Consider the following 471387-nt stretch of genomic DNA (forward strand, 5'->3'; position numbering starts at 1 on the left):
GTCTTGAGTTTAATTTGCTTTCTACTCTAGTTTTATAAGGTGGAAGACTAGTCATTTATTTTATACCTTTATTCTTTCCTAATGTAAGTATTTAGTGCTATACATTTTCCCTCAAAGTACTGACTGAAATGCATCACACAATGCTTGATTGCTTGATATTTTGTTTATATTTTCATTCAGTTCAAATTATTTTCTAATTTTCTGTTACTTCCTTTTGACCCATAGATTATGTAGAAGGGTGTTTTAAAATTTCCAACTATTTGAGGACTTTGCAGATATCTTCTTGGTTTTGATTTCTAGTTTAATTCTGCTGTGGTCAATTAACTTATTTTCTATTATGTAAATTCCTTTGAATGTGTAAGTATTAAAACTGACCCTGAACATGATCTGTTTTGTGACTATTCCATGTGTTCTTGAATGAGTATTTTGCTCTTGTTGTGTGAACTATTCTACAAATATCAATTAGATGAAGTTAATTGACAATATTGTTTGGGTCTTCTATATCCTTAGAGATTTTCTGACTACTCCTTTTATTGGTTATTTACAGAGGAGCATTGTAGTTTCCACGTATAATGTGGATTTGTCTATTTCTCCTTTCAGTTATATCATTTTTTGCTTCATGTATTTTTAAGCTCTCATTTTAGATGTACACATATTTAGGATTATCATGTCTTTCAGTGGAATTACCCTATAATCATTGTATACTGGCCACCTCTATGACTAGTAATATTTCTTGTTCTGAAGTCTATTTTGTCTAATATTAATGTGGCCACTCCAGCTTACTTTTAAATAAGGCTTGCATAATATATCTTTCCCCATTATTTTAGTTTTATCCTAACTGTATAATAAGAGACAGAATATAGTTTTGTCTTTAAAAAAAATCCAATTTGACAATTGCACTTTTTAATTTGTGTATGCATTAGTCTGCTAGGGCTGCCATAACAAAATATCATGGACTGGGCGGTCTAACCAACAGAAATGTATTTGCTCACAGTTCTAGAGGCTGGGACTCCAAGATGAAGGTGAGAGTATGGCTGGGAGTCCAAGATGAAGGTGACAGTAGGGTTGGTTCCTGCTGAAGCCTCTCTCTTTGGCCTGCAGATGGCTGCCTCCTCCCTGTGTCTTCATGTGGCCTTTTCTGTGTGTGTGCGTATCTCTGGTATCTCTCTTCTTATAAGAACACTAGTCATAATGGATTGGGCTCTATTCTTATCATCTCGTTCAACTTTAACTACCTCTTTAAAAGTTCTATGTCCAAATAGAGTCACATTCTAGGGTACTAGTGGTTAGGGCTTCAACAAATTGGTTTTAGGGAGACAGTATTCGGTCTATAACAGTATATTATGCAATTTACATTTAATATAATTACTGATATGTTTGGATTAAAATCTACAATCTTGCTAGCTTTTTTCCTATTTCATTTTTCCTTATTTTTCTCTTTTTTCAGATTGAATATTACTTATTCTATTTTATATCTATTACTGGGTTATTTTTATTTCATTTTAAATTTATTTATAATACTTATAAATATTCATCACAGTCTAACTTCAAATACTATCATATGGCTTCATTTGTACAGTAAGGGTCTTATAGCAATATATTCCTGATTTCTCTCTCCCATCGTTTGTGCCAGTGTTGTCTTACATTTTTCTTTTATATGTGCTGTAAATACCCAAGATATTACAAGCATTTTGCCTCAGGCAGACAGTTATCTTGTGGAGCAACTGAAAATTTATTTTCATTTATGCCATTTCCAATGCTTGTTATTTCTTTTTGTAGGTACTTGTTTCTGTTTACTATCATATACTTTATTCTAAAGAAATTCCTTTGATATTTCTTGTAGCACTGGCCTGCTGGCAATGGACTTGATGTTTTTATTTTCCTGAAATTTTTTTATTGCTCCTTTATATTGGAAAGATATCTTCAGTGGGAATAGATTCTGAGTTAAAGTCTTTTTTTCCTTTCAGCACGTTAAAGATGTTGTTCCATTGTGCTCTGGCTTACATAGTTTCTGAAAAGAAGTCTGCTATACTCTCTCCTTTGTTGGTCTATATTATGTGTCATTTTTCCTTGGGTACCTTCAAAATTTTCTCTTTGTTCTTGGATTTTAGCTGTTTGAATATAATATGTTTACGTTTACTCCTCTTCTTCCTCCTGCCTCCCTTTCTCTTCCTTCTTTCTCTTATTTTTCTTCTATCCTGTTTGCTCTTCTTAGGTTAATGAATGTAGTTTGGTGTCATTATTTTTAAAAACTCTGAGCAACCATCCTTACAAATACTGTTTCTGCCCTGTTCTCTCCCTCTTCACCTTCTGGGATTTCACTTCCATCCATGTTAGGACTGTTTCATATTGTCCCATAGGTCTTCAATTCTGTTCCATTTTTCACTTGTTTTTCTCTTTGTGTTGCTGTTTGAATAATTTCTATTGACTTGACTTCTAATCCACTGTTTCTTTTCTTAGCTGTGTCAACTCTACTGATGAATCTTTCAATAGCATTCTCCAGCTCCTTGTTTTCCATTTCTAGCATTTCCATTTGTTTTTTATTTCTAGTTTTGCTCTCTTTGCTGGAATTACCAACTTGACTATACATGTTGCTCACCTTTTCACTAAAACTTTTAACATATTAGCTGGAGTTATTTTATATTCCTTGTATAATTTCAACACCTTTGGCAAGTTTGAGTCTAGTTCTGCTGATTGCCTTATCTTTTTATTGGGCGTTATTTTTTTCTTGCTTCTTTGTGTTCTTTGTAACTTCTTTGTTGAAAGTCAGACATATTGTGCAGAACAGTACAGACTGACGGCTGGAAATGGGCATGCCTTGTCTTTTACTGGGCCTTTGTTATGGAGGTTTGAGCAAACTAGTCAGGAGTTGAGCTGTGTTTAGGTTTTACTGTTACTATGGCTATTGTTAGTGCATCATAGGCTTTAAATTTCTCTTGAAGTGCCTTGTGTTTAGGGTGGTAGCTGGTTTGCCAGAGGGTGTTGCTTAATGTCTATTTCACCATCAGCTTCAGGACTTCCCTTTGTGGCTACACCTTCAAGAAAATTTCTCTTCATACTCTTGATCCTCCTCCAGCAATAGATTGCTGTTACTTGTTACTTAACCCTTTTAGCCTGAAGTTGGAGAACAGGGCAGGGTTGAGGGGCATTGTCTGCTATTCTGCTTCAGCTTCAGTCTTAGGCAGAAGCTATGGCCCTGTGTCTCAAGGGCAGTGATATTTCAGTGATCCTGTCCCTTCCCTCTCTGTAGGAGACTCTACTGGTGTGCTCATATCTTTTCCCCTCACCCAGGGCAGAGAGTTTTTACTCTTCTCTTCTCGCAGCTGTGACAGATTTTCACCTGCTCCCTAAGGACAACAAAGTTTGCTGTCTTTTCTCCAATAGTTTGTTTGCTTTTTTTTTCCACAGGGGATATAGGGAGAAGGGTCTGTGTGGAACTTTGAGCTTCCCTGCAACACTTTTCCCCTGAACCCGGAGAGAGGTCTGATCATATTTCTCACCCTCCTGCTTTCTTGTGAGCATCTAGTGTGGTCTATGGAGAAGAGATTGCAATGGACCGTGGATTCCCCTTATGTCTACAACTCCCAAGGGGTCTATACGATTATACAGCCCCCACATATTTGTTAGGAAGTTTGGCTGAATTCTTTCCAGTTTGTATGGAGTCTGACATGTAAGCAAGTACCTGTGTTCTGTCTCCCTTTGGAGGTGCCTGCTTTTTCTTACATTTTGGGTTAGTTTGTTACTCGCAATCCCAGTTCTCTGATGAGATCAAGAAAAGTCATTTTGCAGATTGTTGGCTTTTTCTTTTGGTAAGGATGACAGCAACGCTCTTTGCAGCTTTCTACACCCTAAGCAGGAGCCAGAAATCCACAGCTTTGGAGTTTAAGAGTCTTGGAGCTTACTTGTTAGGTAATCTTTAAAAATGTTATTTGTATTTTTACTTTTTGGATTCTTTGAGAGTACAGATTATTCTATGTATAGTTAAAGCAGAAGAATAACATACACCTTTGTTTTATCTCATGCAATGATTTTCTTTTTGTTGTTTGTTCTTATACATTTTTAAATTTAAGTCTTGAATAGGATGCACAATTACGTGGTTCAAAATTCAAAAGAGTATGCAATAAACGTCTCCATCCCATCCCTATTCTCTGGCCACCTGGTTCTAGGAAGCCAGTGTTACTTGTTTCTTATTATCCTCTCAGAAATATCTTGTGCAATTACAAGAAAATACCTCCGTGTCCTCTCCCCAATTATTTTTACACTAAATGGTAGCATACTTTGCATGCTGTTCTGTTTTCTTGTTTTTTAAATTCACTTAGCAATATGTTTCGAAGACCTTTCCTGATCAACACAAAGAATTTTCTAATTTTCATAACTCTATAATATTCCACAGTATGGGTACAACATTAGTTTAATCACATACTATTTATTTAACTGCCCATTGATGGATATTTAGGTTGTTTACTGCCTTTGACACTGTTAACAATCAGTACTATAAGCTTACTTCCCTTATCTGCAGAGATAATCTGTAGCATAAATTCTTGCTCATGAAATTTCTAGGCCTAAGGGTATGTGCATTTGTATTATGAATATTGCCATATTGCCCTTTCCAGGCACTACACTAATTTAGAGTCTCCCCTAAAATGCATAGGAGTGCCCGTTTCCTATACCTTTGCCAAAATAGAACATTCCCAAACTTTTGGATCTTTGCCAATCTGGTAGGGCAAAAATAGTATCTCTGTGCAGTTTTAATTTACATTTATCTTAATAAGAGTTGAGCCGGATGACTTTACATTGGCTAAAGATACAGTTTTTATTTCTCTTTCTGTTCTCCAGAGCCCAGAATGCCTCAGAGATTCCCATGGGGTTTGGGAGAGACAAGCCCAGGAGCAGGCATTATCATTCCCTCTGCCTCTCCCAGATTCAGCCAAGCAGTTCTGTTTTCACTTTTTAAATATGTATTGGAGTTCCCGCATAAAGTTTTATTGTGAGCAAAATGTTTCTGTTATATTTAAATAGAAAATTATTGATTGAAGGCAATGCATTTTTAAATCACTTTTGATAGCTGATTAGGGAGAAAGACCCCATTCCTTGCCTCCTTGCATGTCAGTTTCCTTAGAGGAACTCCAGGGAATAGAGTGCTGAGGATTTCTAGGCTGAGAGAGGAGAAAGATGTCGGTCACATTCATTATGACACATTTCTGAGGAAATTGAAGCCATGGCCTTGTGTATCTGACACACAAGCTGCCAGGACACACACTCAGGTAACCGTCTCTGGGACGTAATCTCACAGTGCAGCTGGAGAAGGATGTGCTTGTGTGTCCCTAGGAGGGGCAGCTCCTCGATGACCAGGATGAGGTCCTGAGCTTTGGCCTAAGCAAAGCATGATCCCAGAAAAGGCCTGGAACCATCTATCCTGGAGAGGGTGAGTTTTGTTTTCATTTTTTTCCCAGTGTAGCATGGCCGTAGGAAAGGAAAAAGGATTTCATGATCAGGCCAACACCTAGGAAGAGATAAGAGAGCAGCTACAGAGTTCGGAGGGGAGGAGGAGAGAGCTCAGGGGCAGGAGGCCAGGGCACCGGCATAAATCCCCGAGAGGGACCTGAACTTGAACTCTCACAGGGTGCTAGAGCCAATCTTATCTCATTCTTGGGGGCAGTGGGAACCCTGCTGATTTGTGGGTCACAAAATATATACTGTAACTGTGCTCAAAGATTAAATAAATTACCCCAGTTTACAGAGTTACCTTACCCAGCCCCTCTGCTTCTCCCCTGCCACCCGCCTGAGGCTGTGGCTTCCCCCACTGCCTGGGCACTGCTGGGACCACCCTCTCTGTTCTGGCTGGGAGGCAGATGCCACCCCTCCCCAGCTCCTGCCTCCCTGGCCCTGTGTAGCCATATCTCGAATCTCTCCTCTGTTCAGCGCACCTTCTTACAGCTCCAGGTTCTTGGACCCCTTCCCAGTCAGAATTGTTGAGGGACAGGGAGTCCCCAGAACCTGCAAAGCCCACAGTGGGCTCGGCTTGCTGAAGAACTGCCCCCCATCACATCTCTCAGCCTTTGTGAGCAACTGCGTACCCTGGGGTGACCCCTTTAGAGGCGGGTGAGATCGGAGTCCTTGAGGGGTGGGGGTGGCAGGTAGATACTCTAGGTAACATAGCTAACTGATTCTGATTTCTTTAACCTCATTGGATATATTACCTTGGTAACTCCTCATTGCATGCCTTCGAGGTACGACTAATGTTATCCCTGTTTAAGAGAGGAGGAAACTGAGGCCCTAACTTCAAATATGAGGATCCCTCTGAGAGTCAATCAGCATGGAGACGCCAGGGGACTGGGGCTTCTCAGCTGATGGCCAGCAAGCCCTATCCAGAGACCACTGGGCACAGACCTAAGGCCTCTCCCTGGCCAACTTTAAAGTGAGACCCCTAGGAGGGAGGAAAGCAGATCAAAGTTGAGTGGGACAAGCTGGTGGTCACAGACATGCTGCTCTGGCCTGGACCAGCTCAAGAGGCCCCAGCAGGGACACACATCTGCACATGTGCCTCCCCAGGGACCTTTGAGAATAAGGGGATTAGAGGTCACCAAGCAGCAAATGTGATTGCTAAAGGACCTCACTAAAAGAAGAGGATTAGCTGGGGATTTGGAGGAAGTTTCCACAAATCACTTTGGTTCCTGGTAGCAAAGATTACTTGGGGATCAGAAGAGGTCCCACTGGGCAAGGCAGAAAGAGACAAGTCATGGGATGCTTCCCTGAGGTTGCCAAGACCCTCCAGGGAGCCCAGGCTGAGGCTCAAGTCAGTGCTGGGGCCGTGGCTGACGAGCCACTCCCGGAGACTGGGCTCTGTGGGAAGGAGCCCTTCCTAGGAGCCCGATCCTGGGGCTAGTCCCCTCGCCCCTTGGCCTCACTTTCCTACCTGCCAGGTGAGATGCTGGAACCCACTCGGAGGCTCCAGCGCAGTGGGCAGGTGCCCCAGCCGGCAGGTAGTGGAGACTGGCTTTGATTCCTGGCTCCACTCCCACTAGTGGCTCCTCCCACCCGAGCCCACCTTTCATCCATATACGATGTGGATAACTGTTTCCTGCAGAAGGTCCTAAGGATGAAAATAAGGTGTTTAAGTGCTCCTCACTTGGCTATCATGGTGACAGCTCAGGTTAGTGTCACCCAAGGAGTGTCACCCAAGGGTCCTGCCCGCTCACAGTTTTGAAGTGACAGCCTGAGGAGGAGGGCTGTGGCTCCATGGCCCCATGCTGCCACCTGGAGGTCACAGGGAAGGGAATACAATGATAGAGATGGTGATGAAAATGAGCAACATGATGATGATGATAGTAGCCAATAGAGGCAAGTTCTTACCTAGGCACGACCTAACGCTTTATACGGTTTATCTCATCCAAGGACGAGATTCCAACTATCTTGTTAAATAAAGTGGCTCAGCTATTTATGTGGCCAGAGACATGACCTGTGTCATTCTATATAATACTTACAACGACCCTGTCAGAGAGAGATTTATTCTCTCTGCTAAATAGATACAGGGCAACAAGGTTCAGAGACGGTAAGTTACTTCCCAAGGTCACACAGCAAGTCAATGGCAGAGCTAAGATTGAAATTATATCTGTTTGAAGCCAAAACTCATACATGTCCCTCCACATCCTGTGCCTCCCCCAGAGATCTGGTTCCTCAACAGGCTCTGGGCCAGGGGACGGGTCTGGCAGGGAGAACAGGTGTGGCTGTGGAGGGAAGTTCAAGGGAACTCAAGAGCTGTGGTCCAGGAAGTATCCATGTTTGTCCCGGCTTCATGCTACCCTCCTTTTGCAAGGAGGCAGGTGATTGACCAGTATCAGCCAGATCCTGAGGGCAAGATCACAGCCTTGCAGACTTCAAAGCTATCCAGGCACTTTCCAAGCAAACATTCATGTTCACAAAGTCTATAGAAATGTAGATTCGCAGGCAGAACTCAGGAGGAAAAGTGCCATCTCCCATGATTAAGAAAACATTTCCATTTTTATCTGTATATTTCGTGTCTGCATGTTTTATATTTCTCCAATGCATTTAAAATATATTATTTTAGCCATGCACGGTGGCTCACGCCTGTAATCCCAGCACTTTGGGAGGCTGAGGCGGGCGGATCACAAGGTCAGGAGATCGAGACCATCGTGGCTAACACGGTGAAACCGCATCTCTACTAAAAATACAAAAAATTAGCTGGGCATGGTAGCGGGCGCCTGTAATCCCAGTTACTCAGGAGGCTGAGGCAGGAGAATGGCGTGAACTCGGGAGGCGGAGCTTGCAATGAGCCGAGATCATGCTAGTGCACTCCAGCCTGGGCGACAGAGTGAGACACCGTCTCAAAAAACAAAAACAAAAACAAAAACAAAAAAAATCATATCACATTGAAAGGACCCTCAGGGATTATCTGGCTCAAGGATAGCACTCAGTGACATATTCAGTGAAGGAAGAGAGAAAAGCTGGCCTGGGGAAACAGAGGCACAGAGAAGGGAGAGATGTTCTCAAAGTCACACAGCCACAGAATGGGGCCTGAAATGCAGGTCTGCAGACACCAGCCTGTTCTCTTCCTGCTCGGCTGAATGGCACCCATAATGGCTGCAGGGTCCACCCAGTGGGAGGAGAGGCCAGTGTGCCTGGTGAGATCATTGTGGAGCAGATGAGGACTTGAGAGCCGGGGCATAGCCCAGCCAGATTTGTGCTTTTGCCAAATAGCCAAGTCCTCTCCCATTTCTTCTGTTGGCTCTGAGAAGATCTGTCGGCTCTGAGAAGATCTGTCTGCTAGAGAGGGAGGGAGGGGCTGATCCTAGGCCTGGGCCTGTTATTCTTTCTTGAGTCATCTTTGCTGCCCTATCTCCTGAGTACTAGCAAGATCATCTGGTCCTCAGTTCTTTCACCTATCCCCACCCCGGAGGAGATGAGATGTGCTAGAAGTGAGCATCTGTCACTGCCCTCAGCCTCCTCCTGGGTTTCAGGAGGGTGATAGCCCCTCATTCAGCTACCATGGACCACACTGTGCACCAAAGACCGCGCTGGGTGCATTGACATTATCTTATTCAATTCTCACAGCAACCTCAAGAGGCAGTATTCCCAACTCCCTGCCTTTTAGATACACTTGATTTTTTCAAAACGGTTTTAGGTTCACAGCAAGGCTGAGCAGAAAGTACAGAGAGTTCCTGTATACCCTCTGCCCCCACATATGCACAGCCTCCCCGTGGCCAGCATCCCACACCAGAGTGGCACATGTGATAAAATCAGTGAGTCTATGTCTATACAGCATGATCACTCACAGTCCGAAGGTTTTTCTTCACTCTTGGTGACGTACAATCTGTGGGTTTGGACAAGTGGTAGTATTTTAAAATGCCCACTTGACAGAGGAGAGCAGCTAGGCCCCGAGGTTAGGGTCAGGGTTGAACAGCTGGGAGGTAGGTGGCAGGGATGGAGCCTTGATGGGTGGAGGAAAGGCTTCATGCTAACAAGCTCTCTCGGCCCCAGGACCCCATGGAAATGTCAATATTGTACCTGGTTTCCCAAATGAAAATCAAATAGGGCACATGGGTCTGCTTAATGGGTGATGAAGTTCCAGTGGCTCCAACAGAGGTAAAATTGATTCATATTTGTCAGGCTGGGAAACGGGAGAACTAGGCTCCAGGACCTCCTGGCCTCTTGCCTGGCAGCTCCTTTAGGCATATTTTTGGACAGGCCACACAGCTTCCTACTGAGGGCTCGCGAGGCAACAGGCGCAAGCTGGCCCCTGGAGATCAACCTGGGCAAGGCAGAGCTGCTGCTTTTGAGGTGCTCATAGCCTCGTGGAGTCACAGACGCATATGAGCTCGTTTTGGCCTGGAGTCAGCCCATGCTCACCGAGTTTTCTGCTTATTGCACTGGATGGACAGCATGGCATGGAAGAGTTTATAGGACTGAACAGGCTGGCACTTGAGACATTTCTGAGTTTTCCCCTTTTCTAGATGTGAGTTTACAGCTGGCCATTCCTACAGTGACTCATGAAAGCTGATGAGATATTTTGATATTGACGAGGTGACACAATTATTATTGAGATGGATCACTGTACCTTACAAAGGCACCATCCAGGTTTCCTGTCAATCTCTCTCACTCTCATCTCTAGACTCCTAGGCCCTCCTGGCAGGCAGTGCTGAAGCAGCCCTTCCCAGCCCAGGACAGCAGATGCTTAGCCCCTCTCGGGACTGGCCGGCTCTCCCTTGAGCAGGCACGCCTGGGCCAGGAGCTGTCTTCCTCTCCCAGAGCTGTGTGGGCCAATGGAAAGAGCATGGCTTTGGAGTACAACCAACCCGCACTCTGCTCCTTGTGTCTTCATGGCCTGGGGCAAGACCCTCCATTTCCTCATCTGAGCATTCTGGTATTAATCCTTGTAAGGGAGTTTAAGGGCTGGAGACAATGGAGCCTAATTCCTGTACATGACAGGTGCTCAAAAGCTGGTGGCTCCCATTCTGAGCTAAGTGAAGTTACCTGTGGCATGCTCTCACTCTGAAATACCTCCTGTCCAAAAATATGTCTACAGGGGCTGCCAGGCAAGAGGCCAAGGGGTCCTGGAGCCTAGTTCTCTCATCTCCCGGCCTGACAAATATGAATCAATTTCACCTCTGTTAGAGCCATTGCAACTTTATCACCCATAAAGCAGATCCGTGTGCCGTATTTGATTTTCATTTGGAAAATCAGGTACAATATTGACCTTCCCATGGGGCGCTGGGGCCAAGAGAGCTTGTTAGCATGACGCCCCTCCTCCACCCATCAAAGCCTCGGCAGCTCCTCACTTTCCACTCCTAGCCCAGTGGAGATTGGTGCTCTTCTCTTGCAGTATACTAGAGTCCTCTGGGGAGTTTATTAAATGCAGATTCTAAGTCCCCCTAAATTTACTAAATTGGACTCTGCAGAGGTAGGCCCAGGAAAGCATTTTCACCAACTTTCCCAGTGATTCTGGCTTGAGAATCATGCCCTTAGGACACCTACGGGGCACCTGCCTCACCGCCTCTCCAAGGCAAAGTCCAGGAACCAATGCTGGGAAGGCTTATGTGATTTAATAGAGAAGAAGAGGCTGGGAGAGGGAGAACAAAATTGTACTGTCCTTAACCCTTTACAGTGACAGGTACTGCTAGCTTGATGTAGAAACACATACTCTTTACTTTTTTTTTTTTTTCTGAGACAGAGTCTCACTCTGTTGCCCAGGCTGGAGTGCAGTGGTGTGATCTCTGTTCACTGCAGCCTCCGCCTCCTGGATTCAAGTGATTCTCATGCCTCAGCCTCCCGAGTAGCTGGGATTACAGGTGCCCGCCACCAGGCCCAGCTAACTTTTGTATTTTTAGTAGAGACAGGGTTTCATCATGTTGGCCAGGCTGGTCTTGAAGTCCTGACCTCAGGTGATCTGCCTGCCTTGGCCTCCCCAAGTGCTGGGATTTCAGGCAGGAGTCACGTTGCCCAGCCAGAAAAACATACTCTAGAGTCACACACCCATCAGTGAAACATCAGCTCAGCCCTGTTGCATATTTTAAAGTATACTAGCTGCATATTTTTCTCAGATTACTTCTCCTAGCTTTTAGTGTTTTCTCAACATTAAAATGGGAATTATAATATCTATTTCAAATAATTATCAATGAGATTATGAGATTCGTGCTGGAAATGCATAACATGGGGCTTGGCACAGAGTAGGTGTGCCTGTTGTCAATTTATTGCCTGTCAACTGCAAATCCACTCTTCTTTGCCCTACTTTGTAATACTGGAGCTGGACCCTGTTACTAATTCTCTTTCGTCAGCTGTTGCAATGTTACACTGTGTCAGTAGAGGGTGCTAGAGGGAAACTGCAAGGTATAGCAGAGGACCAGCTCCTCCTTCTGGCTCCTCCTGGACACTGCAAGGTAAAGCAGAGGACGAGCTCCTCCTCTTGGCTCTAGTGTGCCTTTTTTCTCCCACAGTGTGATTGTCCCAGCAGGGGGAAATCCAGTGGCGCTTTCTCCAGTGATTTTCCCCAGCATCCAGCAGAGGAGGCTCTTGTACTCCAGCTCCAGTCCACTGGCACCCCGGACCTTCTCCACTGCCCAGTGGTCTGCAGCCACACTCTCTCCCTCAAGGTGGGACTCTCATCCATGCTCTAACCTCCTCCTCTGGGTAATCTTCCCAGCCCTAGAGGTAGCAGGGCTACCTCTATAATAGTAAGTGCTTCCTGCACTTATTATTCCTGTATTCCTTAGAGTCCTCTTTTGCCCCTTTTAGAAGTTAACACCTTTTACTACTTCATAATATATATATTTTTTTTCTGAGATGGAGTTTTGCTCTTGTTGCCTAGGCTGGAGTGTGGTAGTGTGATCTTGGCTCACTGCAACCTCCGCCTCCTGGGTTCAAGTGATTCTCCTGCCTCAGCCTCCCAAGTAGCTGGGATTACAGCGACCCGCTACCACACCCGGCTAATCTTTGTATTTTTAGTAGAAACGGGGTTTCACCATATTGGGCAGGCTGGTCTCGAACTCCTGACCTCAGGTGATCCACCTGCTTCAGCCTCCCAAAATGCTGGGATTATGGCATGAGCTACCATGCCCGGCCTATAATTTTTTATATTACATTTTCCTTATTCAAATTGCTGGTGTGATTTTTGTCTCCTGACTGGACTCTGTCTGTTATATAGTAGGTGTTTTAAAATAATAGTTCACCTTCTCTCCACCTCCAGAAAAGCTTTTTTTTTTTTTTTTTTTTGAGTCTTGCTCTGTTGCCCAGGCTGGAGTGCGGTGGTGCGATCTCGGCTCACTGCAACCTCTGCCTCCTGGTTTCAAGCAATTCTCTTGCCTCAGCTTCCCAAGTAGCTGGGATTACAAGCTATGTTGCCACACCTAGATAATTTTCATATTTTAGTAGAGACGGGGTTTCACCATGTTGGTCAGGCTGGTCTCGAACTCCTGACTTCAAGCAATCTGCCAGCCTCAGCCTCCAAAAGTGCTGGGATTACAGGTGTGAACCACCGCACCTGGCCCAGAAAAGCATTTTTACATATGTCATTTAATGACAAGGGAAAATTACCACACACCGCCAGAAACTATGGCAGCTCTGGAGTTTGCAACCCCAACTTGAACAAATGACTTCCTCCTTTGAGGGCTCGCAGAGTGTGACCATTGCATACTTCCTGGTCATGGTCTGGGGAAAACCATGAGGAGTAAGGGTGAGGAAATCAGCAAAGCCTCACCCAGCATTTTAGTGGTGGGCATATTGGAAGGCACCAAGGTCTTCTGTAGAAACCATGCAGTACGGACAGATGACATTTGGAGAAAGACTCATAAACACAGACCAAACACGGGTGATAAGAAACAGGATTCAAGTGGCAGAAAGCCCAGCACCTGTAGTCCCAGCTACTCGGGAGGCTGAGGCAGGAGAATGGCGTGAACCCAGGTGGCGGAGCTTGCAGTGAGCCGAGATCGCGCCACTGCACTCCAGCCTGGGTGACAGAGCGAGACTCCATCTAAAAAAAAAAGAATAATGTGGAACTCAGGAAAGACTCAACAAGCTCAGCCACTATGTCCCCAGCCATGTTAAACCGTGAGCACTTGTGACCTGTGGGGGAGGTTCTAAAGCCTCAACCCATAGCTTCCCTTTCCACCCTTTGTAGTTTGTGGGGTGTACATATAGGCAGTAAAATGTGCTAAGAAGAACCCATCTGCATTGTTCTTTAGAGATATCTGAACCCTACAGACCCCAGCAAGAGGGCAAGATTCTGTTGCACAAAGTGGGCAAAACCAGGTGAACTGCCCCCTGCCACCAATAGAAAGTCAGCTCCCCCAGGCTTCTCTCTGGCTGGTTTTGTTACTTTCTCCTACCTTGGCAGCTGAAATGGAGGCAGCCCTTGGCTGTAACATCCATGGTTGATGGCCTGGCTGTGTGGTCCTGCCTCGCGGCTGCGTGGAACTGAATGTGTGGACAGGGATGTGCATAATCATCCTGGGTGGAACCCCAGGGTCCCAGTGCTGGACCCTGGGGTCCTAGAGCTGCTCCTACCTGGTATGGATATCCTGCTCTCCACCTGGGCCTAGGACTCCCAACTATAAGTCATAAGCCATGGCAGGGTCTCAGAGAACAAGGGAATTAGAAGGAAGGACTTTAGGGGTCAGGCCAAACCCACAATTGGAGAAGCTGACTAAGGTCAGACAGAGAGGCAGTTGCAAGACTAAGATTACAACCGAGGCCCTGCCCTACTCACACTATGGGTTAATGTTGCCAATTTAGCCATAGGGAGGGCCTGACTTCCGGCAAACTCCTGGCTTGCAGTGCTGAGCAGCAGGGCTGAGCAGTAATTAGTGGAGATGACCACTAGGTGTCACTGTCGCACCATTATCTGCGGCTGCACAGTGGCCAGATTTTTTTTTTTTTTTTTTTTTTTTTTTTTTTTTTTTTTTTTTTAACCTCCCCAAAACATGTGAACGCTGGCTTAACCGCCAACCTCAGGTAGGTGAAAGGGGTTTTTAATTTTCATTGTCACAAGCATCATAAAAGAAGCAGCAACTCCCAGGCTAAAGAAGGGGAGGACTGTTTTGACTTACTGCCCCAGAGAGCATGGGTCTCAGCAGAGCTGCTGTTGCTGAATTGGAGGGGCTTTTTTCTGGCTGTTAATTGCTGCCCCTCGCTGATGATTGCGGAGTAGAATCTGTTAGGACGTGGATCTCCAAGTCTGTGACATGGAAGGAACCTTAGAAATCTGCAAGTCCAGCCCCTTCATTTTTGGAGAAGGAAGCCCAGAAGAGAAGGCCATTTCCCTAAGGCACACAGCTTGATGGAGGCAGAACCGGGACTTGAACCTTAGACTCCAGAGTTCTCACCCAGTGCTCTGTTCTCACCCAGTGCTCTGTCCACTCCCCCGTGGTGCGTATCTTTACACCACATGTGCTCATTCATTCACTCCCTTAACATCTATTGAGCACTTACTCCAGGCTCAATACATGGGTAGTGAAGTTGCAATGGCTCTAACAGAGGCGAAATTGATTTTATTTGTCAGGCTGCGAAATGGGAGAACTGGGCTCTAGGAAAGCCCTTTAGGCGTAAGCCATGGCAGAGTCTCAGAGAACAAGGGAGTTAGAAGGAAAGAATTTAGGGGCCAGGCAAAACCCCCAACTGGAGAATCTGACTAATGTCAGACAGAGGCAGTTGCAAGACTGAGAATATAACCTAGGCCCTGCCCTACTCACACTGTGGGTTAATGTTGCCAATTTAGCCATAGGGAGGGCCTGACTTTGTGGTTGAATGGAAATGGAAACTCTTAAAGAGGCAAGATGACGTGGCATGTCAGTGACCAGAGATCACAAGTGGGGCCAGTTTCCTTCCTTTTGGTCCAGAGTACTTGTCAAGCTCATCCAATCTTTATGCAAACAACAGCAAAAGTGAGACTAGGATTCAGACCAAGATGAAGTCAGGTGAAGATGATGGAGCTGTGGCAGCTTGGATGGTGCATGCTCCTGCTGGGCTGCCTGGATGCTCCACCTTCTGTGGCCCACACTGGATACTGATTGAATGGGCAGGAATCTTTGGACCTTGGAGGATTTGAAGCTGCAACAATTCTGACCATCGGGGACAGTGTTTTACCACATTCCACTTGGTCAAAGAGCCTATCCTCCAAGGCAGAAAAAAGAAAATGTTTTTTAAGGGAACAGAGAGGTGTTTAAAATAAGAGTGTTTAAGTATAGAAAAGAGAAAGATAACATTACCCTGGACTTAACATTGTCCTCTCAAAGGCAGTCATTTTATCGTCTTGCCTGTCTCTTCTCTGAGTGGGTATATCACTGACACAGCTGCAAAATTTTCCATGTCGGCCGGGCGTGGTGGCTCACGCCTGTAATCCCAGCACTTTGGGAGGCCGAGGCGGGTGGATCACCTGAGGTCGGGAGTTCCAGACCATCCTGGCCAACATGGTGAAACCCCTGTCTTCACTAAAAATACAAAAATTAACTGGGCGTGGTGGCTGGCGGGCGCCTGTAATCCCAGCTACTCGGGAGGCTGAGGCAGGAGAATCACCTGAACCCTGGAGACAGAGGTTGCAGTGAGCTGAGATCGTGCCACTGTACTCCAGCCTGGGCAATGAGAGCAAAACTGTCTCGGAAAACAAAAACAAAACAAAACCAAAATTGTCCATGTGTCTAACCACCTTTCACATGACCCTTCTCCTATGATCCAGAGTTTCTCTGAGATTTAGAAGTCCTCTGGGGGCATTTGGTGGCCTCAGAAAGGATGGTTTAGAGTCTGGCTAGAGATGGCCCATCTGTGCAGCCCCAAGCCCGTCCACCCTCCCCTCCTCTGTCCTCCACCAGGCGGCAAGGTCGCGCCCATTACCCATTCTGCACCCGTCTTCTCAGATACAGCTATCACCTGCTTTGCTGCAGCCGGGTGCCACTGCTGTACTCATTATTGACCATTCTGCTGAGATATTAAGCACTTTGGCTTGGCTGGAGGATTGTTAATCAACAACCTTGTCAGAGTGATGGATTCTTTTAAGATTATTGCTTAATTAGCTTGTTTAGAGGTAAAAATCAATGAGGACATCAGTTCTCTGGGAACTGGGAGGTGGTAGAAAGGGATCTTGGTGACATCCCAGGGAGCAGAGTGTGGTTGTGGTGGGACGGGTAAGAAGCCTCTGAACACAGTAGGCCTTAAGCTTGCATTCATTAGGGATCTCACAGTCACCCTGGTTGGTGCAGTCTAGAGAATTGCCACCAGTCAGCGAAGTTGCAAAAGCGGTGATTCCTGAAATGTCACCCAAGGACTATGTGCCGTCAGCTGGGGAGCTTTAAAATCACAGATCCCCAGGGCCAGCCCCAGACCTTCTGGATTAGGATCTCAGACAAAATTGTAAACAAGTCACTCAAGGCAATTCCTACATATATAAATGTTGAAACTCACAGCCTCAGAAGTCTGAGATGAACAGAGGTAAACAATTCTGATGGCGTTGGGCAACTAAACATTTCCACTGGGAATGGATTTCACGTGGCTGGGCTGTATCGCCAATACTCCTACCAGCACCTGTGGCCCCAGTCTTCTTCCTTCTGTTTTAGTCTTCCTATTTCTGTCGTATCCTCTGTCTCTCCCATCTAATTTGTCTGTATTGCTCCTGGCCATGCCTCATCTATCTGTTCCTCGTCTGTCTAAAGTTTCCTCCCTTCCTCAGGTCCCCATTTCCATCTTTTTGTCTTTCTATCTCTCCTTCCATTTTCGTCCTCTCTGTGCTGGCTGTTGTCTCTTGGCACCTGGCAGCTTTTACACCACTTTCTATATTCTCTCCTATTTGGCAGGGGCTGGAAGCCTGAGAAATACCCTTGCCAGGACAGATCCAGGTACATTTTAAGTCCCACCCTTGAGATACATGTGGGTGACATTTGGAAGGCAGAAGAGAGGCAGAAGGCATATGATTCTGCCTCCAGCAAGTTGTGCAGTCAGGTGGGTTTCAGCAGATGTGAGGTTTTGTCTTGCAAGTCACTGGTGTTAGGCTGCAGGAGGTCAGGACCATTACTGGCAGCTCCCTGTAGTGTCTGGCTTGGGTAGCAGTAGCAGCTTCTTGGTTCTCTTAAGGCTAGTGGTGAGCCTGGGAGTCAGTGGTGACCTTCCTGGCCTTTGCTCCTTTAACCAATCCAACAGCTTTTTAAGTGCCTCATTCCTTAGACTAGATCCCTTCCTTCTTGAAATACCTTGAGTGGTTTTTTTTGTTTTTTTTTTTTTTTCCTGACTAGACCTGGCTGATACACTTTGCTCCTTCCTCACCATTTAAACTCTTTCGCTAGTCTGTATGCACATGTAGCTGCTGTCTGGAACCCAGCTGCCCTGGAGTGAGTGTGTGTGTGCACACGTGCTGTCAGATGGCTACCTCACTGGGGTAACCCCCAGCTCCAGGGAAGCAGATCAGTCCTTTCCTCTGCTCTACCGGGCACCAGCCTAAAGTCTAGTTGCTGGAGAGGCCACAGTAACCGAATCAGGGGACTTATGCTTCAATCTTGTATCTGTCACTTCTTTTTTTTTTTTTTTATACTTTAAGTTCTAGGGTACATGTGCACAACGTGCAGGTTTGTTACATATGTATACATGTGCCATGTTGGTGTGCTGCACCCGTTAACTCATCATTTACATTAGGTATATCTCCTAATGCTATCCCTCCCTGCTCTCCCCACCCCATGACAGGCCCCAGTGTGTGATGTTCCCCATCCTGTGTCCAAGTGTTCTCATTGTTCAATTCCCACCTATGAGTGAGAACATGCGGTGTTTGGTTTTCTGTCCTCGTGGTAGTTTGCTGAGAATGATGGTTTCCAGCTTCATCCATGTCCCTACAAAGGACATGAACTCATCCTTTTTTTATGGCTGCATAGTATTCCATGGTGTATATGTACCAAATTTTCTTAATCCAGTCTATCATTGGTGGACATTTGGGTTGGTTCCAAGTCTTTACTATTGTGAATAGTGCCGCAATAAACATACATGTGCATGTGTCTTTATAGCAGCATGATGTATAATCCTTTGGGTATATGCCCAGTAATGGGATGGCTGGGTCAAATGGTATTTCTAGTTCTAGATCCTTGAGGAATCACCACACTGTCTTCCACAATGGTTGAACTAGTTTACAGTCCCACCAACAGTGTAAAAGTGTTCCTATTTCTCCACATCCTCTCCAGCACCTGTTGTTTCCTGACTTTTTAATGATCACCATTCTAACTGGTGTGAGATGGTATCTCATTGTGGTTTTGATTTGCGTTTCTCTGATGGCCAGTGATGGTGAGCATTTTTTCATGTGTCTGTTGGCTGCATAAATGTCTTCTTTTGAGAAGTGTCTGTTCATATCCTTTGCCCACTTTTTGATGGGGTTGTTTGATTTTTTTCTTGTAAATTTGTTTAAGTTCTTTGTAGATTCTGGATATTAGCCCTTTGTCATATGAGATTGTAAAATTTTTCTCCCATTCTGTAGGTTGCCTGTTCACTCTGATGGTACTTTCTTTTGCTGTGTAGAAGCTCTTTAGTTTAATTAGATCCCATTTGTCAATTTTGGCTTTTGTTGCCATTGCTTTTGGTGTTTTAGTCATGAAGTCCTTGCCAACTATGTCCTGAATGTTATTGCCTAGGTTTTCTTCCAGGGTTTTTGTGGTTTTAGGTCGAACATGCAAGTCTTTAATCCATCTTGAATTAGTTTTTGTATAAGGTGTAAGGAAGGGATCCAGTTTCAGCTTTCTACATATGGCTAGCCAGTTCTCCCAGCACCATTTATTAAATAGGGAATCCTTTCCCCATTGCTTGTTTTTGTTAGGTTTGTCAAAGATCAGATGGTTGTAGATGTGTGGTATTATTTCTGAGGGCTCTGTTCTGTTCCATTGGTCTATATCTCTGTTTTGGTACCAGTACCATGCTGTTTTGGTTACTGTAGCCTTGTAGTATAGTTTGAAGTCAGGTAGCGTGATGCCTCCAGCTTTGTTCTTTTGGCTGAGGATTGTCTTGGCAATGTGGGCTCTTTTTGGTTCCATATGAACTTTAAAATACTTTTTCCCAATTCTGCGAAGAAAGTCATTGGTAGCTTGATGGGGAGGGCATTGAATCTATAAATTACCTTGGGCAGTATGGCCATTTTCACAATTGATTCTTCTTATCCATGAGCATGGAATGTTCTTCCCTTGTTTGTGTCCTCTTTTATTTCGTTGAGCAGTGATTTGTAGTTTTCCTTGAAGAGGTCCTTCACGTCCCTTGTAAGTTGGATTCCTAGGTATTTTATTCTCTTTGAAGTAATTGTGAATGGGAGTTCACTCATGATTTGGCTCTCTGTTTGTCTGTTATTGGTGTATAAGAATGCTTGTGATTTTTGCACATTGATTTTGTATCCTGAGACTTTGCTGAAGTTGCTTATCAGCTGAAGGAGATTTTGGGCTGAGATGATGGGGTTTTCTAAATATACAATCATGTCATCTGCAAATCAGGACAATTTGACTTCCTCTTTTCCTAATTGAATACCCTTTATTTCTTTCTCCTGCCTGATTGTCCTGGCCAGAACTTCCAACACTATGTTGAATAGGAGTGGTGAGAGAGGGCATCCCTGTCTTGTGCCAGTTTTCAAAGGGAATACTTCCACTTTTTGCCCATTTAGTATGATATTGGCTGTGGGTTTGTCATAAATAGCTCTTATTATTTTGAGATACGTCCCATCAATACCTAGTTTATTGAGAGTTTTTAGCATGAAGTGCTGTTGAATTTTGTCAAAGGCCTTTTCTGCATCTATTGAGATAATCCTGTGGTTTTTGTCTTTGGTTCTGTTCATATGATGGATTACTTTTATTGATTTGTGTATGTTGAATCAGCCTTGCCTCCCAGGGATGAAGCCCACTTGATCGTGGTGGATAAGCTTTTTGATGTGCTGCTGGATTCGGTTTGCCAGTATTTTATTGAGGATTTTTGCATCAATGTTCATCAGGGATATTGGTCTACAATTCTCTTTTTTTGTTGTGTCTCTGCCAGGTTTTGGTATCAGGATGATGCTGGCCTCATAAAATGAGTTAGGGAGAATTCCCTCTTTTTCTATTGATTGGAATAGTTTCAGAAGGAATGGTAGCAGCTCCTCTTTGTACATCTGGTAGAATTCGGCTGTGAATCCGTCTGGTCCTGGACTTTTTTTGGTTGGTAGGCTATTAATTATTGCCTCAATTTCAGAGCCTGTTATTGGTGTATTCAGGGATTAGACTTCTTCCTGGTTTAGCCTTTGGAGGGTGTATGCATCCGGGAATTTATCCATTTCTTCTAGATTTTCTAGTTTATTTGCATAGAGGTGTTTATAGTATTCTCTGATGGTAGTTTGTATTTCTGTGGGATTGGTGGTGATATCCCCTTTATCATTTTTTATTGCATCTATTTGATTCTTCTCTCTTTTCTTATTAGTCTTGGTAGCAGTCTATCAATTTTGTTGATGTTTTCAAAAAACCAGCTCCTGGATTCACTGATTTTTTGAAGGTTTTTTTGTGTCTCTATCTCCTTTAGTTCTGCTCTGATCTTAGTTATTTCTTGCCTTCTGGTAGCTTTTGAATGTGTTTGCTCTTGCTTCTCCAGTTCTTTTAACTGTGATGTTAGGATGTCACTTTTAGATCTTTCCTGCTTTCTCTTGTGGGCATTTAGTGCTATAAATTTCCCTCTACACTCTACTTTAAATGTGTCCCAGAGACACACTGTATCTGCCACTGCTAATGGCATGGCCACCTCTTCTCGGGGCCTCAGAAATCTCATCTGGACACCTTGCTTCCATCATACGATGGCTTTAGTAGCAGAAGCTCTAGGGAGCCTGGGGGGCAGGTGGGATTTGTGCCTGAGCCTTTGTCATTTGCTCTGTGAGGGATCCCACCCCTCCATCTGGGCACCAGCCATGGTCCTTGCTCACCTCCTCATCTTGCAGAGACAAAGCAACCCATCCCAGGACCCAAGTGTAAGAAGCTGGCAGGGGCAGGGTTTGTCTGAGATCGTCAGCCTGTCAAGCCCGCCCTGCTCTGGAGCCCTTTCTCAACTTTGGCTGAAGGACATGGGGAGTCCCAAGGAGATGCAGCCTCGGGGTGAGCTGGCTGGTCTGCCCTGTGCTGGGGCTAAGGATCAAGGTCCTGCCCTTCCCTGGGGAGACTGGAATATAATCTCCCCCAGCTCCAAGCAGGGAAGCCCAGGCCCCTCTGCCGTGGCCACCTGGAGCCTTTCTGAGCCTTCAGAGCCCCAGCATGACAGGGAGAATCAGTTTTTCAATCAAGCAATTGAGGACCCTGCCCCTTTAAATCCTGTTAAAGAGAAAATTAATGACTGGTCCCTGAGCAAAGCCCTGTGAGGGAAGAAATTGCCCTGTATCCTGAGAACACCAGTCCAGCCTGTGCAGACCCCTGGGGCTGCTCACCACTGACCCTAGGCCTGCAGAATCATCCATTTCTGCTTGTCCTCCAGGGTGCAAGCAGGCCCAAAAGGAGCTTGGAATGACATGTGGTTGTGGCAGCAAATTGTGCAGGTGGGCTGGACTTTCTACCTGGATGCCTGGGTGAAGGTCATCTTTGAATCCTGCAGGAAATGGCTTATTCATTCTTATGGATTTTCCCACTTATCAGAGTCTCTGTTGACCTGCCAGCCCCAGTTTTTTTGCATGCAGAAAATCTTATGCAACAGGGCAGTCTGACAGCCTAGGATTCAGGATCTTTAGATATTAGCTTTAACTCCAAAGTCCATGCTCACAAACATGGGCATCTATCCTGGCTAACCAAGCAGGGGACTGGGAGGCAAAGTGACCTGTCCCAAACTTTGCTGTGTGTCTGACCCTCTCGCTATTCAAAAGCATTAGCAAGAGGGGTTCAACTCCTTAGGCAGGTAGCTATTCTACTTGAAATGACTGTGGAGGCTTTACAACAGTCCCTGTGGATGAGGTCACTTGGGCCTGTTTGGTACTTGTATACAGCATGCCATCACTGCCGAGCACTGCCCTTGCTCCTGGCATGGGTGTGTGTGTGATGATGCAGCCCTGTCCACACCATCCTGTCCTCCGACCGTGCCACTCAGAAAGTCACACTCAGCAAGCTTCCCACCTTCCTGTCCTTTTGACACACCCATTTGCAACGATTCCCCTACTGGGTTGATGCATCCAGAAATGAGCTTTCCAACTGCAAATTCTTCTGAGCGGGATCTGGCCCAGTTATGCTGTGGAATCTCTTCCATCCTCTGTGGGCCTCACCTTTTTGAGACACCCAGTGACCGCACCATGGATGAGGAGAGAGTGAGGGAAGCGTCTGCCTTGCTGGGTACTTTTCCTCTTCCCCAAATGTATTTTTAAGACAGAATATGAATGAGAGACCTTTATGGGAAACATGTTTTATTTTTGCCATTTAGCTGTGAAATCATCAGGATCCAGACATAAGATAGTGTAATTATTCTGCAAACACCCAGTGGACAGCTCTTGTGTCACCCATAGCACCCGAGGGTGGTCAAAGTGGCTCATTCTGGCTCTTCCAAGAAATGAATCCAACTGGTGACAGGGGACTCAGAGACAACTTCTCTTCTCCTTTCCCACAGGGAGACATCTCCTGCTTCCTTTTCCAGGGCAACGTAGGCTGAATACATCCCAAAGTGCTCAGATGAGCTGCTTGGTGGCCACAGGCTTAACTGGGCCTGGGCCAGCCAAGGACCGAACCCAGGCTGTTGGGAGACAGCTTGGACTCTGTTTCATGCAGGGCTGGTTTAGATTTATCACAACCACCATACTGGGCAGCACAGCCTCTTAGAATGAGAGCCAGATTCTTGAGTGATCACTGGGAGCTTGTCCTAGAGAAAGACACGGGGGTGCAAATGCAGAGGGCCAAGGGTGAGTAAAGAAACTCCTTCCTTTGAGTGACCATGGAAGTGGGGCCCCATTCCAAAGATGCTGTTCTGGATCATCCCACAGTAAAGGAAGCACTGGCACTTCCTGCTGGCAAGGCTGACAGACCCCAACGTGCCCATGGCCCCTTAATGGATGACCCTACCCCATTCTTCAAAATTCCTTAAAGGGCACCCCCCCACCTGTCCTGCCCCAAGCTTGAGTTCATATCATAGCCCATTTTAGCACCTTGAGGGCTGGCACTGGAGTGGAGGGAAACTTGGGGGAGAGATGTTCCTCCCATCTCCAGGCAGGTTAGAAGGGCTGAGGCCAGGGGCTGCTATAGTAACAACAGCCCTGAGCTCTGTCCCATCCAAGCTCCAGATGGCTAGCTTTGGACTTCTGCAGAGGAGTGGTTTTTCTCAAGTGCAGGGGGCTTGGAATAAAGTGACATTCGTGCATAGTCATGTTTTCTGCAATAATCAGCCAGCTGCCCTACCCATGGGGTAAAGAGGCCTCAACTCTTCTTCCCTGCCTCCCTCCACCTCTCTTGTCTCTCAGACTACTTGCTAGTTTGCCTATTTTTTTTTCCATGAAAACTCAGTCCAAGATACATGGTTAGAAAATTCAAAGAGTACTACAAGGCACGAAGGAAAAATAGCAGGTTCTTGTCCCATTTCTATCCAAATTCCCCTCCCTAAACTCTTTCTTCTGATGTTTACCTCCATATTTCTAGGTAATGTGCTTATGCAGTTAATTCTTGATTTGTCAATTTTAAATGCCTATTGACTTCTTATGATGCAAGATGGGGTGGGGTTGCTTCTAACCCCCTTTCATGTCTACATCTTCCCTCCTTCTGATATATTTATGTCACATTTTTGTTAAATCAATATTCCATTTGTATTTTATTACAATTATATATGTACTGTTCACTGCTGAGTGAAAAAATACTCTAGGATCACATTTTCTCTCTTCTGTAACTCTTTATTCTTCCAGGAGTTAATAACTACCTCACTTTTTTGTCTGCTTAGTTTAAGTCATTATCCTACTAATTCTTCCAAAGCTCTCCAGCAGAATTTCAAAATCCCTCTGAACATTATTTTTTCTATAATTAAGCAATCTGATCAAAAATTGCTCCCATTTTCCCCAAAGGCCACCCCTCCAGCTCCTCTCGGAATGGCTCACTCTCTTGCTCTGCTGCATAGCGCTGGTCCTTGGACTTCCCTGTCTCTGTCTAGTGTTGGATCTTCTGTTTCCCGGATTCCAACTCTTCCTCCTCCTTGGTTTATGCCCTTGGAGTGTACATGTCGGTTTCCCAGTTGGATACATTTTTCTTCCAAAGCCAGCTCCAGAAGGCTGGACACCCTGGCATCTCAAGGTGCCTGGTAACCACCAGGTGTATGCTTGCCAATGGTGTTGAGTGTTTTCACATCACCAGAGGCACATCCAGACTCACAACTCTCAACTCAGAAGTATAGGAGAGTTTAACTTGAACTCTGACAGTTCCATCTGCCCTGGGGTGTCAGTCTTCAACCGAACATCTAGCCAGGTCTCTCGAAAAGAATTTCTTTTGATGAACAGAATGAGATTGGAGAGATGGATTTACTGGGCTAGAAGTAGACTCATCCTGCAGAAAATGGTTGTTGGTCTCAGTAAGACCAGGGCCACTGTTGTCATATTTCACCTAAATCCTGCAGAATAGGAGAAGGTGGCCCTTTCCTCAAGAAACTGTATTTTTATACAGTGGGAAATTGTTATAAATGACAATTTTGTTAGAATAAGGCATTTTACTGGCATATTGATAGATCAACATGGATGTAGATGACATTAGCTAGACAAACTCTCAGCAGGGTGTGATTTGCCGTGTATTAAACCTCTAGACTCTGAAATCAATTAAAATCAATACAGCCTCAAGTGTCCAAGGAGCACAGAGCAATGAGTTAAGTGTTAGCATTCTTTCAAGTATGAACTTTATATTTAAACATATTTTAACATATTTTAACATAGGTATTGCCTGCAATGTGACAACAAGGCATACACTTTGTTTAAAAGAAATATATATGATGGGAAGAGAGGAAGAGGAGTTCATCCCAGTTGCATATACCTATATCCCAATCTGCTAGGTCAGAGGAGAGCAGATGGGTTGAAGATGAGCCAGAGAGAGGAACAGAAGTATTCTTACAACAAAAGTATACCTCAACTTGCCCGGTGAGTCCAAGGGCAGATAAAAGACCTCTTGTACACAGTTTTGTAGGGAGTGACCTGGAAACCAAGTAGACTGGTGATGGAGCTCCAATAACCCTCATCTCTGGGAGAAGCTCGCTTAACTCAGGACAAAGACTTTGCTCGCTCCAGGGACACTTTGTAACACGGAGGATCAAGTGAGCAAGGAGAGGGACTTCTCTGGATCGAATCCTGGCTAACGATAAAAGTCTCTTTGCTGACCTCAGAGTGTTGGAACTCCTAGAAGAAACTTTGTAATAGCAAAGTAAGGGAATATTGGATAGAGTTGAAGTGACCAGGACACTTTCAACTTTTTCAAAAAAGTGAGGGAAATTTTCAAATTTTTCAAAAAAGTGAGGGAAAAATAGGCCTTCATAAGATAATATGGGTCATGATGTATTAGAGATAATAACAAGATAATATTAACTACCTGCCTTCCAGTACACCAAAGGGGAAGAAAATAGAGAATAGCTAAAATAGCAGGAAGACTAGGATGTAAGCTAATACTAACAAATGCTAGGATGAGAACAAAACAAAGGAAGGTATAAACCTGAAAGAATGATTTATTTCGGTTATTTGGGAGAAAGTTACCAACTAGTTTCTCCAGGGTAGGTGTTTCGCTTTGTGCTAAGGAAATAGCAACAAACAAGACATACCCAGGCTTATAGTCTAGCAGAGAATACTGACATCAAGCAAGTAATGAAAAGTGTGTTAACTCAGCCAGCTACAAATAGAAGTGAACTTCCTCAACCTGGCAAATGGTATCTATGAAAAACTCACAGTGATCATCATATTTAATGGCAAAGGATTGGGTGTTTTCCCCCAAGATCAGGAACACAAGGTTGTCTGCTTTGTACACTTCTATTCGGCATTGTATTAGAGGTTCTAGCCAGACAATTAGGCAAGAAAAAGAAATAAAAAGCCTCTATATTGGAGTGGAAAAATAAAACTTTATTGCAGATTACATGACTTTTGAATATATAAAATTCTAAGGAAGCCCTTTAAAAATATTGGAACTAATAAACAAGTTTAGCAAGGTTGCAGGATATAAGATCAATATAAAAATAATTTTTATTGCTGTACACTAGCAATGAAAATCTGAAAATAATATTAACAATTTTATTTAAAATTGCATCCCAAACTACAATAGTTAGGAATAAATTTAACAAGGAAAGTGTAAGACTTCTACACTGAAAACTGTAAATCATTGTTCAAAAAAATTAAAGAAGATATAGAAAAATGAAGAGACGCATGGAACAAAAGATTTTATATTGTGAAGATGGCAATATTCCCCAGATTGACCTTTAGATTTAATGTAATCTCTATCAAAATCCCAGAAGCTGATAAATTGATTCTAAAATTTATATGTAAATGCAAGGAACCCAGAAGAGCCAAAATAGTCTTGAAAAGTAAAATAAAGTTGGAAAACTCACACTTCCTAATTTCAAAAGTTACTATAAAATTGTAGCAATCAACAAAGTGTGATACTGGCATAAGATACACACATAAATCAATTGAACAGAAAGGAACGTCCATAAATACATTCTTATATTAAATTGATTTTTGAAAAGGGTTCCAAGACAAAGAAACAGGAGAATGAATAGTTTTTTCAGCAACTGGTGCTGGGACAAATGAATGAATGCAAAAGAATGAAATTAGAACGTTACTTCACACCATATAAAAAATGATCTCAAAATGGATCAAAGACCTAAATGTAAGAGCTAAACTATAAAACAGAATAAATAGTTTGACCTTGGGTTGGGCAATGATTTCTCAGCTATACCACCAAAAATATGTGACAAAAGAAAACAATAGATAAATTAGACTCCATCAAAATTAAAGACTCATATGCTACAGATGATGGCATCAAAAACTGCAAAGACAACCTGCAGAAGGGGAGAAAAATTTTGCAAATCACATATATAAGGAATTCGTATCTACAATATACAAAGAACATCTATAACTCCTCTGTAGTAAAAATATAAGTAACCCAGCTTAAAAATGGACAAAGAACTAAATGAACATTTCGCCGAAGATATAAAATAACCCACAAGCACTGAAAAGATGCTCAAAATCATTAGTCATCATGAAAATGCAAATCAAAACCACAGTGAGATATCACTTCACACTCCCTAGGATTGCTATAAAAGACAGACAATGACAAGGGTTGCTGAGGATGTGGAGAAAATGGAATTCTCATTTGCAGCTGGTGGGAATGTAAAATGGTGTAGCTGCTTTGGAAAACAGTTTGGTGGTTCCTCAAAAATTTACAAATAGAATTTCCGTATGATCCAGCAGTTCCACTCATAACTATACACCCAATTGAAATAAAAACATATGTCCCCCCAAAAACCTGTGCACAAACATTCATAGCAGGATTATTAATGACAGTCAAAACTAGAAACAACCCACATGTCTATCAACTGAGGAATAGATGAAAAAAATGGGGTAAAGCCACAATGAAATATTATATGGCACTTAAAAGGAATGAAGTACTGATACACGCTACAACATGGATGAATCCTGACAGCATTACGCTAAGTGAAAGAAGCCAGTCATAAAGGACCACATGTTGTATGAATCTAATCATATGAAATGTCCAGAATAGGCAAACTTACAGATTCAGAAAGTAGATTAGTGGTTGCCTCAGGCTAGAGGGTGGGACACAATTGGGGAGCAACTGCTGTGGGCATGCTAGATGGGCATGGGGTTTCTTTTTTGTGGTGATAAAAATGTTCTAACAATCATATTGTGGTGATTGTTGCACACCTCTGACTACGCTAAAAACCATTGAACTCTATACTTTAAATGAGCAAACTCTACAATGTGTGAATTATATCTCAATATATTTCTTTAAAAGAAGATGGGCTACAACCAAGTGTGTTGAATGTTATGACTGGGGAGGGGTGATATGTGAGTGAATAATATGGGAACCCATAATATGGGAACCCAACTGGGCTAAGACATAAAGGATCAGGAGTTTGGTGACTGACAGCCAAGACAGAGCAGACAGTAAGGCCAAAGGCTTCAGGCTGGGAAAAGCATGGAAAATAGAAGGAAGTAAAGGTGTAATGGTGTGGTTGGAGTAGAGAGCAGGAAAAAGAGGGACAAGTTGTGGTTAGATGGTGGGCAGGGTCCAGAGGAGACAGGCTCCTGTGGTCCATGTTAATGATGCCAGATTTTTCCTGTGAGCAATGGGAGGACATTGAAGCGTTTTTAAGCCTGGAGAATGTAATGATTGGATTTGAATTTTAAAAAGTGTAGTCCAGCTGCCGGAAATTGATTTGAGGGATATGAGTAGATATAGGAAAATCAGATAGGGAGGCCATGCCAAAGTCAGGGAGAGAGATGATGTCAAAGAAATCTCAACTGAAGCAGTTAGCAGGGAGAGTGGGAAGTGAGAATATGTAGACAATGAGCTCTTCCATGAAATTTGGTTGCAATGAGAGGAAACAGGTGGAGTTTAGCTGGAAGGGGTAGGAGATGAAGAAATTTAAAAGATACACATTTTTAAATGGGAGTTAAATGACTCCAGAAGACAGAGACAGGTTTAGTATTCAGAAGACAGAAGAGAGAATTCATTCAATCAGGCCCTTGAGAAGGTGAAGGATAATGAGGAAGAAGTGGGGAGATAGTTACAGAGGAAGGTGGGTTTGTAGATTTGCAGGCAGAACTTCTTCACCCTCCTGCCTCCAATTCTGTAAAGCAAACCACAAGCCAAGAGTGAGTGGAAGTGCTTTAATGATGTGATACCAGAGGGTGGTGATTAATGAGGAAGCTAGGGAAGCGCTCCTGTGGCTGATGATAGGCATTAGTGAAAGAAACTGAAGTAAACACGACAATGCCTCTAATATTATCCTTCCTTCTGACACATTGTTTAAAAATAGGAAGGGTGGAAACATTAGTTAAGAGGGAATCGCGACCCTGTACGGAGAAAAGGTAGTAAGAGAGAATCCAGTTACTTTGAAAGTTTAAGCCTTTAGGCCCTGTGTATCAAATTAGCTTAAATATACAATTGAAGAATCATTTTTGATATTAGAAGTCATGCAGATTGGAACAGACACAATAAAACTGAAAATAATCAAATGTTCTGTTTTTAAAAAGGAGTGAAAGGAGAACTCAAGGAAATATGATTGGGTCAAATTAACTATGATCTCTGCAGTATTCATTTGCGATCATTAGAAAGCATCAAGCGTTCATCAGGAAATATTTATGCTACAACATTATTTATGGAGACAGTGTCTGTCTCTTGACTTCAAGGTACATGAATGGGAGATTAAATACTGTTTACCAAAACAATCGAGTTTTAGGTGATATTGATCACAGGTCGGCTGCGTGAAGAACTGTATACTTCGAAGGTATATTGGCACATAGAGAATGGTCACCAGGAGGTCTGGATGAAAACCAACATGAATAATTAAAGAAGACAGGCTTTGGGCAAAATAGCAAAGGTATCCTCAAATATTTGTAGGTCTTGCATGTCCAGTATTTTTTTCTACAGTGGTCCAGAGAGTAGAGCCAGAAGCATGAGTAGAAAGTTTCAGGGAAGTAGATGATTGCCTCTAGCTAAGGAATACCTAACACTCGGAGATGTCCAACAATGGGAACCACAACATCTTGAGCTCCCCTGTCCTAAAGAATTCTAGAAGACTGATGGGGCTTCTGCTACAGCAGGGTTAGGGTGTGGACTATGTAACTCTAGGGTCTGTTTCATGAAAAAAAATGTAGAGGAAATGACGTGAGTGTTAATTCTTCAGCACACTCATGCTAGAGGGATAAACACTGATGCCTACAGATGTTCATCATCTGTCCAAAGCTGCACAGTGAGACAATGGTACAGCTGGGGCTAGAGCCCGCTCTTCTCTCCCTAAGGCCTGACCATTTCTACCATTTCTGTTGCTCTACACCATTCCATTTCCACCATTTCTCTTGCCCTTCCCGTGATGAGAGATACTTTTTTTCTTTCGAACTGCAGTGAAGGATTCTAAACCCTCATTCATGCCTTTCAAGCCATGCCTTTCCATAAAGGTCCATTGGTCTACATTGTCTGCATGAAATCTGCAGCATTGGCCTTGAAACTCAAGGGCCTTGAGCAGCTAAGCCTTGGTTCACTTATGTAAGGGTCTGTCATCCCTGGGGAGGCTCTCCCAAGGAGAGAGTCTTATGTGCAGTTCTTAGAGGGGAAGGAGGACTCATGCTCCCAGGAGGGAAAGACTCCAAAGCTACCATGTCTTACCTGAGCCATGGGTCTGCTTTCCTCTTTGCTTCAGTTGTACATGACCAGGCTCATCCACTGAAAAATAAGCATCATCATTACAACAATTCTTTACACTTGTTAGCTTAATACAGAGCAGGGCAAATGCCACCCTCCTCCCTCGGAAGACCTCAGTCCAGTCTCATCACCCCTTCCAGCTAATTCCAACCCAAGCAGGGTACGGGGCGGGGTTGTCTCACAGCACATCTTCTGCTACTCCCTGAATAACCAGGCAGTGAGACGTATATATCTTAGGTCTACCAGCTGGCTGGTCAGGAGCCTCTAAAACTCAATGGGAATAAGTTTAATGTACAGTGAGCTCAGCGGGCTGTCCTTCTGTTCCCTCCTGGATTTATGACTCCCACATAATCCTCTGCTTTATTAAGCTATTGGAAAAAAATAAAATCTGTCTGCCAAGATCCTAAAGCAGCCTGGCGGCCAGCGATATATAAGGCAGTAATTGGAGGTTGGGGGGACAGCTTGGCTGGCCTTTGACAGACCGTTCAATATCCTCAGGGAGAAAAATGCCCTCTGGAATCAAGTCAGGGGAGGCAGCCTGGGACTGTGCCTGCCCCGGGGAGGGGAAGGTACCTCACCTCCATTTCTGTCAGGTAGAGTCCTTTTCCATCCTTAGAGAGGTTGCGGAAGGTCTCTAGGATAAAGAAGGGAAGGTTTTGACTGACTGAGGAGGAAGGAATCCAGGCAGTTCAGGGGAGGCAGGCCTGGGCCCATAAGAAGCACAGGAGGTGATTCTGTAAAGCAGCCCCTCCTGCTCCGCGGGGTGTGCCTGTCACCCATCCTTTTCTCTGTCTAGCCGAGCTCTGCACGGGGCGAGTGGCTCAGGGCTCACCTCCTCAGAGGGGCTGTGTGCCTGCTCTGCCCACACGCCTCTCCCTTTCCCAGCTTCCTTGCACTCCCTGCCCCTGCATCCATCCACACTAGGCTGTGGGGATGTGAGGGCTTGTCATTCTTTCAGTGATACAATTTGGGGACCTTCCCTGTGCAACCGAGAACTGTGTGGGGGCCAAGGCTTGTACCTCAGGCTTCTCTTTTACCCTCCCAGAGCCTTAGTGTCTCAATCTTTTTGCCCAGCTCAGAGCTGCAGGCTTTGCAGCAGTGCCTCGTGGCATGGCGGTGAGAGGATTATGAGTGGGGAGGGGTCTGGCCTCTCTCCTGCAATCATGGTGGCCCCACTGTGGCCCGACTGTGGCTCGGGGTTTCACACTAGATTTCATTAAAAACAAAGGGTGATGCTGCTAAAAAGTGTGGAAACTTCGGCCCACACAGTTGGATTTCTGAAGCCTGGGGAGGGACCTCCTGCCCCTACTTATTCACTTGTGTGTGAAATTCCTGCAGCAAAGACCAAAATCCTTCATTACATAACTGAAGAGCAGGTTTCAATGATAAACACAACCTGGAGACGGGGACAGCGTTAACCTTGTTCCTGAGAGAGGGGCTGGTCAGGGTGATGAGGAAAAGAGACCTGCGATGGGGAACTACAGGGGAGAGGGGGGTGCGGAGGGAGCTGGTCACACCATCTACAGCCTCGGTTGGCACCTCACACAGGCTGCTGGCCCACCCTGCTGCTGAGGCCTCACGCAGACCTGGGGTGGGGTAGGGGGTGTCCGGTCCTCTCCTGTGTTCTTCGGTCACTGCCAAGGTCTCTGGGATGCCCCTTGGGGACACTTACTTGCCATGGCTTCAAGCCGCATCAGGAAGCAGACCAGGCTGGGGAAGCTGACCCTGCCGACGCTGTCGCTGTACCTGAGGGTCACCAGATGCAGCAGCTCACGGCTGATGAAGATCCCTCTGAGGAAGTCTGGGGCCACAGGTGAACGAGTGAGTGAGAGGAGGCTAGGGCTCGGGGGTTCCTCTGCCTCTCAGGGTCTGAGACACCTGTTCAGAGGGCCCGGCCACCTCCCACCAACTCCTCCCACTCAGCCCCCTCCCTTCAGTGTCTTCTCTTTCCTGTTGGTTGTTAGGCCCCAGGAACCTAGTTCTGGAGTCTGGCCAGAGACCACGTGAAGATGCTGAAGACCCTGCTCTGGAGATACATTGGCCTTCACAATCATCTGATCATTCCCACGTAATGGGAGAGCTGCTGGGACACCTGGGGGTTGCTTCTAGCTCTGCCTCTGTCAAACTTCTCCTTGCTGATGACCTTCACAACCTTCCTCCCCACCCATGACTGTAGGTGGATTGTTTATGGATGCTGCTAGTGTAGGTGGGAGTGGCCCCTGGCAGAAGGAGATGCAGTCCTAAGTCCATCCAGGGAAAAGACTGACCCTTGGCGGGAGAGCAGAATGCAGAAGGTGGCCTCAGGCAGGCAGGAGCTCAGCGCCTTGTCATCCTGTGCTTCTAGTTATAAGCTCCAGGGAGGCACCGACCTCACAGGGGCCAAGTGCACACTGGCACATAGTCAGGCTTTGCAAGACTTAAGAGAGCAAGCAGAACCCTGCAAGCCAAACCATCCATCATGGGGACAAGCCTGGTGGCCCATGAGCCTCCGGCAGCCAGAGACACAGGAGGTTTCTCTAGCGGAGTTAATAAAACATGAACTCGAATGCCTTTAGATAAGCCAGGTCCTGTTCTCAGTCACCTGTTTTCTGACTGTGAGCTCCATCACCCCTTTCACTTACTTGCCTGGCTGCTGAAGGCTTACTGAATTGAATTTGAACAATTTTCTACTTTTTTCTCTTTTATTATTCTGGAGTCATGTGTGAGGTCTTTCTAAAAGATTTCATCTTTAATGGATTCTTAAAGTGTGGTCCCCAGACCAGGGGCATGAGCATCCCCTGGGAGCTTGTTAGAAATGCAAATTCCTGAGCCCCACCCACACCCCCTGATCAGAGGTGCAGCAATCTGTGCTTTAACGAGCCCTGAAGAGTCCCAGTTCCACATTATGAAGCATTAAGGGGAGGATCCAGGCTACAGGTGGGGGCAACGGTCTGATCTTTCTGCCCTGTCTCCAGGCCAGGATCCACAGAAGGGAGGATGATGGAGACTATCCTTCCAGTGTTAACCCGGGGAAATGTGATTTTACATTTTATTAAAGGAAGGTAGCCATTTCCTTGTGCAACTTTTTTTGTCACCCATTTTCCCCATTGGGACAGTAGAGGTAATGATTCCTGCCCTTCCCAGTTTGCAGGGTAGTTGAGACAGTCAAAGGAGATGACGCGAACAGAAGTGCTTGGTGAACCATGGAGAACTTATGCACCCTAAGGAATTATTCTCATTATCCCAGGGCTGAAAGCCTTTGCCTACTTGAAGCAGACAGATGCCATTTGATTTAATTTAGCCCCAAACTCTCTGTGAAGAGAGAGAGCGATCATCAGCTAGCCTGTGGGTATTTAACCCTGATGGCCCAGATACTGAGCTGGAAGCGCGTCTCCAAGGCGAGCTCGATTCCTGATAGGGTATCAATCACGCAACGGCTATTTTCTCACAATTAGAGCTGTGCTGGGGAGGAAAGACATCTGGGAAAATTGAATGGCACGTGAGAACTCAGACAGGGCAACTGTGTTTGAGTCTGCAACCGTGGAGGCCCCCCAGGGTCAGTGTGAACTGGGGAGGACACGAGAGCTGCAGCGCTCCTCTCTCCTGATTGCCTGGCACTGTTGTGCCAGCCTTGCTACTAGGGGTGTGGGCATCACCCCCCTCCCCGGACCTTGGGCACCACAGCTCCAAAGTCCCCATTGTACCTGTATTCTCTATGGCCTTCCACAAGTCCGAGCTCAGGAGGACTCCAGGGCTTGTCTGAACCTTCTGGAAAACATGCTAATAGGGGAAGAGAAGCAAGAAGTCTGTGTGAAGACTGGGAAGGTCTGGATACTCCTTTTCCATCCTGGGAGCTTGCTTCCCTAAACCTCAGAGGAAGGCACGGTCACAGCACTGAGGACTGGGAGGACACAGTGGCCACACCTGGTGAACTGACCATCCTGGCTGCCCGCTGAGGGGCTGTGGCTGCTTCCCTCCTCACCCATGCTCCTTCCTCTTCTGTGCCCCCAGACTGGGCCCTGACACATAGGGCAGTTTTCTACTTTTGAGGGGAGTGTAGGGCTCTCCAAAGAGTTTGCGTAGGGTAGTGGTTAAGAGCACAGGCTTTACAACCAAACTGCTAGGGCTTAAATCGTGGACTATTTACCAGCTGTATTACCTTTGGCCATGACTTAATCTTCCTAGGCCTCAGTTTCCTCATCTGTAGCAAAGGGCTAATTACAGTGCCTACCTCACAGGTTTGTTGCAGGGAGTAAATGACTAAATATTTATAAAGTGCTTGAGGGAGTGCTTTGCACATTAGTGAATGGTCTATAGAAAATATTGAAAGCAGGTTAGAATTGCTTCCTGGAGCCCAGCACAGGGGCAGAAGGTGGCAACCGGAACATATCACTTTTGTATGGGGCGGCTCTTGCACCCACCCAGGCCTTTTCTACCTCTATCCAATTCTCTGTATAATCCTGGTCAACATCGTACTTCACAGATGAGGACACTGATACTCAGGCAGGGAACATTTTGCCTTGGATGAGGTGTGTAAGTGCTGCAGGACTGAACTCAGGACTCTAATTTGGGTCTATGCCTAGCTGTCCCCAGGAGCTACTCCAAAGCAAAGTACCCACACACAGGCATGTGACTGAGGCCAACCATGGGAGACAACTGTTGCAAAATAGCAGCTGGACAGCTTTTTGGGGGCCTTATTCGGCTTTTGGTGAGTGCAAGGACAGACCTAGACTGTTCTCAGGAATTCATTCGTTCATTCGGAATTTCTTCAGTCATTGATTCAGCATTTTGAACCCCTGCTGTGTTTTAGCCACTAGGGAGGCTCTGGGGAAAGATGGATATGAGGGACCCTTGCCCCGGGGGACCCAGGGGAGTGGACATGCCAGCCGTCGCAGTGCCCTGCAATGAAATGAGAAACCAAGTGACCCCTAGTCGGGGATCCGGGGATATATACTGAAATAGCCACACAGGAACACTTTTTTTCAGCCTTTAAACATGTTATGAAAATATTTAGTGACATGGCTAGACATTTGATGTATTTATTGGCATTTATTAGTTTTTAAAAACAGATTATACTTCTATTTGGCATGTGTGGGTATACATATTACAAGAAAAATTCTGAAGTATGAAGGGTAGGTGGGCACTGGCCAGTCTCAGGGTGCAGGGAGGGGAGAGGCAGGAGGGGCAGGCTGAAGGGGCACAGGTGTGACGTTTACAGGAAATAGTGAATCTCCTTTAGACTTGTATTGGAGTCTAAAGGAGAGAGTGGGATGAGTGGAAAGGGCTTCTCCTGGGCCCCAAATAGGGACCCACTTAGAGGGTCTTGCGTGCCACTCTGAGGGCTTAGACTTTGTCCTAGGAACAATGGGGAGGCCACATTGAGGCCTCAGGCCACATCTATGTTTTCGACAGATCCTCTGGCAGGTGGATTGGACGGGAATGAGATAAGCTAGCAGGTGTTGCAGTGGATGCAGGGGCGGGGGTGGGGGCAGATGCTAGCAGGTAGCTTTAGCTTACAGAGACAGCATTCTCCTCCCACCTCCAACGCATCCCTCATTCCGCCACCTAATTAGGCATTGCCTTGTGCCTTTTGGAGTTGCACTATGTCTCCCCAAACAACATGTGAGCTCTCCTTGAGGGCAGGGGTGAGAGTTCCTCTTCTTTCATACCCCTGAACCCTGGTGCAGGGTTAGACACCCAGTAAATCCTTGCTAACTGGACAGAATGAGAGTGCTAGTCACAGAGAATGTGCCCGTACCTGGTAGTGAACAAGGCGCTTCCACAGTCGCGCAAACTCCTCTTGGTCTAGCCGCCCATTCACTTTCAGCTGGGTAAGGAGTTAAGAGTGAACCAGCCAGCGTGCAAGGTGCAGAGGGGCTGCCATCCTGCCAACAAAGCCAGAGCAGGCCCATTCATCACTAGCAACACAGCTGGTCCATTGTCACCTGGATGTGGCCCCATGCCAGCTGGCTCCCGCTGTGTCTGAAAGGGACCTGGCTTAGATTTGTTTTACAAAGAAAAATGGGCAATTGGAAGAAGGAAGCCCTGAGGAAAGGAGGCCAATATCACTTGCATCTGAGGGAAGAGAGGGGTCTAGAACACGGCCTTCACCAGTTGGAGTGGGCCCTCTGGCTCCAGAAGTTGGGGAGGAGCACGAAGGGTCATGGCAACCCCAGAAGCAGCAGCCACAGGCGAGCACATAGAGTCCTGCGTGCACAAGTGTAGAGGGAATGCATCTCGTGGGCATGTTAAAGCCAGCCCTGGCCATGCCGTATGATGGGTTCAGTGATGACTAATGAAGGGAAAAGCATTAACCTCTGAGAACTGGAAGGGGAGCCATGAGTAGGAAGAAGGCTGAAAGAGACCTGTCCGCTTTGCAGGGGTCCAGCAAATGTGACCTCCCCTCGGGTTACTCACCCCGGGCCGTGGCACTGTGAGGACCATTTGGATTCCTCTGTGGGAGATGGGCTGTGTCTCTGATAGATTCCAAAGCACAGCCAGCAGAGACAGGGCCTGATTTATGATTTCATCAAAAAAGCCCTCTTGTTTCACAATGGCCGGCTTCACAGTCCCAATTCAGCCTTGTCAACGGTGCAGGAGCGGGGCAATGCGTCTCAGGAGACAGCACACTGCCGAGTGAGGGGCTGGCAGGGCAGCATCTGGGGGTCTACACTCATGGAGTCAGCCTCTTCTGCTTGCCAAGCCAGGGGTACGCAGGAAGAGGATGGCTCACTGGGGAATGGAAATCAGGAGGAGGGTCAGGAGTCTGGGGTTCAATTCTTGGTCCTACACTTGTAGCCACGGGCCTGGAGTGAGTCTCTGAACTGCCTCTGCCCAGCGTCTCCCGCTGTGAATGCAGCATAGCAATGCTGGGGTGCAACTGCTGTGTAGACCAGGCAGTTTTCCATGTTTTGGTGGTAGTTATCTTGATTGAATTGGGGACTTGTTGAAGTAAGAAATTTAAATAATGGAGACTCCTCCAGTGGGAAGTGAATGGGTAAAAGGGAAAATAGTTCCCAACGGTGCTATAAAGGGGCGGTTTAGGATAAGGTTAGAGCATCGACTTTGGAGGCTGAAAGCTCCAACTTCAAATCTGAGCATGAGTCCTGACTAGCTGTGTGATCTGGGCAAATTACTTAACCTCTCTGAACTCCTGTTTCTTCTACTGTATTATGAGATGATACTTTTTTGTATCAGAGGGATTGCTTCAAGAATTATAAGGACACACACACACACACACACACACACACACACACACACACCCCAGTACACTGATCAGCACATAGTAGGTGCTTGATAGATGGTAACTATTATCATTGTTGCTGTGGTATGTTAGTGAGTTAGTAGAGAATCCCCAGAAACTCAAGGACAGGGAAGAAGAGAAAATACTGAGTGGGAAAAGGGTTCCCTACTGTCCTAATTAGGTCTCTGGGGAAGCCCACAGAGCTGAGGGGTGCTCAGAGCATGGGAGGGATGACCGCAAAGGATACTTCCATCAGAGCCACCAAGCTGCGGCACTCATCTAAGGAGAACATGTCCCCTGGAGGTCCTGAGGAGAGAAGGACAGGAAGGACTGAAGTGTTGACAGTGGGGTGTGGGGTGGGGTTGCCAGCAGGGAGGAGGATGGGGCCAGCTTGCCCTTGGGCTGCTCATACCTGTTAGAAGCTCCTGGTTGAGAAGGCCCTGAAGCTGGGTGGCATCAATGTCCAGCCTCTGATCCAAACAAGGAAGGAATGCAGGAATTATATCAGTGCCAGGATCTGAGAGGCACATCTGCCTGCCGTGTAAAAGCACTCAGATTTCCAAGCACTTAGTCCCCACAATGTACCCATCTTGCCCTCGTCATGAAGACTTACCTGATGGCTGCCAGCCATAGTAGTGACTCCCTCCCCTGCACATCTGTCGTGTTGGTCACTCCTGATGCTTGGCCCCTGGTGTGGGTGACCTTGCATTCCTGTCTTTATCTATTACTGGACTGAAAGCAGTTTAGTCCTTGCCACTATCTCTGGCACTGGGGAACCCCTCAGGGTAAGTACTGTTGAATGAATCAACTCAACCCTTTAGATGTGTTCCCCATCTGCTTCCAGAAAGAGACTAGGAAAAACTATGACTACTGTGTGCATGTGTGTGTGTTGTGTGTATGTGTGTGTGTGTGCGTGCACGTGTGTGATAATAGGAATTAAAAATACCAGAAATGTGGGCTAAGAGAAACTGCTATCATTGAGCACATTACGTAGCATTAATTTTCCCAGCCACTGAAGCAAAAAGGGAGACATCATGGTTTTCTTCGGATTAAGAGCAGGAAGCAATTGAGGTTGGGGAGGGAGGAACTCTTCCTGGCCTCAACTTCTGGGGCAGTTAACTACATTTGATTTTATACTGGGGGCATCCAGCAGGTTGACAGGCAGTGTCTTTGATGACAATTTCACAGAGACATGGAGCTATTCTATATGCGGCTGTTCCTCATGTCCAGCCTGGGAAGGGAAGAGGGGATGCTATGCTGCTATCGCCCTGGGAAAGCATTTTCATGGGGAGCTGGCGCTGGAAAGATTTATCAGCAGGTGGTCCTGTAGAGTGGCACTGGTCATGTAGAATAGGGTGCCTCCTGGGGGTCTTCTGAGAATGAGCACCTTCCATCTCCCAGGATTGGCCTTACCACCTTGAACTGGAAGCAAAAACAGCCCCAGAGCCTGTCCAGATGGGGTCCTCACCTAGAAGGATGACCCCTCAGGATGCCCCTGAGGAAAGCATCCTGCCAATGCCTGAAGATGGTCCTCGGGTCATTTCACCAACATTTCACTCTGGGTTTTATCAGGAAAGTTAGTGTTGAGTGCCCACTATCAACTGAGTTTCTCTTCCAGAGACTCAGGACACCTCGCTTTGAACAGCAGTTAGCATGCTAATGAGGAGTTCCAACTTCCATGGAATCGTCCACTATAAAGCAGCTTTGGGGCATGGACCGTGTCTTTTTCCTCCATATTCCCATGTGAGGACAGAGCCTGCCCCGGGTCCTGCACTTCATAACCAACCAAAAGAGTCTGAGGAGATGAGGGTAGGAATAGAGTGAGGGTTGCTTAGTCTCCTAAAAAATTGCATGTTTGCCTCAACCACCACAATGCAAGATGCCCAAAAGCTATTCCTTGGGATTCCCAAAGCTTAGAGTGGGGCTTGTAATGTCCGGATGATGGGTAAATGCTGGCTACTTGGTGGATAGACCTAGCTCATCCCAGAGTCTAAGTGGATCCTTCCTTTCCCACAGGCAGACCCTGGGTTATAGAGCTGTCACCACTACTACAGTGAAGGAAGAACCGGTGGTAGTATCAAGTCATTGTATTAGGTTTTTTTTTTTTTTTTTTTTTTTTTTTTTTGAGATGGAGTCTTGCTCTGTCATCCAGGCTGCAGTGCAATGGCACGATCTTGGCTCACTGCAACCTCTGCCTCGTGGGTTCAGGCAATTCGCCTGTCTCAGCCTCCCAAGTAGCTGGGACTACAGGCGTGCGCTACCATGCCCGGCTAATTTTTGTGTTTTTAGTAGAGATGGGGTTTCACCATGCTGGCCAGGCTGGTCTCGAATTCCTGACCTCCCGATCCACCTGCCTTGGCCTGCCAAAGTGCTGGGATGACAGGCGTCAGCTACCGTGCCCGGCAACCATTGTATTAGTTTAAATCTAGTTAAAGTGGTAGAAAAGATCAGAAGAGAGGACACAGTGAGTGCATGGAGGAATATTTTGCTTTAAACTTTCTTTGGAGGACACAGACCCTGAGGACAGTTTGTAGGATTACAGAATACTGCCAGGTGGGCCCTGCTCAAGAGGGCCTGGCTGAGAGGTGAAAGGGGGCTGGAATCCAGTCTCTTTTCTGCTTCCCAGCCATGTATCTGGCAGAATGCCACACTGGGGTCTTATTCTTATTCCCACGAAGGCCCCCTATGGGCCACCAGTCACCCTCTATGAGGAGGAACTTGGCTGTTGTTTGGAAAAGTCCTGATTAGAAAATCTGTCCCATCTTCACATATGGCAAACATTTTTATTTTAGAGGTACAGGTGCATGGGCCATGTGTGAGAATTTGCCACCTGCCACTGAAGGAAGCTTGGTCTCAGGCATCCTAATCCGGCCCTGCTAACCACCTCAGGGGCTAACCTTCATTCACTCAGGCATCAGCTCTGGGGGAGGTGATCTGTCTTAATTCAATAGAAATGACTGAGCACCTCCTCGGGCCAAGGACAGTGATCAGTGTTGGGGACAAGGAATGCATATAATATCATCCCTGCCTTCGGGAGCTTACAGACTGAGGGCAGTCATCTTGGCCGGCCTTGTCATGCAGTGAGTGAAGTGCCTCCTGAATCAGCCCAGATGGTGGACCTGGATCCTGGGCTGGTACTGACTTCATGGAGGTCCGTGTTCCTGTGTACAGCTGCTCTTTGCAACACATGCCACTCATTCCAGCCACATTCTTAGTTTTTCCCTACTTTGGCCCAGGCTGCTTCTGGGTGACTACTACCCCATTAACCCTCTGAATGCAGAGGCAGGGCCTGCCATCCTTCCTGTCCTTGGCCTCTTCCTGGTTCAAGGCGGCAGGGTAGAGATGATCATCGGTATCACTTTCCACTTTCCACACTAACACAATTATTAACGGTAAGAGGCTCATTGTGCAGAGCCCCTGGCAGCTATTTTATTCTGACAAGTCAAGGAGTTCTTTATAACAGTTTATTAAGCCATTAAGGAAATCCTGTGTGCACATAGGTGGTTTGGCAGCAAGGATGCTGTATGTGCTTTCTGAAGCTGGCTAGCTCCCGGGAGGAACGATGCCAGGTTGGTGGGAGGTGGCCGAGTAGGAGAAGGAAAGGTTTCACGGGGTACTGCCAATTGCTTGTTTAAAGATTTAGAGGGCAATGCACCTCACACCCCATAATTATCCCCTCCCTTTCTAAGCTCTGCATTCCAGCTTGAAGTCCCCCGGATGACACTGGGTGGGGCGCCACGTCTCTACCGAGCTTGGCAGCCACAGCAGTTCTGGAGACGATCCAGGAAGAGAGGCAGGTAAAATAGTCCATCAAGTCACTTCTCCTCTCTGCATCCCAGTAAGGGCCTGTGAGAGCTGTCCCTCCCTCAGGTCCCCTTTCTCCAATCCCACGTAAGGCCCCTGGGTGCTAGGTACCATACCTGCTGAGCATATCTGTTGAAAATGCTTTGTTGGGAGCCATGTTCTGAAGGGCTTCCCTGGATCAAAGGGAAAATAGTCAATGTTAGACTTCTGGGGAAGGAGGCCACCCATCTGGTACAGCAAGGGTGCAACAACCCCTGCCAAGATCTGAGAAAGAGTCTTTATTGGGCAGTTGGAAAAAGCCTTCTGGGGAATGAGAAAACTGAAGTTTGTGGAAGGAAGAGGGCTGGGTTGAGCCTGGCCTTGGAGGCCTGGTCTTCTCCCCCTACCCCGCCCCTTTGAGCCTTCATCGGCCTATCATGGTGTCTCTCTTTTCATTGGTTGGGGGCAGCGGGAGGTGTAAAGAAGGAGACGGAAGCTCTTGGGGATGGGATGGGGCCAATGAGGCTCGCCAGCCAAACCTTGCTGCATACCTACCTTCATTCTGAGGTTGAAATGGCTGCTCAGGTGCCTAGAAAATCAGAGGACAGTGTGACAAAGATGACCAGCTCACCACTCAAAGGGGGCCTGCATATAGAGGGCACCCAGGTGGCACTGGATATTGATGCCAAGTTCCTGAATGGGGCACCCTCAGCACCGCAGGACACGAAGTGAGCAGCTACAGCACCGTGGCCACCAGCCCAGCCTTTTGGCTGGAAATGGTCTGGTCTTTAACTGTTTAGTAAATGGTTCCTTCCACAACCCGATACACACTTCCAGCAACCCCCATTGTCAGTATGGCAGATAGGCTCTGCCTTAGGTTCCATCTCTGATTGGTGGTATGATGGCGGCCTGGCATGCTGGACTTAGAAGGTCTCACCAATGCTCAGCTGCAAAGACTGCCATAATGATGGCAATGTCTGTCTTGGGCCCAAGAGGAGACAAGGGGCCCAGTGGGGTGAGCACTTGCTGGTCCCAGTCTTGAATGATCAAGTTGGCATGGAAGACCCTCCATGATGGACTCTTTCTTTCAGGCCCATCTTTCACTGTCTCCCTGCTATACCCCACATTTCAGGCCATGTGATATGCTGGCCAAATGCCACCTTCCTGTATGGATGCCGATGCTACTTACTCTCCAAGCAGCCCTGTGCACAGCCACTTCCCTCCCGCCATTCATGCTTTTTTCTTCTACCTACCTTCCCATGGCTACCATCGCCTTCCCTTTTAAACTATTAAATTATGTTTTTCTTCAAAGCCCAGCTCACGTGTCATTTCCCTCAAGAAGCCTTCCTCAGTCCCTCTTGCCACTCAGTCCTCCCGTGCCACTTTGCATTTCCATCTGGCAATGGACCCATCCTGTTTGTGGTCTGGTTCTTGGTTCATAGACTTTCTCGCTCCCCCTTTATGGTGAGCTGCTCTAGAGTGGGGCCAATATCATGTCCCCAGTGACATAGCACAGGCTGCACGAATGCACAGAGAACTGCCCATAATTACACAATGTGTTTTTATAAAGTTAAGTAGAATAAAACATTTACAATCCCAGAGGGTTCTGTACCTGTCACTGTCTGGCATTTTCAGGAAGATTCGGAGCAAGAACTCCGCTGATTTTCTCCGTGTCTGTGCAACCACAACATAGTTCCCAGGGCTCAGATGGTAAGTCATGGTGAAGTTGCGGCGGAATTTATTATTTGAGCTTTGGACAGTGTTTCTGAACGAGGAAAAAAACACGGGTGGAAATTTCTCCCGGAACCGCTGGAATTAGAGGAAACACAATGATTGTGAGAAAGCCTCCTCTGTGCATGGACCCCAGTCACCAAGAAAGACCCACCACCTTCTAGACCGTCTCCATTCACCAAGATAACATTACAGGCTCTATAAATGGAGACAGTGCTCAGCTGAAGTCTCAAAAAGCAGTAGTGTTTAGCCTGTCATTTCATCTAGACCCTGGACACAATGGATGCAAGGAAATACCACACACAGTTTCATCTCATTGGGTCTAACAGCATCCTGAGTTTCTGAGTTTTCTCTCCCTGCTTATATAGAGAGAAAACTTCCATGGAAACTAGTGACATCATTTTGACACTGATTTTCTTCTGGGGCCCCTAAAGCCCCTTCTCTCCTGAATGTTTAGCAGAATACTTTGGACTGCTATACCATTACAGAATTGAATTCTTTTCACTTTCTCTGTTTCATCTCTCCAGTGAAGCCCCGAGATTCCTTCTCATTGGAGAATAATGGGCCCTGATCATTTTCCTTTTATTTCAATGTTTTCTTAGAGATAAAACAATAAATATAATGCAGTTCCTATTACCAGATGTCACATACATATTATATAATGAAAACCCCTTGCTAAACAAATTTTCCCCACTATAGTCAAGCATAGGGATTCCATTTCGAATGGTTATGCAGCAGGAAATGATTATTTATGAGCTATGCCTTGCAGGGAAAACGGGAAAGGGGAAAGTTTCTTTTCAGGGGTAGGGACAGGGCTGGGCTCCAAGGTAAAACAGGAGATAGGCCACTGCCCCAGGGGTATGGGAGGGTGGCATCTCCAACGCGATTCTGCTGACATTAACAATAGCCTCAGCAGGTTTGGGAGCCTGACTTGCTTGGGCCCTTATGGCAAAAGCAATGATGGAATCAGTTCTTCTCCAGAGGGTCAGCAGTGTCCCGTGGCTCTGGGTATGGGCGAGTGTGCATGCATGTGTGGGTGCATGGGGAGGCAGTGGGCATGCAGAGGTGTGTGGGCAGCATGCCTCCTATAATTAGAAGGCAACAGTCTCCCTGCTCACCCGTTATCTTGTCCTGCTCCCTCTGTTGACCCCTCATAGCCCTGTCCAGGCTCCTGATCCTTCAGAACAGACTTGCTCAGTGGCAGTGAGAAGTGTGAGTGTGGGGGAACAACGTGGGGGTTCTTGGTCAATTGCTTAGAGTATCCAGCATCAACAAACCACACACCCAGGACTGGTCATGCACAGACCTGACTCTAGTTCTAGGGATGGGTTCTGTGCTTTTCCTGGATTAAGTGCCACTTTGTTCTCCAGCTCTGGGACCTGAGACGCTGATGGCTCCTTGCACCTGAGTGCTTCTCTCAATGCCCATCCCAACCCTCCACTTCATAGCTGGGATGTCAGGGACCAGAGTCAGATCCTGACCCCCGCTCTGTGGCTGGGCCACCACTGTCACAGGCAGGCTCCCCTGGAAGGCCTGGAGGTGCTGTAATCACTCTTTGTTGTCTGTGGCCACATCTTGCTCCTCTCTTTCATCTGTGGTCCCCAGGCAGATGCACCTCCCTCTTGGTGGCTCAGCACTCTCAGCCATGGGCAGAGAGGTGGGTCTGAGTGCCTGTGAGGATAGGTATTCCAAACTCCACCTGTCTTTCTCCATCCTTCCTCATATGGGCAAGTCACCTTTCACCAATCCTGAGCCAGATGATCTGTTTAGGAGGGTGGCAGTTTCTTGCAAGACGGGCTCAAGGATGTACCTTGAAGCTGCATTTGGAGAGCATGCATCCTGCTTATGGAGGATTTGGGGACTGACTACTTTAGGAGGCTAAAGATCTTTCCAAGGTACCCCTTAGTGCTGCTCTCATCTTAAATAAAAAGGAACCATCTCCATCAATCTTCTCTATCAGAGGCCACGGGCCTGAGGATGGTTTCACTTGAATGTTAGCAAGAGAACAGCTCAAAGGGTCGAAGCTTCAGACCAGGACACCTAACTATTCTCCTGCTTTGTGAACCTGTTTGGGGATTCTAGGCCTGTGTCTGATGTAAGACTTAGCGAGACTGAATTTGCAGCCACTGAACACGTGGAGGCCATGGGCGTTGGAAGTGGCCTAACACTCCACCAGCAGACAGCAGCAGAGGCGCAGGGCAAGGACGACGCTGAGCCATACCTGTGAGCCAGCCTGTTGGAAACAGGGAGAAAGGCAGATTTAGGAACTCAGACGTAAACAAAAAGGCAAGCAGAACCGAACAGCTTGGCTCATTGGTTTCATCCCTGCATTCCTTCTCCTTTTCTTCCTCTCTTTTAAAGAATTTATTTTATATCTGTTATGCCATAAAGCATTTTTTTTTTTTTTTTTTTTTTTTGAGATGGAGTCTCGCTCTGTCACCCAGGCTGGAGTGCAATGGTGCAATCTCGGCTTACTGCAACCTCCGCCTCCTGGGTTCAAGCAATTCTCCTGCCCAAGCCTTCTGAGTAACTGGGATTAGAGATGTGTGCCACCATGCCTGGCTAATTTTTGTTTTTAGTAGAGACGGGGTTTCACCGTGTTGGTCAGGCTGGTCTTGAACTCCCGACCTCAGGATCTGCCTGCCTTGGCCTTCCAAAATCCTGGGGTTATAGGCGTGAACCACTGTGCCTGGCCACCACAAAGGATGTTTTAAACACTGACATATCACTGTCTAACAAGATGAAGTAAAGACAAAAGAAATTTTTCTTATTAGAAACAAGATACACCATCACTTAGAGTCTTCAAACACTATTGCACTCTAACTTTCATGACTCAACAAAGCATTCATGGACCAATCTGCAGACGAGTTTTAACAGACACATAAAGCTGTAAGCAGACATGACTGTTCTAAATTTATTAGGTATGAATTTTACAAACGTTACTTATATCTGTGATAACATTAGAGCTGGAGAATATTGCACCTTCTCCAAGTTGCATGGTGAGAACCACCAATAGCGTGGTAGAACTTACGGCCCTTTCCAAGGCCATGGCTCTTGCAGCCTGAGGATGTCAGCCCACACATCTCCCCATGCTTGTGGATAGATTTGGTGATCTGCTGGGTGTCAAGATTTCCTCTGATAGTTTTATGGAATGGATCAATGAGGATAACCTCAAAAAATTTATAAGTGGAACACGTTCCTCTTCCTTGTGTGGCCTGCCTGTTCCTTGGCACACCTAGAGGTGAACTGGGATGACTGGTCACTCATGCTCTGTGTGAGGTTGTGAAAAATGAAACCCACTCAATTGCAGAGAACAGCAAGAGGAAGGAAACTGAGGCAGAAAAGGAGGTGTCTGAGAGGAGGAGGTATTCTTTGGTCAGCCCTGAAAGGTGTGGTTACTCTTCACAGCAATGATGATCGCACTGAAAGGAAGGGGGAGATTTTGACAGATAGCACAGAACCTGGCGCAAATGTAAGCTCCCTAACATCGGGAGCTTCCCTGAGAAGTCAACTTCTTTTATTCTATCAGGCCACTGTAAATAGATGGGAATTCGTTCTTGCACTCCCACCCCTGATGCTTGTAGGAATGTCTGTGTGCCTATGAATGGGGAGATACCCATGTTCCAGTCTTTTCACGTAGTAGAAGGAATACCTGAGAATGCAGTTCCATTGTAAGCCTCTCTACGGTTTGCAAAGCACTTTTATGTAATGTGTTGGATATTCACAATAATCCTGCAAGCCGATGCTGGGCTCCCTATTTTATGGGTGTAGAAACTGAGGCTCAGCAGTTTAAGTAGCAGAGCTGGGAATCGGGGAAGCTGTGCTGCTTGCTTTGTAGTCAAGCCCTGTCACCACCAGGTGATGTCTTCCTTAGTTGGCTTGATTATTTCCCATTGTTGACACTGGGCCCCACCCATGTGTACAGACCTCTTAGCCGACTTCTCTGGAGGCCAAGGGTGAGCTGGGAGGAAGGTGGAAAGTCCAGGCCTTGGGGAGGAACTTTGAGGGAGGTGAGGATGAAATGGCTCATCCACCCTCATCCTTTTCACTGTCCTGTCTTCTCCCTGCCTATTCATATCCCATCAAGGTCTGGTTGGACATAAAGCAGAGCAGTGCTCCCACAGCAACTGGGGAGTCACAGACCCATGCCAGGGCTGGAGCATCATCATATCAGCAGGTCAGCACTGGAGCCCTGGAACTCCATTTGAGCCCTGGAGCCTTCTGAGAGCCTGGCTGCTGGCAGGTACATTGTTGTTTCTCAGCTGAACTGTGAAAGCAACCAGTGTCATTTGAGTTGTCCAGGTCTGAACTGTTCTTTGACATTTAACTCAATCAGGATCTTGCAAGATCTGCTGGGATCTCCAGGAAGCCTGAGGAGCTCTTGGGTCTGAGAGTTCCTTCAGCAAATTGGTGAATGGTGAGAAGTAACACATCTCTGGCAGAAAAGTAGGAAAGTGGGCTTGATGTCATTTTAAAAATGGGGTGGTTACAATCTTGGTAGGGTTCCTGAACTGTGAAGACTTTGGGTGAATCAACACAAGGCCCATGGTCACCCATGTGAACAGAGCCTCAGAAGTTGCGTGTGTGCCGGGGCAGCTCTGATCCTTCTGTGGGCTTCTGTCTTAGCTCAGAAGAAGGAAGAGTTGGCTGAGATGTTTCTAGTAGGCCTCTTTGGTGCTTGACCTGGTCAGTCCTGGCTGGGCAGACCAGGGGCCTCAGTTCCTTCTCAGCCTTTCACAAATCTCTCCTTCTGCCTTTAGCCTTTTCTTCCCAGAGGTGAGAGCTGGAAAATCTGAGGGTCCTCTTAGAAGGCACCAGAGTCAGCAGGAATTCTCGTCTGAAAGCCCTGGAAACTATCTCAGGCTGGGGTGGGCTGAAAGATGCTTCTTGGAAGGACAGCTCACAACGTCGATGGGATGCTAGAAAATGCAGTGCAGAGGTGGGCAGGGGCCAGACAAGATGGCTACACAGCAAATAATCCTCAGCTGTTCCCACCTGTTTTGGTTATTTCCTTGAATGCCAAGGCTCTGAGTGACTGAGTGTGTGTGTGTGTGAGGGGTGAGGGGGAGATGAAGGGAGCATCTAATTGGGCAGGCCTGGGTCACAAGTCTACAACTTTTGCATCCAAGGGCTTGGTTGAGGGGATATTTGGCCTCTAGCTGCTTGCAGTAGGAGGCTGGGCCCTGCCTCCCACCAGGATTCCCTTAAAGTGGAAAAGGTGTTCAGGTACCAGGTGTGATGAAAATAACAACGGTGTACTACTGCATCCTTAAGAGATATTCTTTGATATCATCAGCGGGTTTGAGGCACCTCAAAACTACTGTGCTAAACCCCAGTGATTTCTCTCCACCGAATTCCTGAAATTGGGAAATGGAAATATGGTCAAGGAGAGCAGAACACGAAAGCTCTCCTTCTGCTAGAGCCAGAATCTTTGTGGTTTTTGGAGCCATGAGTATCACCAGAAAGGCATGCACCTAAGCCCTACTGAGAGCCCTGGAGCTGAGACCCTAAGTTCTGGTATCAAACACCCCTGTCACCTCCAAGGTGCACCTTGCATAGGTCATTCCTCTCTGAGCTTTAGCTTCCACACCTACAAAAGCGGGGCTAGTTGTGCTTTTGAGACAATGAATGTGAACATGCTTGTACTTCTGAAGTACAGGTTGAGCATCCTTAACCTGAATATCTGAAATGCAAATGCTCCAAAATCCAAAACTTTTTGAACACCAACATGATACTCAAAGGAAATGCTCATTGGAGCATTTTGGATTTTGAATTTTTGGACTAGAGATGCTGAATCAGTAAGTATATAATGCAAAAATCCTCCAAATCTCAAATGCAAAATACGTCTCGTCCAAAGCATTTCTGATTAGAGAGACACAATCTGTATTCTCTCACTGTGAGGCCCTCTTATTAGTGTAAACCACAGCCAATGCATAGGATTGTTCAGCCATGTCTGGGGTACCCAGGAGCCGTGTCTGTCCATAAATGCACTGACACCCAAGGCTGTGAATTTTGCCTTCAGCTCAGTCAACAGAAACTGAAATCATTCCTAGAGACCCTGTAATTCAAGCTCCAGCCCAGTCTGTTAAAGGACCTCTGATATCCCTGGTGCTCAGAAAGGTGACTTGTGTGTTTGACTGAAGGTTTGGGGGACCTCTGGAAGCCAGTCTCAGCTCTGCCATTAACTCTGACCATGTCACTTCACTTTTCGGGGCCTCAGTCTCTTCAACTCTATTATGAGGAGAGAGGATCCCAGCGTGTGCATGATCTTAATTATCCACGTTAGTGCAAAGAAGCTGTGCGGTGTATGGTTTGAGAACCTTCACTTGATTTGGGGGATGCAGTGAATTGTTTGGAGGAATAGCAGGGAGTAGAGAGATCAGATTTTCTTTTGTAGCTTTTTTCTTTTAAATGATATTTAAAAAAAATGAATTCCCCCAGCTATCGCATTACTGGGTATATACCCAAAGGAATATAAAGCATTCTACCATAAAGACACAGGCATGTGACTGTGCATTGCAGCACTGTTCACAATAGCAAAGACATGGAATCAACCTAAATGCCCATCCATCAATGACAGATTGGATAAAGAAAATGTGGTACATATATACTGTGAAATATTATGCAGCCACAAAAACAGCTGTTTTTTTCTGGGAACATGGATGGAGCTGGAAGCTATTATCCTTAGCAAACTAATGCAGGAACAGAAAAGCAAATATCACAAGTCCTCACTTATAAGTGGGAGCTAAATAATAAGAACTTATGAACACAAAGAAGGAAGCAACAGACACTGGGATCTACTTGAGTGGGGAGGGTGGGAGGAGGGAGCGGGGCAGAAAAGATGACTACTGGGTACTGAGCTTAATACCTGGGTAATGAAATAATCTGTAAAACAAACCCCTGTGACACATGTTTACCTATGTAAGAAACCTTCACATGTACCCCCAAACCTAAAATAAAAGTTTCATAAAACCATGAAAGGAGAGAGAGCCTAGGTGGAAAGGAAACCTGGCCTCAGGGTAGCCAAGCAGAAGTTTGCATGCCAGCCACCAGACGATGACTCGACTTTGGTCTAAACGTAAGAGAAAAACACACCTCCCCTCCTGGATTTATACTCAGAATAGTTTAGACAGCTCATTTTTTTCCTAAGCAACTTCCAAAGTTTAGCCAATGATTCTCAAACTTTAATGTGCATAAGCCTCTGGAGAGCTTATGAAAATGCAGATTTTCAGGCTCTGTCCTTAAACATTCTGATTTAGAAGGTCTGGAGTAAGCCCAGAATCTGCTTTGTTAGAACAGCTGGTCTTGGCCCAGACCACTTTTTGAGTAGCAAGCATTAGATTCTGCAGCATCCCAGAAAACGCTGACAGGCGACACGGGCAGGAGGTGAGTCCCACTGTAATCATGATCGAGTGTCATCTTTCTGGCCTCAGATTTTTTGCACATTTAGACTTGGACTGCATGAATGCTACAGCCTCTTTGGGCTTTATCTCCAAGGCTGTGGTGCAGTCAAATCTCCCAGCCTGGCCAGAGCTGTTCTCCCCAACTCAAGGTTTACACTAAATTTCTACAAGGGAAAGCCCTGAAGCAGGCTGCCTTACCAGAATCACTTGGAAATCGAGTGGAAATTTTGCATCTTCTGCTTTCAAATTTGATGGTGTGACAGCAACTGTGACGCACACGACAACATTGGTGCCTTCCATTGGCTCTTGCACAGAGAAGTTGAATTGAGCATCATTCCGAGGTCCTCCTGCATCAGAAAGAGCTGTTACTAGAGCTCAGCTCCACTCCTGGGACTCCTGGGCAGGGCCATGTCCAGTGCAGAGAGTTCTGTGGGGTTGTGTTGTGAACTCTGGATTGGAGACCTAAGGCCTGGATCCCAATCCCCACAGTTACTACTTGAGAAACAAGTTAATTTTCTAAACCTTGGTTTCCTCCTCTTAAACACAGGAGAGGTTGTATAGTCCCTACTGTGTGAAAAATATTTCTTAAACTGTAAAGTCAAAGTCTATTTTATAATGATAAGTGAAATTCCAGAGTTCCCAGCTACATGTGAGCTTATGCATTGGTGGTAACCATCAGAGCCTTGAAATGGCATGAACCACCCAAGCACAACTAGAGACAGGAAAACAGGCAGTGAGATGGCAATTACAGTACTCTTCTATCCAAGCATGCTTATCAAAGCCAGAATAAGAGAGAGCGAGCTAATGTGAAAACCATTAGATTCAAATACATGGAAGAATGAAGATAAGTCAAGATAGAGATGAATTGATACACATCAGAAGACTGGACTGACAATGGGGGAGCTCTGCAAGGGAGTGGGGAGGCGTAGAGGACCATCATAGCATGGACGTGCTGCGAGGACTGGAGAAGATGGTGCATTAAAATGCATCTGCAGCACATAGCAGGTGCTCGATCACTGGCTCTCTTTTCTTTTTCCATTGTAACGTATTACTAAAAATGGCCCTGATGTAAAGGTTTTGTTAGTTCATTGACAAGCATTGTATCCAGGGGAGAGGGCCTTGGCCCTATAATCAGAGAGGTGCAGCTCAGGAAGAGGAATCAGTAAATTTGCTGCCCAAGAGTGACTCAACAGCTCTTGAGGTTCTGCCCAAGACCTCCTGGTGACAAGGCTCTCTGGGCAGAAGTTCTGTAGATCACTAGAGCCTGGAGGTAAAAAAGAGGGACACCCTGGGTTATGGGCTCATTCAAACCAACCATCCCGACAGGCAGGTGCCCAGAGGAAGGGATGCATATGCATCCCTGGGTGCAAACACACAACAAACACACTCACACACACAAATGCATTGTTTACGCAGCCTCTTTTATCAAAGATATATAAGCACACTCTTGTTCGTCTTCACAGGGAGCTATTTCACTCAACAATGCCACAAACAGGGAATGAGAGGGACAGGGAGGGAATGTGACTTTCCCAAGGCCATGATCAACAAGATTCATCTCAGGGGAGCTCAAAGACAGGCTCAGATGCGCCTACCTGTGGGACTTCAGCAGGGACATACCTGCCAAGACAGGGCAGGGATAGTCTCCCTTGTGTCTAGGTAGTGCTCTCTAGGCTCAAGGACAGACAAGTATGACTATTTCCACTGCTGAGTCTTGGGGAGGCTGAGGACAGGGTGACCAATTATGTTTCCAGCATCACAAGGCCAGTATGTGGCAAAGACAAGGGTCCAACCTAGGCCCTGACACTTTTCCTGTGTTCTTTCTGCAGCGCTCTCCCTTGTCCTGGACATTTACTGGAGGGTGGTGAGCCCACTCTCCTCCCAGGAAGCGGGAGGGTGTTAGTGGAAGGATATTGGCACAGCATGGAGGGCTAGGGGAGAATCACATCAGAGATTCTCCAACTTGGCCCCTACAGCAATCATTTTACTTAGAGGAGCAGTCGCTGTCTCTTCATGCTGACAAACTCCCCTCCTTTCAGCTTCAGGCTCATGGTCCAGAATCAAGGACCAGAGAGAGCTGAAGCCATGCAAGGGCTGGGCTGGGGCAGCCAGCTTCCAGTTGGGCAGTGTGACCACCAGCGTCATGATTACCTGCAGTGTTTCCTAGAATCACTTGCTTCCTAAACATTATTTGGGACCATCCTTCGTGGAGTGTGTTTCCATGGTCCAGGGTAATTGGAATTTCGCTACATATAAACATGGCGATGAATTTCTGTTGGAAATCTTGACACGACATCCTGTTAAAAACAGATATACATCACTCAGTGACCAGGGGTTGTGTCCCCAGGGTGGGGGTTCCTATGACTTCACAGCATAGCCACTGTCCTGCCCAGAGGCCAGTGTCTGATCCTGGCTCATTCACCATCAAGCACCCTTCTATCTTTTCAGTCCTTCTGCTCCAGTGGCTGGGAGGGCAAGGCAAGGACACAGTCAAGTTCTGGGGTCTGCCGGTCACCTGGCAGCAGCTTTATCATTTACTGCCATCTCCTTAACCCATTGATCCGATGGTGAGCCCTTTCATGATCAGTGGGACGACGGCCAGTCTCTCTCTGCTCTGGGTCCTCTAAGCTGCTAGGAAAATTGCTTTTCCCCTAGGGTGTTTTGCCAAATTTATTGTTGAGGTCTTTATCAGCCTAAAATGGATTCCACACCTAAAATCCCACCTCCTACTGTGATTAAACCAGAGATACTGGGAAAGATTTCCTTCTAATTTATATTTGTCCCTCTGATTCTTAATTATTTAGATCCATGCTCCTTTCCACACATGCTAATTTCCATTGAAATGCATCACTCCGTAAACCAGACAACCCTCTGAGGAATGTACACGTCATGCTCTAAGATGTGAGCATATGGCCGAGAACGTGTTTTCAAAACATCTAGTCCTGTGTGACTTCTGGGTGATGAAGTCCATGTCTCACCCAGAGCTATAGAGTCTGCATCCTGCTGCTGTTTTTGACGTCATGCTAGAGGAAACTGGGGAGCTCGAGGGTCCCAGCAAGATGGTACAGAGGATATGGGCATGACAACCATGCATCCTAGCTTCCAGGAAACCACAGATTTCAAGCCTTTGGTGCCAATGTTCTCTTTTACTATTAAAATGTCCTGGAAAGTTCAGCATTTCATAACTGAAATAACTTTCCCACCAAGAGGGAGCCTACAATAATTTTTCATCCAAAGTTTTTGTGTCTTGGTAGAGAAAATAGGCTCCCTCTAAACAGGTCTCTGCAAAGCTATTTTCCACCTTCGTAAATGTTCAGGGAAAAGGGTAGGGATTGAAGACTTGGGCAATAAAAGATTTAAAACACCATTGTATAAGAAGGGTAAATACCAAAACTCGCCATCTTCCCGTTTCTTATGTAGCTGGCTTTTCCGCGGATCACAGGTTTCCTCCCACTCCTGAGACCTGAGCATGGACACACAAACCACAGGGTGAGATTTTCCAGTGCATTTTTTCTCAACCATGTGTGGGTCAACAGGGACCCTCTGTACATGTCACCATTCCTGGGGAGCACAGGGCAAGTGTCATCCTACCTAGGACAGGACCCAGTTATTCTCTACCTGTTGACGACTTCCAAACATCTGTCCCCAGCCTGGTCTTCTTTCCTGAAGTCCAGATGGATTTATGCTGTAGTTCACCCCACATTTCCAAGAGAGTCCCATAGTGACCTCAAATCAACCTGTCCCTGACTGTACCCATCCTCTGCCACCTCCTATTGCCTGAGCGAGAACATGAGGAGTCCCTCTCTCACACCCCCACATCCAAACAATCATCAAATAGCATTCATTGATTGATCCTACCTCTTACACCCCTCTCAAAGCCAGGCACTTACTTCCATCCTTCCTGCTGTTACCCTAGTTCAGGCTCCCTGCCCTTCCCTCTGGATATCCACCTGGTCTCCCTGAACTCAGTTCTGCCCACTTTCCCATCCGTTCCCACACTGCCATTGAAATGATCTTTCTAAAATGTAAACTTGATTATATTATTTCCCTACTTAAAACCTATCAGTGGTTCCATATTATTCTTAAGGTGAAGTTCACACTCCTTAAAGAGAACTTTGTCCTCTGCCACCCTCTCCGATGTTACCAGTTTCTTGCTTTCTCACCTTACCCCCACTCTTGAATTCTACTCTCCAGCAATAGTGTCTTCATTTCCTTAAAACACCACCCCCCCAAGCCCAACTTTCACCCTGATGCTCCCCCTGCACCTGGCGCCCTCTTCCTCCTCTCAGTTCTGTAACCTGCTCTTACTCATCTTTCCTCTTAAAGGGCATTGCCTCTGGGAAGCCTTGCTTGGCCCCCAAATGCCCTCTATTCCAGGTCTTTTGAGCTTCCATAGCCCACTGTGTTACCATTACTTTGTGTATTGGTTGCTATGTCTCACTAGACTCCCAGAACCATGAGATTCCTGAGCCTGGCTGGCCATCCTATCATCACAGGTGTTTTGCCCATGCCTTGGCATGTATTAGGTGGGTGCAAAAGTAATTGCATGCCTAATAGCATACAGTGATTTTTTGTTTGCTTAATTAATTAATGCTGCCCACTTCGTTGGAACGATGTGTTCCAGAAGCCAGTCCTTGGGTCTCTGGTGAGGAAGAGACCCTCACAAGCAGAAGGGAGCAGCTGCTCCTTCAGTCCACTCCTTAGAGGGGAGGCATGCTTGTAAGCAATGGGTTTCAGAGGCACAAAAGCTCAATGAGACCTTTCTCCTGGATGAGCTTGCATGGGGAGCCTGGGTCCCCTCTGTGCTAGGACAGCAAGGCAGGGGCCACCACTCAGGCTTCTGGCTGCAGGCTGAGGCAGTCAGATGTGGTATTGTAAAATGGCAATTTTATAATTAAGTGATAATTACATTTTCTGCAATGTGTGAGGGAGAATAAATGTAGTGTAGATCAATACGCTATTGATTCATGCAAGTTTGCCTTTAAGTGTGTGCGACTGAAATTTTAATTATGGCTGAGATTAGACCATCCGGTGCTCTCCATCCATCTCCATTCCTAAAAAGTAGGGAAGAAATCGACCACCTGCTTGGAGACAGTGATTATGCAGTCCCCGTCACTTCCTTCCAGCCTGGTTTCTGGTGCAAAGTGGCGACCCTCAGCAGTCAGCCAAGGTACAATACGAGATCCAACAGAACAGGTTCTGCTAGATCCGTCTCCCCCAGTCCCTGCTCTGCAAACATCACGGCCATGTTCAAAAGCCTTCATTTATGCCCATGCCTGCAGGGGATAAATCCAGACTTCCGGCATCAGGCTGTCCTGTGTCAGCTCCCAGCACTCTCTCTCCCAGTTTCCTCTGCCTCAGGCCGGCTTGTTGGCCCGGAACAGACTATCAATGTTCCCAGCTGGGTGCAATAGCCTATGCGTCCCCCTCCTATCTAGTGATCTCTTCTGAAGTGAGTCATACTTCCTCTGCCACAAGGCCAACTCAAGTTCAGTCCCATCCATGAAGCTTTCCCTGAACATGCCAGCCCACGGGAAGCTTCTCTTCCCCAAATCCTGGTGTCCCCTGTTGCCTTCACTGGTCATTTGATATTTAGCATGGGAAACACGGGCAAATTATCAATTGTGAATATATTGCCTCTTCTCCTACCCCAGGGAATCTGTCATTGTCATTTGCCTTCCCTCTACTTCTATCCCAAGAGGCAGCCTCAAATCAGGGGTGCTGGCTGATCCTGTCACCCTCTGGGACATATTTGGCAACTTGGAGTAATGACTGGGAAGGAGAACTGGAAAAGGCCAGAGGTTATTAGGATTTGTATTGGAAAGGGCAAAGGATACACCTGGGAAGGAAGAAAGAATAGAGGTGAGAGAGGAGAAACGGGGGCAGGGAGGGGGTTCGGCTGCCCGATTCTCGCAGGGGCATCTAAGGTCACAGTTAGGTTTATTCTAGGAATTCACTGTGCTGTTTCATCCCTTATTCCATCTCCGCTTACCTCGCCCTCCATCCCAATCATACTTTCATCCCACACTGGCTGAGTGCCCAGGGGTGCCAAGGTCATGGGGGATCGGAGCGGTCCTGCCACAGCTTAGCCTGGGGCATCAGGCCTAGAACTGGCTGGCTCTGCATTCACCTTCCAGAAAGCACCGTCCTCACTGTATTGATTTCACTGTGTGCTGGGCTCGTTCCTGTTCCAAATGGATTGCACTTCCTTTCAGATCATGTTCCCCACCCCCAGCCCCACGGGCGATGATGCAGCAGCTGCTGTGTCACGACATTTTTCACGGATGGACACAGACCCTGGAGGAATGCGACCAGGCTGAGCCTCACTGGCTGCCCAGAGGAGCAAGTAACCTGTTGCGGCCCCTCTGTCCTCTCAGGACTACTGTCTCTTTCATAGTCAGCAAGGGGCTGGGGGCCTAGGGGTCCACCCCTCTGGCAGCTGGGAAATGCCAGCCCAGTTCCCTGGGGAAAGCACTGACCACACAGCTGGGCCCCCATGGGACATCTTAGCTCCTGTCCCTCCTGATCTAAGTGTGGGCAGGCACAGCTTTTCATTTATATCCCAGGCGCCGAGTACTCATGGGCATCCAGAGCAGTAGGGCAAGACTGGTGAGCTGAGTAGATTGGACAAAAACATCATCCAGATCTTTGCATCAGTTTCCCCAACTGCCCCCAGTTAGGACACCTTTTCCACCCTGATGATGTGACATGCTCAGGATCAGAATCCCATGGGTCCCTCCAAGGGATGCAGTTCCTTCTCTCCATCTGTGTCTTGGCAAGTCGGGGCTTGGCTCCTGCCTGCCTTGCCTCCCGCCACTTTTACTAATTCTAGGAATGTGGATTCCCTGCTGTAGACTGTAACCTTCTGGAGGGTGGGCACTGGGTCTTGTCATCCATATATACCTCACAACACCCACTTAACACAGTGCAGTTAGTACAGGGTGTACACAGTAGGTGCCCCATAGTTGCTTGGCGGATGGCATCACAGGAGCGTGAGATGGACCGATAGCCACGTGTAGGTGTGAGCTGGACAGGCCTGCAGTGAGATGCGCAGTGGCTAGATAGCCCCTGCTCTCATGGGCAGGAGGCTCTACCGACACCAAGCGCTCTGTGAAGGATGGAGAGAGGTTTCCAGAAGCCATACCCATCACTCCAGCGCCCTCTCCATTCGGCCTCGCCCCAGCCCCAGGGGTTCCACAGGGAGATAATTTCTTCCCAGCCCCTTCGGTATTGAATCTGTAAAGAAAACAGAAAAGGAAACTCAGTGCTCTACAGCAAAAGTCAGCAGAAAGGGGGATGAATGCAGCTGCTTTTTACCTCCAAGGACCAATTTAACTTCTGACCTCATTTGGCTGCAGCCAGAAAAAAAATTGAAAGGGAAAAAAAAATCAATGTCTCTCTACTGCCTGCATGGCGTTGGAATGAGATAGACAAGGAAATGGCCCCTCATTCCGCTCAGCCCCTTGCAAGGGCAGATGCAACTTCATCATTCCCTAAGACTGAATCCCAGAACCTGAGTGAGTTGAGATTTAATAGCAGATAAACAGCAGGGGATGTTGCTTCGGGCTGCAGAGAATTTTATGGTTCCCCAGCCTCCTCCAAGCCCTGTCATGGATGGCATCTGTTCCACAGACGCAGCCTGATTCTCTGCCGGCAGCCCAGTGGGAGCTATGGTGCAGTCTCAACAGCACTGTCGTGAGTGAGGAGGGTAGAGGAGGCAGATTTGAGCAAGACTGAGATGGCCTGTGAACCAAGATAGCCAAGGCTAGCCCTCCTCGTCCTGCATCCCGGAGCTGATGAGACACCTTGGTCTGAGAGAATATGGCCAACAATATCCTGAACTTCCCTCCCTCCCTCTCTTTCCTTTCCTTCCTCCCTCCCTCCCTTTCCTTTCCTTCCTCCCTCCCTTCCCTTCCTCCCTTCCTTCCTCCCTTCCTTCTTTCCCTTTCTCCCTCCCTCCATCCTTCAGTCCCTTCCTACCCTCCTTTCCCTTACTCCCTCTCGTCTTCCCTTCTTTCTTTCCTTCCTTTTCCTCCCTCCCTCCCTTTCTTCCCTCCTTCCTTCTGTTTCTTTCCTTTCTTCCCCCCTTGCCCCTATCCTTTTCCCTTCCCTGCTCCTATTCTTCCTTCCCTCCCTCCCTCCTTCCTTCCTTCCCTCCCTCCCTCCCTCCTCCCTCCCTTCCTCTCTGCCTCCCTTCATCCCTCCCTCCCTTTCTTCCTCTGTCTCTTCCTTCCTCCCTCTTCCCCTTCCTTTTTTCCTCCCTCCCTCGTTTTTCTCCTCCTTCCATCCCTCCCTTCCTTCTTTACCCCCTGCCTTCCCTCTTCTCTCCCTCCCTCCTTTCCTCCTTCCTTTCTTTTCTTCCTGCCCCCTGTCTGGGGTAACTCATAGTCGTGCACTTCAGATAAGGAGGTCTACCCCTTTGCTCCCTCACACCGCTTAAGCCAGAGGGCAGGACTGTGGGAAAGTGACAACAACACAGCAGCCAACCCTTGAATCTGCATCCCCGGGAGCCGGCAGCCCTCAGCATGGCGAGAGGAATTAAAATATGACTGAGCTGTAGCTGTGATATCAATCTGTGCTAATGTTGTCTGAGGAGACAGAGGCCCAGAGGGGTGAGGAAAGGGGCGAACTTGCTCCATGATTCTTGGTCAGAGGAGAAGGACAAGTCTGAATAGAATAGACTATCGCTGTGTGGAAGACAAGCCGCAGGTGGACGCAGGGCTCAGAGCTAGGTGCGGGCTGATGTGCGCTAAGGAAACGGCACTAGAGAAGCTGAGCAACTTTCTCAATACCGCTGAGACAGCGGCGGAGGCAGAATTCCAATCCAGCCACGGTGAGTATCTAAAGTCCGGGCTCCTAGTTTTGGAATTAGGCATGAGTAAAGGTTCGTTCTTGGATGTGGCTGTGACCTTGGCCTCGACTGTGACCCTTGAGCCACCTGGTCAATTCCCATGCTCAGCAGTGGGGCATTGCTGTGCAGGAGCCGCACAGTCACACATGGGCCCAGGAGCCTGGCTCGGATAAGGCTCTTTTCTGTTGCTTCCCTTGCCTGCCCCGCTCCCTGGCCAGTACCTCAGCAGAAGGGGCTCTGACTTGCAATGCCTCCAAGAGGCACGAACCCAGGTTTTCCACCCCTGTCTGCCCTACCCTAAGGCACCCCAGGCCTTGCACGCCATTTATTATTGTTGTGATTTTTTTTGAGATGGAGTCTTGCTGGGTCGCCCAGGCTGGAGTGCAGTGGCACGATCTCGGCTCACTGCAAGCTCCGCCTCCCGGGTTCATGCCGTCCTCCTGCCTCAGCCTCCCGAGTAGCTGGGACCACAGGCAGGTACCCGCCTAATGCCCGGCTAATCTTTTGTATTTTTAGTAGAGACGGGGTTTCACCGTGTTAGCCAGGATGGATACGCAGTTTATTGTTAACTGCCAGCACCTGACAGAGCCCATGGAGCAGGGACACAAGCAATGGTCACTTGGTGTCCCAAACAGCTTAATGAGCCACCGTCAGTGCCTCACAGATACTCAGGGGCTCCAGTGGGCATGGTGGGGAGAAAAGCAGCCTGCGATTCAAAGGGGCTGAAAGCAGGGCTAAACGAGGCATGCAGATAAACACTCACCCCTATGCCCAGGGGAATCGCCGACTGAGCTAGGTGCATAATAAAAAATGCCGATTTCATTTATCTTCCTGTCTGTGTCCCGCCTAGAGGGAGGATGAGCAGATTAAAAAGCGCGCCACATTTATGGGCTGGTTTAATCTTAGCACTTGTGGTTCAGAGTTAGAACTGCCTCTCTCTGGAGGAGGAATCTTTAACCAAGTCAAGTTCGTGAGCCCTTGTGTCCCTCCTTTATGACAGTGACCTATTGGCGCTCGCATGGGCCTTGGTCTGGGGGAGCAGGGGTCACACGCGAGGCCAAGGCCATGGCTACACCTGAGAATGGGCCAGCCACATGCTTCTTCACTCCCTGGCCTCTGACTCTGCCTCTGACCCTGCTCAGTGCTCAGAAAAGGTGCTACTGGGCAGGAGGTGGCCCGAGTTATCTACCCTGCAGTAGTACTTCCTCAAATGAATTATCCCGAATGCCAGTTCCACTGGCCATTAACAGTTATTCCTAGCAAAAATGGTTTTGTGGCTAATGGTACAATAAAAACCAGCAGTGCTTGCACTGTTCATACAGGCCGCTTGGAGTCCTTAAAATGTGAATGTACACTCTGAATCTCCAAGGAGGGGATATAGTGAGTTGCTTTTCCAAATGTATTTGGAAACCCATTTTCATAGAGGCTAGTGCTTCTTAGAACACATTCTGGGAAGTGTCAGCTACATGGAATGGTGGAGCAGGGATGGATTACACGGGACATGCGGTCTTGATCACCTGTCTTCCCAGGGGAGGTGCTCTGTTTAGACCACTCGGTATATTATTGAAACAACTCCAAGTGTACACTATGGGGGCACAAATGTTCGAGCTGTGGGTGTCATGATCAGGAGCCCAAACGGCAGCTGAGCCCACACTTGGACTCCCGAGCTCCCCTTTGTCACCCTAGGTGTTCACATAGCTGCTCTGCAACCCAGCAGTCACTGCCATCTCCACAGCCAGCCTCTGCGGGGACTCATGCTCCAAGGTCATCTGGACCTCTGGGTACACGAATCCCTTCTCCCCTGTGTTCAGAGGAGAAACAAAGGCTATCTCAATGTATAAAAAGGATCTTGTCCAAGAATGGCAAATACATTGCAAAGGCACCTGACTTCCTCATCTCATGCCCCAAACAGGTATTACTAATTGATAACAGCTCTCTTTCCATGAATCTGGAAGTGCTGAGGTCAATTTTGGACAATTACCTATCGTCCAAAAAGCATTCATTAGAGATTGGAGATACTGTCTTGGTTTTGTGATTGGGACACCGATCAAACCATGAAACAATGGAACAACTGGCCTCAGGTCCATGGACAAGAGAGACAGATGGGTAGAGAGAGGAAGGACATGTGGGAAAGGAGGAGAGGCCAGGCAAGTATGAGAAAGCCACACATAGAGCCTGATGCTCTGCAGTCCTTGGTCCATAAAGTCCTGGGAGAAATTATGTGCCCTAGAGTTTGGAACTTGGTCTCTCAGGGCTTAGAAGACATTATTAGACCTCAAGTGTTGTGGGAAATACAGAGATCAGGGAACACTTGCAGGAAACCATCCCATAGCCAGGAAGTGCTGTCACCGCAAGTGTGGTGACAAATGTAGACGGACACTAAAGAGACAGAGTGTCCAGGCCAGCTGTCTCTCAGATGCTATCTATCTAACCTCGTGAAAGACATCTCTCCTATCAGGTCTCAGCTTCTTCCTTTATGAACGGAGAAGGTTGTGCTTCAGTAGTATTTTCCAGGCCAGTGATCACATACATTTTTGTCCAGCCAAAGTCAGTTCTTCCACTGAGGAGCACGATTGTCCTACAGTGCCAGCCTCCTCCTCTTCCATGAGAATAAAGTTTTATCTGGGCATATGGGGCCCAGCTAGACAGTGTATGTCCCAGCCTCCCTTGGCCTTGGTGTGGTCATATAATTAAGCTTAGACTAATGGGATGTGAGAGAAATGATGCATGCCTCTTCCAATTCATGCCTTCTATATGGACGTATGAGTGTCTCCTGGCCTCTTTCTCTCCCCTGGCTGGGAGATGAGGGATCAGAGCAGCTGTCTTGGGCACATGGATGGAAGCTCCATGTCGAGGATGGCAGAGCCACCTACTAGTCCTGGCATCACCTGCTTACCTGAGAGAGAAATGAACCTTGTCTTAAGACCCTATATTTTGGAGTGTCTTTGTTACAACAATTTAGCTTGCATGTAACAAATAAAACCCCTTTCAGGGCAAAACTTCCTCCCTGGAGTCAACTGGGTAGTTCATTCTACCTCCTTTGGGGCTAATCTCCCAGTCTAGATAGACAGTCAGAGCTGTCTGAGATCAGCAACAGGACAGCAACATCTCTGGTGGGTTCTCAGAAAGGAGGACACTGGGAGTCAGAACTTCTGGTTGAACAGAAGGAGCTGAGGCTGTCCATGGTGCATGTCACCACAGAGGCAAGGGCGATATATCCTCATTTCATCTTTCTTGGGCTTTCATGTGATTCTGGCCCCTATTGAGAGGAACAAGAACACTGGGGCAGAGGCCAGGGGAGAGCTGGACAGGCCAGCAGCCAGCCTTACCTGCTCAGCCCCAGTCACAGTGTAGGCATGGAGACTCACCAGCCCATTCTCCATCGCCTGTGCTGTATCTGTTGGCTTCAAGGCAGAAAAGCAGATCAAACATTAGACATCTACAGGTTCTTCAAAGAAATAGAAAAACACAGTCCAAACAGCCACTGAGCCATCTGGGCCTCACTGACTCACTTGGGACTGGTATATGGCCTGGAACTCTTTTCTAGAGCAGCAGAGTTGGAAGGCCATTGGGTGTCTGAGGCCCCAGGGATTTCATGCCTCAGGGCACCACCCCCATGAGTGATAGAACCCCGTGGAGTCCCGAGGGCCTGGGTTACTCTCTCCACCAACCACATGTCATCAGTGAGACACGGCACAAATATGTCTGCTGGGACATTCACAGGAGTCAGGAATCACTTGACCCCCACATTGGGAGTAACTGGAGTTTAAACTGCATCTTGGGCTTCTGGTGGCATTTTGGATTAGCAATGTGTGACTCAAAGCCCACATGTTTCAAGATGAAGGAAGCATCCCCATGGATAGAAACCAGATGTCTCAGAACAGACTCAAATAATTTGGAGGGTCACCCAAGCTTTTCAAAATGGGTCATGCTGCCCTTGGGTGCTGCCATTAGAGCCAGTGAGCATCAGAGGGCCCTGGGGGGCTCCGTGTAAACTTAAGGCAAAATACAAAGGAGCTGAAGCTGCGTTCACCAGTGCATGGTAAAGCCCACTGGTTGCTTGGGAGCTGTAGCAGTAGGTCCAGGCTCTGGCGCAGCAGCATTGGAAGACTTGTCGAGCCACTTATGAGCTGTGTGTTGGTGAGCACCTTAGGTAGCCTCTCTGAGCCCGCCTTTTCTTCTGTGAAGTGAATTCTGCAATTTATGTCTTAGAGGCAGGCTACTGCAGGGTTCAATGGGGTGACCCGGGTAAAGCACGCTATCAGTGTTCGTTAATGGTGGCAGCTTGCCACATCCTCCTTAGCTGAATGGACCCCTGGCTGAGCATTCCTGGCTGAGGAAAGCTTGAACTGGTGCAAAAGGGCTCCCCAGTGACTTACCCCACTTGGAGTGGCACAGGTTATCAGGGAGCCTGCCTTGGTCGCTGTCTTCACTGCCTTCACCAGGTCCACAGGGGAAGAGTGCAGATGGATGTTGGTGATCACGCCTCCTGTGAGGTCCACCAGGGCATCCTCGAGGAAGCCATAGTGCAGATCGGAATAGGATCCGAGCAGCCTGGGAGGGAATGGGGGATGAACCATCGTGGTGCCTTTGGTGAGATGCTCTGGGAGGGGAGCTTGTGCACTGATCCTCTGCCTATTTCCCAGGTAAGGGGCTGCCTGGTCCACTCCTGATCATGGCCACCCACCTCCCCTTTGCCTGGATGGAGATTCTAGCACTGTCTGCAGCTCCAGGGGCTCCTACCATCCTCTGTACCTTCCTGCCCTGGTCCCCCAGGCCTGCACAGTCCCATAAGTGGCAGCACTGACGAGAGGCTGGGAGTGCCTGTGCTGGAGGCACAGGTTGAACCCCACCTTTGCCACGTATTTGGCTGCTTGACCTTGGGCACATTAATGAGCTTCATGGGGCTATGTTCCACATAGTGCCCGGCACGTGACCATCCCTTAATGAGTCCTGGATATTATTATGTTGAGTAACTCCTGCTTCCCATTCAGTTTAACAGCAGTGTGAAGTACTGACTGTGGGCGAGGGACTATGAGAGGCATATGTTTAAAAACCCCATTCCTGCCCTCTAAGAGCTCATAGCCATACCCTGATGCTGGCAGTGGACATTGGGAGCCACTGTTCTTACTCTGCAAACCCTGATCCAGAATTCCCATTCCCAGAGTTACCCACTCGCCCCCAGATCATTAGGGAGATCACTGGCTTAACTGAAGGTAACATAGGTAAGGATGAGTCTTACATAACATACCCCAAAAGCTTAAAACCCTCACCCCCTTCTCCAAAGCATCTCTTCCTGCCACCCCACCTCCACCCCGACCCATGGCATTTCTGTTTCTGGGAGATGGGCAGGGCCAGACCCAAGAGGCCTAATGTTCCCCAGGAGAGAGGGTGGCCTGATCAGTCACAAAGGAACCTCTCATGCAGGGGCCGGACAGTTAGATTTGTTTTGAGAACTTCAGCTCCCATCCATGGGGTGAATTGGAAGCGTTCCATGGAATCTTGAAATTTAGGCAGGGCAAGCTCACAGAGGATATGGAACTGAGGTCAGATCAGGCAGGAGACCCTGGCATCAAAGCCACCCAGCAGGAGCCACACTCACTGCTGCCTCTGTTGCTTGGGCTTCTCGCCAGGGACCTACACGTTCCTGTCCCCGGTGAGCAGGCAGAGGCAGAGCCCTTCACAGGGTAGAAGGCAGTGGAGGAAGTCCTGGCTGCAGCTTTTGTTCTGGTAATGCAAAATCACACATGATCAGGACCTGGGTCTATCCTGCTGCTCCCTCCAACTGGGTCTTCCACACTGGACAAGACCCTTCCCCTCCCTGCCCTTGGCCTTTCATCTGGAAGCTGCAGGGTGGACTGGATCAGTCCTCAACACTCCTTTCTCACTGTTTCCACCTCTGACATTCTCTCTTCCTGGGGATCACACAGAATTCCAGTAGATTCACTTCAGCAAATGCGTATCGTATCAAGCAGTCACTATCAGCAGGACTCTGCCCCGGGCACGAATGCTTAGAAGGAATGGCTTAGAAAGCCTTTTATTAAAGAAAGCTGAGGATTCCCAGAACGAAGGGGCATCTCTACAGGAGCCCCCATGTGACAGATTAATCTTGACTTGTTTTAAAACTGGTTCTAAACCTTATCCTCCTGCTCTCCCTCTCTCTGACCCAGGGTCTAGATTTTTCTCTCTGGAGCATTTGCTCAGTTAACTGTAGAGCCTTCTTTGGTGGTGAGCGTGCCCGGTTGGGGCTGAGCTCTGGACTCCCTTGCTGTCCCATGTGGGTTCTGGCTCCTGTTCCAGTTACCAGGGAGTGGCTGAGGGTGCTGGAAATTCACAAGGACTGGGGTTTGGGAACCCATTCCCCACCAGTGCTACCTCCTGCTCTTTGCAACAGCCCCTTTCTGGTGATACGCTCAGGGCGCCTTTCCTGGCTTCAAACAGGGCTGTGCTAAAGAACAGCACTCCAGAAAAGCCGCGGTGGGGCCTGGCCCCTCTGTCACTTCACTGTCTCACTGCCTGTGGGCCCCACCTGACGTCCTGCACCCACAGCATCCGGCAGTCACCTCGGAGTCACCCAAGACAACCAAAGGCACTCCCTGCCACTCACGGCTAGAGCCCTTTGGTGTCTTCTGAAGTCTTCTCTTACTACGTATCCACAACGCCCATGAAACCTGTCCCAGCAGCAGCTGGGTGTTTTGACAAGGAGCTATCTTTCTGCTTTCTAAACATGAGCTCACGGATCCTGCTGATGTTCAGGAACATGGCAACTATTCTTAGCCCCCTTTGCTGACAGGAAGTAGAAAGGAGAGAGAGAGAGAACTGTGTTCACCGCAGCCACCACTATTCCTCGTCACCTGACCCAGGAATTCTGAGACAGCCTTGTCCCCATCCCTCTGCTTCAGCCTCATTTGGGGAAAATGTCTTTCTGCCCGGCAATCATATGAAAGAGGAAAGAATTCAGATAGAGCCAGAGAAGATGCTGAAATGCTGTAGAGATCCCATAAAGGATGGGAAGCAGCCTACCAGCTCTCGTCCCTCAATCTCCTCTCTATTTCATGACCTCTGGGGAAAACAAAACCCTAAATATGGTTTTCATTTGACTTGACCAATTAATTTCCAGACTCCCCAGCTGCAAGGAGAATAGAAAGTTTAGAGTCCATGTGTTCACTGGGCTGTTGCCTGCACCCTTGGAGGGAAGAGGTCCCTCTCCATCTGGACAGATGGGCTCTCTACATTTGGGCTGTGGTCCTCATGTGCCAGACGCTGAGCTCCACAAGCAGCAAAAGACAAGTCATTTTCCTGTAGGACTGACAGCGTCAGGGATGGTGGGAAGGCATGGGAAATAGCGACTAGGGAAAATCGTGCTCACCCCATCCTCATCTGCATGTGATCTTGGGCCAGCCATTTCACCTCGCTGAGCCTCAGTTTCCTCATCTTTCAAAGAAGGTGGGGTTTGAGGCTCACAGACGTCCTCTCTGGCTCTGAAACCCCATAATTCTATGTGATTCACCCCTGCATTTCAGAGCTTCCTTTTTTGGATAGTGAGGGGTGGGGGACCTTTTAAACAGCTTTAATAGTTTGAGACATTGTATCCTCTGCAGATTTCTTTAAGCAGTAGAATGCGGATGCCAGGTCCACGTTCCTATTTCTTTTCAAGCTGAATGATTGCTTGAGGTCATCTGTTAACAAAATGGGGTCAAAGTCATCATGTCCTTCTGCAAGATTTCTACTTCTCCCAGGGAACCACTGGTCTCCCCGTTTTTACATAAGGATAAAACGAGGCCCTGAAGAGATGAGGGCTGAATCCGTATTGAAAAGATAATGGCAGTGTTTTCGTAAGAAGCTTATAAGTGAATTCACCTCCCAAACATGTGGATTGGTTCAACAACCTTGGCTGTTATCTGGGCTTCATTCTCAAATGCTAATGAGCAGCTGTTTCTGACACTAGAAATGAATAAAAAATTTAGTTTTTCACAAGTTTGCCTCAAAAAGAAAGAATGCACAAAAAGAGGTCTTGAGGCACCTCACTGTTTGGACTGTGACTTCCAGAAGGACAGGGGTGGACTGTGGTGCTATCACCACCTCTAGGGCCCAGGACTGCACTCGGCAAGGCTGCAGAATGGACGGGAAAGATAAAGATGTCCCCTGGCCAGGTGAGTAAAGACCTGGCAGGCCCAGCTTAACTACGTGCACCTGCCATCTCATCACAAATGGAGACTCATCTCTGAAGAAGAGATGATCTTCAGAATTTTCTGGACCTATGATGCTCTCCACTCATTTTCTCCTCAAGGGCATGGTCCTCTCTGCTTTTATCTGCTAGCAATGATCCCCAGCTCTGGCACTTCCCTTGCCCCTTCACGGTGCCTGCCTCACACACAGCCCCTTCTGAGGGCAAGTGTCCCCTCCCCAGATCCTGTCCCTTTGTAGCCACTTGACCCAGGTCATGGCTGATTGGGCCGATGGGGTCCTGACCCAGGCTTGACCAATAAGACTCCAACTCTCTGGATTGGAATCAGGTACTGGGCAGGGAATCGGGTGGAAAGCAGCAGAAGGTAAAGACAGAGGCACAAGGCCAGTTGGCCTGATGAGGAGTTCAGAGGAAGTGGGGGTCCTGAGAAATGTGGAGCGAGGAGGCAGCAGAGGAAGATGCATAGCAAAGACAGGTGACTGGGTGGGAGGAGGAGGAGCGGGCCAGCTACAGAGAGGAGCAGAGCAGAGCAGAAGCCACAGCAGCTGCAGCCAAACCAACGCCAGAGCCTTGCTCCAGCCCCTGGGGACCAGCCCCATGAGAGTCCCTGCCCCTGGGCCTCTGCATACCTTCCTGTCCTATTTCCAGGTGTGCCGCCTTCCCCCTTCATAATATCGTCACTGCAAGGTCTTGCTCTTTTTTTAAATTTGTTTCATTTCATTTCATGAACTTTCTTTTTTCCTTCCTTCCTTCCTTCCTTCCTTCCTTTTATCCACATTCTTTTTCTCCTCCACCCCAAGACAAGCATTTCAGGATGTGGAATGTGCACCTTTTGTTTGTATGCGTTCTTGTGAAATGAGAATTGCTGGGCACAGAGTTTCCATTTCCATAAATAACTGTGCATGGGATTGCTCAGTGCCTCTTACCTCATTTGCAAAAGCTAGAAAGCTGGAGAATGCCAAGTGTTTGCCAGGATGTGGGGATCCAGGAACCCCCAAATAGCACAGGAGGGAGTGTGCACACAGGCAGCCTCTGAAGGACAACCTGACAATACTTATCTTGGCTACACGCACGTCTCACACCCACTAAGGACACTTCTAGGGGGCCTCAAGGACCCTGTCTCTAAGGACTGTCCCAGTCACAGTGCACAGATGGGATCTGTGGCTTCTGACTGCTGCGTGGCTCTCCATGAAGTGTACCCACCCATTGTACCCACTGACCTCAGTGATGGACACTCCATACCACCCTTGTGGCAGTCAAGAACATCCTCAGATGTGTCCCCTTAGGGGCCCCCAGGAATGTCCCTATTGGGTGTGAGAAGTGTGTGTAGCCAAGCTAAGTATTGTCGGGTTGTCCTTCAGAAGGCTGCCTGGGTGCACACTCCCTCCCGTGCTGTTGGAGGGTCCTGGATCCCCACATGCTGGCGAGCACTTGGCATTCTCCAGCTTTTGCAGTCTCATAGGAGGAGACGGATGTGTCATTACTCTTCGTGTTTCCATTGTATTGATTATGGAAAGTTTGAGTGTATCTTCATCACCTGTGTGGGTGTTTAGGACAGTGCCCTCTTCCTCACACACACACGTGCAACCCCCCATCCACAGTCCTGCACACAACCACTTGAGTCAGTCTGAGAGCATCTGTCCCAGTGCCAAGCACAGTGCCTGGCATATGGTTAAATGCTCAATAAACATCTGCTGAATAAAAGCAACCCAAAGAATCTAAGTACGACATGTGAATTGGGATGTTTATAAGTTCTTAAGCTTGTCAGCACCTAAAGGCAGTTCCTAAGTTATGGTATTTTGACCATATGAGAATAAGCATGTCCTGCCCCACCCCCACACATAAATGCCACCTCGTAGCAGCCACACCGGGTGCCCAACTGCCTGGACCACCCCTGATGATGTCTTTATTTGAATCACTCCCATTTTTGGAGATGCCTCCTCCCACCTATCCCCTCTCCCCTTGCTGAAATCCTGCCCATCCTTTGAGGCCTCACTCAAATGCCACCACCTCCACACAGCCTCAGCCTGACTTTCTGTGAGTCAGAGTCAGAATTGTTCACTCCTCCGCGCTCTCATCGGACTTTGACCGTGATATTATTAAATATATTTCTTTGGGCCCTGATACCAGCCTTGCAATAATATCATTGTCAGTGCATATCTCTGTCCAGCCCCTACCCTGCCCACTCTTCACTATGTGCCTGTGGGACTCTCCTGATGGCCCCAACATGGACCTTTGCACGTGGTGATTGTTTATGGAGATGCCCAGCCAGGTGGCAAAGGCTGCAATGCTCCAACAGGGACTGTTTGCATTCCGGGTAGGCAGGACCAGCACTGAAACTCTGGGCTGATGGGTGGCGGGGTTGTACTTACTTGGCATAGGCCTTCTCCAGCAGGCAGGGCCAGAACTCTTGGTTTTGGTGGCGAGGACGCACAAAGAGGCATTTATCTCCCTGGACAGGTAGGCGGTCATCAATCACCACTTCCACCCACTGGCCACATTGCCAGAACTGGAAGAGAGCCAAGCATATGCTTTGACAGAGTTGAGGCAGAAGGGAGCTCCTGGGTCCCCCAACCTAAGCCAAAAGTTGCAACATGACCTCTACAATGCAATAATGAACTCTATTCCGAACAAAATCCCAGCCCAGGTTGCCAGGCAGGAGACAGGCATGTCATCTCAACCGGCAGATGGAGAAAATGAGTCACAGACCAACTTAGTCCAGGAAGATATAGTCAGGGAAGAAGCAGACTTGGGTTCTAGCTTCACTTTGCTCCTCAGCGTTGCCTCTCTTTGGCAAGTCCTTTGTGAGCTTCAGTGACACAAGTGAAACTCTCCAGGTACTTCTTGTGCACAAAATGGCAATAGGGAAGCAATGCTACCAACAGAGGAGAGTGGTGGGGGCAGGGCTAGCATGAGAGAGGCAGAGCCTGCAGGAGCTGAGGGCTTGAAGGAAGAGGCAGGATTTAAGCACGTGGCAGGGAGACAGGGAAGGTATCCCAGACAGGAGGCACACTGTGGGCAAAGGCCTGGAGACAGATGACATGGATGGCTCAGGAGGACCGAGCAGTGACAGCCTCCCTCTGGCCCCCCTCTTCTTCCATCAAGCTGGCCCTGCCATTATAGCAGCAGAAAGGATACTGGCTGGCATCGCTACTGCTAAGAGCGCAGATGAACCGGATGTTCCTCTCCAAAACAGACTGTTTGAATCTTTAGCATTCAACTCTATATAGTTCACCGGGGACATGGCCAAATGAGGAAAATTCATAACAAATCCAGCTTTTTGGATTCTCTTTGCTGGCCTCCCCTGTGTACGAGAAGCAGCAGGGCTTCCAGCTTCAGCCCTGAGCTTTGGCAAAGGCAAATTTCCACTGGGTGGACTCCATGGAAAGCTGGGTGGATGGGATCGCTTATCCACGTGGCCTTTTCCACATCTGGATGTCCCAGATGTCAGGCTGTTGCATCCAGCCGAGGATGCAATTTCAGAGCAGAGATGGAGATTGAGACAGATATGTCAGTGGAGACAAAGCAAAGATGTTTTAATAGCTGCTAATGAGCCAGTGCACTGTGGCAGGTTCTGCACAGCTGTGGACTTGTGTTCCTATTGCAGTGAGCAGCAAGATGTGTCGGCAGTGAGGTTGAGAGGCAACAGGGATGGTTTTAGGAGGGTGATTACAAAATGCATCCGAAGCACCGAGGGAAGCTAATCCCAGTCCCCAGAAGGGAGTACCAAAAGGACAACCTGGATTTTGTGCTTAATTGGGTGGCAGCATATAGTAGACAGCAGTCAGCTGGTGGAACTGTAGTTGAATGCTGGTCTTGCCTCTTATTACTTTAGCAACAGATGTTGAACAAGATAACTCTCTGGGACTCAGTTTTCTCATCTGTCAAATGGCAGTAAGAGTAGGAACTGCCTCATAGGTTGTGATTAGGATTAGATGAGATCACAAAAGGTGAGATTATGAAAACAAGATTGTAGTTATGAGAGTAGAGACTCTTTGTCAGTGGCCGTTTGGTTCAGCACCTAGGACAATGCCTGGCACACAGTAGGACATTAAGAATGAGTAAGTCCCGGCTCGAATGAGCTTCTCTGGTTAGTTCATCTTAAAAATAACTCTTCGCCCTATCTTCCCACACCAGTAATGCTGACCAAACTTGCTCTCCCTATACAAAGGGGACATCAGATAAGTTTGCCACTCTCAGAGAGGATGCAAAAGGCCTGATTGGTGGTCAAGAATGAGGCCACCACCTGCATTTCCTGGTTCATGCCTCTGGGTGGGGAGGGCTGGCATTTGGATCATGTCTGTACCTTCCAAGAACAATGCTGGAGGCCATTTTGCCAACACCCAGTTGTCTGACAGGGAAACCAGAGTGTTTTAGGCAAAGCATCTGAGGTGACCTGGGCACTGGGTAACTTTTGGAAAGCAGTACCCAGGCTCCCAGCAATGAGAGGAAATCTACAGAGCTTAGTGCACTGCAGCCGCTTCTGGGGAACTGTGTGACTTTATTCACCACCCAAAAGGGCAAAGCGAGTCCTGCCTGGGCCTTGAGTTGTCCTAACCACCTAAGTAGCTCCACCAATGCTGGCACCCTGGGACAAGCCCAGACACAGCTCAATCCTGGATCCTCTAGCTCACTCCCTGGTGTGGTCCTTGAACCAGCAGCACTAGCATCACCTGCCTGACAGAAGACCTAATATGCAAATAGTTGAATATAAGGAGGCAAGAGCAGGATAAAGGAGGGGCCCAGAAATAACAGAGGGAAACTTAGTTGACTAGAAGGATATAGGTCTTCAGATTGAAAAATATCACTGAATTCCCAGACAAGATTAATTTTTAGCAGGTGTACATATAGATTTCTGAACTCCAAGGAGAGAGAGCATTTCTTTTTTTTTTTTTTTGAGACGGAGTCTCGCCCTGTTGCCAGGCTGGAGTGCAGTAGTGCAGTGGCATGATCTCGGCTCACCGCAACCTCTGACTCCCTGGTTCAAGGATTCTCCTGCTTCTGCCTCCCAAGTAGCTGGGATTACAGGCATGCGCCACCACGCCCAGTTAATTTTTGTATTTTTAGTAGAGATGGGGTTTCACCATGTTGGCCAGGATGGCTTCGATCTCCTGACCTCGTGATCTACCCACCTCAGCCTCCCAAAGTGCTGGGATTACAGGCGTGAGCCACTGCGCCTGGCCAGCACTTCTTATAGACTCTCAGTTGGAAAGAACACATTGCATACAAAGTCAAAGTCCAGAGAATAGATTAACATGAGATTTTTCTTCTGCAGCATTGGAAGCTACAAGACAACGAAACAATGTTTACAGACTTTTCAGGAAAGGAAACGTGATCCAAGAATCCTAAACCTAACTGAAATATCATTTTTAAGTGAGAGCAAAGGAAAAACTCTCACATATTCTGAGGAATTATTCAAGGAAATTCTATCTAATAAAGGTTTAATTAGAACAAAAATTTTAAGGAGAAATGAAGGGTGGGAGAAACAGTGGTAGGCAATGAGTTTTAAATATGCTTTTTATAAGAAACACACCTATAACAAAGTGAGCATGAAATTAATAATAAAGAGATGAACAAAAATAGAACAGGGAAATGTGCATAACAGGAAGCCAAAGTGGCAATAGGAATATCAGGTAAAGAGGAACCCAAGGCCAGAGCATTAAATGCAACAAATAGGGATATTGTACAAATTTTGTTGCAATAAGAAAATAGCAAGATCGTAAACCTCTGGGCACCAAAGAACATAGCAGGAAAAGTGTAAAGCCAGAGCACCTGAAAGCATAAGAAGAATTCTCCAAACAATAACTATGGGAGGAACTTCTCCTCTTTATGATCTAATGAATCAAGCAGACAAAAAATAAGTAAAGATGAAAGACATAATGACAGATAACACAATTGCAAATCATAGAGCTTAATTCAGTATGTAAAACTTACAACCACTGGATAATATAGATTGTTCTTGTGTGTCCATGAGCCATTTATAAAAACTGCTGTGGGCTTGGCTAGAAATAAAACTACTTTATTAATCTCCCCAAATGCAGAGAGTTATGAATTATATTCTCCAATTATAATAAAACAGAGACTCAGCAACTAAAAGATTATCCCTTGCAAAACTTAATCACTTGAAAATCAGATAAACTTTAAAGAAACAACCCCTATATGAAAAAAGATACAAAAACTAAAAATGTATTATCTTAAAAATTAATAAAAGTAAGACTTTTTATATCAAAACCTATGGATACACACCTCAGAGGAAAGTAAAAAGACTAAGAATATTAAGTGTGCAGTTTCAGAAAATCACAAAAACAATAAAATTAGGAGAAAGTATAAAGGAATTAATAAAGATAGGATTGAAATAATTAGTTATATAGTAAACAAAACCTCAAAAGAAAAAGAATAGAAAGACTCATGAAAATCAAAAGTTGATTTGTCAAAAAACAAACAAACACAACACCCACACAACAGATCGACTGGATAAAGAAAAGCGGAATTAAGAAAAAAAGGAAAAGTAAAAATACAGCACAGATTGAGAAAGTAGATTTAGTCACAGATTACAAGAGGTTAAATGAATTGTCAGAGATTCATATAAGCAACTCAGTGGCAATATATTTGAAAATACCGAAGAAACAGTTGATTTTTCTAGTCGAGTATAAATTTCAAGAATTAACTTCGGTAGAAATAAAAGACCTGTTGGATAGCTATTGAATACATTGGAAGAATTAAAGAAATCACATTTAAAAGGGAGGCAGGCCCAGGTAATTTCACTACTGTCTATTTTACTTTCAAAGAACAGTTAATCAATGATTAGCTCTCATTATTCTACTTACTTCAAATCAAGGTATGTATAGCTCAATCAGTTTGTTTTAAAAAGCTAGCAGAACTTAAACATGATAAAAATAACATAAACTAGAAATCAATTTTATGCATGATATAGGTACAAAAATTCCAAGACAATTTTTAGCAACTTGAATGTACTGAAAGAAGAGTAAATCAAGGAAGCACATTACTGAAGTCAAGAGAAGGCAGGATTTGGCTCTTGTCACTCATTCAAAATTCTGAGGTTCTAGCTAATGTGACAAAGCAAGAGAGCAAAAGAAGTTCTGCAAATATTAAAAGGAGATAGAAAATTATCTATTTGCAGATAATATTATTAGATAACTAAACCATTCCAGATTCTGTTAAAGAAAGAATTAAGAACTAATAAAAGAATTTGGTAAGTTGGCTAGATGCAGTTTAATATATGGTAAGTAGTAGCTTTTCTCTTTTTTAGCAGCACCAAGTTCAAAATGAGGGGAAAAAGACCTCATTTACATGAGCCACAAAATCATAAAATGTTTGAGAATGAATTAATCAAGAAAGATACACCACCAATATAAATATAACACTTTATTGAAGGACAGAAAACTAGTTCTGAATAAATGGAAAGGTATCCCGTGTTTCTGGAAAGGAAAACTTAAAACAATAAAAATGTAATTTTTCTAAATTAATACATAAATGCTGCTGCATTGTGTATCACAGTGGCTTTTTTTAAAAAAAATAGACAAAATAATTTTAAAATTCTCATGGAAGAATAAATGTGCAAGAATTACCAAGATATTTTTGAGAAAATGGTAATGAATAATGAAGGAGAACTTATCCTACCAGATGTTACCACTTCCTATAAAGCTACTGTAATCAAAATAGCACGATATGGCACAGGAATAGACAGAGACAAAAACTCGATGTTAGTTACAGGGTTCTCGATCAGTGACTCTTTGCTAATCATTTCTGTCATTTCTTTTTATTTACACAAAAACATTTCAACTCTCATCTTCCCTGTGTGTTGTCAGATTATAAGCTTGAATCCTTTTTTTGAAGGTAGGGAGGGTAACTAACACAACTGTCACTTTCATCTCAGGCTTCCCGGCCACGAGAAAACTTAAGACTTTCACCTTCCCTGTACTCACAGAGAACCCCATCATATAATGAGCGCTGCAAGGGCACACGTACCCGGAAACGGAAAATGCCAGCATACTGGTGTGAAAAGCTTTGGACCATCAGGATCTTCTGCCTGTACTGTGGGTTCTGAGTCAAGGATCCCAGTGCTGCCAGGAACCAGCAGTCAGCTGTGAGGGGAGATAAGCCAGGAAAGGCTGATTGGACACACTTGGAAACCCTCCCCCATAATTTCAAAGGTCCTTACCACCAGAGGCTACACAATTCCTTCTAAATAATGCATTTTTTTTTCCTCTGAGAGAGGAGAACCGGGGGAGGGAGTCACAGGGACTGGCTCCAAGCAAGATAAAGAAGGGGCAGTGGTGGTGGTGGTGTTCATGGAGTCTCGCTCTGTAGCCCAGGCTGGAGTGCAGTGACGCGCTCTGGGCTCACTGCAACCTCCGCCTCCCGGGTTCAAGAGATTCTCCTGCCACAGCCTCCACAGCTGCACCAAGCCCGGCTAATTTTTTTTATTTTTAGTGGAGACAGGGTTTCACCATGTTGGCCAGGCTGGTCTCAAACTCCTGACCTCAAGTGATCCACCCACCTCAGCCTCTCAAAGTGCTGAGATTACAGGTATGAGCCAGCACGTCCAGCCTCTGATTCTCTTTTTGCCAGAGGTGCTCAGTTACAGCAAATTTTGGCAATGATGCTGTGTACAATTGAGGAAAACTGATTCGCGTTTTTCTTTGCTGTTAGCTCAGCCCGTCCCTGTGCAGAAGTAGGGGGACGTTCTCTCCTTTTCCTCCTTGAGGGATGCATGGCCTCGAGTTTCTCCTTGGATGTCGTTGTAAGCCCTTTTGAGCCTCTCCTCCCCTCCCTGAGTCCTTTCTCCTTCACCCCTAACATGATCAATTTGTCTTTGAATGCCATTTCACACCAGACACTGGGTTCAGTACAGAAGCCACAAAGATGGCCTCAGAGAGGTCCTTTCTCCAGTTAGGTGAAACTCCAACAGGGGAACCCTTGGCTGGTGGCCAGGCAGGCTCTATTGACTTGGTCCAAGGCACGGTGATTTCACCAGGCGAAGTTCAAGTACAGGACCTATCATCGGCAAGCTGACGTTTTGAAAGCTTAGAGTGTATTCTCAGAAGGGTTGTTGTTTTTGCTGTCTCCCAACTCCTATCCACTTTCCAGCCAGCTCTGCCCTTTCACTCCAAGGCTTCTCTTTCTGAGGTTTCTCTTGGCCACACCTGGAACAGCCCAGGTACCTCCTCTTAGGCAGCCCCTCCTGTTTCCCTGTCCATGCCCTCCAGCTCTCAGCAGCTCCTTTGCTCTGGGAATGTCTGGTGGGGTGGGAAGCAGTCAGAGAGTGCTGGATTCTTAACTCTGTTGCTAACTGAGTGTGTGACATTAAGCAAATTATTTTACCTCTTGCACTCTCCATTGTCACATATATAAAATGGGGTTGTTGCACACACAAGGTATCTTGCACGGTCATTGCAGAAACTCAGTGTATGTTTGCTTTCATTTTTCCTGTCTCCTTTTCCCCTGCTCATTGCAGGCTGCAGGACTGGGCGTGAGCAGTTTGTCCACGGCAGCACCAAGGGAACTGGCCTTTCTCCCTCAGAAGTGGGGCAGGACTCTGTGGGTAAGCACCACCCTCCACCACTTCCTATCCAGGGCACGGAGGGAAGATGTTGCACTCTTACCTGCGCCTCCTTGTTGGATGTCAAATCTGCTTATATCATCCAGGATGAAGTGAGGAGGACCCCCTGGTAGATCCTTTAGGAAAGAGGGAGAAAAGCTATGAACATCGTTTATTCCTTTGTATCCCAAAGCGACATCATTCACTTTGTCTTTCAAGGGTCGAGGTTAATTCTTAAATAGGTGCTTAAAATCCGAGTTAGGAAAGTTCACCACGTTCTTCAGCCTTTATTGCTACCAGGAAGGCAGCAGGTGTCACGGAGTGTAAATGTAACTGACAAGACAGGCCATAAATGCATTAGCATACTACATGGAGAGATAACATAAATAAGGACTTGGAGTCCTTGGATCAAATAGCCATTCCATCTCGACAAGGCAGTGTTTTATTAAGAGGTTGTAAATAAACCATCAAAAATGAATAGAATACATTTATTAGAGGAGAGGTTTATAAACATAATAAAGTACTATAACTTTCATAATAAAGCTTTTGTTGTGAAATGGTATATCTCAGAAATTAGCATAGGTATTTTGGACTACAGGTTTAAGTCTAGCCGTGTGCTGTAAGGGATACAAGGTACACATGACTCAGCTCTTTGCCCACTCCCTGGGTAACTCACAGACCGGGTCTGGAAGGCCGCAGTCCCCTTGTGTGAGGAGCTGGTACTCAGTGCCCGGTCCTTCCTTAACTTCTAACACACATAGTGCCTGCCAGCCAGAGACAGTGGTTATGGAGGATTCCACCAGTGCTGCCACATCTGGGAAGAATATGAAGAACTGTCAGCAGGCACCAAAATTGTGAGAGTTCCTAAAGGGGATCCCCAGGCACTTTGGGAGAACACCAGGCCACAGGTCTGGCTTCTGCCCCAGCACCAGCCAGCCCTCTAGACTTGGCCAGGATGACCTCGGCCTCCTCTCTGTGCAGCTCTTCCTGGATTTGCATAATTTGGTAATTGGTCCTTATATCATTTCTTTTCACATTGACCAATAAGTCTGCAGAGAGCAGGCCCGCAAACTGGAATTGGATTCATTTGCTCAGTAGCCATTCATGTACAGAGTCATGTGCCTTGTAGAACCTGCCAGCTCTTCATAAACTGCCCAGGTTTCCTGGAAGAGATGCACACTAAGGGGAAAACGAAGGTGTGCCCGCCTGCAAACACAGGGTCCTGGCTGCGGGGATGATTTTACCAAACTCCTCCCGCTGCTTTCTCTACAACTAACTGACCCCGTCACATGCCGGGAGGGGAACTCTCAGGCCCAGGCCCTCCCGGGTGAGGGGGACCCTGGGGTGGCACCAGGTCCGACCCTCTGCCAGAGCCATCGTGGGCAGAACTTTGGCATTTCCTCCAATGCAAGAAAGAGGGAAGGACATCCGGAGGGCCTTCGGCTGCATGCAGAGCTCCAAGTAGAGCCAGTTTTAAAATGGTGTAGGGCATTTCAGTAGCCTTTACTTGTCTCCTCTCTCTACTGGAAAAGGGGACTTAGGGTCTCAAAGGAGGCCTGCTGTCAAAGATCCTCCACTCGTGAGAAGTAAAGAAGAGATGGAGGCTGTGGCATTTTCAGACCAGGAACAAAAATGGCTTTGCTCCATTTTCTTGACCTTGGCCACAGCTCTTCTTCACTGTGGTCCTGCTAGCTCCCCTCCAGGGATCCCCAGGGCAGGAGAAGGTGTGCTTGGAAAGCCCATTCAGACAGACCTGTTGTGCAATCCTACTCTAATATTTCTCCCTGGGTGACCTTGAGACCTTGAACAATTCCCGTTACTTTGCTGTGCCTCAGTTTCCTCATGTGTAAAATGGAACAATAATACAAAATGTAAAGACAGTTGAGAGAATCTAATGACGATGCAATCAAGGCAATGGCTGTCATTCATCAAACCCTTGCTGAGGGCGGGTACCTTGGGTTCTCTCTGGTAGGCTCCCAACAGCCTTGTAAAGCTGGACCAGTCCTTACATTTACAAATGAGGAAGGATGTGAAATACTTAGCGCAGTGTCTGACATAGTACATGTTCAACAAATATTGATCCCCCTCTTTTGAAATATTTGCAAAATTAAAAAGGCTATACTCAGACAAACCCATAGCCTCAGATGCATTCATTATTAAACAAGATAGAATAAAAACATGAATTTAGCAGTCAATTCATAGATCTTAGAAAGAAAAAGACAAAAAGAGCCTCAAAAATAGGAGGAAGAACTGAAAAGAACAATTAGTGAATTATATACCAGAAAAACAGCAAGATTAATAAATAAATTGTTCTATTATTTGCCATTGAAAGTAATGGCCAATAATGGTTTTTGCCATTACTTTCAATGGCAAAAACCACAATTACTTTTGCACCAACCTAATATTTGAGGGAGGGTTACATAGACCCAACCTTTGGCAAATATGGTAGAGAAACCCAAATAAAAGTAGAATTAAAAATTGCATTTTAGAAATATAAAATCATGATGTAGAATTCTATGCCAATCAATTAAAAAATCTGATGATTTTTTGACAAAAATTAACTTGGCTAACATTGACTCATGTTAGTAAATAAGCTGAAAAGACTAACAGCCTTGGAATAGTATTTTAAAGTTACCAAAGAGTATCACCCGCATGCGCTGTAAAGGCTTACAGGTACATGCAGTTTTTCCTCTGAGTTCCCTCAAACTTTCAGAGAATAGACAATTCCAGTGTCATTGACAGTTTCAGTGTAAAAATAAAAATTAAAAAAGAATCCTGCCACCATTTAAGAAGCCAGCATAGCCTTGATGCCCAACCTGAGAGAAAACACACAGACATACCAGACTTATTTTGGATAATTTGTTATCATCGTATAGTATTTGCTGTAGAAATGCAGAATGCAAGGATAGTTTCACATCAGACATCTAATAATATGAAGTAGCACTTACATGGGCCAAAGGGAGAAAAATTTGTATCCTTTCAATAAATTCTATGAAGGCATTTGATAAACATACAACAACTTTTCATGATTTACTAGAACAATAAAAGTTAAAAACAAAAATTTTAGCTAATTAGGAACAAAAAGATATTTTAATGTGATGAAAATTCAATGGTGATGATTTCAAACCACAAATCAATAGTCAACTTCAAGTTTATGGGAAAACATAGGAGTCATTTTCATCAAAGGTGGGCACAAAAGCAGCTTCTATGTCTCCTGTCCTCTAAGCTGCTTGTTCCTTCCGGACTCTGGACTTTAGAGCTGTGACCAATAATCGAAAAAGAGAGATGGTAGGAAGGGATGGAAATGATACCCAGGAGCGTTTTAGTCTGCCAGGCTGACTTCCTGAGATGAGGCCCATTAAGGAAACAGGTAAAGATGGCTGGGAAAATGTGAATGTGCTGACTCTGGGAAGGCCACCTGTTACCAGATGGGTCAGGCACATGAGGGCAGTGAAGCCAGTGTGATGAGAACCTGGATTAGATTCAGGCTGAACTGCCAGCAATGGGCAGTCTCCAGCCGACTGTGAATCACCCAGCAGCTTCACAGACAGGGAGACTGCTGTGTCCCACTTCCCACTACTTTGATTTCACAGGTCATTCAGAGATAGCGTTCAAGATTCACATAGCTTCTCAGGGGATTCTGAGACCCAGCCAGGGCCAAGGAGCAGCTTCAGAGAAGTTGACCGATTTGTTCCAGGTCACACAAGAAACAGGCTCTGAATCAGGTGTCTGCCTCCATAGTGTCTTGTTCTTCACTCTGACCACACCAGCAGGCAGCATCTTCTCAACTTTATGTTTTCAGATCCTGTGAGATGGACTTGGCCTTTGAGGGCTCTGAAACATTATTAGTGCAGAAGGAAGTTGGGAGGGTTAATTTTATATACCATCCTAACTGCATCACGGAGCGCCCAGATACTTGGCTAAACATTACTTCTGGGCATGTCCATGAGGGTGCTTCCACATGACTTTAACATTTGAGTTGGGGGATTTAGCAAAGCAGATTCCCTTCCCAGGGTGGGTGGGCACCATCCAGTCTATTCAGGGCCTAAACAGAAAAAAAGATAAACGGAAAATTTGCCCTTTCTCTGCCTGACTCCTTGAGCTGAGACACTGGTCTTTTCCTGTCCTTGGACAGGGAATTACATCATCCATTCTCTGGTTCTCTGGCCTCCCACTCAGATTTAACTACATCACTGGCTTTCCTGGGTCTCCAGATTGCAGGTGGCATATTGTGGGACTTCTCATCCTCTATAAGCATGTGAGCCAATCCCTCCTAGTAAATCTCTCATCATAAATATATCAATAGGATATCTATTAGGATATACATCAATATGTTAATGAGATATATACTAGGATATATTTATATAAGATATATTGATATATTTACTAGCAATAAATATGTCAACAGGGTATATATTAATGATTCTTTTTCTCTGGAGAACCCTGAGTAATACAGAAGCCAACAGCAATAGTCAAGCTAAGTAATCTTAGGAACTTAATTCTGGATTGTGGAGACCTTTCTCCAGGCAAAGCTGGGGGGTAATCTGTGTTATATTAGGTATGTCAGAGCTCTTGTAATGCAAGGGCTCCTGGCATCTTAGAAAATACGCTCTCTGATGTGATCTCAAGCCAGCTGCTCTACCCTAATCGTCTCCAGAGGTAGACGGAGAAATATGCCAAGAAATAATGTCTTCCATGTGACAGCACTCTTCATATTTCTGCATTCTCTCTAAAGACTTCCACATCCTCACACGGCATGCCGCTCTTGGATAAGAGAGCCCTGTGTTTAGCATCTTAGTATTCGGCCTTTTCACATGGTGGCCAGAGTTCAGTCTGGGACAGGTGTCAGCGTCACTCCCTTTTCTATTTTTGCTAGAGGACTTAGATTTATTGGCATCAAAGTTCTCTGGCTGAATGACACTTGGCTGTTTGCAGGGTCACTTTCTGCCATTTTTTGTTACCTATTGCCTTATGGAACATTTTCATAACCTAACCTGCACTTACAACTTTACCTTGTTAACCTCTTCCTTTCCTGAAGAGCACGTTTTGGTCGCAAGGTGAGTCGTTTCTAGTGAATGATCCTTTCAGAAACTGCTCTGGCTGTGTGGAAGGAAGATGTCACTGGGATAGGCAGTGCCTCCCTCTAGGATGGCCACAGGCGGGAAGCCACAACGGGGCTGTGCTGAGCTTCGAACACCTGTTAAGCAACGTGCTTGGGGCACACAGCCCATTTTTCAGTTGAGAAGTAAAACGTCTTTTACTATAAAATGGGTACAAAGATGAAATTTCAGTTTATCTGACAACACTGGTGATTGTTGTGAAGCTCTACTGTCTACCATCGTGTACTGTCCAATATGGTAGCCACAAGCCATATGTGGATACTTACATTTAAATTAATTTAAATTCAATAAAAGTTAAACCTTTAATCCCTCAGTTGCATCAGTCACATTTCAAGTGCTCAATAGCCACACGGGACTAGTGGCTACTGTATTGAACAGTGCGAGAAGAACATTTCCATCATCACAGAATGTTCTATTGGATGGTGCTGATCTATTTAATGAGGATGATAGTATTATCTACCTCACAGGACTGTGAGGGTAGTTAAATGAAATATTGCATGTAAAGTGCTTAGCATAATACTTCACTCGTGTGCATGCTTGATAAACTATCCATGAAATAAAAATTCTCCTAAAAGGGGTCCACTCTAAGTACTAAATTTAGCTCAGGGAAATATCACATAGATACCTCACATGTAAGTATAATCTTTAGCACTGTCCCTTGCTGAGACCAGGGTTGTAGGAAGCATTGAGGCTGATGAGGAGTCGGGTCCTCTCAGTGCCATTTGCACAGGGCACCATCATGGGCTACTGCGGAGCCTGGCTGGGGGAGGGGGAGGGCTTGGGAACAGAATAAAGCAGGATGTGAACGGGGCTTCCTTCTACTTCAGAAAAAGTTTCAGCAGCAAAATGGTTTAGATTATTGGATTAATTGTTAGAGGAAGGAAGGATAAGAGCCAGAGGAAGGAAAGGGTAGGTAAGATGGCAGGGAGGAGAAAGAAGGAAAGATATATGACACAAAACTTTTCTGCACCAGGCATAGAAAGCTAAGCCTGGTTCTCATGCCCCTGACTTCTGGGCTAGTGTTGAACCTGCCAAGCTGGGATGAATACTCAAAACAGAATGATGTCCCTTGTGGTTTACCAGTTGCCTACAGGAGGAGCTTTCTCATTGTCAGGAAAAACTTAGAATGTGGAGATGGCCTAAAACACCTTGGTGCTACCTCAGCCATTATATAGTTGAAGTTTAAGGGCCACTGGTCAGACCTCTGGACAGGCACTCAGCAAGCTATAGCTTGGCAGTCAACTTTCTAAAAATAGTGATAGAAAGCAGAACATGAGGCTGGGTGTGGTGTCTCATGCCTGTAATCCCAGCACTTTGGGAGGCTGAGGTGGGTGGATCACTCGAGGTCAGGAGTTTGAGACCAGCCTGACCAACATGGTAAAACCCCATCTCTACTAAAGTACAAAAATTAGCCAGGCATGGTGGCTCATGCCTGTAATCCCGGCTACTCAGGAGGCTGAGGCAGGAGAATCGCTTGAACCCAGGAGGTGGAGGTTGCAGTGAGCCGAGATTGTGCCACTGCACTCTAGCCTGGGCAACAGAACAAGACTCCATCTCAAAAAAAAGAAAAAAAAAAGCAGAACATGAGAAGAAAGGCATTTTCTACACTCCCTGCCAACCTTCTTTCAGCCCCTGACCCACATTTTTCCCTGAAAGAGTTTTCTTAAACTGGCCAAGGACTGAAGCTGAGATGGCTGGACTGTGAAAACCCAAGAATCCCAGGGAATAGGCCCTGAGGCTGCTACCTTATGACTTTTCCCAAATTAATCACAGTAACAAAAACTAGTGTTTACTTAGTGTTTAGACTGTGCTAGACACTATTCTAAGTATTGTACTCATTTAGTACTTAAAGTAATCATATGTGGTACAGGTGCCATTTTTATCCCTAAAAAGGGAAAAAAGGGCAGAACATAGATCAACTTTAGAGAGGGATTGATTCCTGTTTTACTCACATGAGGTAGAAGATTCTACTAGTGCAAAAAACATTACTAGTGACAGGCAGGAGCCCAGAATAGGACATAAGCTTATGATGAGGCCTTACAAGGGTCATGTAACATGGTGTTAGGAGCTCAGGTCTTGGAACCAGACTCCTGGGTTCAAATTCCAGCTCTAGTATCATCTAACTATATGACTTTGGGCAGAGGTCCCCCTACTCTCTGATTCTGCTTCTCAGCTGCAAAATGAGGCTCACAACAGTACCTTATCATAGAGTTACTGTGAAGATTGATGAGTCAAAGCTCCTAAAGCCAGGCCTGCCATGTGGTCAACACTCTGTGGGTGTGGCCATTACTACTAGGATTGGGCCAGGCTGGTGTGGCTCCTCTTCCAGTGCTCTCTGCAGTCACAGCTGTACACTGTGGGTCAAGGACATCACAGTGTCGAAGGGGTGAGTACATTGGCTTTTTCCTTTACTGTCCTACTTGGAAAATACGTCAACTCAGAGTTTCTTTCTTGCACGTGTGAACTTGAAACATGCATCAGGCACATGTAGATAGGGTCCTTCATTCATCCATTCACTCATGTACTTGTTCATCCAAATTCCAGCAGAGTCCCTGCTAGGCACTTAAGTCAGTGGGGGGAAAGTGCAGCAGGTGGAAAGAATCTTCATTTAAATTCTGGATCCTTCCCTCTCTAATCATGTCACCTTGGCATATCATATTACCTGTCTGAACATCAGTTTTCTATAAAGTTAGGAGAAAACAAAGCAGATAAAGTATGAGAAGACACATGGAAAGCTCTGGAAAGTACTACACAAAGGTAAGTCTTGTCAACTGTGATAAGAAAGACAAAGAAATATGACATCTAAAAAGAAGTGCCAGAATGAAAAATACCCCTGTCCCCAGTCCCCCCAGTAGAGCTCAGGTAAGCTTTTGGATGAGGAGAGTAGTAATGGGAAAAGCAGATTCGGCCCCTGGCTGCCTCTATTTTGGGTTCCTGGCATTATTCTTTATAAGTAATTTCACTTCTGTTGGCCTCAGTTTCTCCTTGCCCCCAAAAGACATCACAAGTTGAGTTGTTGTGAGATTCAGATAATTAGAATCTCTCAATCCTTTCTAAAGAGAAGTGTTATAAATTCTTCAACACTATAAATATGGTCTTACATCTATTGCTCAGCACCTTGTGAGAAAAAAATCCCACCACTTTCTGAAATAATCTCAGCCTCTGAAAATAGCAAAGGGAAAAAAATGACCTTTTGGAACTTCTTTAAATAGAATTCTCTGCTTCAGCTCTCCTTAGGAGGTAAAGGCTAGAAGAAGAGAATCATTGTTGAGGACTTACTGCCAATGGCTGATAAGAGGACCCTAGAATGCTGAAACACCCCACTTTTCTCTAAGCAGCATCCCAAACCCTACCTGATCCCTAACCCTTCCCTTCACCAAAGCTTCAAATCTGCCCCAACGTAGGGCAAGAGGTGTGTCGCCTCCCAGAGCCTGATGTCTTCAGTTCTCCTTCCCATGTGCAGAACTGAATTAGATATCCACAGACCAGACAAATACTTTAGAGGACCTCATAGCCTCTTAGTAGTCACCAATAGAAAATAACTTTACTCTGTAACCTACCTTCACTTTATGGGAAGTGTTTAGACAGTGCTTGGCATTTAATCAGTGCTCAATAATGGTTGCAGATATTATAATGATTAGCTTACTAGACATTCTATTATTTTATCTCATTCTAGGTTATGCTGGTGCCTACAGAAGTGTGAATAGAGGTTTGGGCAAAAGGGTCCTTAGGGTGGTCCTTATCCGGGTGCTTTGCATCAACAGTAGTCCTGATGAGATTATCAGAATGTTGAGTCAGCTGAGATATTTTCCGTGGACTTGTCATGCCCTAAAATTAAGATAGTTCTAGAAAAACCAGAAGGGCTCACCTGGCTGCAAGGTAGAGGTAGTGGCCATCTGCTGGGGTTGTGGAGTCAGGGAGGTCTGAATGTTGTCCTGCAATTTCTCCCTAATTTTAAAGTTAATGTCTAAAATTCTCTTACAGGTGGTCGAGCCTCTCTAAGATCGAGAATGGGAATATAAAGCAGAGAGGAGAGGTGATTATTTAAATTCATCCTATAGTGTAAATGACTGACCTGCTATCTTCCCTTTGAGCAAATTCTAACAGGGAAGGAAAAAAGAATATAAAGATACTGACACCTGAAGAGAAGAAAGGGTGACAGAGTGATAGATGGGGTCAATTATGGGGTGGAGGAGACTCCAAAGAGCAACAACTACAATCTTCATACCCGTGGTTTCCCATTTTTTGGATGAAAAACTGAGGTATTTTAATTTAGTGGTGTACTTAGTGTTAGAACTGGGTTAGAACTCAGGAGTCTGGGCTCCTGGTTCCTGCTATAGCATCTTCCCATCCTGCTGAGTAGCTACAACACTGTAGCAGAGATACCTGGTGAATTTCATTCTCCTTCCAGTTTGGTTTGGCTCCACCTCCTTTTGGCTGGAGGTGCCATGGCAGGCGACTCCGAGGACCCTGGAGCTGGGTATGCTCGTGTGGGGCTCACTCACCTGTGGCCGCTTCCATATCACATTGGAGAGGCGTTTTTCCTGGAGCAGCTTCTGGCCTATGGAAGAATCTGCTGCAGGGAATGTCTCATCCTTAAACGTCCGGCCCATGCTCAGGCAGTGATCCCGCAAGGTGGTAAAGTCCTGGTCTTTGAACTTGATGATGGAGGTCTCCACTGAAGGCTCCTGGTAATACGCCATGACTCTCCTTAGAAGACTTCCGAGGTCCTTTCCTGTTGGTGAGAAAAAGGGATACCTTTGGGGTAAGCCATCAAGTCCTTTGCATCATCAAATGTGAGCCCCAGATGGGCACTCTGATATACCACCCTTTACAGGGACTGAGACTAAGTCTGCACTGTCCCTGGTGGCACAGTCAGTGAGCCTGAACTAGGATTCAAGCATCCTCACTCCCAGTTAACATTTCAAGCTGCTGTACAAAACAGCTTTCCCGTGTGCTTTCACGTGCACAAGAGGCTATGGGGTACTAGTACATCTCATGAACATTTATTGAGCACTGCCAGGTGAAGAACTGGTAGGTAGGTTAAAAAGGTATCCACAGCTTCCCTGAGCAGCAAGTGCGCAGAGGCCCATGAGTTGCATTGGAAAGGTCACGGGGTGTTGGAGGGTTTTGTGGGATGGGGGCAGAGAGGGTGGGTAGGAAGTGTTGGATGACATTGCCAGAAAGGTAGGTTGGAAAGCTGGGTGAGGAAATGTTTTATACCCCATAAACTCTGCAGGGCTGTTAAAGAGGTGGGGCATGATCAGATCTGTACATAGAATGGGGCTGCTAGGAGCAATCTGGGGACCAGAGAGAGGGTGTGGGCAGGGACTGGAAGCAGGAAGGAAGCCAGGAGCTCCTGCACTTGTCCACAGGAGAGACAGTGGTAGAGCATCAGAAGGGAAGATGGTGGAGTGTGGACAGATTTGGTGTAACTTTATAGGTGGAGAATTGAATATGGGGGATAGGGAGGAAAAAAAGAAAACGAAGAAAAGATAGTGCAGTGAATATCACATGGGTTTTGAAGTTTGCTTTCTGCTTTCATCAGCTACATACTGCTTCTGCAATTTGGAGCGAATATTCAAGCCTGTGAACCTATTTCTCCACCTGTATGGATTGAAGCTATGAATCTCATAGGTTTGTTATGATATTAAATAAGTTTTGACCTAACCAACTGAGCAGAGTGACAGGCATGCAGTAGTCCCTCAGTAAATGTTAGCATCCCAATTTTCCTTGAGTTGACAAGGAAGGCTGAGGTTTCTTGTTCAGGCAGCCACAGGAACGTAACTGGTGCCATTTACCAAAAATGTACCACGTCCTCCATCTGTGAGGCTGGCCTGGATGGGAATCCTGAATCCATACTTCCTAGTTATGGGAATTGAAAAACCTCTCTGGTCCTTAAAGTAGGGCTTTTCAAGCTTCTTTGATCAGGGTCAGTGCAGGTGGCACAAAAAATCCCAAGGTCCCTGTGTTGCACCCATTTCCACTTCACAGTGGAAAAGGAAGCAGGTGATAATGAATGAGCAAGGACTATAAAGGAATAAATTCTAAGGAAAGAATATGAACTCATAATCAAAATTTTGAATCCTAGAAAAATACATGTAAACTTAACATAACTTAGCAATTTTCTTACAATTACCTTGTAATAGCATGTGGCAAGTTATTTAGATAGCACAAATTCATAGACAGAATATCACCAGTCATTGTGCAAGCATATTTGGAGAGAATTGTGCATACAACTGTCTGACAAACAAGATATGAATAATTTACATTTACATTTGAACTATTAGATTGGACCATACAGAACTGCCATTTTTGTAGGTCAAAAATGGTTGAATATAGTCAGTTTCATAGGGTTTAACCTAAGGTAAGAAATGGTTAAATACAAACAGCTCTGTTTAGTTTAACCTAATACACATGTACATTTCTTCAATTGAGTTCTTATAGAATAATGGCACAAAATATTCAGTATGTCTCACCACTCAAAATAGGGTTAAAAAGAGGGCCCGCAACAAATTAAATAGTGATAAAGCTGAAATGTCAAGATATCATTCAAGAGTAAGAAAACAGTGATAGAAATTGATTGTCAATTCAAGACAAAAGGCGATGGCACTCGATAATGAAGAGTTGTGAAAATCATGGGTCTACCAATTCTCTGTGCATGCTCGGGGACAGTGGAACCAGTATAGCATTGCCAAGCCTCCTACCTCTCAGGAAAATATTGAATTACAATGTGTGATAAATTCTAGCAATGAGCTAGTTTTGGTTTATGAAAACCAAATTGTAGTTACCCTTAATAATACAATTATGGGATTGCCTGTAAGTAGCCCTTAATTGCATATAAAAATGAAATTCTAAAGAATTTTGCTTCATTTCTCCTTTGGAATCATACAAAGGTCTTATATGCGAGGATCAGTTCCTAGTCCATCTGGGGGGCCCCCACTGTGCACTATTGGATGGAGGACTGGCCAGACTTTAGGAATTCCCATTCTAAGATTCACTTGCCTCATTTGTGAAATGGAGATGATGATACTATTACACATGTTATAGGGTTGTTGTGAGACTCAGATGAAACCATGCTCCCAGAACACGCAGCACAGTGACTGGTAAGTACAAAGCAGCCAATACATGGTGGTTATTAGGATGATGATCATTGTTATTTTGAGCAGGAAAGGACTGTGCAGAGGCCCAACACTGTCTAAGATGAGGACTTGCTCATACCCAGGACAGGCTAGGCTCAGAGGGGCTTGCAGGGTGAGGACCAGGATGGTCAGTCAGACCTGGGCCCTGGGCTCTGTTACTGCTCTGCATTCACTACATGGGCTGCCCAGGCCTGGGGGAAGGGAAGGCTTGGGGACAGGCAGCAGGCTGGGTGTCTGCTGCTGCGGAGGTGGGCTGTTCTGGGAGGAGACTCTTGATGGGGAAGGGAGAAGCAGGCAGGGGAAGCTTGTTCCCGCCTCCACACACATAGTTCTTTCCTCTGAGTTGCTCTTGGCTTCGCCAGGGAACAGCCTGTAGGCTCATGTTCTCAGGAAGGGCCCACAACACCTGACAACATTTCACTTTTGTGCACAGCAGAAGAGGACCACCTGATTTTCCTGCTGTCACTTTTGGGAGGGCTTTCTGCTTCTTTCCTCTCTTCTCTACCCAATCTGTCTCACTTTGCAGGGTAGCCAAAGGCAGAAGAAGACTCAGCTTTGTTAATTTAAGGGAAAAAAAAGATTGCTGAAAGGCCTACCTGATATTCAAGATAAAGTTTATCTTGCTGCTGGGGCAGCTCTTGGGTGTTGCAAGAAAAGTCACACAAGGAGAGCTAGAAACATCACAAAAATAATTGATATAAAGTTCTTCATGTAAGAAGCTTGTGTGAGCTCATCAGTCAAGCTCAGAATTAGGCTGAGAAGCAAGCAGGAGCCGTGGCTTAGGGCTACAAAGCCTCTTTAGCTCCCCTTGGTGTCTACGAAACGAGCTTCCCTGTGTCCTTTGCTGAGTTGGGTGACTGAGTGAGCTTGGGCTGCCATAGCAAAATACCACCAACCGAGGGGCTTAACTGCATTTATGCCTGAGGTTGCAATTTTTTTAGATGTTTGCAGTCAGACCTTGGTGATGACCTTGAGCAGTAGGATATAAATAACTCCCACATGCTTAGCGTTCCAATAATGGAACACTAGGCATAAATGGGTTAACAACAGGATTTATTTCTCACAGTTCTGGAGGCTAGAAGTCAGAGATCAGAGTGCCAGTATGTGGTGGAGGGTGGGGAAGAGATCTTTCCCTCATCCTCTTCTTATAAGACCACAGTTCTATCAGATTAGTCCTCACTTTTATGATCTCTTTTAAGCTTAATTGCCTCTTAAAGACCTTATCTCTAGGTACAATCATGTTGGGGGTTAGGGTTTCATATGAATTTGTTGGGGGAGGGGGACGGTACAATTCAGGCCTTGGCAGTGACTAACCCTAGCCTGATCCAACAACTCTCCTAGCCCTGGCTGCATACTGCAGGAAGTGTGCAGATCAAAGGGGAATTGGGTCATGTCGGTAAGGTTCTCAGAGAATAGACAGTGGATGTCAGTGAACACAAGAACAAATGACAGAGCAGCAACAGTGATAAGTATGTGAACATTATTTGAATTAACGGAAAAATGATGAGGGCTCCTTAATGGGAGATATGTCTTAGATACTGCTGAGCCATACAACTATGTCTTAGCAGTATCTTGATATGCCAGCACCTAGCGCTAGGCCTGGCACATAGTAGGTATTCAATAAAATCTCCTGAGTGTCAGCAGATTAAATATTACATATCAGCTATTCTTGAGTGTGTTCTGTGAAGCAGTTGCTTCATGAAACACTCCACAAATAACAAATTATGAGATGAAATTATTTTGGAAAACATCTGATACTGAACAGTCTTTACAGAAATTCACAAAAAGCTCCAAGAAAGCCTTCGATAAAGAAACTTAAGTTTGCTCCCAGTGTTTCACACATATAACCAGTAAGTCCTTTTATTGGAGAACTTTTATTAACATTTCATGGAAAAGATGCATAAGAGTTAAGTGACTTCAGAACATCCTGACTCAAGTCCTCATTCTGCCTCATACACACTAAACACCTGTTTCTTCATCTGTCAAATGGGAACATGATACTTTGTTGAAAAATTAAATAAGAAAATATATGGAAGGAGATTTAAACCATGAAATATTTTATGAAAAGATGTTCATTATTATTTATTTATCTGACTCTAATCTTGTCCTAACCTGCTTGTATTTCTCTCTCTCAGAAATAAATAGTTGTAAGAATACACAGATAAATCACCTAAATTACATCTGCCCAGAAACATGAAAAGGGCATTTATTGCCCCGGTTTCTCTCTTTTCCCTGAGCTACGTGTTGTTCTTCTACATGCAAATTCACAGGCGGAATTCAATAACAATAGAATATTTAGGTAAACCCCAAATATCTGGAATTAAACACACTTTTAAATAATTTATGAGTCAAAGATAATATCATAAGAGAATTAGGAAGACGTGAATAAGTAGAAGGACATAAATAAGAAAGACAAGAGCAGAAATTAGTAAAACAGAAGACGGATAAGAGCAGAAATTAATCAAACAGAAGACAGACAACAGATAAAATGAGCAAAGCAAAAATCTGCTTCTTTGAAAAGATCAACAACATTGACAAACCCCTAGTCAACTTGATCAAGAGTGAAAGAGAGAAAACATAAATCGCCAATATTATCATTTGATAAAGGGGTTATCACCACACATCCTATAGACATTAAAGGGCTAATAAGAGAATACTATGAACCACCCAATGCCAACAAATCTGCTAAGTTACATACAATGGATCAATTTCTTGAAAAATACAATTTATCAAAGTTGACACAGAAGAAACAGAAAATCTGAATAATGCCACATATAGTAAAGAAATTGAATTTACTATCCAAAGCTTTCTCCAGAAGAAACCCCTAGGCTCAGATAGTTTCACTAGTGAATTCTATTACACCTTCAAGGACAGAGTAACACTAATCTTACGTGAACTTCCTCAAAAAATAGAGGAGAAGGGAAATACGGCTGAACTTATTTTTATCAGCTCAGCAAAATACTAAAAACGAAACCTCATAAAGAAATCTTCTTCCTGAAAAAAAATTACAGAGCAATATTCTCACGAATAGAGAAGCAAAGAGCCTTAAAATTTTAGCAAATCAAATCCAATAATGTAAAAAAAAGAAGAAGAAGAAAGATACCACATCATAAGTTGGGTTTATTTCAGGAATGTTAGGTTGATTTATATTTTTAAAAATCCACCTGCAATCTACCACAGTAAAAAGCTACAAAGACATAATTTATGATAAAAACTGTTAGAAAACTAGAAATAGTAGGTAACATCCTCAGGAGGGTATCTGTGAAAAATTTACAGCTAACATAATATTTAATGATGGAAAGTGCATTTTCTTCCCTTTACAATCAGAATCAAGGCAAGAATGCCCACTGTTATAGTTCTATTTACCACTGTTGTGAAGGTCCTAGCCAATGCAACAAGAAAATTAAAGGCATAAAGATCAGAAACAAGAAGGTCCTATTTTGGTATTTTGATGGTAGGAAATCTACAAAACAACTACTAGAACTAATACTTAAATTTAGTAAGGTCACAAGATACAAGGTTAATATTAAAAAATTATATTATTATATAATAGCAACAAAAAATAGGAGAATAGTAACATCCAAAATACAAAATACTTGGGAAAAAATATAACATTAAAGACATTAAAGATATCTACATTAAAAAACTATAAAACATTGCTGAGAAAAATTAAAGGAAAACTAAATAAATGGAGAGATATATCCGGTTCATTTATTGGAAGGCTCAATACTGCCAAGATGGCAGTTTTTTCCAAATTTCTCTATAGGTTCAATACAATCCTAACCAAAATTCTAGCATGCTTTTTTTTTGTTAGAAATTGATAAGCAGATTCTAAGATTTATATCTAAATGCGAAGAACCTAGAATAACCAAAGCAATTTTATAAAAAGAAGAAAAAACTGAAGGACTTACCCAACCTGACTTCAATACATATTATAAAGCTACTGTACTGGCAAAAATATAGACAAATAGATCAATGGAGAAGGGTAGAGAATCTAGAATAAATCAACACATATATGGCCAATTAATTTGAGAGAGGTTTCAAGGCAATTCAATGGGGGAAAGAAAAGTCTTTCCAAAAAAATGGTGCTGGATCAACAGGATTTCTAAATGGGAAAAGTACAAACAAACATGGATCTTACTTCACACCACACACAAAAACCAAGTCAAAATGATCACAGACCTAAAGGTAAAACTTAAATTATAATACTTTCAGAAGAAAACATTTGCAAACTTGGGGTAGGTAAATGTGTTTTTGATAGAATACAAAAAATATGAGCCATACAAGAAAAAAAATTGATAAATTAGACTTCATCAAAGTTTAAAAGACACCATTAAAAAAACAAAAATGCAAATTTCAGACTACGTGAAAATATTTGCAGCACGTATATCAGACAAAGGACTTGAATCCACAACATATAAAGAACTCTTACAAATCAATAATCAGAAAAAAAACCCACTAAAATGGCCAAAAGATTTGAAGACACATCACCAAAGAGTATATAAAAACAAGCAATAACCCAACTTGAAAAGATGTTCCACATCATAAGTTATCAGTGAAATGCAAATTCATACCATGGTGAAAGCTCACTATAGGCCATTTTCTAATGGCCTAAAATTTAAAAAGACTGATCACACTGTTTATGGGGAGATAGAAAACTGGAACTTTCATACACTCTCAGTAGATATGTAAATTGGTATGACTACATTAGAAAACAGTGTGGCAGTTTCCTAAAATGTTAAAACATACACCTTCAAAATGATCCAGCCATTCCAGTCCTAGGAATTTACCCAAGAGAAATGAAAGCATATGTTCATACAAAGACTTGTGCATAATCAAAACAGACATATTTAATAGCCAAAAGTTGGAAACAATCCAATGTCCATCAAAAGTGAATGAATAAATTGTGATGTACCCATAAAGTACTACTCAGCAATAAAAAGAAATGAATTATTGATACATGCAACAACATGAATAAATCTCTAAAATCATTATGCTATGTGAAAGCCAGTCAAAGTAGAATACATATTATATGACTCCATTTATAAAAAAATCCTAGAAATGCAAACTAATGTACCATGACAGAAAGAAGTTCAGTGGTTGCTCAGAAATGGGGGTGGAGGGAGGAATGGGTTTTGAGAAAACTTTTGGGGGTGATAGAAATATTTTCATCTTGAGTGTCATGATGATTTCACATGTGTATACACATCAAAACTCATCAAAGTTTATACCTTAAACATATGCAGTTTTTGTATATTCTAAGTAGAGTTGTTTCAAAAATTAAATGCTATATATAATTTATATAGTCTTCTGTAATTTGCTTCTCCCTGCACCCCATGGTTAAAAAGTAGCGGGATTTCATTTATTTCACTGCTGTATGTTACCCTATGATTTATTTGTACTTCTCCTCTCAATGGACATTTAATGCTCTTCTCTGTTTTAATGAAAAATAATGCTATAAATGTTATTGTACGTATCTCCTGATAAACATGCAAGAGTTTCTCTAGTTTATATTACAAGGAGTAGAATTTTTGGGTTTAGGAAACGCACATACTCAACGTCACTAAGTATGCCAAATTATTGTCCAAGGTTGTACCAATTTATAATTTCACCAACAGTGTAAAAGAGTTGCCATTGCTATATATCCTCACTAACTCTTGGTATTGGCAGGCTTTTTATTTGTACCCATCACGTGGGAGTAGGTGGTAACTCCTATGTCTTAATTTGTTTCCCTGATTACTGGTAAAATTGAGCATCTCTCAATATGTTTATTCTCCATTCATGTTCCCTCTCTTGAGGAATGAATATTCATATTTTGTGCCCATTTGTCTATTGGGTTGTCTTTTTCTTATTGATTTGTAGGAATTCACTACTCACTCTGGATATTCGTCTTTTGTTGGTCATATGTCTTGTAAATATCTTCTCCCAGTTTGTGGCTTATCTTCTTAACTCCTTTACAGTGTCTTTTGATGAACATCAATATTCTTTACACTAATACAAATGTATTACAAATATTTGCTTTAAGTTTAATTTTTATAAATTGAGCCAATATTAACTCTTATGGGAATTTAATGTAAGAAACTTTGTAAGAGATTCTCTTTTTAAAATAGAAAATTTGTAATTAACACATTCTTCCAAAACACTGATTTAAAAATTTCTTATAGCTCTATAATAATATTTTTATGAAGTCCAACATATATATCAAAATCTGAAATAGACTTGCAGAGAAATACTTTGAGTACTTAGGAAATAAAGCTGGTATCTGTATTAGCAAATATAGCTTTGCCAAAGCCAATTACTTAATTTTCCCTCCCTTTTCCTTTCTTCCCCAAAATAGAGTCCTTACTTTGCAGGAAGAGAATTACATATATATATGTGTGTATATATATATATACATATATATGTGTGTATATATATATACATATATATGTGTGTGTATATATATATACACATATATATGTATATATATATGTGTGCATATATATATACGTATATATATAGTCTTGATTTTTAAAAAGTATTTGATAAAATCTCCACCTATTCCCTGTGTGTAGACTACATTGAGTAGGTTGTATATCACGTACTATGACAGTGCAACGTAGCATAGTAAAGTAGAATACAGTGTAGTAAATAGATTTCGCAGTTTGACCCAGAGATCATGGATGAATGGTCTGGAATAGCTAAGAATCATTGCACTGTAATAGTCACAGAGCTCTGTCCTGTGTCCTGTCCTATTCTACATTTTTATCTTGGTCCTTAAAGAAGATGTTGAAATAAAAATGAAGATCCTTTTCAACTCTTTCATCATTTTTAATAGTGGAAATCAAGAGCAATTAACCAAGCAGATAGCAGAATCAAAATTCTAAATGACTTCAAAACCAAGAAGATGAAATTAACTAAGGAAACTGCAAACCTGTCTTTACATTTAAAAAGTTAACTATGCAAGTAAATAGTGAGCAGGATCTGTCTTGGCTAAATTTCATTTTGAAAATATTTTGTACGCCTCACTTGACTTCCTATTTAAAATGAGACAAAACTATGAAAGATTTGGCAGGCTCTGACCAGATTCAACAGCAGTAAGGCACTGCTCTAGACAGGCTAGCCCAGCTCTAGGGGCCACATTCCAAGAGGCTTATCGGCACTCTCAATGGTATCTGAAAATGAGTGTTTGAGTAACATAAGCATGCCTGGCAGGGAGGCAAGCCCTTTGCTTGCAAGCATGGGCTCCTGGCATGCAGTTATATCCACCTGAAAGAGGTGGCAAATTTTCATATTGGCAAAAATGTGCCAGACGGGCGGGAGGCAGTCCAGCTAAATAGACAGGAAGCCTGGAAACCCCTTCCTGGTCAGAGATCTAGAGAGGTTTACTGGACAGAAGGCCGACTGAGGGGTCTACAGTGATCCTCAGACTCAGCCCCTGCAGCCCAGGTCCCCCTCCCTCCAGAATAATCCTGCTGTAAGAGAGCAGATATTTAACCACCTCTGGCCCCACAACTGTACTCCCAACCCCTAAGTTTCCCTACCGCCAAGATTATGCTCTAGTTCAGAAAACTGAACTCTGCCTTGTGTCTTAAGGAAAAAGGAAAAAGAGGCAGCATGGAACAGTGCTCACAGGCACATAGAATCAGGTTGAAACTTGGGTTTGAATCCAGCTGTCTCTTACTGACTGAATGATCTTGGCCAATACTCTTAATATCTCTGAGCCTCCTTTCCTTACCTATAAAGTGGACGGGAGGTGGAGGTAATAAAACCAGCCTCGTAGCAGCAGACGGATATTAATTGAGAAGATTCTTGTAAAGGGCTTGGCGTGGCACATAATAAAAGCTTGTGTCCATTATGCTATCAGCAACTCCTTGAGTGTCCTGCCTGGCCCTGAACTTGAGCCCAGTGACTACAACCCTGCACCAGCTGGTGGGCATACCAGGCACCTGCCAGTCACCTCTGAACTCCCAACCTCGGGTCTCTCCAGGTTCCAGAGTTGTGTTCTTTCCATGCGTTGAGACTGTCATCTCCTCTACCTGCCTGGCAGAAATACTGGGTGCACCCTTGCCTCTGGCCCTAAGCCATGCTGTAGACCAAGCTATCTGTCAGCATCTCCAGCTGGGCCAGTGTCCCACAGCCTCTATCCTGTCTGAGGGGGCTTTTTCCTCCTCTGCTTACCCTGTCCTACACGATGGCCAGGTGTCCCTGAGGCCAAACACATGTCCAGTGGAAAGGATATGAACGCAAAGGAAGAACATGTGATCTGTGCAGTTCAGACGGTGGAAGGAGTCAGAAATTTGGGGAAGAGTGATTTTGATTAGACTCTGCAATGATGGAAGTGTTCTATATCTGTGCTGTCTAATACAGTGGCCACTGGCCATACGTAGCTATTGAGCACTTGAAAGATGGCTAGTGCAATTCAGGGACTGGATTTTAATTTTTATTCAATTTTAAATAATTTGCATTTAAATGTAAATATTCACATGCAGCCTTATTGCATGGTACTGAAGAAGAGAACTTCCAATGACATGAATTACCACAGAACAAGGAAGGCCGTAGCACTCTTGGGTGGAAATGGTTGAGCAGAGGCTGGATGACTCTACACGGGGTCCCAGGAGAGCCTTTGGATTGGGCAGATCCCTTCCAACTTCAACCTACTGAGCTCTCTCTCTGCTTTTCTTCAGTGTCATATTTTGGGCACTAAACCACTCAGTGACTTTCTGCCAGTGATGAAACCACCTCCCTGCCCCAGTGACAGGTTGCTCTGGTGTCCCTGTCCGCAGGATGCTCCTAGCATATCCCAGCAACAAAGGGTAATTTTGTTTGCATTTTGTTTTCAATCAGCTAAGAAACAGGAAGCTGCATTCAATGGTTTCCTGCCCAGGAGTGCTGCCTGCGGCCCTCTCCTGGCTGGTGTTTTTCAGAACAATGGAAATAAATCTGATGTAATGTAGCAGAACACGACAGGGGACGGTTTTCCCCTTAACAAATACTCATTTGAAATGGTGCCCAAACCCTGCACGAGGAGCAATCTATTTCCCACAACAGTGTTCCAGCAAAACCCATTACTAATTCCACAACTCAAATTAAAACTAACAGAGCTTGAAGGCTGGGGCTGACACTCTCTCTGCTGACAAGGAACAAGGAAGGGTGGGGGAAGGGGCCTGTGCACTTGTGTGTGTATGTGTGTGTTTAATTACACTGTTTAACACATCGAGAATAATTTAGCTACCCGAGTGGAGAAAATAGGCACTTAACTGCTCTCTGGTGGGAAAAAGATGTGCAAACCACTTTCAGCTATATACCACCTTGGCATACCTCAGGGCTTTGAGGAGAGAGAGGGAGACAGAGAGAGAATGAAGCAGAGAGAGAGAAGAGAGCAAAAGAAGGGGGTAAGAAGAAGGAAGGAAGACAGAGAGGGGGAAAAGGAAGGAGGAGGAAGAGAGAGTGGGTGGGAGAGAGAGGGAAGAAGACAGAAAATTTTGTGTGTATACAAATCTACAGCAAGTTGGAAGAACATGTGAGTATTTCTCAAAGAGCTTATGTGAGATGGTGTAAGTGTGAGAATGAGCTTAAACATCGGGTTTGAAGATGGAACTTAACCGCCAGACCAGTGCTGTCCCTGAGCCACTCTGCACTTCAGAATCATCTCAGTAAGTCTCCATGCATGTGTGGCCTGAATACCATGGTGGGATTAGTGGCCCCCAGAAAGGCAGACCTCAGAGGAAGACTATGCAGGGCTCACTTTGCAGAAGGGGAAAGTGGGGCTCAAGGTGAAACAGAAGAAGTTTAGGCAGCGCTTGGGCTTGACTCCTGTCCTGCCCCCAGCTTCAAAGCTGGGGTGATCTGGCCTGTGAGCAAAGCATGCCTCCGTCCCTGCCGAGGGCATCCTACTTTGTGTCTAATCAGGGCTGAGAGGGGCAGAGGTAAGCTAGTGTTTCTCATCCTCTGAGATAACCTCTGATCCACCGAGGGCCAGGGAAGAGGCCATGAAATGAAATGAAGGAAACCTCTCTCGTGTCTTCAGATGTAGAAAGCTACACAGGGCCAGGCGCAGTGGTTCACTCCTGTAATCCCAGCACTTTGGGAGGCCAAGGTGGGCGGATCACGAGGTCAGGAGATCGAGACCATCCTAGCTAACACGGTGAAACCCCGTCTCTACTAAAAATACAAAAAAATTAGCCAGGTGTGGTGGCAGACGCCTGCAGTCCCAGCTACTCGGGAGACTGAGGCAGGAGAATGGCATGAACCCGGGAGGCAGAGCTTGCAGTGAGCCGAGATTGCGCCATTGCACTCCAGCCTGGGCTACAGAGTGAGACTCCATCTCAAAAAAAGAAAGAAAGAAAGAAAAGAAAGAAAGAAAAGAAAGAAAAGAAAGAAAGAAAGAAAGAAAGAAAGAAAGAAAGAAAGAAAGAAAGAAAGAAAGAAAGAAAGAAAGAAAGAAAACTACGTAGACCTGGAACAGGTACCAGAGAAGTAAGTGCTCAGAATAGACCTCTCTATTGCCTGCCAGTGACTCTGGGTTCAGCACTGGAGCTGACTGCCAAAGAGATCAACAGCTTGGCGCAAGAGAGGCAGAAAGCAGAAGCGACTTACTGAGGTTCCACAGGCAGGGCAACCCCAGCCTCTTCTCTCCTTACTGCCCTTGCTGTGTGGACCCAGCCTCTTCCTGAATCATAGCTCAGAGAGCTCTGCTGATGGGTTCTTCTCAGGAGACCCTGGGGGTAACCAAGAGAAGGTTTGCCTGACAGAAAGAATCTGTGAAGCTCCACTAAACTCTATGGGCCTTGGGCACGTCGCTCCCTCCCCTAGCCTCGGTCTCCCCACTTGGAACACTAAGGAGGTTGGTCTCGCACTTCTAAGTGCTTTTCTACTGTAAGATTCTGTATTTCTGGAACTGAGACAACAGGTTCTTATGTAGCCTCAATGATACTGTTAGACAATAAAATAGGAACCCACAGAATGTATTATTTCTTTCAATTAAGTTTAGGTTTGTGCCAATACACACAAAAAAGAAACTTGTCTTTGCATGGAAATCTCCTTTCCCCTCCCTAGAGCATTTGATAGGTGTCATTCAATTATGATAGGGTTGAGTAGACTCAACTATATTCTAAGGATGAGGTAGAGCATTCTTTTTTCTGGGAACTAAAACTACATGAGTCTCAGAAACACTGTGTAATATTTAATCTGTGCTCAGATTTCCCAGCATGGTTTTTTTCTTTTTTCATCCTTGAAGGAGAGATGCACTTCTCATTTAGCTAATTCAAATTTTTTCTGAAACAAATACAAATTTAGTAGACTTAGGAAGTTGGGGCCTGCCATGTACCAAGTTAAAATGCAGGGTCTTGAGAGCCGCTGTTTCAGACGAGTACTCCCCAGGCAGACCCTCGGCTCCGGGCCTGCTCACTTCCCAAAGGCTTGAACCGCAGAAGGCTAGGTTTGGGGTCTTTTTCCTTTCTTATTTTTAAGGCTCTTTGGAAGTTGAGGCCACATTTATATAATCCGTTTATTCTTAAAGGATTTCCCTGGGCCTATCTTCTTAGGCTTTTTCATTTAAATGGACAAAGACAAACAGAAAATGGATGAGTACTGGGCACGGTGGCTCATGATTGTAATCCCAGCACTTTGGGAGGGTGAGGCGGGTGGATCACGAGGTCAGGAGTTTGAGACCAGCCTGCCCAACATGGTGAAACCCTAACAATACAAAAACTAGCTGGGCGTGGTGGTGTGCACCTGTAATCCCAGCTACTCAGGAGGCTGAGGCTGGAGAATCGCTTGAACCCGGGAGGCGGAGGTTGCAGTGAGCCAAGATCATGCCATTGCACTCCAGCCTGGGTGATAGAGGGAGACTCAGTCTTAAAAAAAAAAAAAAAAAAAAAAAGAAGAAGAAGAAGAAAAAGAAAATGGAAAAATGGATGAGGCAGAGGCCAAGACAGAGCAACCACACAAAGAGAAAGTCAAAGACTGGCTGGGCGACAGAAAGGGAGCCAGGGACAGCCAGTCAGCAGGGATGGAGACTGAGGAAGAGAGTGGGAGGAATGAGATGGCCCAGACGCAGGGAGGACAAAGTCCACCAGGGGAAGGGATTCTCACGCCAGCCCAGCATTGACGGTGCCAGAATTGTGTCCAAATATTACCCTGTTTTCTTATCCCTCAAGATGTGAATTCTCAAGGCATGGCTGGAAAACAAGGAATGCAGATGATGTGACTCTCAGATGGAGCTTTTTAAAGACCACCGCCCCCTGCGCTGCGTCTAGCCACAACACAGCGGAGAAAGGACAGTAGAGCCGGCTGATGGACCCCTGGCCCGGTTACCTGGGCATCCCAGTCTGTGCCTGGCCATTCTGGGTCTCTCAGGCCTGACCTGTGGAGGCTGCAGAGGCGAGTAGGCTGAGCCCTGGACTGGGAGCTCTGGTTGGGGGGTGGCGGGGGTTTGGAGACAAATCCAGTAGTACCAGTGGCCAAGCACGTTGACTAAGGGAGCCATTCCCTTTTCTGACCAGGTGCTCGGAGACACACGATGAAGGTCCCCAGGAAGGCCCAGGTCAACCTTCTTGTTCTGGAGCAAGCTTCCATCCAAGCAGATGGGGTCCCATCTCTGGGGTCAGGATATGGACCAGTGGGAGGAGAAATGTTTTTCAAAAACAAGAGCTTTCTATATTAAATATGTCAAAAAGCAACATGAAAAAGAAGGAGCTTAGAATGTGTGTGTGTGTATGTGTGTGTGTGTGTGTGTGTGTGTAAATGTGAATGTAAACGTGTCTAAGTGAGTGAGTGAAGCAGAGAAAGGCAGGCTGGGGGGGGGGGGTGGTGGTTAGACCTCTGAGGTTTCCCTTGTTCCTTCTGTCATTCTTTCCCTCTCCAGCCCTAAGAAACGGGGAGAGCCAGAGCTTCTGAAAGCAAGGACTGAGGGCAAGAAGGAAAGACAGAGGAAAGAGAGAGGAGCAGAAATGGCCTAAAAACCAGCTCTTGCAGGGTCCACTGGGGAGATGGTGGGAAGGACAGGACCTGGGGCAGGGGGTACAGGCCTGGGAGCCTCTGCCTGAAAAGAGAGGTAGATGCAGTCCCAGGAGACCTCCACCCCTCTTGCTGTCTGGCCTATGTTCCAGAACAGGCAGGGAGCTGTGGGGAATCCCCACGCCCACCTAGGGCAGGTGACCTGGCTGAGGAAGAAGGCTTGAGGACAGGTCTGAGGGGATGGCAGCACTGGCTCAGGACAGCCCCTGGGTTGACGGAACGTGCATCTGGTGGTCTGCTGGCTGGAGTCCCAGGAGCCAGCCCCTGCAGAAAGCCTCTGCCCTCATCTCCCCCAGGGCCATGCCATCCGACTGTATCTTAAGTTCCTGCAGAAAGCTAGAGTTTTCTGAGGTGGGGCTTAATGGTATATGTAGTTCAGCTGGTTGGCTGCCACGTCTGGTTAAGGATTAGAGTGGGGAGAAAAGAGAATGTTTGGCGAGAAGAACAGGGGCAAAGATTCCTGTCATCTCTCCATCACCTCTCTGGCTTCAGACCTTTGAGAACCAGTGGTCTCTAGTGGGCCACTGGGTGCATCTCCCGAAGGCAGTGTGTGGCTGTGATGGGAGACAGCGCCCCTCTGTGTCTCTGGTCTGCAGGCTGGGACAGGGTCTTGTTCAGTCCTCTGAACTGTGTGGGAGGTGCTGGTCAGACCTGGTCCACAGGCATGGGAGGTGGACATGGCAGGGCTGACCAGTGGAGATCAGAGGGCAGAGTGCTGCCAGAGGGACCATTCTTTCAGAGGGAAAGGAAACAAACCTCCTGGCTGCTCCCAATTTTAAAGGTCCCTTGGGACTTACTTGGCCGAAGTGAGGATGTTAACCCCAGAGTCCTGGCTGTCCTCCAGCCCAAGTCCTTAGAGGCAGCTCGTCACCCCAGCCACTACCGTGGGACATGGTACACGTCCCATCTCATGTTGAACTCACCAGAGAGGGCGGCAGTGGGCAAATCTCCACTTCATAACCCTACAACATGTATTAACAATTTGGATCTCTTTATTCACTAAATAGTTTGTCTCTGAGGCAACACAAGAGATAGATGAGGTGACCTTTAGCTGCCTTTCAACATGAGTATCATGGATTACAAGAGGCTGGGAGACTCCTTGGGGATTGCCTTGTTCACCTCTCTATTATTGAGACAAGGAAACAGGCTTAAGGCTTGGCTGAGCTTTCCTGGTTGTTTCCCGGGAGAATGAGCTCTGCAGATTGGTAAAAGCTTCTCATGCACCCCCACAGCCTTCCCTTATACTGCAGAGTTTTTTATTCAACAGGGTTTGTGCAAAGCAAAAAGTAGTGCATAGTGGAGGAGAGTGCCCTGAGAATTCAGGAATCAAGACAAAAGAGACTGAGCCCATGAACACAGGTCCAACTGGAGTTCAGTATGGGAGGCTCTGGTGCACTCAGTTCAACTGGTTCCTTTGTTTTGGCTTTCTCAGAGCCTGTTCTGTTTGTTTGTTTTGAGACAGAGTCTCACTCTGTCAGCAAGGCTGGAGTGCAGTGGCGCAACCTCGGCTCACTGCAACCTCCACCTCCCTGCTTCATGCAATTCCCCTGCCTCAGCCTCCCAAGTAGCTGGGATTACAGGTGCATGCTACCATGCCTGTCTAATTTTTTTGTATTTTTAGTAGAGACAGAGTTTCACCATGTTGGCCAGACTGGCCTCGAACTCCTGACCTCAGGCAATCCGCCCACCTCGGCCTCCCAAAGTGCTGGGATTACAGGCGTGAACAGAGCCTTTTTAAGTAAATTGGAATCATAACTCTCTGAGGAGGGAAGAGTAGGAGGCAACATTCATCCAAATATTTGATCATAAATGCTTTATATCAAGGAGCCCCCAGCAACAGCCCCCAAAATTAGTGTTCTATGTATACCATGCTTTAGGAAACACTTGACCAAAAGATAGAGTCCCAAGGGTGGTAGAAAATCAACACCTCCTCTTGATTCTGCTCCCATCTTTTGCATGGCCGTGGACTTCCTTGCTGTCTATCAGTGGCATGCTCCACCATGGACGTTCTGAGAGAGTTAGGATGCCCTCAACCTGACTTCTTCCAAACCTTGAGGAGAGATGGAATGGACCAGCCTATCCAAAGTCCCCTTTATGGTTTTCTCATGGGAGAAAGAGGTGACATCTAGGCAGGAACATTAGTGCTGTACGCAGTGTTCAGCAGATATTAATGATAATTCAGTCTTTATTAAACCTTTCTTAGGTGCCATCTCAGGTTCTCTTAGCCTCAACCTGTCTCTAGGACTCTTGGTCCCTTTTTTACTCCAGCCAAGGAAGTGGCTCTTCTGACCACTTCTGGACTCAGATGAGGTGCCAAGCCTCTAGCAATTAGATCTAGTTTTCCCAGTGGCTGCCACAGGGGTCAGAAGACACAAGCTGGAAGTGCAGGACAGTTAACTCCCCATAGGGCAAGCTTTGAACAATAAGAGAGGAGACAGAGTGAGCCAACATATAAATGTCCTCTCTACCCTTGCTCGGATAGACTCTTCCAAGGCACAATGCATCTGCAACGCCAGTCCAGAGGGGCCCTGCTTTGGCCAAGTGGCTGGTCATGTCTCTTTGTGAAGAGAGGCCAGGTGGTGGCACATCATCCCTCACTGCTTCCCCTTTTTCTCTTCCCATTTCCCACTTCCCTGACTCTCACTCCCCTGGTGTCTTACCTTAAGTGCTAAGTAGCACTTAAGCTTTGCCTCAGGCTTTGTTTTATAGAGAACCCAGGCTAAAATAATGTCAACAATAATGACTAAAATATCTTCAGCACTTGCCATGTGCTCAAGTACTGCTAAGTGCTTTCCATATAGGATCTCATTTGATCCTTTCACTGATCTTTTGGGGTAGATTACTGTTGCTACCATGTCTTAGTGATGAGGAAACTGGGACCCCCAAGAGGTTAAGGAGCATGCCCCAAATCACACAGCTCACCATATGGAAGCATCAAGCACAATGCTTGATACGGAGTGAGCCTCAGGGCCAGTAGGTTGGTCTTTTTTTTTTGAGACAGGGTCTTGCTCTGTCACTCAGGCTGGAGTGCAGTGGCATGATCATAGCTCACTGAAGCCTCAACCTCCTGGGCTCAAGCAATCCTTTCACCTCAACCATGGACCCCTCCCCCTGCCTCCAATAGCTGGGACTACAGGTGTGCACCACCACATGTAGCTAATATTTTTTCCCAGACCCCCAATTTTTAATTTATTTTTGTAGAGACAGGGTTTCACCATGTTGCCCAGGCTGGTCTTGAACTCCTGGGATCAAGCAATCTGTCCACCTCGGCCTCCCAAAGTGTTGAGATTACAGGTGTGAGCCACAGTGCTTGGCTTAATGTGTGCATTTCTTCATAGCATCTTTTCTTCTAAGGTGTTCTTTCAAGAGGGTAACTGAATACAACCAAATAACTAGGGGACAAGACAGGGTACCTACCAGGCACAGCAGAACTCCAGCTCTGTCATTTGCATCTGGTATAAACTTTTGCAGCAAGTCACTCACCGGTCCCTCACTTTTTCCATCTACAAAATGGGATAATGAACTCATGCTATATATAGCTTTTGCCTATTACACAGTTGGTAGATTATTACATTTCCATCAACCAATCTACTAATAAGTAAGCCTCCCTACAGCTGTCACTCCTCCAACCTTCAAAATAACAACAACAACAACAACAACAACAAAAACCCACAATACTTATGTCAAGGTGGGTACAAAGGTGAGACAATTCAAGAGGATAATCTGATTGAAAGTCTAGTTAATGCCACTCGGGGGTAACCAAAGTTGTGTTTGTGACCCAGGACAAATGGGACAGTCAGTAGTTCATGACCCAACTGTAACTATAGAGGGAAAATATCTGCACTTATTCTAATCTGGTTAACTTGGGTCCAAGCTGAGCAGCTGGAACTGTCTCCCTGAGAACAGCATCACATCTCAAAGATTACATAACTTTAGCAGTTACAGAGACACATGTGTGTGACCATGACACCACTAGAGGCATATAGGAACCTCCTGAATCTCTGAAGTTGTAATGATCTGTCTTTTGTGATTAACCCAGAGTTGTCAACTTCATTCCTATAACTAATAAGCTAGATGATTAGAAAACAAAGGGCCCAGGTCCCATTCTTCCCTTTAGCAAATGTTTATTAAGCACCTACTATCTAACAGAAACTACACATCAGTGCACAAAGAAGACATGATTTCTGCCATCAATGTGTCCCTTACGGTGAACACAGCCCTCAAGGTCACAACTTAGAATGATCAGAAATCGAAGGTGACAGAATGATTAAGAAATACTCTCTTTGCATGAAATATGCAAAGTTTGGATTAGATTCTCTTAGAAAATTAACTCCCACTTTGCCCTAGTTTTTCTTAAAGCATATCCTTGGACCACCTGCATCAAAAAAACCCAGCTTCCAGAGCTACTGAATATGTACCTTGGGAGGTGGGAACTCAGAAGCGACATCATGAAGCTCTCTAGAAAATTGTACATGCTCACTAATGTTTAGAGGACTGCCTTGGTCCACAGCTCTGGGACATGACCACGCACAACTTACCTGTTTCCTAGGCAGGTGTGTCTGATGGAGGAGGGGAGACGGGCAGGTTCCACAGGCTCTCAGGTTAGAGAGTGGTGGAGGAGACTGGCAGAGGAGGAGAGCATGGCCGGCCGTCTTGGAGAAAGAGCAGTGCTGGTGTCTGCTTACTCCTGACCTCAGGCTTTTCCTTATATGGGTGTACCAGGTAAAGGCAGGCTCCACCTTCGTTAAACAGTGACTTCAGCATTGGGCAGTGGCCTGCCACCTCTTGGAGAGAGAGAGGACATTGAATGTAAACAGCAACAGCTTCCAGATTCTCCGCCCCAAGCCTATCTCTGCCTTATCCCACCTCACTTCCTGGGGCCCCTAAGCTGCCCGTTTCTTGGCTCTTGCAGTTTTCATTGTTTCCAGATATTTAAGTTTCTTTATCTTTATTCTGCTTCAGGGAATTTGTGTTTTGTTTTGGTTTGTTTTACAAAACCCCTCTGCTGAGAAAAGACTGAGGGAAGCAACCTTCCTTCAGGCCTCATTCTCATACAGGAAAGTACAATTGCCATGTCTCCTGCATCAAGAGTGGCCACTCCACGTCAATCATATCACATCTCTTTCTACTAGACGCAGTATCTTCTTTCTACAAATACATTGTAGAACACATTAACTCCTGGGCATGGCGAGACCCAGGGAAGGTCTCTGCATCATCCCTGCTTGCTGGATGGGGCAGAAAGAGATGAGGCGTGTAAAGTGCATGTTTCCTGTTCTCAAATCCAAGGGGCTATTTGCTTTTCTGGCATCTTTAATTCCTTGATGTTCTTCATCCCCATTCATAAGTGCTCTTTAGAAGCCAGTTCCAGAACCCTGATCGCATGGCACACCCTATGCTATAGGCAATAATGATAAAATAGGTAAAACAGGGAAACAATGTGGAAATCACCAAAAACTGTTATGACTGGTCCATTCCCAAATTCTGATGAGTAGAAAGGGATATTTGGCACATGAATGAAGAATCTGAGAAGCTGGAAAGTATGGATATGAGTTTTAACCCCAGTTTTGCAACTTTTGGCTGTGTGACCTGGGCAAGTCCCTTCCCATCTTAGTCTATTAATCCGTGAGCTGAGGATTATGATGCTTACCCTGTCTGCCTTGTGTTTGTTTAGTGGGATTCCTGCATCCCAGCGGACACCTTCTATTAGAAATTTCACTATAAATACAGTAAACAATACACACACACACACTATTGCATAAACATCATCAGTGAATAAATACGCAGATATCTGTGGTGCATGTTCAAAATGATTTTACTAATAGAGCATGCAATGAAAAATGTTGGAAAGCCATAGTTTCAGAAAAAAATGGTGAGAAAATGCTTCAGAAAGCCCTACCCACAAGGATATATCACAAGACAGTGTCTCAAGAAAATTAATTGGGAGTTTTCTTGCTTATTGATGATGGTTTTGTCATCTCCCATCTCTAAAAATATATTTTTCCCCCTAAGAGTGGGAGCTGTTATCCCCAGAGCAGTCTTTGGGAGTACTGAGTTAAAAAGGGAAACAGCTCCCGATGGAGTGTTCTAGGTGCCAAGAAACAAGCCGCTCTGGGTGATAATTGTGCCGGAAGAATGGCTTAGGTGAGGGACCCTGTCAAGAACACCTGTGCACAAATCCCAGGGGCTGTTTTCTTTTCTGGCATCTTTGATTCTTTGGTGTTCTTCCTCCCATTTATAGGTGCTCTTTAGAAGCCAATTCTCAGTGATTTGTTTTTTCCAGAGAATTCCAGCCGAAGGCTATAAACTGGGCAACACCTAACAGTAAGTTCTTAGCTGGACTTGCTCCAACTCTGAAGGCCGTGTGGCATGCCCCTTAAATGCTTCCAATGCCTTTCTGGCATTCCCTGCTGAGCACTGCATAGCTGCCCTGAGATGCAGTCCTTTGCGGCATGCATGGGACCCACCACAGCCCTCCTCTCCCTCTGAGTCTCGATCTCCTTCACTGTATGTGATGGCTTCTGTGTCACGGAGCCCCACTGGGGCCTCCCCTGCCACTACCTGTGTCTACCAAATACACTGATCCTGCTATGGCTGTCCAAGCCTGGCCTGTGAGGGCTGTTCTTCGAGTGCCAACTGTGGGTGTAGGAAATGCCGTCATTGCCATTGTGCTGTGGCCATACCTGCACTTCCTCTGCCACGCCATGACTGCCCCTGATGTGACTGGCTCCTGCACTCATGCCGCTGACATTTAGTGCTCAGTGTCCTAAAGAAATGCAAAGAAATAGCTCTTTTTTTGCAATCACTTCGAGCCAGAAGAAAACTGGAGCCAGACTAGGCTCAGGGTCCCCGTCCTCCCCTTATGAACCTAGGCTACAGTCCTTGAACCAATCTTGCCCACAGGGAGACCACCTTCTCTGAGAGAGACTTCTTTCTCCAGAGACTCCTTACTCAATCATGTCAACACACTCCTGAGTGCTCCCACTCACCAACCTGTAGCCATGCCTCAGAATACCCAGATCTTGAGAGACATAACTCTTCCTCTCTCCTTCCTTCCCCTTCTCCTTTCTGTCTTCTTCCCCCAACCCCACTGTTCTGTCTCCCTCTCTGCCTCTCCAACATTCTCTTACAAACTGTTTCTCATGCCATGTTGCCAGGCACTGCACCAGGCTCAGGGAACACAGCAGCAGGTCCAGCGGACACACAAGCCCAGTGGACTTAGAATCTAGTGAGAGACACACATGAAACCAATAACCACAAAAGCAGCCAGATTATTTCTCTTGCAATTAGTGCTATGAAGGGGATTTGCAGGTTCTAGGAGACACCCAAACAGGAAAAAGTAGGCAGTGCCTCCACTGAGGAGTCATGAGACGCCCTCCTGGGGAGTGAAGGATGTGGGGAGCCAGCCAGGAGGAGAGGGTCGAGGAGGAGGCTGTGGTGAGACTGGTAAGAATGTGCAAATCCTGTGTACAGCTTGATAAATGTTCACAAAGGAAACCCAAGTTACCGGCATCCAGATTAAGAAACACCATTACCAGAACCCAGAAGCTCCTTTGCACCCTTTCTCATAATGTCCTTTGGTTTACCCTCAAGGTAAACTGTCCTGAGTCAGTTAATTTTGAAAAGCCTTATCCTCTTTTCCTTTATAAGAAAACAAACCCTGTGTTGACTTAGGGAATTAAATCAAATGACCCTGTAAAATATCACAAAGGGGACTGTTTTGGCAGGGGAAACAGGTATACAGAGTGTTTACCACATGGTTAAATGGATCATTTAGCAGATTTCATGTACATTTCATGTATTTGTACATTCCCCTGTGGGTGGAAATAGCAAAGTCAACAAAGTGCAGTGATTTTTATTAATGCCGAAAAGTATGAAGTGCCTGGAGGTCACCCAGCTTGAGTTTGCTGTGCCATGGCTGCCAGCTAGGCAGATTACAAACTACCAAGTCAAGCCCAGGCCTATTACACCCCGGTTCCTTCTTGTGCCCTGGGGGACAGAACCCCAGCAAAAGCCAGAGTTTCCATTCTTATGCATAGATGAGAACACAGAGTGTGTGTGCGTGGTGGGGCAGCAGGAGGCGTGGAGGCAAGAGGAACATAAGGAAGCCAGAGATGGTTTAAAAATGAGTGATGTTCCTTATTATAAAATACTCATCACAGGCTGGGTGCAGTAGCTCACGCCTGTAATCCCAGCAGTTTGAGAGGCTAAAGCGAGTGGATCACTTGAAGTCAGGTGTTCAAGACCAGCCTGGGCAACATGGTGAAACCCCGTCTCTACTAAAAATACAAAAATTAGCCAGGTGTGGTGGTGCATGCCTGTAATCCCAGCTACTCAGGAGGCTGGGGCAGGAGACTAGCTTGAATCTGGGAGGCAGAGGCTGCAGTGAGCTGAGATCACACCACTATACTCCAGCCTGGGTGACAGAGCAAGATTGTCTCAAAAAATAAAATACAATAAACAAAATACTCATCACAGAAACTTTTGAAAAATTATTTAAAAGTTAAAAAATAACCATAATCTTATACTCAGAGATAATGATTATTTTTCGTCTTCCTTTTTCTAGACACAGCCACACATAATGCAGACATTTCAGTCACTGGCGCCTACAAGTGCTTGCAAGAGATGTCGACTCAGTGCTCACGTTCTGAATGCACTGGCTTGGAGCCCTTTCCCAGCTGATGCAACGTCTCCCCCTGGGAATCTCTGGGAAGCCCCGAGAGTGTCTGCTGGTTGTCCACCGAACATCTTCTGCATTCCATTAGGCATTGTGGTCTCTGGGGGACACTATACCTTCTCTAAGGGAGCTCTGTCCTCCCTAGGGTTATGAACTCTTGATTGACCTCTCTCTATTGTCTCTAGCCCTAGTTCTTCCACTCCCAAATAGCTTCTCAGTGTCCCTCTCCCATGCAAATCACTTGAGCAAATATATGCCCCCAAAGCAAGTGTTTAGAATACCAAGTCTCAGCTGGGAGTGGTGAGGGATGCCTATTATCCCAGCTCCTTGGGTGGCTAAGGCAGGAGGATCACTTAAACCCACAAGTTTGAGACCAGCCTGGGCAACATAGCAAGACCCTGTCTCAATAAAAATAAAGATTAAGAATTAAAGAAAATAAATAAATTCAACCATAACTTAAAACAAAGAATATCAAGTCCTTAATCTAAACTTATTCTCAATAGGATCACCCTATTTCTCTCTTGTTCCTTCTCTCTCTCCCACATACATCCTTTCCTTTCCCCCCAATCACAAGATTGAGCTTAAACTATATATTGTTTTGCAGCCTACTTTTCTTCATTTTAAATTAGATCATGAACATTATGTCATTATATCCTCTGTAAAACTATGATTCTTAATGACTGTATACTATTCCAATGCTTGAATGTAATATTAACCAATACATAATAGAATAGAATAAATAGAATATTAGCCAATCCTGTGGTTTTGGACATTTAGATTATTTCTTACCTTTGACCATTACAAATCCTGGCATACAAATTGTTCCAAATGCTTCCAGTGAATTTCTTATGATAAATTCCGAAAAGCGAAATGAATAGTTCAAGAGCTATGAGCACTATAAAGGATTTTGATTCCTATTACTAAATATTCTTCCGAAAGACTGCTCCAGCGTATAGCCCAGCCAGCAGCATATGTGGTCTTTTTTCCCATCTTTAGAGTATTTTTACATTATAAAATGGTGTCACTTCCCTAGGGTGGGAAGATGGGGCACTGGCGGATAGAGAATGAACTCCAAAACCTCGGTGAAGGCTGTGAGTTCTCATGCCATGTAGCTATCATTTCTTCTTCTCCCCTATGCCATGTGCCCATGCTCTAGCCACCAGAGTACTTGATAATCCTGAGACATACTATACACTTCCATGTTTCTATGACTTCAAATGTGATACTTTTATATCTATAATTTCTTATCACCTCTCCTCTGCCCAATCAAACCCTAACTCATCTTTCAAATCCCAATTCAAATATTATTGCTAATCTTTCTACTTACCAGGAGCAAATATGTTAGGTAAATATTAGCAATTGCCACTATAACTATAACTTCTTTCTGGAGTACTACTCCTCATAACCCTACAAGAGAGGCATCATTGTTCCCATTTTATACACAAGGACTGTGACACTGAAAGGTTAAATAACTTGCCCATAATCACTCAGATTTGAACCCAGTCCAACCTGGCTCCAAAGCTTGGGTTCCTATCCACTACGGAGATTTCCCTAATCTTACAGCTACCCTCACCTCTCCATACTATACTATACTATTCTCTCACTTAGGCTATGGTATACTTGATCATTTCCCAACTGGTTCATGAGACCCTTACAGGAAACCAATCATGTACCCTCTCTATTTCCAACTCCTATCAGATATGCGGCACCTAGTAGGTGCTCAATAAATTTGTGTGGAATTTAGGCAGTTGGTAAACCAAGTGAATTACTCGAGTGTTGAAGCAGGAGACCATTAATTTCTCTTGGGCTATAATAATTATTTGACCTAGGTGAATGAACTACAGTTAGAGGGAGTCCTCAGACTAGAATCTGGAACTGGCAGGGAAGGCCCAAGAGGAAAGCACTGGAGGGAGGGGGCATCAGTCATTTGACCTCTAGAAGGATGATTCTTGTGGACACACAGGGCCTCTGGGAAACACAGGTCTTGCCATGCTCCTAGATTCAGAGCAATAGGTGATAAATATAATATTATCTTTAAGAGAAGCATTATAAACACTCAAGCTTTCAATCAAACTGTCCTGGTCCCACCACTTCCTTATTGTGGAATTTTGGACACATTACTTAACTCCAAGTCTGTTTCCTCAGCCCCCAAAATGTTGATGATAATAGAATCTAACTCATTGGGCATTGTGAGAATGAAAGAAGCAAAGGCAGATAAAATGTTGAATACTGAGCCTGGTACGTAGTAAGTGTGCCGTAGATGATGGCTATTCTTTAGTAAAATTTGACTGAGTATCTGGCTGGTGGAGATTTAGGAGAACCAAGTTAGGGGGAGGCTGGGACTTCTAAGCTCGAAACCAAGGACATTTCTGGGAAGGATGAAGGAGAGAACCAAGGCCAGGGAGGTAAGACCTGACACTGACCAGGAGAAAATCCAGAGCGGGAGAAATAACTCATTTTTATTTGCTCCTTAAATGTTCTGTTTCAAAAACAAGTAAGTCTGTGTGCTGTAAGCATTGTCTGAAGACACAAAAAGAGACTGGCAAAATAGGATCATCTCTGGTGTTGCCACAGGTTGTTGCACAGAAGAAATTAGCTCCGCTACTGGTGTGGAAACCTTAGCAATGGGCGGACTGAAAGGAAATGAACCCCTCTTCCTTCCTTCTCATGTGGTGGCTATGGTGGAGGGGGCCTTGAGGAACCCAAGTCCTGTCCTTGCTGGAGAAGCGGGAAGCCTTGCATCGGGCAGGGTTGAGTGGGTGCTGGCTCTGCCCCTTTCTGCATCTTGGTGCCTCTCAGGGCAGGCTTCTTTGGTGGGCACCAGATCCATGAAAGTATAGTGTAAGGGTGGTCACTGTCACCGCAGCCCAAGGAAGACGCATGGACCAGAACCAGAACCAGATTCTGTCTTGAGACTAGAAACACGAAGGTAGGTAGGAAAGGGCAGCATATGAATTGTTCTCGCCATACCCTTCTTTGATTGCATCTCCTGATAAACAAATTCTCAGAAATTTGAGGCAAGAGGGCTTAGGTCAACCAATGCATGTGGGTGGGGTAAGGAAGCTGGAATAAGCTACCTGCTGTCATTCTCTAGCTAACTCAAAGACCTTATGAAAAACCCTTCCTTCTTCCTGAAAGATAATAAATCAGTGAGATGGGGTGGCATGGGGACAGGTACAGATCAGAATGTTCAGAGTTGGTGCAGAACGGCTTGCAGACAGAGGAGGGGCATTTGGTAAACAGGTGGGGACATATTTCACTTACTTAGAAAAGCCAAAGTGCCCTATGTAGGGGTGAGTGGACCTTCTGGAAGAAAAAGCAGGCACAAAGGATTGGCACAAAGGATTGGCAAGCAGGTTCTAGCAGAGGCTGGTGGCCATGCCAACCCCAATCCATGGGGACTATAGTATGACAGCCTCATTTTGGAGTCAGTCACCTGAGAAAAGGCTTTCCATCCCCATGGGAGAGACCTCCAGGTACCCTCTAACGAAATGACCTTGGAGATATAACTAGAATAACCAATGCAGAGAAGTGCTTAAAGGAGCTGATGGAGCTGCAAGCCAAAGCTCGAGAACTACATGAAGAATGCAGAAGCCTCAGGAGCCGAAGCGATCAACTGGAAGAAAGGGTATCAGTGATGGAAGATGAAATGAATGAAATGAAGCGAGAAGGGAAGTTTAGAGAAAAAAGAATAAAAAGAAACGAACAAAGTCTCCAAGAAATATGGGACTATGTGAAAAGACCAAATCTACGTCGGATTGGTGTACCTGAAAGTGACAGGGAGAATGGAACCAAGTTGGAAAACACTCTGCAGGATATTATCCAGGAGAACTTCCCCAATATAGCAAGGCAGGCCAACATTCAGATTCAGAAAATACAGAGAACACCACAAAGATACTTCTCGAGAAGAGCAACTCCAAGACACATAATTGTCAGATTCACCAAAGTTGAAATGAAGGAAAAAATGTTAAGGGCAGCCAGAGAGAAAGGTCGGGTTACCCACAAAGGGAAGCCCATCAGACTAACAGCGGATCGATCAGCAGAAACTCTACAAGCCAGAAGAGAGTGGGGGCCAATATTCAACATTCTTAAAGAAAAGAATTTTCAACCCAGAATTTCATATCCAGCCAAACTAAGCTTCAAAAGTGAAGGAGAAATAAAATACTTTACAGACAAGCAAATGCTGAGAGATTTTGTCACCACCAGGCCTGCCTTACAAGAGCTCCTGAAGGAAGCACTAAACATGGAAAGGAACAACCGGTACCAGCCACTGCAAAAACATGCCAAATTGTAAAGACCATCAAGGCTAGGAAGAAACTGCATCAACTAACGAGCAAAATAACTAGCTAACATCATAATGACAAGATCAAATGCACACATAACGATGTTAACTTTAAATGTAAATGGACTAAATGCTCCAATTAAAAGACACAGACTGGCAAATTGGATAAGGAATCAAGACCCATCAGTGTGCTGTATTCAGGAAACCCATCTCACATGCAGAGACACACATAGGCTCAAAATAAAGGGATGGAGGAAGATCTACCAAGCAAATGGAAAAGAAAAAAAGGCAGGGGTTGCAATCCTAGTCTCTGATAAAACAGACTTTAAACCAACAAAGATCAAAAGAGACAAAGAAGGCCATTACATAATGGTAAAGGGATCAATTCAACAAGAAGAGCTAACTATTCTAAATATACATGCACCCAACACAGGAGCACCCAGATTCATAAAGCAAGTCCTTAGAGACCTACAAAGAGACTTAGACTCCCACACAATAATAATGGGAGACTTTAACACCCCACTGTCAACATTAGACAGATCAACGAGACAGAAAGTTAACAAGGATATCCAGGAATTGAACTCAGCTCTGCACCAAGCAGACCTAATAGACATCTACAGAACTCTCCACCCCAAATCAACAGAATATACATTCTTTTCAGCACCACACCACACCTATTCCAAAATTGACCGCATACTTGGAAGTAAAGCACTCCTCAGCAGATGTAAAAGAACAGAAATTATAACAAACTGTCTCTCAGACCACAGTGCAACAAACTAGAACTCAGGATTAAGAAACTCACTCAAAACTGCTCAACTACATGGAAACTGAACAACCTGCTCCTGAATGATTACTGGGTACATAACAAAATGAAGGCAGAAATAAAGATGTTCTTTGAAACCAATGAGAACAAAGACACAACATACCAGAATATCTGGGACACATTCAAAACAGTGTGTAGAGGGAAATTTACAGCACTAAATGCCCACAAGAGAAAGCAGGAAAGATCTAAAAGTGACATCCTAACATCACAGTTAAAAGAACTGGAGAAGCAAGAGCAAACACATTCAAAAGCTACCAGAAGGCAAGAAATAACTAAGATCAGAGCAGAACTAAAGGAGATAGAGACACAAAAAAACCTTCAAAAAATCAGTGAATCCAGGAGCTGGTTTTTTGAAAACATCAACAAAATTGATAGACTGCTACCAAGACTAATAAGAAAAGAGAGAAGAATCAAATAGATGCAATAAAAAATGATAAAGGGGATATCACCACCAATCCCACAGAAATACAAACTACCATCAGAGAATACTATAAACACCTCTATGCAAATAAACTAGAAAATCTAGAAGAAATGGATAAATTCCCGGATGCATACACCCTCCAAAGGCTAAACCAGGAAGAAGTCTAATCCCTGAATACACCAATAACAGGCTCTGAAATTGAGGCAATAATTAATAGCCTACCAACCAAAAAAAGTCCAGGACCAGATGGATTCACAGCCGAATTCTACCAGATGTACAAAGAGGAGCTGCTACCATTCCTTCTGAAACTATTCCAATCAATAGAAAAAGAGGGAATTCTCCCTAACTCATTTTATGAGGCCAGCATCATCCTGATACCAAAACCTGGCAGAGACACAACAAAAAAAGAGAATTGTAGACCAATATCCCTGATGAACATTGATGCAAAAATCCTCAATAAAATACTGGCAAACCGAATCCAGCAGCACATCAAAAAGCTTATCCACCAGGATCAAGTGGGCTTCATCCCTGGGATGCAAGGCTGGTTCAACATACGCAAATGAATAAAAGTAATCCATCATATGAACAGAACCAAAGACAAAAACCACAGGATTATCTCAATAGATGCAGAAAAGGCCTTTGACAAAATTCAACAGCACTTCATGCTAAAAACTCTCAATAAACTAGGTATTGATGGGACGTATCTCAAAATAATAAGAGCTATTTATGACAAACCCACAGCCAATATCATACTGAATGGGCAAAAAGTGGAAGTATTCCCTTTGAAAACTGGCACAAGACAGGGATGCCCTCTCTCACCACTCCTGTTCAACATAGTGTTGGAAGTTCTGGCCAGGACAATCAGGCAGGAGAAAGAAATAAAGGGTATTCAATTAGGAAAAGAGGAATTCAAATTGTCCCTGTTTGCAGATGACATGATTGTATATCTAGAAAACCCCATTGTCTCAGCCCAAAATCTTAAGCTGATAAGCAACTTCAGCAAAGTCTCAGGATACCAAATCAATGTACAAAAATCACAAGCATTCTTATACACCAATAACAGACAAACAGAGAGCCAAATCAGGAGTGAACTCCCATTCACAATTGCTTCAAAGAGAATAAAGTACCTAGGAATCCAACTTACAAGGGACATGAAGGACCTCTTCAAGGAGAACTACAAACCACTGCTCAATGAAATAAAAGAGGATACAAACAAATGGAAGAACATTCCATGCTCATGGATAGGAAGAATCAATATAGTGAAAATGGCCATACTGCCCAAGGTAATTTATAGATTCAATGCCATCCCCATCAAGCTACCAATGACTTTCTTCACAGAATTGGAAAAAACTACTTTAAAGTTCATATGGAACCAAAAAAGAGCCTGTATCACTAAGTCAATCCTAAGCCAAAAGAACAAAGCCGGAGGCTTCATGCTACCTGACTTCAAACTATACTACAAGGCTACAGTAACCAAAACAGCATGGTACTGGTACCAAAACAGATATATAGATCAATGGAACAGAACAGAGCCCTCAGAAATAATGCCGCATATCTACAACTATCTGATCTTTGACAAACCTGAGAAAAACAAGCAATGGGGAAAGGATTCCCTATTTAATAAATGGTGCTGGGAAAACTGGCTAGCCATATGTAGAAAGCTGAAACTGGATCCCTTCCTTACTCCTTATACAAAAATTAATTCAAGATGGATTAAAGACTTACATGTTAGACCTAAAACCATAAAAACCCTAGAAGAAAACCTAGGCAATACCATTCAGGACATAGGCATGGGCAAGGACTTCATGTCTAAAACACCAAAAGCAATGGCAACAAACGCCGAAATTGACAAATGGGATCTAATTAAACTAAAGAGCTTCTGCACAGCAAAAGAAACCACCATCAGAGTGAACAGGCAACCTACAGAATGGGAAAAAATTTTTGCAACCTACTCATCTGACAAAGGGCTAATATCCAGAATCTACAATGAACTCAAACAAATTTACAAGAAAAAAACAACCCCATCAAAAAGTGGGTGAAGGATATGAAGAGTCACCTCTCAAAAGAAGACATTTATGCAGCCAACAGACACATGAAAAAATGCTCATCATCACTGGCAATCAGAGAAATGCAAATCAAAACCACAATGAGATACCATCTCACACCAGTTAGAATGGCAATCATTAAAAAGTCAGGAAACAACAGGTGCTGGAGAGGATGTGGAGAAATAGGAACACTTTTACACTGTTGGTGGGACTGTAAACTAGTTCAACCATTGTGGAAGTCAGTGTGGCGATTCCTCAGGGATCTAGAACTAGAAATACCATTTGACCCAGCCATCCCATTACTGGGTATATACCCAAAGGACCATAAATCATGCTGCTATAAAGACACATGCACACGTATGTTTATTGCGGCACTATTCACAATAGCAAAGACTTGGAACCAACCGAAATGTCCAACAACGATAGACTGGATTAAGAAAATGTGGCACATATACACCATGGAATACTATGCAGCCATAAAAAATGATGAGTTCATGTCCTTTGTAGGGACATGGATGAAACTGGAAATCAACATTCTCGGCAAACTATCGCAAGGACAAAAAACCAAACACCGCATGTTCTCACTCATAGGTGGGAATTGAACAATGAGAACACATGGACACAGGAAGGGGAACATCACACTCCGGGGACTGTTGTGGGGTGGGGGGGAGCGGGGAGGGATAGCATTAGGAGATATACCTAATGCTAAATGACGAGTTAATGGATGCAGTACACCAACATGGCACATGTATACATAGGTAACAAATCTGCACATTGTGCACATGTACCCTAAAACTTAAAGTAAAATAATAATAAAATAAAATGAAATAAAAAAAAATGACCTTGGAGAACCAGCTTGGACCAGTGCAGCTTTTTCTATAGACTCCTAGGCTCCTCTATCTGTTCCCCGTGGTGATGGGCAAGAAACTGATTTAAAGGATGCCTGTGCTCATTGTGGGGGACAGAAAGAAAGAGATGTCCTGAGGAGACTGTCTCCATTGATAGCCAGTTTTGGGGGTGACAAAAGGAACTCCAACAAGGTAGATAGGTGAATACCCTGAAGAAAAGAGGAAGTCAGGCTGGGACCCCAGAAAGGGAAGAAGGAAGAAGCCATGGGTCTGAGCCAGCAGAGGAACCACTTTGGGGCTCCGTACGGGGTTGCTAACTGCCCACTGACACATTGTCTATGAAATATAATCAAAATAATTTCATTAATATGGATGCCAGCACCATCACAAAGTAATTGAATGAGGAAGTTAAAACTTCCAAGTACCACTGTGTGTGAGAAATACACAAAGATGCCTTGTAAAGGTCAGGCTTCAATCAAGCTCAGTTAGGATTACAAAGAGCCAAGATGAGTGGGCAAAGAAACATTTTGTGCTTCCTCGATAAGACGATGCTACTGCAGAGGTCCGTAGAAGTCTATTAATATCAATTTTTATCATTTTTAGAGTCATACTTACATTTTGAGGGGACGATCATTAGACAATGGGCCACGCATGAGGATAAGGACTGTGGGCTCAGTGCAAGCACTGCCTCTGAACCGAACAATGAAGCTTTATTCACTTCTTGTTTGGCTCATTATGTTAACTTTTTATTATGCAAAACTGCCAATTCAATTGCACAATGAGAAAAAATATATTTGGAACAATTCACAAGCGATGTTTACCATACCTGCTAAAAGGAAAAAACTCACCAGAAAGAATTTACTGAAGAGGATTCTCGTGATCTTCCCAGATCCTCATTGACAGCTAATTTGTCCATCCAGGAATTTTCAGTGACCTCTACTTGAGTGCTTTGGAAAACAGGAGCAGCGAGGGCTCCTTGGCTACACAGGAAGCAAAGCTTTCATATAAGTGATGTGGCACATCTGAGAAAGGCCCTGGCGGGGAGCACTAAGCAGTTTCAAACTTCCATGCATAAGGTTCACTTGGGGAGTTTGTTAAACAGTGCAGATTCCCGGGCCTCTCCCTAGAAATTCTGATTTAGTAAATTTGGGTTGGGCCCAGAGAATCCACAGGTTTAAGCTTCCCGGGGATCCTGTCTTGAGGCTCCTTGGGCTTGCCCTGGTTGTGGCTGGCTCACTATTTAGAAAGGGCAACCCTCTCTTCATATGCTGCCAGGGGGTCATCTGGCCTTCAAACGCTCAGGAGCTAGGGCTCCCTTCTGTGAGCACGGACTCTGGGGCCCAGGCTGTGAGCCTCAGTGTTAAGTCAGGACCTGCGTAACAGAGGGAATAGATTCTAGGGAAGGTATTAGCTTTCTCTGCCTGCCCATCCCCGTTAGCCACGCAATCCTCAGGCCTGGCTCCACAGCGGAATCACCTGGAAAGAGGTTTTTTTTTGTTTTGTTTTGTTTTTTTATACTTTAAGTTTTAGGGTACATGTGCACAATGTGCAGGTTTGTTACATGTATACATGTGCCATGTTGGTGTGCTGCACCCATTAACTCATCATTTAGCATTAGGTATATCTCCTAATTCTATCCCTCCCCCCTCCCCCCACCCCACAACAGTCCCCGGTGTGTGATGTTCCCCTTCCTGTGTCCATGTGTTCTCATTCTGGGACCTACCCCAGATCAAACCAGAATCTTGGTGAAGCCAGGGTGCTCCTGGCAATAATATGTTTCAGAGATGTTCAGGTGAATCTAACGTGCAGTCAGGATTGAGAACCCCTGGTTTAGTCTATTTCTTACCTCCTGGGTCCCTTCTTTCCTGTCCCTCATGGGTGGGGACACCTCCAGGAGCTCCGTTCTCAGACCGTACCCTCTGGCCACCTAGAGGCCCCTACTCTGCCACCCCATCGAGGCCTGTTCTGGGAGCGCTCCCTGGTCCCTCCTCTCCTCTCCTTCAGATACAACCCTCTTCCCTCAGTGCCGTTAATGTGAGGGGAGTGCACTGATGTGGAGGAGTCTTTGAGGGAAGATGTGAATTGCCATACCCTCCTTTCACTGTGTGCAAATAACTAATGGTCTTAGGTCAAGTTCCTTGAGAAACAAACTCTGAGAAGGAGGTTTATGTGCAGCAGGCTTATTGGGGAGTGCCAGTGGGATCAGCATCTAGGAGGGAAGGAAGACAGAAGAGCTGGATAGAGGGAGGAACTGGGTAGACCTCGCAATACAGGCTGTTGCAACAGAGGCCTTGGCTGATCCCATGGTTAGCTCTGGATGACCTCTCCAAATGTCCCGCTTTCAGGCTAGGGGGCGGGCCGTTTATATTCCCAACATGGATGGGTAATTGTATGCCCGCTGCCTCTGGGGAGGAAGCTGACCCTGGACGAGGCGGTTCTCTACAGTTCAGGGAAATGAAGGGTTACGGCAAGGCAGGGACTCAGCTGAGAGCGTCAGTTGTCAGCACGCAGAACCTGTGGGGCATCGGCTACCTCAGTCCTGCATGCGACTCTTCCTGTCACCCCCCCATCATCCACACCAACCCACCCTGGTTTTCTTATTTTTTGAGGCAAGCTTGCCAAAATGAACAAACGCCAATTTAGTTACCTAGAGAAAGGGAGGCTTCTCAGGACCTTGAGAGGCAGCATGTGTGTGATCTAAAAACTTTTGGGGTGAGATTAGAATCTCAGGTTGGGCTGTTACTGAAATTATTATCTTAGGCAAGTCGCTAAAATCTTTAGGCCTCAGTTAATTTGTCTTTAAAATGGGGCTGATGAATTAGCAGAGTGGCTGAGGAATAAAAGCAGCAATGTGGGCAGTATCTGGGACATGGGAGTGTGTGTGAATGCAGGCTCCTCCTGGGCTGGGCCCTGCCCACCTGGGGTCTGTCCCCATCAGACCCCACAGAACACTCAGGACAAGACTGAGCCACTTCTCTCCAATTCATGCTTCTCTCCTGGTAGCCAAGGTGCTGAGAGAACGTTGGAAATGTCCCTGGTGGGATGTTGGTCCTGGACCAGATTCTCAGATTTCCACTTCTCTCACTGTAGTGCCAAGAAGTACCTTGGCCAATTTTCCTTTAAGAAGTGGCCAGGAAGGGAGTTTTGCAACTTGAGGCAAGTGTTGTAAGGGTAAAGGAGACCCCTCTTTGGCCTGAAGAAATTCCAAAGTCAATGTGGAGAACAACCCCGAGTGGGACTTCTGCATCATCAGTAGTGATCCCAGTCTCCCAAATAAATTTTATTAGAAGGCTGATTAACAACCAGCCTTGGCAAAATGCTGTGAGAATATCAAATGCAAAAAAAAAGTGGGACTCAAAATAATATATTCAATATGATCTCAGCTGTGTTACACAATGTTTTAGAAAAATTCTGGAAGCAAAAATGCCAAGATGTCACAATAATTGCCTCCGTATAGTAAGACTGGCTGATTTTTCTTCATGCCTTCTTTACACATTTCTATCATTTTAAATCTTCCTACAATGAGCAGGGGTTGGGGAAAGAAAAGGAAAAAGAAAATGGAAAATGCACTCCCAGCCGTGAGAGAGGGCATGGCAGTGTTTCCCACTGGTCTCTCCCACAGATGACGCCTGCAGAGGTGCGCGAGGCTGGGTGTCCATCTCACTCACCCAGCCTGAAAATGTCTATGTGAAGAAGCGTAAGCAAAACAGACACTTGTGCTAATCACTGTTCAGAGCTTGGCTGCTGAGTGTTTTCTGGGAGCTGCATTGTCAGTTGAGGGCTGCCCGCTGCGTGGGGTGGATTCCCCAGCCCTCACAGGATAATTTTATCACAGAGGACAACATTTGTAGTTCTGCATGAGTGGCTCTCCTGGCGAGATAAAGAAGAGACAGTGAGCTGAGGCTGAGGCTGAGAAGGCTGGCATATGTGATGTCTTCGGGGATCGGAAGCTGTAAGTAGCACAGAGGGACACACAGAGGCCTGTGGTGGTGGAGGAGGGGCTTGACGGGTCCTGGTAAGTCCTGTCTGTCTTCAAAACCTGCTCCCCCTCTGATGGCTTCCTGCCCCTTCAGTGCCTGTGAGCCTTGCCTTGGGACCTGTGGGGCACATGCCATGCCACTGGTTGCCATGTTTTTCAAACGTTTAACCCATTATTGAGAGAATCCTTAGTAGAAAGCCAAGCCTATGGGGAATGGACATCAAATGGATATGTTTTCATGACAGGGAAAATAAATGTTAAGACTAGGAGATTTTAGAGCTGGAAGACAGTCTTTTTTATTTTTTGGACAGAGTCTCACTCTGTTACCCAGGCTGGAGTGCAGTGGCATGATATTGGCTCACTGCAACCTCCACCTCCCAGGTTCAAGCAATTCTCTTGCCTCAGCCTCCCAAGTAGCTGGGACTACAGGAGTGCGCCACCACGCCTGGCTAATTTTTTGTATTTTTAGTAGAGATGGGGTTTCACCATGTTGGTCAGGTTGGTCTTGAACTCCTGACTTTGTGATCCGCCCGCCTCGGCCTCCCAAAGTGCTGGGATTACAGGCGTGAGCCACTGCGCCCAGCCTGGAAGACAGTCTTAAGATCACATTGTCCTAGCCCTTTGTTTTGTAGGGAGGAGTTGAGTTCTAGACAAGTTCATATGAAACCTTGATTTGACCCCTTTGAGTCCAGACCAAGATTCTGCTTGTGTTATGGGTTGAATTGCATTCCTTCCCCACCCCAAGAATTATGTTGGAGTCCTAACACCCAGTACCTCAGAATGTGACCTAATTTGGAGAGAGGGTCTTTACAGAGCTAATCAAAAATATAAGATGATCCAGAAAGGCCCTAAATCAACATGATTGGTGTCTTAGGAGATTTCTAATTTAGACACAAAGACAGGCATGTACACAGGGAGAACGTCATGTGAGGACCGAAGTTAATGCTGCCACAGGCCTCTTACTGAATGGAGGAGAGAGGCCTGAAACTGATCCTTCCCTGGCACCTTTGGAGGGAACGTGGCCCTGTCAACATCTTGATCTCAGACTTCCAGCCTCCAGAATTATGGGATAATTACTATTGTTTAAGCCACTCTGTGTATGGTACTTTGTTATGGCAGCCCTATGAAATTAGTACAGAAAACCTCATCAGAGGAAGGATTTACAACCTTGGCTGTATAGGAGAAAGCACATCTATGAATTCTAATAATCTGTGCCAACTCTGTACCTCATGATTATTAATAACTGAGAATGAACAACTCACAGTCAAACTAGATCAAACTTGAAGCACATTTGGAAACTCAGCTGATACCCAAGGACCTGAGAAACCAAACATTGTGATTCAGTACAAGCTGGGCAGAGCAGATCTCTTGGGAGGCTGCCCTGTTCCCTAGAATGTGGCTGCCTCTGGGCGAGGAGAGAAGAACTCAGGCCAAGGTAGAGACCTAAAAGTAGGATTGTGGCTGGGAGAGGTGGCTCACGCCTGTAATCCAGCACTTTGGGAGGCCGAGGCGGGTGGATCACAAGGTCAAGAGATAGAGACCATCCTGGCCAACATGGTGAAACCCCGACTTTACTAAAAATACAAAAATTAGCTGGGGGCAGTGGTGCATGCCTGTAGTCCCAGCTACTCGGGAGGCTGAGGCAGGAGAATCACTTGAACCCGGGAGGCGGAATTTACAGTAAGCCGAGATCGTACCACTCCACTCCAGTCTGGCGACAGAGCAAGACCCTGTCTCAAACAAAAAAAAAAAAAAAAAAAGAAAAGGAGGATTGCATTCTTTTTCTGTCCCTTCTTGAATCTCAAAGACAGGTGTCATTCAGAGGCCTAACAATGATTCCAGTGCCATTGACCAAGAAATCAAACTGAACCAGTTTGATTCAGTAACTGGGTATGTTAGCATGAGACATAGGAGAGGGGCTTATGGAAGGCAAGTGACAGATCAAATGCAAGAAATACAGTTACTTTCTTTTTTTCAACTGAAGTTTTTCTTAAATCCCTTCAGTCCAACACTTGAATTCTTTTTGTTAGTAAGAAGTGAGGTTTAGGGACACCTTGTCAGAGATGCTATCTGGCTAGAACCAATCTTGGAGACAAGGGGTTCAGACCACGTTTGCTTTCACTCCTTTCCTTCTTAAGCTTGCGCATTGCATCTGTAGTTCACAAAACAGTGAGGGGCTCCTGGATTAGAACTACCTTTTTCCCAGATCCCTTTGTCTCCAGGAAAGGGATCTGAAATTCCAATCTGTTGACACATTGCCAAACACAGTGATTTGGCTGGCAAAATGCCGTACCACAACTGTGGAAAAAAATTAGCTCTGATGATTGAAAAGCAACGTGGAGCTTGAGGGTTTATCTCCATGAAGGGGCATGTGTGGATATGATGGTGCAGAGCTCTCAGAGCTGACTTCTGAGCCCAGCTGAGGAGCCCTGGCATGTAAAATGGGAGATGGAATAGATTAGCCATATTTAAATGTGTTTCTTCTCTCTTTTTACATCAGTGGAATTGTGTCTTCAAATCTTAATTGGAAGCTCAAATAAATAAATAATAATAAATGTTTAAATGAGTTGCTTTGTTTAAAAAATGGGCAAAGGACTTGAGTAGACATTTTTTCCAAAAAAGGTATACAAATGGCCTATAAGCACATGAAAATGTGCCTAACATCTGTTACATCAAGTTTAGCTTAAAGCTGCCTCCTTACATATTTTAGGTTTGGCCTAAGGGTTTTTCTATACATCCTGAACTATAACAAGTGGAGGTGTAAACAGACTGTAGCCTGCACTTGTGCCAATCACTGAATTTTGGCCAAATGTAGCCAACTGTTCAAACAGTGTTGAAATAAGGCAAATGCTGAGCTGTAACCAATCCAGCTGTTTCTGTATCTCAGTTCTGTTTTCTGTACAGTTGCTTTCCTTTTTCTGTCCATAAATCCTCTTCCACCACATGGCTGTGCTGGCTCACTCAGAAGGCTGCCTGATTCACGAATCATTCATTGCTCAATTAAACTCCTTTAAATTTAATTCGGCTGAAGTTTTTCTTTTAATAGATGGTGTCAGAAGTGGGATCAGAAATAGAGCTTCTAATGACCCTCCAGGAGTGCTGAGTGACCAAAGTGAGGTACCTGCAGCACCCGTTAATCTCTCCGGGCAGCTAGGGATCAGGATCATGATAAATTATCTCAGATTTTGGAGCTTCACAAATTTGTGTTATGAGCTTTCTGAGTTTGAGCAAATTTCTGATCCAAACTGGGCTTGGAAGTTGCCACAGAAACTGGACTGGGTCCAGGATCGGATTTGACTGGATTGGATCCAGTTAGAGGCCTCTTACATCTGACTGGGTCAGAAAGAAACTGGTAGTAAATGGTAATATTGTAGGGGGTGTAAAATTTGGCTTTTGAAAATTTGCAGGGATTTGTGTGTTCTATCACTTTGTTTCATTTTTTCTTGGTAGAAAAAAAAAAAAAAAGCATTGGCTAAGTTAATCAAGGAGACCTGAGTGCAAAGCCAATATCTTAGGTAAAAATGGGATCCTTAATTTCTGAAGAACTGAGTTCCTCCTGGCTTACACATCCATAAGTGTTAGGCCCCAGAAGCAGTCAAGTCTTAGAGAAATGGTGAAATCTTACTAAAGATAACTTAGAGTGGAATGTTCCAAATGAACAAAACTGCACTGAAGTGCATTTAAAAATGAGGACTCCCAAATTAGTCTCATCCAGGGATGCCTATTGATATGCAGAAGCTTCTAGAAAGATTTTAATATTTTTATTTAAAAACTTTACGAAAGGCAAATAAAAAGCTTAAGTGGCAATTAGTTTAAAAAAAATTAAATCTGCTAACCTTTCAGCTTAGTTACAATCCCAATTCAAAGGAAATAGACCACAGCACCAATTGACTGGCTTTCGGTAAGTAATGGGTCAATTTTACTTGGGTAAAGAATGGGATTGTGTTAGAGGCCCTCCCCTCAGGAAAGTTCCTCTTGGTTAAAAATTGATTTGACACTATGGGATGTTTACTGCTATTCTCTTTGGATTAATCTGCATTGTACTCTTTGCTGATAGCTGTGGATGACAGGATTAGGCATGTACAGGACCATGGAACAGCAAGCTGAGCCACTAGGGCCCTCAGGGAGGAGAAACCCAGAAGCCTGACATGCCAGCAAAAGGGTAAGAATTTCTTACCAGTCAGACTCTGGCCTTTCTCTCTCTCTGTGCAAATTGGTTGAATGAACGGTAAAAAATCACTGTTTCTCTCCTCTGTAAAGTTTTGATTAATGCAGAAAAGGATTCTGAGGCTAGTCTTAAGTTGTAGCGAATCTGGTGTGCCTTGAGTGTCATTCTGTATGGTTCTGTCACAAAGAGGAGTACCTTAGGATAGAACACGGGCTTAGGACCCCCATAAGCTCACTATTCAAGATGGCCCAGCAAGCTGGTCAGTAACAAACTTTGCTGCAGATCCCTGAAACAAACAAAGAACTGGATGAGCTTTCATCTTGGTTTATGTCCTTGGGAGCTTGACCTGGTAACCACGTGGCAGTACTTTCTCTTGGTCTCTGCCATCTAGGGAACAGGAATTTGGGGGTTTATGTCATAGTTAGCTCTAAAAATTATCTTTAGTTAAAAGCAGTGTAAGCTCAAAATTGACTGCTCTAGACTCCTTCTGGAAAGAGCAATGAAAGCTGCCCAATGCTACTTAGCTCAGCAACTAAGGCTTTGCCATTTTACAATGGCAGCCCCGGGTTCAGTCCTGGGTTAGGAATGAGTGCTTTCTGGTTGATATCTGCGTGGCTTTTACCATTTGTTGATTCTCTTCCCCTCCATGAACAATTTCTAGCTTCCCTTAAATTTTCCTTTCTCTGAGCTACTTTTGAAGATTCTAAGTTTTATAAAAACTGCTTAATGCCTCTTTGAAAATACCTCATACACTGTGGTTAAGTCATAAGCATAGTTGAGGCTTGTTGGTTTCACTTGTGAGGTTACTTTTGGTAAAGTTTAAAAGCCAGAAATACTGGCCATTTGGCCTGGTTAAAGTAGGGTAATAAGAATTTTAAAAGGACATTTTTTTTAGAGAGCACCAAAGTCAGCTTAATTAAAAGTCAATATCCAAGCTATATGTATATTTAAAAGGCCTTTATGGTGTTTCTTCTCTTGGATCTTACTTTTCTGAAGAAGAAAGGTTTCTTATTTCTTCTCAGTTGACTTAATTATTTTTCTCCATTTTTGTCTTCTTGCCATTCTTAATGCACACATAAGACGACCTAAGATAACTTCTAATAGCCTGGGACTCCTTGAGAAAAACAGAAGAGTTGCCATAGACCCCATTTTGGTAAAAAACCTGTTTTCTTCATGGAACCCTAGGAATTGAAAGTGGATAGATTCCTCTCAAAATCTAAGGCTCTGTTCTGTTTCGCATTTGTTATTTGACAGTTTTGAGTTTTAGAGGTATCAGAAGTTACTTTGCATTATGAGAGAGGTTTGGTGTGTAATAATTAGGTAGGAAATATACTTTAGGGATGGCTAATGGCATTTATGGGGGAATATTCAGCTCTTTGTACCCTTGGATCAGGGAAGCATGCTCTTGGCCACCTAGAAGGATGGCGATATCCCCACCCCAAATTGAGAGATAAGACTCCCTTGGGGTAAGCAGTGGTTGTAAAATGGGCTAATTGGCTTTGGGTTGCCATGAAATGAAATGCACAGTAAAAGCATTGCAATGTCTTCTCCCATAGCATTTCCCTTTTTGGGGGGATCCAGGATGTGATATAAAAGTGGGATGCTTAATTTTGGAGATCTGTTTTTTACTTCCAGCTGTGTCTGCTTATTAGGCCCTAGAAACTGCATGCTTTCCTGGCCCTATTCCTTGAAGGGCTCCACCCTAAAGCCAGTAATCCAATTAAGACAAACTTAAAAACTGCCAAATGAAAAACCTTACAACTACTGGATCTTCTTCTGTGTATAGTTATATACGTGTTTTTTGTGTGATGTTTATATAAAAGAGCTCTAATTAATTGGCTTAAAGAAAAACAAGCACTTAAATCACTAAAAACATTTAGTCTAAATTAGGCAGGTCAGATATTAGGTTTGCTAAATGCTTTAAGGTCATAAACTACTTCTTTGACTTTTGAAGATTGTTCAACTCTCCTGTCTTACAGCTAGGTAAGGCCTGAGGACATTGGGATTTAGCCATGCCCCTAGCTATTCCAGAAAGAGACAGACCTTATCTGTACTTCTGTCTGGTGTCCTAGGCTCCAAGCCTAGTGCATAATTAAAATCACTTACTTAGCAGGTTTTTCACCAAAAATAAAAATTGCTAAGATTTAACATTGTAACAGGTAATTAAAACTGCTGAAAAAACATGCAAGTTATGTAAGGAAAATAAAATGTGTTTTTAGTAAAAGATTATAAGAAGGCATGGGAATGTAAATTTTTGCCTAGTTTAGAGGGTTAAAGGATTGTTTTAAATTAGGATAAAGCTAAAGGTTTGAACAAGTTGTGAAAGATTTCTGAAAAATTAATTGTAAAAGATTCTGTGTATGAATACATTGGCTAAATTTAAAGGAGTACTATGCAGTTTTTTCTGTAAATTGAACATTGGAATGAAAGCACACCAGGGTTTTCTTAGAGCATTTATCTGCTCTTTAACAAAAATTTTTCAAGGGTTGTAGAAGGTTTATGAAAATCTCACCGTATGGTCAAACTGATTAAGATTGATAAATTTGTCTATAAGCTTTTATTAAAGATTGGGGTTAACATTAATGGTACACTAATGGCGGGGCACAGTGGCTCATGCCTGTAATCCCAGCACTTTGGGAGGCTGAGGCAGGCAGATCACCTGAGGTCAGTAGTTCAAGACTAGCCTGGCCAACATGGAGAAACCCCATCTCTACTAAATACAAAAATTAGCCGAGTGTTGTGGTGCATGCCTATAGTCCCACCTACTCAGGAGGCTGATGAGGCAGGAGAACTGCTTGAGCCCAGGAGGCAGAGGTTGCAGTGAGCTGAGATCACACCACTGCACTCAAGCCTGTGCAACGGAGTGAGACTCCGCCTAAAAAAAGAAAAAGTACACTAATGCAAGGGTAGAATTTGGCTTTCTCTTCTCTCTTAAACAAGAGTTTCATGTAGTATTAAAGGATAATGAAATATTTTTGTTTGCCTTTTGAATACCAAAAAAAGAAGGGGAAGACAAAAGATAGATTGTTTGGAAAACTGTCTTCTATCAATGAGTAAATGTTTTTGCCTTTTTAAAATTTTTGAGACATCATTTTGGCTAAGTGAATGACTTACAGTAACCTGGATTTTTATTTCATAATATCAAGTGTTTTAAACCTTTAACATATTTGATAGGCTTCCTGAAATCAAATTTCAGCTTTAAAATTATCTTTTCTGACCTCTAACTTTGAGATGCTATAGAGGGTCCCTGAAGCATTCAAAAGAGAGGGAAACAGGATTATTTGACATGTTAAGTTACATGGGAAGCTTTGTCAAAATAAAAATTAATGTTTAACCCCCTTCAGTTTATATTTTAGTGAATATTAGTATATGTTCCAAAATTATATGGGATTTCTAAAATTTTAATATGTCCAAGTATATACTATCAATCATAATTATGGTTATTAAGTTATTGTAAACCACAGAAATAACCAAATTTCTTTGTCAATTGTGTCTTTAACTGTGACTACTTAAAGTCAATTCACAGTTAATTCCTTAATGCTGATGCAGTTTCTGAAAACTTCACCAGCATGCAAAATCCTGGAATATGGTGTCTTTTAGGAGGTTCATGAAAGGATGGAAAGGACCCTGAAAAGTACAAGTTTCTGATAACTTTAAAATCATATCATTTGGACTGGGTAAGAATTCCTAGAACTTTAATGAGAAGACTGACTGGTTTATAAAACGGCTAACCCAAGTAGAACAAAAATTAATTGAATACCAAGAAAATACTTTGCCAGATTTTTATGCTAAATCAGCTGATACTGAAATTGTTCAGATATACAATTTAAATGAACTCCATGATCTAAGTTAAATTACCTATGATAAACCATCAGTCATCAGTGCTATGCACCTAAACTGGAGAAATATCTGGTATTCAGGAACACAAAAGTCCAATGTTAATTAAGCACGGCCTCATGGAGAACCAGGACAGCTGCCTTGTTCTTCCTGAGTTCTTAGAGCTTTTGTTTTTAAAGGTCTACATTCTCTGACTCATCATGGAAAATAAAATAATTTAAATTAAATATATATTGGTGCGGTGACTTCTAAATTGAATAGTTTATGACTGATGTTTAGTTTATTGACCCATATTCCTGGGAAGACAATCAAAGCTTCAGGTATATTTTGCTATCTGATGGGCCATTTAAACATTTCATTCATTTATTCATTGAATTTCATTCAATTATCATTTTCAATGCTTGTTTTCTGGTTGTATAAAAGTTGTTTTCCCATGCAAGAGGGCTGATGTTATAACAGTAGATTATTATTCCACATTATAATTTCACCAGGTAAAGAAAGCTTTTATGGTTCCCTGACTGAGGATAATCAACCCCTTCATAATTTAGAATCCAAAGATTGGATCTTCTGAGAACATCAGAGAAAGACTGCCCTTGCCATCCACACTGCAACAAAACTTCAGAACCTTGAACCTTGGGTTCATAATCTCACAACAAAGAAGGGTCCCTCCATGTTCTTGGAGCTGTACACCCATTGGAACTCTTAAGGTAAAGCTAACCAGGGAAGTTTCTCCCCAGAAGATGGGATCCTTAATGTGAACAGCTTTTCCCAATATCACAGATCAAGATTTCTCTACTATCATGAGACTTTTATCTTTGAATATTTTCCCTTCCTTATGCCTCTATAAACACTAGGAGTGAAAAGGGGGTCTGTTGTGTACACTTATAGGGTATGATTTTATTTGTGAAGGATTTTGCAGCCAGCGTTATACATGGATAACTTTATACCTTGATGGATGACAGATGAGGGACCAATGTAGGTGAGAAACTTTAATGGTACATACATTGCCTCCTAATCAGTCAGAAATAAAACATTAGTTCACTCCTCTTAATCCACATCATAAGTTAAAGAGAATATTGCCAGGAGGCCTTCATTCTTCTAGAAGGGCATCATTTGTTAGGTCCTTTTTCCATGGTTTGGAGTAAAAGAAGCAATGATTTAAAATGTATCCCTCATGATAAACTCTATAGCAGATTCTACTGTAAAGGCTATAGTTATACAACAGAATTTAAATTATCTTGTGAAAGTTATGCTAACTAATCAAATTGCTCTAGATTATTTACTGGCTAAACAGAAGTATCTGTGCAGCTGCTGGCACTTGTGGCCTGTGGAGAAATACATCACATCAGGTATTATAGAGATTCAGTTGTAGGGGACTAGCCAAGAGGCTGCTTAGTTAAGTAGGTAGACTCTTTATCTAGCTCATTCTTTGATCTATTTGATTTTATATGGTTTGGTTTATGGGGACCCTGGGTAAGGCGAATACTGTAAACTCTTGGTATTATCCTCCCAATAGTCATAATAGTAGTCTCCCTGGTGTGCTATATTCTCTCAAAGGTTTTAAATGTTTGCGTGCAGCCATCTCTAAAGGGTCAAATGGTCTGTCTTCAACTGGCATGACAAGATCTGAAAGAAAAGTGTGATCATGAGGACACCACAACCTATGAATGACATGCTGAGACTGGAAACTCAAAATGATGGTAACTGAGAGTGCTGCTAAGGTCCTAAATTTTGGTTACACTCTCACCTAAGAGAACCTGAACAAAAAAGGAATTTTTTTAAACAAAATTATGAGAGGCCATTGTTTTGGACTGAGCTTATGCACTAGGCCCCAACAGACCAAACCAAACCAAAACAGAGTCACTAGTGCTAAATGTGACATAATCAAACTAAGACTTTAAGGAAACACATAGGTCCTAGAATAGACCAGGTTTTGTTTTTCTCCTGTAAACAGGACGTTCCAGCATAAGGAGATACCCTCTCTTCAGTCAGTCCTTGTCCCCACTTTGCAAAACCCACTGTTCTACTGTTTCCCAATGAGTTTCAAGACCAAATAAGTATGTTTACGACGATGATAGTGACATTAATGACTAATTTTTTGGCCAATCTCTCAAAATTGAGATGACCATCAAACAAGGGGAATTGTTAAATCAAGTTCAGCCTAAAGCTGCCTCCTTACCTATTTTAAGTTTGGCCTAAAGGTTTTTCTGTACATCCTTAATTATAACAAGTGGAGGTATAAACAGACCATAGCTTACACTTAAGCCAGTCACCGAATTTTGACCAATCAAATGTAGCCAACTGCTTGAACCATGTTCAAATAAGGCAAATGCTGAGCTGTAACTGGTCCAGCTGTTTTCGTTTTCTGTACCTCACTTCTGTTTTCTGTATGTCACTTTCCTTTGAATCTTCTTCCACCACATGGCTGTGCTGGAGTCTCTGAGCCTACCCTGGCTCAGAAGGCTGCCTGACTCACAAATGGTTCATTGCTTAATAAACTCCTTTAAATGTAATTTGGCTGAAGTTTTTCTTTTTATCACTTCATAAGCCACTAGAGAAATGCAAATCAAAACAGCTAGATCCTACTTTACACCCATTAATATGAGTATTCCCCAAAACAAAACAAAAATAAAAACAACCAAAAACCAGAAAACAACAGGCATTAGTGAGGATTTGGAGAAATGAAAACATTTATGCACTGTCAGTAGGCATATAAGATGGTAGAGACACAGTGGATAACACTATGGCAGCCACCCCCCAAAAATGGAAATATAAATACCATATGATCTAGCAATTTTACTTCTGGGTATACCCAAAAGAATTGAAAGGAAAGACTCAATCAAATATTTGTACAACCCATGTTTACAGCAGCATTATTAACCATACCCAAAGGATGAAAGCAACGCTAGTGTCCATGGATGGGTAAATGGATAAATACAATGAGGCAGACATATACAATGGAATATTATTCAGCCCTAAAAAGGAAGGAAATTCTGACATATGCTCCAACATGGATAAACCTTGAAGACATAATGTTAAATAAAGTCAACCTTTCATAAAAGGACAAATACTGTATGATTCCACTTATAGGAGGTACCTGGAGTAGTCAATTTTATGTTACATACGTGTTACCACAATTTTTTAAAAAAGAGCTGCTCTCTTTGAATTTTTAAATCTGTATTTTTAGGTGTTTGATTTTTTAAATAAGATTTTCCCCCATTTCTCACCTACCCTAGACATATGGCCCTAAAGCACCTCAGAAGAAGCTGAAGGAAATCAGCCTCCATAGCTTTCAAGCCCCTGGACTCCTGGAGCCAGAAGTTAATTCACACTCTGATCTCAGAGAAGTTCAAGACCTTCAGCAGAACTTTTCCTGGCCAGGGCATTTTTGCCCCTGAGATATGTCATTAAACACTGTAACCAGGAACTTCTGTTCTTACCCCTGTCCTTCCCTTCACCTTTTATAGTTACTAAATGCAATGTTTTATTTTTCCAAGTACAAAACAATAAAATAGTTATAAAGAAATAAAGAATTCTTAAGAAAATCTCTACATAAAATGAATTTAAAGTCTATCATAAGACTCACCTTAGAATGAAAATAGCTTAATCTTTAAAGTAGGTACACCCTATTCCTGAGAAATACTTATCTGATTAGTAGAGATACATTTCTTTTTGAGTCTACTCACCCCATATAGACAAATGCTCCCATGTCAGATTACCAGGTTAATTGCAGCAGGACCTGTAAATAGTTTGATCTTGACCCTTCCGGGACTTGTATGATTTAAAGCTATGGTTTTTCCTGGTTGTTCCTGAGATAAAATTGGCTACGGACTGTGGGAAAGAGGGGATTTCTCTTGATTTCAAAATTGTATGTGAGAAAGAAACCTCTCCAAGTTTTCATATTATAGATTTTTTTTTAAACAAAAGGTGTGTATCTAAACTTGATGATACAAAGACCTGTGATCTATTCATGTAAATCCTTTGAAGGGGAATTATTTTGTTTTATTTTGTTTGAAGAGATTTTTGTAAGATTTTTCTAGACTGAATTTGGAAGCAGCTGAGAATCTGGCCCATTATGTTTTGATAGAGATATAATATTCAGATTTCCAAATGGGCAATGTTCCATTTCTGAAACTTCTTTTAAAATGTGTTTTTGAATCTAGTTGAGTCCTATGAAGAATCACATGCAGATAACATACTACAGCACTGGTTAACATTCGGGGCTGTCCTTTTCTCAATGTTAGACACTCTTCTTTGGTGATGATGCCAGGTGCTTAGGGAGTTGCCCACATATATAATTCCTTAAATGGAAATTCTATCAATGATAACTTGTTTTGGAGAACATTAATTTGAAGGGAGCTTGCATTCCAGGGATGTAGACTCAGCACTATTCATAAAATTCTTCCTGAAATTAGTTTCTCTCTGTTTTTAATGTGTCTTTCTCTGTACATATATTTAAATGCTAACTGGATTGAAAGGTATTTAGGTAAATGGGGTAAAATGAAATCAAGGAAAGCTTCTAAGAGGAGGGAAGACACATAGACAGTGATTTCAGGAGCAGAGAGACACAGTTCAGCGGTGAAGAAAGGGGAAGGTAGGGCTTTTTAGAAAGTATGAGCCTGGCTGGGCGCAGTGGCTCACTCCTGTAATCCCAGCACTTTGGGAGGCCGAGGGGGTGGATCATGAGGTCAGGAGTTCAAGACCAGCCTGGCCAAGATGGTGAACTCCCGCCTCTACTAAAAATACAAAAAAATTAGCCGGGCATGGTGGCGGGTGCCTATAATCCCAGCTAGTTGGGAGGCTGAGGCAGAGAATTGGTTGAACCCGGGAGGCAGAGGTTGCAGTGAGCTGAGATCGCACCACTGCACTCCAGCCTGGATGACAGAGTGAGATTCTGTCTCAAAAAAAAGAAAAAGAAAAAAAAGAAAGTGTGAAGCCCGTGGATCATGGGTAGTAAATCCATTCCCCTGTGTCAAACAGACCCTGAATCAAACAACATCTGAATGTAGGTAAATTATGATACATGCCCTTGGGGTAATAGTATGAAGCCATTACAATTAATTTCATTAAGACTGGAGTATAGCAGTTGTTCAAGCAATTTAATAACTAGGCAAATGTAGTTTTATAACAATTATGCAAGAAGAAAAAAGAACCTAGGACTTGCAAAACAAAACCTATATTTTCTTCCTTAATCATAGGATAATAGGGTTTTTTTTCATCCTTATTGATTTTTACATTTTTATTACCTATTTCTTCAAGATAAAAATAACTGTTTTACTTGTTTTCAAATTAAAGAGGTGGGGGATAGAGGTGCAGGGCAGGGGCTTTGAGTTTGAGAGAACCCACTGTTTTAAAAAATTTAGATATTTGATTAATTTTCTATTCTTAGAGTTGTCACACAACTTTTATAAAAAGGCAAGATAATTTTGTAGAAGAATAAATTTTAATAAACACTTGATCTAAATTAGCTGTATCCTAAAAATTATAGTAAATTTATATTGGAACACATAGGCAGTACTATTAAATAATTTTTTGAAAAATGAAAATAAATTCAGATAAATTCATAAATGTAAAGATGTGGAGGAAAAAGTTTGGATGGAAATATTTCAAAATTCAGGTTACCTCTGAACAGCAGTGTTATCAGCAACTTATTTTCATCTATGGACATTTCTATATTTTCCAAGTTGTTCATAAAGCATGTATATTACTCTTAAAATTAGTGAAAAGACCTTTTAGCAAATTTTTTTTGTTACTATGAAAAACAGTGTGTTGATTCCTCAAAAAATTAAATACAGAATTAACATATGACCCAACAATTTCACTTCTGCCTATATAAACCCAAAATATATAAAAGCAGGGACTCAAAGAGATATCTGTGCACGCATATTCATAGCAGCATTGCTCCCAATAGCCAATGGTGAAAGCACACAAGTGTTTGTCTATGAAGGTACAAACAAATGATGTGTAGTATATATACACAGTGGAATATTGTTCAGCCCTAAAAAGAAAGGAAAGTCTGACATCTGTTCCAATAGCAATGAACCTTGGAGACATAATGCTAAGTGAAATAAACCAGTCACAAAAAGGCAAATACTCTATGATTTCACTTATATGAGATATTTAGAGTAGCCAAAATCGTAGAGACAAAAAGTAGAATGGTAGTTGCCCAGGAGCCAGAGAGAGGAGATATTGGGGAGTTAACATTTAATGGGTATAGAGTTTCACTTTTGCAAAATGAATAGAGCCCTGGAGATGAACAGTGATGATGGCTGCACAATACTGTGAGTGTATTTAATATCACTGAACTGTACACTTAATAATGGTTAACATGGTAAACTTCATGTTATGTATATCTTACCACAATTAAAATATTTTAATTCAATTTGAATTCAAATTCAGATAACACTAGGAACCCAGATAAAATGATAAAGTTGGTGATGAAGTTGGAAAATGATGTGCCAAATCACAAAGAGCCTTGAGCTCCCAGCTGATCTGTGATGTCAGAGCCGTGGGGAGGAGGATGTGGAGAGGTGGGCTGGGGAGGACCAGTCTGGCCACTATGCTCAGGATGAGTTGGGCAGGATTAGCAGGTGAGAGGGAGGGAGCCAAAAGTTATCCCAAGAATTATGTCCTGGATGCTCTGCCTATGTCTCCATGTTTATGAATAGGGAGACACAGACTAAGAGAAGTGGTTTACCCCATGTCCTAGCACTAGCAGGTGCCAGAGGCCTGTCCTGAGCTCAGATGGATATGACCCCATATCCCTGCTCTTTCCTTCATACTATCCTACCTCCATATATTATAAATGGAAAAAAAGGGGGAAAGTGGTAGGAGGGGAGAAGATGATGGAGAGAATGGAAAGAAAGAAAACAAGAATAAGGAGAGGGAGAGCCAGCAGACAGGATAAGATTCAAAGCTGCAAATAAAAACAAACTTTTAAATAAGGCCCTAAGTCTGCATTGAACTTTTGACAATTATGGTTTGTCAGTATGGTAACTGATTCATAATTATTTTATGGGAGTTTAGCAACTCTATATGTAACTGGTGCAGAGCAGTTGTAGAGTTGTTAATCCTGAATGTTTATTACCCACCATTTCATAAATAGCTTAATAAATCTAAACAAGTCGAATTTATGGGGATGGTTATGGCATTCTATTCAAATTTCAAGCAATTACAATAAAAACACATCTATTGAGGGAAGAGCAGTTTTGTTGTTTTTTTTAAGTTTGATACTGGAGGATGGCTGACACTTGACATCTCCTTGAGCTGGTCTTTGCTCCGTGTCTGGGCCCAGGGGGTAGGGGCAGGACAGCAATCAGAGGCTGTCTTTGAGTTGTTGTCTGCCAAGGAGATGGAGTGAGATACAGGTTGTCATTTGCCAACATGTTTAAGGATCTAAGTTCCTGGTGGTCATGACATTTCAAGGCTCGCCTTGGACCCTGCTGTAGTAGAGTATTCCACCCCCCAGGTTGGGTAGGTGTTGGGCATTTTCTAGAAAGTGAATGATTTGGGAAGGGCCAGGAGCAATGATTTCTCTCCTCATAGCTCCTTTCAAGGTCATTGACTTCTTGGTCACTGCTAGGAGTTCAATGCAGCCTACAATACAGGGTTGTAGGTAGAATCAGAAAGAAGAGAACCCCCGACCCCCGCAACTGCCCAACAAACTAAATGGTATTACTTACCTCTTGATCCATGCATTTTCTCTTACTACTGATACTTTGCCTTTCTTTCATTGTTGCCTATTAGGGAGGCAATTGGTTGAGGGTGATGCAACAAGGTGGGTGGGTGGGAGAGGGAGAGACAGAGAGAGAGAGAGAGAGAGAAAGAAAAGTAAAAAAGGCAAGGGATGAAAAGAGTCGCCGACCTGGCCCCAGCCCGGGCTCTTATTCTTACTGTGTGCCTTGAACAAGTCACTTCTACTGCTGCATCTCAGTGTCCCCTTTCAGTGCTGACATTCTGTGGTTCTGTGATTCAGTGAAAAGGAACAGCAGGTGAATTAGAGATAGCCGAAAGAGGTGCTCCACAGAGGAGGAGCCCTGTCCAAATTGGAGACAAGACTTTACATTACCAAAGATACAAGTCTGACTCTACCTTCTTCCAGCTCAAATGTTGGTTGAGAAGCGACCTCTTCACTGTGAAGTGCAATATTCGAAACTACACATGCGTAAGACTCATTCTCTCCCTCCCTAAGAGTTTGAATCTAGCAAAGTAGGAGATGCTTACTCAGGTAATTACAGCACAAGGAGGTAAATGCAAATAGACATTTTGAAGGAAATGGTTTAGGTGTACAGAGAAGGAAATTTACTTGTTTGAATTGGAGAAGGATGTGTTTAGGTCATCCATCATGGAGAAACTGATATTTAGCCTAGGTCTTCAAGGATGAGTGAATAGACATCCCCCAATAGAAAAGAAAATAGGAGAAGAGCACCACACGTAAATGGAACAGCAAAGGCAAAGAAGAATGGGAGAACATTTATTTACTTGCTATTTGCCAGGTATGTTTGTGATCACTATGGATACAATAGTAAATAAGACAGTCTCTGATCTCATGGAGTTTACAGTCAAGTGGGTGGCAACAGGTATTAAACAAGTATTCAAATACATGAATACAGTGGTCTTAGAAAATGGAGATGTCTGTGTGCCTGAAGTGTAAGGTATGTGGTGGGGAGAAACTGGACATAAACTTAAAAAATATACAAAAGGTTGTGGAGTGTCTTGAGTGTAGTGTATTTTATCCCTTGGGTAGTAGGACACTAACAAAGATGTTGTTAGTGGTGAAACATTAGCTGACTTATGTTTTAGAACTAAAACAAAAACAAAAACTGAGTAAGGAATACATTAGATGGAAAGAGACTGGATGCAGAGAAAGCAATTAGAATGTTATTACTACAATGTAAGAGAAAGATGATGAGATTGGATATAGGACTCTATCCATGGGAATGAAGACAAGGGAGAGATATGAAAAGCATTTTCAGAGGCACGAACAAAATTTGATGACATGAGCAGTGAGCAAGAGAGAGGCAAAGACGATACCATTTACAGATCAAGTGACTTGGGAAATATTTCCACCATTCCTGAAGATAAGAAATACAAAAGGAAGAGGCGCTTAAAGGAAGAGCATGCAATTGAATTTGAGGAGGCTATGGGACATCTAGTAAGTTGACAGAAATGTTATCTTGGAATTTAAGATAAGTCCAGGCTGGAGTTATTGACTGATTTGAGAATCTTCAATTTAGAAGTAGACACAGAAGCCATGGGGATGCATAAGAACACTTGGAATGGAGAAGACGACTATGCCTCCCCAGTGCAAGTCATGCAGAAGGGGATAAGTGAAGAAATTTAGAATGAGTACTCAGGGAGAATGATGTCCTAGAATCAATGAAGGAAGTAAAAAGATAAAGGGGCTTCGTATGAGAAATGATACCTGAAGGCCAACTAAAACCAGGGGGAAAACAAAGAACCATTTAATGATTCATCACTCAGAAGGGTGTTAGAGACTTTAGGTCAAGTAATTTTATTGATTTGCTAGAAGCAGAAGGCATTAAATAAAAGGTTATGATGGGCCAAAAGTCCAGAAAGTAGAGAAAGCAAGCATAGAAAGGACTCCGAGAGAATATTCCAGCAAAGAAGGACTTGGGATAATTGAATATTACAGTCATGACATTCATTCACTCATTCAATAAATATTGCTTGACTAATACATTCTAAACACTGAGCTAGGAGTCATTATAGAGACAGTAAGGTATAATTTCTGCCTCCAAGGTGCTCAGAGTCTTGTAAGAGAGGCAGATGCAAGCTGCAATGAAAGCAATAGTGAAGCTATATAAAGATACAGGTATATGTAGCTCAGAGAAAGAAAAATTTGTTCTATCTGGTGGAGAAGTCAAGAAACTTCCTACATAGGTGCCATAAAGCTATGTCTTAAAAGATAAAAAAGAGTTTACCAGGTGCAAGAAGATGAAATTTATTGCAACAAGTGGGAATGGTACATGCAATTAAATGAAGACAAGAAAAGAATGTATTTTGGCAACCTCAAATAATTTGGCACTGTTGGATCATGAAGTGAGATGAGGAGTGTCAACTAATGTAGCTAAAAGGTAGACAGGAACTAGAACATAAATTGCTGCAGGTGCCATACTTTAGGCTAAGAACTTGTCTCTACCTTGTAGGTAGAGAGAAAAGGTATAAGAAAGAAAAACTTGGGGTTTTGAAAGATCTTTGATTTCAGCTTTACTCTTTATTGATTCATTTTTCCTGATTGGTTTATTTCACTGTTATTTTCCTAGTTTAAAATCGGCACTTGGTCCCTTAATTTTTCATTGTCTTTCTTTAATAATTAAGTACTGCTTTTATAGCATCTTATATTATTTTTGCATGAAGTGTTATATTTTTCATTGGTATGTAGGTAATAAGTAGCTTATTTTTAATTTTCCTCTTTGAAATCAGTTTTAAAAAAGAAAGCAAAGATAGAATAAATAAATAAATTGATTCTTTGAGAAAACCAATAAAACAGACATACCTCTTACAAGCCTAATTAAGTGGGAAAAAGATCATAAAAGTAGACAAGATTAAAACAAAAAAGGAGACACAAGTTCCAGAGTTACATGCTTGAACTGTATAGTGACAAAACTTAAAACCTATATAAAATAAATTAATTCCAAATATAACACACTCTACTAAAACTGATTAAGAAGAAATGGAAATCTTGACTCAATCAATTATTAGAGAAGAAATAGAAAAACTGATTAGTGATCTATTATTGTAAAAGTCACCAGTCGTCAAAGCTGAGCTCTTATATAACTTAAGCACAGGTAATTCCAACGCAATTAAACTAATCCAGATGATATAAAGAAACAAAACCTGCCGTATAACTCCAATAACAAAACCTGATATAGACAACAATGCAGGAAAACTATATATTAAGATGGCTTATTAATATAGATGCAAAGTTCTAAATGAAATATTAGCAAATAGAATCTGTCAATGATCTAAAGAATAGTATATACAGGCGATGAACAATCTGAAAATGAGACTAAGAAAATAATTACATTTATAATATCATCAAAGAGAATAAAATACTTAGGAATAATTTTAACAAAAGTAGTGTAAGACTTGCACTGAAAAAACTACAAAATATCCTTGAAAGAAATTAAAGATCTATAAAATGAAAAGACATACCATGTTCACGTATTAGAAGACTTCATCTTGTTAAGATGGCAATACTACTCAAGTTGATCTACAGGTTAGGTGAGATCTCAGTTGCTCTTTGTGTGCAAATTTGTAAGCTTGTACTAAAATTAATATGGAAATGCAAATTACCCAGAATAGCCAAAACAATCTTAAAAAAGAATGCGATTGGAGGACTTACATTTCACAATTTCAAAATTAACTACAAAACTATAGTGATCAAGACTCTATGTTACTAGCATAAGCATAGACATAAAGATCAGATACATGTTTATCAGAAATAAACATGTATGTTTTTGGTCAATTGATTTTCAACAAGGGTGTCAGTACAATAAAGTGTGGAAAGAATAGTCTTTTCAACAAATGATCCTGAGATAGAAAATGATCCTGGCTATCCACATATGAAAGAATTAAGTTGTAATTCCACATAACACTATTTACATAAAAATTAACTCCCAATGGATCAAAGACCTAAAGAGCTGAAACCATGAATGTCTTATATCTATATTTTTTTCTAAGTCTTCATAATGCTGCATTAAGCCGTAGTTTTTTTTAGCTATGACACCAAAAGCACAATCAATCAAAGAAAAAGTAGATATATTAGACTTCATTGAATTATAAACTTTAGTGCTGCAAAGGACAGTATCAAGAAAGTGAATAGATAGCACACAGAATGAGAGAGAATATTTGCAACTATACAAATGATGAGTCTAGTGTCTATAACATATAAATAACCATTACAACTAAACAATTAAAAGACAACCCAATTTAAAAATGGGCAAAATATTTGAACAGACATTTCTTCAGATAAGATATACACTGGATAATATTATTTCAACACCAGTGTAGGAAAATTAATAGACAAATCAAAATCACAATGAGATAGTGCTTCATGCCCACTAATGCAGCTACACTAAAAAAGATAGACAATGACAAGCATGGAAAAATTTGAATCCTCATACATTGCTGATGAAAATACAAAATGGTACAATTTATTTGGAAAACAAGTAGTTTGGCAGTTTCTCAAAGGTTAAACACTGACTTACTGTATGACCAGTAATTCCAACCCTTGGTGTATACCCAAGAGAACTGAAAATATATGTTTGTACAAAAACTTGTATACAAATGTCCATAGCAGCACTATTCCTAATGGGCCAAAGATGGAAGCATTTAACTGTCTATCAGTTGATGAATAGATAAACTATGATATAGCCATACAATGAACTATTATTCAGCCATAAATAGAAATGAAGTTTTGATACATGGATGAATTGTGGAAACATTATGCTAAGTGAATGAAACAGACACAAAAAGCCACATATTGTAAATGTCAAGAATAGGCAAATTCGTACAGACAGCATATTTGCGGTCGTCAGTGCCTGGAGGAACAGGGAAATGGAAGTGACCGCTAATAGGTACAGGGTTCCTTTAGGGTGATAAATATATTCTGGAATTAGATTGTGGTGATGGTTGTACAACCTTGTGAATATACTAAAAACCAATGAATTCGTACACTTATAAAGCTAAATTTTATGGCATGTGAATTGTGTCTCAATAAAAATTTAGTTAATGTATTTTTGCAAAAAGGATATAACAAAGATAATAAACAATAGTTTTATTAAAATGTTTATTCTGATTGTACCTAAAGAGTTAATTCTCTACTATGGAAATAAATTATAAATTAACAAAACAACTAAATCACAATACATAGAACAAATTATATCAAAATGCAGTTCATAAAAGGGCATATGCAAATGGCATCAAATATGCTCAACTCACTGACAGTCATAGAAATCCAAATTAAAATAACAATGAAACATCTTTTTGCACCCACCAGACTGACAAAAATAAAAAAAGAACTATCATATCTATTGCTGGCAGGGATGTGGGGGAATAAAGAGTACTCTCTTACACTGCCGGTTGCAATAGTCATTTACTTAGCTATTTTGAAAGCTAGCCAATGACATCTATTATTAATAATATTCAAAGTAATATATCCTTCGATCTAGCAAACCTACTTCTGTGAATTTATCTTATATAAATAAAAATAGCAGTTTCTAAAGATAGAAAAAAAACATATATATATATATTGTTGCTGAACTGGTTATTGATGTTTATAGATGCCCCAAACTGAATACATTGCGGCATATATACACTGCAGAATATTATGTAACCATAAAAAAGTATGAATTGAAGAATTCCCAGAAGACTTAGAGAGAACTTCATAGATTTTATTGGGTGAGAAAAGAGAGCTACAGAAAACTATGTATAATCCAATTCCTTTTAAATAAAATAATTAAAAGCAATATATGTATATGTGCATATATATGTATGTGTAAATGTATATATGATTACACTTTTTAATATATCTATAAAAACAGAGGGGGAAAAAGATAACTTTGGTGGTAGATGCTTAAGGGAAGCAATAATAGATAGTACAGAGATCAGTGGGGAGACTCCTGTAACATTCCAGGAAAGATATGATGAAGACCTTGGCTACATCAATGTGGGAGGCCAGGAGACAGAGTATCTCCTGAAAATCTTACTGGGACCCCTCTCTGGGGCTTTCTTTTGGTTGTCAGAGTACTCACATGGCTTTCCTCCTGCACAGTAGGTGATAGGCCTGCTAGTCTCCTGCTCCACTGCCAACCTCACTTTTCAATTTTGGATTCTGTTTTTCTCACAAGGACAATGCAGAATAAAAGCACCTGCACAGCTTCTTTCTACCCCAAACCCTGACCAAGTTGACATCCTAAGCATGCTTTCACATTCTTCTGACATTCTCCATCAATTTGGACTATGGAACCCCACAGAAACAGACAGGATCCATAAGACAACCATAATGAGATCTTCATGGCTTTTTCCTAGTATTTATCTTTGGTCTTTAGGGACAACAATGAGACCCAGCTGTGACCTTCCTTCACCACTATCCTGTCCTCTCATGTTTTCTGTCTTCATCTTCCTTCTGGGAGTCAGCTCCACTACTTACATTCACTGTCTAGGGCTTCTGAGTTCTCCCAGAACTTCATATACTCCTCCATTCCAACCCAACTCTCTTTTCTTCAGACCTAGACCAGAGAGTCTCATATAGGGCATGGGTTAGAATTCTACGGTGAAAGCTTTTCAGATTACACATGGCTGCCACTCTCCTCCATGTGTCATAGATTATGGGAAAATAAACTCTTTTTAATGATAATATTAGGATGGTACTATATACTATCTCCATTTTACAGATTAGGAAACTAAGGACCAATGACACTGAATGACATTCCTAGGATCTTCTGACTGTAGAACCTATACTATTTCTACTGTACTCCCAGCTTTTCAGTAGAACTCTCCAAAGACTCTAAGGAGGTGCCTTTACTTCTCATAAGGACCTCTGGGAGTCTAATGCCCAATAGCTTGTTTTAGTGTTCCCTTATTCGGCAAGCAATCATTGAACTTCAAATATGTGTCAGGCTCTATAGGAGGCACTTGGAGTGGGGGATGAGGAGGTTGGTGGCAAGATGTGGAAATACACAGGTAAACAAAACAGGACATTTGCCTTTGATGAGCTCACAGCAAGTGAAGGAACTAGATCAATAAAAAGAGGCACTTACAATCAATGTAATGGGTACCTTTACAGGCTGGAGGAATTTGGATTTTTTTTTTTAACAGGGTCTCACTCTGTCACTCAGGCTGGAGTACAGTGATACAATCATAGCTCACTGCAGCCTCTAACTCAGGGGCTCAAGCAATCCTCCCATTCCAGCCTTCTGAGTAGTTGGGACTATGGGCATGTGCCACCATGCCTGGCTAGAATTTGTAATTTATCTTACCTAGAGTACCTAAGGCTTCCGGGGAGTAGGTATTTAGGACTCATGATATGGTTTGGATATGTGTTGTCACCCAAAGTTCATGTTCAATTGTAATTCCCAGTGTTGGAGGCGGGGCCTGGTGGGAGGTGATTGGATCATGGGGCAGTTTCTCATAAATGGTTTCGCACCATCCCCTTGACACTGTCCTCACAATAGTGAGTGAGTTCTCGTGAGATCTGGTTGTTTAAAAGCGTGTAGCACCTCCCCCAGTGACTTCTCTCTTGCTCCTGGATGGCATTTCTGGATTAACCCTGGGTCACAGGGGAGCCTACTGCCCTCAGGGGAGAGACTCAGGCCTGGCAGCATTTACCACAGGCTGATGGAAGAGGCCTTGGGCCTTGAGTGAACATTAGCAGTAGCCAGGCAGTACTTGCTGCAGGGTTGGGGCAGTGGTGGCCATGGTGAAAAGACTCCTCTGGTTGAGAAAAGGAGAGGAAAGTGTGGGAAGGACTTTATCTTGTTCTGTGAGTGCCAGGTCAGCTGCAGGGGAATAGAGCACCAAGTAGATTCCTAAGGTTCCTGACTCCAGCATTGACTCCCAGATGGCATTTCTGGACTTACCATGGGCCAAGGGGGAGCTTGTCACCCTGAAGGAAAGGAAACAAGTCTAGCTGGATTCACCACCTGATGACTAAAGAGGCCTTGGGCCTTGAGTGAACACTGACAGTAGCCAGGCATTGGTTGCCACAGGTCTTGAGTGATACCCAGCGCTGTGCCAGCTTCAGATCTGACTCAGCACAGTCCCAATTATGGTGGCCAAAGGGTGCTTGTGTCAGTCCTCCCCCAGCTTCAGGCAGCTAAGCACAGAGAGATAGAGACTGTGTTTGGGGGAAGGGAAGTGAAGAGAACAAAAGTCTCTGCCTGGTGATCCAGAGAATTATCTCAGATCTTACTCAAGACCACTAAGTTTGTGCCTCTATAAGTCTTCAAGAGTCACAGCATTGGGCTTGGAGTGCCCCTTAATGCAAATATGGCTACAGTGACCAAAGATAACATTCAATTACCTTTGAATACACAAAAAGCTTTCCCAAGAAGAATGGTCACAAACATGCTCAGAGTTCAAAGACTACAATAAATATCTAAGTCTTCAATGCCCAGACACTGATGAACATCCACAAGCATCAAGACCATCCAATAAAATATGACCTCACCAAACAAAATAAACAAGGCACAAGTGACTAATTCTGGAGTGACAGAGATATGTGATCTTTCAGAAAGATAATTTAAAATAGTCATTTGAGGAAACTCAAAGAAATTCAAGACAACACAAAGAAGGAACTCAGAATCCTATCAGAAAACTTTAAAAAAGAGTAGAGATAGTTTTTACAAAATCAAGCAGAAATTCTGGAGCTGAAAAATTCAACTGAAATACTGAAGAATACCTCAGAGTGTCTCAAAAGCAGAACTGATCAAGCAGAAGAAAGATTTAGTGAGCTTCAAGACAGTCTATTTGAAAATACACAGTCAAAAGAGACAGAAGGAAAAAGAATAAAAAGAAATAAAACATGCCCACAAGGTCTAGAAAATAACCTTAAAAGAACAAATCTAAAAGTTATTGAATTTAAAGAGGAATTAGAGAGACTGGGGTAGGAAGTTTATTTAAAGTGTTAGTAACAGAGAACTTTTCAAACCTTGAGAAAGATATCAATATTCAAGTACAAGAAGGATTTAGAATATCAAGCAGATTTACCCATATAAGACTGCCTCAAGACATTCAATAATCAAACTCGTAGAGGTCAGGGATAAAGAAAAGATCCATGGGGGAGGTTCCAAGATGGTTGAATAGGAACAGCTGCTGTATACAGCTCCCAGCATGAGCGACGCAGAAGACGGGTGATTTCTGCATTTCCAACTGAGCCTCTGCTGGTGATACCCAGGCAAACAGGATCTGGAGTGGACCTCCAGCAAACTCCAACAGACCTGCAGCTGAGGGTCCTGATTGTTAGGAGGAAAACTAAGAAACAGAAAGGACATCCACACCAAAACCCCATCTGTACGTCACCATCATCAAAGACCAAAGGTAGATAAAACCAAAAGATGGGGAGAAACCAGAGCAGAAAAGCTGAAAATTCTAAAAATCAGAGCGCCTCTTCTCCTCCAAAGCAGCGCAGCTCCTCTCCAGCAATGGAACAAAGCTGGACAGAGAATGACTTTGATGAGTTGAGAGAAGAAGGCTTCAGACGATCAAACTTCTCCGAGCTAAAGGAGGATGTTAGAACCCATTGCAAAGAAGCTAAAAACCTTGAAAAAAGATTAGATGAATGGCTAACTAGAATAACCAGTGTAGAGAAGACCTTAAATGAACTGAAGTAGAAGAAAATCATGGCACAAGTACTACGTGATGCATGCACAAGCTTCAGTAGCCGATTAGATCAACTGGAAGAAAGGGTATCAGTGATGGAAGATCAAATGAACGAAATGAAGTGAGAAGACAAGCTTAGAGAAAAAAGAGTAAAAAGAAATGAACAAAGCCTCCAAGACATATGGGACTAAGTGAAAAGACCAAATCTACATCTGATTGGTGTACCTGAAAGTGACGGGGAGAATGGAACCAAGTTGGAAAACACTCTGCAGGATATTATCCAGGAGAACTTCCACAACCTAGCAAGGCAGGACAACATTCAAATTCAGGAAATACAGAGAACACCACAAAGATACTCCTCAAGAAGAGCAACTCCAAGACACATAATTGTCAGATTCACCAAAGTTGAAATGAAGGAAAAAATGTTAAGGGCAGCCAGAGAGAAAGGTCAGGTTACCCACAAAGGGAAGCCCATCAGACTAACAGCGGATCTATCAGCAGAAACTCTACAAGCCAGAAGAGAGTGGGGGCCAATAGTCAACATTCTTAAATAAAAGAATTTTCAACCCAGAATTTCATATCCAGCCAAACTAAGCCTCATAAGTGAAGGAGAAATAAAATACTTTACAGACAAGCAAATGCTGAGAGATTTGCTTGCCTTACCACCAGGCCTGCCTTACAAGAGCTCCTGAAGGAAGCATGGAAAGGCACAACTTATACCAGCCACTGCAAAAACATGCCAAATTGTAAAGACCATCAATGCTAGGAAGAAACTACATCAACTAATGAGCAAAATAACCATCTAACATCATAATGACAGGATCAAATTCACACATAACAATATTAACCTTACATGTAAATGTGCTAAATGCTCCAATTAAAAGATAAAGACTGGCAAATTGGATAAAGAGTCAAGACCCATCAGTGTGCTGTATTCAGGAGACCCATCTCTCATGCAGAAAAACACATAGGCTCAAAATAAAGGGATGGAGGAAGATCTACCAAGCAAATGGAAAACAAAAAAAAGCAGGGGTTGCAATCCTAGTCTCTGATAAAACACTTTAAACCAACAAAGATCAAAAGAGACAAAGAAGGCCATTACATAATGGTAAAGGAATCAATTCAACAAGAAGAGCTAGCTATCCTAAATATATATGCACCCAATACAGGAGCACCCAGATTCATAAAGCAAGTCCTTAGAGACCTACAAAGAGACTTAGACTCCCACACAATAATAATGGGAGACTTTAACACCCCACTGTCAACATTAGACAGATCAACGAGACAGAAAGTTAACAAGGATATCCAGGTATTGAACTCAGCTCTGCACCAAGCGGACCTAATAGACATCTACAGAACTCTCCACCCCAAATCAACAGAATATACATTCTTCTCAGCACCACATCACACTTATTCCAAAATTCACCACATAGTTGGAAATAAAGCACTCCTCAGCAAATGTAAAAGAATAGAAATTACAACAAACTGTCTATCAGACCACAGTGCAATCAAACTAGAACTCAGGATTAAGAAATTCACTCAAAACCACTCAACTACATGGAAACTGAACAACCTGCTCCTGAATGACTACTGGGTACATAACGAAATGAAGGCAGAAATCACATGGACACAGGAAGGGGAACATCACACACCGGGGCCTGTTGTGGGGTGAGGGGAGGGAGGAGGGATAGCATTAGGAGATATACCTAAGGTTAAATGACGAGTTAATGGGTGCAGCACACCAACATGGCACACGTATACATATGTAACTAACCAGCACGTTGGGCACATGTACCGTAAAACTTAAAAGTATTAAAAAAAAAAAATGTTCTTTGAAACCAATGAGAACAAAGACACAACATACCAGAATCTCTGGGACACATTCAAAGCAGTGTGTAGAGGGAAATTTATAGCACTAAATGCCCACAAGAGAAAGCAGGAAAGATCTAAAATTGACACCCTAACATCACAATTAAAAGTACTAGAGAAGCAAGAGCAAACATATTCAAAAGCTACCAGAAGGCAAGAAATTACTAAGATCAGAGCAGAACTGAAGGAGCTAGAGACACAAAAAAACCCTTCAACAAATCAATGAATCCAGGAGTTGATTTTTTGAAAAGATCAGCAAAATTGTTAGACCACTAGCAAGACTAATAAAAAAGGAAAAGAGAGAAGAATCAAATAGATGCAATAAAAAATGATAAAGGGGATATCACCACCGATCCCACAGAAATACAAACTACCATCAGAGAATACTATAAACACTTCTACACAAATAAACTAGAAAATCTAGAAGAAATGGATAAATTCCTTGACACATACACCCTCCCAAGACTAAACCAGGAAGAAGTTGAATCTCCTAATAGACTAATACCAGGCTCTGAAATTGAGGCAATAATTAATAGCCTACCAACCAAAAAAAGTCCAGGACCAGATGGATTCACAGCCGAATTCTACCAGATGTACAAAGAGGAGCTGCTACCATTCCTTCTGAAACTATTCCAATCAATAGAAAAAGAGGGAATCCTCCCTAACTCATTTTATGAGGCCAGCATCATCCTGATACCAAAGCCAGGCAGAGACACAACAAAAAAAGAGAATTTTAGACCAATATCCCTGATGAACATCGATGCAAAAATCCTCAATAAAATACTGGCAAACCGAATCCAGCAGCACATCAAAAAGCTTATCCACCACGATCAAATGAGCTTCATCCCTGGGATGCAAGCCTGGTTCAACGTATGCAAATCAATAAATGTAATCCAGCATATAAACAGAACCAAAGACAAAAACCACATGATTATCTCAATAGATGCAGAAAAGGCCTTTGACAAAATTCAACAGCCCTTCATGCTAAAAACTCTCAATAAATTAGGTATTGATGGGACGTATCTGAAAATAATAAGAGCTATCTATGACAAACCCACAGCCAATATCATACTGAATGGGCAAAAACTGGAAGCATTCCCTTTGAAAACTGGCACAACACAGGGATGCCCTCTCTCACCACTCCTATTCAACATAGTGTTGGAAGTTCTGGCCAGGGCAATCAGGCAGGAGAAAGAAATAAAGGGTATTCAGTTAGGAAAAGAGGAAGTCAAATTGCCCCTGTTTGCAGATGACATGATTGTATATCTAGAAAACCCCATTGTCTCAGCCCAAAATCTCCTTCAGCTGATAAGCAACTTCAGCAATACAAAATCAATGTGCAAAAATCACAAGCATTCTTATACACCAATAACAGACAAACAGAGAGCCAAATCATGAGTGAACTCCCATTTACAATTTCTTCAAAGAGAATAAAATAACTAGGAATCCAACTTACAAGGGATGTGAAGGACCTCTTCAAGGAGAACTACAAACCACTGCTCAATGAAATAAAAGAGGACACAAACAAATGGAAGAACATTCCATGCTCATGGATAGGAAGAATCAATATCGTGAAAGTGGCCATACTGCCCAAGGTAATTTATAGATTCAATGCCATCCCCATCAAGCTACAAATGACTTTCTTCAAATAATTGGAAAAAACTACTTTAAAGTTCATATGGAACCAAAAAAAAGCTTGCATTGCCAAGTCTATCCTAAGCCAAAAGAACAAAGCTGGAGGCATCACACTACCTGACTTCAAACTATACTACAAGGCTACAGTAACCAAAACAGCATGGTACTGGTACCAAAACAGAGATATAGATAAATGGAACAGAACAGAGCCCTCAGAAATAATACCACACATCTGCAACTATCTGATCTTTGACAAACCTGACAAGAACAAGAAATGGGGAAAGGATTCCCTATTTAATAAATGGTGCTGGCAAAACTGGCTAGCCATATGTAGAAAGCTGAAACTGGATCCCTTCCTTACACCTTATACAAAAATTAATTCAAGATGGATTAAAGACTTAAATGTTAGACCTAAAACCATAAAAACCCTAGAAGAAAACCTAGGCAATACCATTCAGGACATAGGCATGGGCAAGGACTTCATGTCTAAAACACCAAAAGCAATGGCAACAAAAGCCAAAATTGACAAATGGGATCTAATTAAACTAAAGAGCTTCTGCACAGCAAAAGAAACTACCATCAGAGTGAACAGGCAACCTACAGAATGGGAGAAAATTTTTGCAATCTACTCATCTGACAAAGGGCTAATATCCAGAATCTACAAAGAACTTAAAAAAATTTACAAGAAAAAAACAAACAACCCCATCAACAAGTGGGTGAAGGATATGAACAGACACTTCTCAAAAGAAGACATTTATGCAGCCAACAGACACATGAAAAAATGATCATCATCACTGGCAATCAGAGAAATGCAAATCAAAACCACAATGAGATACCATCTCACACCTGTTAGAATGGCGATCATTAAAAAGTCAGGAAACAACAGGTGCTGGAGAGGATGTGGAGAAATAGGAACACTTTTACACTGTTGGTGGGACTGTAAACTAGTTCAACCATTGTGGAAGACAGTGTGGCGATTCCTCAGGGATGTGGAACTAGAAATACCATTTGACCCCGCAATTCCATTACTGGGTATATACCTAAAGGAATATAAATCATGCTGCTACAAAGACACATGCACACGTATGTTTACTGTGGCACTACTCACAATAGCAAAGACTTGCAACCAACCCAAATGTCCAACAATGATAGACTGGATTAAGAAAATGTGGCACATATACGCCATGGAATACTATGCAGCCATAAAAAATGAGTTCATGTTCTTTGTAGGGACATGGATGAAGCTGGAAACCATCATTCTCAGCAAACTATCGCAAGGACAAAAAAACCAAACACCGCATGTTCTCACTCATAGGTGGGAATTGAACAATGAGAACACTTGGACACAGGAAGGGGAACATCACACACTGGGGCTTGTTGTGGGGTGGGGGGAATGGGGAGGGATAGCATTAGGAGATACACCTAATGTAAATGACGAGTTAACGGGTGCGGCACACCAACATGGCACATGTATACATATGTAACAAACCTGCACGTTGTGCACATATACCCTAGAACTTAAAGTATAGTTTAAAATATATATATATATATATAAAAGATAATCAATGAACAAACATTGGACTTAATCTGCACTACACACAAAATGGACCTAACAGATATTTACAGAACAATTCATCCAATGACTGCAGAATACATTCTTCTCCTCAGCACATGAATCATTCTCAAGGACAGACCATACATTAGGTTACAAAACAAGTCTCAAACTATTTTTAAAAATTGAAATCAGACCAAATATCTTATCTGAACATAATAGAATAAAACTAGAAATCAGTAACAAGAGGAACTTTGGAAACTATAAAAACACATGGTAATTAAACAATATGCTTGCTCCTGAATGACAAGTGAGTCAATGAAGAAATTAATAAGGAAATTTAAAAATTTCTTGAAACAAATGAAAATGGAAACACAATATACCAAAACCTATGGGATACAGCAAAAGCAGTACTAAGTGGAAAGTTTATAGCAATAAGTACCTATATCAGAAGAGGAGAAAAACTTCAAATAAATAACCTAATTGTGCATCTTGAGGAAGTAGAAAAGCAAGAGCAAACCAAACCCAAAATTAGTAGAAGAAATAATAAAGATCAGAGCAAAAATAAATGAAATTGAAATAAAAAGTACAAAAGATCAACTAAATGAAAAGTTAGTTTTTTTAAAAGATAAAATTGACAAACCTTTAGCCAGGCTGAGAATAAAGAGAGTATACCCAAGTAAATAAATTCAAAGATGAAAAAGGAGACAATACAACATTACAACTGATACCACAGAAAATCAAAGGATTATTAGAGACTACTATGAGTAACTATATGCCAATAAATCATTAAATCTAGAAGAAATGGATAAATTCCTAAACACATGCAACCTACCAAGATTAAACGATGAAGAAATTCAAAACCTAAATAGACCAACAACAGGTAACAGATCAAAGCCACAATAAAAAGTCTCCCAGCAAAGAAAAGCCCCAGACTCAATGGCTTCCCTGCTGAATTTTACCAAACCACTTAAGGAAGAACTAAACCAATTCTACTCAAATTATTCTGAATAATAGATGGGGAAGGAACGCTTCAAAACTCATTCTATGAGGTCAGTATTACCCTGATACTAAAACCAGACAAAGACACATCAAAAAAAGAAAACTACAGACCAATATCCCTGATGAACACTGATGCAAAAATTCTCAACAAAATGCTAGCAAACCGAATTCAACAACATATTAAAAAGGTCATTTGTCATGATCAAGTGGGATTTATCCCAGAGATGCAAGGATGGCTCAACATATGCAAATCAATCACTGTGATATATTGTATCAACAGATTGAAGAGCAAAAACCATATGACCATTTCAACTGATGCTGAAAAAGCATGTAATAAAATTCAGCATCCTCTCATGATAAAAATCCTCAAAAAACTGGGTATAGTAGGAACATACCTCAACACAATAAAAGCCAGAAAAAAGACTCACTTAAAGTGAATGAGTCTGTTCAGATTTACCTGTTTCTAAAACGAAGACCTGCAGCTAGTATCATACTGAATGAAGAAAAACCTTTCCTCTAATATCTGGAACAAGACAAGGATGCCCATTTTCACCACTGTTTATTTAACATAGTGCTGGACGTCCTAGCTAGAGAAAAAAAATAAAGAGCATCCAAATTGGAAAGTAAAAAGCCAAATTATCCTTGTTGGCAGATAGTATGATCTTACATCTAGAAAAAACTAAAAATTCTACTATAAATCATTAGAACTGATAAACAAATTTGGTAAAGTTACAGGATACAAAATCAACATATAAAAACCAGCAGCATTTCTACATGCCAACAGTGAAGAATCTGAAAAAGAAATCAAGAAAGTAATCCCATTTACAATAGCTATGAACAAAATAAAATACCTAGGAATAAACTTAATCAAAGAAGTGAAAGATGTCTACAATGAAAACCATAAAACACTGATGCAAGGAATTGTAGAAGACACAAAAGAATGAAAAGATATTCCATGTTCATGGATGAGAAGAAATAATATTCTTTAAGTGTTCGCACTACCCAAAGCAATCTACAGATTCAAAGCAATGCCTATCCAAATATTAATGACATTCTTTACAAAAATAGAAAAAATAATCCTAAAATATATATGGAAATACAAAAGACCCAGAATTGCCAAAGCCATCCTGAGCAAAAATAACAAAACTGGAGGAGTCACATTACTTGACTTCAAATGATACTACAGAGCCACTGTAACCAAAACCCAGCATGGTACTAGCATAAAAACAGACACAGAGACCAATGAAACATAACAGAGAACCCAGAAATAAATCCATACATCTACAGTGAATTAATTTTTTACAAACATACCGAGAATCTACACTGGGGAAAGCACAGTCTCGTCAGTAAATAATGCCGGGAAAACCGGATATCCATATGCAGAAGAATGAAACTAGACTACCTCTCATCATATACAAAAATCAAATCAAAATGGATTAAATACTTAAATCTGCAATCTCAAACTATAAAATTACTAAAAGAAAACATTGGGTAAGCTCTCCAGGACATTGGTATGGGTATAGATTTCTTGAGTAATACCCCATAAGCACAGGCAAGCAAAGCAAAAATGGACAAAGGAGATCACATTAAGTTAAAAAGCTTCTGCACAGCAAAGGAAGAAAACAACAAAATGAAGAGACAACCCACAGAATGGGACAAAATATTTGCAAACTATCCATCTGACAAAAGATTAATAACCAAAATATGTATTTTGGTTGGAACTCAATTCAACAGGAAAAAAATCTCATAATCTGATTAAGACACGGGTAAAATATCTGAATAGACATTTCTTCCTTTCTTTCTTTTTTTGAGATGAAGTCCTGCTCTGTCACCCAGGCTGGAGTGCCGTGGCGCAATCTCGGCTCACTGCAGCCTCTGCCTCCTGAGTTCAAGCGATTCTCCTGCCTCAGTCTCCTGAGTAGCTGGGAAGCTGGGATTACAGGCACCTGCCACCACACTCAGCTAATTTTTGTATTTTTAGTAGAGATGGGGTTTCACCATGTTGGCCAGGCTGGTCTTGAACTCCTGACTTCAGGTGATCCACCCACCTCAGCCTCCCAAATTGCTGGGATTACAGCTGTGAGCCACTGTGCCTGATGACATTTCTTAAAGGAAGACATATAGATGGCAAACAGACATATGAAAAGGTGCCCAACATCATTGATCATCAGAGAAATGCAAATCAAAACTACAATGAGATACCATCTCCCTCCAGTTGAAATGGCTTTTGTCCAAAAGACAGGTAATAATGAATCTGGGAAGGATATGGAAAAAAGGAGACCCTCATACACTGTTGGTCAGAAGGTAAATTAGTACAGCCACTATGGAGAACAGTATGGAGGTTCCTCAAAGAACTAAACATAGAATTACCATATGATTCAGCAATCCCACTGCTAAGTATATACCCCAAAGAAAGGAAATCAGTATATTGAAGAGACATCTGCACTCCCATATTTATCACAGTGTCAGGATTTGGAAGCAACCTAAGTGTCCATATCAATAGATGAATGAAGAAAATGTGGTACATATGCACAACGGAGTACTATTCAGCCATAAAAAAGAATGATATTCTGTCATTTGCAACAACATGGATGGGACTGGAGGACATTATGTTATGTGAAATAAGCCAGATATAGGAAGACAAACTTCACATGTTCTCACTTATTTGTGGGAGCTAAAAATTAAAACAAATGAACTCAAGGAGCTAGAGAGTAGAGTGCTGGTTATCAGAGGCTGGGAAGGGAAGTTGGGGGGGAATGGGGGTGGTTAATGGGTACAAAACTATAGTTATATAGAATGAATAAGATCTAGTATTTGATAGCACAACAAGGTGATTACAGGCAACAATTTATTGTGTCTTTAAAAATAACTAAAGGAGTATAATTTAATGTTTATAAGCAAAGACATGATAAATGCTTGAGGTGATGGATACCCCATTTATCCTGATGTGATTCTTACACATTGCATGCCTGTATCAAAAGAGCTCATGTACCCCATAGATATATACACCTACTATATACCAACAAAAAATTTTTAAAAAGAAAAGAAAAACCGACATTAAAAGACTCACTTAAAGTGAATGGGTCTGTTCAGACCTACCTGTTTCTAAAAGGAAGTGACCCTGTGTCGCCCTCTAAACTTTTTTTTTTTTTGAGAGAGTGTCTCATTTTGTCACCCAGGCTGGAGTGCACTGGTGCGATCTCAGCTCACTGCAATCTGCATCTCCTGGGTTCAAGATATTCTCATGCCTCAGCCTCCCAAGTAGCTGGGATTACAGGTGCACACCACCATACCCAACTAATTTTTGTACTTTAGTAGAGATGGGGTTTCACTATGTTGGCCAGGCTGGTCTTGAACTCCTGACCTTCAGTGATCCACCCGCTTCAGCCTACCAAAGTGCTGGGATTACAGACGTGAGCCACCGCACCTGGCCTCCCTCTTTTTTTTTTTTTTTGAGACGGAGTCTTGCTCTGTCGCCCAGGCTGGAGTGCAGTGGTGTGATCTCGGCTCACTGCAAGCTCTGCCTCCCAGGTTCACACCATTCTCCTGCCTCAGCCTCCCAAGTAGCTGGGACTACAGGCGCCCGCCACCACGCCTGGCTAATTTTTTTTTTTTTTGTATTTTTAGTAGAGACGGGGTTTCACCGTGTTAGCCAGGATGGTCTCCATCTCCTGACCTCGTGATCCGCCCCTCTCGGCCTCCCAAAGTGCTGGGATTACAGGCATGAGCCACCGCACCTGGCCTCCCTCTGAACTTCTAAAGCACACTACTTTGGGACCCATCATGTTTCACATTTAACTTGGGCACAAACCAACAGTAGAAAGAAGTCTCAACTTTCCCCACAGATTTCCAAGGGGGCTCTGTGAACTAGGCTGCCCCAGGTCTTGGCAGCCAGGCCAGCCGCACGACGCTTTCCCGACTCAGACTGACAGAACAAACACGTGAACAGACACACAAAGCAAGTGCCTCTTTAAAGCATTTTAGAGAAGCGAGTGTAATCATACAGGAAAGAATAGGGGTCCACCAGGTGAGGAAAAGGAAGAGAAGAGAACGCTAAACAGAATAAGGAGTATGAGTATGAACAAAAATTCAAAATGCTCCAGGAAGAGATAAACGTTTCTGATTTTGAAACAGAGAACGTTGCAGGGGCAGACGGCAGTGGTAACACTGAAATAAATGTAGGTCAACCCAGATTGTAAAGGATCTTATGTGAGTCTGGGCTTCAGTAAGGGAAATTAAAAGGTAAGTGGATTTTTAAGGTGAGTTGTTGCAAGAACAGAAAATTTATTTTTGATCATTCCATCATAACTTCCCCATGGTTTTCCTACCTAGCAGCATTTGAAGAACGCCTGTGCGTGGAATCAGCCAGAGAGACAGCAAGAGAACCCCATCTCTGACAATGGCCTGGATCACCTATCTCTTCAAAGCAGAGTGGAACCAGGCCAGGAGGGAGGTGTCCCAGGGTGAGCATGCACAGGAGGGAGTCTGCAGAGCCAAATGCTGTGAAGCTCCTGCCTTTTGGGCCCAGAGACTTCTGAGACTCGTGCTCTCCCTCTGTGCTTTCAACTTATAAAACCTGCTGTTTTGATCTGAAAGAAAAAAAAAAGGGATTCAGCTGCTAGGTTAATGCTGTTGGCTAAGTATTTCAGAGACACTTCATGACTTACACATGAGCAGAGAATGGGCCCGGGAAGCAGCAGCTGTGGGAATCAAGGCTGTCCACTGAACCTGTATGAAGCACAATGTTCTTATCTATAAGACGGGAGAAGTAAGCCCTGTCCCACATTGCTTCCCAAGGAGGGGACAAAGGAGGCTGTTCAAGGCAAGTCTCTTCACCAGACATCTGTTGTCACATTCATGATGCTGAACAAAACCCTCAAAACCACAGTGGCATCCAAGAGGACTCACTGAATTAGCTCATGAGACTGGGCTTCAGCTGATCTGAGCTTGGCTGCTCCTAACTCTACTTGCACATGTGATTGTGCTCAGCTGCAGGTCAACTAATTGTGTCTGCTGATACGGGCTGGGCTCGCGTGCATGCCTGGAAGTGAGCTACCTATCTATTGCTGACCTAGGATGGCCATTGGCTGGAACAATGGGATGCCTTGGTTCTATTCCATGGGCATGTTTTCTAATGGCGAAATATAGGGCAAGGATGAGTGGAAACACACAAGTGCTTTTTTAGCCTCTGCAATGGCACATCTCCTAACATCCCATTGGCTAAAACAAATCACATGGTTAAGCCCAGCAACAGAGTGAGATCGTGTGACAAAGTTACAGTGGCATAAGGTGAGGATCAGAGAGTGGTGAAGAATTGGGCCATTTCTGCCATCTACCACAGCCTCTATAAACTGTAAACTATGCAAATAAATGTAAGGCAATATTACTATCCAAAGGCAATTTAATCAATGTATGCTTGTTGAATTGATTTACGTGGGCATTGGCCTGTCTCAGACCTGATTACTTTCACAAGTGTTTTCCAATTACCCCATAGTTTTTCATAGCTAGAATAAAACTCCATTTAAAAACTATCTGTAAATTTTTCTTGGACAGCTGAGCTCTCTGCTTTCTCTCCGTCTGATATTATAGTGCAGGGGTGGGAAGTGGGGGATATTCATGGTGATTTTCTGTTTCTATTTAGCTTAAGTCATCAGCGATAACTTTAACTTGGCAGTTTCATCAGGGCTCTTTCTAAATGTGCTGACATTTCAATTAAATGTCAGTGGCATCATTCTGTTTACCAGCTGGAAGATTTGTAATGGGGAATATTGGTAGTGCCAGAGACTAGAGATTTCCATTTGGTAAAATGCCAGCCAATGTTTTTTGTCTCTACTACCCCCTGAGGATCCTTCACACGTGGGTTTTGACAGGCGGATTGGCCCTTCAAGATGTCCCTCATGCTGTAGGTCAGGAATTTTCAAATTGTTCCCTGAAACCCTAATGCGGGTGCTTTTGATGTTAGGTTTTTTTTTTAATTTATTTTTTTGCTTGGAGCTTGGAATGAAACCTCTTCTGCTTTCCAAGTTTAATTAAAGAATAGTCTGAGCTTGCAAGGCAGGCAATTAAAAAGTTATTAATTACAACTACATATATATAGTAGGCTTTTAATTGAAGCAGCAAAAGAAAATCATTATTCAGTTCATAGACTATGGGACTAGGCTGCCTAGGTTTGAAGCCCAGCTCTAGCTTGCTCTGTGACTTTGGGCCACGTATCTAGCTATTTGGGCCTCCCTTTACTCACCTGGGAATAATAGTGTCTCAGAGAGTTATGAATTAAATGAGTTGACATGTTTGAAGCACTCAGAGCAGTGTTGAAATATGATTGTCCATTATTCATGTAATGCAACCAAAATAAAATACAGATAGAAGTCAGATGCTGAAGTGTATGCCAAAAAAATGCAACTGTCATCCACGATCCCTGACTTAATGTTTTCTGTTAAAACAACCTCATTGTCACTGATTGACTTTGTAAAAATTTCTAGTCATTAGAAATTACTTTTTAAATGCATAAAAAGTAATTACCATTTACCTGTTTGATATGTATCAAGTTCCAGATGAGATTTCATTTGAGAGAAAAACATTCTGCTGCTTAAAAAGTTTGAGAGCCACTGTTCTTAGCCATTTTACAGGATTCTAAGTGAAGGGCTTAAGAAAGCAAACTCAGATACTCAGATACTTATCCAGCTTCTATGTGGCCCTGGAGGACAAATTCCCAGGTTGAGTGTTTCAACACAGAGCTGAAGTCTTTCCCCAGTGGTTTCCACCAGCACGTCCAGTTCAACTAAATATTGTAAGAGCATTTGGTGGTAGCAACATCCTGTGGAAATAGTAATTGTCTTGTTTGTTTACCAGAGCTGAAAATGGTCCTTTAAATGGTTGCTAAAGCATGAGAAACCCCAGAGGTGCATGTGGATGTTACCATCATTGCTATTAGGCCTAATTCTAATATTTTGGTTCAGCAGAAGCCATGAATATGGCAGGACTCCAGGGGGAGCCCATGGCAGTAGGTTTCTGCCTCTTCACTCCTGCCACCGTGTGGACAGATTGCTGCAAATCAATAAATAGATATATTTTTAAATTTTATTTATTTATTTATTTATTTTTAGGCAGAGTCTTGTTCTGTTGCCCAGGCTGGAATGCAGTGGTGCAATCAAGGCTCACTGCAGCCTCAACCTCCTGAACCCAAGCAATTCTTCCACCTCAGCCTCCTGAGTAGCTGGGACTGCAGGTGTATGCCACCACACCTGGGTAGTTTTTTTTTTAATTTTTATTTTTGTAGAGACAACTTTTTGCTGTATTGCCCAGGCTGGTCTTGAGTTCCCAGCCTCAAATTATCCTCATGCCTTGGCCTCCCAAAGCGCTGGGCTTACGGGTGTGAGGCACCACATCTGGCCAGCAAATCAGTTTGATTCAAGTTAAGGAAGAAGCTGGTGGATCTGCAAGCTCAAACAGGGCAGTGATTCACCCACTTTTCTGCCAGGGCACTGGAGTGAAGCTGCCCTCATTCTCTCTATGCTTGCAAAAAAGCCCCTAATGCTACTGCCCCTTCATCAAAAGATCATTAGGAGAAACCCAGTAGTGGGGATGCCACCAGCTACCATTATGTTCAGCACAGCTCCCTACACTGAACAGGATCTGCCCCACTTCACAGGTGGGCACATTGAAGTCCCAGTGGCCCAGCTGGGCTTTGAATTAATGGTTTCTGATTCCAGGCCCATTATGTTTTGCACTCTGTCAGCTGCTATCAGGGACGGCTTCAAGGAAGAGCTGTCAAGAACTGGAAACTTTATAAATTAATGTGAAGCTTGATTAATCTACATTATTATTATTTTTGCCCAGGGGGCCTTGGAGAAATAGACTCTATTTTCCTTTAGCTATTCCTACTGTGGGGAGTCAAACATTCCCATGCCATGGGTTCTTACCCCATTTTAGCAGCTTTATATAATACTAACTTAAAGAATAGAACTGCTTTATTCTTAACACTTCCATTGTGGTTGGCCACATAGCTTGGTTTTACTTTTCACTGTAAGGTATGTTGGTGCAATAAACATCTTTGTGTTTAATGCTGAAATACCGTTGTTGGCATACAGGAACATAATTTATTTGTATATATTTTTAAATCACAGCCCTCCTAAAAAAAGCTAAATTCTAAAAACATAGAATACAAACAGTGGGCTTGCTGAGACTCCTCCCCAGGGAGGAGGATTGGTTCAGAGAAGGTCAATACCAAATCATGCAGGGGCTTGAATGACAAGTGCAGGCCTTTTGATTTTTTTGTTTTGTTTTGTTTTCTGGGGAGTAAGGTGTTGCTAAAGAGGAAAGGAAGGTGATGTACAAGCCAAGTGTGGGACTGTAAATCTGAGGTCAAAAGATAGAATTTAATGGCTCAAAGGCCGGGAGCAGTGACCCATGCCTGTAATCCCAGCACTTTGGGAGGCCAAGGTGGGCAGATCACCTGAGGTCAGGAGTTCGAGACCAGCCTGGCTAACATGGTGAAACCCCATTTCTACTAAAAATACAAAAAATTAGCCAGGCGTGGTGGCACACGCCTGTAATCTCAGCTACTCAGGAGGCTGAGGAGGAGAATCGCTTGAACCTGGGAGGTGGAGGTTGCAGCAGTGAGCTGAGATTGTGCCATTGCACTCCAGCCTGGGCAACAAGAGAGAAACTCCATCTCAAAAAAAAAAGTAGAATTTAATGGAGCAGAAATATGAGGCAGGGACAGAAGTCAAGCCTGGCTGCTGTAGCGATTACAGCTCTGTAGGTCTCTGTTTCCTTGTCTGTGAAATAACTAGTAAGCTTAGAGAACAGAAGAGTCTTCTCAGCTTCACAGCCAGATAGACCTCCATATAAATTCTAGTTCAGCTACTTTTCCATCTGTATGATGGGGAGAATTTTACCCACTCCATAGGATCATGGTAATAACTACAATTATGATTATAAAGAACATGCTCCAGTTGTTGGCACATGTTTAAATAAGCAGTAAGTGTTTCATCCCCATCAATTTTATGGCCTGGAAATTGCCTAAGCTCTCTTCCAACTCAGATGTGCCATGGTTCTATTATGTGATGAGAAAACAATTTAGAAGAATGAAGGACTATAAATTAAATTACTAGTTAATAGATTAATGGTTTAGTCTATTTAAAAAAATCATCTCCTGGCAAGAACCCAAAGGAAAATAATAGTTATTAAAGATCCAAACATTTCACTGAGAAAAAATGATGTTGACTAGAGAGATTTTCTTCAGAATGTGTTTAATTCACAACTAGATGCTATCCAAGACTTCTGGGTCAGTTTCTCTCAGCTCCCAGGAGAGGAATGGAATGACATGAGAAATATACCTTGAAATTCTTGGATGATAAAAAAGGATTAAAAATCAATAGTGTTTCTGCTTCAGCTCTTTCAATTTTGTTTTCCTCCCACTTCTGTAGAATTTCACTGAAGAATAAGTGGTGTATTTGAGGGAACCTGGTGTGTTTTACCAAGGGATATAGGAAAGTGTCCCCAGGTGCCATTGCTGAGTGCAAACTTCAGTGCATCAGTGCGTGGCAGAGGTTGCAGTGCTGAGCCTTGGGGAAGGGAAAACACCAGAGCTGTGCTGTCCAATATGGTGGAAATGCAACTCCTTGGTCACACTAGCCATGGTCCAAGTGCTTGTTAGCCATATGCGGCTAGTGGCTACTGTATTGGACTGTGCAGGCATGCAACGTTTCCGTCTTCACAGACAGCTTTGCTGGACAGTGCTGGCCTACAGACTAATTTGCTAATTCAGAATCTGAGTCTCCAAATTTTAGAGAGCACAAAGGGCTCTTTGAAATTGTCTAGTCTTGCCCCCAAACCTGGGATCTGCAGTCTTGCCCTTCTGCACACTGGGATGCAGAAGAACTAAGCTCCAGTCCCACCTCTGCTGTAACTCCTAAATACCTTTTTCTGTCCAGTAAGGATCACAAGCTTTGGTTTACTCACCTATAAAAATGGGTTAAATCATTCGTTTGGTCTGTCTTCTAATTATTTTGTGAATACTAAGTTTAGATTGTGCTGTACATTGTGAACAACAAAGACAGGTTCTGCCACATTTCTAGCAGCATCCCTCAGAGTTGATAGAAACACACCAATGTGCACAGTGCTGCCAGCAAGAACCACCCACATAATATACATTCAGTGCTTTCCACTGGGCCCGGCAAAGAGAAGGTACTTAATGTGCTAACTGGGCTGTCAGAAGCCACTGGGGATAAAAAGCTCCTTTCAGAGAACTCCTTTCAAGTGCTTCCTTCACACTTTGCTGGTCTTTTATACATTTTTACAAGCTGAAAATGGCTTAGAGAATAAACAGAGCAGGGAGATAGAAGCTGTGTGTCCAGGCAATAAGCTGGAAGTACACTCAGTAGATGGGCCCAGGAGATGTGGCTCTAATCCCAGGCCACTCCCTACTCTCACTCTGGCCCAGTGAGGTTCCTGGCTCTGGGAACCAAAGGAGAGAAGCAGCCACGGAGTCTCGCAGTCTGCTCAGGTGAACCTGGAATGTCTATTCTGAAGGGAGAAGCTGGAGGAACTGCCTCCACATTTTATCTTAGCCCTGTAACATCTTAGCCATGCTAGCATCTCATATTTAGACCATGTAGGTGAGGCAGGGGATGGAGCAAGGGAAGTCCAGGAAGGATAGAAGACCCTCCCACAGCCAGAGACCCTGCTACTCAGGCCTCCTGCAGGAGTCAGCATGGTCCGTGGCTCATGAGGACTGTGTTTCATATGCTGGGGCCTGTTTGGCCCTTCTTGCCCATATCGGTGCTGGATGTGTCTCTGTCATGTGCATGCCCAAGGGAGGACACCTCAGTGCTGCAGCCCTGTGCTTCCGGAGCAGGGTTCCGGGCTACAGCAGATTGGATCTGAGTTCCTGTGTCAGCCCTGGCTTTCACTTAGCTGTGTGATCTTAGGCAAGATAACCAACTTTTCAGGTTCATGAAACCGTAAAATGACCATGGTCTCTATTTCTTGTGTGTGTGTGTGTTAATGAGAATCAAATTTTTAAAGCTAAAATGAAAGTGTTTGCACAAATGAAAACCTAGGCAAAAGCATTGATATTTTGAGACTAGAAGGGCTGCAGATAACTGGAAATGCCTAGGGTATTATATCCCATGTGAGAAATCTGCATTTTCAGGACCCTGGAGAAAAAGCAAAGGACTAGGACAGCGCTCTCAAAACTTCCTCTATTGTGAATCTAAAGCTTGCTTTAAACCTCAGCTTCCTCCCCAAGCCATCTGAAACCACAGAATCTCATGGACGGTTAGTTGGGTCCCAACCTTCACCTGCGACCAAATCCCCATGACAGCATCTCTGTGCACAGGTCATGTAGCCTGTGCTTGGACGCCACTGGTGACCGAACTCCTACTGCCTTCTAAATCTACCCATTCTACCTACTGCCTTCTAAATCTACCCATTCTATCTACTGCCTTCTAAATCTACCCATTCTATCTACTGCCTTCTAAATCTACCCATTCTATCTACTGCCTTCTAAATCTACCCATTCTATGCTTTGAGCAGTCCTAGCTGTTCGAGCAGCAGGATGAAAGGGATTCTTTTGAGACCTGTCTCTAATTTATTGTTATTGACTGCCTGGAAGACTAAGTTAAGGTGGATTCTGAGGCTGCATCCAGGGTCAGTGGTAGAGAGTGATTGATTAATGAGTATGTCTGCCATTAGTATCCTAGGGGACTGCTGTGGAACAGGCCCAGCATATCTGCCCTCTAGTGCTAGAGGCTCCTCTTCCTGTGAGTCAGTTCTGCTCCCACTTACTAGTTCTTTTTTTTCCCTATAGCAGCTACTGTTGGTGGTCTTGTCAAATATCAGTTCCCTTTTCTTCCTTCCCAGCAGAGCCCAATATTGCTCAGGTTACCACTGCCACTATTTCCCCATGAGATCTCATCAGAAGCTGACCTGCAGCAACTCCACGTTGGGTCACGATCAGTCTTCACCAACCATAGTTATCCCATCCTCCTAACCACAATGATTACCTCAGAAACGGGCACGTGACCCAGTTCCAGTCAGTCAGATGTGATCAGAGATGTTTGCCGAGAGCTTCAAAGATCTTTCCTCATTCTTTTGAGAGTCATGGAAAGACAATTCTTGCTTCCCTACTGGGAGTGAACAAGAGAATGTGTTACCCTTATGGCTGCTGGCAGTAGCCATAAGCATTCTAGAGTAACCAATTTAGGAAAAAGCCGGTACTATGCACAGTGGAGTAGAGGAACGAAAAGAACCTGAGACCTAGAGTATATCATTGAGTCCCTGAATCAACCATCTACATCTGGACCGCCAGTTATGCAAATTAGTAAATGTTCTAGTTGTTTAAACAAATTAGAGTAGGGTTTTCTGTTGTCTGCAGTAATTGACTCATTTCCCCTTGGGCCATAACAAGTCTAATTCATCTCGGAGTGTCTGTAGATGCCACCCTCTGCTGCCCTGTCTTATCTTCTCCAGGTTCAACTTCTTTGACTCCTTCAACTATTCCTTATATGAAATGCCTGGGAGTAATTCAGTATTTTGGAGGCTCTCTTCTGAGTATATGTAAACTTGTTTTAAGTCAGTTTACATAATACCTGATAACAGTTGCTGTTTTTCACATCTAGGCATCGGGCGAGGCCAGTAGGAAAGCAAGAACCACGTGTGTACCCTGCCATTCTGCGTCCTGACATTGCTGTAGGCACCTGGATGGTCGCATGGGGTTTCTCTTTCTTCAGCTTGGCTGAGGCAGCCTCAGCCTGGCTGCCTCTCTTTCCTGGCTTCTGGGTAAATAACTCATGTTCTCGTCACTGCGCATCACAGATAGAGAGTTTTCAGTGGGGTTCAATGTAATTGCTACTATCTATCACTTTAATAGCCTAATGAAGGTGAGATGTAATTAGAAAGGGTGTCAGTGGAATATGGAGTTTGTTTTACAATTATCTTTACAGCCAGGTGGACCATCAGCACAGAACATTGCCTTTTAAAAGCCTAAGAAACATGTGTCATAAATGTTCATCATTGAATGACTTAAAGGACCTATGGTCAAATTCTACTGTTTTCTTTAACTCCCTTGAATACTGAAGGATTTGTTTGCATTGGGCAATAGGTGGGCTCCAAATAAAGTTGCATAGAAACCAAGTTTTTATATGTCAAATCCTCTTTTGTTATTGACTTACATTAATATTGGCTGGGAGCGGTGGCTCATGCCTGTAATCCCAGCACTTTGAAAGGCAGAGGTGGGGCCGGGCGCGGTGGCTCACGCCTGTAATCCCAGCACTTTGGGAGGCCGAGGCGGGCGGATCACGAGGTCAGGAGATCGAGACCATCCCGGCTAAAAAACGGTGAAACCCCGTCTCTACTAAAAATACAAAAAATTAGCCGGGCGTAGTGGCGGGCGCCTGTAGTCCCAGCTACTTGGGAGGCTGAGGCAGGAGAATGGCGTGAACCCGGGAGGCGGAGCTTGCAGTGAGCCGAGATCCCGCCACTGCACTCCAGCCTGGGCGACAGAGCGAGACTCCGTCTCAAAAAAAAAAAAAAAAAAAAAAAAAAGAAAGGCAGAGGTGGGTACATCACCTGAGGTCAGGAGTTCAAGACCAGCTTGGCCAACATGGCAAAACCCCATCTCTACTAAAAATAGAAAAATTGGCCAGGTGTGGTTGTGGGCACCTGTAATCCCAGCTACCTGGGAGGCTGAGGCAGGAGAATTGCTTGAACCGGAGAGGCGGAGGTTGCAGTGAGCCAAGATCGCACCATTGCATTCCAGCCTGGGCAACAAGAGCAAAACTGCATCAAAAAATAAATAAAGAGAAAGAAAGAAAGGAAGGAAGAAAGAAAGAAGGAAGGAAGGAAGGAAGGAAGGAAGGAAGAAAGAAAAAAGAAAGGAAGGAAGAAAGAAAGACAAATATTGCCATGCTGTTTCTCTTTGCTTGACATCTCCTGAGAATCTCTGGCTGCCCCCTTCTTTGATGACCAGTTAATTATTTCTAAACAAGCATTATAATTGTCCAGGAGTCACTAGAGAAAGAAACCTTTCTCTAGCATACTCCTTTTCTTCAAGTGAAGAATTTCTCTGAAATTTTTTGGGTTTTATATTTATTTTTAATTATAGTAAAATATGCATAATGTAAAATTAACCATTTTAAATGTTTAATTTAGTGGCATGAAGTACACTCACAGTGTTGTGCAAACCTCACCACTATTCATTTCCAGAACTTTTCATCATTCCAAACAGGAATCTGTATCCATTAAACAATAACTCCCATTTTCCCCTTCCTTCATTTCCTGGTAACCTCCATTCTGCTTTCTGTCGCTATGAATTTGACTACTCTACTTGAGTATTCACATGACTTCACATAAGTGAAATCATGCAATATATGTTCTTTTGTCCAATTTATTACACTTAGCATAATGTTCTCAAGGTTCATCCATGCTGTGGAATGTGTCAAAATGTCCTTCCTTTTCAAAGCTGAATAATATTCCACTGTATGTAATACTACATTTTGCTTATTCATTCATCCATCAATAGGCACTTACATTGCTTTCACTTTTTCGTTATGTTGAATAATGCTGCTCTGAACATGGGTATATAAAAGTCTGTTCAAGTCCCTGCTCTTAATTCTTTTGGGTATATACCCAGAAGTGAAATTGCTGGATCATATGTTAACTAAGTTTAACTCTGAGGAATCCCAAACTTTTCCACAGGGGCTGCAACATTTTACATTCCTATCAGCAATGGACGAGGGTTCTAATTTCTCCACATCCCTCACCGACACTTGTTATTTTTTCTTTCTTTTTTTTTTCAATAGACATCCTGATGGCCATGAAATGGTAACTCCTTGTGGTTTTGATTTGCATTTTCTCCTGGGTTTTAAATAGCCAAGTCTCTCAAGTGGAGTCTATAGTCCTAACACTCAGTGGTAGCAAGGCCTCTAGGGGCAGAGTGAAGTTTAATGATCAGGAACCTCCCAGAGCCTCAGCTGCCTAGGATGTGAGTCAGAGATATTCACTTCTTGAAAGGTGAAAGCACCAGGTTATACTCTAATTGGAAGAGGAGAGAGGACCCTGGATTTGGAAATAAATAGATGTAGCCCTCATCACTCTCTTGTGATCTTGAGTCAGTCATTCAGCCTCTCCAGATTTTAGATTTTCCAGCTGTAAAATAAGAGCATGCTCTACTCAGAATTGTTAAATAACATGATGATGTGGAAGCAGCTGGCACAGTTCGGCACGTCAGGCCCTCAATAAATATGGTCCAGCTATGGAGTTGCTTGGAATTGTCCATTGGCTTTTCTTGGGCTCGATTTTTCTAAGTGTGCACCTTATAAAACCCATGAGGCCACACAGGCCAAATTATATATTCCTCTTGAGTCCCCAGCAGCCCAGGATAGTCATGACCGTATAGGACTCTCTATTATGCATGGACTCCTTGCTCAGACTATGGTTTTTAATCTAAGACCAAAAGAGGTAAAGCAACAGAAAGAAGGTCAGATTCTAAGTCAGCAAGACTTAGAGTCTTGCAAGCAATTTCACTTCTGGGTAAATGGCACAGAGCAAACGACCTTAACAACGTAAACAAAATGCCCAAAACTTGAACAAGAACATGAGTAACTTACATGTGGAGAGTATCCCATGGTCCAAATGGCATTTTCTTATATATTATTTCCATTCATCCTCAAATAATACTGTGAGAAAGGGATTATTATCATTCTCATTCGCAGATGAGCATATCAATGCTCAGGGAAGGTTAGAGACTTGCCTGAGGTCCAGAATCCAGAAAGTGGGGGAGCCTAAACTTGCACCCGGGTCTCCTGATGCCAGGACCTTGGCTACTTTGATGACAGTTCGAGTGTCTTCACTCGAACCCATTCCAGATTCTGGTCTAAGGGTAGGAAGACCAGCAACAGAGACCAAGAGATGTAAGAGACTTTTCTTTTACCTCCAGAATGCTCAAAACTTCACCATCCAGTTAATTTACTGCATGGTGTATTATATTAATGTAGGAAGGTTTGCTGAAGTGGAAATGTGGATTCTCTTTGTTATTGTGTCTTTCATATATTCTGAAACATTCATTCAACAAGTATTTGTCGGAATCAAAGCTCAGGCCAATTCTCTGGCTCAACTGTGGAACAACCACCTTCCCTAACCACTGTCTCTGTCCCCCTGGCGCCCCTCCCCACAGTGCCCCCACCCCCGACACTGCCTTAGTTTAAATATTGTTTATCCTATAGGAAGAAATCAGCAGCAGACAGACCGCTGGATGGCTGACCCTTATTTAGAAGATACTGTCAGTGGGAAGAACATTGCCACCAGATAATGATCACTTGCTGCTAGATAAATGCCAGGGCTAGTCTCTTGATGGATGTTGTGCAGGAAAATAACAATTACTCAATGTAGCTTTGTTGGATTGCTGCAGCACTCACCCTTGCCTGGGGGCACAGACACCCTTTTGGGAACTGAGCTACTGGGGACTGAGTGCAGCGTCAGTTTAACACCTTGTGCGCAGACCAGGAGGTGGGAGATGCTAAATGGGCCAGGGGAAGGGAAAAAGGAGGTACCACCTCCAACTTGCATGACTTTGGAGTGACTTCTTGACTTGACAGTGCCTCAGTTTCTCCAGCTTATACTACAATGGTTGTTACTTGCAACCCCAGGCTGTTTTAAGGGCTTGGAAAATACTTGAAACCAACATTAGGATGTCAAATGGTGTTTCTAACACTGGTAAAGTGCCTACTTCAGTTCTGTTTTCACAGCTCAGCTGACAGTGGGGGCAGGAGAGTTGCAAGGTGCTATGGTTTGGGTACTTGACCCCTCCAACTCTCATGTTGAAATTGGATCCCCGGTTTTGTAGGTGGGGCCTAATGGGAAGTGTTTGAGTCACGGGGGTTAATCCCTCATGAATGGCTTTGCGGTGTTTTCCATGACTGAGTTCTTGCTCTTTTAGTTCCTGCCAGAACTGATTGTTAAAAACAGCCTGGCACCTCCCTCCTGTCTCTCTTGCCTCCTCTCTCACCGTGTGATCTGCAAACACTGGCTCTCCTTTGCCTTCCGCTGTGAGTGCAGACAGCCTGAGGCCCTCTGCAAATGCAAATGTGGGTGCCATGCTTCTCCTACAGTCTGCAGAACATGAGCTAAATAAACCTCTTTTCTTTATACATTACCCAGCCTCGGGCATTCCTTTATGGCAACACAAATAAACTAAGACAAAAGGAGAGAGCTGACTGGGGCATGACCTGAAGCCAGAGGTGAGGGCTCCCCAGGTGTGAGAACAGTAATGATAAAGTAACCCCCAGCATAACTCTGAGCCCAATTTTCCTTTCTGGGCAAAAGAGCCCTGGACTTGGAGTCAGACAGATTTAGATTAAAATCCCACTCAGCTACCTATTAGCTATGTGATTATAATCCAGATAATCCTGTTGAGTTTCATTTTCCTGATTTTAAAATGGGAATATGACTCTGTCCATGTGTGAATTATTGCAATATCCTCCTAATTGGCATCTGCTTTCCCCTTAACCTATCTTCAGTCAGAGCCAGAGTGAGCTTCCTAAAATGCAGGTCAGATCATGACACTCCTACACTTCAACCCTCAATTGCTTCCCATTTCATAGAGTAAAAGCCAAAGCTTGCAATGGCTTAAAAGGCCTCCCAAGACCCGGTCCCTTGGTCCCTCTCTGACCTCATCTTCTACTCTGCTTATTCCCCTCAGTCTTCCGGCCCCCTCCCTGGAGCTCAGAGTCTTTGCTTGGGCTGATTTTTCTGCTTAGAACACTCTTTGCCCACATGTTTGCATAGCTCACACCCTCATCTCCTTCAAATGTTTGCTCAAATGTCTGCTTCTTAAGGAAGCCTACACTCATCATCCTTTTGAAAATTGAGGCCAGGCACAATGGCTCACACCTGTAATCCCAGCACTTTGAAAGGCTGAGGCAGGTGTATTGCTTGAGTCCAGGAGTCTCTACAAAACCCCCTCTCTACAAAAAGTACAAAGAACTAGCCAGGCATGGTGGTGTGCACCTGTATTCCCAGCTATTAGGGAGGCTGAGGTGGGAGGATTGCCAACAATCAACTGAGAAAATTAAGTTTATGTCCAGTTTTTCGCCATTACAGATAACGCTGCAATGATCATCTTTGTATAAAATATTACTATTTCTGTGGGATAGAAACCTAGAAGTGGATGTTCTGGAATAAAAAGCATCCATGTTTTATATTCTGGTTAAGGAATCTCATTGAATATAGTGGTTCCCAGAAATTAACTGGGCCAATGAATAATGTTTCTCTCCAATAACATCTATGTGGAATTTTTCCATACCATATTTTTCTTCAGTTTGAGGAGGAGGCAAACATTGTAGCCTGAGAACATAAATTTAGAACATTTTTCCCATAATCTTACATAATTAACCTAACAACTGTCCCATGACCAACTGGGATTTTACTGAGAAAGCACCCTTTGTAAGCAACACACGCTTGCTTAATAAGCATCCAATGTTCACTATTAAGTACAAGGTGAACCATAAGTTTTTGAACCATGCCTTTTATTCAATTGAGGAAGTTTCATTTTGGGCGTTTCATTTTGTCAAATATTTTTTCTGCATCTATCAAAATGATCACATTAGTTTTCTTCTTTATTCTGTTAATGTGGTGAATTACACTGATTTTCAAATGTTGAAACAATCTTGAATTCCTGGGATAAACTCTACTTACTCATGATGGATTATCTTTTTTGCAGGATTTGACTTGCTAATATTTGTTTTTGATTTTTGTATATGTGTTCATGAGGGATATTGGTTTGTAATTTTATTTTCTTGTCAATACTTTTGTCAGATTTTTGTATCAGGCTTATGGTGATCTCAAAAATTGTAGTGGGGCATGTTCCTCCTCTATTTGTGTAAGATTGGCATTATATGTGTCTTAATTTTGATAAAATTCAACAGTGAAACCATCTGTATTGAACTTTTTGTGGAAAGGTTTTGGATAAATTTAATGTCTCTAATAGATAAAGAACTATTCAGATTTTCTATTTCATTGATGTCAGTTTTGGTAAGTTATATTTTTCAAACAAATTCATCCATTTCATCGAATTTATCAAGTTTGTTGGCATTTCTGTTGATTCCATATCCTTGCTATTGTGAATAGTGCTGCAAAGAACATATGTGCACATGTATCTTTGTAACAGAATGATTTCTATTCCTTGGGTATATATCCAGTAATGAGATTGCTGGGTCAAATGATATTTCTGGTTCTAGCTCTTTGAAGAATCGCCACATCCTCTTCCATAATGGTTGAACTAATTTACACACCCACCACAGTGTAAAAGTGTTCCTGTTTCTCCGCAACCTCACCAGCATCTGTTGTTTCTTGACTTTTTAATAATGGCCATTCTGACTCGGGTGAGATGGTATCTCATTGTGGTTTTGATTTACATTTCTCTAATGATGAGTGATGTTGAACTTTTTTTCCTATGTTTGTTGGCTGCATGAATGTCTTCTTTTGAGAAGTGTCTGTTCATGTCCTTTGCCCATTTTTAATGGGGTTGTTTGTTTATTTCTGGTAAATTTGTTTGAGTTCCTTGTAAATTCTGGATATTAGACTTTTGTTGGATGGATAAATTGCAAAAATTTTCTCCCACTATGTAGGTTGCCTGTTCACTCTGATGATAGTTTCTTTTGCTGTGCAGAAGCTCTTTAGTTTAATTAGATCCCATTTATCCATTTTTGCTCCTGTTGCAATTGCTTTCGGCAATTTCATTGTGAAATTTTTGCCCTTGCCTATGTCCTGAATGGTATTGGCTTAGATTTTCTTCTAGGGTTTTTATGGTTTGGGGTTTTACATTTAAGCATTTAATCCATCTTGAGTTAATTTTTGTATAAGGTGGGAGAAAGGGGTCCAGTTTTAATTTTCTGCAAATGGATAGCCAGTTATCCCAACACCATTTGTTGAATAGGGAGTCCTTTCTCCACTGCTTGTTTTTGTCAGATTTGTCAAAGATCAGATGGTTGTGGATGTACAATCTTATTTCTGCGTTCTCTATTCTGTTCCATTGGTCTATATGTCTTTTTTTTTGTATCAGTACCATGCTGTTTTGGTTATAGTAGCCTTATAGTATAGTTTGAAGTCTGGTAGAGTGTTAAGAGGGAAATTTATAGCACTAAATGCCCACATCAAAAAGCTGGAAATATCTCTATTCGACACCCTAGCATCATAACTAAAAGAACTGGAAAACCAAGAGCAAACAAACCCCAAAGCTAGCAGAAGACAATGAATAACCAAGATCAGAGTGGAACTGAAGGAGATAGAGACATAAATAACCCTTCCAAAAATCAATGAATCCAGGAGCTGGTTTTTTAAAAAAATTCATAAAATACATAGGCTGCTAGCTAGACTAATAAAGAAGAAAAGAGAGAAGAATCAAATAGACACAATAAAAAATGTTAGAGGGGATATCACCACCTACCCCACAGATGCAAACAACCATCAGAGAATACTTTAAACAGCTCTATGCAAATAAATTAGAAAATCTAGAAGAAATGGATAAATTCCTGGACACATACACCCTCCCAAGACTGAACCAGGAAGAAGTTGAATCCCTGAATAGACCAATAACAAGTTCTGAAATTGGGGCAGTAATAAATAGCCTACCAACCAAAAAAAGCCCAGGACCAGATGGATTTACAGCTGAATTCTACCAAAAAAACAAAGAGGAGCTGATACCATTTCTTCTGAAACTATTCCAAACAATCGAAAAGGAGGGACTCCTCCCTAACTCATTCTATGAGGCCAGCATCATCCTGAAACCAAAACCTGGCAGATACAACAACAAAAGAAAACTTCAGGCCAATATCTCTGATGAACATTGATGCAAAAATTCTCAATAAAATACTGGCAAACTGAATCCAGTAGCACATCAAAAAGCTTATCTGCCATGTTCAAGATGGCTTCATTCCTGGGATACAAGGCTGGTTCAACATACTCAAATCAATAAATGTAATTCATCACATAAACAGATCTAAAGATAAAAACCACATGATTATCTCAATAGATACAGAAAAGGCCTTTGATAAAATTTGATATCCCTTCACCTTAAAAACTCTCAATAAAGTAGGTACTGAAGGAACATACCTAAAATAATAAGAGCCATTTATGACAAATCCACAGCCAATATAATATTGAATGGGCAAAAGCTGGAAGCATTCGCCTTGAAGACCGGCACAAGACAAGGATGCCCTCTCTCACCACTCCTATTCAACTTAGTATTGGAAGCTCTGTCCAGGGCAATCAGGCAAGAGAAAGAAATGTATTCAAATAGGAAGGGAGAAAGTCAAAATGTCTTTGTTTGCAGATGACATGATCCTATATCTGGAAAACCCCATTGTCTCAGCCCAAAAGCTTCTTAAGCTGATTAGCAACTTCAGCAAAGTCTCAGGATACAAAATCAATGTGCAGAAGTCACAAGCATTCCTATACACCAACAGCAGGCAAGTGGAGAGCCAAATCATGAATGGACTCCTATTCAGAATTGCTACTATGAGAATAAAATACCTAGGAATACAGTTAACAATGGAAATGAAAGACCTGTTCAAGGAGAACTACAAACCTCTGCTAAAAGAAACTAGATAGGCCACATACAAATGGAAATATATTCCATGCTCATGGATAGGAAGAATCAATATCGGGAAAAAAGTCTTTATCCTCCAATTTACTGTCTCTCGTGCTCTTTATTCCTCTCCAGAGTTAAGTTTCCATCGTGAGTCATTGTCCTTCAGCACTTCCTTTAGCATATTTTGTAGCATGTTTGTTCATGATAAATTCTCTCAATTCCATTGATCCGAAAATATTTTTACATCTTAATTTTTGAGGGACTATGTTGCTGGTAGAGAAGTTTGGTTTGATAATTTTACCTTTCAGCACTTTTAAGATGGTGTTTATTTGTCTTCTGGCCTCCATTGTTTCTGCAGAGGAGTCAGCCTTCATTCGTAACATTTGTTCCCCCATATGTAATGTTTCACTTTCCTTTGGCTGCTTTCAAAATTTCCTTTTCATCTTTGTTTTACCATGATGTGACTAGATGTAGTTTTTATTTTCCTTTTTATTTAGTCTGCTTGAGATTCACTGAGCTTTGTGGATCTGTAAATTTATGTTTGTATCAAATTTAGAAAATATTCAGCCATTATTTCTTCAAATATTTTTGTCTCATTCTTTTTCTCCTTTTCTGCATTTCATTTACACACACTGTGTTATGTTGTTTCACTGCTTTATATTATTCTACAGATTTCTGAGGCTCTGTTCATATTTTTCAATCCTTTTCTCCCTATTCTTTAGCATGGATTATTTATACTGAACTAACTTCAAATTTACTAAAGCTTTCTTAATTAATTTACAATATTCTATTAAGTCCAGCCAGTAAGTTTCTCATTTCAGTTATTCTATTTTTATTCTGATATTCCATTTGGTTCTTTTTTTTTAGATAGTCCTCTTATGTCTGCTGAGGTTTCATATCTTTTCATTCATTATCTGTATATTTTCTTTTACGTTCCTGTAGAGATTTACAATAACTGTTTTAAGTCCTTTTTTGCTATTCCAACAACTGGAATCAGTTTCCATTGCCTGTTTTATTTCATTTTTTCTATTGACTATGTGTCCCCATACCTGTTTCTTCATGTCTAATACCCTTTAATTTTACCTCAGATACTGTGGATGCCATGCTGCAGAAACTCTGGTTTATTATCTTGCTCTCTCACGTATTGAATTTTGTTGCAGCATACAATTAATATGACTCAGTTCAAATTCCAAACTCTCTTTCTTGAAGTGGATATCAACCGGTTTCACTGCTAGTTTTTTAAACTTTTCACCTGGGCTGCTTGGAGTCTCCCTCACACATGTGCACTCCTAGTCAATTAAGAATTTGGACAGGATTTATAAGAATATTTTGGGTCTCTGCCCTTTTTTGGCTTCCTCTTTTCCAAGATTTACCTTCTAAATTTCCATCTTCTTGGCAGGCCTGAAATCTGTTCTTTAACTCCTCAAGCTTATAAAATTGTGGCTTTCTGGTTGAGTTTTAGCCTCTCTATGTTGTGTATCCTAGACTGGGGATAAAAGACAGATGCTATTGGGTGAAAAGCTGTATAAATGTGAATCTCACCTGCCCAGCTTCCTTCTTCCAAGGGTTACTTCTTTTCCGGTTTCTGCCTGTTTTTAATCACTTTTCAGTGCCTTCGGGTGGTTTTTTTTGTCTGCTTGCCCAGAGTTTATAATGCTACCTGCAGAATGGTTAGTCTAAAACAAGCTACCCTACCATGGAAAGCAAACACCTTTCAGTAACACCATTAGTATTTTTTCTTCTTTTATGAATTGCCTGTTTTATATCCTCCACCCTTTCTATTCATCTTTTCTATTCATATTTTCTTATCAATCTATAAACTGTAGCTGATGAGCTCATTTCTGCGTCTGTTCTGATCACAGCCTATTTAAACTAGCTGGTAAAATAGCTTCTATTTCACGCTTGAAACAGAACACAGAGGATAGCCTAATAGAACATTTGCACATAAATCATGAACATAAATATGGAGTTAAAAATCACTTCAAGGTGGTGTCTACCTACACACTATTGTGTAAACATCTGTATTTAGACCTTGTAGTGTCCTCATGGATGGATACACATGACACCACCATCCCTGTCTCCAGAGCAGTTTGCTTAGGCTAGTTTTCCTACTGCAATGTGGTACCCACTATTTTGGCCCAAACATACTCACCACAGTGTATATAGAACAAGGATCGCTGACTAGGGCGTCGGGAGGCCTGGATTTTAATCTAGGTTCTTCCACATCATAGTCAATCTATAGGAATCAGTTTCTCCAGCTTTAAAATAGTCACAATAACGGAGTGTTGTTCTGTGGATAGAATGAAGGAAATGAAATGTCTAGCACAACAAGTGGCACAGAGGAAGAGCTCGATAAACATTGAATCTGAATTCTTTCTCAAGTTCTGACCTATCCAAAAGTGGAGAACAGAGGTGAAGGATTCTTGGCTTTAGGTGCTGCACATTTTACCAGGGGAAGAGATGTGAATATGGGTGGAAGTAGCAGCCCTGCACAGATATATGAGAGAGAAGAGGAAGCAGAGAGCTTGGGGCTGAATTTCTCTAACCACTAGAGTTTGTATTTGCTCTCTGGGGCAATAATAAAGTTACCGCTTTAACTAAAATTTACTGCTAAACTTCAGATGGTCTGTCATACAGAAATATTTTGGCAGTAGAAAACAACTTGCTTAATATAACACAGCTAGAAAGGTGAATGTTGGATTCAATTTCTGGCCTATGTTACCCATGATGTCATGCATTTTTACATACACAAATGCACCTGACAGAGAACCTGGCTTATAAAAGGAGTTCAACACATCCTAATATCTGAATCTGAATCTGACTTTCTTTACAAGTGTCTTCCAATGAGCCACACACAGTGAGACTGGGGACTCTGGAGGACAATCTAGTCATGAGGCCACCATGTTTCTTTGCACCCAGAGTGGGGCTGGTCCCTGGGGTGCTGGGCAGTAAATCCTTAGGGGCTGGAACCCTAGGCACAGATTTTCTTCCTATTTGCCCAGCTGTCTGAACTATAAGGCCCTGGGGAGGCCTGTGTGGGATGAGAAAGTCAGAGCCACCAAATGAGTAGGAGAGGTTCAGAGAGGGGCAACCAACAAAGGAAAGTCTCCTTGAGGAACAGCGTAGCCAACCATGGGTCCTGATAAGCATGGCAGCCTGATGTGTGCATAGTTATCCTGGCACTGTGCTCATCAGTTCACATCCCATAGGTATTTGGTTGGTTCCAAGATGCCACCCATTCCTGCTGAGTAGAGATCAAACAAGACTCCTCTATGGACCAGAGGGCCATAAACATGTGTTTTCTCAGACAAAGAAAAAAAGGAGTTAAAGGTCATCTTGAGAGTCTCCAAATATATAGACCAAGATCTCAGGGTCTAATAAGATCCTTTGCGGCGCTGAGGAGATATTACATCTGAAAGAACTAAAGAATGTGCACAGGCTTGGGATGAACATAACCTAGTTTATGAAAATAGAAAATTAAAAACTAAAGGATGAGGAAGGGGGTAATTCTGTCTACAGTAAGATTCCTCATAGGGTTCCTTTAAGCAGTGAGCTCCCTTGCTGCCATTAAAATATTATTTGATGTGCAAAATTTTAATTAGATCCAACTTTTCCAGAACACATTTAATGTGAATCTGGCTATGCTGGCTTGATGTCGATTTCATTTCCTCACATTTATTTGGGATCTCTTGTTGTCAGGTGCCATTTCTGGGTCTTATGCTAGGTACAAGAATATGGAGGTGAGTAAGGATCAGGCCCCGAGCTCCCAAGTCCTTAGCCCTCTTCCTCAGGAGGCTGCTCCACAGGAAAGGAGTTGGACATTCCTCAGGTTTATTTTCCTGCTGGGAGTGTTAATATCTCTCCCGCCCCCAAACTTGTCTCTGGTGTGTTATCAGGTGAGCACAGAAACATGGCTTTTCTCCACCATCTTCCCCTCTCTCCACAGAGGAGGAGCAGGGTAATCACAGTCTTCCCCTGAGACTAGTAATCAGGAAGGCTTCAGGGCAGACAGAGTGAAAGCCCAGACCCGCAGCCACTTGGAAATAAAGCCATGCTCTTTGGCTGAAGAGTCACAGCATCTGGCTGAAATGTCCCTGGTCCCACGCAGCCATCTTAAAGTAGACTTTGCTCTGCACCTGGAAGAGATAAGGGACCCCCACAGGGTGTGGAGGAGGACAGAGAACAGTCCAAAGTGCTAGTCAAGGGTCTTGGTGGGCTCGAACCCTGATCTCTGACTTTGCTGCCTTTGTCTGGCTTCCTCTGAAGTCCCGGCCCACCTCTTGATGCAAGACCCACCAAGATGCCTAGATGTCCATAGGAAGAGGTCTCTGAGTAACCATGTGAGGCAGCCAAGGCTTTGTGGGAGGAGCCCCCAGCTAGGTCAGGGGCATGGGGCTCAGCTCTGTCTGATGGGCATGACCTCAGGCAAGCCTCTGTCATAAAATGCCTCTGGGAGCTTCATAATTCCTCACCTGAATTGACTCTTCAATGGCCGGGGTTTGTCTTAATCTCAATCTCTCTCTCTTTTTAAAATCTCCAGCATGTTGTATGTGCCTGGCACTACTTCTTCAGTAAATTTTGGTTAAATAAAATGTGGGATGAAGGGAAAGATTTTTTTAAATAGCAGTGGTAAAGTGAAGTCCTACACGAAGGAGGAAGGGGCCGGATAGGCCTTTGGGGCCCCTTTAAGTCATCCCTAATGAATCCATTCTTATCTTCCACCCTCTGCCTTTTCAGCTGCATTTATTCTTACTAATACACTCTTCCTCCCATCAGAGGCTAAATTGGAAAGTTGTTCATTGTTCGTGAACACTTTTAAATAATGTTTCAAGTATATTTAATACACTAGAAGGAAAGGTGTATTTTAAGAAGGTGAATTTTATGCATAACAAACCTAGACTTGGAAATTACTTTTATTTTTAAAAAATGGTTTCTTAAGTATTATATAATTTTTGAGTGCAAAAGATATGTGTTTACACAAATTCTTTAAGCTTTTGCCATGGTCCATGGTGATACCTTTGTATGAAATCTTATGAGCTCCTCATTTTACATCTCTGCAGCATGTGAGCTCATTAAACACTCTTTCTGGAATTCTCTCCTCTTGTGGCTTCCATGACTGTTTATCTGATTCTGCTTCTCACAATTGGATTGCTCCTTTTATTTTGTATCTCAGTTGCTCTTTGCTGTGTCCATTTCCTCCTCCTGCCGCCTAAATGCTGGGATTCCCTGGGATTCCTTCCTTGGCCCTCTTCTCTCCCAGGATGCCCTCACTCCCCTATGCACTGGTCTGACATTGACATGCCTGTGACCTCCACATCTTTCTCTCTAGCTCTTACCTCTTTCTGCAGCTCCAGGTTCAAATTCCTAACCTCCTTGGATAGCTCCAGTTGGATTCTTGTTGTTGCTTGAAATTAAATTTGGACAAGAAAAAACATTTGCTTTTCTTCTCAACTACCCTAAACTCCTCCCTGACCTGTGTTTCTTGTCTCAGTGAATGGTTTTGCCACCAACTTAAGCATTCTGGAGCAGTCTCCGAGGCTGCCTGCCCACCCATATCTCATATCTAGGTAAAGTTAAATCCTATGGATTATGCTCGGGAATGTTTCTAATTTGTGCCTTCCTCCCCATATCCATTATCCCTGCCCTAATTCAAACCCTCACTTTTTTTTTCTTGCAAGAACATTACAAAAACCCAGCTGGGTCTTCCTTCATCCTCTCCTATCTCTCTGCCATACCATAGTCCATTTCATTATTGTTTTACTGGCTGTACCTGCTTTTAGGATTGTTGTCCTTCCAAATAAGTGGACTCAGAGAGTCACAGGACTGGCAGGTGGCTGGGACAACACCTCCACCCTTGCCCCTCTGCAACTCAGATGGCACCTACTTTACCCAGCCTGGGGAGGTGGGATGAGAGTATGGCCTTTGTTCACACTGGCCTAGGTGTGGCAGAAGGTGACAAGAAAGCCTCCTTTGACTTTTCTCATTCTCTTTGTAGCTCCCATTCAGTTGGAAGTAAGTCCAGTTTTTAGATCCAGCTTCAGAATTAGGACTTTAAAAATCTTTTATTAAGGAAAATTACAAAGATATGGAAATAGAAAAGCATAATATGCCCCCAATGAATCATCACCCAGCTTCAACAGTTTTTAACTCATGGCCAATCTTGTTTCTTCTCTGCACCATGCAATTCCCCTCCCATACTTTGTGGTATTTGGAAGCAAATACAAAACTAAAACATTGGGTTTTAACTGAGCTGAAAGACCAGGGGCATAAGCCTTTTGTGTGTCACAGCCATGGTGCCCAGTGTCTCTTCTCAGCACCTCCCCATGTGGCAGCCCTTCGGAACAGGGCTCTACGAGGGACCCTTGACTCAGCCTGTGGCTAATAGTGGCTCATATCATCCATGGGTGACACCATGCCCCTCTCCCTGGGAGATAAGGGAAGTAGTTGGGGGGCTACATGCATGGTATCCCTGCGCTTAGCCAGATTCCTCCACCCAAGGCCTCCAGCTGACCTCTGCTGGAGGAGCTGGAGCAACCGGTACCACCCACCACCTCTCCAAACCACTAGGGTGCTCATCAGACAGCCTTCCCAGCAAACGCTAGGATCTACTCCTGAGCTTAATGAGGGGCCCAGGGAAAAGGATCAGCAGCAGAACAAAGTGGAGGAACCCAGATTCTTGAGAGTTTAAGTAGAAAATATGCTACCCAGGTACATGGGGACCTGTTGCAGGGACTCAACAGTGCCATTTCGGGACAGGAACAGGCAACCAAGCCACAGGTGGCATAACAGAGGTATATTGTATCTCACTGCTGGAAGAGAGGAGTGTCAGGCCAGAAGCCGCAGTGAGTGTTTCATTTATCTAGGGCCTCCGTGTAGCCTTTTTTGTAATCAAAAGCATTTGCAGGGCTCTGGGCTCAAGATACAAATTTGCATATTGCTTTACATAAGTCAGCATATGGAGTTCACTCACCCCTAACGCCAAGAAAGGGAAATTAAATTCAATTAGATTAATTAGTACAACTGATTGCAAATTGTTTTCAGACCTAATATTAAGGGTACTGCACGCAGGAAATACAAAACAGATTTTTTTAATTGGGAGGAGGGAGGAGAGGGAAGGATGGGAGGGGGAAGGATGGGAGTGAGTAGCTTGGGCAGCCCAGCCAGGTATGCTAGGGAGGAGTCAGGGAGGTATGCAGGGCAGGTGGGAGGAGGGCGCTCAAGCACTTCCATGGGATACTTCAGTTTCCCTCCTCCACATGCCCCCATCCCACCTCCTGTATACAAATTATTCCTGGGCAGAGGCTGATTTACCTGGATGGTAATAAAGCTTAGGTTTAGGGCCACTCTCCGGCCTGGATCTCTTCCAAGCCTCAATCAATACTCAGTTTTGCATCTGTAATTTTTAAGTGAGGCCTCATAAGTTATGTTTTAGGTCCCTAAAAACCTCCATCATCCCTACCGCTCTCCCTTGGTTTCCTTTCTTCTTTACCTCCTTTGCTTCCTCCTTTGCTGGCTCACTTCTCCTCTTTCCTGCTTCGTTTCTTGGAATTCAGGGTTGGAGGAAAGGGCCCAAGCAAAGAGAGGTCTTAGGGTGGGTGCTGGGAGCAGCCCCTCCTTTGCCAGCCCTGCAGAGCTGTGGGTCCTTTGGGCACAGGCCTGGCCCTGTCTGGCACCAGCCAGTCCTGACACCCAGCCAGGCACACAGTGGTAGCCTCTAGCTTAGACCCCAGGGTCAGGGGTTAAGTGGTCTACCCTTATCAGGTGTGCCTGCGGCTCATCTGGTCGGGTCTTCCCTTCCCTGGCCTGCTGTGATGCTCAGACCATGAGGAAGACAAGCATCTGCCATCTCTCTTGAATGGACTCCCAGGGGCTGTGCAGGGAGAGGACCCCATTGAGAGGTCCAGCTCACTTGGCTGGGCCTGCTCCTACCCCCAACCGCCCAGTCCTGCCTGACATGTTCCAGTCACCTGGAAAGACAATGGGAATTGGGAACCTGCTGAGTCCTGAACATTCCTGCTGCCGGTCCTCTCCCACCAGCCCAGGTTCTCTGCCCTTCCCCACTAGCTAATGTCCTAGTATGCCTAGGACTGACCCATCTCAGTTTTGATAAAAAGAAATTCATCCACTTCCTTTGTCTTTGCTTTCCGGGTCTGGTCCCTTTTGATGCCATAGGGAGGGCCAGCACATTCCCCAGGGAGATGGAGGGCCTGGTCCCTGAGCCCCTGCCTTACTTCCTTCTCACACACTTTCTAAGTGAGACTCTATAGATGGGCTTTCTGCAGGCTGAGGCGCAGTTGGTGGAACAGGGATTTTTGTATGTTTCAACAGTGTCCTGGAGACTCTTCCACCTGATGCAGGTTGGGAGAATTTATTCATTCATTTATCTGTCCATCCAACAAACACCTATTGTCTCCCCTGTGCTGGTGTGAGATGATCCAGGGGTGAACACATAAAGTAGGTGTATGTAAGGGGGGTTAAGAGAAGTCCAGAAATAGCCATAATATGAAACAGCACAAGATAAGCTTTCAAGAGAGCTTGTTCAGCCATAGGGAGGGCATATCTTGTTGGGCAACCAAGAAAGACTTCAAAAAGGAGACTATGCAAACTGGCCTTTCAGGTGGGGTAAGATGGCGAAAGGTGGGGTGGAGGGGAAGGACCCACCACGCAGGACCAGAAGCAGTCACAGGAAGAGGTAGTGAGAACACCCTGGAAACGGCCCAGGTGGCAGGCCATCCCGGAAACCAGCAGTGGTTCTGCTTGGCCATGACATTAGAATTTGGATAGGGAAGTAGTTGATGGATCTGGAGAGACTGTGAGCAAAAGGCAGACTGAGGGGAAATGAAAAGGAAGGAATGGCCTCAGGAAGGAGGTAGAGAGTGTGTGGGTACATACAACGGGGATGTCAAAGCCCTCTTGTTCCTTTTCACAATTTCTCCTTTCCTGCTACTCCCAACTGATGGTGAAGAGGGAAGTTGGAAGGCCCCCAACTCTCTGTCGCCAAAGCTTGGCTCTGCTCACTCCAGGCTGAGGCCTCCATGCCTGTTTCAGGCTGGACACCCAGTCCTTTCTAGTAGCCAGAGCTTCCCCTTTGAGCCCCAGAATTCCTCTGCTGGGCCTTGGACTTTCTGAACACACTCCCTTGGGCATCCAAGAAGAAGTGGCTCCCCATTCAGGCAATGCCTACTCTGCACAATGATAAGCACACTCCTGACATTGCTAAATGGTTGTCTACTTCTAATAAACCCCATGCTGGTGGGTGCAGCATGAGAGGTAATATTCGCTCTTCCTGGCTGCCTCAAACCATAGTCAGGATTATAAAGACGCATGAATCAGAGATGGCAGCCTATAACAAAAGCTTTACCTCCAGCTGTTTTGCTCATTTTCTAAACAACAGAACACTCCCTACTTCCCCACCCCCTCTGCTTGTTCCTTTGTGTTTGAGATTCATCATCACCAAATGCTTTGGTCTAAACCCCCAGGCTTACACAACAATTGAGAGAGAGAGAGGCCAGAAATGCCTGAATTCCAGGAAGCTGCGCTGTGTCCTGTGGCCACTCGTTTTTGCCTCCCCTCGCTGCCCACCTGGAGCAGCTGCTGGTAACTTCCCACCTGAAAAGCGAATCTCAGGTTCCTCTCTGCCTGGCTGGACACAGATCATTTTTCCTGCTGGCTCTGACCCTGCCTCTCTTCCAGGGCTAAACCTGCTCCAGGAGCACTGGCTCTATAGGGTGAGACTTAGCCTGAGGTCCCCCTTGTACCACATAACTGGGCTACCACCAGGTACGAAAGATTTGCGTCCTATCTTACTTGTACCTCCATTTAAGTAACAGGGAGCCTGTCTTGGTCCCTGCCTGATGCCATGGATGTTCTAAAGTCCTAAGTTACTCTTTTATTTTTCTTTTTAGAGTGAGGTGAAATTCACAAAACAAAAAATTAACCTAACCATTTTAAGGTGAGGAATTTAATGGCCTTTAGTACATTCATAATCTTGTACAACCAACACCTTGATCTTGTCCCAAAACATTTTCATCACCCCCAGAGAAAACCCTGTACCATTAAGCATTTACTTTCCATTTCCCCAAGCCCCTGGCAACTGCCAGTTTGCCTTCTGTCTTCATGGATTGACTTTTCAGATATTTCATATGAATGGAATCATACAATATGAGACCTTAGCAAAATGTTTTTGAGGTTCATCCACATCGTAGCATGTATCAGTACTTTACTACTTTTCATGTCTGAATAATATTTCATTTTATGTATACACCACCATTTGTTTATCCATTCTTCCATTGATGGACGTTTGAATTGTTTCCACGTTTGGCTACTGTGAATAGTGAGTCTATGAAAGTGTTTGTGCATGTATTTAAGTAGCTCTTTTCAGTTTTTTTCAGGGATATATGTGGGGCTGAAATTCCTAGGTCAAATGGTAACTCTATGTTTAACTTTTTGAGAAACCACCAAACTATTTTTCACAGCAGCTGACATTTTACACTCCTACCAGCAATGTGTAACGGTTTCAATTTCTTCATATCCTTGCTAATAATTATTTTCTTTTTTTTAATTAATTTTTCATATGATAGCCATCCTAGTGCATGGTATCTCATGGTAGTTTGCCTTGCATTTTTCCAGTGATTAATAATGTTGAGCATCTTTCCATGTGCTTTTTGGCCATTTGTATGTCTTCTTTGGAGAAATGTCTATTTAATTCCAGTTTTATTTCAGGTAAGTTGTCTTTTTGTTGTCCAGTTGTAAAATAAAAGTTCTTTATATATTCTGGATATTAAATTCTCTCCAGAGATACGATTTGCAATATCTGTGGATTGTATTTTCACTTTCTTGATAATACCTTTTGACGCACATAAGTTTTACATTTGATGAAGTCCAATTTATCTCTTTTTTCTCTTGTTGCTCATGCTTTTGATGTCATACCTAAGAAAGCATTGCAAAATCTGAGGTCATGAAGATTTACTCCTAGTTTTCTTCCAAGGGTTTTTGGTTTTGGCTTTTACTCTTAGGTCATTGATACCTTTTGAGCTAATTTGTGTTTATAGTGTGAGGTAGGGTTTTCTAACTTACTCATGACTCCTGCTCCCATGCCTACCTCAGCTGGGGGTGCAACCTGGGACCTGTAGTCTGCTGGCACTTGTCCTTGATGCCTGTACTGCTGTTTCTTTCCCTGCATGACCTGTTGGTCTGGGACATCCTTTTACCCTTTGTCAGCCTCTATGACATGAATTGCTTGCCTGGACTGCTACTTAATTGGATTGGACTCCACTAGATGGGGCTTCCTCTGAGCCAACCTGCTAGGTCTGTTCCTTCCATTCCAGCCCCATTCCTGTCATAGGTCTGAGCCTAGCCATCTGTCTGCACTCTAAGACTGAGCTAGCTTGCTGCTGCACCAGGCCACTCTAGCAGCATCTTGTGACAAAAAAAGATTGCATCAATAAAGTACAGTGGACTGAGGGCATGGACTCTGCAACTGGGGACCCAATACCAGCTCTGCTGCCTACTACATGGGTGACTACAGAGAATAGTGTGATGTTTTGTGCCTCAGTTTCCTCATCTGTAAAATAGGGATACTGTAATTATTACCCCCACTTCATAGAGCTGATGTGGCAGTGAAGATAGTTAATATCAAAAAAGGGTTAAGAAGAGTGGCCAGCATGTGGCAAATGCTGCATGAGTGTTAGCTCTTATTAATAATGTCTACAAATCTCACTGGTCGCTGGGAAGGGTGTTACAACTGGAACAACAATTTAGCATGGATGAGCTCATTGTTTTCCTAGATGTAGGGTTGGGAGGCCGGGGGTGGGGATGGAAGTTGCCTACCTGAAAGGAGGAGAATAAGCCTGTTCCTACCAATGGCCATTGGCAGGCAACTAGGCACAAGGAAAGAAGGAGAAGAGGAGGGTGCAGGGCCCCAAACTAATCTTGCTGGTTGCAAAATTCTGGTGATGTCTCCCAGGTTAGCTAAATCTGTGGCAAATTCAGTCACATGATACCTGTGATCTAATAAAAAGAGGCAGAAAGCAGGAGCCTTATTTTGTTGAATTGCCATGAGTTGTATTGTCCCCCCCTCCACCCCCACCTCCCAATTTTCCTACTGTTGAGTTCTGGGTGAGTCTTGTTATCTCCCAGTGTAATTACTTACAGGATTGTGTCCTGGGGCCAGAATCACGAAGATCCCCCAGAGTCACCTGTAAAGAAGCCTGGGAGTAGGACTCCTCCCTGTCACCACCCCTGCGGCTGTGTCCTTTTCAGAGTTGCAGATGATTCATTCCTGGGAGGGAGGTTAGCCACCCGGATTTATTATCTGTCTAGATAGGGACTGTGCAGCACGACCAAAATAAAGGGCGAGAAAAATAGAGCTGTCTCAGCAAAATCTGCTGAATCAGAATTAACAAGAAAATCTTGTAACTAATGATCAGAAATTAAAATGTACTCAGGAGCTGCGGTGTTTAACTGAATAGCAGGACTGCGGGGTATACTGTGCAGGATAATGGAACTTGGAACAGCTCCTCCTCCCATTGCTGTGGGGACCCAGGTTAGACTGTTCACAAGCTTGACTAGGTAGGAGGCCAGCCCACCAACAACCCAGGTGTGCCACCCTGGACAGGGACTTCTCCCCTTACCCTAGCCCTCTACTTCTCTCATCAAAGATGCTTTACCTTTGTATAGAACCCCACTGCTTACAATCCACATCTCATCAGATTCTCATGACCACCTTGTGGGTGAGGGGAAGCAGCTTCATCCTTCATCTCTCCATTTTACAGAGGTGTACACTGAGGTGCAGGTTATGCCAGCGAGTGGCAGACCTGGGACTCAAGTTTTTCAATTTCTGGGATTCCTGTACAAAGGCATCCTGCACAGAACAAATAATCTCCTTTAATTTAGCTTTTCTGTAAACCTAGATTTTCATGTATTGTATACTTAAAGGCCTTTGTACCACAGCACGTTGGCAAATACTGTGGAGTCTGAAGGGCAGGAGTATGGCTGTTTTCTATAATTTTAAATGTTAAAAATGGCTTTCATTAGAACAAAACTCAAGTATTTTCTTGCTTGCCTAACTCTAAAAGCACTTAACAAGTTTTATAAAATAATTTGGATCTAGGGCTGCATTAAACCGTGAGTATTTTTAGTCTTGGAGCAAATGTCTCAGAAAGCTCTGGGGAATGAAAAAGAGGGGTGTAGAAGAAAATGAACCTGTGGTCTCCCCATGCCACCCTGCCTTTCAGACAACTCTCCTGGCCATTGAATCATCAATATCACGATTTGCCACATTTCACCCACCACAGTAATGGCCACCAGTAAAGGAGGAGCCCGGTGGTCTACATGCTGAGGGCGGGGACCCACAGGATGATTTGATTTGAGTTTTATTTGCAGATTTCTCTCTGGGAAGATAGAGAGGAGACTGTTCCTCCCAGAGGAGAGAGCTGCATTCTTCAATTTCAGGGAAGCAGTGGGACATACTGAGAAACGCGAAGAAATCAGTCAGGAGACTGAGCTGCTAGTCTTCCTTTTAGCACTTAGTACTCTTGAGGTCTTGAGAAAACCATTCTTCTCTGTATCTCATTTTCTGTATCTCTGAAATGGGGATAATCATGTCTCCCTTGTAGGGTTGTTGAAAACTCTCAAATAATATATGTAAATCAATATATATGCTGTGCTTATCCAATGGTAGAGATTCAATGATGAGATACACGATTATTAGTAGAAATAGTAATAGTAGTACTTGTATTGTAATAATAGGAGGCATTTATGAAGTATTTTCTAGATTTGACTTCCCCTTCTATGAATATACAAAGATGCTCTCCCACTAAAACTCCAGCTGAAATCCTATTTCAGTGCGAAACCTCCCTGAGATGCCAGTCTGAAGCCATCACTTCCTCCTCAGTGTTCCTTGTCTGCATCTCTCATTAGAGAAAACATACCTACCAATATCATCCTTTCTATTCGCTGGACCTGGAGGCATCAGGATACACAGGAGGCATCAGTATGGTCCAGGCAGAGTGGGGAAAGATATTAGGACTTGAGTGCATGGGTAGTTGGGGGAATGGTGGGTGAGGGGTCAGGACATGAGGCCTGGCAAGGGCAGGTAAGTCCATAAAGCCAGCCTGAGACCAGGAGGCCAGTGGGAGGACAGAGAAAAGTCATGCTGGGAGGATCATAGTTGAGGGATCATGGAAAAGTCAAAGTCTGGCATTAAGGCTCTGTCTAGCTAGGGCAGTGGATCAGCCCATGTTCAAGTGGGCAGGTAGTTGGCACCAGGGACATATGGGCTACAATATTAGAACCCCAAATTCCGGCATGAGACATGGGAGGAAAGGGCACACAGACCCCTGTGAATTAGTAGGTCACCAGAATCACCTAGAGGATTTTCTCAAAATACAGATTCCCAGGCTCCAGCCACTGAGATTCTGAGATTCAGATGCACTGTCAGAAGAGATTACGGGCTTTCCTGCTGTGTGAGTGCCTGTGCTAGCCAGGTGATGTCTGAAGAAGGCTTCATCATAGCAGTGGCCTTGAAACTTAATTAGAGACTTCATAAGGGTTTACTAACAGGTGGGGGGTCTTCAAGGTCTTCATGAAACAGATGCTCAGAAACTGAATGTGATAAAACAAACACTTGGTAAAGAAAAAAATTAAAAAGCAAAGCAAATGACACCTTGAGGCTCAAGAAACCAAGGTCAGCTTACATAAAAAGAAAAAGGGAAGCAGCATCTTCCAAAGACAGCTTCATGTGCAAATGCAGTCATGAACCCTAGTTCTGTCTTCAGGCTGTCCTGCATCAGTGTTGCCCCCGCAGACAGACCCTCAAAGAATAGCAGTGTCTGTGTGACAGAGCCCAGTCAGTGCGGATGGGTAAGGTTTTGAATCATGCCCCTTGTTGATTCAATCTATTTTTAAGTGATTCTTCCTGCATTATGAGAGAAGTCTCAGCCTCTCCCCGAGAGAATGAGGGTAGAGCACAGTGAGGACACCAGTGTCAAGAGGCTTTGGTTTATCAAAAGCATTTATTTGTTCTCTTCCACAAAAATGTGGTTTCTGCAATGTGGTAACCTCTCTCTATTCTTCTGCCTTATGTCCAGAAAGTCAAGCCTGGCATAAATCTCCCAGGCAGGAAACCAATAGATTGTTCGCTAGAGAAACTGGAGAAACCAAGAGCGAACACCTACGAATATTGACTATTGCGATCCCACCAATGAAAAGGCCAGATCACCTTCGATCACCCTATGGTTCAGCTCACCAGACGGTATGTGCTGCCTAATCAGGACACAGCATTTGCAGTTGTTTTAGTGTCTTGTTCTTAGAAATACTCTTACAGCCATAGATGATTACAAATTTGAGAAAATCTTCCAAGCTGAAAGAGAACAAAGCAAAGAAACAAATCCAAAGAAAATGAGAGAATTCCATAAGGGTGTATGAAGGGAAAGATGCCATCTAACAATCAAAGAAATAGTATAAGAATAAAACTCCAAAAACACGGGATGTAGGGTTTCCAAATTGAAATTTGGAAAGATCAGAAAACCAGGTATAAAGAGATGTTTAAAAGCTTCCAGGGACAGGGGGAAACAGTAACAAGCTAAAGAAAATGATTACATTGATATCAGACTGCTTGGGGGCAGTAGTGGAAACCAGAGGACAATAAAACAATTTTTAGCAATTTATTATGTCTTGTGCATTTCTCAGTGTCTCAGGAGAATAGCACTGACTGCCCTTTGTCTGGACTACCTTTTCCAGCATGTTGGTATAATGAACAGCCTTGGAAGGTAGAAACAATGTTTCCCTCCAGAGTAAAAGGCAAGCATGCCCATCATAAAGGTTTGGGCTCCCTAAGCTCAGGGTTCCTTTCTTGTAATGCTACCCATTGTGTGGGTATGGCAACATTTGGCCCTGGTTAGGGGAATCTGTACAAACAATGCTGATATCCTGACTTCTCCCACTGCTGTGAGTATTAAACTGCCTTTATCTCTGATCCAGGTGTCTTGTGTCTTCTATCAGTCTCCATGAAACTGTGGCAGGCTAACTTGTTAGCTTATACATAGGGTGAAATCTCAGGACTCTTCATAGAACTTGACAACAATGCCTTCAGGATTCGGAAGAAAAATGATTTTCATCTTAGAATTTAATAAGGACATTTTTCAAATTCAAATGTTATACCTTTATAAAATCAAATTCAAAAAATTGACCTCTGATGCATGCATTCTTAGAAATGTACATGAGAATGTTGTATAGCAAACAAAAAAACAAAGAAATGAAAAAGAAGTAAGTTATGAAATAGGAAGATACATGGTTTTATGTTTCAGAAAAGAGGGAAACACAAATTAGAGATTGGAGAAGAAAATTCCTAGGATGTTTACTATGCAGCACATGTAGAAAGCAACTAATAACACTGGAACATTTGATCAGAGAGCCTCCTGAGTGAAGGCTCTTAAGGAAAAGAAAAAAAGGAAATGATGATTTGCTTGAGATTATGGAAAGTGTTATTATGACATGTTGGAAAATTTGGAGAAAAGCATGAAAGATAGAAAACTAGGGAAGCGAAAAAAATACTGAGGCTATTATTAATTCCAGGAAAAACAAAAGATTGTACAAGAAAGGAGGTTTATTGTAATTCACTATTTGGTTTAGCACATAAATGCTGATTATTGATTTTACCAAAAATTATTTTATAAACATGTCACAAGGATAAAAGGAGAAAAATGTGAGCAGTGGTGTGGAAAAACTAAGTCCTTATCTACCATGGCATGAAGTCAATAGATAATGTCTAAAACTCATATTTCAAGAAATAGCAGAATAATTTTTAAATTGTCGAGGTAAATGCCAGGGGCAGGACCTAGAAGTGTGAAGGATGGCTGTCTCTGGGGAAAGGGAGTCGTTGCGGAGTAGGGGATTTCTATATGTAAGCATCACTTCAAACAACTATTACCTTGATTAAAAAAAAAAAAATAGAAACTTGAGCTTTTTAAAGAGACCAAGCTAGCTGGCATGGCCCTTTAGTGGGTTGAATATCCTTTTATTCAATCAAACTGGCCAAAGTATTGTCATCTCACAACCTTAGCTTTTCTTGTCTTGATTGGAAAAGACAATTTGAAAAATATGTTACATCTTGAGCTTCTCAGTTACACTATATATAATATTATTCTCATGTTTTTTAAATTAGATTTTTCTAAAAGTGCAACTTTCTAGGCGAAAAGGAAAGAGAACAGGGGCCGAAAAGGAAAGAGAAGAGGGGCCTGGAATCTGTAGCTAAGTGGGTTCCAGCTCTGCCTGCCCCCTTACTTGCTGTGTGGCCTTTGATAAGTTATTGCACTTCTCTGAGCACTGTTTCTTGCCCTGTGGATCAGGATAACACCACCTTCCTCTCACAGCAGTTACAGGCAGGGTCTGAAGATCTTAGCTCACTGTAGCCTCAGTAGACCTGGTTACTTGCACTTAGTAGGTGTCCACTAATTATTGATTGGATTTGAGTAAATTAATAATGATTTCTAAAGTTGTTTTAAAAATGGAAGTAAGTAGTTGCTATAGTTTGGGGACAGGGCTGCATGAAGCTGCAGTTGGACTAGAGATCCTCTGTTCAAAGTTCTGTTCATGCTCAGTATTCTAGACCTTTTTTTCATTCTGCCACAGAAATACAGAATTCAAGGCAATATAGTTGGGCTGTTGAAGTTAGAAAGACTCGACAGAGAAGAGGCAGAGATCATCACACTTGTTTTTACAGGAATTGCTTGTTTTATAATGGAGAATTCCCAGCAGCTGAAGGGATGAAATCTTCAAGTCATGCCTCTGACATTGTAGCTTCTGGCTCTGAAAGCTGAACTACTTCCGGTGGTTGGAACACATCTGCCTGTGGCCAGCTCTGGTTGGCTATTACCCTGAAGCTGCCTTGGTCTGTATGTCTTGAAGCCAGCTGTTGCAGGGGAGGGTGGTGAGTGGTCATCCCTCTGGACTCTTAGCCTACGGCCCCCCATTCTTAGATGGCCAGCCCCCTCAGGGATCCCAGGGAACACTGAGGACAGTGGGAGAGTCCTCTCTGACCCCGCTCCCTCCAGGCAGCTTTGGAATGTTCCGAGGCTTCTGCTGGGTTTGTACTATCAGTTCCCCAGAGCAGCAGCACAGGAGCACCTGACTGTCCATTGGCAGAGGCTGGGTCTGAGAGTTTTTCATCAGCTTCATGACCCCACAGAAAGAGTTCTTGGTAGTTAGAATGCACTATAGCCTCTTTGTGCTATCCAAGTTGCAAGGACCTATTCTGGATAGAGAAATAATCTTGACCTGTTTGATTAGATATGGAAGCAGATGAAGGAGCAGCTGCATCTTGAAGACCTGGCTGGCTCTATTCAGGTTCAATTTGACAAGCACCTTTGAGAGCCAGACCCTGACAGAGGCAGTGGGGGGTCCCATTCTCTGAGGAGCTTACACACAGTAGGGGTGGGGGAACCGACACATGGACAGAGGACATGCAGGTAATGGAGTAAGTGTTAAGATGGGCTGTGCAGAGAGTCCCCTGGGAACACAGAAGGACACGGAGACACAAAGTGTTCCACAAGGACACAAGGGTGCTATGGGGACACAAAGGGGATGCCTGCCTCCCACAGCCCTCCTGCTGGGGGCACAGAAAGCAACTCCTTGAGCAGAGTTCCCCCTTCCTTTAGTCCAGTGTTCTTCTCCAACCTCTAAACAATTAGTGTAAAGTTCATAAAAATAATGCCTCAAGGATATTACAGTGAGGATTAATCACGCTACTCAAAGGTAGTGTGGGGAAGCAAATGTGGGCTCCTGTACTTAGAATTCTGCCCTTTCTTCCCCTTGTCCTGGCAGCCTCACAACTCAGCCCTCCAATTCTCTGCAAAGCTTTTCCTTTCCCTGCTCTGTGCCCCTTGTTCTCAAGCAACCTCTGGGATAGCAGCGATCCCACCAAGCACATCCTCCCTCCCACCTTCTCTTTCCCTGCTCTCTCTCTCAAAGAAAACCTCCTCTCCCATGCTTGTTGTCCCTGAAGGCAAGGACTGGTGGCCACTTTCTGGCATAGTACCTGTTATATAGCAGGTGTCTGGTAAATATTTATTGCTCAGTGATTTACATATACATTTGGGGGGCTGATGCCACGTCAATTGGGAGGCATGGCCACTGAGAAGAGGCCCCCACTCTGCCATATATCACCTGGGCAACCTCGACCAGTTATTTAATTTCTCTGAGGCTCAACTTCCTCATCTGTAAAGCTGATGATAATATCTATCTGGAATACTGCTCGCAGTAAATAAAAGAGTGAACATAAAACACATAAACATAGCATTGGCATGTAATAGCAGCTCACGAAATGCTACATCCCCTCTCCCTTCCCTACCTAACAAATGACCCATGATGAATGACTCTGAGTCAGTGGGGTTAACCAGTTGTGAGTGATGTAGAACTACTCAGTTTTAAAAGTCAGCTCATGAAAGTGTTTTCCACAAGGGACTTCAACTGTATTTGTCACATTTTCTTTCTGATAAGAAGATGAGTTATTTGTTATTTTATCTTCAGTGTGAGAGGCAGCAGAGCCTAGAACCAGAACCCAGAACTCAAGAGTGGACTTCTTGGACTTGAATTTCACCTCTACTACAAGTTATGACTTTGGACAAGTTACTTAACCCGCTTGGTTCTCAAGTTACTCACTTCTAAGATGGAGACAATAAGAGTAGCTATTATTATATAGCTACTATTTTTATGTGCATTGACTAAGGTAAATTCCTTAAAACTCTAAGAACAATGCTGGGGACCAAGCAAGCACTGTATAAGTGGTTGCTACGCTACTAGTATTTCTCTTGTGTGTGTGTGTTTTGCAATTAAGAAATTAAGCCTGGTTATTGGATACTCAAATGGATCCATTAAGTATGGGTGCCATGAAGGAATTTACCCAGTAGGCTCAGCAGGATCTACTTGGCATGAAGGCCATTCTCTCACCTTGCTCCATCTTTCCCCCTCCCTCTTCTCCTCTGTCTCCCACATCCACCCCCACAATTGGAAAAATAGCCATTGTCTATTTTTTTTGCTCTGACTGTCAGTAACATAGTTCAGGTCTCACATCTCTGGAGTCTTTAACAGGCCCCGCCTTCTCCGAATCTTACCTGCAAAACACCTTCCTCCATGCTACTCAGTCAATCTTCCTCTTCTCACATCCTTCTTACAATGCTACGCCCTTGCTCCAAAGCCTTCAGTGGCTCACCGCTACTTTACTCGATTAAGTGCAGAATCCTCTGCCTTGCATTCAAGGTCCCCTTCCCAGCTTTACCTGCCCCCCACTTTTTTCCATGTCTCCTACACCACAGGCTTGTTGACTTGCTCTCCATTCTCTGAGAAAAGGCCTGCCCTTTCTTGTTTCTGTGCTTGTGCTCCCGTTGTTCTTACCTCCTAGGACGCAGCTGGGCCAGGTGTCCAGAGCAAGGGGACAGGAGGTAAAGGATCCAAAGCTCCAGTGGGTCTAAGACTCCTGCCCCCGGTTTGGCAAGATGAAGCAGACCCCACACCCCAAACAGATGCCCCCTGGGTAGGCAGTAGAAGCCCAGGCTGGACTCTGGCACATCTGGGGTAGCTCCCAAACTGAAAATCATGCAGGTGCCAGGCTGAAGAGAGGCAGAATTCAGGCGCGAGAGCTGAACTCGTGGGTCAGACCAGAAGTTTCTAACTAAGGGTAAGAAGCAGAGCTGGAGCTGGCGATATTCCCTAAATGTTGGTGAGAGGCACGGCCTCCCCATGAGAAGAAGGGAGCTTCTGGGGGTGCTGAGCCCCGCCTCCAGGTCCTTTTGTGGTGTCTCCTGCCGTTTTCTTCGGCAACGCACACACACTGCGCATGGCGTAGCTTCTCCACAGGGCTCAGCAGAGGAGGCCGGGACCCGTTTCCTGTGCAGAGGCGGGAAAGGAACACAGACCGCTGGGACTGCCTAAGAACTGCATGCAACTAAAGGGCGCAAACCAGCAGGGGACACCATTCCCAGAGCTGATCCTTACTGCCCTTTTCTGTTTACTTTCCCTCCTGATCTTAACCTGTTTGGGACAAATGAGCGGTGCTTGCAGGGTCTGAGTCTTCTCCAGGACTCCATGCCCCAGGCAACCCCACAGGGGAGTCTCAGCCTGGCCTCTAATGGACCTCTGAGGATTGAAGAGTGCAATGAACTGAAGGTTTTTGTCCCTCAAACTCATATGTTAAAATCCTAACTCCCAAGGTGAGGGTGTTAAGGAGTGCAGCCTTGGGGAGATGATTAGATCATGAGGGTGGAGCCCCTGTGAGTGGGATTAGTGCCCTTATAAAAGGGACCCCCAGAGAGTGAGCTCTCTCGTCCTCGTTTTGCCAAGTGAGGACACAGGGAGAAAGTGGGCCCTCATCAGACACTGAATGTGTAGGGACCTTAATCTTGGACTTCCCAGCCTCCACAACTATGAGAAATAAATGTTTCTTTGTTAAAACCACCCAGGGTATGACATGTTATAGCAGCTTGCACAGACTCAGACAAGGGGTCATCCCTCGACACTCACAGACCCTGCCCTCCGCTCTGGGACCTGATGTTTAATCCTCACGATGAACTACAAGGATGACAAACATTTCTGAGGACATATATAGGTGCCTGGCTCTGTACTGAGAACCTCATGAATCATTTCAATCAATCTCACGGTAAAATTATGAGACAGGTGTGATTATTAGCTCCTTCACAGAGGAGAAAAATTGAGTTCAGTCAAGTTAAGTAACTTGCTCTTAGTCACACAGCTGAGAACTAGAGGAGCCAGGGTTTGAACCTGTATTATCTACCACCAGAGCCCATAGAACTAGCCTTTATGCTTTAGTGGGGCATGTCAATCAAAGTGAAAGATAAGCTCAGGCTCACAGAAAGGCTTTTTGCTTTAATTCAGGGTAGGAGAGATGTTTCTGCCACTCAGTTGCTGGGGAGGGGTTGGCAGAGGGGGAGGCAAAGTGAGGGATCAAGAAGGGAAGGGGAATCGAGAGGCAACCTTGGAGGAGACTCTGGAGGCAAAGAAGAGGGAGCTCATCCTGGATGTCCTCAAACTCTTCCACTATTGGAGAAGAAAAGCTACTTTCAGTGAAACGAAAGGAATTTGGGGCCTGGGTAGAATGGAGGGGCGCTATTTTCTTGCTGTAGGGACAGGCCTGGGACATCTCTTGAGCTGAAGCGCAGGCTTGCAGAATAAAATAGAAGGCCAAGCCGAGCTCTGTTGCCACCCTCCATCTGCACACCTCAGTGCTATTAATGAGAACAGCTTTTGGAAAGAGCTTCATCTCTCTGTTGACTCCTATTTAGCATCTGGCTGTCAGGTCACACATGGTCACACTAAAAGCATCCTGCAAGATGAATGGAGGCGGGAACCCATTTTCCTTCCTTCATCCCAGGAATGGGTGAAGCTCCGTTGTTGAAGCTGCTTTGTCTTCCAGAGGGAAGGACCCACCACCCCCTCACCAATGGCAGCCCTTTGCCCCAGCACTGTGGCTGACCCAGGGAAGGCTCCGCTCTGGGAAGCTGGAATTTCTTGGAGGACCATCCAGCTGGCCATCTCTAGGGGCACTCACCGCTCCTTGCTGCATCTGGACAGTGAATTATTGCAGCCTGTTATCTTCAGTAGCAGGTGCAGGCATTCTGGGCTGCTCCTTCCTGCAGAGTGAGGCCAGGTAATATTTACTGGCTCAAATGAATAAGGTAACCAGCCCTGACACAGCATAGAAGATGCGTCTCTCACCCAAGGTTTTTTTTTTTTTCCTCCTTCTTTCTTCCTTCATTATGTTTGTAATTTTGTTTTATTATTTCCCATTGGAAAGCTGTGAAATGAAAATGATGCAATCTACTGCTGTGAAATAATGTCGTGCTCAAGTCCTTTTCCAATAAGCCCTGAGGTTTGCACTGTGACGGCTTCATTAAATTAGTCGGCTCCATGGCAAATGGAAAAGTGCTCAGAGCTTTGGAGTCTGCTAATCCGAGTTGGGCCGCCAGAGTCCACAGACCACGAGGGAGCTCGGGCGGTTAGCTCTGGATGATGCGGGAAAAGAGGCTCCCATCTGCCACGTGGGGCGTCGCAGAGGTCACGTCTGCACAGCTGCTAGGCTTTTCATATAACCCACAAAACTTCACCATACCCTTATGTGCCAGATGCTGTCCTGGGTGCTAAGAGAATGGATGGATTAGGGCAGGATGATGGCTCAGTGTGTGGAGTTGGGGAAACCAAGTCCACTTAACTCTATTACGGGTAACTTTACTATGGGTAAACTATGGTGGACCGCAGGTACAAGGTGGACCTCTCTTTGAAGGCCAGCCAGGACTCGGGTTGCCAGATGTGAGTGAATCTGCCTGAGATTCATGCAGATGAAATACAGGGCTTCCCCTCAACCCTTCCATCACCATCCCCCAGAGTTTATAAGAATAAATTCTGTCTTTTGGGGCTCTACTGAAGTGTTAAAGACTTCCATTACTGATAGTTCTTTCCAGTTAGCATTTTCAGTATTAAACTCTGTCATTATGAAGTAAAATATGCATGATCCCTAAATCTATGTGTATTACAACAAGATTTTTATTGTTATAAATTTGTCTTCTCGGTCCTCTGTTTCTGCTTTTGCTGTCTTTTTAAAACTTTAACGTTTGATAACTGTAGCCAGGAGGTAATTAGAAAGTGGTACTAAAGAATCACAGGCTTATTCTCTCACTCATTCATAGAAATTTATTGAGTGTCTACAATAAGATATGGTCCCACAGCCGGTGGGAAAGACAGCGGTGACAGCTAATTACAGCACTAAGGGATTTTGGTCTGAGCTGGCACAGGGAGCTCCCTTTCCCCCACATATATAAATATTGGATAAAACAATTTGAAATCACAGCTGCATTTGAAAGGAAAAAGGGAGAAATTCCAGATTCTAAAAACAAATGGGAATTCAGAGTCAGAGTCATGAATGAGCGCTGAAGGGGAATTGAAGCCAGATGCATATCGACGGGGCTGGGGCTTTAACACCCAGTCAGGGGCAGATGTGAAAATCACAGCCTCTTGGGTGGCAGAGGCCAGAAATGGGGCCCTACTATCGTTGTATGTTTAGAGAGCTAGACACACCCCATCCACCAGCTGGAGGAGTGGTGATGGCATGGAGCAGGACTAAAATTTTGGGTAGAAAAATGATAATCTGGGGAAGACCAAAATCCAAGCTTGTGCCAAGTAATAGAGGTGGGGTCCAAATTCTCATCACTCACAGTGTGGAAACAACCAACAGAGAAATCAATGTATAAGTCCATTTGGAGTCTATGAAACTCACTAGGACCCCGGCAGAGGCAAAGGCAAACCTTTCCTGAGGCATGCCTCCACAAGCGGGGCACCTGGGATACCTAGAGGAAGAAACTCCTGCTGAAAATGAGCTCACAGGGAGAAATTACAAAGTACAGAAGGAAACTGTGAGTGAGTCTCAGATCACTCAAGAGAGTGAGTCTCAGATCCAACATGGCACCAGTCTCAGCCACCCATATTGAGCTCAGTTTTACCTAAAAAATCCCATTTCTCCCCATTCACTCAACACCACCATGACTTCAACTCTAATCCACATAGTAGAGCATGCCTGCTATGCCTATATGTATACACACACACACAACATATATATATGCCAACATGTGTACACAAACACACAACATATATATAATAAATATATTCATATATATATAAATTCCCTTTCCTTTAATACATATATATGAGTATGTATATGCTCATATATGTGTGTATATATGTGAGTATATATATATGTGTGTGTATATATATAAATTCCATTTCCTTTAATACATATATGATTATATATATGCTCATATATGTGTATGTATATATGTGTGTATATATATGTGTGTGTGTGTATATATATACAAATTCCATTTCCTTTAATACACACATCACACCAATAAAACACTCAGATGTGCATACTGTTTCCACTACCAGATGCAACCTTGGGGGACGGGGCTTCTGCCACACCTGGCCACTTCCTCACCTGGCAGGATGGTGAGACTGCTCTAGGGTGATGATTCTCCAAGCATGGTTTGAGGTCTAAATCTTGTGAGCCTTTAAGATCCTTAGAGTGTGGGTCTTTTTTGTTGTCATAGGCTGATAGCATTTGACAAACTTTCACCTTCACCCACAGCTACTGGTGACCTACTAAGTGTGCTAGTCCAGGTTACTACCTTTTGGCATTCAAACTCAATATTCGGATTTGACTGAGGGCTCTCATTCAGCATCTACCAAAACATCAGACAGCCAGGGAAAGCTTGGCTACACACATTCTCTGCTGCACACCTGCAGGCAAAGGCATCCCTGGGGCTGGAGAATGTCACTATCCCATCCAGTGATTGTCAGCTTTGCCTCGAACTGGTGGAGGTTCAGAATGGCTGCTTTGCTCACTTTTAAATCCCCAACTCCTCTTGCTTTGGCTGCATCACCCTCAGGTTAGTGGCTAGAGAGCATTTGGATAACTCTGCACAGTTGTAGAGATTCCTATTTGCACCATCAGAGTTTTGAACCTCCATTTTCCACTAAGGAGGCTTTAAGACACAGGCACAGCAGCTCACATGAGAACCATCCCATCTCCTTTAGCAGACTACCCTCCACATCCTTTAAGGTGACTCTTCGTTATCACCCCAAGGGCTTTGGCTATAAGAGGGAGGCCAGGGGGACAACTAAGCCACATCAAAATAGGCTGAGATGAGGTGTGTTTGTCCCCCTGGGGCTGAGGCCTTTATTCCTTTGCCCCCATTCCTTTGGGTGTTTGAGAAACACCCAACACCACCTGCATTCTGTGACTTTATAAGGGTAGGAAAACATAAATAATGTCACTTGTCCCAGACAAGGAATAGTTTTTCAATCATCCATTTAGGAAAACGCCCACTGAGAGGCTGAAATGCCCAGCCCAGCAGTGGGGATAAAGAAGAGATAAGTTTCTTGCCACCAGGGAGCTCAAAGACAGGCACATACACTGAGGGCGACAGAGGACAGATGAGGACGATCCCAGGCTCTCTTATATTTACTTTAGTGCAGTACCTGTTTCACTACATAGGAGAGAGGTTGCTGGTGAACATGCCTGTTCTCATTCTTCTTTGCAGGCCTGGTTTCAACAGAGCCTGGACACAGAGCTTAGGAGCCATCAGAATGTCTTCTATAGATGGCTTGATTTACCCATGACCTCCCTTCTCTTTCCCAGTGTGGAGCAAAAGTGCTTCAACAAAAGAGCCACATCGTAACTATAGGAGGCCACAAGAGCATTGCAGAAACAAACAGATCCAACACCAGAGGAGCTTCTGGGGCTGCACACACTCGACTCTTTACTTTCCAAGTCTATAGCAGTCTGCGGTAATGGATTTTATAATGATGACCTTGAACTAATTCCCATCACTGAAGGGCTTTCTGGATGAAGGGGAAACAGATACCTGCTTAGAATATAACAGTTCCTGTGGTTGGCAGATTCTAAAATGGCTCCCAGCAATTGCTGCCTCCTGACATTAATTCTTTGAGTGCTGGCTACACCTGATGCCTTGCTTCTCTAAAATAAAATATGCCAAAAGCAAGGGCAAGTAATTTATAACTGAGATGAGTTTATAAAAGACTGTGACTTCCGTCTTGGTGGCACGCTTGCCATCCGGGCTTACTTGCCTGGGTGAAGCAAGCAGTGATGCTGGAGAGGCCCACATGGCAGGGGACTGAGGGCAGCCTCTGGCCAACAGCCTGCGAGGAACCAAATCCTGCCAACAACTGCTGAGTGAGCTTGGAACAGATCCTGCTCTAGTTGAACCTTGAGATGACTGTGACCCTGGCCAACGCTTTAATGGCAGCCTTGTAAGACACCCTGAAGCAGAGGATCTCACTAAGATATGCCTGTATCCTTGTCCCACAAAAGCCATATGGGAATAGATGTGTGTTGCTTTAGGCTGCTAAATTTCAGGGTCATTTGTTATGCAGCAGTGGATAACAAAGCCAATTACCAAAGAGCATGTAGGAAACTCACCTGGGCAGAGAAGGTATGGGCATATTTTGGGAACTTCATATGGATTGGTTCTTCTCTTAAACCCTAGTTAATAAGAATGGACAACCACCATAACCCATTCCTAGGGCACACCAGTAAGCTGGGGATTTATTAGAGTAAGAAACTTCTATGCTAAAGGCCACAGGCCATAAAGCCCTAGCAGCCAGAGAGATCATCCTAGGGTAATGTTTTTAAGCAAGGAGTGGTGTCAGAATCAGCTGAGATGTCTGGACCCAACCCCACACCTACTGAACCAGGATCTCCACAGGGAGCCTACAGCCTCCAAGTTAGACAATTCCCCAGAATATGGCAGGTGTGCATCATCAATAGAAACCCCTGATCTGGGGAGGAGCCAAGATGGCCGAATAGGAACAGCTCCCGTCTACAGCTCCCAGCGTGAGCGACGCAGAAGACGGTGATTTCTGCATTTCCATCTGAGGTACGGGGTTCATCTCTTTAGGAAGTGCCAGACAGTGGGCGCAGGTCAGTGGCTGCGTGCACTGTGTGCGAGCCGAAGCAGGGCGAGGCATTGCCTCACTTGGGAAGCGCAAGGGTTCAGGGAGTTCCCTTTCCGAGTCAAAGAAAGGGGTGACGGACGGCACCTGGAAAATCAGGTCACTCCCACCCGAATACTGCGCTTTTCCGACGGGCTTAAAAAATGGCACACCACGAGATTATATCCCACACCTGGCTTGGAGGGTCCTATGCCCACGGAGTCTCGCTGACTGCTAGCACAGCAGTCTGAGATCAAACTGCAAGGCAGCAGCGAGGCTGGGGGAGGGGCGCCCGCCATTGCCCAGGCTTGATTAGGTAAACAAAGCAGCCAGGAAGCTCGAACTGGGCGGAGCCCACCACAGCTCAAGGAGGCCTGTCTGCCTCTGTAGGCTCCACCTCTGGGAGCAGGGCACAGACAAACAAAAAGACAGCAGTAACCTCTGCAGACTTAAATGTCCCTGTCTGACAGCTTTGAAGAGAGCAGTGGTTCTCCCAGCACGCAGCTGGAGATCTGAGAACGGGCAGACTGCCTCCTCAAGTGGGTCCCTGACCCCTGACCCCTGAGCAGCCTAACTGGGAGGCACCCCCCAGCAGGGGCACACTGACACCTCACACGGCAGGGTATTCCAACAGACCTGCAGCTGAGGGTCCTGTCTGTTAGAAGGAAAACTAACAAACAGAAAGGACATCCACACCAAAAACCCATCTGTACAACATCATCATCAAAGACCAAAAGTAAATAAAACCACAAAGATGGGGAAAAAACAGAACAGAAAAACTGGAAACTCTAAAAAGCAGAGCGCCTCTCCTCCTCCAAAGGAACGCAGTTCCTCACCAGCAACAGAACAAAGCTGGATGGAGAATGACTTTGACGAGCTGAGAGAAGAAGCCTTCAGACGATCAAATTACTCTGAGCTACGGGAGGACATTCAAACCAAAGGCAAAGAAGTGGAAAACTTTGAAAAAAATTTAGAAGAATGTATAACTAGAATAACCAATACAGAGAAGTGCTTAAAGGAGCTGATGGAGCTGAAAACCAAGGCTCGAGAACTACGTGAAGAATGCAGAAGCCTCAGGAGCCGATGCGATCAACTGGAAGAAAGGGTATCAGCGATGGAAAATGAAATGAATGAAATGAAGCGAGACGGCAAGTTTAGAGAAAAAAGAATAAAAAGAAATGAGCAAAGCCTCCAAGAAATATGGGACTATGTGAAAAGACCAAATCTATGTCTGATTGGTGTACCTGAAAGTGACAGGGAGAATGGAACCAAGTTGGAAAACACTCTGCAGGATATTATCCAGGAGAACTTCCCCAATCTAGCAAGGCAGGCCAACGTTCAGATTCAGGAAATACAGAGAACGCCACAAAGATACTCCTCGAGAAGAGCAACTCCAAGACACATAATTGTCAGATTCACCAAAGTTGAAATGAAGGAAAAAATGTTAAGGGCAGCCAGAGAGAAAGGTCGGGTTACCCTCAAAGGGAAGCCCATCAGACTAACAGCGGATCTCTCGGCAGAAACCCTACAAGCCAGAAGAGAGTCAGGGCCAATATTCAACATTCTTAAAGAAAAGAATTTTCAACCCAGAATTTCATATCCAGCCAAACTAAGCTTCATAAGCGAAGGAGAAATAAAATACTTTACAGACAAGCAAATGCTGAGAGATTTTGTCACCACCAGGCCTGCCCTAAAAGAGCTCCTGAAGGAAGCACTAAACATGGAAAGGAACAACCAGTACCAGCCGCTGCAAAATCATGCCAAAATGTAAAGACCATCGAGACTAGGAAGAAACTGCATCAACTAACGAGCAAAATAACCAGCTAACATCATAATGACAGGATCAAATTCACACATAACAATATTAACTTTAAATGTAAATGGACTAAATGCTCCAATTAAAAGACACAGACTGGCAAATTGGAGAGTCAAGACCCATCAGTGTGCTGTATTCAGGAAACCCATCTCACGTGCAGAGACACACATAAGCTCAAAATAAAAGGATGGAGGAAGATCTACCAAGCAAATGGAAAACAAAAAAAAGGCAGGGGTTGCAATCCTAGTCTCTGATAAAACAGACTTTAAACCAACAAAGATCAAAAGAGACAAAGAAGGCCATTACATAATGGTAAAGGGATCAATTCAACAAGAAGAGCTAACTATCCTAAATATATATGCACCCAATACAGGAGCACCAAGATTCATAAAGCAAGTCCTGAGTGACCTACAAAGAGACTTAGACTCCCACACATTAATAATGGGAGACTTTAACACCCCACTGTCAACATTAGACAGATCAACGAGACAGAAAGTCAACAAGGATACCCAGGAATTAAACTCAGCTCTGCACCAAGCGGACCTAATAAACATCTACAGAACTCTCCACCCCAAATCAACAGAATATACATTTTTTTCAGCACCACACCACACCTAGTCCAAAATTGACCACATACTTGGAAGCAAAGCTCTCCTCAGCAGATGTAAAAGAACAGAAATTATAACAAACTATCTCTCAGACCACAGTGCAATCAAACTAGAACTCAGGATTAAGAATCTCACTCAAAACCACGCAACTACATGGAAACTGAACAACCTGCTCCTGAATGACTACTGGGTACATAATGAAATGAAGGCCGAAATAAAGATGTTCTTTGAAACCAATGAGAACAAAGACACAACACACCAGAATCTCTGGGACACATTCAAAGCAGTGTGTAGAGGGAAATTTATAGCACTAAATGCCCACAAGAGAAAGCAGGAAAGATCCAAAATTGACACCCTAACATCACAATTAAAAGAACTAGAAAAGCAAGAACAAACACATTCAAAAGCTAGCAGAAGGCAAGAAATAACTAAGATCGGAGCAGAACTGAAGGAAATAGAGACACAAAAAACCCTTCAAAAAAGTAATGATTCCAGGAGCTGGTTTTTTGAAAGGATCAACAAAATTGATAGACCGCTAGCAAGACTAATAAAGAAAAAAAGAGAGAAGAATCTAATAGACGCAATAAAAAATGATAAAGGGGATATCACCACCGATCCCACAGAAATACAAACTACCATCAGAGAATACTACAAAGAACTCTACGCCAATAAACTAGAAAATCTAGAAGAAATGGATAAATTCCTCGACACATACACTCTCCCAAGACTAAACCAGGAAGAAGTTGAATCTCGGAATAGACCAATAACAGGATCTGAAACTGTGGCAATAATCAATAGCTTACCAACCAAAAAGAGTCCAGGACCAGATGGATTCACACCTGAATTCTACCAGAGGTACAAGGAGGAACTGGTACCATTCCTTCTGAAACTATTCCAATCAATAGAAAAAGAGGGAATCCTCCCTAACTCATTTTATGAGGCCAGCATCATTCTGATACCAAAGCCAGGCAGAGACACAACAAAAAAAGAGAATTTTAGACCAATATCCTTGATGAACATTGATGCAAAAATCCTCAATAAAATACTGACAAAACGAATCCAGCAGCACATCAAAAAGCTTATCCACCATGATCAAGTGGGCTTCATCCCTGGGATGCAAGGCTGGTTCAATATACGCAAATCAATAAATGTAATCCAGCATATAAACAGAGCCAAAGACAAAAACCACATGATTATCTCAATAGATGCAGAAAAAGCCTTTGACAAAATTCAACAACCCTTCATGCTAAAAACTCTCAATAAATTAGGTATTGATGGGATGTATTTCAAAATAATAAGAGCTATCTATGACAAACCCACAGCCAATATCATACTGAATGGGCAAAAACTGGAAGCATTCCCTTTGAAAACTGGCACAAGACAGGGATGCCCTCTCTCACCACTCCTATTCAACATAGTGTTGGAAGTTCTGGCCAGGGCAATCAGGCAGGAGAAGGAAATAAAGGGTATTCAATTAGGAAAGGAGAAAGTCAAATTGTCCCTGTTTGCAGATGACATGATTGTATATCTAGAAAACCCCATTGTCTCAGCCCAAAATCTTAAGCTGATAAGCAACTTCAGCAAAGTCTCAGGATACAAAATCAATGTACAAAAATCACAAGCATTCTTATACACCAATAACAGACAAACAGAGAGCCAAATCATGAGTGAACTCCCATTCACAATTGCTTCAAAGAGAATAAAATACCTAGGAATCCAACTTACAAGGGATGTGAAGGACCTCTTCAAGGAGAACTACAAACCACTGCTCAAGGAAATAAAAGAGGATATAAACAAATGGAAGAACATTCCATGCTCATGGGTAGGAAGAATCAATATCATGAAAATGGCCATACTGCCCAAGGTAATTTACAGATTCAATGCCATCCCCATCAAGCTACCAATGACTTTCTTCACAGAATTGGAAAAAACTACTTTAAAGTTCATATGGAACCAGAAAAGAGCCCGCATCGCCAAGTCAATCCTAAGCCAAAAGAACAAAGCTGGAGGCATCACGCTACCTGACTTCAAACTATACTACAAGGCTACAGTAACCAAAACAGCACGGTACTGGTACCAAAACAGAGATATAGATCAATGGAACAGAACAGAGCCCTCAGAAATAACGCCGCATATCTACAACTATCTGATCTTTGACAAACCTGAGAAAAACAAGCAATGGGGAAAGGATTTGCTATTTAATAAATGGTGCTGGGAAAACTGGCTAGCCATATGTAGAAAGCTGAAACTGGATCCCTTCCTTACACCTTATACAAAATTCAATTCAAGATGGATTAAAGACTTAAATGTTAGACCTAAAACCATAAAAACCCTAGAAGAAAACCTAGGCATTACCATTCAGGACATAGGCACGGGCAAGGACTTCATGTCTAAAACACCAAAAGCAATGGCAACAAAAGCCAAAATTGACAAATGGGATCTAATTAAACTAAAGAGCTTCTGCACAGCAAAAGAAACTACCATCAGAGTGAACAGGCAACCTACAAAATGGGAGAAAATTTTCGCAACCTACTCATCTGACAAAGGGCTAATATCCAGAATCTACAATGAACTCAGACAAATTTACAAGAAAAAAACAAACAACCCCATCAAAAAGTGGGCGAAGGACATGAACAGACACTTCTCAAAAGAAGACATTTATGCAGCCAACAGACACATGAAAAAATGCTCATCATCACTGGCCATCAGAGAAATGCAAATCAAAACCACAATGAGATACCATCTCACACCAGTTAGAATGGCAATCATTAAAAAGTCAGGAAACAACAGGTGCTGGAGAGGATGTGGAGAAATAGGAACACTTTTACACTGTTGGTGGGACTGTAAACTAGTTCAACTATTGTGGAAGTCAGTGTGGCGATTCCTCAGGGATCTAGAACTGGAAATACCATTTGACCCAGCCATCCCATTACTGGGTATATACCCAAAGGACTATAAATCATGCTGCTATAAAGACACATGCACATGTATGTTTATTGCAGCATGATTCACAATAGCAAAGACTTGCAACCAACCCAAATGTCCAACAATGATAGACTGGATTAAGAAAATGTGGCACATATACACCATGGAATACTATGCAGCCATAAAAAATGATGAGTGCATGTCCTTTGTAGGGACATGGATGAAATTGGAAAACATCATTCTCAGTAAACTATCGCAAGAACAAAAAACCAAACACCACATATTCTCACTCACAGGTGGGAATTAAACAATGAGATCACATGGACACAGGAAGGGGAATATCACACTCTGGGGACTGTTGAGGGGTGGGGGGAGGGGGGAGGGATAGCAGTGGGAGATATACCTAATGCTAGATGACGAGTTAGTGGGTGCAGTGCACCAGCATGGCACATGTATACATATGTAACTAACCTGCACAATGTGCACATGTACCCTAAAACTTAAAGTATAATAATAAAAAAAAAAAGAAACCCCTGATCTGGTCCCACTCTCCTAATTTGACATAACAGGAAATGGTGGGTCAAAGAAGTTACATGTCATTTTAAGATCCCACAGCTAGTTGGTGGCAGCCCAGGATAAGGGCACAGGTCTCCCATCTCCCTGTCTTCTTTGTCCACTCTGCCACAGGTGCCCCCCACCCCATGCCCCTATTCCGTGAAGAGCTCAGCTTAGCCCTGAGCCAACAAAAGAAGAAAAGAGCAAGAGATGTCCAGAGACAACTTCTAAGTTTCTCTTTATTTCTTTTGGAAACAACCTCCATTCTTCATCTCTCAATGTAGTCCTGGCCTAGTGAAAAAGAAGGCTTTTCTTTCTGGCCTCCAGAGACTGCTTCCTTTGTAGGAAAAGGAACAATAAACACTTCCCATTAGGTTTCTGTCTCCAGATACCAATCAGGGAATGACTGGCCAGGACTGGAACTTAACGGCCTTGAGAACATGTGGGATTTGTCTTTGAGCCCCATTGGCTTGTGATGTTTTCCTCTGTCCTCCCTGAGACAGTTGCTCCTGTCCTGGGGGGCTCTGCCTCCACCTCCCAGTCCAGGATGTCTGAGGTGGTTGCAGGCTGCTTGCTGCCCAGTTTCCAGTCTGTTCTGGTCCAGGGAAGCACCACCCCATGGCCCTTGCTGCTTCTGGCAGGGGTCCTCAAGAGCTCACCATGTCCCAGTGCTGGCTCATGAGTGAGGACTCACATGGGTTGACGACGATTTCCTTGCCGTTCTCGGTGCCATCACCGAACATATCTGTATCGAGGCAGAGGTGGGATGCTATGTGCTCGATGTGGGAACCAGTTTTGGTCCATTGCTGGTAAGACAAAGAAGAGAGTGAATGAACTAGGTGCCATCAGTAACATGGGAGTTCCAGCTTTATCAGAAAGGTAGGTGCCTCATGTCTAGGGTCACTGAGAGACTTGATTTCATGGTTTCATAAGCACTAAAACTGCAACTAATTGCTCTACCAGGTATTATTGTTGGTTTCTTTTTTTAAATTGGATTAAAAAAAGTTAAAAGCAAAATCAATATGTTTACTAGGAAAACTCATTAGGAGGCAATAACTTTCCAAGCAGTAGCCCAGAAAACATGAAGCGAGTTAGTCACAGGAGCAACCTAAGAAACGATCCACACTCAGCATCTGCACGATGGCAGAGAAGTGGGGAAGAGCTGGGAGCAGCGAGTGTGATGGCAGGAGGGGCTGGGGGCTTCTTCAAAATGTGTCAGCACACGACGGGCCAGAGCAGAGAGGCAGGTCTCATGCAGCAGGTTCTCACACTTGACCTCGCATGACAAAGGAGGGACTGGACACATCAGGGGAAGCACCCCGGAGAGGGCACTGAGCACGTTACTGCCAAGAGACAGTCACAGCTGCCCTGTGTAGTGGACATTCTCAACCCCATTTCAGAGAGGAGGAAATGGACATCCAGAGAGGTCCAATAACCTGCCATGGGTCACACAGCCTGTAAACCATAAAACAGGCATTTGAATCTTGTTCTCTCTAACACCAATACCCAGTTGGCAAGAAACTGAATGGAGACATCACTTTGCTGCTAGAGGAACTGGGCATGTGGTGCATCCAGAATGCTAGGAAGTTTGGGGGACATACTGCCAGAGCCCAGGGCCCTGAAGGCAAGGGTCAAGTCTTGCTCATCCTTGTGACCCTGAGATCCTTGTTTGGGATCCCACGTGGGGAACAGAGCAATGACAGGAAAGTAGAAGATGACTGGGCATGGTGTGGTCAGTGGAAATCAATAGGCTTTCATGGGGCAGGCTGACCAGTGAGGGTGGATGTTGCCATTGCTGCTAGCATCACAGAGGGGATCCCAGGCAGCACTTTCCCTCCCTCTCCTGACCTCTCTTATCAACTCTTCCTCTTCTAACAATTTCTCTCTTTTCCTGCTCATCAGACTAAGCCCTCAACAGGCAGTCACATTACGGAGTTGGCCACATCCCAGGGACCTGCTGAGCACTTACCTGTCGGTCATCTCCATTCTTGCAAAGGACAAGAACCACTGGGGCGCCAGGGAACAAGGTGATGACTGACAGGCACAGCTCCTCCTGGAGGATCTGCTGGGTGTATGTGAAGGCCCATACCTGGGGAGAAAGAGACCAGGAAGGTTTGTTCAGGATCCAGGAAGCCACCACTCGTGGGATACAACCACACTTACGGGTGTGATTAGCACAGGCTGGTAAGAAGCACCAAGGGTCCCAGTAGGCAATGATCATCAAGGTTACCTTGGAAAATGCTACTCAAGTGCCAGAGACTCGGAGGTCATATCTCCATGGAAATCTCCATCCACCCCATGAAGGGGCCTGGGCCTGGGCCATTCAGGCTGCCTCTGGGAGTCCTGAACAATTCTGGGCTTTGGGCAGGAGTCTGAACAACAACCCCAGCTGAGCTGTGTGCTCCACAGTTTTTGTTTGGAGAAAACATCTCGAGGGGGTCTGTTCCCAGCACTTGACATTTCAAGCAGCCATCTAGCAGGTCAACTCCCCACCCCTCCATACCAGATATCTTTAGACTCTCCCCTGTTCTTTGAAAGGCAGTCCAAGTCAGTGTCCAGAGCACATGAGACTAGAGCACATGAGAGTTATGACAAGAGGCAGATGGAAGGATAAATGGAACAAGTGTTCCAAGGGAATGAATAAAGAAGGGTCTAGGGAAAGAAGAATGTTATGAGGATTCAAATTATTTCAGGAGGGTGCATGTGCCAGGATAATAGATCTTTTGGCCCCTGAGCTCTTTCAGGGAGCGAAGCTGAGAAATTGGATTGACAAGCAGAGTTCTGTTGGCATCAGGAAGAAGGGCATGCTGTGTCATTCATTATGAGGAATGATTCCAACATTTTTCCTCCAAAGTACCAGAGATCACAGAGTAACTGGATTATGAAGCCACAAGCACTTCCCAGTTCTTAAGTCAGTGGGGCAGAAAGTACTGGCATAAGCGTTTTCTCCCCCAGGTTGTAAAATAAGGTAATATTTACCCTTTGCCTCCGTCTGGGGGCAAAGATGATTCCTGAATTGGGTCCCCTGGGGAAGCTGCGGAGGATCCTTTGAGGGCTGTATCTGTTTCCACCACATCCCTGAAACAAGTTGACCCTGAGCCTCTGGACCAGGTTACTCATTGGCTACTTCCCCTTGGCCCAAGAATGAAAAAGTCCACTTAGCAGGCCAGCCTCCTACTCTAGGACAAGGTGTCCCCCAGGCAGACATGGTGGTCATCTGTCTCTCGTTCTCCATCTTCCCTCCTGGTCCCTGGTCCTCTCCTGACCTCCATGGGCTGCTGAAAGCTTTAATTGTTTTCTGGGACCTGGGTGGTTCGGAGGAACCACTCCCACAGGCTCAGGACCTTCTGCTGTCCTGAATACGTCCACCTTGAGTCAACCTGACTTGCTGTACAATGACGCCTGGCTCTCTTGATCTGGGACTCACCGGCCTAGTGGGAGAATGGCTCCTGCATTAGGATTCTTTTATCCCTTTTCAAACTGTTGGTGTTGGGAGAAGACCTAGATCAGAAAGTACTCCCTGGGGAGAGATGCAAATATAGATGAAACAAGACTGTCCTTGAGTCTTGTTCTTAACAGCAGGGCAATGGGTACATGGGCGTTCTTTATACTATTCGACTTCTGTATCTATAGATATTTGAAATTTTCTATAATAAAAAGTCATGAGATACATTCCTTGGGACATATCAAGAAGTTCTTCTCTGGCCTTGTGACCATCACATTCTACACATCCCATTTGCCTTTCTCCAAGATAAGCTGAAAGGGGAAACAAGTCTGTCCGCACAGAGGTGGTGCAATGACCAGGCTGCTGCTGCTGCTGCTGCTAATAAGAGCTGACATTTATTGAGCGCTTATGATGTGCCCAGCATTATCCTGACAACTTTACACAGATTGATTAATTTTCATAAGAATCCTATTAAGTAGGTATTACTATTATCCTCATTTTATAGATGATGAAACCAAGGCTCGGAGAGGCTATCCAAAGTCATACACCAGCAAGTGGCCCCCACACCAACTTTCTCCAGCAGCTCTGCTCTTGTTGATGCTGGAGAGTTAGGGCCGGCTCTGAGCTCTTTTAGATAACCTTAATCCGGGGAGAAGACACCTGCCCCTGAGATTCTTCTTCCAGGTTGTAGACATTAAAACCAAAGATCAGCTCCACCTTGACAGGGGAGAGTGGCAAGAGATTCTTCTTCTTGGCCAGTTCCCAATGACAACCTTTATGAAAAGATGAACAAAGGTTGTACCCCCTTGCCAAGGTCTGGGGTGGGGCAGGCCAGAGAATAGTGCCCTCTCTAATAGAGTAATTCGGCCATGAGTATGAATGGAGGCCCACACTCCTGATTCTACACCAAACCATAGGATACACACAGTGCTGGCTTCTAGCCTGAGCCGCCCCGCCTTTTTCTTCCCCTACCTTGGCTGCATATCCAAGCTGAGTCATTCCCCTCTAAATGGTCTCCCTTGGACCTGGGGATGTGTACTAGAGACACAGTCCACCCTCGGAGGACAAACCCAGGGATGAGACCCACGCAGGGTTTTGAATTAGGCTGGGGCCATTTGGGTGGGGGATTCTGAAGTCCTAAATATCCAGAATGTGATCTAGAAGGTGGGCCTAGAATATTCCTTGGCCTGTGGGGAGGAGAGAGAAGGGCCAAAAGGTCAAATGCAACAGCTGGACTACCAGGAAGCCATATGCCCTGAGATCAGTACAAGGGAAAGACTAAGTTCATTCCTTCTGACCCATTACCTGACTATAGAGTCTGTAGGGAACCACAAATTAGTATTTCAAAAATGAATCCTGCCATTATCTTACAATCACCATCATACAATGACATTGTGTTTTTTGTGTTAAAAGCATTAACTGATTAAATATAAAAGCCTCTTTTGAGAGCCCACTTTGGCATTTCTTCTTTTTTAATATCCTAGGGGTCCCAAAACTGGAAGTGCTGGATGGGTGGGTGGGTGGGCAGTTATTTTGACATCCTCTACCCTTGTTGTCCACAGATGCCTTTCAGGAAGAAATGCATTTGGGCATCTGGTGTGTCCCCAGGCCGGGACTTGATGAAAACATCTCAAAGACCCCCAAGGAGAATGTGTGAACAGGCACAGCTAATGAAGCCCTCATGCTAAGTGGACTTTCCATTAGCTGGTATTTCCTGGCATTTCAATAACTTAGCCTCGTCATGTCCCAGAGGAAGGCTGATGTCTGGCCACATCTGAAAGAGGAGAGGAGGGAGGAGAAGCAGGAAACAGGAGCATACAGGTGGGAAGCAAGGAGAGCATTTTCGGATTTCCATTCTGCAGCCTGTCAGACTTCCCAGAAGGGCCATGATGAATGAGTTTATTAAAAGAATCCTGCAGTCAGAAACAGACTCCAGGAAGGCAGCAGAGGTTGCTCAGCAGGTCTGGCCTGGATTCGCTGAGTGCTGGGCCCTCTGCTGGTGGCTTCGTTTGGGGGCCTGGCAAAAGCCTAGCCCATGATGGAGGTCCTGTGGCAGGCCAGGTCTCCCTAACAGCTGAACAGGCAGGCCTCTAAGACAACTTTCAGCCCTGACTGAGTGGGTAAGTTAAATGTTAAAGGCTGAAAGGGCCAGTGCCCTTTTACAAAAGCTTATATGTAACAAAAGCCCACCAAGAGTTTGTCTAGGCTTTTCCTGGGCCTTGAAGCATGACAAGATAATGAAGGAATTCTTAACAGGACCTGTTTAGGATTAAACAAGTTTTATCAGGGGTCTGAAGAAACTCCCCAGACCTCCACAAACAAGTTTTATTGGGGTCTGAAGGAACTCCCCAAACCTCCATGATTTAGCAGGAGACAAGATAAGAGTAATCACCCCAGCACCTGGACCCATCTAGATTAAGTAAATTTACTGAGGCTCCAGGAGAAGGTCTTCAGGACTCAGACCTTAGTTATAGATTAGAAGAAGTTAATCACTTATGTCTTTAGATGAATGCACACTCACACGTAGACAAACAGCTTAGAAGGTATATAAGCTCTGAAAAACTTTGTAATTTTGAGTTGGTCTGGTGATAATTTCCAGGTTTTCTCTCTGTGCCCGGTTACAGAAATAAACTCTCTTCTTTCCCAGTTCATCTGCATCTCATTATTGGGCCATGAGAATAAGCAGCTCAACCCTCGGTTTGGTCCGGGAACCGTCCCTCCTATCCCAAAGCTGTAGCCATGGAAGGGCAACCCAGAGACTGTCCTTAGTTGGTGTGGGTGACCCTGCCCCCTCCACTGGGATAGGCCAGCTGGGGGCTGAGGAGGAGGGGAGTCACCAATGAATGAGGAGGGGATCGACTGGGTCAGACAGCCTTAAAACCTTCTGTGCTTGGAGGACACGTCTGGAGATGGCCACTGCTGGTGGGAGCAGGGAGGGGACAGGCAGGGGTCAGTAACCTTCTCTAGCAGATGCCAGTCTGGCCATAGCTGTGGAAGCTGGGATGCAGACGGGCCACAGCACCCAGCCTGGGGCTTGTGGTCTTGCACAGGATGGCGAAGCAGGGATGAAAGATTGTCTTAAGAGGTAACTAAAAGAGGGTCAGGCGCGGTGGCTCTTGCCTGTAATCCCAGCACTTTGGGAGGCTGAGATGGGTGGATCACGAGGTCAGGAGTTTGAGACCAGCCTGGCCAATATGGTGAAACCCCATCTCTACCAAATATACAAAAATTAGCCAGGTGTGGTGGCACATGCCTGTAATCCCAGCTACTCAGGAGGCTGAAGAAGGAGAATTGCTGGAGCCTGGGAGACAGAGGTTGCAGTGAGCTGAGATCATGCCATTGCACTCCAGCCTGGGCAAAAGAGTAAGACTCCGTCTCAAAAAAAAAAAAAAAAAAAAAAAAAAAAAGAGGCAGGAGTGAGGACGAGCCTGGGCCCAGGCAGAGGAGCTGCTCTTGGAATGGCCCAGGGCCCCTGCCTCTGGTAGGCAAGAAACAATCAGCCTGGAGCAGCGGCTCTCGACTCTCCCCACTCAGCGGACCTCTGGCAGTGTCTGCAGACATTTTTGGTTCTATGGCTGGGTGAAGGAGTGTTTCTAGCCACCAGTGGGTGGGGTCATGGATGCTGCTAAACATCCCATGCTGCACAGGACAACCCCTCAACAAAGAAGGATCTGGCCCTATTACCAGTAGTGCTGAGGGTTAGAAGCCCTAGTCTCACCTGAAGGGCTTGGGCTCTGCAGGTGGCAGGCCTGTATCTGAACCATGCCCTGGCATTACTCACATACCACCTGGGCAGTCTCTCCAAGCCTCCCTTACCCCATCTGTCAATACTCTCTCCAGGAGGGGTGACACCACCAGGCATGGGCAGGACAGCACTGCTGGTTTTGTTGTAGTTAGACAGCCAAAGTGACAACTGCTTGTAAGAGACTCTTTCAAGGGCCAGGCCTGGTGCTAGTTGCTTCACATTCATTGTCTATTTAATTCTCATAACCACTACGGTTCCCGTTTTGTAGAAGAGGAAACTGAGGATCAAAGGGGCCAATGGTTACTCTGGCAATGCCAGAAGCAGACCCCAGGGTTGATTCTGAACTTGGCCTCTCCTTGGTGAGGTGAGACCTGAGCCAAGTATCCAGGGCCTTGAACATCTTAGTCCATACTGGGTACCTCCACGGTCCCTGAGACATAGCCTTGAAGCTCTCCCTTCAAACAAGGCATCTAGAATGGATGAGCCTGAATTCAAATGAACTGCCCTCGTGATGCCTCTGGCTCTCTGAAGCATCAGCTGCAGTGATTGTACCAACTGTGACAACAGCACAAGTGAGCTGATGGCTGTGCTGGGGTCTGCCTCAGTCCCTCCCTGGTGGAGGCTTTTTCTCCAGAGGCAGCAGGATGACCTGGTGGGCTCCTAGACACACCTCCTTCCATTGGAAACTTTGATGAACCCACTTTTGGGGTCTTTTCTTTATTTCCAGCCCATTCTGTCCTTTCCTCCCATGTGGCAAGATTACACTTATATGTGTGATTAAAGCCCACACTCAGTACATCTTCGCTGGGTCATGTTGTTGGATCCTGGGGTGATACCAGGGCTAGAATCCCCACAGAGCTGCCTATTAACCTGTGAATTTGAGCGAGTTACTCAACTCTGTACCACAGTTCCCTTGCATGTAAAATGAGGATGACATCAGTCTCTAAGAGGGTCACTGCAAGGAACAAATGGGTTAATACCTATCCCAGAGTGGTGCTTTCCATTAGCAAATGCTCAATTGCTGTCTGCTGTGTTCACGATGGTGACCAGGGGGAGCCAACAAGAAGAGAGAGGACCTTACAGACCTTCCTTTGGAATCCTGCCCAGGAGCTATACTGGAGGCAGGGATGGAGCCATTCCCAAGACTGTGTTGACAAAGCACAGGAAGGAAGGGTGGCATCGGGCAGGGAGGGTGGCATTGGGCAGGGAGGATGGCATCGGGCAGGGAGGGTGGCATCAGGCAGGGAGGATGGCATCGGGCAGGGAGGGTGGCATCGGGCAGGGAGGGGGGTATCAGGCAGGGAGGGTGGCATCAGGCAGGGAGGGTGGCATCGGGCAGGGAGGGTGGCATTGGGCAGGGAGGGTGGTGTGTGGGCTGGGAGGGTGGCATCGGGCAGGGAAGGTGGCATCAGGCGGGGAAGGTGGCATCAGGCAGGGAGGGTGGCATCGGGCAGGGAGGGTGGTGTGCAGGCAGCCTGTCCCACCGGCAGACTCAGGCTCACACACCTCGAGGCACCAGTGCCAGTCCAGATTAGGGGGAGACTTTATCTTCACCTGCCCACCCAGGGTACCCACCTTGCATGCTCCACAGCCAGTAGCCCACACACTGGGAGACAGGTAAAAGGACGAGCTAAAAATATATCTTATGTTTTTCCCCTTTCTTTAAATTGGGATGGAAACTAGATTGGTGCACCTGTATTCTTTCTACCTTTCACAAATATTTTTCTAGAGTCCAATAAAGTTAAGAGGAAACTTGTTAACCTTCTCGGGCTTCACATGTTTACAAACGGATGATGTATTTCTCTCGCATTTCACCTAAGGCATCAGTTTTCTGACATCTTCAATACACACTCAGATTAAATATTTTGCTCCCAAGGTTGACAAGTCAGCCAAGAGAGGAAGGGAAGGCAGGTGAGGAATGGATAGGACTGGGGGTGGAGCAGCATCGGGAGCCAGTGTCAGAACCAGAGGACAAAACAGTCTCCTTTCAACAACGAGGACGCCCCAGAGCCTGGGGCTCACCTGCCTGCAGAGACTGTGGGCAGCTAAAGCTGAACTCAGCCCTTGGCTCCCATTCTCTGGTGCTTTTACTCCACAGTTGAGGACCCTAGAGTCTCCAGGGCAAAAGGACCAAGCCTTATTTAAAAACCTATGTAGATCTCATCCCTGGGTTCATACATGGTCCTGTATCCCCAGCCAGTTACTTTACCTGCGGCTTTGCTTCTTCGCCTTTGAGCGTGTCCTCTGAGGGTAGACTATATCCCTAGTACACAGCCCTAGGCCCAAGGGGGACCATTTAGTTGGGAGTGACCCAGCTTGGATATGCAGCCAGGGTGTGAAGAAATGGGGACAGGCAAGACAGGAAGCCAGCATGGTATGTGTCCCACATTCTGGTGTGGAATTGGGAGTAGGAGCCTCCATTCATGCTCTTGTCCCAATGCCCATAACATAAGGGAGGGGACTACTCTCTGGCATGGTCCTCCACCCGAGACCTTGACATGGGGGTACAACCTTCGTTCATCTTTTCATAAAGATTGTCCTTTGAAACTGGCCAAGAAGAAGAATCTCTTGCCACTCTCCCCTGTCAAGGTGGAGCTGATTTATGGTTTTAATGTTTACAACCTAGAAGAGGAATTTCAGGGGCAGGTGTCTTCTCACCTGATTACACTTGTCTAAAAGAGCTCAGAGCCAGCCCTGACTCTCCAGCATCAGCAAGAGCAGAGCTATGATATGCGGCCAGATTCTCCAAATCCATCTTCACCGTTATTGGTAGGATATGACTTTGGGTAACCTCTCCAAGACTTGGTTTCATTGTTTTGGCCTCGGCCTGTATCTGTACGATGGGATAATAGCAACATCTACTTAACAGGCTTTTATGTCACTTCCCTGATATGGCCTCTCAGAGGCAAAAGAAGTGGGAGCAGAGAAGACTGAACAAACCATGTTTAGGGGTTTGAGGGGCAGATGTGACTCCCTCTGGACAGGCCAAGAGGCAGGACAAGTAGGAGGACAGAGGTAGGAAGAGGTGATGGGGGCAAAGCAGCCATAAGAGGAGAGAATGTGACAAAGCCCAGTGTTAGCAGAAGGGGTTGGGAAGTGGGAAAACAGGACATTTACATGGGAAGGAGGAGCGGACACTGAAAAGAAGAGAAAGGCCATATAAGTCAGTCCTATGAGAGTGTATGCTACACACACACACACACACACACACACACACACATAGGCACACATACTCAGGGAGATTATCTTAGCTGGCATGGTCATGTGGATTTCTTTCAGTCCCATGTGGGTTTAACACCTCCAGATTACTTGGAAATGTATCCAAGTCGTGCCGTAGGCCCTGGAGGGCAGGGGCTCTGTCTCACCCAGCATCAGGCCACCTTGCATCCCAGCAGGAATGGTCCCTGGGCCGTGGTACAGTCTGTGAAGTGGACTGAGCGTCATCCTGTCTAGGAGTATTCTCCCAGCACCCCACATTCACACTGTGGTGACACCAACCCAGTTGTTCTCTCCAAGGCAGAGAGGAGGGGCATCTCAGTACCATCTTCCAGAGAAGATGCTTTACTCACCCACAGGCCATGCCCAGGATGAGTGTGAGTTGCCCCCAGATGACTGCTGTCCCTCCCCTTTTTCACATGACAGGAAGGTCAGCTGGGATGGGCACTATTACCTTCTGGTCAAATAAAGGCCTGACAACTCTCCTCAGGGCCAGAGCATTGCAGGGCCCCTCTCGGAGGCCCACAGAGACCTGGCTCCTCTTCTCCCACTTCTTTATGCAGCCAAAGGTGTCAGGTACCAGAAAAGTCCCCTGTTCTGCTGGAAACAGACCAAGCACACTCCTGCCCCAGGGAAAGGGGGAAGACAACACTCTGGCTGCTGCCCACCAGCACTGCCCACACACAGATTCAGAAGACAGGGATGTGTGTCCCCTACTCACAACATTTTGCAAAATGCCACTTGAGCAAATTATGTCATTCTCATCCAGGCAGTCACGCCTTAAGCAAAATCAACACCTCAATTTCCTTTCCCTTTTCCTGTCTGATTCAAGCAGCTCCCTCCCCTGCCCTACTGGAGTAGAGATATGATTCCTGGAAAAGCCACCGCAAGCTGGAGCTGGGTTGAGATGCCTCAAGTACCAAGGCCAAGAGTCTGGCTTTTGTGATAGACAATAGGAGCCATCGATGTCTGTGCTGAGACTGGGAACAATGGGTTAATGACCACATTCAATGTCAGGGTAGGGGCAGGGCTGCAGCCAGGGCAGGAGAAGCAAGTGGAGGCTTTTGCTGTAATCTAACCCAGTGGCTCCCAACTGGCATAGGTTTGTCCCTCAGGGGGCATTTGGTCATGTGTGAGACACTTTTGATGGCCGTGACTTGTGTTGAGTTGTGTGGTGGGGAGGTGCTGCTGGCAAGAGTGGGCAGAGGCTAGGGATGCTGCTAGACTTCCCACAATACACAGGGGAGCCCCTACAACAAAGAAACGTCCAGCTCAAATGTCAAGAGTGCTGAGATTAAGGAATGCTGATCTAGCATGAAGAAGTGAACATGGGATCTAAGAGCAACCCTTCTGAGATATGAGACAATGAGGGGTGCAGGAGAAAGAAGAGCCACAGAAGCTGGACCAGGCTGGAACTGAGGGTCATGGGAGAAGGGGGTCACATGGAGAGAGCTAGTGGGACAAGCAGGCAGCCAGGGTGCCTGATAGATGCTCATGGCTATCTGTTGTCTTGAGTCACAAGTGAGTTCATTGTGGGCATGGACTCACTCAATCAGCCAGTGTTGAGAAAGTCCAGGTAGGAGATCTACACCTGCAGATCTGCAATTCCCAACCCTCTCCTGAGATCTCATAGCATCCTGTTCCCCAGGACAAAAAGCAACCTCTTCAGCACCTGCAAATCTGCAATTCCCAACCCTCTCCTGAGATCTCATAGCATCCTGTTTCCCAGAACAAAACATAACCTCTTCAGCACAGGAAGAGAGACCAGGATTCAGCTCCTGCTTTCTGTCCAGCCTCACCGTCTGCTGCTCCTTCCCCTCACATCCCACTCTCCAACCCTACTCTCCCACTGTCCTGCAAAGGCAGCATCCTCACTAGCACCCTTGCTCAGCTCCAGGTCTTTCCTGGGCCACCCTTTCTTCCCTTCCCAACTTGGCCTATTTCTACTCATCTCTGAGAATACAACTCATTTCCAAGTCCGGTTGGAAATCTTCCCTGAGCCTCACACCTAACTTGGATGCCATCTCTTGCAACTTCTATGGTATCCTGGACAAAACTCCATCCAGGACAGAGATTACATCATACTACTTTCTAGCTTATTTTTACATTAGGCCCTTTGAGGGGCCCTTCAGGCCTGCAACCTAGTCTTTCATCTCTGCATCTTCATAGTTAATAAAGAAGTATCTGTTGAATGAATAAATGAATTCATGGATAGATGAAGATAAGGAATTTGTGAATCAATAAACAGGAAACTGTCAAAGCTGGAAGCATGAAAAAATCTCCAAGAAATCGTTTGTAGAGAAAAGAACAGTGAGCTGGGAACCTTGATGAATACCCGCCAGAAGGGTATGAGAGTGGGGGTGAGGAGTTAGCAAGGAAGCCATAGACAAACGTGCCTTTTTTTTTTTTTTTTTTTTTTTGAAATGGAGTTTCACTATTGTTGCCTGGGCTGGAGTGCAATGGTGTGATCTCGGCTCACTGCAACCTCCGCCTCCAGGGTTCAAGCGATTCTCCTGCCTCAGCCCCCTGAGTAGCTGGGATTACAGGCGCATGCCACCCTGCCCGGCTAATTTTTTGTATTTTTAGTAGAGACAGGGTTTCACCATGTTTGCCAGGCTGGTCTTGAACTCCGGACCTTAGGTGATCCACCCACCTTGACCTTCCAAAGTGCTGGGATTACAGGCGTGAGCCACCGTACTTTAACGCAGTCAGCAGGCCAAGTGCTATGAGACAGGCTATGAATTTGTCAGTGACCTTTAAAACAACAGTTCTAGCCTCAGATGGGAGAAGACTGTCCCAAAAAACATGGCAGGGAGGGGGAGATACTTTGTTGATCAATCAAGTAAAGCACAGGAAACCTTTCAGAGAAGGGACCACAAGGGGTCCTGCAGACTTAGGAGAGGCAGGAGATGCAGAGGTGAAGCTGGGGATGAAGAAGGATGCTGCCCAGAGACAGGGTGGCAGACAGAGAGGGTTTTACCAAATCTGATGTGACTACCTGCCAGTCAGAGCTAAATCAGCTGGGAGACTCACAGAGCAGGCATTCCGTCCTGTCCCAGAAGGCAGTGTCACCCAGCGGCAGTCTTCTCCCTCTTTGCATTTCACATCTGCGAGCTAGCTGTGCCATTGGCCTTGCCTGACCCTGCCCACGGTTGCTGCCAGCAGGTAGGACACCAACTACAACAAACTCATTAAGCTCCTGCTAACTTAATGGGCAATTTCCTATAGGCAGGATGCTGCCTATTAAACTGTCTTTCAGAGGAACTCTATGCACTTGGAAAGCAAGCAGTGTAAGCACAGTGGCAGAGTGGGGGGATCACACCTCTCATGCTCCACTACCGATCTCTGGGAATAAATGGGCATCTGATGTCATGTAAGAGCAGGTGATGGAGGCAGAGTCATCTGGCTGCCTCCCTCTACTGTGACACATGGTCCTGTATGCCCAGCCAGTTACTTTACCTGGGACTTTGCATCTTCGCCTTTGACCTTGGCACAGGGGCTCAACTTTAGGTTTGGGGTTTCTTGGTTGTTCTGCCTTTGAGATTCCAGGCACTTCTGTCTCTGTCGGATATTGCCCTTCTGGATGGAGGACTCCTTGGGGATGCTGGAGGAGAGTCACAGGGAGAGAGGAGAGTCCACTGCTCATTGGATTAGCAAGACTACCAGCTGGAGAGGGTGGGCAGTGTTCTGAGAATGGCAGGGCTGGGCTGTTAGAAAATATCTGCACTGCTCGGGGAAGGGCAGGGTGCCACTAAGAATGAGGTGGCAAGGAAAGACCCAGGAGCTACAGAGGGAGATGAGTACCTGCAGTGAAGCTGGTGTCAGTGAGTCTGTAAGTCAGGGCTCAAACCCAAGCAGGTGAGAAATACTGCTACTGGCTAACTGTAATCCTTCATGCTATTGATTCAGTATAAGGTCCCTCCGGGTTTTAGGGGTGAACGGAGCCAACTGGTCTTCTTACACCTCTGATATACATAAAAGCCCTCATCCAGTTGGTCATTGTCTGTCTCTTCTCCAGACCAAGCCAGCTGAGGGCCTCTGCTTTCAGCCAGCCAAAGCTCCAACAGGTAGGACGGATACCTGAGTTCAGGGTAGATATTCTCCAGGTACCACTTGAAGCTCTGGCAGCGCAGATTCTTCCTCAGGTCCAATCTGCTCTCAACACTGGGGGCAACGGGGTTGTGGACAGACACAAAGACAAAACACAGCTGTCAGAGGCAGGCGCCAGCAACGCCAGTCCAGACTGAGAACACAAAGCGCGACCCATGCCCATGCTCTGTGCTCACATCTCTCTGGAAGGTGCTGGGGAAATTAAGCAAGAACAGATTTCTATAACTGCAGACAGAGCTATGGAAACACTTAGCAATATCTCACAATGGTGCGGTAATGACAGCGAGGACTGGTGCTTTTACTTGAAGATGGAATTTGGGGGTGTTTTTACTTTTCATTCAAAACAAAGCTGCAAGAACATTCAGTGTGTTGTTAATAATTTACCGCTGGGGCTCTGGGCCTGCTTATTCACAATTTCTCTTTGGATTCTGCAGCCGAAACACCACTCCCCGCTGCCCCAGTCTCAAAAAATCCTTTTATTTGGCTGTTTCTGGGGCCTGGTCATGTATTTGTTCATTAGATATTCATTGAGCACCTACTATGTGTCAGGCATTGTACCCAATGTGGGATACTATGGAAAGCTTTTGAACAATAGGCAAAGATAATGAAATAAGCCATCACAGCCCAGGTGACATAGGATGAGCAGGAGGGACCTATGGGAACAACTCAGAGGGGGACCCTTGCTTGTCGGGTCCATGGTGGTCAAGGTAGTAATGGTGATGCTGGTATCTGGAAGGAAAAGGGGACATTATCTAGACAAACCAGAGGTAGGGGCCCCTGCTAGAGGCAGTGGGGAGAGCAAGATGAGGACATGTGAAGACATGAAAGAAGCTCTGCGGGCAGGAAGAGTGCTGCAGGATCTTAAAATAGATGTGTATGTGAATGTATGGGTGGTGATTTGGAAGAGCAGAAATGGGTGAGTTGAAAGCAAAGACAGACCATAAAGGGTCCCGTGAGGCACTGCCAAGGAGTTTGGACTTGTTTAAAGGGCACTGGGATGAAACTGATGGGTTCTAAGCAGGGCAAGAGGTGGTTTGTACTTTGAGAGCATTTCAGTGCTGGTCCACAAATGGGTCTGATGGGCAAAGCTGGGGCCAGGGAGGGTAGTGAGGAGGCAGCTGTGGAAACTCAGGTGCTGATCATGCTTTCAAACAGGGAAGTGGGGGTGGGAATGAAGAACAACAGGCTGAGTGCCTCCACACCTCTCGGCACCCACCTAAGTTCATCCATGTCTTTTTCTTCCTGGGCAAACACATAGAGCTGGCCTTGCTTCCTGTCCAACTCACTTCCTTCCACTCCCCACCTCAAGATTGCACTATAACTTCTTCTTACAGAGCACCAACCACAGCTCATCACCAGACTCTAAGCTCCATCAGGATGGGAAGGATGTCAGGTTTCTAAAATGCTGAATATTGGGTGTTTAGCAAGGGCCTGTGTGCTCAGTGCATGATGGTGCAGTGTTACCAAGACTTGGTGATCATTTGGATGGGAAAGAGAAGGGGAGGGATTCAAGGATGGGAAAGAGAAGGAGAGGGATTCAAGGTTGACACCTAGATTTCTGACTTGGGCAACAGGTGCAACGAAAACTCTTCACGGGGATGGGAAATATCAGATGAGGAGTAAGTTTAGGAGCGAACGTCATGAGTTCAGTTTAGGATTTGTTGAGTTGGAGGTACCAGGGAGACATCCTGGTGGAGGTGTCTAGTTGATAATTGGATAGAAGGGATTGGAACTCAAAGGATAGGTTTAGCTTAGAAATAGAGATGCAAATATCAGCAGCATAGATATAGTGCTTAATGCCAGAGAGAATATGTAGTAAGAAGAGGCTTTTTAACGGACCCTCCGGCAAGACCATCATGCAAGGAGTAGGAAGAGGAAACAGCCTGCAAATGGGACCAAGCAAGCAGTGCCTAGCAGCAGAAGAAACGCCATGCCTGCAGAGTTCTGGAAGCCTAGGGACTGGGGGACACCAGAGGGGCCGGGGGTGGGAGAAGACTCATGCTGATGGGGCAGCGAAAGAGGACAGTCCAGGGTGCAAGGAAGTCACGAGGGAGCCAGGTGGGAGCAGTCTCAGGGCTTGGGGGCCAGGAGAAAGGAGGGGAGTGGAGAGAGGAAAGCAGACCACTGCTTCATGAAGCTGGGCACTGGAGGAATGGAAAAGACAGAGCATGGATTATGAGCAATGTTGGACTGAAGGAGGGTTTTTGTAGTTTGTTTTCTTTCCTCCCCTTCCTATTTTTTTTTCTTAAGATGTAAGACACTGAATAAGTTTAAATGATGATGGGAATAATGCAGCAGAGGAGAGACCGGGGATCAGGGAGAGAATGGAGGCACCCGGAGGGCAAAGCCCCCTAAGGAGTGTGGTTCCCAAACTTGTCCCCATGTTAGAATCACCTGGTGTGGGGTCTTTAGAAAAATTCTACAGCCCAGGCCACACCCCAGAGCAAGTAAACCAACTCTCTAGAGGAGGGGCACAGACTGCAGTCAGTTTGAAACTCCCCAGGGAACTCTGATATGCAGACTAGTTTGGGAATCTCCTTGGTAGAACCTTGCTCCTCAAATTGTGGCACTCAAGCAGGCAGCATTGCATCACCTGCAGCTTATTAGAAATACAGACCTCCAGAGTCAGAATTTTCATTTTAACAAGATCCCCAGGAAATCTGCGTGCACATTAATGTCTGAGAGGCCCTGCGCCAGGAGGCAAGAGGAGATGAATCCAGGCAGTGGGAACTCGATAAATGTTGATTTATGAATGAATGCAGCGATGAATGGTTCATCCAGAGTACAGGTGGAGGGATGGAGACCACAGCAGGAAGCACAGCCTGTCCTTTGAGACAAGAGACAGAGAAGGATGCTGCAGAAGCAGTGAAGTTAATGGGTTGGTTTGTTTTGGGAAGTTGATGTCATCTATTTCATCTGTAAAACAGAAGGTGTCATCTGCTGCCAGCGAAAGAGGGGGGTGGACTAGGGGCTGGGAAGAGTGGAGGTTTAATGAAGATCGAGGGAGAACGCTAGCTAGGAGAGGCAGCAGGGCCAGTGGGCAGACTGCAGGCCTTGCTGAGACTGACGACCACGGTGTATTATTAGTAGCACCAGCTGGCATTCCCAGTTCTGTTCAGCAGCCTGTGTGCACAGGAGGACAGGGTGCAAAGTCAGATTCATCCAAGGTTGAACCTGGATGAACTGTGGGGATGGTGTTGCTAGATGGAGAACAGCACAGAAGGTCTGAGGACAAGACCTTTTGAGCTCAGTTTTTAAAAGAGTAGAATCCAAGCTAGAGAGGGAAGGCAGTGAGGGGGATGTGGTTGATATGGCCAACAGATTGGAAGTTCTGATGAGGACTGAAAATGAATGCCTTGGAGGTTTGGAGTGAGAGAACCTGAGGGGCAGCATGGATTTATGGTTTCAGAGATGCAAATCATTTTGGTGGGTTCTGATTTAATCCTCCCACTCAGTGATGGGATCAACCTATGAATTTAGGCTGCAAAAAACCCATCTGCTCAACAGCCTTCGTATGATGAGTGGGTGATGTTAGTATGACAAAAAGCCATTGGTTGCCCCCAAAGAAACATAAATGATAGCATTAGTGAAGTTGCTATTTTTCTCTAATCAGCCCTGGGTTGGGGAATACAAGGTCATTCCAAGTTTTGAAATCAGACAGGTGTGGTTTGAGCCACCATCCCCCCTCTGCCATGGTGTCATCTAGGGCAAGAAGCTTAACCTGTAGAAGCCTCAGTCTCCTCATCTGTAAACCAGGAGTCATTACGCCCATTCCTCAGAGTTGGGAGGATTAATGAGATGCCTTATGTAATGGTATCTAGCTTTTATTTATTTATTTATTTTTAATTAATTAACTAATTTTTTTGAGATGGGGTCTCGCTCTGTCACCCAGGCTGGAGTGCAGTGGCGTGATCTCGGCTCACTGCAACCTCCGCCTCCCAGGTTCAAGCGATTCTCCTGCCTCAGCCTCCCGAATAGCTGGGACTACAGGTGCCCGCCACCATGCCCAGCTAATTTTTGTATTTTTAGTAGAGTTGGGGTTTCACCATATTGGCCAGGCGGGTCTCAGACTCCTGACCTTGTGATTCACCCACCTCGGCCTCCCAAAGTGCTGGGATTACAGGTGTGAGCCACCACGCCAAGCCTGGTATCTAGCTTTTAATAAACATTCCTTTCTCTGTCCTCTCCTCCCATGAAACTTGAGCACTGCTGTAGAGGACACATCTATACACATGCTGTTCCTCCAAGGAAGGAGAGAGCTTAGGCTTGGATGACCTAGAACTTGGAGGGAAGAAGTCCCACCTAGAAGGACTAAGGCTGTCTAGTCCTGCCTCCTTCCTGTCTGCAAAAAGCAGGAAATATTGGTCCACTGCACAAGGCACAGCTCAGCTCCCCTAGAGCTGGCAGTCCAGGTTGCCAGGCAGTCATTCCACAAGAGCTGCCTAAAGCCCTGCACATCCAGAGCTGGGCAGGAGCTCTGAGGAATAGGAAAGAAGCCACAGCCTTGGGCCCTGCGGGAGCTGAGGGTAGCTAAGCTGACTGGCCTATCGGCACCCATTTGCATCGGTCCTAGGAGCTGGGCTCTTTTGCAGTCTCTGCCCTCCTCAACCTGAAGGGACACTTACTTCCCGAAGGGCCTCTCCAGGGCGAATGGCCGGGCAGCGTAATAGTATTGCTTGTATTCATCCATCCACACTTCAGCTGTCCGCTTGGTGTTCCTGGGAAAACAAGGAGTGACAAGGGGTGTCAGTAAGGGGCTGTCTGAGAGGCCCTGTGAGTGCCAGTTAAAATACACATGTGTGGGCTGAGTTGGCAACACCACCTAGGTGGGGGCCACCATGGTCAACCGACTATCATTCCTGTTCCCAGGGCACTGAGCCCAGCCAAGCCCCACCCAATCTCCAAAGGGGTCTTTACCCCAAGACACAAGATTTTAGTACAGGTTGAGTATCCTTTACAAGAAATGCTTGGAATCAGAAGTGTTTTGGATTTGGGGTTTTTTAAATTTGGAATATTTGCATATACATAATGAGATATCTTGGGGATGGGACTCACATCTAATCTAAACATGAAATTCATTCATGTTTCACATACACCTTACACACATAGCCTGAAGGTAATGATATTTTTCCCTTGGGGATGCTGAATAAACTGTGGGTTGTCTACCTGCATTTTGACTGCAACCCGTCACATGAGGTCAGGTGTGGAATTTGCCACCTGTGGCATCATGTGGGTGCTCAGAAAGTTTCAGATTTTGGAGCATTTTGGATTTTAGATTTTTGGATTAGGGATGCTCACCTTTAGTAACAACAAACCTTTCCCCCAAAAGATACAGACCAGGAAAATCATGCCAGAAACTGAACTTCTGTGGCTATCAAAGAAATAGGGAGAAAAGGCTCAGGAACCCTACTGGCATCCCTTCACTGCCAGTAACCAAGAGTGCAAAGGCAGGGCCTGCATGGGCATCTAGCTTCTGGCTGTCCTCGGGCTCTTGCTCCTGGGTTCTATCCTTTACCACAGTGGAAGTACTCAGGTCCCAGCTCTCCAAGGGGAAAGTGGGCACACACAGGTCTTCCCATAGGCCATGCAGTTAGCCTGCTGCAGGTGTAAAGAACTAAGTAATCAGGCTTCTCTTTCCAGACTTTTTGCTAGCACTCTAGTTTTTAAAATCAGGTTATCTGCCCTGACTCTGACCCCACGAATCACAGAAAAGGAGACAGACAGAGAGACAGACACTAAGGATCCCTCAGCCATCAGGCGTACCAGAAAGAGCCCCAGAAAAGAGAGAAAAGATGTCAGAAAAGAGTCAGGTGGCTGGTGGCCTGGGCAGCAGTGGTATCTGCTGAGGCCAAGTAAGGGAACTTGGGGCCTAACTGAAAAGGGGGTGCTCTTTCAGATGCTAGCTCTGCTTTAGAGCAGAAGCATTCAAGAGAGGAGCGTGGCAAGCCCTTCTAAGCTAGGACCTGCAATGACAGTTTATGCACACACAGCCTGGTTGGTGGGGCACTGGAGGCAGTTAACAGTGCCTCCCTGGCCCCTTCCACTGACCTAGCCATTAGCACATTGGAAGCTGTTTAGCAGACATCTGTGCCACAATCTTCTAGAAACGGAATGACCTACCAGTGTCATGCAGGATGCCCACTGGCCAGGGCCCAGTCTCAAAGACAATGACTGTCTGGAGCCCCAGGCTCTGCCCCTCATTTCCAGGCCGGCCCCCCTCCAGGCGGCCACATGGCTCCTGCAGAGCCACCACTTCCCTGTGCCAGACATCCCCAGCTCACCTTTACTTTTTAAAACCTGAGAGCTGAGGCAGCCCTGCCTTTGCTCCCCACTGCTTCCTGGCCTGCTGATTTTCTTATCACCCTACCCTTGCCCTTCACGTTTTTGTAAAAGGTGTGGCCAATTTTCCCATTGCTCAAACCCATGTCTCCTCAGGACAGCTGTGTTGGGGTGGCTGTGTCAGGATGTGATGACACAGCTCCCCCTACCCCAATGGACCAAATGACAGAAAAAAAGGAAGAGGAGACCAAGTGGAGGAGAAGCTATCAGATGACAAGAGATAGAGGGTGGGGGAAAGAGAGAGAATCAAGAGGAAAAGATGGAAAGAGGAATATTCACGAATTATTCTGAAAGGAGAAGAGAAAGATCGAAAGAGGAGAAATGGAGGAAAAAAGAGTGGATGAAGGGAGGAAGCAGGGAACAGGCAAGTGGGCACCCTTGGGTCTCTGAGTCCCAGTAAGAACCACCCCCCAGACAGGAGGAGAGCACACCAGCAGACAGGAGCCCAGGGTCTCAGGCCCTGCCCCAGCCTGGACCCTTTGACTCTGCTGGCCAGGCCCTGGAGCAGGGACCTAAGCTGCATCCCTTGGGCCTCCCCATTCCCTGCATCTGCCCAAAGACCTCTCCCCTAGTGACCCAGCCCGAAGGTGGGGCAGTGGCTCTTCTAGAACTCCAAAGTAAAAAGGGCTGCCCTTCCCCCATCTCACAAAACCCCAAATATCTGGAGCCCATGCCCTGCAGGAGGGCATTGATGGGTGACTTGAAGCCCACGAGGCCTCATGTGGGGCCTTCCGAAGCCTCAGAAGCATTAGGGAAGCCTCAGGCCCTAACACTGGATGTGACAGGCCTGCCTTCCCTATCCAAGCAGAGTCTGGGTAGTACGAGGTGCAGCCCCGGCCAGTTCAAATCACACAGGCAGCCTAACAGAGCACCAGGGACGGCTGCAACCCTTACCAGCAGCCGCCCAGCCTTGGCTGCCTGTGCTGCTGCCCACCCGCGCTGAGCCCCTGGGCACTTACTTTATATACGTGTTGGCATTTCCATCAGGGAAAACGTAGGGGTGCTTCTTCCGGAAGACGTGCCCCACTCGGCTGCAGGGGACGATCTCTAGGCTGCCCCCGCACATCCACACTCGGAAGGAGATTTCTGCAAGACAGTCACGCCCCTCCTATGACCTCTTATCACTGCTGCTGCAGCTTTGAGGCCCCAGGTCTAATGAAACGGTGAGGCCCCCGCAGAGGCGAAAGAACAGACTCTGCAGCCAGTCTGTAGGCTCCACTGGCTGAGAGACCTCAGTTTCCCCATCCATAAATGGGAATAGTCCTACCACTTTGGAGGGTGGTATAAGTGAGCAGGGAAACAGTGCAAACCAACACGCTGGCCTCTGGAGCATATTCAGGGGCCAGCATGGCGGGGCAGGGGCTCTGCTGCAACTTCTTAGCCTGGAAAGGAGGAGCCTTGGGGGCACTAAGAGAGTTGCCTTCTAACTTGCGGAAGAATTCATTGTGGAAGTCTGGTTAGATGCACTCCCTGTGATCCCAGAGGGTTAGAGTCAGGACCAAGGAGAAAGAAATTTCAATCGAGAATACGGGAGAATTTTCTAACAATCAGGGACAAGGTGACCATTGTGAGAAGACTCAGGACAGGCTAGAAAACTTCACGGCAAGGATGCAACAAAGGGGACTGAGTCCCCAGAAGGCCTCAGGGCAAGGTGTCCACAAAAGTTCCTTCCACAGTGAATGCAATTCTACCACTGGGGAAGAGCCACCTGAATCATAACCCAGGAGGAGAAAGTCTGTGCAGTTAACTAGAGCTGAAAGCAGTTCTAGAAAATGCTGGAAGCCTCAAAGCTGTTGTTGCTGGTGTCCCCTAGGTTTGTACACACACCCATTTCTTCCTGGTTGGCTGCTGCTATGGGCCCTCAGAGAGGTGGGTGGGATGGAGTTAGCAGAGGCGGCTGTGGTGAGTGTATTTCTCCCCGGGACTGTACCCCAGCAGGCTTGAAGTAGTGCTTCTGCCCTGAGAAGGAAGTGGTGGCATACCAAGTGGGGAGGGAGGGAATTTTACCACTGCCATTGGTTAAAATTGCCAGTGCATGGTGACATTCAAAAGCAGAATGACTGTGAGTGTTATCATTGCTCTTAAATTTTCTACAGATAATGTACCCCCTAACTGACCACAGCGAGGGCAGGCTGCTTCCTGCATCCCACTGGGCCTGTCACTGGTAGAAAAGGCAGCTCCTCATGTGTAGGTATTCTGGTCTGGCTGATGCTTCTGAAGTCGAGCCCAAGCATGTGGCTGCCCATGTGAGGAGCCATGGGGAAGCAGGCTGGGTGTTCAGGGGAAGGGAACAAGGATACAGGTATTACAGGGCCTTCGTATCACATGTGTGTCCTGCACCCTGCTCTCATTCCCCTGTCCCCAGCCACCTTTACCTGTCACCTACCTGTCTCCTCCCACGTTTCCTTGGAAAGGCCCCTGGACTGAGGTAAGACTTCTTTCACACTAGCCCTACTCCACCACCTTCTCTGCACCTGCCCCTCTGCCTACTGCTGTTCACTCCCAGGAAGCCTGGATTCCCCTCAGGGTGGGGACCATGTAGACTCAAGGAGGAAGAGAGCACTTCTCATGACTGCTACTGAATCATGGCAATAACATGGGGGAAAGGAAACAGGAAGAATTTAGCTTCACAGTCAGCAGGCCCAAGTCCGCAGTAACCAGCTAGCTGTATCCTTGGGAAACCTGCTTAAGCTCGCGGAGGCCTGATTTGCTCTTATGTCAAACAAATGTCATAAAAACACTCCACTGGAATGCCGTCAGCATCAAATCAAATAGAATTTTGAGAACAACTGTGTAAACGCTAAGTGTGATTGAAAGATCAGCAGGAGTTATTATGAGACATCCCTCTAAAGCCAATCTCTTTAAAACATGGACATCACCCACCTGTGCCCCCTTTTAATTTCTTAGATGACTTACAGATGCTTCTTCCCATCTTCTGCCACACTGCAGGAGACACCTGAAATGTGTGCACTTCACATTTGAGATTTCGACTCTCCATAAAGTCCCACTGTACAGAGGGAGTTGGCATTTGGCTGGGGCACTGTTTGAATCGTTTTTCACATGAGTCATTGAGCAAGGAGTGAGCTCAGCCAACTGCCTGGCACCCACATCCCCATCTTGCAGTAGCACATAGAGGAACCTGGAGGTCGGTGCGTGGAGTTGTGTCAGCACGTGTGAATTTCAGTCTCATGTCTGTGCTCCAATCAACTCCTCTCCAGAGACTCAAAACAGGGCCTGCTCCAGTTCCCAAAATGGAAAACCCTCCAATTCCTCAACACTAGAGATGGAGTCCTTGCTCGCTAGATATAACTTACACATCTTGTGCCAGCTTTCTTCTAAAGATATGTACGGGTTTCATCTACAGTCTCTTCCTTTCCTTGTATTCAAATGAGACATATGTCCCTTTGCAAAGCGAATCCCTCCAACCTGGGCCTCTACCCCATGCCCCACCACCGTTCTCCACTAGCTGTTTCTTTTCCTATGATCCCTCCTCCCAGCTCTTTATTTCTCTCTGAATCTACTGACCCCTCCCTTCTGCCACAGCCATGCACAGGTCCCCAGCTAGGCCAGCACCATTGCCTGGCCCTGATCCTTCTCTACCTTCCTTCTGGTCTCCCCATGTTCTTCTCCTACATCCCCTCAACGCTCTGCCTCTGAGCATTTTCCTGACACTGCTGTCGCCTCTGCTCCCAGAGTTCACTCTATGCTGAGGACTCACCTCCATCCTACCAGCCCCAACTCTGCCCCAAGCTCTGGCACCAACTTTCCATGATTGGCTGAGGTATCTATTGAGATGGACGGGACATTATCACACCCAAGACATCTCCTATGCCCTCAGCATCTTCCTACAGCCTGCTGTAGCCCTGCCTCCTCTAAAGACATTCTTCCTCCTTCTAATTTTCTTATGTCTGTTGCCTTAGTACAAAAATTGAGTATTGCAATTCTGCAAGCATTAGCCATGGGAGGAAAATGACCCCTTCATTTACTTCTGGGCCAGGCAGGCAGTAGCTGATTAGTCCTAACAACCCTGCTCCATTGTTATTAATGTTCTTATTTTGCGATGCAGAAGCAACTCTGATAGGACAACTGAGAGCGAGAAGCTGGTGGCATTCAAAAGCAGGGAAGCACATCTCTCCAACTCCGAAATTCATGCTCTTCCCCTGACACCACCCTGCCTCCATACTGAACATCTTCCACCAGCCAGTAGAGCTGTGGATGCAAAGAAACCAACTTCAAGGCACTCACAAACTAACAAGAGTGACAAATACATAGTTAGCTGTCACATTCCTACCCTATCAACTCACTCATCCAGTCCTGAAGGATGTCCATCTCAGGTCTCCTTCAGGCTGGCTGCTGCCGCCCAGAGGAACCTGCAGCCGAGATGAGTTAAGAGTGTCTCTACTCTGGAGTTCAGATTGTTATGCCTGGAATTATTGGAGGCACGTGTCTTGACATGGATCGCTGTGCTGCTGCCAGAGTCAAGAGGCAGTCTGAGGGATGCGGCTTGGAGTTTTCAGATCAGTGTGATGATTTATAGGGATGACAGTGTGGGTTATTTAAAATGTGGGATATACAGGTGCTCTACCCTTATCTACATCACCAGCTTCAAGGAAATGATGTGTATCCTCTCAGGATTGCAGGCCAGGCCTGGTGGTTCGTAGATATCTGCTGAGACCTTTGGGACAGTCACAGGACCTGAGGTCCTGTGAAGGGGGCTTGGACAAGTGCTATCAGAAGTGCTGTAGATTCACGTGTGAGGTGGTGGACCTTCCAGGTACAGATTAGGGCCTCTGATCTTCGAGGCTGCAGCACCTGCACAGTCATCATTTCTGAAGTGAGGGAGGAGGGAACAAAAAAGAATTGTGTAGAGAGTTTGCTGGGGGTTCTTGCTGAGTCAGCGCCCACATAATCTCCCTGGTGATGAATGCCACTTCACGGAGACCCAAATCCACTTTGAATTCCAGGCATGCAGATGTGTAATTATTCCATCCTCATCGGGGCACTGTTATAATCTTACTTTCTTTAAACGTCAGGTAAATATTTGAGAGCGAATTGCCCTCCCGCCCTCCATTCCCCCCACTTTCCTTCTGTCTCTCCATCAGCTGATCAGTAGTGCTTACCACCCCTCCCAGGGTCCTAGCCCTTCACCAGAACCAACTTCTACCTGGCAAGCCCATGGATGGTGGGCAGGAATTCAGGGGAGAAGGAGCAGCTTTCTCTCCAGGAAGCAAACCACGACTATTCATATGCCACTGCTTGGCCATACTGGTCAAGGTTCTAATTTCATTTTATAGCCTGGTTTCTAAACAAAGGCAAAGAGAATTATTACACGTGGGTACTACATTTTAAATGGAGCCTCGTATAATGTATATGTGTGTGTATTGTGTATACAATAGCATTGTCCATTCTACTTTTGGCCAAGTTTAAACCTCTGTCTGAGAAACAGACACTCACCTGGCTACTGTCATTCATAAGTCCACACATATTTATGTACAATGGGGAACCTTGCCTTTCAGTAATTTTTAAGTTCCCAACATCTACTGGGCTAGAAAGCAAGTTCTGTTATTACTCTTTAATGAATGAAGGGACTTGGGTAGAGATAATCTTATTGGCCCAGAAAACATCGCCTTGAATCTGTGAGCAAAACTGCATTTCACCCACAGCTGGGACAATCAAGTCTCCATCCACACCTCTTACTCTAGACAAGTATTGACCACAGGCATGCCATGATCTGCAATGCCCATACGACTGCAAATGCCAGGTGACACCTTTATCTTTCCATATTCTCTATGCAAACAGAGCAACTAGTGTCTGATGGGACTCAATTACACGTAGGGAAGTTGAGAAGCAGCAGGAAAGGACGGCCTCAGGGGGTCTCCCTTGGGCATGGGGCTTTAGCCAGTAGCTCAGACAAGGAACAAAGTGCTGGCTGCATTAGCTTTACTCTCCATCTGGGGGAAAAGCTGACTTGCTATCACACTTGTATGCTCTTCTCAGATGAGGTCATGTCCCTAATCTTGAGCCACCAATCATGGAAAGGGTGAGGCTGAAAGAGAAAGTCAAGCAATAAACTACTCCAGCAGGTCACACATAATCCTCGTTTAACAATCCCTGCTCTCTGAAAGAGAAGGCAGCTCACCCTGGTGGAGAACAGGCACTTTCATTATCTAATTAATCTTTGCAACAGCCCTGTGATGTGGGGCCTACTACCATTTTCCACTGTTGCAATAACAAATCCCCACAAACTTAGTGGGTGGGTTTGGCGGAGCCCTCTGCTTAGGGTCTCAGACTGAAATCAAGGTGTCAACAGGATGGCTTCTTTCTGAAGGCTCTGAAGATGAATCCACTTTCAAGCCCATTCAGGTTGTTTGCAGAACTCAGTTTTCCTTGGAGTTGCAGGACTGAGGTTCCCTTTTCCACCTGGCTGTCAACTTGGGGCCTCTCTCGGCTACTTCCATGTCGCCCCCTCCAGCAGCCGTGGTCGGTACCTCTCGGGCTTCACATCTCTCTGGTTTCATCTGCTACTTCTCTTCTGCCTCCAGCCTGAGAAAGTTCTCTACTTTTAAGGGCTCAAGTGTTTAAATTGGGTCCACTCAGAAAAGCCAGGATAATCTGCTACCTTCAGGTCACTGATTAATGACCCGAAACGCATCTGGGAAATCCCTTTGCTACCTAAGGTAACATCCTGACAGGTTCCAGGGATTAGGGTGTGGACATCTTTGGGAGGGCTGTTCTCCCTACTATGGGGATCAGTCTCCACTTTAAAGACTTAGGAACAGGCTCAGTGAGGTGAAGTAACTTTCCCAAGGATGCATAGCGATGATTACAGGATTTAAACTCAGGCCTATGAATGCTTAGTGATGATTATAGGATTTAAACTGAGGCTTACCTGATTCCACAGCCCACATTCTTCCCATAACACACCCACCCACCCCCCACCACACACATACTTACACACTCAGGAGAGCCGAGCCTGGCATAGCCTGGTGTCCCTGACTACATTCTGGGACAGCAGGTGGTGGTACTTCCTCTCTGGGCCCCAACTCACCTCTCTCTTCTCGGCAGCCTTTTGTGCCTGCTGTGCTTTGGAAATCCCCCATTTTAAATTCAGGAATCCCATATTCACCCTTCATATATGTGCCAAGGGCTCCTTTTTGGAAATATGCACCGCTTACATACCTACACACACACATACACCCTACACACACACACACACACACAGACTTTATACTAGGGCAACAGATTCCTTTTACACACACACACACACACACACACACTCTCTCTCTCTCTCTCTCTCTCTAACAGACTCCTTTTATCTCTAAAGACCAAAAGCTAAAAGTAGGATGCAGCTCAAAGTAGACACATTACATGTACACTGTGTTATGTAAATTGCAGTTTAAGCATCCAATTTTAATGCAAATCAACTTCTGAAAAAAAATCTAAAAGCCACATTTCCCTAACATCTGCTCATAGGCTGAAATGCACATGTAATGATCAAAACTATTCAGCTCACCTTAGAAATACTTTGGAAATGGTGGCACTGAGGTCAGGGCACGTGAGTGTATGAGACACGGCTTTCACATGGCCATGGCAGCCAATCCATCAGTGGCTGCTTCTAACCCATGAAAACCAAGATGGGGTAGGGCAAGGGCCATGTGCTATTGAGTAGGTCACAGACACTCTGGCCAGAGCCTGTCCCAATCATCTCATGCGTCTTTGTGCTGTGAAATAAAGACAACACAATACATGCAAACATGTCTAGAACACACAGAAATTCTATTACTTAGAAAGGAAAGATGTCTCTACCAGCTGCTATTATTCTCGTATTTAAAGGGAAACCCTTAAACATGTCTCTCTAGGGCTCCATTTAATCCAATGAAACTTATTTTAAATGGAGCCTCATATATATTGCCCTTCCCATCTTGAACCCCATTCCCATTCAGTCTCTGGCTTTTTGAACCCACATTTAGTGAGTAGTTTCTACCACTGCTGGCTCAAGAATGAGAAGTCAAATGAATGATCTTGCCTGTAAGGAGCCCCAGGTTTGGTAGAAGGCTGGGCGGCAGACACAGAAGAAGAAAGAGACAAACACATACAAGGGCTCAGTGCAGTGATGAAGAGAACCTGGTGCTGAAGGGTGCAGAATGAGGGAGAGGGTGGGCCAGAGGTAGGGCAGGGAAAGCTTTCTGGTTCTAGAGGAGGTGGCCCCAGGGCTGAGTCCTGTAGAGGGTCAGCTTCTGCAGCAGAGTAACTTTGGTGGAAAAGGGAAGCTAGGTCCTAATAGTGGGTTGGACTCACTCTGGGAAGAGTGGGAGGTTCTGTTGGTACCTCTGGACCTAAGGCTGAGGCAGGAGCAGGCTGATGAGGCTGGAGAGGCAGGCAAGGCCATGGGAGGGAGGGATCCAGCTGAGGAGTGTGAGTCTCCCCTTAGGACAAAAGGGAGCCACTGAGAATGCCAGGCCCGGAAGGGGTGGGGAGGTTTGCATTTCAAAACAAGCACTTTGGCAGGGGTGTGAGAGCTCAGATTCGATAGTACAATAGAGATGGAGGACCACTGAGGAGAGTATTGGAGCAGATGGAGAGAAGGCGACGGATGTGAGTGATGCTGAGGGCAGTTGATCTGCAGGACTTGGTGACTTGGTGGGTAGGAGGCCCTTCCTGCCACACTCTGGAGCCAGGACTCCTTTCTTCACCCCTTAGTGCCATCTCCCCTTCGCAGCTGGAGCATCACTCGTACACCCCATCCAAATCCCTGATCTTCACGGGGACCCTCTTTCAAATTCCTCCTTCACGCACTCAGGTGCCTTGTTATCCCCACCCGCAGATGTGACACTGTCCACGTGACACAGCCACCACTGGAAAAGCACTGCATTTTCTGGCATATAAAATGCCAAAAAAAAAAAAAAAATCCAGAAATGGCTTTCAAAGTGCTGTTAGCTGGCTATAACATAATGGAATGTTGGGGTGGGATAAAATGAAGTGTTCCCTGTGATAGCTGTTGGCAGTGCTTTTTTTGTGGTTTAAAAATTTTGTGATGGATTGCAAATGTCTCTCCCACACCTCCCAGCACCCTCTCCAACTTCTCTATTCCAATCAGCCCTTGTTGATGCCAAAAGAGTCGGAAGCCAGCTAGATGAGATTGCTACTTGATTTGAGCAGATGTGTGTTAACATTGCTATAAGGAAAGGTATTGCTACCAATACCAAAATGGACCAGACTGTGCCATCCTTGAAATTCATGCTGCCTGAATCCAAATAGAACTTCCATGTGGAAGAAGAATCACTTTGTGCAGTTCAAGAGGGCACTACAAGCCCTGACAGACAGAAGATGGGGTAGCTAGGCTTTGACTTAGAAGAATTCTCTAATAGTTCAACAAAAAATATATCTACAACAGAATATGCCAAACTGTGAAATAGCGAATGCATCATTATAAGAAACATTTCAGCAGAGATTGGATGGCTGCTGTCTATAAGAAATGCTGTAGAGAGGATTCATCTGATGGCTGAGAGAAAGGCTGGAACAAATCACTAACTATAAGAAATACTGAGGTTGTCAAGACATAAAAATGGGCTCCACCCCATAAGAGAGAAGTCCCTACCCCACTGAGAACACCAAAGGTCCACCTGCTCCAAGTTCTCCTGGGCTGGTGGAGGCAGACCCAGCCTCGAACCCCACACCAACAGCCCCCTATCACATTCCAGAAGGCCTTCATGGGCTGGGTCCCAGGGAAGGGATTCGATTTTGTGTGGGTGTTGGGGTGTTTTTCTGTTTTGTTTGCTGGGCATCCAGTCTGGACCCTGTATGGCAGGAGACTGACTTTTCTGATGCATTTCTCTACACTGCCCAGTTTGGGAGAACAGATGCTGTGGGTCAGGCCAGAAGCCATAAATTTCCAGGAAATAACTCTTAGTGACTGAGGGAGAAAGCCATAAAACACCCTGGAGGCAGAAACAGGAGAAAACAATGGCAGCAGACAATGCATGGATTACTGCTAAATGCTGGGATGTGCCCCATGGATCATTCTCTTGGCCTGAGCCCCTGCTCAGAGAGCCTGTGTCAGACATGTGCCACGGTACCCAGAGAGGGAAGGGTCCTGACACTTTGGGAGGCTCCCTTTTACTCTACTGTGATGTGTTCATTCAACAAATAGTTACAGAGGGCCTCCTACCTGGCAGCCACTATGCTAAGCACTGGAGACAGCCAGGAGCAAAATGGACCCCAACCCCTGCCCTCGTGCAGCTTCTATCCTAGTGATCTCCTAGGTCTCACCTGCTGGAGGGAACTGACATGTATTATGCCTGCATGGTGCCAAGATTTTACACATTTACTTCAATGGCTTTTAACAGCCCCAAGAAGTAGAGCTAGTATCCTGACGTTAACACCTTTAATACACAAGGGAAATGAGTATTAAGTATCACTAGCTAGATGGAATGGGTCTTTCTGACTGTGCTGTTTCTCCTGTGGCTGCAAGCCTCAGCTCTATCCCACCATGACCAGATCCAACCATCTGTTTGTACAGTTTTGGGTCCTATAACCCAGCCCCATTCCCTCATCCCTTCCTCTCCCACTATAAGATAAGGGCAAAATATCCCCAGACCCTCCTCATTACCCGAAACTGAGTGCTGCAATCAAAGAAGCCAACAGACTTTAATGGATGTTAATGGATGTCACTGCTGTTCCTGTTCCTCATTCTTTCTCTTCAAGCTCCTTCCAACTGCAAATTTTCAAATGCATCACTCCTTGCTCAAGCCTGTATCTGACCCCTCAGACTTGGTGCTCCTCCTTGGTCTTCCTGGCTGTTGCATCTCAGCTTTCCCCTAACAGTCTGTCAGAGCGTGTTTCCCTGGTTCTCAACATCCATGCAGCCGCCTCATGGAGAGATTCCCTTATTATCAACACCCTCCAACAACTATTCCTTTGGCACCCTACCCGCTTTCCCCCAAAAGAGTAACTCACCATCTCCCAGGACCTCATCCAAAGCACGTGTCACTCTCTGACAGCTTGGTGTTGGATCCAAAACCACAGAGGTCCCCGCCCCAATCCCCAGGGTGTATAGAACAGCATAGGTCAGGATGCAGAGGCAGGGACTCACCAAAGTTCTCCCCACCCCAGATGTCCATGTCCATATCATATTTCCCCAGGTAATCAAACCAAGCTTTGTCGATCACGAAGAGCCCTCCAGCTATGATAGGAGTCCTGTGCATTTGGAAGAAAAAGAGAGGGGATCAGTTCTAGTGGGGAGATCACTCTCAAATTCTTCGGCCCCTTGAGTCTGAAACACCCATTTCCCATTTGGGGAAAGAAAACCCCATTGAGGGAAGAAAACTCTCATTTTCTTCCCATTTCTGTTCCTCTCGAGAAGGGCCAGTATATTTTCCAGTTACCTAAAATGAGAACAAGCTCCAGGGTTTTTCCTGTGATTGTAAATCTCCTGACCTTGCAGACAGGCAAATTCACTCATTAGCATATCTCCCATGGGGACACAGGGCTCACTCAGGACTCCTGCTATTCCGATGACCCAGGGAGCTTCCCCAAGCCTCTTCCACAGGCTCTGCACAGCAGGGCTCTCTTGGGAGCTCTGTTACTGGGAGAAGGGACAGTGGGCTACCGACCACGCAGAGGAGAAGGGCTGAGGCGGCACTTGGTAGCAGCACATCTGTTTCCTGAAACTGGGCTCTCTCTCCTTTTTTTTCCCTCTTTATGCCTCTGTTATGGGTTGAATTCCTTCTTAAAAAGATATGCTGGAGTCCTAACTCCCAGTATCTTAGAATGTGACTGTAATTGGAGACTAAGTCTTTCCAGAGGTAATCAAGTTAAAATGAGGTAATGAGCCCAATATGACTGGTGTCCTTATAAAAAGGGGAAATTTGGACTCAGAGACAGACACACAGAAGGAAGAGAATGTGAAGAGACACAGGGAAGACATGGCCATCTACCGGCCAAGGAGAGAGGCCTAGAACAGCCCTCAGAAGGAAGCAACCCTGTGGACACCTTAATCTCGGACCTCTCCTCCAGAACTGCGGGACGATACATTTCTGTTGTTTAAGCAGCCCCGTGTGTGGTATGCTGTTACAGCAGCCCTAGCAAACTCACACACCCTCATATTTTTTTCCTTTTCTTCGTCCCAGTCCCCAGACTTCTCTGGAGAGATGCCAGAGAAATGCCTGAAAAGGGGCTACCAAGGAAGGCAGGAGGGGAGCAGATTCCAAGCTAATAATCAGTGGCTGGATAGGTGGGCAAGCCCTCAAAGACCTGGCCCCCGTTCAGTGGATCCAGAGGGTGAAGGGAGTTTTCTTCCATATCAAAGAAGTAATTGATGGACAGCTGGTCAGAAGCCCAGGTCTCCTGATGCTGCCACATCCTGCTGTTTTCTGAGAACTGGCTTCATCCTGGGAAACAAGTGCCCTCTGATGAGCAGAGCTATCCCACAAGAAGAGAACCTGTCCTGAGAATGCCACCCCTGCGACAGAGGCAGGAAAACCCCATGGGAGCTGCACAGCATCACCTTGACCCTTTGCTCTTCCCACACCCACACCATGCACTGCCCCTGGTGAGGAGCTGATGTGAGCTGTGTGATGCTCAGCATAATAAGAAGCTCCTCCTCCCTCTCCCTTTAGAAATGAAGGACTTTGTCCTGGGTACCAACTGGCTCCAATTTTCCTCTTGGTATCTCTCCAAATAGAGAAGCCTGGAGGAGCAAGGAGGGGCCATCAGGTAGATGAGACCAAGGTCCTACCCCACAGTAGAGTTCTCAGAGTCCCCACCCCCATTTGGAAGGTCACCATTCACATTCCCATTCTTAGCTCTTGCTAGTCCCTTTATCCTCAATTTGACTTCAGCCAACTCAACAAAAATGATTAAATACTTACTATGTGGCAACACCAGAGACACAGAGATGCCTTTGGCTAGTCCTGGGCATCCCTAATCTGGACTGAGAAATCCAGTGGCCTCTGTATCTATCCATACACTTCTTATCCTCCTGCTGCCCTGCCTGAGGCAGGCTTGTTTTAGCTTAAGTATTCCCAAGAGGCCCGGGACTGGTTTACTGTCCAGTAGGTAGGACACCAAGACCATCACTCTTGAAGCTGAGACCACAGGCTCCTCTGTGTGGTGACCACTATGCTCTACTCTACCCCAAGCCCTCAGTTGGTCCCCAGGCCCCATGCAAAGCCCTAGCCACAATATGCTGTGGGTCACAGTGGGGCCTGGGAGAGAATGTGGGTCAGTACAAAGCCACCCACAGCCTGGCAAAGAGCCAGAGTTCATGCCACTGTCATCTTCCTGCAGAGAACAGGGCAGCTGTGCTTATGAATATGTCACAGTGACCTTCATATTGGCCTCCACTTACAGCAGTGGCTGACTCAACATCTCTGGGCTGAATCCTGATGTCCAAGACCCTGGGACTTTGCTCCTGGCCCTAAGGGACCATCTTTCCCCTCACTAGAGGCCGAATGGGACCACTCAACCAACGTTGGGCTCCGACATTAGCAGGAGGCACAAGGACATCATGGCATGTGTGAGGGTGGGCAGCACACCTCAGCACAGGCCTCTGCTGGCCCCCATCCCCTTAGCAAGAAGTCCCCAAGAGGATAGAAACCTCCTAAAATAAAGGCAAAAGTGGAGATGGCCTGGCAAAGGGCTCCCTTTGTCTGCTTGATGCTTTGACATCTGATATTGAGCACCTCCCTACACTTGACAGGATCCAGTGGTGATGGTCTGCCCACCCCTGCACAGACTCTTCCCACTTACCTGATGGGCTCCGTGGGGTCCAGGCGCCGAGCCTTCTGCTCTGGGGAGAGCTGCTCCCACTGGAAGTGGAGGCTCCAGTCAAACCCTACAACACAGCACCAACCCACCTGCTTTGGTCTCTCAAAAGCACTTGCTCATTCTGCACCCTCTCCAGAAGGTCATGAATGTACCCAGGTCCTGGAGAGGTAGGTCTCAAAGAGGCCGGTCCCTGGGATTGCAGGTTTCCCTAGGCTGATCAGCAGCATGGCTGCCAAAGCGCCGTTCACAGCTTCCTGTTCTTCCTCTACCCACTACCACCTCTCTGAGCCTTCTCTGCTGTGTAGGGTTAGAAATAAAGGGCAGAGGATAAAAAGCCTAGGGGTAGGGGCCGAGGATGACAGGATGGACAGTCATGGAATGTGGGCCTTGGCACTGAGTCTCAGGAAGGTGTGAGCAGGAGGTTTGTGAGAGGCTCTTAAACTACCTGAGTCACCTAAAAGTCATTCTTGAAGTGGGGGCAACAGTGGGCCCTATGTGGAGAGCTGGGGTGGGTCTCCCCAAACATGCTCCCTTCTCTAAGGTCCCTACTCCTGTTAACAGAATAATCACGTCTCTAGGAGAGGGTGGTGCCCACTGCTGGCATCAGAACAATGCAGGCCACATGTAGCTGGGAAATCCTTGCTCCCATCACATTTTTGGACATTAAATGGGGTGAGCCCTATCTTAGAGCTGGAGCTCTGGGTGCTGGGAGCATCCTGCCCACCCCCTAGCCCTTCCATCCACAGTCCTGGTGGTAAGGGCCAAGCTAAGGTAATTATAGTGCAGGTTGCAGGCTGAGCTTTCTCGACAAGCAACTAAGAGCTTTTCCTTCACTCTCCCCACTTAAAAGCAGTGACTGAGAGGAAAAGAAAATCCTTACTGGGGAGGAGGTGTTAGCCCAACTCACCCCCTCTGAGCTCCGAGGCAGACTCGATGTAGGTGAAGGTGTCCAGGTTAATGATATCGATCACAGGGCACACCACCCGCGTGTAGTCCTGTAAGACAACAGACCCGCACTTAGCTTATGGAGAGGAGCCCAGCTGGGAGTCAGGGAGCTTGGGATGGCCTCGTGAGGGTAGGGCCAGAGATGAGTTTTGTGGCCTTCATAGAGCCCTTTCATCTCTGGATCTTAATTTTTCCATCTATAAAAGGGGGTACTGGGCAATGGGACCTCTCCAGTTCTGATGCCTAAAATGCTAAGAGGTTTTCCTTGACTGCTGGGACCTCCCTGCCGCAGTGGCCATCTAAGAAAGGTGGACATGATGGAGGCTGGCTGGAGAGTATTGCACACCCAGAAAGGGGCAATCGAGAAGAAGGGGCTCCAGAAGGCCTTCACCACGAGTGGGGCTCTAGGAGGCAGAGGACATAGTTAGCTGGTGATACGGTTTGGATCTGTGTCCCCAATCAAATCTCATGTCAAATTGCAGTCCCCAGTGTTGGAGGTGGGGCCTGGTGGGAGGTGACTGGATCATAAGGGTGGATTTCTCATGAATGGCTTAACACTATCCCCTTGGTGCTGTTCTGGTGATAGCGAGTATGTTCTTCTTGTGAGATCTGGTTGTTTAAAAGTGTGTGGCACCTCCCCACTCATTTGCTCTGTTGCTCCTGCTCTGGCCATGTGACCAGCCTGCTCCCCCTTCACCTTCTGCCATGATTGTAAGTTTCCTGAGGTCTCCCCCGAAGCTGAACAGATGCCAGCATCATGCTTCCTATACAGCCTGTGGAACCGTAAGCCAATGAAACCTCATTTCTTCTATAAATTACCCAGTCTCTGGTATTTCTTTATAGCAATGTTAGAATGGACTGATACAGCTGGGAAGGTGACCCCAAGACTGCAGCCCCAAGAAGCAAAACCGTACACCCATGGTGCTTCATTCTATGCCTGTGGTTCATGGATAAGTTGATGAATAGCATCTCCCAGAGTCCTAACTTTAATTGTCCCCTGCAGATGAATAGTCACAAATTTGTACCAGGCCCCGACTTCCCTGTTAGCTTCCAGACCCAGATATAATATGCCATTGGCCACCTCCATGTGAATTTCACTCACCTTTCAAAGGTTGACTTCACTGTCTTCTCCCCAAACATGCTCCCTTCCTTAAGTTCCCTATTTCTGTTAACAGAATCATCACCTGTCTTCCCTCCCCGCAGCACTAAATGAAGAAGCTTCACCCAGCCCATCAACCAGACCAAATCCTGCTGGTTCTAACTCCAAAACTGCTCTTTGAGTTCAGCCTGCCTCTTCTCCATCCCCTCAAGCCTGGAGTACTACAATGGACTCCTAAACCCGACCCCACTCTATCTCCTGCTCTTCTCCTTTTATTCTACATATGGCTGCCAAAGTTGTCTTTCTGATTTGCAAATCTGACTCTGCCACTCAGCTGCTAAAAACTTTAACTGCCTCTAAGACAAAGTACAAACTCCTTAGCATAGCATCCCAGACCATCAAGAACAGGCCTATCTCTAGCTTTCCAGCCTCATTACTTGCTACGTCCCTCAGGCCACCCCATCTACGGCATCAAAATCATGCAGGAAACATTTTCAAAATATGCAAGCCTAAGTCACCAGCTTCTTGGAGCCATCGAGCCACTGTACATATATTTTTCAAATTTCTCATTTCTGGGTGAGTAGCCCTGTACCTGATGTGCAGTGAGGAAAACTCCCCACATTGCCCAGAGAGGTGTCAAAGAGCTGTGAACACCGAAACTTTTGGACAGCTAAATGGGAATCAGGCAGCCCATCAAAACCAGCAGGTCCCTGGGAACCAGGCAGGACTGCTTTTCCAATCCTCTGCACCAACCACCCTTTGGCCAGCACAGGCAGGAACCTCTGTTTCTCCTTGAAGCCATTTAATTTCCTGGTTCATTCTTTCCCCCAAATGAGGTTGTCTTCTTATTTTAAACTCTAGATTCACTGAGTGCCTGATTTTAAGTTCACAGACTTAATTTGGCCCTCAGCCTCCCACATGTGACTCATTCTGACAGTAACAAGGTGCCTCTGAAAACCAATTGGCCCACATGGAAAGAAATGCTCATTTTCAATGCATTACTTCTACCTCTGGGATGTCACAGATGGTTCATTCATAGTCAGCACTGCACCTGCCCAGCTGCCACAGTTCCTCTGGGGCTCTTGGGCCACTGTCATTGTGTGTCTGTGGATATGTCAACAGGATACATGGATACATATGGATACATACTGCAGGCACACAAACACCACCATCCACACAAATACCTGGACGTGCACACACAAATACACACACAATTGTTCCTTGAATTCTGAAATGACCTCAGAAGTTCAGAGATATCTTCTGTATGTCTGACAAAGTCTTGGTTTTGCCTTTGCTTTGAGCTTTGGGGCCTCTGCAGCTGTACTAGGTCCTTCTGTGACTCTTATGCAATAAAGGATTAACCATGCCCAAAGATATGTTTGGCCCTTGCCCAGCTCCTGGGAGGTAACCTCTAACCCCTTGGAATGTCCTGCCTAGAAGACTGTCTTTGTTTACCTGGGGCTGTGGGCTACACCAGATAATCTATGCTAACAATGTGGTTTATGGAGAAGACCTTGGGCCGTGTGGTACCAACTCAACTTGACCTCTGAAAAGGCATGGAGACCATGAGGGTAGTTAGCCATGTCTATTTACTGACACCCAATAAAAACCCTGGATATCGAGGCTTGCGGGGAGCTTTACCCTTTGGCAATACTCTGTGATGTTGCCTCACAACCTTGCTAGGAAAAGTAAGTGGTATCTGTACAACCTACTGGGAAAGGACAACTGGAAGCTTGTGCCTGGACTCTTCCTGTGCACCTTTACCCATTGCTGGTTTTAATTTGTATCCTTTCACTGTAGTTAAGCCATAACCATGATTCTAACAGTTTTGCTGAGTTCTCAGTCCTTGTAGCAAGTTATTAAACCTGAGGGTAGTCTTGGGGACCCCCAGACTGCAATCCTGTTTTGCTTTGACTTTAAAAAAAATCTTTCCCCAGTATTTAAAACCTGCAATGGAAAATAAAATGCTGGTTGCTTACTTTGGTCACAGACTTCCCCAGAAGCCATGCATGGGCTCTGTCTCCAGGGCTGCAACAGGCTCTGGTGCACTCCTCCTGTAAGCTCTGAGGGGTTCTGTCCTTCTATTATTCCTGTCATAGCTCACTTGTGGTATCTGCTTGGCTGAGAGTCTTGGAGGCCAGATAGGTAGTGAGGGATATTTGGGTCTAAGTATGTATAAAGCTATGACCTTGAATGGGCCTGCAAGAGGCTTTATAATGAGTCACCAAAGTCAGGACACGACCTCTCTGAGTGCCCTGGGAGGTCAGTACCTGCTCCGCTTTTGTATTCCTCAGCTCTGGCCCAAAGCCTGGTGGGCAGCAGGTGTTCAATCTGTGCTGGCTAAAAGAGGGCATCTATTAGCTCCCTCTAAGGACATTGTGTCAGTGCTGCTAGCAAGCAGGTGGGTCAATTACAGCTGAATAAGATGGCTTCTCCTCCTGTAGGCTAGGGGATGGAGGGACTCTCAATTAAAGCACCGAGGCACACTGAGTTCTCTGTGTGCATGCCCCAGCAGGATGTATCTTTAAAGCAAGGTCCATGCTTAGGCTCAAGCAGGCAGCTGGTGGAACCCTTGCAGATCCTGGACCACACTCCCTCCTCTCCCCTCCTCCAAGCAAATCCAAGTCCCTACTCTCCACCCAACTCCTACCCAACCCTCACCAGGAGCAACTACAAGAGGCTGAATGCATCAGCCCGTGGCCATCTACCACCCCTGCCATCAGGCCTCTCATTTCTCCGCTGAGTCATGTAATTAAAACCACATTGTGAATGGGCAATCAAAAAGCTCCTAGAGATGTCCACTCTTGTGATCAACCAGCACTCCTGAGCACCTACTATGATTTAGGAATCGTGGCAGGTACAAGGATGAGTAAGACCTCACAGTCTAGAGAAGGCGAGGACAGGTGAGTAGATGGTTCTGATGTGGGTATAGATACACAGCCTAGGGGCCTCTAAGCTGGCCTGAAGGGAGGGGTGGGGAACACAGGGAGGAATCCTCAAGGAGGTGACATTGTGGGGAAAGACAAGGACAGCTGGGTTGACAGGACACCTGGGTTCCCATTCTGATTCTGCCATCTAGAATATGTGTGACCTGAACTAAATCAGCCAGCTCTGGGGACTCGGTTTTTCATCTATAAAAGAAAGACAAATTATTATTTGCAAAACTATCCTGCCTCTCTAACTGGGCTTTTGTGAGGAAACAAGAGAGAAAGGCATGTGATAAGACTTTGAAGAATATGTAAGCTATGATTTATATAAATTTACCAAATGCTTTGCAGAGATTGGAGTTTCTTAAAATCTTTTTTTTCCCACTAAAGAACTACGTGGATAAGGAGACTGAAAAAAAAATAAGCTTATGTTTAAAAAAAAACCCCAACTTGGTACTTGTTTCAAGTATCATCATGTAATTGAAAGGAAAAGAAGGAAAATTGGGGAGGTTTTCAATGTGGAAAACACCAGCTGAGGACAGCGGATGACAGCTGAAGCCCAGTCTCTTTCTTATCTCTTTCTATTTTTGAAAATCCCAAACTCCAATTACAGCTTAAAATTTCCACTTCCACTCACAGGATCAAATCATGTCCTACTCTGAGACAAGACACATACAAAGACACCAGGAAACACAGGCTGACTCACGCCCTCACCCCCTGTCCCCAAAGGGCTGGCCCAGAGGAACTGTTCCAGGTCATTAAAGGAGTCAGAGTCTTAGCAAAAACCTCTGCAGCCCTCAAGGCCACTGCAGACCTGGGAGGGTGAGAGCTGGACCATGGCTCCTGGGTTTGTCTCTTTGCTAACCTCTTTGCTACAAAAGCTTTAGCTCAGGTGGGGCAAGGACCCAGGAGCTTAGCTTAGGAAGAGAAGGAGCGTCGGCAGCAGGCAGACATTGCTCACATTCGGAAACGAAGAGATGAAGGCTTTGCCCGACCAGCAGGTAAGGCTGGCCATGGATGTAGAAAGGAGAGCACTTTTCAGAGAGGGTTTCTGAGATGAACTTGGGACCACTGGGATGGAAAGGGCTTCAGAGGTTCATTAAGTGCCCAAAGAAAGCAAGGCTCCCTTAACACATTCTGCAGGGACAAAATCAGCCTGGGGGTCCCTGCAGGTTAAGCATCAATTTACCATATGAGCCAGCAGCAATTCACATATACACCCCCAAATAATTGAAAACAGAGACTCAAACAAAAACTTGTACACAAATATTTATAACTGCGCTATTCACAAAAGTAAAAAGGTGGAAACAACCCAGGTGTTCATCAATGGTTGGATGGATAAACAAAATGTGGTATACACATGCCATGGAATAGTATTAGCCATGAAAATGAATGCCAATACATGCATTCATACTTGAAACAGTATGCCAATATCCATACAACATGGATAAAGCCCAAAGATATGCTAAGTGAAAGGAACCAGTATCAAAAGGCCACATGTTGTGTGATTCCGTTTATATGAAATGTCCACAACTGGCAAATCCACTGAGACAGAGAGCGGATTAGCAGTGGCCAGGGGCAGGGAGAAGAGGAGAATGAGGAGTGAGTGATTGCCCATGGGTATGAGGTTTCCTTTTGGGGTAATAAAAACTTTTCCTTTTGGGGTGATGAAAACTTTTAAAATTAAGCAGTGGTGATTACACAACCTTGTGAATATACTAAAATCATTCAATTGCCCACTTTCAAAGGTTAAAATGGTAACTTTCATTATATGTATTTTACAACACAACACACAAAACACGCACACACATGCACGCACACGTGCACACATACACACATGCACACTCATATGAAATCAGTTTGGGGGCAGTGGCCATGGGGACTGAGTCCACTGCTGTGACGGCTGCACCCATAGAGGCCTGGGCACAGCTCTGGGCAGAGAGCTCCTGGGTTCAGGTCTGAGTCTTTACCATGACCTCACCTAGCAGCCCCCAATATCCAAAGAGACCTGGGGCCCCAGGAACTTCAGTTCCAGGGTGCATGGTCAGCAAACTGAGAGGGTAAGGGGTCTGGTCAGAGGCAGAGGTCCTGAGGGGTGAACAGCCTGAGGAGGGGACAGAAGTGCCAAGTGTGCACTGCACCGTGCCCTGGACCTCAGCCCCTCATTTCTTTCTGAGATGAACTTCTTGACTGCAAGCGTACACTACAACGCATCTGCCATTCTCTCGGCAAGGAGCAAACTGCCTTAGAAAAGTTGCTCAGAAAATGCTTATGTATAACATTAAGGGAAAAAAGCAGAATACAAAAATCATATAAATACAGTATTATAGTAACTATTTAAAAAAGACACTTTCTGCAAAGGAAAAAGATACTGAATGGAAAGAAAGGTTAACAGTGGATGTCTTTGCATGATAGAATTTTGGTTGATTCTATAAATCATGCTGCTATAAAGACACATGCACACGTATGTTTATTGCGGCATTATTCACAATAGCAAAGACGTGGAACCAACCCAAATGTCCAACAATGATAGACTGGATTAAGAAAATGTGGCACATATACACCATGGAATACTATGCAGCCATAAAAAATGATGAGTTCATGTCCTTTGTAGGGACATGGATGAAATTGGAAATCATCATTCTCAGTAAACTATTGCAAGAACAAAAAACCAAACACCGCATATTCTCACTCATAAGTGGGAATTGAACAATGAGATCACATGGACACAGGAAGGGGAATATCACACTCTGGGGACTGTGGTGGGGTGGGGGGAGGGGGGAGGGATAGCATCGGGAGATATACCTAATGCTAGATGACGAGTTAGTGGGTGCAGCGCACCAGCATGGCACATGTATACATATGTAACTAACCTGCACATTGTGCACATGTACCCTAAAACTTAAAGCATAATAAAAAAAAAAAAAAAGAATTTTGGTTGATTCATTTTCATTCTACCAGTCCATATTTTCCAAAATGTCTGCAATGACCATGGGTTACTGTTGTAATGGAAGATAAGGTAAGTCGCAGCCTACTCCATCCCCTGCCAAGGGGTTTTCCACTATACTGCAGTCCCTGAGTTTGAAATCCACTTTAAAAATATGACCTGAGTTTAAGTAAGGAACACCTTGTCTCTTCTGTATAAAATCCCCTGTAAACAGAGACACTATCTCCAACTCCCACCAGTTTCTTCCCCAGCTAAGTACTCCTAGACTCAGTTCTGATTCTGCAACCTTAACCTTTAGTTTTTGTTTAACATACTCCGGTTTCCTTTTAACTCCAGGCATGAATGGCAGCAGGACGACATAGCTGGCCCTAGGGTAGTGTCAACAACTCACAGGCAGAAAGACATTTTTGGGGAGGTAAAGGTTCCTGCTGCGGAGTAGAGTTCCTCTACTTCTATAACCAGGAGGTGCTCAAATGTTTTCCATATTTCTTCCTCACAAATAATTTCCTTCCTTTTTTTTTTTTTTTTTTTTTGAGAGAGAGTCTTGCTCTGTCGCCCAGGCTGGAGTGCAGTGGCACAATCTCGATTCACTGCAACCACTGCCTCCCTGGTTCAAGCGATTCTCCTGCCTCAGCCTCCCGAGTAGCTGGGACTACAGGTGCGTGCCACCACACTCAGCTAATTTTTTATATTTTTAGTAGAGACAGGGTTTCGCCATGTTGGCCAGGATGGTCTCAATCTCCTGACCTCGAGATCCATCCACCTTGGCCTCCCAAAGTGCTGGGATTATAGGCATGCGCCACCGCACCCAGCCAAATTTCCTTCTTTCTAGAGTTTTTGTGTTGCTTCTACTTGCTGTCACTTATACTGTGCTTCCCTTTACTGGAGGTCATTTGTGAAGCAGTGTGGCACCAGTGCACAAAGAACCCAGCGGACCTTACTAAGCAGGGTATGGATACCTTTTACACAGCCCATTCCAACCCTTGGGACACTGCCCAAAATAGGTGCTCAGGAAACGTCTGTTGATTCATTTACCGGTAGGAAGCAAGCTTGATTTTCTCCTCTTCCAACCATAACACCTCCCCATGGCATCCGGTTTTTTATTATCATTTCTGAACACTGAGCACCTACTCTATGACAGGCAGGGTGGCCACAAGGAGTCATTGGTGCCCCCACTGGATTTGTAAGCTATTAGGGGAGGCAGAGGACTAACCCAGAAGAGGAAATGGTGGGCCAAGGGAGCAATGACTGCCAGTAGTGATCCTAGCTGGCCACGCAGTCAGGAAAGGCTGCCTAGAGGAGGGGAGCCGTGGACGAGGCCCCACAGAGCAAGCGGGTTTGTGGAGAGGAGGGGAAGGGCATCCAGGGACAGGAAGGGCTTGGTCAGAGCTGGAGCAGTGGGAATGTCATGGCATGTCCAGGGACAAGGGGCTGCAGAAGAGAGCATGGAGGGAGGCGTGCATTTGGAAGGGACTTCAGTGCCAGGAGAGGCCCTTCAACATTTCCCAATCCAGACCTCTTTGCCTAGAAGATATCAAAAAAGAGTAGGAGAGGAGATTTTTCTTCTTCCTCTTTTTTGTTTTTGAGACAGAATTTCACTCTTGTTGCCTCAGCTGGAGTGCAATGGTGCGATCTCAGCTCTCTGCAACCTCTGCCTCCTGGGTTCAAGCGATTCTAGAGAGGAGATTTTTCTAAACAACACTAAGTGGAAGACGAGCCATCCCAATCTCAGAGAAAATGGTTACTGATGGGCCTTAACCTCTAGGCCCATGTGACAGAACTTTGTAAACCCACTGAGGTTATCTCATTGGAATGAACAATGTTGGGAAGGATTTCCTTGTTTTCTTCTGAGCAGACGACATAGCTTGATTCTTTAGTCCTCTTAACAATGTCATTATGCAGGTAGGAGTTTAGGAGCTACCATGAAGAGTGAGCAGGAAATAACCACAGCACAGGGAAGATGCTGTTGAGGTAACGCCAGCGTTCTGGTGCTGGTGGTACCAAGTAGAAAACATCAGACCTAGTGATATAATTGCCCTGACTGTTTCCTCTTTAGTGAAGTGGGTATATTAAAAATACCTGACCTCCTACTTCACAGAATGGCTATAGGAGTCAATAACTCAGGAAGAGGAACACAGTACGAATGCTAGTCATTGAATTGATACTGCCATCTGCAATTGCCACACATTCTGTAGATCAGTAGGGAAGTGGATAGACTTCAGGGAATATAAAATAATAAGAAAAATTAAATTTCCTTTCACTTTTTGGGGAGTAATTGAGACACTGGAGGAATGAAGCATCCAGAATTGTAGAGTAATTTAAGGGCAAAGAGGGGCAAGGAATTCAGGTCTCTTAGCATCTAGCCTGCCTGCTTGGTGTAGCCTTTGGGTGAGGGTAGAAGTAAGACAGAGGCCCCAGGAATTAGGGGATGAAGCCTGGTTAAGTTTGCTGCCTCCTTTCTACAAAAGACACCCATAAGGGTTCCCATTCTGGAACCTTCTGCTCTCCGGTAGAACCGGTTCTGGGCAGTTCATTCCTGCCCAGGAAACTGCATATGTTATATCCCAGCTGTCCCAAGTGCAGGCCTGCTATGGGTGACAGTCCCAGTCACAACACATCCCGGTCCTTGCTCCACCACTGACTGCCATGTGACCTCACACAGGCTGCTCTACCTTAGTTCCTTCATCAATAAAATCGGGACTGCGATCTGTTCTGCCCACCTCCCAGAAGAACTGGGGGTTGCACATGTGAAGTAATGAGCTTGAGAGAGAGCCTGGAGAAAGCTGGGGCACGAGGCCCGGCCCTGCTCCTCAGCCTCACTCACCTCTTTGACCCTGTGCAACAGAGGCTGGAGCCAGTCCCTGTTCACCTCACAGTGGCTGTCGAGGAAAGTCAGAGTGGTGCCCTGGGCGATGTCAGCGCCCCGAATCCGGGACCGGACCAGACCTGCAGTCAGGAACAAATGACGAAGTGGGTGCCACTGTCACTCCATTGTCCAGCGAGACCAGGGAGAAGCCACCCAGCATTCCCCACTGATCACCCCAACACACACACACCATCACACCTTCGACCCCCCGACACTCACACTGGAGGCTCCCGCACAACAGCTCAGACCTACCTTGCCGTTCATTATTGCGCAAGCATTTCACCTTGGGCAACTTGATGAGCTGTTTACAGTCATCAGCTGCAAAGACAAAAGGTTAAGCCAATTGAGCGCCCAGGGATGGACCTACGTGTTACAATTGTGTGCACTGCAGGTGAACCTGAAGGGTAGGTGAGGCAGCCCTGTCCACTGTCCCCTAACTGCAGAGTGCAGTCCTGACTCCAGGGTGTTTCCAGGCTATGAGAGGCTGACAGATCACTGCTGTCATACAAGGTGGCCAGTCTAGGGCAAAGAGGCCTCAACTGGGCCACTTTGGAACAGGTCAGTACACAATGGCACCTGTATACTTGCTTGAAAATGTTCCAGGTGGAAAATCTTGGCCTAGTCACCTGGGGACATTTCTCTTTTCTTTTTTGTTATTTTTCTCTTTAAACAATTTTTAATTTAAATTTTTAATCTTTAATTCTTATGGACACATAGTAGATATATATATTTATGGGGCACAGGAAATGTTTTGATCCAGGCATGCAATGTGTAATAATCACATCATGGAGAATGGAGTATCCATCCCCTCAAGCATTTATCCTTGTTATTAATACAAACAATCTCATTTCTCTTTTGTTTGTTTTTGAGACGGAATCTCGCTGTCGCCCAGGTTGGAGTTCAGTGGCGCAATCTCTGCTCACTACAACTTCCACCTCCTGGGTTCAAGTGATTCTCCTGCCTCAGCCTCCCAGATAGCTGGGACCACAGGCATGCACCACAATGCCTGGCTAATTTATGTATTTGTAGTAAAGACAAGGTTTCACCATGTTAACCAGGCTGGTCTCGAACTCCTGACCTCAGATGATCCTCCCGCCTCAGCCTCCCAAAGTGCTAGAATTACAGGCATGAGCCTCTGTGCCCGTTCCCCATTTCTCTTTTCTTATAGGCCATTCAAAGCACTGGTCAATTTAGTAGGTCTGGTAAAAACTGCTGGAAGGCCAAGAATAAATGAGATTTTAGACTTTCCTTTCAGCTCACAGACCTGCTTTTGGAAGGGTCCCACTCAGCATGCCTCCCATTACACAGAGCTGGTTCACTTCTCCACCATACAGGAAACCCCATCCTAAGCATTTGTCCCTGTTACTCCCTGGCTTGCCTGCTGCTCCTCACTCCTTTGGTTCACCAGCTCCCTGGCTCTGAACTCCATATCTTGGCTCCACCATTGTGGTTTTGCTTTATTAGTTTATTGACCTTGGCCTCCCTGCTTGGCTCTGAACTTTAAAGAATAACAGAAAAGACTTACACAGGCTTCTGGGCTAGGTACTGTTCTAAGCACTTCAAATGTGTTAACATGTTTAATCCTTATATAAACCATATATACCATCTCTGTTTTATAACAAGGAAACTGACATGCACCAGGTTGATTATTTGCCCAAGGCACATAGCTAGTGAGTGATTTACAGGTCTAGGATTTGAACCTAGGCAGTCTGGCTCCAGAGTCCATGTTTTAACCACTGCTATTCTGCTTGCAAGTGAATCCAGCAGCACTCTCTTCTCTTGCTTCAGTGCCAGGCTACCCCTCAGCAGGGCCAGTGTCTGCCCACCTCCAAGCTCTTCCTCACTGGGGAAGGGAGAGCCGATCCTCACGTTCCAGAACTCAGAGTCTTGATCTCATTACTCTAGGCCTCATGTACAGCCCACTTCTGCATCACCCCCAGAGGTTCTGAGGCAGCACCAATGGGTAGGGGTTTCCAGCCTTCGTACAGCAGACCGCAGTGTGGGGGTGGCTCCCAATGCCCAGCTTCCAGCCTCAGAACTAGTGGGGGTGGACTCCACTCTGATAGGACCTGGAGCTGTCCACAGTGGTCATTCCATTTCCCTCAGTTCGTCACCAGGAAGAGGGTGTTCTGCTTGGTTATGATTGACTGCACAGAACTGTACCCAGGCTCCTGGGAGGACGGCCTTCAGGTGAGGTGTCGGCACTACCAGTACATTACTTCTGACAATGCTTCAACTATTACTGTACATTTCAAATTTGATGCACAGTGTCTGGTAAGACACACATGTTTTTCTTGGAGAGAGTGGATTTGCTGTGAATTTGGATGAGACTCAGGTTCTTTGATAGGATAACTGGAGGACACAAGGTAGGAAATGAGCAAGAAAAGAATGCGGAAAGGTTGGAAGGCAACCCTCACTGTGTCATGGCCAGGTGACAGGATGTCCCACGGGGTTGGGGAGGTCCCAAAGACAGGGCCCACCTAGACCTCCCAGGAAATGATAGGAAGAGGGCCTTAGCTCAGACTGCAGATTATTGCAGAGAACCCGAGAAATTGTTTTTTGGATATAAAGCTTCTCTCCTTCTGAGCCTAGCCACGGACGCTCAAAGACTTCCGTACCTATTACAAACCTGGGCTTTTCCCCATTCCCAGAAAACCAGTGGACTCACCTCTGCCTGTTACAGAGTGGCTGGGAACAGACATTCGTGTCTAAAGAGCAAGTGAGCAACATGACTTACGGTCATTGCTGAAGTCATCCACTAATATGATTTCCCGGATCAGATGCGTAGGGGTGCGGTTTAATACACTGCAAGATGGAAACAGAAAAAAATCACTGGAACTTCTAGTGGCAAAATATATGTACTAACCCGAGTTTTAAATAGATACCATTGCATTTAAGGAATGAAAAATCAGAGCACCAACGGGCTTGTCCAGTCATATTGCTTATCTGTGAGCCAGGAGGAATGTAATTCTGCCTTCACCATCTTAGTGAATACCTCCACCACCCGCAAAGCCACCCAGACAGAAGCCCAGGAGTTAACCTCGGCAACCCTCCTACTCCCTGAAACCCCACAGCAAATCAGTAAAGACTGGCTGGTTTGACTGGAAAATGTCACTCAAATCACTTTCACTTCTTATATCTCTCCCCTGATTTAACCTCTTCTGTCTAGTTTATAGCCTCAACTTGCCCCAGCCTCTCCCAGGCCATCTTGCTCGTGGTCTCCAGAGCGAACTTTCTGACAAGGAGCTTTGATTGTGTGACTCTCCTCGCCAATGCAAATAAATAAACTGACAGCCCCCCAGGGGCTCCTCACTATTGACATCCCAAATCCTCAGCACATTCCTAAGGCCTTTGCCATCAGAAGCTGGCCCACATTTCCCCACCTCCCATGCCCAGTGCCGCTGTCTGAAGCTGTCCTGCTCATTCATAACTAAGAGCCTCTCTCCTGCTGCTGCCGCTGCTTGAAATGCCCCTGTGCTGCCCACAAGGACCAGTTTGAATGTCACTTCCTCCCTAACAGCTTTCCAAGCCACTACGTGAGAATTAATTGCTTCCTCCTCTGGGATCTCCTAGTAGTTTGTATCTGATCCTATGACTTTTCTCACTTCCCAGCCCTGAAGTTTGGTTTTGTACCTCACCCGCCTGTGGTCCCCTCTGGAGGGAAATATCCCAGGGCAAGACCCTTGACCCATTGCTCTCTTTATTGCCAGAGTCTAGCACAGAGCCTTGGTCCATAACTATTCCCTCGAGGGATATTTACTGAACACCTACTATGTGCTCAGCACTGGGCATATGATGATTCTACCCTCCAGAAGCTTGTGGTATAGCAGCTACTTACTACAAGCTGTGTAATCTCGGGCAAGTTACTTTACTGCTCTGTGCAGCAAAGAATCCCATCTAGAAAACAGGGATAATAGGAGTACTTATTTCACAGTGCAGTTGAGCAAATTAAAGGAGAAAGTGTATAAAAAGCATTTAACATGATATTTGGCACTTTATGATAACAAATGGTTGCAATTTTTTATTATCACTTAATTTGGTGCATCATTAATGATTTTTGAATCTAACTGACTCACTTACCCCTCCTGTGCTGTGGATCTCTATCCAGGGGCAAGGTTAACTCTGTGTCTTAGGTCTGACTGAGATGACTGGATCCTGCTTCTCCTGAACACCCCAAACCACGTGACTACTCAGAAACATGGCTGGGCCACACCAGCTATCACGGGATTCCCTGTGATGTTGGAGAGGGGGTTCAGAATGGGTGCAGGTGGAGGCGCTGTATGCAGCCCTCCTCCCAGGAGGACCCTTCTGAGCCCTGACTGGAGAGCACTACCCCTTCTATGCAGGATGCAGACTCTACTGGAAGAGAACTTAGCCTGGAGCTACCATATTTATGAAGCCTTGATTCTCACCATGGCAACTAGTATCAGATGGAGAGAGGAACCCCAACACAAAGTCGTGAGCTCACTGTCTCTGTCTTCGGGAGCTCATGGTCAGGGAGGGGAAAGAAGGCTGCAGCCTCTGCCAGAGGATGGTGGAATGGGACTGTTCACCATGATCGTCCCAAAGAAAACACATACAAACAACAACCAGCCCTCTAATCAGGGAGGGAAGCAGGAGACAGCGGAAAACCTGCTGGAAGAATAACCCCTAATGAGGTTTGATTACGGCTGTAGCTTCTGCATTCAATTCTGCTAAATCCCTGCCAGCTCTTTGAAATTCAAGAGTTCTCTTCTGCGAACATCAAAAGGTAAATCGCGTGCGGCTCTGCACTGGTTGAACTGAGAGATGATTAGTGAATAAAAAATGTCCAGGGTTTAAAACAGAAAAGAAAAAAAAAAGAAATAGTCAGCAGTGAGTGCTAATTAGACCATTTCGTGGTAACACCTGGCTTGTTTTTGCTTCTCTAATCAGAACAATTGGAGCGATGGCGGAGTCCCCTTAAACATGGCCTGCAGCTGGGAGGGCCTGAGGTGGGCACGTGCTCTGGGTGGTCAGAGGAGAAGGTCAAGTCCAGTCCAAGGGACCTAGCCTGGCCTAGGTGGTCCTCCAGGGCCCTCCCTCATGCACACCCACTCTCATTCCCTCCACCCTGGGAGGGAATGGTTGCTCAGGTCTCCCTCCCTTGCTCTCACCACTGCCTCTACAGCAAAGCAAATCCATTCGTCCAGGCCCAGCAGAGGATAGCTCTTCTCAGCCTCACCCCCACTCCAGCTGCCTTCCCCACACCCTTCCTTTGCCTCAGCATGGGAATAAATGCTCTCCTCACTCTGCCTGGGATTGTTCTAGAACAGAGTCTTCTATATGCAGCTCATCTCTCTGCCAGAGGGCAGGTACACAGGTGGCTTCTACACCTGCTGCACCCTAACTATTGGCCCTCAAGGAGCCCCCAGAGGCCGCAGGGCAGCGTGGGCAGTGTAGGCTCAGAGGCCAGGTGGGCTGCACCACCCACTAACTGTGCAATCCTGAACCAGATAGATGTTGGTTCGCTCCCAGCCTTCATTTCCTCCTGTAATTACATTTTCCTTGTAAAAGCAGGCGATATTAATACTTGACCTACTTCACAGGCTTTTGTGCCTGTGAAATAAGGAAATGTATTTGAAATTGCTTTGTGAACTCCACGGTGCTCTATGCAGGCAGGTTTTATCAAACGCTCCATAAATACCAGTAGAATGAAGACCCAAGGCCGGCTGACAGTTGAGTTTAGTCATTCTGGAGTGAGACTAACTTGGGTTCAAGTACTGTTTCTTTGTATCCACCATTCACTAGCTGGGAGAGCTTCAGTAAGTACTGAACCTTCAGCACTATAATTTCCTCAGCTGTGTGAAAGGAGCTCACCATGCCTGGCACACAGCAGCTGCTCTCTGAATGGTGGTATTGATATTAATAATATTGAAGCTAATAATAGCAATATGCATAACTTTCCCAAGTGGGATCCTGGAGCCAGCAGCATCACCGTCACCTAGATACTTGTTAGAAATGCAAATTCTTGGGCCCCACTCTAGGCTTACTGGGTTAGACTTTCTTTTTTTTTTTTTTGAGATGGAGTTTCACTGTTGTTGCCAAGACTGGAGTGCAATGGCACAATCTCGGCTCACTACAACCTCCGCCTCCCAGGTTCAAGTGATTCTCCTGACTCAGCCTCCCAAGTAGCTGGGATTACAGGCGCCTGCCACCATGCCCAGCTAATTTTTTGGTTTTTTTGTTTTTTTTAGTAGAGACGGGGTTTCACCATGTTAGCCAGGCTGGTCTTGATCTCCTGACATCAGGTGATCTGCACACCTTGGCCTCCCAAAATGTTGGGATTACAGACATGAGCCCCTGTGCCCAGCCTGGGTTAGACTTTCTACAGATGGGGCCCAAGAAACTGTGTTTTAATAAGCCCTCCGGGAGCTTCTGAAGCCTGCTCAAGTTTGAGAGCCCCTGCATTAGAACTCTGCTGTCTGCCAGGGCTGGAGGCTCACAATATACACCTGTTGTCACCGCTCAGGCTCACCATATGCCAGGCACTGCTCCAAGTCCTTTCCCTATCTGAAATTACTTTGTCTTCTCCACAATGATGTCAGGTAGTTATTATTAGCAGTCTCTGTTTTGCAGAAAAGGAAACTGAGGCAGAAAGGCTAACTTGCTTGCTTGTGATCACACACCTGTTAAGGGCAGAGCCATGAAAATCTGGCCCCAGAGTCCAAATTCTTAACCACCTTACTCTGAGAAATGGCTCCCCTAGATCTGGGATATTATAAAAAAGCAACAGTGAGAAGACTCAACACATAAAGGGATCCATTGCCCATGCCTCAGAGCCCCCATGGGAGGGGTGGCGGTGAAGGATGCCCCAAAAGGAAGGTGACAGCGCTGGGTCTCCCATAAACATGCAGACTCACTGCATCAGGAGTCAAGATAAACCACTCTTCAGGGCTTGTTTTCTCTCTAAGTGAGAATGTCCCCTAATTCATCAAGGTCATGCTTCTCTACACCCACCCCATCATCTGTGTGCCCGATTGAGCCTCTACCTGGCTCTGAGTTCCCCACGTGAGCCTGTCTAGTCCCCAGCTAACTCCAGAGCTTAGGGGGCCAGAGGGTCTGGGCAGGGGGGTTGCAAAGAGCCTGACAACAAAGCCTGTCCAGAATTCCAGAAAGTTAACAATGAAAGGTACTTTAGAGAAGATCCCTTTATTGAAGACCTCTGAGACAGGACATGTCCTTCAGTCAGTCCCCTCTCAGTGGCTAGTGATTCATTTGTGCAACAGGATAGAGAGTGAAAGGGAGGTATAGAATCTTAAGGCATGGAAGTTTCTAGAAGTAATCTTTCCTGCCTCCACCCCTAACATTCATTTCTGCCCTGCCTGCTTTTGATATAAGCTCCTGGTTGTCTACACATGCCTCTCAGGTCTCCATTTTGCTGTTTGTGTGTGTCATACTTGGGTCTGAGCTCGGGGCTGGCTGACATCTGAAGTTCCTAGGAGGCAGGAAACAGGCTCTCTCAGCTAAGTCGTCTGGCACGTCATGGGTGTCTTCTGAAAAGTACAGGGCTGATGGGCGCCAAGAACCCTCCCAGAGTGCAGGGTTCCAGGGCCTCAGGGCAGCCCTCCAACAGGCAGGCAGACAGAGGAGCCGCGCTGTACCTCCAGGAAACCCAGGAAAGCTGACGCCTGATGCCTCTGCTCTCAACAAGTGCACCACCTGCCCCACAGGCTCAGGATGAGGCTCCAACTGGAGTGAGAGAAGGAATGTGTTCTGCAGGCCACAAAGCTCAGGATACATTTAACACGGTAATCTTATTAAGTATCATTAATACCACATAGAGGTGGAGGAGCGGCAGGAAGAGGAGAAACATGTCTTAGAGTCTGAGCACAGCAGCTAAGGTACCCTCGAGGACATAAACACTGTTAGGGAGGCCTGGGGGGCCTAGAAGCCCCCATATTACATACACTGTAATGCCCCCAAATGTCTGAGACATTCCCCAGAGGAACGTTTATTGTAGAAATGTGATAGAATTAGAAACATGAAAGATATTTTTATCATCATTTTCTACAGATGTAGTTAATAACATGCCCCAGGGTCACACAGCTAGGAAGTGGTAGGGTTTGGATTTGACTCCAGGTCTTCTGACTCCAAGTGTGGTACCCTTTTAAGTATCCCATAGCCTCCTTTCTTTGATCAAGCATTTATTCCATGCCAGGCACTGTTCTCAGTCCTTTAGCCGAATTAACCCTTAGCAACCCTATGCACTAAGTACGATTAGTATTCTCATTTCCTTGGTTAGGATACTGAGCCATTGGGAGGTTAAGAGATGGATAAGATAAGTCCTTGCCCTAAAGGAGCTCACTGAAGGTTACATGCTGAAAAAATGCAGCAAGTACTGGAGTAGTGATATGTAGAGAAGGGCCCAGAGGAAGCCCCTGATGGGGTGCATGTGTGTGATGGTGTCAGGGGATGGAGGCACCCAGCATCAGAGAGCTTCTTGCAGGATGGGCAGGGAGAGGCCAGCCTGGAAAGCGAGGGGCCTCTCTCAGGTGCTAACGCTGTTCTCATGGAAACATCTGGCAGGCATGCCCAGTCATGACCGGTGGAGCAGCCACCATGGCGGTGGGGAAGGCAGAGGTTGCAGTTGGTCTGCTCCATGAACCCCCCCTGGTGCCCCAGCACATCACAACGGCAGGGCTGTGGTCTGGCACTTCAGAACCAGCCACCTCCACCTCCCTGTGTGTCCTCTCAGCCTGGATGCCCCAGACGCTCCTCCCCTCACCACAGGAGACCCAGGAGAATTGGGCCTCCTCCATCCCTGTTGTCCCCACACTTAACCAGCCAGGCGCTTTGTTATCGTTAATCTACCCCGAGACTCCCGGTGACACCTGACAGTGACTTGGCACATTTTCTTGTCAAGAGCTATTGCCTGGTTGGGAAATCAAATTTGAATCAGGTGGCTCTTGGGGTGATTACAGAAGCCAGGATGGGCACGTGGCTGGAGGAAGAAGCCAGCCTGACATTGCCAAGGATGTCTAAACAGCAGACAGGGCTGTCCCCTTGGATGGGTGGAAGCACTGGGCTAAAAACTGTGTGTCTGGGCAGGTCCCTCCCTATGTCTCTAAGGGATGTGGTGACTGTATACAGTGGACATTCATCATTCATGACAGGTGGAGCTGAAGATTTGGTGCCTTCCCTCAGGGTGACCCTACTGCAGGACTTACCTCCCATCACCTGGAACTTCCCACTGCCCACAGCCATGCGGCGGCGGGAGAGACAGGAAAAGTGTAGCCTGCATGATGGAAACAATGAGATTTTGCTGTGTTTCGTGTGCTCTCTGACCCATGTTTCATCATATTTTTTTCTCTGTGGCATCGGCACCAGCTGATGTGCTGCTCAGCAGGACAGGAAGGGTCTAATGAGCCGCGTTTCATGGGGACATGGAGGTACTGGGGGTTCTTGCTCAGCTGCGGGACGTGGCTGTGGCATTCCTGGCCCCGAAGGATGCTGAACACCACCACTGGGACTAGCCTCTCCCTACTCAGGCTGACAAGAAGGAGGACTCTGAGATCAGAGTGCAAGGCCTGGAATCCTGCCTCACTATCACTGGCTAGGCGACACTGGACCTTGATTTAGTATCTCCAATGTCAGTTTCCTCAGCTGTGAAGTGGGCGTGGCAGTGGCCTCCTCACCTCTGCAGCTGAGGTGCACAGAATATGTGCGCAGAGGAGCTGGAGTGAGGGCGGCTGCTGTCATTGCCATCTGAGAGGTAGATACTGCTGGTGGCCTGAGGGAGGGAGAAGAGGACAGATGACTTCTGGAGGGGAGGGCGGGCATGGGGGAAGGGGGGTGAAACAGCCAGAGTCTTTGGAGAATCTGGGGGAGGAAATCCTGGGTAAGCCTTCTGGGTGCAGGTCTATGTTCTGAGGGGAGTTCTGCTAGGGACTGGCACTGGGACTTGGGCACATCAAAAACCCACGCAGGCCAGAGGCCATCCATAGCAGGATACACCTATTAGAGCAAGAACACGACCCAGAGGATGAGTGGACTGAAGCCCAGGGGAACGGGGATGGAACTGCAGGTAGATGGTCAGGAAGGCAAGCCTTAGTGATTGCTGCAGGCCGTTCTGATTTGCATGGCCCCTGGCAAGTGTGTGGGAGGGCAGAGAATCAGGGTGCTGGGTGCTGACCCAGCCTGATGCTGGGGCTGGGGTGTGCACTCAGCCTTTCAGGGCCTCAGCCCCTTCCTCATTTGTGGAAGTCAGAACCCATGCTCTAGAGGCAGCCTGGCAGAGTGGGGAGGCCGAGGGCTCTGAGGCTGCTTCTTCTACTTATTCTCTTTGACCTTCTGCACGTTACCTAACACCACAGGCCTCTGTCTTTCTATAAAATGGGATAATAGCCTCCCTTACAGGAATGTGAGGAGTGACTGAGTGGACACATGTGACATATAGAATAGTGCCTGGCACGTAGTTAGATGTGTCTGGTGCTCCTAGTACAGCGCTGGGCACCTGGGGAGCAGACACACTGTCACCAAGTGCTGGCCCAGAGCTGGCCAACAGACAAGCAAGGATGCCTCACCTGCGGATGGTCCTGAGCAGCGTGGAGCGGGCCTCGTTGTGGAAGGTGATGATGATGCTAGTGGGTGGAAGGTCCGTGCAATACACCAGCAGTGTGCATCTGGGGAAGGAAAGGCACAGGGCAAGTGAGACCTTCAGGGACAAAGCATATCTGGAGGGCTAGAACCGAGGGCATCTGGGTGGGCATCCCTATGCCAGATGCTTGATATCTAGAAGGGCTTCCCCAGCTGCAGAGTACTAGGTAAGACCCCACGGCTTCACCTGGCCCTAAGAGGGGCTGGGGAGCTCCAAGAATGACTAAATCTGAATTTTCTACCACCTTGGGGGAACCTAGGCTTGGAGACGAATTGAGTTGATATACTGAAAATAAGTGTGGTATTTCTTGCATGCCTGAGCCAGTGCACAGTGGCTCCTGGTAGCTGCATGAACACAACCCCAAGTCGGGCTCTGCTTCCCACTCTCTACCCTTTCAGCCCATCTGCCCACACCACTGGCCAGTGGGTAGATTCCAGTCGGCAGAGGCTTCACTGTGTTCTGGGCTAACAGCTTCAGGCTACCATGTTGTGCTGACGCCCAGCCCCTGCAACACACACCTAAATGTGGCATGTAAAAGAGGCAGAGCCCCAAACCCTGGTATAAGTGATAAAACCCCATCTTGAAAAGGCATTCACTTCCATGTATCCAGGATTATTTCCTATGACAATTACATCTGGGGTAATTTCAATTTAATACCTCGCTGCAAGTGAAAATTGTAGCCTGCAGCTTGAAAATTACTATAATAATGAAAATAAACCCGCCAAGTGAGGCTGGTGGCACCAGGGGCTATCACTGGGTAAATGCTTCCTCCTGTTTCTTGCTATTTCGGGGGATGTTCAATTATTGCGGGGAGCTGGGGGATATTAAAAGATGAAGTAAATAACAGACTTTAGGGAGTCAAATATTTGCTTTTTTCATTATCTATTTTTTTCCTAGGCCTGGGGCTTTTAATATAGGGTTCAGAGACCCAGGGATGGACTTCAAGGGACACGTGAGCCCTCTGAAATTGTTTGCAAACTGTGTGTATAAATGTGCATTTCTTTTCCCCTGGAAAGATAGTTCATAGTTTTCACTAGTCTCAAGAAAGTCTGTGGCCTAAAGCATTTAAGATCCTTAGTCCTAGGCTAATGGCCCTGGTGTCATGTTGGCCTCTCAGATAACTCTGATCAGTTTTTTCTATAGGGGCATAGGCTGAAGGCTCATGGTGTCGGTCCAGAGAACTTATTTAGAAAAAGCCAGGCAGCTCTGATCAGGACTCAAGCATGGGCTGGGCGTGGGTCATCCAGGAGGAGCCAAAAGTTAGGGAAGGAAGGCCCCAGGAGCAGAGATGGTGGAAAAGGTAAGTCTTGTCCTTCAAGCCTGTCCTCTCTGCCAGAAACAATTTCTCACCATGTCCTTTTGCCCCACCTCCTGAATTCACCCCTCCTCTCATGCCCATGGCCTCTCAGACAGTCCTTTTTTCTCAGGGGAGCACTGCAGCAGCTTCCTGACCCATCTTTCTGCCTTCAGTCTCTGCCCCTGCCAGTCATGTCCTGTCCACCACATAGCTCTGCCAAAGCTTCCTCTGGTTTGAATCCCTCCAGCAGTTCCTGATGTATGAAGTCCAAACTCCCTATCACAGCCTTCTACACCCTTCAAAATCAGTCTTGTATGCTGCCATGACTCTCCACCATTGCTCATGCTATTACCTCTGCATGGAGCAACGTCCTTTCTCCTTCCTCTACCTGAGGACTCTTATTCAACCTTCAAGACCCAGAGCAAATGTCCCCTCTGCTGTGAAGGTGTTCCATACTCCCCCAAATAGGTAAGGACCTGTCCTTTGTGTTGCCATCATTCTGTACATAACTCTTTTCTCGCAGTTCTCGTGATGAGACTCTCCTCAACTTGACTGTGAGTTCCTCCAGGGAAGGCCCATGCCCTTGTCCATCTTTACATCACTAGAACAGGGTTTAAGTATACCAGTTGTCCATTGATAGAGAAAGGGAGAAAGTAAGTCAGGAAGTGCGTTCCTAGGTCAGCTGAAGACAGCCTCTTCTAGCTTTCTAAGGTGTGACAGCCAGCCGCCGATGGCTGCCACTGATCTTCACTAACTGGGTTTTATGTCCTTGTGTAGCCCCTCCCTCACTGAAGCAGGGCAGCTCATATGACCCATAGAATATGGTAGAAGTGACGGTGTGTGTCTCCCAAGGTTAAATCACAAAAACATTGCAGGCTCTGCCTTGGCCACTTGGAGGGAAGCCAGCTGCCATGCTGTGGGGACACTCGAGCAGCCCTGTCTACGGAGAGATGTCCAGGTGGAGAGGAACTGTGGCCACCTGCTGAAGGCTGGCACCAACTTGCCAGCCACATGAATGAGTCACCTTGGAAGTGGGTCTGAAGCTCCAGTCAAGCCTTCAGATGACAGTGGCTACAACAGACTTCCAACTGCAGTTCAATGAGACTCCAAGCCAGAACCACCCAGCCAAGATGCTCTGAATTCCTGACCCACAGACACTGTGAAGATAATCGATGATTCTTGTTGTTTTACACCACAAAGTTTAATCAGGAGTGATTTGTTGTACATTAGATAAGCAGTAGAAAAAGGGAAGGAGAATGCCTTGAAACAGCTCCCAGTGAGAAGAGACCTTGGCCTTGCTTATCTTTGGACACAGACCTGACTCACTTAGGAGCAGAGGAGAGGGAGGGCATTGCTCGTAGGTAGTTGAGGTGGAACCAGGGTTGAGGGAGACCTGGAGGGAGTGTTAGCTGGCAGGTGGCAGGTCTGTGAGAGCATGGAGGGGCTTGGAGAGGCCCAGGCAGAGGGGAAGGAGCCAGCATGGTCAGCCCCAAGAGGAACAAGTGGATGTCAGGGAGGAGGGCCAGCATCTGTCTCTCTAACAGGAGGCAACAAGTCACAGAGCTCAGCAGAGCCTCCTGGTCTCTCCATAAGAGACAGCAGAGGAAAAAGAGCCCAAGCAGAGTGACTCAGCAGCCTGCCACCACCAGGACCGGGTGTGTCCAATGGCCAGGCCTGAAGCTGCTCCTGGCTGCTGTGGTCCCTGCTATGGGGAAAGATGCTCTGAAATCCCTCATGGGGTTAGGACGAAGGCACTGCCTTGGGGATGCTTCCTATTCCACATGCTGGGAGGCAGGGGGACCACACACCCCAGCTTTTGTGGTACAAGTTACTCAGGGGCAAGTTGGGGAGGGAGGTGGTACTGAGAGTTATCTCCTTTGAGAGCTTTTGGGGACAGGGGCCATTTGTCCTGCCTTGGAGGACTAGCTGAGGAGGCAGGTATATTGACCACAGTGACACAGATGCATGCACACACGCAGTTACGCAGAGGCATAACTCTGCCTGGAGTGGCAAAGATGGCTTCGTGGAGGAGGAGCTGCTGGATCTCATGGGGGTAAAGTAGGGAGGGACAGACAGAAATGGGGCACAGAATTCCAGTCATGGGCACAGAACTAGACCTACAGACCACGTGAGGCAGTTCCCAGAATCCTGGCTTGGGGGATCAGGATACCACTGACCAGCTGTGGGTACGTGAGCCAATCACCCACCTCTCCAGCTTTCCATCTGCTCCTCTGTAACACGGAATGGGCCCAAGGCTCTCCTGCTAAATGCTCTCACAGCATCAGCTTTCAGAAGCTCTGACCATAGCTAACATTCAATACGCATGGTTAGGAATGTCACAAATGCCATTTTGTAACTGAGGCTCAGTTGTCAATGGGCATCCGACATTACTTTCCCAAGCCTCAGTTTCTTCATCTGGAAAATGGAGATAACAATTCTGGAAGATTTTCTCCCTTAGACTATTACTATGTTAGGTGATTACATAGTGCCACGTTAGATGCTTGACAAATAGTAACTATTATTATTTTTAGCATCGGCCCAAATCTGCAGACGACTCTGCCTGCTGGGTGGAACCAGATCTCACAGGGGCTGGAAAGGCATCTTTGCTGGGGGGTTCTGTCCTGTCCCACAAGCAGGTAAGGGGCATTGAGAGGCAAGAGGAGGAGCAGAGATCAAAGGATGCAGCGTCAATGTGAGTGAAAAGAACCTGGGCTCTGATGCCTGCATTTGAGTCTGGACATGTCGAGAACCAGCTGTGTGCCCTTGGACACATCATTTACCCTCTCTGAGCTTCAAGACTGTTCCCTGTAAAATGAGGATAAATACACATTTTTGTTGTGAAGACTGCAGATGATGCACGTAAGCACGTGGTGTTTAAAGGGTGCTGAGGAAATGGAAGCTAGAATTGCTATCATCACGCCCAGAGAGTGGGTGAGCCGGCCCGCACGCCAGGTTCAGCTCATCGACTAGAATCACAAGCTCATGGTTTAGAAAAGGAAAGGACCATGGAGACGACGCAGTTAAACCTCCTAAACTGGGCCCACCTTACTGACACACCAGGTGTGTGTCAGTAATGGCTTACTGAGCCATTGTCCTCCTGGTCTCTGAGACCCCCAGCCTCTGTCCCTGCAGAGTAAAGAACAGGGCTGTACCCTATGAGCTCCTCCAGCACAGGCCCAGGGAGGGCAGGTAGTGGGGTGCCATCCCCCACCTCACAGGCTCAAAAAGCTTCACAGGACTCTCCTCCTGCCCCTGCTCACAGCTCAGGAGCCTGGACTCACCCCTTGTCTCAGGTGACCCTCACAACCGCCCCCACTCCACAGATGAGCTGAACTAAGGCTCAGAATCTCGCTCAAGGTGGCACACCTGCTGAGTAACTGGGGTGAGGGAAATCCACATCCTGTGACTCCTAATCTGGTGCTCGTCCCTACAGTCTCCCTGTGAACTCACCGGGGTTCAAGGCACCTGCCTTGGAGCCCTACACACGAGTCATCTGTGGTCCAAGGACCAAGGGATGAGCATGGGGATAGGCAGCAACAAGGTTGAGAGTCTGAGAAAAAAATCCAGAAAGCTGGACATGGTGAGGAGAGTCGGCCCAGACAGTAGGGTTTCTGTGGGAGAGATCTAAAAGATCAATCAAACAGTGAGATCTATTAGGGGCACGAGGGAATGGAAAACCCTGCCAACACTGAGCTCTGGCGCCAGCAGACAGACGAGCAAGTACGTTGATAATTTATTAAAGATGCAGTGTTTTACTGGAAGAAGAGCCAGTGAGCGGGAAAGATTGGGGGCGGGGTGTGGGGGACACCGAAGAGTCTCCATGAGCCAGGAGGAGACTCTGGTCTCAGCCTCACCTCCTGGGGAAACAGAATCCCGGGATCTCTATACGTGATGGCCACAGCAGCTCATGAGGAAGGCATGCTTTTCTAAGCTGATCGCTGACATGCTGTTTCTTTCTCTTCCATTTTTAATGAATGACTCAGTGAAGACTCTCAATTTTCCCCAACTTGAACTGGGGCTCCAAGGGCTTCCTGCACTGCCAGGCTCTGGAGCATTCAGTGCCACTTACTGTCCGAAAATGCTTCCAGGAAAGTGCTCTGAGATGCTAACCCCAGGGTCTGGGGAGGAGTGGCCCCTCTTTCCTCTGCACAGTCACTGCCTCCTGCTCACCCCCACAACACCCCCCACCCTGCACCTGAATATGTGACAACTTGGCATGTCAGAAACATGCTCAGTGATGGTTGCTGTCAGTCATGGCAGTCATGTCATGATGCGTGCGATGCCTTTTATTTTACCCCACGAGCTCATTACATCCTGGCAGCAGCCTATAACGGAGAGCGTGATGATGATCACTGTCACCCCCATTTCATCAATGAGCAGTCAGGGCTCCCAGTGCTTCCGTGGCTTGTCTGCCGGGGCCAGGACCCAGGCCCTCGGACACCCAGATACATGATCTTCCTCCTGCGGCATGCTGCCTTCATGGGAGAAAAGACTTGGTCATAAATTAGAAACATTCAGGATTTTATTCTCCAGCATGAAACCAGGAGGGAGTGATGGAGAGGCATACCCACTAACTCTGAAGTGGAGAGGAGAGCGTAATTATTATTACTGAAATGTCAGTGTCAAAGAGAAGCCGCTCTGGCTTCTCTGGAATTGACAATGGCTCCGAATCTTAAAGGTGGGCTCTGGCATCCCAGACGGGAGTCTGAAGACAGTTAGAGAATGGGAAAAGGTCAGGCAACTACACAGCACAATGAAATGGAAATCAAACAGGCCTGGCGTGGCGTGGGACACACTGGGACTGAACCTTCGCTGCTTGGAGCTCCCGGTTTACAGTGATGACGGTATCCACCTCCTGGAAAGCTGTTAAACTACTGCTCATTGAACCTTTCTCAGCAGGCACCACGCAGAGCACCTCACATATTTACTGCTCACAGTAATCCTATGAGGCTGCTACTGGTTTACAGATTCACTAATGAGGAAACTGAGGCACAGAAAGGCTGAGGAACTCACTCCAACTAGCAAAGGGAATTTGAACCAGGCCTGCTGGACTCCAGCGTCCTCGTCACATGTTGTAATACCTCTGAACCAGGACTGTTCCAATTGTGACTCAGGTCTATTCTGTGGCCTTGTACACTGTGTATACTCACATGCCCACTCTTGAATGACCACCCGAAGAGGCGGTTTCTACTGAGCTCTGGAAACCAGCAGGTACAGCGACCTGTCCAGGAGGGAGGGACTGGCTGCTGCTCCTGGGTGGTAACAGGAAGATGGGAAACCGCTGGTGGGCTGCCACGGGTACATCCTAAACAGGGGCTTCCACTGGAGTCTGATCAGGTGGGCGAAGATGTGACCTCAGCAAGGCCCTGGGTGAGGTGATTCATGCACATCTATTACTAAACAAAAAGCTATGTTGACCTAAATAGAAATTAGGATTTCCTTCCAAGTCCTGCACTTCCAGCACACATTGCAGAGGCCAGAGCCACAAAGAGAAAATGAATGGGTCATTTTCATCATGTTCCATTTTCCCTAATTTCCAGGGCCAGAAAGGCAAAGAGAAACACAAACATAAAACATAAAGTGGGAATGGGACCAACTTCCTGGGAGAGAGCTCTCTGTCCCCATGGAGGTGACAATCTATGGATCCCAGGTGCAGGTGGCGTAGGCACATCTTTCCCTCCTCCACATCCCTCCATCACTCCATCACCAGTGCTAGCACAGATGGCTTTGTAGACAATGCCTCATCCCTTCCTTTCCTCACCACCAGCCCCAACTCAGAGCCAATGTGTGTGAGGAAGAAAGAATGAGCGGAGAAAAGCTCTTGGCCAATGACCTTTCCAGAACGTCAGTTATCTCAGCACTCAGGGCAGTGATCTTGCTACTGGCTTTTAGAATCACAGATTTCATTTTTAGATCTGAGAACATCTAACACCTCCACAGCTCAGATCTATGTAAGGAAGCCTGCTCTCAGCTATGAGGAAAAATATAAAATGCCGAATCTGTGGCTGGCCCCTTGGTTCAAACTGAACCCTTTAGAAGAGAAAAATGCAAGCAGTATGAAAAGTATGACAACTATAAAATCAAAAATTCCTTTTAATCTCATTTCATGGGCAACACTGATACACTGTAAGGAATGAAATTTTTGCTTCATGTCAATTTTGCTGGGATTTCACATGCAGATTAATTCGTTCATTCACATAAACATATACTGCTCTTATTCTTGCCTCAATAGCCACCCTCACTTTGGTTACAGAAATCCTGTGTCTCAGAAAAGACCCTTAACATAACAGTGAGATTCGCTATTCCATTATATCACCACCTTTGAAGTGCTGAACATATTATTAATTCCAGTGGTCTAGAAAGGGAATAAGTGGGTCAGAATAGAGAAGTGAACTGCTTAGGAACTTGGTCGGGTGCTCTGGTGGGCAGCTTTCAAAGAGTTCCCAGTGCCTACCTCCTTTAACCTCTAACACTAACCCTGATGAGCATCTTCTCTTGAATGACCCCATGAGATGACCTTGTCATCCACCCTCTGCTTCCCACACCTCAGCCAAGCCTGCTGACCCTCCTGAGTTCCCCAGCTCACTATGCACTATGTGCCAAAACCAAGAGATATTCTCTAATCCTGCCTCTTTCTGCCCCAGACCCAATGTGATTAAATGTAGTCTTGTGCATTTGTCTTCTTTATCTCTCCATCTGGCTGTTTCTCTCCACTTCCATTCTGTCTTTTCTAGATTACTGCAGCAACTTCCTCTCTGGCTGTATCCCTTTTCAATCTACCCTGCATGCTGCAGCTAGAATGATCTTTCCAGAACTGCGTCTTTAACCTCTTTCAATGCTGCTCAACTGCTCACAAAATCAAACTGAGACTCTTAATCATGGCTCACCATCCTTAGTGGCCTGGCACCACTTCTGACTCCTGCCCTCTGCACTCTCAAAGTTCTAGCCACATTCTGCTTCACCTGCTCTTTGTCCCCTCTGGAACTTTGCAAGTGCTGTCTCTCTCCCATATATCTGAAATGCACTCTCCTCGCTTCCAACGCCAGGCTATTTTTTCCTCTTCTAATCTTGGCTTGGAAGTTACTTCCCCTGGGAAGCATTTCAGTCTCCCAAGGCTTTTCCAACGTGCCTCTTTAGGACCCTGTGTTCACCCCATTGCTGTAATTTATTACCAAGCACTGTGAAATTACTTTTCTGTCTCCTCTACCGACTGTTGCTGCAGTGAAGGCAAGGACTTATTTGTAGTTGTAACCTCAATACCCAGGATGATGACTAAACATACTAGACATACGATAAATGTCTGAAGAATGAGTGGAGGGATAAGTGAAGGTGGGAGGCAGGTGAGGCTTACTTGGGGTCAAAGCTGGAGAGGAAAATGTCCTTTGCCAAGCTATGGGTGACACCCTCACAGGGAGCTCCAGAGCAGTAAAAGCTGAGCAAAGGCCAAGGTCAGTGATACAGCAAAGAGAGACCAAAGAAATTGCCCAAACTGAAGAAGAATCTGGAAGCTGAAGTATGGAGCCATGAGTTGGGGAGGGGGCTGGCGATAAGAAGCCTTGGGCTAAGGGTGTCCTGGGGAATATCAGGTGGCATCTGGTGTCCGTGGAGAGGTCTTAAGTTTTGTCTGTTATGCTGGAAATACTCAACTGTGTTTAAAAGGCTGGGATGTTCTTGTTTACCAAAGTTCCAAGAATGATGAAAAATGTCGATGATGAAGCAAGAGGGGAAAGACTGAAGCCTTCGACAGACTGAGGCCCAGACACCCTCTTCTCCTAGACATGCATTATGCAGTAGGGCAGCCATGAGCCACATGCAGTTACTGAGCACTGTAAATGTGTCTGCTCTGAATGGAGATATGCTGTAAATGTAAAATATGCCCAAGATGTCAAGCACTTAGTATGAAACAAAGGTGAACTATTTTACTTATCTTTTTTAAAATTGATCACATGTCAAAATGTTAGTATCTGGATACATTGGAGTAAATCAAATCTATTACTAAAATTAATTTCACTTCTTTTACCTTTTTTAATGTGACTACTGGAAAATTTTAAATAATATGCAGCTCACATCTATTTCTATTGGAAATCATTGTCCTAAGTTGTCCCTGAACTTTAATTGGTATATAATACAAATTAAAATTTCAATGTTACTGCTGGATAATGGTTTCTAGGTCTTGGTTTTCTGGTATGAGTAAAATAAAATAAAAACATTATAGAGACAGTAATTAAGTTCGTGACATTTTACTTTGTGAGAAAGTATGTATTTTTAAAATCCCATCATTTACCATCATCATCATTTCAAAAAGAAAGAGTATTTAAACACCAGAAAAGGCCACAATCTCAGAATAATTAACAACTCTTTAAATTGTAAAATTTAGCTTGAAATTGTAAAATTTAGAAAATCTCCCTCCTGTCTCCTCTCTTCCCCAATTCCATGGATCATACCTGCATTCATTTACCAACTGGCATCTGAAAGAACTGTTCAAGGGTTTGTTCCACTGAATTATGACAAGCCTTTGACTACTCTCAGCAAAAAACATAATTACTGAACACAGAAGGCCAGACATCTCCCACTCTTTGTTCTGGAACCAGCAGATCCATCTCAGCTCTCAGTGCTGCTCAGGATAGCAAGTTGACAGGGTTTTTCAATCTCTGGCCCCAATCTACCTCCTCAGGCAGTTCTGCTGCCTGTACTGACTCGTGCAATCTGGGCTCAGAAGGACCACATGACTTAAAGAACGTAGACTCCTCTGGCTGCATTTAAAGACCTCCTAGAAATGGCCATTACTCCAATGCACCAGGATCCTTCTGTTTTTCTAAACAACTAATCTTGATCTTTTACATTGCCTAGCCCCTTCCAAGTGAGTGGAACACTGAGGTTTGGTGGAAACCCTGGGGGAAGTGGCAGCTTCTGCTCTTCAGGAAGATCAGCAGATCTATGGAGGCTGCAAAGAGGTTTCTCTAGGGACACTGGCAGGACCTGTGTTAGCCGGTACCAAGCACCACCCAGACGGCAGCTGTGTGTGCATGTGCGTGTGCGTGTGTGTATGTGTGTGTGTGTGTGTGTGCAAAAAAGAATCTTCTCAAAAGGCAAATGCAGAGCCTAGCTGGGACAGAAAGTGTGGAGTTGGGCCAAGACTTATTTTTGAAATGTTTCCTAAAAAAGATACCTTGGTGTCTGGGACCAGAGCTCCTTCATGTCTTATTTTAGCCCTGCTCAAATCACATCATACAACAGTAATAATAGATGACACAATTGAATCCTCACTCTGTCTCAGGTATTCTTCCCAGAGCTTTCAGCCTGCACAGTAACTCCCCGAGGTGGGTGCTGCAATTCCTCTTCTCATGGTGGTGGAGAGGGAAAGTCACAATGAGTGAGTGGTGGGGCCTCAACATAAACCCAGATGGTCTGGTTCCCCCCTACCAGTCGGTGCCCTCACGAGCTCCACGAGAATGCCCTTTGAAGATTATCCACACTCACTGCCTCTGAAACCTTTATTCCATATTGGCTTTTCTGTCTTTTTTTTTTTTTTTGAGACAGGGTCTCACTCTGTCACCCAGGCTGGAGTGTAGTGGCACCATCTTGGCTCACTGCAACCTCTGCCTCCGGCGTTCAAGCAATTCTCATGCCTCAGCCTCCAGAGTAGTTGGGACTACAGGCATGCGCCAGTATGCCCAGCCAATTTTTTGTATTTTTAGTAGAGACAGGGTTTCACCATGTTGGCCAGGCTGGTCTCGAACTCCTGACCTCAGGTGATCCGCCCACCAGGTCCTCCCAAAGTGCTGGGGTTACAGGCGTGAGCCACCATACCCAGCCCTTCTCTCTGTCTTTTATCTTGAACGCTGCATGCTGGAAGATTCTGGAAAGATGGAAAATCATGGGTGTGGGTCATCCCTCACTTGCTAAAGCATAGTATCTCCCCTTGATACTCCTAGAGCTATTTCATGATATTTTTCAGACTTTCCACCTAAAGGATCAGAGAAGCATCATTCCCTCCTTTCACCTGAAAGGGGAAAGTTCCTCCAATTGCAACAGCTATAAGGAGCAAAAGTAAGGCCTGCAGCCAAGGAACTCCAGGAATGTGCTAGACTCAGCACCCTGAGCTCAGGAATGGTCTGTTTGAGGGTCAAGGGTCCTATGCCTCTTCCCCAGGGGACTCACATCCGTGCGCCATTCTGGTCTGAAGCAGGGAGGGAAAAAGCAAAGGCTTCCCATACCTTCCTGCACCTTCGTACAGTCAATCCACCCCTGAGCCAATACTGCACTCAAATCTGCCTCTTTTTTATATCACCAAGCCTGATCTACACCCCTGGTTTGCCCTCCTGCAACAGCTTCCTAACTATTCTTCCCGCCTGCAGAAGAGTCACTTCCAACCACTCCTCCCACCCTCTCCACAGCCGTTCTCTCTTCCATCTTCCTAACACACTGCTCTCACTGTAGGACCCTCTCCCGACCTTCAGAGCCACCTGCAGTTAAACCTTCACCAGCATCTCAAGGCCTCCACCCTCGTGTTAGCTCTTCAGCACCCTGCCCCCACATTCCCTTGCAGGAGCCTTCTGGCCCTGCTAAACCAGCCCAGTCACTGCCCTTGACTGTACCTGTGTCACAACCTCCACAAACCTCCCTAGATTCTGTTACCTTCCCTCCTCCAGCTGCCCAAACTGTCACTGTTGTGCAGTTTCGCTGAAATCACTTCCTCCACCACACTCCACATGGCCGCCTGGTATGACTATTCCCCTTTCTAAATCACTGTGCCATCTTCCTAGGTAACTACTGCCTTCTTGCAGGCAGGGGCCACGTTTCTACTTCTTTAAATTCCTGTGGACAAGTTATTCAAGCTACCGGAGTCAATTTCTTCATCTCTAAAACAAGGGTCATAGCAAAGTTGTGAGGCTGAACCGAGAGAACATATATATGGTGCCTCCCACACATCAGGGGGATGGTATGATCAATACGTGTTTGCCAATTGTGGCGCTGGATTTATGCGTGAACGTGGATAATTCTCTGTTGAGCGAGGATGGTTTTAAATTTCCTGTGATTTGATTTTCTCCCTCTGTTCTGAGGATTCACTCGCTCACCGGCACCTGCACTCCCAATCCCTGATATTTTCAGTAGCTTGAGAAGGAATCACGAGGTGCGCTTTGGGCCCCTATTCACTCAGCTGATACTGATGGACAGTGTGAGTGCCAGGCACCGTGCTAGGCTCAGGAGATGCAAAGATAAGTCAGCATTCCTGTGCTAGCTGCTCAGGGGCTTGGAAGGGTGATAGACAGTAAGCTGATGTCTGCAATGCACAGCAAGGGGTGCTGCTCAGGGTAAGCATAGAGGATGGAGGGGCTGCCAAATTGTCTGAGGGGCAAGCGGTCTTCCTGAAGAAGACACCCTCCACCCAGACTCCCAAAACACAAAAGGGCATCCTGAATAGAGAAAGCAGCAATGATGAGGCCTGAATCCTCACAGCACAGTCGGCACAGGCCATGGCCTGATGGGGGCGGCCTTGACTTCAGGGTTGGGGTGGTGACAGGAGCTGTGTGCCCACAGCATGTGAAGAGTTTCAGGTGAGGAGTGATCCTTCTGCATTTAGAAAGCCAGAGTCAATGAGGAGGGCAGCTAGGGCCTGCCGCAGTCACCCAGACGAGAGGGGGCAGCGGCTGAGTTTGGCAGCAAGATATCTCAGGGAGCAAGAGATATCTCAGAGGAGACAACAAAATGGGAGTGGGGGGAGAGCAGGATGATGCCACAGATCAGGGCTTGGGTGAAAGTCTGAAGGGTGGTGGCACCCGGCCTGAGATGAAGCAGACGGGAGCAAAGAGGGTGTTTGCTACCTTGAGAGGCAGGGCAGGAAGGTGTGGGACAAGGAGTACATGATGCCACCTTATGAGGAATCAAGGAGGAGAGACAGGGAGGAGCAGGGAAGCAGAAGAGACTCAACCACCACGCCAGCTCTGGCCAGGCCACGGTTATCATGAGAGTCAGGAGGGGAGAGCAGTTTGGATAATACAATAAAGTTTCCATGGAGATCAGGGATTCCTCTTGTTGCCTCAGGGACAGCAAAGATAAGCTCAAGGACATTTACTGATCTTGCCCCTCACTAGGCCAGTGGGACCCTCACTGCTCAGTGATCCACAGAGTCCCCAGCGGATTCCTGCTTCCATCACATCCCATTGTGCCTGCTTACTTTGCCAGTCACCTGGGGCCTCACGTGGCCCTCAGCACTCCATCCTGTGTCTGCCACCCTCGGCTCAGAGGTCTCCCTCCCACAGCAGCCCCCACCCAGCTGTCATCTCCTCTCCCGCTCTTTTCATCTCTTGTCAAACACATTTTGTAGTTGCTGGCCCCCGGCTCTAAATCACTCCCTCTGCTGGCCTTGGCTTCCATCCCCAGTATCTTTCAAGCACAAATTTCACCAGATGTGGCACTGCAGTCGCCTCCTCGCTCATTTTGCTTTCCAGTTTTTAAAGTAAGTCTGACATTCAGGCAAATGGAATGTTCAGAGCCAGGAGCCAAGGCCGAGGCCCAGAGCTCTCTAAGGACTTCCCTGCTCACATGCCCTGCACCCAGCCCACCTTGTTCTCAGCTCCACTGTGACTCACATGAGCCGCAGCACCCTGACTCAGAGCTGGAGAGCAGGGTGCAGAGCCTGGACCTCTCTACATTCATCCATGTCACCCGTTTCTCCACCCCTGGCCCTGTTACCTGTCTGCCCTGCCTTCCAGACCTGCTTTGGCCCACAGCTGCGGAGCAGCAGGAAAGATGATGAAACCAGAACTGTTGCTGGTCCTGATGCCCCCTCTTGCCTGGGTGACTGCAGCAGGCCCCAGCTGCCCTCCTGATGCCAGTACTAACTTGACTACTCAGGGCCACAGCTAGCAAACAGTCACCAAGTGCTTACTAGAGGTTAAAGATGAGGCTCGGCATTTGACATCAATTATTTCACCTCACCCTGAGGACCATTATTATTCCCATTTTACAGATGAAGAAATGGGGTCTCTGGGAGTTTGAGTAACTCACCCATGGTCCAGCTAGTAAGTGACAGAGATGTTGTATGTCAAAGCTCACAGGGCTAGGAGACCTAGCCCAGCCACTCAGTCAACCAGTTACGTTGCCTGGGTCTCAGCTTCCTTCTCTGTGAAATGGCAATGACCTCTTCACCCAAAGGGCTACTGAGGACATGAGAAAGAGCTGGGAAAGCACTTCGTGAAGTCCTATAGAAATACAAGGCATGGGCCGAGCGCGGTGGCTCACGCCTGTAATCCCAGCACTTTGGGAGGCCAAGGCAGGTGGATCACCTGAGGTCAGGAGTTCAAGACCAGCCTGGCCAACATGGCAAAACCCCGTCTCTACTAAGATTAGCTGGGCTTGGTGACAGGCATCTAAAATCCAAGCTACTCAGGAGGCTGAGGCAGGAGAACCGCTTGAACCTGGGGGCACCGTGGTTCGAGATTAGGCCACTTCACTCCAGCCTGGGCTAAAGAAATACAAGGCATGAAGAGTCTTACTCTAAGGGCTTACTGCATGGTTCATCCTCTCCTGTAGGAATTATCCCAGGACCTTCGTCCCAGCACAGAGCCTCCTTGAAATTTCCTCAAGCCAATCCTACCAGCCCTATTTCTTCCTGGCAGTAGAGGCACATGTGTTATATCATAAGAGCCAGTGGTTCTTTGAAGCACTTGGGGGCAAATGGTAATGGAACTTGACAGTGATCCAGGTTTTAAAGGGAAGACATCTGTGTGTTTCAGCTCCTTATTCTAGACTGAAAAATGTGGGCAGGTCACCAATGTTTGCAGTCAAACTGCCTTCTACGTGATGTGCCAACTCCAGGAGCAAGCATCTCTGCTGCTGCTGTGTTTAATAGGTCCGGGGCTTTCAGATAAGTGAGAAGACATGTCAAATCAGCCTACATGTGCACCTCAGGCTAGGAGAGGTCTGGTGACCTGCACTGCGTGGAGGGCATGAGAGGGTGGAGAAGGCCTGCATGAAGAAATGGACAAGGTGGCAATAAAAAGGGCTCTGATGCTCTGCAGGGCCCTGGAGTCCTGTTAGGAAGGGAAGTCTGCGAGGGGAAAGAGTAATCCAGGGCAGGGGGAGGGGCACCACTGCCGAGCAGGAGGGCTTCATGTTTCTGGAAATAGCGTCCAACTTACTTAGTACCTAAGCCAGTTTCCGCATGCTTTTACCGGCAGAAGTATTTTCAAACCAGCAGACAGAGCTGGAACTGACCTTAATAAGCATCTCTGGCTTACTTCTCTCATGTTACGTGGGAGGAAACAGACACCCAGGGAGCTGAAGGCATTGTTGGGCAGTATCTTAGAAAGGGCATGCACTTTCGCAGGCTCAGGCCAGTTATTTCTTCCCCTTACTTTATCATGCTGCCTCACAATGTTGGACAAAATGGCAAAAAATATCCAGAAGAAAGGCAGGTTACTGAGGGGGGAACTGACAGCCAGGCCCTCTGTGCCTGGTTCTTGGGCAAAAGGCATAGACAGATGCAGAGAGAAGGGGCAAAACGCTTGCTCGGGTATGCAAACGGTCAAGAAACTTAGGAAAATGTGTGCCACTTCATTGCAGCAGGGAGAGGCAAATTTAAACCACAATAAGACACCACCACTCAGCCTCCTGGTAGGCAAAAATGAAACAGACAGACAATAGCAAGTGATTGATAATGAGGACTTGGTGCAACAGGGACTCTGCTGTAAGTACTTCATTAAATATTTGATGATATCTACAGAAGCTTCTAGGGGTACACCCTACAGAAACACATATGCCTGTTCACCAAAAGACAAGTAGAAGCTTAATCATAGCAGCTCTCGTCATAAAAGCCAAGCTGGAAAAACCCCAAATGAGCACTGATAGTCGAGTAGATATAGAAATTGTAATATATTCTTATAAAGGAATACTACACAGCAATGAGAATAAACAAACTGTGTCTTGCAAAATGTGGCTGAGTTTCATGCACAGAACTTTGAGGGAAGCCAGATACACATGAGTACATACTGTGTAATCCCATTTATATAAAGTTCAAAACCAAGCAACATCAATCTACAGCTTTTGAAGACAAGGTAGCCACGGAGAATTCTGATGGGGCACGGGCATAAGGGTGGCTTCTGGCAAACACAGAATATTCTTTAACTTGATGTAGGTACTTGATGCAGGAACATAGGTGTGTTCTCTTTGGAAAAATTCTTCAAGATATACCTGCAGGAGGTGTGTACTTTTCCATATGTATCTTATATTTCAATAAAAGATTTCCTTGAGAAAAGATGAAGAGAGTTTCTGGTGTTGCGGCAGATTTTGGTTGTGCAAGAAGATTTCAAAAGCCACTGAACTGGGACATGGAAAGCTCATGAAATAGACAAAAGCTGCAGCCAAACTCAACAGTATTGTCTTCTCCACCCCTCCTGTGTTCCCCATAACACTGAGGAGAGCACCCCCGGAATGCAGAGTGCAAATCCAGGGAATCTTCTTCACCCCTCTTCCTCTGTCCTTTAAAGACAGATAATTCAGAGGCGAGAGAACTGATACCACACTGCCCTTGGTGTTACTGAAACCCTGAGTTCACGGGCCAGGGCTTATTTTCAAGGCTAGCTTAAGGGACCATGCCTCCTGTGGAAAGTGATCTGTAAGGTGGGGAGGTACTAGGGGCCTGGGGAGGGTAGTAAGGTAGCTCCCACTTGTCCACCTGAGGGATTTATTCACTGGGGGCATTCAAGTTCCATGAGGGCACACTTTCAGTCTGTTTTTTTTGTTGTTGTTGTTGTTTTTACTGATCTATACTTAATAGTCTTAGACTCAATAATTTGTTGAATGAATTATTCCTGGCAAATATTTAATCCAAATCAGTTTTCCATCCTGGGCATTGAAAATGTCTCTACATCTCTTTCCACATCTCTTTCCCCTGCCTCATTCCCCAGGTAATGTGAAATGTAGGAGGCAAACTTAGGGAGGGAGAAGGGAAATCTGTCCCCAGAACAAAGACCACTTGGTACCTTTCGAAGCCACACAAGGTTCTTCTTGGGTTACCTGCCCACAGGCATTTGGCCCAGATGGCAGAACACCAGATGACACTATTTATTGAATTATATGGCTGAAATGTAGTATTTTAGTACCTCTGGGCAAAGCTAAAATATAATAATCAAACCATCTTAATTAGGAAACCCAGAATCCTCATCTATCACCTCTTCTCTTTCCCCAAATCACAAGTCAAACACACACACACACACACACACACACACACGTATGCACACACACACACACTTTCTCTAACTCAGTGAACTTTAGACATAATAAGAAGTTTTATGTTTGTGACAGAATAAAATAAAATATATGGACCCACAATCTGAAAAATTGATTTTGCATTTCAGCCAAGCATGGACTAGCTGTGTGACCCTGGACAAGTCCCCTAACCTCTCTGAGCCCGGGTCCCCTGACCTAGGTGTGGAGTTAATCTGCTAGTCTTGCTGTTCTGCTCAAGTCTGTGCAGCCCACACTGGTGCTCAGTCTGGAAACCCAGCAGTGAGTCTGGGGATGAAGGACAGAGTCCTTTTCCAGGCCCTATCAGCTCCTTCTCCCCTAAGACTAGCTCCTGCTTCTCACTGTTCCTGCCTCACTTCAGAACGAACTCCCCAGTGGAAGATCCAATGTCCCCACCCTGAGGATGAAAATGCTTTCAGGCCAAGTTCTCATATCAGGCTCTAGCTCCCGGGCCAGCAGCCTGTTCAGCCTGCACTTTGTTTGGGACAGTTGTCCAGCCTTGGGGCAGGGGCACCACTCCTGCCTGGTACTCTTTTCTCTGTCACACTTTGGCTTTCTTCCTACTGGCCATGGTGCTGGCCAGGAATGTGTTATTTAGGGCATGTCCCAGTGTTGCTGTGACAATGAGGCAGTGACAGTGTGAACATGGAAGCATTCCAGGGTTTACTGAATAAACTCTAATCTCCTTATCCTGAATTCAAGACTTTGCCACAACATGTCCCCAAGTTATCTTCCAGAGTATTCTCCTCCATTCCTCCCCTCCATCATTCTACACCCTAAGTAAATTGGGCTTACTCCTATAAAACACTGGCTCTTCTATCTCCTGATATTTCCTTATGCTCTTCCCTCAACTTGAAATGCCTACTACCTGGTAAAATCCTACGTGCCCCACTCGCCAGCACACTAACTGCAGCCCACGCCATCTCCTTCAAGAAGCCTCTGCCTCCCAGCCACGTGTAAATTCCTTCTCCTTCACAGGCCAGCCTAATGCTATTTTGTCTTTTTCACAGGACAGCTCCTAACTCCTGTGCTGTGCTGCATGGCTAAGATGGAAATAACTACACCCAAACCAGGGACAGGGCAGGAGCTGGGTGCCTGAACACTGAGGGCAGGAAATTCGTGTATTAATTCCAAGAGCAAGGGTATGGCCTTAGCGCAATCCACATTTGAGCATCAGGAATTGGTCTCATGTCCATTTCTCCCACTAGGCCATGAGCTCCTAGGGCCCACTAGGCCATGAGTGGAGACTAGTTCCTAACACAGGACTTGGCATATGGCAATTGCTCAATAAATGTGTGGAGTAAAGGAATGAGCAAATGAGTGAGTGAATGAATGAATGAATGAATGAAATGTACAATGCAAGGTCAACGTTAGCAGGAATTCACTAGGAAACAAGGTGCAAGAAAATAAATTAGCTAAGGCAGTTTAGATGAATTCTCATCAGTGTTGTTGACTGGTCCCCTTTTGAAGTCTGAGGAGTTACCCCTTCGGGAAATCTCCCTGAAACTCAAAAAAACAGGCACTCAAAGAACACAGGAGGGGCCTGCAGGCTCAGGATTCAAGGAAATCAGGAGATCAAGACTGGGGAGGAATCCTGACCCAGAGGCCCTTGCTAACTCCTGTGCTTTGCTACGTGGCCAAGACAAAAATAACTACACAGAAAACAGACAGGGCAGGAGCCCCTGTGGCCGTTCCTCCCCTCTTACCCTGGCAAGATGGTACTGCAAACTGCCCCGGGCTGTGGACACAGTTCTGCTACAGAGCCACTTCCAGGATGTCCTGCAACTCTTCCTGCTCTTCCCTTCCTCCCCCAGAGGAGGAGATGCTCTGGAGTGAACTCAGAGATCAAACTCAGATGCTCTGGAGTGAAGGCACTTAGGCCCACTATCAACAGGCTCACATCCTGTATTGAAAAGTGGCACATGGGGGACCAGAATGTCACAGACGGGGAGAGCTTGTTTGCAAAAGCTAAGTATCTGTGATGGGCTCCCCCTCCCCTCCCCTCAGCCTTGGTGTGGAATCACTAACGCTGTGCTGAGCTAGTGGAATAGCCTTGACTCTGAGGGAATATGAACATTTTTTATGCTTTGCCATTCCAGCTGTAAAGATTTTTATCCTATTACTGCTAAGTGACGAGTACAAGGAGAGAAATGATGATGATCTTTGGCAGCCATTCCAACCGAGTAAATAGAAGGAGGGAGAAATGCTACGAGAGGCTGGGCCACTGCCCCTTCATTTCCCAGGAGGAAAAGGAGCCAAGGAAAAATGTCTTCCTGGTGGGATGTATCAAAGTGTAGAATTTTCCCTACAGGCAAGTGATGGGCGCCCCACTGTCTGAGCCATTTAGCACCGCACTGGACAAAGGCTGGGAGAATATGTGGAAGAAAACACACAGACCCAGCCAGGCCAGGCAGAGGTGACCCAATGAGGCTTCCCCGGCTAGAGTTTCCAGCCCATGGCTCACGAGCTCAGTCCACCCTGAATCTGCTCCCTGAAATCAAAGCAACCCCATAATAGGCGCTGCTAGCAAGAACATACATATGCTTTATCAAAATATTCCCTCCCTCCTGGAGGGGTGTGTCTCTATTTGTGGCTGCTTGTCTGCCAGATGTTTTATGTACCACTTGGATAATGGCAAATCCAGCTGTTGTCACCAGAATGGGGTGATGGGATGGAAGTGGGATGACTCGAAAATGAGGACTACTTGTTGAACCGGTCAATGCTTTATGTATTGAAATGTAATTGTGGCTAATAGTTCTCTATTGTATTAAAATGTAATTGTGGTTTTTTCCACTAAAGGTAATGGCAAAAAACGCAATTACTTTTGCACCAACCTAACATATGAACAGCAGAACTCCTCTGGACAATCATCTCAGACTCACCCCAGCTGGAAGTTGTCTCTTCCTTACAGTGAATTCGTTATTTAAAACACATCACCTACCTCCCACCCCCAGTACATGTAGCCCCATTTTATTCATCTTTGTGATCTCACAGGACTTAAGCAGTGACCTGGAAATGAAGTCTCTCCTCTGTGTGAGCAGAATTGTTGACCTCATGAGGGGAAGTTGGAGCTAGGATGTCCCCAGGCAAGCTCCATGTTTTGTTCGATTGAGGTGAGTGGGGGCCAGTGTATGAGTATATATCTGGAATGAAGAGACCATAAATGGAAGAATGCATTCATCTATAATTGTGTGGAGACTTGAGGAATGATGAAGCTTCGAGGTTAGCCAGTCTAACACCTTTATTTCACAGCTGACAAACGAGGCTGAGAAGAGCAGGGATGTGCTGAAAGCCACTCAGGGGTACCTTGTTCTTGCCTTGTCACCTAGCCTGAGACTAGGGATGAAAGGACAAGGTTGCAGCAGAGACATGCATGTCTACAGGCTGACGACAGAGGTTTCCATCTCAACAGTGAAGATCACATCAAATGCATGTAAGGGGTGAGGTGGGCATGGGAAGGTTGCTAAGCCCAAGCATGAATGAGTAGGGCATGCCTGCGAAGCTGTAGAACTTACCTTTTGAGCCATACTGGATGTAGCATCACTCAGTGCCCACTGCCAAGGACCCTGGAAATCCTAAGAAAGGCTCAAAGCCTGCCCCTGTCTTAGCTTCTTCTACTCCTGCCCTCTGCCATCTCACACTCCACATAGACTGGACTGTCTCTCGTAAAATACCGTGGACTTCACAGGCGAAGAACCAAAAGAAAAATGGCTACTCGCTTCCATTCCAGATACGGAAATTAAGCCCCCAGGCCTCTCTGGGCTTCTTTTATCACATGGTGCCCTGCATGGCTTGCTTGTAAGGGGTCCACACCGCCGGTGCATCTGGGGATTCAATCAGCACAGCTGCCTGCTGGGTGAAACTTCTACAGCCTTCCTCCTCCCTCCCCCTCCTCCCCCTCCTCCCCCTCCTCCCCCACCTGCTGCCTCCCACATCATGCGGCATCTTCAGATTCCTGAGCTGCTCACCCCAACACCCGCCCTCCTGGCAGCACTTGCTCTAATGCTCAGCTAATAGTTCTCTGTTTCAGGCACTGTCCAAACGCATCCTATAAATCAGAATCCAATTACTGTGGTAAGAAAATTGGAAGCAAATTTAATAAGCTCAGACCCCTCCCACATGCGGTTTCTTCACCCTTCTTTTTTCAGTAACGAGAACTCTTTAAGGGAAAAGCATTTTTCCTTTAACTCAGAGTCTATTCTCCTGATTCCTTCTACAAGGCCCCTGAGGATCGAAGGGTGAGGAGAAGGGGCTTCCTTTAGCTCCTCTTTTCCTTGCTACACGTAAAGCAGGTGGGAGAGGGTGGTCAATTGCTTTTCCAGGGTTACCCTCCCTTTCATTTGTTCAACATTTATTGAATTCCTATCACACACAAGGAAAGCACTGTAGGAGATGCTCAACATGTTACTCACCCCAGAGGGCAACTGATATCAGTAGGACCTTAGCTGCAAGGCATGATGGGAACACAAAGGAGGCCCACCAGGGGCAAAGACTGTATCAATATGATTGGGTGTCCTCAAGGAACCAGAAGTCCAGAGTGGGCCAATGGCGATGGGGCCAGGAGTGACCCCACAGTAGGAGCTTCTCGGTAGAGGTGATGCCAATTGCTAGGAGGATGGCAGGACATGGAGCCTGTGAATGAAGAACTGGGAAAGGAGGGAGGAGCAAGAAGGAACCAGAGAGGCCAAAGTCTCCGCAGAGCCCGAGACAGAAGTCATGTCAGTGGAGAAATGGAGAGGGCTGTAGTGTGTGGGGGAGGTGGTGGCCTTATTGCAGGGCCTCTACTCTCGACTCAGACCCTCAGCCTTTTGGCTGCACCAGTCCTACCTATGAACTTCACCTGGGCCACAAAAATAAGCCACAGGTACAGGCTGATGCTCTGTGGTTTCTAAACTTGAGCCGGCATCAGAATCACCTGTAGCTCTTGCCGAGACACAATCAGTTCAGATCGCTAAACTCCACCCCCAGAGTTTCTGATCCAGTAGTTCTGGGTGAAACCTAAGAGTTTGTGTTTCTAACAAGTTCCCAAGTGAAGCTGATGCTGGTGGCCTGCTGGTTTGGGGAACCAGAATTTGAGAATAGTTGTTCTAAGTCCCTGCTATTCAAAGTGTGATCCGTGGACTAGCGGCGTTGGTATGACCTGGGAGCTTGTTAGAAATGTGGACTCACGGGCCCCATCTCAGACGTACTAAATCAGATTTTAACAAGATCCTCAGAGGGGTTCTTTGTTTGCCTATTTAAGTTTAAGAAGCGCTTACCTAGAGCAGTGGTTCTTAACCCTGGCTGGGGAGCTTAGAAAAGAGATACTTCAGCTGGTTGGAGTCTGGATATCAGCATTGAAAGAAAGCACCACAAGTGATTCTTGTAAGAAGCCTGGATTGAGAAATGCTATGACCGATGCTAAGGACCAGCACCCCACACTCATGGGGATTTGACACCACTCACTTCCACTTCTCTGGCATTGAACCTGACCTTGAAACCCACCTCTGTTCTCCTCTGCCCCCCTCACCATCCCTGACAACTTAGTGATCTTAATGCTCTTTCCTGGTACTTGGGGTATAGATGTGTGCTCCGTTTGGGGGTTTAGTTGCATCTCTTGCCTGATCATCTTGAGTTTTCTCACAGAAACCTCTCCTTCCATTCCTGGCCCTTCAGTATCAGCCTACCCACATACCCTGTAATAATAGCAACAACTAGAATTTGAAAAATATTTACTATTAGGTAGGTAAATACCTTATATATATATATATATATATAAAAATATATATATTAGTAGATATATAAAAATATATATTAGTATATATAAAAATATATATATTAGTATATATTAAAATATATATATTAGTATATATAAAAAATATATATTAGTATATATATAAATATATATATTAGTATATATATATATTATTTGATCTTTATAAAAACTGAATTAGGTAGGATCATTATTGTGATTTTTACCCCTATTTTCCAAAAGAGGAAACTGAGGTACAGAGAAGCTAGGCAACTTTAAGTTTACTCCTAGTCAGCAGCACAACCAGGACTGTAAACAGGGCAATCTGATCCCAGGATCAGTATCCTTAGCCCCTGGGCTATTACTGCCTTCCATTCAACTCTGCTTTTAAAAAGAAGGCTTGGCCTTGTCCTGTTGCTGGTGATGGGGTTGATAAAGCATATTTACATTTCATTTTTGAGAACTTAGGTAAAAAGCAGAGGTGGATTCACAGCAGAGATCTTCACTGCAATTTCGCCTCAAGGGGATGTCTATGGCAAGGTGGGGAGACATAGCTGGTTGTCACAACTTGGGGAATGTGCTACTGGCATCTAGTAGGTAGAAGCCAGGGATGCTGCTGAACAACCTACAATGCACAGGACACCCTGCAACAAAGTATTATCTACCCCCAAATTTCAGTAGTGCTGCAGAGAATCCCTGGTCCCCAGAACACAGGTCACCAGCAGCATTAGCTGTTCAGTTCTGAGGCAGACAGGGCCCAAAAGGCCCCAGGGCCCTGTCAGCCCAGACAGGCAAGCTCCAGGAATTGCATCAGGATGAAGCCGGGACACAGTGGGGAGGCTGGAATCACAGAAGGATTAAGAGACATAGCTGATGACTCCAACCTAGAGTCAGGGTTTCCCTGAGAACTAAGAGCTGGAAGTGTGAGATGAGATCCTATAGACGGAAGGGCCCAGTTGAAAGAAGAAAACAGGGCTTTGCTGGCAGTCTTTGGAGCTCTCATCACCACAAGGGTGACACCAGTATGGTGACTAAACTTGGCTTGGAGATTGCTGATCCAGTTGGTGGCCCCTCACAGTGCTAGCCTGGGGCTTTGCACATAGTAGGTGATCTATATCCCTAGATGGCTGCTGGTCCCATGTGCTTGCCCTCATTCTCAATCACCTGACCTTTCCTTTTCATGCACATTCAGAGTAAGTTCTTTAAGTGTGAAATTCTCTGAGTAACACAATCCCAGCTCCCACAGGGCAAGGCTCGTGCCCTGAGGCAGACATATGGCTGATACACTTTCCCTTTTTGTCTTCCCAAAGGGAGTCTAAATTCTGTCTAAATCCTCTCTTCCCTTCTTGCTGTAATCCCAGCAGATCACACTTTCTTAACAGACGGAACACACTGGGCTAGGTGCAAAGCCCGGAACTGGACACCGTGAGCTGGGCTCCTTGGAAACAGGCTCAGTTCTTCATCACCTACCACCACATATGCCTAGCCCTTGCAAAATGTTAGTTTCTGCCTCTAAATGGTAGAAGAAGTTAAGTGTAGAAACTAGTCCTGCTCAGGGTATCCCCAAGTACCTGCCTGCTCAGTGAATTACTTGTTGCCTTCTTTCTGCAGGTGGGAGCAGTCACAGGTGTCTCTCGGGGGGCTGTCATCCAGGTGCGCCAGCAACTTTCCTGGCTAGGAGAACTCCCTTTGTCCCTCAAGAAAGCCCTGGCCTCTGGACTCAGGACAAGGGTCCACCTGCCTAAGACCCAGCGGAGCTTCTCAGGTTCCTGTCTCCTGTCTCCTCCCTCTTCCCCTCTCTCCTATCTGCAGTTTCTGCTCGGGGAAATACAATAACCTAATATTTAAATAAAATTCTCTCAGATGCCAAGGAGTAGGACAAGTGCCCAGGAATTTAAACAGGAATAATACAAGACTCTGATTTTCAGACACTTTCAGGCCAGTAGAAGGGAGTAAGCAGGTATAGCCCACGCTCTGGGTCTTTGGCAGTAGGGGACTGCCAGGAACTGCTGCTAAGGCAGAGCCTCATGGGTCCCTCGAGGGGAGAGTTAAATTCACAGAAAGTCAGAGTTAGAAGAAGCTGTAATATCATCTAGTTCACCCCCCTTGCTATATTCATAGGGAAACCAATACTTCAGCTGCTTTTGGCAATGATGGGGATTAACAAGGACTGGTTGAGTCACTCCAAAGCATACATGCTGTTTAGAAGACAAGGTTTCCAAGTAGTGCAACCTAGTTGGGGAAATGGAGTCCGCCAGCCTTCACAGGGTACCATCTTAAGAACTGCCAGAGGAATCAGCCTCATAAGTCATGAAAATGCCTGCTCTACTGCTCATAAACCCCAGTTTCCACAATGTGAGTACCCACAGACCCAAACAAATATAAGAGGCTAAGAAGCTAACACCAGTACCACAGCTTCTCAGCATGCCAGTCTGCTATTTAAGACTGGTGCAAAGTCAATTTCCTGCAGCAGACAAGAAAGGCCCACACAGGTCTTTGGCATTTCTGGGCCCCCAGTTTGGAGGCCAGGAGCCCGGGAGTGGAGGAGCTGAGATTGAGACTGACCTGCTTACTAGGTCTTACCAGGGAGCATAAGGGCTGCTATGACTCTATAAAGGGTCGGTCGTGAGGCAGAAAGTCTTCACAAAGCCTCTGCTTGCTAGGAAACAAAACTTTCTACGTAGCTCCAGGCCTGATCTCTGCAACCCACTGAAGGCATGGCCTGACTAAAGGCTGGCAGGATGGAGCTGTGTGAATGAGCCCCTCCAAAGGCAGACAGAAGAACCAATGGCAAGCTGGCTCCTCTTCTCACATGGTGAAATGTCCAACGGCTGGCACTGGAAGGCTCTCTCCCAGTCACAGAAAACACCGCCCACCTACCTGCCCCAGGGTCCAATCATCCTGCCTTCCCCTACTTTGGAACCCAGCCTCGGGTGTGGGAATCTGCCAGGGAAAAACAGGCCTTGGCTGTAGTGTTTTTGGTGCTCTATGGGTTCGTGTCAAATGATCCCTAAGGTGAGGAGCAGGTTAAAGTGAAAGAGGCCACCCCTGCCCCCAGCCTCCTGGTGGGACCTGCGGGGTTTGGGATTGCTCTCAGCAGTAAGCAGTAGGCAACACAGCCAGGGTCAATCACCAAATCCGAATCCCTTTAGTGTTCAACTGGCAGCAGATGGTCCAGCCCGGTTCTTAGCACTGGTGCTGCATACAGCAGGCCCCAGATCAAGCCTGCTGTTGATCTCTTTTGACTGCGGGGGTAACAGAGTGGGAGAAGGAGGAAGTACCTCAGATGGCGAGTGTCCGGGATGGCCCGATTGCTGGAGATCCGCTCACTCTCCCGCTGGTTGAAAGCATACAGCTTATAGGGGTCGTCACCAACGCGCCACTTTTTGGCATTCAGATACCGCCGCTCATCAAACTGGTCCCACAGGTCGTCCCAGTCAGCGTCCGAAGGCTGCGTGACACGAATGGGAAGTCTGTGAGAACGGCTCCCTGTCCTCCACTAGCCCCCGTCTGCCTATCAGTACCCAACCCCAGAGACCAGGCTTATTCTGGCAAGGTTTGGCTCAAAGATGGGGTCAGAAGCAGAACATAAACTAAACCATCAGCAACAATAAAAACAGAACTATGACAACGATGGCTGCCACCATTTTCTGAGCACTTCTATATACTGGGTGCTGTTCTAGGATCTTGACTCACATTACTTCATGTAGTTCTCAGAGCAATTCTATGAGAGGGATGCTGTGCATACCCTTATTATACAGATGAGATAACAGCCTGGAGAGGTAAGTACCTTGCCCAAGATCCCACAGTTAGGAAATGGCAGAACTGGAACTTCAATTCTAGTATCCCAACCCCAGAGGCCATCTCTCCAGGGCAATCTGAGAATACCTGGTATGAAAGTGCTTGCCCCATGGCTGGCACAGAGTTTCATGAATGACTGTCATTCCTCCTCTGCTGTAGAAGGGCCAGCGATGGGAAGGAAGGAGGAGTTCCGTCTACAGTGGTGTGCTACTCACCACCACCCTATCTGTTCCTTTCTTCCTCCTACCCAGGAATCTGGTATTTTTAAGAAGCATCAATGGGGGAGTGAGTAACAACCCTCACCGTACATGGATAGAGCACTTCAGAATTGTAAGGTGGCTTCTGTATTCATGATCTCATTTCATCTTCACCCAAACCTTCTGAACTGAGTAGGGAAGATGAAGTTCCAAAAGGTTGACTGGCTTGTCTGAGGTCACACAGGTGGGAAGGGGCAGAGCTCAAAGCAGAGCTCAGTCTCTGTGGCCCCTCCAGCAGAGGAGGCAAGGGAATGCCTCCTAGCCACAGCCCAGGCTGCCTAGTGTGGGTCTGCCCTGCCCACACCGGTTCCACAGCCAACAGACTGTCCACATAGCTAGCAGGAGGTGTGGACTTCAAGGCCTTGAGAAGCTGGACACTTAAATTTGGTGGTCACTTCCCAATGCATGTTAGCACTCTCACCCCTGGGGAGGAGCTGGTCTGTATCTAAAACAGCTCAGAACTTTCAAGTTCATAAAACATAAGACTCTGTGTTTCCAGGAAGAAAGTGCTGATCAGGTTCTGATTGGAACATGAGGGTTGTTGGTATGCTGGGGCTGACATTGTCCCTGAGGGTGGGATGCTCATTCATGTGTTACTGAACCCAGTGGCCGTGCAAGTGTCTCAAGCTGCATGGGTACTAACTAAGGGCACTGAGCTGAGAGCTGCCCATCCCATTACTGAGTAGAATGCACCTCCTGCACTCGGGAAACCTGACCAGGGTGGCCCAGGGCAGGCTCCACAGACAGCAGTGCAGGGGCTTGGCCCACGTGGCAGGTTAAGAGGGGCTGCTGGCCAGTGTGCATGTTCATCTGGGCACCATGGTGAGCTTATCCAGTAATTGATCTCTCTCTCTCTGTTACCTCCTTTTTAAAAACAGCATTCTCCTGCTAATAGCATAAAATGAAGCTTTGGAGACCAGAGATTTTTATCCAATAATTGATTTTATTAATGTCCTGTGATACTGCGGCTACAGAACATTCTAGAGGAAATCGGTGGGGGTGAGAAACCCCCAGCCTGTGTTTTGCAATGTCACAGCCTGATAGCTGTGACCTCTGCTTGGAACATCACCCCACGGTAACCTTGAAATCCCATCCTCATGGGAAGGGCCATAGAACTGTCTCCCACTGGCTTGTTTCCAATTTAATTCATCACAATTTTCTAAATAAGTTGTGAGCCCTTATGGTGCTCCGAGCTAGAGAAGAGCGATGTGGAGCTGGAAGGCCCCTGCTCTCGAGGGGATTGCAACATTGCAGAGAGACATGCATGGAGATGCCTGTAACACACCGCAAAGTGAGTTCAATTACATGAGCACGATGACAAGGCTATGAGAGCAGAGGAGTGAGGGGAACTGGGGACAGCTTCTTGAGTAAGGTGTCAAATGAGTTCGATCTTGAAGGATGAGTAGGGATCTTACTTTGCTTAAGGGAGGATAGAGAGGGAAAATAAGTATGTAGCAAAAAGCCAGATAAAAGGCAGTATATTAGTCAGGGTCCTCTAGACAAGCAGAACCAATGTTGTGTGTGTGTGTGTGTGTGTGTGTGTGTGTGTGTGTGTGTGTGTGTTCATGTGCATATGTATACAGCCACATATGCATAACAACATTTCAGTCAATGACAGACTGCATATACGACAGTGGTCCCATATGATTATAATACTGTATGTTCGCTGTACCTTTTCTGTTTTGATATGTTTAGATACACACATACTTACCATTGTGTTACAAATGTCTACAGTATTCGGTGTAGGAACAGCTGTACAAATTTGTATTATAGCCTAGGAGCAACAGGCTATACCTTACAGCCTATGTGTGTGGTAGGCTCTACCATCTAGGTTTGTGTAAGTATATCCTATGACATTCACACACAAGGATGAAATTGCTTAATGTTTCTTTTTTTAGAGATGGGGTCTCACTCTGTCACCCAGGCTGGAGTACAGTGGCTCAACCATAGCTTATTGCAGCCTCAAACACCTGGGCTCCAGCGATCCTCCTATCTCAGCTCCCAAGTAGCTGGGATCACAAGTGTGCACCACCATGCCCAGCTCATTTTTTTACGTTTTATTTTTTGTGGAGACGGGATCTCACTATGTTGCCTAGGCTGGTCTCGCACTCCTAGCTTCAGGCAATCCTTCCACCTCGGCCTCCCAAAGTGCTGGGATTACAGGGGCCACCATACCTGGGCACTGCATAGTACTATATGATCTTTTATATATATAGTTTAAGTTGACACAGAAAAATATGTATTATAAATAGGAATTGGCTTATGTGATTATGGAGGCTGACAAGTCCCAGGATCTGTGGTGCTGGAGATCCAGCAAGAGCTGATGTTTCCAGTGGAGTCTGAACGCAGGAAAAGCCATGTCGCAGCTCAAAGACATCAGCAGGAGGAATTCCCTCTTAGCCTTTTTGCTCTTTTCAGACCTTCAGTGAATTAGACGGGGCCACCAACGCTGGGGAGGGCAATCTGCTTTCTTCAGTCTACTGATTCAAATGTTCATCTCATCCAGAAACACCCTCGTAGACACACCCAGAATAACATTTGACCAAATGCCTGGGCACCCTGTGGCCCAGTCAAATTGACAAATAAAATGAACCATCACAGGCAGGAAGGCCCAGAGAAAAAAAATCTGTTCAGGGAATGGCTAACTGAGGAATAGCAAGGCCGGAATGTGGATTGCAAAGAGGACATGAGTGAAAGAAAACTCCAGAATGTAGTTGAGTCTGCCTGAAGCAGGTCATGGAGAAAACGTCTCTGGCCACACGTGGAGGACAAGGAGACCAGCTGGGAAGCGGCCTCAGCCATCTAGCCAGGTGGGAAGGGACGCTGGAACTGGGGCCTGCCTAGTGGGTCATTGCCTCCCTGTGCTGGAGAGGCAGGTGGAGGGGCAGGCACGCATGACGACACCAGAGAGGGTGGGCACAACTGACCTCTTGGCCTCACCCCCCCTCTACTCTCTATTCACACCAGATAGAGGCATGGGCCCAAGAGGGCCCGAGGCTGCTGGTTTCCCTACAGGGCAGCTGAACATCCCAGCATCCCTGGCTACAGTGCCTTCTGGGAGCACCATGTGCTGTGAGCTCTCCAGAATTTTGGAACTCTGGAATTCTGTCCCCCAGCAAGCCAGAGCAGCAGCCAGGCTGGCATGAGAAATTGAAAGAAGTCATGGAAGGTGTCCTCGGAGGGGCCTGTTCCCCTCAGACTGTCATATGCACAAAGCGCAGTCATAGTCTGCTGCACTGAGACCCCCTGAGGGGGAACAGCCCATACTGGGAGCTGGGCTTTTCTACATCAATATCTGAATGTATTAAATAATGGTGAAGGTGTGTTTAAAATAATACCACTACATAAAGAATAAATAAAATAAAATAATATCACTATTTCAATAGCACTTTATATTTTATAAGGCAGCTTGCACGTATATCATCATGCAATCCTCACCCAACCCCTATATGTGCAGGGCAGGACCAGTTTAGAGAGGTTAGGTGGCTGACCCAAGGTCATCGGCTGTTAAGTGATGGAACCACTGATTTAAACCTCCCAACACCAAAGACAGAAACAACAAGAAGCATCTCCTCTACTGAGGGTCGGTAGGCAGAGAAAGACCCTGGGAGTTGGCTTCCAAGCTCTTCCATTCATGAGTCCCCACATCCAGCTTCCAAGAGCCCAAAGTGCCACAGGAGGGCACAGTGTGGGGTGTTCTGGCCACACCATCACAGGACACCAGCCTCCTCCCTGACTCTGCATGGGGCCTTTGCAGTACATTGTATCTATACTGTGAATTCCATTTCCTGGCTCATACAAATATCCGGGAAAGCTTCTGAACACACATGCTCACCTTCCCACACTTCCCTGGTACAGGAAGTGATACGTCCCGGGAAAACAAGAACAAATACCCAGGAGCTCCCAAAGGGCTCCACTCAGAACTGGGCCCACTCCTGTGGGGCCTTCATCAGCACCCATGGCCCCCAAGCAAGCCCCCGCTTCACTTTCTGACTAGAATTTATTCAACCTAGAGGGAATGTGTTTCAAAAGTATGATGCCACAAACAGAAAACACAAACGTTATCCCGTTTAAAGTTTTATTTTTAATTAACAAATAATATCTGTATATATTTATGGGGTACAATGCGATGTTTTGTTACATGTAGACACTGTGGAATGATCAAATCAGGCTAATTAACATTTTCATTTCCTTAAATATTTATTTATGGTGAGAACATTTAAAAGTCTCTGTTCTGGCTATTTTGAAATATGCAATATATTTTTATTACTAACTATAGTTATTCCTCCTGTCTAACTGACTTTGTACTCTTTGACCAACATCTCCCCCAGCCTCTGGTAACCACCATTCTACTCTCTACTTCTCTGAGTTTGACTTTTTTTAGGCTTCACATATAAACGAGATCATTATTCAGCCTTAAAGGAGCAGGAAATTAAGTGATTTGTGACAACATGGATGGATATTATGCTAAGCGAAATAAGCCAGGCACAGAAAGACTAAGACATAATCTTTTCAACAGAAACTGTCTCGTTAAGTCTGCCAAACCCCTGGCCAAGACCATTGCTTAAATAATCTGGCATCAAAAACTAAAGCTCGATGGCACATCCGTTAAGTTGCTTAATTTCTCTCCTCCCACCATGCTTCAAGGAGAAATCTTGAATCTCCTTTTCTCCTTCCTTCCCTGGGACTGTTTTTACTCCCTCTCACTTCAAGCAGATTATCTGGCTCTGAAATCCTGGTGTATCCCTCCCTTCTGTTAGGATTTAAAGCTGTTGTACATTCCCACTCATGCTTTTGTCTCTCTCCCTTCTTTCCTGAGCTTGGTACTACTAGTTCTCTCTTACTGTCCCAATTGTCTTCTTTTTCACCCTGAAAATGAGAAACTCTTTATCCCTTTGATACAGCTTCTATCCTACCATGAACTGTGTCTGATCCTGAAGAGAACGTCTCAAATTTACCCTGTAATAAATCAGCTAACACCCAGGAAGAATACTTACTATGTGTCATAACTATTTACATTTAATATTCACAATAATAGGTACCAATATTACCTTTCCATAATTGGGGGTATGTAGGCACAGAAATAACAGGTCCCAAGTCCTGTGTCTGATATCACACAGCTTGTCAATGCTGGAGCTGGGATTAGAACTCCGGCAGCCAGCTCCAGCCCCCATGTTCTTTGCCATTAGGCAGCACGGCCTTATCACAGCCTCACTGCCATTTTCTTGGACCATCTTCAAAGACTCACTATCTGTGCATTTCCTGTCATTTTCCTCAGCCAACTTCTTTCTTTGCTTCGGGCTATTCCTCCTTCAAAGGATGTCTGCACTCCCTTCACCATCAGCCCCTCTACTCTTCACTCTCCTTGCTGAGAAACCCTTCTCCTCCCAGCAGTGAGCTTATTCCTAACAGCCAGGGCCAAAAAAGGAGGTATTCTGCAGCTGGATTCCTGCAAGAAGGCGGGGATGTGCTGCCAGGTTAACGTAGAAGAAGGTCAGAGTAGAAAACAGCGATGTAAATTCTTATTTAAAGAGGATATCATGAATCTATCCATCCAACGTTGGAAGCTTCAGCATAACATGCCACTGCCCCATGGACATCCCTCCTGGGTCCAGCTAGTGACACAGAGGTCCCAAATAGCCCACTCCAACCTTAAAGAACTGCAACTTCTAGATATGTCCTTCTTATATTGATCAAGAATCTGTCTCCTGGTAATATCTCCCTTTTGGATCTGGTTATGCCCCCATGGCCATTTGGTACTAGTCTAATCTTTCTCTTTCATAGTCTTCAAATATTTAGTGGCAGCTATTATAATATTTCCCAGATCTTCCAACCCCTGGTACCATCACTGAGATTTGCACCTCCGAAAAATTAACACACAGGAGTGTGAAACAGGTAGCAAAGGGTCTAACTGTTCTAGACCAACTGAAGTCAGATGGGTTCATCAAGGAATTCAAACACAGTGGAGACCCTGCCATATGTGTGCTATGAAAAGGGAGATATCACCCAGCATAGAGGCTACCTTTTATATCAACGTCTCATGGACAGATGTTGTTCTGTGAAAATGCTGTGCCTATGGTAATGCCTGCCATTCACTGGGCACTTACTATGCACCAGGCTCTACACCATATTTTATCAGGAGGAGAACCCTCTTCTCCTCACCCACCAGATCATATTTCCATGGAAGAGTTATCTCCTAAGAAAATAAAATATGGTGTGGAGCCTGGCACAGTCAGTGCAGGAGAACACGTAAAACCCTATCCAGGGCATTGCTGTGAGTGTCGTAAACACTTCCAGTGTTTCTTTCCATCCTTTCATGCTCCTCCCCAAGAGAGGCAAAACTATTCTCACCGGTTGGAGCCACACATGTTTTGCTGGTGAGCAGGACTCCTGTGTGGTAAAGCCATGGCCTAGCCCTCTAGTCTGCACTTCCACTGTCCAGGTGGAACAGGTTGTCCTGTTCTATTTGTCCCTAGGTAGTAAGCACACACTAGGCTTACTTTCTAGAAGCAAGCCTATCTCACCCAAGCGGCTGTTTGAATATGTAGATCTGGGGTCTGTGCCACCATCTCTCCCTAAACCCTGAGTGTTCTGGTCCCTTAGTTTAGAGCTGAAGTGGGGATATAGGAAGCTCCACTTCATCCTCAGGCAATTCCACGTTGTCCAACTCAGCTTTTACCCAAAGCCTTTCCTTAGGATTAGAGGAGCTTGCTTGTCTCAGGTCATGAAATTAATAAAAGTATTATTCGTTTCCCATTTGTTTGCAGATTCTTGTATGTGTTTCTGTATTGGTCAGGGTTCTACAGAAAAATATCACCAACTGTGTGTGTGTGTGTGTGTGTGTGTGTGTGTGTGTGTGTATACACAGAAATTGAGAGGACAGATTGATTGATTGGCTGATTGATTTCTAGGAAATTGGCTCATGTGATTATGGAGGTACAAATCCAAAATCCTCAAAGTAGCCTGGAGACCCAGGGAAGAGCTGCAGTTGAAGTCCTAAGGTGGTCTGCTGGCAGAATTCCTTCTTGCTTGGGGAGGTCAGTTTTGTTCTTTTAAGACCTTCAACTGATCGGATGAGGCCTACGTACATTATGGAAGGCAGCCTGCTTTACGCAAAGTCTGCCAATGTAAATGTTAGTCTCATCCAAAAGACACCTTCACAGAAACAGCAGAATAATATTTGACCAAATATCTGGACATTGTGGTTTGGCCACATTGACATATAAAATTAACCATCACATCTCCCCTTATTAGAATCCCAGAGGGAACTAGTGAGTGAGGGGTACCTAAAGTGAATTCTAACCCCCACAAACTTAAGATATAGTAAGAAACTATATCCCCAATTTTCAAATGAGGAAAGTGAGGCACAGGGAGGATAAATGATTTGCCCAAGTTCACACAACTGATGTCTGTCTCAAAGCCTGTACTGTCTTCCCTCTTTTCAACAGACCTAGTTTTAAGTAGCTGTGGGGCCCTGGAGTTCTCGTCTCCATGTAGCCAGGCTATCTCCAGGACCACAGCCAGCTCTGGCTACCTGATACCCCTCAGAGTGCCCTTGCTTTCCACTAGCTGGAAGCTTCTGTTATCTAGCACCACGGCAAACCAGATACTCCCAGGGGACTCTTCATGCTAAACCATAACTAGATTCTACAAGGGTTCTGATGCATTTCTGGTCTTTCTAGAAGGAAAATCTTCAACATGAAAGAAGGAGTGAAGCCAGGAAAAAAATACAGGATGCGGAAACTAGAGGTAGGGTAGTTGAATGATAAGCAGAGGTAAAATGTGAGGCTGCCCTCAGGGTAAAGGTCACTGAGAAAATAAACCGTGGCTCCCAAAAGGTGGAAAAGCTAAACCTGAGTCTTCTGTAATTAAGCCCAAGAAGGGGACAAAGTGGTCCAGATCAGTTGTACCCTGGCTCCCAGAAGAAGCAAATGTAAGTCCTATGTGGAGGAAAACATCTCCAATTTAGGACCCCAGAATTCCCACAAAGCTCATCAAAAGATGAAACCACAATACAAAATTACCAGACACACAAGGAAACAAGTCACTATAAGACAAGACAAGTCTACAATGTAAGAATCAGTGGAAACTATAAACAGATTTAGATGCTCCAAGGACTCTGGATACAGGAATACTAGATATAGAATAAGGCATAACTGTAGATAAAATGTTTAAAATATGGTATAATGTAACAAAACTATACTTGTACTCCCCAAATGTATACAAATAAAAATAAGTAAAATAAAATATGGAATAAAAATTAGTAAAGAACAAAAGACAAAAAATGGCTGGGTCGATTTGAAAAAGAACCAAATCAAACTTTCAGAAATGAAATAATAATGATGGAAAGTCAATATCAAACAGGCCCAAGAAAATTGTTTATAATCTGCGAAGCATTTTCACTTGAATATCTCGTTTTTACTACCCCTATGAAGTAGCCAGGCTGGTTATACTGTTACCACTTCACAGATGAAAAAACTGAGGCTCAAAGAAACAAAGGGGCTTCTTCAAATCATATAAACAGTGAATTCAGGCCAGGCGCAGTGACTCACCCCTGTAATCCCAGCACTTTTGGGAGGCTGAGGTGGGCGGATTACTTGAGGTCGGGAGTTTGAGACCAGCCTGGCCAACATGGTGAAACCCCATCTCTACTAAAAATACAAAAATTACCCGGGCGTGGTGATGTGCGCCCGTGGTCCCAGCTACTTGGGAGGCTGAGGCACAAGAATTGCTTGAAGTGGGGAGGCGGAGGCTGAAGTGAGCCGAGTTCATGCCACTGCGCTCCAACCTGGGTGACAGAGTGAGACTCCATTTCAAAAAAAAAAAAGTGAACTCACTACTGAGATTCTAATCCAAGACTTTTCATTTCAAAACTGTGTTCCTTCCATATCACCAGATGCTCCAGTCAGCCACAAGACCACTCTTCCCCACTGTCAGCTAGTCATAAAAATACAAAAGTATCTGCTTACCCCTATACCTTTCTGTTGTCCAGCCAGTTAGGGAGTGACTATATTTTTCCAAGGGCCAGCCAAGAGAGGGAGACGGTGCAACATAATCCCCAGTGAAATGCTAACATATCACCATATGCTCCCATATCATACTGCTAATATAACTCCCACCTGCAGAGAATGGATGGTCTGGGAAGAGGATGACTGTCAGTGGCAGACATTCCCCACAGCGTGCAGAACAAGTTCCAGTGAGGAAGGAGGGGCACCCAGCCCTTCGCTTGCCTGGGCTCATGCAAAGGAAAGAGCTGGAAAATCCTTTCCCCTCACCGAGGGACCCCACATCAATTATGGATTATTAGATAAGATCTTCATTTTAATATTTCCTCCATGTATTATCACCTTCTTCCTCTCACTGGAATTCTGTCTTGGGAGTTATTTAACTGATGTGCAGAAATCTAAATTTAATTTATTATGCTCTAACTCACTTTAGAAGCCAAATTACCCTGCACTGGAGAAGGATCAAGTCAATATCCCACTTGGCTTTCTATTTATCTTCTGTGGGGGTTTCTCTCCTTCTCTTTAGTATTCATTTTTATCTCAGGTACTGGTAATAAATTTAAATTTTCCTCAGAATTAAGCAATTGCTCCTTCAATGTTGTAGTTTAATGGTTAGTATTAATTATATGAAAGGCACTCCTTAAATAGTTTGATAGATAGAATGGACATATAATAGAGGAAGAAAGGGCAATTTCTCGCACCAAATGAGGTAGCACATAATTCAGCAGGGATGAGTTTACTTTTCTGTTCTACCTCCTCCTGTCCCTTTTCCCCACTTTCCTCCTCACCCTCCTCCCTCAACAGCCAGGTGCCTAGAAAATAAGTCTGCTAAGAGTTGCTCTGCTGTGGCATCTCTGAGCCCCCGGAGGGTCTGCCAGCCAGGCCAAGCCTGGATCCCTCTTTAGTGTGGGAGTCTTTTTCCATTTGATTTCTCTCTCATTTAGTCTCTGACAACAAAAGCAACCACTGCCCATCTCTCTCCTCCCCACCACTTCGCCCATAAACACTCTCCCCACCCATGTCTCAATTGCGCTCCACATGCATTACAACTTTGGGGGAAGCTTCCAGCTTTCTGGAAGAAGAAAAGTTCCAATAATTATTATAATTGCCTAAAAATTCCAACAGTGAAACATAATATGATTAACTGAATGGACAGAAGCCCGGTTTTTGTTTCTGGAATAGAAAAAGAAACTCACATATTTGGACCTTCTATGGAGATTAATTTACTTACAAATTAGCACGAGAAGGAGGTGCCAGGGAAGTCTAAGTCAGCATGACTGGGGAAGCGGGCCTGGCTCCCAGGCACGTGCCAGGAAGCGTGAGCTCTAATGCTGATGTATCTGCTTCCTTCTTATCAACACCCTGTAAATTCCACCACCAAAGACTGAACCCAAAACTCCCTTATGTCGATGGGCATCCTGGATTGCTAGTCACTTGTCTGAAGAACACATCCCAATTGCCGGTGGACATGAGGACTGAGAGAGCTGGTCCTACCCACACGCTTTATTTCTGCATCCCCTTCTCTTTGTGTTCAGAGACCAGAGCGGCAAGCTGGTCACTGGAACAGGAGAAGAGTCTGTGTCCTCCAGCTCTGGTACCCAGGGAGCAGGTGATCTAGGAGGCAGGGAGCCAGGTATCCACAGGGGACTCAGGAAAAAAAGGATTTGGTGGACTGGGTGGAAGCACAGGAGGGTGAATTTGCCTATAACCAGGAGGCCAATACTGGAAGAGAACAGGCACTGAGAACAGGAACCAGTACCCAGGAGAGTCCAAGGGGAGGGATTGGATGTAGGTAGAGCAAAGCTGGAAGTGACTCAGAGAGGGCAGCTTCAGCTGGATGGAGCTGGATAGAGCTGGATGCTGAAACATGCTGTCTCTGGTGTGCACAGTTGAGCCATCTTGGATGCAGGGTCAACTCATCAGACAGAGGGCAGGTCTGCAAGGGTGAGGCTGCAGCCATCTCTCAGAGACAGCAATATCAGAGAAAGGAGGCCAAATCCTCCCAGGGTGGCCCCACAATGTGGCCAGAGCAGCCTCCAACAGGACAGGGAGGGGCCGAGTCAGATGCCCACCCCACTGAAAACCACTAGGAGGAAAATAACCCTAAAAATAAGATTTGGATTTATCAGGGACAGAGCAGCTCTCCCTCCAAAAGCCAGGCTTCTCTCCCCTCCTTAGCTCACTGCAAAGGACTGGAACATATCTTAAGGCACCATCAGAAAGCTCTCTAGCCATAAGAAATAGCTACAGGGAAAAGCAATTTTCAAGAGGCCCTCTGAACCAAGGTATCTAGCAGGGGTCATGAATGAGCAGACCTGGAGTCACTGAGAAATGTGAGCGAGAGTGGATGGCTTGTAGGTGCCGCACAATACCTGCCTAGTTACACTGCTTTAAACCTGCTCTTGGGCAAAACAAAACATGCCCATGGGCTGACATTGGCCTGCTGGCCACCAAATTGTGACCCCTAGGACACTAAGGGAATACAAGGAAAAGGGTAAAGAACGGAAAAGAAGGGAAGAATCAAACAATGGAAAAGTGATCATAGTAAACATTATGCATTTGTGATTTTTCTCCTTCAAGGGATCCTTTGTTGTTTTCAACCCAATTTTAGCTGGACAGAAATGCAGCCCCAAGAGCTTCTGTGTTGTGTGTGTGGGGGTGGGGAGTGGAGATGGGCTAAAAAGGGAAGCGCAGCCCCAGGGATGACTCCTCTAATTCCAGAAAGCTGGGTCCTGAGCTTGGCTCAGCTAAACATATCCTTTCTGGTCAGTTTCAGAACCTCGTGGTCAGTTTCCTCCTCCTCCCAAGGACAATACTAATCTTCACCCTCACCCAGCTTCATAGCCCGAATTAGGCTTCAGAAGTGAGATGAGACATGAAAAATTGCTTGGTAAAACATAATGCATACACAACATATTATCATTACAACATAGCTGTGGTTACTATTATTTCTTTTGGTGACTGAATGCTAATGGAGGGAAAACGCAATTTACAGTCAGTCAATTTAAGTTTAGCTGCTTCTCCCTTCCCTGTGGCAGAAATGGGGTCTCTGACAGCATCCACAGATGACCGGGTGCCTCACCTCACTGTCCGTCTGTGAGAATTGGTCATTATCAATGTGAATGCTTCCTGGGACTCAGCAGGTGTTTTCTACCCAAAGCTCCATCTCACACGAGTTTGAGCACAGTGCCATGCAAATGATAAGACAAGAAAACTATTTTAAGAAGCGTAATACATAAGGTTATTATCAGCTTAGAAGGCTAGAAATTGAGCTTTGTGCTAACTTGCTTTTTATGCACGTGGAGAGTGGGGGCTGGAGCCAGCACAGAAGCTGTGCAGGGTGATTCTGGAGAGAGACTTGGGTGAGATTAGAAGCCTGGACCTGCCTGAGACCCCATACTCCGAGGAACCTGGACTTCAGAGCTTCCTGCTTGACTTCTGGTCCCTTCTCCTCGTCTGAACTTAGTCCCGAAGGGACTTCTCCATGCCTCCCAGGACTTTGGCTCCATGGGCTGGAATGGCCGGTCCAACAGTCACACTCACGAGGAATGTGTTTAGCATGGTTTGCAGCTTCCTCAAATCTCCCTCTAGGTTCTTGCCAGGCAAAGATAACCTTGAGAGAAATAAAGATGGGAAGCTGTGGGAAGCCAGGCGAAAGAACTGGCTTTAAAAAGTGACTACTTCTCACACTAGATACAATCACCCAGAATAATGACAACGACAACTACTGCAACTAATAGTGGTGTAGCGTTTACTACACACCAGGCTCTATCCTAAGAATGTCCCTCGTTCTATACTCAGAACAAACCCAAGGCAGGTGCTTCTATTAATCCCATTTTACTGAAGAGGAAACCGAGTTTCATGGTGCTAACGTGACTTGGCCAAGGTCACACAGCAAGTCAGTGGAGGTGCTGGGATGAAACCCAGGCACGCAGATTCCATGCACAACCTTGCAAAGTCCCTGCCATGATAGGGGATCATTCATAGAGTGAGGCTTCCAAAACCAGTGCCTGTCTGGAGATAGACCTGGGAAGGATGAAGGAGGAGGCATGGCAGGAAGCACAGTTGTACATTTTCTGCCAAGGTTATTCTGGAACCCCCTTCCTTAATCCACGTGCCCAAAGGTGCTAAACTGGAATATGGCTAGGAAGACAGTTTCAGAGTCAAGTGCCCCTAAGCCCTGCCACTCAATCCCCAAAGGTGACATTAGCAAGAAGCTTCCAGCTTTCAGCTGAGCAGAATTTGTTCCCCTCTCTTCTACGCCTGCTAGGGGGAGGATAGATCTCCCCAGATAGTATGTACAGCAAGGGCCCAGAGCTTAGCACATTTTCTGTCTTCTCTGTAAATAAGGTGACATCAAGATACCCTCTAGCTCTCTCAAAACTAGGTCAGCTGCTGAATATGTAGGTGTGGGATGGGAGCGAATGACTTTGAAACGACTTTATCTCGTGGGACTCTGTGGGGGCTGCTGGCTGGCTTTTAATAGAAAGGACTCTTTTTATGTCAAAAGCAGACCCCGAGTATCCAGACGCTGTGCCTGCTGAATATGGATAGGGCAGGATGGCTGCCTCAACCAAGGGCGGGTTTAGTGCTACAGGCGACGTGGCAAGTGAACATGGCAGTGGGCTGAGAAGCTGGGAGAAATCCTACATGCCTGATCTCAACACTGGCCATCTCCAAAACGCAGCAGGAACCTCGCCCAGGGAATCTTAGATGAACTATCAGAATGGGATTTATGATGCACTTGCTTATGTAAACAAGACCTACAGGGACATTTCCCTGACCTCGGGAAGCATAAGTAATTGCTCCCCAAATGACACGCGTGTCACCAATCATTCTTGTCCATTCATCAAAGCACTGGTGGCATGATCCCTTCTGCAGGTCCATCCTGAACTGTTGGAAGGATGTAAGGTGTTAGAGTGACATTTCGAATGTCTCCCACATGAATCCAACTTCTTTACATCCACAGTGGCCTTCTTTTCGCTTTTTCAGAATTAGGTGTGCTCTTTAATCAAATCCGGTAACTGGATAGGAATCCAGATTTGCAATTCAGATGCATTGGGAACAGATTAATCATTTCACCAGAGCTGCTTTGGTTTACGTTTTACTTTATAAAAGTACTCACTGCAAGATTCCCTTAAGTTATCCGTTTCCTTAGTGCATTAAAATCAGATTCTGGAGACAAAGAAAATTGAGTATCTAAACAAATTTCCAGAGCCATATTCTGGAAATGAGATTAAAATTATCAAAACCCCTGTCACCCCTTTGCCTCTGCCTTCCTATGCCCTTGCCCTCAACTCGCAGTGGCAGGGATCCAAAGCTCTCTGGCCCACAACCTCTGAGCAGGGCATTTCCCTCCTGCAATTTTGTTATGCTGTGAGAATGGCCAAGGTCTCAAAATAACTCTCTTCTTCCCAAGAAGAGGAAGTCAAAACCAATGGGATGAACCCCAACCCTCAGATCTATTTATTCATTTATATATTGGAGACAGGGTCTTGCTTTGTCACTCAGCTGGACTTCAGTAGTGCAATCATTGCTTGCTGCAGCCACAAACTCCTGGGCTCAAACAATCCTCCCGACTCAGCCTCCTGAGTAGCTGGCTGGGACTACAGGCACACGACACCATGCCTGGCTGATTTCTTTATTTTTTATGTTTTTGTAGAGGTGAGGTCTCACTATGTTGCCCAGGTTGGTCTCAAATTCCTGGCCTCAAGCAATCCTCCCATCTTAGCTTCCCAAAGTGCTGGGATTACAGGTATGAACCACTGCACCCTGCCAACCCTCAGATTTTTCAACACCATCAGCTCTCTTCAGTTTCCAAGGACCAGATTCTCTCTGAGGTCCCTTCCTTCAGAACCTTAGATCTGCATGGGTGTGACATCCACGTCTCACTCACTAAATGGCTCCCCCCAGCCTTGCTGTCTCCAGTCCTGTCAAAGAGTCACTCTCAGCACATTAAGCATTAAGGCTTTCCAGGCAGAAAAGATGACTGTACCTTCTTCTCGCCTGCCTCCAAAATCAAGGCTGGAAGAGAGGCAGCCAGCATGAGTGGTGGGAGGATGCGGTGCATAGAGAAAGTAGGTCATTAGTGGTAAAGACTACAATTTTAAAGCGGTTGTTAATGCTCTGTTTATACGGATTTCTTCAAATGTGACATTTTAATGGCATAATAATTGTGTGATTACAGTGCAGTCGACACCGCTCCGGGAGGAAAGGCGACAGGGACTCTAGCTTCCTGCTGGGGGAGGCGGCTCCCTGCACGGGTGGCCGGGGACCATGTGGCACTGCTCAGGCCAGGATGCCAGACAAGCATGAGAAATGGCTCCCTGGAGGGCCCTCTGCTAGACAAGGGCCATAGGTTCCCAGGAAACTTGCATCTGGCTTAGCCCTTGAACAAAATCAATGCCCCGGGCTGCAGGAGGGGAGATAATGACAGCAGAACTTGCAATTCACTTCATTCATTCACTTCATGCATTCATTTATTTATTCATTATTTCTTGAGTTCTTACTGTAAACTGAGGGAAAAGGCCAATAGATATGCAGAAAGAATGAAAGAAGAACAAATGGAGGAGGCAGAGGGCAAGGAAGAGGATCTCACATTTATTGGGCACCTACTGGATGCTCAGCACTAAGGCACAATTTGGCACATTCATCTTCCTTGGCCCTTCAGCAACATCCTACCCCCTGGAAAAGCCCCCCTTCGAGGGTCCTTGTCTCTCTGTTTCAGAATACTTTCTCCTGGGCTTCTCAGACTTTGGCATCTTCTTCATTTCCTTCTCTGGCTCCTCCCTTCCCCTGATTTCTCATTGTTGGAAGTGTGCATGGATTTAGCCCTGGTCCCTCCTCTCCACTCGTTACACTCTCCCTACAGGTGACTTCCTCCATTCCTGTGCCTTGACAACCTTCTATAGATGGAGGATTCCAATATAGTTTTCCAGCCCAGATCTCTTTTCTGAGCTCCAGAACAATATCAAAAAAACGCCTACTGGACATGCCCACTTAAGGTCTCACAAGCATCTCACCTTGCATGGATTTCAAATGGAACTCTTGATTTGCCCATTGGAACTGGTGCCTCTTCCAGGCTTTCACAAGTAAAGAAATGGCACCACCAGCCACATAGCTGCACAAGTCAGGAATCTGAGAGTTACCCTCGACAATTCCTTCTTCCTCATTCTAAATCTCACTCTAATCACTTGAACCCACACACAACTAACCCATCCCCATGTCCTGTTGGTTCTGCCTGCAAAGCATGCCTCCATCCAGCCACCCTCCTTTTCCCATCTCTACAACCATACCCAACCACCACCAACTGCATTCTGGAATACTGCATTTGATCCCTCCAATTCATTTTCCAAAGTCACCTTGTTTTGTTTTGTTTCGTTTTTAGACATAGTCTTGCTCTGTCACCCATGCTGCAGTGCAATGGCATGATCTTGGCTCATTGCAACCTCCGCCTCCTGAGTTCAAGCGGTTCTCATGCCTCAGTCTCCTGAGTAGTTGGGATTACAGGAGCCCACCACCACATCTGCCTAATTTTTGTATCTTTTTAGTAGAGACGGGGTTTCACCATGTTGGTCAGCCTGGTCTCAAACTCCTGACTTCAGGTGATCCACCTGCCTCAGCCTCCCAAAGTGCTGGGATTACAGGCGTGAACCACTGCGCCTGGCCCAAAGTCGCCTTCTTAAAAACGACATCTGTGGCTGGGCGTGGTAGCTCATGCCTGTAATCCCAACACTTTGGGAGGCCAAGGCGGGCAGATCACGAGGTCAGGAGATCCAGACCATCCTGGCTAACACGGTAAAACCCCATCTCTACTAAAAATACAAAAAATAAATAAATAAATAAATTAGCCGGGCGGGGTGGTGAGCACCTGTAGTCCCAGCTACTTGGGAGGCTGAGGCAGGAGAATGGCGTGAACCCGGGAGGTGGAGCTTGCAGTGAGCCGGGATTGCGCCACTGCACTCCAGCCTGGGCAACAGAGAGAGACTCTGTCTCAAGATGACATTCGTTCCCGTCTCTCCCATTCTGGCTCAGAATCCCTCCAGCGGCTCCCACTGCACTCAGAATGCTGTCCTCACTCTTTCCTGTGGCCCCCAAGGCCCTGCCTGATCAGAACCTGCAAACTCTCCACACTTACCCCTCCCCATCCCTCTTAGCTCATTATGTTCCAGCCACACTGGCCGTTCTTCCCTTTCTCATCCATCTCATCCCATCTCATAGGGCTTTCTGCCTGGAATACTCTCAATCTGATCAACTGTGGCCAGCAAGGAAGTGGCAAGATGGGAAACCAGAACCATTTTGCCTACAAAAAACTTTCAATGGGCCTGGCTTTTCAGAAAAGAGAAGACCAGCAAGGGCTGGTGCCATCAGGGAGAGGTTCAGCAGGGAGGCAAGCCTTGGCCTAGGCCTACAGGAATTAACTAGACTGAGACAGAAGCACAGGAAGGAGGGAGGGAAGGGATAGGGAGGGTGGACACCCACGAGAGCTGGGTCTGCAATCTCTCCTCCAGTTACTGTCTCTGTGACCTTGGGAAGTGACTTAACCTCTCTCCCTCAACTGAGAGTTAGCTGTCTGGCTGTCTATTCTGCAAAACTGTGATGCCATTTTACGGATCTAATGGACTAAAATAAGTAAAGCACTAAGCTCTGTGCCAGGCATACTTTTAGCACTCAAAAAAGAATAGCTACCACTTTGGTAGCAAAGTGAAGACAACGTTGTATGTCCATGGGGCAGTAAGAGCTGACTTTTAGATCTGGCCTCCACAACCTTGAATCCTCGGGTAAACCATTTCTGCTCACTGGGTCTCTGGTTACTTTTCCCACCTATAAAATATAGGGGTTACATAGCAGAGGCATCCTTAACTATTTGAGGAGACAGGGCCCTATTTTTCAGTGTAATAGAAGCCATGGTCTTTTCTTCCCCAGAAATAGATGCAAAATTCTGCTCACAGGATCTAGGATCCAGTGCCACCCTGGGGCCACAGGAGGCACCTGGCTGTTAAGAGGAGAGGGCGCCTCTCTGAAAGATGAGCTCACACTGGCAGACCTGTCTGGCAGCAAATAAATCTATGATACTCTCCCTTCTCCCTCCCAGCTACCCCTCAGGGGGCCAAAGCTGGCTCCTCAGCTCTGCCAGCCTCTGCCCACCCCATGCCGAGCACAGTCAGGAGGCATGCTGTGCAGAGGGACTCCATAATTGGTCCCTGCTCTGTTTGTACTTCAAACAACAACCTTGAGATGTGTTCTCTGGACGTGCCGCCTGGCTCTGGCTGCCATAACGCTCAGCCGGGAAACACATCTCCAGAGATCCACAGCACTGGGGAAAAGCTAGGCATTCTTCAGCTGATGCCCAGGAGCTGAAGGTGTTTGAAACGGGCAGGGGCAAAGAAGGGTGGGGAACGCCAGTCTGCTCAGGAAATTCTCTACTCCTTGGTGACAGTTTCCAGTACAGAAGATATCTCCTCATTCTCTTTGCAGAGCCGACCAACAGATAAGCGCTGGGGATTTATGTCTTTAGACCTGTATTTAATTTTTCACACTGCTGCTGGAATGGCTCTTCTAAGACACGGTTGGATCCCACTCACAGAATAAAGGCCAAGTTCTTTGCCGTGGTCTGCAAGTACTGCCCTGGACTTTTGGTCTGGCTTAACCCTGGTTCCCACACACTGGCATCCTTCCATTAAACTGCCACCACCATGACTTTAAGGAAGCAAGCAAATCTGGTCCCTGCAACCTAATAGTGTCCCCTCTTCTTATGGCAGCACCTATAGTTACCTGTTTATTGGGTCTCTTCCACAAAACAGCGTGTGTCCTGGAGGCAGGAGTGTGGCTTTTCTCTCTGAGAGGTTGGTAATAAAAACTGCTCACAGCCTCAGTGCAGCTCTCCCTTCCCACCTCACTCCACCAAGGCCCTCAGGCTACAGACAAGGGGACAGACACAGAACTCACAGCCCTCAAACTATGCCTTGTGGAGGAAATGAACAGGCTCAGACATGGTGAAAAAAGGGTTAAGAATGAACTTGCCCTGAATCAGGGTGTGTAGGTCAAGCAAGATGCAAAGGAACTGCATGGCAATGATGCAAACATGCCCCTGTGTGGGTGGGGCCAAAACCAAAACCAAACAAACCAACAAAATGGAACACAGTATGAAAAAAAATCCAAAAACAACACCACCCACACACACAAAACAAAAACCCCAGTCTAAATAAAAACAACTAAACAAATGGAAGGAAATTACCCAAACGTGCTTCATGCTATGGAATAGCTTAAAAGCATGAATTTAATAAAATAAGAGCTAAAGGATTAGATGATTAAATAAAGCAATGGAATAAAGAATGATAAAACTGAGAACCACAAAACACTTTTGCAGAACCAATAAATACATGTTGAAACTCCAAGAAGCAGTGCAGGCACAGCAGGAAATCTAATTACTGATACCAACTAAAGGGTTCCAGTCCTGGCTCTGACACTCTTGAGCAGTGGGACCTTGGGCAAGTCACTGGGACTCAGAGGAGAAAGATTTAAATTATTAAAGCAACTACAGGAGAGAATAAAATGTATAGAAAGAGCAAAGGTGATCCAACATCAGAAAACTGGTGAACCTGAAGCAGAGAAACAGATGGAACACACAAAACAGTCTTCATCTTTTTAAATAAAAACCTCCTGAGATGAATAAAGATCTGAGTCTGCACATCAAAATTGCACACCACATTCCATAAAAAATTGATACAAAGGGATTGACACGAAGATGTTTCCTGGTTTAGGTATCGAACTTCCAAATGCAAGAAAGAAATCATCAAGCACCCAGGCAGAACCAACAAGTCACCTACAGAAGGGGAAATGTTCAGCTGACCTCAAACTTCCCCGCGGCAGCTTTCCATGTCAGCGGATAATGAAGCAACACCCACGGGGCTGAGTCCAAATGTGACCAGAAGCATTTTAACCTGCTGAGGTGCCGTTCAAGTACGGACAGCAGGAGTGTGATATTCCCACATCCAAGCTCAGGGATGACAGCACCTATGAGCCCATTTTGAAGCAGCCACTAGAATCCACTATGGCAGACTTCTAATTTGGACCCCAGTCTGTCTGGCCCATGCTCTTTCTGTTAATGCCATTTCTGCTTTATATATGAATTTTGTTCCCACATGCAGTCAATGAAGAGGTGGTTCAAAATAAAAAACCCAAGAATGGAGCAGAAGAACCAGTAGAGCACTGAATCTATGTAATTACAAAACTAAAAGTAAACAGCTATGGGAATGGTCATGAAACACTACAAAAGTGTTATAGACTCTGACAATCTAAAAATAACGATTGTGCAGACAATGGCTTTAAGTTTCTGTCCCTGTAAGATTTCATGAAAGCTGCACTTAAGGAATGAAAACAGATGAACCTAAATTTTCTCAAGACCTATGCTCTGACACTGGCTCCACTGCTTACTGTTTATGTGATTTGGAGGAAGCTGCTTAACCTGTTTGAACCTCAGTTCCATCACCTGTAAAATGGGGAGAATAATGCCTATTTCACAGGGTTTTAAGAATTAAATGAAAATACTGTAGGTAAAAAGCAGTGGCTTGCACATAGTAAATGTCAATTAAGAGGAGAAGCTGACTAAAGATGAGAATAAAAGTGAACATCTCCCTTCCCCCTTCCTCCCCAAAAAAGGCAAGGGGGTACCCATCAGCTCTGGATCTGGATAGCTAGTGAGGCTCTGGGCTCTCCAGTAGGTTGCTGTATCAATTCACAATGTTGCAACTCATTGCAGGGAGAAGCCCCTCCCACAGAGAGGCATTGGGCCCCCAGTTTCCAACCACACAGAGAGCAAACTCTTTTCCCCAGGACTGAGGCAGAGAAACTGAAGACTGAAGGAAAAGCAAGCCTTCACCTCCTGGCAGGGGCATGGTGAGAAGCAGTGTGGATCCAGCTGCTTGCCAGTGGATGCCCCCTTCTGAAGGCCTGAACAGGTCCCCATATGACTAGCCCTGAGGAACGCAGCATGCTGGGACACACGATACATGTAGGTCAGCAAGTCAGATTCTAGACCCAATCTATCTGCCACCCACTAGCAGTGTGACCTTGAGCAAGTCACTTGAACTCTCCCTATTTCCTCATCGTAGAATAAGAGGGTAGGAGTCAATGATCCCTAAAGCACCCCTGCGTTTACCATGTATATAGAGTGCAAAGTTCTGTGTGGGTTGTACCCTTACACCAGTCTTTCCTGCCATAATTAATTCAACAAGAACCCCAGAGAAAGGAAGAGGAAGGAGAAGGAAACATGAGACAGAAGTGTAAATTAGCAGGTGAGGGAATGCATAAAGGAGGGAGGGAAGGGCTAAAGTTCTGTGGCCTCTGAAGAATCAACCACTCGCTAGCTTTAAAGAGGCAGGAGCTTGGCCGGGCACCGTGGCTCATGCCTGTAATCCCAGCACTTTGGGAGGCTGAGGTGGGTGGATCACCTGAGGTCAGGAGTTTGAGACCAGCCTGACCAACTTGGTGAAACCTCATCTCTACTAAAAATACAAAAACGTTAGCTGGGCATAGTGGTGCACTCCTGTAATCCCAGCTACTTGGGAGGCTGAGGCAGGAGAATCGCTTGAACCTGGGAGGCTGAGGTTGCAGTGAGCCAAGAGCGTACCATTGCACTCCAGCCTGGGTGACAAGAGCTAACATCCATCTCAAAGGAAAAAAAAAAAAAAAAAAAGAGATGGGAACTCACTCTCTGCCAGTGAGAGTTGAGAGTTAGTGACTACAGCCTCTGCAGGGCACCCCAAATCCACTCCTGACAGGAGAATTGCAGAAAGAAGGCAACTCTGCCTTATAAAAAGGGTCCGGAAAATCTGCCTCCATCTATACTAAAATCGATGGGCTAACAGTTGAGATGAATCAGAATGTCTGCAAAGTCTCAAAGTACATCCTCCAATGTACTAATGGCAAAAGGGAAAAAAAGAGTAATTTTATGATGGAGACTGCTGGCCAGTACCACCCTAGCCAAGCAATCAAGATTAACATTACCAGTAATAAAACATATCAATATCACATATCCCCTATAAGGATGTACTGACAAGGGCTCAACACCACGTCTGTAGTATTTTTGCCAAAAACACGTAGCTTCAGTCTAATCTGGAGAAAACATCAGACAAACCCAATGGAGAGACATTCTACAAAACAACTGACTAGAACTCTTCAGCGTGTCAAGGTCACGTAAGACAAGGAAAGACATCACAGATTGGAAGAGACTATTACAATTAAATGCAAGGTGGATCCTGGCTTGGTAACCAGAGCCACTGGGATCATCCCACCAGACAAGCTGCCTAAACGAGACCTTGAAGCAGGCTGAGGGGGCATGAAATCTAGAATGGGTAGAGGAGGAAGGAGATGATGAGAGTCACAAACAATTGCAGCAGCAGGGCCTAGAGTTTGCTCTACTAGCCCTTCTGCATGGATCCGCTCGGGCTACCATCACAAAACACCATAGACCACGGGGCTTAAACAACAGAAGTTTATTTTCTCACAGCTCTGGACGCTGGCAGTCCAAGATCAACGTGCGAACAGGGTTAGTTTCTCCTGAGGCCTCTCCACTTGGCCCGCAGATGGCCGTCTTCTGGCTGAGTCCTCATGTGGTTTTTTCTCTGTGTGTACATCCCCAATGTCTCTTTCTGGATTTCTAATCTTCCCTTCTTGTAAGGACACCAATCAGATTGTATTATGCCAACCTTGATTACCTCCTTATAGGCCATCTCTCCAAATACAGTCACATGGGGGTTAGAGCTCCAACGTATGAATGGTAGAGGGTAGAGAAGGGACACAATTCAGGCGATTACACCTTTCCTTACAGAGCTTCCTAGAAACTGGGACTAAACAGAATCCCAGAGAAGCTGTACCAGGATAGAGGGATGAACCACAGTGGGTGCCACTGTGCCCCACACGAACTCCTTCCACTGGGCCTGCACACCCATCTCTCAGCTGCTAGGAGTGCTGGCTGCAAACTTCTACAGAGACCTGCCCCCCAGAACAAGACCTGCCTCTCCTGGGAGGTATATCCCCAACTCCAGGGAGCAACTGGTGCCAGTGGCTGAGCAATCTCTTCTCCAAGGCTCCCCTTGGAACCAGGTTGAAATCTCCTACTATGAGATACATCCTTGCAGAGCATCTTCCCCCGCCTGCCCTGTCTTGCTTCCCTCACTCCCCTCCTCCTGGGAGTGCTCTCATTAAATTTACAAGGCTCTGCTTCTATGGAATCTGACTCAAGACACAAAGCACTACCTACAAAGCTTAGGATAGTGCCTGGCACACAAAAGGGATCACGAGGTGTTAGCTATCATCCTCACAACATACCACGCTCTGTGCTGGACGAACCGTACACATTATTCACTGAATCCTCAAAAACCCTGCAAGGCAAATAATGTGATGATCACTTTATGGTTAAGCAAGGGTCTCAAAGCTAGCTATGGCAGACTTCTAATTTGGACCCCAGTCTGTCTGGCCCATGCTCTTTCTGTTAATGCCATTTCTGCTTTATATATGAATTTTGTTCCCACATTTTCAGAAAGGTTCCTAAGACTCTAATCTTCCTCCATGTCCATGGCCTTCAACAGATATGACTTGGCCCCTGGCCCCTTGCAAGCCAGGATGTTCTTCCTGTAAGCCATCAGGCCTGCTAGCAGTGACTGTGGCCACTCAGCATATACCTGCCATCTTCTGTTCCCTTGCCCACAATAGGCATTGCTGATGGGCCCTTCCAATATGAATTCTCCTAACTCCACTATGATCTTAATGACAGCTAAATTTACTGTAAATAATACATATAACAGAGTACCCATTTTTATAAATATTTAAATTTCCTACTGAGAAAACACAAGATTTTAATCATTACCTGCAGGGGATCCAGGTTCTTAGATAGATTAATGAAGTAAAGGGTTTAAAGACTGGGACCCTTTGCTCCAAGTATTGAGTCAGGGGAGAGTCAGACAGGAGCAAAATCTGTCACCCTTCACTACTCCCTGGGGGCCCACTCTGCAAGAAAATCCTCTTTAGCCTCTGCCCAAATCTTGCAGTCCACAGAGACCACCTGAGAAGGCCTAGAAAGCCCAGCACCTCTCACCTGGAGAGATGCCAGCACCGCTGCACAGGGCACAATGGAATGGCTGAGAAAGAGGGCGCTTGATGAAATTAAAAGGCAACCAATTTAAAAGAGATTAAGCAGGGAAAAGGGGATTTAATGATCAGCTTTTGCCACTGTGAACTAACTGAACCCACTGGCATGGAGACTAATAGTTTAATATGTTGTTCAACAAGGGTGAGATGTCTGTGTGAGTAATAAGGGCACCTGTAGTTATGGTGACAAGGGTAAAATTGCCCTCGCCACAGGGCCTCGGCCTTGGGGGCTGTACTCCACTCATTTCCCGAGTACGGTCAGGGCCAGCCACTCAGCACTTCCCAGCCTCAGGAGAAACAATTTTCACGACAAGAAAGGGGCCTGATGATGTGTAAGCAGAAGAAATCCTTGGAGAGCAAGTAGCAAGAAGGGTGAGACAGAGGCTCGCAGATTTAACACAAACAGGGCAGCAGGGCCCTCCAGGTACCCCTGGCCCAGGCCGAGAAAGAGCCAGCTCCGAAGGACTTGAGAGGAATGACTACCATATATCATTCACTCTTGCTGAAGAGTTGTATTAGTTTGTTTTCACACTGCTATAAAGATGTACCTGAGACTGGGTAATTTATAAAGAAAAGAGGTTTAACTGACTCACGTTCCACAGGGCTAGGGAGGTCTCAAGAAACTTAACAATCATAGCGGAAGGGGAAGAGGCATGTCTTACATGGCAGCAGGTGACAGAGAGTGGTAGGCAAATGAGGAAAAGCCCCTTATAAAACCATCAGATGTCATAAGAACTCACTGTCACATGAACACCGCCCCCGTGATCCAGTCACGTCCCATCAGGTCTCTCCCTTGACACGTGGGGATTAAAATTTGAGATGAGATTTGGGTGGGGACACAAAGCCAAATCATATCAAGAATCCAGAAGGGCTGGGGACTGCTTTTTTTATTTTATTATTTTTAAGGTATTTGACAAATGACATCTGGAAAAGTGAGGGCTTCTGGGGATGGAAGGATGGAAATGAGTTGGTGAGGAAATTTGTGCAGGTTCTTTGGGATGACAACAACAAAAAAGCAAAACTAATTTTACTCAGCACACGGCCCTCATGACCTTTCATTGTGGCCTGCAGGCTCAGCAGCTGTGTGGTGGGGCCTGCGACCTCTACCTAGCTCAGGCCCTGCAGAGCACAGAGAGCTTCTCAGTGAGTGGTCATTAGACAAGAGAATGAATGAGTGACCCCAGGCCCCCTCACAAATGACAGCGTGAAGGGGGCCGGTGATGGGGACTCAGTTGTCTCCAGGTACTATGCTCAGTGCTTTATTGGGCACCATCTCACATCATCCTGAGAACAACTCCATGAGGCAGGAGAGATTAAGTATGTCCCCAGGGCCACAGCCTGGCATAAGGCAGCCAGACTTCAACTCAGGGCTCCTAAACCACCACTCATATGTCTCACTTCTGGGACAGAAGCCCCAGAGTAGGCAACTCTCAGAGAGGACAGAACTGCGATGCCTCCACTCAGCCCTTCTGCTGACACTCTATTTCAACTTGAAATAATGTCGTCTTAATTTAAATTCCAGCTTGGGTTGAGAATTTGTTGGTATCAGAGTTTATTTTGAGTGGGTTTTGCTTTAATTTTCATTTGAAAGGAAGCCTTCTTTCCAGAACTGCAGAGCCTAGTACCTGACACCTAACTCACCTGCCCCAGCCACACTGTCATTTTGAGGGGACTTGGGCTCATTCATTCTCTTATCTAATGACCACTCTCTGAGAAGCTATCTGTGCTCTGCAGGGCCTCAGCTAAGCAGAAGAACACGGGTCCACCACACAGCCCCACAACCCAGTCCTGCACTCAAGGAGCCTACAGTCATGAGGATGATGACGGGATAGTCCCAGGGGGAACCAGGGTTTCTCATGGAGGTTAAGTGGCTATCGCTGTCTTTCCAGACTGGACCTTCCTGGGAGTGGCAGCTTGAGGCAGAGGAAAGAATGAATACTGGATTCTAGTCCCAGCTCTGCACTCACTCACTGTGTGACCCCAGAAGACCTACTTGGAACATCAGACTGTCCCTCTGTAAAGTGGGCATCATGATTCCTGGCCTGCCCAGGTCACAGGGTCATTGCGGGAATTAAGTGAAAGGATACTGTAAAAGTGCCTTAACAACTGAACAGCTTTCTACAATAGAAAGGCTTACTCTTGGGCCAGAATTTAAGTATGAAATTGCACTTGAGTAAGGGGCGAGCGGTGGCTCAGTCTACCCTATGAATATATCTCTGTGAAAGCCGATTACATGCTTATTACTCCTCTCCAGGAATAAAACCCACTTTCCACATGGCCAGCCCCTTCCCCAGCACACCCTGGCTTATCTCAGCCATGTGGCCCCTTCTGCCAGCCACTGCTGTCAGAAATGAGCAACTCAGTCAGGGACTTGGGAACACACGTCAGAGAAGTGTGTTTTGCAGCTATCACACAGGAAAACAGTGTTGGATCATTATCCAGGAGATGAAAATACACTCAGTCCACAGAACTGTATTTTTTAATTATGTTCATTAAAAGGAGATTGAACCAAAAATGAAGCTCAATGGAAAGCTGATTTTGCTAGAACTTTTCCATTCAAAACACAGCCATAGTTTATAGTATTGTCATGTGGGTAAATGACACCCCAGGGAACAAATAGGTTTAGAAAGAAGCAAAATACCTCAAGCAGTCCCTGGTCCCCCTCAGGAAAGTCAGAGCACCCTCTCTGGGTAGCACAAAGTTGGGAGTGGGGCACAGCCCACCTAAGGCTAAAATTCAAGATGGCCTCCGGAATCACATAAGGATGGGCTTATCTATACACCCAAGACACCTGACACCCCGGGGAAGCTATTTTTAATCTTCGACTCCTCAACTTTCATGCTTGGCCTGGGAATGGCCTCCCCAAGCCCAGTCCCCCTTTCCCCTCTGGGAGGGAAGGTGTGTTGCTGGTAGGATCAACCCACCTTCTGTCTTGCCCTGATCAGCCTCTTGGCTCCCACATATCATACGGCTTACAGAGATCATTTAGGACAAGTGCATTTCCACCTGCTCATGAAGGCTGCATCTAGCTGATCCTCTCTCTTGGTGAGCCAGCTTCAGCTGCTCTGAAGGGAGTATGGTGTGTGGGAGAAATAGGCTTTCCAGCAGCCTGCACATTTCTATAATGCCAATTACATGCTTATTACGCCTCTCCAGGAATGAAACCCACATCCCATGTGGCCAGCCCCTTCTCCAGCACACTCTGGCTTATCTCAGCCACGCAGCCCCTTCTGCCAGCCACTGCTGTCAGAAAAGTATGGGATCTTAATCAATTGCCAATGGGACTGGAGGGAAGGCAGGAGCACAAATGCCCATCTCGGAGCCAAGAGAGACTCAAACAAGAGCTTGAACAGCCAGCAGGTGCTGCACAGATGGGCCATTTTAGAGGTGTGGAAGGGATGTTCCCAAGGGCCATGTGGAGCTGTGGTCACCAAAGGGGAGCAAGGTAGAAGGCAACTTTGGAGGAAGTCTAGGGTCTTCTCCCTCAGACCTGTGGGTTAAGTCTGGCCTGCCAGCTGTTTTTTCTTTTCTTTTTTTTATTTTTATTTTTTTGCGACAGAGTTTTGCTCTTTTCACCCAGGCTGGAGTGCAGTGGTGTGATCTCGGCTCACTGCAACCTCCGCCTCCTGGGTTCAAGCAATTCTCCTGCCTCAGCCTCCCGAGTAGCTGGGATTACAGGCGCCCACCACGACACCTGGCTAATTTTTTGTATATTTAGTAGAGACAGGGTTTTGCCATGTTGGTCAGGCTGGTCTTGAAGTTCTGATCCCAGGTGATCCACCCACCTCAGCCTCCCAAAGTGCTGGGATTATAGGCATGAGCCACCATGGCCAGCCAGCTGCTTTTATAAATAGAAGTTTTATGGAAACATAGCCAAGCCCATTTGCTTGCATGCTCTCTATGACCACTTTCTCACTACAACAGCAGAGCTGAGTAGTTGCAATCACTCTGCAGACCATCTGGCCCACAAAGCCCATAGTATTTACAATCTAGCCCTTTATGGAAAAGTTTGTTGAGTCCTGGTGCAGCAGAAAGAGCACTGGCATGGAAGGCCGGAAGTCAGAGGACTTGAAGTTAAACATGCATTCTGTCCCATCCTGGCCATGTGATGTGGATAGGTCCTTTCACTTCTCTAGAAATTAGTTTTTCTCATCTATAAAGTGTGGATGTAATAACCACCCTGTAGGGATGTTGTCATAATCAATAAAAAGGAGGTAAGTTGTGTATGCAGTGATGGCCTCAAAGACAGACACACCAGTACATAATTAGATAGATAGAAGAAAGATTCCGTCTTCCCTGTGGTTCTGAAATACTGCCTCCTGGTCTTCTATTCTTTGTGGGCTAGAACAGTGTCAGAGACTCTGCATGTGTTTTGCAAAGGTGTGTATGGATGGGAAGTGGGGGTCAGAAAGGGGAGGAAGGGAGGGAAGAAGGAAGAGCTGGCACAGACTTGATTTTCTCAGAAGAAATAATGACAGGCAGATCAAAGCCTGCCTCCTTTTAAAACATATACACTGTCACACCCCAAATATGGGCGTGTACCCCTCAGGGGGTCCCCCTCAGTAGGGGATGGTGGGATGCTGGGCCCTATCTCAATAAGTGGCTTGGGGGTCAGCCTTCCCTTGGGCTGAGTATTATGGACCTTGACCCATTATGCAGGCCTACATTCTCCTTCTCCTCCCAGTTCTGGAATAAGGCCTTTTTTTCCCCCAACACTCTACCTTTCCCCAAGTCAGAATCCCATCCCACACAGGGCCTCCAGTTGCCATGTAACACTGCTACAAAACAACGTCTTCCCACTTAGCACATGTGTATGTGGAGCTAAGGGGGTGCTTCAGGGGGCCCAAGACTGGTGGGATGAAATTCCTGCTCAAGAAGCATAGAGCTTCCTAAGGAACTGGGGAGGGCAAACAAGGCCAGGTAAGGATCATTGGGAGCCTTAAGCAGAAAAGAAATTATAGTACTCCCTAATATGTAATTCTAAATAAAAACAATAGGCAATGTTAAACACGACATATGAGTATGCTGAAATGAACAGAGGTTCTCTGTAGATTTTCTAATGCCAAAATTCTGGATAAGTTCATGGGAGCTTAATTCATTTACTCCCCGCCTATGGGTGCCCTGCCAGGCTACTGCTATCAGCATGCGCTCTGTCTGCTTATCCAGGAGCTCAGCACTGACAGTCTGGAGACCCCAAGCAAAGGGCCCAGAAGCTCAGGAGGCACTGCTTCCAGCAGGACTATTGTGGGAATGCAGCATGGGGTGAGGAAGGGCGCATTTGAGAGAGGCCTTGAAGAAGGGGTAACATTTTGACAGATTGAGATATGGGAGAGTTTTCTAAGATAGCTAATGGACTGGTCCAATAAAGCTATAGTGGGGAAAAACAAAAACAAAAACAAAAACAAAAACAAAACAAGGTATGTTTGAAGGCTCAAACCAAAATTGAGAATGGTGAATATCTCAATTTTCTCTGGAGTAAAGTTTCCAGTGGATGAAAAATAATCCTAGTAAGTTAGGTTAAGACCACAGCATGGATGGCCTTCATCACCCATTGTGTGATTTGGATCTCACCTCCTCTCACCTCTTCAAGGAACTCTTTCCTGTAACTGTGCCTCTTTCCTTACATTGTCAAAGCTCCCCTCTCTGCTGGACCACTCCCATTAGCATACATGCGGTGAATTTCCCATCTTTAAAATACCCTCCCTCCCCTCAGCCCCAGAACCCTCTTCAGCAGTCATCCCCTTTCTCAGCTTCCCTTACAGAAAGGGAATTCTGTTTGCACTTTCTTCCCTTCCTTTCTTGAGCCCCAACCCCATTAGGCTTTTATCCCAGTGATTCTACTGAAATTGCCTTCCTGAGAATCATCATGACTTGCACATGGTTAAATCCAATCGGCATTCCTGACTCTCACCCTGCTTGATCTAGCAGCATCCATGGTTGGCACAGTAGCCTCATCCCTCCCCTGTGACACTTCCCTCCTCTGCCTCCAGATGCCACTCACTCCTGCTTTCCCTCCCACCTCTCTGGCAGCCCCTCATCACTCTCCTCCTCCAGCTAAACACTGAAGCGTTCCAGTTGTGCATCCAGCACCCTACCTGACCTCATTTAGTCCCAAGGATTTAGACTCCGAGGTGACTCCCAAATTTATATCTTTGCCTCCAACCCTCTCATATCCAACAACTTACACTGCACTTCCACTTTAAGGTCTAAAATATATCCTGAGTGTGTGGCCCCAACCCGGTCTTGGTTTCCCTCTGGACCTGCTCCTACTGAGCTTCCCCATCTTAGTAGAGGCAAATCCATGCTTCCCATTTCCCCAGCCTTGAACAAGGCATCACCCTTGACTCCTCTATCTCAATCCCTACTGTCAGCAAACCCTGTGGACTCCTCCTTGAAATATACTCCATGCCATCTCCCAGCACCTGCACCACTGTCACCTGACCCCATCTCTTACCTGAACTCTGATCTCCCTGGCTCTTCCCCTTTCCCCTTAGAGATTATTCCCCACACAGCAGCCAAGAAGAGTACAAGTCAGATCACATCACATCTTGGCTCAAAACCTTCTCCTGGCTGCACAACTCACTCACGGACAAGTCTTCACGGTGGCACAAAGGCCCCACCAAGGCCCCACACACGGTGGCCCAAAGTCCCCTCCTACTGCTCTCCCCTCACTCCCTCTACTCCAGCCACACCAGGTTCCTCCCCAGGCCAGCCGAGCTGCCACCTCAGGGCCTTTGCACCTGCTGCTCCTTCTACCTGGAATGCATTAGATTCTGCATGGCTCACTCCCTCCTACTGAACCTCACCTCTTCCAAGACTTGTCTGGACCACCTTCCCCTTATTCAGCTGTTTTTTCTTCATAGCATTTGTCACCACCAGAGAGGTTATATATATCTCTTTGCTTTCTGTCTCCTCTTGCTAGAATGTTGGCCTCGTGAGGACAGGAATTCCAGTGGGTATCCCTAACACCCAGTCCAGACCCTGGCATATGGTTCTACTCCATAAATATTTGCTGAACAAATACCAGGCCCAAAGTATGAATTTTATTAGAGAAGTAATGGGGAACCACTGAAAAATTCTAAGTGTGACCCCACACGGCAGGGCTCTAGGACCATGAGCTGGCAGGGATGGCAGGCTAGTGGGATGGCATAGAGGGAGGCCCAGACCAAAAGTTGAAATACCTGATATGTGGCTCCACTCTACCATGGACTGCTGTGTGCAGCAGGCCAATCGCTTCATCTCTTTGGGCCAACTTCCTACATAGTTATTAAGTTATTAAGACAGTTAAGTTATTAAGTTATAATAGTTATTAAGACAATAGTTATTAAGACAGTTAAGACTGATCTGAGTACTTGTATTGGGTTAGGTGCTTCACATGAATCATCTCATTTCACCCTTGCCATAATTCTAAGATGTAGTTATCACTATTATTCCTATTTCAGAGGTGGGGAAACTGAGGCATAAAGGTTTACAATAATGCTAGGAAGTTGATAGGCCTCGATCCCATTGCAAGACACCTGACCCCAGAGCCAGTGTCCCTCCCACCTTGTTAATCCAGACCCATGAGCAGGGTCTGGATCTCATGACCTGCAAGGTGCCCACCCATCACCAACACTCCATATTATGGAGAGAGAGACGGGTAGAGGCAGGCATAGGGAGATGGATGGGGAGAGAGCACAAGTGACAAGCTAAGGAGGCCACTGGAATTGTCTAGATGTGGATTAAAAGAAACTGACTGGAGAATGACAAGACAGGGCTGGATGGAAGACAGGGAGCAGAGAAAACACCGGCAGGCTTGTCAACCAACCAGATACAGGTGGAAGGAGGTGGAAGAGACCAGAGACCAAGAGCTCTAAGCTGGGTGAGGACAAGGTTGAAAGCATCTGTAACATGAAAGAAAGGTGGCAATGAGAGGGCAAGTGCATGTGAGTTCTCCAGAGAAACAGAACCAACAGGGTATGGGTGTACAGATACAGAAAGAGAGATTTAAACAAAGTGGCTCATGCTATTCTGGGGTCTGACAAGTCCAAAATCTGCAAATCAAGCCAACTCCAACCAGAGTTGAGTGCAAAGGCTGGTAACTCAGGCAGGCCTTCTATGTTACAGTCTTGAGGACTGCAATTTCTTTCTTTTTCAGGAAAGTTCAGTCTTTATTCTTAAGGCCTTCGGCAGATTGGATGAGGCCCGTCTACATTATGAAGAGTAACCTGCTTGATGAAAAGTCTACTGATTTAAATGTTAAACATATCTAAAAAAAATCTTCATAGCACACTGGTGTTTGACCAGACCACAGCCTAACTGAGCTACCACATAACATTGACCATCACAGAGAGCTCGTCCTCAGACATGCCGAGTCCACCAGAGACCCCTGTGGAATGTTGGGCACTTTCAGAAGGACATTTCTTCCAGTAAGGGGCGGGGCCACTGGCTTTTCTACAGGAGATCTGCAAAGGTCAGAGTGTCCATCTTCATTTCCTTTTCCTTGTATTATTTTGCCAAGTCTCTGAGGCCTTGTAGAAGCTTTACTCTTCCCACAATTATGGCTGTTGTTATTATCCTTCTTAGTCTTAGCACGAGGATGCTCTGGCTGGATTCCAAGAAGGAGAATTACTTTCTGTCTCCCTTACACCCTCCTGTTGCTTTTAATTGGATGCAGAGTGTCTTGTCTTCTCTCCCCAGACGGACAAGGAGCGTGGCCTGTGATAGTTTAAGTGGCTGCCCTGCCCTGGCTCAGAGATGAGTTAGCCCTCAGTCGGGGTGACGCCAAGTCACCCTGGCAGCCACATGAAGATATTTGCTTCTAAAGAGATTCCTGAGGCTCTTGTGCTTATCACTTATAGGGAGGGGGTCTGCCCCAAGAATCACAATGGGGTCTAGTCCTGCCTCTGCCACTAACATGCGGGGAGACTGTGGACCAGTCTTTTCCAATCTCTGGCCTTTAGTTTCCCCACTGACCTGGGTAATCTCCAAGGTTTCTTCCAGTCTGACGTTCTCCCATGCCATCATGGCAGGTCATTGATGTCCTGCTCATATACAAAGAAAAGGGATTCTGCTCCAAGTCCACAGTCCTTTCTTCCTCAGTCTTCCCAGGGCTGCCCACTTTTTTGAGTACAACCTAAGGTATGAAATGTATACTGCAGCCAGTACACTACACAGCACGCATATCTACAAGTGCAATGGAGACCAACATTTTATGAATGAAACTCCTTTTTTACCTGTAATGCTTTCTCCTTCTGTCTCATGCCTTTAAAAGGTAAAATTCACTGATGCATCATAATCTATATTAAAACAAACAAACGCTGGTCCATCTGGCACTGTATCCAGGTATGATGAGAAACTAGGAAACACAGGCCCTTGCATGAGTGTTAAAAACAGGCCCTGGCCAGTTGCGGTGGCTCACGCCTGTAATCCCAACACTTTGGGAGGCCAAGGCGGGTGGATCACCTGAGGTCAGGAGTTTGTGACTAGCCTGACTAACATGGTGAAACCTCACATCTATTAAATACAAAAAAATTAGCCGGGCATGGTGGCACATGCCTTGGGAGGCTGAGACAGGAGAATAACTTGTACCTGGGAGGCAGAGGTTGCAGTGAGCTGAGATCGCGCCATTGCACTCCAGCCTAGGCAACAAGAGCAAAACTCCAACTCAAAACAAAGCAAAAAAAAAAAAAAAAACAGTCCCTGTGCTCAGTATTTTCTTACTCTGAGAAGCCAAGGCACCTCTTCAGAGACCATATACCTTCAACCTCAAGGGTCTTAGCATAGTGCAAAAGATCCTCGACAAAAGGGATCATGTCTGAGATCAGCCAACCTTGGCAACTTTAGGAAGAAACCTGGTACGTGGAGGCCAGGGGAGTGATATTAGCATGTCCCAAGAATTCCTTTCAGGATTAGTACATACTATTAGTTGCTCATTATTCGTGCTTATGTTTATCATCACAATTTATGTCCCCACCCTGTATGGTGAAATGGGAATGTAAATTAAATTCACATCCACTACAGTGTACTCATGTAGACTGTGCAACTCTATAAAAACAATAGTTTTTGCCTCTGGAAAGCTTTAAGCAACAAGTGCTGCCTGGCGGATATGATACTCTAAGAGGGCCCAGATGTATTCTGTGTGTGTGTGTGTGTGTGTGTGTGTGTGTGCACGCATGCATGCGCACATGCTTGGGGTAGGGGAGCCTTCATCAGTGGCATCTTCATCAGGTAAGAGGCTGACTTAGTCCATAGCTAATGAGCATATGTAGTGAGGTGTATAACGCATGCAAGTGTGCTTGTAAACCTTAACCCCATCTTTAATGCTAAATATCCCTGTTAATGATTCCCATCGTTCTCATTGTTACAGACATACACTTTTTCTCCTCTTCTGCCTGCTCCTCAGTGCAGGAAGTTGAGGTCCTCACCCACATAGTTGCTCAGGTGAGGTTGCTTGGCTGTTGTCCAGGTGTGAGAATGCCTGGCCTCTCTGAGGGGCTCCACAAGTCTCCCAGCCATTTCCCTCCTCTGAGGTGATGATGAGCCTCTCTCTCAGGACATGACAGGCAGGAGCTGCTACTCAACCCAGATCTCCCTCCTCCTCCCACCATGGCGGAAAGCCAGATCAGAACTCTCAGTCCATCCAGGGCCAGCTCTGTGCTGAACTAGAAAGAGACCCTAATTCAGCCCTGCTGGGATGAGAGCATCAAGATTCAGGGTTTCAGGGCAACTGCCCTCCACCAGGTCCGGTTAGCGGGGCTCCCTCCATCTCAGCTAGAGCCGCCACCACCTGCCCTTCCCCATGGGGTGCTCCCACACATAACGGTGTGTCAGAAACACTGCTGCTTTATTATCAATATGCAAAGCCTTCGAGGCAGCAGGAGGCGGGGTAGCGGTGAAACACCAGGGGCTATTTATGAGCCTCCAACTCCCATGCTGGGCTTTATTTGCTTAATGAATGGCCGGGGCCAGCCATCAGCCCAGGGATTTATTTGTCACTGGGAGCAGAAGACACTAGGATGTGGAGATGTAAAAATGACAAATTCTCCAACTCAGCCAAGGTGGTATTTCATTGGCATGATATCTAGTGGGGAAGCGAAGGTGAGGAGAAGGGAAGGACGGCTCCCATGCTAAGCAGCAACGGCTGAGAGTAGCTTAAAGTTGAGGGATTGGCCATGTTCAAAAACCAAAAAAGCTGCTTTCTAGAATGAAGAATGAGGGCTAGGGATGAGAACATTTATTAGCAGTTCTCAGGTGCTCTTCCCTATGCTCAATTCTCTGGGGGTTGCTCCCTGAGCCCCCATTTCTCAAACTGCCCCACCCAACAAGAACTCTAACGCGTGCAGAGGGAAGAAAATTGGCCCAGAAGACAAGAGGCTTGAGTTTGAGTTTCTGTTCTACAATTCATTAGTGGGGTGACCGTGAGCAAGTCATTCGCGGGATCTATTTTGTCATTTGTAAAAGGAAAGGATGGACAAGCTCTATGACTCTTATTTAAAGTGGAGGAATATAAGGAACTAAAGTCAGGAATAGTCAGCCAGCCTATTAAACAGACCCTGCCACCTCTACATTCACTGTCACAGAGGCCACGTCATGACGTCTGCAACCAACATCATCTCACTGCCTCCACCACCGTCATCTTCACACACCTCATCATCTCCACCAGCATCCGACCATCTGGTCCTCCACAGAGCCAATCTCACATGAAGACTGACTTATTTTATTTGTAATACAATACAACGTAGTTATATTTCTCAGCCTGCCCTGTAATCATATAGAACCACATAACTAATGGAAGGTTAGTGGAAGTTATATGTACAACGCACAGGTCACAACCTTTAAAATGAAAATGAGCTGTCCTCCGCCCCTCTCTTTCCCCTTCCCCGGTCTAGGACATGGATGTGATGCTGATGGCCAGTCGCAATCATGTAGACTAGAACAACACTCTACATCCCAGAGGAGTAGCAATCCCTGGCTCTCCACGTGACCTCCTGTTGCAGAGTGCTACTCACCCTACACCACCTTTAAACTGTTTAGAGAGAAAAGCGGCAACTTCTATCTTGATTGACTACTATAATTTTTTTGTATATTTGTATATTTTGTATATTTGTTACAACAGATTAACCCATATCCCCACTAGCTATAATGCCAATGAAATACTACCTTGGCTGAGTTCGAGAATTTGAGTTGGAGAATAAGCTTTCCATTGTCCTTGGGAACGAGTGAGTTCTTCTCTGCTCTGCGCAGGCACAGAACATCATTTCTATGACAGCATTGTGCATATCATACAGAATTATTTGATTATTATTTTCGTGTCTTCTAGACTGTGAGCAGCTGGAGAACAGAACTTGTGCCTTCTTCATTTGGATAAAGCTCCAGTAGCCTGACCATTTTGAGTTTTCAGAAAAGCACAAGAGGAAAACTGTGGGGCCTCCCTAAGTGGACAGGTTAGGGATGAAGCCCAAGAAGATCTGTGGGGACTGGTGCCATTCTTAACTGCCAGTGTAAGAAATGTCAGCTGTAATAGCAGTATCTGTCCACTCCTCTCGTGGAAATCACACAAGTCCAGGGCCGAGCACCAGGGCTGGATGGAAAAAAAAATCAAGGCATTTGATTTTGCTAAACATACCATTCTAGGTATGTTTAGCAAAAGGAACTTAATAGAGGCACTTAGAGGCTTATAAAATTGTTGAAAAAACTAAGGAAGCAAAAGTCAAGAAAGTTCACTGCTAGTGTTTAAGAAAAATATAGGAATTGCAGGAGACTGTCACGCATGGTCTCAGCTACATAAAGCAAAAAAGTGGGTGGCACTTCTATCACCATTCACAGGAGGATACCCAGAAGCACTGGCAAAACCTCAAACCCTCATGTCTGCCATCTGCTGAAGCCCGTGAGCCTTCCCACTGACCTGCTGGAGCAACAATGACTTCTGCTTCTCTCCTACCTTCCAAATCTCAGGCACAGGCTTCTCCCTGGTGGATTCTTTATAGTGAGGAAGTCTGAGAAATGTTTGTAGGCTTCCAGCCCCTGGAATATGAGAGACAGCCAAGAAGGGCAGAGACGGTACTGATCACCAACTGTCAGCATCTCTCACAGCCTAGATTTAGACATGGTTTAAGGCTCAGACCCATCAGCAACTCTTTTTCTTGGGATGCCTATTTATCTGTGTATTTTGCATTCACTGGGGGGCTGAAGGATTTTGATAGCCCCAGCTGAAGGCCAGAAAGCCATTAATATTCAAGCATCATGAGAAAGCGCATGTGTGTAGTCACACACCCTCCTCAAACCAGCAAGCTCCAATTGTACAATTCGAATATGAGAATCGGGTTTCCTGTAATGGCGATCACCATGTGCTCAGATAATTTAGTGTCATAACCTTTAAATGGCCACAAGTTCTTTCTCAAAATGGTAGACTTATCAAGTCCTATTTGGATGCCATGTGATCACTTAAGGGGTGAACCTCTGAAATGTCTTAGGAGTCCTGTCAGGTCACCCCAGAGAACAGGCAGCCCCAGAGGTTGGGGAGAAAGTCCCAAACTCTCTATCCTAACAAAACTTCAAGCAGGTGACAGGGGAACTTTATAAAAGAAAGCACATGACTTGGTCACATTTCAGCTCTGAGATTACTGGACCATTATTTCCAAACAATTACTATTAGATATGATTCTAACCTCATAGAACTAGTCATAAGGAAATGATATCTAGGCTCACTAAGATGACTAAAATCTTACTTTCGGTCCAGTCTATCTTTGCATGGCCATGCAAATCCTTTGATAAGACTCCCTCTCATGCACCAATGCCACTGGTACCTCTGCTTACTTTGCTCACCACTTCCTCTCACCTCCAACTCACCAAGTTGAAGAAATCTAGTCCCCAAACTGTTACACCTTGTTGACACATTCACAACACTGATCTATCTAAACAAGATCAATATGGAGAAAAAAATAAGAGCCTTTAAGTGCTCTGCCTAAGCCTTGAAAATAGCTACCATCCTTAGGATCCTAGAAGGAAATGTGACTTTGAGTGCAGGATCTTGGCTACACATTCCAACTTCCATGGAGGGGCAGAGGCTCCCACTTCCCCTCCACCCTCCACAGAGGGGCAAGAGCATGGCTGGACACAAAATGCTGGGATACAGTGTTCTCTCTCTAGCAAGAGTCTTCCTGTTTTGAAGCTCTGTCTCTGGAATTACTGAGCTGTGCCTGCTCCCTCTCCTCTCGGAACTTCTCGCGGCTGCCACAGTCAGCTGCAGAGGACCTGCCTCCACTTGGAAGGAGGCATATTTGTTCTTATGGAAGGCCATGATGAAACCATGGTGGGGTTTTGAGAGGAATACCTAGGCAGCAGACTCTCATGGATACAAAATGGGTCCTTGAGGCCTACGGTAATGAGGCCAGCTCCCTGATGTAGGGGACCAGCCAGGGGCCTGGGGCAAAGCCCTAACCTACAAAACACTGATTTTTCTCCAGTGGTCCTTTGTGCCCATGATCCCTGGGGAACTGGTGGGGATGGCTGGTTGAGGATCCACTCGCTCAAGATACCGCCCAGCCACTGACATCCCAGAACTTTCATCCTCGCCTAAGCCCAGGGTTGGGAATGAGAAAGATGGAAGAGTTGTTGGGAGGGAGAACAAGAGTGGCCACGAGGGCTGCAGCGCAGAGCTCCTGAATGTCACTGAACTGCAGTGAAAGGCAGGGTATTTTTCATTTCCAGGCTGCAAGAAACAGATGAAGTAGGCAGAGTAGCTGGGCTTAATTGTTGCTGTTTTACTTTACTGGTGTTTTCTGAGGTCAAGCATGTTAAGAAGCATCCTAAGGCTGTGAAATGACTGAGCAGCCCAGAGGTCCATGTGACCAAGTGCACAACTTGATTCTGCAATCTTCCTGCCAGGGAAGCTGTTGAGATTATTTCCCAATCCCCACATACCCCCTCTTTCCCAGCACAGGAAGTCCCTCCTCTGCACAACTCCATAGCATTGCTGAGCGATCAAGGTCAACTGCGCAGTACTGCTGAGTGATCACGGGTCTACTGTGAAGAGTAGAAGATGTGATGTGCACACAGATGCCAGGAAGCTCTTGCTCTGCCTCAGGCTTTATTTTGCTCAATGCTGGAGAAACAGCTGGACTCTGTAGAAGAAGAAGCTGGGAAGGTTGCATGCCATGTCCTAAGGGGGCCCACTGGAACAGTCAGCTCCCAGAGCAGCCCTGAGTTGGAATCACACCCCAGCCTAAGTTTAGCACCATACTGTCATCAGTGAACATCCTAGGGTCCTGAAACTGGGCACACTCTGGCTGGCACCACAGGGGAGAGGGCAGATGCTGGAGAAGAATCAAGCCTCCAAAATGAGCTCTGCTGGCTTGAGTGGGCTGCTTCTCCCAATACTCAGGCTCAAGTCATTGAAAAGTGACTGACAGACACCCCAGGGTTTCTCTGATTTGCTAGGTATCTCTCTCCTGCTTCTATGGACAAGGGCTCCCACCTATCTGTCACGTGTGGTATAGCTCCCCCTTTGCAAAACTCAGAGCACCAGAGGCAGGCATAAGATGAGGTCCTTGTCTTCCTAGTGGCTTTCCTCATGGCCCTGGCACTTCTACTAACAGCAGAACCACACAAATAAAGAGCTCTGAAATCTCAACACAAGACTCTGAAATTGTCCCAATTCTCTCTTCTTCAAGCCAATTGTTTAACATGTGGAGTCTACCCTGTTGGCTACCTTTCCTTCCTCGTGATCCTCCAGCTAAATTCTGATAATGCTATTTTTGCTTCCTTCATTTCCTAAGGAAACTCCTGTGTGTAGTTAACACATACCTCCCCATCCCAAGACTGGCTGTCTTCTCTCTTTCATGTCTCAGGTACTGGCGACTTGCAACACTGTGAAGCCTGCCCTGACCCTTTGGCTCCTTCCCTCCCTGGCCTGCCTGCATCCCTAACCGTTTTGACTTCTCCAGCGAGTGAGTCTTTGTCCATCCTATCCCCAGCCCATTCCAGCTTCCTCTCCTTTCCCCGAGATATGCAGGTGATGCCCACGTGTTAGTTCTGACACTAATTTCTCTCCAGAACGCCCTCCCATGTTTTCAGCTGCCCATTCAACATTTCCACTTGGATGTTCTCACTATTGAAAAAGCATGTCAGAAACTGAACTCATGATGACAACAGCAAACAAACCCTCACATTTATCGAGCATTTGAGAGTTCACAACTGGCCATTATGCCTAGTTTATACACCAGATTTCATTTAAACCATACAAAATCCTCTGCTGTAGGCCAGGCAAGCATTGCTATTCTCATTTCATAGTTGAGGGGACACAAGGCTCAGAGAAATTGCCTAAGAACAAATGGCAGAAAATTATGGAGCCAGGACTTAACTCAGTTTCTCTCCTTTGTGACTTCTCAGACCAAAGGTCCAAATAGCCATCAAATCCTGTGACATCTCTCTTCCTTCTTAATCTCCCTTGCACCAACCCTGACCCTCTACGCCACTATTCCACTCTAGGGTTGTGTCCCTAGCTGCCTGGATTATTACATGGCCTCTTGCTTCACCTTACTAATTTTATTCTTTAGCTACTTATAGTGCATCTGGAACACTGCCACCAAAATAATCCTTTATAATACTTATTTTATTTTGTTTCTCTTTCAGGAGAAAGTTTCAATGTCTCCTTCCAGCTCACACTTCAAAATAGAATGCAGCCTAGCACCACAGCCCTTCACAAAACAGCCTCACTCACTGTCCTTTGCAGCTTTACCTGACTAGACCCTCTGGTTCCTAGTGGCTATTCCAGTCACTGACTTTTGATCTTTTTCTAGTTGTTTTGTTTTTTTTTGATTATCTGTTTGATTTCTGTCTGCTCTAATCTTTATTAATTTTCTTCCTTCAGTTGTTTTAGATTTAGTTTAGTTTGCTCTTCTTTTTCTAATTTCTTAAGGTAGAAATTTAGGTTATTGATTTCAGATCTTTCTTCTTTTTAAAGCAAGGCATGTATAGCCTTAAGTTTCCCTTTAAGCAGTGCTTTACTTTAGCTGCATCTCATAAATTTGTATATGTTGTGTTTTTGTTTTTGTTTGTCTCAGACTGTTTTCTAATTTCTCCTGTGATTTCTTCTTTAACCTATTAGTTATTTAGGAGTGTGTCACTTACTTTCCACATATTTGTGAATTTCCCAAATATCCTTTCATCATTGATTTCCAAGTTCACTCCATTGTGGTTGGAAAATCTACTTTGTATGATTTCAATCCTTTTAAACGTATTCAGGTTGTGTTACGGTCTAACATATGGCCTATCCTAGAGAATGTTCCACGTACACTTTAGAAGATATAGTCTGCTCTTACTGGGTGGACTGTTCTATAAGTATCTATTAGGCCAAGTTAGTTTGCGGTGTTGTTCAAGTAGTTTGTAGTATTACTATTTCCTTGTTCTTCTGTCTAGCCATTCTACCTATTATCAAAAGTGAGGTATTGAAGTTTCTACCTATAATTATTGAATGGTCTATTTTTTCCTTAAATTCAATTTTTGCTTCAGTATTTTGGGCTCTGCCATTAGATGCATATATGTTCACATTTGTTATGTCTTCTTGATAGATTGACCCTTTTATAATTATAAAATGTTCTTGTTTCTAGTAAAAATTTTGTCTTAAAGTCTATTCTGTGCAATATTCATATGGTTCTCTTTTGTTTACTGTGTGGATGTTACATCTTCAACATTTATCCATTTATCCCAAGCTATTTGTGTTTTTGAATCTCAAGTGTGTCTCCCAATAGCAAAGACATGGAATCAATCAATTCCCATCAATGGTAGACTGGATAAAGAAAATGTGTGTGTGTGTGTATGTGTGTGTGTGTGTGTATACATATACATATACACACACACACACACCTACACACACACACACACACACACACACACACACACACACACTATGGAATACTATGCAACCATAAAAAAGAATCAGATCATGTCCTTTGCAGGAACATGGGTGGAGCCAGAGGCCATTATCCTTAGCAAACTAACACAGGAACAGAAAACCAAATACTTTATGTTCTCTCTTATAAGCGGGAGCTAAATGATGAGAACACATGGACAGCTAGAGGGTAACAATAGACACTGGGGACTACTGTAGGGTGGATGGTGGGAGGGGGGACAGGATAAGGAAAAATAACTAATGGGTACTAGGCTTAATACCTGAGTGACAAAATAATGTGTTCAATAAACTCCTATGACACAACTTTACCTACATAACAAATCTGCACATGTAACCCTGAACTTAGAAGTTAAATTAAAAAACATAATAAAGTGTGTGTCTTATAGAGAGCAAATAGTTAGATCTTATTTTTCAATCCATTTTGCCACGCTCTGTTTTTTGATTGAAGTGTTTATTCCATTTATATTCAATGTAATTAGTAATAAGGTAGGATTTATCTCTGTCATTTTGCTTTAGGTTTCTGTATGCCTTATGTCTTTGTTCCTCTATTTCTCCATTACTGCCTTCTTTTATGTTAAATGGATATCTTCTAGCATACCATTTTTGTTCCCTTGTTGCTATTTTTTTTACTTATTTTCTTAGTAGTTCCCTGGAGATTACAATTAACACCTTAATTTAAAACAGTATAGTTTGAATTAATGCCAACTTAATGTCAACAGTATACAAAAACTTTCCTCATACCTCTTTTCCCTCCTCCCCACTTTGTGTAGAGAACTGTCATACAAATTATGTCTTCATGCATTATAAGCCTATCAACACAGTTTTATAATTATTGCTTTATGTGGCTGTCTTTTAAGTTAGATAGGAAAAGCGTTACAGACAAAAATACATTTAATTACCTTTTTTGTTTACTTCTGTAGTTACCTTTACTACTGTTCTTATTTCTTCATGTGGATTTGAGTTACTGCCTACTGTTCTTTCACTGCAACCTGAAAATCTCTCTTTAGTAGTTCTTGTGGGGCAGTTCTAAAACAATTTCTCTCAGTTTTTGTTTATTTGAGAATGTTTTAATTTCTCCTTCATTTCTGAGGAATAGTCTCTACTGAATATGAAATTCTTGGTTGACAGTCTTTTTCTTTCAGCATTTTTAATGTAAATAACACTGCTTTCTGGCCTCCAAGGTTTCCAATGAGAAGTCAGCTGTTAATCTTACTGAGAATCCCTTACAAATCTCTTTTCTCTTCCTGCTTTCAAGATTCTGTCTTCATCTTTGACATTTTTACTATGACGTGTCTAGGTGAAAATTTCCCTGAGTTTATCCTGTCTGGAGTCTGTTGAACTTCTTCTATATGTAGATAAATGTTTTTCATAAATTTGAGGAGTGTTTGGCTATTATTTCTTCAAGCATGTTCTCCCTCCCCTTTCCTTCTGGCATGCTTATTATGCATATGTTGGCATGCTTTATGGTGTTCCATAGGTCTCTGATGTTTTGTCCATTTATATTCATTCTTTTTTCATCCTGTTCCTCAGACTGGATAATCTCAGTTAACCTATTTGCAAGTTTATTGACTCTTTCTTCTGTCAATTTAAATCTGCTGTTGAGTCCCTCTAGTGAACTTTTCATTTCAGTTATTATACTTTTCAACTCCAGAATGTCTATTTAGTTCCTTTAAATCAATAATTTTACCTACTTACTGGTATTCTTTAATTAATCAGACAATGTTCTCATACTCACTTTTGGTTTTCTAGACACTACTTCCTTTAGTTATTTGAACATATTTTAAGCAGCAGATTTTAAAGTCTGTGTTTAGTAAGTTGAAAGTGTAAGCTTCCATATGGACAGTTTCTATTGACTGCTTTGTTCCCCTCTTTGTAGAAGTCATGCTTTCCCATACTTTTGCATATCTCTTAATCTTTGCTGTTGTTTAAAATTAAACATTTCAATTCATATAATGTGGAAACTATGGAAATCTTTCCCCAGGGTGTGTTTTTGCTAATATTTGTGGTTGCTGCTGATGCTACTCCTGCTTGTGGTTTAGTGACTCTCCTGAACTAATCAGTGTAGTCACTGAAGCCTTGATTGAACAGGGATTTCCTTAAATGTTTTGAATCAATACGTCTCCCAGACTTCGCTGAGAGGCTCTGTGTGTGTGTTGGAGCACACTTTCTACACTAGCTGTTTATAACTCTGCCTCATTCTTCACTTCCTATTTGCATAGCCTCAAAATCAGCCAAAGGTGAAAGATTAGATCCTTCTTAGGGCTTTCCTGAGTATGTGCACAGTCCTACTTGTGTGCATGGCATTCTAAATTCTTAGAAATTTTTCAAAGCTTTTAAAAGCCCCTGTGGCATCTCATTCTCCAGGTTTTTCTTTTAATTATTTTGGTTAGTCCCTTATTTGCCATATATATATATATATATATTTTTTTTTTTTTTTTTTTTTTTTTTTTTAGATGGAGTCTTGCTCTGTCACCCAGGCTGGAGTGCAGTGGCACGATCTCAGCTTACTGCAACCCCCGCCTCCCAGGTTCAAGTGATTCTCCTGCCTCAGCCTCCCAAGGAGCTGAGATTACAGGCACATGCACCACGCCCAGCTAATTTTTGTATTTTTAGTAGAGACAGGGTTTCGCAATGTTGGCCAGGCTGGTCTCAAATGCCTGACCTCCAGTAATCCACCTGCCTCAGCCTCCCAAACTGCTAGGCTTACAGGTGTGAGCCACCGCACCCAGCATTACCATTGATATTTTTGACAAATGCCATAGAGATATGACTGTATGAACTCGGTAAGCCTGGAGCCTGGTTAAATAAAGAGAAGCCCTAAGAATGGTGCATCTCCAGGGAGTTGCCAGACAGGCCATATAGTAATAACTCTCTGGAGATGGAGTTTGGCGTTGGCCGGGGGAGGGGGAGGGTAGGTGTTCCAACTCCATTCTGCCCCCTCTAGTGGCTGCTAGGCTGCTGATTTTCACAGCTATTGTTGTGAGGCTGTTGGTTTTTAAGACTACTGCAGAGCTGAGGAGAGGTGAATGGGAATAGGGCAAGTTAAAATCCCACGAAGCTCTTTATTCTTAGTGAGATTCAGCAATTTTTTTTTTTTTTTTGAGACAGAGTCTCACTGTGTCGCCCAGGCTGGAGTGCAGTGGGGCAATCTCGGCTCACAGCAACCTCTGCCTACTGGGTTCAAGAGATTCTCATGCCTCGGCCTCCCAAGTGACTGGGACTACAGATGTGTGCCACTATGCCCCGCTAATTTTTTGTATTTTTGTAGAGATGGGGTTTCGCCATGTTGGCCAGGCTAGTCTTGAACTCCTAGCCTCAAGCAATCCACCCACCTCAGCCTTCCAGTGCTGGGATTGCAGGCGTGAGCCACCGTGCCCAGCCAATTCAGCCATCTTTCTTAAACAAATGCTCCCCGGATTGTTTCAAGTCTTTGGTTAATTTCTAGAGTTAAAAAAAATGATTTTGACAATTTTTGCCAGTGTTCTTGTTGCTTTTATGGAGATGTGGTTTTTTTGGAGGTACCTACTCTGCCATTCTGGAAGTGTTACAATCACTGACTTTTGAATACATTTTGTTCTTTGCCAAGATTCCTTTCATGCTGTTTTCCTGCCTGGAATGTTTAATTTTTACAACTACAACCAGTAACAACAATGATAATGAGCAGCATTTCCTTAGCACTTCTCAGTTTGCAGAGAACCTTTTTAGTGCACAGAAAAACCATTGAGGTAGATAATACTATCCTAATTTTACAGATGAGGAAACTAAATGACTTGTCCAAGTTCTCACAGTCAGTAAAGACTCACTCTAAGACTTGAATCGGGCCGGCTTACCAATCTCACACATATTCGTCTATTTCCCACAATCTCATATTTTCCATCCAGTGGCCAATCAGTTCTCACTGTCCTTACTGAGGGTCCAATATGCTCTTCCTCATATGTTCCCTCAACCACTGATAGAACCTCAGGCCTATTTGCCTAGTCCTGTCATTTATGAAGGGAGAAGAATCCATATTAGAAGATCTCTTTTTTTTTCTTTAGTTCTACATTATTCATAAACATAGGAGGGTAACTTAAAAGAACGTGCAGGCCCGCAGGCACACTTACCCTCCTAAGGTGTTATTAGGAGACACAAGCCATAAGAAGCAGAGATGTTCATGCAATAGTCTAAGGATTTTGTAGAAGACTTTATGCTTCTAATCTACTTCATAAACTTCACATGAGAAATGTATTCAGAGCCAAGTAATAAGAAAACCATGCTTATTTTGAGAAATGGATTGTTTCTCCCTTTCTAATAAGAGAGTCATGAAACCACATCTCCCTTTTCACTTTGGCTACCAGGAAACTTAGAGACAAATATAAAGCTTAACTATAACAAATATAGTTAATGGAATTTTGGGTTCTTTTCCAAACCCAAAACTATCCACACTTTTTCTTGGAACAAACTGTTTATTTCTATTGTATACTGTCACAAATTTATGACAAATGTACTCAGTATAAATCACCTTATTGAGATACATGACAGAAAAATAATGTAGATAGTAAGAGTAATGTTTTGGGGTTTTTTTGTTCTTGGGTTTTTTGTTTTACATTACTGAAAGAGGCTAAAAGGAACAAGAGGTATTTTCCTTCCCTTGTCTGGAGAACTGTATATGTCCTAGCCTCAGAGGTTATTATCAACTTGTCTGGCTAAAGGCAGAAGCTGCTGGATGCTAAAAGACAGCCTCATCCAGCCTTGAAGTGGGAGGAAACCAACTCAAGGAGGGAGTAGGTCTTGAGAAGGGTCCCTGAGGCTGAGAAGGGCCTGGTTTCTGGAGGTACTGTGAGTGGTGGAGGCTGGGGCTCTTCTCACAGTGCTCTGGAACTCTGAGGGATCTCAGAAGGGACTAGATGCTCCCAGCCTGAGTTCTCAAGCTCTCTTAACATGGAAACAGAGGAAACACTGGCTTGCAGACCACATGGGCTAGGAGATGACAAGTGTGATCCTCAACCCAAGGAGCTCTTCCTCAACTCTTCAGAACTGATAAGAATCCCTGAGGCTTTTGTACAATCCTAGGTGAATGGGAGGACTCTCAAAAGACAGGCTGAATTTCCTGCCAGCCCTGCAGGTGGAAGCTTGGCACTGACTAATTTGATTTAGAGAAATAAAGAAATGTGACATTTCTTGCACCCTACGGTTGTGGCCTGAAATTCATGCCCACCACATGGGCTATAAATAAATGAATGAAAGAATAAACAAACCCGACGCCAGAATGCCTGGGATGAATTCCCAATCTGCTGTGTATGCAACATCAGGGTCCTGTAAACTTGAACACACAAGGGCTAATGGAGAATTCAGCTAGCACAATAGACACCATCTGTGGGGACTGTATGGGAAGGGATGGAGGTAAGAAAGCCAAAGAGACAGCTCCAGACCTCACAAAGCTTACAATTCAGTGCAGCACGTGTCAATAATAAAACATCAATAAGAACAGGGACCTTCATACAGCCATTGGCACATTTTTATGAAGCACTCACTGCAGATGCTAGAAGGCAAAAAGATAAAGGAGAGGATTAAGATAGGACCCAGGGGCAGGAAGAGTACAGGTGGGTGAGGAAGATATGAGAAGGGGAATAATAATATGCCAGAAAAGAGATATGTGTTATAAAAATGATTTGCCTAAAGTACTATAGAAGGAGAGTTTATTTCTGCCTGAAGACAGAGAAGGCTCTAAAGAAGATGAGGTGCTTGGGCTGTTCTTGGAAAGATGGACAGGATTTGAGCAGAATGGGGTGGTCTGAGGGGCACTGCAGGCCAGGGGAGATGAAGATACAGGGTCCTACCTGTCACACTCAGGGCTGCAGGGGTAGAGTAAAAGTTTCATCATGGCTGTCCCTCATGGTACATGAGGATGTACGAATGAGTAGTGATGATGAGGTCAGAGAGGTACATGCATTGGTCGTGGGCAGGGCTTGGGATCCCATGCTACGGCATTCATATTGTGAACTATAGGCAAGATGATGGGAAGAAGGTGAGCAGGGAGGGGAAGGATAAGAACCACGCTCTTGGGGGTTTCCTTGAATTGCTGAATGTGGGAATATGCATTTGAAAAGATGGAAAAGTAGTCACGGGAAAAAAGTTAAGAAGCCCATTGCAATGTCTTGGGCACCTGAACTATAATAGAGGCAGAGGATCTCAGAGCGAATACTGGAGATGTGAGAACATTCACAGATGTGAAGCAGAGCCATGCTGAGGGGACAATGAAGAGGGGAGATATCAAGAGAGAAACTTGATGTTTCAGGCCTGGGTAAAACAGGAAGCACAGGAAGAAGAGGATTTAGGGAAAAATGATGAGCTCAGGATAAAATGTCCTGAACCTAAGGTCCCAGTGGACCACTCTGATGAGATGCTTAGCAGGTATCGTATGCAGAGAGACGTGTTATATAAGTGTGCACTCAGTTTTATACATTCTAACCTGATCTTTCAAAACTGATAAATTAGTGGAGATCCATAGTCATCCAGCAAAAGGATTCTTCACCTGAAAAAAAGCATTAATAACAGGGTACTTTAAATAGTTAGCTCCCCTGGTGAATATAAAATAGGCTTTACTATTTTTTTAAAGGTGACTTACACCTCTCTTTTCAAAAACTCATCTATTGTGTTAAGTAAAGCATATCTATGTATGAATATGGAATGAACTGGGAGACCTGAGCCAGGTAAAGTTAATCGAGGTGGGTGCTATGAAAGAAATGATGAATCATAAAGGGAATACTGACAAGATGACATCTGAATTGGTGAAGAAAAAAGAAGGAGGGCTCAGACATAGTGTGGGGTCTGCAGTCACCCTGGGATGGGAAGCCTCCCATAGTCTCCCAGCTCCTCTTTCATCCCTGGGATGAAACTACACCTGGATGGGTGGTGGGGAATCCAGCTCCACCCACAGCCTGGTCCATCTCCATTGATGGCAACTCCATCCATTCATCTGTTGAGATGAAAACCTTGGGGTAGCCTTCACTCCCTTCCTCTTCCTTACTCTCCACATCCAATCCATCAGGAAATCGCACTGGTTCTTGCTTCAAAGCATATCCAGTATCTGACTCTTCTCGCCACCTCCGCTGCTGCTACCACCTTGGTTCCAGCCTCCACCGTCTCAGGCCTGGCTTATTTAATAGCCTCCTAATAAGTCTCCCTCCTTCCTCCTGTGCTCTCCCAAAGTCTATTTGCAATACAACAGTTAGAATGGTCCTTTCTAAAACAAGTCAGATCATGTCATTCCTTTCCTCAAAACCCTTGAATGGCTCCCCATTTCCTTCTGAACCTAAGCCAAAGTCCCTTTTACAGCTTACAAAGCCATGCTGGATATGGCCACGGTCACCTGTCTCACCTCACCTCCTACTTCTCCCCTTTCTCCTCATCCCAGCACACTCCACTTTGGCTATACCTGACCCTTGCTGTTCGTCAGATGCTCCAAGCACTCTTAACTTGGAGCCTCTGCTTTAGTTTTCTCTGCCTGGAACATATGTCTCCCAGATATCTGCAAGACTAAGTCCCTCACCTCCTTAAGTAAGTGCTCAAATCTCACTTTCTCACTCACCCCCCTGTAATGCTGTAGCCTGCTCCTGCCTCAGTATTCCCCCAGTCCATGCTCTTTTTCTTTCTTACTTAGCATTTACCTTTTTCTGATTTACCTTGTTAACTACGCTTATTATTTATTGGCTATCCTCCCTTGCTAAAATAAAAATGAGTGGGGTTTTAAAATTTGTTTTACTTTGTCTTGTCCATAGTAGCTCCTCAATAAATAAGGTAGGAATCAGTTAATGAATGAGTGAAGAAGAAACAGTGTAGACAAACAAGAGGGGAAAATCCACAGCTCAAGGACTCCAGCCAAAAACACTGTGCTTGAAGATGGGAAGCAATGGATCTGGTCCCTGCAGGGGCCATGGTCTGGCTGTGGGGCTCCAGACAAGATATTAAAACTCTCTAGGATCCTCCATATTACAAGGAAGGGATGGATCAGGTGATTTTTTTTTTTAGTGCTTTTCCATAAATTATTTAATTCATTCAACAAGTATATATTGAGGGCCTGTTACCTACTAGGTCCTGTGCATATAAAGATGATTAAGATACCACACCACACTGGTCCTTCCCACAGTCCAGAGAGAACGATCTATAAATAAAGAATGAAAATACAATATGACAGCAGATATCCATACAAGGTACAGTGGAACCATAGATACAACAGTGATGAAATCAGTGGTGGGGTGGACAAGAATAAAGGATGACCAGGGAATGGCCCTGCAGTTACAGCGTGCTCCCTGCATCCCAGGGACCAGCACTGGAAGGCCCCGCCCTCTGTGCTGTTGTCAAGTTTGCAGGCTGCCAACTTCATGTACTGTACTCTGTCAAGGCACAGTGAAGGACTAGCGACATATTTTTAGAAGACCCTTTAATCATCCAAAGATCAACTTTTTCATGTAATTGTTTCTTCATGTTCCCATTAGTAAGCCTTTTAAAGCCACAGGTTGTTATAGAAAGACAGGCCTTTTGTCCTGACACATCAGAGTTCCCAGAAATATTTGGAAGGACACAGCAATAAAATAATACACCACTCATCTCACCCGGGCCATCTCATTGTGTTCACAAACTCAACACACTGCCCTCTTAAAATAAACACACTGGATAGAGCTTTCTTTCCCTGAAAACTGAGGTTCACATTCAAAGCAAGTAATGTTTTCCTCTTGGGATTCTCGATTATTATCATTTACTGACACCACCACCATCTTCACGGGGACATTGATTTATTAAGTGTCCTCTGTGCCTAGGATGTAATTCAGAGCAAGATAAACAGATGTGAAGTCTCTCCACTCTAGGAACTTGTACTTCAATACTCCCTATTAACAGAGCACAAACTACAAAAGATTCTTCTAGAAATTACATACTGGCTACACTTGATCCCAAGTGCTTTTGGATAGACAGAAGTATAGGGTAGCAGCTATACTACGGGTGAGGTGACTCATGCCTATAATCCCAGCGCTTTGGGAGGTCGAGGTGGGTGGTTTGCTTGAGTCTAGGAGTTCAGAACCAGCCTGGGCAACATGGCGAAATTCCATCTCTACAAAAATACAAAAATACAAAAATTAGTGGTGCACACCTGTAGTCCCAACTACTCAGGAGGCTGAGGTGGGATGATCACTTGAGCATGGGAGGTGGAGGTTGCAGCAAGCCAAGACTGCACCACTGCACTCCAGCCTGGGCAACAGAGTAAGACTCCATCTCAACAGAAAAAAAAAAACTATAGGGTAGCAGATCCGTCAGGCATGGGGAATTCAAACCAGCTACGTTCACAGGAAAGCACTGTCTGGGAAAACTTCAGAAAAGACTTCAAGAGGGGAGGTGGAGGCAGAGGTCAGATGTCAGGATCCATGTGTATAAGGGGTACAGAAGAATGACCAGGCTGCTCAGGGAGAGGGTTAGGTATAAGGTGCAGGCAGGGATGAGACTACTGAAGGATATGAGCAGCATCCATGATCTGGGGCGTTCAGGAAGATGAGAAAACTGGCCCAAACCTTGAACTTCAGAGGCCTTGCCATTTCTACATGTCTCAGAATCAAGAGACCAGCTGAGGTTTAACAACTGTGGTGCCAAGCTGAGCTCAGATGTGCCAAATGAGGAAACACTGGTCTCTAACATCCACACACTGAGGTGTCCAGGTACACTCACAGCCCATTAATCAAGGATCAAAGTCTTTTCAACTTCTTTTTTTGGACAAAAGATAAGGATGGACCCAGGAGGAACTTCCATGACCCCTCCCCCATTTTCATATGCTGATTTTATTTTATTTTTTGAGAAATTCTTGCTTTGTCGCCCATGCTGGAGTTCAGTGGCGCAACCTCGGCTCACTGCAACCTCCGCCTCCCGGGTTCAAGCAATTCTCCTGCTTCAGCCTCCCAGGTAGCTAGGATTACAGGCACCCACAACCACGCCTGGCTAATTTTTGCATTTTTTGTAGAGACAGGGTTTCACCATGTTGGCCAGGCTGGTCTCGAACTCCTGACCTCAAGTGATCTGCCCGCCTCAGCCTCCCAAAGTGCTGGGATTACAGGAACAAGCCACCATGCCTGGCCTTGATAAGCCGATTTTAACTGGCCATTTCTCCCTGTTTCCTGAGGTTATCAGGAAGCTTAAAGTAAAATGTAAAATTTTACAACAGGAACCATATGAAACCTCTGTGGTCATCTCTGTCTGCTCTTAAGTTCCTACTCTTTTTCACCTGTATCTCTTATTCTATACTATCATCCTGTTACCACTGCTGCACAGGCCACTCCAATCCTTTGTGGAATAAAGTAGAGAAGAGTAACAACAACAATAATAATATTAAACTTCTATTGAACAAGTTATGAGCAGCCATTGTGCTAATCACTTTTCATGGATTATCACACTCAGTCCTCACAGGATTCCAATGAGGTAGGTGCTGTTACCATCCACATTTTACATATAAAAAAGAAAAAAATGAGAATAGAAGTTTAAATGTGCTGAAGTATCAGATATGGGGTTTGAACCTAAGTTGGCTGACTCTGGAACCCATATTCTTTTTTTTTTTTTTTTTGAGATGGAGTCTCGCTCTGTCGCCCAGGCTGGAGTGCAGCGGCACAATCTCTGCTCACTGCAACCTCCACCTCCTGGGTTCAAGCGATTCTCCTGCCTCAGCCTCCCAAGTAGCTGGGATTACAGGTGCGTGCCACCACGCCCAGCTAATTTTTTTTGTATTTTTAGTAGAGACGGGGTTTCACTATGTTAGCCAGGATGGTCTCGATCTCCTGACGTCATGATCCACCCGCCTCGGCATCCCTAAGTGCTGGGATTACGGGCGTGAGCCACCGCGCGTGGCCTGGAACCCATATTCTTAAAGTACTACACATATATACATCCAGGCCCAAAATACTCTGTAGGGCATTGGTGGGAACATTGCTACATTATGTAGTTGGAAACTTATGAATGTAGTATGGAAACTTATGATAACTACCTGGCTTTTGAACAATAGTTTGCAGTAGAGGTCAATGGCCTACAGACCAAATTTGGCCCATAGATATGAATTATCAGGAACCTACAGTATTTTTTTTAATCAAATCTAATTTCGTTTTCCAGGTCTCCCCAGTGCCCACCATTCTTCACTGCCTGGCTCACTCATTTATATCACTCGTTTCAAGTTCATGGACCTTGCTTTAGAATTTTCAAGATATTCTCACATCTATCAGCTCATTCAGTCTTTGAAATGTTCCTACAAGCGAGGCAACACAGAAATCAAAATCTCCTTTTACAGGTGGAGAAACTAAAGTTCCGGGCAGTTGAACTCCTCATGTGGGCTCAAATGCCAAGAAGTGGCTTGGCTGGAAGTAGAACCTCCTGTGTGGGGTGTAATCTCACAGCATAGATCACCTTCCCCACAGAACCCTGAAGAACACAGGTTGCCTAACAGCAGTGATTAGCAGGGGAGTGCATGCTCCTCTAGGAGAACATAGACCAGGGCTTGACAGCAGGTGGTTGAGAACAGGGGCTCCAGGAAGCCTCACCTGTAGCCCTGCCCCCATTCCCAATCAGACCCAGCAAGCCATGGTGGGAAGGGAAGTAGGAAACCCCTGACATGATATCTGCGAGTGGACTGTTTGCCAGGCTTTTCTGTGGTGTGGCATCATTCCCTGGGGAAGTGGGTTATCCTGCTGGGAGAATCCTAATTCATCCCAAGCCTCAGATGCTCTCACCATCCTCAGGTGGCTCCCTACCTTACAACTTTACCAAAAGACAGGGCATCCCAGGGCCACAGATTCCCATTTGGAGCTACTCTCTGGGCCTGAAGAGCTTCAGAATTGGTCCTTTCTGAGGACCCTGTACTCTGGGAGATGATGGACACTACAAGCAACATTTCTTAGGCCCCAAGGCATTCCCTAGTCTCCCTTCCAGACCCAAAGTCATGAGACTCTGAGCTAGTGACCTTGAGGGGTTCCTTTCTAGAAGAGGAGGTGCACTCGAGCAAGGGTTCTCAAATGTAGCTGCACATTGGGATGGCCCAGGAGAGCATTTTCAAGACATGGATTCCTGAGCCATACCCAGGATGTACTGAATCATAAACTCTGCAAGCAGGTCCTGGAATCTGCATTTTCACTAGCTCTGCAAATGAGTTGTATGCCTAAAGGGACAGGCTGGGATGGAGTCTTCTTCCCAGCCACAACCACAAAGGGAATGACACACACCAGGAGCTGTGGGGTGGGCACCGAAGCTGGCCCACCTTCCTTCAACTCCAGGTTGTTTCAATGCCGGTACCCAGCCTGTCCTCAACAGCATCGGCTCGCAGCCAAGCACCAGTTCCCTGGGACTCCAGCTTAGGGTCCATAAGATTTAAAACATTTTAATCCAAAGCTGCTGAGCAGGTGAGACGCTTCCAAATGCCCAACAGCCAGCTCCTACCACTCTGAGTGAAAAGGGCCAGACCCGAAGGCCATGAAACCATTTGCCCTGAGCCCAGAAGGGGATGTGCAGAGTCAGGGATAACCCCATCACCTGCAAGGACCACCAGGTATATGTTTTTCCCACACCAGGATTGGTGGTATAGGGGTAGGAAGCCCATAGTGGCCTTTTTGCTTACTTTCTGTTAGGAACTGAAGATTTGGGGCCCTGCTGGCTCTGTGGCTTTTGAATAGGGGACACAGAAATGCCTAAATGTGCACCAGCCACTTCTCCCCATGAGGAGCCTGATCAGGTAGTTCAGCAAAAGGAAGACAGGGCTCTACTTCTTTATTAGCAGACAGTCCTAATGGTGGTGGGGTTGCAAGACTCAGCCAAGAAGCCTAAGGCTGGAAAGACCTCTCCCTGGAAGCTAAAGTGCTGAATGGATAGATTCTTGGGAGCAAAAATAAGACAGTGCTGGAGATAACCAGGCCCTGGGACTGCCTCCCCACCCCCACTCCTGCCTCCCCTGCCTCCCCTGCCTCCCCGCAGCAGCAATTTCAGCATCCTCCTATGGAGTTCTGCCATCACGCCTCTGGGCTGAGCTGCCCATCAGAACCACGTCTCACTTCTCTCCCCTGCCCACATGATGTGCCAGGAGCTCTATGTGACCCCCTTGCTCTGTGTTGCTGTCATTGCCCTCTTCATTGTAGGCCAGGTCAACTCCCTATCCCAAACCCCAGAGAAGTGCCCCACGTCCTTGAGATCAGGAACTGAACTTGACTTCCCTACCACTCATCAGGATTCAAGCCAGTGCCCTGTGCCTGACCGGCTCATTCCCACAGGTGCCCGTCACTGGCCAAATGCCCCCTCCAACCTTCAGTTCCACCTCTGTTCCTTTCCCCTTGTCCTGTCCAGCCAGCTTTCCCTTGTGAATGAGAAGGGAGAGAGCATGTTGCCTTCAGAAACCTCCCTTTCTTGCCTTGCAAGTCCCTCGAGGTCCCGTAACGTATATTTCATCTAGCGATTCTCTACAGCCTAACACCTTGACCCACTTGCATGCTTTCTTTGCAGTCCTCATCTGCTCTACTACAGATGTGGCCTCTGTCTGTCTTTTTTGGTGTCATCTGTCTTGGACTCTCCTTCTCAGGGGTGGGCTCTGTGTCTTCAGCTCATTCTATGGTATCCCATGCAAGCTCACACTTACTAAATGCCCAAAGCAGGAATGATTTTTGCTCAAGACTACCCAGAAAGAAGACCCGAGGCTCCTCAGCCATCTCCAAAGTCCAGTCCAGTGTTCAGGGCTCCTGAACGCTCCCAGCCAGAGCTGAGCTGGCTCAGCTGTTCAGCTCCCTGGTCACCAGGGGACACTAGCTACCTCAGAGGAGAAGCAAGTGGCCACTGTGCCTGCTGGGCCGGGACATGGAACCATCCTGGAAGCTCAACTGCTGGCCCTCAGGTCATGGAGAATCCCAAGACTCATCATGTGTGTGGCAGGGGTGAGGGTGGAGGTCAGAGGTTGGGGGAGATGTCAGACTGGGAGATAGAAGCAGCCACAGGGAAAAGCAGGAAGGGCCAAGGTAGGCAGCTCTTCTCAGAGCAGCAGGCCAGCAGCCTGGCTGGAAGGAGGGGACCCAACCACAAACTTGTGGCCTATGAAATCCATTCCCCCTTCACTGGGGATTCTGCTCAGCCCTTCCTCACTGATTCCCTTCTGACTGCACATTAAACTTTACTACAACGCACAGCTTGTAAATGGCATTAAAACAATTTACAGCAGCCTTTATGTGCCTTGGTTTAAATAATAAACATTTTTATTTCACTCTTCTGTGAAATGAAATTCTTGGGGGGCAAAGTATGGAAAAGTATGGGACCAGGAGGTAGGGGTGGGAGGGCCAAATGAACAGAAAATAAATACAATGGGCAGCGATGGGGACGTGTGGGTTCCCAGATTCTCTGACCACAAAGAGCTTGTATACCATGTCCTGGCCACTCGGGGCTTTGGTGGCCAGAGTCCTGCGCCAAGAAAAAGCAGAAGTGAACCACATTTGGGATGTTCTAGCTGTGGGCCAGCATGACTACTCCTTAAGTGGAAATCATTCAAGCTCCCAGGCCTCTCGCTAAACCTGAAGCATCAGCAACAGCCAGCTTGTTACTTTCCTTAACTAATGCCTTTCTGTTTCCTGCAGAGTAAACAACTTGATCCCATTAGTTGTTGTAAAATATTTACCAAGCGGCCGAGGCGGCTCCCTTCTTCCCAGCACGTAAGAAGGTAGAGAGCCCTGGGTTAGGCCTCTGAACACAGATGGACAGGCATGACCAGCAGCTTCCGGTCAGTGTCACGTAGATGGGGGAGGAGTGGAGGGAGGACTAAAAAGGGGCGGAGTGAGAAGGAGCAAGTGCAGACAGACAAAGCCTGCCTCGAAAGGGAAGGAGCACTAAATGCAACGTGGGGGCCTGGATCAGCTCCTGGGACAGAAAGGGGCATCAGGAGGAAAACTAGTAAAATCTGAATAAAGTCTGGAGTTCAGTTAACAGTGAAGCATCTGTGCTGGTGTTTTACTTGTGACCATGTGCTGCAGTAACCTAAGATGACAACGTCAGGGGGAACTGGGTGAGGGGTATATGGAAACTCCCTAGTCTCTTTATAACGTCTCTATAACTCTAAAATTATTATAAAGCAAAAAGTTTTTTGTTTTTTTTTTTTTTTCAAATAGCAAATGTGCTATTTGGAGGTGAGGGATTCTCCATGACAGCTGTTGGCATTTGGGGATAGCAAAATACCCACAGGGGACTTCTCTGTGTGGGACCTCACTGGAGAGACAGCCTGTGAGTCACGGCCAAATTATAACTAAAGTGGAAAGGGCAGGAAACAGAGAGGGGCGTTCTTCCCACAGAGATGAAGTCAAGGAATCAGGCCAAGAGATGCTGCGCCACCTCGGAGAAACCACCTTCAGGGCAAGAAAGTTCGCTGGATGGAGGCAATGAAATGAACAGGGTGGAAAACCTGACTTGCTGCATCGCCCCCAGATTTCTGACTCTGGGCACATGTGGTTACACCCTTCCTTGGCCCTCTCCTCATGCAGGCAACAGTCAGGGACTAACAGGCCCAGCGGATCAAGATGGTGCAGAGGGAAGGCATGACGGTGAATGTTATGCATCCACCGGGCTAGGCTGCAGTGCGCAGTTGCTTGGTGAAGCACCAGTCTAGATGTTGCTGTGAAGGCATTCTTAGTTGTGATTAACATTTGCAATTAGTAGACTTTGAGCCAAGCAGATTACCCTCCATAATATGGGTGGGCCTCACCCAATCAGTTAAAGACTTAAGAGCAAAGTCAGGTTTCCCAAAGAAGGAAAATTGCCTCAAGGCTGCAACACAGAACCCCTGTCTGAGATTCCAGCTTGCCAGGCCTGCCCTACAGATCTCAAGCTCAAGACTACACCAACTCTTACCTGCCCTTCCAGCCTGCTAGCCGGACCTTTGGATTTCAGAGTTGCCAGTCCCCACAATTGCATGAGCTAATGCCTTAAAATCAGTCCAGCTCTCTCTCTCATACTGGCTCTGTTTCTTTGAAGAACCTTGACTAATACCAGGCAAGCCGAGGGCCTGGAGATCATGGGCAGGGATCAGAGGCCCCTTCTCTGCTGCCCTGCTGTGACTGCCTCTGTGGGTTCAGGGACTGGGACACCATTTACTGGGGCTTCCACCGCTTCCTTGCTCAATCACCAAAATAAAGCCTTCACATTGACTGTCTTAGAGGATGTCTTTCCTTGTACTCAAAAGTGACAGCAAATGACAAAGATTTCGGAAATAGCTTGGTGGACATTTCCCCCTCCCCTCCGCCCACCCAACTCTCATTTTCAACTTAAAAACATGTTGCTCAACTTCCTGCCCAGTTGTGTGAGCCCTGGGCTGACAGCATTTCCTCAGTGGTGACCAAAATGTGCCACCTGCCAAGGAGATACCCCACTGAGTGCTGAGCTACCCGATGGCGCTCCACGGGACCATCCTGCTGGAAGAGGCTGATAATCCTGAGGCATCCCTTCACCTGAATGTCCTTGGCAGCAAAGTCAGAAGTAGCACCCAGGACACTGCCCCCTACCCCCTCCCGTGGACTCTAAGCTGACCTAGGGGTCCAGAGATCTAAGCTGCAGCCTCAGCACTCCACATGGCACCAAGTCCTTGTCTCCCTGTACTTCTGTGAGCCTTGGTGTCCCCGCTCTACAAAGCACAGAACCTTCACCTGGCAGAAACATATGTGACCCTTACAGCTGGGTGGATGACAGCAGAGAGGTCACATCCTAGGGGTCACTAGGGCATACCCTAGAGGTCAAACAACAGAGTGAGAAGCTGGGCATTTTCCAGGGCTGATACCACCCGCACTCAGGACACTTTTTCAAAGAGCAGCGGCCTGCTCCCCACGGAAGCCTGGCCTCCTGCGGGACACCAGAGCATCCTTCCTCTGCTCAGCCAAGACACCCCTTCCCACTGCAGCAGCCTGGCACTCTAGCTCCTGCCCTCAGCTCACCACTGACCCAGGAGGGACATATCCTCAGGGAGGTGGGAGAGCAACTCCAGCCTCAATCAGCCTCCACTGCACAGGACAGCACCGGCGGCAGGCGCTTTAGAAATCCAGGGCCTCTTTGGGAGCTTCTTTTGCCTTCAAGTGAGGACTGCCAGATTTAACAAACAAAAATACAGGACACCCAATTAATTTGAATTTCAGATCAACTACAAAACATCTCATGCATTATTTGAGATGTGTAATAAAAATTATTTGTTTTTTCTCTGAAACCGAAATAGAACTGGGTGTCCAATATCTCATCTGGTGTCCCTCCTCCTTCAAAAGGAGGAGAGCCGTGAGGGCTACAGCATCAGTCCTTGCTTGTCACCAGCCTCTGAGTGCCTAGTCCCAGTTCCTCACAGCTGGAGCCACTCACTCAGCCCGGCCTAACCCTAAGCTGCGGCAGAAGGGGTTTAACCAGTTCTGGCCCCACACGAAAGCAGAGCCCCAGGCTCCCAAACAGCTCACTTGCCCCCAAGCCCTAGTCTTGGGTGGCATTTTTTGGACCTATATGCCTGTGCTGGTGTTCCACTGGGCACTTCTTCAAGGCCCGGGACCTGCCTGATAATGCCAGGTTCTTTGCCTGTCCTCATATCCACTGTCTGTACCCCAACATAATAGGTAGAGAACCCTGACTCCGGGGGGCAGTCAGTCACTTCATCTGGTAGATCTGAGACTAAAGACAGTTATAACGCCTGAACCCTGCACTTACAGGTGCCAACTCACCCGCTAGCACCTGCAGCTGGGTGAACACCTCACCCAAGTAAGTGGGACTCTTCTCAAACCCCAGTTTTTCCCCACCCGCCCTGTCATGCCCTCCCGTCCTACACAGCTCCAACCCCGATAGCCATGGTTCAGATCTTAGCTAAGTCTGGTTTTTGATCAAGACCACTCTTCAAAATAAGGCCGACAAAAATGCAACCAGGGACCATGCCACGCCAGAAATCCCACCACTTCCCCTGAGGCATCTGCTCCATTTTTTAGCCTGAATCCCAGGATGGTCCTGCCGCCACTAAAAAGCAGTTGCCTGCTTCCATTACTAGATTCTCCTATTGCTGCTTCCCAGGAGCTCAAAGCCCACAAATACTTAGCTTCTGATTAGACAGGTTTCTTCACCACCTCGGCATCCATGCTTTCTAACGAGAGACATAGCAGGGCATCCATATTTTACTGAGGACTAAATCTTTTCTTCTCATGCTGGTTTTTAGATCATAGCATTTAAGTCTGATCAAGGCTGGTAAGACCCTTCTGGGCTTCTCTTACCAGATCTTACACACCCTTGAGCCCCTGCCATCGTTTGGTAAGAATCCCACAATAGTGTAGTTAGGCAAAACCCAAGGAAAGCAAAAATCCACACAGTTCATTCATTCAGTCATTCACTCAGGCATGCCTCCTCTGTGCCAGGCACTGAATTAGGCTCTGTGGCTATCAGGGAGAGCAAGTCAGCATCCCTGCCTGCAAGGAGATCACACGTTACTTAGGGAGACAGTAAAAGTAAACAGGCCACTTCGAGGAAGTCCAGTGCATGCTTTGATCCCCTGGGATGAGCTGTCTGCTTAATGGCTGTACTGATTTTTTTCAAAAGTAGTTTGCAATAAGACTGAAATCACACTTACATATGTGTGAGCTTACTCTGGCCATTGTGCCAATGCCATCAAAGATGATCTTAGCGTGGCTGACTGCTACCTGTCATTCCAGTCTCATCATAAATGTCCCTTCCTCTGAGACTCTTTCCCCAGCTGCCTGATCTAAAGTGGCCTGTCCCTCCGTCCTCATATCCTGTTTTATTGTTACTATGGCATTTGTCCATGTCTGGGCTTTTCTTGTTTGTTCATCTGTCCTCCACTGAGAGCAGATTCTTGTCCATCATATTCAACCCCAGAACCCAGCATAGCGCCTACCCCATTCAACTTTGCTGCACAAATGAATAAACAAGTGAATGAACAGAAAGAACACTAACCCTGTAGTTCCCAACCTCTAGGGGCCCTTGAATGTCATAACAGGTCACTGCAAGCTATTTTCAATATATTCCAAAGCCTAACAGGCTTCATTTGTTTGCTTATCCTTGATAAAGTCCCACAGGAGAAACAAAATGTCACATTTCTTTGCCTTTGACTGGAATGATATCAACTCAGCATTACCGGTCCCCATGCTAATCAGAAACTGTAATTAGAAAATATATTTTGATTATTAAAAGTGGAAAAACAAAAGCATCATAACATCAGAGCCATTTATTTAGTGGGTAACATCTTTCAACACAGGAAACCACGGAGCAAAATATATAAAGAACTAAAGGGTTCTCATGGGAGAGAAGAGACTGGGAATAGCTTCCTATTTCCTGGGTGGCTAGGCTGAGGCTTGAGGTCATACAGAGGAAACCCGGGCCAGAGTTCAGTGCATTAAACCATCTGAACAAAGGAGGATGTGACTAGGCCATAAAAATATTGCTCATAAAAGAAATCATGCTCTAGAGAAAGAGCAATTTAAACGAAAGCTGGAATTATTATTCGCAGCACAGATACTGTGTATCTGCAGGCTCGCTGCTCTCAAATGGATCATCCATTTAATGCTGGCAATCTTCAGAAGCACTAATGAAGATCTGGAAAGTGTAAACCCATCAGTGGGGCGCCAGCATACTGCTTTTCATTTATCCTAATATTTTAAAGAACATAAATGGCATGGGCACTTATCCCTTTGGAAGTTCTGACCTTTGAATAGCACTTTAAACGCTTCAATTAAAGGCACTATATAAAACCACAGCCTTGTCATTTCACTTGATCAAATGACTGGCCTTGGAATGCAAAACTTCAGGGGAAAAATAGAACAGTCCAGGTCAACTGGGACTCCAGTTACTGGAGGCCAAAGGGGCTGTTATGCTGTTATCTAATCTCTGAGCTCTGGTGTGCCCCTGCTACCGAGTGTCTGTGCCACTGATCCAACTAGGGCACTGGGTCCTGGAAGGAGCCCCCTGTTATAAGGAGAGGGCTTTGAGCAGGCTCACTGAAAGGAGAGAGGATCCCCACTGGCCAGTCCTTGGCAACGGATCCCTAGAGTAACCACTTGAAAAGGACTGAACAGTGGAAACGTTACTTCTCCTGCCTTCCAGGGCAGTGGGAGAAAGACCCTGCTAGTACGGTGACTGGCTGCTTTATTTCTCTTATGAAAAGTAGCCCAACCAGAGAGGACAGCAGCCACAGCTCAGCCTAACAATAGGACCTCTAGTTATGCTGAACAGGAGCAAGAAGAGACCTAGACAGCGCTAATAGCAATGATTCTCCCCACTTGCATTCTTTCAATCCAACCAGCGTGCAACTTGGTTTAGAAAATTAGGTATGTTGTTTAAAATTCAATTAAAACTTCAAACTTCGAGTCAAATTAAAAGTCCCAGGGGCACAGGGAATCTACAGCAGTGGTTCTGGTTCTCAAACATCCGTGTGCCCCAAATCACCCAAGAGGCTCATGAAATGCAGATCCCCAGGCCCTGCTCCCAAAATGCTGACTCAGCAGGACTGAGGGGGACACTGTGGGAGCCTACATTCTAAGAAGCTTCCCAAGTGATTCCAAAGTAGGCAGGTGATGATGAGTGGGTCCCACTTTGAGAAAATGCCAAGTTGAAGGTGATCATCTTCTGGTTTACCATTGTCCGTTTGGTAGGTTCGGGCTCATCTGTCCCCACTCTCCTTTCTCGGGACACTTGCCTCAGAAGTGTGGTCATGAGAAAGGATCAATATTTAGATCAGTAAATCCAGATGCAGAAAGAGCCAAAAACCATCTCAGGCGTACTCCTGGAGGTTGGTCCAAGATCCTCAGCCTCAGGGCATGGGAAGCCACTGGCCAGACATTATGACCCAGATCACTGAGCCATCACTCACCACAATCTAGTACCTATGATTCAGATCAATGTACCAGGGTCTAAAATCATCCAGCCCAGGGGTTCTGGGTCTTTCGTGTGCACCTGCCATGGGGAGGCCTTTACATCCCTTCTCAGAATAGCACTTATAAATGCAAAAAACAAGATGCATAGTATTATAAAGGACACAAATTATATTGAAATCGGGTATTTCAAAATATTTTTTAAACTCGTGATATAGTGATACAAGTGTTTCTTCACTGATGCATTAAACAAGATCTAGCAGCAGGTCTAACTGCTGCAGTTTCAAGGTAGTGACATGATAAAAACAGCATTTCAAAATACTTGCAACACTACACACGATCGCAAACACATGGAATCAACTTAGGTGCCCATCAACAATGGATTGAACAAAGAAAATGTGGTACATATACACTACGGAATACTACACAGCCATAAAAAGAATGAAATCATGTCCTTTGCAGCCACATGGGTGCAGCTGGAGGCCATTAACCTCAGCGAATTAACACGGGAACAGAAAATCAAATCTGCATGTTCTCACTGATAAGTGGGAGCTAAACACTGGGTACTCATGGATACAAAGACAGCAACAATAGACACTGGGGACTACTACTAGACAGGAGAAGGAGGGAGGGGACAAGGGTTGAAAAACTAACTATTCGGTACTATGCTCATTACCTGGGTGATGGAATCATTTGTATCCCAAACCTCACCATCACACAATATACTCCATGCAGCAAACCTGCACATGTGCCCTATGAATCTAAAAAGTTGAAATTATATATATATATATATATATATAAAATTATATATTATATATACACGTATATATATGTGTGTGTGTGTGTGTGTGTGTGTGTATATATATATATATATATACACAGCTGTTGCAGGTATATATATATATATATACACACACACACGGCTGTTGCAGGTATATATATATATATACCTTGTGTAAATGTAAAGCTGGGCCAAGCCTGGGAGACTCAACTTGGCAGCTACGGCACCAGGCCTGGCTCTAGGACCACATGAAAGGCAACAGCCCTTCTCACAGTCACCCGGAGGAACAATGATCAGGTGCTTTACTGTTTTTATTCATCCAGCCTGAAATCACCATGTGGCAACTACACTCTATCTGAAAGTGGATAACACTAACTCAGCTTAGTGAGATGGCAATGGGCCCAATGTTGTCTGCTGTCAGGCTTAGGTCTGCATGATGGCTATGCTCCCTTGGCCCCTTCCCCCATACATTCTCTCTGACCTTTTCCACCCCGCCCTGAGCCTGGGAAGCTGAGCACTACTAACCCATCCCCTGGCCTCTCAGCCCTCTGGCTTAGGGTTGGGTTGAGCCTCAGCTGGTTGGAGGCACCTGCAGGAGACCTTCAGGAGGGAGGAAAGAAAGACTAGGCATTTACTCCTCACCTCCTGCTCAACACCGCACCCTGGTAGTTACAGCTCCTGTCGGGGACCTCTGCCAGGGCTCCAGGGTAGCTCCCTCCACCAGTAACACTATTCCCTGCCCTGCCCCTCAGCCCTAGGTGGTAACTGCTTCCTGCTGGTGTTAGTCCCTGAGCATATTCCCTTACCTTTGCCAAGAGAGCTTTCAAAAAAGTCCTTTCCATGAAAGTCCCCTCAGTCACACCCACTGCCTGCAACAGCTGTTTCCTACAGGTATCCCACTGGCACAACTCTTCACTAGCTATATAACATTGAGCAAGTCATTTCACCTCTCTGAGCCTCAGCCCCTGACCCGTGGGAAGGGAACCACGGCACCCACCTCCCAGCGGGCTGGGCTGGGCGAATTAGGTGGGACAGTGTGCGTCAAGCGGAGAGCAGGGTGCCTGGTAAGGGCGTTCTCGGTGAGTCTGCTTTCATTGCAGGCAGGTGCTGGGCTCTGAGAACAGGCTGCTCTGCAGTTTATTCTTAGTAAACACACCTAGGACATCCTTTGATCATCAGGGTCAGAATCATCTAGGGAAGGTCTTTGGGTGGACTAAGGACTCCAAGACCTCTGCCCACAGAAGCACTCAGCAGTCAGTGGGCCACTCCCCAGAAGAAGAAAGGAAGACGTCAGGTTGACCTCAGGAGAGAGAGAGAAGCCATGTGGGCTCAGGGCACTAGATGGTACTGCTAGATTTACTCATTTACCTCCTTTTCCACTCTGGCCAAGAATCCCCACATCTGGCACATGCACAGACCTTTCATACACAACGTCCCATGACATCTCCACAACATTATAATGTGGGCCTTATTACACTACTTATTTTTTTTGGATGAGACAAAGTTCGGAGACATTAAGAGAATTGTCCAAAGTCAATTATCTGCCAAATACGAGAACCAGGCTGAGTTCTCAAGTTTTCTAAGCAATATCTCAAATTCTTTTTCAATAGAAGATGTAAGATAGCAGATACAAATGGCTCAACCAAAACCCTGCCCTTCAGTAGTTTTAGGCTAGAGAGGCCCTTCCACTGAGAAACAGAAAAGGCATTGAAGAGATACGGTCATCTGCCTACCAGCCATTGAGTGTCTGTGGTTTCAATGTGTAATTTAGTGAAAATAATTTCAGTAAAAAGCACACAGATAAAAGAAACATCTGTTTAAGCACAAGTTGGAGGGTTGAAAAGCTGAACCCCCTGATTTCCCAAGGGACAATATTTCTTAAGCCTTGGTTTTATAGGGAAAAGTAAGCCAGTCTTGTGGCTCTACCCTCCTTGCCCATTTGTCATTAATGAAAAAACAGTATTAGTTCTCCTTGAATTAAGAACAGAAATCACAGCCCATTTCTATTTCTAATAGAAATAGTCAATGCTTTATGTATCCATCCTAAACTGTTACTTATCCTGAATAAATACTCTCAGGAATTCAATTTGATATCAAATATATGGCTAATGAACACTATGATCTGAACATCTGTGTCCCCCTAAAATTCATATATAGAAATCCTAACCCCCAAAGAGATGGTACGAGGAGGTGGGGCCTTAGGTCATGGGGGAGGAACCTTATGAATGAGATTAGTGCCCTTATAAGAGAGGCCCAAGAGAGCTGGGCATGGTGGCACATGCCTTGAGTCCCAGCTACTTGAGAGGCTGAGCAGGAGGATTGCTTGAGCCCAGGAGTTTGAGGCTACAGTGAGCCATGATTGTGCCACTGCACTCCAGCCTAGGCAACAGAGCAAGACACTGTATTTAAAAAAATTAAAAATAAAAATGATAAAGAGGCCCAAGAGAGGCCCCTCACCCCTTCTGCCATGTGAAGACACAGCAAGAAGGCTCTGTGTATGAGCCAGAAAGCAGGTCCTCACCGGACACTGACTGCTTGATCTTGGACTTCCCAGCCTTCATAACTGTGAGCAGTACTTCTGCTGTTTAGAACCCACCTAGTTTACACATTTTGTTATAGCAGTCCAAGCAGACTAAAACAATGCCAAATTATATTTCCCCTACTCTTTCAATGGGAATTCCCAACTCTCCTTGAATGTTTAGTATTTACACCATCTCAATCCCTTTCCGCTCCCTGCACTAGATACATTTCACAGTCATTAATTCCTATAATCAGCTGAGAGGAAGAAAGATGTTATTAGCTGTACTCGACAGGTGAAGAGACCAAAGGCAGGAAGGTTGCATAGCCTGCCCAGGGTGAGGAGGAAACCAGTACCCCAGCCAGGACCGGAACCAAGGAGGTCCCAGGTCATGGTTTTCTCTGCCAGGCTGAGCAGAATCTATTGTGACCATTCAGTTTTCCAGACTATCTCCACCCAAAAGGAACAAGTCACTGTGGTCTCCACTTTGCCAAAAATCCACATAAGATCCCTGGACACACACAAGCCTACCACCAAGGACTTTCTTCAGAACAAGCCCTATTTAACTTAAACAGGGCCAATGTCCCACTCCTGCCACAGGGAAAATCCTTCAGCGGAGGGAAAGAACTGATTATACACTCCTAAGCTTAATAGGGGAAGGCAATTCCATTCTGAATAGACTGAATCAGCCTTCACAGACCATGGGGAACCTGTTCATAAAACATTTGCTAACCATTAACTACAGTCCTGCTAATAAATGCTGTAATAGCAGCTCCTCAGAACTGTGCCCCGCCAGTCTAGCTGCACCTTTAATCGGCTAGCGGCTGTCAACATGACACCAGGGGCCCAGCCATGGTGCAGCTGGGGTGATGTGTTTAAATTAAACAGCTCTATCAGTTCCGGTGCTTGGGGCCCAGCAGGTCACCTCTCTCCAAGGGAAGCCAGTGAGGGGCCCGAAGACAGCCAATTCTGCAGAACCACCTGGCTCTCTTTTGCATTGTCCTTCATCTTGCCAGTGCTCCACCCAGCCAGGACTTTTCTAGGGAAGCCCCAGGACACAGCAGTGTGATGGGCTTCTATGGCCACAGGACTGACGGAGGCTGCTTTCTGATTGGCACACTTTCTTCCTAGGAGGCTTTGAACAGAAGGCAGGACTTCCTCTAGTTCTTCCTTCTGCATTCCTGATCTTCCCTTCTCTTTCCTTTTTCATTGTTGGTGTTTCTCTTCTGCCATTCAAGTGATCCCTGGATCATCCAGCCACAGCCAGGCAGTCAGCTACCACCCATGAACCTGGCCTTCTTCCTGAGCTCAACCCCTTACCAGACATCCCATTTGGATGACCTATAGATGCCTCAAACTCAACTCATCTACAACCTCATCTCCACCTCCCATAACCAAGGTGCTCATTCTCCACCCAACTCCAATTTCAACAGCAAGCAAGTTCCTGTCTCCATCCAGCTTCTCAAACCAGAAATATGGCCTCTTCCTTAATTTCTCTTTCTCGACCATCAAATCTGTTATAGGTTTATTAATTTTACTTCCAAAATCTCTGGCATTCACCCCCTCTTCCTCTCTCTCATTTAAAATAAAATCATGCCACCACAGTCTGGCTTCCCACGATCACTCCCAAAGACAACTGAGCCCCCTTTTTCCTCACTCCAACATGCAGTCTCAAAAATACTATCAGAGTGATCTTCCTAAAACCAAACAATGACCATAAATTTCCTAAAACTGAACAATGACCATAAATTTTGTGGAAACAAACTCATCATCCTGTAGCTCATATGCCCTTTCCCACTTGGTCTCCAAACTCTCTGACCACTATCACCTCCAGGTACTTTCCCTAAGAAACCTGATACTCCAAGTACCCCCAGACCACTGTGCAACCTCAAGAAAAAAGGTAGGCTCAGCAATGCCTGCAAGTGTTGGCTCATGCTATTTCCCCTGCCGAGTATGTTCTTTCCATTATTCCTCATCCTTTAAACTTAGTTCCTTGCCCTTTTCAGAATAAAGTCCTTGCAGTCTATCCTCCACCTGCTGAGAACTCATTACCACATCTTATAACCCTCCCATCCTCCCCCAGGTGCCTACTGCTACCATGAGCACTGAATAACCCTTGAAGACAGGATCACAGTTTACATGTATTCATACCCCGGCATTTAATATAGTGCCTAAAACAGTTTCAATAAATTCTTTTTGTTGTGGTTGTTGTTTTTGGAATCAAGTCATACTAATTTTTTTTATTTTACTTTAAGTTCTGGGATACATGTGCAGAGCGTGCAAGTTTGTTACATAGGTATACATGTGCCATGGTGGTTTGCTGCACCTATTAACCCATCATCTAAGTTTTAAGCACCGCATGCATTAGGTATTTGTCCTAATGCTCTCCCTCCCTTTGACCCCCACCTCCCGACAGACCCCAGTGTGTGATGTTCCCCTCCCTGTGTCCACGTGTTCTCATTTTTCAACTCCCACTTATGACTGAGAACATGTGGTGTTTGGTTTTCTGTTCCTGTTAGTTTACTGAGAATGATGGTTTCCAGCTTCATCAATGTTCTTACAAAGAACATGAGCTTATTCTTTTTTATGGCTTCATAGTATTCCATGGCGTATATGTGCCACATTTTCTTTATCCAGTCTATCATTGATGGGCATTTGGGTTGGTTCCAAGTCTTTGCTATTGCAAATAGTGCTGCAGTAAACATACATGTGCATGTGTCTTTATAGTAGAATGATTTATAATCTTTTGGGTATATACCCAGTAAAGGGATTGCTGGGTCAAATGGTATTTCTATTTCTAGATCCTTGAGGAATCGTCACACTGTCTTCCACAATGGTTGAACTAATTTCCACTCCCATCAACAGTGTAAAAGTGTTCCTATTTCTCCACATCCTCTCCAGTATCTGTTGTTTCATGACTTTTTAATGATTGCCATTCTAACTGGAATGAGATGGTATCTCATGGTGGTTTTGATTTGCATTTCTTTAATGACCAGTGATGATGAGCTTTTTTTCATTTGTTTGTTGGCCACATAAATGTCTTTTGCTGAGAAGTGTCTGTTCATATTCTTCACCCACTTTTTGATAGGGTTGTTTGGTTTTACTCTTGTAAATTTGCTTACGTTCCTTGTAGATTCTGGATATTAGACCTTTGTCAGATGGATAGATTGAAAAAATTTTCTCCCATTCTGTAGGTTGTCTGTTCACTCTGATGATAGTTTCTTTTGCTGTGCAGAAGCTCTTTAGGATTAGATCCATTTGTTAATTTTGGCTTTTGTTGCAATTGCTTTTGGTGTTTTAGTCATGAAGTCTTTGCCCATGCCTATGTCCTGAATGGTATTGCCTAGATTTTCTTCTAGGGTTTTTATGGTTTTAGGTTTCATGTTTAAGTCTTTAATCCACCTTGAGTTAATTTTTGTATAAGGTGTAAGGAAGGGGTCCAGTTTCTGTTTTCTGCATATGGCTAACCAGTTTTCCCAGCACCATTTATCAAATAGGGAATCCTTTCCCCTTTGCTTGTTTTTGTCAGGTTTGTCAAACATCAGATGGTTGTGGATGTGTGGTGTTATTTACGTGGCCTCTATTCTGTTCCATTGGTCTATATATTTGTTTTGGTGCCGGTACCATGCTGATTTGGTTACTGTAATCTTGTAGTATAGTTTGAAGTCAGGTAGTGTGACGCCTCCAGCTTTGTACTTTTTGCTTAGGATTGATTTGGCTATATGGGCTCCTTTTTGGTTCCATATGAAATGTAAAGTAGTTTTTTCTAATTCTGTGAAGAAAATCAATAGTAGCTTGATGGGAATTGCATTGAATCTATTAATTACTTTGGGCAGTATGGCCACTTTCACGATATTGATTCTTCCTATCTATGAGCATGGAATGTTTTTCCGTTTGTTTGTTTCCTCTTATTTCCTTGAGCAGTGGTTTGTAGTTCTCCTTGAAGAGGTCCTTAATGTCCCTTGTAAGTTGTATTCCGAGGTATTCTATTCTCTTTGTAGCAATTCTGAATGGGAGTTCACTCATGATTTGGCTCTCTGCTTGTCTATTATTCGTGTAAGTTTCAATAAATTCTTGAAAATGAATTGCATTTCTCCCTGGTAGTACCTAGGTATATAATTTTGCCTGGATGGAAAAGATTTGAGAAGGCAGCCCTACAGAGGGGACTTCCAAATAAGGATTTGATTCTCATTTCATCCTGTTGGGCAGAGAGTTTGCTTTTGCAGATGGCAAAGAAGGAGAGACAGCAAGGCTCATGTTTGGCTCCAAGAGCATGCAGAGTAGACATCACATCTAGACTGGTGGCTATTGGCTCTCTCTCCCAGACAAGCTGCTGCAAATGCTTGATTTGAGTAGGGATAGAGACTGAAATTCAACTGGGTATAAATCTGCTATTGTGTTCCTACTGTGTGCAGGCACACAACTTAAATGTAAAAGAATGTCTCTGCCCACGCAGCTGTCACTGGCTCCCAGGAAAGTCCAGTCACAGACACAAAACTGAGGAGAATAATATAAGATGGTAAATTTTTAAAATATTAGATCTAGAAACTGCCTTCCAGTCAACTATCCCAGTGCTTTCCAGACCTCCCTCAGAGGCCTGGAGTCTGTGGTTGTGTTGTCCCAAACCCTGTCCCCGAAAACCAAAGGAACTCCACTTTTACCCAGTTCATATCTGGGGACTAAATTTAACTAAAGGGACTCCACTGGAGGAAACATTTGAAAATGAACATCTATTCTAATTCCCTTAGATTATTCCATTTATAGAATACCCAAGAGTGGATGTTCACAGGCCAAAATATACAACACAAATATATCGCTGATTTCGGCTGGGCTGGCAGAAGTGAGATCATCCTATTGGATCTCGCCAGACACAAGTGCACCTGAGATAGACAACAGTCATAGCTCACCATCCAAACACCACTACCTGACATTGCTTCTCGGAAATGGCTCTGCTCTCAATAAATCCAATAGGGGAAGGTGAAGGGGACTGGGGAAGAAGGAGTAAGTATATTTTAAAACTACATAGCCAGGTCTTCTCCTGGGAATAACTTTCCCATTGTCTGTATTGATCTCCAGAATAAACAAAGATGAGAAGGGAAAGAGTGGTAAAAAAAACTCTTCGCACGTTTAAAGTGATTTGTCTCCTCCCTCCTTGCTGGCAGATGAAGCGCTCACACTTTCAGGCTGGCTGAGCTTCTCCTTGGGTGATGAAAAGTGGGGGAGATGGAGGAGTGGCCAGAAGCAGGCCCCAAACTGGTCTCTTCTCTCCAGATCAGCCCAGAAGACCTCCCAGCTCTGTTCACCCACAGAATATACAGCCCAGATATCCATCTTGGTCCTTTATTGTCTACTCATTGGTTTTATTATTTTAAATATTATGTGGATGCTTGAGGTCTCCAGAGCCCTGAGGGCAAAGGTGATGTCTGATGTTTCACACTCTTGCCTCAAGCCTCCCGCTTCCTCACTCCTGCTCTACTGAGGGCTGAGATGATGGTGGAAAAAGCACTCCTGTGGGTCTGTCCCAGTCCCTCCACTGATGGAACAGTGATGTGAACTTGGACAAGTCAGTAGCGCTCTCAGAGATCCATTTTCTGCATCAGAAAAACGGGGAGAATACCTTTCAGGAAAGTGGTAAGAATTAAGGCAAATTAAATGCTACAGGTACAGCACGCAGCTTAGTGCCTGGCAAAGATGAGCAGACAAGATCATGAGCAGATGGCATCATGCTGGGGAGGGGAGTCAGGGCCAGCAAGAGGCCAGGAGGAGGGCCTTGGAATGGGCAGATGCTGCTGCTGCACACCTTCCTGCCTGGTCAACTTGATGATGGTCCGGCAGGGCCTCAGATTTGCAGACTGTATTGAAAAAGTTATGTGTGACTTGAAGCACTATGGAAGGCATCACATTCAAATCGTGCTGGGGAGCCTCTGACCTTGAGATAGACCATAACTAACCCTCCTACAAATCCCTCCTGCCGGGTGTCTGAGGAGAATGAAGAGCCCAGCAGAAGTCAAGAGGCAGACCTGGGTTTGAGTTCCAGCTCAGAATATATTCATGCCTTGTGACTTACCTAAGTATCCCCCAGAGACCATCCAAAAACTTAACCCATGGGAAGACAGTAGGGCACAGTAACAAGAGTACAGGCCTTCGAGTCAGGATTCCAATCCCCGCCCCACCCTCTTCCTACCTGTGTGACCTAGAGCAAGTGGCTCAACTTCTCTGATTCTTACCTTACCTCGCCTACAGGGCTGATATGTGAGAGAGATGAGATCATAGCTGTAGGTGCCCAGAGGAGGAGGCATACATGACAGGGCCCTTTTTCATGGCCCTGTTGCCCCTTTCCATCCCATGGAGGTTACATTCTGAGTGTGCTTGCTGTTCCATGCTTTGCATCGGCTCCTCAGCTGAGCTGGTTGTAGGCCCCCCCAGAGGCCAGGGCATTACCATTAAGGGAGACCGATGAAGAATTCCTAGCAGCCTCCCAGCTGTAGAGCACCCAGGTGCCTGTCAGAAGCCAGAGGAGTGAGGCTGGGCCTCGACAGGGCCATTACTCACCCACACCACCGGAGACTCCAGCAGCTGCGAAAGGGTGCGGGGGCGGGGGGCGGGGGGGTGGTGTCCAGCCATCTTTAAGGGTCTGGGTTTGCTCGTGAAAAAGAAACAAGGGGCTTATTTATGTCACTCAGGCCCAGTGAGCAGGGAGGGGCCGTGCAGGGAAGCCTTTAATGAGCACTCTTCCCTCAGAAATGCTGACAGGAGTTGGACACGAAGTACATCTCGGCCAAAACATCATCATCCCCAGGATCCCAGTGGAAAGATAAACCTGACTGCAAATATTGGTTTCTGTGAAGAGCCGGAGCACAGAGCAGGCAGCCCCCAGGGCTCAGCTGCAGGTGCACAGAGATGCCCGCCCAGGCCAACACTGCCACCACTGAGAGCACCCCCCACCCCCCACCAAGGCCAGCCTGCTCCCACGGTGCCACACAATGCCAGCCTCCTGAGCTGGGCTGCCCTCCAGAAACAGAAAGGAGAAATCTAGTCACATAGAAAGCTGCCCAGGCTGTGGAAAATGCAATTTCCAGACCCAGCCAAGCTGGGAAAGGGGCAGGCTGCTGCACACCCACCTACCTCACCCCGACATTGCCCAGGGGCCTGGACATCAGCCTTTCCCTACCCTCTGTAACACCAGTGACACAGTGGGACCAGGACAGCCTTCCTCAGCCAAAAGTCTCCTTTTCCTTCCCCCAGCAGTCTTGGCATCATCATCCCTCAGTGACCATAGTATCTGCCCTGCCATTACCTCCCGCCAGCCCAGGGTCCTCTCTCCCCATCACCCAGCCTCCCTGGCCTTGGTCCCCTTATTTGTCACATAGGCAAGGGCAGGGGGCCAAACAGGAGATTCCCATAGTCAGTCTCAGTGCTCTGTGCTGCAGAGAGGAATGGCAGCAGGAACCTCTGAACTTCCAGCCATGCAGTGAGCCCAGGAGCAAGGGGTCCATGTCCCCACGGGGGCCAAAGAGAAGATGAGTGCCCCTCGTTACCCTAGAGAAGCCCTGAGAGTCTGGGAATGCCGTGCTGAGTGCAGAGGCACAGGGGTCACCGAGAGACTCAGGCTGTCTTCACGACATCCCCGGACTTTGCAGACTTTGAGCATCCTCTTCTGAGCCGGTTTTGTGCCGGCAGAGGGTGCACTCACTCAGGAAAGCAGGGTCTGCTCAGGACATTAGGTCTGCTGTAAAATAGGGTCCCTGGCTCTGCCCATGGTAGCTCCATGACTGAGGTGGCTTTCCATGCCTCAGTTTACCCAGTTTCAAAGACAGGAGAGCCTACCCCTCTAGCAGAGGGAGGACTTAAGAGTTGGAGCCAACTTGCACAGCAAAAATAAACCTCTGTCACTTCCATACAGCGCTCTGCTTCTACCACTATCAGCTCACTTAATTTTCATTAAAATGTTATAAAATGGGCATGTCTCACCCCATTTTCCAGACAAGGATTAAGGCTCAGAAGGGCTCAGGGACTTAAGTCACTCAGTGGCTAAGGCGAGTCAGGTAGTCTGGGCATGCACACCGTTACTCCTCCTGTGACCTACAGTCTTGGGGAGGAGCAGGCAGGAAGGCTGGGGACTTGGGCCCCTCATTCTGGAACCTGCTCTTCCTTCGTGTGGGCCTTGACTCTCTTTCTCTGTACCTGAAACAAAGCTCAGGAGCCACCCCTTCCTCCTGCCTCAAGACAGACTCTTATCCTTTCCCCAAGCCCTGCCCAGAAAGGGATTCCAAGTCCACTCCCAAAACTGGAAACTCTGGTCAGAACCCTGGAGCCCAGACCAGCAGACCCCTATGTTCCAGTTGCTTCTGAGAGAAGGCAGCTGTAGACTTAAAAAGGTCCATAATTGGCTGGGTGCAATGGTTCACATCTGTAATCCCAGCACTTTGGGAGGCCAAGGCAGGTGGATCACTTGGGGCCAGGAGTTTGAGACCAGCGTGGCCAACATGGCGAAACCCCGTCTCTACTAAAAATACAAAAATTAGCCACGTGGGGTGGTACACGCCTGTAATCCCAGCTATTCAGGAGGCTGAGGCACCAGAATAGCTTGAACCCAGCAGGCGAAGGTTGCAGTGAGCCCAGATTGCGCCACTGCACTCCAGAGATCACGCCACTCTACTCCAGCTGGGTGACAAAGCAAGACCCCGTCTCAAAAAAAAAAAAAAAAAAGAAAAGAAAAGAAAGGTCCATAACTAATAGCAAATGCATTTTGAATAGTGCAGAGCTACTCCTGTTCTACCTCCCCCTGCAAAGAAGCCACACTAGAGACAGTTCTGGGATAACCTTTCTGAACAGAGCAGCTCACCACTGCCCCGTGCAGACAGGGCAACAATGGGGCCCCTAGGTGTTTAAGATGAGGCTGGAGGACTAATAATAAAGCAGAAACAAAACAAATGTCCCTCAGCTGATGAATGGGTAAACAAAGCCAGCATATCCATACAATGGAATAATATTTGCTAATAAAAAGGAAGAAAGTACTGGCACGTGCTACAGCACAGATGAACCTTGAGAACATCATGGTAAATGAAAGAGGCCAGCCGCAAGAGGCCACGTATTGTATGATTCTATTTATATGAAATGTCCAGAATAGGCAAATGTGTGGAGACAGAAAGCAGATTAGTGGATTAGTGGTCACCTGGAGCGGGGTGGGGCATGGGAATTGAATGCTAATGGTGCAGGGTTTCTTTTGGAGGTCAAAGATGTTCTAAAATTAGATTATGTGCTTGTTGTATAACCCTGAGAATACACTAAAACCATTGATCTTTACTTGTCATATGGGTAGACTGTATGGTATGTAGATTATATCTCAAAAAAGCTATTTTAAAAAATAAAAAGATGGGATCGCCACCTTTATCTTTCTTCTATAGAGAGGGACAGGGAGGAAGCTAAGATCTCAGGAACAGCATTAAACATTCTAGTTATTTACCACAAGGCCACTTAAGGAAGGTGACATTCTGTGTTTGTGAGAGTGTACTTGTGTACACACAGGTTAGACAGTCTGAATCTGCCCTCTAATCGCTGTATTTATCATTTATTGCATCCCTGTTACGTAGTAAGCACTTTGCTTGTATTTCCCCAGTTATTCTTCACAATAGCCCTAGGAAGGAAACACTGTTATAATCCCCATTTTACAAATGAAGAAATGGAGTCTCTGAGAGGTTGAATGAATGTGATACTTTACCCAGGGATGGGCAGACCCTGAGTGCCGGCACCCTGGGATTTAAACACATGCAGTCTGTCTCCAGCCTTCCCTTTTAACCCTGACCCCAGGAGCCTTCATTTATGGCAACTCAGGATCACAACCTCCCCGGAGCAGCAGGGCCTGAGCTTCCTGGAGGCTTGACACCCAAAAGTAAAAGCTGAACTCGCAATAGAAAGATGTCTTTTTCTTCCCAAGAGGCCTTGGGCAACAACGAGATGGATTTCCTTTTAAATGACTGTCCACTGTTGTGTGTGATAGCTCTTTGGTTTTATCTAATCCTGCTCAGTTCACGTTACTGCTGTCATTTGTCTCCTCCATCTCGATGGGGTGATGAACTGTCTTGCTCAGTGAGAAGCAGGCACTGAGACAGAAAGGAAAGAAATGCATCAAAGCTGGCCTGGACCGAGAGAAGAGGAGGAGGATGGCTTAATCAACCGGGGGCAAAGTCACAATCCTTCCTGTGTCCGCTTACCCCCACCCTCCGAGTCCCATGGAGCATCCTCCAAGTACCTCTGGGAGAAAAGAGAAGAAGCCAGAAGCCACCACTGGAGTGATGTCCCAGGAAGCTCACTACCTCATGGCAGGGCATACAGTGGGATCCCTCGACCAAGGACTTCTTCCCAGGTTGACCACGGGCTATTCCACCATCTACTCATTCACAAAGTGCCTTCCTAAGTTCAGTCAGGACCTGGCACTCACCCAGCTTCCAGAAAGGAGCCCATAAACATAAGAGATCAGTTTTGGTGTTAGAAAGGGGACCACGTAGGTCCCATTGTTCCTCTGGAAGAAACCTAGACATGGCCACACCATCTGGGTCTTGCCTAGGCTGTCCTGTCCTCAGGAACAGAGATGCTGAGAGACCTCTGGGTGTGTCCCTCACCTGAACACCACCTCCTTCTGAAACCTGCCCATTTTACACTGAACTCAAACAAGCTTGCACTTAGGCTCCCCAAACCCTGTGACTCATCCATTTTCTCCCAGCCTGAAAAATGCTCGGCAGCAATTTATCGGCGTGCCCAAGGGGAGGCAGCTGACAGCCAGGAGCCAGCACAGCCGAAACAAACAAGGGCAATGCTGTGAACTGCACTTCCAATTTTAATGCAAAATCTTGCCTCCTAAAGTCTGAATTTTTCTTCAGGTTCATCCAAATTCCAGCGTGTAGCCACATGCCCAAATCATTGCATTGGTGGGATGATCCAAAATCCTTTGTCCAATTGCAAACTGGAAAATTTGGAAGTTTGAGTAATTTGACGTTTAAAGGATGCAGAGAGGCTGGCCCTACCCAGGGACAGGCACTGTGCTTGCAGGAGCAATAAGCACTGTCTGGTCTCTGTTAGCAAACAGGGACCAGGGCCTCCTCAGGCTTGGAAAAAATGAAAGTAGAACCAGGGTCATGGGATTGTAGATTACACGGGATCATTCTAAGTGAAGTAACTCAGAAATGGAAAACCAAATATCATATGTTCTCACTCATAAGTGGGAGCTAAGCTGTGAGGATACAAAGGCAGAAAAATGACAGAATGGACTTTGGGGACTCGGGGAAAGGCTGGGAAGAGGGTAAGGGATAAAAGACTACAAACTGGGTTCAGTGTGTACTGCTTGGGTGATGGGTTCACCAACATCTCACAAATCACCACTAAAGAACTTACTCATGGAACCAGATACCACCAGTTCCCCCAAAACCTGTGGAAATAAAAATTTTTTTTAAAAGAGAAAGTAGAACCAGGGTCAACCAAACATGTGCCTAGTAAGAGTCTGAGTTCCTCCTGGACTTGACCTTTTCCAGCTCTTTTTTGAACAAAGTCCGGAGGACATCAGAGCATCCAGAGGATAATGGAGAGCCAGTGACTTTGAGGAGAGCAATTAGGAGCTGAAATCAAGGGTGGATGGAAAAACCTCATTCAGAAACTGGTGTCAAGTAACATGAGCTCCAACTGTCCCAGCCCCTTTCCCTGCCCACCTAGACAGACAGGCAGGGCTCCACACAGCCAGACCCAAAGTGGTGGAGGCACTGTGAGTTCTGTCACTGTGTGTCCCGGGCCTACCTCTCCTGCCCTGCCTGATGACCTGGCTCACCTGGTCCCAGGAATCTGCCCCCCGGTTTCTAAGGTGCTCTGCAGCTCTTCCTTCTCGTCTGAGCCTCCCTTCCTCTGGCCCCTGCCTGCCTCTGGATTCTGACAGCTCTCTGTTCCTTCAGACCCAACAGTGGGTTTCTGGGCTCTGGGGCAGGACGGACTGCAGAGTTTATAAGGCTAAGTGCAAAATGAAAATGCAGGATTCTTGCTCAGAAGTCATTAAGAATTTCAAGACAGCAACAACAGAGCATGAAACCAAGAGCAGGCCCCCATGCAACTGCGCAGCCACACACCCAGAAAGCGGCCTGGAGATGCTGACTTAGCAACCACCAGTGGAGACGGTGCCCAGGAGACAGTGAGGCTGCAGGGTGGGGGCCACCCACGTGTGGGAGAAAAGAGAAGAGGGCATGGGGAGGAGTCAGAAAGGGAGATGTGCTAGAGACACGTGGAAGAACATGGAGAACCCAGAGCAAAAAGGAGCATTTCAAGATGGAAGGGTGGAAGGCACCATCTTCCCTCTGCTGTGGGGTGCAGAGGTGGAGGGCGAGGGCAGAAGGAGCTTGGTTGTCTTCCTGGCATCCAGTCAACTTCCTCCACTGTGTGTATGTCTCCTCTCTTTTCTCTCTCTCTCACACACACACACACACATACACACACACACACACACACATACACACACACACACACACGCATGCGGACGTGCAGAGATACACAGGTCAAAATTTTTGTCTCTCTTGCTCTCTTTTTTTTTCTTTTGTTCCCTCATTGCTTTCTTCCTCTCTTTCATTTTCACCTTCGCCTGACCTCTCCTCTCTTTCATCCTCTTTCTGCCCTATATCTTTCCTTCTCTCATTTCCTTTCTGTTTCACAGCCCCTTACTGTGGTTTGCTTGGAAAATTCTGCCTTCCTTTGCCTCTTCCTTACTAGACTTACTGCCTTACAACCTGGAACTCCTGCAGGTGAAGGAGACCTAGAGGACAACTAAGTCCAATTCCAAATGTGACACAGGCATCTCTCCTATAGGATCCCTCATCTCAGTGGACAGGGACAAAGTGACTTCCCTCGAAGCCTTCTAGACAGGAGGTAAGAGATGAGAACTATGCAGACTAGGGCACCAAGCAGAGATGTGCCAGACAGGGTGGCTCAGTCCGTAAGACTGCCACCCCAGTGCTCCTTCCATGACATGTGACTTCTCTGCCTTGCTCTGGGCTTGCTGATTGTCTACTTGTGCCTTCTTTGAGCCCTGCATTTTTTACACATAATGATAAATTGGTTTTTGCTCTTAAACAGTTGAGTGTTAGATGCACAGAAGATGTCAACAGGCAAAGAATCAAAGTTCAGGGGAAATACTAGGAACTTTAGGGCACAGGCAATCTTTACAGGGAGAACTCCTCCCTGCACTGCTTGAGTGATGGCAGCAAGTGGTCACCTGGGATAGTACGTAAGGGCTTCCAATCTGGACTCAAACACCCCCAGCTCCAACGCTAACCAGCTGCGTGATCTTGAGCGAGATATGTAGGATCAGTGCTCCAGGGTCCTCGTCTGCAAAATGGGAATATGAAAAGGGACTCACTCTGTGGGATTTTTGTGAGGTTTAGATAATAGAAATAACTTTGCCCTATGCCTGGCATATGATATGCACTCAAAACATGTTAGTTATAGACATGAGACTTAAATATAAATATTTGTTGCATGTTGACTATATGCAGATATTGTTCTAGACATGGGAAATAGAATAGTCAAAAAAACAAAGATTTTGCCCTTGTGGACCTTGCATTCTAGTGGAAGAGATGGACATATCAGTCGATAAATAATCTCTACTATGACAAAAATTAAATTTGGGGAATAAAGAGGGGGGGGGAACAGCATTTGGGGAACGATGCAAGAGAAGCCTCCTCTAAATAGGGTAATCATGCAGCTTCCTGGAGGGAAAACAACTGCAAAGGCCTGAGACATGCTGTGGGTTTAAGGACCAGCTAGGGGCCGGCGGGACTGGGGCAGGAAAGTGAAAGAAAGAAGAAAAGAGATGAGGTCAGGGTGGCAGGGAAGGAGATGTCAGCTCATATATGGCTTTGGAGTCCTTGATGAGGACTATACATTTTATTGTAAGTGTGGCAAACAGCCACTGGAGGGTTGTGACTTGGAGTTTGACTTGGATTCACATTTTAAAATATCATTAGCCTCTGTGGGCAAAAGACTAAAAGGACACCGTTACAGACCGCTGGATGGTCCAAGTGAGAGAAGATGGTGGCAGCTGTGCTAAGGGGAGGAACAGAACGCTCTCCTTCCATTGCCACACAGGGCCTCTGCCTTAGACCAGGCTGGCTACCTGTCTACCTGTATATTTATTTGGGCCCTGAGTTCTCTGTGCATAGTAATAATTAAATGGGGTTTTACACTGCCAACAGCTGCCTGTGAGTTGAGGAGTTAGAAGAGGTAAATGTGGATGAGAAATGGCCCCATGGTGCAGAGGAAGTAGGAAATAGAGGACTACAGCTCACTGCCCAGGAGAAGACACAGACTGAAGGGAGACGGTGCCAGGGAGACGGTGCCAAGCACACAGCACCAAGCAAAGCACACGGCCTGCAGAGTCAGCCCTGATGGGTCCCACTCTGAGCTGCCTGACCTTGGAGAAGTCACTTGACATCCCAAGCTTTGGCTTCCTCATCTGTGAAATGGAGCTAACAAAGGGCAGCTGCTGTGAGTGCCAGTGACAGTCCATATGCAGCGCTAGGCACACAGGGGTTCAACAGCCCCCGTGCATCTTTGGGGGATTTTTTTTTTTGCTTAAAACCACCACTGTTTTTTATTTCTCACATCTCTGGGTAAGCTTGGGATTCTGCTGACCTGGGCTGGGCGGGTTGATCTGGGCTGGGCTCACTCATGCTGTCTGTGGGCAGCTTACAGGTCTGCCTGGGGCTAACTGGTTCAGGATGGTCTCAGCTGGGAAGTCTAGGCCCTGCTACACACAATCTTTCATCCTGCAGTAGTGGCTACTATACTTGTTCTTAGGCAGTGGTAGAGTTCTAAGAGGGAGACATAGAGAAAAAAGAGAGAGAGGGAGAGAGAGAACACTCATGCGAGCCCTCTTGGAACCCAGACTCAGAATTGTCATATTATCACTTCTACAATATTCTATTGGCCAAAGCAAATCACAGTCAGCCCAGACTTAAGAGGTAGAGACACTGACTCTCTTGACTCAGACTGTAAAGGCCATGGATACTGAGAAGAATAGGAAAACTGGGGCCATGCTGTCCTCAACCCATGGCAACAGGATCTAGGATGTGACTGTGGTTTTGCCCATGGATCTTAATATGGTTGGGATATTTGTCCCCTCCAAATCTCATGTTGAAATGTAATCCCCAGTGTTGGAGGTGGGGCCTGGTGGGAGGTGTTCAGGTCCTGGGAGCGGATCCCTCACGAATGACTTGGTGCTGTCCTTGTGATGAGAGTGAGCTCTCGCTCTGAGTTCACACAAGATCTGGTTGTTTAAAAGAGTGTGGCACACCCTCTGTTCTCTTTGCTCCTGCTCTGTGAACAGAGCACGTGAGATGCCTGCTTCCCCTTTGCCTTCTGCCATGATTGGAAGTTTCCTGAGGTCCTCGCCTGAAGTAGATGCCAGCACCACATTTCCTGTATACCCTGCAGAACCTTGAGCCAATTAAACCTCTTTCCTTTATAAAGTGCCCAGTCTCAGGTATTCCTTTAGAGAAAAGCAAAAGCAAACTAGCACACATCTTTCATATGCAAATGTGTCTCCTGCATCTTTGAGCCTCCACCCACCTAGAAGCTGCTCCTAAAAGGTTTGTTGATTGATCTGGAAGCAATCAGAAACAATCTCTGCGTCCTGGAGATCGGCTTGAAAAGTGTTTCTTGAATGATGCAGAATGTGTGTCACAGCTGGACATGGCAGCATTTCTGAGAAATAGAGAGGCACAGCAGGAAGAGGCTCAGCTGGCCTACGCCCAGCTCTGAGAGTGACAGCGTGTTTACAAGAGCTATTAGGGACCACTGCTCCTCCGTGCTCACGGGATGATTTACTCCACCAGGACTGCCAGGCTGCTGCTTTTCCTTTCACTGCTGAATTGATGATTGAATCACACATATTCCATCTCAATAACATGATTTCACTTTGAGGCAGGCAGGAAGTTCAAAGCCCACTGTAAGAAGACCCTTCCCCCATGCTGGGCTTTGCGACTCTGGGAAGTTCTACAGACACATTCGTGAGTTAGGGAAAGAAATCTCTCTAAAGCACACTACAAACAACTCCGACAGTCCCAAGTCCCACAAGAGCAGAGGCTGCATCTGGTTGTTTGGCAGAGAATTCCCTGAGCACAGTGCCTGACACCTACTTCAATGAACACTTCTAGACTGAATGAATCAACCTATCCGTCTACCTGGTCAGAAGCTGTCTTAACTCGAGCAGACACAGATGACCAGCAGTCTTGGAAACCACTGTGTATAGATAACAGCTGGAAGAACTGGAGAAAAGAGTTGAGTAGGAAGGAGGCCAGGACATGATGCTGCCCACAAATATTTAGTGAGTTGTCCTACTCAAGTCTCCTCCCATTTATTGAGTACCCACCATGCACCACACAATACAATCCTTCTAACAAGTCTTCAAGGTCTATTCTATGACTCATATTCTCTGTACGAAGAAACTAAGGCTCAGAGAAGTTCAGTGACTGGCCCAAGAGGACGTAGCTCCTAAGTGCCAGGCAAGGATGCCACCCAATGTCTCATCCACAGCTCCACACTTCAGAACCAACTCTGCTCCTGTCTCCACCCCCGCTCTGAGACCACCATCCTCTGGAGATCCCTTTTCTGTGAGAAGCCTGTATCAATCAGCAAACAGTGGCAAGGAACAGGTCCTACAGAAATGGCCACTGGAGGATGAGGTCACCAACATTTCCATGGGGTAAGTCCTATTTAATTCCTATTGCAAACGCAAAAGGAGCACTAGATAGGGGTGTGTATACATATATATATATATATATTTTTTTTTTTTTTACATGTACATATACATTTAGTGGCCTCAAGAAACTCAATCCATTTGAAAAAATTGGAAACTATGAATAATGCAATAATACTGTCTTACTGATTTAGACAGTAAATATCAAAGGTAGGGAATGATATGATTTGTCACCCAAACTGGAACACTTTTAAGAATAAAGAAAGGCACTGCTCTTGGACAACAGGTGTAAACTCATACTAGCCAAGATGAACCAGGACTTAAGATCACCATAGCTAGATGATCATAAGCCCCAAAGTTAGGGACGCTCAGCTTTCCAGTGCCTTGTACAAGTGCTGAATTTTGCACAATGCCACTCCATCCCTCATGACAACAGCACTGATTGTAGATGTGGTAGAGAAAGTAATGATTACTGTTGCTATTTATATTAGTATAGTAACAATCCTTATAATAATTGCAGCTTCTGTTTATTGGATTCTGCAGAAAATGTGCTACGCTATTACAAACATCACCCCATTTGTTTCTCACAGTGCTAAGCAGTGGGCATTTTTAGACCCACTTTACAGATAAGTAAAACAGGTACAAAGAGGTTAGGATAAACGACAAGCCCAAGGTCACAGAAGTGAGTATTCCAATGAAGGAGAGTCCTATTTTAAAGGATCTTGTCTTAATTACAAGCTACAAATCTTCCCATTATTTCTTTTTACCTACATTCCTCAAGGAACTTATGAAATCTAATATACACACCCATCTTTTACCATTCACAACTCAACTCCTACCATCTCCAGCAGTTTCTTTCTCTCCATTTTAACATCTGTCTCCCTCTTTAAATTCTGTCCTTTTCCCTTCAATTACCCCAGGAAATATTTTATCCTCTCTCTAAATATTTCTTTCCCCATCTTCACTGCTGCTACAAACCTCCAAAGATACTAGTCTCATCTGATAAGTCTATGAGCCCCTTTATCAGGGCAAATGAAAGCTTAGGTTGCAAAATGAAATTTTAAATGATAAACAGTTTTATCATTCAATAATGACATTGAAAGTACCCAGAAGTCCCCTTTCGGAATCCCCAGAAATCTTCATTTACCTCCTTATCTGTCTCTAATTAAACCAACTTTTCCCTGAGCACCAGGAAAATACACATATTTCTCACTCAATTCTATCACCTTTGGGCGTCATTCCTTAATTAGCAAGGTAGCCACATCACTTCCCAGTTTCCATTGCGTGTGCATAGCTTTTCAGTCACAGTCTAGGTTAAAAGGCTATTATGGGTTGGCTGAGGCACCTGATCAAGATTTATCATGTTGTGTCCACAGAGGAATGTATAGTAGGTTACAAAATAGAGTTGTGGAGCCTAACTTAATGACAGAGTGAGACCAGGCCAGGCCAAGAGGCTAGAGCAAGTCGGAAGAAAACAGCTTAAGTCAGAAGCTGAGGACATTGCTATGTGCCAGAGGTGAAAATGCAGGACAAAATGGAAAGAGGCAAAGGTGATCTTGAGAAGAGACTGGCTCCAGTGGAGACAGTGCAGGTTCTGAAAGGAGCAGGCTGGAAAATAGCCCGGGACCAATTATGTTCATTAGTCAATAGGGACAACAGCTGAAAAGTATCAGGCATAAGCTATGGCAGGGAAAATTCAGGCTCATTAGGAGGAGAAAACTTGAATGGTAATGATCCTACTGGACAACTTTCAAGTTTTAGCAAGGCTGTGAAAATGTTAATGAGGTTGGACAACATTAGACGATCATAAGTTCACCTGGTCAGGCCCCCGACCCCCTCTTAATGGGCCTTCCCCTTATTAAAGGAACACAGATTGATAAGAAAACCCTATTATTGTTTTAAAGGCTACCAGAAAATTGTCCTCAGAGTTAAAGCCAACTAAGTGGCTTATAGAATAAAGGATCTAAGTCTGAATTTTTCATCAAAGCAATCCTAGGTAGATTTGGCCTTCTAAAGGTTTCTCTTCCCACTCCTTGGAGCCAGATCAAATCAATCCCATTCACCTTGTGCTGTGCCTGGCTGATGTGAGCTGTCTTGAGGCTAGCCCTACAGAAGTACCAGAATCAGGGAGCTCTCAGGCCCCGGGGCCACACCGCATGCTCAGGACAGGGCAAGGCAAACATTCAGAAGCTAGATTGCATGGTGAGACTGCAGGCTGAAAAGCAGGCAAGCAGGCAGCATCCGAGAACAGCACAGGCACACAAGATGAAGGCAAGGGGCGAGATATAGGCCTGGGAGAACCCAGGCACAGGAGAGCAGGGGAAAGTAGGGCAAAGCAGGGTTTGGGGACCAGGAGAGCAAAGGACTACAAATTCAGTTCTGACTCACTGGACACGACTCATCTTGGGCCATGGCTGTTCCATGCCTGGGAGGGAGAGCAGGGGAGCTACAGTGGGCTGCTGAAATTGCATTCAGAACGAAATGGGTAGGCTCAGGTGTCAGCTGCAAACTGTTTTCAATTCTAGAAAACATAAATACATGAAAATGCATATGATGATATTTGGCATAGGTGACCACACCTTTGGGACACCAGCTTGTTTGAACCCAGTGCTATTGCCCAGGCTCCACATCAGTGTGGAAGTTGGCTGGACAAGAAGGATTCTCCTCCTATTAGGAAGCCATGCTTCTAGGGATGATGGCTTCTGGGTGAGGCTTCCATTCACTCGCTGTATGGCAGATGCACCTGACAGCGTCAGGACGTACCCTGAGAATGACCCTGTTTGGAAGATGCACCTGAATGTGTGTTCAGAGTTCTGAGCTAAGAAATCTGGGGGTGGCCAACCCGGAGATTCACTCCTTACCTCTGAGGAAGAGCTGAGCCCTCGGACTGTCCTGAGAAACTCAGGCTGTACGGGAGATCAAGGCCCTGTGTTTGGGGTTAAATGAAGGCTGCCAGGTGGAGGTTGTTAAGGGAAGGGTGCTAAGTCAAAACGGTAGTTGAACAGCATGCTTTTTGCAAGTGGTTATGATTCTCCTGCCCAGCCTGCTGCCACCAGACCTCCCTGTAAGTTGCCCTCCTGCTAATAAAACCCTACGTCTCATGTGTTGGCTCTGGGTCTCCTCTTCAGCCTCTTGAACATGGTGTCATCCCTGTTGAGGTTAAAAGGGGTCTGGCACAACACAAAGTGGTGGTATCAGATAAGAGCACCCCACGGGCTTCCTTAGTCATGTACGGTCCTACAACCCAACACGGGTCCCCCATTCTGGGCAGAGTGTGGCTCACGTAGCTCAGCCCCTACTGTGGCTACTCCCTCTGGTGGTCACTTCCCAGGCACCGGACCCTCCTGCTGCTCCCAGGGAAGGCAAGGGCTGGACACTCAGGGAACTGCTCTGGCTTCCAGCAGTCCTGCATTTAGCCAGTCCCCTGCAACCTGGTGCCCAAATAGTTTGGCTTAGGCAGGCATGAGCCCTGCAAACATGAGGATGCCCACTCAAAGGGATGCAGTGATACACATCAATGAAAACAGTGCATGGGGCAAAATCAGAGCTTTGACCAAAAAGAGTTTAAATGAAACAGGACAAAGAAAAGCAGAATATGCAGTGAAAACAGTAACTCAAGTGGGTCTGGCCACCTGAAAATTGGACTGATACTCAGCACCTTAGGTCAGCAAGAAAAACCAAACCAAACACATTACCCTGAATAATGGGGAGAATAAGGTTATCAGATAAAATACAGGACACTGATTAAATTTCCATTTTAGATATGTAATGAATAATTTTTTAGTGTGTCCCAAATATCACAAGTCATACTAAAATTATTTGTTGTTTTGTTGAAATTCCAGTTCAACTGGGTGTACTCTATTTTTATTTGTTAAATCTAACATCCCTGCTAGAACTAAGTGGTGTCCATTCCATTCTTAGACTCTAAGTGCAGCCCTGTACAAGTCCAACAAAGGTCAGCTGTAAATGAGTAATAGTTAGATGTTTGTATATGGAGAACAGTTTTCTTTAAAAACAAATCACTACTTTGCAGAGAGGAAGATGAAGAGAAGAAATCTAAATTCAGGATGACTTATTAAAGAAAACCCCCTGTTCTGGGAGTCTCAGATGACGTGGTTTCTCATCCCAGGCTTTGTGACCTGTGCAAGTCACTTCATTTTTACATGAAAGGGTTAGTTTGAGGATGGAACTTGGAAATCACTGGGTTCTATTAAACCCTAATGTCATGATTCTATTCAATTAGAACTATGTGAATAGGGGAAATGCACTTACGTTCTAGATCCTAGGAATACAAAACTGGAAGACACTTGTTTCAGCTTGAAAGATGCAGATACTAAATTTTCTGGCAGATACAGAATATATGTGGCCACGTTCTAAGAAATGATGTCATAGGGCTGAGCCAGAAACATGCTCAGAAAGGATGGAGGTAAAATCATAAACTCAAGATTTTTATTTGGCCTCAAGATGTAAGGGGTTCCTCCCAAACATTCTGAGGCTGATAAGATGGAAGAGAAGCATGCCCCTCCCTAACACATCCTTATCTAAGACAATATCTCATTTCAAATGCATTGTTGCTGTGAGAATACTTTCCGAAAATAAAACCCAGTGGATCCCAGTGAAGAGAATCTGTTTCAGAAATGGTAAAGCTCAGTTAATCATGAAAGATAAGGATAAGGCCTCGTGAAGGTCATACCAATAGCCGGCAGAAGTCAAGTATATGGATTCATGGCAATAATGAAGATAAATATCAAGTTTGTCATTACAGCTATTTCTTCTCTACACATAGCAAGAATGTTTTCCAAAGGAGACTGATTCAGTCTAAACTTGGAAATCATTTCGGAACTACAAAAGTTGAAAAGCTTACCTTTCTTTTCTAACATAAAAATAAGCAGGAAGGAAAGGGTAAAGACTGAGTTAACTCCAAAATATAATATTACAAGTGTTTTGGGTTGGACCTGTCTCAAACAGTTCAATTTATCTCAGCAAAAACACATTTTTACACTTACAGCAAAAAATAGTTAAACATTCCAAAGTGCACATGTTTATTTTGTTGGGAAAATTATACACATTTGTTTGATTAGCTTTGGTAAATAAAATAACCTAGTCACCACTCAAGACTCAGACGTGGCTGCAAAATTGATTCAATGAAATGTCAAAATAAATCATAGCTTAAAAATGCATGGTATGTAACTTCTAAAAATGAAAACCACATCTATCTCTGTCAGAGTTGTGAAGACTGTGCATTAAAATTATATCAAAAATGAATGCAGTTTTGAAGGAAAACTATTGATTTAATCGACTCTTCCTGACTAGTGATTCAAATCATGATTTGAATCAATTTGATTTTAATCGAGCCCACCCTATCCAAAAGTCATTTATACATGCCTTTGGAGTGCAAGATGTTATTTTCAGCAGTCTATTTATCTTCCTAGTTATAGGACACTCAGACTGATATAAAAAGAGTTGTGTTGCCTATGTCACATCAACAGGGCAGGGAGCAGAGGCTCCTACAAACTTACCTAGTTGCAAATAATCCCAGTAAGGCCAACCACGCACCAACTATAAGTAATAAGGGACTGACCAACAGTCTCAAGGATGCCAGGACCTGAAATCGGGCAGAGTCCTGGGACAGTCAGTGGACTGCAGACAGTCCTAGCAACAGGGAAGAGGAATGCTTCCTGACCTACAGATAACACACAACAAGCAGGGCACTTGGCCTCAGGCAGGGGCCAAGGCAGCCTCAGGATCCAGAAAGCAGACAGAAAGGCCAAGTCTCCACAAACAGTTCAAGTGCAACTCTTGTCTCTTGCAGAATTCTGAGATGTGGAGGTCAGGAACAAGGCTGGCCTCAATCACCAGGGCTGTAATAGTCAGCAGGTCTCAGTCACAGATGGAGCTGAAAGCCAGAGATCAGGACAAGGCAGATGCTTGGAGAAAGCCAGTTTCTAGAACCAAAGGACTAGGAGGCTGACCTGAAGCTGAAAACATGAATTAGGTATTCAAGGCAATTATGCAAGGGTTGATCAGGTGAACTAACTATAACCTCTGCCTCTGCTGCCTGAAGGGTATTATCTACCTCGTAAAAAATTGTAAGTGTGTGGCATAAGTCTTGGCATATGGAAAGTGCTCAATGTTAGTTACTGATGATAATGATGATGATAAAAAGGAAGAAATAATGATAAAAAAGAAATTGGCTGGGCACGGTGGCTCACACCTATAATCCCAGCACTTTGGGAGGCCGAGGTGGGTGGATCATGAGGTCAAAAGACCGAGACCATCCTGGCCAACATGGTGAAACCCTGTCTCTACTAAATATACAAAAATTAGCTGGGCGTGATGGCACACGCCTGTAGTTCCAGCTAGTAGGGAGGCTGAGGCAGAAGAATCACTTGAACTTGGGAGGCGGAGGTTGCAGTGAGCTGAGATTGCACCACTGCACTCCAGCCTGGTGACAGAGTATGACTCCATCTCAAAAAAAAGAAAAAGAAAAAAACAAAGAAATCTACTACTATTAATAATAATAATAATGTAGCCTGCTAGGGTATTCAGTGGTCCAGTTTGCCCAGGATTGGAGGGCTTCCCAGGATATGGGGCATCCAGTGCTATCACTAGAAAGAGCCAGGCAAACTGGAATGGTTGACAAGTCTGTCCCTGCCATGTGCCCAGCCTGACTGACATGGCATGGGTTGGGTCAGAACCTGCAGATGGCCTTAAGTGCCTTTAGCTGTGGGGATCAGAGGGGGGTGGAAGCAGGGAGCCAAGCACCACACGTTCTTGGATATAGAACTGAGTTTTTGTTGTATGAGGATCATGGTCTGGCTTTTCCCTTCAAGGCACTTGGTGAAAGGAATGTAGTGAATCGATAATCATTAACGAGCTGTCTGGTCTAATCATTTCCTCCCATTCGTTCCAGTTAATAAGAAAACAGAACAAGGAGGGAAGAGGAGGAGGGTGAGGAAGCAGGATCTGGCCGTGTCTGGGTTCACTGAGTTTCAGCTGAGCTCAAAGGTCCCATCCTTCACCCAGTTTTAACCTCCACCCTATGCCCCACTGCGTGAGTCTGGCACAAGGCAAGCACTCAATCTATATGCACAGTATCTGAGAAAGTTGATCAGTGGGATTGGGATCAGATCTGCTGCCTCCTTGGACGTGTCTTTGTGGAAAGGTGTAGGTGCCTGGCTAGGAATGACTGTGACGAAGCCATGGTTCAGTGGGCAGGCACTGCTGCCCTGTGCTAGGCAGCCCAAGGTCCAAGTCCTTCCCTATGTGTGATCTGAGGACAGGGCAGTTACACAACCTTGCACCTACTCCCGCTCATGCTGCTGCTGCTGAGTCTCAAAACAGCCAAAGCAAGGAGAAGCCGGAGAAGTCCTGGTGAAAGGCTGTGTGGTTGGTGAGCTGCCGGGGATCTCGCGGTTTTCTCAGGGATTTATGGGTGGATTTAGGAACATGATATCTAGAGGTTGCTTGTATATAGCCCAGTAGGGGAGAAAGAGCGCTGGATTCAAAGTCAGAACCTGGATGTTTATCTCAGCTCAGCCACTCCACAAATGCAGCTCAGCTAACACATACTGAACAAGCATCGGGACTGGCCACTGTGTGGGATACTTCCTCCAATTTTATCCTTTTATCCTCAACACAACCGATTATTATGCCCCATTTTATTGATAAGGAAACGGTCTCAGAGAGGTGGAAACTGAGGCTAAGAGAGGTAAGCCTGGTCAAGACAACATACTACATACGTGGTTTAGCGTGTTGGCTGAAGCTCAAAGAGGTAATGCTGGAATCTTGAAGACATGGGTCAGGACAGGTACTGGGAACATGTACTGAACTGATGATGGCTGATTCAAGGAACAAAGAATCTCAGGGCCAGAGGAAGAGCCTTCTTTGGACCAGGCAGCCAGCATGGCATGTAAAGCACGGCAGTTGATGTGTCTAGCTCCAGATGTTTATAAAAGACTTTAGTGCCCTGAGGTGATGCTCAGCTTGCCTGGGCCATGGAGTGGGGTATATTCTTGGAAACACTGCTAAGGGAAGCATGGGTGCAAACATGTCAAACAAGACTGGAATAATGGGTCTCTCTGCTCCTTGGTAGCTGAGCAGCCTAATGCAAGTCATTTAACCTCCCTGAACCTCAGTCGCTTCATCTAACCTGGCTCACCCACAGCTGGTGTGAAGATTAAAGGTAAAGTGTGTGGCCGAGTGCAGTGGCTTCACGCCTGTAATCCCAGCACTTTGGGAGGCCAAGGCAGGTGGATTGCCTGAGGTCAGGAGTTCGAGACCAGCCTAGCCAACATGGTGAAACCCCATCTCTACTAAAAATACAAAAATTAACCAGGCATGGTGGCATGCACCTGTAATCCCAGCTACTCAGGAGGCTGAGGCAGGAGAATTACTTGAACCTGGGAGGCAGAGGCTGCAGTGAGTGCCAAGATCGCACCATTGTACTCCAGCCAGGGTGACAGAACGAGACTCCATCTAAAAAAAAAAAAAAGTAACATGTGTGACACGCTTTGCACTGCATGGGACACAGTGTAGTACTCCGTGCAGGGGAACATCATTCAAGCACATTTGCTAAGCTGCCAGGTAAAGCCAAATGAAAGCTATCTGACTCCCCCATTAGTGGCATTTAACCATGCCAGACTAATTTGCCTAACTAGAAATCTGACTCGAAATCTCCATGCCCCACTCCCTCATCTTCCAGGCATTCGGAAAGGCAGGCTTGGATCTCCTTGGCACATTTACTACCAGGGACATCGGGGTACCCCAGAGCTATCAGGACAATGAGAAGGGCCTCCAGAGAGAGGGAGGGGCTCGTGCTAAAGCATGACCTTCAGGGCCTCCAAAAGATGCTCCCAAGAATGGCTGCAGAAGAGTTCAACTCCAAGTCGATGACAACAAGGGAAGGTTAATCACAGGGAGGCACAGGGCCACAGGGCAGGAGGCACATGGAGTAGGCAGGGAAGTCAGCTTCTGCTGCAACCTGGCCTGGGCACTGATGTGCTCCATGCCACGGCACCTGGGAAAACTCAGTCCCAGACTGACTTCCACCACCTCTATCACCCAGTCCCCTTCTCCTCCGGTATCTCCCTCCACCCTCAGGGGCTCATGAGAAGTCTCTTCATTTCCTTTTGCTGCACTGCGGGGACCCCTCAGCTCCTCTGTGCTTTCTTGAACTGATGATCAGTTATTTTCCACATGTGACACGTGCTCTGCCACTATCACCTCCTGTATTAGTCCATTTTCATACTGCTATGAAGAAATACCAGACACTGGTAATTTATAAAGAGAAAGGTTTGCTGGACTCACAGTTCCACATGGCTGGGGAGGCCTCACAATCATGCAGAAGGCAAAGGAGGAGCAAGGACAGGACTTACATGGCGACAGGCAAGGGAGCGTTTGCAGGGGAACTAACTGCCCCTTATCATACCATCAGATCTCATGAGACTTACTCGCTATCACAAGAACAGCACCGGAAAACCTGACCCCAAGATTCAATTACCTCCCACCAGGTCCCTCCTATGACATGTGGGGATTATGGGAGCTACAATTTAAGATGAGATTTGGGTGGGGACAAAGCCAAGCCATATCATTTCCCCACCCTGGCCATTAGGCCTTCACTACATCCTAGGACCTCTGGACTTGGGCCACACACTACTCTGGACTAAACCTTGGTCTTCAGGCACATAGAGTTGCTAGCACTCAACTTGCGGCTACCCTCTAAGAAGTCACTGCCTTTAATTACACAAGTCAGCACAGGCCCCCAGCCTTGGGACTGCCCTACTGAGCAGGTCCCTGCAGTGCCTGGTCTCAGCCATGCTCCTCATCACCAGGCTGTATAGCTTATAGCTCCCTGGGCCCCTAACCTTTTCCTTTCCCTCCCGTGCCAGGCATTTTTACTGCAGAAGAATGTGACCTTGAGCAAGTAACTTCATCCCTCTGGATCTCGGTTTTCACAAACATAAAGATAGAAGTCATATGAATGATGTTAGCAGTTTTTCAGCCTTTCAGTGTGAAAAAAAAAAACCATAAAAGGGTATACTTTTACATACATTAACTAAGAAAACGCATGAAGATGAAGAGGCCCTGTGAACTTAGTAATATCTTCAAATAAATCTATATTTTATTTATTACAACCCCATCATTTGAAAAGTAGAACACATATGAGTGAGATTTATTATTTAGTCCTCCCGTACCTAAGGAATGGTTGGTGCACTACGGACTCTTGGACCCAGGGTAATAATTCCACCACTCCCTCATGGGTTCACAGCCTGCAGATTGGCGAACAGCAGACTAGACAACCTCCAAGGGTCTTTCAAGGTCATAAATTCTACAAAGACTTACCAAGCACCTGCTAGGATGGATACATTCTAATTAGGGAGACAGATAAACTCCAAGAGAACAAATTTTAAAGCAAGCACTTAATTATGGTAACTGGTAAAAACCCAAGACCAAACTAAAAAATGAGGCAGCATGGGGGAATGTGGCCTTTTAGATAGAATGGTAGAAGGCTTCTCTGGGATAGTAACATTTGACCATGTGACCCAGAAGATGATAAGGCACCAGCCATAAGAAAGGGATGGGTGGGGAGAAGAAGGCAAAGAGCATTCCAGGCAGAAGACACAACTTGACAAAGGCTCTCAGAAGGATGCCAGTGTGGGCTGTTGAATGACCTTTGTGGCTGAGGATGAAGACATAGGGGGCAAATTATAGAGGGGAAAAACAGCAATTCTGTCTGGAAGTATTAAGTTTAGGAGTATGCATGACATCCAAGTGGAAATGTTGACACAGCTGAATATAAGAGGAGGCTAAAATTCAGAGATAACTGTGAGAGAAATGCACATTTAGGAGTCAACAGAGAGAAGATATTCCAAATTCTGAAAAGTTAGGGGATCTACTGAGGGGAGGGCAGGGGACAGGAGGAGACAGGAAAGGAGAGGAGAAGAGAGGAGAGGAGAGGAGAAGAGAGGAGAGGAGAGGCGAGGAGAGGAAGACCTCTAGACCAAGTCCTTAGAAACAACACCACTGACTTGGGGAGAGAAGGAAAGAGGCTGGGAGAAGCCAGAGAAGAAAGAGGAAAACCAGGACCTGGTGAAGTAATCAAATCCAAAAGAGAAAGGAATTCAAGAAGGAGGGAGCAGCCAACCGTGTGGAATGCTATTGAGAGACAGAGAGGGTAAGATTCAGATGAAAGCACATCCATTGGATTTGGCAATACAGATGATGCTATAGACTGAAGGTTTGTGTCCCCTCCAAATCCGTATTTTGAAACCTAAACCCCAATGTGATGGCATTTGAAGGTACAGCCTCTGGGAGGTGATAAGGTCATTATGATGTACCCCTTATGGATGGATTAGTGCCTGTATAAAAAGAGACTCCAGAGAGCTCCCTCGCCCCTTTTCTGCAATGTGAGGACACAGCACAATGATAGCGGTCTATGAACCAGAGAGTGGACCTTTGACCAGATACAGAATCCACTGGCGCTTTGATCTAGGACTTCCCAGCCTCTAGAACTGTGAGAAATACATTTCTGTTGTTGATAATCCACCCAGTCTATGGTATTCTGTTATAGCAGCCCAAACAAACTCAGAGAAAAAAGAGGGGCACAGGTATAGCGATTGCGGCAGAGGCCACTGGAGTGGGATGAAGAGAGATTGAAGGGTAAGGAACATGATGGGGACATGATGTGTTGGCAACCGCTTCTAGAAGTCTGGCTATCAAGAGAAACAGAAAAAATGGGACACAAGATGGAAGAACAGGGTAGATTATTATTCAGCAAGTACTCTGTCTCCCTCAGTCTCCATGGGAGGAGTGTATGTCCCATCTCACTGATGTTAAGTTTGGCCAATGGGATGTGCAGATATGCCCTGAGTAGGACTTTGAAATGTGCTTGCCTGATTGGGCTTGGCGTCTCGTGGTCCTTCCTTTCTTTGTGAGAACATGTCTTGGGTAGCCTCTGGATGAAGGAGAATGAGCGATGTGTGGCACAGGCTTGGGACACAACCCACAACTTGGAGCCCAGCTTAGATCTGTGGAACTCTAACGAACCCACAAACCTGTAAGCAAAAACATATGCTAGTTGTATGCCACTAAGATGCTGTGGTTATTGGTTGTGCAGAATTATTGTGGATAAAGGTGACTAATACAAGGGAAAATATGCAGTCGGGTGGGGTTATGTTTAGGATGGGTGATGCTAGATTATGTGTATATACTAATGGGAATGATGTACTGAGATGAAAGAGGATTTGGCTGCCTGAAAGGGATGAGACAGCTTTGGCAGGGCGATGCCCATGAGAATAACAAGAGGGGATAAGATCCTGAAGATTAGCGGAGGGGCTGGCTTTAGATAAGAGGAGGGCTGCATCCTCCATTCTAGCAAGAGGGGAAACAGCAGATGCAGATACAAGAAGGTTTAAAGGTTTGGTCAGGAAAGATGAGCAGCTTAGATGGGATGACTAATTTCTCAATGAATGATGAAGCACGACCATCAGTGGAGAATGTCTTTAGCCTGGGGAGGAGGTGTCTTGTTGCCTGCTGTTTGCCTTTCCTTAAATGTCTTTCTAATTTTCTCTGTAGATCTAAACTCTAAGCCCCTCCTTCTCCTTGAAATCCTAGCCTACCATGACCCTTCTCCTTCCTATAGCATTTGCAATCTCAACTCGAGTGGGACATCTGATTAGCTCGTCTCATTGTTTGAAGTAGGATTTAGGCATGCTTTCCCTTCTGCTGAACTTGAGCTTGATGAGACATTCGGATCACGTTTGCTTCTTTTGAGTCCCCCACAGTACCAATGACATAGTGATGGTCATGCTGAGGAGGCTTAATAATTACTTGTTAACTGGCTCAAGAAGAAAAAGTATGTGATTGTTACTGTTTCCTCTTATAGACTAGCTGACTTGGGCCACAGAAAATCAGGGAAGACCAGCTGCTAAGGGGTTAGCCAGCAGAACTATTGTTTCTGGAGACGGACACGTTTTCTGGTTTGGATTTATTTTTTTTTCTCACTTCTTATGCCAACTTCCCTGAAGCTTGGTCCGTTTTCTTCACTGCTTCAAGAATTCTTTCATCAATCCTGCCGTGGACATACTGACATCTTTCCTGAGAAAGCAGAGGGTTATTTTCTAGATGTTCTTTAATGCCATTGCTTAGAGGGCTTTCTGTTTTATTTTTAATGAAACAAAAAGCACCAGATCTGACAGGTAATGCTAGGGAGCCCATATTTCGTGCAAGGGATCCCAGAAATACCAAGCAGCTGGCGTGCTAGTTCCAAAGCTACCATGCAGACCTTGTTTATACCTGAAAGACAGCAGAGGGAGCTTGTTCTCAAAGGCCTCCCCAGCCTCAGTCAAACTGGCTGAATGGACCTTAGAGTCTCAGTCTGACAGTTTCACAAGGTTCTGTGTGCCACCTTCAACACTCATCCAAGTTACATGCAGAGGAAACAGAGCTGATCCAGAGAACTCCATTGCCTGGCAACTGGGACACCATGGACTAACTTGTAAGGCAAGGGTGGGTGTCCACTCCTCCATCCCCTCAAGGGCTCCGATCCACCCTCCCAAGTTCCCATCATTTCCAGACACCAAAAGTATCAGGCCAACCCACCCCTCCTCCACTGATGGAGCAAAGTGTCCCTCAAGAAGGCCCCCAGTTCACAGCCAGGCTGGGTGAGGGCCCCCTCTTCTGAGATCCCCAGACCACCCTACTCTCACCTTCTAGCCAAGCTCTGACGATAACACTAGGTACTTCCCCCACTGCACTCAGAGCTCCCTGGGACTGGAGCTGCATCTGATTCACCTGTATTTCCTTCTCTAGCCAGGCACACGTGGATGGCCAATGAATGGCTTCTTAGACGTTAACAGCACAGGTAGGCAGCGCATCTGACGCACCTGGAGAAAGCTCCAGCTCTGCTTGCACTGCCTAAGGCAGTCCCTTCATCTTTTTTTTTTTTTTTTTTTTTTTTTTTGACAGAGTTTCACTCTTGTTGCCCAGGCTGGAGTGCAATGATGTGGTCTCGACTCACTATAGCCTCCGCCTTCTGGGTTCAAGTCATTCTCCTGCCTCAGCCTTCCAAGGAGCTGGGATTACAGGCTCATACCTGGCTAATTTTTGTATTTTTAGTAGAGACGGGGTTTCGCCATGTTGGCCAGGCTGGTCTCGAACTCCTGACCTCAGGTGATCCACCCGCTTCGGCCTCCCAAAGTGCTGGGATTACAGGCATGAGCCACCACATCCCTAAAGATGAAGGGAAGGCAGTCCCTTCATCTTTAAGGGACTTTTTCCTCATCTGTGAAGAGAACATTAAAAATATCTACTTCACTGGCACTGTGAGAAGTAAGTAATGCACATTTTATAAACTGGCGAGTGTTTTACAAAGTGAGTACTAATTCACACTTAAGTTTTAGAGGCTGTATTACCTCCCTCAAAAATATTTTCACTTTTAAACCGACCCTCTGATGTGTCCTTTTCCTCTTTTATGAAGGACAATGCCTTCCTCCTTCAGCAGTGAAGGTATTTCAGGCATGAGTGAAAGAAACTGGGTTTGCTTTGACTGGGGGAGGTAATCAGGACCCTAAACGACAGAATATGGACCAGAAATCAGTAAACTATGGCCTGAGGCCCAAATCCTACCCACCCCCCATTTCTGCAGGACAGGGGAGCTAGAAGGGCTTTTGCATTTTTAAATGGTTGAAAAAAAGTCAAAAGGAGAATATTTTGTGATACATAAAAATTATATGAAATTCAATTTACAGTATCTATAAATAAAGTTTTATTGGAACACACCATGCTCATTTGTTTACATATCATCTGTGGATGCTTTTGTGCCACACCAGGAGAGCTGAGTGGTTGTGACAGAGACCATAAGGCCTGTAAAGCTACAAATATTTACTAATTAGTTTTTTAACAGAAAAGTTTGCCAACTCCTGATAGAGATCATCTCTGTACTTGCCCCAAGGCCACTCCTGTGAAAGGATCTAGAATGAGTCAAGATTTTATTCTGGGAATTCTATTTTAGTCCATCCAGGCTGCTATAACAAAATACTATAAACTAGGTGGCTTACAAATAACAAATTTATTTATCACAGTTCTGGAACCTGAAAAGTCCTAGATCAAAGCACCAGCAGATTCAGTGTGTGGTGAGGGTTTGCTCTCTGATTCACAGACAGCCATCTTCTCGCTGTTGCCTAACAGGGTGGAAGGGATAAGGGAGCCCTCTGGGGTCTTGTGATGGTTAATACTTAGTGTCAGTCAACCTGATTGGATTGAAGGATCCAAAGTATTGTTCCTGGGTGTGTCTGTGAGGGTGTTGCCAAGGAGATGAACATTTGAGTCAATGCACTGGGTGAGGCAGACCCACCCTCAATGTGGGTGGGCACCATCCAATCAGCTGCCAGTGCGGCTAGAATAAACCAGGCAGAAGAAGGTGGAAGGAGCCAACTTCATGAGTCTTCCACCCTTCATCTTTCTGCCGTGCTGGATGCTTCCTGCCCTCAAACATCAGACTCTAAGTTCTTCAGCTTTTGAACTCTTGGACTTACACCAGTGGTTCGCCTGGAGCTCTCAGGACTTTGGCCATAGACTGAAGCTTGCACCGTTGGCTTCCCTACTTTTGAGGTTTTGAGACTTAGACTGGCTTCTTTGCTCCTCAGCTTGCAGACAGTCTATTGTGGGACCTCACCTTGTGATCATGTGAGCCAATTTTCCTTAATAAACTCCCCTTCATATATATATATATATATATCTCCTATTAGTTCTGTCCCTTTAGAGAACCCTGACTAATACAGATCTCTTTTATAAAGGCACTAATCTATTCATGAGGGTCCCACCCTCATGACTCATCACCTACCAGAGGCCTTACCTCCTAAATCATCACAGTTGGGGTTAAGTTCATTATAATAATTTTGTGGAGACACAAATATTCAATCTACAGCAGAGGGATATAGACAAAACAGATCATATTCTGAAGAACAACCAGGAACATGCTGAGACTCAGACATGTGTCACGGGAAGAATGGTCAATAATTTCAGGGTGTCTTCAATTATCCAAACACCTGTCATGAAGAAAGGAGATAAGGCTCCCTCTCCATGGCTTCAAAAAGTCAACCTGGGACTGGAGACCCATTTCAGTCAATATAAAAAATCATCTTCAGCTGTCTGAGCTGTTTCAGGGGATGAGTTCCCTGTCATTACATGTATTCACAGAAAAACAAATGTACAGTGTAGTGAATATACAATGTAGTGATCAATGCAAGATGACCATTGGGTCACTAACATGGGTACCCTTTCATTAGGTTGGTGCAAAAGTAATTGTGGTTTGGGCCATTACTTTTAATGGCAAAAATTGCAATTACTTTTGCATCAACCTAATAGATTGCCCATTTTGCAAAGACCTCCTTAACTACACCATGAAAATCCACAAGGGTAGGCTCCTGGATGCTATGTTTGTACAATATGATTCTAACACAGTTTACTGAACCAGAAGTGGCTCCTGTCTGAGGTTCGTTCCATCAGGGTCCTTTACCTAAGAACTTGAGAGCAGATCAGGGTGAGAATGAGAGAGAGGACAGGGTGCTATGTGTACGGCTGAAAGTGTAATATCTCTGCCCACCATGTGGGATCAGGAGCAGGGAAAGCTGGCTTACTAGGAAAGAAGCATAAAGCAGATTTATGGAGAGAAGGAGAGAGATGGGATGGAGAAAGAGTTAGTCCTGGGCTCCCAACAGCCTTGCAGTCCCTGGCTCCAAACTCTTCATGAGGTCTGGTTTCCATGATCAAACTTCTGGGTTACTACAGATTAGTCTCATTTTGCAGAAGCTAGCTTGAGATGGATTCTCTTACAGCTTAAAGAACTTGAAGTAATGTCATTATGGTGGAACAAGACTCAGATCTTGACAACCTGGCCAGTGTCCTCAGTCTCTTCCAGCCTTGGGAATCTAAGGTTCTATTAGCCATCTAGAGGAGAGGCCATGTCCCCTTGAGAGGCAGTGTCTGGGGAGCCTGGGACTAAACATCCACAGCACAGACCACAGGCATGGCATGTCAACTTGCACACATCGCACTTGCTTCTCTCCTCTTTAGGAAGATAACTTGAATCTATCACGCCACTCTGTTGTGAAAAATAATGAATAGCACCGTTAACAAATGACAAGTGCTACATTTCTTATTATTATCTATCATGTATACATCACTTTATTTCTGTAGCATCCAGCAGGTGTTGAATGCAAATGGACTGAAAGCACTTTTGCAGACTTGCAATCTCCTATTAAGAAAAACATTTGTGAGCATGGAACAGTGGAGCCGTCAGGCTCTTCCAAGTCCTACACTGAAGTACCCCAAGCAGGACCTGAGAGGTCCTTCTCAATCATGCTGATTCACTGGAAAGCCATTAAATCCAAGTGATTCACATTTACTTTAGTGCAATAAGATCTACCCTAGCTCCAAGCTTTGACCCTGTCAGGCCTCTGACCCCAAGCTAAGCCATCACATGCCCTGCGACCTGCACGTATACATCCAGATGGCCTGAAGCAACTGAAGATCCACAAAAGAAGTGAAAATAGCCTTAACTGATGACATTCCACCATTGTGATTTGTTTCTGCCCCACCCTAACAGATCAATGTACTTTGTAATCTCCCCAACCCTTAAGAAGGTTCTTTGTAATCTCCCCCATCCTTAAGAAGGTTCTTTGTAATTCTCCCCACCCTTGAGAATGTACTTTGTGAGATCCATCCCCTGCCCACAAAACATTGTTCCTAACTCCACTGCCTATCCCAAAACCTATAAGAACTAATGATAATCCCACCCTTTGCTGACTCTCTTTTTGGACTTAGTCCACCAGCACCCAGGTGATTAAAAAGCTTTATTGCTCACGCAAAGCCTGTTTGGTGGTCTCTTCACTTGGACATGCATGACAGACCCGATGCCATTTGGAGGCCATAACTGTTTGTGTGATCAGAGAACCACAGGAAACAGACATGGGCAATATGTGGCCAGAGGCTCTTGATCACTCTTTTTGCTCCAGCAATAGGATAGCCTTGGGCCTCCTTTGATCCAGTTTATTCCACATGCCAGACTTCACCACTAGCCAAGTGTTGCTCAGCTTCTTCTCTCCTCTCCCCATTTTGCACATAGAGAATGGAAATACACTATTAAGTAATTTCCCAAAGAACATGAGGCTGGTCTTGAGATTGGAAGGCATAGGCTGTTTCTGGCCCATACAGACACTCACTGTAAGGTGAATACCAGATGAGGGGCAGGGAATAGAGTAGGAGAAACTGAGCTCTGGACCCATTGCTGCCCCAATGATATTGGGATCCAGGCAAGTCATCTCCCTTCCCTGGCCACAGTAACTCCTCTATCCAATGAACAGATTGGACCAGGAGCCAGGTCACAGCCACAAGATAGGAATATCAAGATCAAAATCAGGAAGAGGCTAGGAGTTGACACCCAAGAATAACCACAAAAATGTCAAGTCTGGAGTGAAGTCAATGAACATATTCTAGCTGAGCACTAAGAGTACCAGTGATGAGCTGAGTTAAAGAGGTACCAGAAGCAGAGTCAAGTCATGGAAACAACAGTGGGAGTGGAAAAAGTAAAACAGGGGGCAACAACCCAGAGAAGACAACACAGAGGTGAATTAATCTTGATAGAGATTTGTTGTTGGATATCTTAATGTCACTAACACAAAGACAACATGGGGTGACCAGCAGGATCCCACCCAGCCCTCATAGTCTACAAATTTCAACCTTGCTCCAGTTGTGCTACCAAATGTGCATCAGCCCTGACAAAGGAGCAATTGCAAGCTAAGTATCTGACATAGCGTGGGTTCTGTATTAAGCCACTTTTTTCCCACTCAGTAATAACTGGACACACAAGAAATCATCCCCCAAAGGGTCATATGCCAGTCTCCATCTCCATTTAATAAGAGCAATCCCTGTCTTGACTTTCTACTTTTTACTTGCCCCTAAGATGTTCTTGGGTCCTAAAAAAAAGTCACTTCCTACTCATCAGGACACTAGATCACTGAAAAAGAAATTTTGAAGCTTTTGACCCTCCATGAGGGTAGTGCAGGCTGGCTACAGAGAGAAGAAAATTTATTTCCAAGGCCAGCTATTTGATGTCCTAATCTTTCCCAGGCTATTCCCATAGAATGGTTATTGAATATATTATATTCAACAAATCAACTACTTTCCCTATAAAAAGTTCTCGTAGTAGCTGTAAGACATATGACAAGAAAAGTCTCTCTGTGTGCCTAGTTTTCTCATTTGTAAAATCTGAGAAATGGTACCTATATTAGTTTTCCATCACTACTATAGCAAATCACCTCAAACTTGGTAGCTTAAAGCAAGACATATTTATTATCCTGCCTAGATTAGGCCCATATCCAATATGGGCCTCCCTGAGCTAAAATCAAGGTGTCAGCAAGGGTGCGTTCCTTCTAGAGGCTCTTAGGAGAGATTCTGTTTCCTTCTCTTTTCCACCTTCTAGGTTCACCCATATTCCTTGGCTCATGGCCTCTTTTCTTCATCTCCATCTTCAAAGCCAGCAACAATGGATCGAGTCACTCTAACATGGAATCACTCTGACTTCCTCTTCTGCCTCCTCCTTCCACTTTTAAGGACTCTTGTGATTACATCAGACTCACCTGGGTAGTCCAAGATACTCTCCTTATTTTAAGATCAGCTAACTAGCAACTTAATTTCACCTGCAACCTTAACTTCCTCTTGTCATGTAACCTACCATATTCAGTTTCTGAGAATTAGGATGTGCACAACTTTGGGGGCACATTATTCTGCCTATTACAGTATATGTCTTCTCACAGTGGCTAGGAAAAATTTTCCCCTACTAGCTAAGCATATGGCCCTGGCTAAGTCTCTTGTCACTTCAGTTTCCTCCTATGAAGTTGAGGGCTTTAATCTAAGACAGTCTTTAAGATGTATAAGTTTATGAGGATAAAACAGAGTCATTAAAAGATGAGCCTCTGTCTTGTGCATTACAGTCTTCAAAGCACTTGTCCATGCCTTGTCTCATTTGATCCCTGCACCAATCCTGAGAAATATATAGGGAAGATGCTACCATTATCTTTGCTTTGTAGAAGTGTAACCTGACAATAAGAAGGTAAATCATGTGTCCACGACCACACAATTAAAACATCACAGTCCTGGTTTAATATTGGAGTCTTCTGATAATACATGCCCTAAATGAAAACCTTTTCTGAATACCTTGGAAATGTATATATGAGGAAGATGGTAACCACCAACACACTACCACCAGCACCACCACCACCATCCAACCACATCACAACTCATCTAAGTGAAGAGGCACAGCAATGGCAGATGATCCCTGAAGATAACTCAGGAATCCAGGTCCCCACTTTACTTTGGATTCCCATCCTCTAATCGCGTCCCATTAAAAGTGCCTTCCTACAACCATATTCTTCCTTCCTTGCTTTGAGACCACACATGATTAGCATAGTGCTGGTTCTAAATCAAAGAAAAACAGTCATGAGCCTCTAGCTGGGGAAGAGGGAGAGGGTCTCTGTATAGTAGCCAGTGGTCTCAAGGCAATCCTGCTTATGTGAGATAGGATAACTAGATACAGTGATGGAATCTTCTTCCCATCCTCCTGAGTTCAGTTCAGTATAAAGGAAAATACAAAAATGGTGAAGACATTTTCTAGGAAACAAGGAAGGAGAAAAGAGCTAAAGGAGATTACTTGAAAGTCTTTGAGGCACAGTGGACATTTGTTATCTTTTGGTTCCTAGCATCCATTGCTACATTTCATTGCCTTTTGGGGAATAATCCCTCTCCCCACTCTCAGACCATGTGCTTGCTCCATCCTGCACTCTCCACTCCAAGGGCAGAGAATTAACTCTTTCCACAAGTATTTATTGAGCACCTAAGATGTGCTCTAGGCATGTGAGATATGAAGGCAAGGCAGACAAGGCCCCTGCAGTCATCGAGCACCCAAATAAACAAACAAGCAAAAAAAAAAAAAATTGAATGAAATACTTTTGAGAGTGTTATGGCCTATAAGAAAATAAAATAGGGTTTTTGTTACAGAGAAGGACCAGGGTATTATTATCTGGACTTTTCAGTTATGTTCACTAATTCTTATTTCGTTTAAGCCTATTTGGGTCACACTTCCTGTTGTTCACACCCAGCAGGCTTCCTGTATTGGATTCCTAACACAGGTGGCCCTCACTCCCCTGATGCTGAAGATCCCTGTCCTGTTTGTAGAGCAAGACTGTACTGACTGGCCAAGACTTTTGTGTCATGGGAAATGAACAGATGGGAAAGAACCCAGAACTGGCACTCAGAACCTCAGCTTCTAGTTCAAGCTCAGCACTAACTAGCTGAGTACCTTCTACCCAGGCTGGAGTATTTACTAACTGCTGAAATGGGGATGTTTGCCTAGTTAATTTCCATGATCTGTTCCACCTCCACCATTTTGTGCCCTATGCTCTACTTGATCAGAACTTCTCAAATTTACATTATAATTGGGAACTGAGTAATCTCAAGCTGGCCTCAATCACATTCTACGTCTCTATTAAAAAGCTGCAAAACAAGCATTTAACACTTGATCCAGATCCATACATATTATCAGGGGAGATCCAAACTGCATACTCAGCAAATGTACTGCATTCTGCAAACAAACACTCCAGTGCCTAATAAAGGTTAGTGATTCAAGATAATGCTGATTTTACCTGCAAAACTCACTGTGGGCTCTAAGGAGTTCTGCCTCTATCCTTCATGGCTTATTAGCGGGGGAAAGCCTTTGGGCAATTTCACTGGGTTGGCATAGAAGCATTTATATACTTTTCTGTATGTGGAGGACAAGAGGATGTGCATCATCTTCTGACATGAATACCTCAGTGACTATGTCAGAATCCTATTAATATAATAATCCCTTTAAAAAATACATTTATGTGGTTCAAAATTAAAAAGGCATGCAATGAAACATTTCCCTTCTACCCTTGCCCATCCCCAGTTCATGTCACAACCCTTAAGGGAAACCATTGTTAGTCTGTTGTATTATCTTTCCAGAATTTCTTATACAAATAGATGTAAGTATAAATGCGGTTGACCCTTGAGCAGTGTGGGGGTTAGGGGAATCAATCTCCTGCTCAGTTGAAAATCTGCACATAACTTTTGACAAAACTTAACTACCGATAGCCTATTGTTCACCAGAAGACTTACCAATAACATAAACAGCCCATTAGCACATATTTTGTAATCATGTGTATGTGTTATATGTATTATATACTGTAGTCTTACAACTAGTAAGCTAGAGAAGAGAAAATGCTACTAAGAAAATCACAAGGAAGATAAAATATATTTACTATTCAGTAAGCGGAAGAGGATCATCATCAAGATCTTCATCCTCATCGTCACATACAGTAGGCTGAGGAGGAGGAGGAAGAGGAGGGGTTGGTCTTGCTGTGTCAGGGGTGGCAGAGGCACAAGAAAATCTGTATATAAGTGAATCTGCATAGTTCAAACCCATGTTGTTCTGAATTTATTCTAATTCTACAATGCCTCCACTTTTTATATATAAGTTAGTATAGAATACACACTATTGTGCAGCTTGCCCTTTTTTCTTCATTTTGCAATCTGATAGATAAAATATGCTATTCCTATATAGCTTTGAGTTTTGATGAGGTAATGTTAAGTACATCTTTTAACAAATTTAGGTCTATTCATATTTCTTTTTCTGTGCATTGCCCGTTTATATCCTTTGCCTATTATTTTCTATTGGATTGAAATTCATTTTTATTGACCCTTTGGAACTCTTTATTTAAGTTGATTAGGCCTTTGTCATGTGTCTTTTCAGTTTACTTATGTAGATTCTTTTTGCTACTTAGAAGATTTTTTTCCTTCAATTTTTATTTACTCAGTTATATCAGATTTTTATTTTATGGTTTCAAGATTTAAGTCTTGGTTAGAAAGGCACCCTGTGTGTTTCCTTCTGGTACTTTCATAGTCTTGCTTTTACCTTTACATTTCGTTTTCATTTGGAATCTTATCTTGGTGTATACATGGTGTGAGGTATGGATACAATTTTATTTTCACCCACAGGGCTACCAGATATCCCAGTGGAACATATTTAATCTTTTCCTTCAATGATTTAAGATGCTACCTTTGTCAAATACTAAATGATCATATGCATTTGGATCTATTTCTGGACTAACCACTTGGTTCCTTTTAACTATGTGTGCATGTCTCTGTAGCACACAGTTTCAATAAATGACACACTATAATAAATTCAATATCTAGTAGCGCCAGTCACCTCATATGGGTTTTTTCAGAATTTTTCTATTTTTATTTACCTTTTTATTTGAACTTTAAAACAAACTTAACTAGTTTTAGAAAATTATCTATTGATACTTTTATTTAGATTGTGTTTGATTTATAAATTAACTTAAATAGAATGATGTCTATTGTTTTTCCATCCATGAGCAATCTTTCCATTTGCTTCAGGATCCTTTTATATACTTTAGTAGTGTTTTTAAATCTTCATATAGACCCTGGATATTTTTTGTTTAAATTTATTATTAGTTCTTTTACATTTCTTGTTGTTATTGTAAGTGATGGCTCTTCCTCTAAAAATATACGGTAAGTCCTCACTTAACATCATTGATAGGTGGTTGGAAACTGTGACTTTAAGCACAATGATGTACAATAAGTCCTTGAATACCATTTCCTTCAACATCTTTTTGTTATAACTTTGATGAGAAAAAAACCAGTTTTGTTACATGTCATTTTGCTTAAAGTTGCAGTTTCCAAGAACCTATCCTCAATGTTGAGGACTTACTGTATTCTGTTTGGTGTTTGTATATGTGAAAAGTATTAATTTATGTTTACTAATTATTGCACATTGTTAGTTTATGGAATTCTTTTATTGTTTGAAACAGTTTTTCAGTTAATTATCTTTTGTTTTCTAGCCATGCAATCACAGCATCTTCATACAGCAACAACTGCCTCTTCCCTCTCTTTTTTACTGTTTTTGCTTGTCTAATTGCATTGGTAAGTATCACCTGTGCAATGAGGAGTAACAGTACTAATAGCATAGATCCTTGTTCTTTAGTGATAATTCCTTTAGTGTTTCCTCAATAAGCATAATGCTGGCTTATAGCCTGAGATGGATGTGTTTTAGCCTGTTAAAAAAAAAAAAATACCTGAACTATACAGATGCTCCTAGACTTATGGTAGAGTTACGTCCTGATAAACCCATAAGTTGAAAATATCATAAGCCAAAAATGCATTTAATCCACCTCACCTACTGAACATCATAACTTAGCCAAGACTACCTTAAGTGAGCTCAGGACACTTACATTAGCGTATGATTAGGCAAAATCATCTAACACAAACCCTATTTTATAATGGAGTGTTAAATATCTCCGATAATTTATTCACTACTGTACTGAAAGTGAAAAACAGAGTGGTTGCATGGGTACTCAAAGTATGGTTTCTATTGAAGGCATATTCTTTTTTTACCATAATAAAATCAAAAGATTGTATCAAAGCATCATGAGTCAGGGACCACCAGAATAACCTTAGCCAGTCAAGCTTTCTTGAGTGTATTTTTTAATTTTAAAATGATCATTGAAGTTTCTCAAAGCTCTTTTCAGTATCTATGAAGATAATATCTTTTTTCTCTTAATGTTCACTAATATAAAACCATATATGCATTCCAAGAATAAAACCCTCTTGATTATGATGGATTAGTCTTCAAATATACTGCTGAAATTATTTTGCTACTTTTTAAATGATCTTTGAATTGATATTCATAAGTGGGATTAGTCTTTGGATTTCCATGTGTGCCTACTTTGTCAGGTTTTGGTAAAAGTTATGCTTGTTTCTCTTCTTTTTCTATGCTCTAGAACAGAGTTCTATGCTCTGGACTAGTGCATTTTTCTTTGAAGAATGTATACCTATTTAAATTTTTTAAAAAAATTTCTGCCTTAGAAATTTTGGATTCCTTTCTGGGCCCATTTGGGTAATTTTTATTTTCTTGAAAAAAATCCACTTTTCAAACCTATTTGCATAGAGCTGAACAAAGTAGTCTCCTGATTCCTTTAGTTTCCTGTTTATGCCACTGTTCTCCACATATCATTCCTTATTGTATGCATCTGCACTTGCTCCCACATTTTCTTGATTAGATTAACTAGTAGTTTATTTTATTGTTGTTTTTTTCCCCATGATATGGTTTGGCTGTGTTCCCACCCAAATTTCATCTTGAATTTTAGTTCCCATAATCCCCACACATTGTGGGAGGGACCAAGTGGAGATAATTGAGTCATAGTGGTGGTTTCCCCCATGCTGCTGTTCTTGTGACAGTGAATTAGTTCTCATGAGAGCCGATGGTTTTATAAGGGGCTTCCCCATTCGCTGGGCACTCATACTTCTCCTTGCTGCTTCATGTGAAGAAGGACATGTTTGCTTCCCCTTCCCCCAAGATTGTAAGTTTCCTGAGGCCTTCCCAGCCATGCTGAACTGTGAGTCAATTAAACCTCTTTCCTTTATAAATTAGTCTTGAGTATGTCTTTACTAGCAGCATGAAAATGGACTAATACACCCCCAAACCAGCTTTGAAATTTATTTTAACTGCTTTGTTTTCTAACTCATTAATCTCTTTTATTTATTTTTTTCTGCTTTCCTTCTGCAATATTTCATTTTATTCTGATATAGCTTCTTGACTTAGATGATTAATTCATGTTTGATCATTCTTTTGTGTATATATTTAAGCCATCAGTTTTCCTCTGAGTACTGCTTTAGCTATATAACATTTGTTCTGCTATTGAGTGATTTCATTAATTGTTTTCCAGAAAATCTGCAATTTCAGTTTTTCTTTTCCTCTTTCAGCCATGCATTGAGTATTTTTTGTTTTGTTTGGATTTTACTTTCAGTTAAATGGGCTTTTGGTTTTATGATTTAGTATTAATTTCCAGTTTAATTGCACTGTAATCAGAGAATATTGTATTTTTTCTACCTTTTGGGATTTATTGAGGTTATCTATGTTCCCTAATAGATGGTCAATATTTGTGAATGTTTCATAGACCCTTGAAAGATATATTTTCTTCATTTAATCTACAGGGTTTGCTATTTATCAACCAGATCTACTTTATTACCTATGTTAATTAGAGCTTCCATATTGATTTTTATTCTTTGTCTAGGTATCTGGAGACTGAGACATGTAAATTAAAGTGATCCGTTACCAGCGTGTTTTCGTCTATTTTCTCCTTGCATCTCCTAAAATTTCTGTGTTTTCAATACTGCTGTTTTTTTCATTGTGATATGTACCTTTTATACATAGTTCCTTTATCTTATTTAATGCATTTTAATCTGAATTCCACTTTGTCTAATGCAAGTTCATAACTACTACTTTTTATATCTCTATTTTAAATTAACATTTTAAAGCATTCGGCTGGTGTTCCTTCACTCATCCTTTTATTTTCAACCTTCCTGTATCACTTTCCTTTAGGGGCATCTCTATAAACAACTTAGAATTGGGTTGTGGTGTGCGATCCTTTCTGAAACTCTTCTTAAAAAGTAAGTTAAATTCATTTATATTTAGATATGACAAATAGGCTTATTCCTAGATCTCATTTTATATTATGTCTTCTGGGTTTCTTGGCATTATTTTCGTCTTTCTGTGATTGTTCTTCCAGTGTGATTCTTCTGGGAAGGTTTGTGTTTTTATTCTAGTGGTAACATTCGTAATTACAACATGATATAATAATCTTAACCTATGTCTCTAGACAAGACTTATTAACTCTACATTACAAGCAAAGATAAAGTTGGTGTATTCCCTTTCACTGTTCTTTCCACAGAAGCATAGAAAAGGCATGATTGGGGTGGAGAGAGAAAGAGACGTACATCCTGACAGCCAGTTGTGAAAGTGCACAGAGATGTTAACACAATGGCAGCTGCGTATAGAGAAGAAGGAAACACACACACACACACACATTACATAGCCCCTAGGCACAATTTACTCTGGCAATGCTACTGTCTCACTTCCACCAACTGATTTTAGTCAATAACATCCTCTTTCTAAGTGTCTACCATTTATTAAGTATAATTATGCTTATATTACTTCATTTGTCAGCTCTCAATTATACCTTTTTACTCCCTGCTATTATAGAATGAGGCATTCAGAGAACTTCCTTTTTCCCCCTTTGCCTTTCAATATTTGTTGGCTGTGTCATTTCTACATCACCAGGGCACAGAACACTTACATTCTCCTCTGTTCTTCTAATCCTCATACTTGTCTTACTTTTAGTTTTAGTTTAGTTTTACAGTTAAAAATATTCAATGCTCACCCTCCATCTTCACTTTGTTGACTGAAGTTCACCCTCTACTAATTTGTTCAGGAAGGGCTCATGGGAACAATATTCCCTGAGTTATTGCATGTCCAAAAATTGTCTTACAATTGTCTTTGTACTTAAAAGATGGCTAGAATGGATATAAATCGTTGGCTCACACTTTCTTTCTTTGCTTATCTTGTAGATGTTGTTTCGCTGTCTTCTGGGTATTTGGAAGTTGCTGCAGAAAAAACTGTGGCCAACCTGGTATTTTTCTCCTCATAAGTGACTTGATCTCTTTGCCTGGATTCCCAATGGAGTCTTTCTTTCTGTCTCTCTTTTTATTTATTGTTTACTTCACCATTCTTTATTAATTTTGAAGTCATTTCAAACCTAAAGAAAAGTTGTAAGAACAGTACAAATTCTTACACCTCCTCCACACAAATCCTCTAGATGGTGACATTTTATATTTTGCTATATTTTCCCCATTTTTGTAGAGACAGAAGATAGAAACAGATATACATTTTTGTTCACATGTTCCCATCATCTCTAAATACTCCAGTGCATGCCTCCCAAAGACAAGGACCCTTCTCCTATATAGTCACCATACAGCACTCCTTGTCAAAAAATCAACAATGATACAGCACAGACCCAGTCCACAGATCCTATGCGAATTTCTGAAATATCCCAACAATGTCTCTTTTTCACTTCCAGGTCCAGGATCCTATCTACCAACACATGTTGCATTTAGTTGTCATCTCTCATCAGTCTCATCCAGTCTGGAGGAATTCCTCAGTCTTTCTCTGTTTCTCAAATCTTTGAAAGTCTGAAACAGTACAGACCTTTCCTTCTGTAGAGCCTGTGTCCATCTGATGTTTCCTCACAACCAGATACAAGCCATGCATTCTTGGCACAACAGAAATGATGCTGTGTTCTTCTCAGCCCATCACATCCAGGGGCACACTAGCTCAACCTGTCCACCACTAGTGATGTTAACCTTCATCATCTGGTCAAGTTGGTGTCTGCCAAATTTTGCCACTGAAATTTTACCATGTTTCCATGTTATTTGGTTACACTTTTGTGGGAAGCTTTACTAATATTGTGCCAATATGCTATTTCTTATGAAACCTCCACCCACAGGACAGCACCCATCAGCAACTACCAATCTCTACCAATTACCACAGTTACGGTGACCAAGTGGTGAATATGTATCTCCATCATTCTCTCTACATTTATCAGTTGTCATTTTTCGGTAAGGAAGAGTCTCTTCTCTTGCACTTACTTATTTACTTGTCTATGTATCTATTCATTCACTTATTTATAACAGTATGGATTTACAGATTCCTATTTTATTCAATAGGTTGTAATCTAATACTCTGATTATTTGATATTTACTTTGATGCTCATATTGTTCTCAATTGGTCAGTGGAAAGTCCTTCAAGCCAGCTCCTGTGTCCTTTTGACACATCCCCATCTTTTCTTGAGCATTTCCTGACTTTCTGGCAAGACAAGGTCTTTCAGGTTCATTTTATACTTTTTCTGCCCTATCCCTTAAGTTAGCCACTTCTCTGAGGCCCCCTGGTAACTTGCAGTGTAGGGCACTATTTAGAAACCAAGATCTCTGTAATCCCAGCACTTTGGGAGGCCAAGGCAGCCAGACCACTTGAGGTCAGGAGTTCGAGACCAGCCTGGCCAACATGGTAAAACCCCATCTCTACTAAAAATACAAAAATTAGCCAGGTGTGGTGGCCCATGCCTGTAATCCCACCTATTTGGGAGGCTGAGGCAAAAGAATCGCTTGAACCTGGAGGCAGAGGTTACAGTGAGCCAAGATCATACCACTGTACTCCAGTCTGAGTGACAGAACAAGACCCTGTCTCAAAAAAAAAAGAAAAAGAAAAAAAGAAACCAAGGTCTGAGTACTCACCATGCACTCATTGCTACTGGAGTTCCACTGCTTTCGGACGAAGGAGTTAAGAAAAAAATGTATGTATATATGTACATACTGACACTTCTAATTCCAATCCAGCATGCTAGGACTTTTCTAGCCTTCCTTCTTTCCATGTTTAGAAATCCCCTTTCAAACAGTAAAAAACACGGTTCCTATTATCCTCTTTATATTTATTTACTTGCTCAATAAATTATCCTTTCTCTTAACCAATCTTCCAACCATTCTAGCCATGTCCCCTGCCCACCACCTCCACACCCACTTTTCTACCCTGCTTTCATAGAAGGAAAAGGAGGCAAGGGGAGGGGAGGGGTTATTCCCTATCTTTCGTGTCTAAAACTTCCCAAGGCTATAATCTTGGTATGAGCTGTTCTGGATAATTTTGCCCAACACCCAAATTCGTGCTCTTTCAACATTTAGATTTAAGTCTTCTTTTAGATCATGAAAGCCTTCCTAATATTTTAAATATGTTCCATTGTGTGTGTTTTCTGTGTGTCTATTTTTTATGTCTGTTATTTTTTGTTTTCTTTCAAGAACTAAAATTATGCTTCTGCTGGCTCTCCACTGCCTGTCTTCTATGTCAATCATTTTCTCTCTAATCTTTATTAATGCTTCCCTTATTTATGTTTCATTTATTCACCTTTCATCTATGTTCCACACTGCATTTTCCACAGTGTCTATTTTCCCTTGAGATTCTTCCAACTTCATCTTCATTTCTGAGACCAATTTGCCTTTTTTTCTTTTATTTCCTCCTTGAGTTCTGCCAGCTCACATTTCACCACCTCTTGCCATTTTGTCATCCTTTCCCAAGCATTTACCTCTGCAAGTTGGGTCTTTCTTCACAGAAATGATTGCTTTGTTGAGTTCTTTAAATTCACTGTGAAATACTTGATTAGACTTTTCATCTGCTCCCTGAAATTATTTTCCTGGGAATGTTCCTTATTTGGGGGTAATTTTCGTGGCTCTTGCTGACATTCTTCCCCCTAATATCATTGCTTCTAATCTACCAATGATCCTACTTTCTTTTTTATTACTTATTGTTGTATGAGATGGGCTTTCTTGGATCATTTCTTTGCAGGAAGTTCTGAGGATGGAAGGAGGGCCCAGGGTAGACTTTCATTACTGAAGTAAGCTTTCTTTGTGGAGGAGAGCTAATGACTAGAAAGAGGCACATGGAGATTTCTGGGCTGCTGAAAAGATTCTGTACCTTGATCTGAATAGTGGTTACACAAAAGTTTATCAAACTGAAAAATATTTGTGTGCTTTCCTGTATGTTATATCTCAACAAACATGTTAAGGAAGGAAAGAAGGAAGCCTCTTTTATTTGCTGCCAAAAACATTGTTTCTTGCAGTTAGGTGTCTTCTGGATGATCCTTTGTATAAATGCACCTCCTCTGCTTCTCTGAATCAAAGCAGGCCCAGGAGGTACGTTTCTTCAGTTTTGCTCACCCTAGTCCTTATTTGCGTTGATTACAAATAAGAGATGTTGCTTTGCCTCTTCAGGATGCCCCTTATATCCAGGATGTGTATTTTTTCTGGCACTCTTTGCCACCTGCTATTCCTGAGCCCACCAGGTACTCTCCTAAACCTCTACTTCCCCCTCATGGCCTCTCCCAAACCCTCCTGCTCAGGACAGCCCTTGCACACATTACACATTCCACAGATTGTATCTATCCTCTAATTCCACTGAAAATGGCATTTCGGAGTTTTCTATTGTTCTCTTTGCTGTTGTGTCCAGCAACAAGGAGACTGTAATGGTATCCAGGAGGAAGAGCAGAAGAGGTTGTCTTGTACAGCAGCCACATTATACAGGAAGTCCTATTTGCCTATTCCACTGATTCACCACTACATCTCAAACGAGTCACCTCTTGAGACTCAGTCTCTCTATTAGCAGAATGGGAAGGAAAAAAATGCTGTCCTTCTCATTAGCTTCTTCTTATCAAAGAACAGTAGGGAAGGCACAGACATGAGGCCAAGTCTGTTTGCCATTATGAAGGGTTTCCTAAACGTCAAGCAACATGGTGCTTTCCATGGTGCTGATGATTTCACCTCGGTCCTGTTTCTCCTTTAACTTTCCCCTAAAGCTTGAGGGCTGCTCTCCCATAGACCATCAGCCAAAAAAACAGCTGATTCTTTAGGACTAGGATCTTACCCCACACCTCAGACTCTCACCACCTCCCCAGCAACCCACACACTCACGCTGAAACACACAGCAGATTCTTCAAAATACCAATTAGCTAGCTGTCCTGTCTCATATCTCTGGCTGGCTGCAAAAGTAGCAGTAAGAACACGCCACTACTTGGCACCATCTGCCTGGCTGTGAGCAAACATAGGCTCCCCAGCCAGGCAGTGTAATTCAGGAAATACCAAGGCCAGACTCCTGCCTCTGACCCCACATGAACCCTGAAGTTTCAGGCTACAGATGGACAACATCAAATCACCAGGGCCCCAGGACTCCACCATCACTACATCAGTCACAAATATTGCCCTTACTAATAGAAGTGGCAGATGGAAACATAAATTCTTCAAAAGCAATTTGCTTGCCAAGGACTAAGGAACGTATGAATGAAGTGTGAACAGTAAGTTTTTTCCGAGTTAGGGAGGCTGGACACGTCACCCGCTCAATTACACAGGCGGGCTCTAGAAGACCTAACCCAGTTTAATTTTCCATCAGGCTGAAAACATCTCTAGCTGACTTAAAGGCAAACACAAGGGTTTGTTCTCTCTTCCCTATGCTACTCCTTCAAGGAAGGCCCAGATCTTCAAGAGCAAAATGCAAGAAAGGTAACACTGGTTGGAGCATTGGGCATTCGGTTTTTCCAAAAGAATGAGGATAAAAACAATCCTTTGATAAAATAATCCTTTGAAATCATATGCCCTTTTTCAGAAGACTCTGTAGCACACAAACAGTGTCCTTGGGGAATGAGGACTATATAAGCATTAATCATATGCATGCTCTGTGATGGCTGTCATGGCTGGAGGGTCTAGCAGGCACCCAGCATTCCTGTCGGCAGCTCCCTGCTCCCTACTGAGCTTTGGATTTTACAAAGGCAAGCACAGCACAGGTTGGAACAGGCAGACTGAAAAGAGCTTGGACTATGGGCATAGAAGTCAGGTTCTAAGTAAGTTCTGCCATTAACCAGCTGATACTCTTGAGAAAGTAACTTCCTCTCCCTAGTCTCAACATCAACCACGGAGAGGGCAAGTAGACCTGATCAACTCAAAGGCTTCTAACCTCAACAAGTGAGGATTCTGGTTAACCTCTTGCTCAGCACAGCTGTTATCTCATTCCCAGATTCCAACCCCTAACACCATAAAGGGAGGCCTTGTGCTTGGTGAATCAGCTGCCACTTCACCCAGGCCTGGAATGCAGCTGTTAGTTACTGTGGCCAAATGCAGCCATTACTTCAAAACCAACAGCAGTGGCAAATGGCAGAGAAAATAAAATTCAGCAAACTCTCACTGCAAAACCAAGACAGCAGATGAAAGAGTGGAGGAAGTGACTGCCTATGTAACATTTCTCTGAATTGCCCACCTTTTACTTCTCCACGAGAAACAGATAACAGAAGGAAGCCACCCATTGAGTTGGAAAATGCCTCATCCCTTGTTCTCAGATGAATTCAGGCTGCTAATAGCACTGATACTTTTAGAAAACTAAAGACAAGGAATGTCTGGCTTAAAAGGAGTCTGTCAGAATGTGAAATGATGCTCCCTTTCCTTCCTTGAGAGTATAAACTGGCTTGGCTCGAATTATGTCTAATTAGGATGCAGTGAAAATGAAATACACATAAACACACAGACATAGAGACACTCACACAGGAACTGGCCCCACCGTCCTGCGGCAGTGCGGACAGATTGTAATGGACGCGATGTGGTACAATCATTAAACATCTCTCTAGCTTATTTGCGTGCAGTGTGTCTCAATAATGTGTTATGAGGTGTGTTTGTAATTGGCTACTGCTGATAGTGGTCCTTGAAAGGGAAATGGAGTGTGTCTAAATGCAGACAAAGCTACTTAGCGCGCCAGGACAAGATGAGATGCTCCTCACAAGGTCCAAATGGGATACTCAGGGCTTCTTCCACCCATAGCTTGGGAGAGAGAAAAAGGAATAATCTGTCTCAATTTTCTCAGCTCCAGAAACAATATTTATAAAATAGAAGGTGATTTCAGAGCTCATTTATTTTCCTGGTTCACAGTCCCCACTCTCTGCTGACATCATTTTCTAACCAATTTTATTTCCAACAATCACAGGAACAGCCTCAATTCTACTTGAAATCGTTAAAAACAAATCCATTCTTTCCTTGTCTTTGAGCCTCATCTTTCAAAAACTGGTTTAATTTCTATACTGCCTTTCTTTGAAAAAATATTCCAGGCCTCCGAATAGCCACACCAGATCCTTCCTTCTCCCTTTCTTACCTCCTAAATCCGTGTATTATAAATGCAGAGAGCACACAGCTTCCTCCGGACCCTTGTTTCTACGCACTCTATTCACTATTCTCTGGCTAAGCACATCAATGGTTGTCCCACCTGTAGACAATGAGTGATTCCAAAGGCTATGACTTCCAAACACTAGGCACCTTAGAAACTGAATAAGCCGAAGATTTAAAAAGTCACAGAAAGAAAGAATCACCTTTCTTACCCAGAAGGCAACCTCCAATGAGCAAAATCAGAGCCTACCAAGAAATACCAAGCATGGTGCTGGCTTGCATGAAGACTGTGGCCATATCCTGGCACAGCAGCCACTTAGAGCACTAGGGAAGAGAATGGCAGCAAATGGGCGAGATGTCAGCCTTCCTATGTCCTTCCCTGACCTCCCAGGGAAACAACCACAGGAAAGAAGAACCAAGGTTCACACGGCATGCTTGGTTCTTGGGCAAGCCATGCCTGCCCTGTAGCAATCACCACAATTTTTTTTTCTAAGTGCTCAGAAAACCATCTGTTCTAAAACTGGGGGGAATTAATGTAAAGCTGATTGGTCTTTTTCTCTGAGTGGGAGAAACTGACTCTGTGACACGTATTATCAACTCTCACACAGGCACTAGATTCACGTGAAACCATTCTTAAAAGTCAGATTTTTTAAAGCTATAACTCATCCTGACTCAGATGGGTTGAGAAAAATGGTGGGAACTTGAACTCTAACTCCAAATCTCTGAATGATTTGGGAGTCAAGTATTCTGGTCTTCCCTCAATCAGGTACCCCACTTGTAAGACAGAGTTAGACACACTGTCTCCTACCCCTATGGTTGTTCAGCAGAGCTAGAGGATTTAAAACAACAGGCACTCTGGCCTCTCAAAGACAGCAGCTGGAATGAGGCAGAGAACACAATCCTCCCTGCTGCAGCTGTGAAGCCCCAGCAGACTACCCAGGATGCAGATGGGGGCTGCTACCTGTTGAGCTACCCAGCCTGCAGGGCACAAGCCTGCAGGGATCAAGGACAAAGACCCAGGGATTCTTCATCAGCAAGCTTCAATGACACCAGGACAGGGACCTTCCGGGGTGGCTAGCCTGCAGGACTTCGCAAGTCTCCAGGCAAAAGGGCCAGGGCTTAGGCTTCGTTGCCATAATGCTGAGCACAGCACTGGACACACAGCAGATGTTTGCTAAACATTTGTGAAATCTAATTTGTTCACTGAATCAACAACAGGAAAGCCAAAAGGCAGAGGCAGGGAGGACTAACTGCTTATTTACCAGGCTGGTTTAACTAGGGATACTTTCCTATAAGCCCCCTGTGTGGCTTTTACCCATGGCTTTAAACTACAACCCATTAAGCAGAAAATAAACTATAACAAACCACCACAAATTGCAAAAAAAGCTCAGCCCTGAACCCACCCTTATAGGGAGTCCTGGCGTCATCGCTATGACAGTCTGACATGCATCATCCCTTTTCAGCCTTTTAAAGCTTTTTACCTTTTAAAATAAAGTGAGATGCTGCAGGTAAACAGACATTTGCTTAAAACATTTTTTTTTTCACACAAAGGTCCTTATCCGATGTTAGTCATATTTTTCTATGCAAGATGAATTTCAATTTGATCCTTTCCTCCTTTTACTACATCTTGTTTGCTTCTTTTTCATATTTTATTTATTTTTTGATGTTTTAAATAGGCCATCAGAAGTACGGTCACCAACAGGACAGTCCTACAGACAGCTGTTGCCTCTAGTGATGGGGCTGGATGCCTTCTCCCACTAAAACTGTGTACTTGCTTTTTTTTTTTTTTTTCTTTGTATCCCTCCTTGTTCCATTGAGGACCCTCCAAAGTCTGGGAACTGAGCTCCCATTTCAATTGCCAATGCCATAAAAAACTGTCCCCTGGGAAAGGCTGGTGGTCACAGCTGTCTTTCTGCTCCTGCCCATGCAGCAGAAGTGTCTTCCAAAATGCCCCTCCCAGAGAGCAATGAGCCCAGCTCCAGGCACAGGAGAGCAAACAGCCAGTGGCTGCTTTCTTAGCCTAAGCACCGTGTGAACCAGTCCTGGACAAAAACCTGTGCTTGCCAACAACACTGGTACATCGGAGCCAACCTCCTGATCAGCTTGTGAGACGTCCCATAGCATTTACTGACCTCGTATTCATAGACCCTTAGCTTCTCAGAATCTCATTCCTCATGGTAAACTGTGAAAATGCTGCCTAACAAAAAGTCTTGGCTAAGATTACAGGAGATGTATGGGACAGCACCAGGCACACTGTTTGGTATGAAACACATGCTAAAAAATGAGGATCTCTCAAATCCCTCCTCATGACCCAATTATTGTTAGATGTCACGATCGTCAAAGAAAAAGGCCAACATCCATGACCTAGGTCATATTCCAGTCCTTCTCATTGGAAAGGATATTTGATGATAACATCTTGGCCAACTGATTTCCCAGTGAATCAGGATCCACTTTGTCCCCCATCCCCTGTATGACAAAGATCCACTATCATTGTCATGGGCCCACAGTCCCCTGCAGCCTGCCCTGACGTCACTTCAAACCTTCTCCTTGCTATCTCCAGATTCTCACTTTGATCCTCATGCTTCACCAAGTCCTCCTTTCTCATGTTATGGAATCTTATCCCCATGTGCTTCTGGAACTCTTACTTTGTGATGGATTAAACCTAGAAGTCCCCAAGTGATCCCAGTAAGGAAGTAATTCCAGTCTAGATGAATTAGGCCTCTGCAGCAGTGGTGTTATATGCAGCTACTAATAAAATTCTAGAAACACTTCCCAATGAATAAAATCCTTTCAAACTAACACTGAAACCCCTCTCTTAGACTGTGGCAGGATAGAGAAGTAAATGCAAGATAGAAACCTTCTCATTTTCCTTAGATTTCAAAGAAATCTAAATTTTAAAAGAATATTTGCTTGGAAGTTTCTATCATTCACTGTTGAAATTTCAGAAATTGATGAAGCAATTCTGGATAATGGTGGTTTGAATGTGCCCCTGCTGATAGCTAGTGGTGTCTCTCTCAGCACCAATTCAACTGCAGGGAGCCACTGAGAGCAGCACACAGGTGTGGAGTCTAAGCGAGACCTCAGGATCTGCCGGGCTGGGTGGAGAAGGTCATTGCAGGGTTGAGAGAGAGCCTGGAGAATGGCATCTAAGAACAGACACAGGAGCAAGATCAGTTGTCCCTGAATCCTGGGGAAAGCTTGGCCCAGAGTAGGAGAGGCCCCTGGGAGGAAGGCAACTCCAGTCGTCAAGAATGTTCTGAGGGGATCTCCTGTCTCTGTGGCCCAGAGGAAGGGATGGGAAGCTGAACAGGCCTACTGAGTCCTCTGTAGCCTGGAGCTAGGGTAGCTCAGGGTATTCCTTCTGGTGCTGCAAGGAACCAACAGCCTGGCTGGTGGTACTGCTCCTACAAGGTATAGGAGCTGAGACTGCAACACACTGACAGAGCAGGAGAATCATCATCTTGGACAAACACCACCACTTTAAGTTCAGTTCCCTTTCTAGCCTCATGCATTTTCAAGGAAATCACTTCTAACTACAAGCAGCCAAAAAGAGCAGACAGTAAAACACAAGTAAGACAACTCAGGCACAGAGGGAGGTGGGGGGAAAGTCTCTTGGGTAACTGCCAAATTTCACCCTCATACAATGGGCCCCAGTACAACAGTGGGCCTTAATAAGCACATTCCTTTCCCTTCAGGTGCACTAAGATAGGGAAGCTAAAAGCAGTGGGGATATGCCTGCAGCTGCAGAACAATGTATGGGAACAGACACACAACTCTCCCTCCCAGATAAGCACAACAAAGAGACACAAAAGCAGCCTAAGCCTCTAATAAACTCCCCCACCCTGAATCCTTAAAAACTCTTAGTCTGTAAAAGAATGTGCCTCTGACCTAACTGCACCAGAAGCTCTTCTCAGGTTTGTTTTCTCTAAAATAAACCTGTCTTAACTGACGAGCCACCTTTCGTGTTTCTTTCCTCTTTCTTTACTTCTTACACACATCACCATTCTCTGCTGACTTTGCCTGAAGGCAGCTGGTCCTAAGCTGCAACAAGTGGGAAAAAAAAAAAAAGCCACCCACAAAGAGGACCAGAAGCTGGAGACATGAGCAAACAAAACACTTAGAAGGAGAAGCTGTTGATGAAACAGAGCTGCTAAAGGAGACAAAGGGCAACTCAAACAAAAAATAATAATAGCACTTAACGGTATTCAATTACAGCACATGAACAAGAAAGACTTTCTGGGAATAAAAATCATGATTTTTCAAACTAAAAAGCTCAGCAGAGTAGTTGATGAAAAGGATGGTTGCTGTAGAGACCTAAATTAGCGGCTTAGAAGATCAAGTAGAAAAATACACACACGCACACACAAGAGCAAAAATACAAAGAAATAAAAATCAGGGGCAAAAAGAAATTTCGAGAACAGACTCTAAAAACCCAGCTTGTGAATAACAATAATCCCAGAAGGGGAAAAAGGAACAAATACAAAAGAGACAAGAATTTAACAAATGGAAGTAAAGAATTTACCTGACTTGAAGAAAGACCTGAGTCTGCAAATGGAACTGAGCTTCTTGCAAGAGACATGGGAAATGACATACAGCAAGGTGTCCTCCTAAGTCCCAAAGATAAGGAGAAAATGTCATGAGCTCCAAACAGAGAGAACAGGTAACTAACAAAGAAAAAGTATTATGACTTCAGTCATACACCATCTGCAAAACTGGAATCCAGAAGACAATGGAAAACCATCCAGGCCAGGCACAGTGGCTCATGCCTGTAATCCCAACACTTTAGGAGGCCGAGGCAGGAGGACCACTTGAGCCCAGGAGTTCAAGACCAGCCTGGGCAACCTAGCAAGACCCCATCTCTACTAAATAAATAAATAAAATTAGCCAGGCAGAGTGCCACATGTCTGTAGTCCTAACTACTTGGGAGGTTGAGGCAGGAAAGATCACTTGAGCCCAGGAGGTTGAGGTTGCAACGAGCTATCACCATGCCATTATACTCCAGACTGGGTGACAGAGCAAGACCCTGTTTCAAAAAAATTACAAAAAAAAAAATAATCCCAAACGAACCACAAAACCATCCATACATTGCCAAGTGTCCGAGGCAGATGTTATCCACCTGTCTAATTTGTAGAATATTTGCGGATACAAGAGTTCATAGAAAACATAACCCACATACCCTGTCTCAAGAAGATATTCTGATCAAAAAATAAATGAACTCAAACAAAAATCTCAAGATGGGTGAGATGAAAAGAAGAGAAAACAGAGGTGTGATGAACCTTGCAATCTGCACAGTTAAATCTAATTAGGTAATATTAAAGTGACTGGAAACAGGTAATGGAAGTGACAAATAAGAATACCTGAAAAAGAGGAGGGATTCTGCAAAGAAAATCTGAACATTTAGTTCTAGAAGTGTTAAATTATCTCAGCAAAGCCCAGTAATTAGGGGTAGTGGAAGGTAGGGTGAATAAAAGTCTTCTAAAGGCCCATCTGCCCACAGGGTATGCAAGTGTAAGGAAGAAAAAGTACTCATAAAAGGCTCAATTTACTAGGCTGCTGCCAGGCACAGTGGCTCACGCCTGTGAGGCAGGAGGATCACTCTAGGTGAGCCTGGGCAACATAGCAAGACCCTATTTTTAAAATAAAAAAAATTAATTAGCTGAGCATGGTGGTGCACAACTTAGTCCTAGCTACTTGAGAAACTGAAGCAGGAGGATCTTTTGGGCCCAGGAGTTTGAAGCTACAGTGAGCTATGACTGCACCACTGCACTCTACCCTGGGTGACAGAGAGACAGATCCTGTCTCCAAAATATATTTATTAGGATGATAATGAATGGGTGAGTAAAACATCCTGGCAGAAGGAGGGGCATGTAAAATCATCATTGATATCTTGATTGCATAGAAATATGCCTTCGAATGTCCTGGAAAGAAAGATAACAGTCAGCATAGATGGTATAGTAAGATGTCCAAATTAAAAAGGGAAAGAGAAATTGAAGTAGTAATTGGCCAAACCAGCAAAAGTAATAAAATGGAGAAAGATAAAAATAAAATAAATAGTATATATTCAATTATATCTACTATTTCACTAATTTTTATAAGCTGAACATTCTTATTAAAATACAAACATTATCAGATTGTATTGAAAAATAAAAATATGTATTCAGGTCAACAGAGAGTTATACGTAATTTATAAGAAACATTTTATGCCATAAAGAAAAATTAAAAATAGATGGTCAAATGCAAATGAAAACAAAGCAGGACAGACGATATTAACACCAGATAAGGTGAATGTTAAGGCACAATTTATTAAAATATAAATCACTAAGAACAAAACAAAATAGCACTAAAATATTATAAAGCCAAAACTCTTGATAGTAGGAGATTTTGATTAAAATAAAATTATAGTGTATGATTTCAGGATTGAACAGATCCAGTAGCTCAAAAAATGACATAAACCAAGAAAGACAAGGATAAGTTGAATCAAGAATATTTATCTAATACATATATATAGAGAGAACTATATAACCATCAAATAAAGAATATTTGGCCAGGCGTGGTAGCTCACACCTATAATTCCAGCACTTTGGGAGGCCGAGGCAGGCAGATCACCTGAGGTCAGGTGACCAGCCTCACCAACATGGAGAAACCTCATCTCTACTAAAAATACAAAATTAGCCAGGTGTGGGGCGCATGCCTGTAATCCCAGCTACCTGGGAGGCTGAGGCAGAAGAATCACTTGAACCCAAGAGGCAGAGGTTACAGAGAGCTGAGATCACGCCATTGCACTCCAGCCTGGGCAACAAGAGCGAAACTCTATCTCAGAAAAAAAAAATTAAAAAAAAGAATATTCAGGGGCTTTCTTTCATATGTCCAAAAGACACTTTAAATATTGATTATGTAATTGGCCATTAATAAAAACTTAAAAATTTTGAAAAGTAGAGATTTGATAGGCCACATTCTCATCTCATAATTCAATACAATCCAAAATTAAAAGTATCAAAAATCCTAAGGATTTTGAAATTGAGAAACATGCTCCTACCTGAGTAGCTCTTCAGACAAATAGAAAATCAAAATTAAAAATATAAATAGTCTAGTAAGAACTGAAGAGGAAGCCAGTCAAAATGTATGGGACACAGCAAAGGCTGGCTGCATGCAAAAGAAATGTACAACCCTATATGCCCTAATTATTTCTAAAACAGGAATATTCAAAAATAGAGAGCATTACTAGCAAGAAAAGTTAAAATTAATGACTACAAATGAAATGTAATAGGAAGGTACATAAATGCAAAAACTGGCTCTTTGAAAACATCTATAAGATGGAGTAGGTTTAAGAAAGGATAAAATATGTATGATTGGAAACGTGAATGGAGATATGACCATAGGTGTAGAACACAGAATTAGAAGACACTACTATGTGCAACTTTGGTAAAATTTTAAAACCTAAAAGACATGGGTTAATTTACTAACAAAATGGATACTACCCAAACTGACCAAAGAAGTAGTAGAAAACGTGAAAAGACCTGTTACCATATGCAATAGTGGAAGATAGGCTATGCTAACAAGCAGAAGTTCCTGCTTACACAGTAGTCTTGGGTAGGTGTTCTGGACAATAGGGAAGCTTTCTTCCATTCAGTTATTTAGAGACCAAAACATCTTACATCATGTGGCCCTGCCATCCCTAGAGTCTTGTCACCCACATTATCTGGCAGAAGGAGAAGAATATGGCAGATCGTGCATGGGAGGTTTTATAGTGTGGCCTATAAATAGAACCCATCATTTCTACTCCATTTTATTGGACCCAAGTTAGTTACATGCTACTTAAAGCAAGGGAGAATGTGAAATGCAATCTTGCTGTGTGCCCAAACAACGAGACATCAGAATTTGGTGAGTAATTAGACGTATCATGGCAGAGATAGAGAAGGTGACTAAAGGGCTACCATTGAAGAAGTCAATAGAACTAGATAATTTCACAGCTGAGTTTTATATGATCATTAAAGAATAAATCGGCGAAAGTTATTTAAACTATTCTCATCTGCTAAAAAACTTCCCTAATTCATTTTATCAAAGCAATACACACCTAAATCTAAAACCAAAGTACCAAAAAAAACTATAAACAAATCCAACTTATGAAAATAGATGTTAAAATTCCAAATAAATGTCAACAAATACAAGCCAGTAGCATAAATAAAAATAAACTGTAACTAAATAGAGTTCATTCCAGGAATGCAAGGATGATTCAAAACAAGAAAATCAAAATAAATCACTGCATCAATAAAAGAGAAATATGATTCAATCAAAAGATAAAAATCCAAAAAAACTAATAAAAACTCAAAGTAAATCAAGAATAAAACAAAAGTTAAAATGTGATATAGAATATCTAATAAAGGTGAGCAGTAAATAATGAACACTAAAGCCATTTGCATCAAAATCAAGAGAGTCCTTATACTGCCACGGCATTTAATTTTGAAAGTTCTCATGAATGCAACAAAATAAGACAATAAAATAGTCAAGATAAATCTCAAAAAGGAGAGACAAATTTTACTTATTTTGATAATGATGTGATTTTTATACTTAGGAAATTCAATAGACTAATTGAGAAGTAGCTACTGGATTTAATAAGAAAATTCTGGTAAAAAGTATGACATTGCCATAGTAAAAGACAAAGAGGTCCATGGAAAATGGAGTTCCCAGAACTAGAACCCAATATTTATGGGAAATTATATGACAAAGTGGTCTTTTAATTAGTGGGGGAAGTGATGGCTTATTTAATTAATGATGTTGACACAAATGACTATTCATTTTGGAAGAAAATACAGTTGAATCCCTACCTCAAACCTGACATAAAAATAAATCCCAGATGGACCTAAGATTTAAAAGTTTAAGAAAAAAAAATCATATAAAAGTGGAAATTTGGGATATTCTATGTACAATCTAGGACTTACGATGATCTTTTTAATCAAGACAGGGCATTCATGAGCTATTTTTTGAAAAGACATATTCGACTGTATTTTTCAAAGCCAAAAAGTTATATGGCAATATATACCATAAAGTCAACAGTATTAACAAATTAATCAGAAAAAAATCTGCAACATATATGACTAATAAAGAACTATCAATAACATGCAAAGAGCTCTTTTACTTGGCAACAAAAAGATAAACCGTACAGTAGAAAAATAGGGAGAGGATATGAATAGACCCCTCATAGAAGGGCAAGATCCTTACATGCAATAAACATATGAGAACATACTCAACCTCTCTGGTAATCAGAGGAATATAAAATTACAATTGGATCCCGTTTCATACTCTTTAGGTTGGCAAAACGAAAATGACGACATTTATACCAAAGAGGATGCTGGGGAAAGAGTACTCTCGTACTTTGCTAACGAAAATGTAGATTGTTTTACAAAGCAATCTTAAAATATACATAATATAAAAATTACAGACTCCTTTTGACTCAGAATTCCCACTCCTCAAAAGTTATACTTCAGAAGCAAAAGCTCTAACATGTAAGAATATGTGTACATAGATTATTTCAGCTCTGTCTGTAGCAACAAGAGATGAGAGATAAAGTGTATACCCATCAAATGGAAATAGCTGAATAAAATAAGTTACATCCACACTGCAGAATATTATGCAGTCATTAAAAATAATGAGCTAGGCCGGGCGCGGTGGCTCACGCCTGTAATCCCAGCACTTTGGGAGGCCGAGGCGGGCGGATCACGAGGTCAGGAGATCGAGACCATCCTGGCTAACAAGGTGAAACCCCGTCTCTACTAAAAATACAAAAAATTAGCCGGGCGTGGTAGCGGGCGCCTGTAGTCCCAGCTACTCGGGAGGCTGAGGCAGGAGAATGGCGTGAACCCGGGAGGCGGAGCTTGCAGTGAGCCGAGATCGCGCCACTGCACTCCAGCCTGGGCGACAGAGCGAGACTCCGTCTCAAAAAAAAAAAAAAAAAAAAAAAATAATGAGCTAGCTGACCAGTAGGATTTCTAGAATATATACTTAAGTAAAGAGAAGATGCAAAGTATATATAATGTGATCAATCTCTCACTCTCCTTTTTAATAACAACCAAAACAGATCTGTAAATGTTTATACATGTTTACAAACTGGTTACACAATGCAGAGAGAAAGCTATTGAAGTTCACATATCCAGATTCTTATGTTGCTTATCTCAAAGGGGGTGAAGCAGAGGGTGGTGAGTGAAAAGATAGATAAATAAGTTGCAGTGAGAAATATCACACAGACAATAGCCCATTTACGTAAATCATCCATTTTGATTTTCTCTCTACAACTTTTTTCAACGTATATATCTTGTTTTAAACAAATTAGTATCCTACCATGAACACATTTTTTTTTTAGACAGAGTCTCACTCTGTCGCCCAGGCTGGAGTGCAGTGCCACGATCTTGGCTCACTGCAACCTCTGCCTCCTGGGCTCAAGTGATTCTCCTGCCTCAGCCTCCTGAGTAGCTAGGACTACAGATGTGTGTGACCACGCCCAGCTAATTTTCGTATTTTTAGTAGAGACAGGGTTTCACTATGTTGGCCAGGCTGGTCTCAAACTCCTGACCTCTGGTGACCCACTGGCCTCGGCCCCCAAAGTGCTGGGATTACAGGCGTGAGCCACCACGCCCAGCCATGGACACAATTTTGAATCCTCTTTGTTTTAAACTTGGTGCATAATGAGTATATTTCCATGTCCACTGTGTTAGGACCATTCCTGGTTTAGTTTCCTAAGACAGCAATTTGGAAAGAGGTGCAGTGGATCAGCACACATCTCAAATAACATCTGCAAATCTGCCAGCCTCTGTGCTTGGTGTACACAAGAAAGAATTCTTCCAGGCCCTGGTCACATCAGCAGGGATGTCTTCACAGTTCACTTTCTCCAACCAATGTGCATGGACTCAGACCTTCTGAACTCGGGAGCCCAGCATGCCTGTCCAAGGGCATTCTAAGTGACTTTGGCCATGGCCCTGCCAAGGCTTCATCTGTAAGGAATCTAGACAGGCAAGATGACTTCCCCACAGGTAATTTCTCTAAGAGCAGCTACACAAATTAAAATTGAAAACAGGTGGTCGAGAAAAGCCAGAATCAAGCCTGGTGAGGAATACAGAACATACACAGCAACGCTCATTTAGGCCAGAAGGGTAAGAGAAAGGGAATGCCAAGTTCAAATTTCACTGAATTGCCCCTTTAAGAGCAATGGACATACTATAGACAATAAAACCCTTAAACCCAAAACATTTACTGAACAAAGTCCCCAGTGAGTGGAGTATAATATTCCCAACTGGGGAAATCTGACACACTCTGGTTTTAGAACAAAAATAAGCAAACGGCTTTATTTTTTAACTTTTCCGCAGTCTGGCCCACTCCTGGTTTCTATTCATCTCTAGTCACTCATGCTGAGTCCTGCCACCTTAGGAAGACCTCGCTGCCCACTGCCGCCCAATAATCTCCCTTTCTCTAAGCTCCCACAGAACCTGCCTCCTGTTCTACAGGAAGATCTCCTAGATTCAGTACTGTCCTAGATGGTGTTAGTCATGTCCCCTCAACTGCATCATAACATGGCGTAGAGGTGCTAGGATAATGGGATATTTGTTTGCATTTGTTCTCACTTCCATCTACCTCCCACTCCCACCTCTGCCCTGCCCCAACCCCTGACCTCAGCAGATAACCAAGATCCAAATGCTTCCTGGCTTCCAGGAAGATGGTATTCCTAAGCCTAAAGCAGAGATACCAGGAAATAGGCCATCTTCTATCATTTACAAAAGCCAGTGTTATTTGAAGGAATAAATAGCCCAGAGGGTGAAAAAAAGGGCAATGCCTTTGAGGACTAGAGAGAGAGGGAATTCCTCCAGCTTGGAAGGAGAATGGGATACAGCCAGTCCTGAGAGTGGTGGGTGTCCCAGAAGGTAGCAGAGCCCAATTAAAATGGCTGTGTGATGCCCCTAGGAAGGCCGGCCACTGGACACAGGGGGCTCCGGGTACCACAGGGAAGCCACTAGCCCGGGATAAGCAGAACGTGAAGGGCACAGTCAATGATGAAACAGCCGTGATGGTGATACCTGGAAGACTACAAGCTCTTCCCACATTACCTGGCATGGAGGAAGCCTCCAGAATCGCTGTGAAGCCGTGAGTAGAGGAATCCCCATCCCCACATGGGGGAATGGGAGCTTGGAATCGCATTTAACTCCAAGAAAATAAAGACAAGTGGCACTGAATGTAGAGCTGGTCTTGTGGAGTATGATTCACACAGGCTTTTCGTGAGCAAGCACATCATCTAATGCAGGGCTTCTCAAACTTTGATTGCACACAGATCACCTGGGGATCTTACTAAATGCAGACTTTGAATCAGTAGGTCTGAAATGGTCTGAGATTCTGCATTTCTAATGAATTATAAGAGACACTAACCCTTCTGGCCCATGAGCCACACTGAGAAACAAAACATCAGGGGTGTTTTCTATAAATTTTTTCTATACATTTTCTATAAATGTTTCTATAAACATTTTCTATAAATTTTTGTTTTCTATAAAAATATACAAATTATTTTCTATTTTTATTGTAAAGATCTAAGTTTTGTGGGTCACACAGTCTCCATCACAACTATTCAACTTGGCCATTGTAGCCTAAAAGCAACCATAGACAATTCGTAAAGGAATTCGGCTCCAATAAAACTTTATTGGGCCGGGTGCTGTGGCTTACGCCTGTAATCCCAGCACTTTGGGAGGCCGAGGCGGGCGGATCACGAGGTCAGGAGATCAAGACCATCCTGGCTAACACAGTGAAACCCTGTCTCTACTAAAAAATACAAAAAATTAGCCGGGCGGGGTGACGGGCACCTGTAGTCCCAGCTACTCGGGAGGCTGAGGTAGGAGGACGGCATGAACTCAGGAGGCGGAGCTTGCAGTGAGCCGAGGTGGCACCACTGCACTCCAGCCTGGGCAACAGAGCGAGACTCCATCTCAAAAAAAAAAAAAAAAAAAACTTTATTGATGGACCATGGAGTCTGAATTTCATGTATTAATAATTTTCATGTGTCATGAAATATTATTTTTCCTTGGAGTTTTTCTCTGATCATTTAAAACTATAAAAACCATTCTTAGCTCACAGGCCATACAAAAACAGTGGAGAAAGTAGGGGTTGCAGTTGATCCATAGGCTACCTGGTCCATGGTGCCCAAAACGTATAGAACCCACGACAGGTGTCCTCAACTGACTAAATAAAAGTGGGTTGCTCAGCCTATTCCCTATCCTGATGCTGGCTTTCCCTTCCTGTTATGCTTCCACTAGTGTTATGCTTTGAAACAGCAGATGCTTTGGGGACAAGTGGATTGCGGCAAATGCTTCTTTCAAAAAAATCACTAAAATGACTTTAAAAGACCTCCCTAAATCCTTCTTCTTCTAATAAGCAGCCCTGTGGAATAACAGTTTCCTATTTTAGTGAAACAGCTTTAAGGATGAGATTAAACTTCAACCACAGTTTTCTGAGCTAACGGAAGAGTGACATGATCAGGACAGGAAATTCAACCATGCAGAACAACGCCTGGTAAATTTAAAAGCAATTGTCTCAAACTTGTATCCCCATGTACCCCGGCAAAGATTCTCTTCTTCCCCTTGGCCTCACATTCCACTTTGACTCAAAAGAGAAAAGACAGCTATCCATTTTGCAGTTCCTTCCACCATTAAACAGCATCCCCAGAGACACAGTTGTATCTTTCCAGTAATACAGCAATACATCTAAGAGGAACACAGTGTTCGGGAATCAGAAGTGGTGAGGGAGGGGCCAGCAGAGAGCCACTGCTACACACTCCACACTCCCTCAGAATTCACCCCCGCTTCCTACACAGGGCTTCCCACACAGCAGCACCCCATATGGGTTTGCCGGATGTTCGGACAAACTTGATCCAGTGACCTGGGGCAGGTGATTTTGCCCGCTCTGTCTCCCCATGCTTGACAGGCACTCAAAGGGGGAAACCTCCAAGGAGTTCACCCATCTTTCCTGCTTGCCAACTGCCCCAGTGGCACTCCTGCCAGGGCTCTAGCATCCTACGTCCGGTCTTAGTTCCACCAATTATTCATGGTGGGAGGAAATGCAAAATGGATAGCTGTCTTTTCTCTTTTGAGTCAAAGTGGAAAGTGAGGCTGAGGGGAAGAAGAGAATCTTTACAGGGATACATGGGGATAAACGTTTGACAATTGCATTTAAATTTACCAGGCGTTGTTCTGTAAGGTTGGATTTCCTCCCCTGATCATGTCACCCTTGTTGTGTTGGGCAAGATATTGGACCTTTAGGAACCTCAACTCCCTCACTGGTAAAAATAAAGGTAATCGATACACCCTCCAGAGATAATATTGCAAAGAGAAAATGTTAACAATTAGCATGGTTCAGGCACTGTTTTTTTGTTTTTGTTTGTTTGTTTTTGAAACAGGGTCTCCCTCTATTGCCCAGGATGGAGTGCAGTGGTGCAATCTCGGCTCACTGCAACCTCCCAGGCACTGTTTAAAGAGAAAGGCACCAACCTTAAATAACCAGTATGACTGTACTGGTAGCAGTCGCTGAATCTCAGCCTGCCCACCTTGTGGGGTGGTTGTGAGGAATGAATAACTGATACAGATAAAGCACCCAGCATTTCTCCTAAAAGGCACTCACATTCACCTCTCCCCTGGAAGCCTCTTCTTTCTACGTGGACTCCTGGCCAATAACGGAGGCCACAAACCAGGTCTTCTACTAGCACTGAATGCAGGACACTTGACAGTCACTTGCGCCACTTATTCAGAGCATGGCCAGAGCCTCCTGCTGGATGCAACTTCTCTCTCCAGACATCCTGGGGTGCGCCCAGGAGCTCTGGCAGATCATCCTACCCACAGTACCCAGGGCCTGCTTGGGCAGAAAAGCAGCTGGCACCTCACACTCCTGGGGACACACAGTCAACCTACCTGTAGGAAGATGCCCTCTTTGGTAGGGAGGAGTGGGTGATACAGGCACCTGAGGCGCCCAAGGGCTCATCCCAGCCACCTTGAAAAACAAGGACCAAACCTGAAAATGCCACAAGAAAGAAGAGCAACATGGTCATTTCTTTGGCAATTAATAGCAGCATTGATTTCACAGAGATCTTACCCCTCACAAAGACTCTGTGCCCATAGGAAAGATCTGGATCCAGCCTTGAAAGAGCCCTTATTTCTTCCCTGAGAAAACAGACTACACTTCACCAAGGACCTTACACGTGGCGCTCAATGCATATCAGCTTTCTCACCCCCCATTCTTCAGGAGAATGGAAGGAAAAAAGAACACTTTAATTGTGGCTCAATGTTTATTGACCCACAAATATGCTCAGTATGACTGGGGAAAATGGGAAGTCTTGGCACAGAAAGAAAAGAAATGCACATTATAAAAAGGACTAAGTGTAAAACGTAGAAAATATCATAAGTGCAGCTTATTTATGGTTAATAGCAGGTATTTGTTTTTGCAGCTAATAATCTAATTAGCAGTCAATCCAATACATCCTTTATTATCAGCTGATCCATAATTACTGCTCCATGCTGAGTATTTTCCTGGCACATGATAGCTTTCAACTCCTCAGCACAAACAACCAAATAATGTGGTGTTATGCTAAATACAGGACGATTCCTCTCTGAGGGGTGATGCTGCAGTTTTTAGCCATTCATGATGGCCTTTGTATTTTCAGCATCTGTTGGTTAATTCCTCAGTGTCCTCTCTTTAATCAGTCTTCAGGTATTCCTAAAGCACCTTAACACTCTCAAAAATGTGATACTTTGGAGACTTCCTTTTTTAAAGTTTAACCCTAGGACCAGACACATTCCCAGTCATCTGTGGCAGGACAGCATTCATAAGGGGATGTCAGATAGCGGTGAAAGCACAAAATATTTCTCTGAAAATATTGTAAAGTTTTCTCTTTAAACATTGTTTTAAAATGACTCATCCTGAAAGAGATAGCTTCTGATGTAAGACTATTTCATCCAACAATTTCTGATCTAAACTGTTCACTCTGGGAAGCACAGTGAACCCAGGTTCTAAAGGCAAGTTGCAAAGGGAAAAATACATTCAAGTCCTCCCTTTCACAGACTCAACGTGGCTGTGAGGGGAGGGAAGGAAGCTTGGGGTGAGCATATGGAAGTTGAAAGAGGGTGGGTGCTCTGGAGGCAGACAGACCTGGTTTGGAATCTAGATCCCTGGCTTACTTATAAACAGCATGATCTTGGATATGTCACCAAGCTTCCTTAAGCCTTGGTGTTCGTCACATGAAAAACCAACCTAAGAATGCCGGCCGTGCAGTGTTGTTAAAAAGAATAGATGACTAACTCAGAAAGCACCCAACACTTACTACAGGCTCAGATTGTTAGTTCTCTGCCTGTTCTTCTGGATGCAGAAACAAGAAGCGAGTGTTCTACAAGCCAGTAGCTCACTCACATCACATAATTCTATTCTCTGCAATCACACTTTCACCTCTTACCTATAACTCTAGGTAGACTTCATCCCAGATGTACCATGGGGCTACTATACCAGCCAAAGTCCTACTCGCAGTTCCCATTGTCCTGCATGCCCCTCCACTCTACGACCCATCATCTTCCTATGATCCAGCACATACTTTGGTTAGCTGGTGCTTGTGCCATAGCAGTTGCTAAATGTCTCTCTGTCTATAAAAGGGAGTAAGACGTGGGTAACTTTCAAACCAAGACCTTTTCCAAAGACTTATTTGGGAAACAGAAACCAGTGGCTATATAAAGAATGGAAACTGCTAGGCTCTGACCCTAAATGAGGTGCTAAAACTTGGAGTCAGGAGCCACACACTCAGTTCAGATCTTTCTTTTTCAACTTTTTATTGAAGTAGAATGCACAAAGAGAAAAGAACATGTACTCAAGGAATTTCACAAGGTGAACGCACCTGTGTAACCAGCCCCCCAATCAAGAAACTGAACAGTGCCAGTGCCCCAAAATGTCCTGTCCCCATCCAGTCAGTTACCCCAACCCAGGTAACCATGAACTGACTTACAATGCCAGAGATGAATTTCGCCTGTTCTTGTACTTTATATAAATGCAATCACACAGCCTGCGGGTCAAATCTGGCCTGCCACCTGTCCTAGTACATCCTACAAACTAAGAAAGGATTTTATATTTATAAATCTTTCAAAATAATACCAAAAGAAGAATACTTCATGCGATGTGAAAAATATATGAAATTCAAATATCTGCTTCCATAAATAAAGTTTTATTGGAACACAGTGACACTAATTCATTTACATATTGTATTTCAAACTACAACTGCAGAGTTGAATAGTCACATCAGAGACCATATAACCTAAAAACAAAACAAAACAAAAATACTTACTGGCCCTTGACAGAAAAAGTTTGCCTGCTCTAATTCAAGTGCATGACATTCCCTAAAATACATAGCATTTCTGTTGGGTTTATATGTAGGAGTTGAATTGCAGGGTCATAGATGTACACATATGTTTAGCTTTAGTAGACACTGCCAAGAAGTTTACCAAAATATACACTCAATTTTAGGAGAAAAGCTAAAATCTGGAGCAGAAATCATAATTTCAGTTTTAAGACAGGCAGGGAGAATTATAGAGAGTTGATCTGAGCAAACGATTAGAAAACCATCAGGGCTTCCAAGTGGAGAGGGAAAATATCAGGGTCATCTAGGTTTACATTTCTTTTCATTCTTATTCCACACATAGTTTTTAAAAATGCAGTGTCCTTTAACATTGCCATGCTCGGGGGAAAAGGACAAGAGTAAAAAAGTCATGTTTCTGCTTGGGATCTTAGAGCAGAGTACCAACTTTATTGTTTAGGCCATGTCACAAAAACACCACCATGGGCCCAGGAGCTTACTGGAACTGCAGACAAAATATCCAGGAAGACATCAGCAGCCTCCTGATCTTACGCTTTCCTAAGTTTAACCACATATGTGGGCAGAGCCTACATAACTCAAACCCAACCTCCAAATCCTCCACAAAGAGTCTGGTCCCTGTACTGGGTAGAACCAGCAGGCCACCAACGAGACAGAACTGAGGAGTTGTCCATCAGTTTTCAAGGCTAACCAGCAAGACATGGCAGGGTGCCCCCACATTAGAGGCATGGCCAGGACACCCCGGCATTAGAGATGCAGGCAGGGCACCCTCTACATTAAGGTGACGTTGGATATCTTCTAAAGTCACTTCCTGGAGTCATTTCCCCAGGCACTTGCTTGCATTTCAAATAGGATGTGTTAGGTTCTTTCAAATGACATTTTTCCTCTTGGAAGGAAATTGCTTCCTATAGTTTAAGGACCACATTCATCAAGAAAGGGACTCAAACAGTTTGTGTCTTAACTCCACAACCCTGCTGATTTCTAACTTGGAGCAGCCTAGGAATGAACAGCACAGCCTCCTGTCCTGCCAGCAAACCCTGCAGGCCCAGGAGGGAGGTAGTAGCAGGGCAGCGTGGGCTCCTGGCTAGGCCAGAGTCAGAACCTGATGTGGGGTACTTGTGGGGAGGGGGAAGGGCGGAGAGCCTCTCTCCACTTCTTGCACCACCGAGTCTGCCGTTACAGTCCCAGCTCTTTCCACTCCAGAAAGCAGTGGTCCCGTGGACTGGCCCTGACTGGCCCAAGCATGGGTTAAACTTGGCCTTTCCTAGAAGAAAACCCAAAGTCCTCCAGACCCTCTGGTGGCCTTCCAGAGACAAGCTCTGTATTTCCCTTAATCCCTTTTCCAGTTCCCTTCTGTAAGTTAAAAAATAAAATTGAAAAAAAAAAAAAACACACAAAGCAATGCTGGTGTTTCAGCAGAGGGAGGGCATCTTTTCTCAGCAAGTGCACTAGCTTTTTGTCCATATGAAAACAAACATATAACATACACATATATATTTCATCTTCCCTGGCAAAGGAATCTCACCTGAAGTTGAGCGTGGCTCTAACAGAAACAGCATATGCGTGACAGTCAAAAGAGCGAGTTGAAGCCCACTTGCTGATTAGGCTAGCTTGCCCAAGTCCCTACCCTGCTATCACCTCAGATTCATCACAGTTCAGAAAACGAGAATAATAATAACACTCACCTCACAAAGTCGCAGTAAGGATCAAATGAGGCAACTGTGGATATAAATGCTTTGTAAACTGTAAAACATCACACCAAGTGGTGGGGAAAAAAGCTACCTCTTATCTTCTTTTCCTGATTCACCCTTTAATTAGTAAAGTCTTTCAGCTAGCTCCTCTTCTGATAAAGACCACCTGCCCACCATAAGGACATTAGTCAATTCAGCACCCAGCTGGCAGCCATCAATTGGCCATCTATTAATAGCCAATTATCTGGGTGCCTTAATTAATCCACAGACCACGTGGCCTGATCTCCCTGAGATCCTAGGAAACAATAAGCCTGAAATACAGGCACCAGCTAATTTTTCAGTGGCCATCAAGGAATCTGGCATCTATTATGCCTGCATGTTGCAGCTGCGAGAGATGGGCACATAAATATTGATTGGACCAGTCTCTATGGCTGGGAGGTGGGGGGTGGGAGGGACATCAATGATTACTGTTCTCTGAGGAATAAGAGAAGCTACATAAATCTTCAGCCCAGACAACTAAGGAAGAAAATCCTTATTTCCAAACCATAGTGCAAACAGAGAAAAGAGACAGTTAACCTCTTTGGAGAGAGCTCGTCAAGAGAGAGTGGCCCTACTAGTTCTATAGATGTTTCAGGCTCTCTCCTTGCCTAGCATGCATGCAGATCGGGTTGCAAGAGCAGGATCATTAGGAAGAAGACAGCCGGGGTGGTTGTTCTCTTCATCTGGGCATTCAAATCCCAGGGCAGAGACATGTGAGTGTGCCCTGCTCTCCTGCATTTCCTTGAAAGATCTCTGTAGTGCTTACAGTTAAGAAGACAAGTGACATAAGGAGAATTTAATTATTTTTTAAGTGCCTCATCTTGTCTCCAGGAAATGGCACGCAGAAAAGGCTTTGTACTTGAAACCAGCATTGTCCAGGATGCAGGGGATCAGATGGCTCTGTATTCCCAGCGATAAGGGCTCCTGCTGATAGAAAGGCCAGAGTGGCAACCTCCTTCCTTCAGGAAAGAACTAGCTTTGTGTCCAGAGCGGTGCTCTCAGAGGTGGCTGCTCCTGACCTTGGGGCCTGCAGGGAAGTGTTGGGCTTCTACAGAGCAGAGGGCAGAGGGCCAGCCACCACTGGAGCCCTGGTCCCAGGACCCTGGGGCTGTATAGCCAGGCTGGCTTTTCAGGGGACAGAAGAAGAATGTGAAGGGGAGGATGGAGCATGGACAGAACATCAGGAGGAAAGAGGATGCCCTAGGTGGCACACACCTCCCACACCACAGAGATGTCCCCTCCTCTATCCCTCTGTCAGCCTCTAGCTCTCATTAGGCCCTGGGATGGCAGCAGCCACTGCCAAATGCAAAGACTGTCACCTCAGAAGGTCACATCAGGCCATTTATTCTGAAAAACCAAAATACCAGAGCCAGCACATTGCAGGAGCTCCTGCAGAATTCCCCAGGGTACCTCTGTGTGTGTGTGTGTGTGTGTGTGTGTGTGTGTGTGTGTGTGTGTGTGTGCGCGCGCACCTGTGTGTGTGCCTGTGTGTGTATATGTGTGTGTTCATGTTCTTCGGTATCCCAAAGGGGTTCTTTCTTAATCAGCTCAACATCTGAGGACTGAGACTGATTTATTTTTTGGTTAATCTAGCATTTCTGGTAAAATAATTAAAAGTAATAGACACAGAGTATCTGTAGTATAATTATTTATAGCCATAAGGTCTCACTTCACAGTTATTCATAACTAACCTGAAAAGACTCAGACTGCTGGTAAGCAAGTGGGGGTCAGACAGTTCTAGAGTGAGCTGCTCCCATTTCACAGTCAAGGAGACTGAGCCAGGAAGAGAGGAATCTCAGTCACCCCTGGCACTGCCAGTGGCCACACTGGCTGCCATGTCTATCAGGAAACTCGGGGAGTAAAACACACTTGATCTTGACATGATGGGAGCTAGAGAAGGTGGGACTCTCTCTATCTCCTGCCGCTTGTGTGCAGCATGAGTCTCTGAGGACCCTGTGAGGAAAAAGGCTCACACCCAGCCCAGGATAAATACAGGCAAGTGGCAGGGGCCTGCAGCCAGTGGTAGAGGGCACGGGCATGTCCAGACTCACTTCCCCAAACAGATGGTGAGTCTACGATTCTAGGTCTCTGGGGTGGAATATTCAAAAGCCATGGCAGGGTTCACAGACTCCCCCAGGAGAGGAGCTGGGGATCTGGCCCTGCTTTCTAATTCAGATTATTTTCCAAAAAATGCATTGGGGACTTTGGGATGCTATAGAAGAGTGACAAAACTGCAAACATTAGAAATGAAACAAGGGCTCAAGCAATGAAGGTCTTCAAAAACTGGTTCCTGGGTGTCTGACAATGAATAAGACCACTTCAGAAAGCTGGGATGGGGAGGCATGGTGTAGGATGTAGGCACAGGAGGTAAAATCAGATGGCATGAAAACCAAGCTGTGCAGGAATCCTGGGCTTCAGGCGTCAGCCCACGGCAGCCTTATTCCGTCCCTGTTCAGTTTATAAATGACCTCTGATGAGTGGAAATTAGCACTTTTAAATGATACAACCAGATGGGCAGCCCTGAAAAAGGTTAGTCTCTGGACAGACTGGGGAGGCTTGTGACAGGGCCATTAATGGATCTTCCCTTCCTGCTTTGCCCCTCTGTCTTCTCTGATTTGAGTAGGTATCATTCTGTGCCTCTGGGGAAGTTTGAGAGAGGAATTCCTGGTATTTCTTTCCAAAAACTATCAGGTCACTTTGGGAAACAAAGGTTAGGGAGAGATAGAGCTCCCCAGCCTGACTAAAAGAGATTCCATCTGCAGGTCCCTGGGACAGGGCCTCCTGCAGGGACCTGGGGGAGAGAGTGGGCTAGGAGAGTGAAAGGAAGCTGGGACACAGCACATCCGCCACTGACTCAGCGCTGACAACCAGAGGCCTGGACTCCGGGCCTTGGGACAACCCAGAATAGGCCAAAAATGACCCACGGTGAATTTCTCACCATACCCATGGGATAGAGGCTCAGTGGTTTTGTTTTTGTTTTTGTTTTAGAAAAAGCTTCTTGACATCTAAGAAGTGACCACATATGATTTCTTGACTACCTGGGATCCCAACCTGCCATTTGCATATTTCTCAGTCACTCACAAGAGCCTCTGCAGGAGCCAGCTGTGTACCACCACCCAGACACCTGCTCCTGGGAACTGCCTTAGAATGGAAAGAAAGCACAGCACCTTGTACAGGCACCCACACAGCAACTGAAAGGATGAGCATGCATCTCATCATGGGCTACTTCTGGTCATGCCAGAGTCACACTGAAATTGCCTTTGCAAAAATTACAACAATGAGAAAATTGACAGTGAAAGAGAACTGACCTAACAGACTCCATCTTGCTTCTAACTTCCAAGCTGTCTTTGTTCAATCCTGGGTGTAGGCTGCACTAACTTTGGGAAGAACCCTGAAACAAAAATGAAAACAGCCGTTTGCCAAAAGAAACCCCCATCTTGCCTGGGGGCCAGACTGCCTTTGTAGGACTAACGAATTAGCCATAAGATTAAAAATGATGGTTTAGGAGTCATGCAGCTGGAGGCCACAAAATTCTAAACCTCCCCAGTTGCTCCTAGGGATAACATCACTACTGTGAAACCTAAGATTGGTGCTTGAGATATTTTTCAGATCCTACACTGGGTGGATCAGCTAGCGCCACCCAGATCGATAAACTGGCCCATCTGGTCTTGTGGCCCCCACCCAGGAACTGACTCAGAGGAAGAGGACAGCTTTGACTCCCCATGATCTCATCTCCAACCCTACCAATCAATACTTCCCACTCCCTGGCCCCCTACCCGCCAGATTATCCTTAAAAAAAAACCCAGTCTCTGAATTTTCGGGGAGACTGATTTGAGTAATAATAAAACTCCAGTCTTCCATTCAGCCACTCCGCGTGTATTAAACTCTTTATTGCAATTCCCCTGTCTTGATACATTGGCTCTGTCTAGGAAGCGGGCAACAAGAACCCGTTGGACAGTTACAAAATTCCCTGGACAGAGTCCAATATGCACATACCAAGTATGAGTAGATTAATAGGGTCTCTCTCTAAAATTTATGACTTTTTTTAATGAGAGAAATTATCTACTAAATGAGGAATAAAATAACAGTGTCATATACTTAAGGCATTGGTGGGATGCAAATGTTACAGAAAGACAAGCTATTTTCTAATGGTGTTTGTTGTATTTCTAGTACAGCACCAATACACTTACATGGGCCAGAGGCATTTTATTCAAAGCCTTTACATTTCCAATACCTTCCTTGAAAATTACCCTCAGGCCTACAATTCTTTTGCTTTTACTAAGCCCTAAACACCTGGACTATATTTAGTTTCTTAGAAATAAGAGACAAATTTGCTGATATTTTTAAAATTTTAGTCAGTTATTGTATGATTCTCCAAATGGCAAACAAATGATAGGGAGAGAAGAAATTAAAACATTTTTCAGCTACTTTTAAGTGGCATAGTATTTACCATTCAAATACAGTCTGAATTAAAACACTCAATTTGTTACAGGATTTTTCAGTTAGAAATTAGAGCTTTGCTGGATAATTGGGGGGGAGGCAGTAAAAGAATGAAATTAACGTTAAAAAGTCAAATTTAAAGAACTCTTTACTTGAGCTATTAATAGAAAGAATCAGCCCTTCTTGAAACTAAGAAAAAAGTCTAATAAATTTCCTTAAGCCAGGAGTGTAGCATGCCTTCTTCACTTCACTTGCACTGGGGCCCAGCGACCAGAGATTTCATTTCATCCCGCCCTCTTTGGAGATCCTGTCACTAGGTGAGTGGAGACATTTCCTAAGACCACGAGGAAAAGAGAACAAGGGCCTGATGGCCCAGAACCAGAACCTGCCTCTCCGAAGGCAATCTGCTCCACAGAATCTAAGGGTCGGGTAGTTCCCCAGACCAGGAGCCCTTAATACAGCTCTCTCCAATCTCTACACCTTTCCCAACTTCTCTGAATACATTCAAAGGAAGGGAGCCCACTCCTCTTGCTTTGGAAGAAAAGCTGACTCCCTCACCCATGCTGGGAAGATGCCTAGAGGCCTGAGCAGGAAGAAAACCTCTCCAAGGCTTCAGCATGTCCAAGGCAAAGAGCTGTCCCCATGATTACACGCTAGGAAAACCTACAGCACGGAACTCACTCAAAAACCAACTTTTTTCCCTATGATAGATGGAAGTCCCATCCGAATTCCTACTGTTGAAGAAACAATCTCTGCCCTGGCAAATGGCCTCCTAAACCAACGCCTCTGCAACCACCCAACACAGGGACTCTCCTCATCAGGGTGTGCTCCATCCAGTGAGGGGAGCCTCCTGTGCCCCACATGGTGCCTTCCAAGGGCAGGGGTGATGTCCCTCCGCAGTAGCTCCTGCCTTAGCACCTCCCTTACACAAACCCCCTGGGAGCTCTCCAAGGGTGAGGATCTAGGGATGAGCCAAGGGAGCTCTGGGAAGCGGGTGGGGAATTCCTGCTGTCAATTCAGGCAGTCTCTGGGTTTAACGGCATGGAAAAAGCAAGCAGTGGGCAGTTTCAGGAGGGATCCCATTCCATTCTTGTCCTGATGCTGCCACTTGGACAGCTTGGTTAGCTTGGGCCAAATTTTTCACCTCCTTAATGTCATCTGCATAAAAGTACTATCTTGTCTCCCTTGTGCAGTTGTGAGTATTAAATGAACTAATATATGTAAATGGAGTCTGTGAATTTGTAAAGCCCTATAGAAATGCTGGTGGCTGTTATTTAACATGCATGCATAGGCTTACATGGGTTAGGTCCATAAGCACACTCAAGAAGAAAATCATTTGACCATATTTACATGCAGCCAACCAAACCACGATCAACAGACTTGGTATTCTTCATCTAGCTCCCAAATGCCACCCATCAATAGGCTGCTTCAGAATCACATGCAACCCTGGTAAAAACAGTAATTCTAGAACCTTCTCCCAAACTCACAGAGGCATAATCTCTGTAGTAAGCCCAAAAATCTGCATGTTAATGGAGCTCACCAGGTGATTCTGACATGCAGCCAGGTTTCGGTACCACTGTGCTCCTTTGGACATGTCATATAAATTTGGACTTGTCATACAAAGTCACAGGGAATAAAACTGTTCTGGCGTTACCTAAGGAGTCTCTGTCTTTCTTCCTCTCTTCTCAGGTACATACACACTAAGATACAGAGCGACATACATACAAGGGAAAAACAGGAAGAAGAAAAATACTAACAAAAAAAAAAGAAGACACCTAATAGTAAGAGGTGTCAAGATTTTCTAAGTCTATAAAAATTCATGGTTCTAGAAGGATACAGAAAATGAGGAAAAGAAGGAACAAGATGTTAAGACAAAGAGCAACTGGTTCAAAACTAGAAAACCTCCTCTTTTGTGACTGCACAGTACAATGTCCTGACTTCTGCTACTAAACCACTCCCCACCTTAAAGTACCACTCATTTGTTGGTAATTCTGCCTCATCCTGCAACTTATGTGGCCCCCCACCCCCATGCCAAAGGACAGGGACACAGCGTGCTCATCATAGCAGCCCCCAAACCCAGCACAGAGCCTGGCATACAGCTGCCTGTGATAGATGTGTGCTGAGCACACGCCAGGATAAGAAGAGGCAGGAGAGGAGGAGGGACAAAGAGTGCACAAAGAAAGAAACAGGTCTCTTGTCCCAGATCCCTGGTGTAAACTAAGAATAAGCAAGCTTAAGGTAATGAGGGTCGAAGCAAAACAGAGAAAGTTCATGTCCCTGCAGGTATCATTAACTACATCACAGGGAGCAGAACCACCTAGGGAAAAAGAAGAAAAGCTCTCCAGATCTATGGGCAGGGGCTGAGTGAGAAAAGTGATCTGGTGCTATTAAAGGTGGTTTGAAGTCATCAATCTGGCCTCGCCACCTCACTGCCTGACCCTCTCCAAGAGTCCTCACACCCACAAGATTCTACCCCACCCAGCCCCTACACACCTCCCTAAACTTTATCCCTCCAACCTCCACATACTTTGTGCTCAAATTATGCCAAACTCACACAACGTGCTGTGTCATTCCTCTGAGCCTGTTTCATGCAGTTAACCTCTACCTGGAATGCCCTTTCTACCTACTGACAAACCTGTTTATCCTTCTCAGCTCAGCTCTGTTATGTCCTCCTCCTCCAGGGAGACCTCAGGCTCCCATGACACCCAGTGCACTGAACCCTCTTAGCCCTATGCACACCTCACATCCTGGTCCAATGATGAGTGAACTCCTCTCCCCCCAGAGAGTAAATTCTATCTCTCTCTACCCATAGCACCTAACACACTGCCTGAGCACACAATAGGTGCTAAATAAATGCTTGTTGAAATCGACAAAGCATTGGCAAGATTCCAGAACATAAGTGCTAGAAGACTTGGTTAAAAAGGGGAAACCGAGAGGCAACTTGATATACTGGAAACCCTGAGCGTGGAGGCTGGAGTTCAAACCAGTAGAACGACTTAAGGTACGTGACTTAAAGACCCTGAACCTGTTTTCCTGATCTATGAAACAAGCATATTACCACCCAACTCCTACAACTACTTATGAGGAAGGCACCTACTATGCACCTGGCACACAGTAGGCCCTCTGTACTGTACTTAACTGGTGAGACGCCACCTCCCGCCCACATCTTCCTGTTTTTCAGTCTCCCATTTCCGACCATAAGCTCCTCCAAGGCTTTTGCCCAGACCCCTAGACGACTGTTCTGGACCCAGTTTATAAAGACTGCCTGGCTGGCCAGGAAATCCCCCAGAGGCCTCCTTCCGTGTCCCCGGGCCAAATCTGTGAAGAGAAAACGGAAGGCTACCATGTCACGAAAAACTATGATCAAATAAATTATTATGCCTTTTCTCCTATTGATCTGCCTTTTGTCAACTGATTTTCAGTGAACCTTCGGAGAGCCATGGGGAAGTTTTCCCTTTCCCCCTACAGGGCTCTGAATCTGAAGGTAAGAGTGAGCCTATAGGGGGAACCTTCTGGCTCCCTCACAGGAACTGACTGAGCAGGAGTTGGAAAAGCCACTTGGATTCCCATTTCCTCAACTCCCCGCCAATACCAAGGCGTCTGTTTTTACAGGCTCTTTCGTGGTGTTCTGGGCACATTCAACTTCCAATGCAGCTGAGAGGGTCGGGAACAGTTAGAGAACAGGGGTGGCAGCCGCCCGGGAGGCTGCAAGGCGCTCGCCCGCAACGCACAGGCGCGCGCGGCGCACCCGGCCTCCGGCCTCCCCAGGTCGGGCCTGGCAGCTGCGGGAAGGAGGTCAGCGCAGCCGCCACACTTCGCCCGGGCGCTGGCCCGACCCGACCGCCGGCGACTCTCTGGCAGCGCCCGGAGACCGCCAGCCCCTGGGCCGCCCGTCCGCAGAGCCCCCTCCGCCCCGGGACCCTCGCGCGCAGCTCAAGTTGGGAGCCCCGCTCCGCAGGCGAGCGCGCGCCCACCACCCACACCCACTGCCACTCATGCACACCGCGGGTCCGGAGATGCCCCCGAGCGTTTTAAAATCCAGAAACATCACATGGTAGCCACATCCGGCGGCTGTTACCTGCTCGCAGCACCCAGACCCTCGCCCTGGTTTCCCGGGAGCCCGCAAACCCGGCACGCGGGCTGCGCGCCCTCCCGCAAGCCACCGCTCAGCGCCAGCGCGCCGGCAAGCCGCCTACCTTAGGGGTCTGCACTTCAGGTCCCGTCGGCACCTCCAACTTCCTCTTGGTTACCCAGAAGAACAGCAGCACCGTGATCCAGAGCACCCCGAAGACTGGCAGAACCAGCCGACGAGTCAGGCGCCGCATGGTCCCCTTTGCCGCTTCCTCTCCGCGGCGCTACGTCCCGGGGGCACCCCCCGGCGGTCAGGGTTGGCGGGGCAGGAGTCCTGGCGAGCGCCTCGCTCTGGGGAGCTCTAGACCCAGGATCCGGTTGGAGGGGCGGCAGGATCCTGCAAGGCGCCCTTCCCGCTTCGAAGAGAAGCGAGCCTGGGTGGGGGGTGCAGGGCGACCCGAAACGTGGCAGGGAAGGACCGAGGGCAGCCAAGCTGGACGCCCGCTCCAGCGGGAGAAGCGCGGTGGCTGCCGAGATGTTCCCCACGCCGCCACCGCGGCTGCCGCCGCCGCCGCCGCCGCCTTGCCCGCTGCCGCCGATAGGGAAACTGACTCGAGCAGCGAGAGGGAGGAATCCGAGGCTGTGCCAAGCACCCCGGGAGGAGCACGAGGGCGGAGGGAGTGAGCGGGGAGGGCGGGCCCGACAGACAGGCCGACTCGGAGCGAGCCCAGGTGGGAGTGAGCGGGGCTCTGAGAGGGGGCGCTACCGCCGCCCGCCGACCGAAACGCTCGGTGCTGTTGCGGGGCCGCCAGCGCCAAGCCCTGGGCGCAGCTCCCAGACCATCGTGGGTTGGGGCAAGGCGGGGCGGGGCGGGAGCGGTGCACTCGGGATGCCCGCCACCCCCAGCTGCCAGCTGGGACCCAAGGGCCGGCCCTCGCCAGGCGGCGCTGTGCCTGGGAGGACTTTCCCGCTCATCGCGGGGGCTGCACGTGGCGCTGAAGCCGGGGTCCCACCCCCAATGTGCTCGTCCTACCACAGCCAAGGCTGGGATTCCAGGGCGCCGGCAGGGCTGCTGCCCCAAACCCGCGGTTCACTTGCCTGGCTACTGAGGGCCAAGGCCGCGGTCAGCCAACTCCCCAGGGTGTTTCTATGCCTGCCTGCAGGTGCCTGGTAACTTTTTCTGCTTAACGGAAGGAAAGCTGAGCTGGTCTAATTTTAACTTTAAAGATATCCTTTAAAAAATTAAGGCGCAATTATCTCCCATAAAGGTTTTCTCTCCCTGTAAGCATCAGGGCTTTGTGCTTGCAAGAAAAGAGGTCCAAAGTTGGAACAACCACTTGGGATTCTTGGAAAGTGACCCTGGGCAGGAGGATACTGGGTGCAGAGGGTGATCTTTCAAAAGCCCCTTTTCCCAAGGGCCTTTGGGAATTGTATCCCCCTCCCACTTGCAGATTAAAACCGCTTGGATCTAGAAGCAAAGCAAATTCTAACTCCAATTCCCATGTAGGCTCAAGTAGGCTGGAATCACGGCCAGATCACTGACCAGAGAGTACTGACCTAGCTGTCACACTCACTGTGTGAGTCTTGGGTAAGTCATTTACCTTCTCCCAGTCTTCGATTCCTCATCTGTAAAATGGAGGGAAAATACCTCCTCTGACAAGCAAATGAGTAGTGGTGAAAGCTGAATGCAAGGTGCTGGTGTTATCTGACCACTCAAAGTGGGGAAACCTTGCTCTGTCTGGGGAGCAGAGGCAGCGGGAACCATGCCATTTTTGTTGGAGGGTTGCTTGCTTCATCGAGTTTCTTGGGGAGGTGAGAACGATGCACCCACTGTGGCAGCCACCATTCTCCCTGCCCCTCTCTCCCCATAAAGCTCAGTGTAGGGCAAGCTCCCATACCTCCGCACAGGTGAGACAGCTGTAAATCAGGGCTCTGGAATTCCTTCTTCAATAAGATGTCTCCCCAAAGACATGTACTGAGAAATGGAGGCGTCTACTCAAAGCCTCCTGTTTTTGGTACCTTATCTTTCAGCCACAGGGAAGTCCTGCCTCAACCTCAGAGAGTTCTTGACTGGACTGTAGATAAGATGTTTGGGGTTGGGAACCGCAGTTGAAATTAAACAGCCCAGAAAAGGTGAGCACTGTTGCCAGCCCTTTCAAGATCTACCTGCGCTCTTAGACCATCACACAGAACCCCAGGGTTGATCTAGCATTTGCCTTTATCAGAACTCTGAACACTGAAAGGTGGGAGTAGGCTCCCCAGCCAATGCTTTGTCCCAGCAAAGGCCCAGGTAGATGATCATCATGGGAGGGGTAGGGGGAGCAGCAAGAGAACTCACCTCTGCAGCATCCCAAGCACCTTGGACCTCTTTCAGGAGCCTCACCCGGGACCTGCAGTTTCGGGCCTGCAAAGCGTTCTGCTGCAGGCTCTGCAGGGGACCCCCAGGCAAGCTGCTGAGCTGCTGTTGGCTCCAGGCAGAAGCTGCAGCACAGGAGTCCATTGCTCAGCGCTTTGTAATGCCGCTTCTGAGTAACAGATGGCAGACAGTTACACAAGAACACCGCCAAGCTTTTGAGATGGTGCAGCACCACCACGCTGCTCACCACACTGCTGAGATGCTGAGGTGCCTCATTCTGACTGTTTGGCATATGGGGAAACTGAGGCCCTGGGGTGAAGGCAGCTCCGTGCAGGGACTGCAATGTCTCAGAGAGTGGGAATTTCCTTCCAGGAATGATTTTCTTCTCAAATCATTATTTTGTCCTCTACTCAAGTGAGGAAGATTTCCTGGGCCTATGGAAGCTGTCAAGGGAATCCAGTTTTGCTAGGTGTCATTAGCTGATCCATCCAGAGATCATATCAGATATCAGTTTGGGTTGTCAAACCAGTAAATATCATTAGGACTGAAGTAGATTTCAAGTGGGACTTCAAACATCTGGAAGTGAAGTGAGTGTCCATGCGGGGCCTAGTTCTGTAGGTCTCTCCAGGAACCCAGTCTATCCAGGGGTCCCCCATGCTCAGGAATATATTTGAAACGCTTTAATAACCAGCTTTAAGCCTGGGCAACATAGCGAGAGCTTGTCTCTAAACAACAACAACAACAACAAAATAGCCAGGCGAAGTGGCAGGTGTCTCTAGTCCCAGCCAATTGGGAGGCTAAGACAGGAGGATTACTTGAGCCCAGGATTTTGAGGCTGCAGCGAGCTATGATCTCACCACTGCACTCCAGCCTGGGTGATGGAGCGAGACCCTGTCTCAAAAAATGAATAAATAAAATAACAAGCTTAAGTAATGCAGAGTATGGTTGATCCCAGCGGGGGATTAGCTATCATTGGCGATTAATCCAAGTTACTTTTTTCTTATCACAGCCAATATGGGGAGGAAAAGCTCCTAGCAAAAGACTTAACATGGCAGGAAATGAAAAAAAATAAATACACTCTGAACTAGGACTCTCCTGGTTCTCCTGGATCTCCTAAAACAGATCTACCTCCTCAGTCTTGATATTGTTGAGCCAAGCTCCTCATTCCTCTGGGTCTGTGGTTTCCCATCGGCAATGTCATGTTCTCTCAAAGACCCTCCCAGCTGACGCATTTAGGGTTCTGACCTTTCTTGTCCTGGATCAGGACCTTCTTTACCACTCCTGTTGTTGGCGAGTTCTGTGTAAGCTGTTCTCTCCTCACAGCCGAAGACATTAGAGAGCAAATTGGGTACTGGAGCAGATGTGAGTCATTCATGTTAGTATAAAAACTATGGAATGAAACCCATTATGGCCCGGAAAGCAGTGTAAAGCAGCATATGGAGCAAATGCAAGCTGGAAGCAGGAGGAAGCTGTGAAGTCCGATGCATATGCTCTGTGGCGGCTTTTGCTGTGGATTCTCACACTTCGCTTCTCGTTTCCTGTAGCCGTCTCCCCATCATTCTCGCTCAGCCCACTGCAGAGGCTGCAGCCTTTGTTCCTTTTGGATCAGATTCTCTGAGTCCCTCCTCTCTGCCCACTGCATGACTTCAGGGAGGCTGTGTGTGCGCGAGTGGCTGTGTGTGTGCTTCTTGCCATCTGCACGCTTATTAGACCTGTCACAATCAGCGAGACACCCTCTGTGCCAACCTAACGAAATTTCACCCACAGAGGCCCAGACAGGTTTCTGTTGAGGTCTTTACCTCTTCTGGGCCATAGGGAAAGGTAAGCAGTAGCAGGGCAGATTGCAGCACAGTGAGAAGATGAGTCGCACACATGCTGGCCCAGCAGCAAAAAGAGCGGCAGTGAAAATTCAAAGATCTGTCTGTCTTTATTCCACAGTCATACAGATACAAGTCTTTGGGCTGACTCCTGCAGTTGACTCTGTTCAAGTTCTCCACTGTAAATAATACATCAGCTCCCCTTTCCTCTGTGTTCCTCTCCATTTTCCTTGCCACTATAGATCCTGTCAAAACCGCATGTCCTGGGTTTCCTGCAAGGCTTTCTTATAGAGTGAGTGATGGAATAGTTTAAACCACGTGGTGAATGAGGATGAGCTATTACCAACCCCTTACCTCATCTTTCTGCCACATCAGTGAATCTTTGTCAAAAGAATAAAGCCAGCTGGATTTTCCTCTCATCTTTGACGGGTAGATGGGTGGCTTTATCTAAGGGATCTGACAGTCACCTTTCTGGATCTTTCTCTTTCCATTAAACAACTCCTTTCACCAGCCCACTACCCTCAACTCCTCTCCCTCCTTTTATTCTTATATTCGATTCCTTGAAAGGGATCTATATCTTTGCATTTCAAAAGCCTGCTTCTTTTATTGTTTGAAATGCCCCAAACTTTCTTTGTTTCTCACCCAAATGCCAAGTGTAAAACTTAATACTGCTACAATGATATGTCTTTGCTGGTTGTGTAAAGTGGTTTGATCTTCAGTGATGGTGCCCTGTGGTGATCTGAGAAATTTCCCCCACCCCCCCCCCAGCCCCTATAGAATATGCAAAGTTCTAGCATGAAGGTGTGACCCAGTTTGCCTAAAGAAAAGTAAAAGAGACCTGCACAGTGGCTCACGCCTGTAATCCCAGCACTTTGGGAGGCCGAGGCGGGCAGATCACTTGAGGTCAGGAGTTTGAGACCAGCCTGACCAACATGGCGAAACCCCGTCTCTTTTAAAAAATACCAAAATTAGCCGGGCATGGTGGCAGGCACCTGTAATCCAGCTACTCGGGAGGCTGTGGCAGGAGGATGGCTTGAATCCGGGAAGCGGAGGTTGCAGTGAGCTGAAATCACGCCATTGCACTCCAGCCTGTGCAACAAGAGCAAAACTCCATCATCAAAAAAAAAAAAAAATAGAAAAGAAAGAAAAAGAAAATTATTTCCCTTGAATTATCTAGAGGAGACTCTGACAGAGGGCAGCACAGGCAGAAGAAATAGAAGGATCTAAGGACAGATGTCACTCCCCAGGTCCCCAATTTCAGACAACCAAATCTGAGAGCCACTTGCATTATCTCTGACAAAGACAGTCTTTCCTGTTAGGCTTAAGCTTAGAGGCATCAGTGAAAGGTAGAAGTGGGCAGGAGAGCTCAAATCCAAGAAGGAATAGAACTGTGATGGGGCCTCTCCAGTCTGGCTAGGACTTCAGCAGCAAGAGGAGCCAAGCATACCCCAGGAGTGGACCTGGGACAATCCAGTATAATCTCTAGTGACCGACAGCAGATTTTGTCATCAAGTCACTACCAGATATTGCACATTGAGCAGGGTGGCTTTATGCCCCAGTTTGCTTGGGAAATTCCTGGTTTATTCTGATTTTTCTGGCATAATTATTATACTGCCTCATTTTACTTTCAAGAAATTTCTATTTTAGACAATAAATTAGAGGCCACTCTAATCAACAGGAGGACTTCTGGTGATGGTTCTAGAAGGAAGATTGCTTTTCTTAGATGAGTAAAAATGTGGGTTTGCTATTTAAGTTGTTTTGTATGTGTGCTGAACTTGGGATACTCTGTTCATGTGGGGCATTATTCTAAGTAAACAATAGTCAAGATGCTTATCCAAAGAAGAGACAATTTGGACAAATGAAGCCAGCTTTAAGTAACTAAGGAAGTAATTAGGTTGCGCATATCAGTCAATGACAGTCTTATCCTATCCACCCAACTGAAGATGTTTTACCCACTTTGCAGCTCATGGAAGCAGCCAGATAGCAGCACACTGTCTCTTTGAAGGGCAAGGGATTCCTGACACCAGACTCCAATCATTCTTCCAACAACCTCCTCCTCTCACCCACATACCTACATGGGCCATGAAAGTAACATGAATGAGTGAAATGAGATAGGGTTGGGGGAAAAATAGCATAAACACAATGACAACAATGAAACTGCTATTCAACCTTCATATTGAGGACACAGTAGGGAGTAGCGGGGCCCACACTGGACTAGCAAGGAATCAGCTCCAACTCATCATTGCCAGTGCCAGTAAAGTGTTGCCAGAGTTTTCCAGCCTCAACAAAAGCATAAGTCCAGATGACGATGTGAAACCTCCTGGATTTTAACTGTTATCGATTAATTCAATCACCCCCACCACCAGCCCACCAAAACATTGGATGGGCTAAATAAACAGGTCTGCAGTCTGAATCCAGCCTGCTGCTTGCCAGCTTGCAACCTCTACTCCAGCCACCAGTGTTTCCATAAGTACTGAAGTTTTCCTGGTTTCCATCTTCTAATGTGGGAACAGATCTACCAAGCTAGGACAAAGGGTAAAGAGTACACCAGATTATATTAGGAGGGGCCTTAGACTCTAATGTAGTTCAATACTCCTCATTTTGTGATTGAGAAAAGTGGAGCCCAGAGAAATTGCACGAACTGCCTACAGCAAGATGAGTTCATTGGTAAACTGTGGGCTATAACATATCTGCATTACCCAACATTGCTCCCAAGTGACATCCCTCACTAGGTTTCACAGGACAAGTGAATCAGGGAGCTGAGGCATTTCTACGGTGGGATGGGGAGGCTGCTAAGCCCAGAAGTTTCTAGGTAATGAGCAAAACAATGAACAAAGACACTGTGACCAAGACTCTGGGCAATTTGCTGTGAGGAATACAAATAAATAAGGCCTGTTCCAGCTCTTCTAGAAAATGTAAGCTGGTGATTTGAATAAAGCCTTGAGTGTTAAAAGATCTAGTCCTTCCTCTTGGGTTTCTGTTGAGTAATGTTGAGTCCTAGATAGAGGCGCTTCAGTCCACCTGAGAAATAGCTACATTGCAACAGGAAAGTCGTTTTTGCAGCTCTGCACTGCACCTGTCTTCAGTTTCCCTCTCTAAGTGCTGTGCAAATGTTAATTAAACATAGATTATTTGAGAAGTGCTTTCAGCATTTGAACTCAACTGGGCTGCGTCAGATGATGATATTAATATCATTCCCCTGTTGGCAGAATGCTGTTTTTTAAAAGAAAAACTCTTTTCCTTTTACAGTTTTTGCCACACAGACAATTTATTTTGCCCATCCTCTGGCTATTTCACCTTTTGTGTCATCATTTTCATGAGACAAGTGAAAATAATATTTCTCTTATGCTCCAAAGAGCCAAATCCCTTTTTCTAGCTTGATCCGAAGAAGGCCAGTTGGAGCAGTAATGGGAAAACGCCTGATGTACAGTCCAAGTGCAAATCCTCAGGGAGAAATAATGCATCTCTTTGGGGAAAAAAATAGCTTATACTTATGAGGTAGGAGATTTTCAATTTATAAAGGTTTCCTATTTCTTTCAATTGCCAGGATAACTGCATTCCAGAAAGGTTGGGCTTCTGCCATGTAAGGCAGAACTGCTCTCTTACATCTGGGATGTAGATTTAAAAATGATGAGTGACAAGCATCCCTCTCCATGCCCTGGACCACTGCCCTGGGGATTGTAAAGCAGATCAGATCAAAGGGTTAAAATCCATTACCCAGAGAGATGGAGAAGTTCCTCTCAGTGATTTCTTCCCCCATCACTGCTCTCAGGCCTGAATTCCAAATTGATTTCCTTAATAACTATTAAAGATCTTTTTAATTAAACCAGGCATCCTCTTCCTTAGCAAACTTTTCTTGATGACATCTCTGGTTAATTAAAGGTTTAAGCTGCAAAGACATATTACATAAGAACAAGGGAAGCTGCTTTATGGTGTGCCGGTGAAGGATCCTGCTGATTCCTACTGCAGAAACCAAGGCCGTGCCAGAGAGCTGCTCTTGTTTTCCTTTACAGCATTTCCTTTCTTTTAGAGGCCCCAGAAAGTGTTAATAACAAAAATGGTTTGGTGAGTGGGGGTTCATTTTTCTGTTTCCTGAGGTTCAATTTCTCCTTTCATGCTTGCCTGGTAAGTGTTCATCAAGTGTTTTTCATTAAAAACATCACTCATTTTTATCACGATTCACTGATGCTGACAAAACATTTTTACCTTTTCATCCAAAATTCCTGAGGTAGTTGATACATTTGGTAATGAAAGAACAACGAATAAAAACCTCTTTTCACCCATCAATAATATGCAGCCACCTCTGTAACAGAATATACCAAATTCTAACAAGAAGGAAAAATCATATTTTTATATATATATGATTTTGTGCATACATATATGACTTTGTGCATATATGTATATATATATATGTTGTTGTCATTGTTGTAAATTGCCCTAATTCCTTTTCTTTTTCCTAAAACCTTTTTCTTTTTCCTGGTTCATTTTTTTTCTACCAGGACCCGTATTTTAAAATGGTAGAACAGAGTATGGTGTAGAGAATGTAACTATGGAATGGAACTTTTCTCCATGAAAAGCTAAATATCTCTTAAATTGGGAACCAAACCCATGACCTTGACTTTGTTGTCATCATAGTTTAAAACACTGGGTCTCAAACCTAGATATACATTAGAATTATCTCTTGTTATTGCTAAGAGTCACATGCCACTGCCTCACCCTAAGCCTGCTGAAATTTTATGGATGATGTCTCTAGGCACCCAAGTTTGGGAACCACTGATCTAATCAATACCTTCAAGTCCAATCAGTTCCACCTGTAGGCCTCCCTGGAAATGGGAAAGATGGCGTACCGTTTCAATATTTCAGTGCAACAGACAAATCAGACTGTCAAAACAAAGCAAAGGAAAATAGAACCTTACCAGTATTGCAGAGGAAAAGCGGCTCCAATTCTGATGAGACATCAAGGAGGAAATTTAAAAGATTTTCTCTTATTTTCTTCTTAAACTGGAACCAGGAGCATAGATAATCCCATGTCATAATTAGTCACATGGAGAGTCCACTCACAGACTGTCACTGGTCACGTGTTCTATAGCTCTACATCAGTGGTTCTCAAAACAGAGAGAATCAGTATCACTGGAAGAATTTATTTTACAGGCCACTTTATTATAAAAATTTTCAAACATATGGAAAAATAGAACAATAGTATATTCGACACCCACACATGTAATATACCTAGATTCAAAAACAGTTAATGTTTTGCCATATATATGTACGTGCCCACATATGCATGGGTTTATAATTGCTGAACCACTGAAAGGTAAATTACAGATGTCATAATATATAACACTTAAATAATAACCCTAAACAACCCAGAAGTACTTCAGCATGCATTCCCCAAATTAATAACATCTACCAACATAACCACAGCACCATTATCACACCTAAATGAATGTAAAATAATGTCCTATTATCATATAACACCAATTTTTAAGAAACTTAAAAAGAGAAAAAAATAAAAAATAAAACAGCAAAGTTTCCAGGGCCAGATTCCTAAAATCTTACATGCAGTTAGGTGATGCTTCACAAAATGCTACTGTACATGACTAACTAATGAAGAATGCTTGTCTTTCCAGTAACTGAAAAGAAGTTCATTTTTTTTTGTACTTGAAAATTGCTTGGCTATTTACGTGGTACTTAACAGTCACAATTTTATTGGATGCTCTTAGCGATGCTACCCTAAGGGAGATAGAGTGATGATAAAACTGGGCTCCAGGGTTATTGAGACCAGCCCAGGTTTTCCAGGTAGCTAACAGTGGCGGCTGGATTCCAACACTGGCGTAATGGAAGCAACACTAGGCTGGGAGTCTGAAACCGGAATTCTGGTTTTCTCTGTGCTCCTAACTCTGCCTATGTGATTTGGGGCATTGGAGCAAACCTCTCTGGACTTTCATGTCTTCTTCTGACAAGTGAAGAACTAAATCAATGGTCTCCAAGAGACTTTCTATTTGGATCTTTCTTTCATTCAATACATTTCTGACTTCTTTACTAAAACTCTGCATTCATCTCAATTTGGCCCCGTAGCAAATTTATACAGGGGCTTATTGAGTCATAAAGGAAATACCCAACATTAGAATATTGGTGAGAAAGACATGAATTTGACAAAAGTCTTACCACTTGCTATGGCCAAGTACAGCAGAATGCTGAGCGTCTGCCTGTGATGCATGCTGTCTTAAGGCAGCTCATTAGAGAAAAGAGTGAGTCCCTACAGAGATACAGGAGCCCAGGTCTCCTCTTCCTCACTCCTTTAAAAGAAAACTGCAAAAATGGAAGAGCACATCCCTGGCAAAGTCAACAACTCCTAAATGTAAAGGATAAGTTCCATTAACTACTCCCATTTCATTTCACAGGTGATCCCTGCTTCCCCAGCCCTCCCTGTATTACAAGAGTTCAGTGTTTCCCCAAACCTTTACCAGGTCCATTTACATCTCCCAGCACTGGTCCACCACAGACCCAGGGGCTGGTGGGTGAGGACCAGAGCTATTTAAAATTCTTCACTGGGGGAGACTTTCATTTCAGATGTATTGTGTGAATTTTTTTACAACCAGAACATAGTCAGGCATTCCTTTGTGATTAAAAATAAATAATTAAAACCCTTGACAGCTGATGGGCTTTTCTTTGGACTCTCAAAGACAAAGTAATCTCCAGGGTGCAGCAAATGACACTGCAGTTTTCACTAGTGTGTTGGATGTGTGTGTGTGTGACAGAGAGACACACACACACACACGCAGACAGAGAGAGAGAATTCGGGGCAGAGAGGTGGTATGAGATCCCATTTATAGAAACTGAATGGAAATGGCCCATTGATGCTAATACAACAACAATAATAATGTTTAAGCCCTTAGATTTAGATCATGGGTACACTAAGAGGCAATATGAAAACTAAGGTTAGAAAATCATGGTAGAAACTGGGCCAGTAGTGGAAGGTGTGAGAGAAAGATGTAAAGAACCAACTGTCCTACTTCATATTATCTCTCTCTCTCCTTTCTCTATGTATCTCTCCTTTCTCCTGGCCTCCCATGACCTCTTTTATAATATCGTCTCTCCCTACCAGACATCGAACCCCCTCATAACTTCACTCATGACACGCCCCTGCCACAGGTTCTCTGAAAAAATAATGGTGCTCATTGAACAGGTTCTTTCTTCAAAAGTCCTCTTTTCTCATTAGGAAGTTCACCATCACCAGCTGACTGTCTTTGTCCTTTAGGGATAGAATTTGCCAGCAGTCAAGGTGACCACCTGAGACAAAGCCCAGCAGTGACAGAGGGGAGTTAAGATCCAGAGCTTTCTCTCCACAAAGGAGTCACACTCCCTAGGAAGGAACCCTCATCATGGAGAGCAGATCAGGTTGTGACCTTACAGATCACCTGGCTGATGCCCTGATTCTCCAGCCTGCCCTCAGGAGGTCTCTGGTTGGTCTGGCTTCAGTGACATCTCCCCACTCCCACGCAGGATCAGCTGAGATGGTCACTGTCCCTCAAAACAATGGAGCTGGAAAGGACACGTTTAAAAACCTCAGGACTGAATAAAAGGCATTCAGAACGATGAAGGTAAAGAGGCGCCAGGCAACGCCAGACAAAAAGGCGGTGCTGAACACAGTGTGGAGTCAGCTCAGCTCATAAGGGCTGGAGTCAGAGGCTAGAGTTCTGATCCCAACTCTGCTATCAACTGACAGCAGACTTTTGCCAAACGACTGAATCTTTCTGGCCCCAGTTTCCCCAGTTTGGAGTTGGCCAGAGAGACCTCATTTTCTACCCTGGGATTTGCTACTTATTAATTGTGTGACTTGAACATATTATGTAACCTTTCTAGTCTCAGTTTCATCATCTGGTATTAAAAGTATCTTTTTGCAGGGTTGTTGTCAGCCTTTAGAGATAATGTATACAAAGCACCTGGTACCGAAGGTAATCAATATACTAGTCATCCATTACTGTTGCTCAGGACTATGTGATGAAGATGAAGCTATCACTTGCAGGGCAACCATCATGTCTTTTGCACCTTTATAGCCTCACATCTTAGTGACAATGTTGGGCATATTGAAAATGCTCAACACTATGGTTTTTCAATAAGGTCTTAAAAAGTGAGCATCGCCTTCTACTTTGGCACCCCTGCAAGAGGAAATATGAAGTGGGCTCTGGAAATAGAGTACCAACCCCACCCCTCACTGACTATGTCACTGCTGCAGCTCTGGTGGGCATGTGACTTTTGTTTGGCTGCCTCTATCTGAGCCACTTTCTATCTTGGGGGAATTCCCCCACTTTGATGAGAGACTGAAACAGCCTTTGCCAACAGAGTTGAAAAATACCAGCTACTTCGTTTCCTAGCCTCCCTTGCAGCTAAAGCCCGGATTTACACTCTGCCAATCAAGCCTCCGCACCAAACTTTTTACCTTAGAGCTGGTGAGACAAAAGAGAAGTGAGACTAGTGACAGAGTAAAGGTCTAATTCCTGGTGCAAAAGAAGCACAGTGCTGGCAGCAAGAGCAGAAGCAGTCCAGTGGAGTTCCTGAATAGAAGTGGCAGTGGTGCAGATACTGGCATGCAGTTCTCTGTGAGAGTAGCTGTGGTTCCCTCGTCACACCAGTTTTGCAGTCCGGTGTTAGGATCCCCTCTGGAAGCTTAGCCCTGGTTCTCTGTGAGCACCCCAAAATCTTTTTAACATTCTGTTCCTGCTTTATCAGCCAGACAAATCTTCAATTGCTTGCAAATCAGCATTTTTTTTTCAAGACGGAGTCTCGCTCTGTCACCCAGGCTGGGGTGCAGTGGGGTGATCTCAGCTCACTGCAACCTCTGCCTCCCAGGTTCAAGCAATTCTTCTCCCTCAGCCTCCTGAGTAGCTGGGATTACAGGTGCGTGCCACCACGCCCGGCTAATTTTTGTATTTTTAGTAGAGACAGGGTTTCATCATGTTGACCAGGCTGGTCTCAAACTCCTGACCTCATGATCCGCCCACCTCAGCCTCCCAAAGTGCTGGGATTACAGGCGTGAGCCACCGCGCCCAGCTGCAAAATCAGCATTTTTTTTTTTTTATTCATCAAGGTACCGAATCTCTCTGAAGCTCAGTTTCCTCATCTTTAGAAAGGGGTAAATTCTTTGGGCATAGGAGATAACGTATGTCAAGTGTCTGGCACCAGGGTACTCAATACATATTATTTCCCTTGAACGCAAGCGCAGCAGCAGTCAGAACCCTCAGCTACACTGCTGCATATATTCCTTGCTGACATTTGAGTACTTGTGTGCCTCAAGGATCCATGTAATTCTAAAGAGTTCCCATTTTATTGGTTGGTTTTTTAGCTATAGTGAGATCAGAAGGCCAGAAAGAGATCAGACCCCAGGTTTACATGTAGAATCATTCAGAAACATCAAGGAGTAATCTGTATAAACTGAATCCAAGAGGGGGACCAGCTCTGGCCCTCAATTCAAAAAATCACAGCTCACATCTCCACGTTTCCCTGAACCCTCCAGCCAAAACGGAATGACCCTGGCACAAATAAACGCTCTTTTAATGCTTTCAAGAATATAATTCTTTACAGTTTCGAGATTTGCTAACACTGGCATAAGAAACAGCTGCAGAGTTATTATCTCTTGGCATCTCTTTAGCTCCCAGACTGGGTTTTGCCCTTGTGAAGGCCCCTGTGCTTCAAGGACATTGCCATCAGGTGGTGGTGAAGAGCCACACTCTCTGACTAGGGAGCCCGGGCCGGAATTCTAGGTAGCTCATAGCTAACTGCTGTAGACTCACCTTCTGGGTTTAGAAATGGAATCTGTTAGCTGCAAAAAAGGAAAAACCCTCAAATTTATGCTAAAAGAGACAATTCATTAGATGTATGACAGAGTATCTTATAGTACCCAAGGGTGGTAGGATGGCCAGATCTTGAGATTCCCGTCTCCATTTCTCTAGGACTACGTGAAGCTTGTCCCTGATCCTCTCAGCCACCCACTTCGCTCTTTCCCCTGGATGTCCACATGGATTACTCTCCTCTTTCACCTTCCTGCCCTCTGTATCTGAAATAGCAGCTTCTCAATCTCCTCAATCTCTATTGCCTTAGCAGCTTTATTTTCCTTCATAGCACTTATTACTGCCTGACATATAATATGTTTATTTATTTCTTGTCTCTCCTTTGCCTCACTGGCATGTAAATTCCATGAGGAAAGGAACTTTGTTCTATTCACTGTTGTATCATCTGCGCCCAGAAGAGGGTATAGCTTACAGAAGGGACTCAGTAAAACTTTTGAATAAGGAATAATGAATGAATGAATGAATGAACGAATGAATTCTCCTTCTCTCTAGTCCTGTTCTCTGTTTCTGGGTTCTCATGAAAAAAAAAAAAAAAAACAAAAACAACAAAACAGCGCATAACACCAAGTCACTGTGACTTCCTTTCTCATCTTATCCAAGCTTTCAATACTAACTAATTTACTTTCTTAGAGTAAAATCTTGAAGACAGAAAGTATCTGATTAGCTTAGTGCAGCCTACAAAAGAGTTCCTTTGGAGTGCACCAGAAAGCTTATGTTTCAGGAATAGGGCTCAAAGCACTTTTTTGTGCTTTGACAGCCAGGACTGTGGGAAAAAATAATTTGCATCCTTAAGTAAAAAACCATTATGTACTTTTTTGTATAAAATAAACTTAAGAAACCATCAATAATCTTTGTAGAACTTGGACAATCACAAATTATTTTTGTTATAACACACATATACACACAATTAAACCAAAAAAATTACACAAAACATACATGTCTGTGTCTTTCTTCCTGAATTCCCAACTGTTTTCATCAAAGCCCTTCTAAGTGGATCTTTTCAGGATCCCTGATTAGAAGACTAGCCTCTACATGGGGTCTGAACCCTGACTCTGCAATTGAACCTCACCTGTGATTGACTCTTGATACTGTGGTTTCCTTTTCTCCAAAGGCAGCATTCCAATATTTAGCTGTTGGTCTTCTGGTTGATTATGAGATGAACTATTTTCATCCATCACTGCCCCCACACCCATTATCTGTGTTTTTTTCCAGTGAGCTTTAAACTGAGACAAAGCTTCTACTTGGCTGTAAAACTCTGCGTTTCTCTTTGACCCATTCCTCACCAAGAAGCAAATTATTCTAATCAGTTTTCTCTTCCGTTAAGCTAAGGTTGGGTGCAATCACTGTTGCATTAATTAATTAACAGACTCTTGGTCTGGTTGCCCTGGCAATGCCCACCAAAGCAGCAGAACCTTTCCAACAGGAGAGCACATCAAGCAGTCAATGAACTGTTTTCTTCACATGTAGAAGCCAAGCGCACAGAGCACCTGCTACAGAAATGGGCTCCCAGGGGATGCTCAGGAAACACTTGCTGAGCAACATGTAGGCCAGTGATGTGGGTGCTGAGTCTGCAGCCTTGAACATCGGAAGGCGTTTAGAGCTGGTGGCTGACACTGTCCAAGGGGAATAGGAGCCAGTGTGATTTTACAAGAGCCTCAGTGTGGTACCAATCCCTTACAAATCATCTAGAAAAGCACGGAAAGAGGGCCTACAAGCCCTTAGGTAAGGCCAGGCTGCCATGGGGAGGAAAACCAAACCAATTCATTTCCTGGTCATTTCCACTACCACTTCCCAAGGTCACAAAGAAGAGTCTCCACTTGGGACCTTGGTGTTGGGGGCTCCACCATAGCATTGTTCCTCTGTTGCAGGGCATTAGCCTGACTCACACTAGGTCAGATGTCCAATCAGGAGAATCTCCCTGAGTCAAGTGTGAGAAATAGAGAATGCCACTGTATACATACACACAAGAACTAACTTTCAGCTTACTTACAGATGAGCGCGATATTTCCAGCTCATTTCTTCCAAGGCTGTGTTCTTGGTTCCTTTGGGAAAGTTGGGTCTTCTCAGGCACATCCCCAATTCATGTTAAAATGGTTTGCCCCATTGCATGTTCAACCACCAATTGCTTCTCAAATTTCTTTTGCATGTAGAGAACAGAGAGAGATACACTTAAGCTAAGCTAGCCCACTTAAAGGAGAGTTTATTGAACAGATACAGAACTCAGTTACTTGACCCAGCCAGGCAGGCCTCTTGGAAACAGAATCCAAGAAACTGGCAGGCACAGGGCCCAAGCTGCTGTTCTGCCTGATGCAAACAGTCCTGCATCTCTGCCTCTCTCTGACCTGGGCTATCTTCTCTCTGCAGATCTGCTTCCTCACCCCTCGTTTCTGCTCCCATAACTTCAGCTTGGGCTTGCCTTAGAGCCAATTCTGGCCCCATTTCTATATACACCTTAGGCTCAGGTTCTGATAAATAACTCTCCTAGTTCCTCGCTATTCCGATTTCAGATTTTAAGAGAAGAATCTGGGTGGCTCACTTCTGCTCAGGAAACTGCTCTAGACCAGGCAATCGCATGAGAAATAAGGGACAAGAGCACATTGCCGTTATGACTGCCTTGGACAATCTCCTTAATTGGGGCTGCCGGCAATTGCCTGAGAAGGAAGCTTGGTTGTAGGCTCAAGAACCCCTACCTATGTCAATGGCAGCTTCTGGGATTAGAATCTCTTGATTTTTTTTTTTTTTTTTTTTTTTTTTGAGATGGAGTTTCACTCCTGTTGCCCAGGCTAGAGTGCAATGGTGCGATCTGGGCTCACTGCAACCTCCGCCTCCCAGGTTCAAGCTAATCTCATGCCTCAGCCTCCTGAGTAGCTGGGATTACAGGCATGCACCACCACGCTTGGCTAATTTTTGTATTATTAGTACAGACAGGGTTTCTCCATGTTGGTCAGGCTGGTCTCGAACTCCCGACCTCAGGTGATCAGCCCACCTCAGCCTCCCAAAGTGCTAGGATTACAGGTGTGAGCCACCACGCCCAGCCATTCTCTTGACCCTTTTTATTTCCTGTAGTCTCTGGGTACTGCTGCCCTTCATTCAATCCTTCTTGTTCCGTGTTTTCTTTTCACCTTTTGAACATCCTTTTCCAGAATGTGTTCTTTATTTTCCCATCACCTCCCCCCTCCAATCCAGATCTACTTACGTTCTACTGTTAGATTTCAGTGTTGAATGGAGGGTATGTGATCTCAATTGAGAAACTCTACATCTCTCACCCCATCCTTTCCTCCACATTCCACTTACCTAATCACAGCAGTCACCATCTCGCTCTCTGAAACACTGTGTCTTCAAAATTCTCATCGACATAGTACTCTAGAGCCATCTGTTTCCTGAAGTCTGTTCCAGAAGTCATTTTTCAGCAAAATTTACTTTCTTAGAATATTTTAGGACCTAAATTTAAGGAAGATAGTTGTATTGCAATTGATCAGTATAGTTCCTGAGTCCAAGTTAAGCCATGAACTAGTGTTCACAAAATTTTCAATTCTGACTTATTAACTAGAGACCAGTTGCCTAATTCTGATTCCCAGGACATAATGAAACCAGATGCTTTCTGAGTGGGTCCAAAATGAGAGCCCCAACTCAAAGTAAAAACTGCGCATTCTTTATCCATCATTCACCAAATGTTTATTTATTCATTCACCAAATGTTTACTCAGCAACTGGTATGTGTTAAGTCTTACCAGCTAAGGTGAAGAAGACAGAGTGAACAAAACAGAAAAAGGCTTGCTCTTATGGAGATAAACATTAATGAAGTATCTGTATTACTGATCTCAATCCAGAGACCCTACACCTCTCACCCCACCCACCCCTTCATACTCCACTTACCTAGTCACAGCACTCACCCTCTTGCTCACTGGAAAATATTTGTCTCCCAACCTCACAGTGACATAGTACTTTATACCCATCTGTCTACTGAGCTCAAGAGGAGACTTTCCTGAGCAAGTGAGATTTGTACTCAGTGCTGAAAACAAAGGTAGCTAGTCTAGCAGCTGGGATGGGAAGAGAAATCCAGGCATATGCAAAGGCCCAGTGGCCAGAGGAGGCATGTTGCATTCAAGAAATTGCAAGGAGACCTGAGTGACAGGCCATAACACAAGATGAGACTGGAGAAGCAGGGGAGGCAGCCAGACCCAACAGAGCTCTCAAGGTCATGTTAGGAGCTCTAGGCTTTACCCTAATAGCACAGAGATGCAGTGCTGTTGAAGGGTTTTAAGTGGGAGTGCAGGCGAGTAAGGAGTACAGAAGCAAGATGTTATCACACTCCTGTGTTCAAAAGCCCCCTTTGGCCACAAAAAAGAGAGCAATTTTCTTTTTTTTTGAGACGGAGTCTTGCTCTGTCGCCCAGGCTGGAGTGCAGAGGCACGATCTTGGCTCACTGCAAACTCCGCCTCCCAGGTTCGCGCCATTCTCCTGCCTCAGCCTCCCAAGTAGCTGGGACCACAGGTGCCCGCCACCACGCCCAGCTAATTTTTGTGTTTTTAGTAGAGACGGGGTTTCATCGTGTTAGCCAGGATGGTCTCGATCTCCTGACCTTGTGATCCGCCTGCCTCGGCCTCCCAGAGTGCTAGGATTACAGGCATGAGCCACCGCGCCCAGCCAAAAGAGAGCAGTTTTCTAGAAGGGTCTAGATTGGTGTAGACAGGCCAAGAAGAGACTAGCTTTTTGGTTAATAAAAGCAAGATAATGGAGCCGGGACTGGAACAATTGTGGCTGAGATGGGAGAAGGGCATGGATTTGTGAGATATTACAGGTAAAACCATCAAAACTTCTAAGCTGCTGAGAGAGCAAAGGCACATAGGTAAGAAATGATAGAATTAACCCACTTTAAATGACATAGAGAAACTGGTTGAAGCAGAGGGCAGTGTTAGCTTTAACTGGGGAAGGCTTCATAGAGAACATGGCATTTGAACTGAGACTTGCTGAAAGATAGACTTGGACATGCTGGAATGCAGGGAGGGAATGGGAGTTTTGAACTTCCCTTGGGAATATGTGTGAAGGTTCAGATGATAGGCTGTTGCAGTAGTGTACTTTATACATAGCCCTCTAATTGCCATGAGGGGTAAAACTTGAAAAAATACATCAGGTAATACTGAAAGTGTACAGAGGTACTCATTTGGTATCTGCCAATGTGTGTTGGTTACCTCTTTTGCCACAGGCATTGTGAGTACACACAAGTTGACACCACACAGGCCATGCCCTAAAAATGCTTATGGTCCAAGCTCATTGCTTTCGCAGCCCATGAAACAGTCTCTAAAAGCAGAATTTGAAAACCACTAGCATCAATGACACCTAGGAAGCTTGTTCAAAGTACAGATTCCCCGACTTCTCCCAAGACCAACTGAATGTGGCTCTGTAGACCAAAGGCCCAGAGTCTTCCTTTAAAGAAAACTCATAGGGGGTGCACATGCCTCCTCAAGCTTGAAAACGAGAGTGACAGAGAAAGAAACAAGTATTTTAAGAACAACCATGTTCAATATGTGACATTTACATATTATTTTAATTCTCCCAATGATATACCATATTTATAGTATTATTATCATTATTATTATTATTATTATTATTATTATTATTTTGAGACAGGGTGTCAATCTGTTGCCCAGGCTGAAGCTCAATAATACAATCATGGGTCACTGCAGCCTCTATCTTCTGGACTTGAGCCATCCTACTGCCTCAGCCACTCAAGTAGCTGAGACTACAGCCACATGCCACCATGCCTGGCTAAGATTTTTTTATTTTTAGTAGAGACAAGGTATTGCTATGTTGCCCAGGATGGTCTCAAACTCCTGAACTCAGATGATTCTCCCACTTCAGTCTCCCAAAGTGCTGGGATTACAGGTGTGAAGCACCATACCCTGCCTCATGATTATGTTATTATTTTTATTTGACAGATCAGAAAACCTTGATACAGAGAAGTTAAGGGATTTACCTAATGATATAGCTCAAATATTTTAGAGATTTTGAAGGTAAGATCTCCTCTCTCACAAAAACAACTGAGAGCAGACCACTATCCTTTAGTTCACCGAGAGAACAACATTGGTCCACATGATGAAAATGTCCCCAGGGAGATCTATTTGGATTTCCCCAACACAAATAATTAGGTATGGTTTCTATGATTGTCTCTAGAACAAGGGAAAAGGAAAGGAGAGATGGAGCAGAAAGAAGAGGAGGAACTGACTTTCAGATTGGGCAACTGAGCCAGGTGGAACTGAAAGTCACCAGAAGAGTCACACAGGAAATTTACATGGGATCACATGGCAAAGTCATTGATTTGCAAGGGGAACCGCCCCTCTAGCACAGAGACTCACCTGGAATTTAGTGGGCTTGAATCACAGACCCAACAAAGCCACTTCTAACAGGGAGATACAGCAAGCAAAACCATCAACACCCTTTCTTCCTCCTCCACTGCCATTTAAATATAAACTTCTAGGTCAGGCGCTCCCTGGTTTTTCCTGGATTGCAGACCATACCCAGCAAAGCAGGCACAAACCCAGAGAACCAAATCCGCAATTAAGCCATTGGGAGTTATGTGGAGAGGATTGCCAGGTAGAATAAACAGGCCCCAGGACTGGAACAGATGAGAGCGGAGGTTTAATTCCGTTGTGCCGGGGAAGATTGGCAAGCAAGTCCCAACTGAAGTAGATCATTGCAGTGGAGGTAAAATATTTCATAGGATATTTTCAGAGGGAAGTGCATGCAGGGGAAACCATTCCAAATTTTTTTTTAAAAAAATCTTTGCATTAACAAACTAGGTAGGAGCATGTGGGTAATTGATGCATATGCATGAGAGCATAATTAAGAACTATAAGACCTGGAAGATTTTCAAGCTCTATGGCAATTATAAACCATGAAAAAATACCCTTCCTTGGGGTTTAGGGCTATTATTCAAGCATCTCCTCTCATTATGATAGCTGGAACTTACATAGTACTGTGTAGAAATGGAATAAACAAACAGAGAGCTGTCATAAACTAATAATGATTCCTGGCTTTGTGCTTTTCTAAGACTCTTCTCACACATTATCTTATTTGATCTCTATATGTATCAGATTCCTATTGCTGCTACAACAAATTACCACATATTTAGAGGCTTAAAATAATATAATATTTTTCTCTTACAGTTCTAGAGGTCGGAAGTCCCAAATGAGTCTTACAGGGCAAAATCAAAAAGTCAGCAAGAGTGGTTCCTTCTGAAAGCTCCAAGGAAGAACCTATTTTTGCCTCATCCAACTTGCAGTCCTTTACTTTTGGCCCATTCCTCCATCTTCAAGGTCAACAATATAACATCTTCAAGTCTCTCTGTTTCTGTCGTCACCTCACCTTATGCCCCTCTAATCTGCCTCCCTCTTATAAGGACTCCTGTGATGACCCCAGACCCACCTGAGCAATCCAGGAGAATCCTCCCATCTCAACATTCTTAACTTAATCACATCTGCAAAGACATAGCCACAAGTTCCAGGGATTAGAACATGAACATCATTGGGGTCCATTGTTCAGTCTACAACACTACAGAAATCCTATGAAGTAGATGCCTAAATCCAGTTTTTCAGATGAAGAAACTAAGATTCAGCGGGCTTCTTGACTTGTGTCAAGAACCCTTGTGGCCTGTGTTGGGGTAATTTTATGCGTGTGCCCCTTTAATATTTACTGAGTGCTCTCTCTGTGGCAGACAATGCACTACACAGTGTAGAGGAAAGTCTACCTTGAGAAACTTCTATACTAGTGAAAAAAGTAAACCGTTATTTAAAAATTCACTTAGATATACACATACTTGTGTTGTAAAGGAAAGGAATGAGGTATTAGGAAAGAAAAATAAAAGAGCGGTCATTGTGTAAATTTAAGGGTAGGGAGGTTAGGGAAAGCCTCTTTAAAAAAGTGGTGTTTATGCCAAGACCTGCAGAAGCATAGGAGTAGACTGTCAAAAGGAAATGGAACAGCATTTGGTTCTGAGGGAACAGCAAGTGCAGATACCCCTAAGTGGGGAGGAATGTGCAACTTCAAGAAGAGCAGCATGGCTGGAGTATGGTGAGTAAATGTCATCTCTTCCTGGAAGCCTTCCTGGCCTGGGGTTGTGAGCTTTCCTTGGGTTTGCATGACACTCACTCCTTATCAGATCACTGCACTAATTCTAACTCCCTGGCTATGTGGGACTCCTTGACTACACTGTGAACCACAGAGAGCCAGGACGGGGTCTATTCATCCCTGAATGCCAGTCTTGCACAGTTCCTGGCATAGAGTAGGTGCTCAATAAATACTCATTGACTAAATGTGTGAATGAACAATATGCAGATCCCTCCTTCCATAAAACTCCCTGTGCTCAAGTGAGATCAGGCCACAACGTGACTGACACTTACAATTCTGCTGTGCAGAAAAAGCATTACTCCTTATTTTTCTCAACAACTGGTCTGATCTCCCTCCAAGCCTCCCCTCCTCTTCTCAATCCTGCCCTCCATCTGTTAGATAGTGTGGGGGAAAAGACAGTATTTAGTGAATCCAATTCAAATTTTAGTTTATCTATTAGCAGCCTCTTTACATAACTTCACACTCTTTGGTTTACTCAGTCTTTTAGATTTCTGACCCTTTCTCACCCAGGTGGAAGCCAGGAAAATGAAGGGGGCTTTTCAGCTTGTGATGCAGCATCCCCCAAAGCCCCTGCCCAATAAAAACTTTGAATTCTTCCATCTTTGAATGAAAGCTGTTTGGAGACAAGAACTGTGTCCTATCAGGTACTATGGATAGTAGAGAAAGTATGGAATGAATCTCCCATGTTTCCTATGTTATCAACATTATTATTAATTATGAGTAACAGACCACATCCCAAGAGAGTCAGCACCCTGGGACTAACTAGTAAAAAAGATAAAAATGGCTGGCGAAACAATTTTTCTTAATGTCGTTCCCCTTACCTGTAAAACAGGAGAGTAAATGCTGCCCTGTCCTACTGGGAAATATTCTTACTGGGTTCAGTTTACAAAATCACTGTGGAAAAAAAACATGTTGGGGAGGGAAGATTTAAAAATACAGAAAAGTAAGCACAACAACCCAGCCCCCTACCCCACTGCACCCCAATATGATTTATCCTCCCAACATTGTCATTTTACTATAGATCAAGATCCATCAGAGTCATATCCCAATGATTCCCCCCAGATTTCTAGAACTTTCATGTCTTCTGATAGTGCCTCCATCTCCAACACTGACTCTCAATCTTCCCAATTTTGCTACCTTAAGCAATATACTTTAATTTTCCCTGCCTCAGCTCCCCTACCTATGTCACTATTGTTAGCAGATAACTAAGTGAACCTGCCATGGCACAGGTCAGAGGGTAGTTGTTCAATGCACGTCAGTTACTTCCAGGTTGGGAAGCCTACCTCCTCTGCACTCAGGTCATGTTCCATGAATTCCTTCCTCCAGCCTCTGCTCTGGGCCTGGAAGTCCTTGCCATCTGAGACTTCTCCAGGAATCCTTCCCCTCTTCATAAGCCCAGGGCAAGTTTCTCTCCATAAGCCGTGTCAGTATTAATTCTTCAGCTCACACTAATATCTTCTTTGCTAAATGCTTACTGCATCCATTCTAAGCAGAACCACACATTTCAGGGCTTAATTCTCTTCCATTAGTTCCACATGCCTTGTTTCCTCAACTCGCTATAAAACTTGTGACGACTATGTCCTGGACATCTTAGTGCAGAGAAGCCTGAGGGAGCCTAATCCCCACTCGTTGACTGGCGGTACTGTGGATCCTTCTGTCCTGGGACCCACAAACTCAAACAACAGGCTCACAACATCAGAGTCCATCAGCCCTCAATCACATGGGCTCCAGCAGCAGTTGGAGGCCTCTCTCGAATGGAGAAGGTGGTGAGAAAGCTGATTTGCCCGTAAGTAAATAGCTGTTGTAATTATGGAAGATTATTCTCAACAGACCAGCAGACGGAAACCAATTTGCATAACAGACGCTGTTATTCATGGAAATGTTTGTGATTTGTCTACCAAAGCAGATGAAGACCCTAAATTAATGTGTGTATGCCAGCGCCAGTAAACCAAACACTCGCTTCTTTATCCTCTTCTCTACAACATACACACATTGCCCTCAGGTTGAATTCAGCACCTTCAGATCCACTTTCAGGGTTGGGGGAACCCCTGAAGAAAGCCCAAGTTCCAGGGAGCAGGGCAGGAGGAAGCACGCAGACTTGTACAAACTGCTAGGCATTTTCCATTGTGCTGGAAGCTCAAGGTTGCCACTGCCTTTCTGATGGAAATCTTTTAAGAGTCTGGTGAGTCCTGCAAACCTAAGACACATCTTAGAGCAGGATGGAACAAACCAGAAGTGACAGAAGTTGTCTGGTAAGTTCTGAAACACTAGTTTTCACATACATCAGAATCACTGAAAAAGCTTTCGGTGAAAACATGGATGTTCATATCTTGGCCCCAGAATTTCAGATTCAGTGCTGAATTAAGGTGCTTCCCTCCATTCCCAGGGGACAAGCTGTTCTAAAATGCAACCAACACAAAGTTATCTGTAAACCTGAGAAATATGACATGACGCAAAAGTGCAATGTGTTCAAATGAAAACAGTGATCTATGGATCCTGGAAGCTGATTGGACACAAAAAGGTGTCCAGGCATCTTACAACATGTAAATTTACCCAAATGCATGGAGTCAACTCTTTTAAACCAAGTACTCAATTAAGTTAAGAGCCTGGTTTTTAAGCAAACTGGCTCCTTCATAGACCACTTTCCTTAGGAATGGGCTTTAGTAGTGAGAGCTCTTATAAACAATTAAGAGACCAAGCTACAGTGAACAAATAGATAATCTCCAAATGAAACTTCTTAAATATAGGGTTTTAAGGGGGAGTTCACACTTGAATGGAAAGACCTAGGGTTATCTTTAAGGCTTTGTTTCTTCTAAAGATTAGCTCTTAAATGCCTATTAACAACATTTAATTGTTTGCTTACTTTAAAAAAAAAGTCTTTGTAAGGAGATGGAGGGAAAGGTTTCAGTTTCAAAATCCCAAACTCTTAAACTCAAAGGATGGCTCTGCTTAAGCCCCATATACACTTTCTATTGTTTCTGGCTTAAAGAATATTTAATGTAAGCCCCCATGGGCTCCTGGCAACATTAAGGGCAGCAGCTATTAGTTAAATAAACCAACACATGTGGTGCTTTAAGGGCAGGGCAGTCTTCTGGAAGCGCTTTGATCAGGCCTAATGGGAATCCACACTCCTGATAGGGATTAACTGTCTAAAAGGAAATCTTCGCAGGAGTAAATTCTGCTGTGGGAGTGACTGGGAGTGAGCCACCTGGAAGCAGCCATTCGAGAAATGCAATCAACATAAAATGATGTGTAAACCCGGACACAGTGGACTGCCATGAAAGGGCGATGTGTTAAAATGAAGAAGGTGATGTCATGACAAGCACAAGCAGATGGATGAAAGGAGCTGACAGCTGGTCACTATGGAGTCTTCGAAAGCAGAGCCCATTGTGCTTGTGGAGGGCTGGCCAGGGGAGGAAGGCTGTGTACATCTGGCAGCACAGATATTTCATCACTGTTCTGCAGGGGATCAGGCTTGTCTCACTCCTGGGTCCTTAACTCTGTTTAGCCATCTAACAATGTGTTTGCTTTTCCAGGTACCCAGGAATGGCCCTTCTTGGAGGGCAGACATAAATATCTGGTCATTTTAAAGGGGCATCCTTCATTGACGATTGATTGATACATTACAAGGACATGAACAGGACCAGTGGGGACCCAGTTTTCCAGAGGCTGGTCACTTCTGGGTGCCCTGCTCTGGACATCTGTGAACACCTGCGCCTTGAGCTGTGAAGTCCCCATCACAATATGGCCCCTCAGAGGCTCAATCAGATACTAGACTTCTTCTCTTCCCCACCTCCCCACTGTTTCTTAATAAGGGTGGGGTTATTTCTATACTCCCAATATGCTTTGTCTAAAAAAGCATCTGAGTGCATTTAACCTATTTTGTAGAAAGTTGCAAAGGCAAGAGGAGAGATGCTGAGCACATCCAAGAAATGACTGGAAATTGGCTACTGAGACCATTTGGCTGGGCAGGATGAGGATACAAATGTGAGATGGAGGGAAAACATTTCAAATATGAAACATGAGTGCAGTAAGCATCTGAGAATCCTGTTCTATGGCTGAGCTTTCTCCCCTGTATTATGAAGGTGGAGAGACTTAACTGATTTAGGAATAACTGGCCATGCCTAATTCCGTCTTCCTATCTCCTAGGAGGCAGCAGCCACAGAGAGCCCCTATTCTGCTCTGCCTCTCTGGGGGAATGCTCCTCCCTCTGCCCCAGGACCTCTTTCCAGGCTGGGCTGCATGGCTGATGGGGTTTGGAATTATCAAGCCCACATGCCCACTTGGTTAACAGACCTAATGCAATATCACTAACTTGGTTCTATCAGTAATAAAAATAGTATTTGAACTTTAGTTTTATTTCTCAACTTATTAAGTGTTCTTTACCACCACACACTCACAGGAAGAGATATGTGATTTATTGAGGACCCCAACAGGTTTTGTGGAAAAATCACACGGTTCGAAGCTAGGAGTCCCATGTTTGAGTTCTGACTCCATCACTTCCCAGTCTAGGAGCTTGGGCAAGTCATTTAGCTTAGCAGTTCTCCACAGGTGGTTTTTGGACCTGATATTCCAGGATCCTTTTGGGGGCCTGTGAGGTCAAAACCATTTTAGTAATAGTACTAAGCTGTTATTTTCCATTCTTGTTTGTTGGCATTTATGCTGAAGGTGTGCAAATCGAGGCAGTGGAACCACACCATACTAGTCATTGTGTTCTCTACCACCACTCACTTGCAGCAAAAAAAAAAAAAAAAAAGCCAATTTCATTTCAGAATGTCTTCAATGATGCAGTAAAAATGATTACTTTTATTAAATCTCAACCCCTGAATACATGTCTTTTCAATATTTTGTTGTGAGGAAATTACACATAAAGTGAGCAATTTTGTAACAGAGTGCCTCTGTTGAGAACCCTCCCAGGAACAGCTATCCTCAGCACCTAGGGGACAGATTTCCAGCAAGTTCTGCAGCATAGCACCACAGTGGCTTCCCTGCCATTCCATGAGCCACACCCCTGCCATCTGCAGTCAAGTCTGGATCAGCTCTAAGTAAAGGGCAGAGACCTCTTTCCTGGTCACTCTATCTCAGCTGTAGGGTAGTGGATGCCCCATATCTGCTATTGTATTGTTTAGTATCCCCCTTACATTTTACTATCTAATCCCTCAATTACTCCAATGCTCCGTGTAATTTTAAAGTCTTTATATTAAACTTCCTTGTTCAACTTCCTGTGTGGTTTCTCTCTTCTGACTGGACCAGGTTGGTAAGATGGTTTCCTCTACAAGGAGATCTACCATCTACCAATAAGATGGTTTCCTCTACAAGGAGCCTCCAGGCCGTCCCTGCCCTGTGTCCAGCAGTGCCCTGAATGTTCATTAAGATTCTGTGGTAGCAAAAAAGAGATTTTTAAAGCCCCTGACCAAGGGCCTGTTCTTGCATAGTGTGAACCTGGGTGGAGAACACCTTGTCTCATACACCGAAGACCCCATTTGCTTCTTGGGATGTATCTCTTGTGCCCATTTCTTCTCACAAGATGAATGGGGAAAAAAATGCCTTCCCAGCTGCGTGGGATAAAACCAAAGCTGAATAGTAGCTCTGAAATTGGCTAAGCTTCTTCTTTCTTCCCCTACTGCTCTCAGGTCCTTCCTGAGGTTGAATGGCTGGAGTGAGATAACTTGGCCGGCCTCGACACTGCAAGCTGCCCCTCTCCCCACCACACTCTCAACCTGGGCTTCATCTGGGTCTCTGATGGCATGAGGTGGGATGGTGCAGCCATGAGGATGGGGATTGATGGCAGACTTCATTGGAAAGAAACCTCCCAGGGCCTTCTGGGGTTCTAAGAAACCAGAGAAAGCCCAGGAAGAGTAGGTCATGAGGACCTGTCACTGCAACTAGAGTAGGTCACTTATTAATACATTCTCTGAACTTCTTCCCATTTCTACTTGGGCCAACATTTCTTTTGCTAAACTACCAGCTCGATTTCTCCAAAATGCCCTATGTCCTGTTACAACTACTTGTCTTACAACCACTTATTACTCTCCTGATGAGTTCTGGTGTAATGCTCTGTCCCTTTCCCATGCTGCTCCTCCTCTCTAGAGCATCCTCCTTTCCCTGGGTACGGCTAAGCTTTCAGGTCCAGCACCACATCCTCTGGGAACTCTTCCAGGACTCTGAGGTTGATCTGAGCACCCCAGGTGTATTCCTCACACCATGAACTGAGCAACCAGACTGCCGTCTCATTAAAGACAGGAACTGAATTTTCATCTCTATGCTAGGATCTAGCTCAGTGCCTCTGTGCCTATATTTTTTAAAGAAAAAAGTACACAAATAAAAAAATAAAGGACTACTTGTCTTATCTGTGCTTGAAGTTGTTCAATGCATGTCTGCTGTTACTGAAGGCTGGCTAAATGTCATTAATACTAATGAAGAAACCAAGGCACAAAATGTTTAGGCGACCTGCTTAAGTCACACAGCCAATAAGTGACTGAGGCTGGACTCTAACAGGTGGCTTCTCATGGATGACATTTGGAGGAGCTACAGGAGGGTGATGTTCTTGGAACATAGGTCAGGCTGGCCAGGAGGGCATGAGGGTCTGCCAGGTGGTTGCTAAAATTACTTCACTTTCTGTCCTTTTAGGACTAGGGAGGGAAATCCAGGGTCACTGGGAAGCTGTCCTTGGCATGTGGTCGTAGGCATTGCTCAGCGTTCTCTCTCAGGGATGGTCCACTGTGATGAGGGCTGGTGGGAAGGGGGACTAATAGGCCTTATCAGAGGAACCAGCAGGGACTCCCTCCCCCTGCACCCTCACACACCTATAGACACAACACTCACATCTCAGAAGCCAAGCCAGACAATTGGAAGTAAACAGCTCTACTGCCCTGAGCTCCAGCTCCCAGGTTCTGGCCCCAAGTGTCATGGGGGGAAGTGACCTTGCAATAATGGTATCCTCCATGTCTACTACCAACTAGCTGTTCTGGTGACCAAACAGATGGGCTCAGAGACCAAAGGGGCTGAGATCACATAGGTGATAGGTCAATTTAAAACATACAGCAAGAAGCAAGGGGAGAGGGACAGGGTGGGACAACACACTTAGAACATTGTAAGAGAGGACAGAAGGAAAACATATGTCACCCTGAGTCATGCCATGCTTACATGTCCTGAACTCCACCAGCACTTCCTGCTCATGGTGTGATTACAAATACCAGAGCTGAGGTCTGAGCAAGGGGCACAAAAGACAGATGGTGCCTGGGGCCCAATCCCATCAGAGAGACATGGGACAAGTACGACTGGCCACAGATGTAGCTTATCAATTTATCTGCTGAAAGCCATGGGTGTTTATCTGTATTTCTAGGGGCTCATGGCATTGCCAATGGGTGGCTCACTGAATATTGAGTGCCTCATGGGTCTCGCGTGTGGTTGATGTAACCTGAACACTTGGTGCTTCATGTACCTCATGTATATTTAGTGTGTGTCATGAATATTCAGTGCCCACTCAGCTCCTTCATCCCTTCCTATCTGTGCATACACACATACACATCACGTCCTTTATCTATGCCTAACATGGCTCACAAGCCATTTGCTTCTACTATTAGTTTCAATTATCCTCCTGATTTGTTTTTTTTTTTTTTATTTACTAGATCAGAATCCAACATTCCAAGCCCAGCCAGTGCACATTACACCAGGTCTGTTTACTAGAATAGTAACCCCCAATTCTGAACTCCACTTTGCAGTCTGCAAAGGTCTTTCACATTCACAATCTTATTTCATCTTTGCCACCGTCCCACGAGGCAGGAGTTAACATCCCAATTCAGAAGATGAGCACACTAAGGCTCAGAGGTTAAATGACTTTCCACAGGCCACAAGCACACATCCATTTGGTGGCAGAGAGGACGTGCATCCCAGTCCTCTCGCCCCTGGTCAAGTGTATTTCCAGTTTTACCAGCCCACCCCTGGGTTATTTTCACTCCCTTAAGGACCCCCAACTCTTCTGACTCCTGAGCCTTGTACAGTCTGATCTGAAGAAGCTATCACTTCTGGTACCCTGGGTATAAGACACACACACACACACACACACACACACACACACAGGCTCACACACACACACACATACATCCCAGAGAAAGGAGCTGCAGCAATAAGCAGGCCTGAGCAGCAATCTCACAGGGCCTATTCCAGTCAATGCCTGCAGACCTCACTGCATGGTCTTTATTCCACAATGGGAGTCCACAGGAGGCTTCCTTGCAGCTCAGTCCCTCCAGAAGCTTATCTGCTTAGGCAGAAGGGCAGCAGTTTGAGCAGAAGAGCATCTGCACCCTGAGAACACCATAGTCCTCTCAGCATTAAACCCCATGCTAAGGGCACTCTAACAATCTCTGAGTCCTCCCTTGTCAAGGAAGCCAAGGACCAGGGAAAGAATGTTCTGTATGAGTCAACCAGCAAAGCTGCAACCAAGGAACCCAAAGCCACTTGAAAGAGGAGTAAGCGTTTGTGCACCAGGCAGCCTTCCGCAGGGCCTGACGTGGGCCCACTTCTCCAACGGTGTGTGATACTAAGGGTGAAGGAGTGGAGGGGGCTGGCCTGGGGTCCCGCAGCCTGGGCCACCAGGGCTGCTTGTGTGTGTGCTGCTGCTGCTGCTGGCTGCACAGCTTCTGCAGAGCTGCCTCTTGCTGTTGCTGCCAATGACCCAAGGGGTCTCGATAGCTGGATGACAGGAACATCACACTTGGTGAGGCTCCCCCTCAGGTGAGACTTCATGTGAGGCTAGTGGAAGTCAAACTAAAAACAAGGATCACTTTAATTATTTCATCTGGCCAAGAGATCCCTTCTGGGAAATGATTCCTTTGTCCAAAAGTCCTCAAATAGATGTTTCCAAGCAGAGCTGAAGCTCGGATTTCAGGCACCAGAGGATGGTAGCGCCCGGTTTTCTCTGGTTCAGAAACCACTTGGCTTCTCCCCTATTGAAGAAAGGTCCTCCCAGACCATTGGAGAGTGGAGGTGGGACTCTCCTGTGCAGTTAACATGGCTGTGAAGGGTAACAGTGAACCACACATTGAAGCCCGGCATGATGCCAATCAGCTTATGTGTGTGGTGGCACGAGATCCTCACAGGGGCCTCTGGACCACAGAGTCAAACAGTGGCGACTCGCCAAAGGTAACTGACACAGCTGGACTTAGGCGGGCACCTTTGTAAAGGCCAGCCTGTGCTCTTGGCAAATTTGCTATCTCCAGGCAGATGCAGATTTAGAAGTTATACAGTCCAACCCCCTCTAATAGCACACAATTGCTTTTTAAAATAGATGAATTCAGAAGTTAGGGAACTTGTTGAAGCCTCCATGGATGGCTTTTAAGAACCAAAAATACCCAGACCCCTCGTCAAGGTGAGGCCTGCCCTTTCCAACACCCCACCCTACCTGTCTTGAGCTATGCGGCTTCTGGCATAATTTTCTTCTGCAAGTGGGAGAAACCATGCAAGCCCAGGCTTAAAATGGAAGATAAAGACAGGAGCCAGCATGGGGCTTAAATACCAGGCCTCTCCCGAGCCTGGGTCTGGCCCAGGACCACCCACCTCCCACCACTCACTCTGTGATTTGCGACCTGAAAGCAAAAGGTTCAGGAACTTGACCCAATGGTTGATCCTCCCAGGAGAAGGAATTCTGAATGGGTAAAAGAAAGTGATGCCCTAGTATCTTGAATTTCGGGATATGAAGAACGTGTTCAGAGGGCATCTGTGATGGTTTGAACTGCCTCTTCAGTCAGGACCTGCCATTTGGCATCAGAATGACTCTAAACTTTAGGCCACCAGAGAGGGACCCTTTAGTGAGAAGTCACATGTCTCTTTAGGCAAACCTTATATATTGATATTTTCAGTTAGCAACTTGAGTAGAGACTGACTTTTTAAATGACAGGATTCACCTGAATTACTTTAAAGTCATTCATTCATTAAATTGGTAAATATTAAACATGAGCTATGTGCTAAACCAGGTGCTGTGATGCCAGGATGTATGGGCTGGGTGCCGCTATATCCCTCAAGGAGATGCACTTCAGCTGAGCACTTAAGTAAATGAAAGAAATTTCAGAAACAAATGCAATATATAAAATAGAGTACAGTACATAAATTAAACACTAGTCAGAAAAAAGAGACAAGGAGAGACAAGTGAATCCATGTGAGGCTGAAGCTGGCCTTTTGGGCTGAGTCTGGCTGGCAAGGTATTCCATTAGCCAGGGTTTCCCAGAAGAGCTTGTGCTGAAACTGTCATCTGTGGTCCTGTAGCTGGAAGATGTCCTGGTGTGGGGATCGTGCACCACCTAGCGTTGACATAAGCCACTGCACATACCACAAAAGTGGGAAGGAAGGTGCCCTCCCCACAAAGAAGTCTGTGGAGTTCACCGTTTTTAAGTGCACTGCCAAATGCCATAAATGCTCACATATGTTACTTCATCTAGCCTGCATTAGAGCCCTATGAGGTCGATATTGTCATCACCATGTGACTGATGAAGCTGTAGAGATTCAAAAAGGTTAAGCTATTTGATCAAGGTCCCCTGAACTAAGGGCCAATGTAGGGAATTGAACCTCCCTCCCCCTGTACTCTGTTAACTTCCTAGCCTTTCTGGTGTAGAGGAAAGGATTGGGCATCTCATGACCAGGCTTAGACTTCTTGGATGATGGCTCAGCCTCTCAAGAAAGGACCCAGACTCCATGGCAGATCCTGCAGGGATCAGCCCTTGCCTGCCCCAGCAGCCTTGGTTTTCTTGCAACAGAGATAAGTTCTGGCTTCTCTGAATCTCTTGCTGTGTTCCAAGCACTCCATTTCATCCCTTGCTTTAGTGTCTTCTTTTTTTTTTTTTTTTCCATGTAGAGTGCCCTCTGTCTGGGACACCACTGTCCCTTTATTTTCCTACCTAGTGCCTCTTTCCCTTAAGATGGTTAAAGGGAAACCTGCCAGGAAGCCTCCCCTGGCCCTCTCAGGTTGTGCTAGATGCCTCTCCCGTGTTTCCACAGTACTGTGTGCATTCCCAGGTCACACTGCACCACAGACCACCTGTCAGTCATCTCTCACCCCCTCCAGGAGACTGTGAGCTCTGTGTCCCCAGTGCCTAGCAGATGCCTGACCCATTGCAGGAGCTTGATAAATGTCTTCAGGCGAATGAATGTTTGAATGGCTGGATAGATGGGCAGAAGGATGAGGTGAAAGCTTGCTGCCCAACTGGCCTCAGCATTCCAGGGTCTCATCAAGTGCCCTATGCTGGCCAGTCAAGTTCACCAGCAGAGCCAGCCAGGATAGAACCCCAGGGGGACAGGATTCACTTAAATTACTTACAAGTCTAGTGGAGAAAGGTTGCGCTCTAGACT

The 471387-nt window shown here is 45.1% G+C and overlaps 2 protein-coding genes and 4 long non-coding RNA genes across 27 annotated transcripts, besides 11 other annotated features; 2 read left to right on the top strand and 4 right to left on the bottom strand.

Moving 5' to 3' along the window:
* Positions 15133 to 15192: a silencer, noted in NCBI's record as "silent region_11329". NCBI's record gives its function as "represses an Ori minimal core promoter by ATAC-STARR-seq in GM12878 lymphoblastoid cells {active_cell/tissue: GM12878}" and the evidence as "EXISTENCE:reporter gene assay evidence [ECO:0000049][PMID:35858748]".
* Positions 21046 to 21546: an enhancer, noted in NCBI's record as "H3K27ac hESC enhancer chr2:30943850-30944350 (GRCh37/hg19 assembly coordinates)". NCBI's record gives its function as "activates a minimal SCP1, AML or CMV promoter by ChIP-STARR-seq in primed H9 embryonic stem cells {active_cell/tissue: H9 hESC(primed)}" and the evidence as "EXISTENCE:reporter gene assay evidence [ECO:0000049][PMID:30033119]".
* Positions 21547 to 22047: an enhancer, noted in NCBI's record as "H3K27ac hESC enhancer chr2:30944351-30944851 (GRCh37/hg19 assembly coordinates)". NCBI's record gives its function as "activates a minimal SCP1, AML or CMV promoter by ChIP-STARR-seq in primed H9 embryonic stem cells {active_cell/tissue: H9 hESC(primed)}" and the evidence as "EXISTENCE:reporter gene assay evidence [ECO:0000049][PMID:30033119]".
* Positions 22833 to 107508, bottom strand: CAPN13 (calpain 13). Of its 9 annotated transcripts, none has more exons than XR_939741.4 (24): positions 107364 to 107508; positions 87190 to 87419; positions 77629 to 77701; positions 75992 to 76107; positions 70375 to 70511; positions 64194 to 64368; positions 63144 to 63218; positions 58108 to 58199; positions 54352 to 54426; positions 53115 to 53260; positions 51165 to 51313; positions 45785 to 45796; positions 43445 to 43641; positions 42388 to 42421; positions 41970 to 42026; positions 38462 to 38519; positions 38297 to 38355; positions 36565 to 36633; positions 34511 to 34586; positions 32500 to 32628; positions 31406 to 31461; positions 30792 to 30848; positions 29847 to 29948; positions 26661 to 27441 (listed from the first exon to the last, which is right to left on the bottom strand). XR_939741.4 is itself a non-coding variant. In XM_011533160.3 (24 exons), exons 3-23 carry the CDS (start codon positions 87385 to 87387, stop codon positions 30822 to 30824), a joined length of 2010 nt encoding a protein of 669 aa, XP_011531462.1. In that variant the 5' UTR covers positions 87388 to 87419; positions 106243 to 106328; positions 107364 to 107508; the 3' UTR covers positions 29765 to 29948; positions 30792 to 30821. The 9 variants fall into 9 exon arrangements, 7 of the variants coding, with proteins under 7 accessions (NP_653176.2, XP_047302288.1, XP_011531463.1 ...); XR_939742.3 differs by lacking the exon at positions 26661 to 27441 and adding an exon at positions 28385 to 29253; XM_011533160.3 differs by lacking the exon at positions 26661 to 27441 and adding an exon at positions 106243 to 106328 and having other exon boundaries at positions 29765 to 29948.
* Positions 65441 to 65941: an enhancer, noted in NCBI's record as "H3K4me1 hESC enhancer chr2:30988245-30988745 (GRCh37/hg19 assembly coordinates)". NCBI's record gives its function as "activates a minimal SCP1, AML or CMV promoter by ChIP-STARR-seq in naive H9 embryonic stem cells {active_cell/tissue: H9 hESC(naive)}" and the evidence as "EXISTENCE:reporter gene assay evidence [ECO:0000049][PMID:30033119]".
* Positions 97333 to 98042: an enhancer, noted in NCBI's record as "H3K27ac hESC enhancer chr2:31020137-31020846 (GRCh37/hg19 assembly coordinates)". NCBI's record gives its function as "activates a minimal SCP1, AML or CMV promoter by ChIP-STARR-seq in naive H9 embryonic stem cells {active_cell/tissue: H9 hESC(naive)}" and the evidence as "EXISTENCE:reporter gene assay evidence [ECO:0000049][PMID:30033119]".
* Positions 98043 to 98750: an enhancer, noted in NCBI's record as "H3K27ac hESC enhancer chr2:31020847-31021554 (GRCh37/hg19 assembly coordinates)". NCBI's record gives its function as "activates a minimal SCP1, AML or CMV promoter by ChIP-STARR-seq in naive H9 embryonic stem cells {active_cell/tissue: H9 hESC(naive)}" and the evidence as "EXISTENCE:reporter gene assay evidence [ECO:0000049][PMID:30033119]".
* A 1749-nt stretch (positions 107509 to 109257) lies between the features above and the next one.
* On the bottom strand, positions 109258 to 179168 carry LOC124905982 (uncharacterized). The gene is made up of 4 exons (XR_007086268.1): positions 179051 to 179168; positions 167318 to 167440; positions 159635 to 162123; positions 109258 to 109588 (listed from the first exon to the last, which is right to left on the bottom strand). It is a non-coding gene; the product is annotated as an uncharacterized LOC124905982 (long non-coding RNA).
* On the top strand, positions 123564 to 132491 carry LOC105374435 (uncharacterized). Its single transcript, XR_939930.4, has 3 exons — positions 123564 to 123870; positions 127955 to 128059; positions 132394 to 132491. It is a non-coding gene; the product is annotated as an uncharacterized LOC105374435 (long non-coding RNA).
* Positions 132520 to 135428, top strand: LOC124907750 (uncharacterized). The gene is made up of 2 exons (XR_007086269.1): positions 132520 to 132609; positions 135139 to 135428. It is a non-coding gene; the product is annotated as an uncharacterized LOC124907750 (long non-coding RNA).
* Positions 171965 to 172466: an enhancer, noted in NCBI's record as "NANOG hESC enhancer chr2:31094769-31095270 (GRCh37/hg19 assembly coordinates)". NCBI's record gives its function as "activates a minimal SCP1, AML or CMV promoter by ChIP-STARR-seq in naive H9 embryonic stem cells {active_cell/tissue: H9 hESC(naive)}" and the evidence as "EXISTENCE:reporter gene assay evidence [ECO:0000049][PMID:30033119]".
* Positions 186190 to 187080: an enhancer, noted in NCBI's record as "OCT4-NANOG-H3K27ac hESC enhancer chr2:31108994-31109884 (GRCh37/hg19 assembly coordinates)". NCBI's record gives its function as "activates a minimal SCP1, AML or CMV promoter by ChIP-STARR-seq in naive and primed H9 embryonic stem cells {active_cell/tissue: H9 hESC(naive and primed)}" and the evidence as "EXISTENCE:reporter gene assay evidence [ECO:0000049][PMID:30033119]".
* Positions 186844 to 438502, bottom strand: GALNT14 (polypeptide N-acetylgalactosaminyltransferase 14). 13 transcript variants are annotated; one of them, XR_007081588.1, is made up of 17 exons: positions 438020 to 438502; positions 292900 to 293069; positions 266266 to 266364; positions 258459 to 258526; positions 255974 to 256039; positions 255680 to 255801; positions 245845 to 245932; positions 244920 to 245004; positions 242263 to 242366; positions 232130 to 232256; positions 229457 to 229549; positions 224802 to 224885; positions 224181 to 224325; positions 212285 to 212404; positions 211010 to 211121; positions 199460 to 199541; positions 186844 to 197781 (listed from the first exon to the last, which is right to left on the bottom strand). XR_007081588.1 is itself a non-coding variant. In NM_001329096.2 (17 exons), the coding sequence occupies exons 3-17, from the start codon at positions 414871 to 414873 to the stop codon at positions 210963 to 210965; spliced, it is 1599 nt and encodes a 532-aa protein (NP_001316025.1). In that variant the 5' UTR covers positions 414874 to 414889; positions 425216 to 425315; positions 438020 to 438502; the 3' UTR covers positions 210529 to 210962. The 13 variants fall into 13 exon arrangements, 8 of the variants coding, with proteins under 8 accessions (NP_001316025.1, XP_047301783.1, NP_001240756.1 ...); XR_001738941.2 differs by lacking the exon at positions 438020 to 438502 and adding an exon at positions 378996 to 379128; XR_007081587.1 differs by lacking the exon at positions 186844 to 197781 and adding an exon at positions 198758 to 198948.
* Positions 292138 to 292638: an enhancer, noted in NCBI's record as "H3K27ac hESC enhancer chr2:31214942-31215442 (GRCh37/hg19 assembly coordinates)". NCBI's record gives its function as "activates a minimal SCP1, AML or CMV promoter by ChIP-STARR-seq in naive H9 embryonic stem cells {active_cell/tissue: H9 hESC(naive)}" and the evidence as "EXISTENCE:reporter gene assay evidence [ECO:0000049][PMID:30033119]".
* Positions 407619 to 408120: an enhancer, noted in NCBI's record as "NANOG hESC enhancer chr2:31330423-31330924 (GRCh37/hg19 assembly coordinates)". NCBI's record gives its function as "activates a minimal SCP1, AML or CMV promoter by ChIP-STARR-seq in primed H9 embryonic stem cells {active_cell/tissue: H9 hESC(primed)}" and the evidence as "EXISTENCE:reporter gene assay evidence [ECO:0000049][PMID:30033119]".
* Positions 429973 to 430474: an enhancer, noted in NCBI's record as "H3K4me1 hESC enhancer chr2:31352777-31353278 (GRCh37/hg19 assembly coordinates)". NCBI's record gives its function as "activates a minimal SCP1, AML or CMV promoter by ChIP-STARR-seq in naive H9 embryonic stem cells {active_cell/tissue: H9 hESC(naive)}" and the evidence as "EXISTENCE:reporter gene assay evidence [ECO:0000049][PMID:30033119]".
* LOC107985861 (uncharacterized) lies at positions 443921 to 462423 on the bottom strand. 2 transcript variants are annotated; one of them, XR_001739383.1, is made up of 6 exons: positions 461328 to 462423; positions 459343 to 459394; positions 455213 to 455359; positions 453909 to 454055; positions 446984 to 447172; positions 443921 to 444138 (listed from the first exon to the last, which is right to left on the bottom strand). It is a non-coding gene; the product is annotated as an uncharacterized LOC107985861 (long non-coding RNA). The 2 variants fall into 2 exon arrangements; XR_001739384.1 differs by lacking the exon at positions 459343 to 459394.
* Positions 462424 to 471387: the final 8964 nt, after the last annotated feature.

The sequence above is a fragment of the Homo sapiens genome, chromosome 2 (assembly GCF_000001405.40).
Source record: "Homo sapiens chromosome 2, GRCh38.p14 Primary Assembly".
NCBI classification, from domain to species: domain Eukaryota; kingdom Metazoa; phylum Chordata; class Mammalia; order Primates; family Hominidae; genus Homo; species Homo sapiens.

What these genes read in the sequence shown, in the direction of transcription:
- GALNT14 (NM_001253826.2), bottom strand. Translation starts at nt 438,148, where the DNA reads ATGCGGCGCCTGACTCGTCGGCTGGTTCTGCCAGTCTTCGGGGTGCTC. An exon ending in GACCCCACGGAGCCCATCAG is followed by an intron (nt 242,367 to 244,919) that starts GTAAGTGGGAAG and finishes CCAAATGCACAG; the next exon opens with GACTCCTATCATAGCTGGAG. An exon ending in CTGGAGAGGCCCTTCGGGAA is followed by an intron (nt 224,886 to 229,456) that starts GTAAGTGTCCCT and finishes CGTTGCCCCCAG; the next exon opens with TGTTGAGAGCAGATTGGACC.
- CAPN13 (NM_144575.3), bottom strand. Translation starts at nt 87,387, where the DNA reads ATGGCGTATTACCAGGAGCCTTCAGTGGAGACCTCCATCATCAAGTTC. An exon ending in AGAGGGCGCTGGAGTGATGG is followed by an intron (nt 54,427 to 58,107) that starts GTATGGCTTCTG and finishes GTCCATGCTCAG; the next exon opens with GTCTCAGGAGTGGGAGGAAA. An exon ending in CGGGAAGATGGCGAGTTTTG is followed by an intron (nt 53,261 to 54,351) that starts GTATTTACCCTT and finishes TGTTTTTAACAG; the next exon opens with GATGTCGTGTCAAGATTTCC.